Source organism: Rhinolophus sinicus, chromosome 1, assembly GCF_057876585.1.
Source record: "Rhinolophus sinicus isolate RSI-liver-muscle chromosome 1, RSI-T2T, whole genome shotgun sequence".
Classification (NCBI taxonomy): domain Eukaryota; kingdom Metazoa; phylum Chordata; class Mammalia; order Chiroptera; family Rhinolophidae; genus Rhinolophus; species Rhinolophus sinicus.
The window spans coordinates 113,478,302-114,042,674 of record NC_142501.1 but is presented as its reverse complement, the minus strand read 5'-3'; the positions used below and the strand labels follow the sequence as shown (position 1 = coordinate 114,042,674).

At 39.4% G+C, this 564,373-nt stretch overlaps 6 protein-coding genes and 2 long non-coding RNA genes across 13 annotated transcripts; 7 read left to right on the top strand and 1 right to left on the bottom strand.

Moving 5' to 3' along the window:
- Window positions 1-96,259: 96,259 nt before the first annotated feature.
- LOC148759212 (ankyrin repeat domain-containing protein 26-like) lies at window positions 96,260-132,723 on the top strand. Its single transcript, XM_088802422.1, has 14 exons — window positions 96,260-99,028; window positions 100,701-100,880; window positions 102,056-102,126; window positions 103,281-103,418; window positions 104,817-105,776; window positions 107,130-107,279; window positions 110,388-110,458; window positions 110,799-110,892; window positions 117,719-117,831; window positions 119,085-119,139; window positions 124,446-124,642; window positions 125,823-126,048; window positions 130,919-130,964; window positions 132,097-132,723. The coding sequence occupies exons 2-14, from the start codon at window positions 100,805-100,807 to the stop codon at window positions 132,144-132,146; spliced, it is 2,247 nt and encodes a 748-aa protein (XP_088658548.1). The 5' UTR covers window positions 96,260-99,028; window positions 100,701-100,804; the 3' UTR covers window positions 132,147-132,723.
- LOC148759209 (uncharacterized) lies at window positions 110,361-362,601 on the bottom strand. Of its 6 annotated transcripts, none has more exons than XR_016023062.1 (3): window positions 361,386-362,601; window positions 357,408-357,616; window positions 110,361-113,187 (listed from the first exon to the last, which is right to left on the bottom strand). It is a non-coding gene; the product is annotated as an uncharacterized LOC148759209 (long non-coding RNA). The 6 variants fall into 6 exon arrangements; XR_016023054.1 differs by lacking the exon at window positions 110,361-113,187 and adding an exon at window positions 320,873-323,697; XR_016023053.1 differs by lacking the exon at window positions 110,361-113,187 and adding an exon at window positions 329,812-334,129.
- LOC148759211 (uncharacterized) lies at window positions 182,880-218,143 on the top strand. Its single transcript, XM_088793606.1, has 8 exons — window positions 182,880-183,396; window positions 188,672-188,791; window positions 203,986-204,604; window positions 208,082-208,196; window positions 208,359-208,532; window positions 214,144-214,250; window positions 215,561-215,698; window positions 218,020-218,143. Exons 3-8 carry the CDS (start codon window positions 204,369-204,371, stop codon window positions 218,141-218,143), a joined length of 894 nt encoding a protein of 297 aa, XP_088649732.1. The 5' UTR covers window positions 182,880-183,396; window positions 188,672-188,791; window positions 203,986-204,368.
- Window positions 307,973-343,255, top strand: LOC148759210 (ankyrin repeat domain-containing protein 26-like). The gene is made up of 14 exons (XM_088802421.1): window positions 307,973-309,540; window positions 311,213-311,392; window positions 312,568-312,638; window positions 313,793-313,930; window positions 315,329-316,288; window positions 317,642-317,791; window positions 320,900-320,970; window positions 321,311-321,404; window positions 328,231-328,343; window positions 329,599-329,653; window positions 334,978-335,174; window positions 336,355-336,580; window positions 341,451-341,496; window positions 342,629-343,255. Exons 2-14 carry the CDS (start codon window positions 311,317-311,319, stop codon window positions 342,676-342,678), a joined length of 2,247 nt encoding a protein of 748 aa, XP_088658547.1. The 5' UTR covers window positions 307,973-309,540; window positions 311,213-311,316; the 3' UTR covers window positions 342,679-343,255.
- A 184-nt stretch (window positions 362,602-362,785) lies between the features above and the next one.
- LOC148759208 (optineurin-like) lies at window positions 362,786-379,127 on the top strand. The gene is made up of 4 exons (XM_088802423.1): window positions 362,786-363,033; window positions 370,313-370,489; window positions 371,154-371,357; window positions 375,249-379,127. The coding sequence occupies exons 2-4, from the start codon at window positions 370,324-370,326 to the stop codon at window positions 375,326-375,328; spliced, it is 450 nt and encodes a 149-aa protein (XP_088658549.1). The 5' UTR covers window positions 362,786-363,033; window positions 370,313-370,323; the 3' UTR covers window positions 375,329-379,127.
- Window positions 379,128-383,841: 4,714 nt separating this feature from the next.
- On the top strand, window positions 383,842-417,302 carry LOC148759207 (uncharacterized). The gene is made up of 7 exons (XM_088793433.1): window positions 383,842-384,615; window positions 389,878-389,997; window positions 406,063-406,193; window positions 409,675-409,789; window positions 409,952-410,125; window positions 415,743-415,849; window positions 417,161-417,302. The coding sequence occupies exons 2-7, from the start codon at window positions 389,968-389,970 to the stop codon at window positions 417,300-417,302; spliced, it is 699 nt and encodes a 232-aa protein (XP_088649559.1). The 5' UTR covers window positions 383,842-384,615; window positions 389,878-389,967.
- Window positions 417,303-496,620: 79,318 nt separating this feature from the next.
- Window positions 496,621-513,558, top strand: LOC148759206 (ankyrin repeat domain-containing protein 26-like). Its single transcript, XM_088793415.1, has 6 exons — window positions 496,621-497,619; window positions 498,973-499,122; window positions 502,227-502,297; window positions 502,638-502,731; window positions 509,728-509,840; window positions 513,528-513,558. The coding sequence occupies exons 1-6, from the start codon at window positions 496,708-496,710 to the stop codon at window positions 513,556-513,558; spliced, it is 1,371 nt and encodes a 456-aa protein (XP_088649541.1). The 5' UTR covers window positions 496,621-496,707.
- Window positions 513,559-516,410: 2,852 nt separating this feature from the next.
- On the top strand, window positions 516,411-523,051 carry LOC148759205 (uncharacterized). Its single transcript, XR_016023041.1, has 3 exons — window positions 516,411-516,713; window positions 517,894-518,119; window positions 522,989-523,051. It is a non-coding gene; the product is annotated as an uncharacterized LOC148759205 (long non-coding RNA).
- Window positions 523,052-564,373: the final 41,322 nt, after the last annotated feature.

Here is a 564,373-nt window from a genome sequence, read left to right as displayed (position 1 = left end):
TTCCAAGTCAACTGGGGATGCCTAGGAAGGTTAGAAAGATCTGATAGTTCAGAGTTTCAGGAGGTAGTCATGAGACAGAAGTAGTCCAAGCCAGGTCTTGACTTCTATACGTTTTCTGCCACTGGTGTGATTAGCTACGATAATAGGGGGCAATTATGTTATCTGACTTATTGAGGTAACATATTTCTAAATGCCTTTAATTACAAATTACATAATAGCTGAGATGTACTGAATTACAAACCACAAAGAAAGAGTAGCTAATAACCAACATTTAAAACATTTTCTGTAAACTGCAGCATTTGAATGTTAAATAGAACCTATGAAAAGCACACATTAGATTTATTTGGAATTCCAAAACAATTTCAAAAACTAAAGCTCAAAAAAAACTTACTCCATTGCCTTCCATTTTGTTGTATTATCTATTTGATCCTCTGACAACCTGTAAAATAAGGCAGTGAGCTGCTTGGTTTGTAGAGGAAAACTCTGAGCCTAACAGCAGTGACTTCTCCGACAATGGATCTTGTGGACTATGGAACTAGGATTTCTCAGTTCTCGCCACTTGCCCCTGCTAATTCTAATTAACTGACTGAACTATTCTGCCCTCACCATGACTGGTTCACCTTGCTTTTTTGTCTTCTTTAATCACATGCTTAAGAAAAATTTTGTACAACTTACCATGTTGTTGTTTTTTTAACTTAAGTTGATAGGGGTGACAACGGTTAGTAAAATTACATAGGTTTCAAATGTCCAATTCTTTAATATATTGTCTGTATATCACATTGTGTGTTGACCACCCAGAGTCAGTTCTCCTTCTGTCACCATGTATTTGACCCCCTTTACCCTTTTCTACTATCTATCCCCTCTTCCACTTACTCTCTGACAGCCACTGAACTGTTGTCTGTGTCTATGAGTTGTTTTTTCTTTGTTTGTCTGTAGAACTTACAAAATTGAAGCGTATGGGATAATTCAAGTTTTTATATTAGCTCAGACATTACCTGAAATACTCTAAGAATTCCATGTTTTGATAAATGTGTTCCTGTCAGTTATACCACAGTAATATTATCACCTCTTTTACACATAGCGACGCCAAACTAATTTCTGATTGTAAAAAAGAGAGGAGATGGAAAAAGTCTTCTGACAATAACAGTCGAGGTAAGACTCCTAATAGTGAAGTATACTTTGTGGTCCTACCAGACATACAGTAAGACTAAGAAAGTTTTGCTATTGAAAGAGCTGTTAAAGCAAAATGTGTATATTGCATGTATATTTTTTCTTTCTTAGTTAATGTCTTTCTTAATAGTCTAGTATTCAGAATTATTATAAAAGTGAATTGTCGGTATTTAAAATCTGAGAGCGTATTGTGTGAAAAGAAAGTCATTTATCTAGTCATGACCCCTACAATCCCATATGATATTTGTGTAAATACGAAAAATGATTTTTAAATCAGTATGTTGTATGTTTCTTCTATAATCAATCACCTTGCAACAAGTTGGACTTGTTCTAAAAATGGACCTTTGTTTAAATTTTACATCAAATGGCTTACAGGTAGTGAATGAATTCTTGTGATTACATTGTGGTTTGTCTCACCATAATGTAACTAAAACTAGGAACTCAACAATACCTTCCTAGTCCCATAAACAAATGGCAAACAGTAAGAACTGCAAAACTTAGCCAGTGTGAAGGAATCGCAGTGAGACTGTTTTTGAAAGGTATCTCCTGATGCAAGTCAGTAAAGCTGTGCCTTGCTGAGAAGCATGGGTTATTTTCCATGTGGCTATGCCAACAAGTTCTCACTAGTATCACCTTTTTTCCTCATAAGTCAAAACAGAGTGAGACATGTTGACCTCATTAGAAGAAGCTGTTTTCTTCTGTTCGTTGGATAGTTGTCATGACAGTGTAATTTCTCTAGAACAAGATGCTCTGTAGCCATTAGTCAAAAGATAATCACAATAAATGTTCCCATAGCCCAACTTAGGACTCGAAAGATGATAATAAAAGTACAGAAAAGTTTCACAATGACAAAAACGCTATTCTACTCACTGGATGTGGCACCTTGTGCATTGTACAACATGAAATGCCCGAGGACCCCTTAAACATAGTAGACCTCTATCAAAGCACTTGTGTCGGTGGTTTTGCAAGTTATAGGAAACACAGAGATGAGACGGAATTTGATCTTTAATGTGCCCCTAATACTTTAGAGCTGTCCCTGGTTTATTTCTGGGGTTTCTTAAAACAGAATTTTCAAGGGCAATCTTTTCATTCATTTATTTATTTGCCTCTGCAGCCGTTTGCTATGTAAGCATCAGGTGTCTTTTAGGTACTAAGTATTATTTTGATGTTGCAGAAGACAAGCGTTTTAAAACCACAGTCCCTACCCTCCAAGAGCTTGTTCTTATCATTGTCATTGCTATTATTTACTATACGTTACACAGTGCTTACTAGGTGCCAGAGCCCACTGAGAGCTTATCATTATCATTATTGTTTTTTATTGGGTGTGTAGTATGAGATCTGACAATTAAGTTCGAGAACTCGCCAGCGTGCACTTACATTATTAGCAGCACTGTACAAACAGCTCAGTAAGGTTTCATAACCTTGGTATATCAGTGTCTCAGAGCTGTGTTCGTGTTGACGTGTGGCAGTGTCTTGCTGAGTGGCGCTCATTATTGTTGTTGCATATTTTTGTGTGCCATTGCGAGGCTGTCTGAGCTTGAATTAGAGCTATGATCAAACATTAAATTTCTTGTTAATCTTGGCAAGAGTGGAAGTCAAATCAGGAACATGTGAGTCCAGGTTCATGGGGATAATGTCGTGAAGAAAACGGCCATGTACAAATGGATTAAACGTTTTTCTGAGGGGAAAGATTGCGTCACTGATGAAGAGACGTCAGGGTGGCCAATAACGACCAGAACTGAGGAAAACATTGCAAAAGTTCATCGAATTGTGAGTCAAATGCATCGGCTGACTGTGAGAAGCATAGCAGACCAAGTACACATCGATAGAGAAACAGGAAAATTTTAACTGAAAATCTTGGCATGAGAAAGGTGTGTGCAAAAATGGCTCCAAAGGAGCTCACTGATGAACAAAAGCAAAGGAGAGTCAAAGGTTGCCAAGACCTTTTGGATAGTCAAGACAATGTTTTGAGCCGTGTTTTCGCTGGTGATGAAACATGGGTGTACCATTACGATTCTGAAACAAAGCATCAAAGTGCACAATGGAAGTCAGCCAATTCTCCACGACCAAAAAAGTTCTGTCAGTCCAAATCAAGAGTCAAAACAATTTTACTAACCCGTTTTGATATCAGAGGGATTATTCATGATAAATTTGTACCAACTGGACAAACAGATAACAATGTTTAGTTTTGGGAAGTTCTGAAAAGACTGCATGAAAATGTTAGAAGAAAACAACCTCAACATTTGGCCCACTATTCATGGCTGTTGCATGACGGCAACGCATCAGCTCACACGGTACCGTCTGTGAGAGAGTTTTTAGCCAGTAAACAAATAACTGTATTGACACACCCACCCTACTCATCTGATCTGGCCCCCAATGACTTCTTTCTTTACCCGAAGATAAAGGAAATATGGAAAGAAAGACATTTTGAAGACATTCAGGACATCAAGAGTAACACGACAACAGCTCTGATGGCCATTCCAGAAAAAGAGTTCCAAAATTGCTTCGCGGAGTAGACTAGGTGCTGGCGTCAGTGCACAGCTTCCCCAGGGGTGTCCTTCGAAGGTGGCCATAGTGATACTCAGCAGTGAGGTATGCAGCACTTTTTCTAGGGTGAGTTCGTGAACGTAATTGTCAGACCTTGTGGGCCAGACACTCGATGTCCATGCTGACGATTTCGGTTGTAAAAATCTGGGTGGGATTTTAGGGAAGTGTGCAGCGTGAGTGGGAGTTGGCCAGATAAAGAGCAGAAGGACCGTGTTGGGCAAGGGAAGAATAATCAAGATCACAGGTTTGGCAGAAGGAAGTGCAGACATAGGCTAAGACACACAGTGACCTTTGCAGATTTACGAGCAGTTCAGTTTTGATGGTATGAAAAGCGTGCTGTGGGAATGGTTGAGAAGGTGGTGAATACCTAGGTAAGGCAAGCTTAGGAAAGTCTTTAGTTCTAGACAAAGGAGTTGCTCTTATCCTGTAGGCCTTGGGAAGTATATCAGTTAGAATGTTTTAGCCGCAGGTAATAGGTGACCTAATTAACAGTGGTTACCACAGGAGGAACCAGGATGGTTTTGGTGGGTCTGTGATGCCATCAGGATCCCTGTTGTTCTCCCTGTTTCAGTTGTGAGGTCGTCAGTGTTTTGTTTAGGTCCCATTTGCTGGCTGGTTAATTAGCAACGGTTCCAAGCATCATATTCTCACATGACGATATCCAAAGACTGAGGACTGCGTTTCTGCAGGGGTTTCTATTTTCCTTTTATGTTTTATGAAAATATAGTTGGCATACGATATTATATCAGTTCAGGTGTAGAACATAGTGATTTGACATTGCTATAACTCGTGACGTGATCACCACAGTATGTCTAGTAAGCATCTATCACCCTTCAAAGTGACTGCGATATTTTTGACATGTTCCCTGTGCCGTTAACTGCATCCCTGTGGCTTAGATATTTCATCACTGGAGTTTGTACTTCTCATTCACTTTCCTTTTCATTCATCTCTTCAACTCCCTCTCATCTGGGAACAGTCAAGGAGCTTTTTCTAGCTATCGGTCTGTTTCTGTTTTGTTTGTTTTGCTTTTTTAGGTTCCACATGTAAATGAGATCATAAGGTATTTGTCTTTCTCTGTCTTCTTTCACTTCACATAATACCTCTAGGAACGTCCATATTGTTACAAAGGGCAAGATTTCATCTTTTATGGATGAGTTAGTATTATATCAGTGATATTATGGATGAGTTAATTATTCTAATATCAGTCATAGTATTACTGTATACACACACACACACACACACACACACACACACACACACACACCTCCCACAGACACACATATCAAATCCTCTTCATCCAGTCATCTATTGAAGGACACCTATGTTGCTTCCATATCCTGGCTACTATATATACTGCTGCAGTGAGCATAGAGGTGGAGATATCTTTTCAATTTAGTGTTTTGGTTTTCTTTGGACAAATACCCAGATGTGGAATTGCAAGATCTCATGGCAGTTCTATTTGTAACTTTTTGAGGCATCTCCTTACTGTTTCCCACAGTGGCTATAACAATTTACAAATCCAAAAACAGTGCAGGCTCGGTTTTCCCTTTCCTCCACTTCCTCGCCACCATTTGTTATATGGGACCATTTTGATGATAGCCATCTGACAGTCATGAGGAGGTATTGCACTGTGGTTTTGATTTGCCACAAGCCATGATAAACAGTGATGTCCAGCTGTGTGATTCTTTTAATAGAAAGAAAACTGAGAGGCTGCCAGTAGACCCACGTGACATTTACAGGCTGGGGTCTGGCACATGCTGGTACCCACACCAGTTAGTGGTAAAGCAGTCACTGATTAGCTTAGTATCATCATTTTTCTCTGTGGAGCTGGAGAGAGGCCATGCTCTTTGTGTATTGGGACAGGAAATATCCACAGAGCATTGTGGTTCTCCAGTGAGAATGAAGACGAAGAAATGGCAAGTGGGCAGGGACTCAGCAGTGGTTACTGCAGGGATCATGGGAGAGTTTTGAGCAGACTAGGAAAAAGATGAGATGGCATTCGGACACTCTGGTTGTGGTATAAAGCAGGGACCAGCAAGCCTATTCTGTAAAGGGCCTGATTTTAGGCCATGTGGTCTCCGTCATACCTACTCACGTCTGCCATTATGGTGTGAAAGCAGTCGTGGGCCAACTGAATGGGCAAGCTGTGCTACAGTAAAGCTTTATTTACAAAAGCAGATGGCAGGATGAAGTTTGCTGGCCCCCTCACATAGAGGCTAGTTTGTAGAAAAGCGCCTACAAATAACTGGCAGACAAAGGAGGCTTTTACTTCCTTGAACTAGTATCAGTGCGCTATGATGTTTTCAGCCATCCATTTTGAGAGAAAAAAAGTCAGGAAGGTTAATTTATTCCATTTAACATGTTGGTGTTTGCTGGCTTATATCTTTCTCATTTGTTTTGCTGACAATAAATCCTATTCATTTAGGAAGTAACCATAACACTAGGTGGTGTTTCATTTTTTCCCCCCCTGTGAAAGCCATCTGCTCAGAGCCCCTGTTTGACTAGGGCAGTGGCTGTGGCAAAACAAAGCAGAGCCTGGAGAGTGTTATGGTTAATACGATTTAGTGATGATTGAATGTAAAAAGATAGTGGAGAGAGAGAAAGTCAGATGATTCCTAGGTTTCCAGATTGTGCACTAGCATTTCAATGGGACATGAGAAGAGTGACTAGGACATTATCAGATGGAGAGCGAAGAGCAGCAGGTCAATAGGGAAGCACGTTTTTTTCTCTGAATGTTGAGTTTCTTGGTATATCCATGGGTAACTCATCCTACATGTTGGATATAATTTTTTGTTTCATTTTCACTTACTCTGTTAACCACTGCCTTTTCATACGAGAGCTATGTTTTTACTTTTAGAAGAAATGAAGAAATTTAGAAACCAAAGGAACTCTGTAATCAGTGTACATTATTATACTACAAGTGATAGTTATTTGTTTTGGGGGGGTTTTGTTTGTTTGCTGTTATTCATTGGCTTAGGATCTGATGATATATGACTTACAAGGTAAAAAACCATGATTTCTATACGCATTTGCCACTATGGTGAGGGATGAGAAAAATGGCATCACACGCTGCTATACAGCAATGACTCTTTGGACCTTCCTGCTCTATGAGGTGAGTCCGGATAGACTCTCAAGCAATGAGGGAAACAGTCTCAGGGGTTGTACTTGATAAAACTGGAATCACAAAGTCTTTCATACTTGCCCTACATTGGAGAGATGGCCGGAAAGAGTCTGTTTCCATGTTTTGCCGTGCTGCAAATTAGACTGCCTCTTGACTAAGCTGCTAATAACAGGGTGTTTCATCCTAAGCTGAACACCCTTGACCGAAGAGCGGCACCAGTGGTACTGTGTAAGAGCAAAAAAGGGTTCAAACTGCTCTTCATGACGGAAGTCCAGAAACATCATGCTATTTAAATTTGACCTTGTTAGCTTATGATACTAATTTTACTACTGATACCATTTTCGTTCATTCTGATGGGTCTGGTTAGGATTACAATCATTGTAAGTAGCACTTGACTTGTAGCTATCAAATTTTTGCACATCCTGTTTATTTTTCTTTCATTTGATATAAATATATAATACAGACAAACATACATAAGGACATACATATACATATATATGTGTGTGTATATATGTATGAACATATAAATATAAATATATATACACACATATAAATAGGAGAAATGTAAAGGATCTGCATGTATTAATTGCCAACCAATAGTATCATTACTATTCATTCTACTATAGCCTTCAGGGGTTGTCCCAAAGAAATGTTTTTATATCACTTCAATCTGACGCTTTCAAAATTCTGTGTTTTTCTGTTGTGTATTTACACTTTATTTGAATTTTTTCTTTAACAGTGGATGAGTGTTCTACATGCAACAATGCGAGGAGGTAGGATTTTATGGATTTCTAAAATTGCATGTTAACTAAGAGACTGCAGAGAGAAGCCAGTAAGCTTTAATGAGTGTTCTGCTCTGGATTAGGCCCTGTACTATGTGCCTAACATTGGTTCTCTCAGGTCGTCGGCACAGTAACTTCGCAAAGGAGCTGTGCTGTTCGGCCTGGTTTTTATTCATTAGACGTGTGTGTTCCGGGAGGTGGATTAGTTGACCCCTGTACCATAGTTACAAGTGGCTGACCCGTGATGTGACCTTCGGCCTGCTTGGCTTCCCAAGCCCCTTCTCTTGTCCCTCAGCCTGTACTGAGAAGTGCCTGGACGGGTCTGGATTCAAGGTTCAGGTGCAAGTCAGGTGGACTCAGAGAGTCCCGTTTAGTGACGTGTTAACACTGATTGAGAAGTGTCCTCCCAAGCCCAGTGAGCGCAAGCTCTTGTGTTAATGTACTCCACAATTGCAGCAGTCACGAGAACCTTGTTTTCACCATCAGTGTTTAAGGCAGATCTCAGTTCGCTGTGGCCACAGAACCACAGGTTGTGCATAAGCAAGACCTAATCAGGCAAGTGTTTTCAGGTATAATGCGATGTAGCCTTCTTGGGACGAATCGTTGTTCTGTAAGTGAAGAACATGTGTGTATAGATCATGTTGCATTACTGCAGCACAAATTGAGATGATATTTCCAATTGATTTCTCTACTTACTGATGTCTCAGCCTGTGTTTCTCTTCTGGCTGATACCTTTCCCTTGTTCTTGGAAGTTCTTTCCTTTTTTCCAGACTCTTTCTTCCTTCTTCCATGACTTTTCTTGATTTTTTACCTGTGTCTCTGCTTTTCTCGGGGTTTTTTTTTTTTTGCTGTTCTGTTACTTTTTTCCACTTCTGCCAGCTAAGTGTTCTCCATTTTTCTAGACAGAATCAAAAGTCCATAGAATTCCAGGTGTTGAAGGGATGTTAGCAATTAATTATTCAAATACCCCCTAGTACTTCATGCTGCCGTTAATGTTTTGGTCAAGTGGTTGATCACATGAGTTTGAACTCAAAGAGATTATGTGACTTATTTGAGTACAGTGAGTGATGAAATGAGATTAAGTGTAGGTGTCTAAGCCCAGTACACTTCCTTCTTTATCATCATTTGGGTGAGTGTTTTAATAATGGAAAGGTCTAGTGACTGCAGTGGAAGAAGATAAGAATGGAATTAGCAGTTGAATCCAAGTTTCAAGAGGAACAACACAGGTTGGGATAGGAATAAGGCTTTTAGAGCAGAGATTAGAGATCAGATAAGGGAAAAGAGATCAGAATAGTAGGGTATGACAAGGTAAAGAGAAATTACAAGAAGGAAGGACACAGGATGTTGGTAATCGTCTAAAAAAGCAGATTAAAATAAGGGGTGCAAGAGCGTCCTGAAAATCTTGCTGCTTTTGTTTGCTAAATTGGAAAAGTAGCAAAATGTAAGTTTTGTATCAAAACACATTATACTAATTTGAGCCCTTGGAAACATCCTCTTAATAGCAAGTAGGAATGTGGAATCATCCACCTGCACCCCAGCTTACTTAGGGGGCTTATGTCCCTCGAGTGCTAAGGCACTGGAGATTGCTGAACTACATAGATCACTCGCCCAAGGCAGGTGTCTCGTCACCTCCACCTCTTTTCCCAATGTGCTAATGTCCTTCCCATGGATATGGAGGGTTGGGCAGAGATAGGACTGATTGTGAAAACAGTAATGGAGTTGGGTCGGTGGTAACATGCCTGTGTTAGGACTGGATGACCGAGGCTCCATTTAGCTTATTTTCCAGGAACAGGGAAATGGAGAACTCCTACTGTGGGTCATTTGAGCCCATCCTTGTTTCAGGAGTCTGTGCTTTCGTAGGCTGAAGTTTTGGAGGTTGGAGATTGCCAGGAAGCTGTGAGGACAAGTGGTCTGGGAGTGGGGAGGCTAAGAACATACATATTTGTTCTTTGACTGTTGTACGTGTAACTTGCAAATATTTCACACATTTCAGGGAACTGATTGTAGTATTTCAGGGTGAAAGGAATGAATGGCGCGATTTAATAACTGCTTTCTACGTTAAAGCAAGACTGCCATTTTTGACTGACGCAGATTAATCTTTGAACCAGGGACAGACCATGGAGAAGGGTCAGTGTATCTTTCTACCTTGATTTAGGTCCTCGCTTTTGTCCCAGTTCAGGTTCCAGTTATGTCAGCTATTAGTTGCGTTTCAATTCAGCCTTCAGGACTTTTGGTGAAAACAAGGTACTCTCAGGTGTTGCCAACATATTGGCTGTCATTCTTTGTTACAGAAACTTAGAGTGTATCTTCATTAAATATTGCATGAGTTGGGAGTGGTGGAGGCAGAAATAGGTAACTAATAGCTTTTCTAGCACATCATACAAATTTTAATCATATCAAGAAACTTCATTTCATATGCAGATAGCTGACCTTTTACGCCCTTTGTTGTTGTTGATTTTGTCAAGAAATGAACTCACTTGTTTTTGTTGTGTGTCTTGACCCTAAAGTGTTTCCCGCGAAACTTGCAAGAATGATTCCTGGTCTGTATCAGCGGAACGGCTCGTCGATGTTGATACCAAGGTAAAGTGCTCCTTTGTGAAATTAACTTTTTTACTCTGAATTTAGTTTTTTAGCATTTACTTGTAAAATTTAGTAGTGTTCCAACTATCATTGTTTTATGTTTGTAATGGAAAATTTGTCACTGTGAACCGTTTGATAAAATATCACCATTCGAGGGTTTTTTTTTTCCTTTAAATTAAAATTTATTGGGGCGCAATTGTTAGTAAAGTTACATGGATTTCAGATGTACAATTCTGTAATACATTATCTATATCTCACATTGTGTGTTCACCAGCCAGAGTCAGTTCTCTTTCCATCACCACATATTAAACCCCATTTACCAATGGTCCTATTTCATCTTTTCTTACCACCCAATAGCATTCCATTATTTATATGTACCACAACTTCTTTATCCATTCATCCATCGAAGGACATTTTGGTTGTTTCCATGTCTTGGCCACCATAAGTAAAGCTGCAATGAACATTGGAGCACACTTGTCTTTATGGATAAATGCTTGCAGATTTTTGGCGTAGATACCCAGGAGAGGGATTGCTGGGCCATATGGTAATTCTATTCGTAACTTTTTGGGGAACCTCCACACTGCCCTCCATAGCGGCTGCACCAGTCTGCATTCCCACCAACAGTGTATGAGGGTTCCTTTTTCTCCACAGCCTCTCCAACACTTGTTACTATTTGTCTTGTTGAACATAGCCATTCAAACTAGGTGAGGTGATATCTCATTGTGGTTTTATTTGCATTTCTCTGATGATTAGTAATGTTGAGCATTTTTTTCATATGTCTATTTGCGATTTGTATGTCCTCTTGGGAGAAATGTCTCTTCAGGTCCTCTACCCATTTTTCAGTTGGGTTGTTTGTTTTTTTGTTGTTGAGTTGCATGAGTTCTTTGTATATTTTGGATATTAGCCCCTTATCAGAGGCACTGTTGGCAAAAATCTTCTCCCATTCAGTTGGTTGCCTCTTTATTTTGTCGATGGTTTCTTTTGCTGTTCAGAAGCTTTTAAGTTTGATATAGTCCCATTTGTTTATTTTAGCTTTTACTTCCCTTGCCTATGGAGTCAAATTCATAAAATGCTTTTGAACCCAAGGTCCACAAGTTTAGTACCTATGTTTTCTTCTATGCAGTGTATTATTTCAGGTTTTATGCTCAAGTCTTTGATCCATTTTGAGTTAATTGTGGTACATGGTGACAGATAGCAGCCCCGTTTCATTCTTTTGCACGTGGTTTTCCAATTCTAGCAGCACCATTTATTGAAGGGGCTGTCTTTTCTCCATTGTATGCTTTTTTGCTTCTTTGTCAAAAATTATCTGTCCATGTTTATGTGGGTTTATTTCTGGGATCTCAATTCTATTCCACTGGTATGTGTCTGTTTTTCTGCCCATACCATGCCGTTTTGATTATTGTTGCCCTGTAGTACGAGCTCAAGTCAGGGAGTGTGATACCTCCGGCATTGGTCTTTTTGCTTAGGATTCCTTTGGCCATTTATGTCTTTTGTGGTTCCATACAAATCTGATGATTTTTTGGTTCTATTTCTTTAAAAGGTGGTATTGGGATTTTGATGGAGATTGCATTAAATCTGTATATTGCTTTGGTAATACGGCCATTTTTAATTATGTAGATTGTTCCAATCCATGAGCATGGAATGTCTTTCCATTTCTTTGTGTCTTCTTCAATTTCTTTTAAAAATGTCTTATAGATTTCAGCATGTAGGTCTTTCACTTCCTTGGTTAAGTTTATTCCTAGGTATTTGATTCCTTTTGTTGCAATTGCAAAAGGAATTGGTTCTTTTCCTTTCTTTTTCTGAGATTTCATTGTTAGTATATAGGAATGCAATGGACTTTTGTACGTTGATTTTGTAGCCGGCAACTTTATTTACTGTATTCATTGATTGTTTTTAATAGCTTTTTGGTGGAGTTTTAGGCTTTTCTATGTATACATCTACAAAGATTGACAATTTAACTTCTTCTTTCCCAATTTGGATGCCTTTTATTTATTTGTCTTGCCTGATCGCTCTGGCGAGGACTTCCAACACTGTTGAAAAGCAGAGGTGATAGGGTACAGCTCTGTTGTGTTCCTGAACGTAGAGAAAAGGGCTTCAGTTTTTCACCATTAATTATGAGATTAGCTGAGGGTTTGTCATATGTAGCCTGTATTATGTTAAGGTAGTGTCCCTCTATACCTATTTATTAAGTGTTCTAATCACAAATGGATGTTGTAGCTTGTCAAACGCTTTTTCTGCATCAATTGATATAATCATGTGATTTTTGTCTTTTATTTTGTTTACGGGATGAATCACATTGATGGATTTCCGAACGTTTAACCATCGTTGTGCACCTGGGATGAATCTGCTTGGTCATGATGACTAATCTTTTTAACACATTGTTGCATTCGATTGGCCGAAATTATTGATTTCATTCCCCAAATTGACTCTCGTATCCCCGTGGCACTCTTGTGGTTACCAACTGTGCATTCTAATCCCCTCACTTTCCCCCTTATCCCCACCCCCCATCTAGCAACCCTCAGTTTTTCCTCTATGTGTTTGAGACTGTTTCTGATTAGTTCATTCATTTATTCTTTTCTTTAGATTCCACATATAAGTGAGATCATATGGTATTTGTCTTTCTCTGTCTGACTTATTTCACTTAACATAATGTTCTCTGGGTCCATCCATATTGTCGCATGGTAAGATTCCATTCTTCTTTATGGCTGCATACTACTCCATTGTATAACTGTACCACAGTTTCTTAATCCAGTCGTCTACCGATGGGCATTTCGGTTGTTTCCATGTCTTGGTTATAGTGTATAGTGCTGCAGTAAACATAAGGGTGTATAAATTTTTTTGAATTAGAGTTTTAGATTTCTCCGGGTAGATACCTAGGAGTGGAATTGCTGGATCATATGGTAGTTCCATTCTCAGATTTTTGAGATACCTCCGTACTGTTTTCCATAGTGGCCGCACCAATCTGCAATCCCACCAACAAAGCACGAGGGTTCCCTATTCTCCACGTCCTCGCCAGCACTTGTTCTTTGTTGATTTGTTGATGACGGCCATTTTGACTTGGGTGAGGTGGTATCTCATTGCAGTTTTTATTTGCATTTCTCTAATGATTGGTGAAGTGGAGCATTTTTTCATATGTCTGTTTCCCATCTTATGTCCTTTTTAGAAAAATGACTTTTCATGTGCTCTGACCATTTTTTAATTGGGTTGTTTGTTTTTTTGGAGTTGAGTTGAGAGAGTTTTTTATAAATTTGAGACATTAACCCCTATGGGATATGCCATTGGCAAATATCTTCTCCATTCAGTAGGATCCCTCTTTGTTTTAGTGATGGTTTCCTTTGCTGTGAAAAAAACTTTTTAGTTTGATGTGATCCCACATGTTTATTTTTTCTCTTACTTCCCTTGCCCGAGGGGATATATCAGTAAAAATCTTACTCCAGGTAACGTCTGTAAAGTTTCTTCCTATGTTTTCTTCTAGGAATTTTATGGTCTCAGATCTTACACTTATGTCTTTAATGCGTTTTGAATTTATTCTTGTATATGGTGTAAGGCAGTGGTCAAGCTTCATTTTTTTGCACGTGCCTGTCCAGGTTTCGCCAACACCATTTATCGAATAGACTGTCTTTACCCCACCGTAAATTCTTGCTTCCATTGCCGTAGATTGAATGGCCATATAGGCATGGATTTATTGCTGGGCTCTCTATTGTGTTCCATTGATCAATGTGTCTGTTTTTACACCAGAACCACGCTGTTTCGATTACTGTAGCCTTGTAGTATAATTTGATGTCAGGTATCGTAATACCTCCCACTTTGTTTTTATTTCTCAAGATTGCCGAGGCTATCCGGGATCTTTTGTGGTGCCATATAAATTTTAGGATTATATGCTCCATTCCTGTGGAAACCATCCTTGGTAATTTGATAGAAATCGCATTGAATCCGTATATTGCCTTAGGCAGTATGGACATTTTAACGCTATTAATTCTTCCTATCCATGAGCATGGTATGTGCTTCCATCTATTTGTATCCTCTTTCATTTCTTTCTTCAGTGTCTTATAATTTCCTGAGTACAGATCTTTTACTTCTTTCGTTAAATTTATTCCCAGGTATTTTATAGTCTTTGAAGCAATTGTAAATGGGATTCTTTTCTTAATTTCTCCTCCTGATATTTTATTATTGGTATATACACACGCAACTGATTTCTGAATATTAATTTTGTATCCTGCTACTTTACTAAATTCGTTTATCAGTTCTAATAGTTTTCTGGTGGATTCTTTAGGGTTCTCTATATATTGTATCATGTCATCTGCATATAATGACAATTTTACTTCCTCCTTACCAATTTGGATGCCTTTTATTTCTTTTTCTTGTCAGATTGCTGTGGCTAGAACTTCCAGCACTATGTTGAATAGAAGTGGAGAAAGTGGGCAACCTTGCCTTGTTCCTGATCTTAAGGGGAATGTTTTAGCTTTTCCCCATTGAGTGTGATGTTAGCTGTGGGCTTATCATATATGGCCTTTATTATGCTGAGATGTGGTCTCTCTATTCCCATTTTCTTAAACGTTTTTATTGTAAATGACTGCTGGATTTTGTCAAATGCTTTTTCTGCATCTAATCGATATGATCATATGATTTTTATTTTTCATTTTGTTAATGTGGTGTATCACATTAATTGATTTGCAGATGTTGAACCATCCTTGCATACCAGGAATGAATCCCCCTTGATCATGGTGTATAATGTTTTTAATGTATTGCTTAATTCTGTTCAGTGATATTGCTTAATTCTGTGTAGAGGGTTTTTGCATCTATGTTCATTAGAGATATCGGCCTATAGTTTTTTTGTTTCTTTTTTGTAGTGTCTGTCTGATTTGGGGATCAGAGTGATAGTGGCCTCGTAAAAAGTGTTTGGGAGCCTTCCCTCCTTCTGAATTTTTTGGAATAGCTTGAGGAGAATGGGGGATAATTCTTTTTTGCATGTTTTGTAAAATTCACCTGTAAAGCCATCTGGTCCAGAGCTTTTGTTTGTTGGGAACTTGTTGATTCCTGACTCAACTTCTGTGGTGGTAATCAGTCTCTTCAGGTTTTCCGTTTCTTCTTGAGTTAGCCTTGGAAGGTTGTATGCTTCTAGAAAATTTTCCGTTTCTAACAGATTGTCTAATTTGTTGGCATATAGATGCTTATAGTAATTTCTTAAATATTTTTGTATTTCTATGTGTCTGTTGTCACTTTTCCTCTTTCATTTCTGATTTTATTAATTTGGGTTCTCTCTCTCTCTCTCTCTCTCTCTCTCTCTCTCTCTCTCTCTCTCTCTCTCTCTGATGAGCCTGGCTAAAGGTTTGTTGACTTTGTTTATTTTCTCAAAAACCAACTCTTGGCTTCATTGATGTTTTTTATTGTTTTCTGGTGTCTATTTCATTGATTTCTGCTCTGACCTTTATTATCTCCCTCCTTATACTCCCTTTGTGGTTATTTTGCTGTTCTTTTTCCAGATCCCTTAAGTGTGAAGGTAAACTGTTGGTTAGTGATTTTTTTTGTTTCTCTATGTAGGCCTGCAATGCTGTGAATTTCCGTCTTAGGACTGCTTTCGCTGGATCCCATAGATTTGGTCTGTCGTGTTTTGATTTTCGTTTGTCTCGAGACATGTTTTGGTTTCTTCCTTGATCTCATAGTTAACCCATTCATTATTTAGTAACATGTTAATTCAGGCTCCATGAATTTGTGTGTCTTCTAGCTTTTTTTTCCTGTAGTTGATTTCTGATTTTATAGCACTGTTGTCAGAGAAGGCAATTGGTATGATGACTCCTCTGTAATCTGACACTACTCTTCAGTTCAGGGGCCAGCTTGAGTGTCTGGAAAGGCAGGGGTAGGATTGGGAGAGTGGGCAGAGGGGCCCGGGTGTTGTGATCAGGTCCTTTGTCTGACCTAGGGCCCAGCTGGAGGTCTCAGCTGAGGTTACTGCCTCAAATGCTGGATATGCTGGTCTCTCAGCAGGAGAGATCAGCTGTGGGACGCAGGGAAAGAGCCTACGTCTTGGCTCTTGTGGTCTCTGTTCTGTCCTGGGATCCTCTGTGTCTCCACAGCTGCAGGTGCGGGCTGAGGTCGCCACTCCACCCCCTTCTGTGTTCCCCTGCTCGCCCTATTTGCCCACCTTCACGTAATCCTCGAACGAGTCTCTTAGCTGTTCTATGTGATGAGCAGAGTCCTTTGATGGGTTCAATTTGTGGTAAGTTCCGGAGGAGAACTCAAGGAGACCACCTCGCTGCTGCCATTCCTATGATGTCACTCTTCTATGTATCCTTTGATCTATCCTCTTATTTCTTCTTTGACCAGGTCGTTCTTTAAAAGTATGTTGTTCAGTCTCTATGTATTTGTGGTTTTTCCTGCTTCCTTTTTGCAGTTGATATCCAATTTCAAAGCCTTGTGATCAGAGAATGTGTTTGGTATGATTTCAATCTTCTTAAATTTGCTGAGGCTAGTTTTATGTCCCAATAGATGATCTATCCTTGAGAATGTTCCGTACACTAGAAAAAAAATGTATAGTGTGATGTTTTAGGATAAAGTGCTCTATAAATGTCAATTATGTCTATTTCATGTAATGTGTCATTTAGGGCTGCTATTTCTTTCTTTATTTTCTGTTTGGATGATCTATCCATAGCTGTCAATGATGGATTTGGGTCCCCTAGTATAATTGTGTTTTGGTCAATTTCTCCCTTTAGTTCTGTTAGTAGTTGCTTGGTATATTTCGGTGCTCCCTGATTGGGGGCATAAATATCGATGACTGTTTTGTCTTCTTGTTGTATAGTCCCCTTTATCAATATGAAATGTTCATCTTTGTCTCTTGTTACTACCTTTTTTATCCTGAAGTCTGTTTCATCTGATATCAGTATGGATACACCTGATTTTCTCTGGATAGCATTTGCTTGGCGTATCAATTTCCACCCTTTCACTTTGAGTCTACGTTTGTCCTTGTAGCTGAGATGTGCCTCTTGGAGGCAGATATGATTTGGTTTAGTTTTTTGATCCAATCAGCTGCTCTGTGCCTTTCTGTTGGTGAGTTCAGTCCATTTACATTTAGGGTGATTATTGATATGTGAGGATTTCCTATCATTCTATCTCTACTTTTCTGGTAAGACTGTGTCTCCATTGTTTCTTTGCCTTTTTGTTGTTGTCTCTTATTTCTATGTGGTGGTAGTCTATGATTTTTCCCTCCTCTTCTTTCATTACATTATATATTTCAGTTCTGAATTTCTTTTGAGTGGTTACCATTAAGTTTATGTGAAAGAAAGTTTGATATTTAGAGTATTCCATTTTCTCAGCATGCTTACTTTCTCCATTCGCATATTCCGGTTGAGGCCTTTACTTTCCCCCCTTTTATGTTTTGGTTGCCACAAATTGTCCCTGTTGATCTGGTCAAATAGCTTCCTTCGGTATTTCTTGTAGTGCTTGTCATGTGTTAGAAAATTCCCTCAGCTTCTGTATGTCTGGAAAGGTCTTTATTCCTCCTTCATACCTAAAAGATACCGTTACTGCATATATTATCCTTGTCTCATAATTTCTCTCTGTCTATTGTTTGCATATTTGGTTCCACTCCCTCCTGACTTGTAGGCTACCGTCTTCTTTTTCCTGGCTTCCTTGAGGATTCTTTTTTGTCATTGATTTTTGACAGCTTCAATACAATGTGCGTTGGAGAAGGACTGTTGGATTTGAGGTCATTAGGTGTTCTATTTGTTTCTTGAATTCAAGGATCCAGTTCTTTCCACAAGTTTGGGAAGTTCTTATCGACTATTTGTTTGAATATATTCTCTGTTCCCTTCTCTCTTTCTTCCCCTTCTGGTATGCCCATTATTCTTATATTGCTCTTTCTGATGGAGTCACAAAGGTCTTGTAGTCTCACGTCTCAGGTCTCTTTCTCCTTCCATCCTTGTCATTTCCAGATTTCTAGCTTCGATGTCACTGATTCTTTCCTCCACCTGGTCAACTCTACTACCTAAACTGTCTCTTTCATTCGTCATTTCTTTTGATTATGTTTCTGAGTTCATTAAACTGCCTGTCTGTGTTTTCTTGCATCTCGTTGAGTTTTTCAAGAACTGCAGTCTTGACTTCTCTGTTATTTAAGTCACATATTTCCATATCTTTAAGTTTATTTTCTGGAGACTTTTCATTTTCTTTCTGAGCTGTCTTGTTGCTTTGGTTATGCATGGCAATTGATGATTTATTATTTGTCTTCCTAGACATCTGCAGGAGTGAGTTCTGCAACAGGTTGATAGAAAGAGGTCTTTCTTTTGTTTTCCAGTCGGTGTTGGGATAATGTTTTATTTTCTCTCCGACTGCAGCCTTTTATTGTCTCTCACACTGTAGTGTTATGTTTCCTCTGCACTATTCCGGCTTCTCACATAGTGGTGGGATTCCCTGGAAGGCGGGCGTTTCCTCTGTGAACAGTTCACTGGGGTCATAAGGCACTGCCTCCGTGGGGGGATGTGGGGAACTTCTGAAGTTCCAAAGCTCTTCCTGCACCAGATTCAGAGCCCGTGCATTTCAGCAGTTGTGTTCATTCCTGCAGGGATCCGCCCAGATAGGTGGGGACAGGGGTGGGGTGGGTTGTGAAAGGTGGCCCAGAGCAATGGCGGTGACGACCACCTCAGCCAGTCCTGTTTCCACAGCTCCCTGCCCTTTGCTGGAAGTACTTGGGCTGTGAGTCCTTGACTGCCGACCACAGTTCTCAGAACTGCAAATATTCTGTTCGTTTGATCTGACACTGCTACTGTTCTGCTTCTAGCACTGGACAGGTGGGGAAGGGGCGAGCTCTGGGAGGGTAGGGAGGAAGCAGCTAGTCTCTGTGCCTAAGGCTTCCATTCTTTACTCGGCAGTGAGGGCTTAAACCACTGTTTTCAGCCTTCTTCCCTCAGTCTTTGCTCTGACGTCCCTGCCGTTAGTAGTGGGTTCAGCTGTGTTATATGCTGTCCCCTCAGCCCTGTGGGCCATAATCAGAGCCCTAGCAGTCCAAGTTCTTCCCACTCCTGCAGCTGCACTAGTTCCGGGATGAAGGGAGCTCGGAGCACCGAGCTAGGTCTGCGTCCTGAGCCCACACGGCCCCGTGTGCCCACTTCTCCCCTCCCTCCTCCACCGCTCGAGCAATTTGTCCACCTTTAGGCTATTGCAGTAGTGCGGCCCTTAGTCTCGCCGGTCTTCTGCGCAGGGAGTCCTTTGTGAAATTTCAGTTGTTCAACTTGTTGTAAATTCCAGGGAAGATTTCAAGAGGCTCACCTCACACTGCCATTTTTACGACGTCACTCTTTCTTTTTTCCCCTTCACTTTAGGAAGTATTGAACATGGGGAATGAAAAAAAGAAGAGGCTGGGAAATATAGAGTGATAGTAAAATTTTATTGGGAGGTTTCCCACAGTGATGGAGATATGCAATTTGGTTAAGGGTAAGGAATCTTACTGTGATTTTACATTACATCAGCGGGACTTTTAGAATACTCGTGCATACACGAAATCTGTAATGGATTCATTTACTTATTGTAATAGTCATGAAATCTTCCTGGTACATTTCAATTTTAAAACTATGTGGCATATAATATATAGTTCTATTTTATTACACTTTGTATTTTGGTATCATATAGTTGGTAGGCGTGAGTGTTTTCTCTATACTTTTTTCTTTTTCTTTTTTTTTCAGTTATATTCAACTGACATTCAATATTATTTTATATTAGTTGCAGGTATCCTGGGTTCATCATTTTGACTTAAACAATGGTAATTTTGAAAATTGAGAATTCAAGTTCTCTATCTCAAAACCCGTATTACGAACGGATTCCACTATGTCCTCAATCAGTACATTATGAATATATTTAAATGTCTTCATCTAATTGAAGAGTACATGTTTTGCATAAAATAATAACCAGTTTTAGAAGCAGAGATTCTTAAACCATATGGTGAAATGTCAAATTTCAGAAAGTTTTTAGTTTTCTTTATAAATGTAAAATGTTTCATTTCCGTTACAGTTGACATTCAATATGATGTCAGCCTCAGGTGTACAGCATAGTGGTTAGGCATTTATATAATGTGTAAACTGGTGCTCCGATTAGTGTGGAATCCCTGACACCATACTTAGTTATTACAATGTTATTTCCTGTATTCTGTGTGCTGTCCTTGACAGCTACATGACTGTTTTATAACTGCCAGTGTGTACTTCTTAATCCTTTTACCTTTTCAAGCATCCCCCAACACTCCTCGAATCATGCCAGGATCAGTTAGTTCTCTGCATCTATGAGTTTGTTTCTCTTTTCTACGTTTATTTATTTTTTTTACGTATCACCAATAAGTGAAATCATGTGGTGTTTGTGTTTCTCTATCTGACTTATTTCACTTGGAAAAATACCCTCTAGGTCCACCCACGTTGCCATAAATGGTAAGATTTTATTCTTTGTTACAGCCAAGTCGTATTTTGTTGTATCTATGTACCACTTCTTCTTTATACAAGATGATGGATACTTCGGTTGCTTCCTTATCTGGATTAATGTAAATAATGTGTCAACGACCATAGAAATGCATATGTCTTCTCAAATGAGTGTTTTGGATTTCTGTGGAGGAAAACCCAACGTGGGATTGCTTCCCCACATGGTAGTTCTATTTTTAAAGTTTTGAGGAACTTACATATTGTTTCCATTGCGGCTGGCCGGATTTACAGTCTCAGCAACAGTGCACAAGGGCTCCGTTTTCTTCACATCCTCACCAACACTTGTTATTTGTTGAATTATTGATGATGGCCATTTTGATAGGTGTGAGGTGATAGCTCATTGTGCTTTTAATTTGCATTGCTCTAATGATTAGTGACGCTGAGAATCTTTTCTTATGTCTCTTGGCTATCTGTGTGACCCCTTTGGAGAAAAGTCTATTCAAGTGCTCTTCTCATTTTGTAATTGCATTGTTTGTCTTTTGGTGCCGAGCTTTATGACTTCCTTATATATTCTTGATATCAACCCTTTCTCAGATATATCATTGGCAAATATCTTCTCCATTCATCTGGTCGTGATTTCATATTGTAAATGGTTTCCTTTGCTGTGCAAAAATTTTTTAGTTTGATGTCATATATATATGGGTCTTGTATTCTTAACTATTCAGCCACCTTATGTCTTGACTGGAGCATTTAACTTATTTACATTTGCACTAACTATTTGTAGGTATGTAGATATTGCCATTTTATTATTAGTATTTCGTCTCCTCCTCCTCCTCCTCGTTCTGCTTCTGTTTTTTCTTCTTCTTCTTCAAGTTGTGGTTTTACATTTCTTGTAATACTGGTTTGCTGGTGCTCAACTGCATTACCCTCTTTTTCTTGGCAAGTTCTTTACGTCTCCTTTGATTCTAAATGAGAGCCTTGCTGGATACAGTAATCTTGGTTGTCGATTATAGCTTTTCATCACTTTCACTATTTCTTGCCAATCCCTTCTGACCTGCAAATTTTCTGTTGAGAGATCACCTGACAGCCTTATGGACGCTCCCTTGTTCATAACTAACTGCTCTTTTCTTGTCGGTTTTAATATTCTCTGTGCGTCTTTCCCCTTTGGCATTTTAATTATGATATGTCTTGGTGTGGGCACATTTAGGTTCATTTTGTTTGGAACGCTCTGTATTTCCTAGGCTTGTGTGTCTATTTCCTTCTCAGGTTGGGGAAGGTTTCTGTCACTGTTTATTACAAGAGGAGTTCAATTCCTTGATCTCTCTTCTTCTGATAGATTTACAAATGTTACTACATTTGATGTTGTACGAGAGGTCTCTTAAAGGATTCTCTGTCTTTATTTTATTTTGCTTATTATTCATTTTTTTCTTTTTGTGTTCTATTTGGGTGCTTTCTGCTACCATTTCTTCCAAATCACTGATTTGAACCTCTACTTCACCAAATGTGGTGCTGATTCCATCTATAAATTATTCATTTCAGACTTTTTTTAAATGATTTGTATGTCTTCTTTATGTATGCTGTCTCTTTGTTGAAGTTTTACTGAGTCTATCTATTCTTCCCCTAATTTCATTGAGCATCCTCATAACTAGTATTTTGAGCTGTGTATCTCATAGATTATTTGTCTCCATTTGGTTTATTTCTTTTTCTGGAGATTTTTCCTGGTTTTCCATTACATAAACGTTTCTTTCTCTCTTCTTTTTTCACTGCCTCTCTGTGTTTGTTTCTATGTATTATGTAGATCTGCTAATGCCCCTCATCTTGGCAGCATTGGCTCATATAACAGGTGTCCTGTGGGTCCAGTGGTACAGTCTCCCTGGTCACCTTAGCCAGGTTCTCCAGAAGCTCGTGTGGGTGGTGTGTGCCCTCCTGTTGTACTTGAGCCTTGATTGTTGTTGGCGCATCAGTGTGTGGAATTGACCCTCAGGACGACTGGCTGTGACTACAGTAGATGAGCTGATGTGTGTGGGCTGACGTCACAGAGTGGGATCGGCTGTAGCAGGGCTCCGGTGTCTGCTCAGTCCATGGCTTGGGCGTGCCATTTGTGGAGCTAATTGGGTGTCGTTCTGGTGTTGCTGAAGCTGATCACCAGGTGTGTTGGATTTGGGGCCTCTTGGGAGGGGCTGTGGGGCAGGCCCAGGTCAGCTGCTGCTTGTGCCCAACCCGGAGCACCCAGTGGAAGCCAGAAAGTGACCTACTCTTGGTAGCTGCCTTTGTGGGTGTGGAGGCCCCTGGGAGAGGCTATGCTGTGACGCAAGACAGGATGATGCATAGGATACTGGAAAGAAACGGAGGTCCTCAGTAGCATAAGTTGCGGCCTTATTGACTGTCTTAAAACAGAATTGTGATGATGCAACACCTCTGCTTACTGAGTGACTCCCCAGTATGTGAGGGTAAAATTCATATGCTAGCATGACACGTGCCTTCTTTGATTTGGTTCTGAAACGGCAGCGGTATCTCCATCCCATTCTCAGTGTTCCAGGCTTACCCCATCCCTTTGCGGCCCTCACTTGCAACATGTTGTTTCATCCTCAGGCTTTTGCTCCCTCTGCCCTTCTGGAATCCCCTTCATGGTTTCTGTCAGCACCTCGTATATCTTTCAAGATGCAGCCCTATCTTTGCCGCATCTGCTGAGCTTCCCTGGTACAACTGATTGTTGTCTCTTTTATGATCTAACTGTACTTTATTCATTTGGGGTGTTGAAGTGGAGAGCAGTACTTTTCTGTTCTTGTTGTTTTTATTTATTATATCTACCCCTACTAGAGTATAGGACCAAGTCTTTCATTTATATTCCCAGCTTCCACTGGGTCTACGCCTATGATATGATGGCTACAGTAAAGTTTTGTTGTCTTACTGACTGATGATTGAGTGAGTGAACGAGTAAATGAATATGATGTTTTCTGGAGTTGGGTTTTTGTTGTTGATTTTTACTTGTAGTAATAGAAGTACAGTGTAATGATGAGCTAATGTGAGGTGACAGCTGTGGAAAGATATAAGAAAGGTGTGATCTTCTGATATAGGCAACTGCTGCCTACTGGTATAGACACTGTCCTTGCAGAGTAGCACAGATTAGAATCCTGGATGGTCAGTTACTAGCTATGGGGTCTTGGGGAAACTTCTTTTTAAGCTGTCGGATGTAAGTGGCCTCATTCGTCATAATGGTGCTAATGCCTACCTTTCAGGTATGTGGAATGCACAAATATGGTAACAAATGTGAAAACACTTCGTAAACTGTAAAGGGAGCTACAGAATGTAAAACACCATGATCACAGTGGGATGTAGTAACTTACTAAATATCGGGACAATTTTTGTAAACCTGTAGGACAATCAAATGGCAATACTGTCAAGAACAGAAAGGAAAAGTTAGATGGGCCATGTGGATTTCTAATCTTAGGGATGTTAAGTTGCAGGAGACTGTGATTGGCGATACACTATAGATGTGTACCGTTTTGGTACTTGAGGCTTTGTTGGTGCGATCTCAATGTTTCGACCTGAAGTAAATGTCTGTGTTGGATACCAACTGTGTGCTGGGCAGATAGACAGTGAATGGAGAAGTTCAGGGCTTCAGCTGTAGCTTTAGAAGCAGAAATACAAGTTAACAAGAGTCCGTTATAAGTCACTATGAGTGCTTCATTTAAAGAGAATGGAGAATGCTGGGGGGAGGGGCATGGTTGTAGTTGGAATAGGAGTGGGAGTGGAATTTCGGTGATCAGGAAAGATCTTTCTGAGTGTGACAAAAACTGCCAAGTGAAGCATGAGAAGGAGCCAGTCGTGTGAAGATCTAGGAGCAAAACCTCCTGGACAGAGACAATACTGGATCGCATCTGTTCATCATTTTATTCTAATGTCTTGGAATGGCCACCAAGCAGGAAGTGGGGTAACCATCATCAAACTGTTTTCACATTTGTCGTTTTGGGTGGAAAACAAATGAAATTTGGATAGTAAGTACCCGGGACATTTTAGTTGGTTAATAAATAAATGTTCTTATTTAGCCTGATTAGAAATTATTATACTTTTTTGAAAATTTGCATAATTATATATAATATTTTTCCTATGATTTATTAAAACAAAATTTAATGAAAAGATTTTCTTATCACTTCGCTATGTTATTCCATCATTTTTCCTATCAAAATTTTTATCAAACTAGAGTTCGGTTTTTCTAAGCTCTTGCTGACCTACATGAAGCGGGTTCTAAAATGTTTTGTTTAGACTCAACAGGACATACACCAAGGTTTCTTACCATATCAAGCAAGTAGCTTGTTTTAACACTAAAAAAAAAAAAAAAAAAAAAAGAATGTGTCATTAGAAATATTTCAATGGTATATGAAGTACACTTTTCAAGGTGTTAGGTCAGTTCAAAAGTAATCGCGGTTTAAAAGGTTAAAAAAAATGCACAAACTGCAATATAATTTATACCAACCTAATATTTGCTTAAATACCTATTTTTCAAAAAGTCATTTTCTTGGAGGTTATAACGTTAATATTGTTATCCTGAATTGTTAACTAGAGATTGCATGAAATGTCCAATAGTTACTAATCATCTTGTTTCCTAACCCCTTCAGCCGACAATTAAAGAGAAAGATCCTGTTCCTGACGAAGCTGTAGGAATGGACGAAGTGCAACCCTTCAGACCAGGTACACTTTGTAACACCAATTTAATTTTGGGAAGGAGTACGCGAGGACTTTTGGCATGCGTGCAGTCTTCTCTTCCTCATTCCTTTTTTTCTGTTACAAATTTAATTGAAGGATTTGACATAAATAACATGATGTCACTGTTGGTATCGATGTTTGACAAAAGGTATTTACAGGAATAAGAAAATGAGATTTAAAAACTGTGACTCCACTAAGCTGTTCCTCCATTTGTTCGATACCCTAAATGTCCCAGTGTGGAATCCCGGTACTTAATAGTGGTTACCAGAGGTCAATTATCACACTGGAAGATATTCCCAGTGTTTTCAAATGGTTATTTGAATTTTTATGTTTACCCAAGTAAGCCTCAATTGCTACCATGTCAATTGTTTCTTAACTTTACTTCTCCTCTTAGTGTTTTAACACTGATGGTCTTAAGACATCCAGATATTCTACCGAGCAAACACTGGCTGTGTGTGTACGTGCGCCTATGGTGTCTTCGATTATTAAAAATGGGAGAAGTAATTAATGTTAATGAGTATTTGACAGACACAATCTTTGCAAACAGGAATTCTGAAGCTTTTGTGCCTTGGGATGCTTTGATGCTATTAAAAATTTTTGAGAATTCCAAAGAACATTTTTAAGTCAGTAGTCTCCATAGATAGTTACAATCTTAGAAATAAAAACCGAACAATTTAAAATACGAGCACACACAGGCATGCATTCCATGAGCCATTAGAGCTACGAGCCAGTCACCATCAGACCTATGATGTTACCATCAGAGCTGTGATATCACGGCTGTGGAGAACTCTACTGTACACTTAGAAGAGAATGAGAGTGAAAATAGCAAATGACAGTCAGTGTTTCTGTGAATATAGTTTTGACCTTTTCGGGCCCCTCGACTGACAGACTTTGGGACTTGACACATTCTCACATGACATTGGAAACCACTATTTTAAATGATGTACGAGCTTCCAGGATGTGAAGTGATAAGAGGCTTTAAAGCTTCACTTCTACAGTTGTGGTTTTCTTTCACTTGTCTTAAACGTTTAAGCTGAGATTTTGTTTAAAAAGCAAAAGGATTCTTTTGCTGTGCAGAAGCTTTTAAGTTTCATATAGTCCCATTCGTTTATTTTAGCTTTTACTTCCATTGCCTTTGGAGTCAAGTTCATAAAATGCTCTTTGAACCCAAGGTCCATAAATTTAGTACCTATGTTTTCTTCTATGCAGTTTATTGTGTCAGGTCTTATGCTTAAGTCTTTGATCCATTTTGAATTAACTTTGGTACATGGTGACAAATAGCAGTCCAGTTTCATTCTACTTATAGACACAGATAATAGTTTAGTGGTTGCCAGAGGGTAAGGGGGGTGGGGGCTGGGGGGTGGGGGGTGGGGGGTGGGAGATGAGGGTAAGGGAGATCGAATATATGGTGATGGAAGGAGAACTGACTCTGGGTGATGAACACACAATGGGATTTATAGATGATGTAATACAGAATTGTACACCTGAAATCTATGTAATTTTACTAACAATTGTCACCCCAATAAATTTAATAAAATTAAATTTAAAAAAAAAAAAAGATAAAAAGCAAAAGGAAAATATTCGTTTTCTGTCTCTTGGTGCCCTGTACTCTTTGGAGCTGACGTGGACCTAGTTTGATCGTATTTTTACTTGGAAACAATAAGGTCACCCAAGTCTGTCATTTGTCATTTGAATTTCAATTATCTAAAGCTTACAAAATGAATTCTGAAGATATTGAAGCATTTAGAAAAGACCATTTTCTTGTAATAAGTAGCTTCTTCTTTGAAATAGTATGATTCATTCAAAGTTGTTTTAAACCCATGTTTGTCACGCATATTTAAACGTCAGCGATTAGACATAACTTTTGATATTGACAAAAAAATTCACACCCCACACCATTTTAACTATTGAGACGGAAAGCTTTAATCGGGAACACATCATATAACAGAAATTGCTGAGTGACAATAGTTAATTAAACTTACCTATGTGAATGGCAAGTATAGGACACCTAAAATAACATGTACTCTGAAGGAGTAGTGTGTTTGGGAGAAAGAGGGTGTGGGGCTGCTTCTCTGAAGAAGGAAGTTTTACACGATGGTCGACTTTGTGTTATTTTTACCTCCTAATAAATGAAAACTGTATTTTCAGATTCTTCCAGCTGGAATGCTACTTCTTTGACTTTCAATCATGGAACTTCTCAAAGATCCGGGGATTCGAAATTTGGTGATAAACGGCCATTTGCCACACACTCAAGGAGCAAACCTCTGTCAGCATCCACAGAGTTTGGACAGATGACCGTAATAGACAAACGAAAGACTCAGATTGGAGGTGTGTTTTTCTTATGTACTTCTACGCTCCATGAATTGCGTGAATCACAGCTACAAGAAAACAGAGAAAGCAAAGAAGGAAATGAAAAAACAGAAAGAGTTCAACCCCAGCCTACCTCTGTGTAGGTTGATCGTAGTTCTGAATTTCCCACAGTCATTTTGTAGCAAAATGTGCTTTATGTTTACTCTGTTTAGGCAAGTTACAGCCAAATAGAATACCTTTTAGCGAGACATTAGCTTTCTTCCTCAATCTCAGTAACATAAGGAAATAAGAAAGGGAATAAGGAGAAAGTGTGGTTCCATTTAGACTAGTATTTAGCATACACTGGGGAGTGTATATGCATACATACACACATATATAGGTACATAAATATATGTGTGTGTGTATATATATATATATATATATATATATATATATATATGTATATATGTCTGTGTATGTGTGTATGTGTACGTATATACCTGAATATATAAATAAAAAATATATATGTATGTATAGATATATAGATATATAGATATGTATTTATATACACACACACACAAATATATAGCAGGGGAAGTAAAAGTTCTTTATGTATTAATTGCCCACCACTTGTATCATTAATATTCATTCTACTATAGTCTTCAGGGGTTGTCCCAAAGAAATGTTTTTACATCACTTCAATCTGCGCTTTCAAAGTTCTGCGTTTTTCTGTTGTGTATTTACACTTTATTTCAATTTTTTCTTTAACAGTGGATGAGTGTTCTAAATGCGACCCTGCGAGCAGGTAGGATTTTATGGATTTCTATAATTGCATGTTAACTAAGAGACTTCAGAGAGAAGCCAGTAAGCTTTAATGAGTGTTCTGCTCTGGAATAGACCCTATACTGTGTACCTAACATTGGTTCTCTCAGGTCTTCGGCACAGTAACTTTGCAAAGTAGCTGTGCTATTCGGCCTAGTTTTTATTCATTAGACGTGTGTGGTTCCGGGAGGTGGATTAATTGACCCCTGGTACCATAGTTACCAAGTGGCTGACCCGTGATGTGACCTTCAGCCTGCTTGGCTTCCCAAGTCCCTTCTCTTATCCCTCAGCCTGTACTGAGAAGTGCCTGGACAGGTCTGGATTCAAGGTTCAGGTGCAAGTCAGGTGGACTCAGAGAGTCCCGTTTAGTGACGTGTTAACACTGATTTAGAAGTTTCCTCCCAAGCCCAGTGAGCGCAAGCTCTTGTGTTAATGTACTTCACAATTGCAGCAGTCACGAGAACCTTGTTTTCACCATCAGTGTTTAAGGCAGATCTCAGTTCGCTGTGGCCATGAACCACAGGTTGTGCATAAGCAAGACCCAATCAGGCAAGTGTTTTCAGGTATAATGCGATGTAGCCTTCTTGGGACGAATCGTTGTTCTATAATAGAAGAACATCTATGTATAGATCATGTTGTGTTAATGCAGCACATATTCAGAGATATTTCTTATTGATTTCTCTACTCACTAACTCCACAGCCTGTGTTTTCCTTCTGGCTAGTACCTTTCCCTTGTCCAAGGAAGTTTTTTTCTTTTTTTCCAGAGTCTTTCTTCCTTCTTCCATGACTTTTCTTGATTTTTTACCATTGTCTCTGCTTTTTGGGGGGTTTTTGTTGCTATTCTGTTACTTTTTTCCACTTCTGCCAGCTAAGTGTTCTCCATGTTTCTAGACAGAATCAAAAGTACATAGAATTCCAGGTGTTGAAGGGATGTTAGTAATTAATTATTCAAAACACCCCCTGGTACTTCATATTGCCATTAATGTTTTGGTCAAGTGGTTGATCACATGAGGAGTATTAATTCCAAGAGATTAAAGTGACTTACTTGATGCAGTGAGTAATGAAATGAGATTAAGTGTAGGTTTCTAAGCCCTGTACACTTCCTTCTTTATCATCCTATGGCTGTGTGTTTTAATTATGGAAAGGTCTAGTGACTGCAGTGGAAGAGGATAAGAATGGAATTAGCAGGGGAATCCAAGTTTCAATAGGACCAACACTGGATGGAGTAGGAGTAAGGCTTTTAGAATAGAGATCAGAGATCAGATAAGGAAAAAGAGATCAGAATAGTAGGGTATGACAAGATAAAGAGAAATTACAAGAAAGAAGGAAAGAGGATGTTGGTAGTGGTCTAAAAAAGCAGATTAAAGTAAGGGGTTCTAGGGTGTCCTGAACAGGTTGCTGCTTTTTTGTTTGTTGACTTGGAGGAACCAGCATTCTTTAAGATTTGTATGAAAACATATTAAACATTTGAGCCTCTGGAAACATTCTCTTTATAGCAAGTAGGAATATGGTATCATCCACCAGCACCCGAAATTACAGAGCGGGTCCCCTCGAGTCCAAAGGCACTGCAGATTGCTGAACTCTATAGACCCATGGCCCACCGCAGGTGTTTCGTCACCTCCACCTCTTTTCCCGATGCACTGATGTCCTTCCCATGGATATGGAGGGTTGGGCAGAGGGAGGACTAATTGTGAAAACAGTAATGGAGTTGGGTCGGTGGTAACATGCCTGTGTTAGGAGTGGATGACCGAGCTCCACTTAGCTTATTTTCCAGGAACAGGGAAATGGAGAACTCCTAGTGTGGGTCATTTGAGCCCATCCATGTTTCAGGAGTCTGTGCTTTCGTAGGCTGAAGTTTTCAAGGTTGGAGATTGCCAGGAAGCTGTGAGGACAAGTGGTCTGGGAGTGGGGAGGCTAAGAACATACATATTTGTTCTTTGACTGTTGTACGTGTGACTTGCAAACATTTCACACATTTCAGGGAACTGACTGTACTGTTTCTGGGTGAAAGGAAGGAATGGGGTAAGTTTAGTATGTGCATCCTATGTTAAAGAAGTAAGACTGCCATTTTTGACTCACACAGATTAATCTTTGAACCAGGGACAGACCATGAAGAAGGGTCAGTGTATCTTTCTACCTTGATTTAGGTCACTGGTTTTGTCCCAGTTGAGGTTCCATTTATGTCTGCTATTAATTGCGTTTTGAATTCAGCCTTCAGGACTTTTGGTGAAAACAACATACTCTCAGGTGTTGCCAACATATTGGCTGTCATTCTCTGTTACGGAAACTTAGAGTGTATCTTCATTAAATATTGCATGAGTTGGGAGTGGTGGAGGCAGAAATAGGTAGCTAAGAGCTTTTCTAGCATATCATCTAATTTTTAATTATATCAAGAGACTATATTTCAAATGCAGATAGCTGACCTTTTACTCCTTTTGTTGTTGTTGTTGCTTTTGTCAAGAAATGAATTCACTTGTTTTTGTTATCTTTACCCTAAAGTCTTTCCCGCGAAACTGGCAATAAAGATTCATGGCCTATATCAGAGGAATGGCTCTTCGATGTTAATACCAAGGTAAAAGGCTCCTGTGTGAAATTAACTGTTTTGCTCTGAATTTAGTTTTGTGTAGCAATGACTTGTAAAATTTAGTTGTGGTCTACCTATCATTGTTCTATGTTTGTCATGGAAAATTCCTCAGCATGAACCATTTTATAACATGTGACCATTTGATGCTGCATTGTTTTGTTGTTGTTTTTTTAACTTCAGTAAGTATCAAAGATGGGGGCTGAGAAAAAGAAGGGCTGGGAAATGTATAGTGATAGTAAAATTCGATAGGGAGTTTTCCCACAGTGACGGAGCTATGCAATTTGGGTAACGGTAAGGATTCTCAATGTGACTTTTACGTTATACCAGCATGACTTTTATCATACTCGTGCCTGAATGAAATCTTGAATGGATTCACGTACTCATTGTAATAGTCATGAAATCTTCCTGGTACCTTTCAGTTTTAAAACTAGATAGTATATGACATATGGTTTTATTTTATTACGCTTTGTATGTTGGTATGGTATACTTGTTAGGAGGGAGTGTTTTCTTCATTTCATTTTTTTTTCACTTACATTCCGTTGACAATCCGTATTATTTTATATTAGTTTCCGGTATACTAGGTTCATCATTTAGACTTAATAATTGTAGAATTTTTGAAAGTTTAGAATTCATGTTCTCTATCTCAAAACTCGTATAACAAAAGGATTCCACTATATTCTAAATCATTGCTTTGGGAATATATTTAAATATCTTCATCTAATTGAAGAGTACATGTTTTGCATAAAATAATAACCAATTTGAAAAACAGAGATCTTTTTTTTTTTCAAGTTTTGTGTTTTAATGGCGTATTTGATTACATGGTATTTGATCCGTGGGCTCCTCGGCCCATATATGCAATAGTGACACAGATTTTCATTCAACTGATATTCTGACATACTCCATCGTCAAATCAACACTTGTTGAGTACCTATTCTGTAACAAGCACGATCTCATTTACTTCTCAGAATAGCCTTGGCAAAGAAGGGAATCCTCATCTTCAGAGATAAGGAAGTGGAGACCAAGTCAGTCTAGGTAGCATGTGTTGCAGTAGCCAGGGAGAACGTTGAGGGTTTGATCCAAAATGCACTTGGCTCCAAAGCTCATGATACTCTTGTCTGCTCCCTATAAAACGTGTCCGTGAGGTCCTATGCCCATTGTCCATGACGCATTGACCAAAGTAAAGAAAGGATCCGTGTCTGCAAAAGACAGGATGCTTTCTTTACTCTGGTCAAAAGCAGAGATTCTTAAAAATCGTGTAATAAAATATCAAGCTTCAGAAAGTTTTTAGTTTTGTTTTTTAAATGTAAAATGTTTCATTTCTGTTACAGTTGACATTCAATATGATGTCAGCCTCAGGCGTACAGCATAGTGGTTAGGCATTTATATAATGTGTAAACTGGTACTCCGATTAGTGTGGAATCCCTGACACCATACTTAGTTATTACAATGTTATTTCCTGTATTCTGTGTGCTGTCCTTGACAGCTACATGACTGTTTTATAACTGCCAATGTGTACTTCTTAATCCTTTTACCTTTTCAAGTTGCTCCCCAACACTCTTCCCTCTGGGCAATGATCAGTTAGTTCTCTGCATCTATGAGTTTGTTTCTTTTTTCTATGTTCATTTATGTTTTTATTTATTTTTACATATCACCGATAAGTGAAACCATGTGGTATTTGCGTTTCTCTGTCTAACTTATTTCACTTCGAATAATACCCTGTAGGTGCACGCACGTTGTCACAAATGGTAAGATTTTATTCTTTGTTACAGCCAAGTAGTATGTTGTTGTATATATGTAGCACTTCTTGTTTATCCAAGACGATGGATACTTCGGTTGCTTCTTTATCTGGAGTATTGTAAATAATGCGACAAGGACCATACAGATGCATACATGTTTTCAAAGGAGTGTTTTGGATTTCTGCGGAGAAAAACTCAGAAGTGGGATTGCTGTGCCACATGGTAGTTCTATTTTCAAATTCTTGAGGAACTTCCATATTGTTTTCCATTGTGGCTGGCCGGATTTGCGGTCATACCAACAGTGCACGGGGGTTCCCTTCACATCCTCACCAACACTTGTTGTTTGTTGATTTATTGATGATGGCGATTCAGACAGTTGTGAGGTGATAGCTGATTGTGTATTTAATTTGCATTGCTCTAATGATTAGTGCACTGAGCATGGTGTCGTATGTCTCTTGGCTATCTGTGTGAGCTCTTTGGAGAAAAGTCTATTCAGGTACTCTTCTGATTTTGTAATTGCATTGTTTGTCTTTCGGTGTTACGTTTTCTGAGTTCCTTATATGTTTTGGATATCAACCCTTTCTCTGATATATGATTGGCAAATATCTTCTCCCATTCGTCCGGTCGTGTTTTCATTTTGTTGATGGTTTCTATTGCTGTGCAAAACTGTTTCAGTTTGATGTCATATATATGGGTCTTGAAGTCCTATCCATTCAGCCACGTTAGGTCCTCACTGGAGCATGTAACGTATTTGTATTTAAAGTAATTGTTATACGTATGTAATTATTGCCATTTTATTATCCATATTTCTTCTCCTCCTCTTCGTCCTCATTCTCCTGTTTCTCCTCCTCCTCCTCTTTCTTTTCTTCCTTCTTCTCCTTCTTCTCTTTCTCTTCCTCCTCTTTCTCCTCCTCCTCCTCCTCCTTCTCCTTCTTCTTCTTCTGTGTCTTGTTCTTTTTTCAAGTTGTCGTTTCACATTTCTTGTAATATTGGTTTGTTGGTGCTGAACGCCATCATCTTTTTCTCTGGCAAGTTTTTACCTCTCCATTGATTCTAAATGAGAGCCTTGCCAGATACAGTAATAGTAATCTTGGTTGTAGATTATAGCTTTTCATCACTTTCAATATTTCTTGCCAATCTCTTCTGACCTGCAGATTTTCTCTTGAGAGATCACCTGACAATCTTATGCGATCTCCATTGTACGTGACTAACTACTTTTCTCTTGATGGTTTTAATATTCTCTCCGTGTCCTACCCCTTTGGAATTTTAATTATGATATGTTTTGGTGTGGGCCTATTTGGGTTCATTTTGTTTGGAACTTTTGTGTTTCCTACGCTTGTGTGTCTATTTCCTTCTCCAGGTTAGGAAAGGTTTCCATCATTATGTATTCTGATAGGTTTTCTTTCTTTTTTTAATTTATTGCGGTGACAATTGTCAGTAAAATTACATGGATTTCAGGAGTACAATTCCGTATTACATCATGTATAAATCCCATTGTGTGTTCACCACCCAGAGTCAGTTCTCCTTCCATCACCATATATTTGATCCCCCTTACCCTCTCCTCCCAACCCCCACCCCCTTACCCTCTGGTAACCACTAAACTATTGTCTGTGTCTATGAGTTTTTGTTTCTCATTTGTTTTTCTTGTTCTTTTGTTGTTTTTGGTTTATATACCACATATCAGTGAAATCATATGGTTCTCTGCTTTTTCTGTCAGACTTATTCGCTTAACGTTATACTCTCAAGATCCATCCATGTTGTCACAAATGTTCCTATATCATCTTTTCTTACCGCTGAATAGTATTCCATTGTGTATATATACCACAACTTCTTTATCCATTCATCTATTGAAGGACATTTTGGTTGTTTCCATGCCTTAGCCACCGTAAACAAAGCTGCAGTGAACACTGGGGCACACGTGCCTTTATGTATAAATGTTCTCAGATTTTTGGGGTAGATACCCAGGAGAGGGATTCCTGGGTCGTACGGTAATTCTATTCATAATTTTTTGAGGAACCTCCACACTGCCTTCCATAACGGCTGCACCAGTCTGCATTCCCACCAACAGTGTATGAGGGTTCCTTTTTCTCCACAGCCTCTCCAACACTTGTTAGTGTTTGACTTGCTGATGATAGCCATTCGGACTGAAAGAAATTGAAGAAGGCACAAAGAAATGGAAAGACATTCCGTGCTCATGGATTGGAAGAATCAACATAGTTAAAATGGCCATATTACCCAAAGCAATATACAGATTTAATGCAATCCCCATCAAAATCCCAATGGCATTTTTAAAGAAATAGAACAAAAATATCATCAGATTTGTTTGGAACCACAAAAGACCCCGAATAGCCAAAGCAATCTTAAGAAAAAAGAACAATACTAGAGGTAAGACACGCCCTGACTTTAGCTTGTACTACAGGGCTACAATCATCAAAACAGCATGGTCTTGGCAGGAAAACAGACACAGAGACCAACGGAATAGACTTGAGAACGCAGAAATAAAACCACTTAAATGTGGACAGACAATTTTGACAAAGAAGCTAAAAACATCCAATAGAGGAAAGATAGCCTCTTCAATAAGTGGTGCTGGGAGAATTGGATAGCCACGTGCGAAAGAATGAAACTGCACTGCTATCTGTCACCATGTACCAAAATTAATTCAAAATGGATCAAAGACTTAAGCATAAGACCTGACACAATAAACTGCATAGAAAAAAACATAGGTACTAAACTTATGGACCTTGGGTTCAAAGAGCATTTTATGAATTTGACTCCAAAGGCAAGGGAAGTAAAAGCTAAAATAAACGAATGGCACTATATGAAACTTAAAAGCTTCTGCACAGCAAAAGAAACCATCGACAAAATAAAGAGGCAACCAACTGAATGGCAGAAGATTTCTGCAAACAGTGCCTCCGATAAGGGACTAATCTCCAAAATATTCAAAGAACTCATGAAACTCAACAACCACTAGGTTTTCAATTCGTGCTCTCTCTCCTTCTTCTCCTTTCGATAGCCTTACGAATGTTGTTACACTTGATATTGTCCCAGACATCCCTGAAAGTATTTTCTGTTTTATTTATTTTTTATTTATGTTCATTTTTTTTCTGTTCTGATTGGGTGTTTTCTGCTACCTTGTCTACCAAATCACTATTGGAACCTCTGCTTCACCAAATGTGCTGCTGATTCCATCTATAAATTATTCATTTAAATACTGTATTTTTCATTTCAGACTTTTTTTTTAAGGATTTCTATGTCTTCTTTATATTTGCTGTCTCTCTGTTGAAGTTTTACTTACTTTATGGATTCTTCCCCTAATTTCATCTCACATCCTTATAACTAGTGTTTTAAACTCTGTATCTGGTATGTGTCCATTTGGTTTACCTCTTTTTCTAGAGTTTTGTCCTGTTCTTTCATTAGGGAAATGTTTCTTTCTCCCTTGTTTGTTCACTGCCTCTCTGTGTGTGTTTCTATGTATTATGTAGATCTGCTAATTCTCCTCATCTTGGCAGCATTGGCTCATATAACAGGTGTCCTGTGTGTCGGGTGGTACAACCTCCCTGGTCACCGGAGCCAGGAGTTCCAGAAGCTCGTGTGGGTGGTGTGTGCCCTCCTGTTGTACTTGAGCCATATTGCTGTTGGCGCATCAGTGTGTGGAATGGACGCTCAGGACGACTGGCTGTGACTACAGTAGATGAGCTGATGTGTGTGGGCTGACGTCACAGAGTGGGATCGGCTGTAGCAGGGCTCCGGTGTCTGCTCAGTCCATGGCTTGGGCGTGCCATTTGTGGAGCTAATTGGGTGTCGTTCTGGTGTTGCTGAAGCTGATCACCAGGTGTGTTGGATTTGGGGCCTCTTGGGAGGGGCTGTGGGGCAGGCCCAGGTCAGCTGCTGCTTGTGCCCAACCCGGAGCACCCAGTGGAAGCCAGAAAGTGACCTACTTTTGGTAGCTGCCTTTGTGGGTTTGGAGGCCCCTGGGAAAGGCTATGCTGTGACGCAAGACAGGATGATACATAGGATACTAGAAAGAAACGGAGGTCCTCAATAGCATAAGTTGCGGCCTTATTGACTGTCTTAAAACAGAATTGTGATGATGCAACACCTCTGCTTACTGGGTGACTCCCCATTATGTGAGGGTAAAATTCATATGCTAGCATGACACGTGCCTTCTTTGATTTGGTTCTGAAACGGCAGCGGTATCTCCATCCCATTCTCAGTGTTCCAGGCTTACCCCATCCCTTTGCGGCCCTCACTTGCAACATGTTGTTTCATCCTCAGGCTTTTGCTCCCTCTGCCCTTCTGGATTCCCCTTCATGCCTTCCCTCAGCACCTCGTATAACTGTCGAGATGCAGCCCTATCTTTGCCGCATCTGCTGAGCTCGCCTGGTACAACTGATTGTTGTCTCTTGTATGATCTAACTGTACTTTATTCACTTCAGGTGTACAAGTAGCGAGCGGTACTTTTCTGTTCTTATTTTTTCATGTATTATAATATCTCTACTCCTACTAGAATGTAGGACAAAATGTTTCATTTGTATTTCCAGCTTCCCCTGGGTCTGTGCCTATGATTTGTTGCCTACAGTAAAGTTTTCTTGTCCCACCGATGGATGGACTGAGTGAGTGAGTGAACGAGTAAATGAATATGATGTTTTCTGAAGTTGGGTTTTTCTTTCTTTTTGTTTTCTTTACTAGAAAGAAGCAACCAAGCCGGCAATTGGAAAAAGAGAAAATCGTGTGGCTATTATTGAAAGTGCTCCACAAGACCAAACAAGCAATGATAATTTGACTTGTGTTGACAGTGCACACCAGGATAATATACGTGGTAATTTAGTGACTATCTATGAATTCTTTCTAGCTTAAGCTCTGCTATAAACAAATCTAACATGTGTCGACCCACATGTGATATTCACTTCTTTTAAGCATTCTTTCCTATCTTTTTTTGCAAAAGTATCCCCACTATTAACAACTGCTTCTTCTTGCAAACGCTTCCACCCCCTGAAATTCTTTTCTGCTATTACTTTTATGGAAATAAGCATGACTGAATGTGTATTTAAAATGCACAGTAATATACGTTCACATTAATGTACCTGTGACTCCATTTTATAGTTAAAAAGTCATCATTAGGATTAGGACAAGATGAAGATGAAGAATCACCTTGGGATTCTGAGGTACTGTCTTTCAGAATTATTATTATTATCAATGTTATTTACAAAATCACCATTCTGTGATGTTAAAACGAAAAGGGTGTGCTTTGACTTTACTTTCTCACCTCTGCATTTCCCCATACAAATCATTTTTTGATGGTTTATCCTATAATTAATAAACTAGCTATGTGGTTAATCTAATAAGACAGCGTAGTACAATTCTGCTAACTTGCAAGTTTCACTTTAGGAAGTCAGTGCAGAATAGTATAAAACACGTAGGCTTCCAAGTCTTAAGGAGTCAGTTTGGGATCTGAAGTGAAGTTTACCTAAAAGGTAAAGAATTATTCCAGCTCGACCTATACCCAAATGCATGACTCTGTGGTTTTTGTAGATGTGGAAATGTCCTAATGAGTTTCAGAAAGAAAGAGTTTGGATTGTAGGGTGTTTTTATAATTTGGAACTTGAGAAGATAATGCCTGGGACACCAAAGTATTATTATATTTGTATTGTCAAATAGATCTGCAAGGAACTTTTCTATGGTAGGAAAAGCATGGTGAATACTACTGATATGTTGGATTACACTAACAACAATTTGGCTGAGCGCTGCTTTACTATGTAACAACTGTCTCGTTCAGTTAAAACAGCAGGCATTGAGTCACTTGATGGCAACTGTACTTGCAGTAATGGAAGTACAGTGTAATGATGAGCCAATGTGAGGTGACAGCTGTGGAAAGAGACAGGAGGAGTGTGATCTTCTGATATAGGCAACTGCTGCCTCCTGGCACAGACACTGCGTTTGACGATAAGAACACAGTAGAATCCTGCATGGGTCACTTGCTAGCTGTGGGGTCTTGGGGCAACTCCTTCTTAACCTGTCGGATGTCAGTGCCCTCATTTGTCATAATGGTACTAATGACTACCTTTGAGGTATGTGGAATGCACAAATGTGGTAACAAATGTGAAAACACTTCGAAAACTGTAAAGGGTGCTATAGAATGTAAAACACAATGATCACAGTGAGATGCAGCGACTTATTAAATATCGGGGACACTTTTTGTAAACCTGTAGGACAATCAAATGGCAGTAGTGTCAAGAACAGAGTGGAAAAGTTAGAAGGGGCACGTGGATTTCTCACCTGGGGGATGTTAAGTTTCAGAGACTGTGATTGGCAATACCCTGTAGATGTGTAGTGTTTTGGTACTTGAGGCTTTGTTGGTGCGAGCTGAATGTTTTCACCTGGAGTAAATTTCTAGTTGGATACCAGCTGTGTGCTGGGCAGTTAGACACTGACTGGAGAAGTTCAGGGGACAGCTGTAGCTGTACAAGCAGAAAAACAAGTGAACGACAGTCCATTATAAGTCACTATATCTGCGTCATTTAAGCAGAATGGAGAATGCTGGGTTAAAGAATATTGTCGGGGGTCGGGCATGGTTGTAGTTGGAATAGGAGTGGGAGTGGAATATCAGTGGTCAGGAAAGATCTTTGTGAGTGTGACAAAAACTGCCAAGTGAAGCATGAGAAGGAGCCAGTCGTGTGAAGATCTAGAAGCAAAACCTGCTGGACAGAGACTGCAATGGATCGCATCTGTCCATCATTGTATTCTAACGTCTTGGAATGGCCAGGAAGAGGAAGTGGGGTAACCATCATCAACCCATTTTTATACTTGTTGTTCTGTGTGGGAAAGAAGTAAAATGTGCATGGTAAGTGTCTGGTACATTTTAGATGATTATAATAAGTAAATGTTCTTATTTTTCCCTGATTACAAATTATTATACTTTTTTGAAAAGTTGCATAACTATATATACCATTTTTCCTATTATTTATTGACACATAATATAATGAAAAGTTTTTCTTATCTCTTTGCCACTTGGGTCAATGATTTTTTCTATCAAAATTTTTGTCAAATAACAGTTCGGTTTCTCCTAGCTCTTGTGGACCTAGATGAAGTAGGTTCTAAAATGTTCTGTTTAGACTCAGCTGGACATACACCAAGGTTTCTTACCATGTCAAGCAAGTATCTTGTTTTAGCACTAAAAAACAAAGCTGTGATTAGAAATATGTAACGGTTATATCAAGTGCACTTATCAAAGTATTAGGTTGTTGCGAAAGTAATTGGGGTTTCAAAGGTAAAGAACAAATTGCAAAATTGCAATTACATTTGCACCAACCTAATATTTCCTTAGATACATATTTTTCAAAAAATGCTTTTCTTGGAGGTAAGAACTTTAACATTTTCATCCTGAATTATTAACTAGAGATGGTATGAAGTGTCCATGAGTTACTAATCATCTTGTTTCCTAACCCCTTCAGACCAGCATTGAAGTGGAAGATCCTGTTCCTGAGGAAGCTGTAGGAAAGTACGGTGCGCAACCCTGCAGACCAGGTGCACTTTGTAACACCAATTTAATTTTGGGAAGCAGTACGCGCGGACATTTGGCATGCGTGCAATCTTCTCTTCCTCATTCCTTTTTTTTGTTACAAATTTAATTGAAGGAGTTGACATAAGTAACGTGATGTCATTGTTGCTATTGAAGTTTGAGAGAAAAGACATCGACAGGAATAAGAAAATGAGATTTTAAAAGTGTGACTTCACTAAAATGTTTCTCCTCTTGTTTCGATACCCCAAAAAGTCCCAGTTTGGAACCCCTGTGCTTATTAGGGGTTCTCAGGGGTTAATTATCACACTGGAAGATATTTCCAGGGTTTCCAAATGGTTATTTGAATTTTGACGTTTGCCCAGAGTAAGCCTCAGTCGCTACCATGTCAATTGCGTTTTAACTTTACTTCCTCTTAGTGTTGTAACACTGATGCTCTTAAGCCAACCAGATGTTCTGATGAGCAGACACTGGCTGTGCGTGTACATGAACTTATGGAGTCTTTGATTATTAAAAATGAGAGAAGTAATTAATAGTAATGAATATCTGGTAGACACAGTCTTTGAAAACAGTATTTCTGAATCTTTTGTGCCCCGGGATTCTTTTATGCTATTAAAACTTATTGAGAATTCCAAAGTATTTTCTTTTGTCGGTGGTCTCCATTGATAGTTACAATATTAGACTTTAAACCTGAAAATTTTAAAATACGAGCACACACAGGCATGCATTCCTTGAGCCATTAGAGCTACGAGCCAGTCACCATCAGACCTATGATGTTACCATCAGAGCTGTGATATCACGGCTGTGGAGAACTCTACTGTACACTTAGAAGAGAATGAGAGTGAAAATGGCCAATGACAGTCAGTGTTTCTGTGAAAATAGTTTTGACCTTTTCGGGCCCCTCGACTGACTGATCTTGGGACTTTAGGGATTCTCACAGGACATTGGAAACTACTGTTTTAAATGACATACGGGCTCCCTGGTTGTGAAGTGATAAAATAGTTTTAAAGCTTCTCTTCTACAGTTGTGGTTTTCTTTCACTTGTCTTTAAGATTTAAGGTGAGAATTTTGTTTAAAAAGCAAAAGGAAAATAAGTTTGCTATATATTCATTTTCTGTCTCATAGTTCACTGTACTCCTTGGAGCTAGTGTGGACCTAGTTTGATCGTATTTTTACTTGGAAACAACAAAGTCACCCAAGTCTGTCATTTGTCATATGAATTTCTGTTTATGGAAGGGTTAAAAAATGAATTCTGAAGATCTTGAAGCATTTAGAAAAGACTATTTTCTTATAATAAGTAGTTTCTAATTTGTAATAGTACCATGCTTTAAAAGCTTTTTTTCTAATCCCATGTTTGTCACACATATTTGAACTTAAGATAAGTGGTTAGACATGACTTTTGAGAACGACAAAAAAATTCACATCCGGCACCATGTTAACTATTAAGGAAAGCTTTAATTGGAAACACATTACATAATAGAAATTGCTGAGTGACAATAATGAATTAAACTTACCTATGAGAATGGCAATATAGGACACTTAAAATAAAATGTGCTCGGAAGGAGTAGTGTGTTCGGGGAAAAGGAGGACGTGGGACCGCTTCTCTGAAAAAGGAAGTTTTTCAAGATGGTCAACTTTGTGTTATTTTTACCTCCTAATAAATGAAAACTTTATTTTCAGCTTCTTCCAAATGGAATGCTACTTCTTTGACTTTCGATCATGGAACTTCTCAAAGATCCGGGGATTGGAAAGTTGGTGATAAAAGGCCGTTTGCATCACACTCAATGAGCAAACCTCTGTCAGCATCCACAGAGTTTGGACAGATGACCGTAATAGACAAACGAAAGAGTCAGATTGTAGGTGTGTTTCTGTTAGGTAATCATAGGCTCCATGACTTGTGTGAATCACCGCTGCCAGAAAACAGAGAAAGCAAAGAAGGAAATAAAGATACAGAAAGTGTTCAACCCCAGCCCACCTCTATGTAGCCCCATCATAGTTCTGACTTTCCAACAGTCATTTTGTGGCAAAATCTACTTGACGTTTACTCTGTTTATGCAACTTACAACCAAACAGAATGACTTTTAGCAAGACATTGGCATTCTTCCTGAAGCACAGTAACATACGGAAATAAGAAAGACAATGAGGTGAAAGGGTGATTTCCTTTAGACTAGTATTTAGCGTACACTGGGGAGTGGGCAGCAGGATTATATGTACCACATTGGGACCAGATGGGAAAACTTCAGAAAGATCTAAAGGTTGCCTAGTGAAACAAAACAGTTTTTTAGCTTTAGTTTTATAGCTCGGCATTCACAAGTATTGGTTATAACTTTATTCGATGTAACTGAAAAAGCACCTTTGAAACCAACAACCAAATATTTCTTGGATTTTCTATGGCATTATATAGTTTAGAATTGACTTTTGCAGCAGTATTGGGATTCATTGAGAATTTAGTGCATAGCACTTCCTTCTCAGCTGTGTCCGCAGTCTGTCTCCTCTTCTCTCCCTTCTTCCTTAAACCCCAGTGCTGAATCCTCAATGGTGAAAAGAAATTTTCAGAATAGTAGAGGAAAACATTTCAGATATAAGGAAGGGTGTACACAGATACATGCATCAGAAGTAACAGTCATTGTGGAAACAATGAATGACGTTGCAGTTGAATCTTAGGGTGTTGTTCAAAAGGTACAATTACGAGGTAGAGAACAGAGTATATAGTGCGATTCGATATGTTTGTCCTGTATTTCTAAATTGCGTTTTGTTTCTGATTGTTTTTCCATCGATGTTCAATGAATGAATTGGTGGATTCATTTTTGACACGTTTGTATGCCTTTTACTTTGTGCCATATTACCCAAATGGTTTGTTGAAGTGTGAGCTAATTAGAAGTATTTCTTAAGTAAAGTAAAGTATTCAGGAAAAGATTACGCTTAATTTGAACTCTCAATTGATAAGATGTTATTTTCTGTATCTATAAAGATGATAGCTTTTATCTGACTGTTCTAAGTAGTTCGTTTTAACTCATATGTAGACTTGTCAGCAGGACAACACCTAGGAATGACATCGGAGGAAGGGCAAGCGAGGCTTGATGGAAATGAAAAGAACTACACACGTGTATGTAAAATTTAAGCTTAAATTTCTAGTATAATATGGTTTTCTGTGCTTTAATAATATAATAGAGTCCAATTGAAATTACCTTTCAAGCTAGCCTTTTAGAGTCACACGGTCATAATTGAATGATATGTATAACATTTGAACTAGTTAGAAAACTTAAAATATTGTTAGCATCTATACATATTCACAGCTCAACTTTATCCTTGAATTGAGGCAAAAAATAATAATAATAAAGTCCTGAATATTGTTTGCTCCTTTAATTTTTATAACTCCCTTACATAACAAAGAAAGTAACATCAAATATTGAATCACGTGATGAGACAGTTGAAATTATGAACCATGTGAAAATGATGGCCACTGATTCGGGCTCACGTGAAAGGAGTCAGTGGTTCAAAATGTGCAGTTCCCTATGGCTTGTCACTAAGGCCAAGGTTAGAGATGGATTCTTCCTTGTGACCTCTGTGTAATGGACGTCTGAGTCTACATTCAGAGAGAGAATGGGGTCATGCAATCAACTCAACTGACTTTTAAGAGAATCACGCTTTCCAGGATGGGACCTTTGGTTATTAGGGCACAAACAATAACTTTCTAATTCCTTTCATTTCAGTGTAGGAAATCAGTAAATGTGACTTAATTTTTGATCTGCTCTTATGAGTGGGTGTTGAATAAGTTAGAATTGGATGCAACAGATAACTATGTCAATGTATAACACTATCATAGTGTATAATTTGTATTAATATGTAGGAATTTACTTCTCTTACTGATTGATGTTAATGATGTGGGCTCCTAATTAAAGTTTGCCTATTCTCCAGTTATTAATCTTTAAAAGATATTCTTAAATTCACTATAGGGGCTCACTATTTAAGATGTGGTGTGGTGAACTATTTTAAGTGAGGAAGCCTCTGTGACATTAAAAATCATTTACTATTTCATTTTTGGGGTGGGTTTAACATATAAGCGATTGTTTAGTGCAAACGGTGACAAAATTAGTTTTGCGGGTTCATGTTTTTCTTCTAATTTAGACTAAGGCAACTTATTTTTCACTCTCTACTTACAGTCCAATAATTTAGGAATAAGTAAACGTAGATTAAGATTTTTAACAGTTAAATTTTAGTTACATTCTAATTTTTCTTTGTTCATATTCGATTCTCTAGGTTGTACAAAAGGAAAATGACACGCAGAGGCCACTTTCTCAAGAACAGGACAACAGAATATTAGAAGATGCAATTCTGACCAATTGCCTTCAACAACAAAAGGAGACAAAAATAAATCTTAAGAAAATGAATTCTGAGGTATTTTGTTTAGTTATTTTCAAATATGTGTGTGCGTATTTGTGTATGGACATATTTTGAAAACCAATGTTGTACCTATGGGAATTCTAGAGGATGTTAAAGGTGTGTGTGTGTGTGTGTGTGTGTATTTTAGGGGAAGTGAGATTTTCCGTCCATTGCAATAAATGATATTCTTGACTGAAATCCATTTATGTCCAACAATCAAGTAGTGACATTCCCAATGTCTCATCTATAGGGGAGGCTTTCAATACTTTTTACATGGATCAATGAGCTTTTTACAATCTCAACTCTATTGCTACTGAGAACAGAAGTTTCAGTTTGAGGCAGGGATTTCATCCCCTTGCTGTGTTAGCAGAGAGGTTAGTTTTCACTTCCACTGATTGTAAGGAGTAGAAGCATAGCCAGGTCAGAGACCGTCTTTTAGATCTCCTTGTCCTGCTTTTGAGAAAAGTAACAATTTGCTCCCAGTAGAGTCCTACTTCAGTACTAGGAACTTTTGAAGATATTGGATGCCACGATACATACTTAGTGATAATTTAGTGGTGAGTATTTTATTCAAAGAAGTCAGTGTATTTTCCCCTATTTCACATTTATTTCTCCTTTCAACATCATGAAAGGGAAATAACACTTATTGCAGCAGCAAATAATCTCACTATTTTCTAAGAAGAGCTCTATAATTTTTAGCTTATTTTCCCTGAGTATTTTGAAATCTAAGGCGTCTTTTGAATTTATATGTTTACACTAGAAGAGCAGCAAGCATACTATTGTAGAGTCCAAAGTCCTGGGGAAAATCCTGACCTTGCTCCTCTTTTTAATCATTCTGTTCGAGATTGTGATAACGAAATGAGTTCATTGATGTATAAAGAAGTGCTTAGCGCAATGCCTAGATTTATCAGTGATTAGTAGATTTAATCTCATAGGTGACTCTGAAAATATTAGAAAAGTAAAATATATTTTGAGTATTCTTGGAAAAAAAATTCTAGGAAATGTAATCAGTCCAAATATATGCAGAGTGAATACTCTTACTGTGGGATAGGTGTATATTCAGACGGTAACCTCTATTTTAAAATGTAGTCAAACTTCTTACTCTTTTATTTCATGCCTTCTGGGTTTGCTGCCTTTCCAGTTCTGAGACTCTTAAAATTCTCTTATGATTTTAAAATTCTTTTTCACTTTCATGGATTCAGCATCTTACATTAAATTTTTTTTAACTTTGGGGAATTTATGCTTGTATCAAGTTGGAGGTTTGCATTCAATGTTGCACAAACTGCAGTATCATTTGTACCAACCTAATATTCGCTTAAATACCTATTTTTCAAAAAGTCCTTTTCTTGGAGGTTATAACGTTAGTATTGCTAGCCTGAATTGTTAACTAGGGATTGCATAAAGTGTCCATTAGTTACTAATCATCTTGTTTCCTAACCCCTTCAGCCGACAATTGAAGAGAAAGATCCTGTTCCTGACGAAGCTGTAGGAATGGACGAAGTGCAACCCTTCAGACTAGGTGCACTTTGTAACACCAATTTAATTTTGGGAAGGAGTACGCGAGGACATTTGACATGCGTGCAGTCTTCTCTTCCTCATTCCTTTTTTTCTTTGCTACAAATTTAATTGAAGGATTTGACATAACGTGATGTCATTGTTTGTATGGATGTTTGAGAAGAGGTATTTACAGGAATAAGGAAATGAGATTTTAAAACTGACTTCACTAAGATGTTTCTCCATTTGTTCGATACCCTAATTGTCCCAGTTTGGAATCCCTGTACTTAATAGTGGTTACCACAGGTCAGTTATCACCCTGGAAGATTTTTCCAGCATTTTCAAATGGTTCTTGGACTTTTTATGTTAACGCCAGTAAGCCTCAATTGCTACCATGTCAATTGTTTTCTAACTTCACTTCTTCTCTTAGTGTTGTAACACTGATGGTCTTAAGACAACCAGATGTTCTGCTGAGCAGACACTGGCTGTGTGCGTACCTGCGCCTCTGGTGTCTTCGAGTATTAAAAATGGGAGACGTAATTAATAGTAATGAATATTTGACAGACACAATCTTTGCAAACAGGAATTCTGAAGCTTTTGTGCCTTGGGATGCTTTGATGGTATTAAAAATTTTTGAGAATTCCAAAGAACATTTTTAAGTCAGTAGTCTCCACAGATAGTTACAATCTTAGAAATAAAAACCGAACAATTTAAAATACATAACTTTTGATATTGACAAAAAAATTCACACCCCACACCATTTTAACTATTGAGAAGGGAAGCTTTAATCGGAAACACATTATATAACAGAAATTGCTGAGTGACAATAGTTAATTAAACTTACCTATGTGAATGGCAAGTATAGGACACCTAAAATAACATGTACTCTGAAGGAGTCGTGTGTTTGGGAGAAAGAGGGTGTGGGGCTGCTTCTCTGAAGAAGGAAGTTTTACACGATGGTCGACTTTGTGTTATTTTTACCTCCTAATAAATGAAAACTGTATTTTCAGATTCTTCCAGCTGGAATGCTACTTCTTTGACTTTCAATCATGGAACTTCTCAAAGATCCGGGGATTCGAAATTTGGTGATAAACGGCCATTTGCCACACACTCAAGGAGCAAACCTCTGTCAGCATCCACAGAGTTTGGACAGATGACCGTAATAGACAAACGAAAGACTCAGATTGGAGGTGTGTTTTTCTTACGTACTTCTACGCAACATGAATTGCGTGAATCACAGCTACAAGATAACAGAGAAAGCAAAGAAGGAAATACAAAAACAGAGAGTTCAACCCTAGCCTACCTCTGTGTAGGTTGATCGTAGTTCTGAATTTCCTACAGTCATTTTGTAGCAAAATCTGCTTTATGTTTACTCTGTTTAGGCAAGTTACAGCCAAATAGAATACCTTTTAGCGAGACATTGGCATTCTTCCTCAATCACGGTAACATAAGGAAATAAGAAAGGGAATAAGGAGAAAGTATGATTCCATTTAGACTAGTATTTAGCGTACACTGGGGAGTATGTATGTATACATATACACATATATAGGTACATACATACATACATATACGTGTATATGTGTATGTATGTATGTGTATATATATATATATATATATATATATATGTATTTTTATATACACACAGATGTATAGCAGGGGAAGTAAAAGCGCTTCACGTATAAATTGCCCACCACTTGTATCATTAATATTCACCCTACTATAGCCTTCAGGGGTTGCCCCAAAGAAGTATTTTTATATCACTTCAATCTGACGCTTTCAAAGTTCTGTGTTTTTCTGTTGTGTATTTACAATGTATTTGAATTTTTTCTTTAACAGTGGATGAGTGTTCTAAATGTGACCCTGCGAGCAGGTAGGATTTTATGGATTTCTAAAATTGCATGTTAACTAAGAGACTGCAGAGAGAAGCCAGTAAGCTTTAATGAGTGTTCTTTCTGCTCTGGATTAGGCCCTATACTATGTGCCTAACATTGGTTCTCTCAGGTGTACGGCACAGTAACTTTGCAAAGTAGCTGTGCTATTCGGCCTAGTTTGTATTCATTACACGTGTGTGGTTCCGGGAGGTGGATTAATTGACCCCTGGTACCATAGTTACCAAGTGGCTGACCCGTGATGTGACCTTCGGCCTGCTTGGCTTCCCAAGTCCCTTCTCTTGTCCCTCAGCCTGTACTGAGAAGTGCCTGGACGGGTCTGGATTCAAGGTTCAGGTGCAAGTCAGGTGGACTCAGAGAGTCCCGTTTAGTGACGTGTTAACACTGATCGAGAAGTGTCCTCCCAAGCCCAGTGAGCGCAAGCTCTTGTGTTAATGTACTCCACAATTGCAGCAGTGACGAGAACCTTGTTTTCACCATCAGTGTTTAAGGCAGATCTCAGTTCGCTGTGGCCACAGAACCACAGGTTGTGCATAAGCAAGACCTAATCAGGCAAGTGTTTTCAGGTATAATGCGATGTAGCCTTCTTGGGACGAATCGTTGTTCTGTAAGTGAAGAACATGTATGTATAGATCATGTTGTGTTACTGCAGCACAAATTGAGATGATATTTCCAATTGATTTCTCTACTTACTGATGTCTCAGCCTGTGTTTCTCTTCTGGCTAATACCTTTCCCTTGTTCTAGGAAGTTTTTTTCTTTTTTTCCAGAGTCTCTCTTCTTTCTTCGATGACTTTCCATGATTTTTTACCTTTTTCACTGCTTTTCTCAGGGTTTTTTGTTGCTGTTGTTCTGTTGTTGTTTTTCCACTTCTGCCAGCTAAGTGTTCTCCGTTTTTCTAGAGAGAATCAAAAGTCCATAGAATTCCAGGTGTTGAAGGAATGTTAGCAATTAATTAATTCAAAACACCCCCTAGTACTTCATGCTGCCATTAATGTTTTGGTCAAGTGGTTGATCTCATGAGGAGTTTGAACTCAAAGAGATTATGTGACTGACTTGAGTACAGTGAGTGATGAAATGAGATGAAGTGTAGGTTTCTAAGTCCAGTACGCTTCCTTCTTTATCATCCTTTGGGTGAGTGTTTTAATTATGGAAAGGAATGGAATTAGCAGCGGAATCCAAGTTTCAATAGGACCAACACTGGGTTGGAGTAGGAATAAGGATTTTAGAATAGAGATCAGAGATCAGATAGGGGAAAAGAGATCAGAATAGTAGGGTATGACAAGATAAAGAGAAATTACAAGAGAGAAGGAAAGAGGATGTTGGTAGTTGTCTAAAAAAGCAGATTAAAGTAAGGGGTTCAAGGGCGTCCTGAACAGGTTGCTGCTTTTTTGTTTGTTGAATTGGAGGAACCAGCATTCTTTAAGATTTGTATGAAAACATATTAAACCTTTGAGCCTCTGGAAACATTCTCTTTATAGCAAGTAGGAATATGGTATCATCCACCAGCACCCGAAATTACAGAGCGGGTCCCCTCGAGTCCAAAGGCACTGCAGATTGCTGAACTCTATAGACCCATGGCCCACCGCAGGTGTTTCGTCACCTCCACCTCTTTTCCCGATGCACTGATGTCCTTCCCATGGATATGGAGGGTTGGGCAGAGGGAGGACTGATTGTGAAAACAGTAATGGAGTTGGGTCGGTGGTAACATGACTGTGTTGGGAGTGGATGACTGAGGCTCCACTTAGCTTATTTTCCAGGAACAGGGAAATGGACAACTCCTACTGTGGGTCATTTGAGCCCATCCTTGTTTCAGGAGTCTATGCCTTCTTAGGCTGAAGTTTTCAAGGTTGGAGATTGCCAGGAAGCTGTGAGGACAAGTGGTCTGGGAGTGGGGAGGCTAAGAACATACATATTTGTTCTTTGACTGTTGTACGTGTAACTTGCAAACATTTCACACATTTCAGGGAACTGATTGTAGTGTTTCAGGGTGAAAGGAATGAATGGCGCGATTTAATAACTGCTTTCTACGTTAAAGAAGCAAGACTGCCATTTTTCTCACACAGATTAATCTTTGAACCAGGGACAGACCATGGAGAAGGGTCAGTGTATCTTTCTAACTTGATTTAGCTCACTGCTTTTGTCCCAGTTCAGGTTCCATTTATGTCAGCTATTATTTGCGTTTTGAATTCAGCCTTCAGGACTTTTGGTGAAAACAACATACTCTCAGGTGTTGCCAACATATTGGCTGTCATTCTCTGTTACGGAAACTTAGAGTGTATCTTCATTAAATATTGCATGAGTTGGGAGTGGTGGAGGCAGAAATAGGTAGCTAATAGCTTTTCTAGCATATCATCTAATTTTTAATTATATCAAGAGACTATATTTCAAATGCAGATAGCTGACCTTTTACTCCTTTTGTTGTTGTTGTTGCTTTTGTCAAGAAATGAATTCACTTGTTTTTGTTATCTTTACCCTAAAGTCTTTCCCGCGAAACTGGCAATAAAGATTCATGGCCTATATCAGAGGAATGGCTCTTCGATGTTAATACCAAGGTAAAAGGCTCCTGTGTGAAATTAACTGTTTTGCTCTGAATTTAGTTTTGTGTAGCAATGACTTGTAAAATTTAGTTGTGGGCTACCTATCATTGTTCTATGTTTGTCATGGAAAATTCCTCAGCATGAACCATTTTAAACATATGACCCTTTGATGCTGCATTGTTTTGTTGTTGTTTTTTTAACTTCAGTAAGTATCAAAGATGGGGGCTGAGAAAAAGAAGGGCTGGGAAATGTATAGTGATAGTAAAATTCGATAGGGAGTTTTCCCACAGTGACGGAGCTATGCAATTTGGGTAACGGTAAGGATTCTCAATGTGACTTTTACGTTATACCAGCATGACTTTTATCATACTCGTGCCTGAATGAAATCTTGAATGGATTCACGTACTCATTGTAATAGTCATGAAATCTTCCTGGTACCTTTCAGTTTTAAAACTAGATAGTATATGACATATGGTTTTATTTTATTACGCTTTGTATGTTGGTATGGTATACTTGTTAGGAGGGAGTGTTTTCTTCATTTCATTTTTTTTTCACTTACATTCCGTTGACAATCCGTATTATTTTATATTAGTTTCCGGTATACTAGGTTCATCATTTAGACTTAATAATTGTAGAAGTTTTGAAAGTTTAGAATTCATGTTCTCTATCTCAAAACTCGTATAACAAAAGGATTCCACTATATTCTAAATCATTGCTTTGGGAATATATTTAAATATCTTCATCTAATTGAAGAGTACATGTTTTGCATAAAATAATAACCAATTTGAAAAACAGAGATCTTTTTTTTTTCAAGTTTTGTGTTTTAATGGCGTATTTGATTACATGGTATTTGATCCGTGGGCTCCTCGGCCCATATATGCAATAGTGACACAGATTTTCATTCAACTGATATTCTGACATACTCCATCGTCAAATCAACACTTGTTGAGTACCTATTCTGTAACAAGCACGATCTCATTTACTTCTCAGAATAGCCTTGGCAAAGAAGGGAATCCTCATCTTCAGAGATAAGGAAGTGGAGACCAAGTCAGTCTAGGTAGCATGTGTTGCAGTAGCCAGGGAGAACGTTGAGGGTTTGATCCAAAATGCACTTGGCTCCAAAGCTCATGATACTCTTGTCTGCTCCCTATAAAACGTGTCCGTGAGGTCCTATGCCCATTGTCCATGACGCATTGACCAAAGTAAAGAAAGGATCCGTGTCTGCAAAAGACAGGATGCTTTCTTTACTCTGGTCAAAAGCAGAGATTCTTAAAAATCGTGTAATAAAATATCAAGCTTCAGAAAGTTTTTAGTTTTGTTTTTTAAATGTAAAATGTTTCATTTCTGTTACAGTTGACATTCAATATGATGTCAGCCTCAGGCGTACAGCATAGTGGTTAGGCATTTATATAATGTGTAAACTGGTACTCCGATTAGTGTGGAATCCCTGACACCATACTTAGTTATTACAATGTTATTTCCTGTATTCTGTGTGCTGTCCTTGACAGCTACATGACTGTTTTATAACTGCCAATGTGTACTTCTTAATCCTTTTACCTTTTCAAGTTGCTCCCCAACACTCTTCCCTCTGGGCAATGATCAGTTAGTTCTCTGCATCTATGAGTTTGTTTCTTTTTTCTATGTTCATTTATGTTTTTATTTATTTTTACATATCACCGATAAGTGAAACCATGTGGTATTTGCGTTTCTCTGTCTAACTTATTTCACTTCGAATAATACCCTGTAGGTGCACGCACGTTGTCACAAATGGTAAGATTTTATTCTTTGTTACAGCCAAGTAGTATGTTGTTGTATATATGTAGCACTTCTTGTTTATCCAAGACGATGGATACTTCGGTTGCTTCTTTATCTGGAGTATTGTAAATAATGCGACAAGGACCATACAGATGCATACATGTTTTCAAAGGAGTGTTTTGGATTTCTGCGGAGAAAAACTCAGAAGTGGGATTGCTGTGCCACATGGTAGTTCTATTTTCAAATTCTTGAGGAACTTCCATATTGTTTTCCATTGTGGCTGGCCGGATTTGCGGTCATACCAACAGTGCACGGGGGTTCCCTTCACATCCTCACCAACACTTGTTGTTTGTTGATTTATTGATGATGGCGATTCAGACAGTTGTGAGGTGATAGCTGATTGTGTATTTAATTTGCATTGCTCTAATGATTAGTGCACTGAGCATGGTGTCGTATGTCTCTTGGCTATCTGTGTGAGCTCTTTGGAGAAAAGTCTATTCAGGTACTCTTCTGATTTTGTAATTGCATTGTTTGTCTTTCGGTGTTACGTTTTCTGAGTTCCTTATATGTTTTGGATATCAACCCTTTCTCTGATATATGATTGGCAAATATCTTCTCCCATTCGTCCGGTCGTGTTTTCATTTTGTTGATGGTTTCTATTGCTGTGCAAAACTGTTTCAGTTTGATGTCATATATATGGGTCTTGAAGTCCTATCCATTCAGCCACGTTAGGTCCTCACTGGAGCATGTAACGTATTTGTATTTAAAGTAATTGTTATACGTATGTAATTATTGCCATTTTATTATCCATATTTCTTCTCCTCCTCTTCGTCCTCATTCTCCTGTTTCTCCTCCTCCTCCTCTTTCTTTTCTTCCTTCTTCTCCTTCTTCTCTTTCTCTTCCTCCTCTTTCTCCTCCTCCTCCTCCTCCTTCTCCTTCTTCTTCTTCTGTGTCTTGTTCTTTTTTCAAGTTGTCGTTTCACATTTCTTGTAATATTGGTTTGTTGGTGCTGAACGCCATCATCTTTTTCTCTGGCAAGTTTTTACCTCTCCATTGATTCTAAATGAGAGCCTTGCCAGATACAGTAATAGTAATCTTGGTTGTAGATTATAGCTTTTCATCACTTTCAATATTTCTTGCCAATCTCTTCTGACCTGCAGATTTTCTCTTGAGAGATCACCTGACAATCTTATGCGATCTCCATTGTACGTGACTAACTACTTTTCTCTTGATGGTTTTAATATTCTCTCCGTGTCCTACCCCTTTGGAATTTTAATTATGATATGTTTTGGTGTGGGCCTATTTGGGTTCATTTTGTTTGGAACTTTTGTGTTTCCTACGCTTGTGTGTCTATTTCCTTCTCCAGGTTAGGAAAGGTTTCCATCATTATGTATTCTGATAGGTTTTCTTTCTTTTTTTAATTTATTGCGGTGACAATTGTCAGTAAAATTACATGGATTTCAGGAGTACAATTCCGTATTACATCATGTATAAATCCCATTGTGTGTTCACCACCCAGAGTCAGTTCTCCTTCCATCACCATATATTTGATCCCCCTTACCCTCTCCTCCCAACCCCCACCCCCTTACCCTCTGGTAACCACTAAACTATTGTCTGTGTCTATGAGTTTTTGTTTCTCATTTGTTTTTCTTGTTCTTTTGTTGTTTTTGGTTTATATACCACATATCAGTGAAATCATATGGTTCTCTGCTTTTTCTGTCAGACTTATTCGCTTAACGTTATACTCTCAAGATCCATCCATGTTGTCACAAATGTTCCTATATCATCTTTTCTTACCGCTGAATAGTATTCCATTGTGTATATATACCACAACTTCTTTATCCATTCATCTATTGAAGGACATTTTGGTTGTTTCCATGCCTTAGCCACCGTAAACAAAGCTGCAGTGAACACTGGGGCACACGTGTCTTTATGTATAAATGTTCTCAGATTTTTGGGGTAGATACCCAGGAGAGGGATTCCTGGGTCGTACGGTAATTCTATTCATAATTTTTTGAGGAACCTCCACACTGCCTTCCATAACGGCTGCACCAGTCTGCATTCCCACCAACAGTGTATGAGGGTTCCTTTTTCTCCACAGCCTCTCCAACACTTGTTAGTGTTTGACTTGCTGATGATAGCCATTCGGACTGAAAGAAATTGAAGAAGGCACAAAGAAATGGAAAGACATTCCGTGCTCATGGATTGGAAGAATCAACATAGTTAAAATGGCCATATTACCCAAAGCAATATACAGATTTAATGCAATCCCCATCAAAATCCCAATGGCATTTCTAAAGAAATAGAACAAAAATATCATCAGATTTGTTTGGAACCACAAAAGACCCCGAATAGCCAAAGCAATCTTAAGAAAAAAGAACAATACTAGAGGTAAGACACGCCCTGACTTTAGCTTGTACTACAGGGCTACAATCATCAAAACAGCATGGTCTTGGCAGGAAAACAGACACAGAGACCAACGGAATAGACTTGAGAACGCAGAAATAAAACCACTTAAATGTGGACAGACAATTTTGACAAAGAAGCTAAAAACATCCAATAGAGGAAAGACAGCCTCTTCAATAAGTGGTGCTGGGAGAATTGGATAGCCACGTGCGAAAGAATGAAACTGCACTGCTATCTGTCACCATGTACCAAAATTAATTCAAAATGGATCAAAGACTTAAGCATAAGACCTGACACAATAAACTGCATAGAAAAAAAACATAGGTACTAAACTTATGGACCTTGGGTTCAAAGAGCATTTTATGAATTTGACTCCAAAGGCAAGGGAAGTAAAAGCTAAAATAAACGAATGGCACTATATGAAACTTAAAAGCTTCTGCACAGCAAAAGAAACCATCGACAAAATAAAGAGGCAACCAACTGAATGGCAGAAGATTTCTGCAAACAGTGCCTCCGATAAGGGACTAATCTCCAAAATATTCAAAGAACTCATGAAACTCAACAACCACTAGGTTTTCAATTCGTGCTCTCTCCTTCTTCTCCTTTCGATAGCCTTACGAATGTTGTTACACTTGATATTGTCCCAGACATCCCTGAAAGTATTTTCTGTTTTATTTATTTTTTATTTATGTTCATTTTTTTTCTGTTCTGATTGGGTGTTTTCTGCTACCTTGTCTACCAAATCACTATTGGAACCTCTGCTTCACCAAATGTGCTGCTGATTCCATCTATAAATTATTCATTTAAATACTGTATTTTTCATTTCAGACTTTTTTTTTAAGGATTTCTATGTCTTCTTTATATTTGCTGTCTCTCTGTTGAAGTTTTACTTACTTTATGGATTCTTCCCCTAATTTCATCTCACATCCTTATAACTAGTGTTTTAAACTCTGTATCTGGTATGTGTCCATTTGGTTTACCTCTTTTTCTAGAGTTTTGTCCTGTTCTTTCATTAGGGAAATGTTTCTTTCTCCCTTGTTTGTTCACTGCCTCTCTGTGTGTGTTTCTATGTATTATGTAGATCTGCTAATTCTCCTCATCTTGGCAGCATTGGCTCATATAACAGGTGTCCTGTGTGTCGGGTGGTACAACCTCCCTGGTCACCGGAGCCAGGAGTTCCAGAAGCTCGTGTGGGTGGTGTGTGCCCTCCTGTTGTACTTGAGCCATATTGCTGTTGGCGCATCAGTGTGTGGAATGGACGCTCAGGACGACTGGCTGTGACTACAGTAGATGAGCTGATGTGTGTGGGCTGACGTCACAGAGTGGGATCGGCTGTAGCAGGGCTCCGGTGTCTGCTCAGTCCATGGCTTGGGCGTGCCATTTGTGGAGCTAATTGGGTGTCGTTCTGGTGTTGCTGAAGCTGATCACCAGGTGTGTTGGATTTGGGGCCTCTTGGGAGGGGCTGTGGGGCAGGCCCAGGTCAGCTGCTGCTTGTGCCCAACCCGGAGCACCCAGTGGAAGCCAGAAAGTGACCTACTTTTGGTAGCTGCCTTTGTGGGTTTGGAGGCCCCTGGGAAAGGCTATGCTGTGACGCAAGACAGGATGATACATAGGATACTAGAAAGAAACGGAGGTCCTCAATAGCATAAGTTGCGGCCTTATTGACTGTCTTAAAACAGAATTGTGATGATGCAACACCTCTGCTTACTGGGTGACTCCCCATTATGTGAGGGTAAAATTCATATGCTAGCATGACACGTGCCTTCTTTGATTTGGTTCTGAAACGGCAGCGGTATCTCCATCCCATTCTCAGTGTTCCAGGCTTACCCCATCCCTTTGCGGCCCTCACTTGCAACATGTTATTTCATCCTCAGGCTTTTGCTCCCTCTGCCCTTCTGGATTCCCCTTCATGCCTTCCCTCAGCACCTCGTATAACTGTCGAGATGCAGCCCTATCTTTGCCGCATCTGCTGAGCTCGCCTGGTACAACTGATTGTTGTCTCTTGTATGATCTAACTGTACTTTATTCACTTCAGGTGTACAAGTAGCGAGCGGTACTTTTCTGTTCTTATTTTTTCATGTATTATAATATCTCTACTCCTACTAGAATGTAGGACAAAATGTTTCATTTGTATTTCCAGCTTCCCCTGGGTCTGTGCCTATGATTTGTTGCCTACAGTAAAGTTTTCTTGTCCCACCGATGGATGGACTGAGTGAGTGAGTGAACGAGTAAATGAATATGATGTTTTCTGAAGTTGGGTTTTTCTTTCTTTTTGTTTTCTTTACTAGAAAGAAGCAACCAAGCCGGCAATTGGAAAAAGAGAAAATCGTGTGGCTATTATTGAAAGTGCTCCACAAGACCAAACAAGCAATGATAATTTGACTTGTGTTGACAGTGCACACCAGGATAATATACGTGGTAATTTAGTGACTATCTATGAATTCTTTCTAGCTTAAGCTCTGCTATAAACAAATCTAACATGTGTCGACCCACATGTGATATTCACTTCTTTTAAGCATTCTTTCCTATCTTTTTTTGCAAAAGTATCCCCACTATTAACAACTGCTTCTTCTTGCAAACGCTTCCACCCCCTGAAATTCTTTTCTGCTATTACTTTTATGGAAATAAGCATGACTGAATGTGTATTTAAAATGCACAGTAATATACGTTCACATTAATGTACCTGTGACTCCATTTTATAGTTAAAAAGTCATCATTAGGATTAGGACAAGATGAAGATGAAGAATCACCTTGGGATTCTGAGGTACTGTCTTTCAGAATTATTATTATTATCAATGTTATTTACAAAATCACCATTCTGTGATGTTAAAACGAAAAGGGTGTGCTTTGACTTTACTTTCTCACCTCTGCATTTCCCCATACAAATCATTTTTTGATGGTTTATCCTATAATTAATAAACTAGCTATGTGGTTAATCTAATAAGACAGCGTAGTACAATTCTGCTAACTTGCAAGTTTCACTTTAGGAAGTCAGTGCAGAATAGTATAAAACACGTAGGCTTCCAAGTCTTAAGGAGTCAGTTTGGGATCTGAAGTGAAGTTTACCTAAAAGGTAAAGAATTATTCCAGCTCGACCTATACCCAAATGCATGACTCTGTGGTTTTTGTAGATGTGGAAATGTCCTAATGAGTTTCAGAAAGAAAGAGTTTGGATTGTAGGGTGTTTTTATAATTTGGAACTTGAGAAGATAATGCCTGGGACACCAAAGTATTATTATATTTGTATTGTCAAATAGATCTGCAAGGAACTTTTCTATGGTAGGAAAAGCATGGTGAATACTACTAATATGTTGGATTACACTAACAACAATTTGGCTGAGCGCTGCTTTACTATGTAACAACTGTCTCGTTCAGTTAAAACAGCAGGCATTGAGTCACTTGATGGCAACTGTACTTGCAGTAATGGAAGTACAGTGTAATGATGAGCCAATGTGAGGTGACAGCTGTGGAAAGAGACAGGAGGAGTGTGATCTTCTGATATAGGCAACTGCTGCCTCCTGGCACAGACACTGCGTTTGACGATAAGAACGCAGTAGAATCCTGCATGGGTCACTTGCTAGCTGTGGGGTCTTGGGGCAACTCCTTCTTAACCTGTCGGATGTCAGTGCCCTCATTTGTCATAATGGTACTAATGACTACCTTTGAGGTATGTGGAATGCACAAATGTGGTAACAAATGTGAAAACACTTCGAAAACTGTAAAGGGTGCTATAGAATGTAAAACACAATGATCACAGTGAGATGCAGCGACTTATTAAATATCGGGGACACTTTTTGTAAACCTGTAGGACAATCAAATGGCAGTAGTGTCAAGAACAGAGTGGAAAAGTTAGAAGGGGCACGTGGATTTCTCACCTGGGGGATGTTAAGTTTCAGAGACTGTGATTGGCAATACCCTGTAGATGTGTAGTGTTTTGGTACTTGAGGCTTTGTTGGTGCGAGCTGAATGTTTTCACCTGGAGTAAATTTCTAGTTGGATACCAGCTGTGTGCTGGGCAGTTAGACACTGACTGGAGAAGTTCAGGGGACAGCTGTAGCTGTACAAGCAGAAAAACAAGTGAACGACAGTCCATTATAAGTCACTATATCTGCGTCATTTAAGCAGAATGGAGAATGCTGGGTTAAAGAATATTGTCGGGGGTCGGGCATGGTTGTAGTTGGAATAGGAGTGGGAGTGGAATATCAGTGGTCAGGAAAGATCTTTGTGAGTGTGACAAAAACTGCCAAGTGAAGCATGAGAAGGAGCCAGTCGTGTGAAGATCTAGAAGCAAAACCTGCTGGACAGAGACTGCAATGGATCGCATCTGTCCATCATTGTATTCTAACGTCTTGGAATGGCCAGGAAGAGGAAGTGGGGTAACCATCATCAACCCATTTTTATACTTGTTGTTCTGTGTGGGAAAGAAGTAAAATGTGCATGGTAAGTGTCTGGTACATTTTAGATGATTATAATAAGTAAATGTTCTTATTTTTCCCTGATTACAAATTATTATACTTTTTTGAAAAGTTGCATAACTATATATACCATTTTTCCTATTATTTATTGACACATAATATAATGAAAAGTTTTTCTTATCTCTTTGCCACTTGGGTCAATGATTTTTTCTATCAAAATTTTTGTCAAATAACAGTTCGGTTTCTCCTAGCTCTTGTGGACCTAGATGAAGTAGGTTCTAAAATGTTCTGTTTAGACTCAGCTGGACATACACCAAGGTTTCTTACCATGTCAAGCAAGTATCTTGTTTTAGCACTAAAAAACAAAGCTGTGATTAGAAATATGTAACGGTTATATCAAGTGCACTTATCAAAGTATTAGGTTGTTGCGAAAGTAATTGGGGTTTCAAAGGTAAAGAACAAATTGCAAAATTGCAATTACATTTGCACCAACCTAATATTTCCTTAGATACATATTTTTCAAAAAATGCTTTTCTTGGAGGTAAGAACTTTAACATTTTCATCCTGAATTATTAACTAGAGATGGTATGAAGTGTCCATGAGTTACTAATCATCTTGTTTCCTAACCCCTTCAGACCAGCATTGAAGTGGAAGATCCTGTTCCTGAGGAAGCTGTAGGAAAGTACGGTGCGCAACCCTGCAGACCAGGTGCACTTTGTAACACCAATTTAATTTTGGGAAGCAGTACGCGCGGACATTTGGCATGCGTGCAATCTTCTCTTCCTCATTCCTTTTTTTTGTTACAAATTTAATTGAAGGATTTGACATAAGTAACGTGATGTCATTGTTGCTATCGAAGTTTGAGAGAAAAGACATCGACAGGACTAAGAAAATGAGATTTTAAAAGTGTGACTTCACTAAAATGTTTCTCCTCTTGTTTCGATACCCCAAAAAGTCCCAGTTTGGAACCCCTGTGCTTATTAGGGGTTCTCAGGGGTTAATTATCACACTGGAAGATATTTCCAGGGTTTCCAAATGGTTATTTGAATTTTGACGTTTGCCCAGAGTAAGCCTCAGTCGCTACCATGTCAATTGCGTTTTAACTTTACTTCCTCTTAGTGTTGTAACACTGATGCTCTTAAGCCAACCAGATGTTCTGATGAGCAGACACTGGCTGTGCGTGTACATGAACTTATGGAGTCTTTGATTATTAAAAATGAGAGAAGTAATTAATAGTAATGAATATCTGGTAGACACAGTCTTTGAAAACAGTATTTCTGAATCTTTTGTGCCCCGGGATTCTTTTATGCTATTAAAACTTATTGAGAATTCCAAAGTATTTTCTTTTGTCGGTGGTCTCCATTGATAGTTACAATATTAGACTTTAAACCTGAAAATTTTAAAATACGAGCACACACAGGCATGCATTCCTTGAGCCATTAGAGCTACGAGCCAGTCACCATCAGACCTATGATGTTACCATCAGAGCTGTGATATCACGGCTGTGGAGAACTCTACTGTACACTTAGAAGAGAATGAGAGTGAAAATGGCCAATGACAGTCAGTGTTTCTGTGAAAATAGTTTTGACCTTTTCGGGCCCCTCGACTGACTGATCTTGGGACTTTAGGGATTCTCACAGGACATTGGAAACTACTGTTTTAAATGACATACGGGCTCCCTGGTTGTGAAGTGATAAAATAGTTTTAAAGCTTCTCTTCTACAGTTGTGGTTTTCTTTCACTTGTCTTTAAGATTTAAGGTGAGAATTTTGTTTAAAAAGCAAAAGGAAAATAAGTTTGCTATATATTCATTTTCTGTCTCATAGTTCACTGTACTCCTTGGAGCTAGTGTGGACCTAGTTTGATCGTATTTTTACTTGGAAACAACAAAGTCACCCAAGTCTGTCATTTGTCATATGAATTTCTGTTTATGGAAGGGTTAAAAAATGAATTCTGAAGATCTTGAAGCATTTAGAAAAGACTATTTTCTTATAATAAGTAGTTTCTAATTTGTAATAGTACCATGCTTTAAAAGCTTTTTTTCTAATCCCATGTTTGTCACACATATTTGAACTTAAGATAAGTGGTTAGACATGACTTTTGAGAACGACAAAAAAATTCACATCCGGCACCATGTTAACTATTAAGGAAAGCTTTAATTGGAAACACATTACATAATAGAAATTGCTGAGTGACAATAATGAATTAAACTTACCTATGAGAATGGCAATATAGGACACTTAAAATAAAATGTGCTCGGAAGGAGTAGTGTGTTCGGGGAAAAGGAGGACGTGGGACCGCTTCTCTGAAAAAGGAAGTTTTTCAAGATGGTCAACTTTGTGTTATTTTTACCTCCTAATAAATGAAAACTTTATTTTCAGCTTCTTCCAAATGGAATGCTACTTCTTTGACTTTCGATCATGGAACTTCTCAAAGATCCGGGGATTGGAAAGTTGGTGATAAAAGGCCGTTTGCATCACACTCAATGAGCAAACCTCTGTCAGCATCCACAGAGTTTGGACAGATGACCGTAATAGACAAACGAAAGAGTCAGATTGTAGGTGTGTTTCTGTTAGGTAATCATAGGCTCCATGACTTGTGTGAATCACCGCTGCCAGAAAACAGAGAAAGCAAAGAAGGAAATAAAGATACAGAAAGTGTTCAACCCCAGCCCACCTCTATGTAGCCCCATCATAGTTCTGACTTTCCAACAGTCATTTTGTGGCAAAATCTACTTGACGTTTACTCTGTTTATGCAACTTACAACCAAACAGAATGACTTTTAGCAAGACATTGGCATTCTTCCTGAAGCACAGTAACATACGGAAATAAGAAAGAGAATGAGGTGAAAGGGTGATTTCCTTTAGACTAGTATTTAGCGTACACTGGGGAGTGGGCAGCAGGATTATATGTACCACATTGGGACCAGATGGGAAAACTTCAGAAAGATCAAAAGGTTGCCTAGTGAAACAAAACAGTTTTTTAGCTTTAGTTTTATAGCTCGGCATTCACAAGTATTGGTTATAACTTTATTCGATGTAACTGAAAAAGCACCTTTGAAACCAACAACCAAATATTTCTTGGATTTTCTATGGCATTATATAGTTTAGAATTGACTTTTGCAGCAGTATTGGGATTCATTGAGAATTTAGTGCATAGCACTTCCTTCTCAGCTGTGTCCGCAGTCTGTCTCCTCTTCTCTCCCTTCTTCCTTAAACCCCAGTGCTGAATCCTCAATGGTGAAAAGAAATTTTCAGAATAGTAGAGGAAAACATTTCAGATATAAGGAAGGGTGTACACAGATACATGCATCAGAAGTAACAGTCATTGTGGAAACAATGAATGACGTTGCAGTTGAATCTTAGGGTGTTGTTCAAAAGGTACAATTACGAGGTAGAGAACAGAGTATATAGTGCGATTCGATATGTTTGTCCTGTATTTCTAAATTGCGTTTTGTTTCTGATTGTTTTTCCATCGATGTTCAATGAATGAATTGGTGGATTCATTTTTGACACGTTTGTATGCCTTTTACTTTGTGCCATATTACCCAAATGGTTTGTTGAAGTGTGAGCTAATTAGAAGTATTTCTTAAGTAAAGTAAAGTATTCAGGAAAAGATTACGCTTAATTTGAACTCTCAATTGATAAGATGTTATTTTCTGTATCTATAAAGATGATAGCTTTTATCTGACTGTTCTAAGTAGTTCGTTTTAACTAATATGTAGACTTGTCAGCAGGACAACACCTAGGAATGACATCGGAGGAAGGGCAAGCGAGGCTTGATGGAAATGAAAAGAACTACACACGTGTATGTAAAATTTAAGCTTAAATTTCTAGTATAATATGGTTTTCTGTGCTTTAATAATATAATAGAGTCCAATTGAAATTACCTTTCAAGCTAGCCTTTTAGAGTCACACGGTCATAATTGAATGATATGTATAACATTTGAACTAGTTAGAAAACTTAAAATATTGTTAGCATCTATACATATTCACAGCTCAACTTTATCCTTGAATTGAGGCAAAAAATAATAATAATAAAGTCCTGAATATTGTTTGCTCCTTTAATTTTTATAACTCCCTTACATAACAAAGAAAGTAACATCAAATATTGAATCACGTGATGAGACAGTTGAAATTATGAACCATGTGAAAATGATGGCCACTGATTCGGGCTCACGTGAAAGGAGTCAGTGGTTCAAAATGTGCAGTTCCCTATGGCTTGTCACTAAGGCCAAGGTTAGAGATGGATTCTTCCTTGTGACCTCTGTGTAATGGACGTCTGAGTCTACATTCAGAGAGAGAATGGGGTCATGCAATCAACTCAACTGACTTTTAAGAGAATCACGCTTTCCAGGATGGGACCTTTGGTTATTAGGGCAGAAACAATAACTTTCTAATTCCTTTCATTTCAGTGTAGGAAATCAGTAAATGTGACTTAATTTTTGATCTGCTCTTATGAGTGGGTGTTGAATAAGTTAGAATTGGATGCAACAGATAACTATGTCAATGTATAACACTATCATAGTGTATAATTTGTATTAATATGTAGGAATTTACTTCTCTTACTGATTGATGTTAATGATGTGGGCTCCTAATTAAAGTTTGCCTATTCTCCAGTTATTAATCTTTAAAAGATATTCTTAAATTCACTATAGGGGCTCACTATTTAAGATGTGGTGTGGTGAACTATTTTAAGTGAGGAAGCCTCTGTGACATTAAAAATCATTTACTATTTCATTTTTGGGGTGGGTTTAACATATAAGCGATTGTTTAGTGCAAACGGTGACAAAATTAGTTTTGCGGGTTCATGTTTTTCTTCTAATTTAGACTAAGGCAACTTATTTTTCACTCTCTACTTACAGTCCAATAATTTAGGAATAAGTAAACGTAGATTAAGATTTTTAACAGTTAAATTTTAGTTACATTCTAATTTTTCTTTGTTCATATTCGATTCTCTAGGTTGTACAAAAGGAAAATGACACGCAGAGGCCACTTTCTCAAGAACAGGACAACAGAATATTAGAAGATGCAATTCTGACCAATTGCCTTCAACAACAAAAGGAGACAAAAATAAATCTTAAGAAAATGAATTCTGAGGTATTTTGTTTAGTTATTTTCAAATATGTGTGTGCGTATTTGTGTATGGACATATTTTGAAAACCAATGTTGTACCTATGGGAATTCTAGAGGATGTTAAAGGTGTGTGTGTGTGTGTGTGTGTGTATTTTAGGGGAAGTGAGATTTTCCGTCCATTGCAATAAATGATATTCTTGACTGAAATCCATTTATGTCCAACAATCAAGTAGTGACGTTCCCAATGTCTCATCTATAGGGGAGGCTTTCAATACTTTTTACATGGATCAATGAGCTTTTTACAATCTCAACTCTATTGCTACTGAGAACAGAAGTTTCAGTTTGAGGCAGGGATTTCATCCCCTTGCTGTGTTAGCAGAGAGGTTAGTTTTCACTTCCACTGATTGTAAGGAGTAGAAGCATAGCCAGGTCAGAGACCGTCTTTTAGATCTCCTTGTCCTGCTTTTGAGAAAAGTAACAAGTTGCTCCCAGTAGAGTCCTACTTCAGTACTAGGAACTTTTGAAGATATTGGATGCCACGATACATACTTAGTGATAATTTAGTGGTGAGTATTTTATTCAAAGAAGTCAGTGTATTTTCCCCTATTTCACATTTATTTCTCCTTTCAACATCATGAAAGGGAAATAACACTTATTGCAGCAGCAAATAATCTCACTATTTTCTAAGAAGAGCTCTATAATTTTTAGCTTATTTTCCCTGAGTATTTTGAAATCTAAGGCGTCTTTTGAATTTATATGTTTACACTAGAAGAGCAGCAAGCATACTATTGTAGAGTCCAAAGTCCTGGGGAAAATCCTGACCTTGCTCCTCTTTTTAATCATTCTGTTCGAGATTGTGATAACGAAATGAGTTCATTGATGTATAAAGAAGTGCTTAGCGCAATGCCTAGATTTATCAGTGATTAGTAGATTTAATCTCATAGGTGACTCTGAAAATATTAGAAAAGTAAAATATATTTTGAGTATTCTTGGAAAAAAAATTCTAGGAAATGTAATCAGTCCAAATATATGCAGAGTGAATACTCTTACTGTGGGATAGGTGTATATTCAGACGGTAACCTCTATTTTAAAATGTAGTCAAACTTCTTACTCTTTTATTTCATGCCTTCTGGGTTTGCTGCCTTTCCAGTTCTGAGACTCTTAAAATTCTCTTATGATTTTAAAATTCTTTTTCACTTTCATGGATTCAGCATCTTACATTAAATTTTTTTTAACTTTGGGGAATTTATGCTTGTATAAAGTTGGAGGTTTGCATTCAATGTTGCACAAACTGCAGTATCATTTGTACCAACCTAATATTCGCTTAAATACCTATTTTTCAAAAAGTCCTTTTCTTGGAGGTTATAACGTTAGTATTGCTAGCCTGAATTGTTAACTAGGGATTGCATAAAGTGTCCATTAGTTACTAATCATCTTGTTTCCTAACCCCTTCAGCCGACAATTGAAGAGAAAGATCCTGTTCCTGACGAAGCTGTAGGAATGGACGAAGTGCAACCCTTCAGACTAGGTGCACTTTGTAACACCAATTTAATTTTGGGAAGGAGTACGCGAGGACATTTGACATGCGTGCAGTCTTCTCTTCCTCATTCCTTTTTTTCTTTGCTACAAATTTAATTGAAGGATTTGACATAACGTGATGTCATTGTTTGTATGGATGTTTGAGAAGAGGTATTTACAGGAATAAGGAAATGAGATTTTAAAACTGACTTCACTAAGATGTTTCTCCATTTGTTCGATACCCTAATTGTCCCAGTTTGGAATCCCTGTACTTAATAGTGGTTACCACAGGTCAATTATCACCCTGGAAGATTTTTCCAGCATTTTCAAATGGTTCTTTGACTTTTTATGTTAACGCCAGTAAGCCTCAATTGCTACCATGTCAATTGTTTTCTAACTTCACTTCTTCTCTTAGTGTTGTAACACTGATGGTCTTAAGACAACCAGATGTTCTGCTGAGCAGACACTGGCTGTGTGCGTACCTGCGCCTCTGGTGTCTTCGAGTATTAAAAATGGGAGACGTAATTAATAGTAATGAATATTTGACAGACACAATCTTTGCAAACAGGAATTCTGAAGCTTTTGTGCCTTGGGATGCTTTGATGGTATTAAAAATTTTTGAGAATTCCAAAGAACATTTTTAAGTCAGTAGTCTCCACAGATAGTTACAATCTTAGAAATAAAAACCGAACAATTTAAAATACATAACTTTTGATATTGACAAAAAAATTCACACCCCACACCATTTTAACTATTGAGAAGGGAAGCTTTAATCGGAAACACATTATATAACAGAAATTGCTGAGTGACAATAGTTAATTAAACTTACCTATGTGAATGGCAAGTATAGGACACCTAAAATAACATGTACTCTGAAGGAGTCGTGTGTTTGGGAGAAAGAGGGTGTGGGGCTGCTTCTCTGAAGAAGGAAGTTTTACACGATGGTCGACTTTGTGTTATTTTTACCTCCTAATAAATGAAAACTGTATTTTCAGATTCTTCCAGCTGGAATGCTACTTCTTTGACTTTCAATCATGGAACTTCTCAAAGATCCGGGGATTCGAAATTTGGTGATAAACGGCCATTTGCCACACACTCAAGGAGCAAACCTCTGTCAGCATCCACAGAGTTTGGACAGATGACCGTAATAGACAAACGAAAGACTCAGATTGGAGGTGTGTTTTTCTTACGTACTTCTACGCAACATGAATTGCGTGAATCACAGCTACAAGATAACAGAGAAAGCAAAGAAGGAAATACAAAAACAGAGAGTTCAACCCTAGCCTACCTCTGTGTAGGTTGTTCGTAGTTCTGAATTTCCTACAGTCATTTTGTAGCAAAATCTGCTTTATGTTTACTCTGTTTAGGCAACTTACAGCCAAATAGAATACCTTTTAGCGAGACATTGGCATTCTTCCTCAATCACGGTAACATAAGGAAATAAGAAAGGGAATAAGGAGAAAGTATGATTCCATTTAGACTAGTATTTAGCGTACACTGGGGAGTATGTATGTATAACTATACACATATATAGGTACATACATACATACATATACGTGTATATGTGTATGTATGTATGTGTGTATATATATATATATATATATATATATATATATATATGTATTTTTATATACACACAGATGTATAGCAGGGGAAGTAAAAGCGCTTCACGTATAAATTGCCCACCACTTGTATCATTAATATTCACCCTACTATAGCCTTCAGGGGTTGCCCCAAAGAAGTATTTTTATATCACTTCAATCTGACGCTTTCAAAGTTCTGTGTTTTTCTGTTGTGTATTTACAATGTATTTGAATTTTTTCTTTAACAGTGGATGAGTGTTCTAAATGTGACCCTGCGAGCAGGTAGGATTTTATGGATTTCTAAAATTGCATGTTAACTAAGAGACTGCAGAGAGAAGCCAGTAAGCTTTAATGAGTGTTCTTTCTGCTCTGGATTAGGCCCTATACTATGTGCCTAACATTGGTTCTCTCAGGTGTACGGCACAGTAACTTTGCAAAGTAGCTGTGCTATTCGGCCTAGTTTGTATTCATTACACGTGTGTGGTTCCGGGAGGTGGATTAATTGACCCCTGGTACCATAGTTACCAAGTGGCTGACCCGTGATGTGACCTTCGGCCTGCTTGGCTTCCCAAGTCCCTTCTCTTGTCCCTCAGCCTGTACTGAGAAGTGCCTGGACGGGTCTGGATTCAAGGTTCAGGTGCAAGTCAGGTGGACTCAGAGAGTCCCGTTTAGTGACGTGTTAACACTGATTGAGAAGTGTCCTCCCAAGCCCAGTGAGCGCAAGCTCTTGTGTTAATGTACTCCACAATTGCAGCAGTCTTGAGAACCTTGTTTTCACCATCAGTGTTGAAGGCAGATCTCAGTTCGCTGTGGCCACAGAACCACAGGTTGTGCATAAGCAAGACCTAATCAGGCAAGTGTTTTCAGGTATAATGCGATGTAGCCTTCTTGGGACGAATCGTTGTTCTGTAAGTGAAGAACATGTATGTATAGATCATGTTGTGTTACTGCAGCACAAATTGAGATGATATTTCCAATTGATTTCTCTACTTACTGATGTCTCAGCCTGTGTTTCTCTTCTGGCTAATACCTTTCCCTTGTTCTAGGAAGTTTTTTTCTTTTTTTCCAGAGTCTCTCTTCTTTCTTCGATGACTTTCCATGATTTTTTACCTTTTTCACTGCTTTTCTCAGGGTTTTTTGTTGCTGTTGTTCTGTTGTTGTTTTTCCACTTCTGCCAGCTAAGTGTTCTCCGTTTTTCTAGAGAGAATCAAAAGTCCATAGAATTCCAGGTGTTGAAGGAATGTTAGCAATTAATTAATTCAAAACACCCCCTAGTACTTCATGCTGCCATTAATGTTTTGGTCAAGTGGTTGATCTCATGAGGAGTTTGAACTCAAAGAGATTATGTGACTGACTTGAGTACAGTGAGTGATGAAATGAGATGAAGTGTAGGTTTCTAAGTCCAGTACGCTTCCTTCTTTATCATCCTTTGGGTGAGTGTTTTAATTATGGAAAGGAATGGAATTAGCAGCGGAATCCAAGTTTCAATAGGACCAACACTGGGTTGGAGTAGGAATAAGGATTTTAGAATAGAGATCAGAGATCAGATAGGGGAAAAGAGATCAGAATAGTAGGGTATGACAAGATAAAGAGAAATTACAAGAGAGAAGGAAAGAGGATGTTGGTAGTTGTCTAAAAAAGCAGATTAAAGTAAGGGGTTCAAGGGCGTCCTGAACAGGTTGCTGCTTTTTTGTTTGTTGAATTGGAGGAACCAGCATTCTTTAAGATTTGTATGAAAACATATTAAACCTTTGAGCCTCTGGAAACATTCTCTTTATAGCAAGTAGGAATATGGTATCATCCACCAGCACCCGAAATTACAGAGCGGGTCCCCTCGAGTCCAAAGGCACTGCAGATTGCTGAACTCTATAGACCCATGGCCCACCGCAGGTGTTTCGTCACCTCCACCTCTTTTCCCGATGCACTGATGTCCTTCCCATGGATATGGAGGGTTGGGCAGAGGGAGGACTGATTGTGAAAACAGTAATGGAGTTGGGTCGGTGGTAACATGACTGTGTTGGGAGTGGATGACTGAGGCTCCACTTAGCTTATTTTCCAGGAACAGGGAAATGGACAACTCCTACTGTGGGTCATTTGAGCCCATCCTTGTTTCAGGAGTCTATGCCTTCTTAGGCTGAAGTTTTCAAGGTTGGAGATTGCCAGGAAGCTGTGAGGACAAGTGGTCTGGGAGTGGGGAGGCTAAGAACATACATATTTGTTCTTTGACTGTTGTACGTGTAACTTGCAAACATTTCACACATTTCAGGGAACTGATTGTAGTGTTTCAGGGTGAAAGGAATGAATGGCGCGATTTAATAACTGCTTTCTACGTTAAAGAAGCAAGACTGCCATTTTTCTCACACAGATTAATCTTTGAACCAGGGACAGACCATGGAGAAGGGTCAGTGTATCTTTCTAACTTGATTTAGCTCACTGCTTTTGTCCCAGTTCAGGTTCCATTTATGTCAGCTATTATTTGCGTTTTGAATTCAGCCTTCAGGACTTTTGGTGAAAACAACATACTCTCAGGTGTTGCCAACATATTGGCTGTCATTCTCTGTTACGGAAACTTAGAGTGTATCTTCATTAAATATTGCATGAGTTGGGAGTGGTGGAGGCAGAAATAGGTAGCTAAGAGCTTTTCTAGCATATCATCTAATTTTTAATTATATCAAGAGACTATATTTCAAATGCAGATAGCTGACCTTTTACTCCTTTTGTTGTTGTTGTTGCTTTTGTCAAGAAATGAATTCACTTGTTTTTGTTATCTTTACCCTAAAGTCTTTCCCGCGAAACTGGCAATAAAGATTCATGGCCTATATCAGAGGAATGGCTCTTCGATGTTAATACCAAGGTAAAAGGCTCCTGTGTGAAATTAACTGTTTTGCTCTGAATTTAGTTTTGTGTAGCAATGACTTGTAAAATTTAGTTGTGGTCTACCTATCATTGTTCTATGTTTGTCATGGAAAATTCCTCAGCATGAACCATTTTATAACATGTGACCATTTGATGCTGCATTGTTTTGTTGTTGTTTTTTTAACTTCAGTAAGTATCAAAGATGGGGGCTGAGAAAAAGAAGGGCTGGGAAATGTATAGTGATAGTAAAATTCGATAGGGAGTTTTCCCACAGTGACGGAGCTATGCAATTTGGGTAACGGTAAGGATTCTCAATGTGACTTTTACGTTATACCAGCATGACTTTTATCATACTCGTGCCTGAATGAAATCTTGAATGGATTCACGTACTCATTGTAATAGTCATGAAATCTTCCTGGTACCTTTCAGTTTTAAAACTAGATAGTATATGACATATGGTTTTATTTTATTACGCTTTGTATGTTGGTATGGTATACTTGTTAGGAGGGAGTGTTTTCTTCATTTCATTTTTTTTTCATTTACATTCCGTTGACAATCCGTATTATTTTATATTAGTTTCCGGTATACTAGGTTCATCATTTAGACTTAATAATTGTAGAAGTTTTGAAAGTTTAGAATTCATGTTCTCTATCTCAAAACTCGTATAACAAAAGGATTCCACTATATTCTAAATCATTGCTTTGGGAATATATTTAAATATCTTCATCTAATTGAAGAGTACATGTTTTGCATAAAATAATAACCAATTTGAAAAACAGAGATCTTTTTTTTTTCAAGTTTTGTGTTTTAATGGCGTATTTGATTACATGGTATTTGATCCATGGGCTCCTCGGCCCATATATGCAATAGTGACACAGATTTTCATTCAACTGATATTCTGACATACTCCATCGTCAAATCAACACTTGTTGAGTACCTATTCTGTAACAAGCACGATCTCATTTACTTCTCAGAATAGCCTTGGCAAAGAAGGGAATCCTCATCTTCAGAGATAAGGAAGTGGAGACCAAGTCAGTCTAGGTAGCATGTGTTGCAGTAGCCAGGGAGAACGTTGAGGGTTTGATCCAAAATGCACTTGGCTCCAAAGCTCATGATACTCTTGTCTGCTCCCTATAAAACGTGTCCGTGAGGTCCTATGCCCATTGTCCATGACGCATTGACCAAAGTAAAGAAAGGATCCGTGTCTGCAAAAGACAGGATGCTTTCTTTACTCTGGTCAAAAGCAGAGATTCTTAAAAATCGTGTAATAAAATATCAAGCTTCAGAAAGTTTTTAGTTTTGTTTTTTAAATGTAAAATGTTTCATTTCTGTTACAGTTGACATTCAATATGATGTCAGCCTCAGGCGTACAGCATAGTGGTTAGGCATTTATATAATGTGTAAACTGGTACTCCGATTAGTGTGGAATCCCTGACACCATACTTAGTTATTACAATGTTATTTCCTGTATTCTGTGTGCTGTCCTTGACAGCTACATGACTGTTTTATAACTGCCAATGTGTACTTCTTAATCCTTTTACCTTTTCAAGTTGCTCCCCAACACTCTTCCCTCTGGGCAATGATCAGTTAGTTCTCTGCATCTATGAGTTTGTTTCTTTTTTCTATGTTCATTTATGTTTTTATTTATTTTTACATATCACCGATAAGTGAAACCATGTGGTATTTGCGTTTCTCTGTCTAACTTATTTCACTTCGAATAATACCCTGTAGGTGCACGCACGTTGTCACAAATGGTAAGATTTTATTCTTTGTTACAGCCAAGTATTATGTTGTTGTATATATGTAGCACTTCTTGTTTATCCAAGACGATGGATACTTCGGTTGCTTCTTTATCTGGAGTATTGTAAATAATGCGACAAGGACCATACAGATGCATACATGTTTTCAAAGGAGTGTTTTGGATTTCTGCGGAGAAAAACTCAGAAGTGGGATTGCTGTGCCACATGGTAGTTCTATTTTCAAATTCTTGAGGAACTTCCATATTGTTTTCCATTGTGGCTGGCCGGATTTGCGGTCATACCAACAGTGCACGGGGGTTCCCTTCACATCCTCACCAACACTTGTTGTTTGTTGATTTATTGATGATGGCGATTCAGACAGTTGTGAGGTGATAGCTGATTGTGTATTTAATTTGCATTGCTCTAATGATTAGTGCACTGAGCATGGTGTCGTATGTCTCTTGGCTATCTGTGTGAGCTCTTTGGAGAAAAGTCTATTCAGGTACTCTTCTGATTTTGTAATTGCATTGTTTGTCTTTCGGTGTTACGTTTTCTGAGTTCCTTATATGTTTTGGATATCAACCCTTTCTCTGATATATGATTGGCAAATATCTTCTCCCATTCGTCCGGTCGTGTTTTCATTTTGTTGATGGTTTCTATTGCTGTGCAAAACTGTTTCAGTTTGATGTCATATATATGGGTCTTGAAGTCCTATCCATTCAGCCACGTTAGGTCCTCACTGGAGCATGTAACGTATTTGTATTTAAAGTAATTGTTATACGTATGTAATTATTGCCATTTTATTATCCATATTTCTTCTCCTCCTCTTCGTCCTCATTCTCCTGTTTCTCCTCCTCCTCCTCTTTCTTTTCTTCCTTCTTCTCCTTCTTCTCTTTCTCTTCCTCCTCTTTCTCCTCCTCCTCCTCCTCCTTCTCCTTCTTCTTCTTCTGTGTCTTGTTCTTTTTTCAAGTTGTCGTTTCACATTTCTTGTAATATTGGTTTGTTGGTGCTGAACGCCATCATCTTTTTCTCTGGCAAGTTTTTACCTCTCCATTGATTCTAAATGAGAGCCTTGCCAGATACAGTAATAGTAATCTTGGTTGTAGATTATAGCTTTTCATCACTTTCAATATTTCTTGCCAATCTCTTCTGACCTGCAGATTTTCTCTTGAGAGATCACCTGACAATCTTATGCGATCTCCATTGTACGTGACTAACTACTTTTCTCTTGATGGTTTTAATATTCTCTCCGTGTCCTACCCCTTTGGAATTTTAATTATGATATGTTTTGGTGTGGGCCTATTTGGGTTCATTTTGTTTGGAACTTTTGTGTTTCCTACGCTTGTGTGTCTATTTCCTTCTCCAGGTTAGGAAAGGTTTCCATCATTATGTATTCTGATAGGTTTTCTTTCTTTTTTTAATTTATTGCGGTGACAATTGTCAGTAAAATTACATGGATTTCAGGAGTACAATTCCGTATTACATCATGTATAAATCCCATTGTGTGTTCACCACCCAGAGTCAGTTCTCCTTCCATCACCATATATTTGATCCCCCTTACCCTCTCCTCCCAACCCCCACCCCCTTACCCTCTGGTAACCACTAAACTATTGTCTGTGTCTATGAGTTTTTGTTTCTCATTTGTTTTTCTTGTTCTTTTGTTGTTTTTGGTTTATATACCACATATCAGTGAAATCATATGGTTCTCTGCTTTTTCTGTCAGACTTATTCGCTTAACGTTATACTCTCAAGATCCATCCATGTTGTCACAAATGTTCCTATATCATCTTTTCTTACCGCTGAATAGTATTCCATTGTGTATATATACCACAACTTCTTTATCCATTCATCTATTGAAGGACATTTTGGTTGTTTCCATGCCTTAGCCACCGTAAACAAAGCTGCAGTGAACACTGGGGCACACGTGTCTTTATGTATAAATGTTCTCAGATTTTTGGGGTAGATACCCAGGAGAGGGATTCCTGGGTCGTACGGTAATTCTATTCATAATTTTTTGAGGAACCTCCACACTGCCTTCCATAACGGCTGCACCAGTCTGCATTCCCACCAACAGTGTATGAGGGTTCCTTTTTCTCCACAGCCTCTCCAACACTTGTTAGTGTTTGACTTGCTGATGATAGCCATTCGGACTGAAAGAAATTGAAGAAGGCACAAAGAAATGGAAAGACATTCCGTGCTCATGGATTGGAAGAATCAACATAGTTAAAATGGCCATATTACCCAAAGCAATATACAGATTTAATGCAATCCCCATCAAAATCCCAATGGCATTTTTAAAGAAATAGAACAAAAATATCATCAGATTTGTTTGGAACCACAAAAGACCCCGAATAGCCAAAGCAATCTTAAGAAAAAAGAACAATACTAGAGGTAAGACACGCCCTGACTTTAGCTTGTACTACAGGGCTACAATCATCAAAACAGCATGGTCTTGGCAGGAAAACAGACACAGAGACCAACGGAATAGACTTGAGAACGCAGAAATAAAACCACTTAAATGTGGACAGACAATTTTGACAAAGAAGCTAAAAACATCCAATAGAGGAAAGACAGCCTCTTCAATAAGTGGTGCTGGGAGAATTGGATAGCCACGTGCGAAAGAATGAAACTGCACTGCTATCTGTCACCATGTACCAAAATTAATTCAAAATGGATCAAAGACTTAAGCATAAGACCTGACACAATAAACTGCATAGAAAAAAACATAGGTACTAAACTTATGGACCTTGGGTTCAAAGAGCATTTTATGAATTTGACTCCAAAGGCAAGGGAAGTAAAAGCTAAAATAAACGAATGGCACTATATGAAACTTAAAAGCTTCTGCACAGCAAAAGAAACCATCGACAAAATAAAGAGGCAACCAACTGAATGGCAGAAGATTTCTGCAAACAGTGCCTCCGATAAGGGACTAATCTCCAAAATATTCAAAGAACTCATGAAACTCAACAACCACTAGGTTTTCAATTCGTGCTCTCTCTCCTTCTTCTCCTTTCGATAGCCTTACGAATGTTGTTACACTTGATATTGTCCCAGACATCCCTTAAAGTATTTTCTGTTTTATTTATTTTTTATTTATGTTCATTTTTTTTCTGTTCTGATTGGGTGTTTTCTGCTACCTTGTCTACCAAATCACTATTGGAACCTCTGCTTCACCAAATGTGCTGCTGATTCCATCTATAAATTATTCATTTAAATACTGTATTTTTCATTTCAGACTTTTTTTTTAAGGATTTCTATGTCTTTTTTATATTTGCTGTCTCTCTGTTGAAGTTTTACTTACTTTATGGATTCTTCCCCTAATTTCATCTCACATCCTTATAACTAGTGTTTTAAACTCTGTATCTGGTATGTGTCCATTTGGTTTACCTCTTTTTCTAGAGTTTTGTCCTGTTCTTTCATTAGGGAAATGTTTCTTTCTCCCTTGTTTGTTCACTGCCTCTCTGTGTGTGTTTCTATGTATTATGTAGATCTGCTAATTCTCCTCATCTTGGCAGCATTGGCTCATATAACAGGTGTCCTGTGTGTCGGGTGGTACAACCTCCCTGGTCACCGGAGCCAGGAGTTCCAGAAGCTCGTGTGGGTGGTGTGTGCCCTCCTGTTGTACTTGAGCCATATTGCTGTTGGCGCATCAGTGTGTGGAATGGACGCTCAGGACGACTGGCTGTGACTACAGTAGATGAGCTGATGTGTGTGGGCTGACGTCACAGAGTGGGATCGGCTGTAGCAGGGCTCCGGTGTCTGCTCAGTCCATGGCTTGGGCGTGTCATTTGTGGAGCTAATTGGGTGTCGTTCTGGTGTTGCTGAAGCTGATCACCAGGTGTGTTGGATTTGGGGCCTCTTGGGAGGGGCTGTGGGGCAGGCCCAGGTCAGCTGCTGCTTGTGCCCAACCCGGAGCACCCAGTGGAAGCCAGAAAGTGACCTACTTTTGGTAGCTGCCTTTGTGGGTTTGGAGGCCCCTGGGAAAGGCTATGCTGTGACGCAAGACAGGATGATACATAGGATACTAGAAAGAAACGGAGGTCCTCAATAGCATAAGTTGCGGCCTTATTGACTGTCTTAAAACAGAATTGTGATGATGCAACACCTCTGCTTACTGGGTGACTCCCCATTATGTGAGGGTAAAATTCATATGCTAGCATGACACGTGCCTTCTTTGATTTGGTTCTGAAACGGCAGCGGTATCTCCATCCCATTCTCAGTGTTCCAGGCTTACCCCATCCCTTTGCGGCCCTCACTTGCAACATGTTGTTTCATCCTCAGGCTTTTGCTCCCTCTGCCCTGCTGGATTCCCCTTCATGCCTTCCCTCAGCACCTCGTATAACTGTCGAGATGCAGCCCTATCTTTGCCGCATCTGCTGAGCTCGCCTGGTACAACTGATTGTTGTCTCTTGTATGATCTAACTGTACTTTATTCACTTCAGGTGTACAAGTAGCGAGCGGTACTTTTCTGTTCTTATTTTTTCATGTATTATAATATCTCTACTCCTACTAGAATGTAGGACAAAATGTTTCATTTGTATTTCCAGCTTCCCCTGGGTCTGTGCCTATGATTTGTTGCCTACAGTAAAGTTTTCTTGTCCCACCGATGGATGGACTGAGTGAGTGAGTGAACGAGTAAATGAATATGATGTTTTCTGAAGTTGGGTTTTTCTTTCTTTTTGTTTTCTTTACTAGAAAGAAGCAACCAAGCCGGCAATTGGAAAAAGAGAAAATCGTGTGGCTATTATTGAAAGTGCTCCACAAGACCAAACAAGCAATGATAATTTGACTTGTGTTGACAGTGCACACCAGGATAATATACGTGGTAATTTAGTGACTACCTATGAATTCTTTCTAGCTTAAGCTCTGCTATAAACAAATCTAACATGTATCGACCCACATGTGATATTCACTTCTTTTAAGCATTCTTTCCTATCTTTTTTTGCAAAAGTATCCCCACTATTAACAACTGCTTCTTCTTGCAAACGCTTCCACCCCCTGAAATTCTTTTCTGCTATTACTTTTATGGAAATAAGCATGACTGAATGTGTATTTAAAATGCACAGTAATATACGTTCACATTAATGTACCTGTGACTCCATTTTATAGTTAAAAAGTCATCATTAGGATTAGGACAAGATGAAGATGAAGAATCACCTTGGGATTCTGAGGTACTGTCTTTCAGAATTATTATTATTATCAATGTTATTTACAAAATCACCATTCTGTGATGTTAAAACGAAAAGGGTGTGCTTTGACTTTACTTTCTCACCTCTGCATTTCCCCATACAAATCATTTTTTGATGGTTTATCCTATAATTAATAAACTAGCTATGTGGTTAATCTAATAAGACAGCGTAGTACAATTCTGCTAACTTGCAAGTTTCACTTTAGGAAGTCAGTGCAGAATAGTATAAAACTCGTAGGCTTCCAAGTCTTAAGGAGTCAGTTTGGGATCTGAAGTGAAGTTTACCTAAAAGGTAAAGAATTATTCCAGCTCGACCTATACCCAAATGCATGACTCTGTGGTTTTTGTAGATGTGGAAATGTCCTAATGAGTTTCAGAAAGAAAGAGTTTGGATTGTAGGGTGTTTTTATAATTTGGAACTTGAGAAGATAATGCCTGGGACACCAAAGTATTATTATATTTGTATTGTCAAATAGATCTGCAAGGAACTTTTCTATGGTAGGAAAAGCATGGTGAATACTACTAATATGTTGGATTACACTAACAACAATTTGGCTGAGCGCTGCTTTACTATGTAACAACTGTCTCGTTCAGTTAAAACAGCAGGCATTGAGTCACTTGAAGGCAACTGTACTTGCAGTAATGGAAGTACAGTGTAATGATGAGCCAATGTGAGGTGACAGCTGTGGAAAGAGACAGGAGGAGTGTGATCTTCTGATATAGGCAACTGCTGCCTCCTGGCACAGACACTGCGTTTGACGATAAGAACACAGTAGAATCCTGCATGGGTCACTTGCTAGCTGTGGGGTCTTGGGGCAACTCCTTCTTAACCTGTCGGATGTCAGTGCCCTCATTTGTCATAATGGTACTAATGACTACCTTTGAGGTATGTGGAATGCACAAATGTGGTAACAAATGTGAAAACACTTCGAAAACTGTAAAGGGTGCTATAGAATGTAAAACACAATGATCACAGTGAGATGCAGCGACTTATTAAATATCGGGGACACTTTTTGTAAACCTGTAGGACAATCAAATGGCAGTAGTGTCAAGAACAGAGTGGAAAAGTTAGAAGGGGCACGTGGATTTCTCACCTGGGGGATGTTAAGTTTCAGAGACTGTGATTGGCAATACCCTGTAGATGTGTAGTGTTTTGGTACTTGAGGCTTTGTTGGTGCGAGCTGAATGTTTTCACCTGGAGTAAATTTCTAGTTGGATACCAGCTGTGTGCTGGGCAGTTAGACACTGACTGGAGAAGTTCAGGGGACAGCTGTAGCTGTACAAGCAGAAAAACAAGTGAACGACAGTCCATTATAAGTCACTATATCTGCGTCATTTAAGCAGAATGGAGAATGCTGGGTTAAAGAATATTGTCGGGGGTCGGGCATGGTTGTAGTTGGAATAGGAGTGGGAGTGGAATATCAGTGGTCAGGAAAGATCTTTGTGAGTGTGACAAAAACTGCCAAGTGAAGCATGAGAAGGAGCCAGTCGTGTGAAGATCTAGAAGCAAAACCTGCTGGACAGAGACTGCAATGGATCGCATCTGTCCATCATTGTATTCTAACGTCTTGGAATGGCCAGGAAGAGGAAGTGGGGTAACCATCATCAACCCATTTTTATACTTGTTGTTCTGTGTGGGAAAGAAGTAAAATGTGCATGGTAAGTGTCTGGTACATTTTAGATGATTATAATAAGTAAATGTTCTTATTTTTCCCTGATTACAAATTATTATACTTTTTTGAAAAGTTGCATAACTATATATACCATTTTTCCTATTATTTATTGACACATAATATAATGAAAAGTTTTTCTTATCTCTTTGCCACTTGGGTCAATGATTTTTTCTATCAAAATTTTGGTCAAGTAACAGTTCGTTTTCTCCTAGCTCTTGTGGACCTAGATGAAGTAGGTTCTAAAATGTTCTGTTAAGACTCAGCTGGACATACACCAAGGTTTCTTACCATGTCAAGCAAGTATCTTGTTTTAGCACTAAAAAACAAAGCTGTGATTAGAAATATGTAACGGTTATATCAAGTGCACTTATCAAAGTATTAGGTTGTTGCGAAAGTAATTGGGGTTTCAAAGGTAAAGAACAAATTGCAAAATTGCAATTACATTTGCACCAACCTAATATTTCCTTAGATACATATTTTTCAAAAAATGCTTTTCTTGGAGGTAAGAACTTTAACATTTTCATCCTGAATTATTAACTAGAGATGGTATGAAGTGTCCATGAGTTACTAATCATCTTGTTTCCTAACCCCTTCAGACCAGCATTGAAGTGGAAGATCCTGTTCCTGAGGAAGCTGTAGGAAAGTACGGTGCGCAACCCTGCAGACCAGGTGCACTTTGTAACACCAATTTAATTTTGGGAAGCAGTACGCGCGGACATTTGGCATGCGTGCAATCTTCTCTTCCTCATTCCTTTTTTTTGTTACAAATTTAATTGAAGGATTTGACATAAGTAACGTGATGTCATTGTTGCTATCGAAGTTTGAGAGAAAAGACATCGACAGGACTAAGAAAATGAGATTTTAAAAGTGTGACTTCACTAAAATGTTTCTCCTCTTGTTTCGATACCCCAAAAAGTCCCAGTTTGGAACCCCTGTGCTTATTAGGGGTTCTCAGGGGTTAATTATCACACTGGAAGATATTTCCAGGGTTTCCAAATGGTTATTTGAATTTTGACGTTTGCCCAGAGTAAGCCTCAGTCGCTACCATGTCAATTGCGTTTTAACTTTACTTCCTCTTAGTGTTGTAACACTGATGCTCTTAAGCCAACCAGATGTTCTGATGAGCAGACACTGGCTGTGCGTGTACATGAACTTATGGAGTCTTTGATTATTAAAAATGAGAGAAGTAATTAATAGTAATGAATATCTGGTAGACACAGTCTTTGAAAACAGTATTTCTGAATCTTTTGTGCCCCGGGATTCTTTTATGCTATTAAAACTTATTGAGAATTCCAAAGTATTTTCTTTTGTCGGTGGTCTCCATTGATAGTTACAATATTAGACTTTAAACCTGAAAATTTTAAAATACGAGCACACACAGGCATGCATTCCTTGAGCCATTAGAGCTACGAGCCAGTCACCATCAGACCTATGATGTTACCATCAGAGCTGTGATATCACGGCTGTGGAGAACTCTACTGTACACTTAGAAGAGAATGAGAGTGAAAATGGCCAATGACAGTCAGTGTTTCTGTGAAAATAGTTTTGACCTTTTCGGGCCCCTCGACTGACTGATCTTGGGACTTTAGGGATTCTCACAGGACATTGGAAACTACTGTTTTAAATGACATACGGGCTCCCTGGTTGTGAAGTGATAAAATAGTTTTAAAGCTTCTCTTCTACAGTTGTGGTTTTCTTTCACTTGTCTTTAAGATTTAAGGTGAGAATTTTGTTTAAAAAGCAAAAGGAAAATAAGTTTGCTATATATTCATTTTCTGTCTCATAGTTCACTGTACTCCTTGGAGCTAGTGTGGACCTAGTTTGATCGTATTTTTACTTGGAAACAACAAAGTCACCCAAGTCTGTCATTTGTCATATGAATTTCTGTTTATGGAAGGGTTAAAAAATGAATTCTGAAGATCTTGAAGCATTTAGAAAAGACTATTTTCTTATAATAAGTAGTTTCTAATTTGTAATAGTACCATGCTTTAAAAGCTTTTTTTCTAATCCCATGTTTGTCACACATATTTGAACTTAAGATAAGTGGTTAGACATGACTTTTGAGAACGACAAAAAAATTCACATCCGGCACCATGTTAACTATTAAGGAAAGCTTTAATTGGAAACACATTACATAATAGAAATTGCTGAGTGACAATAATGAATTAAACTTACCTATGAGAATGGCAATATAGGACACTTAAAATAAAATGTGCTCGGAAGGAGTAGTGTGTTCGGGGAAAAGGAGGACGTGGGACCGCTTCTCTGAAAAAGGAAGTTTTTCAAGATGGTCAACTTTGTGTTATTTTTACCTCCTAATAAATGAAAACTTTATTTTCAGCTTCTTCCAAATGGAATGCTACTTCTTTGACTTTCGATCATGGAACTTCTCAAAGATCCGGGGATTGGAAAGTTGGTGATAAAAGGCCGTTTGCATCACACTCAATGAGCAAACCTCTGTCAGCATCCACAGAGTTTGGACAGATGACCGTAATAGACAAACGAAAGAGTCAGATTGTAGGTGTGTTTCTGTTAGGTAATCATAGGCTCCATGACTTGTGTGAATCACCGCTGCCAGAAAACAGAGAAAGCAAAGAAGGAAATAAAGATACAGAAAGTGTTCAACCCCAGCCCACCTCTATGTAGCCCCATCATAGTTCTGACTTTCCAACAGTCATTTTGTGGCAAAATCTACTTGACGTTTACTCTGTTTATGCAACTTACAACCAAACAGAATGACTTTTAGCAAGACATTGGCATTCTTCCTGAAGCACAGTAACATACGGAAATAAGAAAGAGAATGAGGTGAAAGGGTGATTTCCTTTAGACTAGTATTTAGCGTACACTGGGGAGTGGGCAGCAGGATTATATGTACCACATTGGGACCAGATGGGAAAACTTCAGAAAGATCAAAAGGTTGCCTAGTGAAACAAAACAGTTTTTTAGCTTTAGTTTTATAGCTCGGCATTCACAAGTATTGGTTATAACTTTATTCGATGTAACTGAAAAAGCACCTTTGAAACCAACAACCAAATATTTCTTGGATTTTCTATGGCATTATATAGTTTAGAATTGACTTTTGCAGCAGTATTGGGATTCATTGAGAATTTAGTGCATAGCACTTCCTTCTCAGCTGTGTCCGCAGTCTGTCTCCTCTTCTCTCCCTTCTTCCTTAAACCCCAGTGCTGAATCCTCAATGGTGAAAAGAAATTTTCAGAATAGTAGAGGAAAACATTTCAGCTATAAGGAAGGGTGTACACAGATACATGCATCAGAAGTAACAGTCATTGTGGAAACAATGAATGACGTTGCAGTTGAATCTTAGGGTGTTGTTCAAAAGGTACAATTACGAGGTAGAGAACAGAGTATATAGTGCGATTCGATATGTTTGTCCTGTATTTCTAAATTGCGTTTTGTTTCTGATTGTTTTTCCATCGATGTTCAATGAATGAATTGGTGGATTCATTTTTGACACGTTTGTATGCCTTTTACTTTGTGCCATATTACCCAAATGGTTTGTTGAAGTGTGAGCTAATTAGAAGTATTTCTTAAGTAAAGTAAAGTATTCAGGAAAAGATTACGCTTAATTTGAACTCTCAATTGATAAGATGTTATTTTCTGTATCTATAAAGATGATAGCTTTTATCTGACTGTTCTAAGTAGTTCGTTTTAACTCATATGTAGACTTGTCAGCAGGACAACACCTAGGAATGACATCGGAGGAAGGGCAAGCGAGGCTTGATGGAAATGAAAAGAACTACACACGTGTATGTAAAAATTAAGCTTAAATTTCTAGTATAATATGGTTTTCTGTGCTTTAATAATATAATAGAGTCCAATTGAAATTACCTTTCAAGCTAGCCTTTTAGAGTCACACGGTCATAATTGAATGATATGTATAACATTTGAACTAGTTAGAAAACTTAAAATAGTGTTAGCATCTATACATATTCACAGCTCAACTTTATCCTTGAATTGAGGCAAAAAATAGTAATAATAAAGTCCTGAATATTGTTTGCTCCTTTAATTTTTATAACTCCCTTACATAACAAAGAAAGTAACATCAAATATTGAATCACGTGATGAGACAGTTGAAATTATGAACCATGTGAAAATGATGGCCACTGATTCGGGCTCACGTGAAAGGAGTCAGTGGTTCAAAATGTGCAGTTCCCTATGGCTTGTCACTAAGGCCAAGGTTAGAGATGGATTCTTCCTTGTGACCTCTGTCTAATGGACGTCTGAATCTACATTCAGAGAGAGAATGGGGTCATGCAATCAACTCAACTGACTTTTAAGAGAATCACGCTTTCCAGGATGGGACCTTTGGTTATTAGGGCACAAACAATAACTTTCTAATTCCTTTCATTTCAGTGTAGGAAATCAGTAAATGTGACTTAATTTTTGATCTGCTCTTATTAGTGGGTGTTGAATAAGTTAGAATTGGATGCAACAGATAACTATGTCAATGTATAACACTATCATAGTGTATAATTTGTATTAATATGTAGGAATTTACTTCTCTTACTGATTGATGTTAATGATGTGGGCTCCTAATTAAAGTTTGCCTATTCTCCAGTTATTAATCTTTAAAAGATATTCTTAAATTCACTATAGGGGCTCACTATTTAAGATGTGGTGTGGTGAACTATTTTAAGTGAGGAAGCCTCTGTGACATTAAAAATCATTTACTATTTCATTTTTGGGGTGGGTTTAACATATAAGCGATTGTTTAGTGCAAACGGTGACAAAATTAGTTTTGCGGGTTCATGTTTTTCTTCTAATTTAGACTAAGGCAACTTATTTTTCACTCTCTAGTTACAATCCAATAATTTAGGAATAAGTAAACGTAGATTAAGATTTTTAACAGTTAAATTTTAGTTACATTCTAATTTTTCTTTGTTCCTATTCGATTCTGTAGGTTGTACAAAAGGAAAACGACACGCAGAGGCCACTTTCTCAAGAACAGGACAACAGAATATTAGAAGATGCAATTCTGACCAATTGCCTTCAACAACAAAAGGAGACAAAAATAAATCTTAAGAAAATGAATTCTGAGGTATTTTGTTTAGTTATTTTCAAATATGTGTGTGCGTATTTGTGTATGGACATATTTTGAAAACCAATGTTGTACCTATGGGAATTCTAGAGGATGTTAAAGGTGTGTGTGTGTGTGTGTGTGTGTGTATTTTAGGGGAAGTGAGATTTTCCGTCCATTGCAATAAATGATATTCTTGACTGAAATCCATTTATGTCCAACAATCAAGTAGTGACGTTCCCAATGTCTCATCTATAGGGGAGGCTTTCAATACTTTTTACATGGATCAATGAGCTTTTTACAATCTCAACTCTATTGCTACTGAGAACAGAAGTTTCAGTTTGAGGCAGGGATTTCATCCCCTTGCTGTGTTAGCAGAGAGGTTAGTTTTCACTTCCACTGATTGTAAGGAGTAGAAGCATAGCCAGGTCAGAGACCGTCTTTTAGATCTCCTTGTCCTGCTTTTGAGAAAAGTAACAATTTGCTCCCAGTAGAGTCCTACTTCAGTACTAGGAACTTTTGAAGATATTGGATGCCACGATACATACTTAGTGATAATTTAGTGGTGAGTATTTTATTCAAAGAAGTCAGTGTATTTTCCCCTATTTCACATTTATTTCTCCTTTCAACATCATGAAAGGGAAATAACACTTATTGCAGCAGCAAATAATCTCACTATTTTCTAAGAAGAGCTCTATAATTTTTAGCTTATTTTCCCTGAGTATTTTGAAATCTAAGGCGTCTTTTGAATTTATATGTTTACACTAGAAGAGCAGCAAGCATACTATTGTAGAGTCCAAAGTCCTGGGGAAAATCCTGACCTTGCTCCTCTTTTTAATCATTCTGTTCGAGATTGTGATAACGAAATGAGTTCATTGATGTATAAAGAAGTGCTTAGCGCAATGCCTAGATTTATCAGTGATTAGTAGATTTAATCTCATAGGTGACTCTGAAAATATTAGAAAAGTAAAATATATTTTGAGTATTCTTGGAAAAAAAATTCTAGGAAATGTAATCAGTCCAAATATATGCAGAGTGAATACTCTTACTGTGGGATAGGTGTATATTCAGACGGTAACCTCTATTTTAAAATGTAGTCAAACTTCTTACTCTTTTATTTCATGCCTTCTGGGTTTGCTGCCTTTCCAGTTCTGAGACTCTTAAAATTCTCTTATGATTTTAAAATTCTTTTTCACTTTCATGGATTCAGCATCTTACATTAAATTTTTTTTAACTTTGGGGAATTTATGCTTGTATAAAGTTGGAGGTTTGCATTCAATGTTGCACAAACTGCAGTATCATTTGTACCAACCTAATATTCGCTTAAATACCTATTTTTCAAAAAGTCCTTTTCTTGGAGGTTATAACGTTAGTATTGCTAGCCTGAATTGTTAACTAGGGATTGCATAAAGTGTCCATTAGTTACTAATCATCTTGTTTCCTAACCCCTTCAGCCGACAATTGAAGAGAAAGATCCTGTTCCTGACGAAGCTGTAGGAATGGACGAAGTGCAACCCTTCAGACTAGGTGCACTTTGTAACACCAATTTAATTTTGGGAAGGAGTACGCGAGGACATTTGACATGCGTGCAGTCTTCTCTTCCTCATTCCTTTTTTTCTTTGCTACAAATTTAATTGAAGGATTTGACATAATGTGATGTCATTGTTTGTATGGATGTTTGAGAAGAGGTATTTACAGGAATAAGGAAATGAGATTTTAAAACTGACTTCACTAAGATGTTTCTCCATTTGTTCGATACCCTAATTGTCCCAGTTTGGAATCCCTGTACTTAATAGTGGTTACCACAGGTCAATTATCACCCTGGAAGATTTTTCCAGCATTTTCAAATGGTTCTTTGACTTTTTATGTTAACGCCAGTAAGCCTCAATTGCTACCATGTCAATTGTTTTCTAACTTCACTTCTTCTCTTAGTGTTGTAACACTGATGGTCTTAAGACAACCAGATGTTCTGCTGAGCAGACACTGGCTGTGTGCGTACCTGCGCCTCTGGTGTCTTCGAGTATTAAAAATGGGAGACGTAATTAATAGTAATGAATATTTGACAGACACAATCTTTGCAAACAGGAATTCTGAAGCTTTTGTGCCTTGGGATGCTTTGATGGTATTAAAAATTTTTGAGAATTCCAAAGAACATTTTTAAGTCAGTAGTCTCCACAGATAGTTACAATCTTAGAAATAAAAACCGAACAATTTAAAATACATAACTTTTGATATTGACAAAAAAATTCACACCCCACACCATTTTAACTATTGAGAAGGGAAGCTTTAATCGGAAACACATTATATAACAGAAATTGCTGAGTGACAATAGTTAATTAAACTTACCTATGTGAATGGCAAGTATAGGACACCTAAAATAACATGTACTCTGAAGGAGTCGTGTGTTTGGGAGAAAGAGGGTGTGGGGCTGCTTCTCTGAAGAAGGAAGTTTTACACGATGGTCGACTTTGTGTTATTTTTACCTCCTAATAAATGAAAACTGTATTTTCAGATTCTTCCAGCTGGAATGCTACTTCTTTGACTTTCAATCATGGAACTTCTCAAAGATCCGGGGATTGGAAAGTTGGTGATAAACGGCCATTTGCCACACACTCAAGGAGCAAACCTCTGTCAGCATCCACAGAGTTTGGACAGATGACCGTAATAGACAAACGAAAGACTCAGATTGGAGGTGTGTTTTTCTTACGTACTTCTACGCAACATGAATTGCGTGAATCACAGCTACAAGATAACAGAGAAAGCAAAGAAGGAAATACAAAAACAGAGAGTTCAACCCTAGCCTACCTCTGTGTAGGTTGTTCGTAGTTCTGAATTTCCTACAGTCATTTTGTAGCAAAATCTGCTTTATGTTTACTCTGTTTAGGCAAGTTACAGCCAAATAGAATACCTTTTAGCGAGACATTGGCATTCTTCCTCAATCACGGTAACATAAGGAAATAAGAAAGGGAATAAGGAGAAAGTATGATTCCATTTAGACTAGTATTTAGCGTACACTGGGGAGTATGTATGTATAACTATACACATATATAGGTACATACATACATACATATACGTGTATATGTGTATGTATGTATGTGTGTATATATATATATATATATATATATATATATATATATATATATATGTATTTTTATATACACACAGATGTATAGCAGGGGAAGTAAAAGCACTTCACGTATAAATTGCCCACCACTTGTATCATTAATATTCACCCTACTATAGCCTTCAGGGGTTGCCCCAAAGAAGTATTTTTATATCACTTCAATCTGACGCTTTCAAAGTTCTGTGTTTTTCTGTTGTGTATTTACAATGTATTTGAATTTTTTCTTTAACAGTGGATGAGTGTTCTAAATGTGACCCTGCGAGCAGGTAGGATTTTATGGATTTCTAAAATTGCATGTTAACTAAGAGACTGCAGAGAGAAGCCAGTAAGCTTTAATGAGTGTTCTTCCTGCTCTGGATTAGGCCCTATACTATGTGCCTAACATTGGTTCTCTCAGGTGTACGGCACAGTAACTTTGCAAAGTAGCTGTGCTATTCGGCCTAGTTTGTATTCATTACACGTGTGTGGTTCCGGGAGGTGGATTAATTGACCCCTGGTACCATAGTTACCAAGTGGCTGACCCGTGATGTGACCTTCGGCCTGCTTGGCTTCCCAAGTCCCTTCTCTTGTCCCTCAGCCTGTACTGAGAAGTGCCTGGACGGGTCTGGATTCAAGGTTCAGGTGCAAGTCAGGTGGACTCAGAGAGTCCCGTTTAGTGACGTGTTAACACTGATCGAGAAGTGTCCTCCCAAGCCCAGTGAGCGCAAGCTCTTGTGTTAATGTACTCCACAATTGCAGCAGTGACGAGAACCTTGTTTTCACCATCAGTGTTTAAGGCAGATCTCAGTTCGCTGTGGCCACAGAACCACAGGTTGTGCATAAGCAAGACCTAATCAGGCAAGTGTTTTCAGGTATAATGCGATGTAGCCTTCTTGGGACGAATCGTTGTTCTGTAAGTGAAGAACATGTATGTATAGATCATGTTGTGTTACTGCAGCACAAATTGAGATGATATTTCCAATTGATTTCTCTACTTACTGATGTCTCAGCCTGTGTTTCTCTTCTGGCTAATACCTTTCCCTTGTTCTAGGAAGTTTTTTTCTTTTTTTCCAGAGTCTCTCTTCTTTCTTCGATGACTTTCCATGATTTTTTACCTTTTTCACTGCTTTTCTCAGGGTTTTTTGTTGCTGTTGTTCTGTTGTTGTTTTTCCACTTCTGCCAGCTAAGTGTTCTCCGTTTTTCTAGAGAGAATCGAAAGTCCATAGAATTCCAGGTGTTGAAGGAATGTTAGCAATTAATTAATTCAAAACACCCCCTAGTACTTCATGCTGCCATTAATGTTTTGGTCAAGTGGTTGATCTCATGAGGAGTTTGAACTCAAAGAGATTATGTGACTGACTTGAGTACAGTGAGTGATGAAATGAGATGAAGTGTAGGTTTCTAAGTCCAGTACGCTTCCTTCTTTATCATCCTTTGGGTGAGTGTTTTAATTATGGAAAGGAATGGAATTAGCAGCGGAATCCAAGTTTCAATAGGACCAACACTGGGTTGGAGTAGGAATAAGGATTTTAGAATAGAGATCAGAGATCAGATAGGGGAAAAGAGATCAGAATAGTAGGGTATGACAAGATAAAGAGAAATTACAAGAGAGAAGGAAAGAGGATGTTGGTAGTTGTCTAAAAAAGCAGATTAAAGTAAGGGGTTCAAGGGCGTCCTGAACAGGTTGCTGCTTTTTTGTTTGTTGAATTGGAGGAACCAGCATTCTTTAAGATTTGTATGAAAACATATTAAACCTTTGAGCCTCTGGAAACATTCTCTTTATAGCAAGTAGGAATATGGTATCATCCACCAGCACCCGAAATTACAGAGCGGGTCCCCTCGAGTCCAAAGGCACTGCAGATTGCTGAACTCTATAGACCCATGGCCCACCGCAGGTGTTTCGTCACCTCCACCTCTTTTCCCGATGCACTGATGTCCTTCCCATGGATATGGAGGGTTGGGCAGAGGGAGGACTGATTGTGAAAACAGTAATGGAGTTGGGTCGGTGGTAACATGACTGTGTTGGGAGTGGATGACTGAGGCTCCACTTAGCTTATTTTCCAGGAACAGGGAAATGGACAACTCCTACTGTGGGTCATTTGAGCCCATCCTTGTTTCAGGAGTCTATGCCTTCTTAGGCTGAAGTTTTCAAGGTTGGAGATTGCCAGGAAGCAGTGAGGACAAGTGGTCTGGGAGTGGGGAGGCTAAGAACATACATATTTGTTCTTTGACTGTTGTACGTGTAACTTGCAAACATTTCACACATTTGAGGGAACTGATTGTAGTGTTTCAGGGTGAAAGGAATGAATGGCGCGATTTAATAACTGCTTTCTACGTTAAAGAAGCAAGACTGCCATTTTTCTCACACAGATTAATCTTTGAACCAGGGACAGACCATGGAGAAGGGTCAGTGTATCTTTCTAACTTGATTTAGCTCACTGCTTTTGTCCCAGTTCAGGTTCCATTTATGTCAGCTATTATTTGCGTTTTGAATTCAGCCTTCAGGACTTTTGGTGAAAACAACATACTCTCAGGTGTTGCCAACATATTGGCTGTCATTCTCTGTTACGGAAACTTAGAGTGTATCTTCATTAAATATTGCATGAGTTGGGAGTGGTGGAGGCAGAAATAGGTAGCTAAGAGCTTTTCTAGCATATCATCTAATTTTTAATTATATCAAGAGACTATATTTCAAATGCAGATAGCTGACCTTTTACTCCTTTTGTTGTTGTTGTTGCTTTTGTCAAGAAATGAATTCACTTGTTTTTGTTATCTTTACCCTAAAGTCTTTCCCGCGAAACTGGCAATAAAGATTCATGGCCTATATCAGAGGAATGGCTCTTCGATGTTAATACCAAGGTAAAAGGCTCCTGTGTGAAATTAACTGTTTTGCTCTGAATTTAGTTTTGTGTAGCAATGACTTGTAAAATTTAGTTGTGGTCTACCTATCATTGTTCTATGTTTGTCATGGAAAATTCCTCAGCATGAACCATTTTATAACATGTGACCATTTGATGCTGCATTGTTTTGTTGTTGTTTTTTTAACTTCAGTAAGTATCAAAGATGGGGGCTGAGAAAAAGAAGGGCTGGGAAATGTATAGTGATAGTAAAATTCGATAGGGAGTTTTCCCACAGTGACGGAGCTATGCAATTTGGGTAACGGTAAGGATTCTCAATGTGACTTTTACGTTATACCAGCATGACTTTTATCATACTCGTGCCTGAATGAAATCTTGAATGGATTCACATACTCATTGTAATAGTCATGAAATCTTCCTGGTACCTTTCAGTTTTAAAACTAGATAGTATATGACATACGGTTTTATTTTATTACGCTTTGTATGTTGGTATGGTATACTTGTTAGGAGGGAGTGTTTTCTTCATTTCATTTTTTTTTCACTTACATTCCGTTGACAATCCGTATTATTTTATATTAGTTTCCGGTATACTAGGTTCATCATTTAGACTTAATAATTGTAGAAGTTTTGAAAGTTTAGAATTCATGTTCTCTATCTCAAAACTCGTATAACAAAAGGATTCCACTATATTCTAAATCATTGCTTTGGGAATATATTTAAATATCTTCATCTAATTGAAGAGTACATGTTTTGCATAAAATAATAACCAATTTGAAAAACAGAGATCTTTTTTTTTTCAAGTTTTGTGTTTTAATGGCGTATTTGATTACATGGTATTTGATCCGTGGGCTCCTCGGCCCATATATGCAATAGTGACACAGATTTTCATTCAACTGATATTCTGACATACTCCATCGTCAAATCAACACTTGTTGAGTACCTATTCTGTAACAAGCACGATCTCATTTACTTCTCAGAATAGCCTTGGCAAGGAAGGGAATCCTCATCTTCAGAGATAAGGAAGTGGAGACCAAGTCAGTCTAGGTAGCATGTGTTGCAGTAGCCAGGGAGAACGTTGAGGGTTTGATCCAAAATGCACTTGGCTCCAAAGCTCATGATACTCTTGTCTGCTCCCTATAAAACGTGTCCGTGAGGTCCTATGCCCATTGTCCATGACGCATTGACCAAAGTAAAGAAAGGATCCGTGTCTGCAAAAGACAGGATGCTTTCTTTACTCTGGTCAAAAGCAGAGATTCTTAAAAATCGTGTAATAAAATATCAAGCTTCAGAAAGTTTTTAGTTTTGTTTTTTAAATGTAAAATGTTTCATTTCTGTTACAGTTGACATTCAATATGATGTCAGCCTCAGGCGTACAGCATAGTGGTTAGGCATTTATATAATGTGTAAACTGGTACTCCGATTAGTGTGGAATCCCTGACACCATACTTAGTTATTACAATGTTATTTCCTGTATTCTGTGTGCTGTCCTTGACAGCTACATGACTGTTTTATAACTGCCAATGTGTACTTCTTAATCCTTTTACCTTTTCAAGTTGCTCCCCAACACTCTTCCCTCTGGGCAATGATCAGTTAGTTCTCTGCATCTATGAGTTTGTTTCTTTTTTCTATGTTCATTTATGTTTTTATTTATTTTTACATATCACCGATAAGTGAAACCATGTGGTATTTGCGTTTCTCTGTCTAACTTATTTCACTTCGAATAATACCCTGTAGGTGCACGCACGTTGTCACAAATGGTAAGATTTTATTCTTTGTTACAGCCAAGTAGTATGTTGTTGTATATATGTAGCACTTCTTGTTTATCCAAGACGATGGATACTTCGGTTGCTTCTTTATCTGGAGTATTGTAAATAATGCGACAAGGACCATACAGATGCATACATGTTTTCAAAGGAGTGTTTTGGATTTCTGCGGAGAAAAACTCAGAAGTGGGATTGCTGTGCCACATGGTAGTTCTATTTTCAAATTCTTGAGGAACTTCCATATTGTTTTCCATTGTGGCTGGCCGGATTTGCGGTCATACCAACAGTGCACGGGGGTTCCCTTCACATCCTCACCAACACTTGTTGTTTGTTGATTTATTGATGATGGCGATTCAGACAGTTGTGAGGTGATAGCTGATTGTGTATTTAATTTGCATTGCTCTAATGATTAGTGCACTGAGCATGGTGTCGTATGTCTCTTGGCTATCTGTGTGAGCTCTTTGGAGAAAAGTCTATTCAGGTACTCTTCTGATTTTGTAATTGCATTGTTTGTCTTTCGGTGTTACGTTTTCTGAGTTCCTTATATGTTTTGGATATCAACCCTTTCTCTGATATATGATTGGCAAATATCTTCTCCCATTCGTCCGGTCGTGTTTTCATTTTGTTGATGGTTTCTATTGCTGTGCAAAACTGTTTCAGTTTGATGTCATATATATGGGTCTTGAAGTCCTATCCATTCAGCCACGTTAGGTCCTCACTGGAGCATGTAACGTATTTGTATTTAAAGTAATTGTTATACGTATGTAATTATTGCCATTTTATTATCCATATTTCTTCTCCTCCTCTTCGTCCTCATTCTCCTGTTTCTCCTCCTCCTCCTCTTTCTTTTCTTCCTTCTTCTCCTTCTTCTCTTTCTCTTCCTCCTCTTTCTCCTCCTCCTCCTCCTCCTTCTCCTTCTTCTTCTTCTTCTGTGTCTTGTTCTTTTTTCAAGTTGTCGTTTCACATTTCTTGTAATATTGGTTTGTTGGTGCTGAACGCCATCATCTTTTTCTCTGGCAAGTTTTTACCTCTCCATTGATTCTAAATGAGAGCCTTGCCAGATACAGTAATAGTAATCTTGGTTGTAGATTATAGCTTTTCATCACTTTCAATATTTCTTGCCAATCTCTTCTGACCTGCAGATTTTCTCTTGAGAGATCACCTGACAATCTTATGCGATCTCCATTGTACGTGACTAACTACTTTTCTCTTGATGGTTTTAATATTCTCTCCGTGTCCTACCCCTTTGGAATTTTAATTATGATATGTTTTGGTGTGGGCCTATTTGGGTTCATTTTGTTTGGAACTTTTGTGTTTCCTACGCTTGTGTGTCTATTTCCTTCTCCAGGTTAGGAAAGGTTTCCATCATTATGTATTCTGATAGGTTTTCTTTCTTTTTTTAATTTATTGCGGTGACAATTGTCAGTAAAATTACATGGATTTCAGGAGTACAATTCCGTATTACATCATGTATAAATCCCATTGTGTGTTCACCACCCAGAGTCAGTTCTCCTTCCATCACCATATATTTGATCCCCCTTACCCTCTCCTCCCAACCCCCACCCCCTTACCCTCTGGTAACCACTAAACTATTGTCTGTGTCTATGAGTTTTTGTTTCTCATTTGTTTTTCTTGTTCTTTTGTTGTTTTTGGTTTATATACCACATATCAGTGAAATCATATGGTTCTCTGCTTTTTCTGTCAGACTTATTCGCTTAACGTTATACTCTCAAGATCATCCATGTTGTCACAAATGTTCCTATATCATCTTTTCTTACCGCTGAATAGTATTCCATTGTGTATATATACCACAACTTCTTTAACCATTCATCTATTGAAGGACATTTTGGTTGTTTCCATGCCTTAGCCACCGTAAACAAAGCTGCAGTGAACACTGGGGCACACGTGTCTTTATGTATAAATGTTCTCAGATTTTTGGGGTGGATACCCAGGAGAGGGATTCCTGGGTCGTACGGTAATTCTATTCATAATTTTTTGAGGAACCTCCACACTGCCTTCCATAACGGCTGCACCAGTCTGCATTCCCACCAACAGTGTATGAGGGTTCCTTTTTCTCCACAGCCTCTCCAACACTTGTTAGTGTTTGACTTGCTGATGATAGCCATTCGGACTGAAAGAAATTGAAGAAGGCACAAGAAATGGAAAGACATTCCGTGCTCATGGATTGGAAGAATCAACATAGTTAAAATGGCCATATTACCCAAAGCAATATACAGATTTAATGCAATCCCCATCAAAATCCCAATGGCCTTTTTAAAGAAATAGAACAAAAATATCATCAGATTTGTTTGGAACCACAAAAGACCCCGAATAGCCAAAGCAATCTTAAGAAAAAAGAACAATACTAGAGGTAAGACACGCCCTGACTTTAGCTTGTACTACAGGGCTACAATCATCAAAACAGCATGGTCTTGGCAGGAAAACAGACACAGAGACCAACGGAATAGACTTGAGAACGCAGAAATAAAACCACTTAAATGTGGACAGACAATTTTGACAAAGAAGCTAAAAACATCCAATAGAGGAAAGACAGCCTCTTCAATAAGTGGTGCTGGGAGAATTGGATAGCCACGTGCGAAAGAATGAAACTGCACTGCTATCTGTCACCATGTACCAAAATTAATTCAAAATGGATCAAAGACTTAAGCATAAGACCTGACACAATAAACTGCATAGAAAAAAACATAGGTACTAAACTTATGGACCTTGGGTTCAAAGAGCATTTTATGAATTTGACTCCAAAGGCAAGGGAAGTAAAAGCTAAAATAAACGAATGGCACTATATGAAACTTAAAAGCTTCTGCACAGCAAAAGAAACCATCGACAAAATAAAGAGGCAACCAACTGAATGGCAGAAGATTTCTGCAAACAGTGCCTCCGATAAGGGACTAATCTCCAAAATATTCAAAGAACTCATGAAACTCAACAACCACTAGGTTTTCAATTCGTGCTCTCTCTCCTTCTTCTCCTTTCGATAGCCTTACGAATGTTGTTACACTTGATATTGTCCCAGACATCCCTGAAAGTATTTTCTGTTTTATTTATTTTTTATTTATGTTCATTTTTTTTCTGTTCTGATTGGGTGTTTTCTGCTACCTTGTCTACCAAATCACTATTGGAACCTCTGCTTCACCAAATGTGCTGCTGATTCCATCTATAAATTATTCATTTAAATACTGTATTTTTCATTTCAGACTTTTTTTTTAAGGATTTCTATGTCTTTTTTATATTTGCTGTCTCTCTGTTGAAGTTTTACTTACTTTATGGATTCTTCCCCTAGTTTCATCTCACATCCTTATAACTAGTGTTTTAAACTCTGTATCTGGTATGTGTCCATTTGGTTTACCTCTTTTTCTAGAGTTTTGTCCTGTTCTTTCATTAGGGAAATGTTTCTTTCTCCCTTGTTTGTTCACTGCCTCTCTGTGTGTGTTTCTATGTATTATGTAGATCTGCTAATTCTCCTCATCTTGGCAGCATTGGCTCATATAACAGGTGTCCTGTGTGTCGGGTGGTACAACCTCCCTGGTCACCGGAGCCAGGAGTTCCAGAAGCTCGTGTGGGTGGTGTGTGCCCTCCTGTTGTACTTGAGCCTTATTGCTGTTGGCGCATCAGTGTGTGGAATGGACGCTCAGGACGACTGGCTGTGACTACAGTAGATGAGCTGATGTGTGTGGGCTGACGTCACAGAGTGGGATCGGCTGTAGCAGGGCTCCGGTGTCTGCTCAGTCCATGGCTTGGGCGTGCCATTTGTGGAGCTAATTGGGTGTCGTTCTGGTGTTGCTGAAGCTGATCACCAGGTGTGTTGGATTTGGGGCCTCTTGGGAGGGGCTGTGGGGCAGGCCCAGGTCAGCTGCTGCTTGTGCCCAACCCGGAGCACCCAGTGGAAGCCAGAAAGTGACCTACTTTTGGTAGCTGCCTTTGTGGGTTTGGAGGCCCCTGGGAAAGGCTATGCTGTGACGCAAGACAGGATGATACATAGGATACTAGAAAGAAACGGAGGTCCTCAATAGCATAAGTTGCGGCCTTATTGACTGTCTTAAAACAGAATTGTGATGATGCAACACCTCTGCTTACTGGGTGACTCCCCAGTATGTGAGGGTAAAATTCATATGCTAGCATGACACGTGCCTTCTTTGATTTGGTTCTGAAATGGCAGCGGTATCTCCATCCCATTCTCAGTGTTCCAGGCTTACCCCATCCCTTTGCGGCCCTCACTTGCAACATGTTGTTTCATCCTCAGGCTTTTGCTCCCTCTGCCCTTCTGGATTCCCCTTCATGCCTTCCCTCAGCACCTCGTATAACTGTCGAGATGCAGCCCTATCTTTGCCGCATCTGCTGAGCTCGCCTGGTACAACTGATTGTTGTCTCTTGTATGATCTAACTGTACTTTATTCACTTCAGGTGTACAAGTAGCGAGCGGTACTTTTCTGTTCTTATTTTTTCATGTATTATAATATCTCTACTCCTACTAGAATGTAGGACAAAATGTTTCATTTGTATTTCCAGCTTCCCCTGGGTCTGTGCCTATGATTTGTTGCCTACAGTAAAGTTTTCTTGTCCCACCGATGGATGGACTGAGTGAGTGAGTGAACGAGTAAATGAATATGATGTTTTCTGAAGTTGGGTTTTTCTTTCTTTTTGTTTTCTTTACTAGAAAGAAGCAACCAAGCCGGCAATTGGAAAAAGAGAAAATCGTGTGGCTATTATTGAAAGTGCTCCACAAGACCAAACAAGCAATGATAATTTGACTTGTGTTGACAGTGCACACCAGGATAATATACGTGGTAATTTAGTGACTATCTATGAATTCTTTCTAGCTTAAGCTCTGCTATAAACAAATCTAACATGTGTCGACCCACATGTGATATTCACTTCTTTTAAGCATTCTTTCCTATCTTTTTTTGCAAAAGTATCCCCACTATTAACAACTGCTTCTTCTTGCAAACGCTTCCACCCCCTGAAATTCTTTTCTGCTATTACTTTTATGGAAATAAGCATGACTGAATGTGTATTTAAAATGCACAGTAATATACGTTCACATTAATGTACCTGTGACTCCATTTTATAGTTAAAAAGTCATCATTAGGATTAGGACAAGATGAAGATGAAGAATCACCTTGGGATTCTGAGGTACTGTCTTTCAGAATTATTATTATTATCAATGTTATTTACAAAATCACCATTCTGTGATGTTAAAACGAAAAGGGTGTGCTTTGACTTTACTTTCTCACCTCTGCATTTCCCCATACAAATCATTTTTTGATGGTTTATCCTATAATTAATAAACTAGCTATGTGGTTAATCTAATAAGACAGCGTAGTACAATTCTGCTAACTTGCAAGTTTCACTTTAGGAAGTCAGTGCAGAATAGTATAAAACACGTAGGCTTCCAAGTCTTAAGGAGTCAGTTTGGGATCTGAAGTGAAGTTTACCTAAAAGGTAAAGAATTATTCCAGCTCGACCTATACCCAAATGCATGACTCTGTGGTTTTTGTAGATGTGGAAATGTCCTAATGAGTTTCAGAAAGAAAGAGTTTGGATTGTAGGGTGTTTTTATAATTTGGAACTTGAGAAGATAATGCCTGGGACACCAAAGTATTATTATATTTGTATTGTCAAATAGATCTGCAAGGAACTTTTCTATGGTAGGAAAAGCATGGTGAATACTACTAATATGTTGGATTACACTAACAACAATTTGGCTGAGCGCTGCTTTACTATGTAACAACTGTCTCGTTCAGTTAAAACAGCAGGCATTGAGTCACTTGATGGCAACTGTACTTGCAGTAATGGAAGTACAGTGTAATGATGAGCCAATGTGAGGTGACAGCTGTGGAAAGAGACAGGAGGAGTGTGATCTTCTGATATAGGCAACTGCTGCCTCCTGGCACAGACACTGCGTTTGACGATAAGAACGCAGTAGAATCCTGCATGGGTCACTTGCTAGCTGTGGGGTCTTGGGGCAACTCCTTCTTAACCTGTCGGATGTCAGTGCCCTCATTTGTCATAATGGTACTAATGACTACCTTTGAGGTATGTGGAATGCACAAATGTGGTAACAAATGTGAAAACACTTCGAAAACTGTAAAGGGTGCTATAGAATGTAAAACACAATGATCACAGTGAGATGCAGCGACTTATTAAATATCGGGGACACTTTTTGTAAACCTGTAGGACAATCAAATGGCAGTAGTGTCAAGAACAGAGTGGAAAAGTTAGAAGGGGCACGTGGATTTCTCACCTGGGGGATGTTAAGTTTCAGAGACTGTGATTGGCAATACCCTGTAGATGTGTAGTGTTTTGGTACTTGAGGCTTTGTTGGTGCGAGCTGAATGTTTTCACCTGGAGTAAATTTCTAGTTGGATACCAGCTGTGTGCTGGGCAGTTAGACACTGACTGGAGAAGTTCAGGGGACAGCTGTAGCTGTACAAGCAGAAAAACAAGTGAACGACAGTCCATTATAAGTCACTATATCTGCGTCATTTAAGCAGAATGGAGAATGCTGGGTTAAAGAATATTGTCGGGGGTCGGGCATGGTTGTAGTTGGAATAGGAGTGGGAGTGGAATATCAGTGGTCAGGAAAGATCTTTGTGAGTGTGACAAAAACTGCCAAGTGAAGCATGAGAAGGAGCCAGTCGTGTGAAGATCTAGAAGCAAAACCTGCTGGACAGAGACTGCAATGGATCGCATCTGTCCATCATTGTATTCTAACGTCTTGGAATGGCCAGGAAGAGGAAGTGGGGTAACCATCATCAACCCATTTTTATACTTGTTGTTCTGTGTGGGAAAGAAGTAAAATGTGCATGGTAAGTGTCTGGTACATTTTAGATGATTATAATAAGTAAATGTTCTTATTTTTCCCTGATTACAAATTATTATACTTTTTTGAAAAGTTGCATAACTATATATACCATTTTTCCTATTATTTATTGACACATAATATAATGAAAAGTTTTTCTTATCTCTTTGCCACTTGGGTCAATGATTTTTTCTATCAAAATTTTTGTCAAATAACAGTTCGGTTTCTCCTAGCTCTTGTGGACCTAGATGAAGTACGTTCTAAAATGTTCTGTTTAGACTCAGCTGGACATACACCAAGGTTTCTTACCATGTCAAGCAAGTATCTTGTTTTAGCACTAAAAAACAAAGCTGTGATTAGAAATATGTAACGGTTATATCAAGTGCACTTATCAAAGTATTAGGTTGTTGCGAAAGTAATTGGGGTTTCAAAGGTAAAGAACAAATTGCAAAATTGCAATTACATTTGCACCAACCTAATATTTCCTTAGATACATATTTTTCAAAAAATGCTTTTCTTGGAGGTAAGAACTTTAACATTTTCATCCTGAATTATTAACTAGAGATGGTATGAAGTGTCCATGAGTTACTAATCATCTTGTTTCCTAACCCCTTCAGACCAGCATTGAAGTGGAAGATCCTGTTCCTGAGGAAGCTGTAGGAAAGTACGGTGCGCAACCCTGCAGACCAGGTGCACTTTGTAACACCAATTTAATTTTGGGAAGCAGTACGCGCGGACATTTGGCATGCGTGCAATCTTCTCTTCCTCATTCCTTTTTTTTGTTACAAATTTAATTGAAGGATTTGACATAAGTAACGTGATGTCATTGTTGCTATCGAAGTTTGAGAGAAAAGACATCGACAGGACTAAGAAAATGAGATTTTAAAAGTGTGACTTCACTAAAATGTTTCTCCTCTTGTTTCGATACCCCAAAAAGTCCCAGTTTGGAACCCCTGTGCTTATTAGGGGTTCTCAGGGGTTAATTATCACACTGGAAGATATTTCCAGGGTTTCCAAATGGTTATTTGAATTTTGACGTTTGCCCAGAGTAAGCCTCAGTCGCTACCATGTCAATTGCGTTTTAACTTTACTTCCTCTTAGTGTTGTAACACTGATGCTCTTAAGCCAACCAGATGTTCTGATGAGCAGACACTGGCTGTGCGTGTACATGAACTTATGGAGTCTTTGATTATTAAAAATGAGAGAAGTAATTAATAGTAATGAATATCTGGTAGACACAGTCTTTGAAAACAGTATTTCTGAATCTTTTGTGCCCCGGGATTCTTTTATGCTATTAAAACTTATTGAGAATTCCAAAGTATTTTCTTTTGTCGGTGGTCTCCATTGATAGTTACAATATTAGACTTTAAACCTGAAAATTTTAAAATACGAGCACACACAGGCATGCATTCCTTGAGCCATTAGAGCTACGAGCCAGTCACCATCAGACCTATGATGTTACCATCAGAGCTGTGATATCACGGCTGTGGAGAACTCTACTGTACACTTAGAAGAGAATGAGAGTGAAAATGGCCAATGACAGTCAGTGTTTCTGTGAAAATAGTTTTGACCTTTTCGGGCCCCTCGACTGACTGATCTTGGGACTTTAGGGATTCTCACAGGACATTGGAAACTACTGTTTTAAATGACATACGGGCTCCCTGGTTGTGAAGTGATAAAATAGTTTTAAAGCTTCTCTTCTACAGTTGTGGTTTTCTTTCACTTGTCTTTAAGATTTAAGGTGAGAATTTTGTTTAAAAAGCAAAAGGAAAATAAGTTTGCTATATATTCATTTTCTGTCTCATAGTTCACTGTACTCCTTGGAGCTAGTGTGGACCTAGTTTGATCGTATTTTTACTTGGAAACAACAAAGTCACCCAAGTCTGTCATTTGTCATATGAATTTCTGTTTATGGAAGGGTTAAAAAATGAATTCTGAAGATCTTGAAGCATTTAGAAAAGACTATTTTCTTATAATAAGTAGTTTCTAATTTGTAATAGTACCATGCTTTAAAAGCTTTTTTTCTAATCCCATGTTTGTCACACATATTTGAACTTAAGATAAGTGGTTAGACATGACTTTTGAGAACGACAAAAAAATTCACATCCGGCACCATGTTAACTATTAAGGAAAGCTTTAATTGGAAACACATTACATAATAGAAATTGCTGAGTGACAATAATGAATTAAACTTACCTATGAGAATGGCAATATAGGACACTTAAAATAAAATGTGCTCGGAAGGAGTAGTGTGTTCGGGGAAAAGGAGGACGTGGGACCGCTTCTCTGAAAAAGGAAGTTTTTCAAGATGGTCAACTTTGTGTTATTTTTACCTCCTAATAAATGAAAACTTTATTTTCAGCTTCTTCCAAATGGAATGCTACTTCTTTGACTTTCGATCATGGAACTTCTCAAAGATCCGGGGATTGGAAAGTTGGTGATAAAAGGCCGTTTGCATCACACTCAATGAGCAAACCTCTGTCAGCATCCACAGAGTTTGGACAGATGACCGTAATAGACAAACGAAAGAGTCAGATTGTAGGTGTGTTTCTGTTAGGTAATCATAGGCTCCATGACTTGTGTGAATCACCGCTGCCAGAAAACAGAGAAAGCAAAGAAGGAAATAAAGATACAGAAAGTGTTCAACCCCAGCCCACCTCTATGTAGCCCCATCATAGTTCTGACTTTCCAACAGTCATTTTGTGGCAAAATCTACTTGACGTTTACTCTGTTTATGCAACTTACAACCAAACAGAATGACTTTTAGCAAGACATTGGCATTCTTCCTGAAGCACAGTAACATACGGAAATAAGAAAGAGAATGAGGTGAAAGGGTGATTTCCTTTAGACTAGTATTTAGCGTACACTGGGGAGTGGGCAGCAGGATTATATGTACCACATTGGGACCAGATGGGAAAACTTCAGAAAGATCAAAAGGTTGCCTAGTGAAACAAAACAGTTTTTTAGCTTTAGTTTTATAGCTCGGCATTCACAAGTATTGGTTATAACTTTATTCGATGTAACTGAAAAAGCACCTTTGAAACCAACAACCAAATATTTCTTGGATTTTCTATGGCATTATATAGTTTAGAATTGACTTTTGCAGCAGTATTGGGATTCATTGAGAATTTAGTGCATAGCACTTCCTTCTCAGCTGTGTCCGCAGTCTGTCTCCTCTTCTCTCCCTTCTTCCTTAAACCCCAGTGCTGAATCCTCAATGGTGAAAAGAAATTTTCAGAATAGTAGAGGAAAACATTTCAGATATAAGGAAGGGTGTACACAGATACATGCATCAGAAGTAACAGTCATTGTGGAAACAATGAATGACGTTGCAGTTGAATCTTAGGGTGTTGTTCAAAAGGTACAATTACGAGGTAGAGAACAGAGTATATAGTGCGATTCGATATGTTTGTCCTGTATTTCTAAATTGCGTTTTGTTTCTGATTGTTTTTCCATCGATGTTCAATGAATGAATTGGTGGATTCATTTTTGACACGTTTGTATGCCTTTTACTTTGTGCCATATTACCCAAATGGTTTGTTGAAGTGTGAGCTAATTAGAAGTATTTCTTAAGTAAAGTAAAGTATTCAGGAAAAGATTACGCTTAATTTGAACTCTCAATTGATAAGATGTTATTTTCTGTATCTATAAAGATGATAGCTTTTATCTGACTGTTCTAAGTAGTTCGTTTTAACTAATATGTAGACTTGTCAGCAGGACAACACCTAGGAATGACATCGGAGGAAGGGCAAGCGAGGCTTGATGGAAATGAAAAGAACTACACACGTGTATGTAAAATTTAAGCTTAAATTTCTAGTATAATATGGTTTTCTGTGCTTTAATAATATAATAGAGTCCAATTGAAATTACCTTTCAAGCTAGCCTTTTAGAGTCACACGGTCATAATTGAATGATATGTATAACATTTGAACTAGTTAGAAAACTTAAAATATTGTTAGCATCTATACATATTCACAGCTCAACTTTATCCTTGAATTGAGGCAAAAAATAGTAATAATAAAGTCCTGAATATTGTTTGCTCCTTTAATTTTTATAACTCCCTTACATAACAAAGAAAGTAACATCAAATATTGAATCACGTGATGAGACAGTTGAAATTATGAACCATGTGAAAATGATGGCCACTGATTCGGGCTCACGTGAAAGGAGTCAGTGGTTCAAAATGTGCAGTTCCCTATGGCTTGTCACTAAGGCCAAGGTTAGAGATGGATTCTTCCTTGTGACCTCTGTGTAATGGACGTCTGAGTCTACATTCAGAGAGAGAATGGGGTCATGCAATCAACTCAACTGACTTTTAAGAGAATCACGCTTTCCAGGATGGGACCTTTGGTTATTAGGGCACAAACAATAACTTTCTAATTCCTTTCATTTCAGTGTAGGAAATCAGTAAATGTGACTTAATTTTTGATCTGCTCTTATGAGTGGGTGTTGAATAAGTTAGAATTGGATGCAACAGATAACTATGTCAATGTATAACACTATCATAGTGTATAATTTGTATTAATATGTAGGAATTTACTTCTCTTACTGATTGATGTTAATGATGTGGGCTCCTAATTAAAGTTTGCCTATTCTCCAGTTATTAATCTTTAAAAGATATTCTTAAATTCACTATAGGGGCTCACTATTTAAGATGTGGTGTGGTGAACTATTTTAAGTGAGGAAGCCTCTGTGACATTAAAAATCATTTACTGTTTCATTTTTGGGGTGGGTTTAACATATAAGCGATTGTTTAGTGCAAACGGTGACAAAATTAGTTTTGCGGGTTCATGTTTTTCTTCTAATTTAGACTAAGGCAACTTATTTTTCACTCTCTAGTTACAATCCAATAATTTAGGAATAAGTAAACGTAGATTAAGATTTTTAACAGTTAAATTTTAGTTACATTCTAATTTTTCTTTGTTCCTATTCGATTCTCTAGGTTGTACAAAAGGAAAACGACACGCAGAGGCCACTTTCTCAAGAACAGGACAACAGAATATTAGAAGATGCAATTCTGACCAATTGCCTTCAACAACAAAAGGAGACAAAAATAAATCTTAAGAAAATGAATTCTGAGGTATTTTGTTTAGTTATTTTCAAATATGTGTGTGCGTATTTGTGTATGGACATATTTTGAAAACCAATGTTGTACCTATGGGAATTCTAGAGGATGTTAAAGGTGTGTGTGTGTGTGTGTGTGTGTATTTTAGGGGAAGTGAGATTTTCCGTCCATTGCAATAAATGATATTCTTGACTGAAATCCATTTATGTCCAACAATCAAGTAGTGACGTTCCCAATGTCTCATCTATAGGGGAGGCTTTCAATACTTTTTACATGGATCAATGAGCTTTTTACAATCTCAACTCTATTGCTACTGAGAACAGAAGTTTCAGTTTGAGGCAGGGATTTCATCCCCTTGCTGTGTTAGCAGAGAGGTTAGTTTTCACTTCCACTGATTGTAAGGAGTAGAAGCATAGCCAGGTCAGAGACCGTCTTTTAGATCTCCTTGTCCTGCTTTTGAGAAAAGTAACAATTTGCTCCCAGTAGAGTCCTACTTCAGTACTAGGAACTTTTGAAGATATTGGATGCCACGATACATACTTAGTGATAATTTAGTGGTGAGTATTTTATTCAAAGAAGTCAGTGTATTTTCCCCTATTTCACATTTATTTCTCCTTTCAACATCATGAAAGGGAAATAACACTTATTGCAGCAGCAAATAATCTCACTATTTTCTAAGAAGAGCTCTATAATTTTTAGCTTATTTTCCCTGAGTATTTTGAAATCTAAGGCGTCTTTTGAATTTATATGTTTACACTAGAAGAGCAGCAAGCATACTATTGTAGAGTCCAAAGTCCTGGGGAAAATCCTGACCTTGCTCCTCTTTTCAATCATTCTGTTCGAGATTGTGATAACGAAATGAGTTCATTGATGTATAAAGAAGTGCTTAGCGCAATGCCTAGATTTATCAGTGATTAGTAGATTTAATCTCATAGGTGACTCTGAAAATATTAGAAAAGTAAAATATATTTTGAGTATTCTTGGAAAAAGAATTCTAGGAAATGTAATCAGTCCAAATATATGCAGAGTGAATACTCTTACTGTGGGATAGGTGTATATTCAGACGGTAACCTCTATTTTAAAATGTAGTCAAACTTCTTACTCTTTTATTTCATGCCTTCTGGGTTTGCTGCCTTTCCAGTTCTGAGACTCTTAAAATTCTCTTATGATTTTAAAGTTCTCTTTTTTACTTTCATGGATTCAGCATCTTACATTAAATTTTTTTTAACTCTGGGGAATTTATGCTTGTATAAAGTTGGAGGTTTGCATTCAATGTTGTATTTTTCCAATGGGATATCCACTTACTACAACCTTTTCATTATATAAACATTTAGGTTCTTCTTTAATTTCAAACGATATCATGATATGCCATTTCATTGAGTGCTAGCTACAAGTCTCCTTTGTTTTACTTAGGTTTCTGAGAGTTGCGAAAAAGAAAAAGACCTGTTGCGTGAAAATCAGATGTTACGGGATGAAATCGCCATACTAAGACTGCAACTGGACACACTGAAACCTCAGAATCAGGAAATGGAAAAAAAATACTTTGAGGACACTGCAAATGTAAAACAAAAGGATGACCGTCTTCAAAAGACGATAAAACTGAATGACAAAACACTAACAAAAACAATATTTGAATATAACAGACAGCTTAATGTTCCAACAGCCGAGAATACAATGCTGAACTCTCAACTGGAGAATGAAAGTCGAAGCAAAGAAAGATTGAAAATAGAAGCGGAATCCAACCTTTATATGCTGGCTAGTGCTTCTCTCCATCATTATGAGCTTTGTAAGCAATTAATAAGACACCTACGAAATGCTTTCCAGGGATTAAGAGATGAATGCTTGCATTTCATGGACAAAATCAGGTTTGCTAGGTGTAACCTAAAAGAAAACACTGAGATTCTTTTTCAGCAACTTTCTAAAGCTCAAAGTAAATCCAATAGCTTAGACACTGAGCTCCCTCACACTAGATATGCTGTCAGAGACAGGACATTGGTTTTTGAACCTGTACTGAAAGACCCAAACCAAACTCAGTGTCAAGAGGAAAAAATTGAACACGTGCATCAAAGGAAACAAGGAAAAGTGAGCACATATACTGGAGAGCCGGACTCCCCAAAGGAGAAAGGTTCTGACCTGCAAAGTGGAAAGATGCTTCTTCCACGGCAACTGGGTGATGCGTTCAACAAAAGTGACAATAAGGAAAACTCAGGAATGAATATTCAAGAGCAGCTTCAGCAGCTCAAAAAAGCGCTTCAAGCTGTATTTGAAAAACAAGATCGTATGTTGAAAGAGGAACATCAGGATTTTGTCAACAAATTGAATCACTTGAATGGAAGAATGTGCCAGTATGAAAAGGATAAATCAGAAAAAGAAGTAAGTATCCAGAAAGATAGTTTTCAAATTTCCTGGAAGAAAATTCAGTGTTCAAATATTTGATGATGGCTAAATGTTGCAAACTAGCTGAATATTAAACATACATAGATTACAAATGTATTTGCTCTAACAGCTTAAAAGCATACATTGTATCCAGCCAATAAAACTTAGACCTGTGAGGTGCTTTCCTGTGAGTAAAGGCATTGTGTTGACTATGAAATTTTAAGGTATAAATTATTAATAGATACACATTGATATGAATGATTTAGTCTTAGACCGCTTCACTAATCATTTTCATCTTTGTGTTACCACATTGCAGTACCATTATGAAGCAGATAAATGGAAATGCTCCTATGCAAACAGAGTTTTTAGAGATAAGGGTTCAATTAAGTGGATTACCTAGACAGTTAATTCTAGATTTCCCCCATGAACTGAAGTGTAGATGCTGTCCCTTTCCCTCAGTAGTTTCTTCCACGTTTTAGTTGGTATAATTTTGTTTTTATTCATGTCAATTTGATATAAATTGGAACTATTTCAGTCTCAAATAATGTATTCTTATGAACTGTGACCTCTTTAAAGGCAGCTAATTTTTCATTAAATCATAATTTGGGACAAATGTGAGGAGTTCTATCAAAACTCTACTTGATTTAATCTTCCCACTGCTATGAATAATAGTCTCTGAATATTTTTACAAATTCATATTTCTCATCGCAAGGCCCATTTACTATCATTTGGACAGAAGTTTGTCCATTTCAAAGAGAATTGCAGCGGTCTCTGATTTATTAATTTGGCATTGGGTCTCCATTTTCAGACGAGTGAGGGGTGGCAGGATTCATGTGTAGCAGGAAGGGAGGTCCAGGCCGTGTTACCTGGGGCCCTGAAGACCAGTGGAATGAGTCGCTTTTCTTCTAAGATACAGGAATCTGTTGGAAGGTTGTGAGCAGTGGACTGCATACGTGAGGACCTGTGAAGTCAATTTAAACCTGTGATAAAAAAGGGGGAAAACATTCCACAATGTAGAATTGACTACCACTAGTCCCACCGACATACCTAGCTCCCCTTGAGATGTCAGGAGATTGTTAAGCTTTGCAGCTTCATCAGGGGAAGTGGAGAGTGGGGCTGAATCTGTTGTTCAAGTAACCTACGTAATAGTGAGTGGGCAGCAGGATCACACCTTCTGTGTCTTACCCAGATTCAGTAAACAGAATTTGTCCAAAAGAAGAAAAGAAGGTGAACTGATGCGTGGGGTGATCTTTTTCAAGCTATGTATTGTATTAATATGTTAGAGTTAGCGAATTTTAACGTAATTTAATAGATGGGATTATAAAATCACTAACAGAATCATCTTCCTAGGTGGTTGGGAGACAACTTCAACGAGAGCTACCGGACACCATAAAAAAACTGCCTAAGTCAGAGGCTTCACTGCAGGTTAGATCACATCAGCATATGAATTCAGAAGCTGAGAGGCAGGATTTCAAGACATTAGAGCAACTCCCAAGTCAGGTATGTGTGAAATGTAACCTGTCAACAGTTCATCGATAGTTGATTAATATAAAGTGTTTTAGGATGCTGATTTTCAAGGCAGCTCTCTTTTGTGTTTTCCTTGTACTTAATTTATTATAATTTTATTATCTTTATAATGCACTTCTTCCTTAAATTCTGGCTTCCATCCTGCTATTTGCATTGTATGTGTTTGTAGTCTATACCCTTGGTAACGTTGAGAAATAGGCAGAGTTCCTCATAGAAATCGAGAGACTTTTTTCCTACTAAACAATCTTTTGTAGTGATAGGTCCATGACCACGATGAGCAGCCATTTAAGATCAGAAGATAATGTTTACTAGCACAATTCAGACATTTGTCTTATTTCTTATCATCGCTTTTGTGAACGGTTACAGCATTGGCATATGTTTCATGGACTTCAGACTGACTTGTACAGAAAGTTCATTATACAAACCAGTTGAAGTAGGCATTTCCTTCATTTTGTTTTCATTTTAGAAATATTTTAAAAGTATAGAAATACGTAGATCATTATATTATGCACACCCACAATAGAGAATTAAGAAAATAATCTAGATTTACTATTGTTTTTTTTCTTTTTAATCTTCATTGGGATGCAATTCCCATATCATATTTCAGCCATTTAAAATATACAATTCAATGTCTCTTGTTACATTCAGAGAATTGTGGAACTATCACCACAATTATAGAACATTTCCATGACCCCCAAAAGAAACCCCACATCACTTAGCTGTCACCCGTCTTCCTGTCTCTCCCAGCCTCAGGCAACCACCAATCTACTTTCTGTCTCTATAGATTTGCCTATTTTGGATGTTTCATGTAAATGGAATCACAAGATACGAGGTCCTTTGTGACTGGCTTCTTTCACGTAACATCTCATTTCCAGGGTTCAACCGTGTTGTGGCACATATCAATTGTTAGCTATTTCTTCCTATTGCCCAACATTACTTCACTTTGTGGACAAAATACTTACCCATTCATCAGTTGATGGGACTTTGTGTTGTTTCCACTTTTTGACTGTTAATAATTCTGCTATGAACACGAGTTGACAAGCTATGGGGGAGCCAATGTTTTGATTTCCCTGCCCCCGGATTTCTCGCTCCCAGTCTCACCTCTCCGTGAAGCTTTCTCTGACTGTTCCAATTCTCATTGAACTCATGTTCCTCAGAACTTGTCAGATAGTCTGTGCAGAGCAATCAAGCCCAAAATTTGACATAGTTTTAATTTTTCATGAAAGAGAATTCTGTCTTTCTAAGTATAAGTTTGTCTAAGGGGAAATAGTATTTGATATGATGGCACCTATCCTTGCATAAATTGAAAATGTTTTCTTTAACAGTTGTTAGGATAAAATTAAATATTTTATACCAAACCAATACTTCCCCTTGGAGACATTGATATAATTAAACTTGTATTCTGAAAGTATTTCTCACAATTATGTATAAAATTGAAAGCACGAATCTAATAGAAAATTGTTCAATGAAATGGTCGTTTTCCCCCCTCCATGAAAATAAAAAAAATAAAATAACAGGGAACCAGCCCTTCCTCTCTGCAGCCAGACAGGGTGTACAGATTGATAGCACGTTCTTACTGTACAGTTCTGAGGATGCCTTTTCTGATCTGCCAGAGCATGGTGCTTTCATCTACTCTTCTGAGTGCTTGCTAACACATCCCAACCTAATCAGTTGCTGGGAATGAATTGATTTGGGAAGTTGGGTTTGGCACTAGAGTCCGTTATTTCCATGTCAGTGGCTTTACCCTGCCTCTCATGGTCATGTAAATTGTATGCTCAATCCAGGAGGTGGTATTTGCATTGCAGTCCTTACTCATTACCCACTGAGTGGTACAGAGACATAGTAACGTATAAATTATTACAAGCAGAGAAAATGTACTGTTGGCTAGTGGAATTGGTAAAAGGATTTTAGTACTGGGGTTCTATTCCGGGCTTAATGCTCCCCATTTGCTGACATTGCCAATAGTTTGATGAATGATTTCACTGTAACTGGTGTAACAGACCACTTCCATTGGCATCCCATCCATGTAAATATCAAATTGTATTAGAACTTAAAATACAGCAACACTAATAATGCTAACTGCAAACCCTTTGATTTTACTGTGTGCCGTGTCCTTTTCTATTACATATGTTCCCTAATTTAATCTTCCCCATATCCCAGTGAGGTAGATGCCACTATTGTCTCATTTTATACATGAAGAAACTGAGACCCAAAAAATTTAAGTATTTTGCTCAAGGTCACCCAGCTAATAACTGATGGACTTGGGATAAAAGCCCAGGCATTTTGCTCTTGTTTAATTACTGCCCCTCAAACTATTCCATGAACTGTCTGACTGCCCCCAAGAGTAGCCTGTTAGCTTTCAAACTCCCTGGAATAGGCTGGTAATTCACGTACGTGAATATTTAAAATTAGAGTTGATGGGATGCTTGGAATACAGTATGTGTGACTTCTCAGGTCATTTGTACTACAAGGTATGATAATTAAGTGTGAGAACTCATTCTAGAAAAAGTGCTACATACCTCCTTGCTGACTATCACTACAGTCACAAAGGTCCCTTTGGGAAGCTATGCACCGCTGCCACCACCTAGTTCACAGTTCAAAGCAATTTGGGAACTCTTTTTCTGGAATGGCCATCATTGCTGTCATCATATTACCCTTGATGTCCTGAATGTCATCAAATAGTCTTCCTTTCCATATTTTCTTTATCTTTGGGTAATGACATATTTAGTCATTGGGGCCCAGATCAGGTGAGTAGGGAGGGTGTTGTAATACAGTTATTTGTTTACAGGCTAAAATCTCCCTCACGGACAGCGCCATGTGAGCTGGTGCATTGTCGTGATACAAGAGCAATGAGTCGTTGGCTAAAAGTTCAGGCCGTCTTAACTTTTTCACACAACCGTTTCAGCACTTCCAAAGAGTAAACTTGGTTAACTGTTTGTCCAGTTGGTAGAAATTCGTAATGAACAATCCCTCACACATATAAAAAAAAAAGGGGAGCAACATCATGCAACAAGTTTGCGAACTTAATTGTCAGATGTCATAGATCATCAGTACTTCAACATCACTTTTTCTTTATTTTAGCAGCAAGAAGCAAGTGCCCGACATGCAGAGGATGCGCAATGTACCGAGAAGATCCAAGATCATGTGCAAAGGTATAATTTAAAGCAGCACAGAAAGTACCTTGAGTATTTATAAAGCAGACGTGTAGTGTATTATGACAATTAGATCAGTTATAACAATAAACACATGAGTGTGAAGCTGGGTCAAAATGTCAGCTTTGAGCTACCTTGAAAAGAGTAATTTGTGTACATTATCTCTACTTTTGCACATTGTCCACAATTCACAACTAGAAAAATGGCACAATTGCCAAATCATGCGCTTTTGAATTTGTAAGATTTTATGTAGTTGCACCTTCAGATATTTGTTCAGAGATTATGTGGTATGCTTTAAAGTCAATGTGTGAGAATAATTATGTCAAAATATTCACTTTAGGCTTGAAACTCAAAATGCTGTCATAAAAACGATAAATAAAAAGCTAGAGGGCATAATCGAACACCTTCGCAGGAACCTGTCAGGTACAAGCTTGGTAAGTTAGTCTCTTCATTTCTGTCATACTGCAAAGGAATTTTTATGTCTGTCATAGTAGCATATAATACTATTTTAGACAATAAGAACAGTCTCGTTAATAAAAGTACCGTATCCATGTTGATACTACTTGCTGGGAGTAATGTAATTCCTCTCCACAGAGAAAGAAATCTCAGTTCATAAAATTAATGATTTTTGTGGTAAGAATTTTATAAAAAAAGATTGCGATAGTCTAAAGGCAATATTTGATGTATACCACGTTTCATTTATCGTTTCGTTTGTCCAACATTTGGGTTTTTCCAACTTTTGGCTGTTGCTAATTATGCTGTCACAAACATCGGACTACAAATATCTGTTTGAGTCCAGGCATTTGAGTAAGGATTTGATCCAGAATTCTGAATTTCCCTTGAAATGTAAACCCTTTAGTGAGATTTGGAGAACAAATTACTTTTAATGTTCTAATTTGTTTTCTTCATCATTAAAGAATACTGGGTCATTGTGCAAATGTTTCCTGAAAAGAATATACTTTTCTCTTTGTTGGATTTTGAAAAAGAAAACAGATGCAAGTGTAAAAGTAGAAATGAATGTCCAATCAAGGCCTTACATAGTAACATAGTGCTCCTAGCTTTGCAAGTTTAGAAACTAATCTTTTTCCATTCACTTGAGTTAATCATACGCTTTTAAAGATTTAACAGTTCGATGTCAGAAAAGATTGATGTGTCATCCAGGATGACAATTTCCCGATGGACAGGGAAAACTGTATCACTGTTTCCTAAGCAGAACAACATTCCCCTGACATCCTCCTGTCCTCTGGAGGAGAGGCTCCCTAGGATTTCCCATCCTAAGATCGCATTGTGACCCCTGTGGTGGACCAATGACGTAGATGTACCTTCCAGCTGGTGTATTTCAGTCACAGTAGCCAGGTCTAAGCAATTTCATTAGACAGACATGCCCATCAAGGGAAACAGAAGATTGTGCTGATGGTCCTTTTTGTGGCCAAAGAAACTTTGAAAAAAATTTTTGTCTAGACTTCTTGTCAATTAAGTCACATTACGTTAGCATACTTTTCATATGAGTGACATGATAATGTGTTGAAAAGGAGTCTTACGTGAATGGTAGTTCCAGGAGTTGTCACATGGCAGTTTTATAAAGAAATCTATTGAAGTATCAAAAATTGAAAAATTGGGGATTTGTGGTCTAGATAGCAGAGTAGGTAAATGCCATGCTTGCCTCCTCTCATGACCACATCAAAATTACAACTAAACTACAGAACAATCATCACTGAGCATCACCTGAAGTCTAGTTCAACCAAAGTCGTCCTACCACTAAGGACATACAGAAGAAGTCACCTCGAAACTGGTAGGAGGGGCAGAAAAACAGAACAAGCTGATGCCAGACCCCTGTTTGACTGTTAAAAATCGGGAGGGATATCGTGGATGCGGTGGTCCACCCGGAGGTGCAAGTGGTCCCAGCTCCACACCAGGCATCCTAGCCCAGGATTCCAGTGCTGGAGAGAGATGTCCCCATAACTTCTGGGTGTGGAAACCAGTGGCTGGGTGAGATGAAGGATGGCTAGAGTCCCAGTCAATTCTCTTAAAGGACTTGGGAATGGGATTACTAACTGAGGGACTCACTTGCTCTGAGCTCCAACTCTGGGCAGTAGTTCAAAAGATGTCAGGGACATAAGGAAAGGAAATACGTTTTCTGGCTTTAGGTTGACGGCTGGAAGGGAGCTTTCTCCCACACAGAGGTGCTTGTAGAATCCATTCTTTCTGAACTGATCCATCACCCGTTGCGGTGTGAGACATGGGAGCCGCCATCTCTTGAGTCTACATCAACGTGGCTAACAATGTCCATCCCACCCTGGTGAATCCCTGAGAACCTGCCCCACCTAACTAGGGAGCAAATCCAAGCTGCTTCCAGTGGTGTTTCCAAAAAAAAAAAAAAAAAACATCCTGTCTTGGCTCGTGCTGCAGACTTTCCTAAAACCTCTCAAATTTTCACAAAACCCAAACAAGCAGTGTGTGGCTTCAGCTGACCTTTACCTCTTGCTGTGCAGACCCAAGATGGCACTAGTGGAAGCTGGCTGTGGTTCACAACTGGAACTCTTCAGGCACCTCCAAAGCCGGTGCGGGTGGCAGCCATCTGCATCCTGCTTTGTGGTCAAGCTAGGTAGCCCTGGGCAGGACACAGGCTGCAGCTGAACTAGGCCTGTGGCCGGGCCGCTTCCAGGAGTCCCTAGGGCTGACATACTTGGAGGCCATCTTTGGACAGAGCGGGAGCATCACCGGGGTGCCTGCCAGGAAGATACAACCAAAGTGTATACAGGGTAGACACCAGTGCCATGCTACAGCGAATCCTGCTCTATAGGGGCAGCCCCTGCAAAAACAGCTCCTCCACTGTAGTCATGGTCAGTCCTCAACCAAACAGTCTGACAATCAATACCTCCCATTGACATGCCAACAGCAACCAAGGCTGCACTACAACGTGAGAGTACAGACAACCCACACAAAGGACACTCCTATAGCACCCGGCTCTAGTTAACAGCTAGTACGTGCCACTGGGCCCCACAGGACACCTACTACGTGAGGACACTCCAATAGGTCTGGGAGACACAGCAGCCCTACCAAATACATAGAAACAAACACTGGGAGGAAGCCAAAATGGGGAGTCAAAGAAACGTATGCCAAATAAAAGAACAGAGCAAACCTCCAGAAAAATACTGAGCAAGATAGAGAAGAGCAATCTAGCAGATGCAGAGTTCCAAACACTGGTTGTTAGGATGCTCAGTGACCTCAAGGAGAACTTCAACTAACAGATAGGAAACACAAAAATGAAGATAGAAAACAAAAAAATTGAACCAGTCATAAGTGAAGAATAAAATAACTGAAAAAGCGAATGTCTTCAAGGGAATGAAAACTGATTAGATGAAGCAGAGAATCGCATGAGCGATTTAGAAGCTATGGTAGCAGAGACTACCCAATGAGACCAGCAAAAAGAATCCAAACTATGAGGATAGCTTAAGGGAACTCTGAGAATGTCAAGCATAACAACAGTCTCATCATACGGGTAGTACGAGAAGAAGAAAGAAATGAAGGGGTTCAAAATGTACTTGAAGAAATAATGTCTGAAAACTTCCCTAACTTGGTGAAGGAAATGGACATATAAGCCCAGAAATCACAGAGTTTCAAAGAAGATGAGCCCCAACAGGCCCATACCAAGATACGTCAAAATTAAAATGCCAAAGTTTAGATGCAAATAAAGACTTTTGAAAACAGCAAGAAAAAGGCTCTTAGTAATCTGTAAAGGAGCACCCATGAGAGTAGCAGCTGATTTCTCAAGAGCAACTTCGTGGGCCTGAAGGGATTGGCAGAAATATTCAAAGTGATGAAGACATGCCTACAGCTAAGATTTGTCTACCCAGCAAAGCTATAATTAAGTGTCATAGGACAGATAAAGAGCTTTCTGGAGAAAAAAACAAAACAAAACAAAAACTAAAGGAGTTCATCAGTACCAAACCAGTATTATAAGGAACATTAGAGGGACTTCTTTAAAAGGAACAAAAAAGGAAAAACAAAAATATCAATCATAAAATAGCAGTAACTATGTATCTACGCACAATTATTTTACGTGTAAATGGATTAAATGCTCCAGTCAAAACGCAAGGTGGCTGAAAGATAAGAAAATAAGATCCTTACATATGTTCCCTACAATAGACTGGCTTCAGATCAAAAGACACAGAGACTGAAAATAAAGGGATGGAAAAAGATATTTCACGAAAACAACATGAAATTTAAAAAGCTGTGGGACTAATGCTTATATCACACAATATAGACTTTTAAACAAAGGCTATCACAAGAGTCAAAGAATGACCCAGATATCCCACTTCAGAGTATTTATCCAAAGAAACCGAAAAATGCTAATTCGAGGCGATGTGTACATCAGTATGTTCACTGCAGGATTCCTTACAATGGCCAAGATGTGCATGCGGCCTATCAATGGATGAATGGATGAAGAAGAGATGATACATACATGCAATGGAATATTGCTTGGCCATGGAAGGAAATGGGTTCTGGTCATCTGTGGCGGTATGGATGGACCTGGAGGGTGTTGTGCTGAGTGGAGTGTGTCAAATTGAGAAATACAGATGCAATGTGATTTTGCTTATCAGTGGAATTTAAGAACAGAACAAACAGAAAAAAAACTCATACATACAAAGAATAGTTTGTTGGTTGCCAGCTGGAAGGGGGTTCGTGAAGTGGGTTAAAAGGGGAGAGATTAAAAAGTACAAATTGGTTGTTACAAACTAGTCATGGAGATCCAGGGTATAGTATAAGGAATATATTAATAATATTGTAATAGCAACGCATGGCATCAGATGAGTACGCGATAATTTAGGGTGATAGATGGGAGAGGAGTTAGGAGCAGGGTGCTAAAGGTGAAGGCAGTAAGAAGTACAAATTGGTAGTTCCTAAATAGTCATGGGGATGTAATGTAAAGCATAGGGAATATAGTTAATACTGTCACAATAACTCCGTACAGTGCCAGGTGGGTGCTGCACGAGTCAGGGGGATCACTTTCTTAAATTATATAAATTCTAACCACTGTGCAGTACACATGAAATTAATGTAAAATAATACTGAATGTCAAAAAATCGAAAAATTTATTGTAAGCATACCTAAAACTGATTAAGCTTATACTGTTAAGTCCTGGAATCGCCCCCCCTCAGACAGACAGAGGACACGATAATGCAAGTTACACAGCGAGGTTTATTTCCAGCTAGCTGGGGTCCCCGTCTCTGCCCGACGCAGCGGGTTTTAACAAGGACCCCCAGCCCTTAAAGCTAAGGGTTTTTATATCGTTTCTAAGGCACTCAGTAATTTTCCGTAGTTTTAGGGAGTACAGGTTAACCTACAATTCTCACATAGCTAAGGCATTAAGTCATTTTTTTCAGTCTTAGGGAGTGCAGGTTGAGCTATGCTTAGAGAGTGCACGTTGAGCTGTGCTTCAAAGAGTTAGTTTATAGATAAACTACAAAAGCCTCCATTGCTTCTTCAGAGAACAGGAGATAAGCTGTTAGGCATCTGGTCTCACATAACAATTAGGCCATTAGGTTATTTTAAGCTCAGGGCTGTTAACCCTATCTTAACTTTAAGGTAGCAGTTCTTATGCTAAAGTAGCAGTTCTCATGCTAACAGTCCCTTACAATACCAAAATAATGAGCGACTATAGATTCCTAGGGGAAGTAATTAGCATCGCCACAGAATTATCAGCCACCATAAGCTCTACCGTGTAAATCAAAAGTTTAATTACGACAGGTTTCAACGAATTCAATCAATAGCCCTCTTTCTCTAGAAGACTCTCATCTCAGGATTCCCCCCAGGTGAGATATTACCGGGGTTAAGATATTTGATTCACACAATGTTGAGAGGAAGCATCTGGACTGGGAAGAAAGGGTAGTTCCAGCTGACAAGCCTTCCAACAAGATAAGGGGTGTACTTGTGAAAGGAATTTCAGAACACTTCCATAGGTCAGGTCAGGTCAGGTCAGGTCCCAAGGAATAGGAAGTTATTCAAAAGAGCAAACAAACATGGAAAGGCGAATAGCGGACAATGTGAAGCTTATGAAAAACTTATGCATTCTGAGAGAAAAGCAGGACAAAGTATGCTGGTCAGCATCCTAAGGGTGAGGAGCTGCCAAGATCTGAAAATAACGCTACGCTCACAGTAACAGTGGTAAGAATCCCCGTAAAATGTACAAGATGAGCCGATCCATAGCAAGTCATGGTTTATGAGTGTGTGGTTGAGGGCGCTGTCTATGAGGGACTCGAGGGGAAAAAGGAACGTACAGAAGACCTCAGTAAGGGGGTGAGGGCTGCCACTGTAGATGAGGGAATGTGGTTTGAAGCACTGGGATGTAGGAAGCTGAGAGCATTTAAAAAGAGGAATAGAAAAGGGTCAAGGACTGACTATCAGGGCTGCTGTTTAGAAAAGAGTTGGGCTGAGAAGACCACAGAAAGGGTGTGGGCATCCTCATCAGTTGCTGCGAAGAAGTAAAGCAGGATAAGGACTAAAGAAAGAGATGACCCTGAAAACTGTTTTAGCGCAGTTATAAGGGCAGAAAGTCAGATTCTTCTGTAAAAGAAGAGAATAAGTGGCGAAAATATGGACCTGGGGATGAGGCCACACATTAAAGAGGGTTAGAGTCCAAGGAGAAAAACAGGATGACAGAAAAAGTCACAGGAATCAAGAAACAGTTTTGTTTTCATATAACATAGAGGAGATGAACTTGAGTTAAAGAGAAAAATATTTACTAGAAACGGAGAAATTGAAACCTATGGAAGAACGCTTACAGAGAATGAGAGTCTTCATCTGATGCTCACGTCAGATGATCACAATAATGTAAGGTGGACTGCAGGGAAGTTTCAGTGATTATCGTAGAAAAATGTGATTCCATAAACCCTGGAAAATCTTGAGCTGTAGATGAAAATGTCTCTGGAGGCATTTCTACAAACCGAAATGTAAATAAGCCACTATTTAAATCAGGTTTAACACTTAGTATTTTTACATGTGAAAACCTCTGTTTTTAAGAAAGTTTGGCAATTTAAATTCCAGGAAACCAATGATGACACTGTAAAATCAATTTGAGCTGTTTTAAGAAAAGTCATTGTTTTTGAAATCTGTCCTTACTGGCATCAGGTTTATAAACTACATTTTATACACCTGTCTACACATATTACTAATGAACTCATGAGGAATAATATTTTAAAGAAAGAAGTGAGTCTCTAGATTTTCAAAACTAACTTTCTTTAAAAATGTTTTTCAAAGTCTCAGGATGGAAAGAAACAATTAGAGTACTATAAGAAGTTAACAGAATCTCTGCAATATGATTTGAATCAACACAAGAAGACAAATGATGGATTAGAGAAAGAGGTTACCAGGTAAGGTTTTGATATTTCAGATCATGTCAACCATTAATTACTATTTAACTGTAACTCTTCCTTGATGAAAACCTAAGTACAAATGTATTTCATATCTGTAATTTTCATAGTTAAACACATTATCCTACTTAAAAATTTACTTCAGAAACTCACAGCACAATCAAACTTGTGTGAATGCCAAAATGTTATACCTGCTCTTTAATGATTCCTGTAACTGTAATGACAGTGTCTTTTGCATATACTGTCAACTGCGCTCTTCCTGGTCTCCCTTGAATCTTTATTTCTGCAAGATGTCTTTGCTCTCTTTGGTAATCTTTCCTTCTTTAATAGTGTTCTTCCCTTCGGCATTCTAACAGTTTAATGTCTAAAAACCTATCTGTGGTTTTGTTTAACATCATCAGAAGTGTTATTGATTTGGCTTCTGTGTTCTTTCTACTTTTTTCAGTTATAAAACATGTCATACATACCAAACCAGATGTATAACCTAAAGAAGAATGAGATGAGTAATCGTCTCACTCAGATAATAATGGAAGTTTCCCAACATCTGGGAAGCCCGCACGTGGCGTGCCCTTGCTGCAAACTGAATGAAGTTTTTCTCTGATTCTCCTCAGTGTTTTTTTTCCCTCCTGTCACTGTCTTTCTCTGCATTGTTTTGGATTCTTCTCATTTTATTAAATTGTGCTGGCAAAGATCTCTTCTTAAAACAGACTTGAAGAGACTGTTACACCTCATCTCTCCAGTGTCCTTTCTTCTAAAGCCCTGCCCCTTTCCTTTCCACTCTGACCAGATTTTTCCTTCCGGTTTCTCTTTCTATTTTGAATGATTTCTTTTCTTCCTGTAGACTGTGGTCAGTAGGCTCCGAATGGTATTTTTCTGTCTTTTCGAAACACCCACATATATTATACTTTCCTTCTTCACCTTTGATACTGATCTCTGCTTTATAGCTGATATTTAATAATAGGGTAACGTTTGATACTAACAATCTTAAGCGGATGTTAATAATACTTTAATTATAAGAACCTTTCATCGTTACAATATGATGTCTGTATCATATGTATCACAATTGTTTTATGTTACTCATTTAAGATTATAATTTAATAAGTATGCTCTCAAACTATTATACTGGAATAAATAGGAGAGGTTCATAATTTATAGGTTTGTTTATTTTGTATGATAGACATAATCTCTCTTTAAATAATTATTAAATATTTGTCTTAAAGAATTTGACTTACTCATTTTCTACAATTCTGCAGACTGAAGACACTCTTTCAGAATACAAGGATGCTACATGACAATCAAAATGGAGAGGTTAGTGTCCTTGGAGATTTAGAACCCAATCAATCAGAAATGGATATTCAGAAAAATAGGTTAAAACAGAAGGTAATTTATAATCCGTTTGGAACCCAAAAATCACTTAATTTGGGGAAATATAAACCACTCAATGCTTTTAGCAGTATGATATAGATTTTTCCTTAATTTCATAGACAGAAGCAGTGAAAAAGACCGCTATTTTTCTATATAATTTTTCTTTAAAAGGGCATTCTGTTACCTCTCCTATGTCTCAACCCTGGCTAGTTATCTAAAGCCAAGAAGGACTCTGTTGCATGACCCCCAAAGCACTGGCTCCAAATCAGCTTCTTTCTTCTTTCTTTCTTTCTTTGTTTCTTTTTTCCTTCCTTCCCTCCTTCCTTCCTTCCTTCCTTCCTTCCTTCCTTCCTTCCTTCCGTTCATTCGTAACAGCTTGATTGAGATATACTGAACATAGCATGCAGTTCACTCATTTAAACTGTCCAGTGCAGTGCTTTTAGTGTGTTCAAAGCTTTATGCAGTGGTCATCACAAGCAGTTTTAGAACATTTTCATGACCCTGGAAAGTATCCTTGTACCTGTTAGCTTTCACTGTGTGCCAGTCTGCCCTTCCCACTCTTCCTAGCCCTAGGGAACCACTAGTGTACTCTCTGCTCCATATTGTGGTTTTGATTTATTTTTTTCTGATGACTAACGATCCTGAGCAATCTTCTCACAGGCGTATTATCCATTCATATATCTTCCTTGAAGAATTGATTATTCAATTCCATTGCCCATTAAAATTGGATAGTCTTTTTCTTGCTGAATTGTAAGAATCTTTGTATAACCTAGATACAAATTAGTTATCACATACAGGATTTTCAAATATTTCTCCCTTTCATTAGCTTGCTTTTTAGTTTTTCAATGTGTCCTTTAAAGCATAGCATTTTTTTATGCATGATTATTACAAGCTTTCAATTTGTAAAACATAATAATAATAATAATAATAATAGTTGCAAAACGCATTACAGCAAAGTGCAATAAAAGAAGATATGTCTGTAATTTATACTGCATAAGTTATGTTGCTTATTATATCTTTTTATAATCCAGAAGTTGTGTCTATTTTTTCCTTAACTCCCCAATGGAGTGGCTGAAATAAACCACAGTTATTTGGTTCACAAATCCATACTTAAGAAGAGTGTGGCCAGGGCCGTCTGTCTCTGTTCCCCTCAGCTTCAACTGGGGCAGCTCCATGGCTGGTGGCTGGAATCATTTGAAAGTCTGTTCAGCAATGTGTCCGGTTGTTGGTGCCTACTGTTGGTCGGCACTCTAGCTGGGGCAGACAGCAGGGACACCCACACCTGAACAGCCGGCTCGCACTGTGGCCCGAGCCCCCCACAACACGGGGCTGGGTTCCAAGGTTCAGATCCTCAGAGACATAACCAACAGGAGCAGTGTTGCCCTTTGTGAAGGAGTCTTGGAATTCACACGGAATCTCTTTCAACATATTCTGTTCATTAGGAGCAAGGCACTAATGTTGACCCATATTAGACTGTTTTTATGCAATGAATATTTCAAAATTTACGGACACATTTAAAAACCAGCTTGATCTATCCACTGTCCACAATTCTTTATATTCCTCCCACATGGAAAATACACTCATCCCTACACAATACTCCCCACAAGTCTCAAGTTTATGGCATCAGGCTCAGGTTCGAGTCTAAGATTTTACCATGTGAGTCTGGTGCAAATGGGGATGAAGGGCCTGGTTTTTGGTTTCTAGGATAAAGCCCCTTGAGGACAATTCCTTTCAATATGAAAACATGAGAATGGAAGGGACAAGTTATCTACCACCCACACACCCAACATTCTGCTCGACTGCTGAAGTTTCCCCTGCAGAAATGGAAAGTGGAAGGCACCTTAGTCCATAGCAATTCTGAAATACAGCCTGATGTGTGCTGTCCGTTCTTGGATTAGGACTCAGTGGTAACCTTGCCAGTGCTTCTCCATGGCCCTTTGCTGTGGCCTGTGAGCTCTTTGTTCTGTGCTTTTCATAAGAAATGACCTGTGCTTGCAGCCCTTTCCTCAGCATCATTCCTCCACGCGAATGCCTAAGCCCCACAGGCCTCCTCTTAGTTTTCACTCTCTTGGTTTTTATTAGTCCAAGGTAATAAGCTGGTTGTTTGCTACTTGATCATCCTAAAAGCTTGGCGTTGCGTGTGAGTTATTGGGGTTCGTGCCACTAGAAAAGCCACCGTCATAAATCGTTTTGAGAGAAGCTCTTGGGCTTCCTGTAGCTGTTGCAGGACCATGCCTTTAAAATTCTTATACTCTGTAGATCCTTCCAGGAATTTAAGGCCCCACCTTAACCCTTTTGAGGTCTCGAGGAAGAGTTTTACACTCTTCTCTTCATCCTTATATCATGTCCTCCTGGGAGCACAGGGAATTTGATCTTCACCCAGAAGCCATTTCTTTCTTTTAGCGTGATTTGCCCTGTGGGGACCTTAGGAGAGGCTGTAAATGGGAAACAGAAACGGGACCTGTGGGAGAGGCTGTAAATGGGAAACAGATATTTGAACACAATATGTCCTGGTTCCTTTACAGTTCATAGTCTTTCGTTAGCTCATGTATCTCATGGATTTTACTTTGTTACTTCATAGCAAGAGTCCCCTTTCATCCAGATTTCAGACTCATTTTCTTCACTGGCTGAGAAGCTCTTGCTGTCAGCCTCTTCAGGGGCCAGCAAGCCCCCAAGAAGCGTCTCTTGGAGGCCCTGTGGTTGTCATTCTCACTCTTCTCCACATCCTTTCGGGTTCCACGTCCCTCCTGGTGCAAAGGCACTCCTACAGGCTTTAGATGGCATTCCTTGTGGCCTCACACCATTTTGAATATCAGTAACAATGCCAGTTATTTATTGCTGCTCAAGAAACCAACTCAAAAGCTAGTGGCTCAAAACAGCATCTGTTTTGTTCCAAAGGAATGCAGTTGGATGAAGGTCTGTGAGACCAGCTCATTTCTTTTCCACTTGGCATCAGCTGGGTGGCCATGAAGCTGCGAATGAGAATCATCTAAAGGCTGTAACACACACATGTAGCAGTTGAAGCGGCCTTTTGCCCGGGACATCCGCTGGGCCCGTCGCAGCGCAAACATCTATAGGAGGCCTGACTGTGTGGCCTGGGCTTCTTCATTCTGCACAGCTGGTGGCTGGGTTCTCAGGCCGAGCTTCTCGAGAGACAAAGTCACATGGAAGCTGTATCACATTTCCTGCCTCAGACATAGCATTCTCACAGCAGTTCTGCCCTATTTCCATGCACTAGAATCCAGTGACTCACTAAGGCCAGCACATATTAAAAGAGAGGGAATTTCATGGAGAAATGTCAAGAATTTGTAGGCATGTTTTAAAAACACTATATCCACTCACCTCGTCTTACCAAATAAGCATTGTATCTACAGGAAAGTAGTTCTACCCTGCTCAGTTCCACTGAAATTCCAGGAGATTTGTTGTTGTTACTATTGCTGTTTAGGATGTTCTCGTATATCTTGGAAAGTAAGAGAGGATTACGAGACAGCGTTATTGAATTAAGACTTTTGTTGTGGGTGAAAAAAATGTAGCGCTCATCTCACTAAACATTCACAGTGTGAGATGTGATTTCTCCTTAACCTTGGGAATCATTTCTTCTTGGAAAGCAATTCAAATTGCCATGAAACATTTGTAGCTGACAGAGGCCGAAGTAACTCGGATGAGTTACTTGTAACTCCCTACAACTTCTTAAGAAATTATGGAGAGTTAAAATGGGGAACAGGTGAGAGACTATCAACTGGGAGGTGACTTATAGTCATTTTATAGAAGAAAGACATGAAACAAGCATTCAAGAAATAGTAGAAAATCAAGTGCAGATGTCGTGTGGCAAAGTCGATGACAGTAAAGGATGCATTTTTGAGACTCCTGGTGCTTTTATGTTCGTTCTTCATTCTGAGTAATTCAAGGTTCCACATTCTAAGACTCTGCTACAGTATCGATGACATTTTATTGCAACTGAATTGATTTCAAAAGTTGATACTGGTTTGGGGTTAGACTATTCTCAGTCAACTTCCTTCGTAACCAAATTATACTATGTTACTCATTCAGAATGACGATCTCACAGCAAAACTGGAAACTGCATCTTCAGAATGTCTCCATCTGTGGGGTGGCCAGTTGGCTCAATGGTTAGAGCATCGTGCTCATAACACCAAGGTCGCTGGTTCGATTGCCACATGCACCAGTTAGGTACACCCTCCACAGCTAGATTGAAAACAATGGCTGGAGCTTGGAGCTGAGCCCCCGGTGGGTGGGTGGCCGGTTGGCTCAGTGGTTAGAGTGCAGTGCTCATAACACCAAGGTTGCCGGTTCGTTTCCCGCATGGGTCAGTGAGCTGGACCCGCCATAACTAGTAGATTGAAGAGAACGATTTGACTTGGAGCAGAGCTGTGCATCCCACAACTAGATTGGAAACAAACACAATTTGTTTTAAACAGTTTTTTAAAAAGGATGTCTACATCTTGTTGAAGAAAATCAATCTTAACAGGAGTTATTATCTATAAAGGAGTACAAAAGTCATGTGAAAAACTAGAGAATAAAAAGAAGAGGAGATAAAAATTATTGAGCCTCAAAATTCATATAGTCACGAATGAGGTAGAAAAGCGTGAAGCAGAACACTAAAAATTCTGGGATATTGAAGACTGAGCAAGACAGGATGTAGTAGAAAACATTTTTTAAATCTGTTTTTACAGGTTAATTCACTGATTACCATGCCTTAATTCATTTCACTGCAGATGACGTTGGGATATACGTATTGTACGTCATTCCCCTATTCCGTTCACAGCGGGTACTTTTTTATTTTCAGATTTCTGGAACTAAGGTGGGATTTGCCTCTCCTTCTTGATATTTCAGTTCCCATCACTATTATCACTCAGTTGATCTTTGAGAATCATTCTTTGTGGAAAATGATTTTATTTTTAAGGCCAGTTGATATAAAACGAGACTATTAGGAAATAAAGAAAAAGGGTGATTTAAAAACTGCACCATACTCTTAGATTATTAAGTCATATTGTTCAATTCTTAAAATTTCAAATTGATTCTCTTATTGGAACAGTCAGATGAGATGATTCGAAATATTTTCATAATTCAGATGTATTTCATTCCATATTGATGATAAGTATTTTAAACTTCAGCTTTTTTCACATTTAAATTGCCCTCCAAATCATTGACTTAAAACTAAAGAATACAAATAGACTATAGTTATTCAGGTTATAATTATTTTTAAAATGTATCCTTTCCGTTGGCTTTAGGAACAAGCAGCATGTCAAGAAAACGTAGACCCGTTAAATGACTGTGGTGACAGAATTCAACGTCTGCAGGTCAGAATTCAACGTCTGGAATCTGAACTCTCCAAAGCGAAACATTTTAAAATAGAATTGGAAGAATGTAAGCGCCTCTACCTAGAGGAATTAAAAGTTACAGCATCTTTGGAAAAGAAACTAAACAAGTAAGTCCAAACAAAGAGAAAAATCAATCGAGCTCATTAATTTGCCTCTAAAGTCTAATTTTTATCCAGGCAGATTCCCGAGATTAATAGGAAGTGAAAGCTTACTAAATAGTATAATTTTGGAAAATGATGTTAGTGAATAAATTACTTTTAAAATGTTAGTTCAGGATGCATCTCTCCCATTTTTGGTTTTACATGACTGTATTTTTCCTTCTCACGCTTTTCATAGCCTTAATCTGATCTACCAGTCTCTAAGCAAAGTGTTTTTGAAGCTTTGTGATTTAGACAGCGCTATTTATTATAAAATTTCTTGTCAAAATTTCCCTAAATATGAGGTAACTATTTACTATAACAACTTAAACCCAAAGGGTTAAGTACTCTGCATATTCTGGCACTTGGTAAATGTACTTTCTCGATTGTGCTCTGTGTTTTTGTCTCTAGAGGTCGCTTTCGGACAAGCTGTTTTTTCTAGTCTTTTGGATGTACACAGAGGCATACATGTGAAATATAGGAGAAGGTTAACATAGGGGTGAAGGGTAGTGTAACTGACTAAGTGGCTATAAAAATAAGGCGGTCAGCCTGAGGGGGTGTGTGGAAGACAGAAAGGGCAGATCCCACCTCCAGTGCCTTGGTAACAGTGTCATAAGCTACATGCCCCTGGAGCTGTTTCAGTTCAGTATGATCACCAACCAGGCTCTCTTGTTCTCCCCCAGAGGCTGTTGTTCTAAATGACGCCTCAGTGCCAAATGGTTAATTTCTTCAGGGTAATGAGGGGATTACCCAAGGGCAGTGAAAGCAAATGCTTGAAAATAGCTTTGTGGGATTTCAGCAAATTTCTAAACTTGTTTACTATGTATGTCTCTTAGCAATCCTCAAGAATCTTATGGGTTCAGCCATTCCAGAAGGCAGAAAGTATTATCTGTTAAGCCGTCAACATCACTGATAGGCCTTTTCCTCCCCTCCCTACTTTGAATTACTTCTTAGCCTGGCTTCCCCACAGAAACATATGTACCGGTTTAAAACAATTTGAAACATATCCTTGTACTTGGTAGGTCTGCCCTGACATATTTTCAGTGTTCGTTTCATGGGCAATTCCACTTACTATTATGGAAACATTAAGAACTGCAAATCATTAAGGAAAAAATAAAATACTAAGTCTTTGCTCTTACAATCTTCACAGGATTAAGGACACGCTGGCAGAGATGAGAACCCAGCTTCTCATGAATGCACCACAGAACTCTTTACTCAGCACGGCTCCCAGGAGGCCAGACCTGCACCTCCCTTGTGTTGGAAGGCTAAATGATTGGTTCCGACCTCAAGGAAGTCTCGCTCCAAGAGAGCAGTGGGTGATTGCTACGTCAGCCCCACAGACTTCTAATAATGGCACGTGCACCAACTTGATGAAGGTTAGTTATATTACCTTCTTTCCTTTGGGTTTCAGATTTGTGATGTAATTCTTGTTCTTAACTTGGTCGGAGATTCTGAGTTGTTTCATTGACTAATGCACACAACGTAAAGGGCATAATTGTGTGTGCTAATGTAGAATGGAGACAGAAATTTGACCATCTTTTGTAAGTCCCTGCATCTCCCATGTTTTAAGAGCTACCTGTCATTAACTGTATTCAATAAATGTAATTAACTGACACATTTTAAATTTCTGGAAAAGCTGCTTTTCAATTAGATTTTACAAATGAAATATTACTACCTAACAACGAACGGGATGCTTTGAGATGCTTTGGCTTACTTCTGCATTGTTTTTAATTTGGCGATGGTTTATAACAATTTTAGTTTTCCTACAGCCCAGTTTCGCCATCCCTAAGCGTAAGTGAATGATTGACATTTACTAACTAAATGTGGATGTTTCTTATTTCAATGAAACCGAGGTAAATCCTTTTTATGAATTCGGCAAACTTGTAACCCTGGAAAGATTAACTTCTCTTTCTAAGTTAAAAGTTGTCATCTTTTTACATGATAGTACATCCTTAATTTCTGTTTTACTTATAGCATTTTTATTTCGATGATTTAAAATGTCTTGCTTAAAAAGTAATAATAAAATAAAATGTCTTGCTAAGCCACAGTACATTTTCGAAAGAGGTAAATTGAGCAAATATTTGAATTTTTAAAATGAAGTTCACTTATATCTGTATATCTCGGCATCACTTGAATAATTGATGACTGAGATGGCAATGAAATGGGGTCATTACTAGCAACTTGTTTTCTTTGTGCAATACTGTTATTAAAATGTCCATTTTGATCTCATTTCTTTAGTTCTTCACCGAGCCAGGATTTCTGTTTGGACCTTTTTTATAGTTCTCATACCTTTGGTAAAGTAGTCCTTCTGTGCATTAATTTTGCTCCTGAACTCATTGAACTGCCTCGTGAGTTTTCTTGTATCTCATTGAGATTCTTCCTGGCTGCTATCTTGAAATCTCTATCACGTAGATCACAATCTTTCGTGACTTTGACTTGGTTTCTGGAGAAGTGTCGTTGTCTCAGTGTTACCCTGTTACCCTGGTTGTTCATGCTGCTGGATGGCTTGTTCCTCTGCAGGCTCATTGGAAGTAGTGAACACTTTCTTATTGATGTACATTTTGATGTGAGCAATTCAGCAGGTAGATAATTAGACGTCTCTGTTTTGTTTTTCAGTAGCTGATGCAATAGCACAGTTTCTGTTTTCTTTCACTGGTGCTACTTGTGCCTAGGGGGTCCAAGTGTGGGGGCTTAGCTGTGAGTGTGGGAGTGCTGGCCTGGGTGACCAGCATGATGGGTGTTGCCGCTGTATCCAGATCACGACGTTCGCTGGGCACCAGCACCTTGGGAGGGAACAGGGGAAAGCGCTGGTTGAGGAGAGCCTGTCTTGAGCCCACTGAGCTCACCTGGTTCCCTGTGGCCCTGGTAGGACTGTGCTGTGGTTGGAGGCTGGAGAAGTATTTCTGCTGCTGCTACTGGTCTCTGGTGGTGCCAGCACTGCTGCAACTGGGGAGGGTTGGGATTCTTGTGGAGGTGGGGGGATGCTGCTGCTGCCCCTCTTACCCTCCACTGGGCTGTGATGTGGGGGCTGCGCCCCAACCCCTCCACTGCTACTGCCTTTGCTGGGGATTCAGGCTCAGCCTGTCCACCTGGAACCAGGTGTGGGCCTGTTCCTGTCCTTCCCCCCATCCTGCCTCCCTTTCACTTCCCATACACCCTCCTTCCCTTTACGGCTGTGGGATCTTTTAGGCGTCCTAGTGTGTGGGACAGAGGAACCTCTTTTGGGCTAGAGATGTCCAACTAGTTATAGATGTTAGAGGAGATGCAACGTTGTTGTGTCATTTGCCATAATGTTGACATCACCTTCTAAGATAGCCATTTCTGTCAATGCAGATTGGTTTGTAATTTGATGGTATTTTTATGGCCCACTTAATGACAAGCAAAATAGCGTAGGCCTGTGCTAAATGAGGTTTCAACCTTGTTTTTTCATTTAATTTCATCATAACATAGCATAGCAGAGCCAAGTATTTTGAGATAGCCTTTTGGTCGTATAGGATCTCAGTGCTTCGAAGTGCTGACATTGGAATACTGGGTACAAAAGGAAAGTGTATGTCTAATGTTTTGTAAGTTGTTCAGCATGATACGTACTTCAAATGGTCTCTTTAGTCGTCTCCAGAAAAATCAGAAGATGAAAGAGTGTAAATGCAGAAGCTATGCAAGAGAATATGCTTGTGGACATTTTTTCTTTAATTAATTTTTGGTAGGAAAGATGTGTTTAGTTTTTCAGTATTTCTAGATAAACGAGAAATGGTTTATTTTAAACTCAATACCGTTTTTCCAAGTTAGCCACTATCCCCCTGTGGGGCGTTGTTTTGCCCAATCGTGCAAGCCTGATTAAGAGAGATGAAAAAGCGCTACTCCGTCAAGATACAGAGATACGTCTCCCAATCACGACAGAATGCTGGAAAGACTTATGGTCCAGCTGTGATGATGTGAGGTTGGACAGAAGTGTGCTAGGAGATAAAGAGAAATCTCTTTTGTGGTATAAGTTTTGCTTGCTACAGATTACCACAACATGGTTAACGCATTTGTTGGTTGGTATCGGTCAACCAAGTTTTATTTTCAGGAAAAGAAAGGTTCCTTTAAGGAAGAATTTCCTCAGTTCGAGTTTGCTTTCTATCATTAAAGATTTTCTCCTTCAAGTTCTCGGTCCTGTGTTGAGAAATGTTTGTGCTTTATATATTGAGTGTATTGACTGCTATTAATCGGAGTTTTGATATCAGTCTCAGTTTCCTTATTTTTTTTCATGACTTTAAAGCTTCCAATTATTTAGAAAGTTACTATTTTGTTTCTCATGCCTCAGTATTGTTGAACTACATGACAAAGTTTTAGGTATTCATTTTGTCTGAGTCAGAAATTGATGGCAATTTCCTGAATATGAGGAAGTAGCTGGCATGTTACTCTAGCCTCAGTAAGAAGTCCTAAAGCCCATTCCTGGCCCGCAGCTCATTGGTTTTGTGACCTCAGGTGACCTCTGATCTCTCTGAGCTTGATTGCCTGTTATGTACAATTACGGACTTTGACTAAATCAGTGACTTTCTGACTTCAAAAATATTTATTTTTCAGTCTAATACGAGTCTTTAAAAAAAATTTTGAATGAAACTATATGATATAAAATATAGACAAGTAGAGCTGCCTAGCTAACGGAGACATGGAGACTCTGAGATTTTGTGTTCCTGCGGGGTCCCCAGTGGAACCTTAGATTTCTATGGGACAGAGTCTGAGAAGTACCAGTTATGAGAAAACCCTTCTAGTGAAACTCCTTTGAATTAAAGTTCGTGGATACATTCTTTTCCTGTGTATAATTTTCTCACCTGTCTATATTTTTGAGTAATGGAAAGGTATAAATAAACTTGCAGAAGCATTCTCCTTCTGAATATTGGACTACAAGCTACTTCTACTATCTGAACACAATCTTCACCTACAAATAAACATAAAGATAATCGAAGTAAATATCTAGGAAAAGGGCTTTGGGGAAAAGAGAATAACGTTACATTTGCAGTTCCCTAATTCAAGTCACAGAAAAATGTGATTTGCATTTTATATATTGTTGATTAATTGGAATTAAAACTGTTTCATGACAGGCCTGTCCCTTCACCTGGTATTGGGTTGTTGTTTTTACAAGGCCGTCTAGTAATGTTGTCACATTATTCATTTTATAAGCCTTTTCTATGAAGCTATTGACAAAAAGGTGTTATGGAAAACAGTCTCTGCAAATATTGGAAACCATGATGGCCAACAGATTTGTCTTCACCCCTGAATTTGTAAAGGCATTGGGTGTCATATTATCGTTGTCACCACACTGTCTATTACGTTCTGGACATTATTGTAAGCCCCGTTTTGGTCATGTAGTGAGAGGATACCTTTCAGAAGGAAGGATTAAATAAGAAAACTTTAGACTGGGACACTTGCAGTATAGAGTTTGAAATATTCCCATACATTTCGTAATTAAGTAGACTAACTACAACCACTCGAATACTTCAAAAATTGGGCCTCCCTCATTTGTAGAAAGAATACGAATTTACAATTAAATAATTATGTATTCTTTTCATTGTTACTAATTCTTTAGTCATGAATCAGAAACTAAATTTGAAAACTGGGTCTAGGCCATACTTTCTAAGTCAGATTTCCTGTAATCTTTGTGTCCATACAAATATAAATGTTTCAGTCATAATACAGACAAGAAAATAGTTTTTGTGATTGTTGCAGCCAGCAGAATTTTCACGTGACGTGACAGGGCCACAATCATCATTTTATGTATTTAAGGTTCTATGCTGAGAAATAGCCTAGAACACACCGTAAGATTAATTTTAAAAGTGCAAGAAACCATTAAGATAAAAAATCCATAAAGGAAAAAATCCATTAAAGTTAAAAAAAAAACTGATTAAAGTTTTATAAAGGGCTGTTTTTCTAAGGATTGAAAAGTAATGCTTTCACTGTAAAATATGACTTGTTTGATTCTTTGTAGGAATCAGATCACACCTCATCCTTCTGAAATTGTGTGTATTCAGTAGATCAATTTCAGCTGCACTTTGGTCGGATTAGTCTAAACAGCATCACCTATATATGTTCTCTATTAAATTAAAATGAGTAGAAATGTATTTTATTTATGTGATTACTTTTGTGTGTATTTACACAATGCCCAAGCAAGGTCTACTCTTTAAAGGTGTTATGTAAAGGCCACATTCCTACATTAAAGCCTCTTGTTTAACTTAAATACTGTAACTAAGATTTGATTTATTTCAGGAGCAGCAGAAGTTGGTGGAAAGCATAACTAGAGATGTAGAAGAAGGTAGGTGGCCAAAATGTACTGATTCCAGTTAGATATCATTAATTTCTGAAATAAACAATAAAGAGTATGGCATCCTTCTCCATGTTTTGATAATAGATACTACAATAACTATTTTCTCATGCATTGCAAGTGGGAAAGTTGAAAGCATAAACAAGCATTATGAAGAATACATTTCTTCCTCATTTATTCATCACGTGTAGCCTTTCGAAAACCTCAAAGTCCATGTATCTCTTTTTATTTCTGGCCGTCCCCTTCCTTTCCTCTACCACCCATATGGAACTTTTAACTTGCACATTGAAAACTGGGCTTCATCAACCTATCCTGTTTTTGCTAGTGATATAAGGCCCAGTAACCAGGCTCATCTAGTAATACTTAGGCAATTACAGTCCATATAGCTGTCACCTGATCGGTGACATTTAAACCTCCAGTCATTGACTTTGTCATTGGTTTACCTTTTACCTTCAGGAGAAACATCACATACTTTTGCATGGTTAAAACCACCCAAATCAATTTACTTCTTGCCAAATAATTCGGCCTTCTCTCTTGCTACTAACTCTAGTCTGCCCCTTTGCTCTAGCATCTATTGATAGCTAAACTAGACTACTTCTCATTCCACGCTGTTCTTCCCCACTCTAGTCTTTGCATCTGCTTCTTCCTTCTATGTGGCATGCTTTTTCCTTGTCCTTCAGATACGAACATACGTATCACCGCCACCAAAAGGCAGACAATATTGACACAAAGCCAGGAGGTCCCTTCTATGTGTTCCGATAATGCCCTGCTTTATATTTGTATGGTATATGTGACTCTGAATGGAAATGGCCTGTTCACCTGTTTTTCCAGTTTAGAGTAGGTGATGGTTCTGGGGTGGACCATGTCCTCTTCACCTTGTAACTTCAGTGCTTGTTGTACTACCTTAGCACATGCTTGTTGAATAAATGAATGAAGAATGAGACAATCAGAAGCTCTGAAACTTAGCAGGAAGAGCAGTTAACTCAGTGTGCAGCCATGGGCAAGTGATATGTAATAGTAATCTCCTACTGGGTAGTGGAGTCTTCATAGGTTTTTTTCATTCTTCTTAACATGTATACTTACATTTTAGATAAAGAGTATGATTCTTTCTTTTTTTTTCTAGCTGATGCTGAACTTCAATCTGAACACCGTCTACTTTGCTCTAATATCTAGTGATGATCTAGTTTTGAATGCATCACAAGAATATATGTCGTTTTTGAGTAAGAACTATATGATCTGAAATATAAATAGTTCACCTTTACTGGGCTGTTTACATAGCATTTTCCTTCTTTCCCATTAAACATATGGCATGTGAAAATTCTTACTGAAGGAAAATATTTTCGTTTCATATGTGTATATGAAAATCTATATAGTATTCAAACTGTGTTTCTTGGCGTCTAACTAGCTTTGGAGCAGATTTTGTGGATGAAAACAAGCAGTGTTAAGTTTTACATACTCATGCTGCCCAAATACTAGCTGTTTATCCAACACCCAAACAACCAAGTTGTCATTAATACTGCAGTGGTGTAAACTGATAGCTATTTTTCAATTTTCCAATATTTATCACTGTGTATGAACCTAAAAATTTTCACAGACATCATTTTGATATCTGCTGTTATGGTTACGATCAATGTTTGGATGTATTACAGTTGTTATAGTGCCATAAATCTGATTATATTAATATATAATTTTAAACACAGATTCATAAAGCTGTCCTCTTACAGAAATAAAATTTGTCTAAGGTTTTTCACCTTTTCTAGTCATTGATTTATCGATTTGTTTTTTGGAAACAGTCTTAAAATTAAGAAGCTTCTGGTTACGCCGACTTGGCAGAAATGTCACACAAGTGATGCTGAGTTCTTCCCAGTGCAGCAAATCTGGAGGCACGTGCTGGATTCCGTTACTGGCAATGTTGACTTTGATCGTGTGGTTAAGAAGCGTCGCCGAGTTTGTCCACCATAAAATTACTATTTCCCCTTGGTTATTCCCTTATCTCTTGTGTGCAGATACCCTGAGACTCTGTAAATATATCGTCAATCCTCAAAATCTCACCCACTAGATGGAGCACCCATTGATGACTCTTGCTGAATCAATGCCTTGATGGTTGCCAAATGATTATAGTATGATTCTGTCATCCCTCCTGCATTGATCAATACATCCAACGAAACACGCAAACAGATGAGGGAGGAAGGAAAGCTTATTACTTTGGTGCTTAAATGCTCCTGATTTGCCCAGTGGTAGCCATTTCAAGCTCACAGCATATCTTTTTGACCTGTCCCCATTATTCTTTGAGCACATCCTTCCTCTCTCGACAAGTTGTTCCAAGCTCATCTTGCAGTTGTCCGCCCCAGCCCTGCCATTGGACATTTTCTATAGAAGCCCTGAATCCTCTTAGGGGGGAGAGTGACATCGGGAGACCTGGATCTGGACACCAGATGCGGTGGGTGTGCATGTTGCTAGTGGTTGTCGTTGCTCTCGGGCTCCCTCAGTGAACAACAGGGATTATGTGTGTTAACAGAAATGCACGCACACACGCACACGTGGGTTCAATATCAAATATAATGAAAACTATGAATTCCTACCAATTCTTCTAATTCCAGTCAAATTCCACAGGGATCATTCCACAGGGTTTTTTCTTCACTCTCTGTTAAGTCCCTTTTATGGCAGTAAGGTGGCTCCCATCATCTGTATCTTATTTGTTTCATCTCCTTGCTGTGCCCACGCACATGTCCTCCTCACTGCCTTGGATTCCAACGCCCCACATTGAGTGGTGACCACTGTTGACCTCACTGTGCTCTCCCAGTGTGTGCCCTTGCCCTCACGTGCTTTCTCAGATCCCCTGTACCAGGCCCCCTCCTCTGCAGGTGATGTTCCCCCTTCAGGCTCTGAAAACCCGCGCTGGCTGTCCCTGTGTTCCTGTGTTGACGCCTCCTGACCTTGCCCAGTCTCTGACCCTTCATCCCAGTCCTTGTCTTTCAGGGATGCTCTGACTTGCGCTCCAGCACTGTCGTGGTGCCCTCCCACACCTACGCCTTCCTCTTCCATCCCGGCTCCGACAGCTTACTCTGAGCTGTCACAGCTCCGTTTTTGTCCCCATGCTTTTGAGCTGAAATGATTGGGAAGAGAAAGAAGAAAGGGGGGGAAGGGCTCTATGTACCTTTTATAATCCGCTTGTCAAGCTCTACAAATACAAGCAAGGATTTTGATTGGAATTGCGTTAAATCTGTAAACAAACTGTGGAGAAAAGACATTTGTAATACTGAGTTTTCCAAACTTAATATTTTAATTGTCTGATGAAGTCTCAATGTTTAAAATATTTCCCATAGCGGGCTGGCATATATATTTTTTATTTATTCCCTATTATTTGATACTTTTGATCCTATTAAAAATGTTATTTTAAAAATCAACTTCATTTCCTCTTTGTTGCTCACTTACAGGCATACAATTGATATTTTGCACTTTGAGCTTGATATCAGCTATAATGCTGAACTCTCATATTTTTCTTACTCGATTGTTCTTTCTGTGGATTCTTTTGGATTTTCTACTTGTACAGATAATATATTTTATAAATGGGGACAATTTTGTTTCTTCCTTTCCAATTCGTAGAGTTTTCATTTCTTTTTCCTTCTTACTGCAGGAATATTCTTGAATAGAAGGTGAAATATTTCTGAAATTCCATGTATTTCTGAAATTCCAAAGCAGAATCAAAATATCTTTCTCTAATTCTGTAAATAGTGGTGGTTTTTAAAAGGAAATGTCGTCTATTAGTGTATTAGTGTTCTATTGCTGAATAACAGATCACCACCAACTTAGCACCTAACAAACACCCACATTATTATTTCACATTCTGATGTGCCCGGCGTCTGGGCTCAGCTGGTCCTTGCTCAGGATCTCACAGGCTGCGGTCAGGGTGTCAGCATTAGGAGGCTCCACTGGGAAGAAGCCACTTCGAAGCTCCTTTACTTTGTTGGCAGAATTCCCTGTGACTGTTCAACCATATATTTATATTCCCAGCGATTCTCTGGCTCTCAGCGGGAGGCTGCCTACAGGTCCTAGGGGTTGCCTACAGTTCTAAGAGGCGTGTCTGAGTCAGGGTGGGCTGCGATAACAAAATACCATGGACTCATTAACAACAGACCTTTCTTCCTCACCGTTCTGGAGGCTGGGAAGTCCAAGACCAAGGCATTCGCAGATTCAGTGTCTGGTGAGGGCCCACTTCCTGATCCATCGACACCGGTCTTCTTGCTGTGACACATGGCAGAGGGGCAAGTGATCGCTCTTAGGCCTATTGTGTTTTTGTTTGTTTGTTTGTTTTGTTTTAAATTTATTGGGGTGACAATTGTTAGTAAAGTTACATAGATTTCAGGTGTACAATTCTGTATTACATCATCTATAAATTCCATTGTGTGTTCACCACCCAGAGTCAGTTCTCCTTCCATCACCATATATTTGATCCCCCTTACCCTCATCTCCCACCCCCCAACCCCCTTACCCTCTGGTAACCACTAAACTATTGTCTGTGTCTATGAGTTTCTGTTTTCATTTGTTTGTCTTGTTCTTTTGTTGCTTTTGGTTTATATACCACATATCAGTGAAATCACATGGCTCTCTGCTTTCTCTGTCTGACTTATTTCGTGTCAGTATTACACTCTCAAGATCCATCCATGTTGTCACAAATGTTCCTATATCATCTTTTCTTACCGCCGAACAGTATTCCATTGTGTATATATACCACAACTTCTTTCTCCATTCATCTATCGAAGGACATTTAGATTGTTTCCATGTCCTGGCCACCGTAAACAAAGCTGCAGTGAACATTGGAGCACACGGGTCTTTATGTATAAATGTTTTCAGATTTTTTGGGTAGATACCCAGGAGAGGGATTGCTGGGTCATATGGTAATTCTATTCGTAATTTTTTGAGGAAACTCCACACTGCCTTCCATAACGGCTGAACCAGTCTGCATTGCCACCAACAGTGTATGGGGTTCCTTTTTCTCCACAGCCTCTCCAACACTTGTTACTATTAGTCTTGTTGATGATAGCCATTCTGACTGGGGTGAGGTGATACCTCATTGTGGTTTTGATTTGCATTTCTCTGATGATTAGTGATGTTGAGCATTTTTTCATATGTCTATTTGCCATTTGTATGTCCTCTTTGGAGAAATGTCTCTTCAGGTCCTCTGCTCAATTTTCAATTAGGTTGTTTGTTTTGTTGTTGTTGAGTTGCATGAGTTCCTTGTATATTCTGGATATTAGCCCCTTATCAGAGGCACTGTTTGCAAAAACCGTCTCCCATTCAGTTGGTGGCCTCTTTATTTTGTCGGTGGTTTCTTTTGCTGTGAAGAAGCTTTGAAGTTTCATATAGTCCCATTCGTTTATTTTAGCTTTTACTTCCATTGCCTTTGGAGTCAAATTCATAAAATGCTCTTTGAACCCAAGGTCCATAAGTTTAGTACCTATGTTTTCTTCTATGCAGTTTATTGTGTCAGGTCTTATGCTTAAGTCTTTGATCCATATTGAATTAATTTTGGTACATGGTGACAAATAGCCGTCCAGTTTCATTCTTTTGCACGTGGTTATCCAATTCTCCCAGCACCATTTATGGAAGAGGCTGTCTTTCCTCCATTGTACGTTTTTAGCTTCTTTGTCAAAAATTATCTGTCCATATTTATGTGGTTTTATTTCTGGGTTCTCAATTCTATTCCATTGGTCTATATGTCTGTTTTTCTGCCAATACCATGCTGTTTTGATTATTGTAGCCCCGTAGTAAAAGCCAAAGTCAGGAAGTGTGATACCTCCATTATTGTTCTTTTTTCTTAAGATTGCTTTGGCTATTTGGGGTCTTTTGTGGTTCCAAACAAATCTGATGATTTTTTGTTCTATTTCTTTAAAAAGTGCCATTGGGATTTTGATGGGGAGTGCATTGAATCTGTATATTGCTTTGGGTAATATGGCCATTTTAACTATGTTGATTCTTCCAATCCATGAGCACGGAATGTCTTTCCATTTCTTGGTGTCTTCTTCAATTTCTTTCAAAAATGTCTTATAGTTTTCAGCATATTGTTCTTTCACATTCTTGGTTAAGTTTGTTCCTAGGTATTTTATTCTTTTTGCTGCAATTGCAAAAGGAATTGTCTTTTGTATTTCTTTTTCTGAGATTTCATTGTTAGTATATAGGAAAGCAATGGACTTTTGTACGTTGATTTTGTAGCCAGCAACTTTACTGTATTCGTTGATTGTTTCTACTAGCTTTTTGGGGGAGTCTTTAGGGTTTTCTATATATAGCATCATGTCATCTGCAAAGAGTGACAATTTAACGTCTTCATTCCCAATTTGGATGCCTTTTATTTCTTTCTCTTGCCTGATTGCTCTGGCAAGGACTTCCAACACTATGTTGAAAAGCAGAGGTGATAGGGGACAGCCCTGTCGTGTTCCTGAACGTAGAGCAAATGGCTTCAGTTTTTCACCATTAATTATGAGATTAGCAGAGGGCTTGTCATATATGGCCTTTATTATGTTAAGGTATTTTCCTTCTATACCTATTTTATTAAGTATTTTAATCATAAATGGATGTTGTATCTTGTCCAATGCTTTTTCTGCATCAAATTTATATAATCATATGATTTTTGTCCTTTATTTTGTTTATGTGATGTATCACATTGATGGATTTGCGGATGTTGAACCATCCTTGAGCCCCGGGGATGAACCCCACTTGGTCGTGATGAATAATCTTTTTAATGCATTGTTGTATTCAATTTGCTAGAATTTTATTTAGGAGTTTTGCATCGGTATTCATCAGAGATATTGGTCTGCAGTTTTCTTTTTTTGTGCTGTCCTTACCAGGTTTTGGTATCAGGGTAATGTTGGCCTCATAAAATGAGTTAGGGAGTACTATCTCTTCTTCAATTTTTTGGAAGAGTTTGAGCAGGATTGGTATTAGATCCTCTTTGAAGGTTTGGTAGAATTCACTAGTGAAGCCATCTGGTCCCGGACTTATGCTTTTGGGAAGGTTTTGGATGACTGATTCAATTTCGTTACTGGTGTTCGGTCTGTTTAGATTTTCCAGTTCTTCATGGTTCAGCCTTGGAAGGCTATATGTTTCTAAGAACTTGTCCATTTCTTCTAGGTTATTGAATTTGGTGGCAAATACTCCTTCGTACTATTCTTGGATGATCCTTTCTATTTCTGTGATGTCCGTGATAACTTCCCCGTTTTCGTTTCTGATTTTGTTAATTAGTGTCTTCTCTCTTTTTATCTCAGTGAGTCTAGCCAAGGGTTTGTCAATTTTGTTAATCTTTTCAAAGAACCAGCTCTTTGTCACATTAATTTTTTCTATTGTCTTTTTGTTCTCTATTTCGTTTAGTTCTGCTCTAATTTTTGTTATTTCCTTTCTTCTGCTGACCTTGGGTTTCACTTGTTCTTCTTTTTCTAGTTCTTTAAGGTGTATCATGAGGCTATCTATTTGGGAGTTTTCTTGTTTCTTGAGATAGGCCTGTAATGAGATAAATTTCCCTCTTAAAACTGCTTTTGCTGCATCCCAAAAAATTTGGTAGGATGTATTTTCATTGTCATTTTTTTCTATGTATCTTTTGATCTCTGCTCTAACTTCTTCTTTGACCCAGTCGTACTTAAAAAGTATGTTGTTTAATCTCCATGTATTTGTGTTTTTTCCTGCTTTCTTTTTGCAGTTGATATCCAATTTAAAAACCTTGTGATCAGAGAATATGCTTGGTATGATTTCAATCTTCTTAAATTTGCTGAGGCTGATTTTATGTCCCAACATATGGTCTATCCTTGAGAATGTTCTGTGTACACTAGAAAAGAATGTATAGTCCGATGTTTTAGGATGAAGTACTCTATAAATGTCAATTATGTCCATTTCATCTAATGTGTCATTTAGGGCTGCTGTTTTGTTATTTATTTTCTGTTTGGATGATCTCTCCATAGCTGTCAATGATGTAGTTAAGTCCCCTGGTATAATTGTGTTTTGGTGAATTTCTCCCTTTAGTTTTGTTACTAGTTGCTTGGTATATTTCGGTGCTCCCTGATTGGGGGCATAAATATTGATGACTCTTATGTCTTCTTGCTGTATAGTCCCCTTCACCGTAATGAAATTTCCATCTTTGTCTCTTATTATCTTTTTCACCCTGAAGTCTGTTTCATCTGATATCATTATGGCTACACCTGATTTTCTCTGGGTACCATTTGCTTGGAATGTCAATTTCCACCCTTTCACTTTGAGTCTGTGCTTGTCCTTGTAGCTGAGATGTGTCTCTTGGAGACAACATATGGTTGGGTTTCATTTTTTGATCCAATCTGCTACTCTGTGCCTTTTTATTTGTGAGTTCAGTCCATTTACATTTAGGGTGATTATTGATATGTGAGGGTTTCCTGTCATTCTATCTTTAGTTTTCTGGTAAGGCTGTGTCTCCATTGTTTCTTTGCCTTTTTGTTGTTGTCTATTATTTCTGTGTGGTGGTATTCTATGATGTTTCCCTCTGTTTCTTCTTTATTGCAGTATATATTTCAGTTCTGGATTTTTTTTTTTTTTTAGTGTTTACCCTTAAGTTTATGTAAAAGAAAGTTTGATATTTAGAGTATTCCATTTTCTTCAGCACGCTTACTTTCTCTATTCCCGTATTCCGCTTCAGGCCTTTACTCTCCCCTTTTTTATGTTTTGGTTGCCACAAATTGTCCCTGTTGATGGTGGTCGAATAGCCTCCTTTAGTATTTCTTGTAGTGCAGGGTGTGTATTAGAAAATTCCCTCAGCTTCTGTATGTCTGGAAAGGTCTTTATTCCCCTTTGAGATCTAAAGGATATCTTTGCTGGATATATTATTCTTGGCTCATAATTTCTCTCTTTTAATAGTTTAAATATTTGGTTCCACTCCCTCCTGACTTGGTGAGTTTCTGCTGAGAAATCTGATGATAATCTAATGGTCTTTCCTTAGTAAGTTACCGTCTTCTTTTCCCTGGCTGCCTTGAGGATTCTTTCTTTGTCGTTGATTTTAGACAGTTTCAATACAGTGTGCCTTGGAGAAGGCCTGTTGGGATTGAGGTAATTAGGTTTTCTATTTGCTTCTGTCTAATGGGCTTTCCTTTGTAAGTTACCGTCTTCTTTTCCCTGGCTGCCTTGAGGATTCTTTCTTTGTCGTTGATTTTAGACAGTTTCAATACAGTGTGCCTTGGAGAAGGCCTGTTGGGATTGAGGTAATTACGTGTTCTATTTGCTTCTTGGATTCGAGGGTTCAGTTCTGTCCACAAGTTTGGGAAGTTCTCATCGACGATTTGTTTTAATATATTCTCTGTTCCCTTCTCTCTTTCTTCTCCTTCTGGTATGCCCATTACTCTTATATTACTCTTTCTGATGGAGTCAGAAAGTTCTTGTAGACTTCTTTCATTTCTTTGAAGTCTCAAGTCTCTTTCTTCTTCCATCTGTGTAATTTCCAGGTTTCTATCTTCGATGTCACTGATTCTTTCCTCCATCTGGTCAACTCTACTACCTAAGCTGGTTATTTCGTTCTTAATGTCTTCTATTGAGTTCTTAATCTCCAGAAATTCTATTTGGTTCTTTTTTAAAATTTCAATCTCTTTCATAAAATGCTCATGCTGTTCTTTGATTGTGTTTCTGAGTTCATTTAACTGACTCTCTGTGTTTCTTGCATCTCGTTGAGTTTTTTCAGAACTGCAATCTTGAATTCTCTGTCATTTAAGTCACATATTTCTGTATCTTTAAGTGCCTTTTCTGGAGATTTTTCACTTTCTTTCTGAGCTATCTTGTTGCCTTGGTTATTCATGGCAATTACTGATTTACGATTTCTCTTCCTAGACATCTACAGGAGTGGCTTCTGCAACAGGTTGATAGGAAGCGGTCTTTCTTTTGTTTTCCAGTACTTGTTGGTAGAGTGTTTTAATTTTTTTTCAACAGCAGCTTATTTTTCTTCTCCCACACGGTGGTGCTATGTTTTCTCTGCACTATTCCAGCTTCTCACACAATGGGGTGATTCCCTGGGAGACGGGCTTCTCCTCTATTAATAGTTAGTCTAGGTCACAGGGTGCAGTATCCCTGTGGGTATGCGGAGAGCTTTTGATGTTCCAAAGCTCTTCCAGTTCCAGATTCAGAGCCCGTATGTTTCAGCAGTTCTGTTTACTCCTGCAGGGATCCGCCCAGATAGGTGGGGCCAGGGGCGGGGTGAGTTGTGAGAGGTGGCCCAGAGCAATGGCGGTGACCACCACCACAGCCCGTCCTGCTTCCACAGCTCCCTCCCCTTTGCCAGAACTAGTTGGGCTGCGAATTTGTGTCTGCGGTCTACCGTTCTCAGAACAGCAAATATTCTATTCTTTTGATCTGACATAGCTGCTATTCAGCTTCTAGCACTGGGCAGGTGGAAGCGGGGCGAGCTCTGGGAGGGTAGGGAGGGGGCGGCTAGTCTCAGTGCCTAAAACTTCCGTTCTCTGCTCGGCAGTGAGGGCTTAAACCACCGTTTTCAGCTTTCTTCCCTCAGTCTTTTCTCCGAGGTCTCTGCCATGAGCGTTGGGTTGAGCCGTGTTATATGCTGCCCCCTCAGCCCTGTGGGCCATAATCGTCCCACTCATGAGAGCAACATCCTCCCACTCTAATCATCTCCCAAAGGCTCTGTTTCCAAAGACTTTCACGTGGGGCATCAGGACTTCACCTATGAATTTCAGGGGGACATGACATGAGCATTCAGCCTATGGCAGAGCCCTTCACGGTTCGTGGCCATGTGCGCTCACTCAGGATGGCTGAGACTTCAGGAGGCAGCCAGGGGAACCTCTCACTTCCCAGAGCAGGGCTCTTCTTCTTTTAAAGGTTTTCAGCTGATGAAATCAGGCTCACTCAGATTCATTCCCCTTTTGATTGACTCACAATGATCTGAGTTACTTACATGTGCAAAATTCCTTTACTTTTTGCCACATTCTGAGGGTTAGAGGCAAGGGACAGATCCTGCTCATTCTCAATGGGAAAGGATTATGAAAGGTGAGCACAGCAAAAGGCAGATGTTATGAACTGACCTGAGGGTCTATGTTCTTCAGTTGTGTGATGGAAGTTTTCTTACAATACCAATTCTATCATGAATGAATGTTGAATTTTACTCGATGCTTATTTTGCATCGATGGAGATCATTTGCTTTTAATTGTTCACGTGCGTCACCGTGTTTCCTTTGTCAAATCAGTCAAGCATTTCTCAGGTCAGCCGAACTTGGTTATGGTATTTTCTTGCTTTGTTTTATACATTGCTACACTTGGTATGCTAATAGCTGGTGAGGACGTTTTCATCTCTCTTCGTGCATAATGATACTACAAAGAATTTTTAATACTTTAACAACATTTACACGTCTCCAAACATGTGCTTATGTTGCTTTGTACTTCAATTCTGTCTTGTATCTTACACAGACACAAGATATGTTCATAACTTTTTCAGGATCTTATCCACGTTCATTGAAGTACCTACATATTTAACCCTTTATTTCCTCTGTTTCTTCCTTACATCTCAGAACTTCCATATGGGGTAGTTTTTCTTCTGTTTGTAGTGGACATCCTTTAGAATTTTCATCAGTGAGAAATTCCTGGTAGTAATCTCTGTTTTTATTTTGTCTGAGTATTGGCACATATTTTCACTTCGTAGAGAATTCCACGTTGGTAGTTAGTGTCTTTGATGATATGGAAGATGACATTCTGTTGCACTTTGGCTTCCATAATTGCTGTTGAGTAATTGGTTCTCCAACTGTTCGTTTTTTGAACATAATCTATTCCACACCCTGCCCCTGTCCCCACAATCTTTGGTTACTTTTAAGGTTTTACTCTTTGCTTTGGTTCATGAATCAGGAACAAAGTAATATTCAGAGACTGGAGCTATTGTAGTGTCAGGCCATTGGGGTTCATGCCCTGACAAGTTTGCAATGGCCTATTTGTGCCCGGTGAGCGTAGAGACTTTTATTTTCTTTCTGACCTCCCATGACCCCTGCAAACGCTTTCCGTCTTAGGCTGTGTATTTTGACCTTGGTGACCACTGTAATTCCTGGCCACACTGAGCCCAGGGAAGTGGTGGTCGTTATGCAGCCAGATGCTTGACACGTGCTGGTCTTTCCTGCTGGTGTTCGCTCACAGTGCCCAGAGGGCTGGCTTTAGAATTTGGATGACTGCAGTTTTATCTTGAACTGCACTCCTGGGTCTCTGGAGACAGTGTGCCATCGGGCACAGGTAACAAGTGCAGCCGGGGCATGGATTCACTTATAAGGACAAGAGCATCTTGGGTGGGGATAATTATTTGCTGCTTACAATCTGAATTTTCAAACAGGTGTGCAGGTGAGACATTTAGTGCAATACATTGCATGTGTGAAGTTAACAACTAGTGTGTTTAAGTTAGCTTTAAACTGTGTGCACAGTTTGTTCCCTTTTGGTGGTGTTTTGAAGCCAAATAACGAGCAAGGGGGGACTCTATGGAGAGGCCAACCCATGGATACACAGTGTTCATAAACAGACTTTTAAGAGTCATTCCCCAATTTGTAGTTTCAAGTTGGCTCTGGATGTATTTAGATACATGCTGGTCTCGGTTGTAGACATCTGAAACCTACAGGTTGGCTTTGACCATAGAAGGGAAGTAGAATTTTATTAACAACAAACTGAAAGATGGGTGCTTTATTACAAAAATAAACCAAAACAAAACATAGCACATTCTTGGTTTGAGGGAAGAAATCATCTCAGTGGAGCTGCAATAGCCCGATGCCCCCAAAAGCAATTCAGAAATCCTGCACCTGGAGGGCTCATTCTCAAGGAAGCAGCTCTTCTCTGGAGGACACATAAAAAGTGTCCTTCAACCTTGCTATATGAATAGGTGCAATAGAATAATAACAGAATAAAGAAATTCAGGTTGATTTAGCTGGAGGAAGTGAAAGTTTTCCTCATGATAATGGTTGAAATTTGGAGGGTCAGACTCAACAGATGTGAAGGGGAATTGAGCTCCATAGTCCAGGGGAGTGAGATGTGGGTGGTCTAACTGCTGTCACAGAGGGTTTCAGGAAAGGGGTGATGCTTTCATTGTTACTAGATCAGAAAGGTGACTGGGCCCCAACAATTTAGAGGGGAGGAGAGGCAGGATGCCAGCTGACTAGCTGATCCCTGAGAGGGTGTGTCTAAAAGCTGCAGAAAGACTCCCTAGGCAGAGCAAGGAGGACCCTCCAATCAAATATTGGGACAGCAGTATGAATTGGTTACAGAATATCAGGGCAGGTTTGAGAGGGGAAGTTGAATCACATCAGTGTAAAAACTCAAAAAACATTAGTGAGTGGCTCTTAAGGTGACCATGTATTGTATGCTGTACCCTGGGAAAGCACGCCCAAGAAATCATGTTTAGGAGTCGTGGTAAGGCACAGAAAACATGAGCTATATTGGAGGGAGGGTAGGAGGTAAGACCATATAGTATTGACTGATTTTGTAATAGTCGTTGGTCTGCTGGAAGGATCTCTTGTGGGAAGGATTATGTAACCCAGGCAAGTCGAATGTGGACAAGATTTATTTAAACATCAGATGCTTTTGGCAGAAACCACAGTTCCTGTTTTCACATATCTCACTATGGAAAACTGCATAAAACAAAATCTAGAGGAACATAAGTGTTAGGAAAACATCTAGGGCAAAAAAAGGGGAAAGAAAAAGTACTCAGAACCGGCAAAAAGCATAGCACGACTTGGTAGAGAAGGAAAGAACTCTGTGAGGTAGGGTAATGAGCTAAGTCTTCCTGAAACTACTGGTAAACTAAAACAATAAAGGCCAATAGCTTAAAGGACATAGCTGATTGAGGTGATAAACAGAGCCAGTGACATCCTACCTAAACCAGAGGAAAATACCTCTCTTGAGTAGTCGTGACACAGACGGCCGCTAGGGGCGCAGTTCATTTAAAGCAACTTATTTCAGAACTTGCTGTGGTTCTCTCATGGAACCAATAATGGGGACAAAGTGGGCAGCAGAATGTTCCCAGGGAAGCAGGTTTCCCAGATCCAAGCAATTCCATAGTGAGTGGCAGGAACCATAGTTGCTCAGTACCAAAATCACTGGTCCATGGGGGAGAGTGGAATCACGAGTGGAGCCCACAGGCCATGCAGCATCAGAATGCCAGAAAGAGGACACTCAATGCGCTAGTCAGAACTGAGAGACTGAAAATGCTGAATGGAAAGAACTTCTCAGGACCTGATACCTGGAACTACTTCCACTGAAAATTGTAAAGAACAAAAGGCAGGACTACCTTAAACGACAAGCTTGGGAAAGGAGATGAGTGAATTTTGGCCTCTACCACATCCTGGTTCCATATGTATAGAAAACTTTTAGTGTCTAATTTAACCTCTTATGGAAGTTTTCTTCTAATTACGTTTTAGAAATTGGGATATAACATAACATACGCTGTTCAAAAGAGTGCAAATCTGTACTTTTAGTATATTGATTACGTTGTAACACCATCACCAGTGTCCAATTCCAGAGTATTTCCATCGCATCAAAAGGAAACCCTGTACCTGTTAGTAGTCAGTCCCAATTCTCCCCTACCTGCCCTCTTGGCAACGACTAATGAAATTTTAGTGTCTATGGATTTGCCTCTTCCAGATATTTCACATACTTGGAACCATACAGCGTGCGGCTTTTTAGTCGGGCTGATTTCACTTACCATCATGTTTACAATTTTCATCTATATTGTAATGTGTAGCATTACAGATTCCTTAGTAAAGCTGAATGATATTCCATTGTGTGCATATACAGTATTTGTCTATCCATTTGTCAGTTGATGGGCGTGGAGTGTTTCCATTTGGGGCTATTATGCATAATGACGCTGTGAGCATTGCTGTGTGATCCTAAATGGTTTTCAGGGTCATGATCACAGACCCCAGACAAGCATCATGGGTTGACCACTATACTAGCAAAGTTGAAACTAACTGATATTTTTTTAGATACCTCTCAGTCTATTCTGGCCTTTGACTACACAAAGTACTGGGGTTGGGAAAATAATTGTGTTTCGGATAACTGTTCTAGGAGTCGGGGATTGCTTTATTTTCTAAAATGTGTAAGTGTGGAAAACAATTGCCGTGTAATTGTTTTGAATCAAAACTTGCTTGACTCCTTAAAAGTGAGGCTCCTGAGCTGCTTAGCAGTGAACACACACAGTTGCAAGGCCCTGAACTGCACCCACTCCTGGCTGCAGCTGCCAAAGGGATGCAGACATGGACAGTTCATCTGATTGAAACTGGCACGATGAGAAGTCTGGGAGAATGGAGTTAGGCTCTAAATGGGGATTTGGGACTTTAATTTCTTTGGATGCATAATGCCCAAGGACAGCAGGGCTTTTTACATTGTAGCTCCAGTGGACTTCAACTGAAAGATTCAGGGTTTTAATGTTTTAAGATTTTAATCTTTTAATCGTAAGACTAGAAATTAACGGGAGGGGTTATACTTAATTTTGGAGTGTCACTATATGCTGACATGTGAGTAGGAGAATATTTTAATTTAATTTGGAATATTTAATTTTAACATTGTTATTTAATATCATTGCAGAAACTCTGAGAGGGTATATTGGTCAATATGGCTGTTCAGAAGTTGGGGTAGAAAATAGCTTTAAATTCAGAGTGGCTATTGAGATCATTCAATTAATATAATACTATTCTGTTCCATTTCAGAACCTAGAGCAAAATCTAATTCTTTCAATACAAAGAAAGGTCCTAGAATGTCCTAGAAATATCGATACCTTAGTACAGAAGTGCAGTTATTTTCTTGTGACAAATATTTTCTTCTTCTTATGTTAAATGTATATACCATAGTTCTCTGCTAATGATGCCTCATCGGGTAATCTATTGAGGATATCTAAGGAGACAGAGACACGCATGTAGAATACATTTTTTAAAAGTAGCACAAGCTAAGGTATCTCTTATTCAAAGGGAAGGGCAAAAGCACAGGAGCTGGTGGTTATATTGTCACTTATCATCCATCAAGGAGATGAAAAGATGCTTTTGCTGTAGATTTTTTAAGCAGCTGGATTACACCAATATTAAAATGTGTGTGTGGGGGGAAATTCCTCCGGTTTTCTCCCTTAGCTGAGTCTTTGCTACTGCCATTGCCAGGTGTGTAAAAATGATGATTAGATTTGGGCCCTTTAGTGTTTCATCCTTGGGCCAAAGTAGAGGATAAACCTGGGACGTCTCCCAGTGGAGGCCTTGAACTCTTTATCTCCAACATGGGACACAGAGTGGGAACCCAGGATGTCCTTTCTGCCCCCTGCCTGCAGTAAGTGGGGATTTCCAGAATTCCCCCCATTTGCTGCTGCTGTGCATACGCTCCTCTGCAAAGTGAGTTGGTTTTCCATTCCTGGTGTAGTAACTTAATTTAGTGCAAGGTTTGTGGTAGGAGGTTGGAGTTTTTCTGGTTTCACATTGGTAGACATGTTCCTCACTCTTTCCGCTTTTCTTTTTTCTTTTTTTGGGGGTAGTCTGATTCCTCTTATTTATATTCATACAAAACAGGCTCTTAAGCAGGTCTGCATTCAAAAATTATGTGATTAAGAATTAAACCGGGTGTTTCCGGAATAATGGCGGCGTGAGGTGAGCCTCTGTAAAGCTCCCTGGAATTTACAACGAATCGAACAACAAAAACTCCACGAAGGACTCCCTGCACAGCAGACAGGCAAGACGAAGAGGCCCACTACCGACTGAAATCACCTACAGGTGGGAGATCCACGCGAGTGGAGGGAGGAGGAAAGGGAGAAGCACGGAGACGGAGCCGCGCGGGCGCAGGACGCAGACCCAGCTCAGTGCGCCGAGCTCGCTGCTTCCCGGAGCTACCGCAGCTGCGGGAGAGGGAAGAGCTCGGACTGCTAGGGCTCCGCTTGTGGCCCACAGGGCTGAGGGGGCAGCATATAACACGGCTGAACCCAACGCTCACGGCAGTGCCCTCGGAGAAAAGACTGAGGGAAAAAGGCTGAAAATGGTGGTTTAAGCCCTCACTGCCGAGCAGAGAACGGAACCTTAGGCACTGAGACTACCCGCCCCCTCCTTACCCTCCCAGAGCTCGCCCCGCCCCCACCTACCCAGTGCTAGAAACGGAACAGTAGCAGTGTCAGAGCAAAAGAACAGAATATTTGCTGTTCTGAGAACTGTGGGCCACAGACAAAAATTTGCAGCCCGACTAGTTCCGGCAAAGGGGAGGGAGCTGTGGAAGCAGGACGGGCTGTGGTGGTGGTCGCCGCCATTGCTCTGGGCCACCTCTCACAGCTCACCTCGCCCCGTCCCCACCTATCTTGGCGGATCCCTGCAGGAGTAAACAGAACTGCTGAAATATACAGGCTCTGAATCTGGAGCGGGAAGAGCTTTGGAACATCAAAATCTCTCCGCATACCCACCGGGACACTGCGCCCTGTGACCTAGACGAACTATTAACAGAGGAGAAGCCCGTCTCCCAGGGAATCCCCCCATTGTGTGAGAAGCTGGAATAGTGCAGAGAAAACATAGCACTACCGTGTGGGAGAAGAAAAATAAGCTGCAGTTGGAGAAAAAATAAAATATTCTACCAACAAGCACTGGAAAACAAAAAGACCGCTTCCTATCAACCTGTTGCAGAAGCCACTCCTGTAGATGTCTAGCAAGAGAAATAGTAAACCAGTAATCACCATGAATATCCAAGGCAACAAGATAGCTCAGAAAGAAAGTGAAAAATCTCCAGAAAAGGCACTTAAAGATACAGAAATATGTGACTTAAATGACAGAGAATTCAAGATTGCAGTTCTGAAAAAACTCAACGAGATGCAAGAAACACAGATAGGCAGTTAAATGAACTCAGAAACACCTTCAAAGAACAGCATAAGCATTTTACAAAAGAGATTGAAATTTTAAAAAAGAACCAAATAGAATTTCTGGAGATTAAGAACTCAATAGAAGACATTAAGAACGAAATAACCAGCTTAGGTAGTAGAGTTGACCAGATGGAGGAAAGAATCAGTGACATCGAAGATAGAAACCTGGAAATTACACAGATGGAAGAAGAAAGAGACTTGAGACTTCAAAGAAATGAAAGAAGTCTACAAGAACTTTCTGACTCCATCAGAAAGAGCAATATAAGAATAATGGGCATACCAGAAGGAGAAGAAAGAGAGAAGGGAACAGAGAACATATTCAAACAAATAGTCGATGAGAACTTCCCAAACTTGTGGACAGAACTGGACCCTCGAATCCAAGAAGCAAATAGAACACCTAGTTACCTCAATCCCAAAAAGCCTTCTACAAGGCACATTGTATTGAAGCTGTCTACAATCAACGACAAAGAAGGAATCCTCAAGGCAGCCAGGGAAAAGAAGACGTTAACTTACTAAGGAAAGCCCATTAGATTATCATCAGATTTTTCAGCAGAAACTCTACAAGCCAGGAGGGAGTGGAACCAAATATTTATAAACTATTGAAAGAGAGAAATTATGAGCCAAGAATAATATATCCAGCAGAGATATCCTTTAGATATGAAGGAGGAATAGAGACCTTTCCAGACATACAGAAGCTGAGGGAATTTTCTAATACACGCCCTGCACTACAAGAAATACTAAAGGAGGCTATTCGATCACCACAACAGGGACAATTTGTGGCAACCAGAACTCAAAAAAGGGGAGAGTAAAGGCCTGAACCGGAATACGGGAATAGAGAAAGTAAGCGTGCTGAAGAAAATGGAATACTGTAAATATCAAACTTTCTTTTACATAAACTGAAGGGTAACCACTCAAAAAAAATCCAAAACTGAAATATATACTGTAATAAAAGAAGAAACAGAGGGTACATCATAGAATACTACCACACATAAATAATGCATAACAACAAAAAGGCAGAGAAACAATGGAGACACAGCCTTACCAGAAAACTAAAGATAGAATGACAGGATATCCTCACATGTCAATAATCACCCTAAATGTAAATGGACTGAACTCACCAATAAAAAGGCACAGAGTAGCAGATTGGATCAAAAAACTAAACCCAACCATATGCTGTCTCCAAGAGACACATCTCAGCTATAAGGACAAGCATAGACTCAAAGTGAAAGGGTGGAAATTGACATTCCAAGCAAACGGTACCCAGAGAAAATCAGGTGTAGCCATAATGATATCAGATGAAACAGACTTCAGGGTGAAAAAGATAACAAGAGACAAAGATGGACATTTCATAATGGTGAAGGGGACTTTACAACAAGAAGACATAACAGTCATCAATATTTATGCCCCCAATCAGGGAGCACCGAAATATACCAAGCAACTAGTAACAAAACTAAAGGGAGAAATTCACCAAAACACAATTATACTAGGGGACTTAAATACATAATTGACAGCTATGGAGAGGTCATCCAAACAGAAAATAAATAACAAAATAGCAGCCCTAAATGACACATTAGATGAAATGGACATAATTGACATTTATAGAGTACTTCATCCTAAAACATCGGACTATACATTCTTTTCTAGTGTACACGGAACATTCTCAAGGATAGACCATATATTGGGACATAAAATCAGTCTCAGCAAATTTAAGAAGATTGAAATCATACCAAGCATATTCTCTGATCACAGGGCTTTCCAATTGGATATCAACTGCAAAAAGAAAGTGGGAAAAAATACAAACACATGGAGATTAAGCAACATACTTTTAAAGTACGACTGGGTCAAAGAAGAAGTTAGAGGAGAGATCAAAAGACCCATAGAAACAAATGACAATGAAAATACATCCTACCAAAATTTTTGGGATGCAGCAAAAGCAGTTTTAAGAGGGAAATTTATCTCATTACAGGCCTATCTCAAGAAACAAGAAAACTCCCAAATAAATAGCCTCATGTTACACCTTAAAGAACTAGAAAAAGAAGAACAAGTGAAACCCAAGGTCAGCAGAAGAAAGGAAATAACAAAAATTAGAGCACATCTAAATGAAATACAGAACAAAAAGACAATATAAAAAATTAATGTGACAAAGAGCTGGTTCTTTGAAAAGATTAACAAAAATTGACAAATCCTTCGCTAGACTCACTAACATAAAAAGAGAGAAGACACTAATTAACAAAATCAGAAACGAAAAAGGGGAAGTTATCACGGACACCACAGAAATAGAAAGGATCATCCAAGAATACTATGAAGAACTATATGCCACCAAATTCAACAACCTAGAAGAAATGGACAAGTTCTTAGAAACATATAGCCTTCCAAGGCTGAACCATGAAGAACTGGAAAATCTCAACAGACTGATCACCAGTAACGAAATTGAATCAGTCATCCAAAAGCTTCCCAAAAGCAAAAGTCCAGAATCAGATGGCTTCACTAGTGAATTCTACCAAACCTTCGAAGAGTATCTAATAACGATCCTGCTCAAACTCTTCCAAAAAATTGAAGAAGAAACAGTACTCCCTAACTCATTTTATGAGGCCAACATTACCCTGATAACAAAACCTGGTAAGGACAGCACAAAAAAAGAAAACTGCAGACCAATATCTCTGATGAATACCGATGCAAAACTCCTAAATAAAATTCTAGCAAATTGAATACAACAATGCATTAAAAAGATTATTCATCACGACCAAGTGGGGTTCATCCCTGGGGCTCAAGGATGGTTCAACATCCGCAAATCCATCAATGTGATACATCACATAAACAAAATAAAGGACAAAAATCATATGATTATATCAATTGATGCAGAAGAAGCATTTGACAAGATACAACATCCATTTATTATAAAACCACTTAAAAAAATAGGTATAGAAGGAAAATACCTTAACATAATAAAGGCCGTATATGACAAACCATCTGCTAATCTCATAATTAATGGTGAAAAACTGAAGCCATTTGCTCTATGTTCAGGAACACGACAGGGCTGTCCCCTATCACCTCTGCTTTTCAACATAGTGTTGGAATTCCTTGCCAGAGCAATCAGGCAAGAGAAAGAAATAAAAGGCGTCCAAATTGGGAATGAAGAAGTTAAATTATCACTCTTTGCAGATGCCATGATGCTATATATAGAAAACCCTAAAGACTCCCCAAAAAGCTAGTAGAAACAATCAACGAATACAGTAAAGTTGCTGGCTACAAAATCAACGTACAAAAGTCCATTGCCTTCCTATATATTAACAATGAAATCTGAGAAAAAGAAATACAAAAAACAATTCCTTTTGTAAATGCAGCAAAAAGAACAAAATACCTAGGAATAAACACAACCAAGAATGTGAAAGAACTATATGCTGAAAACTATAAGACATTTTTGAAAGAAATTGAAGAAGACACCAAGAAATGGAAAGACATTCCGTGCTCATGGATTGGAAGAATCAACATAGTTAAAATGGCCATATTACCCAAAGCAATATACAGATTCAATGCAATCCCCATCAAAACCCAATGGCATATTTTAAAGAAATAGAACAAAAAGTCATCAGATTTGTTTGGAACCACAAAAGACCCCGAATAGCCAAAGCAATCTTAAGAAAAAAGAACAATAATGGGGGTATCACACTTCCTGACGTTGCTTGTACTACAGGGCAACAATAATTCAAACAGCATGGTATTGGCAGAAAAACTGACACTTAGACCAATGGAATAGAATTGAGAACCCAAAAATAAAACCACATAAATATGGACAGATAATTTTTGACAAAGAAGCTAAAAACATGCAATGGAGCAAAGACAGCCTCTTCAATAAATGGTGGTGGGAGAATTGGATAGCCACGTGCAAAAGAATGAAACTGGAGTGCTATTTGTCACCATGTACCAAAGTTAATTCAAAATAGATAAAAGACTTAAGCATAAGACCTGACACAATAAACTGCATAGAACAAATCATAGGTACTAAACTTATGGACCTTGGTTTCAAAGAGCATTTTATGAATTTGACTCCAAAGGCAATGGAAGTAAAAGCTAAAATAAACGAATGGGACTATATGAAACTTAAAAGCTTCTGCAGAGCAAAAGAAACCATCGACAAAATAAAGAGGCAACCAACTGAATGGGAGAAGATTTTTGCAAACAGTGCCTCCAATAAGGGGCTAATATCCAGAATATACAAGGAACTCATGCAACTCAACAACAAAGAAACAAACAACCCAATTGAAAAATTGGCGGAGGACCTGGACAGACATTTCCCCAACAAGGACATACAAATGGCAAACAGACATATGAAAAAATGCTCAACATCACTAATCATCAGAAATGCAAATAAAACCACAATGAGATATCACCTCACCCCAGTCAGAATGGCTATCATCAACAAGACAAGTAGTAACAAGTGGTGGAGAGGCTGTGGAGAAAAAGGAACCCTCATACACTGTTGGTGGGAATGCAGACTGGTGCAGCCGTTATGGAAGGCAGTGTGGAGTTTCCTCAAAACATTACGAATAGAATTGCCATATGACCCAGCAATCCCTCTCCTGGGTATCTACCCAAAAAATCTGAAAACATTTATAGATAAAGACACGTGTGCCCCAATGTTCATTGCAGCTTTGTTTACGGTGGCCAAGACATGGAAACAACCAAAATGTCCTTCTATAGATGAATGGATAACGAAGTTGTGGTATATATACACAACGGAATAGTATTCGACGGTAAGAAAAGATGATATAGGAACATTTGTGACAACATGGATGGATCTTGAGAGTGTAATGCTGAGCGAAATAAGTCAGACAGAAAAAGCAGAGAACTATGTGATGTCACTGATATGTGGTATATAAACCAAAAACAACAAAAGAACAAGACAAACAAATGAGAAACAGAAACTCATAGACACAGACAACAGTTTAGTGGTTACCAGAGGGTAAGGGGGGTGGGTGTGGGAGATGCGGGTAAGGGGGATCAAATATATGGTGATGGAAGGAGAACTGACTCTGGGTGATGAACGCACAATGGGATTTACAGATGACATAATACAGAATTGAACACGTGAAATCTAGGTTATTTTACTAGCAATTGTCACCACAATAAATTTAAAAAGAAAAGAAAAGAAAAGAAAAGAAAGCAACATACATACAGAGAACATTTTGTTGCTTGCCAGCTGGAAGGGGGTTCGTGAAGTGGGTTAAAAGGGGAGAGATTAAAAAGTACAAATTGGTAGTTACAAACTAGTCATGGAGATCCAGGGTATAGTATAAGGAATATATTAATAATATTGTAATAGCAACGCATGGCATCAGATGAGTACTCGATAATTTAGGGTGATAGATGGGAGAGGAGTTAGGAGCAGGGTGCAAAAGGTGAAGGTAGTAAGAAGTACAAATTGGTAGTTCCTAAATAGTCATGGGGATGTAATGTAAAGCATAGGGAATATAGTTAATACTGTCACAATAACTATGTCTAGTGCCAAGTGGGTGCTGCACGAGTCAGGGGGATCACTTTCGTAAATTACGTAAATTCTATCCACTGTGCTGTACACATGAAATTAATGTAAAATAATATTAAATGTCAAAAAAGCGAAAAATTTGTAAGCATACCCAAAACTGATTAAGCTTATACCAAAATAATGAGGGACTATAGATTCCTAGGGGAAGAAATTAGGATCACGACAGAATTATCAGCCACCATAAGCTCTACCGTGTAAATCGAAAGTTTAATTACGACAGGTTTCAACGAATTCGATCAATAGCCCTCACTTCTCTAGAAGACTCTCATCTCAGGATTCCCCCCAGGTGAGATATTACCGGGGTTAAGATATTTGATTCACACAATGTTGAGAGGAAGCATCTGGACTGGGAAGAAAGGGTAGTTCCAGCTGACAAGCCTTCCAACAAGATAAGGGGTGTACTTGTGAAAGGAATTTCAGAACACTTCCATAGGTCAGGTCAGGTCAGGTCAGGTCCCAAGGAATAGGAAGTTATTCAAAAGAGCAAACAAACATGGAAAGGCGAATAGCGGACAATGTGAAGCTTATGAAAAACTTATGCATTCTGAGAGAAAAGCAGGACAAAGTATGCTGGTCAGCATCCTAAGGGTGAGGAGCTGCCAAGATCTGAAAATAACGCTACGCTCACAGTAACAGTGGTAAGAATCCCCGTAAAATGTACAAGATGAGCCGATCCATAGCAAGTCATGGTTTATGAGTGTGTGGTTGAGGGCGCTGTCTATGAGGGACTCGAGGGGAAAAAGGAACGTACAGAAGACCTCAGTAAGGGGGTGAGGGCTGCCACTGTAGATGAGGGAATGTGGTTTGAAGCACTGGGATGTAGGGAGCTGAGAGCATTTAAAAAGAGGAATAGAAAAGGGTCAAGGACTGACTATCAGGGCTGCTGTTTAGAAAAGAGTTGGGCTGAGAAGACCACAGAAAGGGTGTGGGCATCCTCATCAGTTGCTGCGAAGAAGTAAAGCAGGATAAGGACTAAAGAAGGAGATGACCCTGAAAACTGTTTTAGCGCAGTCATAAGGGCAGAAAGTCAGATTCTTCTGTAAAAGAAGAGAATAAGTGGCGAAAATATGGACCTGGGGATGAGGCCACACATTAAAGAGGGTTAGAGTCCAAGGAGAAAAACAGGATGACAGAAAAAGTCACAGGAATCAAGAAACAGTTTTGTTTTCATATAACATAGAGGAGATGAACTTTAGTTAAAGAGAAAAATATTTACTAGAAACGGAGAAATTGAAACCTATGGAAGAACGCTTACAGAGAATGAGAGTCTTCATCTGATGCTCATGTCAGATGATCACAATAATGTAAGGTGGACTGCAGGGAAGTTTCAGTGATTATCGTAGAAAAATGTGATTCCATAAACCTTGGAAAATCTTGAGCTGTAGATGAAAATGTCTCTGGGGGCATTTCTACAAACCGAAATGTAAATAAGCCACTATTTAAATCAGGTTTAACACTTAGTATTTTTACATGTGAAAACCTCTGTTTTTAAGAAAGTTTGGCAATTTAAATTCCAGGAAACCAATGATGACACTGTAAAATCAATTTGAGCTGTTTTAAGAAAAGTCATTGTTTTTGAAATCTGTCCTTACTGGCATCAGGTTTATAAACTACATTTTATACACCTGTCTACACATATTACTAATGAACTCATGAGGAATAATATTTTAAAGAAAGAAGTGAGTCTCTAGATTTTCAAAACTAACTTTCTTTAAAAATGTTTTTCAAAGTCTCAGGATGGAAAGAAACAATTAGAGTACTATAAGAAGTTAACAGAATCTCTGCAATATGATTTGAATCAACAAAAGAAGACAAATGATGGATTAGAGAAAGAGGTTACCAGGTAAGGTTTTGATATTTCAGATCATGTCAACCATTAATTACTATTTAACTATAACTCTTCCTTGATGAAAACCTAAGTACAAATGTATTTCATATCTGTAATTTTCATAGTTAAACACATTGTCCTACTTAAAAATTTACTTCAGAAACTCACAGCACAATCAAACTTGTGTGAATGCCAAAATGTTATACCTACTCTTTAATGATTCCTGTAACTATAATGACAGTGTCTTTTGCATATACTGTCAACTGCGCTCTTCCTGGTCTCCCTTGAATCTTTATTTCTGCAAGATGTCTTTGCTCTCTTTGGTAATCTTTCCTTCTTTAATAGTGTTCTTCCCTTCGGCATTCTAACAGTTTAATGTCTAAAAACCTATCTGTGGTTTTGTTTAACATCATCAGAAGTGTTATTGATTTGGCTTCTGTGTTCTTTCTACTTTTTTCAGTTATAAAACATGTCATACATACCAAACCAGATGTATAACCTAAAGAAGAATGAGATGAGTAATCGTCTCACTCAGATAATAATGGAAGTTTCCCAACATCTGGGAAGCCCGCACGTGGCGTGCCCTTGCTGCAAACTGAATGAAGTTTTTCTCTGATTCTCCTCAGTGTTTTTTTTCCCTCATGTCACTGTCTTTCTCTGCATTGTTTTGGATTCTTCTCATTTTATTAAATTGTGCTAGCAAAGATCTCTTCTTAAAACAGACTTGAAGAGACTGTTACACCTTATCTCTCCAGTGTCCTTTCTTCTAAAGCCCTGCCCTTTCCTTTCCACTCTGACCAGATTTTTCCTTCCGGTTTCTCTTTCTATTTTGAATGATTTCTTTTCTTCCTGTAGACTGTGGTCAGTAGGCTCCGAATGGTATTTTTCTGTCTTTTCGAAACACCCACATATATTATACTTTCCTTCTTCACCTTTGATACTGATCTCTGCTTTATAGCTGATATTTAATAATAGGGTAACGTTTGATACTAACAATCTTAAGTGGATGTTAATAATACTTTTATTATAAGAACCTTACATTGTTGCAATATTCAGTCTGTATCATATGTATCACAATTGTTTTGTGTTACTCATTTTAGATTATAATTTAATAAGTATGCTCTCAAACTATTATACTGGAATAAATAGGAGAGGTTCATAATTTATAGGTTTGTTTATTTTGTATGATAGACATAATCTCTCTTTAAATAATTATTAAATATTTGTCTTAAAGAATTTGACTTACTCATTTTCTACAATTCTGCAGACTGAAGACACTCTTGCAGAATACAAGGATGCTACATGACAATCAAAATGGAGAGGTTAGTGTCCTTGGAGATTTAGAACCCAATCAATCTGAAATGGATATTCAGAAAAATAGGTTAAAACAGAAGGTAATTTATAATCCGTTTGGAACCCAGAAATCACTTAATTTGGGGAAATATAAACCACTCAATGCTTTTAGCAGTATGATATAGCTTTTTCCTTAATTTCATAGACAGAAGCAATGAAAAAGACCGCTATTTTTCTATATAATTTTTCTTTAAAAGGGCATTCTGTTACCTCTCCTATGTCTCAACCCTGGCTAGTTATCTAAAGCCAAGAAGGACACTGTTGCATGACCCCCAAAGCACTGGCTCCAAATCAGCGCCTTTCTTTCTTTCTCTCTCTCTCTCTCTCTCTCTCTCTCTCTCTCTCTTTCTTTCTTTCTTTCTTTCTTTCTTTCTTTCTTTCTTTCTTTCTTTCTTTCTTTCTTTCTTTCTTTCTTTTTCTTCCTTCCTTTCTTCCTTTCTTCCTTTCTTCCTTCCTTCCTTCCTTCCTTCCTTCCTTCCTTCCGTCCTTCCGTCCTTCCGTCCTTCCTTCCTCTCCCTTCCCTTCCCTTCCCTTCTGTCTTTCTGTCTTCCTTCCTTCCTTCCTTCCTTCCTTCCTTCCTTCCTTCCTTCCTTCCTTCCTTCCTTCCTTCCTTCCTTCCGTTCATTCGTAACAGCTTGATTGAGATATAATGAACATAGCATGCAGTTCACTCATTTAAACTGTCCAGTGCAGTGCTTTTAGTGTGTTCAAAGCTTTATGTAGTCGTCATCACAATCAGTTTTAGAACATTTTCATCACCCTGGAAAGTATCCTTGTACCTGTAAGCCCTCACTGTGTGCCAGTCTGCCCTTCCCACTCTTCCTAGCCCTAGGGAACCACTAGTGTACTCTCTGCTCCATATTGTGGTTTTGATTTATTTTTTTCTGATGACTAATGATGCTGAGCAATTTTTTCCCATGCTTATTATCCATTTGTATAGCTTCTTTAAAGAATTGATTATTCAATTCCATTGCCCATTAAAATTGCATCGTCTTTTTCTTGTTGAATTGTAAGAATTCTTTATGTATCCTAGATACCAAATGCTTATCACATATTGGATTTCCAAATATTTCTCCCTTTCATTAGCTTGCCTTTTTAGTTTTTCAATGGTGTCCTTTAAAGCATAGAATTTTTCTATTTTAATAAAGTCCAGTTAATCTACTTTTGTTTGGTGCTGTCATATCTAAGACACAATGCCAATTCCAGTCATGAAGACATGAAGCTTCTTCTAAGCTTTTATAGTTTTCGCTTTTACATTTTGAAATATTTTTTATATATGTTATGATGTAGAGGTTTAATTTTTTCTTTTGCATGTGGATATCCAGTTGACCCAGTATCGTTTGTTCAAAAGACTATTCATGTCCAGTTGGAATTTTCGGCACCCTTGTCAAAAATCACTTAGCTATATATAAGTGGGTTAATTTTTGGATCATCTATTCCAACTCATTGATCTATAGATCTGTCCTTATTCCATTACTGAATCAAATGTTATGAGAACTCTTTCCCAGTCATCTTGGATATTACAGGATATCTTATGGAATAATACAATGTCAGTGTAGTGGAATATCTTTAATTCCACTTCTGTGGAGATGTTTTGCTTCTTGATGGAGCCTGTGGCCTGCTTATGCCTTGGTGACTCTATGACATGATGGGATATTAGGCTTACAAAGTCGACTCATTCCTTTTATTTCCTTCATTCAAAACATTAGTCTTTAACCCAGTGCCTCCCCCTTCACTTCCATTTCCATCAAATGACAGTAGTAAGATCTGCTTACTTGGTGGACCACTTTCTTCAGTTTGTCTATCTCCTAATCCATAGCCTCTTCCATAGACTTCACTGTCTAGGAAGGAGAAGATGAAACCTGGACAGTCTGCATTCCTCTTTGGAAATCTCTCTAATCTGTCATCTTGCAATTGAAAAGTAGATTCTGTTTAACCTGGTTCTTTTCTAAAACACTGGTGCCAATCTTGTTCTTGGCATAGATCCTACATTCTCAGAAACGCAGTTCCCTGTATCTACTTCTTTTCCTTAAATAGGGATGCATAGTTGTACCATTAGCTTCATATATAAAGAATGGAACAAATATTTCATCCCATCCAAAGAAAATATGTCGAGAGTACAGCTGTTAAAAATCAGGAAGAAATCAATCAATCAGAAACAAATAATAGATTAGTGATGTGAATCAGAAAATTTCAAAGCCTATTTGTATGATACGGAGAAGCATTGTGGTATAAGATACAGAAGACATTGTCTTCCCTTCCCATACAAACAAGCTTGAAGTAAGGTAGAATAGAAATTGTATTTAAACAGTGCCAGAGGAGACTATGATTGTTTTATTACTGAGATTAAAAATGATTCCATAATGCTCTCTCTTTCCTCACCAAGGGTAAGGAAATGAAGATTGAGTACTAGATTGAGGACTAAATAGTCAAAGCTGCCGATCTCTTAGAATTTTAGGGAATGGAAATCAGGAAAAAGGTTTGATTTTAGCTATTAAGTGGCTATTTCTAGTTTTTCAACTATCATACTACAAATCATATGTCTCCTTGCCAGTCTTCCTTATCCCGTAAGTTGAGGGAAGCTTCTAAAGATGCATACCTGCCTCGCTCTCATTGAAGGGAACCCTGAGACATCTTCTTGTGTCTTCTTTGTATTCACTGCTTCTTCTCATTAGCATTGTGTGCCATTAATAAGTCAATCGCCACATTTCTTAGATTCCACTATAAAGGAGACTAAAGGCATACCTCGGAGATATCGAAGGTTTGGTTTTGACCATGGCAATAGAGCTAGTAACCCAATAAAGTGAATCACAAGAATTGTGCATATAAATTTATCCTTACGCTAGTCTGTAGTCTATTAAGTGCGTGGCGGCATTATGTCTAAACAAACAGTGTACATACCTTAATTAGAAAGTACTTTATTGCTAAAAAATGCCAAACATAATCCAAGTTTGACAGAAAAGTGGTGTTCATATACTTGGTGAATGCATGATTGTTACAAGCTTTCAATTTGTAAAACATAATAATAATAATAATAATAATAGTTGCAAAACACAATAAAGCAAAGTGCAATAAAAGAAGATATGTCTGTAATTTATACTCTATAAGTTATGTTACTTATTATCTCTTTTTTTAATCCAATAGATGTATCTAGTTTTTTCCTTAACTCCCCAATGGAGTGGCTGAAATAAACCACAGTTATTTGGTTCACAAATCCATACTTAAGAAGAGTGTGGCCAGGGCCGTCTGTCTCTGTTCCCCTCAGCTTCAACTGGGACAGCTCCATGGCTGGTGGCTGGAATCATTTGAAAGTCTGTTCAGCAATGTGTCCGGTTGTAGGTGCCTACTGTTGGTCAGCACTCTAGCTGGGGCAGACAGCAGGGACACCCACACCTGAACAGCCGGCTTGCATTGTGGCCCGAGCCTCCCCACAACATGCGGCTGGGTTCCAAGGTTCAGATCCTCAGAGACATAACCAACAGGAGCTGTGTTGCCCTTTGTGAAGGAGTCTTGGAATTCACACGGAATCTCTTTCAACATATTCTGTTCATTAGGAGCAAGGCACTAATGTTGACTCATATTCCACTGTGTGTATGCAATGAATATTTCAAAATTTACGGACACATTTAAAAACCAGCTTGATCTATCCACTGTCCACAATTCTTTATATTCCTCCCACATGGAAAATACACTCATCCCCACACAATACTCCCCACAAGTCTCAAGTTTATGGCATCAGGCTCAGGTTCGAGTCTAAGATTTTACCATGTGAGTCTGGTGCAAATGGGGATGAAGGGCCTGGTTTTTGGTTTCTAGGATAAAGCCCCTTGAGGACAATTCCTTTCAGTATGAAAACATGAGAATGGAAGGGACAAGTTACCTACCACCCACACACCCAACATTCTGCTCGATTGCTGAAGTTTCCCCTGCAGAAATGGAAAGTGGAAGGCACCTTAGTCCATAGCAATTCTGAAATACAGCCTGATGTGTGCTGTCCGTTCTTGGATTAGGACTTAGTCGTAACCTTGCCAGGGCCTCTCCATGGCCCTTTGCTGTGCCCTGTGAGCTCTTTGTTCTGTGCTTTTCATAAGAAATGACCTGTGCTTGCAGCTCTTTCCTCAGCATCATTCCTCCACGCGAATGCCTAAGCCCCACAGGCCTCCTCTTAGTTTTCACTCTCTCGGTTTTTGTTAGGAGCCTCCCCCGGCGGGCACGATGCCGAGGAAGCAGTGACCCCGAGAGAGGCGGGAGCGCGCGCGCGGGGTGGTCCGGGGCCGGGGGCGGGTAGGGGTTGGGCGAGGCGGTGGCTCCTTCTCTATCTACCCTGGAAGCTGTTCCCGCAGACCCCTTCCCTGCCATCCTGAGCCAGTAGGGGAGTGGGTGGCGAGGGGTGGGGCGTCCCCTCCTGTGGGAGGGTTTCCAGTTCCCGGCGGATCCTCACCTGGTGGGAAAGGGCCGCGAGGGCGGCCATCCCTGAGCGCCCTTCCCCCCTCTGCACCGGCCTGGCTGGCGGCAGGTGACTTTCCTCTGTAGGTCGCAAACGTGGTTTAAAGTGATACCCTCCCGCGGGTTGGGAATCACTGTGCAGCTAGTGCCTCATTACAAGGGAAGTGGTTAAGGGTACACCTTTGGGAGACGTGAAAAACTGAAAACTACTCTAGCTTTAGGAAACGGCCCAGGAACACTGGAGAACAAATGACTTCTCTCAGGTGGTGGGATACTGAACAGCCACCTGAAAGGAATCTTCATAAACCGTTGTGTCTAGTACGTGTGTGTGTGTGTGTGTGTGTGTGTAAATGTGTATATACATACTTTTATACTTGTATTTAGACAGAGAATGTGAATGTTTCATGAGGCTGAGGAATTGCTTTTACTGTTGGAGATGTGTAAGCTGGAGACAATAAACATGGAACAGAGAAAATGAAACCAGGTTCGTCTGCCTCCTCCACCAGGAAAACTGTTGTACGGAAATGTGTGCCACAGACATATTTAAGGAAAACCAAAGCTGTAGGCCCGTAAGGTGGTGGTAGGACATGGAAAGCCTGAGATCTGGTTCAGCAAGTGGCAATGTGAACGGCAAACCCCCCTTGCTCTTTGTCTAGGGGCCAGGCTAACCCTCAGGCCCTGCCCAGTCTGTAGTCAGCTGGGAGACCCTGAGGAGGCCGGGCCAGGGACCGCCCTGGAATGGACTACCCTGGAGAGAGGAGACAATGATTAGAGTCTTTGGGATGAAAGATCCGCTTTTCTGCTGGGACGGTTTCAGTAGTTCTTTAGATATTGTGAACAGCATTATAAAAGTAGTGTCTTTTTGTAATTGACCTCAGGTTGCATCTTATGCTATGGAATCCAAATAAACCCTCCAAAAACCAAAAGAAACTTATTGTTGAAAGGATCTGGTCATTGTATTTATTACCTTACTGTGGAAGCCCTACCTTTACGTAGATCTCCGAGCCCTGCTTCTTGTGAGTTTTCTAGATACTTGAACTGTGTGATATGTTCTTTGGAATCTATGAAACAGTAAATACAAAGGAAAAGGAAAAAGTAAACTTTGTTTTTTGAAAATAACATCTATTTCATTCAGAAAAAAAATGTATTAAAAGTTTTCATTGTTTTCTCTTTGATGTGCATGAGGATTGAATAACAGAATATATGTTATGAAATGATGTCCAGATACCTTTGCATTAAGTTGGTGCAAAAGTAATTGTGGTTTAAAAGGTTAAAAATGAATGCGAAAACCTCAATTACTTTTGCACCAACCTAATAGTAATATAAAAAACAGTACTGATTTTCAAGGTAAGTTTTAAAAGTTGAATTTAAGAATCTGGAAGTGAATGCCGTAGAACTGTAGTAAAACTCGTAATACTAGCGTGTGGGTTTGTCACCTACACAGCAGGAAGTGTTTCACTAGTGTTAGACTTTAAAATACCTTGTTAAACTATATTTTCTTTTCATTTCAACAAACATTTCCTGAGGGCCTGCTGTGTGCCAGTCTCTGGGAAGAATGAAATAGAGATCTTGGCCTAAGTTGGACAGGAAGATGGACGGGCATGGGGTGAACACTTTGCAGAAAAGGGCCAGGGAGGTGGAACACAGGTGGAACGTGCTATTGGGCACACAGAGGAAAGAACGGGACATCTACTTGAGCTGGACATTGAACTGTCCAGTGGCTGTTTGTCAGGGCAAAAGGGGGCCATTCATTTGAAGCACAGGGCAGAACACAGATACAAGGGCATAGAAGCAAGAGTGCAGGGAACTGTGAGCTCTGTAATGTCCTCTGGGTGTGAGTGGCATGGCGACAGGAGATGATATTGGTGACTAAGTGACAGACAGATCCTGAAAGGCCCTATTTGTCTCTCAGGAAGGAGCTGGACCTCTGTCTTGTATGGGAAGGGTTTTAAGCAGCCAGATGAGCTCATGTTGGGGAAAAAACAGTGGGCTGAGAGGGAACGATCTGAGAGTCAGACTGTGTAGGAGGCTATGAAATTTCATTCAGCAAGTATTTGTTGGACCCCCAAATATACCAGGTAATGTTCTAGGTGCTGTGGACAAAATAGGCAGAAATCCTGTACTCTGTAGAGTGCAACGTTGATATCTATAGTCCAGACAATACAAGAAGGGTCTGACCTAAGCTGGCGAGGATGGAGAGGGGGTGGAAGTGACAGCCTTTGGTGACCCTTTAGTGACCCATTAGACTTAGAGGAAGAGGAAATGGGAAGAATCAAACACAACTCCCAGGTTTCTGCCTGGATGATGAGGTGAAATCTATTTCCATTTTCCGTATATTAGCCAATTACAAAATCAGAATACCATTTCTGGCATAAAAGATGAGCGTTGTTTTTATCCCCCTAGAAGGATACGTACTTAGAGTTATTTCCCCAGGATGGGGATGGGTTTAGTTGATGCAGTCTTGGAATGTTGTAGTCACACAACAGCCTAGCCAACTGTCACCCCGTGTCTTTCCTTAAGGAAAGAAGAGTCTGTGAGACTGTGCCTTTCTGGGACTTTGTTCCATCCTCAAGTTTACACCTTAGGTCTCTCTGTCTGGTCCCCAAAAGAAGGTTTGCAGCCAAAGACGGGTAAGATATCTCACAGGAGATACAACCTAAGCCAGGCGGAACCGAGTGGGGACCCCCAATGAGCTGCCTTAGAAAAATATGGGAAGGGGCCTTGCCTCCCCTTCCCCCTGCCTGGGAAAAGCTGTTGCCGGCTCTGGCTTTTCCCTGGCACCTGTTTGTGAGAGAAGTTACAAAAACAATAAAGATCAGTTCTCTCCACTTAGCTCAAGGGCACTGTTACAAAATAACCTTAATTAGGACATTGTGGGACCTTGTGCTTCAGCTGTTGACTGACAAAGGGTACATACCTTAATTAGGACATTGTGGGACCTTGTGCTTCAGCTGTTGACTGACAATGGGTGATTGAGATAAATGTTTTTCTGTTATGATGTGTGAGTTTCAGAGACTGTGTAAGAAACAAGGTTGGTTTCTCTTGTTTTTGTATACCTATTCAATAAAACCCCCCAGTAGGCCTTATTCTGGGCTCCAGTCCTCTGAGACTGAGAGACCCCTGGCCTTCAGAGAGATTTAACTGCATTAAGTCTCTGTTTGTTTCTTTCTTAAAAACTTAACCCAAACCGCCCCTTCTCGCACCCTCACTGCCCCTGTTGCGCTGGATGCGACAGGATGTCACTCAGCTTCCTTGTGAACCCAAACCGGAATTTGCCAATAACCAGCTTTTGTCTCCGATCACCAAATAGGTTTTCACTGTTTAAAATTTCTTCATTCACATGGGGATTGAACCTATGAATACTTAATCAGCAAATTTGGAGAATCAACCACAACAGTGTAGGGTTAGACTTATTCTGTATTATTGTGCTTCCCCGAAAATAAGACCTAGCCGGACAATTAGCTCTAAAGCGTCTTGTGGAGCAAAAATTAATATAAGACAGGTATTATGTTAGATAAGACTGGGTCTTATAGTAAAATAAGACCGGGTCTTATATTAATTTTTGCTCCGCAAGATGCATTAGAGTTGATTGCCCGGCCAGGTTTTATTTTTGGGGAAACAACGGTATTCCCACTGGTCCAATGTCTAGTGGGTGGAAGTCAGTATAAGGCAGATTTAAGTTCAATACAAAATGACTTTCTGACAATCAGAACCATCCTGTAATATAATGGGCAGTTGCCTGCTAAGGTCATTGCTCATAGTTTCTGTCATTGACGTCATTTACGCCTGGTCTATATGACCATCTGCCGCAAAAGCCAGACAAGACTTATTTTTTCTTATTTTTCTTTTGTTCAAGACCAGGGTTAAATGTCTGATCCGCCATCTTGGGCCGCCAGAGCCAGAATAAGGAGTTGGACTGGATCATTTTAAAGCCCAACTCAGGGATGAGATTTAAGCTCATGCCTACAAAGTCAAGCCATTGCTATAACTACAAGTAGTTAAGCAATTCCAGAATTTATCATTCTGGAGTTAAGAATGATAAAAAATATATAATTGGGAATTCAAATAGTGGATCTGGGAATAAAATCCCCGAGATTTTGCTTTTGATCTTTGGACCTTCTATGTAGCTCTCTTTCTTCCTCATCAGGGAAATCTTGACAAATCCCGGGTTAAATTAATTCAGCCTTCTGTAGTTAAATATCACCTTTGCTTGTAAATGACACATTTCAGATCCACATTAGTTGGACTTTTATGGAAAAATCTGGAATCAGGTAGAACCTTGGAATAAATGGCTTAGTGCCAATTTCCATAACCTTTGAAAATGCGTTCAACGATGTATAATACATCTGTTTCATTGAAAGTAGCTCAAGGTGTTGTCAAAAACAGGGTAAGTACTCAGCTTCTTCTAAGTGGCATTCTAGCAAGAGACTTTTCACATATGCACTGTACTGTGATAATTCATAATGAGGCCCCTTGAAATATTCTAAAATCATAAAGTTCTCTTTGAGTCACCACAAGTCAGTTAAATTGCTGTTAGTAATATTTTGGTACTAATTTACATGCTTATCATTTTGGTATTTACATACTTATATTCAGCATACAGGCTAACTGTTTATTTACTGTGACATCTGCATTACCAAATAAGTTTTCCTAACAGTGCTGAATAGCAAAGGCTTTACTATAACTAGGATAGGCATGTGTATTATTAGTGTGAGAGGGTGCATGTGTTGAATGGTATGGGTTGGACTGTGACCTTATTAGAAGCTTAAGAACACTTTTTGAGCTGAAAAGTACTGTAATGACCATTTGCTAGATAAGTCACATTTGCTAACCATCACAAGAGGTCAGGTGACATCTGGAGGTCACACATCTGGTTATTGGCACCCAGTGTTTATTCTACTGTCTCCCTTAGTATAACGCTATTTTTTTCCTGGTGTCCTTATAAAATCTGGGCAACCTGGAAAAGTGAGAAGCACCAATGTAATAATTAGAACCTGTTTAACTTCTTTGTGGTGTGTCTGAAGACTTGGTAGAGGCATAAAGGATAGTCAAAGAGGAAAAATATCTGGGTGGTTTTCTTTCCTCCCTCTCCCCTCCCCTCTCCTTTCCTTCTCTTTCCCCTCTCTTGGAAAAACTATTAAGGAGAAATGTGTGCATATAATAAAATGGAACGAAACACATTTGTGGATACCTGCTTAGGTACTTTTTCAAAAAATCTGTAAAATATTTCCATTTACTTTTTCGAAGTGTAGTGTAATCACCGAATACCTGAGGAAATCTAATGTGGACAAGTAAATGATACACGTTACAAGGATTTTATCTTTAGGTCTATTACCTAGAATTTTAGTATTCCTCTGCAAAATTGATGGGAACACCGATACTAAGTAAAAACCCATTTTATGAAATGTTAGCACCAACATCATTCTGTATAAAACTGAATTTTACAGAGAGCCAGAAACTGGCTTTATTCAAATTATTTTTGTCCAAATTATTTTATGCAAAATAATCCAGATTATTTTATTGTGGAAAACAAAAGCAGTTCGTTCTCGTCCCCTGATACTATCAGAGAGCACACGTCAGCAGTATCCTCTTTGCTAAACGAATTGGGATATGGGGCACATTGGTGACTTCAACGGCTCACACTTGAATATTGTACTTTATCAGTGTTTTTTTACTTCCCAACATTGCCATCTTCATTAAAGAATCTCATGAGAATGCCTTTCCTTGTGCTAGCTGCCCTAGGGAGACGTCACACAGGTGACACTGTTGGGGGCCTGCTGTCCCATCAGTAGTAGCTCCATCTCTGATTTCCTACAAGTACCTTTAGACCAAAGGCAGGTCGCCGGTCTCTTGGTTCCAGGGGACCCCCAGAGAGCCCAGGTGCCGCCTCCTGTTGGATCGGGAGGAAGTACCGCCCTGCATTAGTGTGTTTGGTTGCCTTTTCTTGTATGGGCACTGGGAGAGCACTCTTAGTCGTGATGATGCAGTGAGACATCAGAGAGTGGACTTCTCTCTCCTCGTCTTCACTGACTGCAGGGTTTCGTGAAAAGGCTTATCATCTTCTTCATGAAATGTGTAAAAGAAAATGTTTGCCTGTAGCATGTAGCCAGTGATGAGAAGAGAGTTCTGTTTGCCCAAGTGATAGGCCCTACAGAGGTGGAGTTGGGATACACTTGTCTCTTATTGACGTCAGCTTTGCCCCTGCTAGAGGTTAATGGTATGCTTAAAACAGTCTCAGAACATGCAATAACTAGGCGAGATTTCTTAGTCTTTTTAGTGTGCTTTGCAAAATGATCCAATATTGAAGCCTAAATATTCAGTCATCCCTTTATGGTCCTATAGGTCTGGGTTTGGAGTCATCCTTGCTACTTGGGTGTGCCTCTTCGTAAGTGACCTTGGAAGAGCTATAAAACCTCAGTGAACTCAGCTCTGTCACCTGTAAAATAAATGTAATTGAGTTTCCGTGAGGATTAGAAACTGACGTGTCTGATGCAGTGATTTGGGACATAGTGAGCATCCGAAATGTGTTAGTTCTCCCTTTCTTCTTAGCCCAAAATACAAGAAATAAAATATGGAGATTAACAGCTTATTGAAATATACTTAACATACCATGCAATTCACCCACAATGTGGAGACTCGAATGGAATGATGTGCATGGGAAAATCAGCTTATTGATGCTTTGCCCATATCCACAGATATACATATATTTACATACATACATACATACATATATATATATATATGGAAATCCTCTTGAATGACTCTTGCTAAGATTCCTGATCATCATGATGCCGTGCCCTTTTGCCCTTTTTTCCCTCCTCCATTTCCCAGCTCCTCACTGTACCCCTTTACACACCCATATGCACAGGCATCCAAGTGCACACACATACACACTGAGCTAGGATAGCCTTTGTTTAAAAGAGTCAAAAAATATTCAAAATATGATGGGAGGGAAAGTAGGCAACTTTTGGAATACATATTAGCAATTGCTAATGGATTTGGGGTGATTCATGGGGAGCCCTTGCAGAGGACGGACAGCTATATTTTCTGTTTGTAACTTTTCCATAGGATCTGTTGCCATGTCCCACCAACAGCTTAACTGCCTAACTGAAAAGGGGGACAGCCACAACGAAACCACAGGAAATGGACCCCCCAATCTGGCTCACCCAAACCTGGACACATTCACCCCAGAGGAGCTGCTGCGGCAAATGAAGGAGCTGCTGATGGAGAACCATCAGCTGAAAGGTAAGCAACACCTGGCCCCCGTGTTTCTCCATTCACCCTGGAACTTCCTGAATATAATACCCTTTGTAATAAGGCTTGTTGGTGAAATCCCTGCTCTCTGTCTGGTTCCCAAGGAGCAGAAAGAGCACAGAATTAAGCTTTCAGTAAGGCTAAAGCTGCTTTCATTGTTTACTTTTGGGTGAAGGTAAGAATAAAAAGTATTTTATGTGTCTCAGGGAAATGGCATAATGACATTTAGTTAATTTGAAAGGAAACAGAACGAAAGAAGGCTGCTATTATTGTAGAGTTAGTCCTAAATATCATTACTTTGTTAAGAGGAAGCATTCTAATATCTCAAGCCATGGCTTTTGGCAGGACCTGTGTTTGAATCTGGTTAGTCTTTGTAGTTATACACAGGTACTTGTGCTATATGGAGGTAACCAAATCAATTTTATTTTCTTGAGTCTTATGAGGACTAGAAATACCCTTAGACCCGCTGGTCCTGTCTGAAAACAAAAGCCCCTCATCTTGCTACAGTCTTCTTCTGGCTGACCCTTAGGCCCAGGCCCAACATGGCATCTTTAGATCCAGAGCCTCCTGGTGAAGGGGTCTGAGGGGCAGTGAGATTCATGAAGTCAGGTTCAGTCCCCTGGTGTGTGACACCCTCACTCTGAACCCCATACAGAAGCCATGAAGCTAAATAACCAAGCTATGAAAGGACGATTTGAGGAGCTTTCAGCCTGGACAGAGAAATGGAAAGAAGAACGCCTGTTATTTGAGATCCAGAGCAAAGAAGCCAAAGAACGCCTAATGGCCTTGAGTCATGAAAATGAAAAATTGAAGGAAGAACTTGGAAAACTAAAAGGGGAAAACAGAAATGTCATTCCAGGTGAGCAGACTGATTGGCTGTGATTTTATTTTACTAATATTTGTAGTATCTTATTTGTAGAACCTTATTTGTCTGGACTTCTAGATCAAAGCCTTTCATGGTTCAGGTTAGACAGATGTTTTGCATTACCTTGAAAGAAGTGTTCTTGCCGAGAAGATTGGTTGCAGTTTTAAGGGCCATGAATAATCACTGTTGGGGGAAAGAAATTTGTAAAGCTTTGACCGTATTGATTATAGTCAAAAGAATGTTGCAGTTATAAACTAACATTTTGTATTAATTACAGACAGTGCAGAAGGACCTCTACCTAGAACCATCCAAGTGTGTTTTTAGTGTGTGTCTGTGATATAACATTGCATTTTAAGAAATCTATTACTCAGAAGTGTTACTTGTTGACCTTGTCCTTCCTCTCTGTCTAAGATAGATTCATCACTTTTCATTGTACATTTACTTCTGAAAGATGGTTTAAGAAATGTCATCTTGTGATAGAAGATTATACAGGGTTGCCGTGTTTTCATTGACCCAAAGAACCTGGGAAATACGCTCACAGCCAAGAGTGGGTATCAAAGATGTTAGTGAAAAACAAAGCAGAGCAGATGTGCAGCCTCTGCCTGGTTGCTCGCGCTCACTGGGTATTATTTGTTTACATGGACACAACTGCTGTTCATTTTCTTCCAAACCTGGATCTTAACTCTTTGGAGGACAGAACACTGGGTTGATTCAGGGAGGACGTAACTCCAGATATCAGTGATCTTTCTTGAGACTTTACCTTGAACTTTGATGATCTCTAATTCCTTGAATGGGTAAAGAATGTGAACAGAGAAATAAAATGGAAAGAAAGTAATGAAAAGGGGATGGTATAGAATAATCTAAAGAATGAAAAGTTGTTTAGAAAAGTATCAGTTGGTATCAGTGATCTACTCATCAACTCGTGCTCGTGAGACAATGGAAACATTGAGCTTTAATACATTCATGTTAGTGTTGGAAATGTTTCACTGTGGATAAGGCTTACCACATCTGATGCTTCAACGTGTCTTCCAGTTGGAAGAGCATTAAGTCACGTTTGGGGGGAAATCGCTCATTGTCTGAATGTTTTTGAGGTGTAATACTCTGAAGAAATGATTACACCTGGGACATATGAGTAATTTTCTATTCTCTGGAAGAAAATGTCTTATATGGTTTTCCTCCCTTGGCTTTTGGGAGGTGAACTGACAGTTGGCTTCAGCCGGCTGGGACCTAGCACATTGAAGCCAAAAAGGAAGCTTCCAGAAGCAGTTTGAGATTGTCTGCCTGGAGGTTTTCTTACAGATCCCAGCATTGGAAGAAGTTGAGATGAGAAGTTGAAATTGTGGACAGCTTGTGTCAGTGTAGGCGATCTGTCGAAGTGAGCTACAAGCAGGACTCAGAAACGAGTCCTTGGGACACAAGACTTGGGTATTTGCGACAATGAGATACTTGGGGCTCTTTAATACCCTTGGTCATCAGCCTTCTCCCCCCCAAACTGTGCCTCCCGGGCTGACCCCTTGCCTCCCTTGAGGTGGTTTTTAGATTTAGGCGGTCATCTTCCTCACTTAGTAAAGCTCTCAAGGCCTGGGACTTGTCTCACTCATGCTGGCCCATGTTTGCCACTGTTCCCACAGGGGGGAATCCCCCCTCAGCATCAGGGCTTCTCAAGTGTTTTGTCCTACACAGGGAAGAGAGTTGGAAATTTCCTCTCGAGATCTGCCTTCCAATCCTCAGGGTGAGGCAGAGGCATTAATGGTTCTGTTTGATTTCACTGAATTATACTTTATATAATGTCTCTACAGAGTAGTTTTTAAATTTTAATTGCAGACTGCTAGGCGAAGGTCATTAGACAGGCTTTTCTTCTTGGATTATAGAATGGGATATGAACTGGGCACGTTGCTAGGACAGTAGGATGGAGATATTATCTAAATACAGAGAAAGACAGAGAAGTTGCTGTGTTTCACAAAGTCAATGGTAAGTGACTAAAAGTGAGGACAGTGTGACAAATGGTGGAATTGGGGCTGAGATCCTAGAAAATAAACCATGGGAGTTCTAGTCCAGGAAGTCAGTGAACAGACTCTCGGGGGTAAAATAGAGAGACATTTAAAGTGTTAGAGTACAAGGTGTCTATGGCCAAACAAATAGATTCATATTTTCTCAAAGGCATTTAAGAGATGCTCAGAATTGTGAAAAAGAAAATTAACCTGACAGTCGGAGGTTCTAGTGTCACGGCCTTATAGCCCTGGTCCTCAGACACTTGTTTAAAACTTCATTCCAGGAACATTCTTTTATAAGGAGACAGAAAAGTCAAATAAAGCTCTAAGCCTCTTCCTTTTTAAAAAAAATAAAACTCTATTTCCTACCTTCCTGCCAAGGTAGTTTTAAAAAATCCATTCCATAAAATGTTTTCTGACAGATCAGGTGGGTAAATGTGAAGATTCCTAATGATCCTATGTAGTCTTGCCTTCATCTGTTTGCTTCCTGGTTCCAGGCTCAGTGGTACCTTTCCTTGTATGTTTTCCTTCCTTTACATGTACGTTTCTTTGGTGTGAGTCATTACTAAGAGAGATGGCACAGGCTCTTAATCTTTCCTTGCAGACCTGACTCTTCCGTTTCACAAGGAGTTGCTTTGCTCAAAGTCCTGTGCTAGTTTCCCAGCAAGGAAATGCTGCAGATGAAGGAAGAGCATGATCTCGATGGTAGGAGGGGCACCTCCCTGCTGCAAGCTAATACCCGTCCATCAGTTTTTAACATTTCATGGACGAGCTGGTTTATGTTCCAGGCACATGCCCTTCTGATACTTTTTGGTTCCACTGTGAACCTTTGGGCCTGGTTACCATCCCTTAGGAAAGCTGTCACAGAGAGGGGTATGTGTGCGGTGCATGTCAGTTTTCTGATGTGTTGCCTCCTCTGACAATCTCAAGTGTACATATTTCTGGTGGTGCCATGCCCTCAAGAGTAGTGAAGGTTTCCTGAGGAGGAAATCAGAGAGGCCGAGAAGGTCAGAGCTGGAAGAGACCAGAGACCCTGTGTGTCATGTCTTTCTTTCTAACTCAGGTAAACTGAGGCTAAGACATTAAGTGAATGTGCTCATGGCAGCACGTACACTGATTAGCTGAGTGTGGAGTCGAGTCTGTTCTCCCTGCTCCCAAGTAAAACCTTGCCTCTAAACAGGGTCTTTCTTCCGACTTTGTCGTATGCAGTGATTGCATCTGGCTGAACACAACACGTACTTGATGTATTGGTGAAATATTAATGTTTATAGAGCCTGAAATTTAATTTTTTTTGAGCTTTCATACCAGCCTCTGAACTTTCAGTTTGCTTATTTCTCACCAGACTTACGTTTAGCATCTTAAAGCACCAACCCAGAGTATTATAGTATCCAGACTATATACCTGGGAGAATTTTGGACCTTTCATTGTGTTTTGCTGTTACTGTGCCAAGTGATGTCCTTGATGCTTTGGCTTCTAAGTGGACATGACAGGTATGGGGAGCGAGGGGGTGGGTGTGCACTTGTGGAGTAAAATAAAAAGCAAGAGGTTGAATTTTGGCAGCATTTTATCCTTATTTTCTGATATTCTGGACTAAAATTTGCAAGTCTACCATTGCCAAGGTCTGGTTGGTTATTTTCATAATATCAGATTATTCCAGCATGCTGAGGAAGCCTTTCTTTCATGAGGTTATTTTAATTTGCTATTATTTGAATACAGTAAAATGATATGAAAATGTTATGTCAAAATAAATTGCCAAGGACAAGCTGGAATATTCTGTTGTAAAGCATAGGTGACAAAGATGTTGAAAAACTGCCTTCCCAGTGGGTGTGGAGCACTTGAGTTTGAAAGCCAGGTTCTTAGTTTGATTAGTTAATTTGCTTTGTTCCTCGTCATTTCCAGGACCCCACTGGGGACCCCAAGGCAGTAGCAGAACAGGAAATGGAACAGCTAAAGACCCAGGTGGCGCGCCTTCAAGCTGAAAAGGCAGATCTGCTGGGCATTGTGTCTGAATTACAACTCAAGCTGAACTCAAAAGCACTCTGAAGACTCCTTTGTTGAAATTAGGATGGCTGTAAGTGTTTTGGCTTTGGTTTTGTTTTAAGCAAATTACAAAACCTCACCTGGACAGTTGATACAAATACCACCATTTCTTTTCAACACAGAGGAGCCAAGTAGTGGGAAAATTTCAGTGTAGCAAAGATAAATTGGCTCTTATTTCTTAAGTATCACATAATGCTTGTAAGGGTGATCATTGCTGAAATGGAAAAATATCGACTACCTTTTATGACAAAAGAGATCGTCCTTCTTTTTCCCAGTATGTCCTGACAACCGGCCTTCTCAGTATTTAACAACCGGTAAGTCAGTGATTAGTTGCCAAGACTAATGTTTTCTACGTGGGCATCAGGTTGACGAGTTCCTCCTAACTAAGGTCGGGCTGAAACCTAGAACTAAAATCCCTGATACCTGACATCCTGGCTTGATTTACATACTATGTAAGATACGATGAAAGCACATCCCAAGACTCAGCATGTGTTTTTCTCAAAGAAGTAAGTTAATCTTCATTTTCAATAATCACAAGAAATAGGGGTGTAGACAGTATAAAATTGATTCTGAAAAAATTAGGTGGTTTGTGGGGAGAGGGAACAGTAGATTTGTCTTTCTTTCATTGTTTGTCAAGTTTAATATGTCACGTAATTTGTGTTTTCTAAACAAACTTAAACTGACAGCCAGTAAGGAGAGGGGAAGTGTGTAAGAAGTGTGACCCAGGAGAATTGAGAAGCAGCAAGGAAATTCAACCCGAATTGGAAAATTCGCCCTAGAAAATGAAAATAAGCTGTAGTTCAAATGTAGGTCAAAACACTGTGGATGAGTGAGTGGTATGACAAAGGCTCTCCTTCAACCCTGCACCAAATGGCTCCTAACCCACTTACTTGCTGAGCCAGGAACTGAGCCTGTGCCCCAGTGAAGTCTGGCAATTTCTAAGATACCAATATTGTTTGTTTTACTTTTTATCACCACTAAGTTCTTTTTTAAAAACCAGTTTTGCTGTCACACAGTTTAAGAATCGGTTGTTCCAGAACTCTGTATAGAAAAACTGCAGCTCCTGGGCCACGCCCCACCTGCTTCCTGATTCCCCAGATAACCACTTTCAACAAATTTAGCTGGTTCTTTCCATATTTACCTCCACATATCAGGCTTAAATTGCCCCTTAAAATATCCCCCCTGTTTTCAACATAGTTTATTGATCTCCCACTATGAAGGATGAATATTTAACTGTCTTTCATCCCCATCATCGTCATCACACACACATGCTAGACTCACTAAGATAAAAAGAGAGAAGACACTAATTAACAAAATCAGAAATGAAAAAGGGGAAGTTATCATGGGTGCAAATAGAAAGGATCATCCGAGAATACTATGAAAGACTGTATGCCACCAAATCCAATAACCTAGAAGAAATGGACAAGTTCTTACATACATACATATAGCCTTCCTAGGCTGAACCATGAAGAACTGGAAAATCTAAACAGACCGATCACCAGTAACGAAATTGAACCAGTCTTCCAAAACCTTCCCAAAAACAAAAGTCCGGGACCAGATGGCTTCACCAGTGAGTTCTACCAAACCTTCAAAGAGGATCTAATACCAATCCTGCTCAAACTCTTCCAAAAAATTGAAGAAGAGACAGTACTCCCTAACTCATTTTATGTGGCCAACTTTACCCTGATACCAACACCTGGTAAGGACAACACAAAAAAGAAAACTACAGACCAATATCTCTGATGAATACAGATGCAAAAATCCTAAAACAAAATTCTAGCAAATTGAATGCAACAATGCATTAAAAAGATTATCCATCACAACCAAGCAGGGTTCATCCCAGGGGCACAAAGATGGTTCAACATCTGCAAATCCATCAACGTGCTACATCACATAAACAAAATAAAGGACAAAAATCATATGATTATATCAATTGATGCAGAAAAAGCATTTGACAAGATACAACAGCCATGTATGATTAAAACACTTAATAAAATAGGTATAGAAGGAAAATACTTGTACTTAATAAAGGCTATGTATGACAAACCCTCAGCTAATCTCATAATTAATGGTGAAAAACTGAAGCCCTTTGCTCTACGTTCAGGAACACGACAGGGCTGTCCCCTATCACCTCTGCTTTTCAACATAGTGTTGGAAGTCCTTGCCAGAACAATCAGGCAAGAGAAAGAAATGAAAGGTATCCAAATTGGGAATGAAGAAGTTAAATTATCACTCTTTGCAGATGACATGATGCTATATATAGAAAACCCTAAAGACTCCCCCCAAAAGGTATTAGAAATAATCAACGAATATGGTAAAGCTGCCGGCTACAAAATCAACGTACAAAAGTCCATTGCATTCCTATATACTATCAATGAAATCTCAGAAAAAGAAATGCAAAAAACAATTCCTTTTGCAATTGCAGCAAAAAGAATAAAATACCTAGGAATAAACTTAACCAAGGATGTGAAAGACCTATATGCTGAAAACTACAAGACATTTTTAAAAGAAATTGAAGAAGACTCAAAGAAATGGAAAGACATTCTGCGTTCATGGATTGGAAGAATCAACATAGTTAAAATGGCCATATTACCCAAATCAATATACGGATTTAATATAATCCCCATCAAAATCCCAATGGCATTTTTTAAAGAAATAGAACAAAAAAATTAATCAGATTTGCTTGGAACCACAATAGGCCCCGAATAGCCAAAGCAATCTTAAGAAAAAAGAACAATGCTGGAAGTATCACAATCCATGACTTCAGCTTGTACTACAGGGCAACAATAATCAAAACAGTATGGTATTGGCAGAAAAACAGACACGTAGACCAATGGAATAGAATTGAGAACCCAGAAATAAAACCACATAAATATGGACAGATAATTTTTGAGAAAGAAGCAAAAATGCAATGGAGAAAAGGTAGCCTCTTCAATAAATGGTGCTGGCAGAATTGGAAAGCCACGTGCAAAAGAATGAAACTGGACTGCTATCTGTCACCGTGTACCAAAATTAATTCAAAATGGATCAAAGACTTAAGCATCAGACCTGAAACAATAAACTGCATGGAAGAAAACATTGGCACTAAACTTATGGACCTTGGGTTCACAGAGCATTTTATGAATTTGACTCCACAGGCAAGGGAAGTAAAAGCTAAAATAAATGAATGGGACTATATGAAACTTAAAAGCTGCTGCACAGCAAAAGAAACCATCGACAAAATAAAGAGGCAACCAACTGAATGGGAGAAGATTTTTGCAAACAGTGCCTCCGATAAGGGGCTAATATCCAAAATATACAAGGAACTCATGCAACTCAACAACAAAAAACAAAAAAACAAAAAGTAAGAGAAGATTACAGACAGCATTATCGAATTAAGACTTTTTTTGTTGAAAAAAATGCAGTGATCATCTCATTAAACATTCACAGTGTGAGATGTGATTTCTCCTTAACCTTGGGAATCAATTCTTCTTGGAAAGCAATTCAAATTACCATAAAACATTTGTAGCTGACTGAGGCCTAAGTTACTCAAGATGAGTTACTTGTAACTCCCTACAACTTCTTAAGAAATTATGGAGAGTTAAAATGGGGAACAGATGAGAGACTATCAACTGAGAGGTGACTTGTAGTCATTTTATAGAAGAAAGTTTTGAAACAATCATTCAAGAAATAGTAGAAAATCAAGTGCAGATATGTGGCAAAGTCGATGACAATAAAGGATGCATTTTTGAGACTCCTGGTGCTTTTATGTTTGTTCTTCATTCTGAGTAATTCAAGGTTCCACATTCTAAGACTCTGCTACAGTATCGATGACATTTTATTGCAACTGAATTTATTTCAAAAGTTGATACTGGTTTGGGGTTAGCCTATTCTCAGTCAACTTCCTTCGTAACCAAATTATACTATCTTACTCGTTCAGAATGATGATCGCACAGCAAAACTGGAAACTGCATCTTCAGAATGTCTCCATCTGTGGGGTGGCCAGTTGGCTCAATGGTTAGAGCATCGTGCTCATAACACCAAGGTTGCCGGTTCGATTCCCGCATGGGTCAGTGAGCTGGACCCTCCATAACTAGTAGATTGAAGAGAACGATTTCACTTGGAGCTGAGCTGCGCATCCCACAACTAGATTGGAAACAATTACTTGACATGGAGCTGATGGGTCCTGGAAAAAACACTGTTCCCCAATTGTTAAACAAATTTTGTTTTAAACAGTTTTTTTAAAAAGGATGTCTACAACTTGTTGAAGAAAATCAATCTTAACAGGAGTTATTATCTATAAAGGAGTACAAAAGTCATGTGAAAAACTAGAGAATAAAAAGAAGTGGAGATACAAATTATTAAACCTCAAAATTCATATAGTCACGAATGAGGTAGAAAAGCGTGAAGCAGAACACTAAAAATTCTGGGATATTGAAGACTGTGCAAGGCACGATGTACTGGAAAAAATTTTTTAAATTTATTTTTAGAGGTTAATTCATTGATTTTTAACATGCCTTAATTCATTTCACTGCAAATTACATTTTTGATATACATATTGTATGTCATTCCTCTACTCCCGTTAACAGCAGTTACATTTTTATTTTTAGATTTTGGGAACTAAGGTGGTATTTGCTTCTCTTTTTTAATATTTCAGTTCCCATCATTATTATCACTCAGTTAATCTGTGAGAATCATTCTTTCTGGAAAATCATTTTATTTTTAAGACCAGTTGATATAAAACGAGACTATTAGGTAGTAAATAAAAAGGGTGGTTTAAAAATTGCACCATACTCTTAGATTATTAAGTCATATTGTTCAATTTGTAAAATTTAAAATTAATTCCCTTTTTGGAACAGTCAGATGAGATGATTCAAAATATTTTCATAATTCTGATTTATTTCAATCCATATTGATGATGATGAATATTTTAAACTTCAGGTTTTTTCACATTTAAATTGCCTTCCGAATCATTTAATGCAAACAAACAATATAATTCACATGACAAATTTTTAAAAAATTTTCTTCTCAACAGATTCAAAATAAGCATGATAAAACTCAGAAAACTTCCTTCACACAACTGAAGGAAGAGACCCTCAGGTCAGTTCATAACATCTGCCTTTTGCTGTGCTCGCCTTTCATAATCCTTTCCCATTGAGAATGAGCAGGATCTGTCCCTTGCCTCTAACGCTCAGAATGCGGCAAAAAGTAAAGGAGTTTTGCACATGTAAGTAACTCAGATCATTGTGAGTCAATCAAAAGGGGAATGAATCTGAGTGAGCTTGATTTCATCAGCTGAAAACCTTTAAAAGAAGACTGAGCCCTGCTCCAGGAAGTGAGAGGCTCCCTTGGCTGCCTCCTGAAGTCTCAGCCATCCTGAGTGAGCGCACATGGCCACGAACCGTGAAGGGCTCTGCCATAGGCTGAATGCTCATGTCATGTCCCCCTGAAATTCATAGGTGAAGTCCTGATGCCCCATGTGAAAGTCTTTGGAAACAGAGCCTTTGGGAGATGATTAGGTCGTGAGGATGGAGCTCTCATGAATGGGACGAGTGCCCTTATAAAAGGCCTAAGAGAGAGCCCTTGCCCCTCTGCCATGTGTCACAGCAAGAAGACCGGTGTCCATGGACCAGGAAGTGGGCCCTCACCAGACACTGAATGTGCAAATGCCTTGGTCTTGTATCATGCAGGGAGTCACACGGGGTCTCAGCCCCACTCCCCACATAAGAACGGAGGACATGGTGAGGCCAAAAAGGAACACCCATGGAGCCATAGCTAAGGGAGTCATACCACTATAGTCTCACTGGCGGCTGGGTTGGAGACACAGGAAGCAGGAACCACGCTATCCGCAACCTGCCATCCACGTATCTCTGCCAAACAATCTCACTTGCTAGCAATCCTCTTCTCTGCAATCTGCAATCCACACTACATCTGTGGGGACAGAGCCAGGAGTGCAGTTTCCAGGCTCTCGGCCTCACGTGGAAAGGTGCTGGCTCAGGTAGTAAATGGCCATCAACTGTGATTGCATGGCCATCAGCTGTGGCTAGTTGGCCATCAGCTGTACCCAGTGAGCCATTGGCCACTAATATAACTGCTGTGGCTACGCTAGCAGCAAATGGGGGCTAGCAAGAAGATGGTGGCTGAATGAACAAGAGCGGATTGCAGTTAGCACGGCAGATTGCAGCTAGCAAGAGGAAGTCGGTCAGTTGGCAGAAAAGCGGACAGCAGGTTGCACGTCGTGTGAATCAAGCCACCAGTGAGACTATAGTGGTATGACTCCCCTACCTGTGGCTCCGTGGGTGTTCTTTTTTGGCATAGCCACTTCCTGCGTTCTTATGTGGGGAGCGGGAGCAGAGACCCTGCAGGCTGCCCCGCATGACAACATCCCTTAGAATTTTCATCAGTGAGAAATGCCTGGTAGTGAATCTCTGTTTTTATTTTGTCTGAGTGTTGGCACATATTTTCACTTCGTAGAGAATTCCACGTTGGTAGTTAGTGTCTTTGATGATATGGAAGATGACATTCTGTTGCACTTTGGCTTCCATAATTGCTGTTGAGTAATTGGTTCTCCAACTGTTCGTTTTTTGAACATAATCTATTCCACACCCTGCCCCTGTCCCCACAATCTTTGGTTGCTTTTAAGGTTTTACTCTTTGCTTTGGTTCATGAATCAGGAACAAAGTAATATTCAGAGATTGGAGCTATTGTAGTGCCAGGCCATTGGGATTCATGCCCTGACAAGTTTGCAATGGCCTATTTGTGCCCCGTGATCGTGGAGACTTTTATTTTCTTTCTGACCTCCCATGACCCCTGCAAACGCTTTCCGTCTTAGGCTGTGTATTTTGACCTTGGTGACCACTGTAATTCCTGGCCACACTGAGCCCGGGGAAGTGGTGGTCGTTATGCAGCCAGATGCTGTGACACGTGCTGGTCTTTCCTGCTGGTGTTCGTTCACAGTGCCCAGAGGGCTGGCTTTAGAATTTGGATGACTGCAGTTTTATCTTGAACTGCACTCCTGTTTAACAAGCTTCACAGGTTCTCTGCAGACGGTGTGCCATCGGGGCCTAGGTAACAAGTGCAGCCGGGGCATGGATTCACTTATAAGGACAGGAGGATAATTACTGCTGCTTTTACAATCTGAATTTTCAACCACGTGTGCAGGCCAGACATTTAGTGCAATAAATTCCGTGTGTGAGGCAAACAACTAGTGTATAAGTTAGCTTTAAACTGTGAATACGGGTTGTTCCCTTTTGGTGGTGTTTTGAACTGAAATAACACGCAAGGGGGCAATGTCTGCAGGGGCCGACCCGTGGGTATAGCAACAGGCCTTTAAGAGTCACTCCCCACTTTGTAGTTTCAAGTTGGCTCTAGATTTGTTTAGTTAGATACACACTGATCATTGATGTGACATCTGAGACTGAAAGTATGGCTTTGACCATAGAAAGGTGGTAGAATTTTATTAACAACAAAGAAAAAGATCTGAGCCTTATTATGAAAACAAAAAGCACACATTTTCTTGGTTTGAAGGATAATAGAAAATCATCTCAATGAAGCTTCCATAGCCCGATGCCCCCAAAAGCAATTCAGAAAGCCCATGCCTGGAGGGTTCATCCTCAAGGAATCAGCTGTTCTTAGGAGGACACACTAAAAGTGTGCTTCAACCTTGTTATAAGAATAGGTGCAATAGAATAATAACAGAGTAAAGAAATTCAGGTTGATTTCGCTGGAGGAAGTGAAAGGTTTCCTCATGATAATGGTTGAAATTTGGAGGGTGAGACTCAATAGATGAGAGAGGGAATTGAGCTCCATAGGTCAGGGGAGTGAGATGTGGGTGGTCTACCTGCTGTCACAGAGGGTTTCAGGAAAGGGGTGGTGCTTTCATTGTTACCAGATCAGAAAGGTGACTGGGCCCCAGCAAGTTAGAGGGGAGGAGAGGCAGGATGCCTGCTGAGTGGAGTTCCAATTCTCCTCTCCCCAACTCCCTGACAACCTTTAATACTCTTTTTTTCTGCAGAAGATTTGTCTCTTCTGGACATTTCACATATATGGAACCATACAGGGTGTGGCTTTTTATGACTAGATGATTTCCCTTAGCATCATGTTTTCAATTTGTATCCTTATTGTAATGTGTAGCATTACAGATTCCTTAGAACAGCTGAATAATATTCCACTGTGTGCATATACTGCATTTGTCTATCCATTTGTCAGTTGATGGGCATGGATTGTTTTTCCATTTGGGCACTATGACACATAATGATGGTATGAACATGGGCGTGAGATGCTAATTGATTTTCAGGGTTGTGATCATAGACCCCAAACAAGCGTGTTGGGTTGACCAGCACACTAGTAAAGTGTTTGTGTGTTTGTGTGTGTGTGTGTGTGTGTGTATATATATACATATATATATATATAAAGTGTGTGTGTGTGTGTGTGTATATATATATATATATATATATATATATAAATAATACTTCTGAGTCTCTATTATGTCCTTTGATTACACTAAATACTGGGTTTTGGAACATAATTATGATTGGGATAACCATACTAGGAGTTGGGGATTGTTTGTTTTTCTAAAAATGTGTAAGTGTGGAAAACAATTGTCATGCAGTTGTTTTGAATCAAAACTTGTTTGAATCATAAAGCTCCTGAGCTGCTTAGCAGTGAACACACACAGTTGCAAGGCCCTGAACTGCACCCACTCCTGGCTGCAGCTGCCATAGGGATGCCGACATGGACAGTTCATCTGATTGAAACTGGCACGATGAGAAGTCCAGGAGAATGGTTTTAGACTCTTAAGTTAGCATTTGGGACTTTAATTTCTTTGGATTGATAATGCACTAATTAGTACGGAAGGACAGTTCTTATAACAAATATTTCTTCACTATGGTAAATGTATATACCACAGTTGTATGCTGGTGACACCTCATTGAATAATCTTTTGAGGATGTTAGAGAAACAGAGACCCTCATTGGGAATACATTTTTTAAAGTAGCACAAGATAACTCGTCTATTCAGAAGGAAGGGCAGACATACAGGAAATGGTCGTTATATTATCACTTATCTTCCAAGACAGAAAGTTTTGTTTGCTGTTGGATTTATTAAGCAGCTAGATTACAGAAACATTAAAATGTCAAATAAAAAATCCCTGTTTTTTCTCCCTTAGCTGAATCTTTGCTGCTGCTATTGCCAGTGTGTGCCGATGGTGCTTAGAATGTGGCCCTTCAGTGTTTTCTCCTTGGGCCAAGGTGGAGGATAAACTTGGCAGCTCTTCCAGGGTAGGTTTTGCACTCTGTACCTCCAAGAAGCTGGGAAACAGGCTGGCAACCTAGTATGCCCTTTCTGTTCCCTGAACTGCCCACACTAAGTGGGGATTTCCAGAATTCCCCCCATTTGCTGCTGCTGTGCATATGTTCTGCAAAGTGAGTTTTTCATTCCTGGTGTAGTAACTTAATTTGATGCAAGGTTTGTGATAGGAGATTGGACCTGTTTCTAGCTTCAGCATGGAAGACCTGCTCCTCACTCTCTCTCTCTCTCTCTCTCTCTCTCTCTCTCTCTCTCTCTCTCTCTCTCTCTCTCTCTCTGTCTTCTCTTTCTTTCTAGAGTGGTCTGACTCCTTTTATTTATATTCACACAAAATAGGGTCTTAAGCAGGTCAGCATTCAAAAATTATGTGGTTAAGAATTAAACCAAACCAACCCAGAAAGTCCTAAAACTATAAATGACATTTGAGATACAGAGAATAAGGCAGAAATGGAATAGCAGATTTTGATCCAGAACACACACAAACCTTCCAGTAAACTGGAAGGGCAGGACCCAGCAGCATAGGCTGGAAACAGTGCCAGCTGAAGTTTTGTGCCACCTTTCTAGCCAGGTTCCTAGACGAGCTGGAGAGGTGAGTCCCTACCTTCCCCCAGAGAACTCTAGAGAACACTTGTTTCTACCTTCCCAACCCTGGGCAAAGCCCCCCCACTCACCTGTGTCTCCTTTTTCAATTCACTTAACTCACTTGTGATTTCAAGAGATTTCAACAATCTCTACTAACATGGCCATGTAGTATCTAGTTTTACAAATATTTCAGCCTCTTCTTTAAAAAAGTGCCTGACATATTCAGTCAATGAATGGCACCATGCCAGGTACTGAGGAAGAAGAATGGCACACATATTAAATGTGAGATCTAGATTTTTGAAGAAAGAGAAAAATTCTATGATAAAATCCTATCTAAGCCATCCAATTCTGGCAGTTTGGGGAAGCTCACCTAATTTTCTTTTTCTTTTTTTTAAAATAATTTTTAAAAAATTTTTTGTTTTATTGGGTAATATTGGGGAACAGTGTGTTTCTCCAGGGCCCATCAGTTCCAAGTGATTGTCCTTCAATCTAGTTGTGGAGGGTGCAGTTCAGCTCCAAGTCCAGTGGCTGTTTCATTGCAGGGGGTGCAGCCACCATCCCATGCGGGAATGGAACCAGCAATCTTGTTGTTGAGAGCTCACTCTCTAACCAACTGAGCCATCCAGCTGCCCCTCTGGAGGAAGCTCAGTGGCAGCTCATTGTCTTCAATCTAGTTGTAGAGGGCACAACTCACTGGAGCGTGTGGGAATCGAACCGGCAACCGTGTTGTTCAGAGCTTGTGCTCTAACCAGCTGAGCCATCTGCCTCCACCACATAATTTTCTTTTTCTTTTTTCAAAAACGATCACATAAAATGATGCACAATCAGGGCGCGACATTCTGCCTGGCATATGGTGAGTGGACAACAAATGGTGGCTTCTATGGTTATTACTCTTTTATTTTGCTCAGCCACATACAATCATTGCACAGTATTTTACCCTTATCTACTGTAATACGTTCTCACTCTCTCATTTTCTCTTCCTTCCCTGACTCTCTCCTTCTTCATCTTTTTCTCTCTGTCCTTGTTGTGGCCAACTCCACAACCATCCTCCAAGTCCTCTCCTACTTTTATTGCCATCCTTTCAATCAATAATTTCCTCAGGCAATTAGTGCCAACGGGTATGTTTATTTTTAATTCCTGTAGAGTAAGGAAGTGTTTCCTATTAAATGTAGATGTACATTATCAAGTTTAAATATAAATCATTAAATCACTATATCAATTTAGACTAAGAGGTCTGGTCTGACAGTATGAATGCATATCACCCAAATATCATCGCTTATGGGGAGATTCCTCTAATCTTCAAGAACTGATCTGCCTGTGGTGTAGCCGACTGAGTCTAGAACGTAGAGAAAGGACTGCTTCTGCTTCCATGGCACCATTTTGTAATCACAGCAAGGATGCATATGACTCAGCTCTTGGCATTTTCCTTCAGTCTCCTCTACAAAATGTGGGCCATTTGGGTGGCATCTTGGCTCCTGTTGATCTCATTTCTTTGATCAATCCAGAAATTTCTGGTAAGAAGGCGTTTGACACCTCCTACTACAGCACTGTTTTCTGGAAGTGAACCTGCACTTACACGGTCTCAAAACTCAAGTGACATCCTGTTTCTGGGGCTCTGGAGCATCTCTCAAAGACATTTGCTGTTAATGCCTAAAAAGATGATTTAGAGCTCATTTTCCATGAAAGTATTCCTTAGCACCGGAAATTAAGGTCTGCCTCCGATTCGAAAATCAAATTATAACCAGGAAATTGGAATTTCCTGGTTGAAAGGAGTCTGATGTCAAGGAAGTATCTGCACATTAACAGTATTTTAAGGGAGGAACAAGGAGGTTCCATATGGTTATTGCAGAACGTGAGGGTAACAGTTATTCCAACTGGGCCTGATTCGGCCATGAGTCTTTAATGTGTGTTAAAAAAATGTGAGATAAAGTTTTTATTTTTAATTCTCCATAACTACAAGATGGCCTCAGTTTCCCATTTTTAAAAATTTGTCACATTGCTTTTTCAACTTTGACATTTTCTCTTTTTAAGATTACAAGCTGTAGGGTGAGAGTTGGTTATAACCTTCCCTCAAATATGGAGTCACACTCTATAAAACTAGGGTCACTGCATTAAATAATAACCCACAAGTGGAATAAGTTTTCTGATTTGCATTACTTGTACAAAGGCTTCAATTTGGGAGGCATGACGCTAACGAATAAAGTGGATGCTGCAGTAATTTTACTCACGAATGTCCGATTACAGGGTAAGTTTCAAATTCAGAACCACATATAGTGGCCCTTTGATTAACCTTTTCTCACAAAGACTCCTCAGATTTCTTTTTTTGTGAAAAGGAAAGAGCAACACGACTCCAGTTATTCACAGGCCACGCAGTAAGAAACAATAAATATTAGGAATTTATTGGCAAGCTTTGGATCAGGCTTTATGTGTTTGTTAGCAGATTTCGAATGCACCTCTGAAATTGGATGGCCAAGGCCAATTATCAAAACAGATTGCATCTCACTGCCCTCCTGCTGGCTTTTCTAGTTATCCTACAAATGGAATTTAGATTTCTCTAATTGACTACAAAATAGCATTTGGCTAAATATTTATGATCACATTTTCTGTGGTCTGGTTTTAAAACAAATCAAAATTGTGAAATCCTTTTGTGTCAGTTTTGTCATTCTGAAACTGACCCCTGATAGTGAGTTTGGGACAATGCCTGAAAATGATGAGATGACATCAGATTAAGCATGTTTGTTATAATTTTATTTTTCTGCTTAATTTACAGGTGTTAGAATATGTGGTCCAAAGGACTTAGAAATGCATTTCTCATTCAGCTGAATAATCCACAGGTGGCCTGGCTTCCAGGGCTGCTGGATTCTGGCCCCCACCTGCTGGACTCCTCCCACTATATCAAGTCTCTCCTTCCGTCCTTCCCAGCTTAGACAGGTCTTTTCCTCAACGGCCAATCCCTCCACTTGTGTTTTGGATCCCATCTTCCTGTTCTTTCTCTAGGTCTTTACAGTAGCAACAGCCTGTTCTCTATTTCGTAACTTTAGTCTGTACTTCCAACTGAATCCTCGCTTTAGCTTTTAAATATGTTCAAGAGTCTCCCATTAAAAGTGAGTATGCTTGGCGCTCTCACACTGCCCCCGCTACCCTACTATATCCCTCCCCTCCACCTCCAAACTCCTTCAAAACTTATTAGGACTCACAGCATCCACTGCCTCACCACCCACTTACTGCCTAACCCGTTTCCATCTCGCCTCCGCCTATTGTCAACACCTTTCAGTGAAGTCACCAGTTACGTCCCTGCAGTAAAATCCAGTGCACACTGTCCAGGCCTCATTCTCCTTGAGGTCTTAGCATCATTCAGGGCAGCGGGTCACTGGCTTCCTTTCGAACCATTCTCTCTTTCCTTGCCTTCTATGACCCAGCCCTCACCTTGTTTCCTCACTTCCTCTCTGGCTACCTCTCGGTCCCATCTGCAGACGTGTATCCCGCTTCCCAGCCACTGAATTTACTCTTTGCTCTGGTTTATCTCACCTATGCCCAAAGTTTAAATGATCACCTATGTGAAGTTGAGTCATAAATAGATGTCTCCGTTTTAATCCTCTGAGTCCTTCCTGATCTATAGATCCAGTTAGTTTCTTGACATGTGCACTTGGCTGTCTCAGAGATTCCTTCAGCTCAGCAGTTCTCAAACTTGTTCCTCAACCTCCAAACCCAGTCCTATTTCTATGTTCCATTTTCGTTAATGGGCACCACCATTCACCAGGCCCTGCTAGCTTACCTCTCACCCAATCCATCACGGAATTCTGGCTATTTCTTACGTCCGGACTCTCTTCTGAATTCTTCGCTTCCCTCGGTTTCCACCCTAGTCTAAGATAGCAACGTCTCTCATGTGGTATATTGCATTAGCCTGAAAACTGGCTTTGCTGCCTCCAGGATGATCTCTACTGGGCAGAATAACCCTTTCAAATGCTAATCTGATCGTGCCATCCCCTAGATAAGACATTTCAGAAATTGCCCTCTACACATAGGAGAAAGACTAAAATTCGAACTGTGAGTGACCCGGGCCTGCGTGATCTGGCTTCCATCTCAGATGCTGGCTTTCCCAGCACCACCTCCCGCACCTTTCTTTCTATGCTCCCACCTCTTTGGCCTTTTTCAGGCTGTGCCATTCTCTCTTGTCACAGAACCTTCTCCCATGTTATTCCTTCTGTCTGGATCATGCTCCTACCCCTCTACTACTTACGCAGTTGGCTGCTGTCTTCCTACAATAAAAGCTTAAGCTTCACGTCCTCATGGCACCCGTTCTGACTTCTCTTGCTTCTCTCCTTCTTGGCACTGATCATGGTTATAATTTTTCATTTGCTTGTTATGATTGGTGAATGTCTGTCTTTCCTGCTAGACTCAATTCCACAAGGTCATGAATTACGTCTGTTTTTATTAATTTTTACGCCTCTAGTCCCAAGCAGAAAAACACAATAGTAACTGAAGAGATATGTGTAAGAGGAGAGATTCCTTACATGGCCCTATAACATTTTTCTATCTACAAGGAAACTGTGTGTAATTACTGTTAGATTTGGGATGTCTTGAGAGTCCGGTGAAGTGGCCAGCAGAAAGCTTCATGGTACACGTGAGAGGGCATGTAACAGGCTATTGTGTGTGTTCTTTTAGGGGAGGCTGTGCGTACAAAAAACTAATTTCCCAGAAGAAATAGATTGTCGCCTTCACTTTATTTCCTCTATAGATGAAGAATAACAATGAATGGAAAAAGTTAATTCAGGACAACTTCAGGTAAGGTCCATACTATGCCAAGAACAGAGAGAGTATATTACAGGACAGTCAATATTATCCAAGGTTGGTTTTGGAGAAATGCAGTGGGTGTTGTTCCCTACACAACGGGAAGCATAGAGAACGGAGTTCCAAGAAATATTACCAGAAGGAAAATCCTTGTGTTCCTAAGAGTTGGTCCCACCTTTTCTCCTGAGGCGGAGCATTTATTGTGTTCTACTGTCCAGCCCTAACCCATGGGACTTGAGAGAGGTCACACTATCCATGTCCCAGGAAGAAATTCCATGTGATCCATGCCAGTCATTGTGATCCAGTTTATCGTGTCAGTTACTGAATCAGATGTGGGCATTTTCACCCAGAGAAATGTCAGAAGTCTTCTGAGTCCCTTTTTTGATTTTTTAATTAAAATGTATTGGGATGCCAATGGTTAGTAAAAGTACATAGGTTTCAAGTACAATTCTGTCCTACAATATACTCGTGTCACATTGTGTGTCCACCACCCAGAGTCGGTTGTCCTTCCATTACCATATATTTGACCCTGCTTACCCTCATCTACCACCTCTCTCCCTCCTTACCCTCTTGTAACCACTAAACTATTGTCTGTGTCTATGAGTTTTTGTTTCTTTGTCTTGTTTCTTTGTTTCTTTAGTTTTATATCCCACATATCAGTGAAATGAAATAGTTCTCGACTTTTTCTCTGTAATTTATTTCGCTTAGCATAAGAATCTCAAGATCCCTCCATGTTGTCACAAATGGCACTATTTCCTCTTTTCTTACGGCCCAATAGTATTCCATTGTGTATATATATCACAACTTCTTTATCCAGTCATCTATCGAAGGACACTTTGGGTGTTTCCATGTCTTGGCCACCGTAAATAAAGCAGCAATGAACACCAGAGCACGTATTTCACTCTTTGTAGAGGCACATGGGATAATAGTCCTTCTCCTCCCCTCCATGCTGTTGTATCTGACTGCTCTGGCAAGTGTTACACCCGCTTGTGACAATGAGGAGAACTGGCCTGCAAAAGAGTGACATGCTGAGGATGGCTGAGAGGGAAGACAGAGCACAGGGGTGGCAGGCTAACCGTCCCCATTGGGGGGTGGGTGGGCACGCACAATCTGCTGGACACACAGATACAAGTTCATGTGTGTGGGTGTGCACAAGAGAACTTTGTTCTGTGCTTCAGTTTCCTTCTACTTTTTATTTATGTATAAATAAATAATCTCCATCATGGAACAGTCTTGTAGCACTGTATTTCAGGAATAAGAGTGGCGGTCAATCACTTTCATCAATTTCATTTACAGGTGAAAGAAAGATTGTGGCGTAGAAATCACTGAAAATTCCCTCAGCCTGTCTCATGGTCTTCTGGGTCTGTAAAAAGAGAATTACTGTTTATCCCATGAGAGTCATTTCAGGATGACTACACCTGTCTCACCTGGCTCATTTTGCTTTTCCAATATTCTCGTTCAGGAGTCATTTACCATATTTTCCTCGGACATTTTCTTGTCTGCTACGCTCAAATGAGGCTTTACCTGTTTTCGTAAACAATTTTACCACCAAAGCACCTGTATAATTTGTTTGGCAATCTTGAATCTTGGCCTATGATGTCCAAGCAAGGAAACCCATCTCTTAATCATATGTTAGATTTCCCCGCGTGATTAGCTGTCCTCCTCTGCCTCTGAAGTTCAGAGTTCCTAGAGATACCAGTAAATCCTCCCCCTGGAAGGGCAGGTTCTATGTAAGTTGGTCACACCTGGAGACAAGTTATATGATGGAAGGAAATCACATTTATTGAGCACATACATGTAGTAGGTACTGAATTAGGCCCTAAATTTCTGTTATTTCATTTAATTCTCATAACTCTGTGAAGTATGAATTTTCCACAGTTTACAGAAGGGGAAACAGAATACGATTGAATGATTTGCCCAAGGCCACACAGTTAGAAAATGGTGGACGCAGACTATGAGTACAAACCTCTATAACAACAAAGTCCATACACTTTTACCTAGAGCAGGGCAAGAAATTAATTCCTCTGAATGAGGACTGGTATATATCAGCCATGCTGATGAGGCAAGGGTGACTTCAGTGATATCAGTGCAGGTGTGAAAGGAACACCGCGGGGATGAGCAAAACAGTCCTTTCAGAAACAAGAGACAATACGGGAAAGGTAGGACTCCAAACTTCCACAGCAGTGATGTCTGATAGAACTGTTTGTGGTGATGGAAACGTCCTATGTCAGCCCTGTCCCACCTGGCAGCCTCTCACCGCATTAGCTATGCAGCAAGTACAGTGTGCGGGGGGTGGGGTTTATGGCGAGACTTTGTCAGCCCTTCCTAACCGCGTGGATTCCTTTTCCCTCTTGTTCACCCGATGAGCAGGGGTCGCTCTACCAGTTGTTAGTTTTCTTTCTCAGAGTAAATTGTTCCTTATACAGCTGTAAATGTGGTGTGTATGTGGGGGGAGAGGAGTTCAGGATATTCCTACGTGGCCGTCTTAAACCAGAACCCAGTCCAGCAATTTCGAAATGTCATTGCCCTGCTTTCTGGCCTCCATAGTGTCTGACGAGCAACATGCTGTGCATCTCATTGCAGATCCTTTGTACTGACTGGTTTTTTGTTTCTTTGTTTGCTGCTTTCCAGATTGTTTGTCCGTGGCTTTCAAGAGTTTGGTGATGTGTGTATGAACCTCTTTGATTTATAATTTTTGGAGTTCATTAAGCTTCTAGAATATGTAGATCTGCATCTTTTCTCAAATTTAGAAAGTTTTCAGCTATGGTTTCTTTAAATATTCTTTATGCTTTTTTTCCTGCTTTTACTTTTATTAGCATTTATTTGATGCTGAACTCATTCCCGGGCCATAAGTTTTAGTTTCTTCACTTTCTTCTCAGAGATCTTTTCCTTCTGTGCAACCTCCTCTTCTGGTTTAGGAACAATAACAATCTGCTCTTTCTCAGTTAGGATCATCTGTGTGTTGCAGGGAGAGCTCCTGTATGGGTTAATACCCCCCTGAGCTCTGTAAGTTCTGGGCTGCATCTTGAGAGCTTTGTTCACCGGGATGTGTTCAATGACCAGAGAGTCTACATCTGAACCCTTAAGTTCAGCATTGCTCTCTGCATTTTTAAGCATGTGCAGTGAAAATTCTGCTCTCTTTTTGGGTTGGACTGTGTGTCCAACCCTATTGTTTGGCCTGGGCACACCTCCTAACTCCACCGTTATAACGACGGGACAGCACACATTGCTTTTGTAATGTGACATCCTTTAGATACTTGGTGACTTTTCAGATATGCACACCCTTGTTGGCCTGGGCAGTTTCACGAGTGTTCTTAAAATGAACAGGTAGATGCGAACCTCTTGATTTACATGATTTTGTGGGGTTCTCTGAGTCAAGCGAGTAGTGAACCATTTTCAGAGGTGACCTCAGGCTGCTTACGGGAAGAACTCTTTATGGGTTTTTTTGTTTGTTTGTTTGTTTGTTTTTTTCTGCCTTCTCTTCTTCTGGGATTCCCACTGTATGTTGGTTTGGTTGAACTCTCGGGCTCTGTGTATTTTCTTCATCCTTTTGCGTTTTAGCTCTTCCAACTGAATAATTTCTTTAGGTCTATTTTCCAGGTTACAGATTCTTTATTCTGTTTATACAATTCTGCTATTGAAATCCTGTAGGGAGCATTTTAATTATTATACTTCTCATCACTAGGATTCGTATTTGGCTCTTTTTAATAATTTCTGTCTCTTGATTGATATTTTCTGTTTGTTCACACATTATTCTTATGACTCCCTTTAACTATTTCAACATATTTGAGATACATGATTAAAAATCTTTCTCTAGTAATTCCAATCAGTGTGCTTCCTCAGAGACAATGACAGTTAACTTTAATTTTTGTGTGAATGGGCCAAATTTCTTTTCCATGCTTTGTAATTTTTCATTGAAAACTAGACATTCTGAATATTATCATGTAGTCTTTTCAATCAAGGTTTTCTCCCTCCTTAGGGTTTCTGTTGCTTGTAGGTTGTAGCTGCTTGTTTAATGAACTTTAGCAACAATTTTACAGGTCTGTATTCTTTATCATTTGTGATCTCTTAAGTCTCTGTACCTCTAGCTCCTGTTCAGCTAGTGTTTGACCTAAATTTTCTTGAACATTAGAAACAAAAAATACAAAGAAAAATGAAAGAGAGAAGAGACAGAGAGAGAGAGACAGAGAGAGAGAGACAGAGAGAGAGAGAGAGAGAGAGAGAGAGAGAGATTGATTTAATTATATTTTTAAAATCCTAAATTTTTCTGGCTTTGCAAATCTGGGGCACTCCTTCAGTGTGTAGCCAGGCCATTTATACGTCCTCCTTAGCCTTGAATTCCTGCTACACTGAGCCCTGAGATCAGCCAATGGTGAAAGCTTAGAGTTTTCTTGTGTCTTTCCTGAGCAGGCATTCTGCCTTGAGGATGTGTGTGTCTAAGTTTCCAGCACACATGAGTGCCTTTGAATACCTCAATTTTACAAAGACACTCCCTCTCTAGCTCTTCACCCATGGCTTTCACTGGTCTATTGTGTGCCTCAATCTATAATGTTTTGTCCTTACTGGCTGTGGGTTGTCAGTTTGCCTTCCATTGCTTTTGTTGACTGCCTGCCTTTTTTCACCATGAGTGAGTTCTGAAGTATTCAAAAGGGGGCAGTGCTTTGTGTCAGTCTTCTAGCTTTCAGACAGGTTAGAACATACAAATAACTCTTTGTGAACAAGGTCTGTTCTGTGCCCTCTGAAACACCGCCCCGCGTCCCACATCAGGAATACAGGCCCCCTTCTGGAAGACCACGACCAGCACTGTACTTACCAGGCAGAGGGTTGAAACAACGGCAAATGAAAATGCCACAAAACATTCTATCATTTTAAGTTGCTTATTTTTCCGCCCAGGTTTAGTGTTCACTTTGTTGATGTAAAGCTTGACTTGTTTTCTAGAGTTCTGTCAGTGTTGATTTTGACAATTTTATGTAATTTTTTAAAGTTTCTGTGGTGAAGCAAGCTCTACGATTAGCCTCTTCTCTTTTGTGCGCTGATGTGAACCCAGATATATTTTTCAGTGTTCTGTGAGTTACATCCAGGGCCCCAAAACAACAAATTCCACAACCAAAGTAAATTGCTTTGTTGCAATAAATCTTGATTATAATGAAGACTTTCTTAAACTCCAGCATCAGTTTATAAAAGTTTAAGATAAAAAGTAACTAAGATAAATTTTGAAATCTGAAAGATTAATGAGGACCACAGTTGTCTATGACATGTTCATTCTCATTCCATCTTTCAAATTTCTGTACTTTGTGATGTAAATTTTTCAGAGAACGGAGAGACTAAAATATATGATTGGCTGTTTTGACATGACTTGACTAGTTGAGGTGTTGACTTTCTCTAAATGACCTATATTTTAATGTTCAGTAGACAATGGGAGAAAAGATTTGAAGGTGGAACACCATAGGAGTTCAGTGAATAGACTTGCAGATGTTCCAGTTACCAAGAAGGCAATCGTTTAAGCAGTTTATCAGAATGACCGAAAAGAGTCTAAAAACCTTAGATTTCCTGGAACCCAGCAGTCTAGATTCTGATTTAATAGGTTTGTAGTGAAGCTGCAGAACCTTGTGACTAAAAATTTGCTGATATAATTCCAGTGCTCAAGTTGATTTGGACATCACTGGCAGCAAAATGGCCAATTTCCTAATTTTCAATTCACATAGTATGGAAGGCCTCAATTAGAATTATTATACTTAGAAAACCATCTATATGCTTGGTGAGGAATTCACGTCTCCCTTGAAAAGGATCATGAGCAAGGAGTAGTTTACTGTATATTTGAGAGGCGCAGATTTTTCCAGATTTTATCATCAGTTGACCTATTTAGTATAAGTTTTGTCATTTCCAAAATGTCAGACAATTTTGAAATAGTTTAGAAGCTCAATATACCATTACATGCCATAGAATGAAGTTCAATTTGGAGCATAACCTTTTAAAAAAGTCTCACTGTTGGTCAAACGCATCTCTGCAAAACAGTAAATATGGAACCCTAGGATAAATTTGCATTAGGGTCTGTCTGAGGTGAAAGCATGTAGTCAAAGAATAACCATCACATATGAGTGTGTGTGAGACAGACAGGATGGGGATATCTTAGGGATGGTCGAGGAGGTGCTGTCCAGAAAAGAGTTGAAATTCTCAGGATAACAGAGAAGCAGCAGTGAGAGATGTCCAAGGAACTTTCGAAAGCACTCACGTGAGGGTGAGTTTTATATTCAAGCCCAGAGAAGGCATGTATTAAACCATCGTGGCCGCATGTGTGACTTAAGAATTTTCCTGCTCCCTATCCTTTTCTCATTGGGCATATTCCCACCCAGGAACCAGCTTGACAAGATGGAGAGGAGAAGAATCTATGGTTGGAGAGGCCTGGAAAACAAAAAAAAAAGTTTATCCAACTAATTACACAACAGAGTGTTTTCATTCCTCTCACCCCCATGCTTTTTTGGTTTGTGTTCTAAGAGATGTTGTTTCCTCTCCAGAATAAGGAATTTATGCGGCAATTAATTAGTGGTACCCACAGTGGCCGCCTCCCTATACCTACTGGGGCCACGTTTCTCCTCAAAACTAGGCCAGAAACCAGTATTCACAAGGAACGGGGTTGGTTCCCTGCTTGGCTTGGGCTCAGCTTGTGCTCTGACAACCAGAATATCTCTGGGCCCTGCCCCAATGCTGGTCTCATCTTAGTTTAGGGCCCTGGATCTCAGGCTTACAAAACCTGTGACTTAGGGCCAGTTGTGTGGCTTGGATCTGGCCCCTGCGCCCATACTAATCTTTCTTCTAGATGTGCTCCCATCTTTCCTTTGAGGGCCCCAGTGTCTCTGACCCCTGTTCTGACTGACGACTGCTAAGAAACCCTGTGGGGTTGCCAAAGAGCTCCTTGCCCTGACTCCATTTCTTGCTTCTGGTTCTAGCCTTGCTTCTGGTTTTAGGCTCCCTTCAAACTAGGATCCGACTGGGCTTGGGATCTGCCTCTTACACAACCCTAGGGGGACTGAGGCTCATGTCCTGGAAAGAGGCAATGTTCGCAACAACAGAGTGTCAGCTGATTATCATTGGTGCTAATTCAATGCCAAAAGGATATTCAATTTGTGGTGTGGTGAAAGAGGGAGTTTATTCAATGTAAACAGCTCAATTGTGATACAGCAGAGCTATGGGGTGAAGCTCATTAGTGTTACAGCTCAATTAAGAGACAGCATGGCTGTGCGTCTGCATGGCTTTGAGATGGCCCTGGGGCGAGGCCCCTCTCTGGCTTGATAGCTCTGCTCTGCTACAGTCTGGTCTGGCCCAGTCCACCTGCTCTCCTCCACTCAGCTCTGGTGTGCCCTGCTTTGGTGAGACGTCTTCAGTATTTCAGCTCCAACTAGGTCAACTCAGCCTTCAATAACAAGGGAGAGTGTGCTGTCTAATGGGGTAGGAGGGGGTGACTTATACAGAGAGAAGTCCCCACCCCTGGTCCCTGATTGGTCTTCATGCCCATGAGAATGTCAAATCTCAATTTGATTGGTCCAAAAATCATTGTCTTAATTAGTCAGAATGGAGCCACTCTGTCTGGTCGGTGTAAATGCTAATGGGGTTATAGCTGTGCAGTTGTAGCTCTTATTGAAAGAAGGAACAGCTCAATCCTTTTGGTTGAAATGCAATTCCAGGATCTCCTTTGTACAGGTCGGCTCAGTGGTAGGAACACAGTGCAGGCGGAATGTTCAGTTCAGTGTGGGAGGCACGCAGCTTAGAGCAGGCTTCTCCCTGAAGGGCAGTCTGCCTGAGAGGCCCCTGTTTAGAAATGGCTGCTAGGCTCTGTTATCATAATTGAGCTCAGGTAGCCATCAGGAGCCCTTCTTGGTGGGTATCTTCTCAAGATCACCAAAAGTAGCTGCTGGATGTATTGCCCGTCTCCACCCTACCCAACAGTTTCCGGGAGAATTTCCAAGGAAGTCAGTTTGAGTTCTGACTACTTGCAGATGCTACCCAACAGGTGCTGCAAGGAGCTCTGTAGGGCAGCACGTTATTTGCCCATAGCCTGACCACCCTCATATGTGTCCGTGGCCTGTCCTCTCAGGAGCCCAGTTAATACAAGGAACATGTTAAAGGCAAATAATATGTGTGCCTGTCTTACACGATCCACATTATTGGAAGACCTTAGCTTCTTCACAGGCAAACACATACAAATCACACAGATATTACATGTGTTGTGATGGACATCTTTTCCCTTCGTGGGACTCATCCGGTGGCGTACTTCTCAGGGAAGGCTTTAATGACCTGCTTTCACCTAATTTATTTTTTCTAACTACAGTTATTTCCCTAACTACACATGTCATATATACATATCTGTTAGAAATAATTATATACAATGAAAATTGAAAATAAAAACTCCAAAGCCCTAAACCATCTTTCTATCCCATTCCTCTCTTTGAAGAACACAGTAAAAAGTGGGTGTTTGTCCTCACAAACTCTTTCTGTGCATTTACAGGAATATCAAAATATATGTAAATATATATTTTCATAAATATTATTGAATTATTTGTATATGAAAATTACATTTTTGACCTAAGATGTACAGAGAGCTTTCCATAACATGTAAGTGCATATAAATTTATCTTCTTCTTTTAAACTGCTCTATAATTTTTCCAGTGTGTGGGTGAAAGATAGATTAATGAGTCATCACCTTATGGATAGACCTGTGAGTGGTTTAGAGTCTTTTACTGACACAAGCAGTGTCGAATGAATGAATGTCTCTTGTTTAGAGAATAAGAACTGAGTGTATGAGATAATTTTTAGAAGTAGGTTTACTCGGGCAAAGGGTATCCTCCTTTTAAATTTCTGCAACTGTTGATTAATTAAGATCTGTAGAAGTTGTATCAATTGACACCTTCATAAGCAGTATATGAGGTTTTGCTTTGCTATAGCCTATCTCAGAATGTCAGTCAGTCAAGTGTTTGATTTGTTCCATTGGCATATTATTTTGGTTTTATTTTTAATGTATTGCTTAGAATCATCATATTTCCTCTTTGGGTGAACTATCTTCTATCATCTTCTGCCAGTTTTCCTTTTGGATTGGGGGGATTTTCTTCTGGAGGTATAGGAACCATTTATATATTGAAATGATTATGTTTTGATGTCTTTTGCGTCATGAGCCTCCACCCTTCCTCACCCATATTGCTGCTTGCCAAGGCTGTGTTTTCAGTTGAATTAACTAATTCTTTTCTTCTATGAGCTCTGGATTTTGTGTCATAAATGACAGACTTTCCTTTTTTTCTGTTGTTATAATTACCTACTTTTTTGCATTTAAGTATTGATCCATCTGGGGAATTCATTTTACTGAAATACATGAGGGTAAGAATCAATGACATTGAGTGCTTGCTGTCAACCAAAAATTGTGTTCCCTTTCCATAATATAAAACTGAAATTGAAACATGACAGCCACATCAAGGACGGATTTTCAGTCCTTTTGACTTGAATGTGTGACCGATAAACAATTATAAAATATGTGAAGAAGTGGTATGTGTCACCTCCAGGCCAAGACTTTTAAAAAGTTCTCTGTCCGGTTCACCATCTAGACGTAAGCAACAGAGGATCCTATTTGAAATATGGCAACTTAAGTTACCAGAAACTCGGGTCTCTGAATCACCAGGGGCAAGATAATTGCTCAGTGACCCGTCGCATCTTCAGTGACTGTCACATGAAGGAGAACTACCCTTCCCTTGTGATAAGCCACTAAAATCTTGGGGCTTATTTATTAAAGTGGCTGGCCTGGCTTTACCAACAAAGAGTCCAATGAAGAGATAGGTGTCTCTAACCACTCGTGTCTGAGCACACTTTATTTTATTTAGTGAGTGTTCTGCCCACTGCCAGTGAAAGGGAATTGTTAGTAACCTAGCATCTGTAAAGGACCTGGAATGGAGGTGGTTTATCAGCGGGTGATTTTCAGAGTTAACCACACATTCAAGTGAGAATTCTGTTCAGTGCACCTGTGTCATCCGCATGAGTAGACCAGAACTTGGCAGAATCTGAAAGTAAAAAGCAGAGGTATATCAAACCAGTCAAAGCTTCTCATAATACACCTATTAATCATAATAATGCATTTCAAAGACGACATCTAGGACAAATTTAAATTAGAGTTGTATACCAGGACAACAGTAGAAAACCAGTGCTGGCTGAAGGCAACAGAGTTACCGATTTTTAGGAAATTTATTAATGACCTGTACCATCCAAAATAGGCATCATTTGTCAAGACGAATGGAGAACCAAAGATTTTATCTGTGGAATACATGAAGAAGGAGCTTGATGAACAAATAAAATGCCTAAAGTAAGTGGACCACAAATATTTGGTGCTTAAGCTGAGGTTGATTTAAAGCATGACTGTATGAACTTTTCCTCTTGGCTGTCTGGCACGAGCCAGATTTTACAAGTAGTTCTTTGAAGAACAACCTTGAAAACCAATCTAGTGCCTTACAGTAGTATTGAAGTACTTTGTGAGTGAGTCTTCTATTCATTTTTGCTGCAATCTCTTCAAAACCATTTGTGAATCTTGAATCAAAGGATTCAATGAAGGGAACACCTTGGAAACTGAAAGTTTTGAAGCCTTTAGCAAATTGGAATTATTAAAAAGAGTGTGTAAATAGGAAGCCATTGAATTTGTCACTACCAAAGCGAGGAAGGATGTGAATTAAGCACAGAGAGCTCCGTGTATCTGGTTGAAGTTTGAAATGTTATAACTGTGTTTTGTAATTCCCTCCCTTTTGAGAAGAATTTTTTGATGAGCTTCCTGGGGATGAATTTGCATTTGTATTGAATGGAATGAAATAGAAAAGGCCTGTTATTTTGCAACATCTCCATTTGGTTTGGCAAAACATTCAAGATAATCAGAAATAGAAACAACTTATTTGCTGAGTTTTATGGCATAAAATATTTGTCTAAGAATGACAATGGCAATGAAATAATGAAGACAATGATGACGAAAATATTTGGACTGAAATATTTAAACATTTCCACACATAAAAGCATAAATAATAAGCTCCACATAGTAGAATTTCCCTGAACTTACCAGGAATCTCACCATCGGTAGAAACAGCATTTTTTTTTTTTTCAATAAAATATGGGCTACAGAGAAGTGTCAATTAAAGGCGTCAATAAATTGAAATTCATTAATGATAAAATGCAAACTTGAAGAATATTGCCATTTTATAAACCAACTAAAAATAACAAGTTGGAGCACCAGAAAGTGAGGAGAGAAACAATGTGGCAAGAAAATATTTGAGGGAAATAAAGGTTAAAATATTTTCAAATATGATGGAAAATATCAAACAGGTTCAACACAAGGGAAATAGGAAGTTATTTTGAAATGAATGGTAATGAACACACATCTTATGAAAATTTCTGGGTATAGTTAAAACTGCATTTAAAACAAAATGTGTAACAATGAAGGCTTTCAGAGAAAAGAATAAATGTTTAAATCCAAAGCTTGAACTACCACATTAAAAAGCTTGGAAATGGAAAGAAAATTAAAGACAAGGTAGAAAACAAGAAGAAATAAAGAGAAGAAATCAATGAATCAGTGAATGGAGAAATCATAAAGAAAATTCAGAAAGCCAGAATTTGGTTCTTGGAAAAATATGATGTCATCAATAATCCCTTGATCGAGACATAAAAGGATGTAATACACATGATCAATATCAAGAATTGCACAGGAGACATCACTGGGAGCTTGAAAATGATGCTAAGAAAATAATTAATGGCCACTTATGAATACGGGTGAATTCCTTGTAAGATAAGACATACCTAAACTGACCCAGTAAGAAACACGACATCTGAATGGTCTTACATTTTGCTAAAGAAAATGAATTTGAAATACAAAGCCTTCCCAGAAAAACTGAAGGCCCCGATGATTCCACTGGTGAATTCTGCAAATAGTTAAGGGAAAAATGAAGAAACGATATTAATTATTCATCATAAATTTCAGAAAATAGAAGAGGAGGATTATTGACCAGCTCATTTCCTGAAGGCAACATAACCCTGATATCAAAACTTGAGAAAGATGTTACAAGTAAATAGAAGTACAGACCCATATCTCTCATGATCACAGGAACAAATATTGACAAAATAGTCACAAAACAGAGCAATATTGAAACTCATCACATGACATGATCAAATGTGAGTCAGCCTAGGAATGCAACGTCGGTGCCATATTAAGAAGTCATTCGACATAAAGAGAATTAGATTAGAGTAAGAAATGACATGATAATCTTAAAAGATGGATGAAAATTGTGTGACAGAATTCAGTATCTATTCATGATGAAGCATCTCAGCTTACTCAGAATAGAGAGGATCTTTCGCAACCTGATAGAAACCGCTATGAAATAACTCCAGGTAATTATCATACTTGATGTTTCCCATAGAGATGGGAACAAGGCAGGGATCCTGCACTTAGTATGTTTTCCCACGTTTTTCTGGATGTTTTAAACCAATGTAATAAGACAAGTAAGAAATAAAGATTATATCAGAGGAAATACAATGGCTTTTATGTGCCCTTCCCATAGTTGTATAGATATACTACTAAAATCTGCAAGAACTAATAAGGGAACGTAATCAAGTTACACTATATAAGGTAAGTTTACCAAAATCAATTGTATTTTTATGTACTAGAATAACATGGAAAAGGAATTTAAAATTAGTATTATTCAAAGTGCCATAAAAATAAACAATACTTGGAAGTAAATACGCCTAAACCTAGAAGATGTTCTTGAGACAAATTAAGGACATAAATCAATACACACGTAGACCATGTTCACAGGTGAAAGCATCCATAATCCTAAAATATCTATTTTCCAAATTGATCTGTAGATCCACCATAAACTAGTCATGATCCCAGAAGGCTTTCTCTCTCTCTCTCTCTGTGGCTCTCTCTTGTTTGGATAAATTGACAGGCTGATTCTAAAATGAATATTTAAATCTAAGGAACCTAGAATCGCAAAAACAATTTGGAAAAGAAGAAAAATGTTGGACAACTTACACGACCTAATTTCAAGAATTACTGTACAGCGTTAATCTTCAAGGCAGTGTGGTATTGGCTTTAGTACAGATAATAAGATCAGTGGTCAGAAAAAAGCCACACTTAAATTGTCAACTGATTCTTTGACAGAGGTGCCAAGTTAATCCAAATTAATTAGGGAAACGATAGTCCTTTTACTAATGATGCTGGAAAAAACAGACAACTATTGTGGAAAGAAAAAGAATCTCTTTGCATACTTTGTGACAAACACAAGTTTATGGATCAAATGTAAAAACAAAACTACCGTGTTTCGCCCAGAATTAGACCTAGCTGGACAACCAGCTCTATCGCATGTTTTGGAGCAAAAATTAATATAAGACTGGGTATTATATTATATTATATAAGAGCCGGTCTTATATTGCAGTAAAATAAGACCGGGTCTTATATTAATTTTTGCTCCAAAAGACGCATTACAACTGATTGTCCAGCTGGGTCTTATTTTCAGGGAAACACGGTATCTGTTTTGAGAACAACACAGGGATGAATTTTTTTGTAATCTTGGAATAGGCAAAATTTTAGAGAAGACACAGAGAGCTCTAAGCAAAAATGGAGAACAAAGGGGAAGAGGAGGAGAAAGAGAAGAAAAATGGGATTTCAAAACTTTGAAAACTTTAGTTCACCAAAATACACCTTTAAAAGAATGCATAGCAAAGCCCGAGATTGAAAGAAAATGTAAGTTGAGCTTTTACATAATAATGCATATTGGACGTATAATGAAAACAATACTCCATTCAAGCATAACATATACAAATCTGAAAAATACTCTTCATCTAGAGTAAAACGTTGTGTCATGTAGACTCGTATCTTGCTAAATTTCAAAGATCGAAACATTTCTGCACTTGGAAACAGCTATGTACACTACTTAGGAGGTACATGATGTATAGAAGCACTACCGAAAACCTGCACTCGGGGTTTGTGACAAAAGGGCCAAAATATTCTCCCGAGCATCAGAAACAGTCTTTCTCTGCTGGAATCCATTTTTGAAAACTCAGAAAGACGCAACAGCTAAAATTGGACTCTTTCCTTCTGAAATGGTAGATTAGAAAAATAGTAGATACTTTTTCCACTAGATGCCAAAATTACGTAGTGATTAAGGAGAAGTGATTGCTAGTTCATAGCATTTTAGGTTCAAATGCATATGCAACTTAAAAGCACAAAAACCTAATAGTAGCCTTAACGTGTTGTAATGTAAGGGTTTCATCCCAAGAAAGTTGTCAAAGCTATTACTGGTTTATCCTTGATTTTTAGCTATAATCTTCCATGATTTATTTCTAATGATTTATATATTTTCTTTAATTTGTTTCACTTGACGTAAGGATGTTTCTCAGACTGTCTAATGATGTCTAGGTTTAATAACTGTATTATGTCTGTATGATCTATGCTTCTGGGTATTGGTAAATTCATTTTTATATTTCCTACTCAGTTTTATAAGGACAAAAAGATGATTAAATACTCAAATATTGGCAAAATCATTGTACAGACAAGTGTCGTGACACTGCCAAAAATGAACAGTCAGCAGTGTGGTTAGTTATGAACCGATTAACTTAATGCGAACTCACGTTTGGAAAGACAGTTGAAGGATTTAAGTGACAAATTTAAGATGGGTTTTTAAAAAAGTGTTTGAAAATCAAACATCGGCTATAATACTACTGGTCCAGTCGTCACAAATTGACAAGTGAATATAATACCAACTAAAAGGATTGGAAAGGTGGATCTTTTCTGGCCATTCTAGACTGAATAAATTGGTGAAATCCTGAGGCAAAAGGAGCAAATTTCCTTTCTTTCTTGACATATATACTGAAAAGAGAAAGAGATTTCTAGTTCCACAGGCCTTATTCACAAAGCAGATAAGTACAAAGTATACTCCAATTTTTTTAAGTAGATTTTTGGGTCTAAGGTGATAGATATTGAGGTTGAAAGTAAAACATTTCAAAATACAGAAGAGTTATCTCTGGGAATCAAGCTTTTAAATGCTTGTCTGTTTTATAAATCGAGATTATTGGATTTCAGTTTAGGGTACATAAAGTTGTTTTTTTCCCTTCTCTCATTTATGGTTTTTGCTTCTCCCAAGTTCTCTGCCTGTTACATCTCTGCTTTCTTAATTCAGGAAATGAAATGTCCTATTTCATTTTGCTCAGACCACCCAGCAAAAGACTGGGCCAACGCCCACCAAGGTCAGAATGGAACTCAGCGCTGCCCACAAGCAATCTCTGAAACTTGAGACACCTGGGCCTTGCACGAGCGCTCTGGGTACCCTTGACCTCAGCCACGGGGCTTCTGTGCGCATGCGCAGTGACATCAGTCTCTGACCCGTGCACCGTTGCTTGGTTACAGCCATTCTCTGGGCTGAGAGATTCCAAACTTCTAACTGCCCTGCTGGGATAGTGTGGCGACAGGGAGTTGGCTGCTCTAGAGTCTGCTGTTGGTTGGGCTCGGGAGAAAAAAAGCGTAAGAAGTGCTGAGGAGGTTCTGAAGCCCTTAGGCTTGGCCATGAAGAAGGTTATTGGCTTCGGGCTTCGGAAGGTTTTCGGAAAGAGATCACAGAGCGATGGTCTTGGCAGGCAGCCTTGGACTGGAGATGGTGTCTCCTTGCGGTCCGGGTACCACATCCAAGACAGAGATCTCCCCAAAATCCACAAAGCTGCCTGCAGGGGCGACGTATCAGAAGTGAAGAGGCTTCTCTCGCGCCATCCAGAGAGATTGAATGACAGAGACAAGCAGAAGAGGTGAGAGGGCCTGCGAGGCCAGTGGGCACGGGCGGGCCTGGAGGAGGCTGGGGGACCTGGCAGAAGGGCTCAGCGGCCCAGGCTCATCCAGGTGGAGCTCAGCCCTCCTGTCACCCAGGGCGCTGTGCTGTGTTCCCTCGCGGGTGGGGACCTTACCCGGGTGCCAGTGCCCAGGCCGACTTTGTGAGCACCAGGAACAAAATCTCAAGGACCCGTCACTCATAATTCCCCTTATAGAGCACTTTACTGACAATGTTAAAGCGATTTAACTAAATATCAATAATAGAAATGAAAAGTATATGCAGCATTTTATTTTTGATGTCCACAGTTTTAGACCATATTGTTAAATACTATAGAAAAGTGCTTAATGAGAAAACGAATTCCCATAGTAGATCAACTTGTGGGCTAAAAATTCTTCAGCTAAAACCCAGTATCCGTTTTCTATCAGTGTCCACCCAGGTATGTACGGTGTTCACTGAGGGGCCTTAGAAGGGAAGCTTCCAGGGGCACATGCTGTGGGCTTGCCTAGGAAGACACGTTTTCTCCCCGTGTGTGCTCTTCCTCTAGGTATCAGTTTTACATAAGCCGGCTAAACTCTCAGGGCTTTACAAGTTTGGGTTGCACGTGCTGTCTCTTTGATTGTGGTGATGACATTAAGAATCGTTTTGTACAGTAGACAAAGATTTGCCCTTCTAGGTGTCAACAGGTGCTCTATTGCCACAATTTCTTTACTAAGAGCTGAAAAGAGAGATAAATGATTGGAATATAGCTGAAAATGCCCAAACACCCTAATATAGGTAGGATGTTAGAGCTTGATAGTGACGGCATTTCACGTTAGTAGAAAAGATGAATTACTCATGAATGATGGAGAAATACCTGTTAAGTATTTGGAGAAAATTCGTTAGATTTTCATATCACAAAAATAAGTTCCAGGTGTACTATAGATAAAAACTTATAAATATACGAAATGAGGAACGTACCAGAAGAAAACAGAAATGCCTATTTATACATTTTTTTATGTTGGCGAAGACTTGAAAAGCAAGAGTTCAGAAGGTTGGTTGAGCAATATAAGAAATCAGTAGTCTCTGTATATCAGAAAATAATATTAACAAAATAAAAGAAAATGTACTTGCAAATTATGTACGGCATAAGTATATCAGGGAAAAGTGTATCTTCGTTTTATAGAGAAGTGTCTGAAATCAACAGAAAAAACGCACTCGAATTTTGAATGGGACCAAGTTCTTTCTGTGTATCTGTAAGTGACCAATACTTAGTGTCCCAGGTGAGAAAAGGAATTCAAGTTGAAAGAGAGATGACAACTTCTTTTCCATCCTCCAAGGTTGAGAAGATGAGGAGCCATGGTACTTGTACTGCTGCTTCAAGTTTAAGTTGCTTCTGACTTTTCAAACGGGCAGTTGGTGATAAGTACCACATTTAAAAATGTGTGTTCCCTTTACGCATCAATTCCAAGTACTAAAATATCTTTATGAAATAATTAGATAAATCACATACAATTTGTTTTTCTCAGCACTGCTTACAATATCAATGTATTGTGAAGAACTCACATCAAGGGATTTCGTAAATAAATTGCAGTGCATCCGTAGGATGGAATTACCTGAGACCGTTGAAGGTGGTATGGATGATACATACATGCTCACGTGCAAAGATGTACTCTGGTAGCTCGGAAAAGGAGAAAAGCATTCCTTTGATTATACACACACACGGACTACGATATTATTTTAGCCCAAAATATGTGCAAACTTGATATCTGAGTATTTGTACTGTGACGTTTTCTTTTTAAAAAAATCTGATCTCTACACTGAACATATACAGAAATTCTAGTAATGGTTTATTATTAATAAAGTAATCCCAGGTAATATTTCATTATTCCCAGGTATATGAATCTTGTTCAGATTAAAACAATTTCTCACTTCTATTTTTTAATATATTTTTTTTAAAGATTGGTATTTTTGGCAACTTTTAGCCTCTTCAGAAGTAAAGGCAGTCTTTTTATCTGTGCCTGTAGAAGTTCATGTATCTATATTTCTGTACACACTTAGTTTTTTTTTTATTACATAGTGCTTCATTACCTATAATATTAAATGATCTTTGATTAATCATTTTGGTTCTGTCTTTGTGGAGATCAAAAAAGCACATATAAGTGATTATTACTATTGCAGAAGTACTGCTTTACTATAAAAATGTTGTTTACAAATGTTGAAATCTCCAGCTATAGTTATCCATTCTTTCAATCCATTTATTCATCAAATATACACTGAATAACTGTTACGGAGCAGACACAGTCTACCCAGGACTCTCAGAATCTATCTCTCAGGCCCTTTTCATCCTTAAAAACTTTATGTTGCCCAGTAGGAGTGAAATGAAAAATTGTAAATGGAAGTATTTGTACCTAATCTCAATTGAAGCTTTTCCTCCCCCATTTCAAACAAAAGGATTTCTGCAGTTAGGACGTTGTGAACAGTGACCAAATTTGCTGTTCAGCTAGTGTGCAATAGTATTAAATATGAATATTGATCATTGGAAATCATCCGATTTTCATATAATCTTTGAATCTCCACAGTCAATGAAATGAGCCATCCCTAGTCACTTGACTCCTGAGTCTCCTTTGGCGTCAAGTTTCTTGAAAATCAAAACAAGAATTACTTTGTGATTTTAGTCCTCTTTCCCCGTGATGCTCTTAAGAACGAACATTTATTTAGATGCCAACTTACGAGGAGAACTGCGGAAGGTCTGGTGCGTTTCCATTATTTCACTTCACGTCAGGCACCACGGGTGGTAGGATGCCCGTTCTTGTAAGTACCAGTAAGAAATTATTTAAATGCTGCCAACTATACTTTCAAGGCATTCTGAATTATGCATTGCCTTCCAGTGTCAGAGGTGTTAAAATATGAGAAAAGAAGCATCTTAGAACCACTGCAATGCAGTGTTCTTTCTTAATCCTTAAAACACAGCTGCAAAGTAGGTAGAATGATATCATTTTACTTAATTGAAATGTTGTCTTGTAAAGTAGTAGTGATGGTAATAATTCGGATAATATTACCAAACAGTTATTGAGTGTGTGTTTTGTGCTAGGAACCTAAGTAAACACTTTGCATAGATTCCCATTTAAGCCAACAACAGTGCCCTGTGATGTTAAGTACTATTTTTATCCCCATTTGTTGATGAGGAAATGGAGGCACACAAAGGCTAAGGGACAGCTATTAAGTGGTAGAGTTAAGTTAGGATCAAACCCGAGTTGAGCTGATTCCCCAGGGCATGCTCTCGGTAGTCGCTTAGGCTGCTCTTTCATTAGTGTGGCGAGTAACAAGAGCTCGTGAATGTTGTCCTTTGTGCAGAAGAAAACTCCGTGTTGGTTCTGAAGGCATTGGAGTAGTGTGTCATGTTTACAATTGCATGCAGAACTGCATGTTTGAGACGGTGCCCTGTAATGTCCTAAATGTCCTCTCACCCTCATAGGACTGCTCTCCATTTGGCCTGCGCCTTTGGCCGTCTGGAAGTGGTGACTCTTCTAGCAGAGAAGAAATGCCAGATGAATGTCGGTGACAACAGAAACAAGACAGCTCTCATGAAGGTATGTGGTAGCCAGCTCTGTCAACAGGAGATGGATTTGGTTTAATTATTTAGAATAAAAATGAATTTCTCTCAATTAACTATACCTAATTGTGGAAACTTGTGGAATGCTTACTTTGAATTCCCATAATTTACCGTTTATTTAATGACGTAATCCTGACAGGCCGTGGAGAGCCAGGAAGAGGAGTGTGCAACAATCCTACTAAAACACGGAGCGGACCCACATATGAAGGACTTCCGTAGCAACACGGCTCTCCACTATGCGGCCATGGGGCACAACACCGCGATAGCTGAACAGCTCCTGCAACACCAGGCAGATATAGAAGCAACCAATGAGGTATAGATCCACAGATGTATTTATACAATATTTATAATACATGTGTTTCAGCCACAAGCATTTTATTTCTAGTCGATATATACTGCATGCTGTACATCAGGCCCTGTCGCCACAGAAACAAGTCAAAGCCAAGTCAGGAAGGGGAAATGGGTTGGCCACAGAAAGGGCCCAGCTCTGGCCTGTAACAGTCCTGTTACTGCGTGGGAGTGGGTGCAAGGCTCAGAGCCCACCGAGGACTGAAGACCTGGTGGGCTGGAAGTATGTGGGGGTGGCTGCTACAGGGCAGGGCCTAGGAGATGGGTGCTCCTGGGGGTGGGTGGGAGGAAGGGTGGAACTTGGGTCCCGGCCGGGGAGCTGGCGATATGCAGGTGGGGAGGGGAAGCAGCAGGACACAGGCCCTGAGCAGCCCAGGCCTCGGGGGTTCTGAAGATTGGGGCAGGAGGGCCAGTCACGTTTGGACATCCAGCCGGGGCATCCACCTGTGCTCCTAGCCACTCTGCCAGCCATGGTCCCCCTTGGGGTCTCCACCTCGGAGTGGGGCTCCTGCTCAGCCTCGTGGAGACGCTGGGCGGGTTGTCGTACAGAGGGAGCAGGTGATGGGGTTGCATTCACCCCTTTTTGTTCCTGGACGTACATCACCGCTCGCCAATGCAACCCCAGCAGGAATGCCCTTGGTTGACACAGGAAGGGTCAATTTTACATCTTTGGAAGCTCAAGCGTCCCCTGAATGCAAACAGTTGGAACTCAATTTTCTAAAATTTTACTTTACATGATCATACCTCTAAAGTAGCAGTAGAGGGCACAGCTCTCCTTTATGCACTTGTGACAAATTACTTGTGAAAACACAACTTGTTAGAGGCAACACTTCCTTTTTTAAGTGTTTTTTCACGTCCGAGTTGTTTTCCAATTAATGCAAAACAATGCAGGAAAGCACAATTTGCCTTTGAAATCGGCTTCTCCTTAAAACTCAAACGAACAAAAGCATTTTACAATATCATTGAAATCTTCCTGCTCTTGACAAGTTGCTATTTATAAACAAGTGATTTATATAAAGCTATTTAGCTCCCATTGGCCAAAGCCTGAGAGGGAAAAAGGAAAGGGAAAGGAAATAACTATGAGAAATATGCAGGGGAATTTGGAAATTGAACTATTGAGAGGAAATAACAAGAAGAGATTTTTCAAAAACTCATGGACACAGACAACAGTTCGATATTTACCAGAGGGTAGAGAGGGGAGGGGTGACAGATGAGGAAAAAGGGTCAAATATATGGTGATGGAAGGAGAACTGACTCTGGTGGTGAACACACAATGCAATATACAGATGATGTATTATAGAAATGACACTTGCAACCAACTACTAACCAATGTCACCCCAATAAATTTAATTAATAAAAAGTGTTTTTTTATTTTTGTTTTCCTTCGGTTTATATGCTTAGTCAAGGTCCTCTGCAGTTTTGGGGGATAATAATCCTTAGCTTGGGAGAGAGAGTCAGTGAGTTTTAAACTCCCCCGAGACCACTTCTAGGAAGGCTCCGAATCCTCCAAATTACAGTGAACAGGTGGCAATTAAGTGGGAAACGAGGGAAGGACAGATAATTAAGTGACATATCATCCTGTTCTGGCAGAAAGAGCCACCTAGGTAAGAGTCTAAACTCTGCTGTGAAATCTAGACTGTCCCATGAGAAGAAAGGAGTTTAGCTTTAATGAAATCAAGTTGCATTTTGAGTTATTAATCCCGTTTCCTCTCCTACCCAGGAAATTAAGTGTGCTTTTCATAAGTGACATGTCTCTTCCACTTTTATTTGGCCTAATCCTCAATGTCAGAGGAAATTGGTGACATAGGCGAGAGAAGAGACTGAAGTGATCGTCTACTGGACTAGTTCTCGGCTAGAATTGTGCTGGCAAATCAAAGTCACCCTAGGAACTTTAAAAACACTTACAATCATTCACAAGCTAGGCTCTTCCCTGAAGGTTTTGACTGAGTAAAGCTAATAAGGCCTGGACATGTGTTATTTAGAAATATTTCCCTGAGATTCGGATACAACTCTTGGTGAAGAACTACTAGTGCAATATATCAATTCGCAGATCTCAGATACTTAAATATCTCTAGAAGAGGTGGAGTTTGGGAGGTGATTACCCTCCAGCTCTCTCCTTCCCAACACTCTTCGCCTGACTTTTGAACTGTCTGTACCTCTGGGCTCGAGAAGTGGAAGGAAATATCATTGGCGGTATCTACTGGCTTAAAAAAGAACACCTTTTTCCTTTCAGCCATCAGTCATTCACTGGCGCTCAGAGAATCTTCAGAAATTTGCTGATGGGTGGTCTCCTAATGCACAGAATCGGGCCCTTTAAGAATTTTGCATGTTTGTTTGTGCTCCACTTGTTAGATCAACAAATGCTTACTGCAAGCAGGGTTTCCTGCAGTAATAGGAAATTGTGAGCCTACTTTTTTGCCTGTTGTTCTGTAAATCTCCAGTTTTCTTTTCTTTGTTTTTTAGTTAAATTTATTGGGATGACAGTGGTTATTGTATTTAAATAGGTTTCAAGTGTACATTTCTTTTTTATTTATTTATTTTTTTATTAAATTTATTGGGGTGACAATTGTTAGTAAAATTACATAGATTTCAGGTGTACAATTCTGTATTACATCATCTATAAATCCCATTGTGTGTTCATCACCCAGAGTCAGTTCTCCTTCCATCACCATATATTTGATCCCCCTTACCCTCATCTCCCACCCCCCACCCCCACCCCCCTTATACTCTGGCAACCACCAAACCATTGTCTGTGTCTATGAGATTCTGTTTCTCATTTGTTTGTCTTGTTCTTTTTGGTTTATATACCACATATCAGTGAAATCACATGGTTCTCTGCTTTTTCTGTCTGACTTATTTCGCTCAGCATTACACTCTCAAGATCCATCCATGTTGTCACAGATGTTCCTATATCATCTTTTCTTACTGCCGAATAGTATTCCATTGTGTATATATACCACAACTTCTTCATCCATTCATCTATCGAAGGACATTTTGGTTGTTTGCATGTCTTGGCCACCGTAAACAAAGCTGCAATGAACATTTCTATAATGCGTCATCTATATGTCATATTATGTGCTCACCACCCAGAGTCAGTTCTCCTGCCTTCACAGTATATTTGACCCCCCTTACCCTCCTCTACTATCCACTGTCCCCCCTTACGTTCTGGTAAGCACTCAACTGTTGTCTGTGTCTATGAGTTTTTGTTTCTTTGTCTTGTTCATCTGTTGCTTTCAGTTTCCTATCCCTCATATGAGTGAAGTCGTATGGTCCTCGACTTTTTCTGTCCGATTTGTGTTGCACAGCATAATAATGTCATGATCCATGCGTGTTGTCCCAAATGGCAGCATTTCATTTGTTGTATGGCACAGCAGTATGCCTTAGTGTATACATACCACATCTTCTTTATCCAGCCATCTATTGAAGGACAGTGTGGTTGTTTCCGTTTCTTGGCCACCGTAAATGATGCTGCAGTGATCGAAAGTGTGTGATAAACTCTCTCAGTATGTCTGGGAAATTCATAGAGCCGTGGCATAATCACGATGGTAGGTTTAAACATGAAATCCCATGAAGTTAGTAGCAATACAGATGGGAAGTGTCAATAATTTAGTGTCAGCAGTCCTCTAATGTAATTATCCATTGGATTAACAATCTGAAAAATGAATACAGATAGATTATGGTTTGAATAAGAATGGGAAAAATTCTTGAAGTGGGTGTAATGAGTCTAAATGACAGTTTTGTTGCATGTTGGGGCCCAGTTTTTTAATGAAGCTTATGATACTAAAAAACGGAAAGATTTTACATACAAATATTCACATTATACACAAACATTTGGAAAAGGCAGATAAAAAATCCCAAGTGGGCCATAGACTAGTTGTGGCTCCTCGATATGTTTAGTTTGCCCCCCTATGTTGAGCCAACATCGAGAGTTTGGGGACCGATGAGAAACAACGCTGTCAAGCTTCTCTTAACGAATCCAGCCTGGTCCCCTTGAGCCCTGACTACAGTGGGTGTCCTGTGGCGAGGCTGCGCCTCTTCTATGAGACATGTGTTCCCCAGAGTGCTGCTGTCCCCACCTGGGTTCTTCACTTACTTGGGTCCCCTTCTTTGCCTCCGGAAGCACTGGAGTGTGCGATTCCTCTTGTACAGAGTATTTTGATAAACATTTCAAGATTTTCAAGACAGTCCATGTTGATTTATTATATGTGTTCTATGTTAATCTCCTTAGAATGAGAGTAAGTTTTTCAAGCTAGAATTCCTAAGTTGTTTTTCTTTTAAAAAAACAAAAAGAAAAAGAAAAAAAACTTCCTTTTTCATTATACGTCCTATAAATGATCATACCCATGGAAATGTCTTTAAGTCTTATGAGGTCAGTGATGGCTATAGTTGTAGGTGTCATGCATATTCCAGTCAGCATTCTATCTTCCTCCTCAACAGGGTTCCTTAAAACTGCAAGTGATTTAGTCGCTTTCATGATGCTAAAAGATCAGTATTAAAACGTTAACTGATAAGCCATGATATTTTATTTCGGAGTTATATTTTGCCTGAGCCGTAAAATAATTTTAAGTAGCAATTAAAATAGACCCAGAATGAAAACAGATTTTTTTCAAAAAGTAGATAGGCATTGGGGTCCCAAGATTATCATCGTAACTGAGAATGAAATTTCACATTGAGCTTACCAACAGCCCAGATAAAAACCCATCATCTTATAATGGGAGAAAACCCATGGACCATTTAGCGATAAACAATCAAAGGTCATTTGAAGCCTAACTCTTTTTAATTTAGAGTCCATTTCTTTAGTGACCCTTTTGGAGCAGGAGAGCCTGAAGTTGACATCTGGGATCCTGAGAACATGGATAGAAGTGAAGCAAGCATGTTTGCATAAGCTGCAGAAAACCTTCACCTCTGTTGGAAAGCTCTCCAAACTATATCCCTGAAATTCCATGATATTTCAAACGTTAATGTTTGCCACAGAAAAGTATTGTCAAATCGGGAATAAGCAACCTGAAACACTTCTTTAGTAATAGCCATATAAAGCACAGCTTTATAATACTTCTCAAACACAGGTGCTCTTTCTGGAATCTTCCTACTGGGCCACAGTAGTTAATTTCTGGTAAAGTACGTATTCTTTGGAATACAATGTAACAAACACTGCCCCAGAAACAATTATTTAGGTTTTCAATTCAATAAAACGACTTAAAGCATTTACGTCTATGATTTCGAGCTTGGAGACACAGGGATGAAGAATAGCCCCTGCCCTCCAAAAGCTCCGGGTTCAGATGGGAACGATGAAATCACTGCAGTGCAGTGCGGTAGAGACTGTGATAGGAGCAAAGATTTTGGAACCAGGGCTGTCAGTGTTTGAGGGGAGTTCTGGATAATGAGGTGGAAGTTCATCCGTTGGAGAGGAAGAAGGAGGATATTTTAAAGGGAAGAGCCGCAGATGACAGCACAGAGGGCTACTTTGTATTTACTTTCTCTAGTGTATGTTCAAGTTTAGAGGATCTTTTATGAGTTTTCAAATTTGATGTAGAACTATGTAGTTTTTAAGCTGTAAAATGTTTTCTGTTTTACAGTTTGATTTTACACCACTTTTATTTGCTGTGCATCTGAAGAGCCAGGAAATGGTGGAGTTTTTACTCGAGAGACATGCAAACATACATGCAGTTGATAAGTGGAAAAGGTACAGTGGTTTGTTCTTTTGGTTTTAAACTTAGAACTGTTTTAGAGCGGTAACAGTTGCTCAAGTCAGAAAGATTAATAACAAGAGGATTAACCTATGATTACAAAGTGAAAAATATCAGCACATCGTCCGTTAGGTAGAAAAGCAATTATTCTGACTGGTGAACTGGAAGAACCGTATCCTGCAGGATTCATATTCCTTTATGATATCGACTGATGTCATTTGTCATTGCAGTTTGGGGTCACATGGTATTATATTAGCTAAAGGGTTTTCACTGTAATTTTACTAGTTTTGTATAGTATGGAGTCTAACTTAGTTTATGATACAATATGGGATTTAGTCTCTCTGACAGTTTTTTTAACCTCTGCCGCGTATTCAGTTTTCCTTAAAAGATGCACGTTAAAGGTAAATAGGAGTTGATTTTGTTGTTTGGATGACTCTGCTTGAAATTGTTTTCTTCAAGGAATGCTGATGTTATAGGGATTTCCCTAAGTGACTGTGAATTGCTACTACCAGATATTCCTCCGTTTTTATCCTTTTTTATTTCTAGTCTATTTTGATGTGTTTTTGTTTTATCATTTTTAATTGGTATGAGTAGAAGGGAGAAAGACAACATTAACTGAATAAACTTCTTCTTTAATGAAACAAGTCATGGATGGGTGATAAAAAAAGAGATGGGCTTTCAGTTCACTCAGGACTGGGTTCAATGCTCAGCTTTCCTACGTGTCACGTGTGTGACCATGGGAACATTACTGTCATCACCAAACATGTTTCCCGATGTGGAAACGAGGAAAATCATATCTCCTTCGAGGATGGTCGTGTGTCACGACCTGGCGTGTAATTCGGTGCCCAGCACGTGCTTATGCGCACCATTAACTTCAATGATGACAATGATTGCTAGAATTATTATTAATACTATTGTTTTGAGCCTGCCAACTAGCTTTAATTTACCTGACTTCTAGCTGACTTTGGATGTAACGTATATAAGACTAAGGAAGAAACGGGAAATTCTTCATTGAAATCTTCACCTACTTCAGATAAGTGACCTCAGCAGAGTGACTTGTCTATTAAAGAACTTTAAATTAGCAACTTCTAGGTAGTACCCAAGTGGGGCAAGAGGCTTTTTGTTTTTGTTGTTTTCATGTGCCTTCATTTTAGCTTTGGACATAATTTACAAAGATGAACACTTAAGCATGTAAATGGTCAATTCTATACAGATAAGCAATATATTGAACTCGGTAGAGTCTCTCAATGTTGCTGTTTAGGTAACTTACAGTTCCTAAGGGTGAAGTTGTTGTCTGTTATTTCAGAACAGCCCTCATGCTTGCTGTAAAGGCTAAATCCTCAAATACAGTCCGGCTGCTGCTTCAGGCAGGTGCAGATGTCTTTGCTCAAGATGACAGTGGATTCACTGCAGAAGAATACGCTTTATCTAAAGGTTTGAAGGAGTAAGTGTTTACATTGACATGCTAATTATCACAAAACTGAACTTCCAAATACTTTAACTGTTACTTCTTAGGTAACAGGTGAGACTTCATAACTGGGTTCAGGCAGTGGGGGCATGGCAGTGAGTTAGTAGACATCCTCAGCCAGAAACCAAACAAACGGTCAGACGTGGAAGACGTAGCAAAGGGACAGATTCCTTATCCCAGAACTTTGAAGACCTTTATCTCTAGGGATCCCAACATTCTCCATTTCATTCCAAGCATAACCCCTGTGTGTCAGGTACCAATAATGTCTCTTCTCTGACTTTTTCAACTGGTTATTTGGGGGTGTAAAATGTACAGTTTAGCAGGAAATTCTCTATTTTCTGGAGGCTATCGGCTATGCTCTCCCCCTTGAAATTTTTAAGAAGCCAAAGTGTTCCCTAAGTCCAAGGGGGACCATCCTCTTTCACAAGTCAGATGGAGAGGGAACGAAGGTCATTCTGGTCATTCATTGGTTTCCATTGATTGTGTTGCTGCAGGCTTGCTGTAGCAATGGGTCCTGTCGTCATGACTACCTGTGCTCCCAGGTGCCCTTGCTGATCCCGAGTCCTCGGTGTTCGTGGTTTTCCACACTTGGACTTCCAAGTGACGATATTTTTTACTTGACACGCATGTGTTTGTTTACATTCTCAGCCCCTATTCCAGAGCACCAGCACCCTGTCCCGGGAGCTTGGACTTCTAGCTTTAGCCACACACACCCTTCCCCAACCCTGAAAAACAAAACTATGCGGGGCCCACATCTTAGCCCAGACCTCATGATGACTTACCCTTTTGAGTGTCTTGTTTTGTCTTCTGCTAGCACATGTTAGTTGGAACATTCTGAGCTGTCAGAGAGGTGCCAGTAATGCTGCAGGAAAAGATCAGACTTTCCTTTCTCCTTTGTTACCAGATCTGTACGCCAAGGCCACTTGCTATCCCATGGAGTATCTTTCCTTAGGTCCTGGAAGGTCCCGTAACGCCTTTCCCACAGTAGCAGGCACTAACTTGCCTGTGATTCCTTAGTTAAGATGAGGCTCAGTGATCTGTTTTCCAAAATAATGAAAATCTGTCAAGTGACTTGACTCTCCCTCAAGTTTCAGAATATTTAAAGTTTTGCCTGACATGGAAGCCAGTAAACAGGAAGCTCTGGATCTAAAGGAGGTTACTTGGTGTTAGACTAGCTGCACCCCTTCCATGCCTCATGAATGTGCATGTGTTGTATCTTCCAAGTCAACTGGGGATGCCTAGGAAGGTTAGAAAGATCTGATAGTTCAGAGTTTCAGGAGGTAGTCATGAGACAGAAGTAGTCCAAGCCAGGTCTTGACTTCTATACGTTTTCTGCCACTGGTGTGATTAGCTACGATAATAGGGGGCAACTATGTTATCTGACTTATTGAGGTAACATATTTCTAAATGCCTTTAATTACAAATTACATAATAGCTGAGATGTACTGAATTACAAACCACAAAGAAAGAGTAGCTAATAACCAACATTTAAAACATTTTCTGTAAACTGCAGCATTTGAATGTTAAATAGAACCTATGAAAAGCACACATTAGATTTATTTGGAATTCCAAAACAATTTCAAAAACTAAAGCTCAAAAAAACTTACTCCATTGCCTTCCATTTTGTTGTATTATCTATTTGATCCTGTGACAACCTGTAAAATAAGGCAGTGAGCTGCTTGGTTTGTAGAGGAAAACTCTGAGCCTAACAGCAGTGACTTCTCCGACAATGGATTTTGTGGACTATGGAACTAGGATTTCTCAGTTCTCGCCACTTGCCCCTGCTAATTCTAATTAACTGACTGAACTATTCTGCCCTCACCATGACTGGTTCACCTTGCTTTTTTGTCTTCTTTAATCACATGCTTAAGAAAAATTTTGTACAACTTACCATGTTGTTGTTTTATTAACTTAAGTTGATAGGGGTGACAACGGTTAGTAAAATTACATAGGTTTCAAATGTCCAATTCTTTAATATATTGTCTGTATATCACATTGTGTGTTGACCACCCAGAGTCAGTTCTCCTTCTGTCACCATGTATTTGACCCCCTTTACCCTTTTCTACTATCTATCCCCTCTTCCACTTACTCTCTGACAGCCACTGAACTGTTGTCTGTGTCTATGAGTTGTTTTTTCTTTGTTTGTCTGTAGAACTTACAAAATTGAAGCGTATGGGATAATTCAAGTTTTTATATTAGCTCAGACATTACCTGAAATACTCTAAGAATTCCATGTTTTGATAAATGTGTTCCTGTCAGTTATACCACAGTAATATTATCACCTCTTTTACACATAGCGACGCCAAACTAATTTCTGATTGCAAAAAAGAGAGGAGATGGAAAAAGTCTTCTGACAATAACAGTCGAGGTAAGACTCCTAATAGTGAAGTATACTTTGTGGTCCTACCAGACATACAGTAAGACTAAGAAAGTTTTGCTATTGAAAGAGCTGTTAAAGCAAAATGTGTATATTGCATGTATATTTTTTCTTTCTTAGTTAATGTCTTTCTTAATAGTCTAGTATTCAGAATTATTATAAAAGTGAATTGTCGGTATTTAAAATCTGAGAGCGTATTGTGTGAAAAGAAAGTCATTTATCTAGTCATGACCCCTACAATCCCATATGATATTTGTGTAAATACGAAAAATGATTTTTAAATCAGTATGTTGTATGTTTCTTCTATAATCACCTTGCAACAAGTTGGACTTGTTCTAAAAATGGACCTTTGTTTAAATTTTACATCAAATGGCTTACAGGTAGTGAATGAATTCTTGTGATTACATTGTGGTTTGTCTCCCCATAATGTAACTAAAACTAGGAACTCAACAATACCTTCCTAGTCCCATAAACAAATGGCAAACAGTAAGAACTGCAAAACTTAGCCAGTGTGAAGGAATCGCAGTGAGACTGTTTTTGAAAGGTATCTCCTGATGCAAGTCAGTAAAGCTGTGCCTTGCTGAGAAGCATGGGTTATTTTCCATGTGGCTATGCCAACAAGTTCTCACTAGTATCACCTTTTTTCCTCATAAGTAAAAACAGAGTGAGACATGTTGACCTCATTAGAAGAAGCTGTTTTCTTCTGTTCGTTGGATAGTTGTCATGACAGTGTAATTTCTCTAGAACAAGATGCTCTGTAGCCATTAGTCAAAAGATAATCACAATAAATGTTCCCATAGCCCAACTTAGGACTCGAAAGATGATAATAAAAGTACAGAAAAGTTTCGCAATGACAAAAACGCTATTCTACTCACTGGATGTGGCACCTTGTGCATTGTACAACATGAAATGCCCGAGGACCCCTTAAACATAGTAGACCTCTATCAAAGCACTTGTGTCGGTGGTTTTGCAAGTTATAGGAAACACAGAGATGAGACGGAATTTGATCTTTAATGTGCCCCTAATACTTTAGAGCTGTCCCTGGTTTATTTCTGGGGTTTCTTAAAACAGAATTTTCAAGGGCAATCTTTTCATTCATTTATTTATTTGCCTCTGCAGCCGTTTGCTATGTAAGCATCAGGTGTCTTTTAGGTACTAAGTATTATTTTGATGTTGCAGAAGACAAGTGTTTTAAAACCACAGTCCCTACCCTCCAAGAGCTTGTTCTTATCATTGTCATTGCTATTATTTACTATACGTTACACAGTGCTTACTAGGTGCCAGAGCCCACTGAGAGCTTATCATTATCATTATTGTTTTTTATTGGGTGTGTAGTATGAGATCTGACAATTAAGTTCGAGAACTCACCAGCGTGCACTTACATTATTAGCAGCACTGTACAAACAGCTCAGTAAGGTTTCATAACCTTGGTATATCAGTGTCTCAGAGCTGTGTTCGTGTTGACGTGTGGCAGTGTCTTGCTGAGTGGCGCTCATTATTGTTGTTGCATAATTTTGTGTGCCATTGCGAGGCTGTCTGAGCTTGAATTAGAGCTATGATCAAACATTAAATTTCTTGTTAATCTTGGCAAGAGTGGAAGTCAAATCAGGAACATGTGAGTCCAGGTTCATGGGGATAATGTCGTGAAGAAAACGGCCATGTACAAATGGATTAAACGTTTTTCTGAGGGGAAAGATTGCGTCACTGATGAAGAGACGTCAGGGTGGCCAATAACGACCAGAACTGAGGAAAACATTGCAAAAGTTCATCGAATTGTGAGTCAAATGCATCGGCTGACTGTGAGAAGCATAGCAGACCAAGTACACATCGATAGAGAAACAGGAAAATTTTAACTGAAAATCTTGGCATGAGAAAGGTGTGTGCAAAAATGGCTCCAAAGGAGCTCACTGATGAACAAAAGCAAAGGAGAGTCAAAGGTTGCCAAGACCTTTTGGATAGTCAAGACAATGTTTTGAGCCGTGTTTTCGCTGGTGATGAAACATGGGTGTACCATTACGATTCTGAAACAAAGCATCAAAGTGCACAATGGAAGTCAGCCAATTCTCCACGACCAAAAAAGTTCTGTCAGTCCAAATCAAGAGTCAAAACAATTTTACTAACCTGTTTTGATATCAGAGGGATTATTCATGATAAATTTGTACCAACTGGACAAACAGATAACAATGTTTAGTTTTGGGAAGTTCTGAAAAGACTGCATGAAAATGTTAGAAGAAAACAACCTCAACATTTGGCCCACTATTCATGGCTGTTGCATGACGGCAACGCATCAGCTCACACGGTACCGTCTGTGAGAGAGTTTTTAGCCAGTAAACAAATAACTGTATTGACACACCCACCCTACTCATCTGATCTGGCCCCCAATGACTTCTTTCTTTACCCGAAGATAAAGGAAATATGGAAAGAAAGACATTTTGAAGACATTCAGGACATCAAGAGTAACACGACAACAGCTCTGATGGCCATTCCAGAAAAAGAGTTCCAAAATTGCTTCGCAGAGTAGACGAGGTGCTGGCGTCAGTGCACAGCTTCCCCAGGGGTGTCCTTCGAAGGTGGCCATAGTGATACTCAGCAGTGAGGTATGCAGCACTTTTTCTAGGGTGAGTTCGTGAACGTAATTGTCAGACCTTGTGGGCCAGACACTCGATGTCCATGCTGACGATTTCGGTTGTAAAAATCTGGGTAGGATTTTAGGGAAGTGTGCAGCGTGAGTGGGAGTTGGCCAGATAAAGAGCAGAAGGACCGTGTTGGGCAAGGGAAGAATAATCAAGATCACAGGTTTGGCAGAAGGAAGTGCAGACATAGGCTAAGACACACAGTGACCTTTGCAGATTTACGAGCAGTTCAGTTTTGATGGTATGAAAAGCGTGCTGTGGGAATGGTTGAGAAGGTGGTGAATACCTAGGTAAGGCAAGCTTAGGAAAGTCTTTAGTTCTAGACGAAGGAGTTGCTCTTATCCTGTAGGCCTTCGGAAGTATATCAGTTAGAATGTTTTAGCCGCAGGTAATAGGTGACCTAATTAACAGTGGTTACCACAGGAGGAACCAGGATGGTTTTGGTGGGTCTGTGATGCCATCAGGATCCCTGTTGTTCTCCCTGTTTCAGTTGTGAGGTCGTCAGTGTTTTGTTTAGGTCCCATTTGCTGGCTGGTTAATTAGCAACGGCTCCAAGCATCATATTCTCACATGACGATATCCAAAGACTGAGGACTGCGTTTCTGCAGGGGTTTCTATTTTCCTTTTATGTTTTATGAAAATATAGTTGGCATACGATATTATATCAGTTCAGGTGTAGAACATAGTGATTTGACATTGCTATAACTCGTGAGGTGATCACCACAGTATGTCTAGTAAGCATCTAGCACCCTTCAAAGTGACTGCGATATTTTTGACATGTTCCCTGTGCCGTTAACTGCATCCCTGTGGCTTAGATATTTCATCACTGGAGTTTGTACTTCTCATTCACTTTCCTTTTCATTCATCTCTTCAACTCCCTCTCATCTGGGAACAGTCAAGGAGCTTTTTCTAGCTATCGGTCTGTTTCTGTTTTGTTTGTTTTGCTTTTTTAGGTTCCACATGTAAATGAGATCATAAGGTATTTGTCTTTCTCTGTCTTCTTTCACTTCACATAATACCTCTAGGAACGTCCATATTGTTACAAAGGGCAAGATTTCATCTTTTATGGATGAGTTAGTATTATATCAGTGATATTATGGATGAGTTAATTATTCTAATATCAGTCATAGTATTACTGTACACACACACACACACACACACACACACACACACACACACCCCTCCCACAGACACACATATCAAATCCTCTTCATCCAGTCATCTATTGAAGGACACCTCTGTTGCTTCCATATCCTGGCTACTATATATACTGCTGCAATGAGCATAGAGGTGGAGATATCTTTTCAACTTAGTGTTTTGGTTTTCTTTGGACAAATACCCAGACGTAGAATTGCAAGATCTCATGGCAGTTCTATTTCTAACTTTTTGAGGCATCTCCTTACTGTTTCCCACAGTGGCTATAACAATTTACAAATCCAAAAACAGTGCAGGCTCGGTTTTCCCTTTCCTCCACTTCCTCGCCACCATTTGTTATATGGGACCATTTTGATGATAGCCATCTGACAGTCATGAGGAGGTATTGCACTGTGGTTTTGATTTGCCACAAGCCATGATAAACAGTGATGTCCAGCTGTGTGATTCTTTTGATAGAAAGAAAACTGAGAGGCTGCCAGTAGACCCACGTGACATTTACAGGCTGGGGTCTGGCACATGCTGGTACCCACACCAGTTAGTGGTAAAGCAGTCACTGATTAGCTTAGTATCATCATTTTTCTCTGTGGAGCTGGAGAGAGGCCATGCTCTTTGTGTATTGGGACAGGAAATATCCACAGAGCATTGTGGTTCTCCAGTGAGAATGAAGACGAAGAAATGGCAAGTGGGCAGGGACTCAGCAGTGGTTACTGCAGGGATCATGGGAGAGTTTTGAGCAGACTAGGAAAAAGATGAGATGGCATTCGGACACTCTGGTTGTGGTATAAAGCAGGGACCAGCAAGCCTATTCTGTAAAGGGCCTGATTTTAGGCCATGTGGTCTCCGTCATACCTACTCACGTCTGCCATTATGGTGTGAAAGCAGTCGTGGGCCAACTGAATGGGCAAGCTGTGCTACAGTAAAGCTTTATTTACAAAAGCAGATGGCAGGATGAAGTTTGCTGGCCCCCTCACATAGAGGCTAGTTTGTAGAAAAGCGCCTACAAATAACTGGCAGACAAAGGAGGCTTTTACTTCCTTGAACTAGTATCAGTGCGCTATGATGTTTTCAGCCATCCATTTTGAGAGAAAAAAAGTCAGGAAGGTTAATTTATTCCATTTAACATGTTGGTGTTTGCTGGCTTATATCTTTCTCATTTGTTTTGCTGACAATAAATCCTATTCATTTAGGAAGTAACCATAACACTAGGTGGTGTTTCATTTTTCCCCCCCTGTGAAAGCCATCTGCTCAGAGCCCCTGTTTGACTAGGGCAGTGGCTGTGGCAAAACAAAGCAGAGCCTGGAGAGTGTTATGGTTAATACGATTTAGTGATGATTGAATGTAAAAAGATAGTGGAGAGAGAGAAAGTCAGATGATTCCTAGGTTTCCAGATTGTGCACTAGCATTTCAATGGGACATGAGAAGAGTGACTAGGACATTATCAGATGGAGAGCGAAGAGCAGCAGGTCAATAGGGAAGCACGTGTTTTTCTCTGAATGTTGAGTTTCTTGGTATATCCATGGGTAACTCATCCTACATGTTGGATATAATTTTTTGTTTCATTTTCACTTACTCTGTTAACCACTGCCTTTTCATACGAGAGCTATGTTTTTAGTTTTAGAAGAAATGAAGAAATTTAGAAACCAAAGGAACTCTGTAATCAGTGTACATTATTATACTACAAGTGATAGTTATTTGTTTTGGGGGGGTTTTGTTTGTTTGCTGTTATTCATTGGCTTAGGATCTGATGATATATGACTTACAAGGTAAAAAACCATGATTTCTATACGCATTTGCCACTATGGTGAGGGATGAGAAAAATGGCATCACACGCTGCTATACAGCAATGACTCTTTGGACCTTCCTGCTCTATGAGGTGAGTCCGGATAGACTCTCAAGCAATGAGGGAAACAGTCTCAGGGGTTGTACTTGATAAAACTGGAATCACAAAGTCTTTCATACTTGCCCTACATTGGAGAGATGGCCGGAAAGAGTCTGTTTCCATGTTTTGCCGTGCTGCAAATTAGACTGCCTCTTGACTAAGCTGCTAATAACAGGGTGTTTCATCCTAAGCTGAATACCCTTGACCGAAGAGCGGCACCAGTGGTACTGTGTAAGAGCAAAAAAGGGTTCAAACTGCTCTTCATGACGGAAGTCCAGAAACATCATGCTATTTAAATTTGACCTTGTTAGCTTATGATACTAATTTTACTACTGATACCATTTTCGTTCATTCTGATGGGTCTGGTTAGGATTACAATCATTGTAAGTAGCACTTGACTTGCAGCTATCAAATTTTTGCACATCCCGTTTATTTTTCTTTCATTTGATATAAATATATAATACAGACAAACATACATAAGGACATACATATACATATATATGTGTGTGTATATATGTATGAACATATAAATATAAATATATATACACACATATAAATAGGAGAAATGTAAAGGATCTGCATGTATTAATTGCCGACCAATAGTATCATTACTATTCATTCTACTATAGCCTTCAGGGGTTGTCCCAAAGAAATGTTTTTACATCACTTCAGTCTGACGCTTTCAAAATTCTGTGTTTTTCTGTTGTGTATTTACACTTTATTTGAATTTTTTCTTTAACAGTGGATGAGTGTTCTACATGCAACAATGCGAGGAGGTAGGATTTTATGGATTTCTAAAATTGCATGTTAACTAAGAGACTGCAGAGAGAAGCCAGTAAGCTTTAATGAGTGTTCTGCTCTGGATTAGGCCCTGTACTATGTGCCTAACATTGGTTCTCTCAGGTCGTCGGCACAGTAACTTCGCAAAGGAGCTGTGCTGTTCGGCCTGGTTTTTATTCATTAGACGTGTGTGTTCCGGGAGGTGGATTAGTTGACCCCTGTACCATAGTTACAAGTGGCTGACCCGTGATGTGACCTTCGGCCTGCTTGGCTTCCCAAGCCCCTTCTCTTGTCCCTCAGCCTGTACTGAGATGTGTCTGGACAGGTCTGGATTCAAGGTACAGGTGCAAGTCAGGTGGACTCAGAGAGTCCCGTTTAGTGACGTGTTAACACTGATTGAGAAGTGTCCTCCCAAGCCCAGTGAGCGCAAGCTCTTGTGTTAATGTACTCCACAATTGCAGCAGTCTCGAGAACCTTGTTTTCACCATCAGTGTTGAAGGCAGATCTCAGTTCGCTGTGGCCACAGAACCACAGGTTGTGCATAAGCAAGACCTAATCAGGCAGGTGTTTTCAGGTATAATGCGATGTAGCCTTCTTGGGACGAATCGTTGTTCTGTAAGTGAAGAACATGTGTGTATAGATCATGTTGCATTACTGCAGCACAAATTGAGATGATATTTCCAATTGATTTCTCTACTTACTGATGTCTCAGCCTGTGTTTCTCTTCTGGCTGATACCTTTCCCTTGTTCTTGGAAGTTCTTTCCTTTTTTCCAGACTCTTTCTTCCTTCTTCCATGACTTTTCTTGATTTTTTACCTGTGTCTCTGCTTTTCTCAGGGTTTTTTTTTTTTTGCTGTTCTGTTACTTTTTTCCACTTCTGCCAGCTAAGTGTTCTCCATTTTTCTAGACAGAATCAAAAGTCCATAGAATTCCAGGTGTTGAAGGGATGTTAGCAATTAATTATTCAAATACCCCCTAGTACTTCATGCTGCCGTTAATGTTTTGGTCAAGTGGTTGATCACATGAGTTTGAACTCAAAGAGATTATGTGACTTATTTGAGTACAGTGAGTGATGAAATGAGATTAAGTGTAGGTGTCTAAGCCCAGTACACTTCCTTCTTTATCATCATTTGGGTGAGTGTTTTAATAATGGAAAGGTCTAGTGACTGCAGTGGAAGAAGATAAGAATGGAATTAGCAGTTGAATCCAAGTTTCAAGAGGAACAACACAGGTTGGGATAGGAATAAGGCTTTTAGAGCAGAGATTAGAGATCAGATAAGGGAAAAGAGATCAGAATAGTAGGGTATGACAAGGTAAAGAGAAATTACAAGAAGGAAGGACACAGGATGTTGGTAATCGTCTAAAAAAGCAGATTAAAATAAGGGGTGCAAGAGCGTCCTGAAAATCTTGCTGCTTTTGTTTGCTAAATTGGAAAAGTAGCAAAATGTAAGTTTTGTATCAAAACACATTATACTAATTTGAGCCCTTGGAAACATTCTCTTAATAGCAAGTAGGAATGTGGAATCATCCACCTGCACCCCAGCTTACTTAGGGGGCTTATGTCCCTCGAGTGCTAAGGCACTGGAGATTGCTGAACTACATAGATCACTCGCCCAAGGCAGGTGTCTCGTCACCTCCACCTCTTTTCCCAATGTGCTAATGTCCTTCCCATGGATATGGAGGGTTGGGCAGAGATAGGACTGATTGTGAAAACAGTAATGGAGTTGGGTCGGTGGTAACATGCCTGTGTTAGGACTGGATGACCGAGGCTCCATTTAGCTTATTTTCCAGGAACAGGGAAATGGAGAACTCCTACTGTGGGTCATTTGAGCCCATCCTTGTTTCAGGAGTCTGTGCTTTCGTAGGCTGAAGTTTTGGAGGTTGGAGATTGCCAGGAAGCTGTGAGGACAAGTGGTCTGGGAGTGGGGAGGCTAAGAACATACATATTTGTTCTTTGACTGTTGTACGTGTGACTTGCAAACATTTCACACATTTCAGGGAACTGATTGTAGTGTTTCAGGGTGAAAGGAATGAATGGCGCGATTTAATAACTGCTTTCTACGTTAAAGAAGCAAGACTGCCATTTTTGACTGACGCAGATTAATCTTTGAACCAGGGACAGACCATGGAGAAGGGTCAGTGTGTCTTTCTACCTTGATTTAGGTCCTCGCTTTTGTCCCAGTTCAGGTTCCAGTTATGTCAGCTATTAGTTGCGCTTCAATTCAGCCTTTTGGACTTTTGGTGAAAACAAGGTACTCTCAGGTGTTGCCAACATATTGGCTGTCATTCTTTGTTATGGAAACTTAGAGTGTATCTTCATTAAATATTGCATGAGTTGGGAATGGTGGAGGCAGAAATAGGTAAATAATAGCTTTTCTAGCACATCATACAAATTTTAATCATATCAAGAAACTTCATTTCATATGCAGATAGCTGACCTTTTACGCCCTTTGTTGTTGTTGCTTTTGTCAAGAAATGAACTCACTTGTTTTTGTTGTGTGTCTTGACCCTAAAGTGTTTCCTGTGAAACTTGCAAGAATGATTCCTGGTCTGTATCCTGCGAAACTTGCAAGAGTGATTCCTCGTCTGTATCCTGCGAAATTTGTAAGAATGATTCCTGGTCTGTATCCTGCGAAACTTGCAAGAATGATTCCTGGCCTGTATCCTGTGAAATTTGCAAGAATCATTCCTGGTCTGTATCCTGCGAAACTTGCAAGAATGATTCCTCGTCTGTATCAGCGGAACGGCTCGTCGATGTTGATACCAAGGTAAAGTGCTCCTTTGTGAAATTAACTTTTTTACTCTGAATTTAGTTTTTGTAGCACTTACTTGTAAAATTTAGTAGTGTTCCAACTATCATTGTTTTATGTTTGTAATGGAAAATTTGTCACTGTGAACCGTTTTATAAAATATCACCATTCGAGGGTTTTTTTTTTCCTTTAAATTAAAATTTATTGGGGCGCAATTGTTAGTAAAGTTACATGGATTTCAGATGTACAATTCTGTAATACATTATCTATATCTCACATTGTGTGTTCACCAGCCAGAGTCAGTTCTCTTTCCATCACCACATCTTAAACCCCATTTACCAATGGTCCTATTTCATCTTTTCTTACCACCCAATAGCATTCCATTATTTATATGTACCACAACTTCTTTATCCATTCATCTATCGAAGGACATTTTGGTTGTTTCCATGTCTTGGCCACCATAAGTAAAGCTGCAATGAACATTGGAGCACACTTGTCTTTATGGATAAATGCTTGCAGATTTTTGGCGGAGATACCCAGGAGAGGGATTGCTGGGCCATATGGTAATTCTATTCGTAACTTTTTGGGGAACCTCCACACTGCCCTCCATAGCGGCTGCACCAGTCTGCATTCCCACCAACAGTGTATGAGGGTTCCTTTTTCTCCACAGCCTCTCCAACACTTGTTACTATTTGTCTTGTTGAACATAACCATTCAAACTAGGTGAGGTGATATCTCATTGTGGTTTTTATTTGCATTTCTCTGATGATTAGTAATGTTGAGCATTTTTTTCATATGTCTATTTGCGATTTGTATGTCCTCTTGGGAGAAATGTCTCTTCAGGTCCTCTACCCATTTTTCACTTGGGTTGTTTGTTTTTTTGTTGTTGAGTTGCATGAGTTCTTTGTATATTTTGGATATTAGCCCCTTATCAGAGGTACTGTTGGCAAAAATCTTCTCCCATTCAGTTGGTTGCCTCTTTATTTTGTCGATGGTTTCTTTTGCTGTTCAGAAGCTTTTAAGTTTGATATAGTCCCATTTGTATATTTTAGCTTTTACTTCCCTTGCCTATGGAGTCAAATTCATAAAATGCTCTTTGGACCCAAGGTCCACAAGTTTAGTACCTATGTTTTCTTCTATGCAGTGTATTATTTCAGGTTTTATGCTTAAGTCTTTGATCCATTTTGAGTTAATTGTGGTACATGGTGACAGATAGCAGCCCCGTTTCATTCTTTTGCACGTGGTTTTCCAATTCTACCAGCACCATTTGTTGAAGGGGCTGTCTTTTCTCCATTGTATGCTTTTTTGCTTCTTTGTCAAAAATTATCTGTCCATGTTTATGTGGGTTTATTTCTGGGATCTCAATTCTATTCCACTGGTATGTGTCTGTTTTTCTGCCCATACCATGCCGTTTTGATTATTGTTGCCCTGTAGTACGAGCTCAAGTCAGGGAGTGTGATACCTCCGGCGTTGGTCTTTTTGCTTAGGATTCCTTTGGCCATTTATGTCTTTTGTGGTTCCATACAAATCTGATGATTTTTTTGTTCTATTTCTTTAAAAGGTGGTATTGGGATTTTGATGGAGATTGCATTAAATCTGTATATTGCTTTGGTAATACGGCCATTTTTAATTATGTAGATTGTTCCAATCCATGAGCATGGAATGTCTTTCCATTTCTTTGTGTCTTCTTCAATTTCTTTTAAAAATGTCTTATAGTTTTCAGCATGTAGGTCTTTCACTTCCTTGGTTAAGTTTATTCCTAGGTATTTGATTCCTTTTGTTGCAATTGCAAAAGGAATTGGTTCTTTTCCTTTCTTTTTCTGAGGTTTCATTGTTAGTATATAGGAATGCAATGGACTTTTGTATGTTGATTTTGTAGCCGGCAACTTTATTTACTGTATTCGTTGATTGTTTTTAATAGCTTTTTGGTGGAGTTTTAGGCTTTTCTATATCTACATCTGCAAAGATTGACAATTTAACTTCTTCTTTCCCAATTTGGATGCCTTTTATTTATTTGTCTTGCCTGATCGCTCTGGCGAGGACTTCCAACACTGTTGAAAAGCAGAGGTGATAGGGTACAGCTCTGTTGTGTTCCTGAACGTAGAGAAAAGGGCTTCAGTTTTTCACCATTAATTATGAGATTAGCTGAGGGTTTGTCATATGTAGCCTGTATTATGTTAAGGTAGTGTCCCTCTATACCTATTTATTAAGTGTTCTAATCACAAATGGATGTTGCAGCTTGTCAAACGCTTTTTCTGCATCAATTGATATAATCATGTGATTTTTGTCCTTTATTTTGTTTACGGGATGAATCACATTGATGGATTTCCGAACGTTTAACCATCGTTGTGCACCTGGGATGAATCTGCTTGGTCATGATGACTAATCTTTTTAACACATTGTTGCATTCGATTGGCCGAAATTATTGATTTCATTCCCCAAATTGACTCTCGTATCCCCGTGGCACTCTTGTGGTTACCAACTGTGCATTCTAATCCCCTCACTTTCCCCCTTATCCCCACCCCCCATCTAGCAACCCTCAGTTTTTCCTCTATGTGTTTGAGACTGTTTCTGATTAGTTCATTCATTTATTCTTTTCTTTAGATTCCACATATAAGTGAGATCATATGGTATTTGTCTTTCTCTGTCTGACTTATTTCACTTAACATAATGTTCTCTGGGTCCATCCATATTGTCGCATAGTAAGATTTCATTCTTCTTTATGGCTGTATACTACTCCATTGTATAACTGTACCACAGTTTCTTAATCCAGTCGTCTACCGATGGGCATTTCGGTTGTTTCCATGTCTTGGTTATAGTGTATAGTGCTGCAGTAAACATAAGGGTGTATAAATTTTTTTGAATTAGAGTTTTAGATTTCTCCGGGTAGATACCTAGGAGTGGAATTGCTGGATCATATGGTAGTTCCATTCTCAGATTTTTGAGATACCTCCGTACTGTTTTCCATAGTGGCCGCACCAATCTGCAATCCCACCAACAAAGCACGAGGGTTCCCTATTCTCCACGTCCGTGCCAGCACTTGTTCTTTGTTGATTTGTTGATGACGGCCATTTTGACTTGGGTGAGGTGGTATCTCATTGCAGTTTTTATTTGCATTTCTCTAATGATTGGTGAAGTGGAGCATTTTTTCATATGTCTGTTTCCCATCTTATGTCCTTTTTAGAAAAATGACTTTTCATGTGCTCTGACCATTTTTTAATTGGGTTGTTTGTTTTTTTGGAGTTGAGTTGAGAGAGTTTTTTATAAATTTGAGATATTAACCCCTATGGGATATGTCATTGGCAAATATCTTCTCCATTCAGTAGGATCCCTCTTTGTTTTAGTGATGGTTTCCTTTGCTGTGAAAAAAACTTTTTAGTTTGATGTGATCCCACATGTTTATTTTTTCTCTTACTTCCCTTGCCCGAGGGGATATATCGGTAAAAATCTTACTCCAGGTAACGTCTGTAAAGTTTCTTCCTATGTTTTCTTCTAGGAATTTTATGGTTTCAGATCTTACACTTATGTCTTTAATGCGTTTTGAATTTATTCTTGTATATGGTGTAAGGCAGTGGTCAAGCTTCATTTTTTTGCACGTGCCTGTCCAGGTTTCGCCAACACCATTTATCGAATAGACTGTCTTTACCCCACTGTAAATTCTTGCTTCCATTGCCGTAGATTGAATGGCCATATAGGCATGGATTTATTGCTGGGCTCTCTATTGTGTTCCATTGATCAATGTGTCTGTTTTTACACCAGAACCACGCTGTTTCGATTACTGTAGCCTTGTAGTATAATTTGATGTCAGGTATCGTAATACCTCCCACTTTGTTTTTATTTCTCAAGATTGCCGAGGCTATCCGGGATCTTTTGTGGTGCCATATAAATTTTAGGATTATATGCTCCATTCCTGTGGAAACCATCCTTGGTAATTTGATAGAAATCGCACTGAATCCGTATATTGCCTTAGGCAGTATGGACATTTTAACTCTATTAATTCTTCCTATCCATGAGCATGGTATGTGCTTCCATCTATTTGTATCCTCTTTCATTTCTTTCTTCGGTGTCTTATAATTTCCTGAGTACAGATCTTTTACTTCTTTCGTTAAATTTATTCCCAGGTATTTTATAGTCTTTGAAGCAATTGTAAATGGGATTCTTTTCTTAATTTCTCCTCCTGATATTTTATTATTGGTATATACACACGCAACTGATTTCTGAATATTAATTTTGTATCCTGCTACTTTACTAAATTCGTTTATCAGTTCTAATAGTTTTCTGGTGGATTCTTTAGGGTTCTCTATATATTGTATCATGTCATCTGCATATAATGACAATTTTACTTCCTCCTTACCAATTTGGATGCCTTTTAAATCTTTTTCTTGTCTGATTGCTGTGGCTAGAACTTCCAGCACTATGTTGAATAGAAGTGGAGAAAGTGGGCAACCTTGCCTTGTTCCCGATCTTAAGGGGAATGTTTTAGCTTTTCCCCATTGAGTGTGATGTTAGCTGTGGGCTTATCATATATGGCCTTTATTATGCTGAGATCTGGTCTCTCTATTCCCATTTTCTTAAACGTTTTTATTGTAAATGACTGCTGGATTTTGTCAAGTGCTTTTTCTGCATCTAATCGATATGATCATATGATTTTTATTTTTCATTTTGTTAATGTGGTGTATCACATTGATTGATTTGCAGATGTTGAACCATCCTTGCATGCCAGGAATGAATCCCCCTTGATCATGGTGTATAATGTTTTTAATGTATTGCTTAATTCTGTTCAGTGATATTGCTTAATTCTGTGTAGAGGGTTTTTGCATCTATGTTCATTAGAGATATCGGCCTATAGTTTTTTTGTTTCTTTTTTGTAGTGTCTTTGTCTGATTTGGGGATCAGAGTGATAGTGGCCTCGTAAAAAGTGTTTGGGAGCCTTCCCTCCTTCTGAATTTTTTGGAATAGCTTGAGGAGAATGGGGGATAATTCTTTTTTGCATGTTTTGTAAAATTCACCTGTAAAGCCATCTGGTCCAGAGCTTTTGTTTGTTGGGAACTTGTTGATTCCTGACTCAACTTCTGTGGTGGTAATCAGTCTCTTCAGGTTTTCCGTTTCTTCTTGAGTTAGCCTTGGAAGGTTGTATGCTTCTAGAAAATTTTCCGTTTCTAACAGATTGTCTAATTTGTTGGCATATAGATGCTTATAGTAATTTCTTAAATAGTTTTGTATTTCTATGTGTCTGTTGTCACTTTTCCTCTTTCATTTCTGATTTTATTAATTTGGGTTCTCTCTCTCTCTCTCTCTCTCTCTCTCTCTCTCTCTCTCTCTCTCTCTCTCTGATGAGCCTGGCTAAAGGTTTGTTGAGTTTGTTTATTTTCTCAAAAACAAACTCTTGGCTTCATTGATGTTTTTTATTGTTTTCTGGTGTCTATTTCATTGATTTCTGCTCTGACCTTTATTATCTCCCTCCTTATACTCCCTTTGTGGTTATTTTGCTGTTCTTTTTCCAGATCCCTTAAGTGTGAAGGTAAACTGTTGGTTAGTGATTTTTTTTGTTTCTCTATGTAGGCCTGCAATGCTGTGAATTTCCGTCTTAGGACTGCTTTCGCTGGATCCCATAGATTTGGTTTGTCGTGTTTTGATTTTCGTTTGTCTCAAGACATGTTTTGGTTTCTTCCTTGATCTCATAGTTAACCCATTCATTATTTAGTAACATGTTAATTCAGGCTCCATGAGTTTGTGTGTCTTCCAGCTTTTTTTTCCTGTAGTTGATTTCTGATTTTATAGCACTGTTGTCAGAGAAGGCAATTGGTATGATGACTCCTCTGTAATCTGACACTACTCTTCAGTTCAGGGGCCAGCTTGAGTGTCTGGAAAGGCAGGGGTAGGATTGGGAGAGTGGGCAGAGGGGCCCGGGTGTTGTGATCAGGTCCTTTGTCTGACCTAGGGCCCAGCTGGAGGTCTCAGCTGAGGTTACTGCCTCAAATGCTGGATATGCTGGTCTCTCAGCAGGAGAGATCAGCTGTGGGACGCAGGGAAAGAGCCTACGTCTTGGCTCTTGTGGTCTCTGTTCTGTCCTGGGATCCTCTGTGTCTCCACAGCTGCAGGTGCGGGCTGAGGTCGCCACTCCACCCCCTTCTGTGTTCCCCTGCTCGCCCTATTTGCCCACCTTCACGTAATCCTCGAACGAGTCTCTTAGCTGTTCTATGTGATGAGCAGAGTCCTTTGATGGGTTCAATTTGTGGTAAGTTCCGGAGGAGAACTCAAGGAGACCACCTCGCTGCTGCCATTCCTATGATGTCACTCTTCTATGTATCCTTTGATCTATCCTCTTATTTCTTCTTTGACCATGTCGTTCTTTAAAAGTATGTTGTTCAGTCTCTATGTATTTGTGGTTTTTCCTGCTTCCTTTTTGCAGTTGATATCCAATTTCAAAGCCTTGTGATCAGAGAATGTGTTTGGTATGATTTCAATCTTCTTAAATTTGCTGAGGCTAGTTTTATGTCCCAATAGATGATCTATCCTTGAGAATGTTCCATACACTAGAAAAGAAATGTATAGTGTGATGTTTTAGGATAAAGTGCTCTATAAATGTCAATTATGTCTATTTCATGTAATGTGTCATTTAGGGCTGCTATTTCTTTCTTTATTTTCTGTTTGGATGATCTATCCATAGCTGTCAATGATGGATTTGGGTCCCCTAGTATAATTGTGTTTTGGTCAATTTCTCCCTTTAGTTCTGTTAGTAGTTGCTTGGTATATTTCGGTGCTCCCTGATTGGGGGCATAAATATCGATGACTGTTTTGTCTTCTTGTTGTATAGTCCCCTTTATCAATATGAAATGTTCATCTTTGTCTCTTGTTACCTTTTTTATCCTGAAGTCTGTTTCATCTGATATCAGTATGGATACACCTGATTTTCTCTGGATAGCATTTGCTTGGCGTATCAATTTCCACCCTTTCACTTTGAGTCTACGTTTGTCCTTGTAGCTGAGATGTGCCTCTTGGAGGCAGATATGATTTGGTTTAGATTATTGATCCAATCAGCTGCTCTGTGCCTTACTGTTGGTGAGTTCAGTCCATTTACATTTAGGGTGATTATTGATATGTGAGGATTTCCTATCATTCTATCTCTACTTTTCTGGTAAGACTGTGTCTCCATTGTTTCTTTGCCTTTTTGTTGTTGTCTCTTATTTCTATGTGGTGGTAGTCTATGATTTTTCCCTCCTCTTCTTTCATTACATTATATATTTCAGTTCTGAATTCCTTTTGAGTGGTTACCATTAAGTTTATGTGAAAGAAAGTTTGATATTTAGAGTATTCCATTTTCTCAGCATGCTTACTTTCTCCATTCGCATATTCCGGTTGAGGCCTTTACTTTCCTCCCTTTTATGTTTTGGTTGCCACAAATTGTCCCTGTTGATCTGGTCGAATAGCTTCCTTCGGTATTTCTTGTAGTGCTTGTCATGTGTTAGAAAATTCCCTCAGCTTCTGTATGTCTGGAAAGGTCTTTATTCCTCCTTCATACCGAAAAGATACCGTTACTGCATATATTATTCTTGTCTCATAATTTCTCTCTGTCTATTGTTTGCATATTTGGTTCCACTCCCTCCTGACTTGTAGGTTACCGTCTTCTTTTTCCTGGCTTCCTTGAGGATTCTTTTTTGTCATTGATTTTTGACAGCTTCAATACAATGTGCATTGGAGAAGGCCTGTTGGAGTTGAGGTCATTAGATGTTCTATTTGTTTCTTGAATTCAAGGATCCAGTTCTTTCCACAAGTTTGGGAAGTTCTTATCGACTGTTTGTTTGAATATATTCTCTGTTCCCTTCTCTCTTTCTTCCCCTTCTGGTATGCCCATTATTCTTATATTGCTCTTTCTGATGGAGTCACAAAGTTCTTGTAGTCTCACGTCTCAGGTCTCTTTCTCCTTCCATCGTGTCATTTCCAGATTTCTAGCTTCGATGTCACTGATTCTTTCCTCCACCTGGTCAACTCTACTACCTAAACTGTCTCTTTCATTCGTCATTTCTTTTGATTATGTTTCTGAGTTCATTAAACTGCCTGTCTGTGTTTTCTTGCATCTCGTTGAGTTTTTCAAGAACTGCAGTCTTGACTTCTCTGTCATTTAAGTCACATATTTCCATATCTTTAAGTTTATTTTCTGGAGACTTTTCATTTTCTTTCTGAGCTGTCTTGTTGCTTTGGTTATTCATGGCAATTGATGATTTATTATGTGTCTTCCTAGACATCTGCAGGAGTGAGTTCTGCAACAGGTTGATAGAAAGAGGTCTTTCTTTTGTTTTCCAGACGGTGTTGGAATAATGTTTTATTTTCTCTCCGACTGCAGCCTTTTATTGTCTCTCACACTGTAGTGTTATGTTTCCTCTGCACTATTCCGGCTTCTCACATAGTGGTGGGATTCCCTGGAAGGCGGGCGTTTCCTCTGTGAACAGTTCACTGGGGTCATAAGGCACTGCCTCCGTGGGGGGATGTGGGGAACTTCTGAAGTTCCAAAGCTCTTTCTGCACCAGATTCAGAGCCCGTGCATTTCAGCAGTTGTGTTCACTCCTGCAGGGATCTGCCCAGATAGGTGGGGACAGGGGTGGGGTGGGTTGTGAAAGGTGGCCCAGAGCAATGGCGGTGACGACCACCTCAGCCAGTCCTGTTTCCACAGCTCCCTGCCCTTTGCTGGAAGTACTTGGGCTGTGAGTCCTTGACTGCCAACCACAGTTCTCTGAACTGCAAATATTCTGTTCGTTTGATCTGACACTGCTACTGTTCTGCTTCTAGCACTGGACAAGTGGGACGGGGCGAGCTCTGGGAGGGTAGGGAGGAAGCAGCTAGTCTCTGTGCCTAAGGCTTCCATTCTTTACTCGGCAGTGAGGGCTTAAACCACTGTTTTCAGCCTTCTTCCCTCAGTCTTTGCTCTGACGTCCCTGCCGTTAGCAGTGGGTTCAGCTGTGTTGTATGCTGTCCCCTCAGCCCTGTGGGCCATAATCAGAGCCCTAGCAGTCCAAGTTCTTCCCACTCCTGCAGCTGCACTAGTTCCGGGATGAAGGGAGCTCGGAGCACCGAGCTAGGTCTGCGTCCTGAGCCTACACGGCCCCGTGTGCCCACTTCTCCCCTCCCTCCTCCACCGCTCGAGCAATTTGTCCACCTTTAGGCTATTGCAGTAGTGCGGCCCTTAGTCTCGCCGGTCTTCTGCGCAGGGAGTCCTTTGTGAAATTATAGTTGTTCAACTTGTTGTAAATTCCAGGGAAGATTTCAAAAGGCTCACCTCACACTGCCGTTTTTACGATGTCACTGTTTCTTTTTTCCCCTTCACTTTAGGAAGTATTGAACATGGGGAATGAAAAAAAGAAGAGGCTGGGAAATATAGAGTGATAGTAAAATTTTATTGGGAGGTTTCCCACAGTGATGGAGATATGCAATTTGGTTAAGGGTAAGGAATCTTACTGTGATTTTACATTACATCAGCGGGACTTTTAGAATACTCGTGCGTACACGAAATCTGTAATGGATTCATTTACTTATTGTAATAGTCATGAAATCTTCCTGGTACATTTCAATTTTAAAACTATGTGGCATATAATATATAGTTCTATTTTATTACACTTTGTATTTTGGTATCACATAGTTGGTAGGCGTGAGTGTCTTCTCTATACTTTTTTCTTTTTCTTTTTTTTTCAGTTATATTCAACTGACATTCAATATTATTTTATATTAGTTTCAGGTATCTTGGGTTCATCATTTTGACTTAAACAATGGTAATTTTGAAAATTGAGAATTCAAGTTCTCTATCTCAAAACCCGTATTACAAACGGATTCCACTATGTCCTCAATCAGTACATTATGAATATATTTAAATGTCTTCATCTAATTGAAGAGTACATGTTTTGCATAAAATAATAACCAATTTTAGAAGCAGAGATTCTTAAACCATATGGTGAAATGTCAAATTTCAGAAAGTTTTCAGTTTTATTTATAAATGTAAAATGTTTCATTTCTGTTACAGTTGACATTCAACATGATGTCAGCCTCAGGCGTACAGCATAGTGGTTAGGCATTTATATAATGTGTAAACTGGTACTCCGATTAGTGTGGAATCCCTGATACCCTACTTAGTTATTACAATGTTATTTCCTGTATTCTGTGTGCTGTCCTTGACAGCTACATGACTGTTTTACAACTGCCAGTGTGTACTTCTTAATCCTTTTACCTTTTCAAGCATCCCCCAGCACTCCTCGAATCATGCCACGATCAGTTAGTTCTCTGCATCTATGAGTTTGTTTCTCTTTTCTACGTTTATTTATTTTTTTTACGTATCACCAATAAGTGAAATCATGTGGTGTTTGTGTTTCTCTATCTGACTTATTTCACTTGGAAAAATACCCTCTAGGTCCACCCACGTTGTCATAAATGGTAAGATTTTATTCTTTGTTACAGCCAAGTCGTATTTTGTTGTATCTATGTACCACTTCTTCTTTATACAAGATGATGGATACTTCGGTTGCTTCCTTATCTGGATTAATGTAAATAATGTGTCAACGACCATAGAAATGCATATGTCTTCTCAAATGAGTGTTTTGGATTTCTGTGGAGGAAAACCCAACGTGGGATTGCTTCCCCACATGGTAGTTCTATTTTTAAAGTTTTGAGGAACTTACATATTGTTTCCATTGCGGCTGGCCAGATTTACAGTCTCAGCAACAGTGCACAAGGGCTCCGTTTTCTTCACATCCTCACCAACACTTGTTATTTGTTGAATTATTGATGATGGCCATTTTGATAGGTGTGAGGTGATAGCTCATTGTGCTTTTAATTTGCATTGCTCTAATGATTAGTGACGCTGAGAATCTTTTCTTATGTCTCTTGGCTATCTGTGTGACCCCTTTGGAGAAAAGTGTATTCAAGTGCTCTTCTCATTTTGTAATTGCATTGTTTGTCTTTTGGTGCCGAGCTTTATGACTTCCTTATATATTCTTGATATCAACCCTTTCTCAGATATATCATTGGCAAATATCTTCTCCATTCATCCGGTCGTGATTTCATATTGTAAATGGTTTCCTTTGCTGTGCAAAATTTTTTTAGTTTGATGTCATATATATATGGGTCTTGTATTCTTAACTATTCAGCCACCTTATGTCTTGACTGGAGCATTTAACTTATTTACATTTGCACTAACTATTTGTAGGTATGTAGATATTGCCATTTTATTATTAGTATTTCGTCTCCTCCTCCTCCTCCTCGTTCTGCTTCTGTTTTTTCTTCTTCTTCTTCAAGTTGTGGTTTTACATTTCTTGTAATACTGGTTTGCTGGTGCTCAACTGCATTACCCTCTTTTTCTTGGCAAGTTCTTTACGTCTCCTTTGATTCTAAATGAGAGCCTTGCTGGATACAGTAATCTTGGTTGTCGATTATAGCTTTTCATCACTTTCACTATTTCTTGCCAATCCCTTCTGACCTGCAAATTTTCTGTTGAGAGATCACCTGACAATCTTATGGACGCTCCCTTGTTCATAACTAACTGCTCTTTTCTTGTCGGTTTTAATATTCTCTGTGCGTCTTTCCCCTTTGGCATTTTAATTATGATATGTCTTGGTGTGGGCACATTTAGGTTCATTTTGTTTGGAACGCTCTGTATTTCCTAGGCTTGTGTGTCTATTTCCTTCTCAGGTTGGGGAAGGTTTCTGTCACTATTTATTACAAGAGGAGTTCAATTCCTTGATCTCTCTTCTTCTGATAGATTTACAAATGTTACTACATTTGATGTTGTACGAGAGGTCTCTTAAAGGATTCTCTGTCTTTATTTTATTTTGCTTATTATTCATTTTTTTCTTTTTGTGTTCTATTTGGGTGCTTTCTGCTACCGTTTCTTCCAAATCACTGATTTGAACCTCTACTTCACCAAATGTGGTGCTGATTCCATCTATAAATTATTCATTTCAGACTTTTTTTAAATGATTTGTATGTCTTCTTTATGTATGCTGTCTCTTTGTTGAAGTTTTACTGAGTCTATCTATTCTTCCCCTAATTTCATTGAGCATCCTCATAACTAGTATTTTGAGCTGTGTATCTCATAGATTATCTGTCTCCATTTGGTTTAGTTCTTTTTCTGGAGATTTTTCCTGGGTTTTCATTACATAAACGTTTCTTTCTCTCTTCTTTTTTCACTGCCTCTCTGTGTGTGTTTCTATGTATTATGTAGATCTGCTAATGCCCCTCATCTTGGCAGCATTGGCTCATATAACAGGTGTTCTGTGTGGGTCCAGTGGTACAGTCTCCCTGGTCACCTTAGCCAGGTTCTCCAGAAGCTCGTGTGGGTGGTGTGTGCCCTCCTGTTGTACTTGAGCCTTGATTGTTGTTGGTGCATCAGTGTGTGGAATTGACCCTCAGGACGACTGGCTGTGACTACAGTAGATGAGCTGATGTGTGTGGGCTGACGTCACAGAGTGGGATCGGCTGTAGCAGGGCTCCGGTGTCTGCTCAGTCCGTGGCTTGGGCGTGCCATTTGTGGAGCTAATTGGGTGTCGTTCTGGTGTTGCTGAAGCTGATCACCAGGTGTGTTGGATTTGGGGCCTCTTGGGAGGGGCTGTGGGGCAGGCCCAGGTCAGCTGCTGCTTGTGCCCAACCCGGAGCCGCCTAGTAGAAGCCAGAAAGTGACCTACTCTTGGTAGCTGCCTTTGTGGGTTTGGAGGCCCCTGGGAGAGGCTATGCTGTGACGCAAGACAGGATGATGCATAGGATACTAGAAAGAAACGGAGGTCCTCAATAGCATAAGTTGCGGCCTTATTGACTGTCTTAAAACAGAATTGTGATGATGCAACACCTCTGCTTACTGGGTGACTCCCCATTATGTGAGGGTAAAATTCATATGCTAGCATGACACGTGCCTTCTTTGATTTGGTTCTGAAACGGCAGCGGTATCTCCATCCCATTCTCAGTGTTCCAGGCTTACCCCATCCCTTTGCGGCCCTCACTTGCAACATGTTGTTTCATCCTCAGGCTTTTGCTCCCTCTGCCCTTCTGGAATCCCCTTCATGGTTTCTGTCAGCACCTCGTATATCTTTCAAGAAGCAGCCCTATCTTTGCCGCATCTGCTGAGCTTCCCTGGTACAACTGATTGTTGTCTCTTTTATGATCTAACTGTACTTTATTCACTTCAGGTGTACAAGTAGCGAGCGGTACTTTTCTGTTCTTGTTGTTTTTATTTATTATATCTACCCCTACTAGAGTATAGGACCAAGTCTTTCATTTATATTCCCAGCTTCCACTGGGTCTACGCCTATGATATCATGGCTACAGTAAAGTTTTGTTATCTTACTGACTGATGATTGAGTGAGTGAACGAGTAAATGAATATGATGTTTTCTGAAGTTGGGTTTTTGTTGTTGATTTTTACTTGTAGTAATAGAAGTACAGTGTAATGATGAGCTAATGTGAGGTGACAGCTGTGGAAAGATATAAGAAAGGTGTGATCTTCTGATATAGGCAACTGCTGCCTACTGGTATAGACACTGTCCTTGCAGAGTAGCACAGATTAGAATCCTGGATGGTCAGTTACTAGCTATGGGGTCTTGGGGAAACTTCTTTTTAAGCTGTCGGATGTAAGTGGCCTCATTCGTCATAATGGTGCTAATGCCTACCTTTCAGGTATGTGGAATGCACAAATATGGTAACAAATGTGAAAACACTTCGTAAACTGTAAAGGGAGCTATAGAATGTAAAACACCATGATCACAGTGGGATGTAGTGACTTACTAAATATCGGGACAATTTTTGTAAACCTGTAGGACAATCAAATGGCAATACTGTCAAGAACAGAAAGGAAAAGTTAGATGGGCCATGTGGATTTCTAATCTTAGGGATGTTAAGTTGCAGGAGACTATGATTGGCGATACACTATAGATGTGTACCGTTTTGGTACTTGAGGCTTTGTTGGTGCGATCTCAATGTTTCGACCTGAAGTAAATGTCTGTGTTGGATACCAACTGTGTGCTGGGCAGATAGACAGTGAATGGAGAAGTTCGGGGCTTCAGCTGTAGCTTTAGAAGCAGAAATACAAGTTAACAAGAGTCCGTTATAAGTCACTATGAGTGCTTCATTTAAAGAGAATGGAGAATGCTGGGGGGAGGGACATGGTTGTAGTTGGAATAGGAGTGGGAGTGGAATTTCGGTGGTCAGGAAAGATCTTTCTGAGTGTGACAAAAACTGCCAAGTGAAGCATGAGAAGGAGCCAGTCGTGTGAATATCTAGGAGCAAAACCTGCTGGACAGAGACAATACTGGATCGCATCTGTTCATCATTTTATTCTAATGTCTTGGAATGGCCACCAAGCAGGAAGTGGGGTAACCATCATCAAACTGTTTTCACATTTGTCGTTTTGGGTGGAAAACAAATGAAATTTGGATAGTAAGTACCCGGGACATTTTAGTTGGTTAATAAATAAATGTTCTTATTTAGCCTGATTAGAAATTATTATACTTTTTTGAAAATTTGCATAATTATATATAATATTTTTCCTATGATTTATTAAAACAAAATTTAATGAAAAGATTTTCTTATCACTTCGCTATGTTATTCCATCATTTTTCCTATCAAAATTTTTATCAAACTAGAGTTCGGTTTTTCTAAGCTCTTGCTGACCTACATGAAGCGGGTTCTAAAATGTTTTGTTTAGACTCAACAGGACATACACCAAGGTTTCTTACCATATCAAGCAAGTAGCTTGTTTTAACACTAAAAAAAAAAAAAAAAAAGAATGTGTCATTAGAAATATTTCAATGGTATATGAAGTAGACTTTTCAAGGTGTTAGGTCAGTGCAAAAGTAATCGCGGTTTAAAAGGTTAAAAAAAATGCACAAACTGCAATATAATTTATACCAACCTAATATTTGCTTAATACCTATTTTTCAAAAAGTCATTTTCTTGGAGGTTATAACGTTAATATTGTTATCCTGAATTGTTAACTAGAGATTGCATGAAATGTCCAATAGTTACTAATCATCTTGTTTCCTAACCCCTTCAGCCGACAATTGAAGAGAAAGATCCTGTTCCTGACGAAGCTGTAGGAATGGACGAAGTGCAACCCTTCAGACCAGGTACACTTTGTAACACCAATTTAATTTTGGGAAGGAGTACGCGAGGACTTTTGGCATGAGTGCAGTCTTCTCTTCCTCATTCCTTTTTTTTTGTTACAAATTTAATTGAAGGATTTGACATAAATAACATGATGTCACTGTTGGTATCGATGTTTGACAAAAGGTATTTACAGGAATAAGAAAATGAGATTTAAAAACTGTGACTCCACTAAGCTGTTCCTCCATTTGTTCGGTACCCTAAATGTCCCAGTGTGGAATCCCGGTACTTAATAGTGGTTACCAGAGGTCAATTATCACACTGGAAGATATTCCCAGTGTTTTCAAATGGTTATTTGAATTTTTATGTTTACCCAAGTAAGCCTCAATTGCTACCATGTCAATTGTTTCTTAACTTTACTTCTCCTCTTAGTGTTTTAACACTGATGGTCTTAAGACATCCAGATATTCTACCGAGCAAACACTGGCTGTGTGTGTACGTGCGCCTATGGTGTCTTCGATTATTAAAAATGGGAGAAGTAATTAATGTTAATGAGTATTTGACAGACACAATCTTTGCAAACAGGAATTCTGAAGCTTTTGTGCCTTGGGATGCTTTGATGCTATTAAAAATTTTTGAGAATTCCAAAGAACATTTTTAAGTCAGTAGTCTCCATAGATAGTTACAATCTTAGAAATAAAAACCGAACAAATTAAAATACGAGCACACACAGGCATGCATTCCTTGAGCCATTAGAGCTACGAGCCAGTCACCATCAGACCTATGATGTTACCATCAGAGCTGTGATATCACGGCTGTGGAGAACTCTACTGTACACTTAGAAGAGAATGAGAGTGAAAATAGCAAATGACAGTCAGTGTTTCTGTGAAAATAGTTTTGACCTTTTCGGGCCCCTCGACTGACAGACTTTGGGACTTCACACATTCTCACATGACATTGGAAACCACTATTTTAAATGATGTACGAGCTTCCAGGATGTGAAGTGATAAGAGGCTTTAAAGCTTCACTTCTACAGTTGTGGTTTTCTTTCACTTGTCTTAAACGTTTAAGCTGAGATTTTGTTTAAAAAGCAAAAGGATTCTTTTGCTGTGCAGAAGCTTTTAAGTTTCATATAGTCCCATTCGTTTATTTTAGCTTTTACTTCCATTGCCTTTGGAGTCAAGTTCATAAAATGCTCTTTAAACCCAAGGTCCATAAATTTAGTACCTATGTTTTCTTCTATGCAGTTTATTGTGTCAGGTCTTATGCTTAAGTCTTTGATCCATTTTGAATTAACTTTGGTACATGGTGACAAATAGCAGTCCAGTTTCATTCTACTTATAGACACAGATAATAGTTTAGTGGTTGCCAGAGGGTAAGGGGGGTGGGGGGTGGGGGGTGGGAGAAGAGGGTAAGGGAGATCAAATATATGGTGATGGAAGGAGAACTGACTCTGGGTGATGAATACACAATGGGATTTATAGATGATGTAATACAGAATTGTACACCTGAAATCTATGTAATTTTACTAACAATTGTCACCCCAATAAATTTAATAAAATTAAATTAAAAAAAAAAAAAAGATAAAAAGCAAAAGGAAAATATTCGTTTTCTGTCTCATGGTGCCCTGTACTCTTTGGAGCTAACATGGACCTAGTTTGATCATATTTTTACTTGGAAACAATAAGGTCACCCAAGTCTGTCATTTGTCATTTGAATTTCAATTATCTAAAGCTTACAAAATGAATTCTGAAGATATTGAAGCATTTAGAAAAGACCATTTTCTTGTAATAAGTAGCTTCTTCTTTGAAATAGTATGATTCATTAAAAGTTGTTTTAAACCCATGTTTGTCACGCATATTTAAACGTCAGCGATTAGACATAACTTTTGATATTGACAAAAAAATTCACACCCCACACCATTTTAACTATTGAGAAGGAAAGCTTTAATCGGGAACACATTATATAACAGAAATTGCTGAGTGACAATAGTTAATTAAACTTACCTATGTGAATGGCAAGTATAAGACACCTAAAATAACATGTACTCTGAAGGAGTAGTGTGTTTGGGAGAAAGAGGGTGTGGGGCTGCTTCTCTGAAGAAGGAAGTTTTACACGATGGTCGACTTTGTGTTATTTTTACCTCCTAATAAATGAAAACTGTATTTTCAGATTCTTCCAGCTGGAATGCTACTTCTTTGACTTTCAATCATGGAACTTCTCAAAGATCCGGGGATTCGAAATTTGGTGATAAACGGCCATTTGCCACACACTCAAGGAGCAAACCTCTGTCAGCATCCACAGAGTTTGGACAGATGACCGTAATAGACAAACGAAAGACTCAGATTGGAGGTGTGTTTTTCTTACGTACTTCTACGCTCCATGAATTGCGTGAATCATAGCTACAAGAAAACAGAGAAAGCAAAGAAGGAAATGAAAAAACAAAGAGTTCAACCCTAGCCTACCTCTGTGTAGGTTGATCGTAGTTCTGAATTTCCCACAGTCATTTTGTAGCAAAATGTGCTTTATCTTTACTCTGTTTAGGCAAGTTACAGCCAAATAGAATACCTTTTAGCGAGACATTAGCTTTCTTCCTCAATCTCAGTAACATAAGGAAATAAGAAAGGGAATAAGGAGAAAGTGTGGTTCCATTTAGACTAGTATTTAGCATACACTGGGGAGTGTATATGCATACATACACACATATATAGGTACATAAATATATGTGTATATATATACATATATATATATATATATATGTATATATATATATATATATATGTCTGTGTATGTGTGTATGTGTACGTATATACCTGAATATATAAATAAAATATATATATGTATGTATAGATATATAGATATATAGATATGTATTTATATACACACACACACACAAATATATAGCAGGGGAAGTAAAAGTTCTTTATGTATTAATTGCCCACCACTTGTATCATTAATATTCATTCTACTATAGTCTTCAGGGGTTGTCCCAAAGAAATGTTTTTACATCACTTCAATCTGCGCTTTCAAAGTTCTGCGTTTTTCTGTTGTGTATTTACACTTTATTTCAATTTTTTCTTTAACAGTGGATGAGTGTTCTAAATGCAACCCTGCGAGCAGGTAGGATTTTATGGATTTCTATAATTGCATGTTAACTAAGAGACTTCAGAGAGAAGCCAGTAAGCTTTAATGAGTGTTCTGCTCTGGAATAGACCCTATACTGTGTGCCTAACATTGGTTCTCTCAGGTCATCAGCACAGTAACTTTGCAAAGTAGCTGTGCTGTTCGGCCTAGTTTTTATTCATTAGACATGTGTGGTTCCGGGAGGTGGATTAATTGACCCCTGGTACCATAGTTACCAAGTGGCTGACCCGTGATGTGACCTTCAGCCTGCTTGGCTTCCCAAGTCCCTTCTCTTGTCCCTCAGCCTGTACTGAGAAGTGCCTGGACGGGTCTGGATTCAAGGTTCAGGTGCAAGTCAGGTGGACTCAGAGAGTCCCGTTTAGTGACGTGTTAACACTGATTGAGAAGTGTCCTCCCAAGCCCAGTGAGCGCAAGCTCTTGTGTTAATGTACTCCACAATTGCAGCAGTCACGAGAACCTTGTTTTCACCATCAGTGTTTAAGGCAGATCTCAGTTCGCTGTGGCCACAGAACCACAGGTTGTGCATAAGCAAGACCTAATCAGGCAAGTGTTTTCAGGTATAATGCGATGTAGCCTTCTTGGGACGAATCGTTGTTCTGTAAGTGAAGAACATCTATGTATAGATCATGTTGTGTTAATGCAGCACATATTCAGAGATATTTCTTATTGATTTCTCTACTCACTAACTCCACAGCCTGTGTTTTCCTCCTGGCTGGTACCTTTCCCTTGTCCAAGGAAGTTTTTTTCTTTTTTTCCAGAGTCTTTCTTCCTTCTTCCATGACTTTTCTTGATTTTTTACCATTGTCTCTGCTTTTTGGGGGGTTTTTGTTGCTGTTCTGTTACTGTTTTCCACTTCTGCCAGCTAAGTGTTCTCCATGTTTCTAGACAGAATCAAAAGTCCATAGAATTCCAGGTGTTGAAGGGATGTTAGCAATTAATTATTCAAAACACCCCCTGGTACTTCATATTGCCATTAATGTTTTGGTCAAGTGGTTGATCACATGAGGAGTATTAATTCCAAGAGATTAAAGTGACTTAGTTGATGCAGTGAGTAATGAAATGAGATTAAGTGTAGGTTTCTAAGCCCTGTACACTTCCTTCTTTATCATCCTATGGCTGAGTGTTTTAATTATGGAAAGGTCTAGTGACTGCAGTGGAAGAGGATAAAAATGGAATTAGCAGGGGAATCCAAGTTTCAATAGGACCAACACTGGGATGGAGTAGGAGTAAGGCTTTTAGAATAGAGATCAGAGATCAGATAAGGGAAAAGAGATCAGAATACTAGGGTATGACAAGATAAAGAGAAATTACAAGAAAGAAGGAAAGAGGATGTTGGTAGTTGTCTAAAAAAGCAGATTAAAGTAAGGGGTTCTAGGGTGTCCTGAACAGGTTGCTGCTTTTTTGTTTGCTGACTTGGAGGAACCAGCATTCTTTAAGATTTGTATGAAAACATATTAAACCTTTGAGCCTCTGGAAACATTCTCTTTATAGCAAGTAGGAATATGGTATCATCCACCAGCACCCGAAATTACAGAGCGGGTCCCCTCGAGTCCAAAGGCACTGCAGATTGCTGAACTCTATAGACCCATGGCCCACCGCAGGTGTTTCGTCACCTCCACCTCTTTTCCCGACGTGCTGATGTCCTTCCCATGGATATGGAGGGTTGGGCAGAGGGAGGACTAATTGTGAAAACAGTAATGGAGTTGGGTCGGTGGTAACATGCCTGTGTTAGGAGTGGATGACCGAGCTCCACTTAGCTTATTTTCCAGGAACAGGGAAATGGAGAACTCCTAGTGTGGGTCATTTGAGCCCATCCATGTTTCAGGAGTCTGTGCTTTCGTAGGCTGAAGTTTTCAAGGTTGGAGATTGCCAGGAAGCTGTGAGGACAAGTGGTCTGGGAGTGGGGAGGCTAAGAACATACATATTTGTTCTTTGACTTTTGTACGTGTGACTTGCAAACATTTCACACATTTCAGGGAACTGACTGTACTGTTTCTGGGTGAAAGGAAGGAATGGGGTAAGTTTAGTATGTGCATCCTATGTTAAAGAAGTAAGACTGCCATTTTTGACTCACACAGATTAATCTTTGAACCAGGGACAGACCATGAAGAAGGGTCAGTGTATCTTTCTACCTTGATTTAGGTCACTGGTTTTGTCCCAGTTCAGGTTCCATTTATGTCTGCTATTAATTGAGTTTTGAATTCAGCCTTCAGGACTTTTGGTGAAAACAACATACTCTCAGGTGTTGCCAACATATTGGCTGTCATTCTTTGTTACGGAAACTTAGCGTGTATCTTCATTAAATATTGCATGAGTTGGGAGTGGTGGAGGCAGAAATAGGTAGCTAATAGCTTTTCTAGCACATCATCTAATTTTTTATTATATCAAGAGACTTTATTTCAAATGCAGATAGCTGACCTTTTACTCCTTTTGTTGTTGTTGTTGCTTTTGTCAAGAAATGAATTCACTTGTTTTTGTTATCTTTACCCTAAAGTCTTTCCCGCGAAACTGGCAATAATGATTCATGGCCTATATCAGAGGAATGGCTCGTGGATGTTGATACCAAGGTAAAAGGCTCCTGTGTGAAATTAACTGTTTTGCTCTGAATTTAGTTTTGTGTATCACTGACTTGTAAAATTTTGTTGTCGTCTACCTATCATTGTTCCAATTTTGTCATGGAAAATTCCTCAGCATGAACCATTTTAAACATATGACCCTTTGATGCTGCATTGTTTTGTTGTTGTTTTTTTAACTTCAGTAAGTATCGAAGATGGTGGCTGAGAAAAAGAAGGGCTGGGAAATGTATAGTGATAGTAAAATTCGATAGGGAGTTTTCCCACAGTGACGGAGCTATGCAATTTGGGTAACGGTAAGGATTCTTAATGTGACTTTTACGTTATACCAGCATGACTTTTATCATACTCGTGCCTAAATGAAATCTTTGATGGATTCACATACTCATTTTAATGGTCATGAAATCTTCCTGGTACCTTTCAGTTTTAAAACTAGATAGCATATGACATATAGTTTTATTTTATTACACTTTGTATGTTGGTATGGTATACTTGTTAGGAAGGAATGTTTTCTCCATTTTTTTTGTTTTTTTCACTTACATTCCGTTGACATTCCATATTATTTTATATTAGTTTCCGGTATACTATGTTCATCATTTAGACTAAAATAGTAGTAGAATTTTTGAAAGTTTAGAATTCACGTTCTCTATCTCAAAACCCGTATTACAAAGGGATTCCACTGTGTTCTCAATCATTGTTTTGTGAATATATTTACATGTCTTCATCTAATTGAAGAGTAAATGTTTTGCATAAAATAATAACCAATTTGAAATGCAGAGATTCTTTTTTCTTTTTTTTCTTGTTTGGGGTTTTAATGGCCTGTGTGATTACATGGTATTTGATAACGTGGGCTCCTGGGCCCATATAAGCAAGAGCAACACAGATTTTCTTTCAACTGATATTCTGACATACTGCATCGTGAAATCAACACTTGTTGAGTACCTATTCTGTAACAAGCACGATCTCATTTACTTCTCAGAATAGCCTTGGCAAGGAAGGGAATCCTCATCTTCAGAGATAAGGAAGTGGAGACCAAGTCAGTCTAGGTAGCATGTGTTGCAGTAGCCAGGGAGAAGGTTGAGGGTTTGATCCAAATGCACTTGGCTCCAAAGCTGATGATGCTCTCGTCTGTTCCCTATAAAAACATGTCCGTGAGATTCTATGCCCATTGTCCATGATGCATTGACCAAAGTAAAGAAAGGATCCGTGTCTGCAAAAGACAGGATGCTTTCTTTACTCTGGTCAAAAGCAGAGATTCTTAAAAACGAAATAATTAAATGTCAAATTTCAGAATGTTTTTAGTTTTGTTTTTTAAATGTAAAGTTTTTCTTTTTTTTTCAATTTATTGGGGTGACAATTGTTAGTAAAATTACATAGATTTCAGGTGTACAATTCTAGATTACATCATCTATAAATCCCATTTTGTGTTCACCACCCAGAGTCAGTTCTCCTTCCATCACCATATATTTGATCCCCCTTACCCTCATCTCCCACCCCCACCCCCCTTACCCTCTGGTAACCACTAAACTATTGTCTGTGTATATGAGTTTCTGTTTCTCATTTGTTTATCTTGTTCTTTTGTTGTTTTTGATTTATATACCACATATCAGTGAAATCATATGGTTGTCTGCTTTTTCTGTCTGAATTATTTCGCTCAGCATTACACTCTCAAGATCCATCCATGTTGTCACAAATGTTCCTATATCATCTTTTCTTATGCCGAATAGTATTCCATTTTGTATATATACCACAACTTCTTTATGCGTTTATCTATCGAAGGACATTTTGGTTGTTTCCATGTCTTGGCCACCGTAAGCAAAGCTGCAATGAACATTGGAGCACACGTGTCTTTATGTATAAATGTTTTCAGATTATTTGCGTGGATACCCAGGAGAGGGATTGCTGGGTCATATGGCAATTCTATTCGTAATTTTTTGAGGAACCTCCACACTGCCTTCCATAACGGCTGCACCAGTCTGCATTCCCACCAGTTGGAGAGGCTGTGGAGAAAATAAATGTAAAATGTTTCATTTCTGTTACAGTTGACATTCAATATGATGTCAGCCTCAGGTGTACAGCATAGTGGTTAGGCATTTATATAATGCATATACTGGTACCCCGATTAGTGTGGTATCCCTGATACCATATTTAGTTATTACAATGTTATTTACTGTATTCTTTGCGCTGTACTTGACATCTTCATGACAGTTTTAGAACTCCCAATTTGTACTTCTTTCCTTAATCCTTTAACTTTTCAAGCATTCCCCCAACAATTCTCGAACCTGGCAACGATCAGTTCGTTCTCTGCACCTATGAATTTGTTTCCCATTTCTATGTTCATTTATTTTTTTTTCATATCACCAATAAGTGAATTCAGGTGTGTTTTTCTCTTTGTCTGACTTTTTTCACTTAGAATAATACCCTCTAGGTCCACACACTTTGTCACAAACGGTAAGTATTTATTCTTCGTTACAGACAAGTAGCATTTTGTTATATATATGTCCCACTGCTTCTTTATCCAAGACGATGGATCCTTTGGTTACTTTGTTATCTGGACTATTGAAAATAATGTGGCAACGACCATGGACATGCATATTGCTTTTCAAATTAGTGTTTTGATTTCTGTGGAGGAAAACCCAGAAGTGGGACTGCTGTGCCACGTGGTAGTTCTGTTTTTAAATTTTTGAGGAACTTCCATGTTCTTTTCCATTGTGTCTGGTCGGATTTGCAGTCTCACCAACAGTGCACGAGGACTCTGTTTTTTTCACATCCTCACCGACACCTGTTGCTTGTTGATTCATGGATGATGACCATTCTGACAGTTGTGAGGTCGTATTTCATAGCGTTTTTAATTTGCATTGCTCTGATGATTAGTGACACTGAGCATGTTTTCGTATGTCTCTTGGCTATCTGTGTGACCTCTCTGGAGAAAAGTCTATTCAGGTACTCTTCTCGTTTTGTAATGGCATTGTTTGTCTTTTGGTGTTAAGATTTATGATTTCCTTATGTGTTTTGGATGTCAACCCTTCATCAAATATATCCTTGACAAATATCTTCTCCGTTCATCCGGTCGTGACTGCATGTTGTTGTTGGTTTCCTTTGCCGTGCAGAAATTTTGTAGTTTGATTGTCGTGTATATGGGTCTTGTATTCTTAACCATTCAGCTACCTTATGTCTTTTCTGGAGCATTTAATCTATTTCCATTTAAAGTAATTATTTGTAGGTATGTAGTTCTTGGCATTTTATTGTTCATTTTCCTTCTCCTCTTCCTGCTCTTCCTCCTGCTCTTTTTCCTCCTCCTCCTCCTCCTCCTCCTCCTCCTCCTCCTCCTCCTCCTCCTCTTCCTCCTCCTCCTCCTCCTCCTCCTCCTCCTCTTCCTCTTCCTCCTCCTTCTCCTCCTCCTCCTTCTCCTCCTCTTCCTCCTCCTCCTCCTCCTCCTCCTCCTCTTCCTCCTCTTCCTCCTCCTCCTCCTCCTCCTCTTCCTCCTGCTCCTCCTCTTCCTCCTCTTCCTCCTCCTCCTCCTCCTCCTCCTCCTCCTCTTCCTCCTCCTCCTCCTCCTCCTCCTCCTCTTCCTCCTCCTCCTCCTCCTCCTCCTCCTCCTCCTCTTCCTCCTCTTCCTCCTCCTCCTCCTCCTCCTCCTCTTCCTCCTCTTCCTCCCCCTCCTCCTCCTCCTCCTCCTCCTCCTCTTCCTCCTCTTCCTCCTCCTCCTCCTCCTCCTCCTCCTCCTCCTCCTCCCCCTCCTCCTCCTCCTCCTCCTCCTCCTCTTCCTCCTCTTCCTCCTCCTCCTCCTCCTCCTCCTCCTCTTCCTCCTCTTCTTCCTCCTCCTCCTTCTTTTTCTTCTAGTCGTGGTCTTACATTTCTTGTGCTAGTGGTTTGCTGGTGCTGAACTGCATCACCTTCTTTTTCTCTGGCAAACTCTTCACCTCTCATTTGATTCTAAATGAGAGCCTTGCTGGATACAGTCATCTGGGTTGCACATTATTGCATTTCATCACATTTCAATATTTCTTGCCCATTCCTCTGGCCTCAGATTTACTGTTAAGTGATCACCTGCCAGTCTTATGCGAGCTCCCTTGTATGTAACTAAGTGCTTTTCTCTTGCTGGTTTTAATATTCTCTCTGTGTCTTTCCCCTTTGGCGTTTTAATTATGGTATGTCTTGGTGTGGGCCTGTTCGGCTTTCTTTTGTTTGGAACGCTCTGTGTTTCCTACGCTTGTGTTTCCTTCAACAGGTTAGGGAAGATTTCCGTCATTATTTATTCAAATAGGTTTTCAATTCCTTTCTCTCTCTTCTCTTTTTGATAGCCCTACAAGTGTTGTTACACTTTATCTTGTCCAAGAAGTCCCTTATAGTATTCTCTCTCTCTCTATCTTTTTATTTTTTATTCATAATCATTTTTCATTTCTTTTTTTCTGTTCTGATTGGGTGTTTTCTGCTACCTTGTCTTCCAAATCACTGATTTGATCCTCTGCCTCAACCAAGTCTGGTGCTGATTCCATCTATTGATTACTCATTTCAGATGTTGTATTTTTCATATTTGACTCTTGTTAATGATTTCTATGTCCACTTTTTATGTTTGCTGTCTCTGTTGAAGTGTTACAGCGTTTATCTATTTTTCGCCAAAGTTCATTGAGCATCCTTAGAAGTAGTGTTTTGAACTCTGTATCTGGTAGATTGCCTGTGTCCATTTGGTTTACCTCTTTTTCTAGAGTTTTGTCCTGTTCTTTCATTAGGGAAATGTTTCTTTCTCTCTTCTTTTCTCACTGCCTCTCTGTGTTTGTTTCTATGTACTATGTAGATCTGCTAATTCTCCTCATCTTGGCAGCATTGGCTCATATAACAGGTGTCCTGTGTGTCGGGTGGTACAACCTCCCTGGTCACTGGAGCCAGGAGTTCCAGAAGCTCGTGTGGGTGGTGTGTGCCCTCCTGTTGTACTTGAGCCATATTGCTGTTGGCGCATCAGTGTGTGGAATGGACGCTCAGGACGACTGGCTGTGACTACAGTAGATGAGCTGATGTGTGTGGGCTGACGTCACAGAGTGGGATCGGCTGTAGCAGGGCTCCGGTGTCTGCTCAGTCCATGGCTTGGGCGTGCCATTTGTGGAGCTAATTGGGTGTCGTTCTGGTGTTGCTGAAGCTGATCACCAGGTGTGTTGGATTTGGGGCCTCTTGGGAGGGGCTGTGGGCAGGCCCAGGTCAGCTGCTGCTTGTGCCCAACCCGGAGCACCCAGTAGAAGCTACAATGTGACCTACTCTTGGTAGCTGCCTTTGTGAGTATGCACCTGCGAGGCCCTATGTTGTGAAGCAAGACAGGCTGATGGGTAGGATCCTAAAAAAAAATGGAACTCCTCTGTATCATAAATTGCAGCCTGAGTGACTATTGTAAACTATGATCGTGATGGTGCAACACCTCTGTTTACTGAGTGACTCCCCGTTACGTGAGGGTAAAAGTCATATGCTAGCATGACACGTGCCTTCTTTGATTTGGTTCTGGTTCTGCAGTTGTCTCCCCATTCCATTTTCAGTGTTCCAGGCTTACCCCATTCTTCTTCTGCCCTCACTATGATATGTTGCTTCATACCTTAGGCTTTTGCGCCTGCCGCTCTTTCTGGACTCCCCTTCATGGTTTCCCTCAGCACCTCGTGTATCTTTTAAGATGCAGTCCTCTTTTCTCAGCATCTGGTACAACTGCTTGTTGTTTCTTTTGTGCCTGTGCTATACTTGATTCATGCGAGGTGTAGAAATGGAGAGCGGTACTTTTCTGTTCTTACTGTTTTGACGAAAATCAGAATACATCGAGCCCTAGTGGAATATAGGACAAAATCTTTCATTTATATTTCCAGCTTCCCCTGGGTCTATGCCTATGATTTGATGGTTACGATAGCAGTTTGTCGTCTTACTTACTTGAAGGACTGAGCGAGTGAGTGAACGAGTCAATGAATATGATGTTTTCTGAAGTTGGGTTTTTATTTTCTTTTTTCTTTCTTTTTTTTAATAGAAAGAAGCAACCAAGCCGGCAATTGGAAAAAGAGAAAATGGTGTGGATATTATTGAAAGTGCTCCACAAGCGCAAACAAAAACTGATATTTTCACTTGTGTTGATGGAGCACACCAAAATAATACAAGTGATAACTTAGTGACTATCTATGAATTCTTTCTAGCTTGAGTGCTGCTATAAGCAAATCTAACATGTGTAGATCCAACTGTGATTTTCATTTCTTATAAGCATTTTTTCCTATCTTTTTTGCAAAAGTATCCCCACTACTAACAACTTCTTCTTGCAAATGATTTGACCCCCTGAAATTCTTTTCTGCTATTACTTTTATTGAAATGTTCATGACTTGAATGTGTATTTAAAATGCATAGTGATATGTGTTCACATTAATGTTCTGTGACTACATTTTATAGTTAAAACATCCGCATTAAGATTAGAAGAAGCAGCTGTAAAATCATGTTGGGATTCTGAGGTACTGTCATTCACTACTATTATTTTTATCATTATTATTTTAAATATCACCATTCAGTGATGTTGAAACTTAAAAGGTATGCTTTGACTGTACTTTCTCACCTCTGCGTTTCCCCACACAAATTATTTTCTTACGGTTTAGCCTATAATTAATAAAAGACATGTGTGCTTAGTATAATGAGGCAGCGTAGTAGAATTCTGCTAACTTGCGAGGTTCACTTAAGGCGGTCGGTGTAGAATAGTATAAAACAAGAAGGCTTCCAAGTCATAAGGAATCAGTTGGGTTCTGAAGTGAAGTTTACCTAAAAGCTAAAGAATTATTCCAGCTTGAAGTATGCCCAAATGCATGATTCTGTGGTTTTTATGGTTGTGTAAATGTCCTAATGAGATTCAGAAAGAAAGAATTTGGAATTTAGGGTTTTTTATACCTTGGAACTTGAAAAGATAATGCCTGATACATGAAAGTATTATTACATTTGTATTCTCAAATAGATCTGCAAGGAACTTTTCCCAGGAAGGAAGAGCATTGTTAATAGAAATAATATGTAGAATTATACTAACAGCAATCCCCTGAGCGCTGCTTTAATGCATAACAACTGTCTTGTTCAGTTAAAACAGCAGGCATTGAGTATCTTGATGGCAACCGTACTTGCAGTAATGGAAGTACAGTGTAATGATGAGCCAATGTGAGGTGACAGCTGTGGAAAGAGACAGGAGGAGTGTGATCTTCTGATATAGGCAACTGCTGCCTCCTGGCACAGACACTGCGTTTGACGATAAGAACACAGTAGAATCCTGCATGGGTCACTTGCTAGCTGTGGGGTCTTGGGGCAACTCCTTCTTAACCTGTCGGATGTCAGTGCCCTCATTTGTCATAATGGTACTAATGACTACCTTTGAGGTATGTGGAATGCACAAATGTGGTAACAAATGTGAAAACACTTCGAAAACTGTAAAGGGTGCTATAGAATGTAAAACACAATGATCACAGTGAGATGCAGCGACTTATTAAATATCGGGAACACTTTTTGTAAACCTGTAGGACAATCAAATGGCAGTAGTGTCAAGAACAGAGTGGAAAAGTTAGAAGGGGCACGTGGATTTCTTATCTGGGGGATGCTAAATTTCAGGAGACTGTGATTGGCGATACCCCATAGATGTGTAGTGTTTCGGTACTTGAGGCTTTGTTGGTGCGAGCTGAATGTTTTGACCTGAAGTAAATGTCTGTGTGGGATACTGCCAAGTGAAGCATGAGAAGGAGCCAGTCATGTGGAGATCTAGGAGCAAAACCTGCTGGGCAGAGACAACAATGGATCGCACAGGTTCCTCATTTTATTCTAGTGTCTTGCAATGGTCAGGAAGTAGGAAGAGGGTTAACCACCATCAAACCATTTCTATATTTGTCATTTGTGTGGAAAACAAATAAAATGTGCATAGCAGAGGCCTGGTACATTTGAGACAGTTAATAAATAAATGTTCTTATTTTTTCCCTGATTAGAACTTATTATACTTTTTTGAAAAGTTGCATAACTATATATAACATTTTTCCTATTATTTTTAAGTATATTTTAAAGAAAAGCTTTTCTTACAACTTTGCCATTTTATTTAATCATTTTTCCCATCAAAATTTTTATCAAATACGAGTTTGTTTTTTCCAACCTCTTGTTGATCTAGATGAAGTAGGTTCTAAAATGTTCTGTTTAGACTCAACACGACATACACCAAGGTTTCTTACCATGTCAAGCAAGTATCTTGTTTTAACACTAAAAAAAGAATAAAAAAAAAAAGAATGTGTCATTAGAAATATTTGAAAGTTATATGAAGTACACTTTTCAAGGTATTAGTTCGGTGCAAAAGTAATTGCAGTTTCAAAGGTTAAAAAAGTTGCACAAACTGCAGTATCATTTGTACCAACCTAATATTCGCTTAAATACCTATTTTTCAAAAAGTCCTTTTCTTGGAGGTTATAACGTTAGTATTGCTAGCCTGAATTGTTAACTAGAGATTGCATAAAGTGTCCATTAGTTACTAATCATCTTGTTTCCTAACCCCTTCAGCCGACAATTGAAGAGAAAGATCCTGTTCCTGACGAAGCTGTAGGAATGGACGAAGTGCAACCCTTCAGACCAGGTACACTTTGTAACACCAATTTAATTTTGGGAAGGAGTACGCGAGGACATTTGACATGCGTGCAGTCTTCTCTTCCTCATTCCTTTTTTTCTTTGCTACAAATTTAATTGAAGGATTTGACATAACGTGATGTCATTGTTTGTATGGATGTTTGAGAAGAGGTATTTATAGGAATAAGGAAATGAGATTTTAAAACTGACTTCACTAAGATGTTTCTCCATTTGTTCGATACCCTAATTGTCCCAGTTTGGAATCCCTGTACTTAATAGTGGTTACCACAGGTCAGTTATCACCCTGGAAGATTTTTCCAGCATTTTCAAATGGTTCTTTGACTTTTTATGTTAACGCCAGTAAGCCTCAATTGCTACCATGTCAATTGTTTTCTAACTTCACTTCTTCTCTTAGTGTTGTAACACTGATGGTCTTAAGACAACCAGATGTTCTGCTGAGCAGACACTGGCTGTGTGCGTACCTGCGCCTCTGGTGTCTTCGAGTATTAAAAATGGGAGACGTAATTAATAGTAATGAATATTTGACAGACACAATCTTTGCAAACAGGAATTCTGAAGCTTTTGTGCCTTGGGATGCTTTGATGGTATTAAAAATTTTTGAGAATTCCAAAGAACATTTTTAAGTCAGTAGTCTCCACAGATAGTTACAATCTTAGAAATAAAAACTGAACAATTTAAAATACATAACTTTTGATATTGACAAAAAAATTCACACCCCACACCATTTTAACTATTGAGAAGGGAAGCTTTAATCGGAAACACATTATATAACAGAAATTGCTGAGTGACAATAGTTAATTAAACTTACCTACGTGAATGGCAAGTATAGGACACCTAAAATAACATGTACTCTGAAGGAGTAGTGTGTTTGGGAGAAAGAGGGTGTGGGGCTGCTTCTCTGAAGAAGGAAGTTTTACACGATGGTCGACTTTGTGTTATTTTTACCTCCTAATAAATGAAAACTGTATTTTCAGATTCTTCCAGCTGGAATGCTACTTCTTTGACTTTCAATCATGGAACTTCTCAAAGATCCGGGGATTCGAAATTTGGTGATAAACGGCCATTTGCCACACACTCAAGGAGCAAACCTCTGTCAGCATCCACAGAGTTTGGACAGATGACCGTAATAGACAAACGAAAGACTCAGATTGGAGGTGTGTTTTTCTTACGTACTTCTACGCTCCATGAATTGCGTGAATCACAGCTACAAGATAACAGAGAAAGCAAAGAAGGAAATACAAAAACAGAGAGTTCAACCCTAGCCTACCTCTGTGTAGGTTGATCGTAGTTCTGAATTTCCTACAGTCATTTTGTAGCAAAATGTGCTTTATGTTTACTCTGTTTAGGCAAGTTACAACCAAATAGAATACCTTTTAGCGAGACATTGGCATTCTTCCTCAATCACGGTAACATAAGGAAATAAGAAAGGGAATAAGGAGAAAGTATGATTCCATTTAGACTAGTATTTAGCGTACACTGGGGAGTATGTATGTATACATATACACATATATAGGTACATACATACATACACATATACGTGTATATGTGTATGTATGTATGTGTATATATATATATATATATATATATATATATATATATATATATATGTATTTTTATATACACACAGATGTATAGCAGGGGAAGTAAAAGCGCTTCACGTATAAATTGCCCACCACTTGTATCATTAATATTCACCCTACTATAGCCTTCAGGGGTTGCCCCAAAGAAGTATTTTTATATCACTTCAATCTGACGCTTTCAAAGTTCTGTGTTTTTCTGTTGTGTATTTACAATGTATTTGAATTTTTTCTTTAACAGTGGATGAGTGTTCTAAATGTGACCCTGCGAGCAGGTAGGATTTTATGGATTTCTAAAATTGCATGTTAACTAAGAGACTGCAGAGAGAAGCCAGTAAGCTTTAATGAGTGTTCTTTCTGCTCTGGATTAGGCCCTATACTATGTGCCTAACATTGGTTCTCTCAGGTGTACGGCACAGTAACTTTGCAAAGTAGCTGTGCTACTCGGCCTAGTTTGTATTCATTACACGTGTGTGGTTCCGGGAGGTGGATTAATTGACCCCTGGTACCATAGTTACCAAGTGGCTGACCCGTGATGTGACCTTCGGCCTGCTTGGCTTCCCAAGTCCCTTCTCTTGTCCCTCAGCCTGTACTGAGAAGTGCCTGGACGGGTCTGGATTCAAGGTTCAGGTGCAAGTCAGGTGGACTCAGAGAGTCCCGTTTAGTGACGTGTTAACACTGATTGAGAAGTGTCCTCCCAAGCCCAGTGAGCGCAAGCTCTTGTGTTAATGTACTCCACAATTGCAGCAGTCACGAGAACCTTGTTTTCACCATCAGTGTTTAAGGCAGATCTCAGTTCGCTGTGGCCACAGAACCACAGGTTGTGCATAAGCAAGACCTAATCAGGCAAGTGTTTTCAGGTATAATGCGATGTAGCCTTCTTGGGACGAATCGTTGTTCTGTAAGTGAAGAACATCTATGTATAGATCATGTTGTGTTACTGCAGCACAAATTGAGATGATATTTCCAATTGATTTCTCTACTTACTGATGTCTCAACCTGTGTTTCTCTTCTGGCTAATACCTTTCCCTTGTTCTAGGGATTTTTTTTCTTTTTTTCCAGAGTCTCTCTTCTTTCTTCGATGACTTTCCATGATTTTTTACCTTTTTCACTGCTTTTCTTAGGGTTTTTTGTTGCTGTTGTTCTGTTGTTGTTTTTCCACTTCTGCCAGCTAAGTGTTCTCCGTTTTTCTAGAGAGAATCAAAAGTCCATAGAATTCCAGGTGTTGAAGGAATGTTAGCAATTAATTAATTCAAAACACCCCCTAGTACTTCATGCTGCCATTAATGTTTTAGTCAAGTGGTTGATCTCATGAGGAGTTTGAACTCAAAGAGATTATGTGACTTACTTGAGTACAGTGAGTGATGAAATGAGATGAAGTGTAGGTTTCTAAGTCCAGTACGCTTCCTTCTTTATCATCCTTTGGGTGAGTGTTTTAATTATGGAAAGGAATGGAATTAGCAGCGGAATCCAAGTTTCAATAGGACCAACACTGGGTTGGAGTAGGAATAAGGATTTTAGAATAGAGATCAGAGATCAGATAGGGGAAAAGAGATCAGAATAGTAGGGTATGACAAGATAAAGAGAAATTACAAGAAAGAAGGAAAGAGGATGTTGGTAGTTGTCTAAAAAAGCAGATTAAAGTAAGGGGTTCAAGGGCGTCCTGAACAGGTTGCTGCTTTTTTGTTTGTTGAATTGGAGGAACCAGCATTCTTTAAGATTTGTATGAAAACATATTAAACCTTTGAGCCTCTGGAAACATTCTCTTTATAGCAAGTAGGAATATGGTATCATCCACCAGCACCCGAAATTACAGAGCGGGTCCCCTCGAGTCCAAAGGCACTGCAGATTGCTGAACTATATAGACCCATGGCCCACAGCAGGTGTTTCGTCACCTCCACCTCTTTTTCCGATGCACTGATGTCCTTCCCATGGATATGGAGGGTTGGGCAGAGATAGGACTGATTGTGAAAACAGTAATGGAGTTGGGTAGGTGGTAACATGACTATGTTGGGAGTGGATGACTGAGGCTCCACTTAGCTTATTTTCCAGGAACAGGGAAATGGACAACTCCTACTGTGGGTCATTTGAGCCCATCCTTGTTTCAGGAGTCTATGCCTTCTTAGGCTGAAGTTTTCAAGGTTGGAGATTGCCAGGAAGCTGTGAGGACAAGTGGTCTGGGAGTGGGGAGGCTAAGAACATACATATTTGTTCTTTGACTGTTGTACGTGTAACTTGCAAACATTTCACACATTTCAGGGAACTGATTGTAGTGTTTCAGGGTGAAAGGAATGAATGGCGCGATTTAATAACTGCTTTCTACGTTAAAGAAGCAAGACTGCCATTTTTCTCACACAGATTAATCTTTGAACCAGGGACAGACCATGGAGAAGGGTCAGTGTATCTTTCTAACTTGATTTAGCTCACTGCTTTTGTCCCAGTTCAGGTTCCATTTATGTCAGCTATTATTTGCGTTTTGAATTCAGCCTTCAGGACTTTTGGTGAAAACAACATACTCTCAGGTGTTGCCAACATATTGGCTGTCATTCTTTGTTATGGAAACTTAGAGTGTATCTTCATTAAATATTGCATGAGTTGGGAGTGGTGGAGGCAGAAATAGGTAGCTAATAGCTTTTCTAGCATATCATCTAATTTTTAATTATATCAAGAGACTATATTTCATATGCAGATAGCTGACCTTTTACTCCTTTTGTTGTTGTTGTTGCTTTTGTCAAGAAATGAATTCACTTGTTTTTGTTATCTTTACCCTAAAGTCTTTCCTGCGAAACTGGCAATAATGATTCATGGCCTATATCAGAGGAATGGCTCTTCGATGTTAATACCAAGGTAAAAGGCTCCTGTGTGAAATTAACTGTTTTGCTCTGAATTTAGTTTTGTGTAGCAATGACTTGTAAAATTTAGTTGTGGTCTACCTATCATTGTTCTACGTTTGTCATGGAAAATTCCTCAGCATGAACCATTTTATAACATGTGACCATTTGATGCTGCATTGTTTTGTTGTTGTTTTTTTAACTTCAGTAAGTATCAAAGATGGGGGCTGAGAAAAAGAAGGGCTGGGAAATGTATAGTGATAGTAAAATTCGATAGGGAGTTTTCCCACAGTGACGGAGCTATGCAATTTGGGTAACGGTAAGGATTCTCAATGTGACTTTTACGTTATACCAGCATGACTTTTATCATACTCGTGCCTGAATGAAATCTTGAATGGATTCACGTACTCATTGTAATAGTCATGAAATCTTCCTGGTACCTTTCAGTTTTAAAACTAGATAGTATATGACATATGGTTTTATTTTATTACGCTTTGTATGTTGGTATGGTATACTTGTTAGGAGGGAGTGTTTTCTTCATTTCATTTTTTTTTCACTTACATTCCGTTGACAATCCGTATTATTTTATATTAGTTTCCGGTATACTAGGTTCATCATTTAGACTTAATAATTGTAGAATTTTTGAAAGTTTAGAATTCATGTTCTCTATCTCAAAACTCGTATAACAAAAGGATTCCACTATATTCTAAATCATTGCTTTGGGAATATATTTAAATATCTTCATCTAATTGAAGAGTACATGTTTTGCATAAAATAATAACCAATTTGAAAAACAGAGATCTGTTTTTTTCCAAGTTTTGTGTTTTAATGGCGTATTTGATTACATGGTATTTGATGCGTGGGCTCCTCGGCCCATATATGCAATAGTGACACAGATTTTCATTCAACTGATATTCTGACATACTCCATCGTCAAATCAACACTTGTTGAGTACCTATTCTGTAACAAGCACGATCTCACTTCTCAGAATAGCCTTGGCAAGGAAGGGAATCCTCATCTTCAGAGATAAGGAAGTGGAGACCAAGTCAGTCTAGGTAGCATGTGTTGCAGTAGCCAGGGAGAAGGTTGAGGGTTTGATCCAAAATGCACTTGGCTCCAAAGCTCATGATGCTCTTGTCTGCTCCCTATGAAACGTGTCCGTGAGGTCCTATGCCCATTGTCCATGACGCATTGACCAAAGTAAAGAAAGGATCCGTGTCTGCAAAAGACAGGATGCTTTCTTTACTCTGGTCAAAAGCAGAGATTCTTAAAAACCGTGTAATAAAATATCAAGCTTCAGAAAGTTTTTAGTTTTCTTTATAAATGTAAAATGTTTCATTTCTGTTACAGTTGACATTCAATATGATGTCAGCCTCAGGCGTACAGCATAGTGGTTAGGCATTTATATAATGTGTAAACTGGTACTCCGATTAGTGTGGAATCCCTGATACCCTACTTAGTTATTACAATGTTATTTCCTGTATTCTGTGTGCTGTCCTTGACAGCTACATGACTGTTTTATAACTTCCAATGTGTACTTCTTAATCCTTTTACCTTTTCAAGTTGCTCCCCAACACTCTTCCCTCTGGGCAATGATCAGTTAGTTCTCTGCATCTATGAGTTTGTTTCTTTTTTCTATGTTCATTTATGTTTTTATTTATTTTTACATATCACCGATAAGTGAAACCATGTGGTATTTGCGTTTCTCTGTCTAACTTATTTCACTTCGAATAATACCCTGTAGGTGCACGCACGTTGTCACAAATGGTAAGATTTTATTCTTTGTTACAGCCAAGTAGTATGTTGTTGTATATATGTAGCACTTCTTGTTTATCCAAGACGATGGATACTTCGGTTGCTTCTTTATCTGGAGTATTGTAAATAATGCGACAAGGACCATACAGATGCATACATGTTTTCAAAGGAGTGTTTTGGATTTCTGCGGAGAAAAACTCAGAAGTGGGATTGCTGTGCCACATGGTAGTTCTATTTTCAAATTCTTGAGGAACTTCCATATTGTTTTCCATTGTGGCTGGCCGGATTTGCAGTCATACCAACAGTGCACGGGGGGTTCCCTTCACATCCTCACCAACACTTGTTGTTTGTTGATTTATTGATGATGGCGATTCAGACAGTTGTGAGGTAATAGCTGATTGTGTATTTAATTTGCATTGCTCTAATGATTAGTGCACTGAGCATGGTGTCGTATGTCTCTTGGCTATCTGTGTGAGCTCTTTGGAGAAAAGTCTATTCAGGTACTCTTCTGATTTTGTAATTGCATTGTTTGTCTTTCGGTGTTACGTTTTCTGAGTTCCTTATATGTTTTGGATATCAACCCTTTCTCTGATATATGATTGGCAAATATCTTCTCCCATTCGTCCGGTCGTGTTTTCATTTTGTTGATGGTTTCTATTGCTGTGCAAAACTGTTTCAGTTTGATGTCATATATATGGGTCTTGAAGTCCTATCCATTCAGCCACGTTAGGTCCTCACTGGAGCATGTAACGTATTTGTATTTAAAGTAATTGTTATACGTATGTAATTATTGCCATTTTATTATCCATATTTCTTCTCCTCCTCTTCGTCCTCATTCTCCTCTTTCTCCTCCTCCTCCTCTTTCTTTTCTTCCTTCTTCTCCTTCTTCTCTTTCTCTTCCTCCTCTTTCTCCTCCTCCTCCTCCTCCTCCTTCTCCTTCTTCTTCTGTATCTTGTTCTTTTTTCAAGTTGTCATTTCACATTTCTTGTAATATTGGTTTGTTGGTGCTGAACGCCATCATCTTTTTCTCTGGCAAGTTTTTACCTCTCCATTGATTCTAAATGAGAGCCTTGCCAGATACAGTAATAGTAATCTTGGTTGTAGATTATAGCTTTTCATCACTTTCAATATTTCTTGCCAATCTCTTCTGACTTGCAGATTTTCTCTTGAGAGATCACCTGACAGTCTTATGCGATCTCCATTGTACGTGACTAACTACTTTTCTCTTGATGGTTTTAATATTCTCTCCGTGTCCTAACCGTTTGGAATTTTAATTATGATATGTTTTGGTGTGGGCCTATTTGGGTTCATTTTGTTTGGAACTTTTGTGTTTCCTACGCTTGTGTGTCTATTTCCTTCTCCAGGTTAGGAAAGGTTTCCATCATTATGTATTCTGATAGGTTTTCTTTCTTTTTTTAATTTATTGCGGTGACAATTGTCAGTAAAATTACATGGATTTCAGGAGTACAATTCCGTATTACATCACGTATAAATCCCATTGTGTGTTCACCACCCAGAGTCAGTTCTCCTTCCATCAGCATATATTTGATCCCCCTTACCCTCTCCTCCCAACCCCCACCCCCTTACCCTCTGGTAACCACTAAACTATTGTCTGTGTCTATGAGTTTTTGTTTCTCATTTGTTTTTCTTGTTCTTTTGTTGTTTTTGGTTTATATACCACATATCAGTGAAATCATATGGTTCTCTGCTTTTTCTGTCTGACTTATTCGCTTAACATTATACTCTCAAGATCCATCCATGTTGTCACAAATGTTCCTATATCATCTTTTCTTACCGCTGAATAGTATTCCATTGTGTATATATACCACAACTTCTTTATCCATTCATCTATTGAAGGACATTTTGGTTGTTTCCATGCCTTAGCCACCGTAAACAAAGCGGCAGTGAACACTGGGGCACACGTGTCTTTATGTATAAATGTTCTCAGATTTTTGGGGTAGATACCCAGGAGAGGGATTCCTGGGTCGTACGGTAATTCTATTCATAATTTTTTGAGGAACCTCCACACTGCCTTCCATAACGGCTGCACCAGTCTGCATTCCCACCAACAGTGTATGAGGGTTCCTTTTTCTCCACAGCCTCTCCAACACTTGTTAGTGTTTGACTTGCTGATGATAGCCATTCGGACTGAAAGAAATTGAAGAAGGCACAAAGAAATGGAAAGACATTCCGTGCTCATGGATTGGAAGAATCAACATAGTTAAAATGGCCATATTACCCAAAGCAATATACAGATTTAATGCAATCCCCATCAAAATCCCAATGGCATTTTTAAAGAAATAGAACAAAAATATCATCAGATTTGTTTGGAACCACAAAAGACCCCGAATAGCCAAAGCAATCTTAAGAAAAAAGAACAATACTAGAGGTAAGACACGCCCTGACTTTAGCTTGTACTACAGGGCTACAATCATCAAAACAGCATGGTCTTGGCAGGAAAACAGACACAGAGACCAACGGAATAGACTTGAGAACGCAGAAATAAAACCACTTAAATGTGGACAGACAATTTTGACAAAGAAGCTAAAAACATCCAATAGAGGAAAGACAGCCTCTTCAATAAGTGGTGCTGGGAGAATTGGATAGCCACGTGCGAAAGAATGAAACTGCACTGCTATCTGTCACCATGTACCAAAATTAATTCAAAATGGATCAAAGACTTAAGCATAAGACCTGACACAATAAACTGCATAGAAAAAAACATAGGTACTAAACTTATGGACCTTGGGTTCAAAGAGCATTTTATGAATTTGACTCCAAAGGCAAGGGAAGTAAAAGCTAAAATAAACGAATGGCACTATATGAAACTTAAAAGCTTCTGCACAGCAAAAGAAACCATCGACAAAATAAAGAGGCAACCAACTGAATGGCAGAAGATTTCTGCAAACAGTGCCTCCGATAAGGGACTAATCTCCAAAATATTCAAAGAACTCATGAAACTCAACAACCACTAGGTTTTCAATTCGTGCTCTCTCTCCTTCTTCTCCTTTCGATAGCCTTACGAATGTTGTTACACTTGATATTGTCCCAGACATCCCTGAAAGTATTTTCTGTTTTATTTATTTTTTATTTATGTTCATTTTTTTTCTGTTCTGATTGGGTGTTTTCTGCTACCTTGTCTACCAAATCACTATTGGAACCTCTGCTTCACCAAATGTGCTGCTGATTCCATCTATAAATTATTCATTTAAATACTGTATTTTTCATTTCAGACTTTTTTTTTAAGGATTTCTATGTCTTTTTTATATTTGCTGTCTCTCTGTTGAAGTTTTACTTACTTTATGGATTCTTCCCCTAGTTTCATCTCACATCCTTATAACTAGTGTTTTAAACTCTGTATCTGGTATGTGTCCATTTGGTTTACCTCTTTTTCTAGAGTTTTGTCCTGTTCTTTCATTAGGGAAATGTTTCTTTCTCCCTTGTTTGTTCACTGCCTCTCTGTGTGTGTTTCTATGTATTATGTAGATCTGCTAATTCTCCTCATCTTGGCAGCATTGGCTCATATAACAGGTGTCCTGTGTGTCGGGTGGTACAACCTCCCTGGTCACCGGAGCCAGGAGTTCCAGAAGCTCGTGTGGGTGGTGTGTGCCCTCCTGTTGTACTTGAGCCTTATTGCTGTTGGCGCATCAGTGTGTGGAATGGACGCTCAGGACGACTGGCTGTGACTACAGTAGATGAGCTGATGTGTGTGGGCTGACGTCACAGAGTGGGATCGGCTGTAGCAGGGCTCCGGTGTCTGCTCAGTCCATGGCTTGGGCGTGCCATTTGTGGAGCTAATTGGGTGTCGTTCTGGTGTTGCTGAAGCTGATCACCAGGTGTGTTGGATTTGGGGCCTCTTGGGAGGGGCTGTGGGGCAGGCCCAGGTCAGCTGCTGCTTGTGCCCAACCCGGAGCACCCAGTGGAAGCCAGAAAGTGACCTACTTTTGGTAGCTGCCTTTGTGGGTTTGGAGGCCCCTGGGAGAGGCTATGCTGTGACGCAAGACAGGATGATGCATAGGATACTAGAAAGAAACGGAGGTCCTCAATAGCATAAGTTGCGGCCTTATTGACTGTCTTAAAACAGAATTGTGATGATGCAACACCTCTGCTTACTGGGTGACTCCCCATTATGTGAGGGTAAAATTCATATGCTAGCATGACACGTGCCTTCTTTGATTTGGTTCTGAAACGGCAGCGGTATCTCCATCCCATTCTCAGTGTTCCAGGCTTACCCCATCCCTTTGCGGCCCTCACTTGCAACATGTTGTTTCATCCTCAGGCTTTTGCTCCCTCTGCCCTTCTGGATTCCCCTTCATGCCTTCCCTCAGCACCTCGTATAACTGTCGAGATGCAGCCCTATCTTTGCCGCATCTGCTGAGCTCGCCTGGTACAACTGATTGTTGTCTCTTGTATGATCTAACTGTACTTTATTCACTTCAGGTGTACAAGTAGCGAGCGGTACTTTTCTGTTCTTATTTTTTCATGTATTATAATATCTCTACTCCTACTAGAATGTAGGACAAAATGTTTCATTTGTATTTCCAGCTTCCCCTGGGTCTGTGCCTATGATTTGTTGCCTACAGTAAAGTTTTCTTGTCCCACCGATGGATGGACTGAGTGAGTGAGTGAACGAGTAAATGAATATGATGTTTTCTGAAGTTGGGTTTTTCTTTCTTTTTGTTTTTTTTACTAGAAAGAAGCAACCAAGCCGGCAATTGGAAAAAGAGAAAATTGTGTGGCTATTATTGAAAGTGCTCCACAAGACCAAACAAGCAATGATAATTTGACTTGTGTTGACAGTGCACACCAGGATAATATACGTGGTAATTTAGTGACTATCTATGAATTCTTTCTAGCTTAAGCTCTGCTATAAACAAATCTAACATGTGTCAACCCACATGTGATATTCACTTCTTTTAAGCATTCTTTCCTATCTTTTTTTGCAAAAGTATCCCCACTATTAACAACTGCTTCTTCTTGCAAACGCTTCCACCCCCTGAAATTCTTTTCTGCTATTACTTTTATGGAAATAAGCATGACTGAATGTGTATTTAAAATGCACAGTAATATACGTTCACATTAATGTACCTGTGACTCCATTTTATAGTTAAAAAGTCATCATTAGGATTAGGACAAGATGAAGATGAAGAATCACCTTGGGATTCTGAGGTACTGTCTTTCAGAATTATTATTATTATCAATGTTATTTACAAAATCACCATTCTGTGATGTTAAAACGAAAAGGGTGTGCTTTGACTTTACTTTCTCACCTCTGCATTTCCCCATACAAATCATTTTTTGATGGTTTATCCTACAATTAATAAACTAGCTATGTGGTTAATCTAATAAGACAGCGTAGTACAATTCTGCTAACTTGCAAGTTTCACTTTAGGAAGTCAGTGCAGAATAGTATAAAACACGTAGGCTTCCAAGTCTTAAGGAGTCAGTTTGGGATCTGAAGTGAAGTTTACCTAAAAGGTAAAGAATTATTCCAGCTCGACCTATACCCAAATGCATGACTCTGTGGTTTTTGTAGATGTGGAAATGTCCTAATGAGTTTCAGAAAGAAAGAGTTTGGATTGTAGGGTGTTTTTATAATTTGGAACTTGAGAAGATAATGCCTGGGACACCAAAGTATTATTATATTTGTATTGTCAAATAGATCTGCAAGGAACTTTTCTATGGTAGGAAAAGCATGGTGAATACTACTAATATGTTGGATTACACTAACAACAATTTGGCTGAGCGCTGCTTTACTATGTAACAACTGTCTCGTTCAGTTAAAACAGCAGGCATTGAGTCACTTGATGGCAACTGTACTTGCAGTAATGGAAGTACAGTGTAATGATGAGCCAATGTGAGGTGACAGCTGTGGAAAGAGACAGGAGGAGTGTGATCTTCTGATATAGGCAACTGCTGCCTCCTGGCACAGACACTGCGTTTGACGATAAGAACGCAGTAGAATCCTGCATGGGTCACTTGCTAGCTGTGGGGTCTTGGGGCAACTCCTTCTTAACCTGTCGGATGTCAGTGCCCTCATTTGTCATAATGGTACTAATGACTACCTTTGAGGTATGTGGAATGCACAAATGTGGTAACAAATGTGAAAACACTTCGAAAACTGTAAAGGGTGCTATAGAATGTAAAACACAATGATCACAGTGAGATACAGCGACTTATTAAATATCGGGGACACTTTTTGTAAACCTGTAGGACAATCAAATGGCAGTAGTGTCAAGAACAGAGTGGAAAAGTTAGAAGGGGCACGTGGATTTCTCACCTGGGGGATGTTAAGTTTCAGAGACTGTGATTGGCAATACCCTGTAGATGTGTAGTGTTTTGGTACTTGAGGCTTTGTTGGTGCGAGCTGAATGTTTTCACCTTGAGTAAATTTCTAGTTGGATACCAGCTGTGTGCTGGGCAGTTAGACACTGACTGGAGAAGTTCAGGGGACAGCTGTAGCTGTACAAGCAGAAAAACAAGTGAACGACAGTCCATTATAAGTCACTATATCTGCGTCATTTAAGCAGAATGGAGAATGCTGGGTTAAAGAATATTGTCGGGGGTCGGGCATGATTGTAGTTGGAATAGGAGTGGGAGTGGAATATCAGTGGTCAGGAAAGATCTTTGTGAGTGTGACAAAAACTGCCAAGTGAAGCATGAGAAGGAGCCAGTCGTGTGAAGATCTAGAAGCAAAACCTGCTGGACAGAGACTGCAATGGATCGCATCTGTCCATCATTGTATTCTAACGTCTTGGAATGGCCAGGAAGAGGAAGTGGGGTAACCATCATCAACCCATTTTTATACTTGTTGTTCTGTGTGGGAAAGAAGTAAAATGTGCATGGTAAGTGTCTGGTACATTTTAGATGATTATAATAAGTAAATGTTCTTATTTTTCCCTGATTACAAATTATTATACTTTTTTGAAAAGTTGCATAACTATATATACCATTTTTCCTATTATTTATTGACACATAATATAATGAAAAGTTTTTCTTATCTCTTTGCCACTTGGGTCAATGATTTTTTCTATCAAAATTTTTGTCAAATAACAGTTCGGTTTCTCCTAGCTCTTGTGGACCTAGATGAAGTAGGTTCTAAAATGTTCTGTTTAGACTCAGCTGGACATACACCAAGGTTTCTTACCATGTCAAGCAAGTATCTTGTTTTAGCACTAAAAAACAAAGCTGTGATTAGAAATATGTAACGGTTATATCAAGTGCACTTATCAAAGTATTAGGTTGTTGCGAAAGTAATTGGGGTTTCAAAGGTAAAGAACAAATTGCAAAATTGCAATTACATTTGCACCAACCTAATATTTCCTTAGATACATATTTTTCAAAAAATGCTTTTCTTGGAGGTAAGAACTTTAACATTTTCATCCTGAATTATTAACTAGAGATGGTATGAAGTGTCCATGAGTTACTAATCATCTTGTTTCCTAACCCCTTCAGACCAGCATTGAAGTGGAAGATCCTGTTCCTGAGGAAGCTGTAGGAAAGTACGGTGCGCAACCCTGCAGACCAGGTGCACTTTGTAACACCAATTTAATTTTGGGAAGCAGTACGCGCGGACATTTGGCATGCGTGCAATCTTCTCTTCCTCATTCCTTTTTTTTGTTACAAATTTAATTGAAGGATTTGACATAAGTAACGTGATGTCATTGTTGCTATCGAAGTTTGAGAGAAAAGACATCGACAGGACTAAGAAAATGAGATTTTAAAAGTGTGACTTCACTAAAATGTTTCTCCTCTTGTTTCGATACCCCAAAAAGTCCCAGTTTGGAACCCCTGTGCTTATTAGGGGTTCTCAGGGGTTAATTATCACACTGGAAGATATTTCCAGGGTTTCCAAATGGTTATTTGAATTTTGACGTTTGCCCAGAGTAAGCCTCAGTCGCTACCATGTCAATTGCGTTTTAACTTTACTTCCTCTTAGTGTTGTAACACTGATGCTCTTAAGCCAACCAGATGTTCTGATGAGCAGACACTGGCTGTGCGTGTACATGAACTTATGGAGTCTTTGATTATTAAAAATGAGAGAAGTAATTAATAGTAATGAATATCTGGTAGACACAGTCTTTGAAAACAGTATTTCTGAATCTTTTGTGCCCCGGGATTCTTTTATGCTATTAAAACTTATTGAGAATTCCAAAGTATTTTCTTTTGTCGGTGGTCTCCATTGATAGTTACAATATTAGACTTAAAACCTGAAAATTTTAAAATACGAGCACACACAGGCATGCATTCCTTGAGCCATTAGAGCTACGAGCCAGTCACCATCAGACCTATGATGTTACCATCAGAGCTGTGATATCACGGCTGTGGAGAACTCTACTGTACACTTAGAAGAGAATGAGAGTGAAAATGGCCAATGACAGTCAGTGTTTCTGTGAAAATAGTTTTGACCTTTTCGGGCCCCTCGACTGACTGATCTTGGGACTTTAGGGATTCTCACAGGACATTGGAAACTACTGTTTTAAATGACATACGGGCTTCCTGGTTGTGAAGTGATAAAATAGTTTTAAAGCTTCTCTTCTACAGTTGTGGTTTTCTTTCACTTGTCTTTAAGATTTAAGGTGAGAATTTTGTTTAAAAAGCAAAAGGAAAATAAGTTTGCTATATATTCATTTTCTGTCTCATAGTTCACTGTACTCCTTGGAGCTAGTGTGGACCTAGTTTGATCGTATTTTTACTTGGAAACAACAAAGTCACCCAAGTCTGTCATTTGTCATATGAATTTCTGTTTATGGAAGGGTTAAAAAATGAATTCTGAAGATCTTGAAGCATTTAGAAAAGACTATTTTCTTATAATAAGTAGTTTCTAATTTGTAATAGTACCATGCTTTAAAAGCTTTTTTTCTAATCCCATGTTTGTCACACATATTTGAACTTAAGATAAGTGGTTAGACATGACTTTTGAGAACGACAAAAAAATTCACATCCGGCACCATGTTAACTATTAAGGAAAGCTTTAATTGGAAACACATTACATAATAGAAATTGCTGAGTGACAATAATGAATTAAACTTACCTATGAGAATGGCAATATAGGACACTTAAAATAAAATGTGCTCGGAAGGAGTAGTGTGTTCGGGGAAAAGGAGGACGTGGGACCGCTTCTCTGAAAAAGGAAGTTTTTCAAGATGGTCAACTTTGTGTTATTTTTACCTCCTAATAAATGAAAACTTTATTTTCAGCTTCTTCCAAATGGAATGCTACTTCTTTGACTTTCGATCATGGAACTTCTCAAAGATCCGGGGATTGGAAAGTTGGTGATAAAAGGCCGTTTGCATCACACTCAATGAGTAAACCTCTGTCAGCATCCACAGAGTTTGGACAGATGACCGTAATAGACAAACGAAAGAGTCAGATTGTAGGTGTGTTTCTGTTAGGTAATCATAGGCTCCATGACTTGTGTGAATCACCGCTGCCAGAAAACAGAGAAAGCAAAGAAGGAACTAAAGATACAGAAAGTGTTCAACCCCAGCCCACCTCTATGTAGCCCCATCATAGTTCTGACTTTCCAACAGTCATTTTGTGGCAAAATCTACTTGACGTTTACTCTGTTTATGCAACTTACAACCAAACAGAATGACTTTTAGCAAGACATTGGCATTCTTCCTGAAGCACAGTAACATACGGAAATAAGAAAGAGAATGAGGTGAAAGGGTGATTTCCTTTAGACTAGTATTTAGCGTACACTGGGGAGTGGGCAGCAGGATTATATGTACCACATTGGGACCAGATGGGAAAACTTCAGAAAGATCTAAAGGTTGCCTAGTGAAACAAAACAGTTTTTTAGCTTTAGTTTTATAGCTCGGCATTCGCAAGTATTGGTTATAACTTTATTCGATGTAACTGAAAAAGCACCTTTGAAACCAACAACCAAATATTTCTTGGATTTTCTATGGCATTATATAGTTTAGAATTGACTTTTGCAGCAGTATTGGGATTCATTGAGAATTTAGTGCATAGCACTTCCTTCTCAGCTGTGTCCGCAGTCTGTCTCCTCTTCTCTCCCTTCTTCCTTAAACCCCAGTGCTGAATCCTCAATGGTGAAAAGAAATTTTCAGAATAGTAGAGGAAAACATTTCAGCTATAAGGAAGGGTGTACACAGATACATGCATCAGAAGTAACAGTCATTGTGGAAACAATGAATGACGTTGCAGTTGAATCTTAGGGTGTTGTTCAAAAGGTACAATTACGAGGTAGAGAACAGAGTATATAGTGCGATTCGATATGTTTGTCCTGTATTTCTAAATTGCGTTTTGTTTCTGATTGTTTTTCCATCGATGTTCAATGAATGAATTGGTGGATTCATTTTTGACACGTTTGTATGCCTTTTACTTTGTGCCATATTACCCAAATGGTTTGTTGAAGTGTGAGCTAATTAGAAGTATTTCTTAAGTAAAGTAAAGTATTCAGGAAAAGATTACGCTTAATTTGAACTCTCAATTGATAAGATGTTATTTTCTGTATCTATAAAGATGATAGCTTTTATCTGACTGTTCTAAGTAGTTCGTTTTAACTCATATGTAGACTTGTCAGCAGGACAACACCTAGGAATGACATCGGAGGAAGGGCAAGCGAGGCTTGATGGAAATGAAAAGAACTACACACGTGTATGTAAAAATTAAGCTTAAATTTCTAGTATAATATGGTTTTCTGTGCTTTAATAATATAATAGAGTCCAATTGAAATTACCTTTCAAGCTAGCCTTTTAGAGTCACACGGTCATAATTGAATGATATGTATAACATTTGAACTAGTTAGAAAACTTAAAATAGTGTTAGCATCTATACATATTCACAGCTCAACTTTATCCTTGAATTGAGGCAAAAAATAATAATAATAAAGTCCTGAATATTGTTTGCTCCTTTAATTTTTATAACTCCCTTACATAACAAAGAAAGTAACATCAAATATTGAATCACGTGATGAGACAGTTGAAATTATGAACCATGTGAAAATGATGGCCACTGATTCGGGCTCACGTGAAAGGAGTCAGTGGTTCAAAATGTGCAGTTCCCTATGGCTTGTCACTAAGGCCAAGGTTAGAGATGGATTCTTCCTTGTGACCTCTGTGTAATGGACGTCTGAGTCTACATTCAGAGAGAGAATGGGGTCATGCAATCAACTCAACTGACTTTTAAGAGAATCACGCTTTCCAGGATGGGACCTTTGGTTATTAGGGCACAAACAATAACTTTCTAATTCCTTTCATTTCAGTGTAGGAAATCAGTAAATGTGACTTAATTTTTGATCTGCTCTTATTAGTGGGTGTTGAATAAGTTAGAATTGGATGCAACAGATAACTATGTCAATGTATAACACTATCATAGTGTATAATTTGTATTAATATGTAGGAATTTACTTCTCTTACTGATTGATGTTAATGATGTGGGCTCCTAATTAAAGTTTGCCTATTCTCCAGTTATTAATCTTTAAAAGATATTCTTAAATTCACTATAGGGGCTCACTATTTAAGATGTGGTGTGGTGAACTATTTTAAGTGAGGAAGCCTCTGTGACATTAAAAATCATTTACTATTTCATTTTTGGGGTGGGTTTAACATATAAGCGATTGTTTAGTGCAAACGGTGACAAAATTAGTTTTGCGGGTTCATGTTTTTCTTCTAATTTAGACTAAGGCAACTTATTTTTCACTCTCTAGTTACAATCCAATAATTTAGGAATAAGTAAACGTAGATTAAGATTTTTAACAGTTAAATTTTAGTTACATTCTAATTTTTCTTTGTTCCTATTCGATTCTGTAGGTTGTACAAAAGGAAAACGACACGCAGAGGCCACTTTCTCAAGAACAGGACAACAGAATATTAGAAGATGCAATTCTGACCAATTGCCTTCAACAACAAAAGGAGACAAAAATAAATCTTAAGAAAATGAATTCTGAGGTATTTTGTTTAGTTATTTTCAAATATGTGTGTGCGTATTTGTGTATGGACATATTTTGAAAACCAATGTTGTACGTATGGGAATTCTAGAGGATGTTAAAGGTGTGTGTGTGTGTGTGTGTGTGTGTATTTTAGGGGAAGTGAGATTTTCCGTCCATTGCAATAAATGATATTCTTGACTGAAATCCATTTATGTCCAACAATCAAGTAGTGACGTTCCCAATGTCTCATCTATAGGGGAGGCTTTCAATACTTTTTACATGGATCAATGAGCTTTTTACAATCTCAACTCTATTGCTACTGAGAACAGAAGTTTCAGTTTGAGGCAGGGATTTCATCCCCTTGCTGTGTTAGCAGAGAGGTTAGTTTTCACTTCCACTGATTGTAAGGAGTAGAAGCATAGCCAGGTCAGAGACCGTCTTTTAGATCTCCTTGTCCTGCTTTTGAGAAAAGTAACAAGTTGCTCCCAGTAGAGTCCTACTTCAGTACTAGGAACTTTTGAAGATATTGGATGCCACGATACATACTTAGTGATAATTTAGTGGTGAGTATTTTATTCAAAGAAGTCAGTGTATTTTCCCCTATTTCACATTTATTTCTCCTTTCAACATCATGAAAGGGAAATAACACTTATTGCAGCAGCAAATAATCTCACTATTTTCTAAGAAGAGCTCTATAATTTTTAGCTTATTTTCCCTGAGTATTTTGAAATCTAAGGCGTCTTTTGAATTTATATGTTTACACTAGAAGAGCAGCAAGCATACTATTGTAGAGTCCAAAGTCCTGGGGAAAATCCTGACCTTGCTCCTCTTTTTAATCATTCTGTTCGAGATTGTGATAACGAAATGAGTTCATTGATGTATAAAGAAGTGCTTAGCGCAATGCCTAGATTTATCAGTGATTAGTAGATTTAATCTCATAGGTGACTCTGAAAATATTAGAAAAGTAAAATATATTTTGAGTATTCTTGGAAAAAAAATTCTAGGAAATGTAATCAGTCCAAATATATGCAGAGTGAATACTCTTACTGTGGGATAGGTGTATATTCAGACGGTAACCTCTATTTTAAAATGTAGTCAAACTTCTTACTCTTTTATTTCATGCCTTCTGGGTTTGCTGCCTTTCCAGTTCTGAGACTCTTAAAATTCTCTTATGATTTTAAAATTCTTTTTCACTTTCATGGATTCAGCATCTTACATTAAATTTTTTTTAACTTTGGGGAATTTATGCTTGTATAAAGTTGGAGGTTTGCATTCAATGTTGCACAAACTGCAGTATCATTTGTACCAACCTAATATTCGCTTAAATACCTATTTTTCAAAAAGTCCTTTTCTTGGAGGTTATAACGTTAGTATTGCTAGCCTGAATTGTTAACTGGGGATTGCATAAAGTGTCCATTAGTTACTAATCATCTTGTTTCCTAACCCCTTCAGCTGACAATTGAAGAGAAAGATCCTGTTCCTGACGAAGCTGTAGGAATGGACGAAGTGCAACCCTTCAGACCAGGTGCACTTTGTAACACCAATTTAATTTTGGGAAGGAGTACGCGAGGACATTTGACATGCGTGCAGTCTTCTCTTCCTCATTCCTTTTTTTCTTTGCTACAAATTTAATTGAAGGATTTGACATAACGTGATGTCATTGTTTGTATGGATGTTTGAGAAGAGGTATTTACAGGAATAAGGAAATGAGATTTTAAAACTGACTTCACTAAGATGTTTCTCCATTTGTTCGATACCCTAATTGTCCCAGTTTGGAATCCCTGTACTTAATAGTGGTTACCACAGGTCAATTATCACCCTGGAAGATTTTTCCAGCATTTTCAAATGGTTCTTTGACTTTTTATGTTAACGCCAGTAAGCCTCAATTGCTACCATGTCAATTGCTTTCTAACTTCACTTCTTCTCTTAGTGTTGTAACACTGATGGTCTTAAGACAACCAGATGTTCTGCTGAGCAGACACTGGCTGTGTGCGTACCTGCGCCTCTGGTGTCTTCGAGTATTAAAAATGGGAGACGTAATTAATAGTAATGAATATTTGACAGACACAATCTTTGCAAACAGGAATTCTGAAGCTTTTGTGCCTTGGGATGCTTTGATGGTATTAAAAATTTTTGAGAATTCCAAAGAACATTTTTAAGTCAGTAGTCTCCACAGATAGTTACAATCTTAGAAATAAAAACCGAACAATTTAAAATACATAACTTTTGATATTGACAAACAAATTCACACCCCACACCATTTTAACTATTGAGAAGGGAAGCTTTAATCGGAAACACATTATATAACAGAAATTGCTGAGTGACAATAGTTAATTAAACTTACCTATGTGAATGGCAAGTATAGGACACCTAAAATAACATGTACTCTGAAGGAGTAGTGTGTTTGGGAGAAAGAGGGTGTGGGGCTGCTTCTCTGAAGAAGGAAGTTTTACACGATGGTCGACTTTGTGTTATTTTTACCTCCTAATAAATGAAAACTGTATTTTCAGATTCTTCCAGCTGGAATGCTACTTCTTTGACTTTCAATCATGGAACTTCTCAAAGATCCGGGGATTCGAAATTTGGTGATAAACGGCCATTTGCCACACACTCAAGGAGCAAACCTCTGTCAGCATCCACAGAGTTTGGACAGATGACCGTAATAGACAAACGAAAGACTCAGATTGGAGGTGTGTTTTTCTTACGTACTTCTACGCAACATGAATTGCGTGAATCACAGCTACAAGATAACAGAGAAAGCAAAGAAGGAAATACAAAAACAGAGAGTTCAACCCTAGCCTACCTCTGTGTAGGTTGATCGTAGTTCTGAATTTCCTACAGTCATTTTGTAGCAAAATCTGCCTTATGTTTACTCTGTTTAGGCAAGTTACAGCCAAATAGAATACCTTTAACGAGACATTGGCATTCTTCCTCAATCACGGTAACATAAGGAAATAAGAAAGGGAATAAGGAGAAAGTATGATTCCATTTAGACTAGTATTTAGCGTACACTGGGGAGTATGTATGTATAACTATACACATATATAGGTACATACATACATACATATACGTGTATATGTATATGTATATATATATATATATATATATATATATATGTATTTTTATATACACACAGATGTATAGCAGGGGAAGTAAAAGCGCTTCACGTATAAATTGCCCACCACTTGTATCATTAATATTCACCCTACTATAGCCTTCAGGGGTTGCCCCAAAGAAGTATTTTTATATCACTTCAATCTGACGCTTTCAAAGTTCTGTGTTTTTCTGTTGTGTATTTACAATGTATTTGAATTTTTTCTTTAACAGTGGATGAGTGTTCTAAATGTGACCCTGCGAGCAGGTAGGATTTTATGGATTTCTAAAATTGCATGTTAACTAAGAGACTGCAGAGAGAAGCCAGTAAGCTTTAATGAGTGTTCTGCTCTGGATTAGGCCCTGTACTATGTGCCTAACACTGGTTCTCTCAGGTCGTCGGCACAGTAACTTTGCAAAGTAGCTGTGCTGTTCGGCCTAGTTTGTATTCATTACACGTGTGTGGTTCCGGGAGGTGGATTAATTGACCCCTGGTACCATAGTTACAAGTGGCTGACCCGTGATGTGACCTTCGGCCTGCTTGGCTTCCCAAGTCCCTTCTCTTGTCCCTCAGCCTGTACTGAGAAGTGCCTGGACGGGTCTGGATTCAAGGTTCAGGTGCAAGTCAGGTGGACTCAGAGAGTCCCGTTTAGTGACGTGTTAACACTGATTGAGAAGTGTCCTCCCAAGCCCAGTGAGCGCAAGCTCTTGTGTTAATGTACTCCACAATTGCAGCAGTCACGAGAACCTTGTTTTCACCATCAGTGTTTAAGGCAGATCTCAGTTCGCTGTGGCCACAGAACCACAGGTTGTGCATAAGCAAGACCTAATCAGGCAAGTGTTTTCAGGTATAATGCGATGTAGCCTTCTTGGGACGAATCGTTGTTCTGTAAGTGAAGAACATGTATGTATAGATCATGTTGTGTTACTGCAGCACAAATTGAGATGATATTTCCAATTGATTTCTCTACTTACTGATGTCTCAGCCTGTGTTTCTCTTCTGGCTAATACCTTTCCCTTGTTCTAGGAAGTTTTTTTCTTTTTTTCCAGAGTCTCTCTTCTTTCTTCGATGACTTTCCATGATTTTTTACCTTTTTCACTGCTTTTCTCAGGGTTTTTTGTTGCTGTTGTTCTGTTGTTGTTTTTCCACTTCTGCCAGCTAAGTGTTCTCCGTTTTTCTAGAGAGAATCGAAAGTCCATAGAATTCCAGGTGTTGAAGGAATGTTAGCAATTAATTAATTCAAAACACCCCCTAGTACTTCATGCTGCCATTAATGTTTTGGTCAAGTGGTTGATCTCATGAGGAGTTTGAACTCAAAGAGATTATGTGACTTACTTGAGTACAGTGAGTGATGAAATGAGATGAAGTGTAGGTTTCTAAGTCCAGTACGCTTCCTTCTTTATCATCCTTTGGGTGAGTGTTTTAATTATGGAAAGGAATGGAATTAGCAGCGGAATCCAAGTTTCAATAGGACCAACACTGGGTTGGAGTAGGAATAAGGATTTTAGAATAGAGATCAGAGATCAGATAGGGGAAAAGAGATCAGAATAGTAGGGTATGACAAGATAAAGAGAAATTACAAGAAAGAAGGAAAGAGGATGTTGGTAGTTGTCTAAAAAAGCAGATTAAAGTAAGGGGTTCAAGGGCGTCCTGAACAGGTTGCTGCTTTTTTGTTTGTTGAATTGGAGGAACCAGCATTCTTTAAGATTTGTATGAAAACATATTAAACCTTTGAGCCTCTGGAAACATTCTCTTTATAGCAAGTAGGAATATGGTATCATCCACCAGCACCCGAAATTACAGAGCGGGTCCCCTCGAGTCCAAAGGCACTGCAGATTGCTGAACTCTATAGACCCATGGCCCACCGCAGGTGTTTCGTCACCTCCACGTCTTTTTCCAATGCACTGATGTCCTTCCCATGGATATGGAGGGTTGCGCAGAGATAGGACTGATTGTGAAAACAGTAATGGAGTTGGGTAGGTGGTAACATGACTATGTTGGGAGTGGATGACTGAGGCTCCACTTAGCTTATTTTCCAGGAACAGGGAAATGGACAACTCCTACTGTGGGTCATTTGAGCCCATCCTTGTTTCAGGAGTCTATGCCTTCTTAGGCTGAAGTTTTCAAGGTTGGAGATTGCCAGGAAGCTGTGAGGACAAGTGGTCTGGGAGTGGGGAGGCTAAGAACATACATATTTGTTCTTTGACTGTTGTACGTGTAACTTGCAAACATTTCACACATTTCAGGGAACTGATTGTAGTGTTTCAGGGTGAAAGGAATGAATGGCGCGATTTAATAACTGCTTTCTACGTTAAAGAAGCAAGACTGCCATTTTTCTCACACAGATTAATCTTTGAACCAGGGACAGACCATGGAGAAGGGTCAGTGTATCTTTCTAACTTGATTTAGCTCACTGCTTTTGTCCCAGTTCAGGTTCCATTTATGTCAGCTATTATTTGCGTTTTGAATTCAGCCTTCAGGACTTTTGGTGAAAACAACATACTCTCAGGTGTTGCCAACATATTGGCTGTCATTCTTTGTTATGGAAACTTAGAGTGTATCTTCATTAAATATTGCATGAGTTGGGAGTGGTGGAGGCAGAAATAGGTAGCTAAGAGCTTTTCTAGCATATCATCTAATTTTTAATTATATCAAGAGACTATATTTCAAATGCAGATAGCTGACCTTTTACTCCTTTTGTTGTTGTTGTTGCTTTTGTCAAGAAATGAATTCACTTGTTTTTGTTATCTTTACCCTAAAGTCTTTCCCGCGAAACTGGCAATAATGATTCATGGCCTATATCAGAGGAATGGCTCTTCGATGTTAATACCAAGGTAAAAGGCTCCTGTGTGAAATTAACTGTTTTGCTCTGAATTTAGTTTTGTGTAGCAATGACTTGTAAAATTTAGTTGTGGGCTACCTATCATTGTTCTATGTTTGTCATGGAAAATTCCTCAGCATGAACCATTTTATAACATGTGACCATTTGATGCTGCATTGTTTTGTTGTTGTTTTTTTAACTTCAGTAAGTATCAAAGATGGGGGCTGAGAAAAAGAAGGGCTGGGAAATGTATAGTGATAGTAAAATTCGATAGGGAGTTTTCCCACCGTGACGGAGCTATGCAATTTGGGTAACGGTAAGGATTCTCAATGTGACTTTTACGTTATACCAGCATGACTTTTATCATACTCGTGCCTGAATGAAATCTTGAATGGATTCACGTACTCATTGTAATAGTCATGAACTCTTCCTGGTACCTTTCAGTTTTAAAACTAGATAGTATATGACATATGGTTTTATTTTATTACGCTTTGTATGTTGGTATGGTATACTTGTTAGGAGGGAGTGTTTTCTTCATTTCATTTTTTTTTCACTTACATTCCGTTGACAATCCGTATTATTTTATATTAGTTTCCGGTATACTAGGTTCATCATTTAGACTTAATAATTGTAGAATTTTTGAAAGTTTAGAATTCATGTTCTCTATCTCAAAACTCGTATAACAAAAGGATTCCACTATATTCTAAATCATTGCTTTGGGAATATATTTAAATATCTTCATCTAATTGAAGAGTACATGTTTTGCATAAAATAATAACCAATTTGAAAAACAGAGATCTTTTTTTTTTCAAGTTTTGTGTTTTAATGGCGTATTTGATTACATGGTATTTGATCCGTGGGCTCCTCGGCCCATATATGCAATAGTGACACAGATTTTCATTCAACTGATATTCTGACATACTCCATCGTCAAATCAACACTTGTTGAGTACCTATTCTGTAACAAGCACGATCTCATTTACTTCTCAGAATAGCCTTGGCAAAGAAGGGAATCCTCATCTTCAGAGATAAGGAAGTGGAGACCAAGTCAGTCTAGGTAGCATGTGTTGCAGTAGCCAGGGAGAACGTTGAGGGTTTGATCCAAAATGCACTTGGCTCCAAAGCTCATGATACTCTTGTCTGCTCCCTATAAAACGTGTCCGTGAGGTCCTATGCCCATTGTCCATGACGCATTGACCAAAGTAAAGAAAGGATCCGTGTCTGCAAAAGACAGGATGCTTTCTTTACTCTGGTCAAAAGCAGAGATTCTTAAAAATCGTGTAATAAAATATCAAGCTTCAGAAAGTTTTTAGTTTTGTTTTTTAAATGTAAAATGTTTCATTTCTGTTACAGTTGACATTCAATATGATGTCAGCCTCAGGTGTACAGCATAGTGGTTAGGCATTTATATAATGTGTAAACTGGTACTCCGATTAGTGTGGAATCCCTGACACCATACTTAGTTATTACAATGTTATTTCCTGTATTCTGTGTGCTGTCCTTGACAGCTACATGACTGTTTTATGACTGCCAATGTGTACTTCTTAATCCTTTTACCTTTTCAAGTTGCTCCCCAACACTCTTCCCTCTGGGCAATGATCAGTTAGTTCTCTGCATCTATGAGTTTGTTTCTTTTTTCTATGTTCATTTATGTTTTTATTTATTTTTACATATCACCGATAAGTGAAACCATGTGGTATTTGCGTTTCTCTGTCTAACTTATTTCACTTCGAATAATACCCTGTAGGTGCACGCACGTTGTCACAAATGGTAAGATTTTATTCTTTGTTACAGCCAAGTAGTATGTTGTTGTATATATGTAGCACTTCTTGTTTATCCAAGACGATGGATACTTCGGTTGCTTCTTTATCTGGAGTATTGTAAATAATGCGACAAGGACCATACAGATGCATACATGTTTTCAAAGGAGTGTTTTGGATTTCTGCGGAGAAAAACTCAGAAGTGGGATTGCTGTGCCACATGGTAGTTCTATTTTCAAATTCTTGAGGAACTTCCATATTGTTTTCCATTGTGGCTGGCCGGATTTGCGGTCATACCAACAGTGCACGGGGGTTCCCTTCACATCCTCACCAACACTTGTTGTTTGTTGATTTATTGATGATGGCGATTCAGACAGTTGTGAGGTGATAGCTGATTGTGTATTTAATTTGCATTGCTCTAATGATTAGTGCACTGAGCATGGTGTCGTATGTCTCTTGGCTATCTGTGTGAGCTCTTTGGAGAAAAGTCTATTCAGGTACTCTTCTGATTTTGTAATTGCATTGTTTGTCTTTCGGTGTTACGTTTTCTGAGTTCCTTATATGTTTTGGATATCAACCCTTTCTCTGATATATGATTGGCAAATATCTTCTCCCATTCGTCCGGTCGTGTTTTCATTTTGTTGATGGTTTCTATTGCTGTGCAAAACTGTTTCAGTTTGATGTCATATATATGGGTCTTGAAGTCCTATCCATTCAGCCACGTTAGGTCGTCACTGGAGCATGTAACGTATTTGTATTTAAAGTAATTGTTATACGTATGTAATTATTGTCATTTTATTATCCATATTTCTTCTCCTCCTCTTCGTCCTCATTCTCCTGTTTCTCCTCCTCCTCCTCTTTCTTTTCTTCCTTCTTCTCCTTCTTCTCTTTCTCTTCCTCCTCTTTCTCCTCCTCCTCCTCCTCCTTCTCCTTCTTCTTCTTCTGTGTCTTGTTCTTTTTTCAAGTTGTCGTTTCACATTTCTTGTAATATTGGTTTGTTGGTGCTGAACGCCATCATCTTTTTCTCTGGCAAGTTTTTACCTCTCCATTGATTCTAAATGAGAGCCTTGCCAGATACAGTAATAGTAATCTTGGTTGTAGATTATAGCTTTTCATCACTTTCAATATTTCTTGCCAATCTCTTCTGACCTGCAGATTTTCTCTTGAGAGATCACCTGACAATCTTATGCGATCTCCATTGTACGTGACTAACTACTTTTCTCTTGATGGTTTTAATATTCTCTCCGTGTCCTACCCCTTTGGAATTTTAATTATGATATGTTTTGGTGTGGGCCTATTTGGGTTCATTTTGTTTGGAACTTTTGTGTTTCCTACGCTTGTGTGTCTATTTCCTTCTCCAGGTTAGGAAAGGTTTCCATCATTATGTATTCTGATAGGTTTTCTTTCTTTTTTTAATTTATTGCGGTGACAATTGTCAGTAAAATTACATGGATTTCAGGAGTACAATTCCGTATTACATCATGTATAAATCCCATTGTGTGTTCACCACCCAGAGTCAGTTCTCCTTCCATCAGCATATATTTGATCCCCCTTACCCTCTCCTCCCAACCCCCACCCCCTTACCCTCTGGTAACCACTAAACTATTGTCTGTGTCTATGAGTTTTTGTTTCTCATTTGTTTTTCTTGTTCTTTTGTTGTTTTTGGTTTATATACCACATATCAGTGAAATCATATGGTTCTCTGCTTTTTCTGTCAGACTTATTCGCTTAACATTATACTCTCAAGATCATCCATGTTGTCACAAATGTTCCTATATCATCTTTTCTTACCGCTGAATAGTATTCCATTGTGTATATATACCACAACTTCTTTATCCATTCATCTATTGAAGGACATTTTGGTTGTTTCCATGCCTTAGCCACCGTAAACAAAGCTGCAGTGAACACTGGGGCACACGTGTCTTTATGTATAAATGTTCTCAGATTTTTGGGGTAGATACCCAGGAGAGGGATTCCTGGGTCGTACGGTAATTCTATTCATAATTTTTTGAGGAACCTCCACACTGCCTTCCATAACGGCTGCACCAGTCTGCATTCCCACCAACAGTGTATGAGGGTTCCTTTTTCTCCACAGCCTCTCCAACACTTGTTAGTGTTTGACTTGCTGATGATAGCCATTCGGACTGAAAGAAATTGAAGAAGGCACAAGAAATGGAAAGACATTCCGTGCTCATGGATTGGAAGAATCAACATAGTTAAAATGGCCATATTACCCAAAGCAATATACAGATTTAATGCAATCCCCATCAAAATCCCAATGGCATTTTTAAAGAAATAGAACAAAAATATCATCAGATTTGTTTGGAACCACAAAAGACCCCGAATAGCCAAAGCAATCTTAAGAAAAAAGAACAATACTAGAGGTAAGACACGCCCTGACTTTAGCTTGTACTACAGGGCTACAATCATCAAAACAGCATGGTCTTGGCAGGAAAACAGACACAGAGACCAACGGAATAGACTTGAGAACGCAGAAATAAAACCACTTAAATGTGGACAGACAATTTTGACAAAGAAGCTAAAAACATCCAATAGAGGAAAGACAGCCTCTTCAATAAGTGGTGCTGGGAGAATTGGATAGCCACGTGCGAAAGAATGAAACTGCACTGCTATCTGTCACCATGTACCAAAATTAATTCAAAATGGATCAAAGACTTAAGCATAAGACCTGACACAATAAACTGCATAGAAAAAAACATAGGTACTAAACTTATGGACCTTGGGTTCAAAGAGCATTTTATGAATTTGACTCCAAAGGCAAGGGAAGTAAAAGCTAAAATAAACGAATGGCACTATATGAAACTTAAAAGCTTCTGCACAGCAAAAGAAACCATCGACAAAATAAAGAGGCAACCAACTGAATGGCAGAAGATTTCTGCAAACAGTGCCTCCGATAAGGGACTAATCTCCAAAATATTCAAAGAACTCATGAAACTCAACAACCACTAGGTTTTCAATTCGTGCTCTCTCTCCTTCTTCTCCTTTCGATAGCCTTACGAATGTTGTTACACTTGATATTGTCCCAGACATCCCTGAAAGTATTTTCTGTTTTATTTATTTTTTATTTATGTTCATTTTTTTTCTGTTCTGATTGGGTGTTTTCTGCTACCTTGTCTACCAAATCACTATTGGAACCTCTGCTTCACCAAATGTGCTGCTGATTCCATCTATAAATTATTCATTTAAATACTGTATTTTTCATTTCAGACTTTTTTTTTAAGGATTTCTATGTCTTTTTTATATTTGCTGTCTCTCTGTTGAAGTTTTACTTACTTTATGGATTCTTCCCCTAATTTCATCTCACATCCTTATAACTAGTGTTTTAAACTCTGTATCTGGTATGTGTCCATTTGGTTTACCTCTTTTTCTAGAGTTTTGTCCTGTTCTTTCATTAGGGAAATGTTTCTTTCTCCCTTGTTTGTTCACTGCCTCTCTGTGTGTGTTTCTATGTATTATGTAGATCTGCTAATTCTCCTCATCTTGGCAGCATTGGCTCATATAACAGGTGTCCTGTGTGTCGGGTGGTACAACCTCCCTGGTCACCGGAGCCAGGAGTTCCAGAAGCTCGTGTGGGTGGTGTGTGCCCTCCTGTTGTACTTGAGCCATATTGCTGTTGGCGCATCAGTGTGTGGAATGGACGCTCAGGACGACTGGCTGTGACTACAGTAGATGAGCTGATGTGTGTGGGCTGACGTCACAGAGTGGGATCGGCTGTAGCAGGGCTCCGGTGTCTGCTCAGTCCATGGCTTGGGCGTGCCATTTGTGGAGCTAATTGGGTGTCGTTCTGGTGTTGCTGAAGCTGATCACCAGGTGTGTTGGATTTGGGGCCTCTTGGGAGGGGCTGTGGGGCAGGCCCAGGTCAGCTGCTGCTTGTGCCCAACCCGGAGCACCCAGTGGAAGCCAGAAAGTGACCTACTTTTGGTAGCTGCCTTTGTGGGTTTGGAGGCCCCTGGGAAAGGCTATGCTGTGACGCAAGACAGGATGATACATAGGATACTGGAAAGAAACGGAGGTCCTCAATAGCATAAGTTGCGGCCTTATTGACTGTCTTAAAACAGAATTGTGATGATGCAACACCTCTGCTTACTGGGTGACTCCCCATTATGTGAGGGTAAAATTCATATGCTAGCATGACACGTGCCTTCTTTGATTTGGTTCTGAAACGGCAGCGGTATCTCCATCCCATTCTCAGTGTTCCAGGCTTACCCCATCCCTTTGCGGCCCTCACTTGCAACATGTTGTTTCATCCTCAGGCTTTTGCTCCCTCTGCCCTTCTGGATTCCCCTTCATGCCTTCCCTCAGCACCTCGTATAACTGTCGAGATGCAGCCCTATCTTTGCCGCATCTGCTGAGCTCGCCTGGTACAACTGATTGTTGTCTCTTGTATGATCTAACTGTACTTTATTCACTTCAGGTGTACAAGTAGCGAGCGGTACTTTTCTGTTCTTATTTTTTCATGTATTATAATATCTCTACTCCTACTAGAATGTAGGACAAAATGTTTCATTTGTATTTCCAGCTTCCCCTGGGTCTGTGCCTATGATTTGTTGCCTACAGTAAAGTTTTCTTGTCCCACCGATGGATGGACTGAGTGAGTGAGTGAACGAGTAAATGAATATGATGTTTTCTGAAGTTGGGTTTTTCTTTCTTTTTGTTTTCTTTACTAGAAAGAAGCAACCAAGCCGGCAATTGGAAAAAGAGAAAATCGTGTGGCTATTATTGAAAGTGCTCCACAAGACCAAACAAGCAATGATAATTTGACTTGTGTTGACAGTGCACACCAGGATAATATACGTGGTAATTTAGTGACTACCTATGAATTCTTTCTAGCTTAAGCTCTGCTATAAACAAATCTAACATGTGTCGACCCACATGTGATATTCACTTCTTTTAAGCATTCTTTCCTATCTTTTTTTGCAAAAGTATCCCCACTATTAACAACTGCTTCTTCTTGCAAACGCTTCCACCCCCTGAAATTCTTTTCTGCTATTACTTTTATGGAAATAAGCATGACTGAATGTGTATTTAAAATGCACAGTAATATACGTTCACATTAATGTACCTGTGACTCCATTTTATAGTTAAAAAGTCATCATTAGGATTAGGACAAGATGAAGATGAAGAATCACCTTGGGATTCTGAGGTACTGTCTTTCAGAATTATTATTATTATCAATGTTATTTACAAAATCACCATTCTGTGATGTTAAAACGAAAAGGGTGTGCTTTGACTTTACTTTCTCACCTCTGCATTTCCCCATACAAATCATTTTTTGATGGTTTATCCTATAATTAATAAACTAGCTATGTGGTTAATCTAATAAGACAGCGTAGTACAATTCTGCTAACTTGCAAGTTTCACTTTAGGAAGTCAGTGCAGAATAGTATAAAACACGTAGGCTTCCAAGTCTTAAGGAGTCAGTTTGGGATCTGAAGTGAAGTTTACCTAAAAGGTAAAGAATTATTCCAGCTCGACCTATACCCAAATGCATGACTCTGTGGTTTTTGTAGATGTGGAAATGTCCTAATGAGTTTCAGAAAGAAAGAGTTTGGATTGTAGGGTGTTTTTATAATTTGGAACTTGAGAAGATAATGCCTGGGACACCAAAGTATTATTATATTTGTATTGTCAAATAGATCTGCAAGGAACTTTTCTATGGTAGGAAAAGCATGGTGAATACTACTAATATGTTGGATTACACTAACAACAATTTGGCTGAGCGCTGCTTTACTATGTAACAACTGTCTCGTTCAGTTAAAACAGCAGGCATTGAGTCACTTGATGGCAACTGTACTTGCAGTAATGGAAGTACAGTGTAATGATGAGCCAATGTGAGGTGACAGCTGTGGAAAGAGACAGGAGGAGTGTGATCTTCTGATATAGGCAACTGCTGCCTCCTGGCACAGACACTGCGTTTGACGATAAGAACACAGTAGAATCCTGCATGGGTCACTTGCTAGCTGTGGGGTCTTGGGGCAACTCCTTCTTAACCTGTCGGATGTCAGTGCCCTCATTTGTCATAATGGTACTAATGACTACCTTTGAGGTATGTGGAATGCACAAATGTGGTAACAAATGTGAAAACACTTCGAAAACTGTAAAGGGTGCTATAGAATGTAAAACACAATGATCACAGTGAGATGCAGCGACTTATTAAATATCGGGGACACTTTTTGTAAACCTGTAGGACAATCAAATGGCAGTAGTGTCAAGAACAGAGTGGAAAAGTTAGAAGGGGCACGTGGATTTCTCACCTGGGGGATGTTAAGTTTCAGAGACTGTGATTGGCAATACCCTGTAGATGTGTAGTGTTTTGGTACTTGAGGCTTTGTTGGTGCGAGCTGAATGTTTTCACCTTGAGTAAATTTCTAGTTGGATACCAGCTGTGTGCTGGGCAGTTAGACACTGACTGGAGAAGTTCAGGGGACAGCTGTAGCTGTACAAGCAGAAAAACAAGTGAACGACAGTCCATTATAAGTCACTATATCTGCGTCATTTAAGCAGAATGGAGAATGCTGGGTTAAAGAATATTGTCGGGGGTCGGGCATGGTTGTAGTTGGAATAGGAGTGGGAGTGGAATATCAGTGGTCAGGAAAGATCTTTGTGAGTGTGACAAAAACTGCCAAGTGAAGCATGAGAAGGAGCCAGTCGTGTGAAGATCTAGAAGCAAAACCTGCTGGACAGAGACTGCAATGGATCGCATCTGTCCATCATTGTATTCTAACGTCTTGGAATGGCCAGGAAGAGGAAGTGGGGTAACCATCATCAACCCATTTTTATACTTGTTGTTCTGTGTGGGAAAGAAGTAAAATGTGCATGGTAAGTGTCTGGTACATTTTAGATCATTATAATAAGTAAATGTTCTTATTTTTCCCTGATTACAAATTATTATACTTTTTTGAAAAGTTGCATAACTATATATACCATTTTTCCTATTATTTATTGACACATAATATAATGAAAAGTTTTTCTTATCTCTTTGCCACTTGGGTCAATGATTTTTTCTATCAAAATTTTGGTCAAGTAACAGTTCGTTTTCTCCTAGCTCTTGTGGACCTAGATGAAGTAGGTTCTAAAATGTTCTGTTAAGACTCAGCTGGACATACACCAAGGTTTCTTACCATGTCAAGCAAGTATCTTGTTTTAGCACTAAAAAACAAAGCTGTGATTAGAAAGATGTAACGGTTATATCAAGTGCACTTATCAAAGTATTAGGTTGTTGCGAAAGTAATTGGGGTTTCAAAGGTAAAGAACAAATTGCAAAATTGCAATTACATTTGCACCAACCTAATATTTCCTTAGATACATATTTTTCAAAAAATGCTTTTCTTGGAGGTAAGAACTTTAACATTTTCATCCTGAATTATTAACTAGAGATGGTATGAAGTGTCCATGAGTTACTAATCATCTTGTTTCCTAACCCCTTCAGACCAGCATTGAAGTGGAAGATCCTGTTCCTGAGGAAGCTGTAGGAAAGTACGGTGCGCAACCCTGCAGACCAGGTGCACTTTGTAACACCAATTTAATTTTGGGAAGCAGTACGCGCGGACATTTGGCATGCGTGCAATCTTCTCTTCCTCATTCCTTTTTTTTGTTACAAATTTAATTGAAGGATTTGACATAAGTAACGTGATGTCATTGTTGCTATCGAAGTTTGAGAGAAAAGACATCGACAGGACTAAGAAAATGAGATTTTAAAAGTGTGACTTCACTAAAATGTTTCTCCTCTTGTTTCGATACCCCAAAAAGTCCCAGTTTGGAACCCCTGTGCTTATTAGGGGTTCTCAGGGGTTAATTATCACACTGGAAGATATTTCCAGGGTTTCCAAATGGTTATTTGAATTTTGACGTTTGCCCAGAGTAAGCCTCAGTCGCTACCATGTCAATTGCGTTTTAACTTTACTTCCTCTTAGTGTTGTAACACTGATGCTCTTAAGCCAACCAGATGTTCTGATGAGCAGACACTGGCTGTGCGTGTACATGAACTTATGGAGTCTTTGATGATTAAAAATGAGAGAAGTAATTAATAGTAATGAATATCTGGTAGACACAGTCTTTGAAAACAGTATTTCTGAATCTTTTGTGCCCCGGGATTCTTTTATGCTATTAAAACTTATTGAGAATTCCAAAGTATTTTCTTTTGTCGGTGGTCTCCATTGATAGTTACAATATTAGACTTAAAACCTGAAAATTTTAAAATACGAGCACACACAGGCATGCATTCCTTGAGCCATTAGAGCTACGAGCCAGTCACCATCAGACCTATGATGTTACCATCAGAGCTGTGATATCATGGCTGTGGAGAACTCTACTGTACACTTAGAAGAGAATGAGAGTGAAAATGGCCAATGACAGTCAGTGTTTCTGTGAAAATAGTTTTGACCTTTTCGGGCCCCTCGACTGACTGATCTTGGGACTTTAGGGATTCTCACAGGACATTGGAAACTACTGTTTTAAATGACATACGGGCTTCCTGGTTGTGAAGTGATAAAATAGTTTTAAAGCTTCTCTTCTACAGTTGTGGTTTTCTTTCACTTGTCTTTAAGATTTAAGGTGAGAATTTTGTTTAAAAAGCAAAAGGAAAATAAGTTTGCTATATATTCATTTTCTGTCTCATAGTTCACTGTACTCCTTGGAGCTAGTGTGGACCTAGTTTGATCGTATTTTTACTTGGAAACAACAAAGTCACCCAAGTCTGTCATTTGTCATATGAATTTCTGTTTATGGAAGGGTTAAAAAATGAATTCTGAAGATCTTGAAGCATTTAGAAAAGACTATTTTCTTATAATAAGTAGTTTCTAATTTGTAATAGTACCATGCTTTAAAAGCTTTTTTTCTAATCCCATGTTTGTCACACATATTTGAACTTAAGATAAGTGGTTAGACATGACTTTTGAGAACGACAAAAAAATTCACATCCGGCACCATGTTAACTATTAAGGAAAGCTTTAATTGGAAACACATTACATAATAGAAATTGCTGAGTGACAATAATGAATTAAACTTACCTATGAGAATGGCAATATAGGACACTTAAAATAAAATGTGCTCGGAAGGAGTAGTGTGTTCGGGGAAAAGGAGGACGTGGGACCGCTTCTCTGAAAAAGGAAGTTTTTCAAGATGGTCAACTTTGTGTTATTTTTACCTCCTAATAAATGAAAACTTTATTTTCAGCTTCTTCCAAATGGAATGCTACTTCTTTGACTTTCGATCATGGAACTTCTCAAAGATCCGGGGATTGGAAAGTTGGTGATAAAAGGCCGTTTGCATCACACTCAATGAGTAAACCTCTGTCAGCATCCACAGAGTTTGGACAGATGACCGTAATAGACAAACGAAAGAGTCAGATTGTAGGTGTGTTTCTGTTAGGTAATCATAGGCTCCATGACTTGTGTGAATCACCGCTGCCAGAAAACAGAGAAAGCAAAGAAGGAACTAAAGATACAGAAAGTGTTCAACCCCAGCCCACCTCTATGTAGCCCCATCATAGTTCTGACTTTCCAACAGTCATTTTGTGGCAAAATCTACTTGACGTTTACTCTGTTTATGCAACTTACAACCAAACAGAATGACTTTTAGCAAGACATTGGCATTCTTCCTGAAGCACAGTAACATACGGAAATAAGAAAGAGAATGAGGTGAAAGGGTGATTTCCTTTAGACTAGTATTTAGCGTACACTGGGGAGTGGGCAGCAGGATTATATGTACCACATTGGGACCAGATGGGAAAACTTCAGAAAGATCTAAAGGTTGCCTAGTGAAACAAAACAGTTTTTTAGCTTTAGTTTTATAGCTCGGCATTCGCAAGTATTGGTTATAACTTTATTCGATGTAACTGAAAAAGCACCTTTGAAACCAACAACCAAATATTTCTTGGATTTTCTATGGCATTATATAGTTTAGAATTGACTTTTGCAGCAGTATTGGGATTCATTGAGAATTTAGTGCATAGCACTTCCTTCTCAGCTGTGTCCGCAGTCTGTCTCCTCTTCTCTCCCTTCTTCCTTAAACCCCAGTGCTGAATCCTCAATGGTGAAAAGAAATTTTCAGAATAGTAGAGGAAAACATTTCAGCTATAAGGAAGGGTGTACACAGATACATGCATCAGAAGTAACAGTCATTGTGGAAACAATGAATGACGTTGCAGTTGAATCTTAGGGTGTTGTTCAAAAGGTACAATTACGAGGTAGAGAACAGAGTATATAGTGCGATTCGATATGTTTGTCCTGTATTTCTAAATTGCGTTTTGTTTCTGATTGTTTTTCCATCGATGTTCAATGAATGAATTGGTGGATTCATTTTTGACACGTTTGTATGCCTTTTACTTTGTGCCATATTACCCAAATGGTTTGTTGAAGTGTGAGCTAATTAGAAGTATTTCTTAAGTAAAGTAAAGTATTCAGGAAAAGATTACGCTTAATTTGAACTCTCAATTGATAAGATGTTATTTTCTGTATCTATAAAGATGATAGCTTTTATCTGACTGTTCTAAGTAGTTCGTTTTAACTCATATGTAGACTTGTCAGCAGGACAACACCTAGGAATGACATCGGAGGAAGGGCAAGCGAGGCTTGATGGAAATGAAAAGAACTACACACGTGTATGTAAAATTTAAGCTTAAATTTCTAGTATAATATGGTTTTCTGTGCTTTAATAATATAATAGAGTCCAATTGAAATTACCTTTCAAGCTAGCCTTTTAGAGTCACACGGTCATAATTGAATGATATGTATAACATTTGAACTAGTTAGAAAACTTAAAATATTGTTAGCATCTATACATATTCACAGCTCAACTTTATCCTTGAATTGAGGCAAAAAATAATAATAATAAAGTCCTGAATATTGTTTGCTCCTTTAATTTTTATAACTCCCTTACATAACAAAGAAAGTAACATCAAATATTGAATCACGTGATGAGACAGTTGAAATTATGAACCATGTGAAAATGATGGCCACTGATTCGGGCTCACGTGAAAGGAGTCAGTGGTTCAAAATGTGCAGTTCCCTATGGCTTGTCACTAAGGCCAAGGTTAGAGATGGATTCTTCCTTGTGACCTCTGTGTAATGGACGTCTGAGTCTACATTCAGAGAGAGAATGGGGTCATGCAATCAACTCAACTGACTTTTAAGAGAATCACGCTTTCCAGGATGGGACCTTTGGTTATTAGGGCACAAACAATAACTTTCTAATTCCTTTCATTTCAGTGTAGGAAATCAGTAAATGTGACTTAATTTTTGATCTGCTCTTATTAGTGGGTGTTGAATAAGTTAGAATTGGATGCAACAGATAACTATGTCAATGTATAACACTATCATAGTGTATAATTTGTATTAATATGTAGGAATTTACTTCTCTTACTGATTGATGTTAATGATGTGGGCTCCTAATTAAAGTTTGCCTATTCTCCCGTTATTAATCTTTAAAAGATATTCTTAAATTCACTATAGGGGCTCACTATTTAAGATGTGGTGTGGTGAACTATTTTAAGTGAGGAAGCCTCTGTGACATTAAAAATCATTTACTGTTTCATTTTTGGGGTGGGTTTAACATATAAGCGATTGTTTAGTGCAAACGGTGACAAAATTAGTTTTGCGGGTTCATGTTTTTCTTCTAATTTAGACTAAGGCAACTTATTTTTCACTTTCTACTTACAGTCCAATAATTTAGGAATAAGTAAACGTAGATTAAGATTTTTAACAGTTAAATTTTAGTTACATTCTAATTTTTCTTTGTTCCTATTCGATTCTCTAGGTTGTACAAAAGGAAAACGACACGCAGAGGCCACTTTCTCAAGAACAGGACAACAGAATATTAGAAGATGCAATTCTGACCAATTGCCTTCAACAACAAAAGGAGACAAAAATAAATCTTAAGAAAATGAATTCTGAGGTATTTTGTTTAGTTATTTTCAAATATGTGTGTGCGTATTTGTGTATGGACATATTTTGAAAACCAATGTTGTACCTATGGGAATTCTGGAGGATGTTAAAGGTGTGTGTGTGTGTGTGTGTGTGTATTTTAGGGGAAGTGAGATTTTCCGTCCATTGCAATAAATGATATTCTTGACTGAAATCCATTTATGTCCAACAATCAAGTAGTGACGTTCCCAATGTCTCATCTATAGGGGAGGCTTTCAATACTTTTTACATGGATCAATGAGCTTTTTACAATCTCAACTCTATTGCTACTGAGAACAGAAGTTTCAGTTTGAGGCAGGGATTTCATCCCCTTGCTGTGTTAGCAGAGAGGTTAGTTTTCACTTCCACTGATTGTAAGGAGTAGAAGCATAGCCAGGTCAGAGACCGTCTTTTAGATCTCCTTGTCCTGCTTTTGAGAAAAGTAACAATTTGCTCCCAGTAGAGTCCTACTTCAGTACTAGGAACTTTTGAAGATATTGGATGCCACGATACATACTTAGTGATAATTTAGTGGTGAGTATTTTATTCAAAGAAGTCAGTGTATTTTCCCCTATTTCACATTTATTTCTCCTTTCAACATCATGAAAGGGAAATAACACTTATTGCAGCAGCAAATAATCTCACTATTTTCTAAGAAGAGCTCTATAATTTTTAGCTTATTTTCCCTGAGTATTTTGAAATCTAAGGCGTCTTTTGAATTTATATGTTTACACTAGAAGAGCAGCAAGCATACTATTGTAGAGTCCAAAGTCCTGGGGAAAATCCTGACCTTGCTCCTCTTTTTAATCATTCTGTTCGAGATTGTGATAACGAAATGAGTTCATTGATGTATAAAGAAGTGCTTAGCGCAATGCCTAGATTTATCAGTGATTAGTAGATTTAATCTCATAGGTGACTCTGAAAATATTAGAAAAGTAAAATGTATTTTGAGTATTCTTGGAAAAAAAATTCTAGGAAATGTAATCAGTCCAAATATATGCAGAGTGAATACTCTTACTGTGGGATAGGTGTATATTCAGACGGTAACCTCTATTTTAAAATGTAGTCAAACTTCTTACTCTTTTATTTCATGCCTTCTGGGTTTGCTGCCTTTCCAGTTCTGAGACTCTTAAAATTCTCTTATGATTTTAAAATTCTTTTTCACTTTCATGGATTCAGCATCTTACATTAAATTTTTTTTTAACTTTGGGGAATTTATGCTTGTATAAAGTTGGAGGTTTGCATTCAATGTTGCACAAACTGCAGTATCATTTGTACCAACCTAATATTCGCTTAAATACCTATTTTTCAAAAAGTCCTTTTCTTGGAGGTTATAACGTTAGTATTGCTAGCCTGAATTGTTAACTAGGGATTGCATAAAGTGTCCATTAGTTACTAATCATCTTGTTTCCTAACCCCTTCAGCCGACAATTGAAGAGAAAGATCCTGTTCCTGACGAAGCTGTAGGAATGGACGAAGTGCAACCCTTCAGACTAGGTGCACTTTGTAACACCAATTTAATTTTGGGAAGGAGTACGCGAGGACATTTGACATGCGTGCAGTCTTCTCTTCCTCATTCCTTTTTTTCTTTGCTACAAATTTAATTGAAGGATTTGACATAACGTGATGTCATTGTTTGTATGGATGTTTGAGAAGAGGTATTTACAGGAATAAGGAAATGAGATTTTAAAACTGACTTCACTAAGATGTTTCTCCATTTGTTCGATACCCTAATTGTCCCAGTTTGGAATCCCTGTACTTAATAGTGGTTACCACAGGTCAATTATCACCCTGGCAGATTTTTCCAGCATTTTCAAATGGTTCTTTGACTTTTTATGTTAACGCCAGTAAGCCTCAATTGCTACCATGTCAATTGCTTTCTAACTTCACTTCTTCTCTTAGTGTTGTAACACTGATGGTCTTAAGACAACCAGATGTTCTGCTGAGCAGACACTGGCTGTGTGCGTACCTGCGCCTCTGGTGTCTTCGAGTATTAAAAATGGGAGACGTAATTAATAGTAATGAATATTTGACAGACACAATCTTTGCAAACAGGAATTCTGAAGCTTTTGTGCCTTGGGATGCTTTGATGGTATTAAAAATTTTTGAGAATTCCAAAGAACATTTTTAAGTCAGTAGTCTCCACAGATAGTTACAATCTTAGAAATAAAAACCGAACAATTTAAAATACATAACTTTTGATATTGACAAAAAAATTCACACCCCACACCATTTTAACTATTGAGAAGGGAAGCTTTAATCGGAAACACATTATATAACAGAAATTGCTGAGTGACAATAGTTAATTAAACTTACCTACGTGAATGGCAAGTATAGGACACCTAAAATAACATGTACTCTGAAGGAGTAGTGTGTTTGGGAGAAAGAGGGTGTGGGGCTGCTTCTCTGAGGAAGGAAGTTTTACACGATGGTCGACTTTGTGTTATTTTTACCTCCTAATAAATGAAAACTGTATTTTCAGATTCTTCCAGCTGGAATGCTACTTCTTTGACTTTCAATCATGGAACTTCTCAAAGATCCGGGGATTCGAAATTTGGGGATAAACGGCCATTTGCCACACACTCAAGGAGCAAACCTCTGTCAGCATCCACAGAGTTTGGACAGATGACCGTAATAGACAAACGAAAGACTCAGATTGGAGGTGTGTTTTTCTTACGTACTTCTACGCAACATGAATTGCGTGAATCACAGCTACAAGATAACAGAGAAAGCAAAGAAGGAAATACAAAAACAGAGAGTTCAACCCTAGCCTACCTCTGTGTAGGTTGATCGTAGTTCTGAATTTCCCACAGTCATTTTGTAGCAAAATGTGCTTTATGTTTACTCTGTTTAGGCAAGTTACAGCCAAATAGAATACCTTTTAGCGAGACATTGGCATTCTTCCTCAATCACGGTAACATAAGGAAATAAGAAAGGGAATAAGGAGAAAGTATGATTCCATTTAGACTAGTATTTAGCGTACACTGGGGAGTATGTATGTATAACTATACACATATATAGGTACATACATACATACATATACGTGTATATGTGTATGTATGTATGTGTGTATATATATATATATATATATGTATATATATATATATATATATATTTTTATATACACACAGATGTATAGCAGGGGAAGTAAAAGCGCTTCACGTATAAATTGCCCACCACTTGTATCATTAATATTCACCCTACTATAGCCTTCAGGGGTTGCCCCAAAGAAGTATTTTTATATCACTTCAATCTGACGCTTTCAAAGTTCTGTGTTTTTCTGTTGTGTATTTACAATGTATTTGAATTTTTTCTTTAACAGTGGATGAGTGTTCTAAATGTGACCCTGCGAGCAGGTAGGATTTTATGGATTTCTAAAATTGCATGTTAACTAAGAGACTGCAGAGAGAAGCCAGTAAGCTTTAATGAGTGTTCTGCTCTGGATTAGGCCCTGTACTATGTGCCTAACACTGGTTCTCTCAGGTCGTCGGCACAGTAACTTTGCAAAGTAGCTGTGCTGTTCGGCCTAGTTTGTATTCATTACACGTGTGTGGTTCTGGGAGGTGGATTAATTGACCCCTGGTACCATAGTTACAAGTGGCTGACCCGTGATGTGACCTTCGGCCTGCTTGGCTTCCCAAGTCCCTTCTCTTGTCCCTCAGCCTGTACTGAGAAGTGCCTGGACGGGTCTGGATTCAAGGTTCAGGTGCAAGTCAGGTGGACTCAGAGAGTCCCGTTTAGTGACGTGTTAACACTGATGGAGAAGTGTCCTCCCAAGCCCAGTGAGCGCAAGCTCTTGTGTTAATGTACTCCACAATTGCAGCAGTCACGAGAACCTTGTTTTCACCATCAGTGTTTAAGGCAGATCTCAGTTCGCTGTGGCCACAGAACCACAGGTTGTGCATAAGCAAGACCTAATCAGGCAAGTGTTTTCAGGTATAATGCGATGTAGCCTTCTTGGGACGAATCGTTGTTCTGTAAGTGAAGAACATGTATGTATAGATCATGTTGTGTTACTGCAGCACAAATTGAGATGATATTTCCAATTGATTTCTCTACTTACTGATGTCTCAGCCTGTGTTTCTCTTCTGGCTAATACCTTTCCCTTGTTCTAGGAAGTTTTTTTCTTTTTTTCCAGAGTCTCTCTTCTTTCTTCGATGACTTTCCATGATTTTTTACCTTTTTCACTGCTTTTCTCAGGGTTTTTTGTTGCTGTTGTTCTGTTGTTGTTTTTCCACTTCTGCCAGCTAAGTGTTCTCCGTTTTTCTAGAGAGAATCGAAAGTCCATAGAATTCCAGGTGTTGAAGGAATGTTAGCAATTAATTAATTCAAAACACCCCCTAGTACTTCATGCTGCCATTAATGTTTTGGTCAAGTGGTTGATCTCATGAGGAGTTTGAACTCAAAGAGATTATGTGACTTACTTGAGTACAGTGAGTGATGAAATGAGATGAAGTGTAGGTTTCTAAGTCCAGTACGCTTCCTTCTTTATCATCCTTTGGGTGAGTGTTTTAATTATGGAAAGGAATGGAATTAGCAGCGGAATCCAAGTTTCAATAGGACCAACACTGGGTTGGAGTAGGAGTAAGGATTTTAGAATAGAGATCAGAGATCAGATAGGGGAAAAGAGATCAGAATAGTAGGGTATGACAAGATAAAGAGAAATTACAAGAAAGAAGGAAAGAGGATGTTGGTAGTTGTCTAAAAAAGCAGATTAAAGTAAGGGGTTCAAGGGCGTCCTGAACAGGTTGCTGCTTTTTTGTTTGTTGAATTGGAGGAACCAGCATTCTTTAAGATTTGTATGAAAACATATTAAACCTTTCAGCCTCTGGAAACATTCTCTTTATAGCAAGTAGGAATATGGTATCATCCACCAGCACCCGAAATTACAGAGCGGGTCCCCTCGAGTCCAAAGGCACTGCAGATTGCTGAACTCTATAGACCCATGGCCCACCGCAAGTGTTTCGTCACCTCCACCTCTTTTCCCGATGCACTGATGTCCTTCCCATGGATATGGAGGGTTGGGCAGAGATAGGACTGATTGTGAAAACAGTAATGGAGTTGGGTAGGTGGTAACATGACTGTGTTGGGAGTGGATGACTGAGGCTCCACTTAGCTTATTTTCCAGGAACAGGGAAATGGACAACTCCTACTGTGGGTCATTTGAGCCCATCCTTGTTTCAGGAGTCTATGCCTTCTTAGGCTGAAGTTTTCAAGGTTGGAGATTGCCAGGAAGCTGTGAGGACAAGTGGTCTGGGAGTGGGGAGGCTAAGAACATACATATTTGTTCTTTGACTGTTGTACGTGTAACTTGCAAACATTTCACACATTTCAGGGAACTGATTGTAGTGTTTCAGGGTGAAAGGAATGAATGGCGCGATTTAATAACTGCTTTCTACGTTAAAGAAGCAAGACTGCCATTTTTCTCACACAGATTAATCTTTGAACCAGGGACAGACCATGGAGAAGGGTCAGTGTATCTTTCTAACTTGATTTAGCTCACTGCTTTTGTCCCAGTTCAGGTTCCATTTATGTCAGCTATTATTTGCGTTTTGAATTCAGCCTTCAGGACTTTTGGTGAAAACAACATACTCTCAGGTGTTGCCAACATATTGGCTGTCATTCTCTGTTACGGAAACTTAGAGTGTATCTTCATTAAATATTGCATGAGTTGGGAGTGGTGGAGGCAGAAATAGGTAGCTAAGAGCTTTTCTAGCATATCATCTAATTTTTAATTATATCAAGAGACTATATTTCATATGCAGATAGCTGACCTTTTACTCCTTTTGTTGTTGTTGTTGCTTTTGTCAAGAAATGAATTCACTTGTTTTTGTTATCTTTACCCTAAAGTCTTTCCCGCGAAACTGGCAATAAAGATTCATGGCCTATATCAGAGGAATGGCTCTTCGATGTTAATACCAAGGTAAAAGGCTCCTGTGTGAAATTAACTGTTTTGCTCTGAATTTAGTTTTGTGTAGCAATGACTTGTAAAATTTAGTTGTGGGCTACCTATCATTGTTCTATGTTTGTCATGGAAAATTCCTCAGCATGAACCATTTTATAACATGTGACCATTTGATGCTGCATTGTTTTGTTGTTGTTTTTTTAACTTCAGTAAGTATCAAAGATGGGGGCTGAGAAAAAGAAGGGCTGGGAAATGTATAGTGATAGTAAAATTCGATAGGGAGTTTTCCCACCGTGACGGAGCTATGCAATTTGGGTAACGGTAAGGATTCTCAATGTGACTTTTACGTTATACCAGCATGACTTTTATCATACTCGTGCCTGAATGAAATCTTGAATGGATTCACGTACTCATTGTAATAGTCATGAACTCTTCCTGGTACCTTTCAGTTTTAAAACTAGATAGTATATGACATATGGTTTTATTTTATTACGCTTTGTATGTTGGTATGGTATACTTGTTAGGAGGGAGTGTTTTCTTCATTTCATTTTTTTTTCACTTACATTCCGTTGACAATCCGTATTATTTTATATTAGTTTCCGGTATACTAGGTTCATCATTTAGACTTAATAATTGTAGAATTTTTGAAAGTTTAGAATTCATGTTCTCTATCTCAAAACTCGTATAACAAAAGGATTCCACTATATTCTAAATCATTGCTTTGGGAATATATTTAAATATCTTCATCTAATTGAAGAGTACATGTTTTGCATAAAATAATAACCAATTTGAAAAACAGAGATCTTTTTTTTTTCAAGTTTTGTGTTTTAATGGCGTATTTGATTACATGGTATTTGATCCGTGGGCTCCTCGACCCATATATGCAATAGTGACACAGATTTTCATTCAACTGATATTCTGACATACTCCATCGTCAAATCAACACTTGTTGAGTACCTATTCTGTAACAAGCACGATCTCATTTACTTCTCAGAATAGCCTTGGCAAAGAAGGGAATCCTCATCTTCAGAGATAAGGAAGTGGAGACCAAGTCAGTCTAGGTAGCATGTGTTGCAGTAGCCAGGGAGAACGTTGAGGGTTTGATCCAAAATGCACTTGGCTCCAAAGCTCATGATACTCTTGTCTGCTCCCTATAAAACGTGTCCGTGAGGTCCTATGCCCATTGTCCATGACGCATTGACCAAAGTAAAGAAAGGATCCGTGTCTGCAAAAGACAGGATGCTTTCTTTACTCTGGTCAAAAGCAGAGATTCTTAAAAATCGTGTAATAAAATATCAAGCTTCAGAAAGTTTTTAGTTTTGTTTTTTAAATGTAAAATGTTTCATTTCTGTTACAGTTGACATTCAATATGATGTCAGCCTCAGGTGTACAGCATAGTGGTTAGGCATTTATATAATGTGTAAACTGGTGCTCCGATTAGTGTGGAATCCCTGACACCATACTTAGTTATTACAATGTTATTTCCTGTATTCTGTGTGCTGTCCTTGACAGCTACATGACTGTTTTATGACTGCCAATGTGTACTTCTTAATCCTTTTACCTTTTCAAGTTGCTCCCCAACACTCTTCCCTCTGGGCAATGATCAGTTAGTTCTCTGCATCTATGAGTTTGTTTCTTTTTTCTATGTTCATTTATGTTTTTATTTATTTTTACATATCACCGATAAGTGAAACCATGTGGTATTTGCGTTTCTCTGTCTAACTTATTTCACTTCGAATAATACCCTGTAGGTGCACGCACCTTGTCACAAATGGTAAGATTTTATTCTTTGTTACAGCCAAGTAGTATGTTGTTGTATATATGTAGCACTTCTTGTTTATCCAAGACGATGGATACTTCGGTTGCTTCTTTATCTGGAGTATTGTAAATAATGCGACAAGGACCATACAGATGCATACATGTTTTCAAAGGAGTGTTTTGGATTTCTGCGGAGAAAAACTCAGAAGTGGGATTGCTGTGCCACATGGTAGTTCTATTTTCAAATTCTTGAGGAACTTCCATATTGTTTTCCATTGTGGCTGGCCGGATTTGCGGTCATACCAACAGTGCACGGGGGTTCCCTTCACATCCTCACCAACACTTGTTGTTTGTTGATTTATTGATGATGGCGATTCAGACAGTTGTGAGGTGATAGCTGATTGTGTATTTAATTTGCATTGCTCTAATGATTAGTGCACTGAGCATGGTGTCGTATGTCTCTTGGCTATCTGTGTGAGCTCTTTGGAGAAAAGTCTATTCAGGTACTCTTCTGATTTTGTAATTGCATTGTTTGTCTTTCGGTGTTACGTTTTCTGAGTTCCTTATATGTTTTGGATATCAACCCTTTCTCTGATATATGATTGGCAAATATCTTCTCCCATTCGTCCGGTCGTGTTTTCATTTTGTTGATGGTTTCTATTGCTGTGCAAAACTGTTTCAGTTTGATGTCATATATATGGGTCTTGAAGTCCTATCCATTCAGCCACGTTAGGTCCTCACTGGAGCATGTAACGTATTTGTATTTAAAGTAATTGTTATACGTATGTAATTATTGCCATTTTATTATCCATATTTCTTCTCCTCCTCTTCGTCCTCATTCTCCTGTTTCTCCTCCTCCTCCTCTTTCTTTTCTTCCTTCTTCTCCTTCTTCTCTTTCTCTTCCTCCTCTTTCTCCTCCTCCTCCTCCTTCTCCTTCTTCTTCTGTATCTTGTTCTTTTTTCAAGTTGTCGTTTCACATTTCTTGTAATATTGGTTTGTTGGTGCTGAACGCCATCATCTTTTTCTCTGGCAAGTCTTTACCTCTCCATTGATTCTAAATGAGAGCCTTGCCAGATACAGTAATAGTAATCTTGGTTGTAGATTATAGCTTTTCATCACTTTCAATATTTCTTGCCAATCTCTTCTGACTTGCAGATTTTCTCTTGAGAGATCACCTGACAGTCTTATGCGATCTCCATTGTACGTGACTAACTACTTTTCTCTTGATGGTTTTAATATTCTCTCCGTGTCCTAACCGTTTGGAATTTTAATTATGATATGTTTTGGTGTGGGCCTATTTGGGTTCATTTTGTTTGGAACTTTTGTGTTTCCTACGCTTGTGTGTCTATTTCCTTCTCCAGGTTAGGAAAGGTTTCCATCATTATGTATTCTGATAGGTTTTCTTTCTTTTTTTAATTTATTGCGGTGACAATTGTCAGTAAAATTACATGGATTTCAGGAGTACAATTCCGTATTACATCACGTATAAATCCCATTGTGTGTTCACCACCCAGAGTCAGTTCTCCTTCCATCAGCATATATTTGATCCCCCTTACCCTCTCCTCCCAACCCCCACCCCCTTACCCTCTGGTAACCACTAAACTATTGTCTGTGTCTATGAGTTTTTGTTTCTCATTTGTTTTTCTTGTTCTTTTGTTGTTTTTGGTTTATATACCACATATCAGTGAAATCATATGGTTCTCTGCTTTTTCTGTCTGACTTATTCGCTTAACATTATACTCTCAAGATCCATCCATGTTGTCACAAATGTTCCTATATCATCTTTTCTTACCGCTGAATAGTATTCCATTGTGTATATATACCACAACTTCTTTATCCATTCATCTATTGAAGGACATTTTGGTTGTTTCCATGCCTTAGCCACCGTAAACAAAGCGGCAGTGAACACTGGGGCACACGTGTCTTTATGTATAAATGTTCTCAGATTTTTGGGGTAGATACCCAGGAGAGGGATTCCTGGGTCGTACGGTAATTCTATTCATAATTTTTTGAGGAACCTCCACACTGCCTTCCATAACGGCTGCACCAGTCTGCATTCCCACCAACAGTGTATGAGGGTTCCTTTTTCTCCACAGCCTCTCCAACACTTGTTAGTGTTTGACTTGCTGATGATAGCCATTCGGACTGAAAGAAATTGAAGAAGGCACAAAGAAATGGAAAGACATTCCGTGCTCATGGATTGGAAGAATCAACATAGTTAAAATGGCCATATTACCCAAAGCAATATACAGATTTAATGCAATCCCCATCAAAATCCCAATGGCATTTTTAAAGAAATAGAACAAAAATATCATCAGATTTGTTTGGAACCACAAAAGACCCCGAATAGCCAAAGCAATCTTAAGAAAAAAGAACAATACTAGAGGTAAGACACGCCCTGACTTTAGCTTGTACTACAGGGCTACAATCATCAAAACAGCATGGTCTTGGCAGGAAAACAGACACAGAGACCAACGGAATAGACTTGAGAACGCAGAAATAAAACCACTTAAATGTGGACAGACAATTTTGACAAAGAAGCTAAAAACATCCAATAGAGGAAAGACAGCCTCTTCAATAAGTGGTGCTGGGAGAATTGGATAGCCACGTGCGAAAGAATGAAACTGCACTGCTATCTGTCACCATGTACCAAAATTAATTCAAAATGGATCAAAGACTTAAGCATAAGACCTGACACAATAAACTGCATAGAAAAAAACATAGGTACTAAACTTATGGACCTTGGGTTCAAAGAGCATTTTATGAATTTGACTCCAAAGGCAAGGGAAGTAAAAGCTAAAATAAACGAATGGCACTATATGAAACTTAAAAGCTTCTGCACAGCAAAAGAAACCATCGACAAAATAAAGAGGCAACCAACTGAATGGCAGAAGATTTCTGCAAACAGTGCCTCCGATAAGGGACTAATCTCCAAAATATTCAAAGAACTCATGAAACTCAACAACCACTAGGTTTTCAATTCGTGCTCTCTCTCCTTCTTCTCCTTTCGATAGCCTTACGAATGTTGTTACACTTGATATTGTCCCAGACATCCCTGAAAGTATTTTCTGTTTTATTTATTTTTTATTTATGTTCATTTTTTTTCTGTTCTGATTGGGTGTTTTCTGCTACCTTGTCTACCAAATCACTATTGGAACCTCTGCTTCACCAAATGTGCTGCTGATTCCATCTATAAATTATTCATTTTAATACTGTATTTTTCATTTCAGACTTTTTTTTTTAAGGATTTCTATGTCTTTTTTATATTTGCTGTCTCTCTGTTGAAGTTTTACTTACTTTATGGATTCTTCCCCTAATTTCATCTCACATCCTTATAACTAGTGTTTTAAACTCTGTATCTGGTATGTGTCCATTTGGTTTACCTCTTTTTCTAGAGTTTTGTCCTGTTCTTTCATTAGGGAAATGTTTCTTTCTCCCTTGTTTGTTCACTGCCTCTCTGTGTGTGTTTCTATGTATTATGTAGATCTGCTAATTCTCCTCATCTTGGCAGCATTGGCTCATATAACAGGTGTCCTGTGTGTCGGGTGGTACAACCTCCCTGGTCACCGGAGCCAGGAGTTCCAGAAGCTCGTGTGGGTGGTGTGTGCCCTCCTGTTGTACTTGAGCCATATTGCTGTTGGCGCATCAGTGTGTGGAATGGACGCTCAGGACGACTGGCTGTGACTACAGTAGATGAGCTGATGTGTGTGGGCTGACGTCACAGAGTGGGATCGGCTGTAGCAGGGCTCCGGTGTCTGCTCAGTCCATGGCTTGGGCGTGCCATTTGTGGAGCTAATTGGGTGTCGTTCTGGTGTTGCTGAAGCTGATCACCAGGTGTGTTGGATTTGGGGCCTCTTGGGAGGGGCTGTGGGGCAGGCCCAGGTCAGCTGCTGCTTGTGCCCAACCCGGAGCACCCAGTGGAAGCCAGAAAGTGACCTATTTTTGGTAGCTGCCTTTGTGGGTTTGGAGGCCCCTGGGAAAGGCTATGCTGTGACGCAAGACAGGATGATACATAGGATACTAGAAAGAAACGGAGGTCCTCAATAGCATAAGTTGCGGCCTTATTGACTGTCTTAAAACAGAATTGTGATGATGCAACACCTCTGCTTACTGGGTGACTCCCCAGTATGTGAGGGTAAAATTCATATGCTAGCATGACACGTGCCTTCTTTGATTTGGTTCTGAAACGGCAGCGGTATCTCCATCCCATTCTCAGTGTTCCAGGCTTACCCCATCCCTTTGCGGCCCTCACTTGCAACATGTTGTTTCATCCTCAGGCTTTTGCTCCCTCTGCCCTTCTGGATTCCCCTTCATGCCTTCCCTCAGCACCTCGTATAACTGTCGAGATGCAGCCCTATCTTTGCCGCATCTGCTGAGCTCGCCTGGTACAACTGATTGTTGTCTCTTGTATGATCTAACTGTACTTTATTCACTTCAGGTGTACAAGTAGCGAGCGGTACTTTTCTGTTCTTATTTTTTCATGTATTATAATATCTCTACTCCTACTAGAATGTAGGACAAAATGTTTCATTTGTATTTCCAGCTTCCCCTGGGTCTGTGCCTATGATTTGTTGCCTACAGTAAAGTTTTCTTGTCCCACCGATGGATGGACTGAGTGAGTGAGTGAACGAGTAAATGAATATGATGTTTTCTGAAGTTGGGTTTTTCTTTCTTTTTGTTTTCTTTACTAGAAAGAAGCAACCAAGCCGGCAATTGGAAAAAGAGAAAATCGTGTCGCTATTATTGAAAGTGCTCCACAAGACCAAACAAGCAATGGTAATTTGACTTGTGTTGACAGTGCACACCAGGATAATATACGTGGTAATTTAGTGACTATCTATGAATTCTTTCTAGCTTAAGCTCTGCTATAAACAAATCTAACATGTGTCGACCCACATGTGATATTCACTTCTTTTAAGCATTCTTTCCTATCTTTTTTTGCAAAAGTATCCCCACTATTAACAACTGCTTCTTCTTGCAAACGCTTCCACCCCCTGAAATTCTTTTCTGCTATTACTTTTATGGAAATAAGCATGACTGAATGTGTATTTAAAATGCACAGTAATATACGTTCACATTAATGTACCTGTGACTCCATTTTATAGTTAAAAAGTCATCATTAGGATTAGGACAAGATGAAGATGAAGAATCACCTTGGGATTCTGAGGTACTGTCTTTCAGAATTATTATTATTATCAATGTTATTTACAAAATCACCATTCTGTGATGTTAAAACGAAAAGGGTGTGCTTTGACTTTACTTTCTCACCTCTGCATTTCCCCATACAAATCATTTTTTGATGGTTTATCCTATAATTAATAAACTAGCTATGTGGTTAATCTAATAAGACAGCGTAGTACAATTCTGCTAACTTGCAAGTTTCACTTTAGGAAGTCAGTGCAGAATAGTATAAAACACGTAGGCTTCCAAGTCTTAAGGAGTCAGTTTGGGATCTGAAGTGAAGTTTACCTAAAAGGTAAAGAATTATTCCAGCTCGACCTATACCCAAATGCATGACTCTGTGGTTTTTGTAGATGTGGAAATGTCCTAATGAGTTTCAGAAAGAAAGAGTTTGGATTGTAGGGTGTTTTTATAATTTGGAACTTGAGAAGATAATGCCTGGGACACCAAAGTATTATTATATTTGTATTGTCAAATAGATCTGCAAGGAACTTTTCTATGGTAGGAAAAGCATGGTTAATACTACTAATATGTTGGATTACACTAACAACAATTTGGCTGAGCGCTGCTTTACTATGTAACAACTGTCTCGTTCAGTTAAAACAGCAGGCATTGAGTCACTTGATGGCAACTGTACTTGCAGTAATGGAAGTACAGTGTAATGATGAGCCAATGTGAGGTGACAGCTGTGGAAAGAGACAGGAGGAGTGTGATCTTCTGATATAGGCAACTGCTGCCTCCTGGCACAGACACTGCGTTTGACGATAAGAACGCAGTAGAATCCTGCATGGGTCACTTGCTAGCTGTGGGGTCTTGGGGCAACTCCTTCTTAACCTGTCGGATGTCAGTGCCCTCATTTGTCATAATGGTACTAATGACTACCTTTGAGGTATGTGGAATGCACAAATGTGGTAACAAATGTGAAAACACTTCGAAAACTGTAAAGGGTGCTATAGAATGTAAAACACAATGATCACAGTGAGATGCAGCGACTTATTAAATATCGGGGACACTTTTTGTAAACCTGTAGGACAATCAAATGGCAGTAGTGTCAAGAACAGAGTGGAAAAGTTAGAAGGGGCACGTGGATTTCTCACCTGGGGGATGTTAAGTTTCAGAGACTGTGATTGGCAATACCCTGTAGATGTGTAGTGTTTTGGTACTTGAGGCTTTGTTGGTGCGAGCTGAATGTTTTCACCTTGAGTAAATTTCTAGTTGGATACCAGCTGTGTGCTGGGCAGTTAGACACTGACTGGAGAAGTTCAGGGGACAGCTGTAGCTGTACAAGCAGAAAAACAAGTGAACGACAGTCCATTATAAGTCACTATATCTGCGTCATTTAAGCAGAATGGAGAATGCTGGGTTAAAGAATATTGTCGGGGGTCGGGCATGATTGTAGTTGGAATAGGAGTGGGAGTGGAATATCAGTGGTCAGGAAAGATCTTTGTGAGTGTGACAAAAACTGCCAAGTGAAGCATGAGAAGGAGCCAGTCGTGTGAAGATCTAGAAGCAAAACCTGCTGGACAGAGACTGCAATGGATCGCATCTGTCCATCATTGTATTCTAACGTCTTGGAATGGCCAGGAAGAGGAAGTGGGGTAACCATCATCAACCCATTTTTATACTTGTTGTTCTGTGTGGGAAAGAAGTAAAATGTGCATGGTAAGTGTCTGGTACATTTTAGATGATTATAATAAGTAAATGTTCTTATTTTTCCCTGATTACAAATTATTATACTTTTTTGAAAAGTTGCATAACTATATATACCATTTTTCCTATTATTTATTGACACATAATATAATGAAAAGTTTTTCTTATCTCTTTGCCACTTGGGTCAATGATTTTTTCTATCAAAATTTTTGTCAAATAACAGTTCGGTTTCTCCTAGCTCTTGTGGACCTAGATGAAGTAGGTTCTAAAATGTTCTGTTTAGACTCAGCTGGACATACACCAAGGTTTCTTACCATGTCAAGCAAGTATCTTGTTTTAGCACTAAAAAACAAAGCTGTGATTAGAAATATGTAACGGTTATATCAAGTGCACTTATCAAAGTATTAGGTTGTTGCGAAAGTAATTGGGGTTTCAAAGGTAAAGAACAAATTGCAAAATTGCAATTACATTTGCACCAACCTAATATTTCCTTAGATACATATTTTTCAAAAAATGCTTTTCTTGGAGGTAAGAACTTTAACATTTTCATCCTGAATTATTAACTAGAGATGGTATGAAGTGTCCATGAGTTACTAATCATCTTGTTTCCTAACCCCTTCAGACCAGCATTGAAGTGGAAGATCCTGTTCCTGAGGAAGCTGTAGGAAAGTACGGTGCGCAACCCTGCAGACCAGGTGCACTTTGTAACACCAATTTAATTTTGGGAAGCAGTACGCGCGGACATTTGGCATGCGTGCAATCTTCTCTTCCTCATTCCTTTTTTTTGTTACAAATTTAATTGAAGGATTTGACATAAGTAACGTGATGTCATTGTTGCTATCGAAGTTTGAGAGAAAAGACATCGACAGGACTAAGAAAATGAGATTTTAAAAGTGTGACTTCACTAAAATGTTTCTCCTCTTGTTTCGATACCCCAAAAAGTCCCAGTTTGGAACCCCTGTGCTTATTAGGGGTTCTCAGGGGTTAATTATCACACTGGAAGATATTTCCAGGGTTTCCAAATGGTTATTTGAATTTTGACGTTTGCCCAGAGTAAGCCTCAGTCGCTACCATGTCAATTGCGTTTTAACTTTACTTCCTCTTAGTGTTGTAACACTGATGCTCTTAAGCCAACCAGATGTTCTGATGAGCAGACACTGGCTGTGCGTGTACATGAACTTATGGAGTCTTTGATTATTAAAAATGAGAGAAGTAATTAATAGTAATGAATATCTGGTAGACACAGTCTTTGAAAACAGTATTTCTGAATCTTTTGTGCCCCGGGATTCTTTTATGCTATTAAAACTTATTGAGAATTCCAAAGTATTTTCTTTTGTCGGTGGTCTCCATTGATAGTTACAATATTAGACTTAAAACCTGAAAATTTTAAAATACGAGCACACACAGGCATGCATTCCTTGAGCCATTAGAGCTACGAGCCAGTCACCATCAGACCTATGATGTTACCATCAGAGCTGTGATATCACGGCTGTGGAGAACTCTACTGTACACTTAGAAGAGAATGAGAGTGAAAATGGCCAATGACAGTCAGTGTTTCTGTGAAAATAGTTTTGACCTTTTCGGGCCCCTCGACTGACTGATCTTGGGACTTTAGGGATTCTCACAGGACATTGGAAACTACTGTTTTAAATGACATACGGGCTCCCTGGTTGTGAAGTGATAAAATAGTTTTAAAGCTTCTCTTCTACAGTTGTGGTTTTCTTTCACTTGTCTTTAAGATTTAAGGTGAGAATTTTGTTTAAAAAGCAAAAGGAAAATAAGTTTGCTATATATTCATTTTCTGTCTCATAGTTCACTGTACTCCTTGGAGCTAGTGTGGACCTAGTTTGATCGTATTTTTACTTGGAAACAACAAAGTCACCCAAGTCTGTCATTTGTCATATGAATTTCTGTTTATGGAAGGGTTAAAAAATGAATTCTGAAGATATTGAAGCATTTAGAAAAGACTATTTTCTTATAATAAGTAGTTTCTAATTTGTAATAGTACCATGCTTTAAAAGCTTTTTTTCTAATCCCATGTTTGTCACACATATTTGAACTTAAGATAAGTGGTTAGACATGACTTTTGAGAACGACAAAAAAATTCACATCCGGCACCATGTTAACTATTAAGGAAAGCTTTAATTGGAAACACATTACATAATAGAAATTGCTGAGTGACAATAATGAATTAAACTTACCTATGAGAATGGCAATATAGGACACTTAAAATAAAATGTGCTCGGAAGGAGTAGTGTGTTCGGGGAAAAGGAGGACGTGGGACCGCTTCTCTGAAAAAGGAAGTTTTTCAAGATGGTCAACTTTGTGTTATTTTTACCTCCTAATAAATGAAAACTTTATTTTCAGCTTCTTCCAAATGGAATGCTACTTCTTTGACTTTCGATCATGGAACTTCTCAAAGATCCGGGGATTGGAAAGTTGGTGATAAAAGGCCGTTTGCATCACACTCAATGAGCAAACCTCTGTCAGCATCCACAGAGTTTGGACAGATGACCGTAATAGACAAACGAAAGAGTCAGATTGTAGGTGTGTTTCTGTTAGGTAATCATAGGCTCCGTGACTTGTGTGAATCACCGCTGCCAGAAAACAGAGAAAGCAAAGAAGGAACTAAAGATACAGAAAGTGTTCAACCCCAGCCCACCTCTATGTAGCCCCATCATAGTTCTGACTTTCCAACAGTCATTTTGTGGCAAAATCTACTTGACGTTTACTCTGTTTATGCAACTTACAACCAAACAGAATGACTTTTAGCAAGACATTGGCATTCTTCCTGAAGCACAGTAACATACGGAAATAAGAAAGAGAATGAGGTGAAAGGGTGATTTCCTTTAGACTAGTATTTAGCGTACACTGGGGAGTGGGCAGCAGGATTATATGTACCACATTGGGACCAGATGGGAAAACTTCAGAAAGATCAAAAGGTTGCCTAGTGAAACAAAACAGTTTTTTAGCTTTAGTTTTATAGCTCGGCATTCACAAGTATTGGTTATAACTTTATTCGATGTAACTGAAAAAGCACCTTTGAAACCAACAACCAAATATTTCTTGGATTTTCTATGGCATTATATAGTTTAGAATTGACTTTTGCAGCAGTATTGGGATTCATTGAGAATTTAGTGCATAGCACTTCCTTCTCAGCTGTGTCCGCAGTCTGTCTCCTCTTCTCTCCCTTCTTCCTTAAACCCCAGTGCTGAATCCTCAATGGTGAAAAGAAATTTTCAGAATACTAGAGGAAAACATTTCAGCTATAAGGAAGGGTGTACACAGATACATGCATCAGAAGTAACAGTCATTGTGGAAACAATGAATGACGTTGCAGTTGAATCTTAGGGTGTTGTTCAAAAGGTACAATTACGAGGTAGAGAACAGAGTATATAGTGCGATTCGATATGTTTGTCCTGTATTTCTAAATTGCGTTTTGTTTCTGATTGTTTTTCCATCGATGTTCAATGAATGAATTGGTGGATTCATTTTTGACACGTTTGTATGCCTTTTACTTTGTGCCATATTACCCAAATGGTTTGTTGAAGTGTGAGCTAATTAGAAGTATTTCTTAAGTAAAGTAAAGTATTCAGGAAAAGATTACGCTTAATTTGAACTCTCAATTGATAAGATGTTATTTTCTGTATCTATAAAGATGATAGCTTTTATCTGACTGTTCTAAGTAGTTCGTTTTAACTCATATGTAGACTTGTCAGCAGGACAACACCTAGGAATGACATCGGAGGAAGGGCAAGCGAGGCTTGATGGAAATGAAAAGAACTACACACGTGTATGTAAAATTTAAGCTTATATTTCTAGTATAATATGGTTTTCTGTGCTTTAATAATATAATAGAGTCCAATTGAAATTACCTTTCAAGCTAGCCTTTTAGAGTCACACGGTCATAATTGAATGATATGTATAACATTTGAACTAGTTAGAAAACTTAAAATATTGTTAGCATCTATACATATTCACAGCTCAACTTTATCCTTGAATTGAGGCAAAAAATAATAATAATAAAGTCCTGAATATTGTTTGCTCCTTTAATTTTTATAACTCCCTTACATAACAAAGAAAGTAACATCAAATATTGAATCACGTGATGAGACAGTTGAAATTATGAACCATGTGAAAATGATGGCCACTGATTCGGGCTCACGTGAAAGGAGTCAGTGGTTCAAAATGTGCAGTTCCCTATGGCTTGTCACTAAGGCCAAGGTTAGAGATGGATTCTTCCTTGTGACCTCTGTGTAATGGACGTCTGAGTCTACATTCAGAGAGAGAATGGGGTCATGCAATCAACTCAACTGACTTTTAAGAGAATCACGCTTTCCAGGATGGGACCTTTGGTTATTAGGGCACAAACAATAACTTTCTAATTCCTTTCATTTCAGTGTAGGAAATCAGTAAATGTGACTTAATTTTTGATCTGCTCTTATTAGTGGGTGTTGAATAAGTTAGAATTGGATGCAACAGATAACTATGTCAATGTATAACACTATCATAGTGTATAATTTGTATTAATATGTAGGAATTTACTTCTCTTACTGATTGATGTTAATGATGTGGGCTCCTAATTAAAGTTTGCCTATTCTCCCGTTATTAATCTTTAAAAGATATTCTTAAATTCACTATAGGGGCTCACTATTTAAGATGTGGTGTGGTGAACTATTTTAAGTGAGGAAGCCTCTGTGACATTAAAAATCATTTACTATTTCATTTTTGGGGTGGGTTTAACATATAAGCGATTGTTTAGTGCAAACGGTGACAAAATTAGTTTTGCGGGTTCATGTTTTTCTTCTAATTTAGACTAAGGCAACTTATTTTTCACTCTCTACTTACAGTCCAATAATTTAGGAATAAGTAAACGTAGATTAAGATTTTTAACAGTTAAATTTTAGTTACATTCTAATTTTTCTTTGTTCCTATTCGATTCTCTAGGTTGTACAAAAGGAAAACGACACGCAGAGGCCACTTTCTCAAGAACAGGACAACAGAATATTAGAAGATGCAATTCTGACCAATTGCCTTCAACAACAAAAGGAGACAAAAATAAATCTTAAGAAAATGAATTCTGAGGTATTTTGTTTAGTTATTTTCAAATATGTGTGTGCGTATTTGTGTATGGACATATTTTGAAAACCAATGTTGTACCTATGGGAATTCTAGAGGATGTTAAAGGTGTGTGTGTGTGTGTGTGTGTGTATTTTAGGGGAAGTGAGATTTTCCGTCCATTGCAATAAATGATATTCTTGACTGAAATCCATTTATGTCCAACAATCAAGTAGTGACGTTCCCAATGTCTCATCTATAGGGGAGGCTTTCAATACTTTTTACATGGATCAATGAGCTTTTTACAATCTCAACTCTACTGCTACTGATAACAGAAGTTGCAGTTTGAGGCAGGGATTTCATCCCCTTGCTGTGTTAGCAGAGAGGTTAGTTTTCACTTCCACTGATTGTAAGGAGTAGAAGCATAGCCAGGTCAGAGACCGTCTTTTAGATCTCCTTGTCCTGCTTTTGAGAAAAGTAACAATTTGCTCCCAGTAGAGTCCTACTTCAGTACTAGGAACTTTTGAAGATATTGGATGCCGTGATACATACTTAGTGATAATTTAGTGGTGAGTATTTTATTCAAAGAAGTCAGTGTATTTTCCCCTATTTCACATTTATTTCTCCTTTCAACATCATGAAAGGGAAACAACACTTATTGCAGCAGCAAATAATCTCACTATTTTCTAAGAAGAGCTCTATAATTTTTAGCTTATTTTCCCTGAGTATTTTGAAATCTAAGGCGTCTTTTGAATTTATATGTTTACACTAGAAGAGCAGCAAGCATACTATTGTAGAGTCCAAAGTCCTGGGGAAAATCCTGACCTTGCTCCTCTTTTTAATCATTCTGTTCGAGATTGTGATAACGAAATGAGTTCATTGATGTATAAAGAAGTGCTTAGCGCAATGCCTAGATTTATCAGTGATTAGTAGATTTAATCTCATAGGTGACTCTGAAAATATTAGAAAAGTAAAATATATTTTGAGTATTCTTGGAAAAAGAATTCTAGGAAATGTAATCAGTCCAAATATATGCAGAGTGAATACTCTTACTGTGGGATAGGTGTATATTCAGACGGTAACCTCTATTTTAAAATGTAGTCAAACTTCTTACTCTTTTATTTCATGCCTTCTGGGTTTGCTGCCTTTCCAGTTCTGAGACTCTTAAAATTCTCTTATGATTTTAAAGTTCTCTTTTTTACTTTCATGGATTCAGCATCTTACATTAAATTTTTTTTAACTCTGGGGAATTTATGCTTGTATAAAGTTGGAGGTTTGCATTCAATGTTGTATTTTTCCAATGGGATATCCACTTACTACAACCTTTTCATTATATAAACATTTAGGTTCTTCTTTAATTTCAAACGATATCATGATATGCCATTTCATTGAGTGCTAGCTACAAGTCTCCTTTGTTTTACTTAGGTTTCTGAGAGTTGCGAAAAAGAAAAAGACCTGTTGCGTGAAAATCAGATGTTACGGGATGAAATCGCCATACTAAGACTGCAACTGGACACACTGAAACCTCAGAATCAGGAAATGGAAAAAAAATACTTTGAGGACACTGCAAATGTAAAACAAAAGGATGACCGTCTTCAAAAGACGATAAAACTGAATGACAAAACACTAACAAAAACAATATTTGAATATAACAGACAGCTTAATGTTCCAACAGCCGAGAATACAATGCTGAACTCTCAACTGGAGAATGAAAGTCGAAGCAAAGAAAGATTGAAAATAGAAGCGGAATCCAACCTTTATATGCTGGCTAGTGCTTCTCTCCATCATTATGAGCTTTGTAAGCAATTAATAAGACACCTACGAAATGCTTTCCAGGGATTAAGAGATGAATGCTTGCATTTCATGGACAAAATCAGGTTTGCTAGGTGTAACCTAAAAGAAAACACTGAGATTCTTTTTCAGCAACTTTCTAAAGCTCAAAGTAAATCCAATAGCTTAGACACTGAGCTCCCTCACACTAGATATGCTGTCAGAGACAGGACATTGGTTTTTGAACCTGTACTGAAAGACCCAAACCAAACTCAGTGTCAAGAGGAAAAAATTGAACACGTGCATCAAAGGAAACAAGGAAAAGTGAGCACATATACTGGAGAGCCGGACTCCCCAAAGGAGAAAGGTTCTGACCTGCAAAGTGGAAAGATGCTTCTTCCACGGCAACTGGGTGATGCGTTCAACAAAAGTGACAATAAGGAAAACTCAGGAATGAATATTCAAGAGCAGCTTCAGCAGCTCAAAAAAGCGCTTCAAGCTGTATTTGAAAAACAAGATCGTATGTTGAAAGAGGAACATCAGGATTTTGTCAACAAATTGAATCACTTGAATGGAAGAATGTGCCAGTATGAAAAGGATAAATCAGAAAAAGAAGTAAGTATCCAGAAAGATAGTTTTCAAATTTCCTGGAAGAAAATTCAGTGTTCAAATATTTGATGATGGCTAAATGTTGCAAACTAGCTGAATATTAAACATACATAGATTACAAATGTATTTGCTCTAACAGCTTAAAAGCATACATTGTATCCAGCCAATAAAACTTAGACCTGTGAGGTGCTTTCCTGTGAGTAAAGGCATTGTGTTGACTATGAAATTTTAAGGTATAAATTATTAATAGATACACATTGATATGAATGATTTAGTCTTAGACCGCTTCACTAATAATTTTCATCTTTGTGTTACCACATTGCAGTACCATTATGAAGCAGATAAATGGAAATGCTCCTATGCAAACAGAGTTTTTAGAGATAAGGGTTCAATTAAGTGGATTACCTAGACAGTTAATTCTAGATTTCCCCCATGAACTGAAGTGTAGATGCTGTCCCTTTCCCTCAGTAGTTTCTTCCACGTTTTAGTTGGTATAATTTTGTTTTTATTCATGTCAATTTGATATAAATTGGAACTATTTCAGTCTCAAATAATGTATTCTTATGAACTGTGACCTCTTTAAAGGCAGCTAATTTTTCATTAAATCATAATTTGGGACAAATGTGAGGAGTTCTATCAAAACTCTACTTGATTTAATCTTCCCACTGCTATGAATAATAGTCTCTGAATATTTTTACAAATTCATATTTCTCATCGCAAGGCCCATTTACTATCATTTGGACAGAAGTTTGTCCATTTCAAAGAGAATTGCAGCGGTCTCTGATTTATTAATTTGGCATTGGGTCTCCATTTTCAGACGAGTGAGGGGTGGCAGGATTCATGTGTAGCAGGAAGGGAGGTCCAGGCCGTGTTACCTGGGGCCCTGAAGACCAGTGGAATGAGTCGCTTTTCTTCTAAGATACAGGAATCTGTTGGAAGGTTGTGAGCAGTGGACTGCATACGTGAGGACCTGTGAAGTCAATTTAAACCTGTGATAAAAAAGGGGGAAAACATTCCACAATGTAGAATTGACTACCACTAGTCCCACCGACATACCTAGCTCCCCTTGAGATGTCAGGAGATTGTTAAGCTTTGCAGCTTCATCAGGGGAAGTGGAGAGTGGGGCTGAATCTGTTGTTCAAGTAACCTACGTAATAGTGAGTGGGCAGCAGGATCACACCTTCTGTGTCTTACCCAGATTCAGTAAACAGAATTTGTCCAAAAGAAGAAAAGAAGGTGAACTGATGCGTGGGGTGATCTTTTTCAAGCTATGTATTGTATTAATATGTTAGAGTTAGCGAATTTTAACGTAATTTAATAGATGGGATTATAAAATCACTAACAGAATCATCTTCCTAGGTGGTTGGGAGACAACTTCAACGAGAGCTACCGGACACCATAAAAAAACTGCCTAAGTCAGAGGCTTCACTGCAGGTTAGATCACATCAGCATATGAATTCAGAAGCTGAGAGGCAGGATTTCAAGACATTAGAGCAACTCCCAAGTCAGGTATGTGTGAAATGTAACCTGTCAACAGTTCATCGATAGTTGATTAATATAAAGTGTTTTAGGATGCTGATTTTCAAGGCAGCTCTCTTTTGTGTTTTCCTTGTACTTAATTTATTATAATTTTATTATCTTTATAATGCACTTCTTCCTTAAATTCTGGCTTCCATCCTGCTATTTGCATTGTATGTGTTTGTAGTCTATACCCTTGGTAACGTTGAGAAATAGGCAGAGTTCCTCATAGAAATCGAGAGACTTTTTTCCTACTAAACAATCTTTTGTAGTGATAGGTCCATGACCACGATGAGCAGCCATTTAAGATCAGAAGATAATGTTTACTAGCACAATTCAGACATTTGTCTTATTTCTTATCATCGCTTTTGTGAACGGTTACAGCATTGGCATATGTTTCATGGACTTCAGACTGACTTGTACAGAAAGTTCATTATACAAACCAGTTGAAGTAGGCATTTCCTTCATTTTGTTTTCATTTTAGAAATATTTTAAAAGTATAGAAATACGTAGATCATTATATTATGCACACCCACAATAGAGAATTAAGAAAATAATCTAGATTTACTATTGTTTTTTTTCTTTTTAATCTTCATTGGGATGCAATTCCCATATCATATTTCAGCCATTTAAAATATACAATTCAATGTCTCTTGTTACATTCAGAGAATTGTGGAACTATCACCACAATTATAGAACATTTCCATGACCCCCAAAAGAAACCCCACATCACTTAGCTGTCACCCGTCTTCCTGTCTCTCCCAGCCTCAGGCAACCACCAATCTACTTTCTGTCTCTATAGATTTGCCTATTTTGGATGTTTCATGTAAATGGAATCACAAGATACGAGGTCCTTTGTGACTGGCTTCTTTCACGTAACATCTCATTTCCAGGGTTCAACCGTGTTGTGGCACATATCAATTGTTAGCTATTTCTTCCTATTGCCCAACATTACTTCACTTTGTGGACAAAATACTTACCCATTCATCAGTTGATGGGACTTTGTGTTGTTTCCACTTTTTGACTGTTAATAATTCTGCTATGAACACGAGTTGACAAGCTATGGGGGAGCCAATGTTTTGATTTCCCTGCCCCCGGATTTCTCGCTCCCAGTCTCACCTCTCCGTGAAGCTTTCTCTGACTGTTCCAATTCTCATTGAACTCATGTTCCTCAGAACTTGTCAGATAGTCTGTGCAGAGCAATCAAGCCCAAAATTTGACATAGTTTTAATTTTTCATGAAAGAGAATTCTGTCTTTCTAAGTATAAGTTTGTCTAAGGGGAAATAGTATTTGATATGATGGCACCTATCCTTGCATAAATTGAAAATGTTTTCTTTAACAGTTGTTAGGATAAAATTAAATATTTTATACCAAACCAATACTTCCCCTTGGAGACATTGATATAATTAAACTTGTATTCTGAAAGTATTTCTCACAATTATGTATAAAATTGAAAGCACGAATCTAATAGAAAATTGTTCAATGAAATGGTCGTTTTCCCCCCTCCATGAAAATAAAAAAAATAAAATAACAGGGAACCAGCCCTTCCTCTCTGCAGCCAGACAGGGTGTACAGATTGATAGCACGTTCTTACTGTACAGTTCTGAGGATGCCTTTTCTGATCTGCCAGAGCATGGTGCTTTCATCTACTCTTCTGAGTGCTTGCTAACACATCCCAACCTAATCAGTTGCTGGGAATGAATTGATTTGGGAAGTTGGGTTTGGCACTAGAGTCCGTTATTTCCATGTCAGTGGCTTTACCCTGCCTCTCATGGTCATGTAAATTGTATGCTCAATCCAGGAGGTGGTATTTGCATTGCAGTCCTTACTCATTACCCACTGAGTGGTACAGAGACATAGTAACGTATAAATTATTACAAGCAGAGAAAATGTACTGTTGGCTAGTGGAATTGGTAAAAGGATTTTAGTACTGGGGTTCTATTCCGGGCTTAATGCTCCCCATTTGCTGACATTGCCAATAGTTTGATGAATGATTTCACTGTAACTGGTGTAACAGACCACTTCCATTGGCATCCCATCCATGTAAATATCAAATTGTATTAGAACTTAAAATACAGCAACACTAATAATGCTAACTGCAAACCCTTTGATTTTACTGTGTGCCGTGTCCTTTTCTATTACATATGTTCCCTAATTTAATCTTCCCCATATCCCAGTGAGGTAGATGCCACTATTGTCTCATTTTATACATGAAGAAACTGAGATCCAAAAAATTTAAGTATTTTGCTCAAGGTCACCCAGCTAATAACTGATGGACTTGGGATAAAAGCCCAGGCATTTTGCTCTTGTTTAATTACTGCCCCTCAAACTATTCCATGAACTGTCTGACTGCCCCCAAGAGTAGCCTGTTAGCTTTCAAACTCCCTGGAATAGGCTGGTAATTCACGTACGTGAATATTTAAAATTAGAGTTGATGGGATGCTTGGAATACAGTATGTGTGACTTCTCAGGTCATTTGTACTACAAGGTATGATAATTAAGTGTGAGAACTCATTCTAGAAAAAGTGCTACATACCTCCTTGCTGACTATCACTACAGTCACAAAGGTCCCTTTGGGAAGCTATGCACCGCTGCCACCACCTAGTTCACAGTTCAAAGCAATTTGGGAACTCTTTTTCTGGAATGGCCATCATTGCTGTCATCATATTACCCTTGATGTCCTGAATGTCATCAAATAGTCTTCCTTTCCATATTTTCTTTATCTTTGGGTAATGACATATTTAGTCATTGGGGCCCAGATCAGGTGAGTAGGGAGGGTGTTGTAATACAGTTATTTGTTTACAGGCTAAAATCTCCCTCACGGACAGCGCCATGTGAGCTGGTGCATTGTCGTGATACAAGAGCAATGAGTCGTTGGCTAAAAGTTCAGGCCGTCTTAACTTTTTCACACAACCGTTTCAGCACTTCCAAAGAGTAAACTTGGTTAACTGTTTGTCCAGTTGGTAGAAATTCATAATGAACAATCCCTCACACATATAAAAAAAAAAGGGGAGCAACATCATGCAACAAGTTTGCGAACTTAATTGTCAGATGTCATAGATCATCAGTACTTCAACATCACTTTTTCTTTATTTTAGCAGCAAGAAGCAAGTGCCCGACATGCAGAGGATGCGCAATGTACCGAGAAGATCCAAGATCATGTGCAAAGGTATAATTTAAAGCAGCACAGAAAGTACCTTGAGTATTTATAAAGCAGACGTGTAGTGTATTATGACAATTAGATCAGTTATAACAATAAACACATGAGTGTGAAGCTGGGTCAAAATGTCAGCTTTGAGCTACCTTGAAAAGAGTAATTTGTGTACATTATCTCTACTTTTGCACATTGTCCACAATTCACAACTAGAAAAATGGCACAATTGCCAAATCATGCGCTTTTGAATTTGTAAGATTTTATGTAGTTGCACCTTCAGATATTTGTTCAGAGATTATGTGGTATGCTTTAAAGTCAATGTGTGAGAATAATTATGTCAAAATATTCACTTTAGGCTTGAAACTCAAAATGCTGTCATAAAAACGATAAATAAAAAGCTAGAGGGCATAATCGAACACCTTCACAGGAACCTGTCAGGTACAAGCTTGGTAAGTTAGTCTCTTCATTTCTGTCATACTGCAAAGGAATTTTTATGTCTGTCATAGTAGCATATAATACTATTTTAGACAATAAGAACAGTCTCGTTAATAAAAGTACCGTATCCATGTTGATACTACTTGCTGGGAGTAATGTAATTCCTCTCCACAGAGAAAGAAATCTCAGTTCATAAAATTAATGATTTTTGTGGTAAGAATTTTATAAAAAAAGATTGCGATAGTCTAAAGGCAATATTTGATGTATACCACGTTTCATTTATCGTTTCGTTTGTCCAACATTTGGGTTTTTCCAACTTTTGGCTGTTGCTAATTATGCTGTCACAAACATCGGACTACAAATATCTGTTTGAGTCCAGGCATTTGAGTAAGGATTTGATCCAGAATTCTGAATTTCCCTTGAAATGTAAACCCTTTAGTGAGATTTGGAGAACAAATTACTTTTAATGTTCTAATTTGTTTTCTTCATCATTAAAGAATACTGGGTCATTGTGCAAATGTTTCCTGAAAAGAATATACTTTTCTCTTTGTTGGATTTTGAAAAAGAAAACAGATGCAAGTGTAAAAGTAGAAATGAATGTCCAATCAAGGCCTTACATAGTAACATAGTGCTCCTAGCTTTGCAAGTTTAGAAACTAATCTTTTTCCATTCACTTGAGTTAATCATACGCTTTTAAAGATTTAACAGTTCGATGTCAGAAAAGATTGATGTGTCATCCAGGATGACAATTTCCCGATGGACAGGGAAAACTGTATCACTGTTTCCTAAGCAGAACAACATTCCCCTGACATCCTCCTGTCCTCTGGAGGAGAGGCTCCCTAGGATTTCCCATCCTAAGATCGCATTGTGACCCCTGTGGTGGACCAATGACGTAGATGTACCTTCCAGCTGGTGTATTTCAGTCACAGTAGCCAGGTCTAAGCAATTTCATTAGACAGACATGCCCATCAAGGGAAACAGAAGATTGTGCTGATGGTCCTTTTTGTGGCCAAAGAAACTTTGAAAAAAATTTTTGTCTAGACTTCTTGTCAATTAAGTCACATTACGTTAGCATACTTTTCATATGAGTGACATGATAATGTGTTGAAAAGGAGTCTTACGTGAATGGTAGTTCCAGGAGTTGTCACATGGCAGTTTTATAAAGAAATCTATTGAAGTATCAAAAATTGAAAAATTGGGGATTTGTGGTCTAGATAGCAGAGTAGGTAAATGCCATGCTTGCCTCCTCTCATGACCACATCAAAATTACAACTAAACTACAGAACAATCATCACTGAGCATCACCTGAAGTCTAGTTCAACCAAAGTCGTCCTACCACTAAGGACATACAGAAGAAGTCACCTCGAAACTGGTAGGAGGGGCAGAAAAACAGAACAAGCTGATGCCAGACCCCTGTTTGACTGTTAAAAATCGGGAGGGATATCGTGGATGCGGTGGTCCACCTGGAGGTGCAAGTGGTCCCAGCTCCACACCAGGCATCCTAGCCCAGGATTCCAGTGCTGGAGAGAGATGTCCCCATAACTTCTGGGTGTGGAAACCAGTGGCTGGGTGAGATGAAGGATGGCTAGAGTCCCAGTCAATTCTCTTAAAGGACTTGGGAATGGGATTACTAACTGAGGGACTCACTTGCTCTGAGCTCCAACTCTGGGCAGTAGTTCAAAAGATGTCAGGGACATAAGGAAAGGAAATACGTTTTCTGGCTTTAGGTTGACGGCTGGAAGGGAGCTTTCTCCCACACAGAGGTGCTTGTAGAATCCATTCTTTCTGAACTGATCCATCACCCGTTGCGGTGTGAGACATGGGAGCCGCCATCTCTTGAGTCTACATCAACGTGGCTAACAATGTCCATCCCACCCTGGTGAATCCCTGAGAACCTGCCCCACCTAACTAGGGAGCAAATCCAAGCTGCTTCCAGTGGTGTTTCCAAAAAAAAAAAAAAAAAATCCTGTCTTGGCTCGTGCTGCAGACTTTCCTAAAACCTCTCAAATTTTCACAAAACCCAAACAAGCAGTGTGTGGCTTCAGCTGACCTTTACCTCTTGCTGTGCAGACCCAAGATGGCACTAGTGGAAGCTGGCTGTGGTTCACAACTGGAACTCTTCAGGCACCTCCAAAGCTGGTGCGGGTGGCAGCCATCTGCATCCTGCTTTGTGGTCAAGCTAGGTAGCCCTGGGCAGGACACAGGCTGCAGCTGAACTAGGCCTGTGGCCGGGCCGCTTCCAGGAGTCCCTAGGGCTGACGTACTTGGAGGCCATCTTTGGACAGAGCGGGAGCATCACCGGGGTGCCTGCCAGGAAGATACAACCAAAGTGTATACAGGGTAGACACCAGTGCCATGCTACAGCGAATCCTGCTCTATAGGGGCAGCCCCTGCAAAAACAGCTCCTCCACTGTAGTCATGGTCAGTCCTCAACCAAACAGTCTGACAATCAATACCTCCCATTGACATGCCAACAGCAACCAAGGCTGCACTACAACGTGAGAGTACAGACAACCCACACAAAGGACACTCCTATAGCACCCGGCTCTAGTTAACAGCTAGTACGTGCCACTGGGCCCCACAGGACACCTACTACATGAGGACACTCCAATAGGTCTGGGAGACACAGCAGCCCTACCAAATACATAGAAACAAACACTGGGAGGAAGCCAAAATGGGGAGTCAAAGAAACGTATGCCAAATAAAAGAACAGAGCAAACCTCCAGAAAAATACTGAGCAAGATAGAGAAGAGCAATCTAGCAGATGCAGAGTTCCAAACACTGGTTGTTAGGATGCTCAGTGACCTCAAGGAGAACTTCAACTAACAGATAGGAAACACAAAAATGAAGATAGAAAACAAAAAAATTGAACCAGTCATAAGTGAAGAATAAAATAACTGAAAAAGCGAATGTCTTCAAGGGAATGAAAACTGATTAGATGAAGCAGAGAATCGCATGAGCGATTTAGAAGCTATGGTAGCAGAGACTACCCAATGAGACCAGCAAAAAGAATCCAAACTATGAGGATAGCTTAAGGGAACTCTGAGAATGTCAAGCATAACAACAGTCTCATCATACGGGTAGTACGAGAAGAAGAAAGAAATGAAGGGGTTCAAAATGTACTTGAAGAAATAATGTCTGAAAACTTCCCTAACTTGGTGAAGGAAATGGACATATAAGCCCAGAAATCACAGAGTTTCAAAGAAGATGAGCCCAAACAGGCCCATACCAAGATACGTCAAAATTAAAATGCCAAAGTTTAGATGCAAATAAAGACTTTTGAAAACAGCAAGAAAAAGGCTCTTAGTAATCTGTAAAGGAGCACCCATAAGAGTAGCAGCTGATTTCTCAAGAGCAACTTCGTGGGCCTGAAGGGATTGGCAGAAATATTCAAAGTGATGAAGACATGCCTACAGCTAAGATTTGTCTACCCAGCAAAGCTATAATTAAGTGTCATAGGACAGATAAAGAGCTTTCTGGAGGAAAAAACAAAACAAAACAAAAACTAAAGGAGTTCATCAGTACCAAACCAGTATTATAAGGAACATTAGAGGGACTTCTTTAAAAGGAACAAAAAAGGAAAAACAAAAATATCAATCATAAAATAGCAGTAACTATGTATCTACGCACAATTATTTTACGTGTAAATGGATTAAATGCTCCAGTCAAAACGCAAGGTGGCTGAAAGATAAGAAAATAAGATCCTTACATATGTTCCCTACGATAGACTGGCTTCAGATCAAAAGACACAGAGACTGAAAATAAAGGGATGGAAAAAGATATTTCACGAAAACAACATGAAATTTAAAAAGCTGTGGGACTAATGCTTATATCACACAATATAGACTTTTAAACAAAGGCTATCACAAGAGTCAAAGAATGACCCAGATATCCCACTTCAGAGTATTTATCCAAAGAAACCGAAAAATGCTAATTCGAGGCGATGTGTACATCAGTATGTTCACTGCAGGATTCCTTACAATGGCCAAGATGTGCATGCGGCCTATCAATGGATGAATGGATGAAGAAGAGATGATACATACATGCAATGGAATATTGCTTGGCCATGGAAGGAAATGGGTTCTGGTCATCTGTGGCGGTATGGATGGACCTGGAGGGTGTTGTGCTGAGTGGAGTGTGTCAAATTGAGAAATACAGATGCAATGTGATTTTGCTTATCAGTGGAATTTAAGAACAGAACAAACAGAAAAAAAACTCATACATACAAAGAATAGTTTGTTGGTTGCCAGCTGGAAGGGGGTTCGTGAAGTGGGTTAAAAGGGGAGAGATTAAAAAGTACAAATTGGTTGTTACAAACTAGTCATGGAGATCCAGGGTATAGTATAAGGAATATATTAATAATATTGTAATAGCAACGCATGGCATCAGATGAGTACGCGATAATTTAGGGTGATAGATGGGAGAGGAGTTAGGAGCAGGGTGCTAAAGGTGAAGGCAGTAAGAAGTACAAATTGGTAGTTCCTAAATAGTCATGGGGATGTAATGTAAAGCATAGGGAATATAGTTAATACTGTCACAATAACTCCGTACAGTGCCAGGTGGGTGCTGCACGAGTCAGGGGGATCACTTTCTTAAATTATATAAATTCTAACCACTGTGCAGTACACATGAAATTAATGTAAAATAATACTGAATGTCAAAAAATCGAAAAATTTATTGTAAGCATACCTAAAACTGATTAAGCTTATACTGTTAAGTCCTGGAATCGCCCCCCCTCAGACAGACAGAGGACACGATAATGCAAGTTACACAGCGAGGTTTATTTCCAGCTAGCTGGGGTCCCCGTCTCTGCCCGACGCAGCGGGTTTTAACAAGGACCCCCAGCCCTTAAAGCTAAGGGTTTTTATATCGTTTCTAAGGCACTCAGTAATTTTCCGTAGTTTTAGGGAGTACAGGTTAACCTACAATTCTCACATAGCTAAGGCATTAAGTAATTTTTTTCAGTCTTAGGGAGTGCAGGTTGAGCTATGCTTAGAGAGTGCACGTTGAGCTGTGCTTCAAAGAGTTAGTTTATAGATAAACTACAAAAGCCTCCATTGCTTCTTCAGAGAACAGGAGATAAGCTGTTAGGCATCTGGTCTCACATAACAATTAGGCCATTAGGTTATTTTAAGCTCAGGGCTGTTAACCCTATCTTAACTTTAAGGTAGCAGTTCTTATGCTAAAGTAGCAGTTCTCATGCTAACAGTCCCTTACAATACCAAAATAATGAGCGACTATAGATTCCTAGGGGAAGTAATTAGCATCGCCACAGAATTATCAGCCACCATAAGCTCTACCGTGTAAATCAAAAGTTTAATTACGACAGGTTTCAACGAATTCAATCAATAGCCCTCTTTCTCTAGAAGACTCTCATCTCAGGATTCCCCCCAGGTGAGATATTACCGGGGTTAAGATATTTGATTCACACAATGTTGAGAGGAAGCATCTGGACTGGGAAGAAAGGGTAGTTCCAGCTGACAAGCCTTCCAACAAGATAAGGGGTGTACTTGTGAAAGGAATTTCAGAACACTTCCATAGGTCAGGTCAGGTCAGGTCAGGTCCCAAGGAATAGGAAGTTATTCAAAAGAGCAAACAAACATGGAAAGGTGAATAGCGGACAATGTGAAGCTTATGAAAAACTTATGCATTCTGAGAGAAAAGCAGGACAAAGTATGCTGGTCAGCATCCTAAGGGTGAGGAGCTGCCAAGATCTGAAAATAACGCTACGCTCACAGTAACAGTGGTAAGAATCCCCGTAAAATGTACAAGATGAGCCGATCCATAGCAAGTCATGGTTTATGAGTGTGTGGTTGAGGGCGCTGTCTATGAGGGACTCGAGGGGAAAAAGGAACGTACAGAAGACCTCAGTAAGGGGGTGAGGGCTGCCACTGTAGATGAGGGAATGTGGTTTGAAGCACTGGGATGTAGGAAGCTGAGAGCATTTAAAAAGAGGAATAGAAAAGGGTCAAGGACTGACTATCAGGGCTGCTGTTTAGAAAAGAGTTGGGCTGAGAAGACCACAGAAAGGGTGTGGGCATCCTCATCAGTTGCTGCGAAGAAGTAAAGCAGGATAAGGACTAAAGAAAGAGATGACCCTGAAAACTGTTTTAGCGCAGTTATAAGGGCAGAAAGTCAGATTCTTCTGTAAAAGAAGAGAATAAGTGGCGAAAATATGGACCTGGGGATGAGGCCACACATTAAAGAGGGTTAGAGTCCAAGGAGAAAAACAGGATGACAGAAAAAGTCACAGGAATCAAGAAACAGTTTTGTTTTCATATAACATAGAGGAGATGAACTTTAGTTAAAGAGAAAAATATTTACTAGAAACGGAGAAATTGAAACCTATGGAAGAACGCTTACAGAGAATGAGAGTCTTCATCTGATGCTCACGTCAGATGATCACAATAATGTAAGGTGGACTGCAGGGAAGTTTCAGTGATTATCGTAGAAAAATGTGATTCCATAAACCCTGGAAAATCTTGAGCTGTAGATGAAAATGTCTCTGGAGGCATTTCTACAAACCGAAATGTAAATAAGCCACTATTTAAATCAGGTTTAACACTTAGTATTTTTACATGTGAAAACCTCTGTTTTTAAGAAAGTTTGGCAATTTAAATTCCAGGAAACCAATGATGACACTGTAAAATCAATTTGAGCTGTTTTAAGAAAAGTCATTGTTTTTGAAATCTGTCCTTACTGGCATCAGGTTTATAAACTACATTTTATACACCTGTCTACACATATTACTAATGAACTCATGAGGAATAATCTTTTAGAGAAAGAAAAGTGAATCTCTAGATTTTCAAAACTAACTTTCTTTAAAAATGTTTTTCAAAGTCTCAGGATGGAAAGAAACAATTAGAGTACTATAAGAAGTTAACAGAATCTCTGCAATATGATTTGAATCAACACAAGAAGACAAATGATGGATTAGAGAAAGAGGTTACCAGGTAAGGTTTTGATATTTCAGATCATGTCAACCATTAATTACTATTTAACTATAACTCTTCCTTGATGAAAACCTAAGTACAAATGTATTTCATATCTGTAATTTTCATAGTTAAACACATTATCCTACTTAAAAATTTACTTCAGAAACTCACAGCACAATCAAACTTGTGTGAATGCCAAAATGTTATACCTACTCTTTAATGATTCCTGTAACTGTAATGACAGTGTCTTTTGCATATACTGTCAACTGCGCTCTTCCTGGTCTCCCTTGAATCTTTATTTCTGCAAGATGTCTTTGCTCTCTTTGGTAATCTTTCCTTCCTTTAGTAGTGTTCTTCTCTTCGGCATTCTAACAGTTTAATGTCTAAAAACCTATCTGTGGTTTTGTTTAACATCATCAGAAGTGTTATTGATTTGGCTTCTGTGTTCTTTCTACTTTTTTCAGTTATAAAACATGTCATACATACCAAACCAGATGTATAACCTAAAGAAGAATGAGATGAGTAATCGTCTCACTCAGATAATAATGGAAGTTTCCCAACATCTGGGAAGCCCGCACGTGGCGTGCCCTTGCTGCAAACTGAATGAAGTTTTTTCTCTGATTCTCCTCAGTGTTTATTTTCCCTCATGTCACTGTCTTTCTCTGCATTGTTTTGGATTCTTCTCATTTTATTAAATTGTGCTGGCAAAGATCTCTTCTTAAAACAGACTTGAAGAGACTGTTACACCTTATCTCTCCAGTGTCCTTTCTTCTAAAGCCCTGCCCCTTTCCTTTCCACTCTGACCAGATTTTTCCTTCTGGTTTCTCTTTCTATTTTGAATGATTTCTTTTCTTCCTGTAGACTGTGGTCAGTAGGCTCCGAATGGTATTTTTCTGTCTTTTCGAAACACCCACATATATTATACTTTCCTTCTTCACCTTTGATACTGATCTCTGCTTTATAGCTGATATTTAATAATAGGGTAACGTTTGATACTAACAATCTTAAGCGGATGTTAATAATACTTTAATTATAAGAACCTTTCATCGTTACAATATGATGTCTGTATCATATGTATCACAATTGTTTTATGTTACTCATTTAAGATTATAATTTAATAAGTATGCTCTCAAACTATTATACTGGAATAAATAGGAGAGGTTCATAATTTATAGGTTTGTTTATTTTGTATGATAGACATAATCTCTCTTTAAATAATTATTAAATATTTGTCTTAAAGAATTTGACTTACTCATTTTCTACAATTCTGCAGACTGAAGACACTCTTTCAGAATACAAGGATGCTACATGACAATCAAAATGGAGAGGTTAGTGTCCTTGGAGATTTAGAACCCAATCAATCAGAAATGGATATTCAGAAAAATAGGTTAAAACAGAAGGTAATTTATAATCCGTTTGGAACCCAAAAATCACTTAATTTGGGGAAATATAAACCACTCAATGCTTTTAGCAGTATGATATAGATTTTTCCTTAATTTCATAGACAGAAGCAGTGAAAAAGACCGCTATTTTTCTATATAATTTTTCTTTAAAAGGGCATTCTGTTACCTCTCCTATGTCTCAACCCTGGCTAGTTATCTAAAGCCAAGAAGGACTCTGTTGCATGACCCCCAAAGCACTGGCTCCAAATCAGCTTCTTTCTTCTTTCTTTCTTTCTTTGTTTCTTTTTTCCTTCCTTCCCTCCTTCCTTCCTTCCTTCCTTCCTTCCTTCCTTCCTTCCTTCCTTCCTTCCTTCCTTCCGTTCATTCGTAACAGCTTGATTGAGATATACTGAACATAGCATGCAGTTCACTCATTTAAACTGTCCAGTGCAGTGCTTTTAGTGTGTTCAAAGCTTTATGCAGTGGTCATCACAAGCAGTTTTAGAACATTTTCATGACCCTGGAAAGTATCCTTGTACCTGTTAGCTTTCACTGTGTGCCAGTCTGCCCTTCCCACTCTTCCTAGCCCTAGGGAACCACTAGTGTACTCTCTGCTCCATATTGTGGTTTTGATTTATTTTTTTCTGATGACTAACGATCCTGAGCAATCTTCTCAGAGGCGTATTATCCATTCATATATCTTCCTTGAAGAATTGATTATTCAATTCCATTGCCCATTAAAATTGGATAGTCTTTTTCTTGCTGAATTGTAAGAATCTTTGTATAACCTAGATACAAATTAGTTATCACATACAGGATTTTCAAATATTTCTCCCTTTCATTAGCTTGCTTTTTAGTTTTTCAATGTGTCCTTTAAAGCATAGCATTTTTTTATGCATGATTATTACAAGCTTTCAATTTGTAAAACATAATAATAATAATAATAATAATAATAGTTGCAAAACGCATTACAGCAAAGTGCAATAAAAGAAGATATGTCTGTAATTTATACTGCATAAGTTATGTTGCTTATTATATCTTTTTATAATCCAGAAGTTGTGTCTATTTTTTCCTTAACTCCCCAATGGAGTGGCTGAAATAAACCACAGTTATTTGGTTCACAAATCCATACTTAAGAAGAGTGTGGCCAGGGCCGTCTGTCTCTGTTCCCCTCAGCTTCAACTGGGGCAGCTCCGTGGCTGGTGGCTGGAATCATTTGAAAGTCTGTTCAGCAATGTGTCCGGTTGTTGGTGCCTACTGTTGGTCGGCACTCTAGCTGGGGCAGACAGCAGGGACACCCACACCTGAACAGCCGGCTCGCACTGTGGCCCGAGCCCCCCACAACACGGGGCTGGGTTCCAAGGTTCAGATCCTCAGAGACATAACCAACAGGAGCAGTGTTGCCCTTTGTGAAGGAGTCTTGGAATTCACACGGAATCTCTTTCAACATATTCTGTTCATTAGGAGCAAGGCACTAATGTTGACCCATATTAGACTGTTTTTATGCAATGAATATTTCAAAATTTACGGACACATTTAAAAACCAGCTTGATCTATCCACTGTCCACAATTCTTTATATTCCTCCCACATGGAAAATACACTCATCCCTACACAATACTCCCCACAAGTCTCAAGTTTATGGCATCAGGCTCAGGTTCGAGTCTAAGATTTTACCATGTGAGTCTGGTGCAAATGGGGATGAAGGGCCTGGTTTTTGGTTTCTAGGATAAAGCCCCTTGAGGACAATTCCTTTCAATATGAAAACATGAGAATGGAAGGGACAAGTTATCTACCACCCACACACCCAACATTCTGCTCGACTGCTGAAGTTTCCCCTGCAGAAATGGAAAGTGGAAGGCACCTTAGTCCATAGCAATTCTGAAATACAGCCTGATGTGTGCTGTCCGTTCTTGGATTAGGACTCAGTGGTAACCTTGCCAGGGCTTCTCCATGGCCCTTTGCTGTGGCCTGTGAGCTCTTTGTTCTGTGCTTTTCATAAGAAATGACCTGTGCTTGCAGCCCTTTCCTCAGCATCATTCCTCCACGCGAATGCCTAAGCCCCACAGGCCTCCTCTTAGTTTTCACTCTCTTGGTTTTTATTAGTCCAAGGTAACAAGCTGGTTGTTTGCTACTTGATCATCCTAAAAGCTTGGCGTTGCGTGTGAGTTATTGGGGTTCGTGCCACTAGAAAAGCCACCGTCATAAATCGTTTTGAGAGAAGCTCTTGGGCTTCCTGTAGCTGTTGCAGGACCATGCCTTTAAAATTCTTATACTCTGTAGATCCTTCCAGGAATTTAAGGCCCCACCTTAACCCTTTTGAGGTCTCGAGGAAGAGTTTTACACTCTTCTCTTCATCCTTATATCATGTCCTCCTGGGAGCACAGGGAATTTGATCTTCACCCAGAAGCCATTTCTTTCTTTTAGCGTGATTTGCCCTGTGGGGACCTTAGGAGAGGCTGTAAATGGGAAACAGAAACGGGACCTGTGGGAGAGGCTGTAAATGGGAAACAGATATTTGAACACAATATGTCCTGGTTCCTTTACAGTTCATAGTCTTTCGTTAGCTCATGTATCTCATGGATTTTACTTTGTTACTTCATAGCAAGAGTCCCCTTTCATCCAGATTTCAGACTCATTTTCTTCACTGGCCGAGAAGCCCTTGCTGTCAGCCTCTTCAGGGGCCAGCAAGCCCCCAAGAAGCGTCTCTTGGAGGCCCTGTGGTTGTCATTCTCACTCTTCTCCACATCCTTTCGGGTTCCACGTCCCTCCTGGTGCAAAGGCACTCCTACAGGCTTTAGATGGCATTCCTTGTGGCCTCACACCATTTTGAATATCAGTAACAATGCCAGTTATTTATTGCTGCTCAAGAAACCAACTCAAAAGCTAGTGGCTCAAAACAGCATCTGTTTTGTTCCAAAGCAATGCAGTTGGATGAAGGTCTGTGAGACCAGCTCATTTCTTTTCCACTTGGCATCAGCTGGGTGGCCATGAAGCTGCGAATGAGAATCATCTAAAGGCTGTAACACACACATGTAGCAGTTGAAGCGGCCTTTTGCCCGGGACATCCGCTGGGCCCGTCTCAGCGCAAACATCTATAGGAGGCCTGACTGTGTGGCCTGGGCTTCTTCATTCTGCACAGCTGGTGGCTGGGTTCTCAGGCCGAGCTTCTCGAGAGACAAAGTCACATGGAAGCTGTATCACATTTCCTGCCTCAGACATAGCATTCTCACAGCAGTTCTGCCCTATTCCATGCACTAGAATCCAGTGACTCACTAAGGCCAGCACATATTAAAAGAGAGGGAATTTCATGGAGAAATGTCAAGAATTTGTAGGCATGTTTTAAAAACACTATATCCACTCACCTCGTCTTACCAAATAAGCATTGTATCTACAGGAAAGTAGTTCTACCCTGCTCAGTTCCACTGAAATTCCAGGAGATTTGTTGTTGTTACTATTGCTGTTTAGGATGTTCTCGTATATCTTGGAAAGTAAGAGAGGATTACGAGACAGCGTTATTGAATTAAGACTTTTGTTGTTGGTGAAAAAAATGTAGCGCTCATCTCACTAAACATTCACAGTGTGAGATGTGATTTCTCCTTAACCTTGGGAATCATTTCTTCTTGGAAAGCAATTCAAATTGCCATGAAACATTTGTAGCTGACAGAGGCCGAAGTAACTCGGATGAGTTACTTGTAACTCCCTACAACTTCTTAAGAAATTATGGAGAGTTAAAATGGGGAACAGGTGAGAGACTATCAACTGGGAGGTGACTTATAGTCATTTTATAGAAGAAAGACATGAAACAAGCATTCAAGAAATAGTAGAAAATCAAGTGCAGATGTCGTGTGGCAAAGTCGATGACAGTAAAGGATGCATTTTTGAGACTCCTGGTGCTTTTATGTTCGTTCTTCATTCTGAGTAATTCAAGGTTCCACATTCTAAGACTCTGCTACAGTATCGATGACATTTTATTGCAACTGAATTGATTTCAAAAGTTGATACTGGTTTGGGGTTAGACTATTCTCAGTCAACTTCCTTCGTAACCAAATTATACTATGTTACTCATTCAGAATGACGATCTCACAGCAAAACTGGAAACTGCATCTTCAGAATGTCTCCATCTGTGGGGTGGCCAGTTGGCTCAATGGTTAGAGCATCGTGCTCATAACACCAAGGTCGCTGGTTCGATTGCCACATGCACCAGTTAGGTACACCCTCCACAGCTAGATTGAAAACAATGGCTGGAGCTTGGAGCTGAGCCCCCGGTGGGTGGGTGGCCGGTTGGCTCAGTGGTTAGAGTGCAGTGCTCATAACACCAAGGTTGCCGGTTCGTTTCCCGCATGGGTCAGTGAGCTGGACCCGCCATAACTAGTAGATTGAAGAGAACGATTTGACTTGGAGCTGAGCTGTGCATCCCACAACTAGATTGGAAACAAACACAATTTGTTTTAAACAGTTTTTTAAAAAGGATGTCTACATCTTGTTGAAGAAAATCAATCTTAACAGGAGTTATTATCTATAAAGGAGTACAAAAGTCATGTGAAAAACTAGAGAATAAAAAGAAGAGGAGATAAAAATTATTGAGCCTCAAAATTCATATAGTCACGAATGAGGTAGAAAAGCGTGAAGCAGAACACTAAAAATTCTGGGATATTGAAGACTGAGCAAGACAGGATGTAGTAGAAAACATTTTTTAAATCTGTTTTTACAGGTTAATTCACTGATTACCATGCCTTAATTCATTTCACTGCAGATGACGTTTGGATATACGTATTGTACGTCATTCCCCTATTCCGTTCATAGCGGGTACTTTTTTATTTTCAGATTTCTGGAACTAAGGTGGGATTTGCCTCTCCTTCTTGATATTTCAGTTCCCATCACTATTATCACTCAGTTGATCTTTGAGAATCATTCTTTGTGGAAAATGATTTTATTTTTAAGGCCAGTTGATATAAAACGAGACTATTAGGAAATAAAGAAAAAGGGTGATTTAAAAATTGCACCATACTCTTAGATTATTAAGTCATATTGTTCAATTTTTAAAATTTCAAATTGATTCTCTTATTGGAACAGTCAGATGAGATGATTCGAAATATTTTCATAATTCAGATGTATTTCATTCCATATTGATGATAAGTATTTTAAACTTCAGCTTTTTTCACATTTAAATTGCCCTCCAAATCATTGACTTAAAACTAAAGAATACAAATAGACTATAATTATTCAGGTTATAATTATTTTTAAAATGTATCCTTTCCGTTGGCTTTAGGAACAAGCAGCATGTCAAGAAAACGTAGACCCGTTAAATGACCGTGGTGACAGAATTCAACGTCTGCAGGTCAGAATTCAACGTCTGGAATCTGAACTCTCCAAAGCGAAACATTTTAAAATAGAATTGGAAGAATGTAAGCGCCTCTACCTAGAGGAATTAAAAGTTACAGCATCTTTGGAAAAGAAACTAAACAAGTAAGTCCAAACAAAGAGAAAAATCAATCGAGCTCATTAATTTGCCTCTAAAGTCTAATTTTTATCCAGGCAGATTCCCGAGATTAATAGGAAGTGAAAGCTTACTAAATAGTATAATTTTGGAAAATGATGTTAGTGAATAAATTACTTTTAAAATGTTAGTTCAGGATGCATCTCTCCCATTTGTGGTTTTACATGACTGTATTTTTCCTTCTCACGCTTTTCATAGCCTTAATCTGATCTACCAGTCTCTAAGCAAAGTGTTTTTGAAGCTTTGTGATTTAGACAGCGCTATTTATTATAAAATTTCTTGTCAAAATTTCCCTAAATATGAGGTAACTATTTACTATAACAACTTAAACCCAAAGGGTTAAGTACTCTGCATATTCTGGCACTTGGTAAATGTACTTTCTCGATTGTGCTCTGTGTTTTTGTCTCTAGAGGTCGCTTTCGGACAAGCTGTTTTTTCTAGTCTTTTGGATGTACACAGAGGCATACATGTGAAATATAGGAGAAGGTTAACATAGGGGTGAAGGGTAGTGTAACTGACTAAGTGGCTATAAAAATAAGGCGGTCAGCCTGAGGGGGTGTGTGGAAGACAGAAAGGGCAGATCCCACCTCCAGTGCCTTGGTAACAGTGTCATAAGCTACATGCCCCTGGAGCTGTTTCAGTTCAGTATGATCACCAACCAGGCTCTCTTGTTCTCCCCCAGAGGCTGTTGTTCTAAATGACGCCTCAGTGCCAAATGGTTAATTTCTTCAGGGTAATGAGGGGATTACCCAAGGGCAGTGAAAGCAAATGCTTGAAAATAGCTTTGTGGGATTTCAGCAAATTTCTAAACTTGTTTACTATGTATGTCTCTTAGCAATCCTCAAGAATCTTATGGGTTCAGCCATTCCAGAAGGCAGAAAGTATTATCTGTTAAGCCGTCAACATCACTGATAGGCCTTTTCCTCCCCTCCCTATGTTGAATTACTTCTTAGCCTGGCTTCCCCACAGAAACATATGTACCGGTTTAAAACAATTTGAAACATATCCTTGTACTTGGTAGGTCTGCCCTGACATATTTTCAGTGTTCGTTTCATGGGCAATTCCACTTACTATTATGGAAACATTAAGAACTGCAAATCATTAAGGAAAAAATAAAATACTAAGTCTTTGCTCTTACAATCTTCACAGGATTAAGGACACGCTGGCAGAGATGAGAACCCAGCTTCTCATGAATGCACCACAGAACTCTTTACTCAGCACGGCTCCCAGGAGGCCAGACCTGCACCTCCCTTGTGTTGGAAGGCTAAATGATTGGTTCCGACCTCAAGGAAGTCTCGCTCCAAGAGAGCAGTGGGTGATTGCTACGTCAGCCCCACAGACTTCTAATAATGGCACGTGCACCAACTTGATGAAGGTTAGTTATATTACCTTCTTTCCTTTGGGTTTCAGATTTGTGATGTAATTCTTGTTCTTAACTTGGTCGGAGATTCTGAGTTGTTTCATTGACTAATGCACACAACGTAAAGGGCATAATTGTGTGTGCTAATGTAGAATGGAGACAGAAATTTGACCATCTTTTGTAAGTCCCTGCATCTCCCATGTTTTAAGAGCTACCTGTCATTAACTGTATTCAATAAATGTAATTAACTGACACATTTTAAATTTCTGGAAAAGCTGCTTTTCAATTAGATTTTACAAATGAAATATTACTACCTAACAACGAACGGTATGCTTTGAGATGCTTTGGCTTACTTCTGCATTGTTTTTAATTTGGCGATGGTTTATAACAATTTTAGTTTTCCTACAGCCCAGTTTCGCCATCCCTAAGCGTAAGTGAATGATTGACATTTACTAACTAAATGTGGATGTTTCTTATTTCAATGAAACCGAGGTAAATCCTTTTTATGAATTCGGCAAACTTGTAACCCTGGAAAGATTAACTTCTCTTTCCAAGTTAAAAGTTGTCATCTTTTTACATGATAGTACATCCTTAATTTCTGTTTTACTTATAGCATTTTTATTTCGATGATTTAAAATGTCTTGCTTAAAAAGTAATAATAAAATAAAATGTCTTGCTAAGCCACAGTACATTTTCGAAAGAGGTAAATTGAGCAAATATTTGAATTTTTAAAATGAAGTTCACTTATATCTGTATATCTCGGCATCACTTGAATAATTGATGACTGAGATGGCAATGAAATGGGGTCGTTACTAGCAACTTGTTTTCTTTGTGCAATACTGTTATTAAAATGTCCATTTTGATCTCATTTCTTTAGTTCTTCACCGAGCCAGGATTTCTGTTTGGACCTTTTTTATAGTTCTCATACCTTTGGTAAAGTAGTCCTTCTGTGCATTAATTTTGCTCCTGAACTCATTGAACTGCCTCGTGAGTTTTCTTGTATCTCATTGAGATTCTTCCTGGCTGCTATCTTGAAATCTCTATCACGTAGATCACAATCTTTCGTGACTTTGACTTGGTTTCTGGAGAAGTGTCGTTGTCTCAGTGTTACCCTGTTACCCTGGTGGTTCATGCTGCTGGATGGCTTGTTCCTCTGCAGGCTCATTGGAAGTAGTGAACACTTTCTTATTGATGTACATTTTGATGTGAGCAATTCAGCAGGTAGATAATTAGACGTCTCTGTTTTGTTTTTCAGTAGCTGATGCAATAGCACAGTTTCTGTTTTCTTTCACTGGTGCTACTTGTGCCTAGGGGGTCCAAGTGTGGGGGCTTAGCTGTGAGTGTGGGAGTGCTGGCCTGGGTGACCAGCATGATGGGTGTTGCCGCTGTATCCAGATCACGACGTTCGCTGGGCACCAGCACCTTGGGAGGGAACAGGGGAAAGCGCTGGTTGAGGAGAGCCTGTCTTGAGCCCACTGAGCTCACCTGGTTCCCTGTGGCCCTGGTAGGACTGTGCTGTGGTTGGAGGCTGGAGAAGTATTTCTGCTGCTGCTACTGGTCTCTGGTGGTGCCAGCACTGCTGCAACTGGGGAGGGTTGGGATTCTTGTGGAGGTGGGGGGATGCTGCTGCTGCCCCTCTTACCCTCCACTGGGCTGTGATGTGGGGGCTGCGCCCCAACCCCTCCACTGCTACTGCCTTTGCTGGGGATTCAGGCTCAGCCTGTCCACCTGGAACCAGGTGTGGGCCTGTTCCTGTCCTTCCCCCCATCCTGCCTCCCTTTCACTTCCCATACACCCTCCTTCCCTTTACGGCTGTGGGATCTTTTAGGCATCCTAGTGTGTGGGACAGAGGAACCTCTTTTGGGCTAGAGATGTCCAACTAGTTATAGATGTTAGAGGAGATGCAACGTTGTTGTGTCATTTGCCATAATGTTGACATCACCTTCTAAGATAGCCATTTCTGTCAATGCAGATTGGTTTGTAATTTGATGGTATTTTTATGGCCCACTTAATGACAAGCAAAATAGCGTAGGCCTGTGCTAAATGAGGTTTCAACCTTGTTTTTTCATTTAATTTCATCATAACATAGCATAGCAGAGCCAAGTATTTTGAGATAGCCTTTTGGTCGTATAGGATCTCAGTGCTTCGAAGTGCTGACATTGGAATACTGGGTACAAAAGGAAAGTGTATGTCTAATGTTTTGTAAGTTGTTCAGCATGATACGTACTTCAAATGGTCTCTTTAGTCGTCTCCAGAAAAATCAGAAGATGAAAGAGTGTAAATGCAGAAGCTATGCAAGAGAATATGCTTGTGGACATTTTTTCTTTAATTAATTTTTGGTAGGAAAGATGTGTTTAGTTTTTCAGTATTTCTAGATAAACGAGAAATGGTTTATTTTAAACTCAATACCGTTTTTCCAAGTTAGCCACTATCCCCCTGTGGGGCGTTGTTTTGCCCAATCGTGCAAGCCTGATTAAGAGAGATGAAAAAGCGCTACTCCGTCAAGATACAGAGATACGTCTCCCAATCACGACAGAATGCTGGAAAGACTTATGGTCCAGCTGTGATGATGTGAGGTTGGACAGAAGTGTGCTAGGAGATAAAGAGAAATCTCTTTTGTGGTATAAGTTTTGCTTGCTACAGATTACCACAACATGGTTAACGCATTTGTTGGTTGGTATCGGTCAACCAAGTTTTATTTTCAGGAAAAGAAAGGTTCCTTTAAGGAAGAATTTCCTCAGTTCGAGTTTGCTTTCTATCATTAAAGATTTTCTCCTTCAAGTTCTCGGTCCTGTGTTGAGAAATGTTTGTGCTTTATATATTGAGTGTATTGACTGCTATTAATCGGAGTTTTGATATCAGTCTCAGTTTCCTTATTTTTTTTCATGACTTTAAAGCTTCCAATTATTTAGAAAGTTACTATTTTGTTTCTCATGCCTCAGTATTGTTGAACTACATGACAAAGTTTTAGGTATTCATTTTGTCTGAGTCAGAAATTGATGGCAATTTCCTGAATATGAGGAAGTAGCTGGCATGTTACTCTAGCCTCAGTAAGAAGTCCTAAAGCCCATTCCTGGCCCGCAGCTCATTGGTTTTGTGACCTCAGGTGACCTCTGATCTCTCTGAGCTTGATTGCCTGTTATGTACAATTACGGACTTTGACTAAATCAGTGACTTTCTGACTTCAAAAATATTTATTTTTCAGTCTAATACGAGTCTTTAAAAAAAATTTTGAATGAAACTATATGATATAAAATATAGACAAGTAGAGCTGCCTAGCTAACGGAGACATGGAGACTCTGAGATTTTGTGTTCCTGCGGGGTCCCCAGTGGAACCTTAGATTTCTATGGGACAGAGTCTGAGAAGTACCAGTTATGAGAAAACCCTTCTAGTGAAACTCCTTTGAATTAAAGTTCGTGGATACATTCTTTTCCTGTGTATAATTTTCTCACCTGTCTATATTTTTGAGTAATGGAAAGGTATAAATAAACTTGCAGAAGCATTCTCCTTCTGAATATTGGACTACAAGCTACTTCTACTATCTGAACACAATCTTCACCTACAAATAAACATAAAGATAATCGAAGTAAATATCTAGGAAAAGGGCTTTGGGGAAAAGAGAATAACGTTACATTTGCAGTTCCCTAATTCAAGTCACAGAAAAATGTGATTTGCATTTTATATATTGTTGATTAATTGGAATTAAAACTGTTTCATGACAGGCCTGTCCCTTCACCTGGTATTGGGTTGTTGTTTTTACAAGGCCGTCTAGTAATGTTGTCACATTATTCATTTTATAAGCCTTTTCTATGAAGCTATTGACAAAAAGGTGTTATGGAAAACAGTCTCTGCAAATATTGGAAACCATGATGGCCAACAGATTTGTCTTCACCCCTGAATTTGTAAAGGCATTGGGTGTCATATTATCGTTGTCACCACACTGTCTATTACGTTCTGGACATTATTGTAAGCCCCGTTTTGGTCATGTAGTGAGAGGATACCTTTCAGAAGGAAGGATTAAATAAGAAAACTTTAGACTGGGACACTTGCAGTATAGAGTTTGAAATATTCCCATACATTTCGTAATTAAGTAGACTAACTACAACCACTCGAATACTTCAAAAATTGGGCCTCCCTCATTTGTAGAAAGAATACGAATTTACAATTAAATAATTATGTATTCTTTTTGTTGTTACTAATTCTTTAGTCATGAATCAGAAACTAAATTTGAAAACTGGGTCTAGGCCATACTTTCTAAGTCAGATTTCCTGTAATCTTTGTGTCCATACAAATATAAATGTTTCAGTCATAATACAGACAAGAAAATAGTTTTTGTGATTGTTGCAGCCAGCAGAATTTTCACGTGACGTGACAGGGCCACAATCATCATTTTATGTATTTAAGGTTCTATGCTGAGAAATAGCCTAGAACACACCGTAAGATTAATTTTAAAAGTGCAAGAAACCATTAAGATAAAAAATCCATAAAGGAAAAAATCCATTAAAGTTAAAAAAAAAACTGATTAAAGTTTTATAAAGGGCTGTTTTTCTAAGGATTGAAAAGTAATGCTTTCACTGTAAAATATGACTTGTTTGATTCTTTGTAGGAATCAGATCACATCTCATCCTTCTGAAATTGTGTGTATTCAGTAGACCAATTTCAGCTGCACTTTGGTCGGATTAGTCTAAACAGCATCACCTATATATGTTCTCTATTAAATTAAAATGAGTACAAATTTATTTTATTTATGTGATTACTTTTGTGTGTATTTACACAATGCCCAAGCAAGGTCTACTCTTTAAAGGTGTTATGTAAAGGCCACATTCCTACATTAAAGCCTCTTGTTTAACTTAAATACTGTAACTAAGATTTGATTTATTTCAGGAGCAGCAGAAGTTGGTGGAAAGCATAACTAGAGATGTAGAAGAAGGTAGGTGGCCAAAATGTACTGATTCCAGTTAGATATCATTAATTTCTGAAATAAACAATAAAGAGTATGGCATCCTTCTCCATGTTTTGATAATAGATACTACAATAACTATTTTCTCATGCATTGCAAGTGGGAAAGTTGAAAGCATAAACAAGCATTATGAAGAATACATTTCTTCCTCATTTATTCATCACGTGTAGCCTTTCGAAAACCTCAAAGTCCATGTATCTCTTTTTATTTCTGGCCGTCCCCTTCCTTTCCTCTACCACCCATATGGAACTTTTAACTTGCACATTGAAAACTGGGCTTCATCAACCTATCCTGTTTTTGCTAGTGATATAAGGCCCAGTAACCAGGCTCATCTAGTAATACTTAGGCAATTACAGTCCATATAGCTGTCACCTGATCGGTGACATTTAAACCTCCAGTCATTGACTTTGTCATTGGTTTACCTTTTACCTTCAGGAGAAACATCACATACTTTTGCATGGTTAAAACCACCCAAATCAATTTACTTCTTGCCAAATAATTCGGCCTTCTCTCTTGCTACTAACTCTAGTCTGCCCCTTTGCTCTAGCATCTATTGATAGCTAAACTAGACTACTTCTCATTCCATGCTGTTCTTCCCCACTCTAGTCTTTGCATCTGCTTCTTCCTTCTATGTGGCATGCTTTTTCCTTGTCCTTCAGATACGAACATACGTATCACCGCCACCAAAAGGCAGACAATATTGACACAAAGCCAGGAGGTCCCTTCTATGTGTTCCGATAATGCCCTGCTTTATATTTGTATGGTATATGTGACTCTGAATGGAAATGGCCTGTTCACCTGTTTTTCCAGTTTAGAGTAGGTGATGGTTCTGGGGTGGACCATGTCCTCTTCACCTTGTAACTTCAGTGCTTGTTGTACTACCTTAGCACATGCTTGTTGAATAAATGAATGAAGAATGAGACAATCAGAAGCTCTGAAACTTAGCAGGAAGAGCAGTTAACTCAGTGTGCAGCCATGGGCAAGTGATATGTAATAGTAATCTCCTATTGGGTAGTGGAGTCTTCATAGGTTTTTTTCATTCTTCTTAACATGTATACTTACATTTTAGATAAAGAGTATGATTCTTTCTTTTTTTTTCTAGCTGATGCTGAACTTCAATCTGAACACCGTCTACTTTGCTCTAATATCTAGTGATGATCTAGTTTTGAATGCATCACAAGAATATATGTCGTTTTTGAGTAAGAACTATATGATCTGAAATATAAATAGTTCACCTTTACTGGGCTGTTTACATAGCATTTTCCTTCTTTCCCATTAAACATATGGCATGTGAAAATTCTTACTGAAGGAAAATATTTTCGTTTCATATGTGTATATGAAAATCTATATAGTATTCAAACTGTGTTTCTTGGCGTCTAACTAGCTTTGGAGCAGATTTTGTGGATGAAAACAAGCAGTGTTAAGTTTTACATACTCATGCTGCCCAAATACTAGCTGTTTATCCAACACCCAAACAACCAAGTTGTCATTAATACTGCAGTGGTGTAAACTGATAGCTATTTTTCAATTTTCCAATATTTATCACTGTGTATGAACCTAAAAATTTTCACAGACATCATTTTGATATCTGCTGTTATGGTTACGATCAATGTTTGGATGTATTACAATTGTTATAGTGCCATAAATCTGATTATATTAATATATAATTTTAAACACAGATTCATAAAGCTGTCCTCTTACAGAAATAAAATTTGTCTAAGGTTTTTCACCTTTTCTAGTCATTGATTTATCGATTTGTTTTTTGGAAACAGTCTTAAAATTAAGAAGCTTCTGGTTACGCCGACTTGGCAGAAATGTCACACAAGTGATGCTGAGTTCTTCCCAGTGCAGCAAATCTGGAGGCACGTGCTGGATTCCGTTACTGGCAATGTTGACTTTGATCGTGTGGTTAAGAAGCGTCGCCGAGTTTGTCCACCATAAGATTACTATTTCCCCTTGGTTATTCCCTTATCTCTTGTGTGCAGATACCCTGAGACTCTGTAAATATATCGTCAATCCTCAAAATCTCACCCACTAGATGGAGCACCCATTGATGACTCTTGCTGAATCAATGCCTTGATGGTTGCCAAATGATTATAGTATGATTCTGTCATCCCTCCTGCATTGATCAATACATCCAACGAAACACGCAAACAGATGAGGGAGGAAGGAAAGCTTATTACTTTGGTGCTTAAATGCTCCTGATTTGCCCAGTGGTAGCCATTTCAAGCTCACAGCATATCTTTTTGACCTGTCCCCATTATTCTTTGAGCACATCCTTCCTCTCTCGACAAGTTGTTCCAAGCTCATCTTGCAGTTGTCCGCCCCAGCCCTGCCATCGGACATTTTCTATAGAAGCCCTGAATCCTCTTAGGGGGGAGAGTGACATCGGGAGACCTGGATCTGGACACCAGATGCGGTGGGTATGCATGTTGCTAGTGGTTGTCGTTGCTCTCGGGCTCCCTCAGTGAACAACAGGGATTATGTGTGTTAACAGAAATGCACGCATACACGCACACGTGGGTTCAATATCAAATATAATGAAAACTATGAATTCCTACCAATTCTTCTAATTCCAGTCAAATTCCACAGGGATCATTCCACAGGGTTTTTTCTTCACTCTCTGTTAAGTCCCTTTTATGGCAGTAAGGTGGCTCCCATCATCTGTATCTTATTTGTTTCATCTCCTTGCTGTGCCCACGCACATGTCCTCCTCACTGCCTTGGATTCCAACGCCCCACATTGAGTGGTGACCACTGTTGATCCCACTGTCTGCCCTCGCCCTCTCCCAGTGTGTCCCCCCAGTGTTTCTTACTTACATCTCAGAACTTCCATATGGGGTAGTTTTTCTTCTGTTTGTAGTGGACATCCTTTAGAATTTTCATCAGTGAGAAATGCCTGGTGGTGAATCTCTGTTTTTATTTTGTCTGAGTGTTGGCACATATTTTCACTTCGTAGAGAATTCCACGTTGGTACTTAGTGTCTTTGATGATATGGAAGATGACATTCTGTTGCACTTTGGCTTCCATAATTGCTGTTGAGTAATTGGTTCTCCAACTGTTCGTTTTTTGAACATAATCTATTCCACACCCTGCCCCTGTCCCCACAATCTTTGGTTGCTTTTAAGGTTTTACTCTTTGCTTTTTTGTTCATGAATCAGGAAAAAAGTAATCAGAGACTGTTGCTATTGTAGTGCCAGGCCATTGGGGTTCATGCCCTGACAAGTTTGCAATGGCCTATTTGTGCCCGGTGAGCGTGGAGACTTTTGTTTTCTTTCTGACCTCCCATGACCCCTGCAAACGCTTTCCGTCTTAGGCTGTGTATTTTGACCTTGGTGACCACTGTAATTCCTGGCCACACTGAGCCCGGGGAAGTGGTGGTCGTTATGCAGCCAGATGCTGTGACACGTGCTGGTCTTTCCTGCTGGTGTTTGCTCACGGTGCCCAGAGGGCTGGCTTTAGAATTTGGATGACTGCAGTTTTATCTTGAACTGCACTCCTGTTTAACAAGCTTCACAGGTTCTCTGCAGACGGTGTGCCATCGGGGCCTAAGTAACAAGTGCAGCCGGGGCATGGATTCACTTATAAGGACAGGAGGATAATTATTGCTGCTTTTACAATCTGAATTTTCAACCACGTGTGCAGGCCAGACATTTAGTGCAATAAATTCCTTGTGCCTTGTGTGCTGCTAAGAAGAAATATTGTGTAACTGAGGTTTAAACTGTGTGTACTGATTGTTCTCTTTTGGTGGTGTTTAAACTGAATAACAAGCAAGGGGGGAATCTATGCACAGGCCAACCCATGGATACACATTATTTAAAAACAGCCTTTTAGGAGTCATTCATTCCCCACTTTGTAGTTTCAAGTTGGACACGGATTTGTTAATTTAGATAAAGTCTGATCTTGATTTTAGACATCTGAGACCTAACGTGTGGCTTTGACCATAGAAAGGTGGTAGAATTTTATTAACAACAAACAGAAAGATGGGGTCCTTATTGATAAAAGAAAAAACAAAAACATGGCACATTCTTGGTTTGAGGGAAGAGATCATTTCAGTGAAGCTGCAATAGCCCCAGCGCCCCAAAAGCCACTCAGGATTCCTGCACCTGGAGGGCTTGGTCTCAAGGTATCAGCTCTTCTTCCGAGGACAGGAGAAAACGGGGTGGCTTGACAAGTGTGCTGCAACCTTCCTATAAGAATAGGTGCAATAGAATAATAACAGAATAAAGAAATCCAGGTTGATTTCGCCAGAGGAAGTGAAAGATTTCCTCAGGAGGAAGGTTGAGAATTTGAGGGTCAGACTCAACAGATGTGAAGGAGAGCTGAGCTCCGTAGGTCAGGGGAGGCAGATGTGGGTGATCTCCCTGCTCTCACAGAGGGTTTCAGGAAAGGGGTGGTGCTTTCATTGTTACTAGATCGGAAAGGGTGACTGTACCCCAGAAACTTCAGACAGGAAGGGATGCAGGATCTCAGCTGACTAGAGTGACCCCTGAGAGGGTGTGTCTAAAAGCTGCAGAAGACTTTCTAGGAAGAACAAGGAGGACCCTCCAGGCGAATATTGGGACAGCAGTATGAATTGGTTACCAAATATCAGGGCAGGTTGGAGAGGGGAAGTCGAGTCACATCAGTGTAAAAACTCAAAAATTAGTGAGTGGCTGTTAAGGTGACCACGTATTGTATGTTGTACCATGGGAAAACGTGCCCAAGAAATCATGGTTAGGATTTGTGGTAAAGCACAGAAAAGATGAGCTATGTTGGAGGGAGGGTGGAAGGAAAGACCATATACTATTGACTGATTTTGTAATAGTCGTTGGTCTGATGGAAGGATCTCTTCTGGGAAGGATTATGTAACCCAGGCAAGTTGAATGTGGACAAGATTTCTTTAGACAGCAGATGCTTTTGGCAGACCCAAAACTTGCTGTTTTCACATAGCTCACCATGGAAAACTTCATAAAACAAAATCTAGAGGAACATATTAGAAAAACATCTAGAGCAAATAGCAATGGGACAGAAAAGGGAAGTATTCAGATTTGGCAAATAGCATGGCCCTACTTGGTAGAGAAGGAAAGAAACTTCTGAGGTAAGTTAATCAGCTATGTCTTCCTGAAACTCGTAGAGAAAATTAAAATAATAGAAGCATATAGCATAAGCAGTGGATAGAAATGATACACATAGCCAGTAACGTCCTAAACCAGAGGAAAAGCCTCTCTGGACTAGTAATGACACAGATGGCCACTAGGGGCAAACTTCATCAAGAGCAACTTCTGTTTTCTCATGATGAGGTGTTTTTTATTATTAGTTTCAGGTGTACAACACAACATAATGATTAGACATTGACACACCTCACAAAGTGATAAACCCAAGTAGTCTACCACCCATCTGACACCATACATAGCTATTACAGTGCCATTGGCTATATTCCCTATGCTGTACTGTACATCCTGTGAATACATATATATATATACATATATATATATATATGTATATGTATATATATATATATATATATATATATATATATATATATACACACACATATATGGCATATATCTATATATGGAGATGTAGCTATATGGCAAAAAAATGTATACATATTTTAAGAAAGGAAAGAATTATTAAAAATGGAAAACTCAATATATACCAATAACAAAAGAGGAATGCAAGTCACATTTGAATTATGCAATTACAAGAGGTGCTCAAAGTGGTTACCATCAGCATCCATACACTTCTGATGATGGTGAACTAATACTTGAGCATATATAACAGTTCTTAAAATGTGTATACGTTTTTTTGGCCCTCCTGTGTGTGTGTGTGTGTGTGTGTGTGTGTGTGTGTGTGTGTATAATATATATATATATAAATATATTATATATATAATATACATTCTATATACATATATATACATCTACATATATACATACATATATATATATATATATATATATATATATAGAGAGAGAGAGAGAGAGAGAGAGAGAGAGAGAGAATGAATGGCGCTGCCGAGTGCTATCCAATGGGAAGGCAGGCATCTTCAATATGGGAAGCGACGCGTCAAACCTTAATAACGGTGACAAGTTTCAACTTGTTTAGTGCAGTCATTCAGGTGTAAGCTACAGTTAAGAAGAGAAGGTATGCTTTAAAGTATGCCATAAATCATCCTCCATCATGATAACGCTCCGTGTCACACATTGCTTCTGATATATGGCAATTTCTGTCAAATAAAAACATTATGGTGTGTCCTCACTCACCTAATTCACCGGATCTGGCACCATGTGACTTCTGGCTCGTCCCGAGAGTCAAACTAATTCAGGACATGGAGGCAGCCAGGAAAGCGCAACTAAAGACACTCGTGAAAGAGGACTTCCAGAACTGCTTCAGAAAGTGGCAAGAATGCTGGGATAAGTGTGTTCAAAGTGAGAGGGAGTATTTTGTGAGGGATTAATGGCAATGCATCTTTCACTGTAATACGTTTTTTTAATTTAAACATTCACCGAATGTTTTGATCACACCTCGTGTATACATATGGACATATATGATATATATATATATATATATATATATATATATATATATATATATATATATATATATATATATTACATATATCTCAGGCTTGAGATACAAGTTCCTTTCGAGCAGGAACTGAGTCTCTTTATATTTACTATGTCCCACATCACCAAGTACAATGTTAAGGCACCAGAAATGTGTGTTGAATTAATGTGTTCAGGAGAGAGGGAGTAAGTAAATGAATAAATGAAAAAATGAATGAATGGAGAAGTGAGCTTCAAGTCCTCTCTGATTGACCAATCTGCCTTTGCTCAGGGCAATATTTCTCTAAAAGAGGTCCTTCGCTCTTCTGCATTGAAGTCATCTGAAATGATTGTTTAACATTCAAATTCCTAGGCTCTACCCCCAATCTCTACTCAGACAGTGTGAAGTTTGGGCCGAGGAATCTGCATCTTAACCTGAACCTCAGGTGATTCTGATGGGGTAGTTAGGTAGATAGTAACGAGCAGGACAAAGAGAGACTTAGCCCCAGTTAGAAAACGCTTTGCTGCAGCTCCTACTTGGGTCAAGGCTTCTTGCAGCTGCCCAGCAGGATTCCAGGTTTGCACATACCTCTAAATCAAAGAGATACGTTGTTAAAAGTCAGAGAAAGGAGGAGGACATCCTGCTTATCCAAGTACACATCCTATTCGTGAGGACAACAAATACCTTACTAGCCCAGCAGAAGAACGAGGTACAATGTCATTCCTGGTAACAATTCTTTAGCACACAAATTTAACAGCCACTGGTTTATCGGAGTATGTTTAGGAGATCTTTTTTGAATGATTAATTGGAATAACGTGGACTAAGCACCACTCCCTTCCAAAGATTTTATAATTCAGCTCAAACTTTTAACAACCTGGATGGCATACTCTTTGAGTAAGAAATCAAGTCTCCTGGAAGAAAGGAACTTCTAGTTTTTTGGCACCCAATGTTGGAAGTTACTTGGAATTGAAGTAAATTGCAAAGCCTATAACATTTGTATATTGTTATGCATTATCTATTCGTCCTGTAGCATTGGTTCACTTAGGAGTTTTATAACTTGCAGGGAACCCTGAGAGAAGCAACATTCTCAGGAAGAATCTATGGTAGCTTCTTAGTCTCGTCTTCAGTGGTCACCTGTGTGTGCTCACGAGAATACGTCATTAGTGCTCTCCTTTGTGTTCCTTTTTGAAATGTCTCTGGATGGGTGGCATAGGACACAGGGAACTTTTTCCAAATTATGTCGATGGTCACGCTCTGGAAGCAGCTTCTAAACTGAGCAAGAGATCCTTTAACTGCAGCCGGCAGAAAATCTCTCTGGGCATCTTCCACCTTATCGGTTCTTTTAATGGGAGATTCTAAAAGTGTAACAAACAGAAGGTGAACCCAGTAGGTCTACCATTCCAACTCAACTTTGCTTTTTTCTTGTCTCCTTTCCACAGTAGGGTGCTTCCTCTGTGAGTACCTAAAGCTTTGACTTCCACCTTCCCCAACAGGTACCACATGCAGTTTGTGAGCACTAGACTTTTAAGTCCCTTGACACAAAGAATTCCACTGAATTGGTTCTAAATGATTTGGTGTCTTTTCCCCTCATCCTCCACTTATATGGTATTCACTGAAATTCCATTCACTATTATGAGGACTACAAGAAACAGAGGACTAGGACCCCTTCTTCTGGAGTTCCCCATATTAATACTTTTCACCCAAGTTCCAAGTCTCATGTTCACTTGAGCTCTCCTCTCTCTCTCTCATCTTCTCCAACTTTTTAATTATCTTCATAGGTTTTTCTAGAATACTTTCTGGTCACCTTTTCTTGAAGAATTTTTCATCACTTCCGTTCTTTGCTGTTTCATTTCAGAAACGCGTGCGCACTCACGTGCACACACACTGTCGAGCAGGAGACCCTGCTCGCCGCCCCATTTTTCAGGCGGGGCGGCCTGCGGGGTCTCTGCTCCCGCTCCCCACACAAAAACGCAGGATACAGTGAGGCCAAAAAGGAACTCCCACGGAGCCATAGGTAGGGGAGTCATACCACTATGGTCTCACTGGAGGCTGGGCCCACTGGACGCGCGACCTGCCGTCCGCCTTTCCGCCAACCGACCGACCGACGACTCTCCTCCACTCTCTTGACTCTGTTCCTCTCCTCTCTTCCGCTCTTCTCGGCTCTCCTCTTCCGCTCTCTTCGGCTCTGCTCAGCTCCTCGGCAATCCTCGGCAGTCCTCGGCTCTCCTCCGTAGCCGTAGCAGTTATACCAGCGGCCAATCGGCTAACAGGCCACAGCCGATGGCCAATCAGCCACAGCCCACGGCCATCCACCACCCGAGCCAGCACCCCTTCACGTGAGGCCGAGAGCCTGTAAACTACTCTCTGGGGCTCTGGCCCCTCCCCCCCCACAAACACACACACACAATTTCCTGTGCTAACTCTGTGTCTAGGTGCCGTTTTACTGGGAAGTCTGTGTTTGACCTACCTTTCCATTATTCTACAATATACCACGTGCGAGGAGAAGCAACTATTTTCTTGTCCACTTCTTATTCTGGTCCACATGTCACACTAAAATGGAGCAAAAGAAAGGGTCTCAGCCAATATGAGTGCTTTCCTTTGGCGCCTTCTACCGGACACAGATAGTCACAGGCTGAGAAAATCAGATTAGACTTAATGAGCATCAGGAGGCCCACTGCATACCTGGAACTATTCTCAACAAATTGTTTCCTGCTGGAAAAATGCTTTATATCACTTCATGACAAATCTCTCCCAACTTCTAATGAGTATCTCAGAAGCAAAGGGGTCTTTCCTGCTACTTCCTTTCCATTTCCTTTGCAGTTTCATGAAGTGCCTGTTTTCTTTAGTCAAACAAGTCATGAGATTTACGGGGCCCTGTGACAACCAGCAAAAAACAATTAGAAAACCAAAGCCACATTTTGTCATTGTAACTAGCATCCAGCATAGTGACTAGCGGTCTGGAATTGGTTTGTTTTGTTTGTTTTGTTTTTGTGGCTTTTTGAATGAAATAATAAACAATATTTGAAGTGGAATATATGACACACAGATGTCTTTCTTTTAAGGAGAGAGACTTCTAGACTTGCCAGTCTGGGTGAGTAATGATTAATAAACTCCTGACTAAGAACTGTTTTCCCACCTCCAAAGTATTGAATCTGTTTAGACTAATGGGGAAAACACTGAAAAGAAAAATCAATAACAAACTCCTGCAAGAAGGAGTAAGGATTTTGTATTATAGGTTCTCCATGAAACTCAGGCTAAAACTGAAGAAATATTAGACTATTTCAACATTCTTCTTAAAATTGATCATTAAAATATTTGCCCAGTGTCACGGTTAATTTGGCTAGGACAGAATGCCAAGTTGTATGGTCACACACCAATCTGGATGTTTTTGTGAAGGTATATTTTAGATGTGATTAATATTTAAATCAGTACCTTTGAGTAAAGCTTACTACCCTTCATAATGCGGTGGGCCTCGTCCAGTTGAAGGCCCTAAGAGCAAAGACTGAAGTTTCCCAAAATGGAAGGAATTTTCTTCAAGACCGAAGCATAAAATCCTGCCTGTGTTTCCAGCCTGCTCCCTGTGTGATTCAGACTCAAGACTGCAACATCAAGTCTTACCTAAATGTCCAGCCTGCCAGCCTACCCTACTGATGATAGATAGATAGATAGATAGATAGATAGATAGATAGATGATGGATAGATAGATAGAAGATAGACAGACAGACAGACAGACACACAGACAGACAGTCTTCTATTGTGTTTTTCCCTTCGGGAGAACTTTGACTAATATACCCAGTACTGCACTTTAATGTATACTCCATATAACTGGATCTCAAACTTTGACACATAGCAGGATACACACCATTTAAATCATTGTCTCTGAGAACACAGCCCAGTGCATCTGTATACTAGATAATAAGTACACTCAGTTTAGAACTATGTGACGTGCATCACACCAGATTTAATGAAGGGCTTTTAGGTGCATGTTATAAGCTTATTATGTATGGCCCAGAAAAAGGGGAAGGAAATAACATTTAATTTACATTTACTAACTTTTAATAAACACCTGCTATGTGCCAGGTAGCAGACTGGGCTCTTCCAAGTATACCACCTTATATCCCATAGAATCCTCTTAAAATTATAGAATAGATGGAATTACCTCAGCAAGGTTAGGTGACCTGCTCAGGACAACCTTTCATGTGTTCATCAGGTATTGCTGAGCAGCTGCTTTTGGTCAGGCACTTTGCGTGGCTCTGGGCCCAGAAAAGTAAACGAGAGACATGGTCTCCTCATGGAGCTAAAATTCTACAGAGTACAACCAATAACAGTCAAGTGAACAAGAAGTGAATAACATTGTAGGGAATGAAAAAATACTGAGAAGGAAATGAGCAGGACGAAGTGACATGGATCCAATGCTACGTCGGTCAGAGAAGGTTAAATGTAAGCTCACTGAGATCTGAAGGAAGTCAAATGAAGAATGAAGGTGGGGGGGTCGGGTGGCATCCTCGGCATTGCTGGACGGGGATGCCATCAGACCTGCTTTTGTATGTTCCAGAAGGAAACTCAAGGCGCCTGACATGGGGATGTCAAGTTTGGTGTAATCAACACATCGATGGGATTTAAAGACAAGGGAATGACAAGATCACCTGGCGAGAGACTCAGAGGGTAGAGCCCGGACGGAGCCCTGAGGACTCCAGCCATTAGAGGGCAATAGGAGGAGTGCCAGCAAGGATGCTGAGTAGAAGGGGCCACTGAAAATGGCAGGAGGAGAACCAGGAGAGATGAGTGTCCCAAAAGCCCAGCTAGTGCGACTGTCTAGGATCCAGATCTGATTCTGCATCCATGCCTTACCATTCCCTGAGTTTTAGCTACATCACTCCAGTTTCTGCCTGCATCATCACTTGACCATCTTCCCTGTGTATGTGCAAGTGTGTCCCCAAATCTCCCTCTGCTTATAAGGATGCCAGTCATCAGATTTAGGGCCCACCCTTATTCAGTATGACCTCCTCTTAACTTGATTACATCTGCGAAGACCCTATTTCCAAATAAGGTCATAAGGGGGTCAGTGTTTCAACATATTTGGGTGAAGGGACACAATTCAGCCCACCACAGAGGGAATAGTAGTTTTCTATTACAAAGTTTCTGTGGATTAGGAGTTCACGCACAGGTAAGATCAGGGTGTCATCGGGCTGAAATCTGGGGCTGTGGTTCTCATCTAAAGATCCTCTTCCAAGTTCACTGGTTGTTGGCATAATCGAATTCCTTGTGGTTGTAGGGCTGAGGTCCCAGTGTTTTTTCTGTCTGTTGGTCAGGGGTCAGCTATATCTTCAAAGTCAGCAGGAGCACATTACTCCGATGCTTCACCTTGTAAAGGCTTGCCTGGTTAAGGCAGGCCCTTCCAGGAATCTGTTTTGATTTGTTCAAAGTCAACTGGTTAGTAATCTAGTCATGGGAATAACATCTCATCATATTTCCAAGTTCCACCCATACGCAAGGGGTGGGAGTCATCTTAGAATTCTGCCTACTACAGAAGAAGCTTCTTTTAACCCCAGGAAGATTTAGAATTAAAGCATGCGTTAAATCTTTAAGAGTTATGTGTTTTGACTTTTTTTTTTTACGTTAAGGAGTGTGCATATTTGGTATTTATGTAGTTGCAATGTTTAAGAAAATTTGCCTAATTGGACCAAGAAGTCAGCCTTATAATTCCCATCTAAAATCATCTAATTGTAATCTGATTGTAAATGTATTTAAGTTGAAACATTCTAGTATCTTCAATGTTAGGAGAATTTAAGAATGAGCCCTTTTCACAGTTACTATATCGTGTCTGAGTTCTTTATACGGTTGAGCTTTTCTGAGTTGAAGGGATGCCATTTCTGACTTCTTCCATCTGCGCAGAGAAATCTGTAATCTTCACTGAGGTTGTAGCTAACTTCTTCAGCCTTGATTAGATTCTTAATTTTTAAAGCTTTTTTTATCCTAATATCTGCTATCTATTTCCTGACCCTAGTCCAGGAGAGTGGGGCCTGGTGGGGCGTGCTCAAGGAAGACTTTCTTTCTTTTTTTAACTTTTATTTATTTTAAGTGTGTTTTTCCAGGACCCATCAGCTCCAAGCCAAGTAGTTGTTTCAATCCAGTTGTGGAGGGCGCAGCTCACAGTGGCCCATGCAGGGATCGAGCCGGCAACTTTGCCATCAAGCATACCGCGCTCTAACCAAGGGAGCTAACCGGCAGCCCCAAAGAAGGCTTTCTTAAGGAAATGATGTTTCATCTGAGACTGGATAGATGAGTCAGTTTGGGCCAGGCAGGAGAAGTGGGGAAGAGCATTTTGCTGACTGACTCACTCATTCTGAGTTCCAGCTCTGGGGCAGCAGCTCGAAAGGCGCCAGGGACACACAGGGAGGAAGCAAATCATCTGGCTGCAGAACGAGAGCCCGAGGGGCAGCCTCCCCACAGCAGAAGCGCTGGCAGAAACCATGGATTCCCCGCTGAGCCCTTCCCTCACCCACTGTCCAGACTCAGGCAGGTGCAACATCTGAGCTTCCACCAGCTTTGATCCTTATGATTCTAGAAGGCGAGTAAGGCAGGTGTTATCCGTTTTTCAGATGAGGACACCGATACTCAGAGAAGTGAAGCAACTATTAAATGGTGGCGAGAGGATCTGAGCCCAAGTCTTGAGACTGCTGGCTGTCTTTCCTGCTTAGTTGCCAAACTCTTAACGATCATTTTTATGGCTTATCATCGAAAAGCTTGTCTTTTTACAAAAAGCATCTATTGCATGAAATAGTATGCAAAAAAATTACTCTATTGTTGCAAATTACTGATTAAGATGTTATCTGTGACAAATGAGGGAAAGTAAAAGAGGAACCCATTCAAATGTCAGAGATCTGGACCTAGAAGAACTGGGAAAGAAAACAGAAGTTTCCCCCCGACCCCCAAAAAACTCATGAATTTTATTTTTTCTTGACCTGAAATCTGCCAGTCACATCTCCCAAGGGTTTCTCTCAACTCCTTGGCTTCCAATGGGCCATTTTTGTGATGTTGGGGAGACAAACAGTCAACTGCCAAAAAACCTGGGAAAGAGTTTTCAGCCTCAGGTGCTGAGGGAAACGCAACGGAGCAACTGACCTGAAACTTAGTCAAAGAGACACTGAAAGTAGGAAAACCACACCTCCAAAACCATCTTGGAGTCTGGGGGCTGTACCCTCCCAAAACTGAATAGATGACAATCAGAATGGGGAGGGGTGGCAGGGCAGAGGAAGTCCACTTTGGATCATACGGAAGAAGTCTAGCTACCCTGAAGCAGCCATGTGCATGGAGTGGGAGGTATACAGGGGGGAAAGAGCCGACGGAGCCCCAGCCCTTTGAGTCTTCCCAGGTTTTGAGATGCCATCTGACTGCCGAAAGAATTCAGTCAAGAACCGCCAAGCAGAGCCCGACTAACTCCCACATTCATGAGCAAAATAATTGTTACTGTTTTCTCAAAAGTTCAGAAATAACAGAAGTAAAACCAACAAATCACCAAAGTAGTGATTAGTACAAGGTTATTGGGTTCACACCAAAAGACAGTTTGCAAAGTAAGAACATTTCAAACCCAAACATGGAATATTGCTATAAATCTCACAGCTTATAGAGTGAGAAAGCAGTGACTGTTCTTCACAGGGATTGGTTATTACATTAGAATTTTCTTAAATGACAGGGAAATAGGTCAGCAGTTACCTCATATCAACCTTGGGAAAGAGTTCAAGTTTTGCTTCTGATTTCCAGAGGCATAAGCAAGAAATGAACCAGGTCAAGTTAGACTTGCAAAATCAGCTAAATTAAGCTTTGCTGGTATGACTAAACTAATTTTATCTGCTCAGGGAATTTTCAAGGTTGGTCTCTGTTTGTTTTTTATTTTAACAGTTTTAAGCCAAAAATTGTGTGGTTGGGAGGGGGGTTGTTATACAGCAATAGATAATTGGACAACTGTTAACCTCCGCCATATCCCAAACACACACACACACACACACACACACACACACACACACACACACACATTTGATAATTAAGAAGCATTTATTGATTGATTTCAATGAGAGAGCCACTGTTCTATGCTCTGTAGCTATAAAGCTGGGGTAGAGATGGGGGTGAGAATCTCAATACGTGATTTCTCCCTAAGTCGCTTACAGAATAGAAAGAAAAAAGATCAAAACAAACAAACAGAACAAAGCCCCATGGGTGCAAGGTTGTAAGCACAGCAATCAAAGCCTGCTAATGTTATTATAGACACACAGGGATGGGGCACCCAACCCAATCTGAAGAATGGCTGGAGGAGGTTTCAGCTGAGCTGAGCCTCAAAGAACAAAAGGATAGAAGCCAGGAACAGAGGAAGGGAATGGAAGTGGGCAGACAGCATGAGAAGGGTAGCAAGGAAAGACATACACGCAGTGTGACAGGGACAACACTGCAAGGTGACTGGAAATGACACGGGTGCGGTGGGCATGAATGCGTAAGCTGGTAGGAGATGGGGATCGAATCTCCCAAGGGCATCTCAGCAGGGTACCAGCATGGTCAGGTCTCAGTTTGGAGCAGACCTCTTTGGCATTGGCTATGGAATGGCTGAGGCAAAAGAAGGTCGGAACAAGATGCACAGGTTGAGAAAGCATCAATGGGAGCTGGGGCCAGTGTGCGTGGGAGCTGGCTTTTATCATCTCACAGAAGACAATTAAGTCCCCAGGAATTTGGGGGAGAGACTGTGAAACCTTGGATAGCTTGAAATCATCCACAGTAGGAATATTTGCTCTACAGAAATTAATAATTGCTGTAAAGCAAGGCTTCCCTCCAGAGCAGGTGGTTAACCATTTACCAGCACATCACTGATGGAAGTAGAAATGCTAATAGATTCCAGAAAAGTTAAGAAGTAACAAGGGGCAAGCCTTGATGATTAATTCACTATGGGGGAAGAGTCAGAGGTGCTTCCAAATTTCTAATGTATACAAATGGGTGAATGTGAATGACGTGAGTTGCGATGGAGAATAGCGAGGAGAAGACAGTTTGGCCAAGATAATGAATTTCGGGGTTGTAACATGTTGATTTTGAGATGCCAGCAAGCAATTGATTGCAGACATCTGAAGCTTGGAGGAGGGTATGCGAAGGCCATGAGGGTCAGTGAGATTGTCCAGGGTGGGGAAGGAGAGCATAGAAGCATTAAGCATTAAAGGGTGCTGAGGGGGAGTGTCAGGAACACAAAGATTTCAGCTATGAGCGAGCTCTCAGATGGGGCATTTGGAGCAGCGGGGAAAGCACAGAGCATGTGATCACAGGTATCAAATGCAGCAGAGAGGGTCAATAAAATAATTCAACGGTAAGTACCTGTAAGTGATGCGTCCCATTTCACCATCTTGAGGTATAAAAAGTGGCATTTCGGGGCCGGCCCGGTGGCTCAGGTGCTTAGAGCTCCATGCTCCTAACTCCGAAGGCTGCCGGTTCAATTCCCACACGGGCCAGTGGGCTCTCAGCCACAAGGTTGCCAGTTCAATCCCTCAAGTCCGGCAAGGGATGGTGGGCTCTGCCCCCTGCAACTAAGATTGAACACGGCACATTGAGCTGAGCTGCCACTGAGCTCCCGGATGGCTCAGTTGGTTGGAATGCGTCCTCTGAACCACAAGGTTGCCGGTTCGACTCCTGCAAAGGATGGTGGGCTGTGCCCCCTGCAACTAGAAAAATGGCAACTGGACCTGCAGCTGAGCTGTGCCCTCACAACTAAGACTGAAAAAGGACAACAACTTGACTTGGGGAAAAAAAAAAAAAAAAAAAGGTCTGGAAGTACACAGTGTTCCCCAATAAAGTTCTGTTCCCCTTCTCCAATAAAATCTTTAAAAAAAAAAAAAGTGGCATTTCTTTAGTATTCAAACACCCAATCCTCTAATTATCAACCACCCATCCTAACATTCTTAGGGTTTCTACCTCATATAAAGTCAGACATGCTTACACGGTGTAGATATCTGTTCCAGAAAATGAATATATTACATCTATTACCGTGTTTCCCCGAAAATAAGACCTATCCAGACAATAAGCTCTAATGCATCTTTTGGAGTAAAAATTAATATAAGACCCGGTCTTATTTTACTATACTATAAGACCAGGTCTTATCTAACATAATATAAGACTGGATCTTATATTAATTTTTACTCCAAGAGACGCATTATCGCTGATTAACCGGCTAGGTCTTATTTTCAGGGAAACACGGTAGTTCTGTTTCTCTGAAGAACCCTGACTAATACAAACAAAAAGCCTAAACTGAAATTAAGTTAATTTGGTGACTACTGAAATAGGACACCAAACACAATGAACCAAAAGGAATTCACGTTTTTTTTAGAGCTAGACGGAAGCTAAGAGTTCACCTGTCCTGGCCTCTTTACCTCCCTGATAGAGAGGTAAGTCCCAGGGTACTCTGCCCCTTCCTGCGTCTCAGGCTGGGCCCAGGTAGCCTGACACCCAGGCCTGTGTCCCCCACTCCACCAGGGACTTCTGAGAAGAGAGATGTCTCATTGTGGAAAAAATAAATGAGATGGAAAACAGACAAATCACGTGTGTGTCAACACTGACAGGTGAATTATTTAATTAGAAGCAAGAACCTATGCAGAAAATGAAGTACTGAGACTATTTCTCACTCCTCAAACATACATAGAAGATAATGACAATACTTTTCAGACCATGACAAAGAATTGTGATATCATGATTATTTTTCCAAATCACTGGCTCTGGCTAATTAAGACTTTAACAGAAAATTTTGCTCCAAGAACTCAACAGTTTTACAGCAAAACAGGGAAACAAAGATTTAATGTTAACTCCATGTTCTGCCTTGATTTGATAGAAAGATGGCAGGCACTAAGACAGCTTCTCTGTATACGCAATGGGAAAGGAGTAGGAAGCCATTAATAAGTAGTATTATTACTATGGTATTCCTATTTAATATTCACAGAGGACCAACAATCCCCTAAAGGATAAATACCCAACTCCTTCCCAATGAGTTTATTGTTTCATGATTTAGGGACATAGGATGAAGGAGAGGAACAAGGACCACACACACACACACACACACAAACACACACTCTCTGGCGTTTCATAAAGCGGTGCCATTTTCCCTGGGATTCAAGATACTTGGCTGAATCTGCTGCAAATTGGCGGCAGTTGAGAGTCTACTCCCAGAGCCTCTTTCTGATGGAGGCCTCGACTATACACCTCACTCCTCATACTGTACAGGCAGATGCTGCATATCAGTAAGAGGAAATCAGTCTGAGTCCCTCTTTCCAATTCATTTAGGTGTATATCTAGAAGTGGGATTGCTGGCTCATGTGGTAATTCTGTTGAACTTTTCGAGGAACCCATCCTCAGAATATTTGGAGTCAATGGTGAACTGAATCTAAAGCTCAAAGGAAGCCCAGACCAGCTCAGCTACTGAGTAGATGTTGGCCCAACAGGAGAAGGGACATATCCTTTCTGGGACAATATGATTATTTACCTCAGGCTCTAATGTTCTTTTTGGTGTTTTTCTGCAACTCGACTGAAGTATAATTTACATGCCACAAAATTCATCCATTATAACTGTAAACTCAGTGATTTTAATTACACTAATAGTTGTGCAGTCATTACAATCCAGTTTTAGAATATTTTCATCACCCCAAAAATACCCTCGAGCTTGTTTGCAGTCAAAGCTACTCCCAGCACCAGCCAAGCCCAGGTCTGCTTTCTGTCTCTCTGTTTCCCTTTTCCAGACATTTCATATATATATATATACAATCATGGTCTAGGTAGATCTTTTGGATCTGGTGTCCCAAGTATGAATATTAGTTTACTAGCTCAGATGTACATAAAAATATTACATAGCTTTACTTTCCACTCAGCCCGTGCCAGGAGGGATGTAGGGAGATCCACTGTCAGGCATCACTGCGGCCTGGAGTGGAGGTTCTCCTTCTCTAGGGTCTTGCAAAAATCTAGAAGGGCCTTCAGTACCATTGGAATCAGGACCACTTGTTCTTCAGCCCATTCATCTTGCTGCTGATACCCTCATTACCCAACACAAGGGTTCTTCTAAGGAGAAGGCAGGCTGCTCTATTATTTCCAGTGACAAGTGTGGACTCCAGAATCTGCCAAAACTGTGGGGCCAGGTTCTCTAGATCTAATAGATGCATCACACAGCTGTGTGACACCAAGAGCTTGCCTGGTGCGGCAGGGGCTCAGGAGACCACCAATCCCCACCCCTTCCACTCTAGAGTAGTCATTCTTCTCTCCAACTGCTGAAAAGCCCCCTACCCCATCCAGCCTATCTCCCCTTTCCCCACCATGACACCTGGGATATATAAGGTGTTTAGTGAGAATGAGCTCTCTCAAAAGGATGGTGCAAATGCCCTTGAAGTAGGAAACACAGGGATTAGCTGCCTTCTTCAAACAGAAGGAGCTAGGGGGTGGGGAGGAGCACAGAGATCATTTACATAAACGAAGGAGTACCTCCCTAAATACCCTACCACAAAACCACATCAGCAAACAGCTAAAAGCAAGGTACAGTTTCAGTTTTCTTAGGGGCACTTAGAGTCCATCTACTCGTGGAAGTGTGACAGAGGAATGAGGTACCGCCTGGACTAGTCAGGCTGAGAAACAAAGCCGGCTCTAACACTAGCAATCTAATAATACAATTAACACTGCACCAGGCATTGTTCTGAGCATTTTACATGCATTCTTCCTTTAATCCTCACCAGGACACGAGGCAGTAGGTGCTGTAGATTTCAAGCCTTTGCAGCAAGCTCTGATTCAGAATTCAGAATTGTTTGGATGTTAGCAAGGTAACACATGCCTGTAATTTATATAACATAACTCCCCAAGAGGATCTGAAGCACTTCTCATACAAACTAGTCAATGTGCCTTCAGGGAAACAAATAATCACAAGTGGTCTAAAGCCTGTAAAAGGCTTTATGTACATCAGTTTAGGCCAGGTTTTGTCTTTAAGTGAATTAAGAAAGGGTTTGGTTCTCGGAACTTTTTGTTATTAGGGATCCGTAGTCCTGCCCCCATTTTACAGAGAGCGAATGAGGCACAGCACCAGCGTGTAATTTGTCCAAGGTCACATAGCTGCATAGTAAGAAGTGGTGGAGGTGCTCAATGCCTCAGAGGCCCTTCCTGCTGGGAGCAAGTAGGTGGAGAGAAAATTCCCTTGACCACTTTCTGTACCAGAAACTCATCCCCAACCTTCCCACTCTGTAGCATGGGCAGCATTGCATATGAGCTTCCTCCAGTCCCACCCCCCTATCCCCTCCCCCCTCCCCAGCTTCTCTCATACTCAGTTCATCTTACCTTACTATGGTTTAAAATAGAAGAAAGCCCAGTGGAGTGTGACTCAGCCCAGGCACGCCTACCAGGCCCAGGAGGGGCGCTCTGGAAGTGAGTCTGGGGGCAGTTACTAACTCGCTAGCTGCCCCTGCTCTGCTCCCGGGGGTTAACCTCAGGGTGGTGTGAAGGGCCAGGCAGGAGGAGCCGGCCCGGAGCAGGCGGTCTAGATAGCGAAGCAGAATCCTGCGGGATCTTTCCAGGATGCCAGGAAAGGGAGCATATGCCTCTTGCCACTTGTATTAGGATTCCCCCGCATCCCCGTGCCTGCGGCTCATTTCCATCTCATCAGTGAGCAGCGTGGATGCTCATCCACACGCTGCTTATTCCCACTGATTTCAGCAGCGTCAGCTCCTTCATTCCAAAATCAAGGCTTCCAGGTATGACGTCCTTCTTGGTCTTCAGCGCAAACCGGCTCCCAGACACTCTTCCAGACCACCTGCAACCCCGCCCTAATTGCTGTTTTCCAGTCTTGCTCGAGGGTCCCATTGCCTGCCTGGTGCTCCGACCGCTGAGATCAGATGACTTCTGCATCAGGTGTGCTCGTTCCTGCTCACCGTGCTTACACTGCAAACTCGCGCGGTTCTCCCTCCTTCCTCGTCTTGTTTCCTTCCTTTTAATTCTGACAAATCCGGAAGCATCTTCCCTCCTCTGGTCCAGTAGAGCAATACCCCTGCTTCCCAGGTACAATCCAGGTCAATGCAGTAATCCCCCTGCCTGGGGCAGCTGACACATCCAGGAACAAAACCAGGTGTTTTGTTCCCTGGTAACAAAAGCGGAAAAAGCATCCCGCAGCCTTTTTGTTTATAATTAAAGGTCTATTTTAAGCGTAAAATCAGGTGGAAAGCCATGCGTGCTCAGTTACCTACATCCAGATGTAAGGCTTTTAATAGAGATCGACGCCTAGTTCCAAGGATGCTTGGGACCATCCTCCTCTTGCCACGGGGTGCAGCGACCCCCTGTGGATATGGATTTATATAGGGACCCCCGCGGGGAAGAACGACTCCGCACACATGGTTTAATTAATAATTTATTTTGATTAACGCCGTTCGTCACGGTTATCACACTGACACCTTGGCGCAATCCTCATTATCCCGGTCGGCGCCTAGAGCCAGCGGGAGTCGGCACAGGGAAGAGGGGCGGAAGGACACTTGGGGCAGGGCCCTCGGTGGGCTGGGGCCTTCGGAGGGCGGGGCCTGTCGGGGCGGGGCGGCCTGTCGGGGCGGGGCCTGTCGGGGCGGGGCCTGTCGGGGCGGGGCCTGTCGGGGCGGGGCCTGTCGGGGCGGGCCTGTCGGGGCGGGGCCTGTCGGGGCGGGGCCTGTCGGGGCGGGGCCTGTCGGGGCGGGGCCTGTCGGGGCGGGGCCTGTCGGGGCGGGGCCTGTCGGGGCGGGGCTCGGGACATTCCCCGCCGCGGCGGGGAAGCCCACACGGCAGTCAGCTGAGCGTCGCTGGGCGGGGTCGCAAGGCGGCAAGTCAGCCCGAGGCTCCCCGAGTCCCCGCCGCCGCCCTCCCGCGTGTCCTCTGGTCCGCGTTTGCATCCGGGTACCGAGCCTCCCCCGGCGGGCACGATGCCGAGGAAGCAGTGACCGGGAAAAGGCGGGAGCGCGCGCGCGGGGTGAGCCGGGCCGGGGGCGGGTAGGGGTTGGGCGAGGCGGTGGCTCCTTCTCTATCTACCCTGGAAGCTGTTCCCGCAGACCCCTTCCCTGCCATCCTGAGCCAGTAGGGGAGTGGGTGGCGAGGGGTGGGGCGTCCCCTCCTGTGGGAGGGTTTCCAGTTCCCGGCGGATCCTCACCTGGTGGGAAAGGGCCGCGAGGGCGGCCATCCCTGAGCGCCCTTCCCCCCTCTGCACCGGCCTGGCTGGCGGCAGGTGACTTTCCTCTGTAGGTCGCAAACGTGGTTTAAAGTGATACCCTCCCGCGGGTTGGGAATCACTGTGCAGCTAGTGCCTCATTACAAGGGAAGTGGTTCAGGGTACACCTTTGGGAGACGTGAAAAACTGAAAACTACTCTAGCTTTAGGAAACGGCCCAGGAACACTGGAGAACAAATGACTTCTCTCAGGTGGTGGAATACTGAACAGCCACCTGAAAGGAATCTTCATAAACCGTTGTGTCTAGTACGTGTGTGTGTGTGTGTGTGTGTGTAAATGTGTATATACATACTTTTATACTTGTATTTAGACAGAGAATGTGAATGTTTCATGAGGCTGAGGAATTGCTTTTACTGTTGGAGATGTGTAAGCTGGAGACAATAAACATGGAACAGAGAAAATGAAACCAGGTTCGTCTGCCTCCTCCACCAGGAAAACTGTTGTACGGAAATGTGTGCCACAGACATATTTAAGGAAAACCAAAGCTGTAGGCCCGTAAGGTGGTGGTAGGACATGGAAAGCCTGAGATCTGGTTCAGCAAGTGGCAATGTGAACGGCAAACCCCCCTTGCTCTTTGTCTAGGGGCCAGGCTAACCCTCAGGCCCTGCCCAGTCTGTAGTCAGCTGGGAGACCCTGAGGAGGCCGGGCCAGGGACCGCCCTGGAATGGACTACCCTGGAGAGAGGAGACAATGATTAGAGTCTTTGGGATGAACGGTCCGCTTTTCCACTGGGACGGTTTCAGTAGTTCTTTAGATATTGTGGACAGCATTATAAAAGTAGTGTCTTTTTGTAATTGACCTCAGGTTGCGTCTTATGCTATGGAATCCAAATAAACCCTCCAAAAACCAAAAGAAACTTATTGTTGAAAGGAACTGGTCATTGTATTTATTACCTTACTGTGGAAGCCCCCCCTTTAAGTAGATCTCCGAGCTCTGCTTCTTGTGAGTTTTCTAGATACTTGAACTGTGTGATAGGTTCTTTGGAATCTATGGAACAGTAAATACAAAGGAAAAGGAAAAAAGTAAACTTTGTCTTTTTGAAATTAACATCTATTTCATGCAGAAAAAAATATATTACAAGTTTTCATTGTTTTCACTTTGATGTGCATGATGATTGAATAACAGAATATATGTTATGAAATGATGTCCAGATACCTTTGCATTAAGTTGGTGCAAAAGTAATTGTGGCTTAAAAGGTTAAAAATGAATGCAAAAACCTCAATTACTTTTGCACCAACCTAATAGTAATATAAAAAACAGTACTAATTTTCAAGGTAAGTTTTAAAAGTTGAATTTAAGAATCTGGAAGTGAATGCCGTAGAACTGTAGTAAAACTCATAATACTAGCGTGTGGGTTTGTCACCTACACAGCAGGAAGTGTTTCATTAGTGTTAGACTTTAAAATACCTTGTTAAACTATATTTTCATATCATTTCAACAAACATTTCCTGAGGGCCTGCTGTGTGCCAGTATCTGGGAAGAATGAAATAGAGACCATGGCCTAAGTTGGACAGGAAGATGGACGGGCATGGGGTGAACACTTTGCAGAAAAGGGCCAGGGAGGTGGAACACAGGTGGAACGCGCTATTGGGTACACAGAGGAAAGAACGGGACATCTCCTTGAGCTGGACATTGAACTGTCCAGTGGCTGTTTGTCAGGGCAAAAGGGGGCCATTCATTTCAAGCACAGGGCAGAACACAGATACAAGGGCATAGAAGCAAGAGTGCAGGGAACTGTGAGCTCTGTAATGTCCTCTGGGTGTGAGTGGCATGGCGACAGGAGATGATATTGGTGACTAAGTGACAGACAGATCCTGAAAGGCCCTATTTGTCTCTCAGGAAGGAGCTGGACCTCTGTCTTGTATGGGAAGGGTTTTAAGCAGCCAGATGAGCTCATGTTGGGGAAAAAAACAGTGGGCTGAGAGGGAACGATCTGAGAGTCAGACTGTGTAGGAGGCTATGAAATTTCATTCAGCAAGTATTTGTTGGACCCCCAAATATACCAGGTAATGTTCTAGGTGCTGTGGACAAAATAGGCAGAAATCCTGTACTCTGTAGAGTGCAACGTTGATATCTATAGTCCAGACAATACAAGAAGGGTCTGACCTAAGCTGGCGAGGATGGAGAGGGGGCGGAAGTGACAGCCTTTGGTGACCCATTAGTGACCCATTAGACTTAGAGGAAGAGGAAATGGGAAGAATCAAACACAACTCCCAGGTTTCTGCCTGGATGATGAGGTGAAATCTATTTCCATTTTCCGTATATTAGCCAATTACAAAATCAGAATACCATTTCTGGCATAAAAGATGAGCGTTGTTTTTATCCGCCTAGAAGGATACGTACTTAGAGTTATTTCCCCAGGATGGGGATGGGTTTAGTTGATGCAGTCTTGGAATGTTGTAGTCACACAACAGCCTAGCCAACTGTCCCCCCGTGTCTTTCCTTAAGGAAAGAAGAGTGTGTGAGACTGTGCCTTTCTGGGACTTTGTTCCATCCTCAAGTTTACACCTTAGGTCTCTCTGTCTGGTCCCCAAAAGAAGGTTTGCAGCCAAAGACGGGTAAGATATCTCACAGGAGATACAACCTAAGCCAGGCGGAACCGAGTGGGGACCCCCAATGAGCTGCCTTAGAAAAATATGGGAAGGGGCCTTGCCTCCCCTTCCCCCTGCCTGGGAAAAGCTGTTGCCGGCTCTGGCTTTTCCCTGGCACCTGTTTGTGAGAGAAGTTACAAAAACAATAAAGATCAGTTCTTTCCACTTAGCTCAAGGGCACTGTTACAAAATAACCTTAATTTAGGACATTGTGGGACCTTGTGCTTCAGCTGTTGACTGACAAAGGGTACATACCTTAATTAGGACATTGTGGGACCTTGTGCTTCAGCTGTTGACTGACAATGGGTGATTGAGATAAATGTTTTTCTGTTATGATGTGTGAGTTTCAGAGACTGTGTAAGAAACAAGGTTGGTTTCTCTTGTTTTTGTATACCTATTCAATAAAAACCCCCAGTAGGCCTTATTCTGGGCTCCAGTCCTCTGAGACTGAGAGACCCCTGGCCTTCAGAGAGATTTAACTGCATTAAGTCTCTGTTTGTTTCTTTCTTAAAAACTTAACCCAAACCGCCCCTTCTCGCACCCTCACTGCCCCTGTTGCGCTGGATGCGACAGAATGTCACTCAGCTTCCTTGTGAACCCAAACCGGAATTTGCCAATAACCAGCTTTTGTCTCAGATCACCAAATAGGTTTTCACTGTTTAAAATTTCTTCATTCACATGGGGACTGAACCTATGAATACTTAATCAGCAAATTTGGAGAATCAACCACAACAGTGTAGGGTTAGACTTATTCTGTATTATTGTGCTTCCCCGAAAATAAGACCTAGCCGGACAATTAGCTCTAAAGCGTCTTGTGGAGCAAAAATTAATATAAGACAGGTATTATGTTAGATAAGACTGGGTCTTATAGTAAAATAAGACTAATAAGACCGGGTCTTATATTAATTTTTGCTCCGCAAGATGCATTAGAGTTGATTGCCCGGCCAGGTTTTATTTTTGGGGAAACAACGGTATTCCCACTGGTCCAATGTCTAGTGGGTGGAAGTCAGTATAAGGCAGATTTAAGTTCAATACAAAATGACTTTCTGACAATCAGAACGATCCTGTAATATAATGGGCAGTTGCCTGCTAAGGTCATTGCTCATAGTTTCTGTCATTGATGTCATTTACACCTGGTCTATATGACCATCTGCGGCAAAAGCCAGACAAGACTTATTTTTTCTTATTTTTCTTTTGTTCAAGACCAGGGTTAAATGTCTGATCCGCCATCTTGGGCCGCCAGGGCCAGAATAAGGAGTTGGACTGGATCATTTTAAAGCCCAACTCAGGGATGAGATTTAAGCTCATGCCTACAAAGTCAAGCCATTGCTATAACTACAAGTAGTTAAGCAATTCCAGAATTTATCATTCTGGAGTTAAGAATGATAAAAATATATAATCGGGAATTCAAATAGTGGATCTGGGAATAAAATCCCCGAGATTTTGCTTTTGATCTTTGGACCTTCTATGTAGCTCTCTTTCTTCCTCATCAGGGAAATCTTGACAAATCCCGTGTTAAATTAATTCAGCCTTCTGTAGTTAAATATCACCTTTGCTTGTAAATGACACATTTCAGATCCACATTAGTTGGACTTTTATGGAAAAATCTGGAATCAGGTAGAACCTTGGAATAAATGGCTTAGTGCCAATTTCCATAACCTTTGAAGATGCGTTCAAGGATGTATAATACATCTCTGTTTCATTGAAAGTAGCTCAAGGTGTTGTTAAAAACAGGGTAAGTACTCAGCTTCTTCTAAGTGGCATTCTAGCAAGAGACTTTTCACATATGCACTGTACTGTGATAATTCATAATGAGGCCACTTGAACTATTCTAAAATCATAAAGTTCTCTTTGAGTCACCACAAGTCAGTTAAATTGCTGTTAGTAAAATTTTGGTACTAATTTACATGCTTATAATTTTGGTATTTACATACTTATATTCAGCATACAGGCTAACTGTTTATTTACTGTGACGTCTGCATTACCAAATAATTTTTCCTAACAGTGCTGAGTAGCAAAGGCTTTACTATAACTAGGATAGGCATGTGTATTATTAGTGTGAGAGGGTGGCATGGCCCTGAGGCTGTTAGGGTGCATGTGTTGAATGGTATGGGTTGGACTGTGACCTTATTAGAAGCTTAAGAACACTTTTTGAGCTGAAAAGTACTGTAATGACCATTTGCTAGATAAGTCACATTTGCTACCCATCACAAGAGGTCAGGTGACATCTGGAGGTCACACATCTGGTTATTGGCACCCAGTGTTTATTCTACTGTCTCCCTTAGTATAACCCTATTTTTTTCCTGGTGTCCTTATACAATCTGGGCAACCTGGAAAAGTGAGAAGCACCAATGTAATAATTAGAACCTGTTTAACTTCTTTGTGGTGTGTCTGAAGACTTGGTAGAGGCATAAAGGATAGTCAAAGAGGAAAAATATCTGGGTGGTTTTCTTTCCTCCCTCTCTCCTCCCCTCTCCTTTCCTTCTCTTTCCCCTCTCTTGGAAAAACTATTAAGGAGAAATGTGTGCATATAATAAAATGGAACGAAACACATTTGTGGATACCTGCTTAGGTACTTTTTCAAAAAATCTGTAAAATATTTCCATTTACTTTTTTGAAGTGTAGTGTAATCACCGAATACCTGAGGAAATTTAATGTGGACAAGTAAATGATACACGTTACAAGGATTTTATCTTTAGGTCTATTACCTAGAATTTTAGTATTCCTCTGCAAAATTGATGGGAACACCGATACTAAGTAAAAACCCATTTTATGAAATGTTAGCACCAACATCATTCTGTATAAAACTGAATTTTACAGAGAGCCAGAAACTGGCTTTATTCAAATTATTTTTGTCCAAATTATTTTATGCAAAATAATCCAGATTATTTTATTGTGGAAAACAAAAGCAGTTCGTTCTCGTCCCCTGATACTATCAGAGAGCACACGTCAGCAGTATCCTCTTTGCTAAACAAATTGGGATATGGGGCACATTGGTGACTTCAACGGCTCACACTTGAATATTGTACTTTATCAGTGTTTTTTTACTTCCGACATTGCCATCTTCATTAAAGAATCTCATGAGAATGCCTTTCCTTGTGCTAGCTGCCCTAGGGAGACGTCACACAGGTGACACTGTTGGGGGCCTGCTGTCCCATCAGTAGTAGCTCCATCTCTGATTTCCTACAAGTACCTTTAGACCAAAGGCAGGTCGCCGGTCTCTTGGTTCCAGGGGACCCCCAGAGAGCCCAGGTGCCGCCTCCTGTTGGATCGGGAGGAAGTACCGCCCTGCATTAGTGTGTTTGGTTGCCTTTTCTTGTATGGGCACTGGGAGAGCACTCTTAGTCGTGATGATGCAGTGAGACATCAGAGAGTGGACTTCTCTCTCCTCGTCTTCACTGACTGCAGGGTTTCGTGAAAAGGCTTATCATCTTCTTCATGAAATGTGTAAAAGAAAATGTTTGCCTGTAGCATGTAGCCAGTGATGAGAAGAGAGTTCTGTTTGCCCAAGTGATAGGCCCTACAGAAGTGGAGTTGGGATACACTTGTCTCTTATTGACGTCGGCTTTGCCCCCGCTAGAGGTTAATGGTATGCTTAAAACAGTCTCAGAACATGCAATAACTAGGCGAGATTTCTTAGTCTTTTTAGTGTGCTTTGCAAAATGATCCAATATTGAAGCCTAAATATTCAGTCATCCCTTTATGTCCTATAGGTCTGGGTTTGGAGTCATCCTTGCTACTTGGTTGTGCCTCTTAAGTGACCTTGGAAGAGCTATAAAACCTCAGTGAACTCAGCTCTGTCACCTGTAAAATAAATATAATTGAGTTTCCGTGAGGATTAGAAACTGACGTGTCTGATGCAGTGATTCGGGACATAGTGAGCATCCGAAATGTGTTAGTTCTCCCTTTCTTCTTTGCCAAAAATACAAGAAATAAAATATGGAGATTAACAGCTTATTGAAATATACTTAACATACCATGCAATTCACCCACAATATGGAGACTCGAATGGAATGATGTGCATGGGAAAATCAGCTTATTGATGCTTTGCCCATATCCACAGATATACATATACATACATACATACATACATATATATATATATATGTGGAAATCCTCTTGAATGACTCTTGCTAAGATTCCTGATCATCATGATGCCGTGCCCTTTTGCCCTTTTTTTCCTCCTCCATTTCCCAGCTCCTCACTGTACCCCTTTACACACCCATATGCACAGGCATCCAAGTGCACACACATACACACTGAGCTAGGATAGCCTTTGTTTAAAAGAGTCAAAAAATATTCAAAATATGATGGGAGGGAAAGTAGGCAACTTTTGGAATACATATTAGCAATTGCTAATGGATTTGGGGTGATTCATGGGGAACCCTTGCAGAGGACGGACAGCTATATTTTCTGTTTGTAACTTTTCCATAGGATCTGTTGCCATGTCCCACCAACAGCTTAACTGCGTGACTGAAAAGGGGGACAGCCCCAACGAAACCACAGGAAATGGACCCCCCAATCTGGCTCACCCAAACCTGGACACATTCACCCCAGAGGAGCTGCTGCGGCAAATGAAGAAGCTCCTGATGGAGAACCATCAGCTGAAAGGTAAGCAACACCTGGCCCCCATGTTTCTCCATTCACCCTGGACCTTCCTGCATATAATACCCTTTGTAATAAGGCTTGTTGGTGAACTCCCTGCTCTCTGTCTGGTTCCCTGGGGGCAGAAAGAGCACAGAATTAAGCTTTCAGTAAGGCTAAAGCTGCTTTCATTGTTTACTTTTGGGTGAAGGTAAGAATAAAAAGTATTTTATGTGTCTGAGGGAAATGGCATAATGACATTTAGTTAATTTGAAAGGAAACAGAACGAAAGAAGGCTGCTATTATTGTAGAGTTAGTCCTAAATATCATTACTTTGTTAAGAGGAAGCATTCTAATATCTCAAGCCATGGCTTTTGGCAGGACCTGTGTTTGAATCTGGTTAGTCTTTGTAGTTATACACAGGTACTTGTGCTATATGGAGGTACCCAAATCAATTTTATTTTCTTGAGTCTTATGAGGACTAGAAATACCCTTAGACCCGCTGGTCCTGTCTGAAAACAAAAGCCCCTCATCTTGCTACAGTCTTCTTCTGGCTGACCCTTAGGCCCAGGCCCAACATGGCATCTTTAGATCCAGAGCCTCCTGGTGAAGGGGTCTGAGGGGCAGTGAGATTTATGAAGTCAGGTTCAGTCCCCTGGTGTGTGACACCCTCACTCTGAACCCCATACAGAAGCCATGAAGCTAAATAACCAAGCTATGAAAGGACGATTTGAGGAGCTTTCAGCCTGGACAGAGAAACGGAAAGAAGAACGCCTGTTATTTGAGATCCAGAGCAAAGAAGCCAAAGAACGCCTAATGGCCTTGAGTCATGAAAATGAAAAATTGAAGGAAGAACTTGGAAAACTAAAAGGGGAAAACAGAAATGTCATTCCAGGTGAGCAGACTGATTGGCTGTGATTTTATTTTACTAATATTTGTAGTATCTTATTTGTAGAACCTTATTTGTCTGGACTTCTAGATCAAAGCCTTTCATGGTTCAGGTTAGACAGATGTTTTGCATTACCTTGAAAGAAGTGTTCTTGCTGAGAAGATTGGTTGCAGTTTTAAGGGCCATGAATAATCACTGTTGGGGGAAAGAAATTTGTAAAGCTTTGACCGTATTGATTATAGTCAAAAGAATGTTGCAGTTATAAACTAACATTTTGTATTCATTACAGACAGTGCAGAAGGACCTCTACCTAGAACCATCCAAGTGTGTTTTTAGTGTGTGTCTGTGATATAAAATTGCATTTTAAGAAATCTGTTACTCAGAAGTGTTACTTGTTGACCTTGTCCTTCCCCTCTGTCTAAGATAGATTCATCACTTTTCATTGCACATTTACTTCTGAAAGATGGTTTAACAAATGTCATATTGTGATAGAAGATTATACAGGGTTGCCGTGTTTTCATTGACCCAAAGAACCTGGGAAATACGCTCACAGCCAAGAGTGGGTATCAAAGATGTTAGTGAAAAACAAAGCAGAGCACGTGAGCAGCCTCTGCCTGGTTGCTCGCGCTCACTGGGTATTATTTGTTTACATGGACACAACTGCTGTTCATTTTCTTCCAAACCTGGATCTTAACTCTTTGGAGGACAGAGCACTGGGTTGATTCAGGGAGGACGTAACTCCAGATATCAGTGATCTTTCTTGAGACTTTACCTTGAACTTTGATGATCTCTAATTCCTTGAATGGGTAAAGAATGTGAACAGAGAAATAAAATGGAAAGAAAGTAATGAAAAGGGGATGGTATAGAATAATCTAAAGAATGAAAAGTTGTTTAGAAAAGTATCAGTTGGTATCAGTGATCTACTCATCAACTCGTGCTCGTGAGACAATGGAAACATTGAACTTTAATACATTCATGTTAGTGTTGGAAATGTTTCACTGTGGATAAGGCTTACCACATCTGATGCTTCAACGTGTCTTCCAGTTGGAAGAGCATTAAGTCACGTTTGGGGGGAAATCGCTCATTGTCTGAATGTTTTTGAGGTGTAATACTCTGAAGAAATGATTACACCTGGGACATATGAGTAATTTTCTATTCTCTGGAAGAAAATGTCTTATATGGTTTTCCTCCCTTGGCTTTTGGGAGGTGAACTGACAGTTGGCTTCAGCCGGCTGGGACCTAGCACATTGAAGCCAAAAAGGAAGCTTCCAGAAGCAGTTTGAGATTGTCTGCCTGGAGGTTTTCTTACAGATCCCAGCATTGGAAGAAGTTGAGATCAGAAGTTGAAACTGTGGACAGCTTGTGTCAGTGTAGGCGATCTGTCGAAGTGAGCTACAAGCAGGACTCAGAAACGAGTCCTTGGGACACAAGACTTGGGTATTTGCGACAATGAGATACTTGGGGCTCTTTAATACCCTTGGTCATCAGCCTTCTCCCTCCCAAACTGTGCCTCCCGGGCTGACCCCTTGCCTCCCTTGAGGTGGTTTTTAGATTTAGGTGGTCATTTTCCTCACTTAGTAAAGCTCTCAAGGCCTGGGACTTGTCTCACTCATGCTGGCCCATGTTTGCCACTGTTCCCACAAGGGGGAATTCCCCCTCAGCATCAGGGCTTCTCAAGTGTTTTGTCCTACACAGGGAAGAGAGTTGGAAATTTCCTCTAGAGATCTGCCTTCCAATCCTCAGGGTGAGGCAGAGGCATTAATGGTTCTGTTTGATTTCACTGAATTATACTTTATATAATGTCTCTACAGAGTAGTTTTTAAATTTTAATTGCAGACTGCTAGGCGAAGGTCATTAGATAGGCTTTTCTTCTTGGATTATAGAATGGGATATCAACTGGGCACGTTGCTAGGACAGTAGGATGGAGATATTATCTAAATACAGAGAAAGACAGAGAAGTTGCTGTGTTTCACAAAGTCAATGGTAAGTGACTAAAAGTGAGGACAGTGTGACAAATGGTGGAATTGGGGCTGAGATCCTAGAAAATAAACCATGGGAGTTCTAGTCCAGGAAGTCAGTGAACAGACTCTCGGGGGTAAAATAGAGAGACATTTAAAGTGTTAGAGTACAAGGTGTCTATGGCCAAACAAATAGATTCATATTTTCTCAAAGGCATTTAAGAGATGCTCAGAATTGTGAAAAAGAAAATTAACCTGACAGTCGGAGGTTCTAGTGTCACGGCCTTATAGCCCTGGTCCTCAGACACTTGTTTAAAACTTCATTCCAGGAACATTCTTTTATAAGGAGACAGAAAAGTCAAATAAAGCTCTAAGCCTCTTCCTTTTTAAAAAAAAATAAAACTCTATTTCCTACCTTCCTGCCAAGGTAGTTTTGAAAAATCCATTCCATAAAATGTTCTCTAACAGATCAGGTGGGTAAATGTGAAGATTCCTAATGATCCTATGTATTCTTGCCTTCATCTGTTTGCTTCCTGGTTCCAGGCTCAGTGGTACCTTTCCTTGTATGTTTTCCTTCCTTTACATGTACGTTTCTTTGGTGTGAGTCATTACTAAGAGAGATGGCACAGGCTCTTAATCTTTCCTTGCAGACCTGACTCTTCCGTTTCACAAGGAGTTGCTTTGCTCAAAGTCCTGTGCTAGTTTCCCAGCAAGGAAATGCTGCAAATGAAGGAAGAGCATGATCTCGATGGTAGGAGGGGCACCTCCCTGCTGCAAGCTAATACCCGTCCATCAGTTTTTAACATTTCATGGACGAGCTGGTTTATGTTCCAGGCACATGCCCTTCTGATACTTTTTGGTTCCACTGTGAACCTTTGGGCCTGGTTACCATCCCTTAGGAAAGCTGTCACAGAGAGGGGTATGTGTGCGGTGCATGTCAGTTTTCTGATGTGTTGCCTCCTCTGACAATCTCAAGTGTACATATTTCTGGTGGTGCCATGCCCTCAAGAGTAGTGAAGGTGTCCTGAGGAGCAAATCAGAGAGGCCGAGAAGGTCAGAGCTGGAAGAGACCAGAGACCCTGTGTGCCATGTCTTTCTTTCTAACTCAAGTAAACTGAGGCCAAGACATTAAGTGAATGTGCTCATGGCAGCACGTACACTGATTAGCTGAGTGTGGAGTCGAGTCTGTTCTCCCTGCTCCCAAGTAAAACCTTGCCTCTAAACAGGGTCTTTCTTCCGACTTTGTCGTATGCAGTGATTGCATCTGGCTGAACACAACACGTACTTGATGTATTGGTGAAATATTAATGTTTATAGAGCCTGAAATTTAATTTTTTTTTGAGCTTTCATACCAGCCTCTGAACTTTCAGTTTGCTTATTTCTCACCAGACTTACGTTTAGCATCTTAAAGTACCAACCCAGAGTATTATAGTATCCAGACTATATACCTGGGAGAATTTTGGACCTTTCATTGTGTTTTGCTGTTACTGTGCCAAGTGATGTCCTTGATGCTTTGGCTTCTAAGTGGACATGACAGGTATGGGGAGCGAGGGGGTGGGTGTGCACTTGTGGAGTAAAATAAAAAAGCAAGAGGTTGAATTTTGGCAGCATTTTATCCTTATTTTCTGATATTCTGGACTAAAATTTGCAAGTCTACCATTGCCAAGGTCTGGTATCATAATATCAGATTATTCCAGCATGCTGAGGAAGCCTTTCTTTCATGAGGTTATTTTAATTTGCTATTATTTGAATACAGTAAAATGATATGAAAATGTTATGTCAAAATAAATTGCCAAGGACAAGCTGGAATATTCTGTTGTAAAGCATAGGTGACAAAGATGTTGAAAAACTGCCTTCCCAGTGGGTGTGGAGCACTTGAGTTTGAAAGCCAGGTTCTTAGTTTGATTAGTTAATTTGCTTTGTTCCTCGTCATTTCCAGGACCCCACTGGGGACCCCAAGGCAGTAGCAGAACAGGAAATGGTACATCTAAAGACCCAGGTGGCGTGCCTTCAAGCTGAAAAGGCAGATCTGCTGGGCATTGTGTCTGAATTACAACTCAAGCTGAACTCAAAAGGCCACTCTGAAGACTCCTTTGTTGAAATTAGGATGGCTGTAAGTGTTTTGGCTTTGGTTTTGTTTTAAGCAAATTACAAAACCTCACCTGGACAGTTGATACAAATACCACCATTTCTTTTCAACACAGAGGAGCCAAGTAGTGGGAAAATTTCAGTGTAGCAAAGATAAATTGGCTCTTATTTCTTAAGTATCACATAATGCTTGTAAGGGTGATCATTGCTGAAATGGAAAAATATCGACTACCTTTTATGACAAAAGAGATCGTCCTTCTTTTTCCCAGTATGTCCTGACAAATGGCCTTCTCAGTATTTAACAACCAGTAAGTCAGTGATTAGTTGCCAAGACTAATGTTTTCTACGTGGGTATCAGGTTGACGAGTTCCTCCTAACTAAGGTAGGGCTGAAACCTAGAACTAAAATCCCTGATACCTGAACATCCTGGCTTGATTTACATACTATGTAAGATATGATGAAAGCACATCCCAAGACTCAGCATGTGTTTTTCTCAAAGAAGTAAGTTAATCTTCATTTTCAATAATCACAAGAAATAGGGGTGTAGACAGTATAAAATTGATTCTGAAAAAATTAGGTGGTTTGTGGGGAGAGGGAACAGTAGATTTGTCTTTCTTTCATTGTTTGTCAAGTTTAATATGTCACGTAATTTGTGTTTTCTAAACAAACTTAAACTGACAGCCAGTAAGGAGAGGGGAAGTGTGTAAGAAGTGTGACCCAGGAGAATTGAGAAGCAGCAAGGAAATTCAACCCGAATTGGAAAATTCGCCCTAGAAAATGAAAATAAGCTGTAGTTCAAATGTAGGTCAAAACACTGTGGATGAGTGAGTGGTATGACAAAGGCTCTCCTTCAACCCTGCACCAAATGGCTCCTAACCCACGTACTTGCTGAGCCAGGAACTGAGCCTGTGCACCAGTGAAGTCTGGCAATTTCTAAGATACCAATATTGTTTGTTTTACTTTTTATCACCACTAAGTTCTTTTTTAAAAACCAGTTTTGCTGTCACACAGTTTAAGAATCGGTTGTTCCACAACTCTGTATAGAAAAACTGCAGCTCCTGGGCCACGCCCCACCTGCTTTTCCTGCTTCCCCAGATAACCACTTTCAACAAATTTAGCTGGTTCTTTCCATATTTACCTCCACGTATCAGGCTTAAATTGCCACTTAAAATATCCCCCCTGTTTTCAACATAGTTTATTGATCTCCCACTATGAAGGATGAATATTTAACTGTCTTTCATCCCCATCATCGTCATCACACACACATGCTAGACTCACTAAGATAAAAAGAGAGAAGACACTAATTAACAAAATCAGAAGTGAAAAAGGGGAAGTTATCATGGGTGCAAATAGAAAGGATCATCCGAGAATACTATGAAAGACTATATGCCACCAAATCCAATAACCTAGAAGAAATGGACAAGTTCTTACATACATACATATAGCCTTCCTAGGCTGAACCATGAAGAACTGGAAAATCTAAACAGACTGATCACCAGTAACGAAATTGAACCAGTCATCCAAAACCTTCCCAAAAACAAAAGTCCGGGACCAGATGGCTTCACCAGTGAGTTCTACCAAACTTTCAAAGAGGATCTAATACCAATCCTGCTCAAACTCTTCCAAAAAATTGAAGAAGAGACAGTACTCCCTAACTCATTTTATGTGGCCAACTTTACCCTGATACCAACACCTGGTAAGGACAACACAAAAAAGAAAACTACAGACCAATATCTCTGATGAATACAGATGCAAAAATCCTAAAACAAAATTCTAGCAAATTGAATGCAACAATGCATTAAAAAGATTATCCATCACAACCAAGCAGGGTTCATCCCAGGGGCACAAAGATGGTTCAACATCTGCAAATCCATCAATGTGCTACATCACATAAACAAAATAAAGGACAAAAATCATATGATTATATCAATTGATGCAGAAAAAGCATTTGACAAGATACAACAGCCATGTATGATTAAAACACTTAATAAAATAGGTATAGAAGGAAAATACTTGTACTTAATAAAGGCTATGTATGACAAACCCTCAGCTAATCTCATAATTAATGGTGAAAAACTGAAGCCCTTTGCTCTATGTTCAGGAACACGACAGGGCTGTCCCCTATCACCTCTGCTTTTCAACATAGTATTGGAAGTCCTTGCCAGAACAGTCAGGCAAGAGAAAGAAATGAAAGGTATCCAAATTGGGAATGAAGAAGTTAAATTATCACTCTTTGCACATGACATGATGCTATATATAGAAAACCCTAAAGACTCCCCCCAAAAGCTATTAGAAATAATCAATGAATATGGTAAAGCTGCCGGCTACAAAATCAACGTACAAAAGTCCATTGCATTCCTATATACTATCAATGAAATCTCAGAAAAAGAAATGCAAAAAACAATTCCTTTTGCAATTGCAGCAAAAAGAATAAAATACCTAGGAATAAACTTAACCAAGGATGTGAAAGACCTATATGCTGAAAACTACAAGACATTTTTAAAAGAAATTGAAGAAGACTCAAAGAAATGGAAAGACATTCTGCGTTCCTGGATTGGAAGAATCAACATAGTTAAAATGGCCATATTACCCAAATCAATATACGGATTTAATGTAATCCCCATCAAAATCCCAATGGCATTTTTTAAAGAAATAGAACAAAAAAATTAATCAGATTTGCTTGGAACCACAATAGGCCCCGAATAGCCAAAGCAATCTTAAGAAAAAAGAACAATGCTGGAAGTATCACAATCCATGACTTCAGCTTGTACTACAGGGCAACAATAATAAAACAGCATGGTATTGGCAGAAAAACAGACACGTAGACCAGTGGAATAGAATTGAGAACCCAGAAATAAAACCACATAAATATGGACAGATAATTTTTGAGAAAGAAGCAAAAATACAATGGAGAAAAGGTAGCCTCTTCAATAAATGGTGCTGGCAGAATTGGAAAGCCACGTGCAAAAGAATGAAACTGGACTGCTATCTGTCACCGTGTACCAAAATTAATTCAAAATGGATCAAAGACTTAAGCATAAGACCTGAAACAATAAACTGCATGGAAGAAAACATCGGCACTAAACTTATGGACCTTGGTTTCACAGAGCATTTTATGAATTTGACTCCAAAGGCAAGGGAAGTAAAAGCTAAAATAAATGAATGGGACTATATGAAACTTAAAAGCTTCTGCACAGTAAAAGAAACCATCGACAAAATAAAGAGGCAACCAACTGAATGGGAGAAGATTTTTGCAAACAGTGCCTCCGATAAGGGGCTAATATCCAAAATATTCAAGGAACTCATGCAACTCAACAACAAAAAACAAAAAAACAAAAAGTAAGAGAAGATTACAGACAGCATTATCGAATTAAGACTTTTTTTGTTGAAAAAAAATGCAGTGATCATCTCATTAAACATTCACAGTGTGAGATGTGATTTCTCCTTAACCTTGGGAATCAATTCTTCTTGGAAAGCAATTCAAATTACCATAAAACATTTGTAGCTGACTGAGGCCTAAGTTACTCAAGATGAGTTACTTGTAACTCCCTACAACTTCTTAAGAAATTATGGAGAGTTAAAATGGGGAACAGATGAGAGACTATCAACTGAGAGGTGACTTGTAGTCATTTTATAGAAGAAAGTTTTGAAACAATCATTCAAGAAATAGTAGAAAATCAAGTGCAGATATGTGGCAAAGTCGATGACAATAAAGGATGCATTTTTGAGACTCCTGGTGCTTTTATGTTTGTTCTTCATTCTGAGTAATTCAAGGTTCCACATTCTAAGACTCTGCTACAGTATCGATGACATTTTATTGCAACTGAATTTATTTCAAAAGTTGATACTGGTTTGGGGTTAGCCTATTGTCAGTCGACTTCCTTCGTAACCAAATTATACTATCTTACTCGTTCAGAATGATGATCGCACAGCAAAACTGGAAACTGCATCTTCAGAATGTCTCCATCTGTGGGGTGGCCAGTTGGCTCAATGGTTAGAGCATCGTGCTCATAACACCAAGGTTGCCGGTTCGATTCCCGCATGGGTCAGTGAGCTGGACCCTCCATAACTAGTAGATTGAAGAGAACGATTTCACTTGGAGCTGAGCTGCGCATCGCACAACTAGATTGGAAACAATTACTTGACATGGAGCTGATGGGTCCTGGAAAAAACACTGTTCCCCAATTGTTAAACAAATTTTGTTTTAAACAGTTTGTTTAAAAAGGATGTCTACAACTTGTTGAAGAAAATCAATCTTAACAGGAGTTATTATCTATAAAGGAGTACAAAAGTCATGTGAAAAACTAGAGAATAAAAAGAAGTGGAGATAAAAATTATTAAACCTCAAAATTCATATAGTCACGAATGAGGTGGAAAAGCGTGAAGCAGAACACTAAAAATTCTGGGATATTGAAGACTGTGCAAGGCACGATGTACTGGAAAAAAAATTTTAAATTTATTTTTACAGGTTAATTCATTGATTTTTAACATGCCTTAATTCATTTCACTGCAAATTACATTTTTGATATACATATTGTATGTCATTCCTCTACTCCCGTTAAGAGCAGTTACATTTTTATTTTTAGATTTTGGGAACTAAGGTGGTATTTGCTTCTCTTTTTTAATATTTCAGTTCCCATCATTATTATCACTCAGTTAATCTGTGAGAATCATTCTTTCTGGAAAATCATTTTATTTTTAAGACCAGTTGATATAAAACGAGACTATTAGGTAGTAAATAAAAAGGGTGGTTTAAAAATTGCACCATACTCTTAGATTATTAAGTCATATTGTTCAATTTGTAAAATTTAAAATTAATTCCCTTTTTGGAACAGTCAGATGAGATGATTCAAAATATTTTCATAATTCTGATTTATTTCAATCCATATTGATGATGATGAATATTTTAAACTTCAGGTTTTTTCACATTTAAATTGCCTTCCGAATCATTTAATGCAAACAAACAATATAATTCACATGACAAATTTTTAAAAAATTTTCTTCTCAACAGATTCAAAATAAGCATGATAAAACTCAGAAAACTTCCTTCACACAACTGAAGGAAGAGACCCTCAGGTCAGTTCATAACATCTGCCTTTTGCTGTGCTCACCTTTCATAATCCTTTCCCATTGAGAATGAGCAGGATCTGTCCCTTGCCTCTAACGCTCAGAATGTGGCAAAAAGTAAAGGAATTTTGCACATGTAAGTAACTCAGATCATTGTGAGTCAATCAAAAGGGGAATGAATCTGAGTGAGCCTGATTTCATCAGCTGAAAACCTTTAAAAGAAGAAGAGCCCTGCTCCAGGAAGTGAGAGGCTCCCTTGGCTGCCTCCTGAAGTCTCAGCCATCCTGAGTGAGCGCACATGGCCACGAACCGTGAAGGGCTCTGCCATAGGCTGAATGCTCATGTCATGTCCCCCTGACATTCATAGGTGAAGTCCTGATGCCCCACGTGAAAGTCTTTGGAAACAGAGCCTTTGGGAGATGATTAGGTCGTGAGGATGGAGCTCTCATGAATGGGACGAGTGCCCTTATAAAAGGCCTAAGAGAGAGCCCTTGCCCCTCTGCCATGTGTCACAGCAAGAAGACCGGTGTCCATGGACCAGGAAGTGGGCCCTCACCAGACACTGAATGTGCAAATGCCTTGGTCTTGTATCATGCAGGGAGTCACACGGGGTCTCAGCCCCACTCCCCACATAAGAACGGAGGACATGGTGAGGCCAAAAAGGAACACCCATGGAGCCATAGCTAAGGGAGTCATACCACTATAGTCTCACTGGCGGCTGGGTTGGAGACACAGGAAGCAGGAACCACGCTATCCGCAACCTGCCATCCACATATCTCTGCCAAACAATCTCACTTGCTAGCAATCCTCTTCTCTGCAATCTGCAATCCACACTACATCTGTGGGGACAGAGCCAGGAGTGCAGTTTCCAGGCTCTCGGCCTCACATGGAAAGGTGCTGGCTCAGGTAGTAAATGGCCATCAACTGTGATTGCATGGCCATCAGCTGTGGCTAGTTGGCCATCAGCTGTACCCAGTGAGCCATTGGCCACTAATATAACTGCTGTGGCTACGCTAGCAGCAAATGGGGGCTAGCAAGAAGATGGTGGCTGAAGGAGCAAGAGCGGATTGCAGTTAGCACGGCAGATTGCAGCTAGCAAGAGGAAGTCGGTCAGTAGGCAGAAAAGCGGACAGCAGGTTGCACGTCGTGTGAATCAAGCCACCAGAGACTATAGTGGTATGACTCCCCTACCTGTGGCTCCGTGGGTGTTCTTTTTTGGCATAGCCACTTCCTGCGTTCTTATGTGGGGAGCGGGAGCAGAGACCCTGCAGGCTGCCCCGCACGACAACATCCCTTAGAATTTTCATCAGTGAGAAATGCCTGGTGGTGAATCTCTGTTTTTATTTTGTCTGAGTGTTGGCACATATTTTCACTTCGTAGAGAATTCCACGTTGGTACTTAGTGTCTTTGATGATATGGAAGATGACATTCTGTTGCACTTTGGCTTCCATAATTGCTGTTGAGTAATTGGTTCTCCAACTGTTCGTTTTTTGAACATAATCTATTCCACACCCTGCCCCTGTCCCCACAATCTTTGGTTGCTTTTAAGGTTTTATTCTTTGCTTTGGTTCATGAATCAGGAACAAAGTAATATTCAGAGATTGGAGCTATTGTAGTGCCAGGCCATTGGGATTCATGCCCTGACAAGTTTGCAATGGCCTATTTGTGCCCCGTGATCGTGGAGACTTTTGTTTTCTTTCTGACCTCCCATGACCCCTGCAAACGCTTTCCGTCTTAGGCTGTGTATTTTGACCTTGGTGACCACTGTAATTCCTGGCCACACTGAGCCCGGGGAAGTGGTGGTCATTATGCAGCCAGATGCTGTGACACGTGCTGGTCTTTCCTGCTGGTGTTCGTTCACGGTGCCCAGAGGGCTGGCTTTAGAATTTGGATGACTGCAGTTTTATCTTGAACTGCACTCCTGTTTAACAAGCTTCACTGGGTCTCTGCAGACGGTGTGCCATCGGGGCCTAGGTAACAAGTGCAGCCGGAGCATGGATTCACTTATAAGGACAGGAGGATAATTATTGCTGCTTTTACAATCTGAATTTTCAACCACGTGTGCAGGCCAGACATTTAGTGCAATAAATTCCGTGAGTGAGGCAAACAACTAGTGTATAAGTTAGCTTTAAACTGTGAATACAGGTTGTTCCCTTTTGGTGGTGTTTTGAACTGAAAGAACACGCAAGGGGGCAATGTCTGGAGGGGCCGACCCATGGGTATATCAACAGGCTTTTAAGAGTCACTCCCCACTTTGTAGTTTCAAGTTGGCTCTAGATTTGTTTATTTAGATACACACTGATCATTGATGTGACATCTGAGACTGAAAGTATGGCTTTGACCATAGAAAGGTAGTAGAATTTTATTAACAACAAAGAAAAAGATCTGAGCCTTATTATGAAAACAAAAAGCACACATTTTCTTGGTTTGAAGGATAATAGAAAATCACCTCAATGAAGCTTCCATAGCCCGATGCCCCCAAAAGCAATTCAGAAAGCCCATGCCTGGAGGGTTCATCCTCAAGGAATCAGCTGTTCTTAGGAGGACACACTAAAAGTGTGCTTCAGCCTTGTTATAAGAATAGGTGCAATAGAATAATAACAGAGTAAAGAAATTCAGGTTGATTTCGCTGGAGGAAGTGAAAGGTTTCCTCATGATAATGGTTGAAATTTGGAGGGTCAGACTCAATAGATGTGAGAGGGAATTGAGCTCCATAGGTCAGGGGAGTGAGATGTGGGTGGTCTACCTGCTGTCACAGAGGGTTTCAGGAAAGGGGTGGTGCTTTCATTGTTACTAGATCAGAAAGGTGACTGGGCCCCAGCAAGTTAGAGGGGAGGAGAGGCAGGATGCCTGCTGAGTGGAGTTCCAATTCTCCTCTCCCCAACTCCCTGACAACCTTTAATACTCTTTTTTTCTGCAGAAGATTTGTCTCTTCTGGACATTTCACGTATATGGAACCATACAGGGTGTGGCTTTTTATGACTAGATGATTTCCCTTAGCATCGTGTTTTCAATTTGTATCCTTATTGTAATGTGTAGCATTACAGATTCCTTAGAACAGCTGAATAATATTCCACTGTGTGCATATACTGCATTTGTCTATCCATTTGTCAGTTGATGGGCATGGATTGTTTTTCCATTTGGGCACTATGACACATAATGATGGTATGAACATGGGCGTGAGATGCTAATTGATGTTCAGGGTCGTGATCATAGACCCCAAACAAGCGTCTTGGTTGACCAGCACACTAGTAAAGTGTGTGTGTGTTTGTGTGTGTGTGTGTGTGTGTGTGTGTATGTGTGTGTGTGTGTGTATATATACATATATATATATAAATAATACTTCTGAGTCTCTATTATGTCCTTTGATTACACTAAATACTGGGTTTTGGAACATAATTATGATTGGGATAACCATACTAGGAGTTGGGGATTGTTTGTTTTTCTAAAAATGTGTAAGTGTGGAAAACAATTGTCATGCAGTTGTTTTGAATCAAAACTTGTTTGAATCATAAAGCTCCTGAGCTGCTTAGCAGTGAACACACACAGTTGCAAGGCCCTGAACTGCACCCACTCCTGGCTGCAGCTGCCATAGGGATGCAGACATGGACAGTTCATCTGATTGAAACTGGCACGATGAGAAGTCCAGGAGAATGGTTTTAGACTCTTAAGTTAGCATTTGGGACTTTAATTTCTTTGGATTGATAATGCACTAATTAGTACGGAAGGACAGTTCTTATAACAAATATTTCTTCACTATGGTAAATGTATATACCACAGTTGTATGCTGGTGACACCTCATTGAGTAATCTTTTGAGGATGTTAGAGAAACAGAGACCCTCATTGGGAATACATTTTTTAAAAGTAGCACAAGATAACTCGTCTATTCAGAAGGAAGGGCAGACATACAGGAAATGGTCGTTATATTATCACTTATCTTCCAAGACAGAAAGTTTTGTTTGCTGTTGGATTTATTAAGCAGCTAGATTACAGAAACATTAAAATGTCAAATAAAAAATCCCTGTTTTTTCTCCCTTAGCTGAATCTTTGCTGCTGCTATTGCCAGTGTGTGCCGATGGTGCTTAGAATGTGGCCCTTCAGTGTTTTCTCCTTGGGCCAAGGTGGAGGATAAACTTGGCAGCTCTTCCAGGGTAGGTTTTGCACTCTGTACCTCCAAGAAGCTGGGAAACAGGCTGGCAACCTAGTATGCCCTTTCTGTTCCCTGAGCTGCCCACACTAAGTGGGGATTTCCAGAATTCCCCCCATTTGCTGCTGCTGTGCATATGTTCTGCAAAGTGAGTTAGTTTTTCATTCCTGGTGTAGTAACTTAATTTGATGCAAGGTTTGTGATAGGAGATTGGACCTGTTTCTAGCTTCAGCATGGAAGACCTGCTCCTCACTCCTCTCTCTCTCTCTCTCTCTCTCTCTCTCACTCTCTCTCTCTCTCTTTCTTTCTAGAGTGGTCTGACTCCTTTTATTTATATTCACACAAAATAGGGTCTTAAGCAGGTCAGCATTCAAAAATTATGTGGTTAAGAATTAAACCAAACCAACCCAGAAAGTCCTAAAACTATAAATGACATTTGAGATACAGAGAATAAGGCAGAAATGGAATAGCAGATTTTGATCCAGAACACACACAAACCTTCCAGTAAACTGGAAGGGCAGGACCCAGCAGCATAGGCTGGAAACAGTGCCAGCTGAAGTTTTGTGCCACCTTTCTAGCCAGGTTCCTAGACGAGCTGGAGAGGTGAGTCCCTACCTTCCCCCAGAGAACTCTAGAGAACACTTGTTTCTACCTTCCCAACCCCGGGCAAAGCCCCCCCACTCACCTGTGTCTCCTTTTTCAATTCACTTAACTCACTTGTGATTTCAAGAATCTCTACTAACATGGCCATGTAGTATCTAGTTTTATAAATATTTCAGCCTCTTCTTTAAAAATGTGCCTGACATATTCAGTCAATGAATGGCACCATGCCAGGTACTGAGGAAGAAGAATGGCACACATATTAAATGTGAGATCTAGATTTTTGAAGAAAGAGAAAAATTCTATGATAAAATCCTATCTAAGCCATCCAATTCTGGCAGTTTGGGGAAGCTCACCTAATTTTCTTTTTCTTTTTTTAAAAATAATTTTTAAAAAATTTTTTGTTTTATTGGGTAATATTGGGGAACAGTGTGTTTCTCCAGGGCCCATCAGTTCCAAGTGATTGTCCTTCAATCTAGTTGTGGAGGGTGCAGTTCAGCTCCAAGTCCAGTGGCTGTTTCATTGCAGGGGGTGCAGCCACCATCCCATGCGGGAATGGAACCAGCAATCTTGTTGTTGAGAGCTCACTCTCTAACCAACTGAGCCATCCAGCCGCCCCTCTGGAGGAAGCTCAGTGCAGCTCATTGTCTTCAATCTAGTTGTGGAGGGCACAACTCACTGGCGCGTGTGGGAATCGAACCGGCAACCGTGTTGTTCAGAGCTTGTGCTCTAACCAGCTGAGCCATCTGCCTCCACCACATAATTTTCTTTTTCTTTTTTCAAAAACGATCACATAAAATGATGCACAATCAGGGCGCGACATTCTGCCTGGCATATGGTGAGTGGACAACAAATGGTGGCTTCTATGGTTATTACTCTTTTATTTTGCTCAGCCACATACAATCATTGCACAGTATTTTACCCTTATCTACTGTAATACGTTCTCACTCTCTCATTTTCTCTTCCTTCCCTGACTCTCTCCTTCTTCATCTTTTTCTCTCTGTCCTTGTTGTGGCCAACTCCACAACCATCCTCCAAGTCCTCTCCTACTTTTATTGCCATCCTTTCAATCAATAATTTCCTCAGGCAATTAGTGCCAACGGGTATGTTTATTTTTAATTCCTGTAGAGTAAGGAAGTGTTTCCTATTAAATGTAGATGTACATTATCAAGTTTAAATATAAATCATTAAATCACTATATCAATTTAGACTAAGAGGTCTGGTCTGACAGTATGAATGCATATCACCCAAATATCATCGCTTATGGGGAGATTCCTCTAATCTTCAAGAACTGATCTGCCTGTGGTGTAGCCGACTGAGTCTAGAACGTAGAGAAAGGACTGCTTCTGCTTCCATGGCAGCATTTTGTAATCACAGCAAGGATGCATATGACTCAGCTCTTGGCATTTTCCTTCAGTCTCCTCTACAAAATGTGGGCCATTTGGGTGGCATCTTGGCTCCTGTTGATCTCATTTCTTTGATCAATCCAGAAATTTCTGGTAAGAAGGCGTTTGACACCTCCTCCTACAGCACTGTTTTCTGGAAGTGAACCTGCACTTACACGGTCTCAAAACTCAAGTGACATCCTGTTTCTGGGGCTCTGGAGCATCTCTCAAAGACATTTGCTGTTAATGCCTCAAAAGATGATTTAGAGCTCATTTTCCATGAAAGTATTCCTTAGCACCGGAAATTAAGGTCTGCCTCCGATTCGAAAATCAAATTATAACCACAGAAACATTTTTTTCAGGAAATTGGAATTTCCTGGTTGAAAGGAGTCTGATGTCAAGGAATTATCTGCACATTAACAGTATTTTAAGGGAGGAACAAGGAGGCTCCACATGGTTGTTGCAGAACATAGGGTAACAGTTATTCCAACTGGGCCTGGTTCGGCCATGAGTCTTTAATGTGTGTTAAAAAAATGTGAGATAAAGTTTTTATTTTTAATTCTCCATAACTACAAGATGGCCTCAGTTTCCCATTTTTAAAAATTTGTCACATTGCTTTTTCAACTTTGACATTTTCTCTTTTTAAGATTACAAGCTGTAGGGTGAGAGTTGGTTATAACCTTCCCTCAAATATGGAGTCACACTCTATAAAACTAGGGTCACTGCATTAAATAATAACCCACAAGTGGAATAAGTTTTCTGATTTGCATTACTTGTACAAAGGCTTCAATTTGGGAGGCATGACGCTAACGAATAAAGTGGATGCTGCAGTAATTTTACTCACGAATGTTCGATTACAGGGTAAGTTTCAAATTCAGAACCACATATAGTGGCCCTTTGATTAACCTTTTCTCACAAAGACTCCTCAGATTTCTTTTTTTGTGAAAAGGAAAGAGCAACACGACTCCAGTTATTCACAGGCCACGCAGTAAGAAACAATAAATACTAGGAATTTATTGGCAAGCTTTGGATCAGGCTTTATGTGTTTGTTAGCAGATTTCGAATGCATTTCTGAAATTGGATGGCCAAGGCCAATTATCAAAACAGATTGCATCTCACTGCCCTCCTGCTGGCTTTTCTAGTTATCCTACAAATGGAATTTAGATTTCTCCAATTGACTACAAAATAGCATTTGGCCAAATATTTATGATCACATTTTCTGTGGTCTGGTTTTAAAACAAATCAAAATTGTGAAATCCTTTTGTGTCAGTTTTGTCATTCTGAAACTGACCCCTGATAGTGAGTTTGGGACAATGCCTGAAAATGATGAGATGACATCAGATTAAGCATGTTTGTTATAATGTTATTTTTCTGCTTAATTTACAGGTGTTAGAATATGTGGTCCAAAGGACTTAGAAATGCATTTCTCATTCAGCTGAATAATCCACAGGTGGCCTGGCTTCCAGGGCTGCTGGATTCTGGCCCCCACCTGCTGGACTCCTCCCACTATATCAAGTCTCTCCTTCCGTCCTTCCCAGCTTAGACAGGTCTTTTCCTCAACGGCCAATCCCTCCACTTGTGTTTTGGATCCCATCTTCCTGTTCTTTCTCTAGGTCTTTACAGTAGCAACAGCCTGTTCTCTATTTCGTAACTTTAGTCTGTACTTCCAACTGAATCCTCGCTTTAGCTTTTAAATATGTTCAAGAGTCTCCCATTAAAAGTGAGTATTCTTGGCGCTCTCACACTGCCCCCGCTACCCTACTATATCCCTCCCCTCCACCTCCAAACTCCTTCAAAACTTATTAGGACTCACAGCATCCACTGCCTCACCACCCACTTACTGCCTAACCCGTTTCCATCTCGCCTCCGCCTATTGTCAACACCTTTCAGTGAAGTCACCAGTTACGTCCCTGCAGTAAAATCCAGTGCACACTGTCCAGGCCTCATTCTCCTTGAGGTCTTAGCATCATTCAGGGCAGCGGGTCACTGGCTTCCTTTCGAACCATTCTCTCTTTCCTTGCCTTCTATGACCCAGCCCTCACCTTGTTTCCTCACTTCCTCTCTGGCTACCTCTCGGTCCCATCTGCAGACGTGTATCCCGCTTCCCAGCCACTGAATTTACTCTTTGCTCTGGTTTATCTCACCTATGCCCAAAGTTTAAATTATCACCTATGTGAAGTTGAGTCATAAATAGATGTCTCCGTTTTAATCCTCTGAGTCCTTCCTGATCTATAGATCCAGTTAGTTTCTTGACATGTGCACTTGGCTGTCTCAGAGATTCCTTCAGCTCAGCAGTTCTCAAACTTGTTCATCTACCTCCAAACCCAGTCCTATTTCTATGTTCCATTTTCGTTAATGGGCACCACCATTCACCAGGCCCTGCTACCTTACCTCTCACCCAATCCATCACGGAATTCTGGCTATGTCTTACGTCCGGACTCTCTTCTGAATTCTTCGCTTCCCTCGGTTTCCACCCTAGTCTAAGATAGCAACGTCTCTCATGTGGTATATTGCATTAGCCTGAAAACTGGCTTTGCTGCCTCCAGGATGATCTCTACTGGGCAGAATAACCCTTTCAAATGCTAATCTGATCGTGCCATCCCCTAGATAAGACATTTCAGAAATTGCCCTCTACACATAGGAGAAAGACTAAAATTCGAACTGTGAGTGACCCGGGCCTGCGTGATCTGGCTTCCATCTCAGATGCTGGCTTTCCCAGCACCACCTCCCGCACCTTTCTTTCTATGCTCCCACCTCTTTGGCCTTTTTCAGGCTGTGCCATTCTCTCTTGTCACAGAACCTTCTCCCATGCTATTCCTTCTGTCTGGATCATGCTCCTACCCCTCTACTACTTACACAGTTGGCTGCTGTCTTCCTACAATAAAAGCTTAAGCTTCACGTCCTCATGGCACCCGTTCTGACTTCTCTTGCTTCTCTCCTTCTTGGCACTGATCATGGTTATAATTTTTCATTTGCTTGTTATGATTGGTGAATGTCTGTCTTTCCTGCTAGACTCAATTCCACAAGGTCATGAATTACGTCTGTTTTTATTAATTTTTACGCCTCTAGTCCCAAGCAGAAAAACACAATAGTAACTGAAGAGATATGTGTAAGAGGAGAGATTCCTTACATGGCCCTATAACATTTTTCTATCTACAAGGAAACTGTGTGTAATTACTGTTAGATTTGGGATGTCTTGAGAGTCCGGTGAAGTGGCCAGCAGAAAGCTTCATGGTACACGTGAGAGGGCATGTAACAGGCTATTGTGTGTGTTCTTTCAGGGGAGGCTGTGCGTACAAAAAACTAATTTCCCAGAAGAAATAGATTGTCGCCTTCACTTTATTTCCTCTATAGATGAAGAATAACAATGAATGGAAAAAGTTAATTCAGGACAACTTCAGGTAAGGTCCATACTATGCCAAGAACAGAGAGAGTATATTACAGGACAGTCAATATTATCCAAGGTTGGCTTTGGAGAAATGCAGTGGGTGTTGTTCCCTACACAACGGGAAGCATAGAGAACGAAGTTTCAAGAAATATTACCAGAAGGAAAATCCTTGTGTTCCTAAGAGTTGGTCCCACCTTTTCTCCTGAGGCGGAGCATTTATTGTGTCCTACTGTCCAGCCCTAACCCATGGGACTTGAGAGAGGTCACACTATCCATGTCCCAGGAAGAAATTCCATGTGATCCATGCCAGTCATTGTGATCCAGTTTATCGTGTCAGTTACTGAATCAGATGTGGGCATTTTCACCCAGAGAAATGTCAGAAGTCTTCTGAGTCCCTTTTTTGATTTTTTAATTAAAATGTATTGGGATGCCAATGGTTAGTAAAAGTACATAGGTTTCAAGTACAATTCTGTCCTACAATATACTCGTGTCACATTGTGTGTCCACCACCCAGAGTCGGTTGTCCTTCCATTACCATATATTTGACCCTGCTTACACTCATCTACCACCTCTCTCCCTCCTTACCCTCTTGTAACCACTAAACTATTGTCTGTGTCTATGAGTTTTTGTTTCTTTGTCTTGTTTCTTTGTTTCTTTAGTTTTATATCCCACATATCAGTGAAATGAAATAGTTCTCGACTTTTTCTCTGTAATTTATTTCGCTTAGCATAAGAATCTCAAGATCCCTCCATGTTGTCACAAATGGCACTATTTCCTCGTTTCTTACGGCCCAATAGTATTCCATTGTGTATATATATCACAACTTCTTTATCCAATCATCTATCGAAGGACACTTTGGGTGTTTCCATGTCTTGGCCACCATAAATAAAGCAGCAATGAACACCAGAGCACGTATTTCACTCTTTGTAGAGGCACATGGGATAATAGTCCTTCTCCTCCCCTCCATGCTGTTGTATCTGACTGCTCTGGCAAGTGTTACACCCGCTTGTGACAATGAGGAGAACTGGCCTGCAAAAGAGTGACATGCTGAGGATGGCTGAGAGGGAAGACAGAGCACAGGGGTGGCAGGCTAACCGTCCCCATTGCGGGGTGGGTGGGCACGCACAATCTGCTGGACACACAGATACAAGTTCATGTGTGTGGGTGTGCACAAGAGAACTTTGTTCTGTGCTTCAGTTTCCTTCTACTTTTTATTTATGTATAAATGAATAATCTCCATCATGGAACAGTCTTGTAGCACTGTATTTCAGGAATAAGAGTGGCGGTCAATCACTTTCATCAATTTCATTTACAGGTGAAAGAAAGATTGTGGCGTAGAAATCACTGAAAATTCCCTCAGCCTGTCTCATGGTCTTCTGGGTCTGTAAAAAGAGAATTACTGTTTATCCCATGAGAGTCATTTCAGGATGACTACACCTGTCTCACCTGGCTCATTTTGCTTTTCCAATATTCTCGTTCAGGAGTCATTTACCATATTTTCCTCGGACATTTTCTTGTCTGCTACGCTCAAATGAGGCTTTACCTGTTTTCGTAAACAATTTTACCACCAAAGCACCTGTATAATTTGTTTGGCAATCTTGAATCTTGGCCTATGATGTCCAAGCAAGGAAACCCATCTCTTAATCATATGTTAGATTTCCCCGCGTGATTAGCTGTCCTCCTCTGCCTCTGAAGTTCAGAGTTCCTAGAGATACCAGTAAATCCTCCCCCTGGAAGGGCAGGTTCTATGTAAGTTGGTCACACCTGGAGACAAGTTATATGATGGAAGGAAATCACATTTATTGAGCACATACATGTAGTAGGTACTGAATTAGGCCCTAAATTTCTGTTATTTCATTTAATTCTCATAACTCTGTGAAGTATGAATTTTCCACAGTTTACAGAAGGGGAAACAGAATACGATTGAATGATTTGCCCAAGGCCACACAGTTAGAAAATGGTGGACGCAGACTATGAGTACAAACCTCTATAACAACAAAGTCCATACACTTTTACCTAGAGCAGGGCAAGAAATTAATTCCTCTGAATGAGGACTGGTATATATCAGCCATGCTGATGAGGCAAGGGTGACTTCAGTGATATCAGTGCAGGTGTGAAAGGAACACCGCGGGGATGAGCAAAACAGTCCTTTCAGAAACAAGAGACAATACGGGAAAGGTAGGACTCCAAACTTCCACAGCAGTGATGTCTGATAGAACTGTTTGTGGTGATGGAAACGTCCTATGTCAGCCCTGTCCCACCTGGCAGCCTCTCACCACATTAGCTATGCAGCAAGTACAGTGTGCGGGGGGTGGGGTTTATGGCGAGACTTTGTCAGCCCTTCCTAACCGCGTGGATTCCTTTTCCCTCTTGTTTACCCGATGAGCAGGGGTCGCTCTACCAGTTGTTAGTTTTCTTTCTCAGAGTAAATTGTTCCTTATACAGCTGTAAATGTGGTGTGTATGTGGGGGGAGATGAGTTCAGGATATTCCTACGTGGCCGTCTTAAACCAGAACCCAGTCCAGCAATTTCGAAATGTCATTGCCCTGCTTTCTGGCCTCCATAGTGTCTGACGAGCAACATGCTGTGCATCTCATTGCAGATCCTTTGTACTGACTGGTTTTTTGTTTCTTTGTTTGCTGCTTTCCAGATTGTTTGTCCGTGGCTTTCAAGAGTTTGGTGATGTGTGTATGAACCTCTTTGATTTATAATTTTTGGAGTTCATTAAGCTTCTAGAATATGTAGATCTGCATCTTTTCTCAAATTTAGAAAGTTTTCAGCTATGGTTTCTTTAAATATTCTTTATGCTTTCTTTTCTGCTTTTACTTTTATTAGCATTTATTTGATGCTGAACTCATTCCCGGGCCATAAGTTTTAGTTTCTTCACTTTCTTCTCAGAGATCTTTTCCTTCTGTGCAACCTCCTCTTCTGGTTTAGGAACAATAACAATCTGCTCTTTCTCAGTTAGGATCATCTGTGTGTTGCAGGGAGAGCTCCTGTATGGGTTAATACCCCCCTGAGCTCTGTAAGTTCTGGGCTGCATCTTGAGAGCTTTGTTCACCCGGATGTGTTCAATGACCAGAGAGTCTACATCTGAACCCTTAAGTTCAGCATTGCTCTCTGCATTTTTAAGCATGTGCAGTGAAAATTCTGCTCTCTTTTTGGGTTGGACTGTGTGTCCAACCCTATTGTTTGGCCTGGGCACACCTCCTAACTCCACCGTTATAACGACGGGACAGCACACATTGCTTTTGTAATGTGACATCCTTTAGATACTTGGTGACTTTTCAGATATGCACACCCTTGTTGGCCTGGGCAGTTTCACGAGTGTTCTTAAAATGAACAGGTAGATGCGAACCTCTTGATTTACATGATTTTGTGGGGTTCTCTGAGTCAAGCGAGTAGTGAACCATTTTCAGAGGTGACCTCAGGCTGCTTACGGGAAGAACTCTTTATGGGTTTTTTTGTTTGTTTGTTTGTTTGTTTTTTTCTGCCTTCTCTTCTTCTGGGATTCCCACTGTATGTTGGTTTGGTTGAACTCTCGGGCTCTGTGTATTTTCTTCATCCTTTTGCGTTTTAGCTCTTCCAACTGAATAATTTCTTTAGGTCTATTTTCCAGGTTACAGATTCTTTATTCTGTTTATACAATTCTGCTATTGAAATCCTGTAGGGAGCATTTTAATTATTATACTTCTCATCACTAGGATTCGTATTTGGCTCTTTTTAATAATTTCTGTCTCTTGATTGATATTTTCTGTTTGTTCACACATTATTCTTATGACTTCCTTTAACTATTTCAACATATTTGAGATACATGATTAAAAATCTTTCTCTAGTAATTCCAATCAGTGTGCTTCCTCAGAGACAATGACAGTTAACTTTAATTTTTGTGTGAATGGGCCAAATTTCTTTTCCATGCTTTGTAATTTTTCATTGAAAACTAGACATCCTGAATATTATCATGTAGTCTTTTCAATCAAGGTTTTCTCCCTCCTTAGGGTTTCTGTTGCTTGTAGGTTGTAGCTGCTTGTTTAATGAACTTTAGCAACAATTTTACAGGTCTGTATTCTTTATCATTTGTGATCTCTTAAGTCTCTGTACCTGTAGCTCCTGTTCAGCTAGTGTTTGACCTAAATTTTCTTGAACATTAGAAACAAAAAATAAAAAGAAAAAGAGAGAGAGAGAGAGAGAGAGAGAGAGAGAGAGAGAGAGAGAGAGAGAGATTTAATTATATTTTTAAAATCCTAAATTTTTCTGGCTTTGCAAATCTGGGGCACTCCTTCAGTGTGTAGCCAGGCCATTTATACGTCCTCCTTAGCCTTTAATTCCTGCTACACTGAGCCCTGAGATCAGCCAATGGTGAAAGCTTAGAGTTTTCTTGTGTCTTTCCTGAGCAGGCATTCTGCCTTGAGGATGTGTGTGTCTAAGTTTCCAGCACACATGAGTGCCTTTGAATACCTCAATTTTACAAAGACACTCCCTCTCTAGCTCTTCACCCATGGCTTTCACTGGTCTATTGTGTGCCTCAATCTATAATGTTTTGTCCTTACTGGCTGTGGGTTGTCAGTTTGCCTTCCATTGCTTTTGTTGACTTCCTGCCTTTTTTCACCATGAGTGAGTTCTGAAGTATTCAAAAGGGGGCAGTGCTTTGTGTCAGTCTTCTACCTTTCAGACAGGTTAGAACATACAAATAACTCTTTGTGAACAAGGTCTGTTCTGTGCCCTCTGAAACACAGCCCCGCGTCCCACATCAGGAATACAGGCCCCCTTCTGGAAGACCACGACCAGCACTGTACTTACCAGGCAGAGGGTTGAAACAAAGGCAAATGAAAATGCCACAAAACATTCTATCATTTTAAGTTGCTTATTTTTCCGCCCAGGTTTAGTGTTCACTTTGTTGATGTAAAGCTTGGCTTGTTTTCTAGAGTTCTGTCAGTGTTGATTTTGACCATTTTATGTAATTTTTTAAAGTTTCTGTGGTGAAGCAAGCTCTACGATTAGCCTCTTCTCTTTTGTGCGCTGATGTGAACCCAGATATATTTTTCAGTGTTCTGTGAGTTACATCCAGGGCCCCAAACCAACAAATTCCACAACCAAAGTAAATTGCTTCGTTGCAATAAATCTTGATTATAATGAAGACTTTCTTAAACTCCAGCATCAGTTTATAAAAGTTTAAGATAAAAAGTAACTAAGATAAATTTTGAAATCTGAAAGATTAATGAGGACCACAGTTGTCTATGACATGTTCATTCTCATTCCATCTTTCAAATTTCTGTACTTTGTGATGTAAATTTTTCAGAGAACGGAGAGACTAAAATATATGATTGGCTGTTTTGACATGACTTGACTAGTTGAGGTGTTGACTTTCTCTAAATGACCTATATTTCAATGTTCAGTAGACAATGGGAGAAAAGATTTGAAGGTGGAACACCATAGGAGTTCAGTGAATAGACTTGCAGATGTTCCAGTTACCAAGAAGGCAATCGTTTAAGCAGTTTATCAGAATGACCGAAAAGAGTCTAAAAACCTTAGATTTCCTGGAACCCAGCAGTCTAGATTCTGATTTAATAGGTTTGTAGTGAAGCTGCAGAACCTTGTGACTAAAAATTTGCTGATATAATTCCAGTGCTCAAGTTGATTTGGACATCACTGGCAGCAAAATGGCCAATTTCCTGAATTTTCAATTCACATAGTATGGAAGGCCTCAATTAGAATTATTATACTTAGAAAACCATCTATATGCTTGGTGAGGAATTCACGTCTCCCTTGAAAAGGATCATGAGCAAGGAGTAGTTTACTGTATATTTGAGAGGCGCAGATTTTTCCAGATTTTATCATCAGTTGACCTATTTAGTATAAGTTTTGTCATTTCCAAAATGTCAGACAATTTTGAAATAGTTTAGAAGCTCAATATACCATTACATGCCATAGAATGAAGTTCAATTTGGAGCATAACCTTTTAAAAAAGTCTCACTGTTGTTCAAACGCATCTCTGCAAAACAGTAAATATGGAACCCTAGGATAAATTTGCATTAGGGTCTGTCTGAGGTGAAAGCATGTAGTCAAAGAATAACCATCACATATGAGTGTGCGTGAGACAGACAGGATGGGGATATCTTAGGGATGGTCGAGGAGGTGCTGTCCAGAAAAGAGTTGAAATTCTCAGGATAACAGAGAAGTAGCAGTGAGAGATGTCCAAGGAACTTTCGAAAGCACTCACGTGAGGGTGAGTTTTATATTCAAGCCCAGAGAAGGCATGGATTAGACCATCGTGGCCTCATGTGTGACTTAAGAATTTTCCTGCTCCCTATCCTTTTCTCATTGGGCATATTCCCACCCAGGAACCAGCTTGTCAAGATGGAGAGGAGAAGAATCTATGGTTGGAGAGGAGTGGAAAAAAAAAAAAAATGTTTATCCAACTAATTACACAACAGAGTGTTTTTATTCCGCTCACCCCCATGCTTTTTTGGTTTGTGTTCTAAGAGATGTTGTTTCCTCTCCAGAATAAGGAATTTATGCGGCAATTAATTAGTGGTACCCACAGTGGCCACCTCCCTATACCTATTGGGGCCACGTTTCTCCTCCTTAAAACTAGGCCAGAAACCAGTATTCACAAGGAACGGGGTTGGTTCCCTGCTTGGCTTGGGCTCAGCTTGTGCTCTGACAACCAGAATACCTCGGGGCCCTGCCCCAATGCTGGTCTCATCTTAGTTTAGGGCCCTGGATCTCAGGCTTACAAAACCTGTGACTTAGGGCCAGTTGTGTGGCTTGGATCTGACCCCTGCGCCCATACTAATCTTTCTTCTAGATGTGCTCCCATCTTTCCTTTGAGGACCCCAGTGTCTCTGACCCCTGTTCTGACTGACGACTGCTAAGAAACCCTGTGGGGTTGCCAAAGAGCTCCTTGCCCTGACTCCATTTCTTGCTTCTGGTTCTAGCCTTGCTGCTGGTTTTAGGCTCCCTTCAAACTAGGATCCGACTGGGCTTGGGATCTGCCTCTTACACAACCCTAGAGGGACTGAGGCTCATGTGCTGGAGAGAGAGGCAATGTTCTCAACAACAGAGTGTCAGCTGATTGTCATTGGTGCTAATTCAATGCCAAAAGGATATTCAATTTGTGGTGTGGTGAAAGAGGGAAGTTATTCAATGTAAACAGCTCAATTGTGATACAGCAGAGCTATGGTGAAGCTCAATAGTGTTACAGCTCAATTAGGAGACAGCACGGCTGTGCGTCTGCATGGCTTTGAGATGGTCCTGGGGCAAGGCCCCTCTCTTGCTTGATAGTTCTGCTCTGCTACAGTCTGCAATTCCAGGATCTCCTTTGTACAGGTCAGCTCAGATGATAGGAACACAGTGCAGGCAGAATGTTCAGTTCAGTGTGGGAGGCACGCAGCTTAGAGCAGGCTTCTCCCTGAAGGGCAGTTTGCCTGAGAGGCCCCTGTTTAGAAATGGCTGCTAGGCTCTGTTATCATAATTGAGCTCAGGTAGCCATCAGGAGCCCTTCTTGGTGGGTATCTTCTCAAGATCACCAAAAGTAGCTGCTGGATGTATTGCCCGTCTCCACCCTACCCAACAGTTTCCGGGAGAATTTCCAAGGAAGTCAGTTTGAGCTCTGACTACTTGCAGATGCTACCCAACAGGTGCTGCAAGGAGCTCTGTAGGGCAGCACGTTATTTGCCCGTAGCCTGACCACCCCCATATGTGTCCGTGGCCTGTCCTCTCAGGAGCCCAGTTAATACAAGGAACATGTTAAAGGCAAATAATATGTGTGCCTGTCTTACACGATCCACATTATTGGAAGACCTTAGCTTCTTCACAGGCAAACACATAGAAATCACACAGATATTACATGTGTTGTGATGGACATCTTTTTCCTTCGTGGGACTCATCCGGTGGCGTACTTCTCAGGGAAGGCTTTAATGACCTGCTTTCACCTAATTTGTTTTTTCTAACTACAGTTATTTCCCTAACTACACGTGTCATATATACATATCTGTTAGAAATAATTATATACAATGAAAATTGAAAATAAAAACTCCAAAGCCCTAAGCCATCTTTCTATCCCATTCCTCTCTTTGAAGAACACGGTAAAAAGTGGGTGTTTGTCCTCACAAACTCTTTCTGTGCATTTACAGGCATATCAAAATGCATGTAAATATATATTTTGATAAATATTATTGAATTATTTGTATATGAAAATTACATTTTTGACCTAAGATGTACAGAGAGCTTTCCATAACATGTAAGTGCATATAAATTTATCTTCTTCTTTTAAACTGCTCTATAATTTTTCCAGTGTGTGGGTGAAACATTGATTAATGAGTCATCACCTTATGGGTAGACCTGTGAGTGGTTTAGAGTCTTTTACTGACACAAGCAGTGTCGAATGAATGAATGTCTCTTGTTTAGAGAATAAGAACTGAGTGTATGAGATGTTTAGAGAAAAAGAACTAAGTGTATGAGATAATTTTTAGAAGTAGGTTTACTAGGGCAAAGGGTATCCTCCTTTTAAATTTCTACAACTGTTGATTAATTAAGATCTGTAGAAGTTGTATCAATTGACACCTTCATAAGCAGTGTATGAGGTTTTGTTTTGCTATAGCCTATCTCAGAATGTCAGTCAGTCAAGTGTTTGATTTGTTCCATTGGCATATTATTTTGGTTTTATTTTTAATGTATTGCTTAGAATCATCATATTTCCTCTTTGGGTGAACTGTCTTCTATCATCTTCTGCCAGTTTTCCTTTTGGATTGGGGGGATTTTCTTCTGGAGGTATAGGAACCATTTATATATTGAAATGATTATGTTTTGATGTCTTTTGCGTCATGAGCCTCCACCCTGCCTCACCCATATTGCTGCTTGCCAAGGCTGTGTTTTCAGTTGACTTAACTAATTCTTTTCTTCTATGAGCTCTGGATTTTGTGTCATAAATGACAGACTTTCCTTTTTTTCTGTTGTTATAATTACCTACTTTTTTGCATTTAAGTATTGATCCATCTGGGGAATTCATTTTACTGAAATACATGAGGTAAGAATCAATGACATTGAGTGCTTGCTGTCAACCAAAAATTGTGTTCCCTTTCCATAATATAAAACTGAAATTGAAACATGACAGCCACATCAAGGATGGATTTTCAGTCCTTTTGACTTGAATGTGTGACCGGTAAACAATTATAAAATATGTGAAGAAGTGGTATGTGTCACCTCCAGGCCAAGACTTTTAAAAAGTTCTCTGTCCGGTTCACCATCTAGACGTAAGCAACAGAGGATCCTATTTGAAATATGGCAACTTAAGTTACCAGAAACTCGGGTCTCTGAATCACCAGGGGCAAGATAATTGCTCAGTGACCCGTCGCATCTTCAGTGACTGTCACATGAAGGAGAACTACCCTTCCCTTGTGATAAGCCACTAAAATCTTGGGGCTTATTTATTAAAGTGGCTGGCCTGGCTTTACCAACAAAGAGTCCAATGAAGAGATAGGTGTCTCTAACCACTCGTGTCTGAGCACACTTTATTTTATTTAGTGAGTGTTCTGCCCACTGCCAGTGAAAGGGAATTGTTAGTAACCTAGCATCTGTAAAGGACCTGGAATGGAGGTGGTTTATCAGCGGGTGATTTTCAGAGTTAACCACACATTCAAGTGAGAATTCTGTTCAGTGCACCTGTGTCATCCGCATGAGTAGACCAGAACTTGGCAGAATCTGAAAGTAAAAAGCAGAGGTATATCAAACCAGTCAAAGCTTCTTATAATACACCTATTAATCATAATAATGCATTTCAAAGACGACATCTAGGACAAATTTAAATTAGAGTTGTATACCAGGACAACAGTAGAAAACCAGTGCTGGCTGAAGGCAACAGAGTTACCGATTTTTAGGAAATTTATTAATGACCTGTACCATCCAAAATAGGCATCATTTGTCAAGACCAATGGAGAACCAAAGATTTTATCTGCGGAATACATGAAGAAGGAGCTTGATGAACAAATAAAATGCCTAAAGTAAGTGGACCACAAATATTTGGTGCTTAAGCTGAGGTTGATTTAAAGCATGACTGTATGAACTTTTCCTCTTGGCTGTCTGGCACGAGCCAGATTTTACAAGTAGTTCTTTGAAGAACAACCTTGAAAACCAATCTAGTGCCTTACAGTAGTATTGAAGTACTTTGTGAGTGAGTCTTCTATTCATTTTTGCTGCAATCTCTTCAAAACCATTTGTGAATCTTGAATCAAAGGATTCAATGAAGGGAACACCTTGGATACTGAAAGTTTTGAAGCCTTTAGCAAATTGGAATTATTAAAAAGAGTGTGTAAATAGGAAGCCATTGAATTTGTCACTACCAAAGCGAGGAAGGATGTGAATTAAGCACAGAGAGCTCCGTGTATCTGGTTGAAGTTTGAAATGTTATAACTGTGTTTTGTAATTCCCTCCCTTTTGAGAAGAATTTTTTGATGAGCTTCCTGGGGATGAATTTGCATTTGTATTGAATGGAATGAAATAGAAAAGGCCTGTTATTTTGCAACATCTCCATTTGGTTTGGCAAAACATTCAAGATAATCAGAAATAGAAACAACTTATTTGCTGAGTTTTATGGCATAAAATATTTGTCTAAGAATGACAATGGCAATGAAATAATGAAGACAATGATGACGAAAATATTTGGACTGAAATATTTAAACATTTCCACACATAAAAGCATAAATAATAAGCTCCACATAGTAGAATTTCCCTGAACTTACCAGGAATCTCACCATCGGTAGAAACAGCATTTTTTTTTTTCCAATAAAATATGGGCTACAGAGAAGTGTCAATTAAAGGCGTCAATAAATTGAAATTCATTAATGATAAAATGCAAACTTGAAGAATATTGCCATTTTATAAACCAACTAAAAATAACAAGTTGGAGCACCGGAAAGTGAGGAGAGAAACAATGTGGCAAGAAAATATTTGAGGAAATAAAGGTTAAAATATTTTCAAATATGATGGAAAATATCAAACAGGTTCAACACAAGGGAAATAGGAAGTTATTTTGAAATGAATGGTAATGAACACACATCTTATGAAAATTTCTGGGTATAGTTAAAACTGCATTTAAAACAAAATGTGTAACAATGAAGGCTTTCAGAGAAAAGAATAAATGTTTAAATCCAAAGCTTGAACTACCACATTAAAAAGCTTGGAAATGGAAAGAAAATTAAAGACAAGGTAGAAAACAAGAAGAAATAAAGAGAAGAAATCAATGAATCAGTGAATGGAGAAATCATAAAGAAAATTCAGAAAGCCAGAATTTAGTTCTTGGAAAAATATGATGTCATCAATAATCCCTTGATCGAGACATAAAAGGATGTAATACACATGATCAATATCAAGAATTGCACAGGAGACATCACTGGGAGCTTGAAAATGATGCTAAGAAAATAATTAATGGCCACTTATGAATACGGGTAAATTCCTTGTAAGATAAGACATACCTAAACTGACCCAGTAAGAAACACGACATCTGAATGGTCTTACATTTTGCTAAAGAAAATGAATTTGAAATACAAAGCCTTCCCAGAAAAACTGAAGGCCCCGATGATTCCACTGGTGAATTCTGCAAATAGTTAAGGGAAAAATGAAGAAACGATATTAATTATTCATCATAAATTTCAGAAAATAGAAGAGGAGGATTATTGACCAGCTCATTTCCTGAAGGCAACATAACCCTGATATCAAAACTTGAGAAAGATGTTAGAAGTAAATAGAAGTACAGACCCATATCTCTCATGATCACAGGAACAAATATTGACAAAATAGTCACAAAACAGAGCAATATTGAAACTCATCACATGACATGATCAAATGTGAGTCAGCCTAGGAATGCAACGTCGGTGCCATATTAAGAAGTCATTCGTATATTCTGGATACTAGCCCCTTATCGGAGGCACTGTTTGCAAAAATCTTCTCCCATTCAGTTGGTGGCCTCTTTATTTTGTCAATGGTTTCTTTTGCTGTGCAGAAGCTTTTAAGTTTCATATAGTCCCATTTGTTTATTTTAGCTTTTACTTCCATTGCCTTTGGAGTCAAGTTCATAAAATGCTCTTTGAACCCAAGGTCCATAAGTTTAGTACCTATGTTTTCTTCTATGCAGTTTATTGTGTCAGGTCTTATGTCCTTCGATAGATGAATGGATAAAGAAGTTGTGGTATATATACACAATGGAGTACTATTCGGCGGTAAGAAAAGATGATATAGGAACATTTGTGACAACATGGATGGATCTTGAGAGAGTAATGCTGAGTAAAACAAGTCAGACAGAAAAAGCAGAGAACCATGTGATTTCACTGATATGTGGTATATAAACCAAAAACAACAAAAGAACAAGACAAACAAATGAGAAACAGAAACTCATAGACACAGACAATAGTTTAGTGGTTGCCAGAGGTTAAGGGGGCGGGGGGTGGGGGGTGGGAGATGAGGGTAAGGGGGATCGAATATACGGTGATGGAAGGAGAACTGACTCTGGGTGATGAACACACAATGGGATTTATAGATGATGTAATACAGAATTGTACACCTGGAATCTATGTAATTTTACTAACAATTGTCACCCCAATAAATTTAATAAAAAAAAAAAAAAAAAGTCATTCGACATAAAGAGAATTAGATTAGAGTAAGAAATGACATGATAATCTTAAAAGATGGATGAAAATTGTGTGACAGAATTCAGTATCTATTCATGATCAAGCATCTCAGCTTACTCAGAATAGAGAGGATCTTTCGCAACCTGATAGAAACCGCTATGAAATACCTCCAGGTAATTATTATACTTGATGTTTCCCATAGAGATGGGAACAAGGCAGGGATCCTGCACTTAGTATGTTTTCCCACGTTTTTCTGGATGTTTTAAACCAATGTAATAAGACAAGTAAGAAATAAAGATTATATCAGAGGAAATACAATGGCTTTTATGTGCCCTTCCCATAGTTGTATAGATATACTACTAAAATCTGCAAGAACTAATAAGTGAACGTAATCAAGTTACACTATATAAGGTAAGTTTACCAAAATCAATTGTATTTTTATGTACTAGAATAACATGGAAAAGGAATTTAAAATTAGTATTATTCAAAGTGCCATAAAAATAAACAATACTTGGAAGTAAATACGCCTAAACCTAGAAGATGTTCTTGAGACAAATTAAGGACATAAATCAATACACACGTAGACCATGTTCACAGGTGGAAGCATCCATAATCCTAAAATATCTATTTTCCAAATTGATCTGTAGATCCACCGTAAACTAGTCATGATCCCAGAAGGCTTTCTCTCTCTCTCTCTCTGTGGCTCTCTCTTGTTTGGATAAATTGACAGGCTGATTCTAAAATGAATATTTAAATCTAAGGAACCTAGAATCGCAAAAACAATTTGGAAAAGAAGAAAAATGTTGGACAACTTACACGACCTAATTTCAAGAATTACTGTACAGCTTTAATCTTCAAGGCAGTGTGGTATTGGCTTTAGTACAGATGATAAGATCAGTGGTCAGAAAAAAGCCACACTTAAATTGTCAACTGATTCTTTGACAGAGGTGCCAAGTTAATCCAAATTAATTAGGGAAACGATAGTCCTTTTACTAATGATGCTGGAAAAAACAGACAACTATTATGGAAAGAAAATGAATCTCTTTGCATACTTTGTGACAAACACAAGTTTATGGATCAAATGTAAAAACAAAACTACCGTGTTTCGCCCAGAATTAGACCTAGCTGGACAACCAGCTCTATCGCATGTTTTGGAGCAAAAATTAATATAAGACTGGGTATTATATTATATTATATAAGAGCCGGTCTTATATTGCAGTAAAATAAGACCGGGTCTTATATTAATTTTTGCTCCAAAAGACGCATTACAACTGATTGTCCAGCTGGGTCTTATTTTCAGGGAAACACGGTATCTGTTTTGAGAACAACACAGGGATGAATTTTTTTGTAATCTTGGAATAGGCAAAATTTTAGAGAAGACACAGAGAACTCTAAGCAAAAATGGAGAACAAAGGGGAAGAGGAGGAGAAAGAGAAGAAAAATGGGATTTCAAAACTTTGAAAACTTTAGTTCACCAAAATACACCTTTAAAAGAATGCATAGCAAAGCCCAAGATTGAAAGAAAATGTAAGTTGAGCTTTTACATAATAATGCATATTGGACGTATAATGAAAACAATACTCCATTCAAGCATAACATATACAAATCTGAAAAATACTCTTCATCTAGAGTAAAACGTTGTGTCATGTAGACTCGTATCTTGCTAAATTTCAAAGATGGAAACATTTCTGCACTTGGAAACAGCTATGTACACTACTTAGGAGGTACATGATGTATAGAAGCACTACCGAAAACCTGCACTCGGTGTTTGTGACAAAAGGGCCAAAATATTCTCCCGAGCATCAGAAACAGTCTTTCTCTGCTGGAATCCATTTTTGAAAACTCAGAAAGACGCAACAGCTAAAATTGGACTCTTTCCTTCTGAAATGGTAGATTAGAAAAATAGTAGATACTTTTTCCACTAGATGCCAAAATTACGTAGTGATTAAGGAGAAGTGATTGCTAGTTCATAGCATTTTAGGTTCAAATGCATATGCAACTTAAAAGCACAAAAACCTAATAGTAGCCTTAACGTGTTGTAATGTAAGGGTTTCATCCCAAGAAAGTTGTCAAAGCTATTACTGGTTTATCCTTGATTTTTAGCTATAAGCTTCCATGATTTATTTCTAATGATTTATATATTTTCTTTAATTTGTTTCACTTGACGTAAGGATGTTTCTCAGACTGTCTAATAATGTCTAGGTTTAATAACTGTATTATGTCTGTATGATCTATGCTTCTGCGTATTGGTAAATTCATTTTTATATTTCCTACTCAGTTTTATAAGGACAAAAAGATGATTAAATACTCAAATATTGGCAAAATCATTGTACAGACAAGTGTCGTGACACTGCCAAAAATGAACAGTCAGCAGTGTGGTTAGTTATGAACCGATTAACTTAATGCGAACTCACGTTTGGAAAGACAGTTGAAGGATTTAAGTGACAAATTTAAGGTGGGTTTTTAAAAAAGTGTTTGAAAATCAAACATCGGCTATAATACTACTGGTCCAGTCGTCACAAATTGACAAGTGAATATAATACCAACTAAAGAAAGGATTGGAAAGGTGGATCTTTTCTGGCCATTCTAGACTGAATAAATTGGTGAAATCCTGAGGCAAAAAGAGCAAATTTCCTTTCTTTCTTGACATATATACTGAAAAGAGAAAGAGATTTCTAGTTCCACAGGCCTTATTCACAAAGCAGATAAGTACAAAGTATACTCCAATTTTTTTAAGTAGATTTTTGGGTCTAAGGTGATAGATATTGAGGTTGAAAGTAAAACATTTCAAAATACAGAAGAGTTATCTCTGGGAATCAAGCTTTTAAATGCTTGTCTGTTTTATAAATCGAGATTATTAGATTTCAGTTTAGGGTACATAAAGTTGTTTTTTCCCCTTCTCTCATTTATGGTTTTTGCTTCTCCCAAGTTCTCTGCCTGTTACATCTCTGCTTTCTTAATTCAGGAAATGAAATGTCCTATTTCATTTTGCTCAGACCACCCAGCAAAAGACTGGGCCAACGCCCACCAAGGTCAGAATGGAACTCAGCGCTGCCCACGAGCAATCTCTGAAACTTGAGACACCTGGGCCTTGCACGAGCGCTCTGGGTACCCTTGACCTCAGCCACGGGGCTTCTGTGCGCATGCGCAGTTGACATCAGTCTCTGACCCGTGCACCGTTGCTTGGTTACAGCCATTCTCTGGGCTGAGAGATTCCAAACTTCCTAACTGCCCTGCTGGGATAGTGTGGCGACAGGGAGTTGGCTGCTCTAGAGTCTGCTGTTGGTTGGGCTCGGGAGAAAAAAAGCGTAAGAAGTGCTGAGGAGGTTCTGAAGCCCTTAGGCTTGGCCATGAAGAAGGTTATTGGCTTCGGGCTTCGGAAGGTTTTCGGAAAGAGATCACAGAGCGATGGTCTTGGCAGGCATCCTTGGACTGGAGATGGTGTCTCCTTGCAGTTTGGGTACCACATCCAAGACAGAGATCTCCCCCAAATCCACAAAGCTGCCTGCAGGGGCGACGTATCAGAAGTGAAGAGGCTTCTCTCGCGCCATCCAGAGAGATTGAATGACAGAGACAAGCAGAAGAGGTGAGAGGGCCTGCGAGGCCAGTGGGCACGGGCGGGCCTGGAGGAGGCTGGGGGACCTGGCAGAAGGGCTCAGCGGCCCAGGCTCATCCAGGTGGAGCTCAGCCCTCCTGTCACCCAGGGCGCTGTGCTGTGTTCCCTCGCGGGTGGGGACCTTACCCGGGTGCCAGTGCCCAGGCCGACTTTGTGAGCACCAGGAACAAAATCTCAAGGACCCGTCACTCATAATTCCCCTTATAGAGCACTTTACTGACAATGTTAAAGCGATTTAACTAAATATCAATAATAGAAATGAAAAGAAGTATATGCAGCATTTTATTTTTGATGTCCACAGTTTTAGACCATATTGATAAATACTATAGAAAAGTGCTTAATGAGAAAACGAATTCCCATAGTAGATCAACTTGTGGGCTAAAAATTCTTCAGCTAAAGCCCAGTATCCGTTTTCCATCAGTGTCCACCCAGGTATGTACGGTGTTCACTGAGGGGCCTTAGAAGGGAAGCTTCCAGGGGCACATGCTGTGGGCTTGCCTAGGAAGACTCGTTTTCTCCCCGTGTGTGCTCTTCCTCTAGGTATCAGTTTTACATAAGCCGGCTAAACTCTCAGGGCTTTACAAGTTTGGGTTGCACGTGCTGTCTCTTTGATTGTGGTGATGACATTAAGAATCGTTTTGCACAGTAGACAAAGATTTGCCCTTCTAGGTGTCAACAGGTGCTCTATTGCCACAATTTCTTTACTAAGAGCTGAAAAGAGAGATACATGATTGGAATATAGCTGAAAATGCCCAAACACCCTAATATAGGTAGGATGTTAGAGCTTGATAGTGACGGCATTTCACGTTAGTAGAAAAGATGAATTACTCATGAATGACGGAGAAATACCTGTTAAGTATTTGGAGAAAATTCGTTAGATTTTCATATCACAAAAATAAGTTCCAGATGTACTATAGATAAAAACTTATAAATATACGAAATGAGGAACGTACCAGAAGAAAACAGAAATGCCTATTTATACATTTTTTTATGTTGGCGAAGACTTGAAAAGCAAGAGTTCAGAAGGTTGGTTGAGCAATATAAGAAATCAGTAGTCTCTGTATATCAGAAAATAATATTAACAAAATAAAAGAAAATGTACTTGCAAATTATGTACGGCATAAGTATATCAGGGAAAAGTGTATCTTCGTTTTATAGAGAAGTGTCTGAAATCAACAGAAAAAACGCACTCGAATTTTGAATGGGACCAAGTTCTTTCTGTGTATCTGTAAGTGACCAATACTTAGTGTCCCAGGTGAGAAAAGGAATTCAAGTTGAAAGAGAGATGACAACTTCTTTTCCATCCTCCAAGGTTGAGAAGATGAGGAGCCATGGTACTTGTACTGCTGCTTCAAGTTTAAGTTGCTTCTGACTTTTCAAACGGGCAGTTGGTGATAAGTACCACATTTAAAAATGTGTGTTCCCTTTACGCATCAATTCCAAGTACTAAAATATCTTTATGAAATAATTAGATAAATCACATACAATTTGTTTTTCTCAGCACTGCTTACAATATCAATGTATTGTGAAGAACTCACATCAAGGGATTTCGTAAATAAATTGCAGTGCATCCGTAGGATGGAATTACCTGAGACCGTTGAAGGTGGTATGGATGATACATACATGCTCACGTGCAAAGATGTACTCTGGTAGCTCGGAAAAGGAGAAAAGCATTCCTTTGATTATACACACACATGGACTACGATATTATTTTAGCCCAAAATATGTGCAAACTTGATATCTGAGTATTTGTACTGTGACGTTTTCTTTTTAAAAAAATCTGATCTCTACACTGAACATATACAGAAATTCTAGTAATGGTTTATTATTAATAAAGTAATCCCAGGTAATATTTCATTATTCCCAGGTATATGAATCTTGTTCAGATTAAAACAATTTCTCACTTCTATTTTTTAATATATTTTTTTTAAAGATTGGTATTTTTGGCAACTTTTAGCCTCTTCAGAAGTAAAGGCAGTCTTTTTATCTGTGCCTGTAGAAGTTCATGTATCTATATTTCTGTACACACTTAGTTTTTTTTTTATTACATAGTGCTTCATTACCTATAATATTAAATGATTTTTGATTAATCATTTTGGTTCTGTCTTTGTGGAGATCAAAAAAGCACATATAAGTGATTATTACTATTGCAGAAGTACTGCTTTACTATAAAAATGTTGTTTACAAATGTTGAAATCTCCAGCTATAGTTATCCATTCTTTCAATCCATTTATTCATCAAATATACACTGAATAACTGTTACAGAGCAGACACAGTCTACCCAGGACTCTCAGAATCTATCTCTCAGGCCCTTTTCATCCTTAAAAAACTTTATGTTGCCCAGTAGGAGTGAAATGAAAAATTGTAAATGGAAGTATTTGTACCTAATCTCAATTGAAGCTTTTCCTCCCCCATTTCAAACAAAAGGATTTCTACAGTTAGGACGTTGTGAACAGTGACCAAATTTGCTGTTCAGCTAGTGTGCAATAGTATTAAATATGAATATTGATCATTGGAAATCATCCGATTTTCATATAATCTTTGAATCTCCACAGTCAATGAAATGAGCCATCCCTAGTCACTTGACTCCTGAGTCTCCTTTGGCGTCAAGTTTCTTGAAAATCAAAACAAGAATTACTTTGTGATTTTAGTCCTCTTTCCCCGTGATGCTCTTAAGAACGAACATTTATTTAGATGCCAACTTACGAGGAGAACTGCGGAAGGTCTGGTGTGTTTCCATTATTTCACTTCACGTCAGGCACCACGGGTGGTAGGATGCCCGTTCTTGTAAGTACCAGTAAGAAATTATTTAAATGCCGCCAACTATACTTTCAAGGCATTCTGAATTATGCATTGCCTTCCAGTGTCAGAGGTGTTAAAATATGAGAAAAGAAGCATCTTAGAACCACTGCAATGCAGTGTTCTTTCTTAATCCTTAAAACACAGCTGCAAAGTAGGTAGAATGATATCATTTTACTTAATTGAAATGTTGTCTTGTAAAGTAGTAGTGATGGTAATAATTCGGATAATATTACCAAACAGTTATTGAGTGTGTGTTTTGTGCTAGGAACCTAAGTAAACACTTTGCATAGATTCCCATTTAAGCCAACAACAGTGCCCTGTGATGTTAAGTACTATTTTTATCCCCATTTGTTGATGAGGAAATGGAGGCACACAAAGGCTAAGGGACAGCTATTAAGTGGTAGAGTTAAGTTAGGATCAAACCCGAGTTGAGCTGATTCCCCAGGGCATGCTCTCTGTAGTCGCTTAGGCTGCTCTTTCATTAGTGTGGCGAGTAACAAGAGCTCGTGAATGTTGTCCTTTGTGCAGAAGAAAACTCTGTGTTGGTTCTGAAGGCATTGGAGTAGTGTGTCATGTTTACAATTGCATGCAGAACTGCATGTTTGAGACGGTGCCCTGTAATGTCCTAAATGTCCTCTCACCCTCATAGGACTGCTCTCCATTTGGCCTGCGCCTTTGGCCGTCTGGAAGTGGTGACTCTTCTAGCAGAGAAGAAATGCCAGATGAATGTCGGTGACAACAGAAACAAGACAGCTCTCATGAAGGTATGTGGTAGCCAGCTCTGTCAACAGGAGATGGATTTGGTTTAATTATTTAGAATAAAAATGAATTTCTCTCAATTAACTATACCTAATTGTGGAAACTTGTGGAATGCTTACTTTGAATTCCCATAATTTACCGTTTATTTAATGACGTAATCCTGACAGGCCGTGGAGAGCCAGGAAGAGAAGTGTGCAACAATCCTACTAAAACACGGAGCGGACCCACATATGAAGGACTTCCGTAGCAACACGGCTCTCCACTATGCGGCCATGGGGCACAACACCGCGATAGCTGAACAGCTCCTGCAACACCAGGCAGATATGGAAGCAACCAATGAGGTATAGATCCACAGATGTATGTATTTATACACTATTTATAATACATGTGTTTCAGCCACAAGCATTTTATTTCTAGTCGATATATACTGCATGCTGTACATCAGGCCCTGTCGCCACAGAAACAAGTCAAAGCCAAGTCAGGAAGGGGAAATGGGTTGGCCACAGAAAGGGCCCAGCTCTGGCCTGTAACAGTCCTGTTACTGCGTGGGAGTGGGTGCAAGGCTCAGAGCCCACCGAGGACTGAAGACCTGGTGGGCTGGAAGTATGTGGGGGTGGCTGCTACAGGGCAGGGCCTAGGAGATGGGTGCTCCTGGGGGTGGGTGGGAGGAAGGGTGGAACTTGGGTCCCGGCCGGGGAGCTGGCGATATGCAGGTGGGGAGGGGAAGCAGCAGGACACAGGCCCTGAGCAGCCCAGGCCTCGGGGGTTCTGAAGATTGGGGCAGGAGGGCCAGTCACGTTTGGACATCCAGCCGGGGCATCCACCTGTGCTCCTAGCCACTCTGCCAGCCATGGCCCCCCTTGGGGTCTCCACCTCGGAGTGGGGCTCCTGCTCAGCCTCGTGGAGACGCTGGGCGGGTTGTCGTACAGAGGGAGCAGGTGATGGGGTTGCATTCACCCCTTTTTGTTCCTGGACGTACATCACCGCTCGCCAATGCAACCCCAGCAGGAATGCCCTTGGTTGACACAGGAAGGGTCAATTTTACATCTTTGGAAGCTCAAGCGTCCCCTGAATGCAAACAGTTGGAACTCAATTTTCTAAAATTTTACTTTACATGATCATACCTCTAAAGTAGCAGTAGAGGGCACAGCTCTCCTTTATGCACTTGTGACAAATTACTTGTGAAAACACAACTTGTTAGAGGCAACACTTCCTTTTTTAAGTGTTTTTTCACGTCCGAGTTGTTTTCCAATTAATGCAAAACAATGCAGGAAAGCACAATTTGCCTTTGAAATCGGCTTCTCCTTAAAACTCAAACGAACAAAAGCATTTTACAATATCATTGAAAACTTCCTGCTGTTGACAAGTTGCTATTTATAAACAAGTGATTTATATAAAGCTATTTAGCTCCCATTGGCCAAAGCCTGAGAGGGAAAAAGGAAAGGGAAAGGAAATAACTATGAGAAATATGCAGGGGAATTTGGAAATTGAACTATTGAGAGGAAATAACAAGAAGAGATTTTTCAAAAACTCATGGACACAGACAACAGTTCGATATTTTCCAGAGGGTAGAGAGGGGAGGGGTGATAGATGAGGAAAAAGGGTCAAATATATGGTGATGGAAGGAGAACTGACTCTGGTGGTGAACACACAATGCAATATACAGATGATGTATTATAGAAATGACACTTGCAACCAACTACTAACCAATGTCACCCCAATAAATTTAATTAACAAAAAGTGTTTTTTTATTTTTGTTTTCCTTCAGTTTATATGCTTAGTCAAGGTCCTCTGCAGTTTTGGGGGATAATAATCCTTAGCTTGGGAGAGAGAGTCAGTGAGTTTTAAACTCCCCCGAGACCACTTCTAGGAAGGCTCCGAATCCTCCAAATTACAGTGAACAGGTGGCAATTAAGTGGGAAACGAGGGAAGGACAGATAATTAAGTGACATATCATCCTGTTCTGGCAGAAAGAGCCACCTAGGTAAGAGTCTAAACTCTGCTGTGAAATCTAGACTGTCCCATGAGAAGAAAGGAGTTTAGCTTTAACGAAATCAAGTTGCATTTTGAATTATTAATCCCGTTTCCTCTCCTACCCAGGAAATTAAGTGTGCTTTTCATAAGTGACATGTCTCTTCCACTTTTATTTGGCCTAATCCTCAATGTCAGAGGAAATTGGTGACATAGGCGAGAGAAGAGACTGAAGTGATCGTCTACTGGACTAGTTCTCGGCTAGAATTGTGCTGGCAAATCAAAGTCACCCTAGGAACTTTAAAAACACTTACAATCATTCACAAGCTAGGCTCTTCCCTGAAGGTTTTGACTGAGTAAAGCTAATAAGGCCTGGACATGTGTTATTTAGAAATATTTCCCTGAGATTCGGATACAACTCTTGGTGAAGAACTACTAGTGCAATATATCAATTCGCAGATCTCAGATACTTAACTATCTCTAGAAGAGGTGGAGTTTGGGAGGTGATTACCCTCCAGCTCTCTCCTTCCCAACACTCTTCGCCTGACTTTTGAACTGTCTGTACCTCTGGGCTCGAGAAGTGGAAGGAAATATCATTGGCGGTATCTACTGGCTTAAAAAAGAACACCTTTTTCCTTTCAGCCATCAGTCATTCACTGGCGCTCAGAGAATCTTCAGAAATTTGCTGATGGGTGGTCTCCTAATGCACAGAATCGGGCCCTTTAAGAATTTTGCATGTTTGTTTGTGCTCCACTTGTTAGATCAACAAATGCTTACTGCAAGCAGGGTTTCCTGCAGTAATAGGAAATTGTGAGCCTACTTTTTTGCCTGTTGTTCTGTAAATCTCCAGTTTTCTTTTCTTTGTTTTTTAGTTAAATTTATTGGGATGACAGTGGTTATTGTATTTAAATAGGTTTCAAGTGTACATTTCTTTTTATTTTATTTTTATTTTTATTAAATTTATTGGGGTGACAATTGTTAGTAAAATTACATAGATTTCAGGTGTACAATTCTGTATTACATCATCTATAAATCCCATTGTGTGTTCATCACCCAGAGTCAGTTCTCCTTCCATCACCATATATTCGATCCCCCTTACCCTCATCTCCCACCCCCCACCCCCCACCCCCCTTATACTCTGGCAACCACCAAACCATTGTCTGTGTCTATGAGATTCTGTTTCTCATTTGTTTGTCTTGTTCTTTTTGGTTTATATACCACATATCAGTGAAATCACATGGTTCTCTGCTTTTTCTGTCTGACTTATTTCGCTCAGCATTACACTCTCAAGATCCATCCATGTTGTCACAGATGTTCCTATATCATCTTTTCTTACTGCCGAATAGTATTCCATTGTGTATATATACCACAACTTCTTCATCCATTCATCTATCGAAGGACATTTTGGTTGTTTGCATGTCTTGGCCACCGTAAACAAAGCTGCAATGAACATTTCTATAATGCGTCATCTATATGTCATATTATGTGCTCACCACCCAGAGTCAGTTCTCCTGCCTTCACAGTATATTTGACCCCCCTTACCCTCCTCTACTATCCACCGTCCCCCCTTACGTTCTGGTAAGCACTCAACTGTTGTCTGTGTCTATGAGTTTTTGTTTCTTTGTCTTGTTCATCTGTTGCTTTCAGTTTCCTATCCCTCATATGAGTGAAGTCGTATGGTCCTCGACTTTTTCTGTCCGATTTGTGTTGCACAGCATAATAATGTCATGATCCATGCGTGTTGTCCCAAATGGCAGCATTTCATTTGTTGTATGGCACAGCAGTATGCCTTAGTGTATACATACCACATCTTCTTTATCCAGCCATCTATTGAAGGACAGTGTGGTTGTTTCCGTTTCTTGGCCACCGTAAATGATGCTGCAGTGATCGAAAGTGTGTGATAAACTCTCTCAGTATGTCTGGGAAATTCATAGAGCCGTGGCATAATCACGATGGTAGGTTTAAACATGAAATCCCATGAAGTTAGTAGCAATACAGATGGGAAGTGTCAATAATTTAGTGTCAGCAGTCCTCTAATGTAATTATCCATTGGATTAACAATCTGAAAAATGAATACAGATAGATTATGGTTTGAATAAGAATGGGAAAAATTCTTGAAGTGGGTGTAATGAGTCTAAGTGACAGTTTTGTTGCATGTTGGGGCCCAGATTTTTAATGAAGCTTATGATACTAAAAAACGGAAAGATTTTACATACAAATATTCACATTATACACAAACATTTGGAAAAGGCAGATAACAAATCCCAAGTGGGCCATAGACTAGTTGTGGCTCCTCGATATGTTTAGTTTGCCCCCCTATGTTGAACCAACATCGAGAGTTTGGGGACCGATGAAGAAACAACGATGTCAAGCTTCTCTTAACGAATCCAGCCTGGTCCCCTTGAGCCCTGACTACAGTGGGTGTCCTGTGGAGAGGCTGCGCCTCTTCTATGAGACATGTGTTCCCCAGAGTGCTGCTGTCCCCACCTGGGTTCTTCACTTACTTGGGTCCCCTTCTTTGTCTCCGGAAGCACTGGAGTGTGCGATTCCTCTCGTACAGAGTATTTTGATAAACATTTCAAGATTTTCAAGACAGTCCATGTTGATTTATTATATGTGTTCTATGTTAATCTCCTTAGAATGAGAGTAAGTTTTTCAAGCTAGAATTCCTAAGTTGTTTTTCTTTTAAAAAAACAAAAAGAAAAAGAAAAAAACCTTCCTTTTTCATTATACGTCCTATAAATGATCATACCCATGGAAATGGCTTTAAGTCTTATGAGGTCAGTGATGGCTATAGTTGTAGGTGTCATGCATATTCCAGTCAGCATTCTATCTTCCTCCTCAACAGGGTTCCTTAAAACTGCAAGTGATTTAGTCGCTTTCATGATGCTAAAAGATCAGTATTAAAACGTTAACTGATAAGCCATGATATTTTATTTCGGAGTTATATTTTGCCTGAGCCGTAAAATAATTTTAAGTAGCAATTAAAATAGACCCAGAATAAAAACAGATTTTTTCAAAAAGTAGATAGGGATTGGGGTCCCAAGATTATCATCGTAACTGAGAATGAAATTTCACATTGAGCTTACCAACAGCCCAGATAAAAACCCATCATCTTATAATGGGAGAAAACCCATGGACCATTTAGCGATAAGCAATCAAAGGTCATTTGAAGCCTAACTCTTTTTAATTTAGAGTCCATTTCTTTAGTGACCCTTTTGGAGCAGGAGAGCCTGAAGTTGACATCTGGGATCCTGAGAACATGGATAGAAGAGAAGCAAGCATGTTTGCATAAGCTGCAGAAAACCTTCACCTCTGTTGGAAAGCTCTCCAAACTATATCCCTGAAATTCCATGATATTTCAAACGTTAATGTTTGCCACAGAAAAGTATTGTCAAATCGGGAATAAGCAACCTGAAACACTTCTTTAGTAATAGCCATATAAAGCACAGTTTTATAATACTTCTCAAACACAGGTGCTCTTTCTGGAATCTTCCTACTGGGCCACAGTAGTTAATTTCTGGTAAAGTACATATTCTTTGGAATACAATGTAACAAACACTGCCCCAGAAACAATTATTTAGGTTTTCAATTCAATAAAACGACTTAAAGCATTTACGTCTATGATTTCGAGCTTGGAGACACAGGGATGAAGAATAGCCCCTGCCCTCCAAAAGCTCCGGGTTCAGATGGGAACGATGAAATCACTGCAGTGCAGTGCGGTAGAGACTGTGATAGGAGCAAAGATTTTGGAACCAGGGCTGTCAGTGTTTGAGGGGAGTTCTGGAGAATGAGGTGGAAGTTCATCCGTTGGAGAGGAAGAAGGAGGATATTTTAAAGGGAAGGAGCAGCAGATGACAGCACAGAGGGCTACTTTGTATTTACTTTCTCTAGTGTATGTTCAAGTTTAGAGGATCTTTTATGAGTTTTCAAATTTGATGTAGAACTATGTAGTTTTTAAGCTGTAAAATGTTTTCTGTTTTACAGTTTGATTTTACACCACTTTTATTTGCTGTGCATCGGAAGAGCCAGGAAATGGTGGAGTTTTTACTCGAGAGACATGCAAACATACATGCAGTTGATAAGTGGAAAAGGTACAGTGGTTTGTTCTTTTGTTTTTAAACTTAGAACTGTTTTAGAGCGGTAACAGTTACTCAAGTCAGAAAGATTAATAAGAAGAGGATTAACCTATGATTACAAAGTGAAAAATATCAGCACATCGTCCGTTAGGTAGAAAAGCAATTATTCTGACTGGTGAACTGGAAGAACCGTATCCTGCAGGATTCATATTCCTTTATGATACCGACTGATGTCATTTGTCATTGCAGTTTGGGGTCACGTGGTATTATATTAGCTAAAGGGTTTTCACTGTAATTTTACTAGTTTTGTGTAGTATGGGGTCTGACTTAGTTTATGACACAATATGGGATTTAGTCTCTCTGACAGTTTTTTTAACCTCTGCCGCGTATTCAGTTTTCCTTAAAAGATGCACGTTAAAGGTAAATAGGAGTTGATTTTGTTGTTTGGATGACTCTGCTTGAAATTGTTTTCTTCAAGGAATGCTGATGTCATAGGGATTTCCCTAAGTGACTGTGAATTGCTACTACCAGATGTTCCTCCGTTTTTATCCTTTTTCATTTCTAGTCTATTTTGATGTGTTTTTGTTTTATCATTTTTAATTGGTGTGGGTAGAAGGGAGAAAGACAACATTAACTGAATAAACTTCTTCTTTAATGAAACAAGTCATGGATGGGTGATAAAAAAAGAGATGGGCTTTCAGTTCACTCAGGACTGGGTTCAATGCTCAGCTTTCCTACGTGTCACGTGTGTGACCATGGGAACATTACTGTCATCACCACACATGTTTCCCGATGTGGAAACGAGGAAAATCATATCTCCTTCGAGGATGGTCGTGTGTCACGACCTGGCGTGTAATTCGGTGCCCAGCACGTGCTTATGCGCACCATTAACTTCAATGATGACAATGATTGCTAGAATTATTATTAATACTATTGTTTTGAGCCTGCCAACTAGCTTTAATTTACCTGACTTCTAGCTGACTTTGGATGTAACGTATATAAGACTAAGGAAGAAACGGGAAATTCTTCATTGAAATCTTCACCTACTTCAGATAAGTGACCTCAGCAGAGTGACTTGTCTATTAAAGAACTTTAAATTAGCAACTTCTAGGTAGTACCCAAGTGGGGCAAGAGGCTTTTTGTTTTTGTTGTTTTCATGTGCCTTCATTTTAGCTTTGGACATAATTTACAAAGATGAACACTTAAGCATGTAAATGGTCAATTCTATACAGATAAGCAATATATTGCACTTGGTAGAGTCTCTCAATGTTGCTGTTTAGGTAACTTACAGTTCCTAAGGGTGAAGTTGTCTGTCTGTTATTTCAGAACAGCCCTCATGCTTGCTGTAAAGGCTAAATCCTCAAATATAGTCCGGCTGCTGCTTCAGGCAGGTGCAGATGTCTTTGCTCAAGATGACTTTGGATTCACTGCAGAAGAATATGCTTTATCTAAAGGTTTGAAGGAGTAAGTGTTTACATTGACATGCTAATTATCACAAAACTGAACTTCCAAATACTTTAACTGTTACTTCTTAGGTAACAGGTGAGACTTCATAACTGGGTTCAGGCAGTGGGGGCATGGCAGTGAGTTAGTAGATATCCTCAGCCAGAAACCAAACAAACGGTCAGACGTGGAAGACGTAGCAAAGGGACAGATTCCTTATCCCAGAACTTTGAAGACCTTTATCTCTAGGGATCCCAACATTCTCCATTTCATTCCAAGCATAACCCCTGTGTGTCAGGTACCAATAATGTCTCTTCTCTGACTTTTTCAACTAGTTATTTGGGGGTGTAAAATGTACAGTTTAGCAGGAAATTCTCTATTTTCTGGAGGCTATCGGCTATGCTCTCCCCCTTGAAATTTTCAAGAAGCCAAAGTGTTCCCTAAGTCCAAGGGGGACCATCCTCTTTCACAAGTCAGATGGAGAGGGAACGAAGGTCATTCTGGTCATTCATTGGTTTCCATTGATTGTGTTGCTGCAGGCTTGCTGTAGCAACGGGTCCTGTCGTCATGACTACCTGTGCTCCCAGGTGCCCTTGCTGATCCCGAGTCCTCGGTGTTCGTGGTTTTCCACACTTGGACTTCCAAGTGACGATATTTTTTACTTGACACGCATGTGTTTGTTTACATTCTCAGCCCCTATTCCAGAGCACCAGCACCCTGTCCCGGGAGCTTGGACTTCTAGCTTTAGCCACACACACCCTTCCCCAACACTGAAAAACAAAACTATGCGGGGCCCACATCTTAGCCCAGACCTCATGATGACTTACCCTTTTGAGTGTCTTGTTTTGTCTTCTGCTAGCACATGTTAGTTGGAACATTCTGAGCTGTCAGAGAGGTGCCAGTAATGCTGCAGGAAAAGATCAGACTTTCCTTTCTCCTTTGTTACCAGATCTGTACGCCAAGGCCACTTGCTATCCCATGGAGTATCTTTCTTTAGGTCCTGGAAGGTCCCGTAACGCCTTTCCCACAGTAGCAGGCACTAACTTGCCTGTGATTCCTTAGTTAAGATGAGGCTCAGTGATCTGTTTTCCAAAATAATGAAAATCTGTCAAGTGACTTGACTCTCCCTCAAGTTTCAGAATATTTAAAGTTTTGCCTGACATGGAAGCCAGTAAACAGGAAGCTCTGGATCTAAAGGAGGTTACTTGGTGTTAGACTAGCTGCACCCCTTCCATGCCTCATGAATGTGCATGTGTTATATCTTCCAAGTCAACTGGGGATGCCTAGGAAGGTTAGAAAGATCTGATAGTTCAGAGTTTCAGGAGGTAGTCATGAGACAGAAGTAGTCCAAGCCAGGTCTTGACTTCTATACGTTTTCTGCCACTGGTGTGATTAGCTACGATAATAGGGGGCAATTATGTTATCTGACTTATTGAGGTAACATATTTCTAAATGCCTTTAATTACAAATTACATAATAGCTGAGATGTACTGAATTACAAACCACAAAGAAAGAGTAGCTAATAACCAACATTTAAAACATTTTCTGTAAACTGCAGCATTTGAATGTTAAATAGAACCTATGAGAAGCACACATTAGATTTATTTGGAATTCCAAAACAATTTCAAAAACTAAAGCTCAAAAAAACTTATTCCATTGCCTTCCATTTTGTTGTATTATCTATTTGATCCTCTGACAACCTATAAAATAAGGCAGTGAGCTGCTTGGTTTGTAGAGGAAAACTCTGAGCCTAACAGCAGTGACTTCTCCGACAATGGATCTTGTGGACTATGGAACTAGGATTTCTCAGTTCTCGCCACTTGCCCCTGCTAATTCTAATTAACTGACTGAACTATTCTGCCCTCACCATGACTGGTTCACCTTGCTTTTTTGTCTTCTTTAATCACATGCTTAAGAAAAATTTTGTACAACTTACCATGTTGTTGTTTTTTTAACTTAAGTTGATAGGGGTGACAACGGTTAGTAAAATTACATAGGTTTCAAATGTCCAATTCTTTAATATATTGTCTGTATATCACATTGTGTGTTGACCACCCAGAGTCAGTTCTCCTTCTGTCACCATGTATTTGACCCCCTTTACCCTTTTCTACTATCTATCCCCTCTTCCACTTACTCTCTGACAGCCACTGAACTGTTGTCTGTGTCTATGAGTTGTTTTTTCTTTGTTTGTCTGTAGAACTTACAAAATTGAAGCGTATGGGATAATTCAAGTTTTTATATTAGCTCAGACATTACCTGAAATACTCTAAGAATTCCATGTTTTGATAAATGTGTTCCTGTCAGTTATACCACAGTAATATTATCACCTCTTTTACACATAGCGACGCCAAACTAATTTCTGATTGCAAAAAAGAGAGGAGATGGAAAAAGTCTTCTGACAATAACAGTCGAGGTAAGACTCCTAATAGTGAAGTATACTTTGTGGTCCTACCAGACATACAGTAAGACTAAGAAAGTTTTGCTATTGAAAGAGCTGTTAAAGCAAAATGTGTATATTGCATGTATATTTTTTCTTTCTTAGTTAATGTCTTTCTTAATAGTCTAGTATTCAGAATTATTATAAAAGTGAATTGTCGGTATTTAAAATCTGAGAGCGTATTGTGTGAAAAGAAAGTCATTTATCTAGTCATGACCCCTACAATCCCATATGATATTTGTGTAAATACGAAAAATGATTTTTAAATCAGTATGTTGTATGTTTCTTCTATAATCAATCACCTTGCAACAAGTTGGACTTGTTCTAAAAATGGACCTTTGTTTAAATTTTACATCAAATGGCTTACAGGTAGTGAATGAATTCTTGTGATTACATTGTGGTTTGTCTCACCATAATGTAACTAAAACTAGGAACTCAACAATACCTTCCTAGTCCCATAAACAAATGGCAAACAGTAAGAACTGCAAAACTTAGCCAGTGTGAAGGAATCGCAGTGAGACTGTTTTTGAAAGGTATCTCCTGATGCAAGTCAGTAAAGCTGTGCCTTGCTGAGAAGCATGGGTTATTTTCCATGTGGCTATGCCAACAAGTTCTCACTAGTATCACCTTTTTTCCTCATAAGTCAAAACAGAGTGAGACATGTTGACCTCATTAGAAGAAGCTGTTTTCTTCTGTTCGTTGGATAGTTGTCATGACAGTGTAATTTCTCTAGAACAAGATGCTCTGTAGCCATTAGTGAAAAGATAATCACAATAAATGTTCCCATAGCCCAACTTAGGACTCGAAAGATGATAATAAAAGTACAGAAAAGTTTCACAATGACAAAAACGCTATTCTACTCACTGGATGTGGCACCTTGTGCATTGTACAACATGAAATGCCCGAGGACCCCTTAAACATAGTAGACCTCTATCAAAGCACTTGTGTCGGTGGTTTTGCAAGTTATAGGAAACACAGAGATGAGACGGAATTTGATCTTTAATGTGCCCCTAATACTTTAGAGCTGTCCCTGGTTTATTTCTGGGGTTTCTTAAAACAGAATTTTCAAGGGCAATCTTTTCATTCATTTATTTATTTGCCTCTGCAGCCGTTTGCTATGTAAGCATCAGGTGTCTTTTAGGTACTAAGTATTATTTTGATGTTGCAGAAGACAAGCGTTTTAAAACCACAGTCCCTACCCTCCAAGAGCTTGTTCTTATCATTGTCATTGCTATTATTTACTATACGTTACACAGTGCTTACTAGGTGCCAGAGCCCACTGAGAGCTTATCATTATCATTATTGTTTTTTATTGGGTGTGTAGTATGAGATCTGACAATTAAGTTCGAGAACTCGCCAGCGTGCACTTACATTATTAGCAGCACTGTACAAACAGCTCAGTAAGGTTTCATAACCTTGGTATATCAGTGTCTCAGAGCTGTGTTCGTGTTGACGTGTGGCAGTGTCTTGCTGAGTGGCGCTCATTATTGTTGTTGCATATTTTTGTGTGCCATTGCGAGGCTGTCTGAGCTTGAATTAGAGCTATGATCAAACATTAAATTTCTTGTTAATCTTGGCAAGAGTGGAAGTCAAATCAGGAACATGTGAGTCCAGGTTCATGGGGATAATGTCGTGAAGAAAACGGCCATGTACAAATGGATTAAACGTTTTTCTGAGGGGAAAGATTGCGTCACTGATGAAGAGACGTCAGGGTGGCCAATAACGACCAGAACTGAGGAAAACATTGCAAAAGTTCATCGAATTGTGAGTCAAATGCATCGGCTGACTGTGAGAAGCATAGCAGACCAAGTACACATCGATAGAGAAACAGGAAAATTTTAACTGAAAATCTTGGCATGAGAAAGGTGTGTGCAAAAATGGCTCCAAAGGAGCTCACTGATGAACAAAAGCAAAGGAGAGTCAAAGGTTGCCAAGACCTTTTGGATAGTCAAGACAATGTTTTGAGCCGTGTTTTCGCTGGTGATGAAACATGGGTGTACCATTACGATTCTGAAACAAAGCATCAAAGTGCACAATGGAAGTCAGCCAATTCTCCACGACCAAAAAAGTTCTGTCAGTCCAAATCAAGAGTCAAAACAATTTTACTAACCTGTTTTGATATCAGAGGGATTATTCATGATAGATTTGTACCAACTGGACAAACAGATAACAATGTTTAGTTTTGGGAAGTTCTGAAAAGACTGCATGAAAATGTTAGAAGAAAACAACCTCAACATTTGGCCCACTATTCATGGCTGTTGCATGACGGCAACGCATCAGCTCACACGGTACCGTCTGTGAGAGAGATTTTAGCCAGTAAACAAATAACTGTATTGACACACCCACCCTACTCATCTGATCTGGCCCCCAATGACTTCTTTCTTTACCCGAAGATAAAGGAAATATGGAAAGAAAGACATTTTGAAGACATTCAGGACATCAAGAGTAACACGATAACAGCTCTGATGGCCATTCCAGAAAAAGAGTTCCAAAGTTGCTTCGCAGAGTAGACGAGGTGCTGGCGTCAGTGCACAGCTTCCCCAGGGGTGTCCTTCGAAGGTGGCCATAGTGATACTCAGCAGTGAGGTATGCAGCACTTTTTCTAGGGTGAGTTCGTGAACGTAATTGTCAGACCTTGTGGGCCAGACACTCGATGTCCATGCTGACGATTTCGGTTGTAAAAATCTGGGTAGGATTTTAGGGAAGTGTGCAGCGTGAGTGGGAGTTGGCCAGATAAAGAGCAGAAGGACCGTGTTGGGCAAGGGAAGAATAATCAAGATCACAGGTTTGGCAGAAGGAAGTGCAGACATAGGCTAAGACACACAGTGACCTTTGCAGATTTACGAGCAGTTCAGTTTTGATGGTATGAAAAGCGTGCTGTGGGAATGGTTGAGAAGGTGGTGAATACCTAGGTAAGGCAAGCTTAGGAAAGTCTTTAGTTCTAGACAAAGGAGTTGCTCTTATCCTGTAGGCCTTGGGAAGTATATCAGTTAGAATGTTTTAGCCGCAGGTAATAGGTGACCTAATTAACAGTGGTTACCACAGGAGGAACCAGGATGGTTTTGGTGGGTCTGTGATGCCATCAGGATCCCTGTTGTTCTCCCTGTTTCAGTTGTGAGGTCGTCAGTGTTTTGTTTAGGTCCCATTTGCTGGCTGGTTAATTAGCAACGGTTCCAAGCATCATATTCTCACATGACGATATCCAAAGACTGAGGACTGCGTTTCTGCAGGGGTTTCTATTTTCCTTTTATGTTTTATGAAAATATAGTTGGCATACGATATTATATCAGTTCAGGTGTAGAACATAGTGATTTGACATTGCTATAACTCGTGACGTGATCACCACAGTATGTCTAGTAAGCATCTATCACCCTTCAAAGTGACTGCGATATTTTTGACATGTTCCCTGTGCCGTTAACTGCATCCCTGTGGCTTAGATATTTCATCACTGGAGTTTGTACTTCTCATTCACTTTCCTTTTCATTCATCTCTTCAACTCCCTCTCATCTGGGAACAGTCAAGGAGCTTTTTCTAGCTATCGGTCTGTTTCTGTTTTGTTTGTTTTGCTTTTTTAGGTTCCACATGTAAATGAGATCATAAGGTATTTGTCTTTCTCTGTCTTCTTTCACTTCACATAATACCTCTAGGAACGTCCATATTGTTACAAAGGGCAAGATTTCATCTTTTATGGATGAGTTAGTATTATATCAATGATATTATGGATGAGTTAATTATTCTAATATCAGTCATAGTATTACTGTATACACACACACACACACACACACACACACACACACACACCTCCCACAGACACACATATCAAATCCTCTTCATCCAGTCATCTATTGAAGGACACCTATGTTGCTTCCATATCCTGGCTACTATATATACTGCTGCAGTGAGCATAGAGGTGGAGATATCTTTTCAATTTAGTGTTTTGGTTTTCTTTGGACAAATACCCAGATGTAGAATTGCAAGATCTCATGGCAGTTCTATTTGTAACTTTTTGAGGCATCTCCTTACTGTTTCCCACAGTGGCTATAACAATTTACAAATCCAAAAACAGTGCAGGCTCGGTTTTCCCTTTCCTCCACTTCCTCGCCACCATTTGTTATATGGGACCATTTTGATGATAGCCATCTGACAGTCATGAGGAGGTATTGCACTGTGGTTTTGATTTGCCACAAGCCATGATAAACAGTGATGTCCAGCTGTGTGATTCTTTTAATAGAAAGAAAACTGAGAGGCTGCCAGTAGACCCACGTGACATTTACAGGCTGGGGTCTGGCACATGCTGGTACCCACACCAGTTAGTGGTAAAGCAGTCACTGATTAGCTTAGTATCATCATTTTTCTCTGTGGAGCTGGAGAGAGGCCATGCTCTTTGTGTATTGGGACAGGAAATATCCACAGAGCATTGTGGTTCTCCAGTGAGAATGAAGACGAAGAAATGGCAAGTGGGCAGGGACTCAGCAGTGGTTACTGCAGGGATCATGGGAGAGTTTTGAGCAGACTAGGAAAAAGATGAGATGGCATTCGGACACTCTGGTTGTGGTATAAAGCAGGGACCAGCAAGCCTATTCTGTAAAGGGCCTGATTTTAGGCCATGTGGTCTCCGTCATACCTACTCACGTCTGCCATTATGGTGTGAAAGCAGTCGTGGGCCAACTGAATGGGCAAGCTGTGCTACAGTAAAGCTTTATTTACAAAAGCAGATGGCAGGATGAAGTTTGCTGGCCCCCTCACATAGAGGCTAGTTTGTAGAAAAGCGCCTACAAATAACTGGCAGACAAAGGAGGCTTTTACTTCCTTGAACTAGTATCAGTGCGCTATGATGTTTTCAGCCATCCATTTTGAGAGAAAAAAAGTCAGGAAGGTTAATTTATTCCATTTAACATGTTGGTGTTTGCTGGCTTATATCTTTCTCATTTGTTTTGCTGACAATAAATCCTATTCATTTAGGAAGTAACCATAACACTAGGTGGTGTTTCATTTTTTCCCCCCCTGTGAAAGCCATCTGCTCAGAGCCCCTGTTTGACTAGGGCAGTGGCTGTGGCAAAACAAAGCAGAGCCTGGAGAGTGTTATGGTTAATACGATTTAGTGATGATTGAATGTAAAAAGATAGTGGAGAGAGAGAAAGTCAGATGATTCCTAGGTTTCCAGATTGTGCACTAGCATTTCAATGGGACATGAGAAGAGTGACTAGGACATTATCAGATGGAGAGCAAAGAGCAGCAGGTCAATAGGGAAGCACGTGTTTTTCTCTGAATGTTGAGTTTCTTGGTATATCCATGGGTAACTCATCCTACATGTTGGATATAATTTTTTGTTTCATTTTCACTTACTCTGTTAACCACTGCCTTTTCATACGAGAGCTATGTTTTTAGTTTTAGAAGAAATGAAGAAATTTAGAAACCAAAGGAACTCTGTAATCAGTGTACATTATTATACTACAAGTGATAGTTATTTGTTTTGGGGGGGTTTTGTTTGTTTGCTGTTATTCATTGGCTTAGGATCTGATGATATATGACTTACAAGGTAAAAAACCATGATTTCTATACGCATTTGCCACTATGGTGAGGGATGAGAAAAATGGCATCACACGCTGCTATACAGCAATGACTCTTTGGACCTTCCTGCTCTATGAGGTGAGTCCGGATAGACTCTCAAGCAATGAGGGAAACAGTCTCAGGGGTTGTACTTGATAAAACTGGAATCACAAAGTCTTTCATACTTGCCCTACATTGGAGAGATGGCCGGAAAGAGTCTGTTTCCATGTTTTGCCGTGCTGCAAATTAGACTGCCTCTTGACTAAGCTGCTAATAACAGGGTGTTTCATCCTAAGCTGAATACCCTTGACCGAAGAGCGGCACCAGTGGTACTGTGTAAGAGCAAAAAAGGGTTCAAACTGCTCTTCATGACGGAAGTCCAGAAACATCATGCTATTTAAATTTGACCTTGTTAGCTTATGATACTAATTTTACTACTGATACCATTTTCGTTCATTCTGATGGGTCTGGTTAGGATTACAATCATTGTAAGTAGCACTTGACTTGCAGCTATCAAATTTTTGCACATCCCGTTTATTTTTCTTTCATTTGATATAAATATATAATACAGACAAACATACATAAGGACATACATATACATATATATGTGTGTGTATATATGTATGAACATATAAATATAAATATATATACACACATATAAATAGGAGAAATGTAAAGGATCTGCATGTATTAATTGCCGACCAATAGTATCATTACTATTCATTCTACTATAGCCTTCAGGGGTTGTCCCAAAGAAATGTTTTTACATCACTTCAGTCTGACGCTTTCAAAATTCTGTGTTTTTCTGTTGTGTATTTACACTTTATTTGAATTTTTTCTTTAACAGTGGATGAGTGTTCTACATGCAACAATGCGAGGAGGTAGGATTTTATGGATTTCTAAAATTGCATGTTAACTAAGAGACTGCAGAGAGAAGCCAGTAAGCTTTAATGAGTGTTCTGCTCTGGATTAGGCCCTGTACTATGTGCCTAACATTGGTTCTCTCAGGTCGTCGGCACAGTAACTTCGCAAAGGAGCTGTGCTGTTCGGCCTGGTTTTTATTCATTAGACGTGTGTGTTCCGGGAGGTGGATTAGTTGACCCCTGTACCATAGTTACAAGTGGCTGACCCGTGATGTGACCTTCGGCCTGCTTGGCTTCCCAAGCCCCTTCTCTTGTCCCTCAGCCTGTACTGAGAAGTGCCTGGACGGGTCTGGATTCAAGGTTCAGGTGCAAGTCAGGTGGACTCAGAGAGTCCCGTTTAGTGACGTGTTAACACTGATTGAGAAGTGTCCTCCCAAGCCCAGTGAGCGCAAGCTCTTGTGTTAATGTACTCCACAATTGCAGCAGTCTCGAGAACCTTGTTTTCACCATCAGTGTTGAAGGCAGATCTCAGTTCGCTGTGGCCACAGAACCACAGGTTGTGCATAAGCAAGACCTAATCAGGCAGGTGTTTTCAGGTATAATGCGATGTAGCCTTCTTGGGACGAATCGTTGTTCTGTAAGTGAAGAACATGTGTGTATAGATCATGTTGCATTACTGCAGCACAAATTGAGATGATATTTCCAATTGATTTCTCTACTTACTGATGTCTCAGCCTGTGTTTCTCTTCTGGCTGATACCTTTCCCTTGTTCTTGGAAGTTCTTTCCTTTTTTCCAGACTCTTTCTTCCTTCTTCCATGACTTTTCTTGATTTTTTACCTGTGTCTCTGCTTTTCTCAGGGTTTTTTTTTTTTTGCTGTTCTGTTACTTTTTTCCACTTCTGCCAGCTAAGTGTTCTCCATTTTTCTAGACAGAATCAAAAGTCCATAGAATTCCAGGTGTTGAAGGGATGTTAGCAATTAATTATTCAAATACCCCCTAGTACTTCATGCTGCCGTTAATGTTTTGGTCAAGTGGTTGATCACATGAGTTTGAACTCAAAGAGATTATGTGACTTATTTGAGTACAGTGAGTGATGAAATGAGATTAAGTGTAGGTGTCTAAGCCCAGTACACTTCCTTCTTTATCATCATTTGGGTGAGTGTTTTAATAATGGAAAGGTCTAGTGACTGCAGTGGAAGAAGATAAGAATGGAATTAGCAGTTGAATCCAAGTTTCAAGAGGAACAACACAGGTTGGGATAGGAATAAGGCTTTTAGAGCAGAGATTAGAGATCAGATAAGGGAAAAGAGATCAGAATAGTAGGGTATGACAAGGTAAAGAGAAATTACAAGAAGGAAGGACACAGGATGTTGGTAATCGTCTAAAAAAGCAGATTAAAATAAGGGGTGCAAGAGCGTCCTGAAAATCTTGCTGCTTTTGTTTGCTAAATTGGAAAAGTAGCAAAATGTAAGTTTTGTATCAAAACACATTATACTAATTTGAGCCCTTGGAAACATTCTCTTAATAGCAAGTAGGAATGTGGAATCATCCACCTGCACCCCAGCTTACCTAGGGGGCTTATGTCCCTCGAGTGCTAAGGCACTGGAGATTGCTGAACTACATAGATCACTCGCCCAAGGCAGGTGTCTCGTCACCTCCACCTCTTTTCCCAATGTGCTAATGTCCTTCCCATGGATATGGAGGGTTGGGCAGAGATAGGACTGATTGTGAAAACAGTAATGGAGTTGGGTCGGTGGTAACATGCCTGTGTTAGGACTGGATGACCGAGGCTCCATTTAGCTTATTTTCCAGGAACAGGGAAATGGAGAACTCCTACTGTGGGTCATTTGAGCCCATCCTTGTTTCAGGAGTCTGTGCTTTCGTAGGCTGAAGTTTTGGAGGTTGGAGATTGCCAGGAAGCTGTGAGGACAAGTGGTCTGGGAGTGGGGAGGCTAAGAACATACATATTTGTTCTTTGACTGTTGTACGTGTAACTTGCAAATATTTCACACATTTCAGGGAACTGATTGTAGTATTTCAGGGTGAAAGGAATGAATGGCGCGATTTAATAACTGCTTTCTACGTTAAAGCAAGACTGCCATTTTTGACTGACGCAGATTAATCTTTGAACCAGGGACAGACCATGGAGAAGGGTCAGTGTATCTTTCTACCTTGATTTAGGTCCTCGCTTTTGTCCCAGTTCAGGTTCCAGTTATGTCAGCTATTAGTTGCGTTTCAATTCAGCCTTCAGGACTTTTGGTGAAAACAAGGTACTCTCACGTGTTGCCAACATATTGGCTGTCATTCTTTGTTACAGAAACTTAGAGTGTATCTTCATTAAATATTGCATGAGTTGGGAGTGGTGGAGGCAGAAATAGGTAACTAATAGCTTTTCTAGCACATCATACAAATTTTAATCATATCAAGAAACTTCATTTCATATGCAGATAGCTGACCTTTTACGCCCTTTGTTGTTGTTGATTTTGTCAAGAAATGAACTCACTTGTTTTTGTTGTGTGTCTTGACCCTAAAGTGTTTCCCGCGAAACTTGCAAGAATGATTCCTGGTCTGTATCAGCGGAACGGCTCGTCGATGTTGATACCAAGGTAAAGTGCTCCTTTGTGAAATTAACTTTTTTACTCTGAATTTAGTTTTTTAGCATTTACTTGTAAAATTTAGTAGTGTTCCAACTATCATTGTTTTATGTTTGTAATGGAAAATTTGTCACTGTGAACCGTTTTATAAAATATCACCATTCGAGGGTTTTTTTTTTCCTTTAAATTAAAATTTATTGGGGCGCAATTGTTAGTAAAGTTACATGGATTTCAGATGTACAATTCTGTAATACATTATCTATATCTCACATTGTGTGTTCACCAGCCAGAGTCAGTTCTCTTTCCATCACCACATATTAAACCCCATTTACCAATGGTCCTATTTCATCTTTTCTTACCACCCAATAGCATTCCATTATTTATATGTACCACAACTTCTTTATCCATTCATCCATCGAAGGACATTTTGGTTGTTTCCATGTCTTGGCCACCATAAGTAAAGCTGCAATGAACATTGGAGCACACTTGTCTTTATGGATAAATGCTTGCAGATTTTTGGCGTAGATACCCAGGAGAGGGATTGCTGGGCCATATGGTAATTCTATTCGTAACTTTTTGGGGAACCTCCACACTGCCCTCCATAGCGGCTGCACCAGTCTGCATTCCCACCAACAGTGTATGAGGGTTCCTTTTTCTCCACAGCCTCTCCAACACTTGTTACTATTTGTCTTGTTGAACATAACCATTCAAACTAGGTGAGGTGATATCTCATTGTGGTTTTATTTGCATTTCTCTGATGATTAGTAATGTTGAGCATTTTTTTCATATGTCTATTTGCGATTTGTATGTCCTCTTGGGAGAAATGTCTCTTCAGGTCCTCTACCCATTTTTCAGTTGGGTTGTTTGTTTTTTTGTTGTTGAGTTGCATGAGTTCTTTGTATATTTTGGATATTAGCCCCTTATCAGAGGCACTGTTGGCAAAAATCTTCTCCCATTCAGTTGGTTGCCTCTTTATTTTGTCGATGGTTTCTTTTGCTGTTCAGAAGCTTTTAAGTTTGATATAGTCCCATTTGTTTATTTTAGCTTTTACTTCCCTTGCCTATGGAGTCAAATTCATAAAATGCTTTTGAACCCAAGGTCCACAAGTTTAGTACCTATGTTTTCTTCTATGCAGTGTATTATTTCAGGTTTTATGCTTAAGTCTTTGATCCATTTTGAGTTAATTGTGGTACATGGTGACAGATAGCAGCCCCGTTTCATTCTTTTGCACGTGGTTTTCCAATTCTAGCAGCACCATTTATTGAAGGGGCTGTCTTTTCTCCATTGTATGCTTTTTTGCTTCTTTGTCAAAAATTATCTGTCCATGTTTATGTGGGTTTATTTCTGGGATCTCAATTCTATTCCACTGGTATGTGTCTGTTTTTCTGCCCATACCATGCCGTTTTGATTATTGTTGCCCTGTAGTACGAGCTCAAGTCAGGGAGTGTGATACCTCCGGCGTTGGTCTTTTTGCTTAGGATTCCTTTGGCCATTTATGTCTTTTGTGGTTCCATACAAATCTGATGATTTTTTTGTTCTATTTCTTTAAAAGGTGGTATTGGGATTTTGATGGAGATTGCATTAAATCTGTATATTGCTTTGGTAATACGGCCATTTTTAATTATGTAGATTGTTCCAATCCATGAGCATGGAATGTCTTTCCATTTCTTTGTGTCTTCTTCAATTTCTTTTAAAAATGTCTTATAGATTTCAGCATGTAGGTCTTTCACTTCCTTGGTTAAGTTTATTCCTAGGTATTTGATTCCTTTTGTTGCAATTGCAAAAGGAATTGGTTCTTTTCCTTTCTTTTTCTGAGATTTCATTGTTAGTATATAGGAATGCAATGGACTTTTGTACGTTGATTTTGTAGCCGGCAACTTTATTTACTGTATTCATTGATTGTTTTTAATAGCTTTTTGGTGGAGTTTTAGGCTTTTCTATGTATACATCTACAAAGATTGACAATTTAACTTCTTCTTTCCCAATTTGGATGCCTTTTATTTATTTGTCTTGCCTGATCGCTCTGGCGAGGACTTCCAACACTGTTGAAAAGCAGAGGTGATAGGGTACAGCTCTGTTGTGTTCCTGAACGTAGAGAAAAGGGTTTCAGTTTTTCACCATTAATTATGAGATTAGCTGAGGGTTTGTCATATATAGCCTTTATTATGTTAAGGTAGTGTCCCTCTATACCTATTTATTAAGTGTTCTAATCACAAATGGATGTTGTAGCTTGTCAAACGCTTTTTCTGCATCAATTGATATAATCATGTGATTTTTGTCTTTTATTTTGTTTACGGGATGAATCACATTGATGGATTTCCGAACGTTTAACCATCGTTGTGCACCTGGGATGAATCTGCTTGGTCATGATGACTAATCTTTTTAACACATTGTTGCATTCGATTGGCCGAAATTATTGATTTCATTCCCCAAATTGACTCTCGTATCCCCGTGGCACTCTTGTGGTTACCAACTGTGCATTCTAATCCCCTCACTTTCCCCCTTATCCCCACCCCCCATCTAGCAACCCTCAGTTTTTCCTCTATGTGTTTGAGACTGTTTCTGATTAGTTCATTCATTTATTCTTGTCTTTAGATTCCACATATAAGTGAGATCATATGGTATTTGTCTTTCTCTGTCTGACTTATTTCACTTAACATAATGTTCTCTGGGTCCATCCATATTGTCGCATGGTAAGATTCCATTCTTCTTTATGGCTGCATACTACTCCATTGTATAACTGTACCACAGTTTCTTAATCCAGTCGTCTACCGATGGGCATTTCGGTTGTTTCCATGTCTTGGTTATAGTGTATAGTGCTGCAGTAAACATAAGGGTGTATAAATTTTTTTGAATTAGAGTTTTAGATTTCTCCGGGTAGATACCTAGGAGTGGAATTGCTGGATCATATGGTAGTTCCATTCTCAGATTTTTGAGATACCTCCGTACTGTTTTCCATAGTGGCCGCACCAATCTGCAATCCCACCAACAAAGCACGAGGGTTCCCTATTCTCCACGTCCTCGCCAGTACTTGTTCTTTGTTGATTTGTTGATGACGGCCATTTTGACTTGGGTGAGGTGGTATCTCATTGCAGTTTTTATTTGCATTTCTCTAATGATTGGTGAAGTGGAGCATTTTTTCATATGTCTGTTTCCCATCTTATGTCCTTTTTAGAAAAATGACTTTTCATGTGCTCTGACCATTTTTTAATTGGGTTGTTTGTTTTTTTGGAGTTGAGTTGAGAGAGTTTTTTATAAATTTGAGATATTAACCCCTATGGGATATGCCATTGGCAAATATCTTCTCCATTCAGTAGGATCCCTCTTTGTTTTAGTGATGGTTTCCTTTGCTGTGAAAAAAACTTTTTAGTTTGATGTGATCCCACATGTTTATTTTTTCTCTTACTTCCCTTGCCCGAGGGGATATATCAGTAAAAATCTTACTCCAGGTAACGTCTGTAAAGTTTCTTCCTATGTTTTCTTCTAGGAATTTTATGGTCTCAGATCTTACACTTATGTCTTTAATGCGTTTTGAATTTATTCTTGTATATGGTGTAAGGCAGTGGTCAAGCTTCATTTTTTTGCACGTGCCTGTCCAGGTTTCGCCAACACCATTTATCGAATAGACTGTCTTTACCCCACCGTAAATTCTTGCTTCCATTGCCGTAGATTGAATGGCCATATAGGCATGGATTTATTGCTGGGCTCTCTATTGTGTTCCATTGATCAATGTGTCTGTTTTTACACCAGAACCACGCTGTTTCGATTACTGTAGCCTTGTAGTATAATTTGATGTCAGGTATCGTAATACCTCCCACTTTGTTTTTATTTCTCAAGATTGCCGAGGCTATCCGGGATCTTTTGTGGTGCCATATAAATTTTAGGATTATATGCTCCATTCCTGTGGAAACCATCCTTGGTAATTTGATAGAAATCGCATTGAATCCGTATATTGCCTTAGGCAGTATGGACATTTTAACTCTATTAATTCTTCCTATCCATGAGCATGGTATGTGCTTCCATCTATTTGTATCCTCTTTCATTTCTTTCTTCAGTGTCTTATAATTTCCTGAGTACAGATCTTTTACTTCTTTCGTTAAATTTATTCCCAGGTATTTTATAGTCTTTGAAGCAATTGTAAATGGGATTCTTTTCTTAATTTCTCCTCCTGATATTTTATTATTGGTATATACACACGCAACTGATTTCTGAATATTAATTTTGTATCCTGCTACTTTACTAAATTCGTTTATCAGTTCTAATAGTTTTCTGGTGGATTCTTTAGGGTTCTCTATATATTGTATCATGTCATCTGCATATAATGACAATTTTACTTCCTCCTTACCAATTTGGATGCCTTTTATTTCTTTTTCTTGTCTGATTGCTGTGGCTAGAACTTCCAGCACTATGTTGAATAGAAGTGGAGAAAGTGGGCAACCTTGCCTTGTTCCTGATCTTAAGGGGAATGTTTTAGCTTTTCCCCATTGAGTGTGATGTTAGCTGTGGGCTTATCATATATGGCCTTTATTATGCTGAGATGTGGTCTCTCTATTCCCATTTTCTTAAACGTTTTTATTGTAAATGACTGCTGGATTTTGTCAAATGCTTTTTCTGCATCTAATCGATATGATCATATGATTTTTATTTTTCATTTTGTTAATGTGGTGTATCACATTAATTGATTTGCAGATGTTGAACCATCCTTGCATACCAGGAATGAATCCCCCTTGATCATGGTGTATAATGTTTTTAATGTATTGCTTAATTCTGTTCAGTGATATTGCTTAATTCTGTGTAGAGGGTTTTTGCATCTATGTTCATTAGAGATATCGGCCTATAGTTCTTTTGTTTCTTTTTTGTAGTGTCTGTCTGATTTGGGGATCAGAGTGATAGTGGCCTCGTAAAAAGTGTTTGGGAGCCTTCCCTCCTTCTGAATTTTTTGGAATAGCTTGAGGAGAATGGGGGATAATTCTTTTTTGCATGTTTTGTAAAATTCACCTGTAAAGCCATCTGGTCCAGAGCTTTTGTTTGTTGGGAACTTGTTGATTCCTGACTCAACTTCTGTGGTGGTAATCAGTCTCTTCAGGTTTTCCGTTTCTTCTTGAGTTAGCCTTGGAAGGTTGTATGCTTCTAGAAAATTTTCCGTTTCTAACAGATTGTCTAATTTGTTGGCATATAGATGCTTATAGTAATTTCTTAAATATTTTTGTATTTCTATGTGTCTGTTGTCACTTTTCCTCTTTCATTTCTGATTTTATTAATTTGGGTTCTCTCTCTCTCTCTCTCTCTCTCTCTCTCTGATGAGCCTGGCTAAAGGTTTGTTGACTTTGTTTATTTTCTCAAAAACCAACTCTTGGCTTCATTGATGTTTTTTATTGTTTTCTGGTGTCTATTTCATTGATTTCTGCTCTGACCTTTATTATCTCCCTCCTTATACTCCCTTTGTGGTTATTTTGCTGTTCTTTTTCCAGATCCCTTAAGTGTGAAGGTAAGCTGTTGGTTAGTGATTTTTTTTGTTTCTCTATGTAGGCCTGCAATGCTGTGAATTTCCGTCTTAGGACTGCTTTCGCTGGATCCCATAGATTTGGTCTGTCGTGTTTTGATTTTCGTTTGTCTCGAGACATGTTTTGGTTTCTTCCTTGATCTCATAGTTAACCCATTCATTATTTAGTAACATGTTAATTCAGGCTCCATGAATTTGTGTGTCTTCCAGCTTTTTTTTCCTGTAGTTGATTTCTGATTTTATAGCACTGTTGTCAGAGAAGGCAATTGGTATGATGACTCCTCTGTAATCTGACACTACTCTTCAGTTCAGGGGCCAGCTTGAGTGTCTGGAAAGGCAGGGGTAGGATTGGGAGAGTGGGCAGAGGGGCCCGGGTGTTGTGATCAGGTCCTTTGTCTGACCTAGGGCCCAGCTGGAGGTCTCAGCTGAGGTTACTGCCTCAAATGCTGGATATGCTGGTCTCTCAGCAGGAGAGATCAGCTGTGGGACGCAGGGAAAGAGCCTACGTCTTGGCTCTTGTGGTCTCTGTTCTGTCCTGGGATCCTCTGTGTCTCCACAGCTGCAGGTGCGGGCTGAGGTCGCCACTCCACCCCCTTCTGTGTTCCCCTGCTCGCCCTATTTGCCCACCTTCACGTAATCCTCGAACGAGTCTCTTAGCTGTTCTATGTGATGAGCAGAGTCCTTTGATGGGTTCAATTTGTGGTAAGTTCCGGAGGAGAACTCAAGGAGACCACCTCGCTGCTGCCATTCCTATGATGTCACTCTTCTATGTATCCTTTGATCTATCCTCTTATTTCTTCTTTGACCAGGTCGTTCTTTAAAAGTATGTTGTTCAGTCTCTATGTATTTGTGGTTTTTCCTGCTTCCTTTTTGCAGTTGATATCCAATTTCAAAGCCTTGTGATCAGAGAATGTGTTTGGTATGATTTCAATCTTCTTAAATTTGCTGAGGCTAGTTTTATGTCCCAATAGATGATCTATCCTTGAGAATGTTCCGTACACTAGAAAAAAAATGTATAGTGTGATGTTTTAGGATAAAGTGCTCTATAAATGTCAATTATGTCTATTTCATGTAATGTGTCATTTAGGGCTGCTATTTCTTTCTTTATTTTCTGTTTGGATGATCTATCCATAGCTGTCAATGATGGATTTGGGTCCCCTAGTATAATTGTGTTTTGGTCAATTTCTCCCTTTAGTTCTGTTAGTAGTTGCTTGGTATATTTCGGTGCTCCCTGATTGGGGGCATAAATATCGATGACTGTTTTGTCTTCTTGTTGTATAGTCCCCTTTATCAATATGAAATGTTCATCTTTGTCTCTTGTTACTACCTTTTTTATCCTGAAGTCTGTTTCATCTGATATCAGTATGGATACACCTGATTTTCTCTGGATAGCATTTGCTTGGCGTATCAATTTCCACCCTTTCACTTTGAGTCTACGTTTGTCCTTGTAGCTGAGATGTGCCTCTTGGAGGCAGATATGATTTGGTTTAGTTTTTTGATCCAATCAGCTGCTCTGTGCCTTTCTGTTGGTGAGTTCAGTCCATTTACATTTAGGGTGATTATTGATATGTGAGGATTTCCTATCATTCTATCTCTACTTTTCTGGTAAGACTGTGTCTCCATTGTTTCTTTGCCTTTTTGTTGTTGTCTCTTATTTCTATGTGGTGGTAGTCTATGATTTTTCCCTCCTCTTCTTTCATTACATTATATATTTCAGTTCTGAATTTCTTTTGAGTGGTTACCATTAAGTTTATGTGAAAGAAAGTTTGATATTTAGAGTATTCCATTTTCTCAGCATGCTTACTTTCTCCATTCGCATATTCCGGTTGAGGCCTTTACTTTCCCCCCTTTTATGTTTTGGTTGCCACAAATTGTCCCTGTTGATCTGGTCGAATAGCTTCCTTCGGTATTTCTTGTAGTGCTTGTCATGTGTTAGAAAATTCCCTCAGCTTCTGTATGTCTGGAAAGGTCTTTATTCCTCCTTCATACCTAAAAGATACCGTTACTGCATATATTATCCTTGTCTCATAATTTCTCTCTGTCTATTGTTTGCATATTTGGTTCCACTCCCTCCTGACTTGTAGGTTACCGTCTTCTTTTTCCTGGCTTCCTTGAGGATTCTTTTTTGTCATTGATTTTTGACAGCTTCAATACAATGTGCGTTGGAGAAGGACTGTTGGATTTGAGGTCATTAGGTGTTCTATTTGTTTCTTGAATTCAAGGATCCAGTTCTTTCCACAAGTTTGGGAAGTTCTTATCGACTATTTGTTTGAATATATTCTCTGTTCCCTTCTCTCTTTCTTCCCCTTCTGGTATGCCCATTATTCTTATATTGCTCTTTCTGATGGAGTCACAAAGGTCTTGTAGTCTCACGTCTCAGGTCTCTTTCTCCTTCCATCCTCGTCATTTCCAGATTTCTAGCTTCGATGTCACTGATTCTTTCCTCCACCTGGTCAACTCTACTACCTAAACTGTCTCTTTCATTCGTCATTTCTTTTGATTATGTTTCTGAGTTCATTAAACTGCCTGTCTGTGTTTTCTTGCATCTCGTTGAGTTTTTCAAGAACTGCAGTCTTGACTTCTCTGTTATTTAAGTCACATATTTCCATATCTTTAAGTTTATTTTCTGGAGACTTTTCATTTTCTTTCTGAGCTGTCTTGTTGCTTTGGTTATGCATGGCAATTGATGATTTATTATTTGTCTTCCTAGACATCTGCAGGAGTGAGTTCTGCAACAGGTTGATAGAAAGAGGTCTTTCTTTTGTTTTCCAGTCGGTGTTGGGATAATGTTTTATTTTCTCTCCGACTGCAGCCTTTTATTGTCTCTCACACTGTAGTGTTATGTTTCCTCTGCACTATTCCGGCTTCTCACATAGTGGTGGGATTCCCTGGAAGGCGGGCGTTTCCTCTGTGAACAGTTCACTGGGGTCATAAGGCACTGCCTCCGTGGGGGGATGTGGGGAACTTCTGAAGTTCCAAAGCTCTTCCTGCACCAGATTCAGAGCCCGTGCATTTCAGCAGTTGTGTTCATTCCTGCAGGGATCCGCCCAGATAGGTGGGGACAGGGGTGGGGTGGGTTGTGAAAGGTGGCCCAGAGCAATGGCGGTGACGACCACCTCAGCCAGTCCTGTTTCCACAGCTCCCTGCCCTTTGCTGGAAGTACTTGGGCTGTGAGTCCTTGACTGCCGACCACAGTTCTCAGAACTGCAAATATTCTGTTCGTTTGATCTGACACTGCTACTGTTCTGCTTCTAGCACTGGACAGGTGGGGAAGGGGCGAGCTCTGGGAGGGTAGGGAGGAAGCAGCTAGTCTCTGTGCCTAAGGCTTCCATTCTTTACTCGGCAGTGAGGGCTTAAACCACTGTTTTCAGCCTTCTTCCCTCAGTCTTTGCTCTGACGTCCCTGCCGTTAGTAGTGGGTTCAGCTGTGTTATATGCTGTCCCCTCAGCCCTGTGGGCCATAATCAGAGCCCTAGCAGTCCAAGTTCTTCCCACTCCTGCAGCTGCACTAGTTCCGGGATGAAGGGAGCTCGGAGCACCGAGCTAGGTCTGCGTCCTGAGCCCACACGGCCCCGTGTGCCCACTTCTCCCCTCCCTCCTCCACCGCTCGAGCAATTTGTCCACCTTTAGGCTATTGCAGTAGTGCGGCCCTTAGTCTCGCCGGTCTTCTGCGCAGGGAGTCCTTTGTGAAATTTCAGTTGTTCAACTTGTTGTAAATTCCAGGGAAGATTTCAAGAGGCTCACCTCACACTGCCATTTTTACGACGTCACTCTTTCTTTTTTCCCCTTCACTTTAGGAAGTATTGAACATGGGGAATGAAAAAAAGAAGAGGCTGGGAAATATAGAGTGATAGTAAAATTTTATTGGGAGGTTTCCCACAGTGATGGAGATATGCAATTTGGTTAAGGGTAAGGAATCTTACTGTGATTTTACATTACATCAGCGGGACTTTTAGAATACTCGTGCATACACGAAATCTGTAATGGATTCATTTACTTATTGTAATAGTCATGAAATCTTCCTGGTACATTTCAATTTTAAAACTATGTGGCATATAATATATAGTTCTATTTTATTACACTTTGTATTTTGGTATCATATAGTTGGTAGGCGTGAGTGTTTTCTCTATACTTTTTTCTTTTTCTTTTTTTTTCAGTTATATTCAACTGACATTCAATATTATTTTATATTAGTTGCAGGTATCCTGGGTTCATCATTTTGACTTAAACAATGGTAATTTTGAAAATTGAGAATTCAAGTTCTCTATCTCAAAACCCGTATTACGAACGGATTCCACTATGTCCTCAATCAGTACATTATGAATATATTTAAATGTCTTCATCTAATTGAAGAGTACATGTTTTGCATAAAATAATAACCAGTTTTAGAAGCAGAGATTCTTAAACCATATGGTGAAATGTCAAATTTCAGAAAGTTTTTAGTTTTCTTTATAAATGTAAAATGTTTCATTTCCGTTACAGTTGACATTCAATATGATGTCAGCCTCAGGTGTACAGCATAGTGGTTAGGCATTTATATAATGTGTAAACTGGTGCTCCGATTAGTGTGGAATCCCTGACACCATACTTAGTTATTACAATGTTATTTCCTGTATTCTGTGTGCTGTCCTTGACAGCTACATGACTGTTTTATAACTGCCAGTGTGTACTTCTTAATCCTTTTACCTTTTCAAGCATCCCCCAACACTCCTCGAATCATGCCAGGATCAGTTAGTTCTCTGCATCTATGAGTTTGTTTCTCTTTTCTACGTTTATTTATTTTTTTTACGTATCACCAATAAGTGAAATCATGTGGTGTTTGTGTTTCTCTATCTGACTTATTTCACTTGGAAAAATACCCTCTAGGTCCACCCACGTTGTCATAAATGGTAAGATTTTATTCTTTGTTACAGCCAAGTCGTATTTTGTTGTATCTATGTACCACTTCTTCTTTATACAAGATGATGGATACTTCGGTTGCTTCCTTATCTGGATTAATGTAAATAATGTGTCAACGACCATAGAAATGCATATGTCTTCTCAAATGAGTGTTTTGGATTTCTGTGGAGGAAAACCCAACGTGGGATTGCTTCCCCACATGGTAGTTCTATTTTTAAAGTTTTGAGGAACTTACATATTGTTTCCATTGCGGCTGGCCGGATTTACAGTCTCAGCAACAGTGCACAAGGGCTCCGTTTTCTTCACATCCTCACCAACACTTGTTATTTGTTGAATTATTGATGATGGCCATTTTGATAGGTGTGAGGTGATAGCTCATTGTGCTTTTAATTTGCATTGCTCTAATGATTAGTGACGCTGAGAATCTTTTCTTATGTCTCTTGGCTATCTGTGTGACCCCTTTGGAGAAAAGTCTATTCAAGTGCTCTTCTCATTTTGTAATTGCATTGTTTGTCTTTTGGTGCCGAGCTTTATGACTTCCTTATATATTCTTGATATCAACCCTTTCTCAGATATATCATTGGCAAATATCTTCTCCATTCATCCGGTCGTGATTTCATATTGTAAATGGTTTCCTTTGCTGTGCAAAAATTTTTTAGTTTGATGTCATATATATATGGGTCTTGTATTCTTAACTATTCAGCCACCTTATGTCTTGACTGGAGCATTTAACTTATTTACATTTGCACTAACTATTTGTAGGTATGTAGATATTGCCATTTTATTATTAGTATTTCGTCTCCTCCTCCTCCTCCTCGTTCTGCTTCTGTTTTTTCTTCTTCTTCTTCAAGTTGTGGTTTTACATTTCTTGTAATACTGGTTTGCTGGTGCTCAACTGCATTACCCTCTTTTTCTTGGCAAGTTCTTTACGTCTCCTTTGATTCTAAATGAGAGCCTTGCTGGATACAGTAATCTTGGTTGTCGATTATAGCTTTTCATCACTTTCACTATTTCTTGCCAATCCCTTCTGACCTGCAAATTTTCTGTTGAGAGATCACCTGACAGCCTTATGGACGCTCCCTTGTTCATAACTAACTGCTCTTTTCTTGTCGGTTTTAATATTCTCTGTGCGTCTTTCCCCTTTGGCATTTTAATTATGATATGTCTTGGTGTGGGCACATTTAGGTTCATTTTGTTTGGAACGCTCTGTATTTCCTAGGCTTGTGTGTCTATTTCCTTCTCAGGTTGGGGAAGGTTTCTGTCACTATTTATTACAAGAGGAGTTCAATTCCTTGATCTCTCTTCTTCTGATAGATTTACAAATGTTACTACATTTGATGTTGTACGAGAGGTCTCTTAAAGGATTCTCTGTCTTTATTTTATTTTGCTTATTATTCATTTTTTTCTTTTTGTGTTCTATTTGGGTGCTTTCTGCTACCATTTCTTCCAAATCACTGATTTGAACCTCTACTTCACCAAATGTGGTGCTGATTCCATCTATAAATTATTCATTTCAGACTTTTTTTAAATGATTTGTATGTCTTCTTTATGTATGCTGTCTCTTTGTTGAAGTTTTACTGAGTCTATCTATTCTTCCCCTAATTTCATTGAGCATCCTCATAACTAGTATTTTGAGCTGTGTATCTCATAGATTATTTGTCTCCATTTGGTTTATTTCTTTTTCTGGAGATTTTTCCTGGTTTTCCATTACATAAACGTTTCTTTCTCTCTTCTTTTTTCACTGCCTCTCTGTGTTTGTTTCTATGTATTATGTAGATCTGCTAATGCCCCTCATCTTGGCAGCATTGGCTCATATAACAGGTGTCCTGTGGGTCCAGTGGTACAGTCTCCCTGGTCACCTTAGCCAGGTTCTCCAGAAGCTCGTGTGGGTGGTGTGTGCCCTCCTGTTGTACTTGAGCCTTGATTGTTGTTGGCGCATCAGTGTGTGGAATTGACCCTCAGGACGACTGGCTGTGACTACAGTAGATGAGCTGATGTGTGTGGGCTGACGTCACAGAGTGGGATCGGCTGTAGCAGGGCTCTGGTGTCTGCTCAGTCCATGGCTTGGGCGTGCCATTTGTGGAGCTAATTGGGTGTCGTTCTGGTGTTGCTGAAGCTGATCACCAGGTGTGTTGGATTTGGGGCCTCTTGGGAGGGGCTGTGGGGCAGGCCCGGGTCAGCTGCTGCTTGTGCCCAACCCGGAGCCGCCTAGTAGAAGCCAGAAAGTGACCTACTCTTGGTAGCTGCCTTTGTGGGTTTGGAGGCCCCTGGGAGAGGCTATGCTGTGACGCAAGACAGGATGATGCATAGGATACTGGAAAGAAACGGAGGTCCTCAATAGCATAAGTTGCGGCCTTATTGACTGTCTTAAAACAGAATTGTGATGATGCAACACCTCTGCTTACTGGGTGACTCCCCAGTATGTGAGGGTAAAATTCATATGCTAGCATGACACGTGCCTTCTTTGATTTGGTTCTGAAACGGCAGCGGTATCTCCATCCCATTCTCAGTGTTCCAGGCTTACCCCATCCCTTTGCGGCCCTCACTTGCAACATGTTGTTTCATCCTCAGGCTTTTGCTCCCTCTGCCCTTCTGGAATCCCCTTCATGGTTTCTGTCAGCACCTCGTATATCTTTCAAGATGCAGCCCTATCTTTGCCGCATCTGCTGAGCTTCCCTGGTACAACTGATTGTTGTCTCTTTTATGATCTAACTGTACTTTATTCACTTCAGGTGTACAAGTAGCGAGCGGTACTTTTCTGTTCTTGTTGTTTTTATTTATTATATCTACCCCTACTAGAGTATAGGACCAAGTCTTTCATTTATATTCCCAGCTTCCACTGGGTCTACGCCTATGATATGATGGCTACAGTAAAGTTTTGTTGTCTTACTGACTGATGATTGAGTGAGTGAACGAGTAAATGAATATGATGTTTTCTGGAGTTGGGTTTTTGTTGTTGATTTTTACTTGTAGTAATAGAAGTACAGTGTAATGATGAGCTAATGTGAGGTGACAGCTGTGGAAAGATATAAGAAAGGTGTGATCTTCTGATATAGGCAACTGCTACCTACTGGTATAGACACTGTCCTTGCAGAGTAGCACAGATTAGAATCCTGGATGGTCAGTTACTAGCTATGGGGTCTTGGGGAAACTTCTTTTTAAGCTGTCGGATGTAAGTGGCCTCATTCGTCATAATGGTGCTAATGCCTACCTTTCAGGTATGTGGAATGCACAAATATGGTAACAAATGTGAAAACACTTCGTAAACTGTAAAGGGAGCTACAGAATGTAAAACACCATGATCACAGTGGGATGTAGTAACTTACTAAATATCGGGACAATTTTTGTAAACCTGTAGGACAATCAAATGGCAATACTGTCAAGACCAGAAAGGAAAAGTTAGATGGGCCATGTGGATTTCTAATCTTAGGGATGTTAAGTTGCAGGAGACTGTGATTGGCGATACACTATGTGTACCGTTTTGGTACTTGAGGCTTTGTTGGTGCGATCTCAATGTTTCGACCTGAAGTAAATGTCTGTGTTGGATACCAACTGTGTGCTGGGCAGATAGACAGTGAATGGAGAAGTTCAGGGCTTCAGCTGTAGCTTTAGAAGCAGAAATACAAGTTAACAAGAGTCCGTTATAAGTCACTATGAGTGCTTCATTTAAAGAGAATGGAGAATGCTGGGGGGAGGGACATGGTTGTAGTTGGAATAGGAGTGGGAGTGGAATTTCGGTGGTCAGGAAAGATCTTTGTGAGTGTGACAAAAACTGCCAAGTGAAGCATGAGAAGGAGCCAGTCGTGTGAAGATCTAGGAGCAAAACCTCCTGGACAGAGACAATACTGGATCGCATCTGTCCATCATTGTATTCTAATGTCTTGGAATGGCCACCAAGCAGGAAGTGGGGTAACCATCATCAAACCGTTTTCACATTTGTCGTTTTGGGTGGAAAACAAATGAAATTTGGATAGTAAGTACCCGGGACATTTTAGTTGGTTAATAAATAAATGTTCTTATTTAGCCTGATTAGAAATTATTATACTTTTTTGAAAATTTGCATAATTATATATAATATTTTTCCTATGATTTATTAAAACAAAATTTAATGAAAAGATTTTCTTATCACTTCGCTATGTTATTCCATCATTTTTCCTATCAAAATTTTTATCAAACTAGAGTTCGGTTTTTCTAAGCTCTTGCTGACCTACATGAAGCGGGTTCTAAAATGTTTTGTTTAGACTCAACAGGACATACACCAAGGTTTCTTACCATATCAAGCAAGTAGCTTGTTTTAACACTAAAAAAAAAAAAAAAAAAAAAAAGAATGTGTCATTAGAAATATTTCAATGGTATATGAAGTACACTTTTCAAGGTGTTAGGTCAGTTCAAAAGTAATCGCGGTTTAAAAGGTTAAAAAAATTGCACAAACTGCAATATAATTTATACCAACCTAATATTTGCTTAAATACCTATTTTTCAAAAAGTCATTTTCTTGGAGGTTATAACGTTAATATTGTTATCCTGAATTGTTAACTAGAGATTGCATGAAATGTCCAATAGTTACTAATCATCTTGTTTCCTAACCCCTTCAGCCGACAATTGAAGAGAAAGATCCTGTTCCTGACGAAGCTGTAGGAATGGACGAAGTGCAACCCTTCAGACCAGGTACACTTTGTAACACCAATTTAATTTTGGGAAGGAGTACGCGAGGACTTTTGGCATGCGTGCAGTCTTCTCTTCCTCATTCCTTTTTTTTTGTTACAAATTTAATTGAAGGATTTGACATAAATAACATGATGTCACTGTTGGTATCGATGTTTGACAAAAGGTATTTACAGGAATAAGAAAATGAGATTTAAAAACTGTGACTCCACTAAGCTGTTCCTCCATTTGTTCGATACCCTAAATGTCCCAGTGTGGAATCCCGGTACTTAATAGTGGTTACCAGAGGTCAATTATCACACTGGAAGATATTCCCAGTGTTTTCAAATGGTTATTTGAATTTTTATGTTTACCCAAGTAAGCCTCAATTGCTACCATGTCAATTGTTTCTTAACTTTACTTCTCCTCTTAGTGTTTTAACACTGATGGTCTTAAGACATCCAGATATTCTACCGAGCAAACACTGGCTGTGTGTGTACGTGCGCCTATGGTGTCTTCGATTATTAAAAATGGGAGAAGTAATTAATGTTAATGAGTATTTGACAGACACAATCTTTGCAAGCAGGAATTCTGAAGCTTTTGTGCCTTGGGATGCTTTGATGCTATTAAAAATTTTTGAGAATTCCAAAGAACATTTTTAAGTCAGTAGTCTCCATAGATAGTTACAATCTTAGAAATAAAAACCGAACAATTTAAAATACGAGCACACACAGGCATGCATTCCATGAGCCATTAGAGCAACGAGCCAGTCACCATCAGACCTATGATGTTACCATCAGAGCTGTGATATCACGGCTGTGGAGAACTCTACTGTACACTTAGAAGAGAATGAGAGTGAAAATAGCAAATGACAGTCAGTGTTTCTGTGAATATAGTTTTGACCTTTTCGGGCCCCTCGACTGACAGACTTTGGGACTTCACACATTCTCACATGACATTGGAAACCACTATTTTAAATGATGTACGAGCTTCCAGGATGTGAAGTGATAAGAGGCTTTAAAGCTTCACTTCTACAGTTGTGGTTTTCTTTCACTTGTCTTAAACGTTTAAGCTGAGATTTTGTTTAAAAAGCAAAAGGATTCTTTTGCTGTGCAGAAGCTTTTAAGTTTCATATAGTCCCATTCGTTTATTTTAGCTTTTACTTCCATTGCCTTTGGAGTCAAGTTCATAAAATGCTCTTTGAACCCAAGGTCCATAAATTTAGTACCTATGTTTTCTTCTATGCAGTTTATTGTGTCAGGTCTTATGCTTAAGTCTTTGATCCATTTTGAATTAACTTTGGTACATGGTGACAAATAGCAGTCCAGTTTCATTCTACTTATAGACACAGATAATAGTTTAGTGGTTGCCAGAGGGTAAGGGGGGTGGGGGGTGGGGGGTGGGGGGTGGGGGGTGGGAGATGAGGGTAAGGGAGATCGAATATATGGTGATGGAAGGAGAACTGACTCTGGGTGATGAACACACAATGGGATTTATAGATGATGTAATACAGAATTGTACACCTGAAATCTATGTAATTTTACTAACAATTGTCACCCCAATAAATTTAATAAAATTAAATTTAAAAAAAAAAAAAGATAAAAAGCAAAAGGAAAATATTCGTTTTCTGTCTCTTGGTGCCCTGTACTCTTTGGAGCTGACGTGGACCTAGTTTGATCGTATTTTTACTTGGAAACAATAAGGTCACCCAAGTCTGTCATTTGTCATTTGAATTTCAATTATCTAAAGCTTACAAAATGAATTCTGAAGATATTGAAGCATTTAGAAAAGACCATTTTCTTGTAATAAGTAGCTTCTTCTTTGAAATAGTATGATTCATTCAAAGTTGTTTTAAACCCATGTTTGTCACGCATATTTAAACGTCAGCGATTAGACATAACTTTTGATATTGACAAAAAAATTCACACCCCACACCATTTTAACTATTGAGAAGGAAAGCTTTAATTGGGAACACATTATATAACAGAAATTGCTGAGTGACAATAGTTAATTAAACTTACCTATGTGAATGGCAAGTATAGGACACCTAAAATAACATGTACTCTGAAGGAGTAGTGTGTTTGGGAGAAAGAGGGTGTGGGGCTGCTTCTCTGAAGAAGGAAGTTTTACACGATGGTCGACTTTGTGTTATTTTTACCTCCTAATAAATGAAAACTGTATTTTCAGATTCTTCCAGCTGGAATGCTACTTCTTTGACTTTCAATCATGGAACTTCTCAAAGATCCGGGGATTCGAAATTTGGTGATAAACGGCCATTTGCCACACACTCAAGGAGCAAACCTCTGTCAGCATCCACAGAGTTTGGACAGATGACCGTAATAGACAAACGAAAGACTCAGATTGGAGGTGTGTTTTTCTTATGTACTTCTACGCTCCATGAATTGCGTGAATCACAGCTACAAGAAAACAGAGAAAGCAAAGAAGGAAATGAAAAAACAGAAAGAGTTCAACCCTAGCCTACCTCTGTGTAGGTTGATCGTAGTTCTGAATTTCCCACAGTCATTTTGTAGCAAAATGTGCTTTATGTTTACTCTGTTTAGGCAAGTTACAGCCAAATAGAATACCTTTTAGCGAGACATTAGCTTTCTTCCTCAATCTCAGTAACATAAGGAAATAAGAAAGGGAATAAGGAGAAAGTGTGGTTCCATTTAGACTAGTATTTAGCGTACACTGGGGAGTGTATATGCATACATACACACATATATAGGTACATAAATATATGTGTGTGTATATATATATATATATATATATATATATATATATATGTATATATGTCTGTGTATGTGTGTATGTGTACGTATATACCTGAATATATAAATAAAAAATATATATGTATGTATAGATATATAGATATATAGATATGTATTTATATACACACACACACAAATATATAGCAGGGGAAGTAAAAGTTCTTTATGTATTAATTGCCCACCACTTGTATCATTAATATTCATTCTACTATAGTCTTCAGGGGTTGTCCCAAAGAAATGTTTTTACATCACTTCAATCTGCGCTTTCAAAGTTCTGCGTTTTTCTGTTGTGTATTTACACTTTATTTCAATTTTTTCTTTAACAGTGGATGAGTGTTCTAAATGCGACCCTGCGAGCAGGTAGGATTTTATGGATTTCTATAATTGCATGTTAACTAAGAGACTTCAGAGAGAAGCCAGTAAGCTTTAATGAGTGTTCTGCTCTGGAATAGACCCTATACTGTGTACCTAACATTGGTTCTCTCAGGTCTTCGGCACAGTAACTTTGCAAAGTAGCTGTGCTATTCGGCCTAGTTTTTATTCATTAGACGTGTGTGGTTCCGGGAGGTGGATTAATTGACCCCTGGTACCATAGTTACCAAGTGGCTGACCCGTGATGTGACCTTCAGCCTGCTTGGCTTCCCAAGTCCCTTCTCTTGTCCCTCAGCCTGTACTGAGAAGTGCCTGGACAGGTCTGGATTCAAGGTTCAGGTGCAAGTCAGGTGGACTCAGAGAGTCCCGTTTAGTGACGTGTTAACACTGATTTAGAAGTTTCCTCCCAAGCCCAGTGAGCGCAAGCTCTTGTGTTAATGTACTTCACAATTGCAGCAGTCACGAGAACCTTGTTTTCACCATCAGTGTTTAAGGCAGATCTCAGTTCGCTGTGGCCACAGAACCACAGGTTGTGCATAAGCAAGACCTAATCAGGCAAGTGTTTTCAGGTATAATGCGATGTAGCCTTCTTGGGACGAATCGTTGTTCTGTAATAGAAGAACATCTATGTATAGATCATGTTGTGTTAATGCAGCACATATTCAGAGATATTTCTTATTGATTTCTCTACTCACTAACTCCACAGCCTGTGTTTTCCTTCTGGCTAGTACCTTTCCCTTGTCCAAGGAAGTTTTTTTCTTTTTTTCCAGAGTCTTTCTTCCTTCTTCCATGACTTTTCTTGATTTTTTACCATTGTCTCTGCTTTTTGGGGGGTTTTTGTTGCTATTCTGTTACTTTTTTCCACTTCTGCCAGCTAAGTGTTCTCCATGTTTCTAGACAGAATCAAAAGTACATAGAATTCCAGGTGTTGAAGGGATGTTAGTAATTAATTATTCAAAACACCCCCTGGTACTTCATATTGCCATTAATGTTTTGGTCAAGTGGTTGATCACATGAGGAGTATTAATTCCAAGAGATTAAAGTGACTTACTTGATGCAGTGAGTAATGAAATGAGATTAAGTGTAGGTTTCTAAGCCCTGTACACTTCCTTCTTTATCATCCTATGGCTGTGTCTTTTAATTATGGAAAGGTCTAGTGACTGCAGTGGAAGAGGATAAGAATGGAATTAGCAGGGGAATCCAAGTTTCAATAGGACCAACACTGGATGGAGTAGGAGTAAGGCTTTTAGAATAGAGATCAGAGATCAGATAAGGGAAAAGAGATCAGAATAGTAGGGTATGACAAGATAAAGAGAAATTACAAGAAAGAAGGAAAGAGGATGTTGGTAGTGGTCTAAAAAAGCAGATTAAAGTAAGGGGTTCTAGGGTGTCCTGAACAGGTTGCTGCTTTTTTGTTTGTTGACTTGGAGGAACCAGCATTCTTTAAGATTTGTATGAAAACATATTAAACCTTTGAGCCTCTGGAAACATTCTCTTTATAGCAAGTAGGAATATGGTATCATCCACCAGCACCCGAAATTACAGAGCGGGTCCCCTCGAGTCCAAAGGCACTGCAGATTGCTGAACTCTATAGACCCATGGCCCACCGCAGGTGTTTCGTCACCTTCACCTCTTTTCCCAACGTGCTGATGTCCTTCCCATGGATATGGAGGGTTGGGCAGAGGGAGGACTAATTGTGAAAACAGTAATGGAGTTGGGTCGGTGGTAACATGCCTGTGTTAGGAGTGGATGACCGAGCTCCACTTAGCTTATTTTCCAGGAACAGGGAAATGGAGAACTCCTAGTGTGGGTCATTTGAGCCCATCCTTGTTTCAGGAGTCTATGCCTTTTTAGGCTGAAGTTTTCAAGGTTGGAGATTGCCAGGAAGCTGTGAGGACAAGTGGTCTGGGAGTGGGGAGGCTAAGAACATACATATTTGTTCTTTGACTGTTGTACGTGTGACTTGCAAACATTTCACACATTTCAGGGAACTGACTGTACTGTTTCTGGGTGAAAGGAAGGAATGGGGTAAGTTTAGTATGTGCATCCTATGTTAAAGAAGTAAGACTGCCATTTTTGACTCACACAGATTAATCTTTGAACCAGGGACAGACCATGAAGAAGGGTCAGTGTATCTTTCTACCTTGATTTAGGTCACTGGTTTTGTCCCAGTTGAGGTTCCATTTATGTCTGCTATTAATTGCGTTTTGAATTCAGCCTTCAGGACTTTTGGTGAAAACAACATATTCTCAGGTGTTGCCAACATATTGGCTGTCATTCTTTGTTACGGAAACTTAGAGTGTATCTTCATTAAATATTGCATGAGTTGGGAGTGGTGGAGGCAGAAATAGGTAGCTAAGAGCTTTTCTAGCACATCATCTAATTTTTTATTATATCAAGAGACTATATTTCATATGCAGATAGCTGACCTTTTACTCCTTTTGTTGTTGTTGTTGCTTTTGTCAAGAAATGAATTCACTTGTTTTTGTTATCTTTACCCTAAAGTCTCTCCCGCGAAACTGGCAATAAAGATTCATGGCCTATATCAGAGGAATGGCTCTTCGATGTTAATACCAAGGTAAAAGGCTCCTGTGTGAAATTAACTGTTTTGCTCTGAATTTAGTTTTGTGTAGCAATGACTTGTAAAATTTAGTTGTGGTCTACCTATCATTGTTCTATGTTTGTCATGGAAAATTCCTCAGCATGAACCATTTTAAACATATGACCCTTTGATGCTGCATTGTTTTGTTGTTGTTTTTTTAACTTCAGTAAGTATCAAAGATGGGGGCTGAGAAAAAGAAGGGCTGGGAAATGTATAGTGATAGTAAAATTCGATAGGGAGTTTTCCCACAGTGACGGAGCTATGTAATTTGGGTAACGGTAAGGATTCTTAATGTGACTTTTACGTTATACCAGCATGACTTTTATAATACTTGTGCCTGAATGAAATCTTGAATGGATTCACGTACTCATTGTAATAGTCATGAAATCTTCCTGGTACCTTTCAGTTTTAAAACTAGATAGTATATGACATATGGTTTTATTTTATTACGCTTTGTATGTTGGTATGGTATACTTGTTAGGAGGGAGTGTTTTCTTCATTTTTTTTTGTTTTTTTCACTTACATTCCGTTGACATTCCATATTATTTTATATTAGTTTCCGGTATACTATGTTCATCATTTAGACTAAAATAGTAGTAGAATTTTTGAAAGTTTAGAATTCACGTTCTCTATCTCAAAACCCGTATTACAAAGGGATTCCACTGTGTTCTCAATCATTGTTTTGTGAATATATTTACATGTGTTCATCTAATTGAAGAGTAAATGTTTTGCATAAAACAATAACCAATTTGAAATGCAGAGATTCTTTTTTCTTTTTTTTCTTGTTTGGGGTTTTAATGGCCTGTGTGATTACATGGTATTTGATAACGTGGGCTCCTGGGCCCATATAAGCAAGAGCAACACAGATTTTCTTTCAACTGATATTCTGACATACTCCATCGTCAAATCAACACTTGTTGAGTACCTATTCTGTAACAAGCATGATCTCATTTACTTCTCAGAATAGCCTTGGCAAGGAAGGGAATCCTCATCTTCAGAGATAAGGAAGTGGAGACCAAGTCAGTCTAGGTAGCATGTGTTGCAGTAGCCAGGGAGAAGGTTGAGGGTTTGATCCAAATGCACTTGGCTCCAAAGCTGATGATGCTCTCGTCTGTTCCCTATAAAAACATGTCCGTGAGATTCTATGCCCATTGTCCATGATGCATTGACCAAAGTAAAGAAAGGATCCGTGTCTGCAAAAGACAGGATGCTTTCTTTACTCTGGTCAAAAGCAGAGATTCTTAAAAATGAAATAATTAAATGTCAAATTTCAGAATGTTTTTAGTTTTGTTTTTTAAATGTAAAGTTTTTCTTTTTTTTTCAATTTATTGGGGTGACAATTGTTAGTAAAATTACATAGATTTCAGGTGTACAATTCTGTATTACATCATCTATAAATCCCATTTTGTGTTCACCACCCAGAGTCAGTTCTCCTTCCATCACCATATATTTGATCCCCCTTACCCTCATCTCCCACCCCCACCCCCTTACCCTCTGGTAACCACTAAACTATTGTCTGTGTCTATGAGTTTCTGTTTCTCATTTGTTTATCTTGTTCTTTTGTTGTTTTTGATTTATATACCACATATCAGTGAAATCATATGGTTGTCTGCTTTTTCTGTCTGAATTATTTCGCTCAGCATTACACTCTCAAGATCCATCCATGTTGTCACAAATGTTCCTATATCATCTTTTCTTATGCCGAATAGTATTCCATTTTGTATATATACCACAACTTCTTTATGCGTTTATCTATCGAAGGACATTTTGGTTGTTTCCATGTCTTGGCCACCGTAAGCAAAGCTGCAATGAACATTGGAGCACACGTGTCTTTATGTATAAATGTTTTCAGATTATTTGCGTGGATACCCAGGAGAGGGATTGCTGGGTCATATGGCAATTCTATTCGTAATTTTTTAAGGAACCTCCACACTGCCTTCCATAACGGCTGCACCAGTCTGCATTCCCACCAGTTGGAGAGGCTGTGGAGAAAATAAATGTAAAATGTTTCATTTCTGTTACAGTTGGCATTCAATATGATGTCAGCCTCAGGTGTGCAGCATAGTGGTTAGGCATTTATATAATGCATATACTTACTGGTACCCCGATTAGTGTGGAATCCCTGATACCATATTTAGTTATTACAATGTTATTTACTGTATTCTTTGCGCTGTACTTGACATCTTCATGACTGTTTTAGAACTCCCAATTTGTACTTCTTTCCTTAATCCTTTAACTTTTCAAGCATTCCCCAACAATTCTCGAACCTGGCAACGATCAGTTCGTTCTCTGCACCTATGAATTTGTTTCCCATTTCTATGTTCATTTATTTTTTTTTCATATCACCAATAAGTGAATTCAGGTGTGTTTTTCTCTTTGTCTGACTTTTTTCACTTAGAATAATACCCTCTAGGTCCACACACTTTGTCACAAACGGTAAGTATTTATTCTTCGTTACAGACAAGTAGCATTTTGTTATATATATGTCCCACTGCTTCTTTATCCAAGACGATGGATCCTTTGGTTACTTTGTTATCTGGACTATTGAAAATAATGTGGCAACGACCATAGACATGCATATTGCTTTTCAAATTAGTGTTTTGATTTCTGTGGAGGAAAACCCAGAAGTGGGACTGCTGTGCCACGTGGTAGTTCTGTTTTTAAATTTTTGAGGAACTTCCATGTTCTTTTCCATTGTGTCTGGTCGGATTTGCAGTCTCACCAACAGTGCACGAGGACTCTGTGTTTTTTCACATCCTCACCGACACCTGTTGCTTGTTGATTCATGGATGATGACCATTCTGACAGTTGTGAGGTCGTATTTCATAGCGTTTTTAATTTGCATTGCTCTGATGATTAGTGACACTGAGCATGTTTTCGTATGTCTCTTGGCTATCTGTGTGACCTCTCTGGAGAAAAGTCTATTCAGGTACTCTTCTCGTTTTGTAATGGCATTGTTTGTCTTTTGGTGTTAAGATTTATGATTTCCTTATGTGTTTTGGATGTCAACCCTTCATCAAATATATCCTTGACAAATATCTTCTCCATTCATCCGGTCGTGACTGCAGGTTGCTGTTGGTTTCCTTTGCAGAAATTTTGTAGTTTGATTGTCGTGTATATGGGTCTTGTATTCTTAACCATTCAGGTACCTTATGTCTTTTCTGGAGCATTTAATCTATTTCCATTTAAAGTAATTATTTGTAGGTATGTAGTTCTTGGCATTTTATTGTTCATTTTCCTTCTCCTCTTCCTGCTCTTCCTCCTGCTCTTTTTCCGTCTTCTCCTCCTCCTCCTCCTCCTCCTCCTCCTCCTCCTCCTCCTCCTCCTCCTCCTCCTTTTTTTTCTTCTTGTCGTGGTTTTACATTTCTTGTGCTAGTGGTTTGCTGGTGCTGAACTGCATCACCTTCTTTTTCTCTGGCAAACTCTTCACCTCTCATTTGATTCTAAATGAGAGCCTTGCTGGATACAGTCATCTGGGTTGCACATTATTGCATTTCATCACATTTCAATATTTCTTGCCCATTCCTCTGGCCTTCAGATTTACTGTTAAGTGATCACCTGCCAGTCTTATGCGAGCTCCCTTGTATATAACTAAGTGCTTTTCTCTTGCTGGTTTTAATATTCTCTCTGTGTCTTTCCCCTTTGGCGTTTTGATTATGGTATGTCTTGGTGTGGGCCTGTTCGGCTTTCTTTTGTTTGGAACGCTCTGTGTTTCCTGCGCTTGTGTTTCCTTCAACAGGTTAGGGAAGATTTCCGTCATTATTTATTCAAATAGGTTTTCAATTCCTTTCTCTCTCTTCTCTTTTTGATAGCCCTACAAGTGTTGTTACACTTTATCTTGTCCAAGAAGTCCCTTATAGTATTCTCTCTCTCTCTATCTTTTTATTTTTTATTCATAATCATTTTTCATTTCTTTTTTTCTGTTCTGATTGGGTGTTTTCTGCTACCTTGTCTTCCAAATCACTGATTTGATCCTCTGCCTCAACCAAGTCTGGTGCTGATTCCATCTATTGATTACTCATTTCAGATGTTGTATTTTTCATATTTGACTTTTGTTAATGATTTCTATGTCCACTTTTTATGTTTGCTGTCTCTGTTGAAGTGGTACAGCGTTTATCTATTTTTCGCCAAAGTTCATTGAGCATCCTTAGAAGTAGTGTTTTGAACTCTGTATCTGGTAGATTGCCTGTGTCCATTTGGTTTACCTCTTTTTCTAGAGTTTTGTCCTGTTCTTTCATTAGGGAAATGTTTCTTTCTCTCTTCTTTTCTCACTGCCTCTCTGTGTTTGTTTCTATGTACTATGTAGATCTGCTAATTCTCCTCATCTTGGCAGCATTGGCTCATGTAACAGGTGTCCTGTGTGTCGGGTGGTACAACCTCCCTGGTCACCGGAGCCAGGAGTTCCAGAAGCTCGTGTGGGTGGTGTGTGCCCTCCTGTTGTACTTGAGCCTTATTGCTGTTGGCGCATCAGTGTGTGGAATGGACGCTCAGGACGACTGGCTGTGACTACAGTAGATGAGCTGATGTGTGTGGGCTGACGTCACAGAGTGGGATCGGCTGTAGCAGGGCTCCGGTGTCTGCTCAGTCCATGGCTTGGGCGTGCCATTTGTGGAGCTAATTGGGTGTCGTTCTGGTGTTGCTGAAGCTGATCACCAGGTGTGTTGGATTTGGGGCCTCTTGGGAGGGGCTGTGGGGCAGGCCCAGGTCAGCTGCTGCTTGTGCCCAACCCGGAGCACCCAGTAGAAGCTACAATGTGACCTACTCTTGGTAGCTGCCTTTGTGAGTATGCACCTGCGAGGCCCTATGTTGTGAAGCAAGACAGGCTGATGGGTAGGATCCTAAAAAAAAATGGAACTCCTCTGTATCATAAATTGCAGCCTGAGTGACTATTGTAAACTATGATCGTGATGGTGCAACACCTCTGTTTACTGAGTGACTCCCCGTTACGTGAGGGTAAAAGTCATATGCTAGCATGACACGTGCCTTCTTTGATTTGGTTCTGGTTCTGCAGTTGTCTCCCCATTCCATTTTCAGTGTTCCAGGCTTACCCCATTCTTCTTCTGCCCTCACTATGATATGTTGCTTCATACCTTAGGCTTTTGCGCCTGCCGCTCTTTCTGGACTCCCCTTCATGGTTTCCCTCAGCACCTCGTGTATCTTTTAAGATGCAGTCCTCTTTTCTCAGCATCTGGTACAACTGCTTGTTGTTTCTTTTGTGCCTGTGCTATACTTGATTCATGCGAGGTGTAGAAATGGAGAGCGGTACTTTTCTGTTCTTACTGTTTTGACGAAAATCAGAATACATCGAGCCCTAGTAGAATATAGGACAAAATCTTTCATTTATATTTCCAGCTTCCCCTGGGTCTATGCCTATGATTTGATGGTTACGATAGCAGTTTGTCGTCTTACTTACTTGAAGGACTGAGCGAGTGAGTGAACGAGTCAATGAATATGATGTTTTCTGAAGTTGGGTTTTTATTTTCTTTTTTCTTTCTTTTTTTTAATAGAAAGAAGCAACCAAGCCGGCAATTGGAAAAAGAGAAAATGGTGTGGATATTATTGAAAGTGCTCCACAAGCGCAAACAAAAACTGATATTTTCACTTGTGTTGATGGAGCACACCAAAATAATACAAGTGATAACTTAGTGACTATCTATGAATTCTTTCTAGCTTGAGTGCTGCTATAAGCAAATCTAACATGTGTAGATCCAACTGTGATTTTCATTTCTTATAAGCATTTTTTCCTATCTTTTTTGCAAAAGTATCCCCACTACTAACAACTTCTTCTTGCAAATGATTTGACCCCCTGAAATTCTTTTCTGCTATTACTTTTATTGAAATGTTCATGACTTGAATGTGTATTTAAAGTGCATAGTAATATGTGTTCACATTAATGTTCTGTGACTACATTTTATAGTTAAAACATCCGCATTAAGATTAGAAGAAGCAGCTGTAAAATCATGTTGGGATTCTGAGGTACTGTCATTCACTACTATTATTTTTATCATTATTATTTTAAATATCACCATTCAGTGATGTTGAAACTTAAAAGGTATGCTTTGACTGTACTTTCTCACCTCTGCGTTTCCCCACACAAATTATTTTCTTACGGTTTAGCCTATAATTAATAAAAGACATGTGTGCTTAGTATAATGAGGCAGCGTAGTAGAATTCTGCTAACTTGCGAGGTTCACTTAAGGCGGTCGGTGTAGAATAGTATAAAACAAGAAGGCTTCCAAGTCATAAGGAATCAGTTGGGTTCTGAAGTGAAGTTTACCTAAAAGCTAAAGAATTATTCCAGCTTGAAGTATGCCCAAATGCATGATTCTGTGGTTTTTATGGTTGTGTAAATGTCCTAATGAGATTCAGAAAGAAAGAATTTGGAATTTAGGGTTTTTTATACCTTGGAACTTGAAAAGATAATGCCTGATACATGAAAGTATTATTACATTTGTATTCTCAAATAGATCTGCAAGGAACTTTTCCCAGGAAGGAAGAGCATTGTTAATAGAAATAATATGTAGAATTATACTAACAGCAATCCCCTGAGCGCTGCTTTAATGCATAACAACTGTGTCGTTCAGTTAAAACAGCATGCATTGAGTATCTTGATGGCAACTGTACTTGCAGTAATAGAAATACAAAGTAATGATGAGCCAATGTGAGGTGACAGCTGTGGAAAGAGACAGGAGGAGTGTGATCTTCTGATATAGGCAACTGCTGCCTCCTGGCACAGACACTGCGTTTGACGATAAGAACACAGTAGAATCCTGCATGGGTCACTTGCTAGCTGTGGGATCTTGGGGCAACTCCTTCTTAACCTGTCGGATGTCAGTGCCCTCATTTGTTATAATGGTACTAATGACTACCTTTGAGGTATGTGGAATGCACAAATGTGGTAACAAATGTGAAAACACTTCGAAAACTGTAAAGGGTGCTATAGAATGTAAAACACAATGATCACAGTGAGATGCAGCGACTTATTAAATATCGGGGACACTTTTTGTAAACCTGTAGGACAATCAAATGGCAGTAGTGTCAAGAACAGAGTGGAAAAGTTAGAAGGGGCACGTGGATTTCTTATCTGGGGGATGCTAAATTTCAGGAGACTGTGATTGGCAATACCCCATAGATGTGTAGTGTTTCGGTACTTGAGGCTTTGTTGGTGCGAGCTCAATGTTTTGACCTGAAGTAAATGTCTGTGTGGGATACTGCCAAGTGAAGCATGAGAAGGAGCCAGTCATGTGGAGATCTAGGAGCAAAACCTGCTGGGCAGAGACAACAATGGATCGTACAGGTTCCTCATTTTATTCTAGTGTCTTGGAATGGTCAGGAAGTAGGAAGAGGGTTAACCACCATCAAACCATTTCGATATTTGTCATTTGTGTGGAAAACAAATAAAATGTGCATAGCAGAGGCCTGGTACATTTGAGACAGTTAATAAATAAATGTTCTTATTTTTTCCCTGATTAGAACTTATTATACTTTTTTGAAAAGTTGCATAACTATATATAACATTTTTCCTATTATTTTTAAGTATAATTTAAAGAAAAGCTTTTCTTACAACTTTGCCATTTTATTTAATCATTTTTCCCATCAAAATTTTTATCAAATACGAGTTTGTTTTTTCCAACCTCTTGTTGACCTAGATGAAGTAGGTTCTAAAATGTTCTGTTTAGACTCAACACGACATACACCAAGGTTTCTTACCATGTCAAGCAAGTATCTTGTTTTAACACTAAAAAAAGAATAAAAAAAAAAAGAATGTGTCATTAGAAATATTTGAAAGTTATATGAAGTACACTTTTCAAGGTATTAGTTCGGTGCAAAAGTAATTGCAGTTTCAAAGGTTAAAAAAATTGCACAAACTGCAGTATCATTTGTACCAACCTAATATTCGCTTAAATACCTATTTTTCAAAAAGTCCTTTTCTTGGAGGTTATAACGTTAGTATTGCTAGCCTGAATTGTTAACTAGAGATTGCATAAAGTGTCCATTAGTTACTAATCATCTTGTTTCCTAACCCCTTCAGCCGACAATTGAAGAGAAAGATCCTGTTCCTGACGAAGCTGTAGGAATGGACGAAGTGCAACCCTTCAGACCCGGTACACTTTGTAACACCAATTTAATTTTGGGAAGGAGTACGCGAGGACATTTGACATGCGTGCAGTCTTCTCTTCCTCATTCCTTTTTATCTTTGCTACAAATTTAATTGAAGGATTTGACATAACGTGATGTCATTGTTTGTATGGATGTTTGAGAAGAGGTATTTATAGGAATAAGGAAATGAGATTTTAAAACTGACTTCACTAAGATGTTTCTCCATTTGTTCGATACCATAATTGTCCCAGTTTGGAATCCCTGTACTTAATAGTGGTTACCACAGGTCAATTATCACCCTGGAAGATTTTTCCAGCATTTTCAAATGGTTCTTTGACTTTTTATGTTAACACCAGTAAGCCTCAATTGCTACCATGTCAATTGTTTTCTAACTTCACTTCTTCTCTTAGTGTTGTAACACTGATGGTCTTAAGACAACCAGATGTTCTGCTGAGCAGACACTGGCTGTGTGCGTACCTGCGCCTCTGGTGTCTTCGAGTATTAAAAATGGGAGACGTAATTAATAGTAATGAATATTTGACAGACACAATCTTTGCAAACAGGAATTCTGAAGCTTTTGTGCCTTGGGATGCTTTGATGGTATTAAAAATTTTTGAGAATTCCAAAGAACATTTTTAAGTCAGTAGTCTCCACAGATAGTTACAATCTTAGAAATAAAAACCGAACAATTTAAAATACATAACTTTTGATATTGACAAAAAAATTCACACCCCACACCATTTTAACTATTGAGAAGGGAAGCTTTAATCGGAAACACATTATATAACAGAAATTGCTGAGTGACAATAGTTAATTAAACTTACCTATGTGAATGGCAAGTATAGGACACCTAAAATAACATGTACTCTGAAGGAGTCGTGTGTTTGGGAGAAAGAGGGTGTGGGGCTGCTTCTCTGAAGAAGGAAGTTTTACACGATGGTCGACTTTGTGTTATTTTTACCTCCTAATAAATGAAAACTGTATTTTCAGATTCTTCCAGCTGGAATGCTACTTCTTTGACTTTCAATCATGGAACTTCTCAAAGATCCGGGGATTCGAAATTTGGGGATAAACGGCCATTTGCCACACACTCAAGGAGCAAACCTCTGTCAGCATCCACAGAGTTTGGACAGATGACCGTAATAGACAAACGAAAGACTCAGATTGGAGGTGTGTTTTTCTTACGTACTTCTACGCTCCATGAATTGCGTGAATCACAGCTACAAGATAACAGAGAAAGCAAAGAAGGAAATACAAAAACAGAGAGTTCAACCCTAGCCTACCTCTGTGTAGGTTGATCGTAGTTCTGAATTTCCTACAGTCATTTTGTAGCAAAATGTGCTTTATGTTTACTCTGTTTAGGCAAGTTACAGCCAAATAGAATACCTTTTAGCGAGACATTGGCATTCTTCCTCAATCACGGTAACATAAGGAAATAAGAAAGGGAATAAGGAGAAAGTATGATTCCATTTAGACTAGTATTTAGCGTACACTGGGGAGTATGTATGTATACATATACACATATATAGGTACATACATACATGCATATACGTGTATATGTGTATGTATGTATGTGTATATATATATATATATATATATATATATATATATATGTATTTTTATATACACACAGATGTATAGCAAGTGAAGTAAAAGCGCTTCACGTATAAATTGCCCACCACTTGTATCATTAATATTCACCCTACTATAGCCTTCAGGGGTTGCCCCAAAGAAGTATTTTTATATCACTTCAATCTGACGCTTTCAAAGTTCTGTGTTTTTCTGTTGTGTATTTACAATGTATTTGAATTTTTTCTTTAACAGTGGATGAGTGTTCTAAATGTGACCCTGCGAGCAGGTAGGATTTTATGGATTTCTAAAATTGCATGTTAACTAAGAGACTGCAGAGAGAAGCCAGTAAGCTTTAATGAGTGTTCTTTCTGCTCTGGATTAGGCCCTATACTATGTGCCTAACATTGGTTCTCTCAGGTGTACGGCACAGTAACTTTGCAAAGTAGCTGTGCTATTCGGCCTAGTTTGTATTCATTACACGTGTGTGGTTCCGGGAGGTGGATTAATTGACCCCTGGTACCATAGTTACCAAGTGGCTGACCCGTGATGTGACCTTCGGCCTGCTTGGCTTCCCAAGTCCCTTCTCTTGTCCCTCAGCCTGTACTGAGAAGTGCCTGGACAGGTCTGGATTCAAGGTTCAGGTGCAAGTCAGGTGGACTCAGAGAGTCCCGTTTAGTGACGTGTTAACACTGATTGAGAAGTGTCCTCCCAAGCCCAGTGAGCGCAAGCTCTTGTGTTAATGTACTCCACAATTGCAGCAGTCACGAGAACCTTGTTTTCACCATCAGTGTTTAAGGCAGATCTCAGTTCGCTGTGGCCACAGAACCACAGGTTGTGCATAAGCAAGACCTAATCAGGCAAGTGTTTTCAGGTATAATGCGATGTAGCCTTCTTGGGACGAATCGTTGTTCTGTAAGTGAAGAACATGTATGTATAGATCATGTTGTGTTACTGCAGCACAAATTGAGATGATATTTCCAATTGATTTCTCTACTTACTGATGTCTCAGCCTGTGTTTCTCTTCTGGCTAATACCTGTCCCTTGTTCTAGGAAGTTTTTTTCTTTTTTTCCAGAGTCTCTCTTCTTTCTTCTATGACTTTCCATGATTTTTTACCTTTTTCACTGCTTTTCTCAGGGTTTTTTGTTGCTGTTGTTCTGTTGTTGTTTTTCCACTTCTGCCAGCTAAGTGTTCTCCGTTTTTCTAGAGAGAATCGAAAGTCCATAGAATTCCAGGTGTTGAAGGAATGTTAGCAATTAATTAATTCAAAACACCCCCTAGTACTTCATGCTGCCATTAATGTTTTGGTCAAGTGGTTGATCTCATGAGGAGTTTGAACTCAAAGAGATTATGTGACTTACTTGAGTACAGTGAGTGATGAAATGAGATGAAGTGTAGGTTTCTAAGTCCAGTACGCTTCCTTCTTTATCACCCTTTGGGTGAGTGTTTTAATTATGGAAAGGAATGGAATTAGCAGCGGAATCCAAGTTTCAATAGGACCAACACTGGGTTGGAGTAGGAATAAGGATTTTAGAATAGAGATCAGAGATCAGATAGGGGAAAAGAGATCAGAATAGTAGGGTATGACAAGATAAAGAGAAATTACAAGAAAGAAGGAAAGAGGATGTTGGTAGTTGTCTAAAAAAAGCAGATTAAAGTAAGGGGTTCAAGGGCGTCCTGAACAGGTTGCTGCTTTTTTGTTTGTTGAATTGGAGGAACCAGCATTCTTTAAGATTTGTATGAAAACATATTAAACCTTTGAGCCTCTGGAAACATTCTCTTTATAGCAAGTAGGAATATGGTATCATCCACCAGCACCCGAAATTACAGAGCGGGTCCCCTCGAGTCCAAAGGCACTGCAGATTGCTGAACTCTATAGACCCATGGCCCACCGCAGGTGTTTCGTCACCTCCACCTCTTTTTCCAATGCACTGATGTCCTTCCCATGGATATGGAGGGTTGCGCAGAGATAGGACTGATTGTGAAAACAGTAATGGAGTTGGGTAGGTGGTAACATGACTATGTTGGGAGTGGATGACTGAGGCTCCACTTAGCTTATTTTCCAGGAACAGGGAAATGGACAACTCCTACTGTGGGTCATTTGAGCCCATCCTTGTTTCAGGAGTCTATGCCTTCTTAGGCTGAAGTTTTCAAGGTTGGAGATTGCCAGGAAGCTGTGAGGACAAGTGGTCTGGGAGTGGGGAGGCTAAGAACATACATATTTGTTCTTTGACTGTTGTACGTGTAACTTGCAAACATTTCACACATTTCAGGGAACTGATTGTAGTGTTTCAGGGTGAAAGGAATGAATGGCGCGATTTAATAACTGCTTTCTACGTTAAAGAAGCAAGACTGCCATTTTTCTCACACAGATTAATCTTTGAACCAGGGACAGACCATGGAGAAGGGTCAGTGTATCTTTCTAACTTGATTTAGCTCACTGCTTTTGTCCCAGTTCAGGTTCCATTTATGTCAGCTATTATTTGCGTTTTGAATTCAGCCTTCAGGACTTTTGGTGAAAACAACATACTCTCAGGTGTTGCCAACATATTGGCTGTCATTCTCTGTTACGGAAACTTAGAGTGTATCTTCATTAAATATTGCATGAGTTGGGAGTGGTGGAGACAGAAATAGGTAGCTAAGAGCTTTTCTAGCATATCATCTAATTTTTAATTATATCAAGAGACTATATTTCAAATGCAGATAGCTGAACTTTTACTCCTTTTGTTGTTGTTGTTGCTTTTGTCAAGAAATGAATTCACTTGTTTTTGTTATCTTTACCCTAAAGTCTTTCCCGCGAAACTGGCAATAATGATTCATGGCCTATATCAGAGGAATGGCTCTTCGATGTTAATACCAAGGTAAAAGGCTCCTGTGTGAAATTAACTGTTTTGCTCTGAATTTAGTTTTGTGTAGCAATGACTTGTAAAATTTAGTTGTGGTCTACCTATCATTGTTCTATGTTTGTCATGGAAAATTCCTCAGCATGAACCATTTTATAACATGTGACCATTTGATGCTGCATTGTTTTGTTGTTGTTTTTTTAACTTCAGTAAGTATCAAAGATGGGGGCTGAGAAAAAGAAGGGCTGGGAAATGTATAGTGATAGTAAAATTCGATAGGGAGTTTTCCCACAGTGACGGAGCTATGCAATTTGGGTAACGGTAAGGATTCTCAATGTGACTTTTACGTTATACCAGCATGACTTTTATCATACTCGTGCCTGAATGAAATCTTGAATGGATTCACGTACTCATTGTAATAGTCATGAACTCTTCCTGGTACCTTTCAGTTTTAAAACTAGATAGTATATGACATATGGTTTTATTTTATTACGCTTTGTATGTTGGTATGGTATACTTGTTAGGAGGGAGTGTTTTCTTCATTTCATTTTTTTTTCACTTACATTCCGTTGACAATCCGTATTATTTTATATTAGTTTCCGGTATACTAGGTTCATCATTTAGACTTAATAATTGTAGAATTTTTGAAAGTTTAGAATTCATGTTCTCTATCTCAAAACTCGTATAACAAAAGGATTCCACTATATTCTAAATCATTGCTTTGGGAATATATTTAAATATCTTCATCTAATTGAAGAGTACATGTTTTGCATAAAATAATAACCAATTTGAAAAACAGAGATCTTTTTTTTTTCAAGTTTTGTGTTTTAATGGCGTATTTGATTACATGGTATTTGATCCGTGGGCTCCTCGGCCCATATATGCAATAGTGACACAGATTTTCATTCAACTGATATTCTGACATACTCCATCGTCAAATCAACACTTGTTGAGTACCTATTCTGTAACAAGCACGATCTCATTTACTTCTCAGAATAGCCTTGGCAAAGAAGGGAATCCTCATCTTCAGAGATAAGGAAGTGGAGACCAAGTCAGTCTAGGTAGCATGTGTTGCAGTAGCCAGGGAGAACGTTGAGGGTTTGATCCAAAATGCACTTGGCTCCAAAGCTCATGATACTCTTGTCTGCTCCCTATAAAACGTGTCCGTGAGGTCCTATGCACATTGTCCATGACGCATTGACCAAAGTAAAGAAAGGATCCGTGTCTGCAAAAGACAGGATGCTTTCTTTACTCTGGTCAAAAGCAGAGATTCTTAAAAATCGTGTAATAAAATATCAAGCTTCAGAAAGTTTTTAGTTTTGTTTTTTAAATGTAAAATGTTTCATTTCTGTTACAGTTGACATTCAATATGATGTCAGCCTCAGGTGTACAGCATAGTGGTTAGGCATTTATATAATGTGTAAACTGGTGCTCCGATTAGTGTGGAATCCCTGACACCATACTTAGTTATTACAATGTTATTTCCTGTATTCTGTGTGCTGTCCTTGACAGCTACATGACTGTTTTATGACTGCCAATGTGTACTTCTTAATCCTTTTACCTTTTCAAGTTGCTCCCCAACACTCTTCCCTCTGGGCAATGATCAGTTAGTTCTCTGCATCTATGAGTTTGTTTCTTTTTTCTATGTTCATTTATGTTTTTATTTATTTTTACATATCACCGATAAGTGAAACCATGTGGTATTTGCGTTTCTCTGTCTAACTTATTTCACTTCGAATAATACCCTGTAGGTGCACGCACGTTGTCACAAATGGTAAGATTTTATTCTTTGTTACAGCCAAGTAGTATGTTGTTGTATATATGTAGCACTTCTTGTTTATCCAAGACGATGGATACTTCGGTTGCTTCTTTATCTGGAGTATTGTAAATAATGCGACAAGGACCATACAGATGCATACATGTTTTCAAAGGAGTGTTTTGGATTTCTGCGGAGAAAAACTCAGAAGTGGGATTGCTGTGCCACATGGTAGTTCTATTTTCAAATTCTTGAGGAACTTCCATATTGTTTTCCATTGTGGCTGGCCGGATTTGCGGTCATACCAACAGTGCACAGGGGTTCCCTTCACATCCTCACCAACACTTGTTGTTTGTTGATTTATTGATGATGGCGATTCAGACAGTTGTGAGGTGATAGCTGATTGTGTATTTAATTTGCATTGCTCTAATGATTAGTGCACTGAGCATGGTGTCGTATGTCTCTTGGCTATCTGTGTGAGCTCTTTGGAGAAAAGTCTATTCAGGTACTCTTCTGATTTTGTAATTGCATTGTTTGTCTTTCGGTGTTACGTTTTCTGAGTTCCTTATATGTTTTGGATATCAACCCTTTCTCTGATATATGATTGGCAAATATCTTCTCCCATTCGTCCGGTCGTGTTTTCATTTTGTTGATGGTTTCTATTGCTGTGCAAAACTGTTTCAGTTTGATGTCATATATATGGGTCTTGAAGTCCTATCCATTCAGCCACGTTAGGTCCTCACTGGAGCATTTAACGTATTTGTATTTAAAGTAATTGTTATACGTATGTAATTATTGCCATTTTATTATCCATATTTCTTCTCCTCCTCTTCGTCCTCATTCTCCTGTTTCTCCTCCTCCTCCTCTTTCTTTTCTTCCTTCTTCTCCTTCTTCTCTTTCTCTTCCTCCTCTTTCTCCTCCTCCTCCTCCTCCTTCTCCTTCTTCTTCTTCTTCTGTGTCTTGTTCTTTTTTCAAGTTGTCGTTTCACATTTCTTGTAATATTGGTTTGTTGGTGCTGAACGCCATCATCTTTTTCTCTGGCAAGTTTTTACCTCTCCATTGATTCTAAATGAGAGCCTTGCCAGATACAGTAATAGTAATCTTGGTTGTAGATTATAGCTTTTCATCACTTTCAATATTTCTTGCCAATCTCTTCTGACCTGCAGATTTTCTCTTGAGAGATCACCTGACAATCTTATGCGATCTCCATTGTACGTGACTAACTACTTTTCTCTTGATGGTTTTAATATTCTCTCCGTGTCCTACCCCTTTGGAATTTTAATTATGATATGTTTTGGTGTGGGCCTATTTGGGTTCATTTTGTTTGGAACTTTTGTGTTTCCTACGCTTGTGTGTCTATTTCCTTCTCCAGGTTAGGAAAGGTTTCCATCATTATGTATTCTGATAGGTTTTCTTTCTTTTTTTAATTTATTGCGGTGACAATTGTCAGTAAAATTACATGGATTTCAGGAGTACAATTCCGTATTACATCATGTATAAATCCCATTGTGTGTTCACCACCCAGAGTCAGTTCTCCTTCCATCAGCATATATTTGATCCCCCTTACCCTCTCCTCCCAACCCCCACCCCCTTACCCTCTGGTAACCACTAAACTATTGTCTGTGTCTATGAGTTTTTGTTTCTCATTTGTTTTTCTTGTTCTTTTGTTGTTTTTGGTTTATATACCACATATCAGTGAAATCATATGGTTCTCTGCTTTTTCTGTCAGACTTATTCGCTTAACATTATACTCTCAAGATCATCCATGTTGTCACAAATGTTCCTATATCATCTTTTCTTACCGCTGAATAGTATTCCATTGTGTATATATACCACAACTTCTTTATCCATTCATCTATTGAAGGACATTTTGGTTGTTTCCATGCCTTAGCCACCGTAAACAAAGCTGCAGTGAACACTGGGGCACACGTGTCTTTATGTATAAATGTTCTCAGATTTTTGGGGTGGATACCCAGGAGAGGGATTCCTGGGTCGTACGGTAATTCTATTCATAATTTTTTGAGGAACCTCCACACTGCCTTCCATAACGGCTGCACCAGTCTGCATTCCCACCAACAGTGTATGAGGGTTCCTTTTTCTCCACAGCCTCTCCAACACTTGTTAGTGTTTGACTTGCTGATGATAGCCATTCGGACTGAAAGAAATTGAAGAAAGCACAAGAAATGGAAAGACATTCCGTGCTCATGGATTGGAAGAATCAACATAGTTAAAATGGCCATATTACCCAAAGCAATATACAGATTTAATGCAATCCCCATCAAAATCCCAATGGCATTTTTAAAGAAATAGAACAAAAATATCATCAGATTTGTTTGGAACCACAAAAGACCCCGAATAGCCAAAGCAATCTTAAGAAAAAAGAACAATACTAGAGGTAAGACACGCCCTGACTTTAGCTTGTACTACAGGGCTACAATCATCAAAACAGCATGGTCTTGGCAGGAAAACAGACACAGAGACCAACGGAATAGACTTGAGAACGCAGAAATAAAACCACTTAAATGTGGACAGACAATTTTGACAAAGAAGCTAAAAACATCCAATAGAGGAAAGACAGCCTCTTCAATAAGTGGTGCTGGGAGAATTGGATAGCCACGTGCGAAAGAATGAAACTGCACTGCTATCTGTCACCATGTACCAAAATTAATTCAAAATGGATCAAAGACTTAAGCATAAGACCTGACACAATAAACTGCATAGAAAAAAACATAGGTACTAAACTTATGGACCTTGGGTTCAAAGAGCATTTTATGAATTTGACTCCAAAGGCAAGGGAAGTAAAAGCTAAAATAAACGAATGGCACTATATGAAACTTAAAAGCTTCTGCACAGCAAAAGAAACCATCGACAAAATAAAGAGGCAACCAACTGAATGGCAGAAGATTTCTGCAAACAGTGCCTCCGATAAGGGACTAATCTCCAAAATATTCAAAGAACTCATGAAACTCAACAACCACTAGGTTTTCAATTCGTGCTCTCTCTCCTTCTTCTCCTTTCGATAGCCTTACGAATGTTGTTACACTTGATATTGTCCCAGACATCCCTGAAAGTATTTTCTGTTTTATTTATTTTTTATTTATGTTCATTTTTTTTCTGTTCTGATTGGGTGTTTTCTGCTACCTTGTCTACCAAATCACTATTGGAACCTCTGCTTCACCAAATGTGCTGCTGATTCCATCTATAAATTATTCATTTAAATACTGTATTTTTCATTTCAGACTTTTTTTTTAAGGATTTCTATGTCTTTTTTATATTTGCTGTCTCTCTGTTGAAGTTTTACTTACTTTATGGATTCTTCCCCTAATTTCATCTCACATCCTTATAACTAGTGTTTTAAACTCTGTATCTGGTATGTGTCCATTTGGTTTACCTCTTTTTCTAGAGTTTTGTCCTGTTCTTTCATTAGGGAAATGTTTCTTTCTCCCTTGTTTGTTCACTGCCTCTCTGTGTGTGTTTCTATGTATTATGTAGATCTGCTAATTCTCCTCATCTTGGCAGCATTGGCTCATATAACAGGTGTCCTGTGTGTCGGGTGGTACAACCTCCCTGGTCACCGGAGCCAGGAGTTCCAGAAGCTCGTGTGGGTGGTGTGTGCCCTCCTGTTGTACTTGAGCCTTATTGCTGTTGGCGCATCAGTGTGTGGAATGGACGCTCAGGACGACTGGCTGTGACTACAGTAGATGAGCTGATGTGTGTGGGCTGACGTCACAGAGTGGGATCGCTGTAGCAGGGCTCCGGTGTCTGCTCAGTCCATGGCTTGGGCGTGCCATTTGTGGAGCTAATTGGGTGTCGTTCTGGTGTTGCTGAAGCTGATCACCAGGTGTGTTGGATTTGGGGCCTCTTGGGAGGGGCTGTGGGGCAGGCCCAGGTCAGCTGCTGCTTGTGCCCAACCCGGAGCACCCAGTGGAAGCCAGAAAGTGACCTACTTTTGGTAGCTGCCTTTGTGGGTTTGGAGGCCCCTGGGAGAGGCTATGCTGTGACGCAAGACAGGATGATACATAGGATACTAGAAAGAAACGGAGGTCCTCAATAGCATAAGTTGCGGCCTTATTGACTGTCTTAAAACAGAATTGTGATGATGCAACACCTCTGCTTACTGGGTGACTCCCCAGTATGTGAGGGTAAAATTCATATGCTAGCATGACACGTGCCTTCTTTGATTTGGTTCTGAAATGGCAGCGGTATCTCCATCCCATTCTCAGTGTTCCAGGCTTACCCCATCCCTTTGCGGCCCTCACTTGCAACATGTTGTTTCATCCTCAGGCTTTTGCTCCCTCTGCCCTTCTGGATTCCCCTTCATGCCTTCCCTCAGCACCTCGTATAACTGTCGAGATGCAGCCCTATCTTTGCCGCATCTGCTGAGCTCGCCTGGTACAACTGATTGTTGTCTCTTGTATGATCTAACTGTACTTTATTCACTTCAGGTGTACAAGTAGCGAGCGGTACTTTTCTGTTCTTATTTTTTCATGTATTATAATATCTCTACTCCTACTAGAATGTAGGACAAAATGTTTCATTTGTATTTCCAGCTTCCCCTGGGTCTGTGCCTATGATTTGTTGCCTACAGTAAAGTTTTCTTGTCCCACCGATGGATGGACTGAGTGAGTGAGTGAACGAGTAAATGAATATGATGTTTTCTGAAGTTGGGTTTTTCTTTCTTTTTGTTTTCTTTACTAGAAAGAAGCAACCAAGCCGGCAATTGGAAAAAGAGAAAATCGTGTGGCTATTATTGAAAGTGCTCCACAAGACCAAACAAGCAATGATAATTTGACTTGTGTTGACAGTGCACACCAGGATAATATACGTGGTAATTTAGTGACTATCTATGAATTCTTTCTAGCTTAAGCTCTGCTATAAACAAATCTAACATGTGTCGACCCACATGTGATATTCACTTCTTTTAAGCATTCTTTCCTATCTTTTTTTGCAAAAGTATCCCCACTATTAACAACTGCTTCTTCTTGCAAACGCTTCCACCCCCTGAAATTCTTTTCTGCTATTACTTTTATGGAAATAAGCATGACTGAATGTGTATTTAAAATGCACAGTAATATACGTTCACATTAATGTACCTGTGACTCCATTTTATAGTTAAAAAGTCATCATTAGGATTAGGACAAGATGAAGATGAAGAATCACCTTGGGATTCTGAGGTACTGTCTTTCAGAATTATTATTATTATCAATGTTATTTACAAAATCACCATTCTGTGATGTTAAAACGAAAAGGGTGTGCTTTGACTTTACTTTCTCACCTCTGCATTTCCCCATACAAATCATTTTTTGATGGTTTATCCTATAATTAATAAACTAGCTATGTGGTTAATCTAATAAGACAGCGTAGTACAATTCTGCTAACTTGCAAGTTTCACTTTAGGAAGTCAGTGCAGAATAGTATAAAACACGTAGGCTTCCAAGTCTTAAGGAGTCAGTTTGGGATCTGAAGTGAAGTTTACCTAAAAGGTAAAGAATTATTCCAGCTCGACCTATACCCAAATGCATGACTCTGTGGTTTTTGTAGATGTGGAAATGTCCTAATGAGTTTCAGAAAGAAAGAGTTTGGATTGTAGGGTGTTTTTATAATTTGGAACTTGAGAAGATAATGCCTGGGACACCAAAGTATTATTATATTTGTATTGTCAAATAGATCTGCAAGGAACTTTTCTATGGTAGGAAAAGCATGGTGAATACTACTAATATGTTGGATTACACTAACAACAATTTGGCTGAGCGCTGCTTTACTATGTAACAACTGTCTCGTTCAGTTAAAACAGCAGGCATTGAGTCACTTGATGGCAACTGTACTTGCAGTAATGGAAGTACAGTGTAATGATGAGCCAATGTGAGGTGACAGCTGTGGAAAGAGACAGGAGGAGTGTGATCTTCTGATATAGGCAACTGCTGCCTCCTGGCACAGACACTGCGTTTGACGATAAGAACGCAGTAGAATCCTGCATGGGTCACTTGCTAGCTGTGGGGTCTTGGGGCAACTCCTTCTTAACCTGTCGGATGTCAGTGCCCTCATTTGTCATAATGGTACTAATGACTACCTTTGAGGTATGTGGAATGCACAAATGTGGTAACAAATGTGAAAACACTTCGAAAACTGTAAAGGGTGCTATAGAATGTAAAACACAATGATCACAGTGAGATGCAGCGACTTATTAAATATCGGGGACACTTTTTGTAAACCTGTAGGACAATCAAATGGCAGTAGTGTCAAGAACAGAGTGGAAAAGTTAGAAGGGGCACGTGGATTTCTCACCTGGGGGATGTTAAGTTTCAGAGACTGTGATTGGCAATACCCTGTAGATGTGTAGTGTTTTGGTACTTGAGGCTTTGTTGGTGCGAGCTGAATGTTTTCACCTTGAGTAAATTTCTAGTTGGATACCAGCTGTGTGCTGGGCAGTTAGACACTGACTGGAGAAGTTCAGGGGACAGCTGTAGCTGTACAAGCAGAAAAACAAGTGAACGACAGTCCATTATAAGTCACTATATCTGCGTCATTTAAGCAGAATGGAGAATGCTGGGTTAAAGAATATTGTCGGGGGTCGGGCATGGTTGTAGTTGGAATAGGAGTGGGAGTGGAATATCAGTGGTCAGGAAAGATCTTTGTGAGTGTGACAAAAACTGCCAAGTGAAGCATGAGAAGGAGCCAGTCGTGTGAAGATCTAGAAGCAAAACCTGCTGGACAGAGACTGCAATGGATCGCATCTGTCCATCATTGTATTCTAACGTCTTGGAATGGCCAGGAAGAGGAAGTGGGGTAACCATCATCAACCCATTTTTATACTTGTTGTTCTGTGTGGGAAAGAAGTAAAATGTGCATGGTAAGTGTCTGGTACATTTTAGATGATTATAATAAGTAAATGTTCTTATTTTTCCCTGATTACAAATTATTATACTTTTTTGAAAAGTTGCATAACTATATATACCATTTTTCCTATTATTTATTGACACATAATATAATGAAAAGTTTTTCTTATCTCTTTGCCACTTGGGTCAATGATTTTTTCTATCAAAATTTTGGTCAAGTAACAGTTCGTTTTCTCCTAGCTCTTGTGGACCTAGATGAAGTAGGTTCTAAAATGTTCTGTTAAGACTCAGCTGGACATACACCAAGGTTTCTTACCATGTCAAGCAAGTATCTTGTTTTAGCACTAAAAAACAAAGCTGTGATTAGAAAGATGTAACGGTTATATCAAGTGCACTTATCAAAGTATTAGGTTGTTGCGAAAGTAATTGGGGTTTCAAAGGAAAAGAACAAATTGCAAAATTGCAATTACATTTGCACCAACCTAATATTTCCTTAGATACATATTTTTCAAAAAATGCTTTTCTTGGAGGTAAGAACTTTAACATTTTCATCCTGAATTATTAACTAGAGGTGGTATGAAGTGTCCATGAGTTACTAATCATCTTGTTTCCTAACCCCTTCAGACCAGCATTGAAGTGGAAGATCCTGTTCCTGAGGAAGCTGTAGGAAAGTACGGTGCGCAACCCTGCAGACCAGGTGCACTTTGTAACACCAATTTAATTTTGGGAAGCAGTACGCGCGGACATTTGGCATGCGTGCAATCTTCTCTTCCTCATTCCTTTTTTTTGTTACAAATTTAATTGAAGGATTTGACATAAGTAACGTGATGTCATTGTTGCTATCGAAGTTTGAGAGAAAAGACATCGACAGGACTAAGAAAATGAGATTTTAAAAGTGTGACTTCACTAAAATGTTTCTCCTCTTGTTTCGATACCCCAAAAAGTCCCAGTTTGGAACCCCTGTGCTTATTAGGGGTTCTCAGGGGTTAATTATCACACTGGAAGATATTTCCAGGGTTTCCAAATGGTTATTTGAATTTTGACGTTTGCCCAGAGTAAGCCTCAGTCGCTACCATGTCAATTGCGTTTTAACTTTACTTCCTCTTAGTGTTGTAACACTGATGCTCTTAAGCCAACCAGATGTTCTGATGAGCAGACACTGGCTGTGCGTGTACATGAACTTATGGAGTCTTTGATGATTAAAAATGAGAGAAGTAATTAATAGTAATGAATATCTGGTAGACACAGTCTTTGAAAACAGTATTTCTGAATCTTTTGTGCCCCGGGATTCTTTTATGCTATTAAAACTTATTGAGAATTCCAAAGTATTTTCTTTTGTCGGTGGTCTCCATTGATAGTTACAATATTAGACTTAAAACCTGAAAATTTTAAAATACGAGCACACACAGGCATGCATTCCTTGAGCCATTAGAGCTACGAGCCAGTCACCATCAGACCTATGATGTTACCATCAGAGCTGTGATATCACGGCTGTGGAGAACTCTACTGTACACTTAGAAGAGAATGAGAGTGAAAATGGCCAATGACAGTCAGTGTTTCTGTGAAAATAGTTTTGACCTTTTCGGGCCCCTCGACTGACTGATCTTGGGACTTTAGGGATTCTCACAGGACATTGGAAACTACTGTTTTAAATGACATACGGGCTTCCTGGTTGTGAAGTGATAAAATAGTTTTAAAGCTTCTCTTCTACAGTTGTGGTTTTCTTTCACTTGTCTTTAAGATTTAAGGTGAGAATTTTGTTTAAAAAGCAAAAGGAAAATAAGTTTGCTATATATTCATTTTCTGTCTCATAGTTCACTGTACTCCTTGGAGCTAGTGTGGACCTAGTTTGATCGTATTTTTACTTGGAAACAACAAAGTCACCCAAGTCTGTCATTTGTCATATGAATTTCTGTTTATGGAAGGGTTAAAAAATGAATTCTGAAGATCTTGAAGCATTTAGAAAAGACTATTTTCTTATAATAAGTAGTTTCTAATTTGTAATAGTACCATGCTTTAAAAGCTTTTTTTCTAATCCCATGTTTGTCACACATATTTGAACTTAAGATAAGTGGTTAGACATGACTTTTGAGAACGACAAAAAAATTCACATCCGGCACCATGTTAACTATTAAGGAAAGCTTTAATTGGAAACACATTACATAATAGAAATTGCTGAGTGACAATAATGAATTAAACTTACCTATGAGAATGGCAATATAGGACACTTAAAATAAAATGTGCTCGGAAGGAGTAGTGTGTTCGGGGAAAAGGAGGACGTGGGACCGCTTCTCTGAAAAAGGAAGTTTTTCAAGATGGTCAACTTTGTGTTATTTTTACCTCCTAATAAATGAAAACTTTATTTTCAGCTTCTTCCAAATGGAATGCTACTTCTTTGACTTTCGATCATGGAACTTCTCAAAGATCCGGGGATTGGAAAGTTGGTGATAAAAGGCCGTTTGCATCACACTCAATGAGCAAACCTCTGTCAGCATCCACAGAGTTTGGACAGATGACCGTAATAGACAAACGAAAGAGTCAGATTGTAGGTGTGTTTCTGTTAGGTAATCATAGGCTCCATGACTTGTGTGAATCACCGCTGCCAGAAAACAGAGAAAGCAAAGAAGGAACTAAAGATACAGAAAGTGTTCAACCCCAGCCCACCTCTATGTAGCCCCATCATAGTTCTGACTTTCCAACAGTCATTTTGTGGCAAAATCTACTTGACGTTTACTCTGTTTATGCAACTTACAACCAAACAGAATGACTTTTAGCAAGACATTGGCATTCTTCCTGAAGCACAGTAACATACGGAAATAAGAAAGAGAATGAGGTGAAAGGGTGATTTCCTTTAGACTAGTATTTAGCGTACACTGGGGAGTGGGCAGCAGGATTATATGTACCACATTGGGACCAGATGGGAAAACTTCAGAAAGATCTAAAGGTTGCCTAGTGAAACAAAACAGTTTTTTAGCTTTAGTTTTATAGCTCGGCATTCACAAGTATTGGTTATAACTTTATTCGATGTAACTGAAAAAGCACCTTTGAAACCAACAACCAAATATTTCTTGGATTTTCTATGGCATTATATAGTTTAGAATTGACTTTTGCAGCAGTATTGGGATTCATTGAGAATTTAGTGCATAGCACTTCCTTCTCAGCTGTGTCCGCAGTCTGTCTCCTCTTCTCTCCCTTCTTCCTTAAACCCCAGTGCTGAATCCTCAATGGTGAAAAGAAATTTTCAGAATAGTAGAGGAAAACATTTCAGATATAAGGACGGGTGTACACAGATACATGCATCAGAAGTAACAGTCATTGTGGAAACAATGAATGACGTTGCAGTTGAATCTTAGGGTGTTGTTCAAAAGGTACAATTACGAGGTAGAGAACAGAGTATATAGTGCGATTCGATATGTTTGTCCTGTATTTCTAAATTGCGTTTTGTTTCTGATTGTTTTTCCATCGATGTTCAATGAATGAATTGGTGGATTCATTTTTGACACGTTTGTATGCCTTTTACTTTGTGCCATATTACCCAAATGGTTTGTTGAAGTGTGAGCTAATTAGAAGTATTTCTTAAGTAAAGTAAAGTATTCAGGAAAAGATTACGCTTAATTTGAACTCTCAATTGATAAGATGTTATTTTCTGTATCTATAAAGATGATAGCTTTTATCTGACTGTTCTAAGTAGTTCGTTTTAACTCATATGTAGACTTGTCAGCAGGACAACACCTAGGAATGACATCGGAGGAAGGGCAAGCGAGGCTTGATGGAAATGAAAAGAACTACACACGTGTATGTAAAATTTAAGCTTAAATTTCTAGTATAATATGGTTTTCTGTGCTTTAATAATATAATAGAGTCCAATTGAAATTACCTTTCAAGCTAGCCTTTTAGAGTCACACGGTCATAATTGAATGATATGTATAACATTTGAACTAGTTAGAAAACTTAAAATATTGTTAGCATCTATACATATTCACAGCTCAACTTTATCCTTGAATTGAGGCAAAAAATAATAATAATAAAGTCCTGAATATTGTTTGCTCCTTTAATTTTTATAACTCCCTTACATAACAAAGAAAGTAACATCAAATATTGAATCACGTGATGAGACAGTTGAAATTATGAACCATGTGAAAATGATGGCCACTGATTCGGGCTCACGTGAAAGGAGTCAGTGGTTCAAAATGTGCAGTTCCCTATGGCTTGTCACTAAGGCCAAGGTTAGAGATGGATTCTTCCTTGTGACCTCTGTGTAATGGACGTCTGAGTCTACATTCAGAGAGAGAATGGGGTCATGCAATCAACTCAACTGACTTTTAAGAGAATCACGCTTTCCAGGATGGGACCTTTGGTTATTAGGGCACAAACAATAACTTTCTAATTCCTTTCATTTCAGTGTAGGAAATCAGTAAATGTGACTTAATTTTTGATCTGCTCTTATTAGTGGGTGTTGAATAAGTTAGAATTGGATGCAACAGATAACTATGTCAATGTATAACACTATCATAGTGTATAATTTGTATTAATATGTAGGAATTTACTTCTCTTACTGATTGATGTTAATGATGTGGGCTCCTAATTAAAGTTTGCCTATTCTCCCGTTATTAATCTTTAAAAGATATTCTTAAATTCACTATAGGGGCTCACTATTTAAGATGTGGTGTGGTGAACTATTTTAAGTGAGGAAGCCTCTGTGCCATTAAAAATCATTTACTATTTCATTTTTGGGGTGGGTTTAACATATAAGCGATTGTTTAGTGCAAACGGTGACAAAATTAGTTTTGCGGGTTCATGTTTTTCTTCTAATTTAGACTAAGGCAACTTATTTTTCACTTTCTACTTACAGTCCAATAATTTAGGAATAAGTAAACGTAGATTAAGATTTTTAACAGTTAAATTTTAGTTACATTCTAATTTTTCTTTGTTCCTATTCGATTCTCTAGGTTGTACAAAAGGAAAACGACACGCAGAGGCCACTTTCTCAAGAACAGGACAACAGAATATTAGAAGATGCAATTCTGACCAATTGCCTTCAACAACAAAAGGAGACAAAAATAAATCTTAAGAAAATGAATTCTGAGGTATTTTGTTTAGTTATTTTCAAATATGTGTGTGCGTATTTGTGTATGGACATATTTTGAAAACCAATGTTGTACCTATGGGAATTCTAGAGGATGTTAAAGGTGTGTGTGTGTGTGTGTGTGTGTGTATTTTAGGGGAAGTGAGATTTTCCGTCCATTGCAATAAATGATATTCTTGACTGAAATCCATTTATGTCCAACAATCAAGTAGTGACGTTCCCAATGTCTCATCTATAGGGGAGGCTTTCAATACTTTTTACATGGATCAATGAGCTTTTTACAATCTCAACTCTATTGCTACTGAGAACAGAAGTTTCAGTTTGAGGCAGGGATTTCATCCCCTTGCTGTGTTAGCAGAGAGGTTAGTTTTCACTTCCACTGATTGTAAGGAGTAGAAGCATAGCCAGGTCAGAGACCGTCTTTTAGATCTCCTTGTCCTGCTTTTGAGAAAAGTAACAATTTGCTCCCAGTAGAGTCCTACTTCAGTACTAGGAACTTTTGAAGATATTGGATGCCACGATACATACTTAGTGATAATTTAGTGGTGAGTATTTTATTCAAAGAAGTCAGTGTATTTTCCCCTATTTCACATTTATTTCTCCTTTCAACATCATGAAAGGGAAATAACACTTATTGCAGCAGCAAATAATCTCACTATTTTCTAAGAAGAGCTCTATAATTTTTAGCTTATTTTCCCTGAGTATTTTGAAATCTAAGGCGTCTTTTGAATTTATATGTTTACACTAGAAGAGCAGCAAGCATACTATTGTAGAGTCCAAAGTCCTGGGGAAAATCCTGACCTTGCTCCTCTTTTTAATCATTCTGTTCGAGATTGTGATAACGAAATGAGTTCATTGATGTATAAAGAAGTGCTTAGCGCAATGCCTAGATTTATCAGTGATTAGTAGATTTAATCTCATAGGTGACTCTGAAAATATTAGAAAAGTAAAATGTATTTTGAGTATTCTTGGAAAAAAAATTCTAGGAAATGTAATCAGTCCAAATATATGCAGAGTGAATACTCTTACTGTGGGATAGGTGTATATTCAGACGGTAACCTCTATTTTAAAATGTAGTCAAACTTCTTACTCTTTTATTTCATGCCTTCTGGGTTTGCTGCCTTTCCAGTTCTGAGACTCTTAAAATTCTCTTATGATTTTAAAATTCTTTTTCACTTTCATGGATTCAGCATCTTACATTAAATTTTTTTTAACTTTGGGGAATTTATGCTTGTATAAAGTTGGAGGTTTGCATTCAATGTTGCACAAACTGCAGTATCATTTGTACCAACCTAATATTCGCTTAAATACCTATTTTTCAAAAAGTCCTTTTCTTGGAGGTTATAACGTTAGTATTGCTAGCCTGAATTGTTAACTAGGGATTGCATAAAGTGTCCATTAGTTACTAATCATCTTGTTTCCTAACCCCTTCAGCCGACAATTGAAGAGAAAGATCCTGTTCCTGACGAAGCTGTAGGAATGGACGAAGTGCAACCCTTCAGACTAGGTGCACTTTGTAACACCAATTTAATTTTGGGAAGGAGTACGCGAGGACATTTGACATGCGTGCAGTCTTCTCTTCCTCATTCCTTTTTTTCTTTGCTACAAATTTAATTGAAGGATTTGACATAACGTGATGTCATTGTTTGTATGGATGTTTGAGAAGAGGTATTTACAGGAATAAGGAAATGAGATTTTAAAACTGACTTCACTAAGATGTTTCTCCATTTGTTCGATACCCTAATTGTCCCAGTTTGGAATCCCTGTACTTAATAGTGGTTACCACAGGTCAATTATCACCCTGGAAGATTTTTCCAGCATTTTCAAATGGTTCTTTGACTTTTTATGTTAACGCCAGTAAGCCTCAATTGCTACCATGTCAATTGCTTTCTAACTTCACTTCTTCTCTTAGTGTTGTAACACTGATGGTCTTAAGACAACCAGATGTTCTGCTGAGCAGACACTGGCTGTGTGCGTACCTGCGCCTCTGGTGTCTTCGAGTATTAAAAATGGGAGACGTAATTAATAGTAATGAATATTTGACAGACACAATCTTTGCAAACAGGAATTCTGAAGCTTTTGTGCCTTGGGATGCTTTGATGGTATTAAAAATTTTTGAGAATTCCAAAGAACATTTTTAAGTCAGTAGTCTCCACAGATAGTTACAATCTTAGAAATAAAAACCGAACAATTTAAAATACATAACTTTTGATATTGACAAAAAAATTCACACCCCACACCATTTTAACTATTGAGAAGGGAAGCTTTAATCGGAAACACATTATATAACAGAAATTGCTGAGTGACAATAGTTAATTAAACTTACCTACGTGAATGGCAAGTATAGGACACCTAAAATAACATGTACTCTGAAGGAGTAGTGTGTTTGGGAGAAAGAGGGTGTGGGGCTGCTTCTCTGAGGAAGGAAGTTTTACACGATGGTCGACTTTGTGTTATTTTCACCTCCTAATAAATGAAAACTGTATTTTCAGATTCTTCCAGCTGGAATGCTACTTCTTTGACTTTCAATCATGGAACTTCTCAAAGATCCGGGGATTCGAAATTTGGTGATAAACGGCCATTTGCCACACACTCAAGGAGCAAACCTCTGTCAGCATCCACAGAGTTTGGACAGATGACCGTAATAGACAAACGAAAGACTCAGATTGGAGGTGTGTTTTTCTTACGTACTTCTACGCAACATGAATTGCGTGAATCACAGCTACAAGATAACAGAGAAAGCAAAGAAGGAAATACAAAAACAGAGAGTTCAACCCTAGCCTACCTCTGTGTAGGTTGATCGTAGTTCTGAATTTCCTACAGTCATTTTGTAGCAAAATGTGCTTTATGTTTACTCTGTTTAGGCAAGTTACAGCCAAATAGAATACCTTTTAGCGAGACATTGGCATTCTTCCTCAATCACGGTAACATAAGGAAATAAGAAAGGGAATAAGGAGAAAGTATGATTCCATTTAGACTAGTATTTAGCGTACACTGGGGAGTATGTATGTATAACTATACACATATATAGGTACATACATACATACATATACGTGTATATGTGTATGTATGTATGTGTGTGTATATATATATATATACACAAAGATGTATAGCAGGGGAAGTAAAAGCGCTTCACGTATAAATTGCCCACCACTTGTATCATTAATATTCACCCTACTATAGCCTTCAGGGGTTGCCCCAAAGAAGTATTTTTATATCACTTCAATCTGACGCTTTCAAAGTTCTGTGTTTTTCTGTTGTGTATTTACAATGTATTTGAATTTTTTCTTTAACAGTGGATGAGTGTTCTAAATGTGACCCTGCGAGCAGGTAGGATTTTATGGATTTCTAAAATTGCATGTTAACTAAGAGACTGCAGAGAGAAGCCAGTAAGCTTTAATGAGTGTTCTGCTCTGGATTAGGCCCTGTACTATGTGCCTAACACTGGTTCTCTCAGGTCGTCGGCACAGTAACTTTGCAAAGTAGCTGTGCTGTTCGGCCTAGTTTGTATTCATTACACGTGTGTGGTTCCGGGAGGTGGATTAATTGACCCCTGGTACCATAGTTACAAGTGGCTGACCCGTGATGTGACCTTCGGCCTGCTTGGCTTCCCAAGTCCCTTCTCTTGTCCCTCAGCCTGTACTGAGAAGTGCCTGGACGGGTCTGGATTCAAGGTTCAGGTGCAAGTCAGGTGGACTCAGAGAGTCCCGTTTAGTGACGTGTTAACACTGATTGAGAAGTGTCCTCCCAAGCCCAGTGAGCGCAAGCTCTTGTGTTAATGTACTCCACAATTGCAGCAGTCACGAGAACCTTGTTTTCACCATCAGTGTTTAAGGCAGATCTCAGTTCGCTGTGGCCACAGAACCACAGGTTGTGCATAAGCAAGACCTAATCAGGCAAGTGTTTTCAGGTATAATGCGATGTAGCCTTCTTGGGACGAATCGTTGTTCTGTAAGTGAAGAACATGTATGTATAGATCATGTTGTGTTACTGCAGCACAAATTGAGATGATATTTCCAATTGATTTCTCTACTTACTGATGTCTCAGCCTGTGTTTCTCTTCTGGCTAATACCTTTCCCTTGTTCTAGGAAGTATTTTTCTTTTTTTCCAGAGTCTCTCTTCTTTCTTCGATGACTTTCCATGATTTTTTACCTTTTTCACTGCTTTTCTCAGGGTTTTTTGTTGCTGTTGTTCTGTTGTTGTTTTTCCACTTCTGCCAGCTAAGTGTTCTCCGTTTTTCTAGAGAGAATCGAAAGTCCATAGAATTCCAGGTGTTGAAGGAATGTTAGCAATTAATTAATTCAAAACACCCCCTAGTACTTCATGCTGCCATTAATGTTTTGGTCAAGTGGTTGATCTCATGAGGAGTTTGAACTCAAAGAGATTATGTGACTTACTTGAGTACAGTGAGTGATGAAATGAGATGAAGTGTAGGTTTCTAAGTCCAGTACGCTTCCTTCTTTATCACCCTTTGGGTGAGTGTTTTAATTATGGAAAGGAATGGAATTAGCAGGGGAATCCAAGTTTCAATAGGACCAACACTGGGTTGGAGTAGGAGTAAGGATTTTAGAATAGAGATCAGAGATCAGATAGGGGAAAAGAGATCAGAATAGTAGGGTATGACAAGATAAAGAGAAATTACAAGAAAGAAGGAAAGAGGATGTTGGTAGTTGTCTAAAAAAGCAGATTAAAGTAAGGGGTTCAAGGGCGTCCTGAACAGGTTGCTGCTTTTTTGTTTGTTGAATTGGAGGAACCAGCATTCTTTAAGATTTGTATGAAAACATATTAAACCTTTCAGCCTCTGGAAACATTCTCTTTATAGCAAGCAGGAATATGGTATCATCCACCAGCACCCGAAATTACAGAGCGGGTCCCCTCGAGTCCAAAGGCACTGCAGATTGCTGAACTCTATAGACCCATGGCCCACCGCAGGTGTTTCGTCACCTCCACCTCTTTTCCCGATGCACTGATGTCCTTCCCATGGATATGGAGGGTTGGGCAGAGGGAGGACTGATTGTGAAAACAGTAATGGAGTTGGGTAGGTGGTAACATGACTGTGTTGGGAGTGGATGACTGAGGCTCCACTTAGCTTATTTTCCAGGAACAGGGAAATGGACAACTCCTACTGTGGGTCATTTGAGCCCATCCTTGTTTCAGGAGTCTATGCCTTCTTAGGCTGAAGTTTTCAAGGTTGGAGATTGCCAGGAAGCTGTGAGGACAAGTGGTCTGGGAGTGGGGAGGCTAAGAACATACTTATTTGTTCTTTGACTGTTGTACGTGTAACTTGCAAACATTTCACACATTTCAGGGAACTGATTGTACTGTTTCAGGGTGAAAGGAATGAATGGCGCGATTTAATAACTGCTTTCTACGTTAAAGAAGCAAGACTGCCATTTTTCTCACACAGATTAATCTTTGAACCAGGGACAGACCATGGAGAAGGGTCAGTGTATCTTTCTAACTTGATTTAGCTCACTGCTTTTGTCCCAGTTCAGGTTCCATTTATGTCAGCTATTATTTGCGTTTTGAATTCAGCCTTAAGGACTTTTGGTGAAAACAACATACTCTCAGGTGTTGCCAACATATTGGCTGTCATTCTTTGTTATGGAAACTTAGAGTGTATCTTCATTAAATATTGCATGAGTTGGGAGTGGTGGAGGCAGAAATAGGTAGCTAAGAGCTTTTCTAGCATATCATCTAATTTTTAATTATATCAAGAGACTATATTTCAAATGCAGATAGCTGACCTTTTACTCCTTTTGTTGTTGTTGTTGCTTTTGTCAAGAAATGAATTCACTTGTTTTTGTTATCTTTACCCTAAAGTCTTTCCCGAAAAACTGGCAATAAAGATTCATGGCCTATATCAGAGGAATGGCTCTTCGATGTTAATACCAAGGTAAAAGGCTCCTGTGTGAAATTAACTGTTTTGCTCTGAATTTAGTTTTGTGTAGCAATGACTTGTAAAATTTAGTTGTGGTCTACCTATCATTGTTCTATGTTTGTCATGGAAAATTCCTCAGCATGAACCATTTTATAACATGTGACCATTTGATGCTGCATTGTTTTGTTGTTGTTTTTTTAACTTTAGTAAGTATCAAAGATGGGGGCTGAGAAAAAGAAGGGGCTGGGAAATGTATAGTGATAGTAAAATTCGATAGGGAGTTTTCCCACCGTGACGGAGCTATGCAATTTGGGTAACGGTAAGGATTCTCAATGTGACTTTTACGTTATACCAGCATGACTTTTATCATACTCGTGCCTGAATGAAATCTTGAATGGATTCAGGTACTCATTGTAATAGTCATGAACTCTTCCTGGTACCTTTCAGTTTTAAAACTAGATAGTATATGTCATATGGTTTTATTTTATTACGCTTTGTATGTTGGTATGGTATACTTGTTAGGAGGGAGTGTTTTCTTCATTTCATTTTTTTTTCACTTACATTCCGTTGACAATCCGTATTATTTTATATTAGTTTCCGGTATACTAGGTTCATCATTTAGACTTAATAATTGTAGAATTTTTGAAAGTTTAGAATTCATGTTCTCTATCTCAAAACTCGTATAACAAAAGGATTCCACTATATTCTAAATCATTGCTTTGGGAATATATTTAAATATCTTCATCTAATTGAAGAGTACATGTTTTGCATAAAATAATAACCAATTTGAAAAACAGAGATCTTTTTTTTTTCAAGTTTTGTGTTTTAATGGCGTATTTGATTACATGGTATTTGATCCGTGGGCTCCTCGGCCCATATATGCAATAGTGACACAGATTTTCATTCAACTGATATTCTGACATACTCCATCGTCAAATCAACACTTGTTGAGTACCTATTCTGTAACAAGCACGATCTCATTTACTTCTCAGAATAGCCTTGGCAAAGAAGGGAATCCTCATCTTCAGAGATAAGGAAGTGGAGACCAAGTCAGTCTAGGTAGCATGTGTTGCAGTAGCCAGGGAGAACGTTGAGGGTTTGATCCAAAATGCACTTGGCTCCAAAGCTCATGATACTCTTGTCTGCTCCCTATAAAACGTGTCCGTGAGGTCCTATGCCCATTGTCCATGACGCATTGACCAAAGTAAAGAAAGGATCCGTGTCTGCAAAAGACAGGATGCTTTCTTTACTCTGGTCAAAAGCAGAGATTCTTAAAAATCGTGTAATAAAATATCAAGCTTCAGAAAGTTTTTAGTTTTGTTTTTTAAATGTAAAATGTTTCATTTCTGTTACAGTTGACATTCAATATGATGTCAGCCTCAGGTGTACAGCATAGTGGTTAGGCATTTATATAATGTGTAAACTGGTACTCCGATTAGTGTGGAATCCCTGACACCATACTTAGTTATTACAATGTTATTTCCTGTATTCTGTGTGCTGTCCTTGACAGCTACATGACTGTTTTATGACTGCCAATGTGTACTTCTTAATCCTTTTACCTTTTCAAGTTGCTCCCCAACACTCTTCCCTCTGGGCAATGATCAGTTAGTTCTCTGCATCTATGAGTTTGTTTCTTTTTTCTATGTTCATTTATGTTTTTATTTATTTTTACATATCACCGATAAGTGAAACCATGTGGTATTTGCGTTTCTCTGTCTAACTTATTTCACTTCGAATAATACCCTGTAGGTGCACGCACCTTGTCACAAATGGTAAGATTTTATTCTTTGTTACAGCCAAGTAGTATGTTGTTGTATATATGTAGCACTTCTTGTTTATCCAAGACGATGGATACTTCGGTTGCTTCTTTATCTGGAGTATTGTAAATAATGCGACAAGGACCATACAGATGCATACATGTTTTCAAAGGAGTGTTTTGGATTTCTGCGGAGAGAAACTCAGAAGTGGGATTGCTGTGCCACATGGTAGTTCTATTTTCAAATTCTTGAGGAACTTCCATATTGTTTTCCATTGTGGCTGGCCGGATTTGCGGTCATACCAACAGTGCACGGGGGTTCCCTTCACATCCTCACCAACACTTGTTGTTTGTTGATTTATTGATGATGGCGATTCAGACAGTTGTGAGGTGATAGCTGATTGTGTATTTAATTTGCATTGCTCTAATGATTAGTGCACTGAGCATGGTGTCGTATGTCTCTTGGCTATCTGTGTGAGCTCTTTGGAGAAAAGTCTATTCAGGTACTCTTCTGATTTTGTAATTGCATTGTTTGTCTTTCGGTGTTACGTTTTCTGAGTTCCTTATATGTTTTGGATATCAACCCTTTCTCTGATATATGATTGGCAAATATCTTCTCCCATTCGTCCGGTCGTGTTTTCATTTTGTTGATGGTTTCTATTGCTGTGCAAAACTGTTTCAGTTTGATGTCATATATATGGGTCTTGAAGTCCTATCCATTCAGCCACGTTAGGTCCTCACTGGAGCATTTAACGTATTTGTATTTAAAGTAATTGTTATACGTATGTAATTATTGCCATTTTATTATCCATATTTCTTCTCCTCCTCTTCGTCCTCATTCTCCTGTTTCTCCTCCTCCTCCTCTTTCTTTTCTTCCTTCTTCTCCTTCTTCTCTTTCTCTTCCTCCTCTTTCTCCTCCTCCTCCTCCTCCTTCTCCTTCTTCTTCTTCTTCTGTGTCTTGTTCTTTTTTCAAGTTGTCGTTTCACATTTCTTGTAATATTGGTTTGTTGGTGCTGAACGCCATCATCTTTTTCTCTGGCAAGTTTTTACCTCTCCATTGATTCTAAATGAGAGCCTTGCCAGATACAGTAATAGTAATCTTGGTTGTAGATTATAGCTTTTCATCACTTTCAATATTTCTTGCCAATCTCTTCTGACCTGCAGATTTTCTCTTGAGAGATCACCTGACAATCTTATGCGATCTCCATTGTACGTGACTAACTACTTTTCTCTTGATGGTTTTAATATTCTCTCCGTGTCCTACCCCTTTGGAATTTTAATTATGATATGTTTTGGTGTGGGCCTATTTGGGTTCATTTTGTTTGGAACTTTTGTGTTTCCTACGCTTGTGTGTCTATTTCCTTCTCCAGGTTAGGAAAGGTTTCCATCATTATGTATTCTGATAGGTTTTCTTTCTTTTTTTAATTTATTGCGGTGACAATTGTCAGTAAAATTACATGGATTTCAGGAGTACAATTCCGTATTACATCATGTATAAATCCCATTGTGTGTTCACCACCCAGAGTCAGTTCTCCTTCCATCAGCATATATTTGATCCCCCTTACCCTCTCCTCCCAACCCCCACCCCCTTACCCTCTGGTAACCACTAAACTATTGTCTGTGTCTATGAGTTTTTGTTTCTCATTTGTTTTTCTTGTTCTTTTGTTGTTTTTGGTTTATATACCACATATCAGTGAAATCATATGGTTCTCTGCTTTTTCTGTCAGACTTATTCGCTTAACATTATACTCTCAAGATCATCCATGTTGTCACAAATGTTCCTATATCATCTTTTCTTACCGCTGAATAGTATTCCATTGTGTATATATACCACAACTTCTTTATCCATTCATCTATTGAAGGACATTTTGGTTGTTTCCATGCCTTAGCCACCGTAAACAAAGCTGCAGTGAACACTGGGGCACACGTGTCTTTATGTATAAATGTTCTCAGATTTTTGGGGTGGATACCCAGGAGAGGGATTCCTGGGTCGTACGGTAATTCTATTCATAATTTTTTGAGGAACCTCCACACTGCCTTCCATAACGGCTGCACCAGTCTGCATTCCCACCAACAGTGTATGAGGGTTCCTTTTTCTCCACAGCCTCTCCAACACTTGTTAGTGTTTGACTTGCTGATGATAGCCATTCGGACTGAAAGAAATTGAAGAAAGCACAAGAAATGGAAAGACATTCCGTGCTCATGGATTGGAAGAATCAACATAGTTAAAATGGCCATATTACCCAAAGCAATATACAGATTTAATGCAATCCCCATCAAAATCCCAATGGCATTTTTAAAGAAATAGAACAAAAATATCATCAGATTTGTTTGGAACCACAAAAGACCCCGAATAGCCAAAGCAATCTTAAGAAAAAAGAACAATACTAGAGGTAAGACACGCCCTGACTTTAGCTTGTACTACAGGGCTACAATCATCAAAACAGCATGGTCTTGGCAGGAAAACAGACACAGAGACCAACGGAATAGACTTGAGAACGCAGAAATAAAACCACTTAAATGTGGACAGACAATTTTGACAAAGAAGCTAAAAACATCCAATAGAGGAAAGACAGCCTCTTCAATAAGTGGTGCTGGGAGAATTGGATAGCCACGTGCGAAAGAATGAAACTGCACTGCTATCTGTCACCATGTACCAAAATTAATTCAAAATGGATCAAAGACTTAAGCATAAGACCTGACACAATAAACTGCATAGAAAAAAACATAGGTACTAAACTTATGGACCTTGGGTTCAAAGAGCATTTTATGAATTTGACTCCAAAGGCAAGGGAAGTAAAAGCTAAAATAAACGAATGGCACTATATGAAACTTAAAAGCTTCTGCACAGCAAAAGAAACCATCGACAAAATAAAGAGGCAACCAACTGAATGGCAGAAGATTTCTGCAAACAGTGCCTCCGATAAGGGACTAATCTCCAAAATATTCAAAGAACTCATGAAACTCAACAACCACTAGGTTTTCAATTCGTGCTCTCTCTCCTTCTTCTCCTTTCGATAGCCTTACGAATGTTGTTACACTTGATATTGTCCCAGACATCCCTGAAAGTATTTTCTGTTTTATTTATTTTTTATTTATGTTCATTTTTTTTCTGTTCTGATTGGGTGTTTTCTGCTACCTTGTCTACCAAATCACTATTGGAACCTCTGCTTCACCAAATGTGCTGCTGATTCCATCTATAAATTATTCATTTAAATACTGTATTTTTCATTTCAGACTTTTTTTTTAAGGATTTCTATGTCTTTTTTATATTTGCTGTCTCTCTGTTGAAGTTTTACTTACTTTATGGATTCTTCCCCTAATTTCATCTCACATCCTTATAACTAGTGTTTTAAACTCTGTATCTGGTATGTGTCCATTTGGTTTACCTCTTTTTCTAGAGTTTTGTCCTGTTCTTTCATTAGGGAAATGTTTCTTTCTCCCTTGTTTGTTCACTGCCTCTCTGTGTGTGTTTCTATGTATTATGTAGATCTGCTAATTCTCCTCATCTTGGCAGCATTGGCTCATATAACAGGTGTCCTGTGTGTCGGGTGGTACAACCTCCCTGGTCACCGGAGCCAGGAGTTCCAGAAGCTCGTGTGGGTGGTGTGTGCCCTCCTGTTGTACTTGAGCCATATTGCTGTTGGCGCTTCAGTGTGTGGAATGGACGCTCAGGACGACTGGCTGTGACTACAGTAGATGAGCTGATGTGTGTGGGCTGACGTCACAGAGTGGGATCGGCTGTAGCAGGGCTCCGGTGTCTGCTCAGTCCATGGCTTGGGCGTGCCATTTGTGGAGCTAATTGGGTGTCGTTCTGGTGTTGCTGAAGCTGATCACCAGGTGTGTTGGATTTGGGGCCTCTTGGGAGGGGCTGTGGGGCAGGCCCAGGTCAGCTGCTGCTTGTGCCCAACCCGGAGCACCCAGTGGAAGCCAGAAAGTGACCTACTTTTGGTAGCTGCCTTTGTGGGTTTGGAGGCCCCTGGGAAAGGCTATGCTGTGACGCAAGACAGGATGATACATAGGATACTAGAAAGAAACGGAGGTCCTCAATAGCATAAGTTGCGGCCTTATTGACTGTCTTAAAACAGAATTGTGATGATGCAACACCTCTGCTTACTGGGTGACTCCCCATTATGTGAGGGTAAAATTCATATGCTAGCATGACACGTGCCTTCTTTGATTTGGTTCTGAAACGGCAGCGGTATCTCCATCCCATTCTCAGTGTTCCAGGCTTACCCCATCCCTTTGCGGCCCTCACTTGCAACATGTTGTTTCATCCTCAGGCTTTTGCTCCCTCTGCCCTTCTGGATTCCCCTTCATGCCTTCCCTCAGCACCTCGTATAACTGTCGAGATGCAGCCCTATCTTTGCCGCATCTGCTGAGCTCGCCTGGTACAACTGATTGTTGTCTCTTGTATGATCTAACTGTACTTTATTCACTTCAGGTGTACAAGTAGCGAGCGGTACTTTTCTGTTCTTATTTTTTCATGTATTATAATATCTCTACTCCTACTAGAATGTAGGACAAAATGTTTCATTTGTATTTCCAGCTTCCCCTGGGTCTGTGCCTATGATTTGTTGCCTACAGTAAAGTTTTCTTGTCCCACCGATGGATGGACTGAGTGAGTGAGTGAACGAGTAAATGAATATGATGTTTTCTGAAGTTGGGTTTTTCTTTCTTTTTGTTTTCTTTACTAGAAAGAAGCAACCAAGCCGGCAATTGGAAAAAGAGAAAATCGTGTCGCTATTATTGAAAGTGCTCCACAAGACCAAACAAGCAATGGTAATTTGACTTGTGTTGACAGTGCACACCAGGATAATATACGTGGTAATTTAGTGACTATCTATGAATTCTTTCTAGCTTAAGCTCTGCTATAAACAAATCTAACGTGTCGACCCACATGTGATATTCACTTCTTTTAAGCATTCTTTCCTATCTTTTTTTGCAAAAGTATCCCCACTATTAACAACTGCTTCTTCTTGCAAACGCTTCCACCCCCTGAAATTCTTTTCTGCTATTACTTTTATGGAAATAAGCATGACTGAATGTGTATTTAAAATGCACAGTAATATACGTTCACATTAATGTACCTGTGACTCCATTTTATAGTTAAAAAGTCATCATTAGGATTAGGACAAGATGAAGATGAAGAATCACCTTGGGATTCTGAGGTACTGTCTTTCAGAATTATTATTATTATCAATGTTATTTACAAAATCACCATTCTGTGATGTTAAAACGAAAAGGGTGTGCTTTGACTTTACTTTCTCACCTCTGCATTTCCCCATACAAATCATTTTTTGATGGTTTATCCTATAATTAATAAACTAGCTATGTGGTTAATCTAATAAGACAGCGTAGTACAATTCTGCTAACTTGCAAGTTTCACTTTAGGAAGTCAGTGCAGAATAGTATAAAACACGTAGGCTTCCAAGTCTTAAGGAGTCAGTTTGGGATCTGAAGTGAAGTTTACCTAAAAGGTAAAGAATTATTCCAGCTCGACCTATACCCAAATGCATGACTCTGTGGTTTTTGTAGATGTGCAAATGTCCTAATGAGTTTCAGAAAGAAAGAGTTTGGATTGTAGGGTGTTTTTATAATTTGGAACTTGAGAAGATAATGCCTGGGACACCAAAGTATTATTATATTTGTATTGTCAAATAGATCTGCAAGGAACTTTTCTATGGTAGGAAAAGCATGGTGAATACTACTAATATGTTGGATTACACTAACAACAATTTGGCTGAGCGCTGCTTTACTATGTAACAACTGTCTCGTTCAGTTAAAACAGCAGGCATTGAGTCACTTGATGGCAACTGTACTTGCAGTAATGGAAGTACAGTGTAATGATGAGCCAATGTGAGGTGACAGCTGTGGAAAGAGACAGGAGGAGTGTGATCTTCTGATATAGGCAACTGCTGCCTCCTGGCACAGACACTGCGTTTGACGATAAGAACACAGTAGAATCCTGCATGGGTCACTTGCTAGCTGTGGGGTCTTGGGGCAACTCCTTCTTAACCTGTCGGATGTCAGTGCCCTCATTTGTCATAATGGTACTAATGACTACCTTTGAGGTATGTGGAATGCACAAATGTGGTAACAAATGTGAAAACACTTCGAAAACTGTAAAGGGTGCTATAGAATGTAAAACACAATGATCACAGTGAGATGCAGCGACTTATTAAATATCGGGGACACTTTTTGTAAACCTGTAGGACAATCAAATGGCAGTAGTGTCAAGAACAGAGTGGAAAAGTTAGAAGGGGCACGTGGATTTCTCACCTGGGGGATGTTAAGTTTCAGAGACTGTGATTGGCAATACCCTGTAGATGTGTAGTGTTTTGGTACTTGAGGCTTTGTTGGTGCGAGCTGAATGTTTTCACCTTGAGTAAATTTCTAGTTGGATACCAGCTGTGTGCTGGGCAGTTAGACACTGACTGGAGAAGTTCAGGGGACAGCTGTAGCTGTACAAGCAGAAAAACAAGTGAACGACAGTCCATTATAAGTCACTATATCTGCGTCATTTAAGCAGAATGGAGAATGCTGGGTTAAAGAATATTGTCGGGGGTCGGGCATGGTTGTAGTTGGAATAGGAGTGGGAGTGGAATATCAGTGGTCAGGAAAGATCTTTGTGAGTGTGACAAAAACTGCCAAGTGAAGCATGAGAAGGAGCCAGTCGTGTGAAGATCTAGAAGCAAAACCTGCTGGACAGAGACTGCAATGGATCGCATCTGTCCATCATTGTATTCTAACGTCTTGGAATGGCCAGGAAGAGGAAGTGGGGTAACCATCATCAACCCATTTTTATACTTGTTGTTCTGTGTGGGAAAGAAGTAAAATGTGCATGGTAAGTGTCTGGTACATTTTAGATGATTATAATAAGTAAATGTTCTTATTTTTCCCTGATTACAAATTATTATACTTTTTTGAAAAGTTGCATAACTATATATACCATTTTTCCTATTATTTATTGACACATAATATAATGAAAAGTTTTTCTTATCTCTTTGCCACTTGGGTCAATGATTTTTTCTATCAAAATTTTGGTCAAGTAACAGTTCGTTTTCTCCTAGCTCTTGTGGACCTAGATGAAGTAGGTTCTAAAATGTTCTGTTAAGACTCAGCTGGACATACACCAAGGTTTCTTACCATGTCAAGCAAGTATCTTGTTTTAGCACTAAAAAACAAAGCTGTGATTAGAAAGATGTAACGGTTATATCAAGTGCACTTATCAAAGTATTAGGTTGTTGCGAAAGTAATTGGGGTTTCAAAGGTAAAGAACAAATTGCAAAATTGCAATTACATTTGCACCAACCTAATATTTCCTTAGATACATATTTTTCAAAAAATGCTTTTCTTGGAGGTAAGAACTTTAACATTTTCATCCTGAATTATTAACTAGAGGTGGTATGAAGTGTCCATGAGTTACTAATCATCTTGTTTCCTAACCCCTTCAGACCAGCATTGAAGTGGAAGATCCTGTTCCTGAGGAAGCTGTAGGAAAGTACGGTGCGCAACCCTGCAGACCAGGTGCACTTTGTAACACCAATTTAATTTTGGGAAGCAGTACGCGCGGACATTTGGCATGCGTGCAATCTTCTCTTCCTCATTCCTTTTTTTTGTTACAAATTTAATTGAAGGATTTGACATAAGTAACGTGATGTCATTGTTGCTATCGAAGTTTGAGAGAAAAGACATCGACAGGACTAAGAAAATGAGATTTTAAAAGTGTGACTTCACTAAAATGTTTCTCCTCTTGTTTCGATACCCCAAAAAGTCCCAGTTTGGAACCCCTGTGCTTATTAGGGGTTCTCAGGGGTTAATTATCACACTGGAAGATATTTCCAGGGTTTCCAAATGGTTATTTGAATTTTGACGTTTGCCCAGAGTAAGCCTCAGTCGCTACCATGTCAATTGCGTTTTAACTTTACTTCCTCTTAGTGTTGTAACACTGATGCTCTTAAGCCAACCAGATGTTCTGATGAGCAGACACTGGCTGTGCGTGTACATGAACTTATGGAGTCTTTGATGATTAAAAATGAGAGAAGTAATTAATAGTAATGAATATCTGGTAGACACAGTCTTTGAAAACAGTATTTCTGAATCTTTTGTGCCCCGGGATTCTTTTATGCTATTAAAACTTATTGAGAATTCCAAAGTATTTTCTTTTGTCGGTGGTCTCCATTGATAGTTACAATATTAGACTTAAAACCTGAAAATTTTAAAATACGAGCACACACAGGCATGCATTCCTTGAGCCATTAGAGCTACGAGCCAGTCACCATCAGACCTATGATGTTACCATCAGAGCTGTGATATCACGGCTGTGGAGAACTCTACTGTACACTTAGAAGAGAATGAGAGTGAAAATGGCCAATGACAGTCAGTGTTTCTGTGAAAATAGTTTTGACCTTTTCGGGCCCCTCGACTGACTGATCTTGGGACTTTAGGGATTCTCACAGGACATTGGAAACTACTGTTTTAAATGACATACGGGCTTCCTGGTTGTGAAGTGATAAAATAGTTTTAAAGCTTCTCTTCTACAGTTGTGGTTTTCTTTCACTTGTCTTTAAGATTTAAGGTGAGAATTTTGTTTAAAAAGCAAAAGGAAAATAAGTTTGCTATATATTCATTTTCTGTCTCATAGTTCACTGTACTCCTTGGAGCTAGTGTGGACCTAGTTTGATCGTATTTTTACTTGGAAACAACAAAGTCACCCAAGTCTGTCATTTGTCATATGAATTTCTGTTTATGGAAGGGTTAAAAAATGAATTCTGAAGATCTTGAAGCATTTAGAAAAGACTATTTTCTTATAATAAGTAGTTTCTAATTTGTAATAGTACCATGCTTTAAAAGCTTTTTTTCTAATCCCATGTTTGTCACACATATTTGAACTTAAGATAAGTGGTTAGACATGACTTTTGAGAACGACAAAAAAATTCACATCCGGCACCATGTTAACTATTAAGGAAAGCTTTAATTGGAAACACATTACATAATAGAAATTGCTGAGTGACAATAATGAATTAAACTTACCTATGAGAATGGCAATATAGGACACTTAAAATAAAATGTGCTCGGAAGGAGTAGTGTGTTCGGGGAAAAGGAGGACGTGGGACCGCTTCTCTGAAAAAGGAAGTTTTTCAAGATGGTCAACTTTGTGTTATTTTTACCTCCTAATAAATGAAAACTTTATTTTCAGCTTCTTCCAAATGGAATGCTACTTCTTTGACTTTCGATCATGGAACTTCTCAAAGATCCGGGGATTGGAAAGTTGGTGATAAAAGGCCGTTTGCATCACACTCAATGAGCAAACCTCTGTCAGCATCCACAGAGTTTGGACAGATGACCGTAATAGACAAACGAAAGAGTCAGATTGTAGGTGTGTTTCTGTTAGGTAATCATAGGCTCCATGACTTGTGTGAATCACCGCTGCCAGAAAACAGAGAAAGCAAAGAAGGAACTAAAGATACAGAAAGTGTTCAACCCCAGCCCACCTCTATGTAGCCCCATCATAGTTCTGACTTTCCAACAGTCATTTTGTGGCAAAATCTACTTGACGTTTACTCTGTTTATGCAACTTACAACCAAACAGAATGACTTTTAGCAAGACATTGGCATTCTTCCTGAAGCACAGTAACATACGGAAATAAGAAAGAGAATGAGGTGAAAGGGTGATTTCCTTTAGACTAGTATTTAGCGTACACTGGGGAGTGGGCAGCAGGATTATATGTACCACATTGGGACCAGATGGGAAAACTTCAGAAAGATCTAAAGGTTGCCTAGTGAAACAAAACAGTTTTTTAGCTTTAGTTTTATAGCTCGGCATTCACAAGTATTGGTTATAACTTTATTCGATGTAACTGAAAAAGCACCTTTGAAACCAACAACCAAATATTTCTTGGATTTTCTATGGCATTATATAGTTTAGAATTGACTTTTGCAGCAGTATTGGGATTCATTGAGAATTTAGTGCATAGCACTTCCTTCTCAGCTGTGTCCGCAGTCTGTCTCCTCTTCTCTCCCTTCTTCCTTAAACCCCAGTGCTGAATCCTCAATGGTGAAAAGAAATTTTCAGAATAGTAGAGGAAAACATTTCAGCTATAAGGAAGGGTGTACACAGATACATGCATCAGAAGTAACAGTCATTGTGGAAACAATGAATGACGTTGCAGTTGAATCTTAGGGTGTTGTTCAAAAGGTACAATTACGAGGTAGAGAACAGAGTATATAGTGCGATTCGATATGTTTGTCCTGTATTTCTAAATTGCGTTTTGTTTCTGATTGTTTTTCCATCGATGTTCAATGAATGAATTGGTGGATTCATTTTTGACACGTTTGTATGCCTTTTACTTTGTGCCATATTACCCAAATGGTTTGTTGAAGTGTGAGCTAATTAGAAGTATTTCTTAAGTAAAGTAAAGTATTCAGGAAAAGATTACGCTTAATTTGAACTCTCAATTGATAAGATGTTATTTTCTGTATCTATAAAGATGATAGCTTTTATCTGACTGTTCTAAGTAGTTCGTTTTAACTCATATGTAGACTTGTCAGCAGGACAACACCTAGGAATGACATCGGAGGAAGGGCAAGCGAGGCTTGATGGAAATGAAAAGAACTACACACGTGTATGTAAAATTTAAGCTTAAATTTCTAGTATAATATGGTTTTCTGTGCTTTAATAATATAATAGAGTCCAATTGAAATTACCTTTCAAGCTAGCCTTTTAGAGTCACACGGTCATAATTGAATGATATGTATAACATTTGAACTAGTTAGAAAACTTAAAATATTGTTAGCATCTATACATATTCACAGCTCAACTTTATCCTTGAATTGAGGCAAAAAATAATAATAATAAAGTCCTGAATATTGTTTGCTCCTTTAATTTTTATAACTCCCTTACATAACAAAGAAAGTAACATCAAATATTGAATCACGTGATGAGACAGTTGAAATTATGAACCATGTGAAAATGATGGCCACTGATTCGGGCTCACGTGAAAGGAGTCAGTGGTTCAAAATGTGCAGTTCCCTATGGCTTGTCACTAAGGCCAAGGTTAGAGATGGATTCTTCCTTGTGACCTCTGTGTAATGGACGTCTGAGTCTACATTCAGAGAGAGAATGGGGTCATGCAATCAACTCAACTGACTTTTAAGAGAATCACGCTTTCCAGGATGGGACCTTTGGTTATTAGGGCACAAACAATAACTTTCTAATTCCTTTCATTTCAGTGTAGGAAATCAGTAAATGTGACTTAATTTTTGATCTGCTCTTATTAGTGGGTGTTGAATAAGTTAGAATTGGATGCAACAGATAACTATGTCAATGTATAACACTATCATAGTGTATAATTTGTATTAATATGTAGGAATTTACTTCTCTTACTGATTGATGTTAATGATGTGGGCTCCTAATTAAAGTTTGCCTATTCTCCCGTTATTAATCTTTAAAAGATATTCTTAAATTCACTATAGGGGCTCACTATTTAAGATGTGGTGTGGTGAACTATTTTAAGTGAGGAAGCCTCTGTGCCATTAAAAATCATTTACTATTTCATTTTTGGGGTGGGTTTAACATATAAGCGATTGTTTAGTGCAAACGGTGACAAAATTAGTTTTGCGGGTTCATGTTTTTCTTCTAATTTAGACTAAGGCAACTTATTTTTCACTTTCTACTTACAGTCCAATAATTTAGGAATAAGTAAACGTAGATTAAGATTTTTAACAGTTAAATTTTAGTTACATTCTAATTTTTCTTTGTTCCTATTCGATTCTCTAGGTTGTACAAAAGGAAAACGACACGCAGAGGCCACTTTCTCAAGAACAGGACAACAGAATATTAGAAGATGCAATTCTGACCAATTGCCTTCAACAACAAAAGGAGACAAAAATAAATCTTAAGAAAATGAATTCTGAGGTATTTTGTTTAGTTATTTTCAAATATGTGTGTGCGTATTTGTGTATGGACATATTTTGAAAACCAATGTTGTACCTATGGGAATTCTAGAGGATGTTAAAGGTGTGTGTGTGTGTGTGTGTGTGTATTTTAGGGGAAGTGAGATTTTCCGTCCATTGCAATAAATGATATTCTTGACTGAAATCCATTTATGTCCAACAATCAAGTAGTGACGTTCCCAATGTCTCATCTATAGGGGAGGCTTTCAATACTTTTTACATGGATCAATGAGCTTTTTACAATCTCAACTCTACTGCTACTGAGAACAGAAGTTGCAGTTTGAGGCAGGGATTTCATCCCCTTGCTGTGTTAGCAGAGAGGTTAGTTTTCACTTCCACTGATTGTAAGGAGTAGAAGCATAGCCAGGTCAGAGACCGTCTTTTAGATCTCCTTGTCCTGCTTTTGAGAAAAGGAACAATTTGCTCCCAGTAGAGTCCTACTTCAGTACTAGGAACTTTTGAAGATATTGGATGCCGTGATACATACTTAGTGATAATTTAGTGGTGAGTATTTTATTCAAAGAAGTCAGTGTATTTTCCCCTATTTCACATTTATTTCTCCTTTCAACATCATGAAAGGGAAACAACACTTATTGCAGCAGCAAATAATCTCACTATTTTCTAAGAAGAGCTCTATAATTTTTAGCTTATTTTCCCTGAGTATTTTGAAATCTAAGGCGTCTTTTGAATTTATATGTTTACACTAGAAGAGCAGCAAGCATACTATTGTAGAGTCCAAAGTCCTGGGGAAAATCCTGACCTTGCTCCTCTTTTTAATCATTCTGTTCGAGATTGTGATAACGAAATGAGTTCATTGATGTATAAAGAAGTGCTTAGCGCAATGCCTAGATTTATCAGTGATTAGTAGATTTAATCTCATAGGTGACTCTGAAAATATTAGAAAAGTAAAATATATTTTGAGTATTCTTGGAAAAAGAATTCTAGGAAATGTAATCAGTCCAAATATATGCAGAGTGAATACTCTTACTGTGGGATAGGTGTATATTCAGACGGTAACCTCTATTTTAAAATGTAGTCAAACTTCTTACTCTTTTATTTCATGCCTTCTGGGTTTGCTGCCTTTCCAGTTCTGAGACTCTTAAAATTCTCTTATGATTTTAAAGTTCTCTTTTTTACTTTCATGGATTCAGCATCTTACATTAAATTTTTTTTAACTCTGGGGAATTTATGCTTGTATAAAGTTGGAGGTTTGCATTCAATGTTGTATTTTTCCAATGGGATATCCACTTACTACAACCTTTTCATTATATAAACATTTAGGTTCTTCTTTAATTTCAAACGATATCATGATATGCCATTTCATTGAGTGCTAGCTACAAGTCTCCTTTGTTTTACTTAGGTTTCTGAGAGTTGCGAAAAAGAAAAAGACCTGTTGCGTGAAAATCAGATGTTACGGGATGAAATCGCCATACTAAGACTGCAACTGGACACACTGAAACCTCAGAATCAGGAAATGGAAAAAAAATACTTTGAGGACACTGCAAATGTAAAACAAAAGGATGACCGTCTTCAAAAGACGATAAAACTGAATGACAAAACACTAACAAAAACAATATTTGAATATAACAGACAGCTTAATGTTCCAACAGCCGAGAATACAATGCTGAACTCTCAACTGGAGAATGAAAGTCGAAGCAAAGAAAGATTGAAAATAGAAGCGGAATCCAACCTTTATATGCTGGCTAGTGCTTCTCTCCATCATTATGAGCTTTGTAAGCAATTAATAAGACACCTACGAAATGCTTTCCAGGGATTAAGAGATGAATGCTTGCATTTCATGGACAAAATCAGGTTTGCTAGGTGTAACCTAAAAGAAAACACTGAGATTCTTTTTCAGCAACTTTCTAAAGCTCAAAGTAAATCCAATAGCTTAGACACTGAGCTCCCTCACACTAGATATGCTGTGAGAGACAGGACATTGGTTTTTGAACCTGTACTGAAAGACCCAAACCAAACTCAGTGTCAAGAGGAAAAAATTGAACACGTGCATCAAAGGAAACAAGGAAAAGTGAGCACATATACTGGAGAGCCGGACTCCCCAAAGGAGAAAGGTTCTGACCTGCAAAGTGGAAAGATGCTTCTTCCACGGCAACTGGGTGATGCGTTCAACAAAAGTGACAATAAGGAAAACTCAGGAATGAATATTCAAGAGCAGCTTCAGCAGCTCAAAAAAGCGCTTCAAGCTGTATTTGAAAAACAAGATCGTATGTTGAAAGAGGAACATCAGGATTTTGTCAACAAATTGAATCATTTGAATGGAAGAATGTGCCAGTATGAAAAGGATAAATCAGAAAAAGAAGTAAGTATCCAGAAAGATAGTTTTCAAATTTCCTGGAAGAAAATTCAGTGTTCAAATATTTGATGATGGCTAAATGTTGCAAACTAGCTGAATATTAAACATACATAGATTACAAATGTATTTGCTCTAACAGCTTAAAAGCATACATTGTATCCAGCCAATAAAACTTAGACCTGTGAGGTGCTTTCCTGTGAGTAAAGGCATTGTGTTGACTATGAAATTTTAAGGTATAAATTATTAATAGATACACATTGATATGAATGATTTAGTCTTAGACCGCTTCACTAATAATTTTCATCTTTGTGTTACCACATTGCAGTACCATTATGAAGCAGATAAATGGAAATGCTCCTATGCAAACAGAGTTTTTAGAGATAAGGGTTCAATTAAGTGGATTACCTAGACAGTTAGTTCTAGATTTCCCCCATGAACTGAAGTGTAGATGCTGTCCCTTTCCCTCAGTAGTTTCTTCCACATTTCAGTTGGTATAATTTTGTTTTTATTCATGTCAATTTGATATAAATTGGAACTATTTCAGTCTCAAATAATGTATTCTTATGAACTGTGACCTCTTTAAAGGCAGCTAATTTTTCATTAAATCATAATTTGGGACAAATGTGAGGAGTTCTATCAAAACTCTACTTGATTTAATCTTCCCACTGCTATGAATAATAGTCTCTGAATATTTTTACAAATTCATATTTCTCATCGCAAGGCCCATTTACTATCATTTGGACAGAAGTTTGTCCATTTCAAAGAGAATTGCAGCGGTCTCTGATTTATTAATTTGGCATTGGGTCTCCATTTTCAGACGAGTGAGGGGTGGCAGGATTCATGTGTAGCAGGAAGGGAGGTCCAGGCCGTGTTACCTGGGGCCCTGAAGACCAGTGGAATGAGTCGCTTTTCTTCTAAGATACAGGAATCTGTTGGAAGGTTGTGAGCAGTGGACTGCATACGTGAGGACCTGTGAAGTCAATTTAAACCTGTGATAAAAAAGGGGGAAAACATTCCACAATGTAGAATTGACTACCACTAGTCCCACCGACATACCTAGCTCCCCTTGAGATGTCAGGAGATTGTTAAGCTTTGCAGCTTCATCAGGGGAAGTGGAGAGTGGGGCTGAATCTGTTGTTCAAGTAACCTACGTAATAGTGAGTGGGCAGCAGGATCACACCTTCTGTGTCTTACCCAGATTCAGTAAACAGAATTTGTCCAAAAGAAGAAAAGAAGGTGAACTGATGCGTGGGGTGATCTTTTTCAAGCTATGTATTGTATTAATATGTTAGAGTTAGCGAATTTTAACGTAATTTAATAGATGGGATTATAAAATCACTAACAGAATCATCTTCCTAGGTGGTTGGGAGACAACTTCAACGAGAGCTACCGGACACCATAAAAAAACTGCCTAAGTCAGAGGCTTCACTGCAGGTTAGATCACATCAGCATATGAATTCAGAAGCTGAGAGGCAGGATTTCAAGACATTAGAGCAACTCCCAAGTCAGGTATGTGTGAAATGTAACCTGTCAACAGTTCATCGATAGTTGATTAATATAAAGTGTTTTAGGATGCTGATTTTCAAGGCAGCTCTCTTTTGTGTTTTCCTTGTACTTAATTTATTATAATTTTATTATCTTTATAATGCACTTCTTCCTTAAATTCTGGCTTCCATCCTGCTATTTGCATTGTATGTGTTTGTAGTCTATACCCTTGGTAACGTTGAGAAATAGGCAGAGTTCCTCATAGAAATCGAGAGACTTTTTTCCTACTAAACAATCTTTTGTAGTGATAGCTCCATGACCACGATGAGCAGCCATTTAAGATCAGAAGATAATGTTTACTAGCACAATTCAGACATTTGTCTTATTTCTTATCATCGCTTTTGTGAACGGTTACAGCATTGGCATATGTTTCATGGACTTCAGTCTGACTTGTACAGAAAGTTCATTATACAAACCAGTTGAAGTAGGCATTTCCTTCATTTTGTTTTCATTTTAGAAATATTTTAAAAGTATAGAAATATGTAGATCATTATATTATGCACACCCACAATAGAGAATTAAGAAAATAATCTAGATTTACTATTGTTTTTTTCCTTTTTAATCTTCATTGGGATGCAATTCCCATATCATATTTCAGCCATTTAAAATATACAATTCAATGTCTCTTGTTACATTCAGAGAATTGTGGAACTATCACCACAATTATAGAACATTTCCATGACCCCCAAAAGAAACCCCACATCACTTAGCTGTCACCCGTCTTCCTGTCTCTCCCAGCCTCAGGCAACCACCAATCTACTTTCTGTCTCTATAGATTTGCCTATTTTGGATGTTTCATGTAAATGGAATCACAAGATACGAGGTCCTTTGTGACTGGCTTCTTTCACGTAACATCTCATTTCCAGGGTTCAACCGTGTTGTGGCACATATCAATTGTTAGCTATTTCTTCCTATTGCCCAACATTACTTCACTTTGTGGACAAAATACCCATTCATCAGTTGATGGGACTTTGTGTTGTTTCCACTTTTTGACTGTTAATAATTCTGCTATGAACACGAGTTTACAAGCTATGGGGAAGCCAATGTTTTGATTTCCCTGCCCCCGGATTTCTCGCTCCCAGTCTCACCTCTCCGTGAAGCTTTCTCTGACTGTTCCAATTCTCATTGAACTCATGTTCCTCAGAACTTGTCAGATAGTCTGTGCAGAGCAATCAAGCCCAAAATTTGACATAGTTTTAATTTTTCATGAAAGAGAATTCTGTCTTTCTAAGTATAAGTTTGTCTAAGGGGAAATAGTATTTGATATGATGGCACCTATCCTTGCATAAATTGAAAATGTTTTCTTTAACAGTTGTTAGGATAAAATTAAATATTTTATACCAAACCAATACTTCCCCTTGGAGACATTGATATAATTAAACTTGTATTCTGAAAGTATTTCTCACAATTATGTATAAAATTGAAAGCACAAATCTAATAGAAAATTGTTCAATGAAATGGTCGTTTTCCCCCCTCCATGAAAATAAAAAAAATAAAATAACAGGGAACCAGCCCTTCCTCTCTGCAGCCAGACAGGGTGTACAGATTGATAGCACGTTCTTACTGTACAGTTCTGAGGATGCCTTTTCTGATCTGCCAGAGCATGGTGCTTTCATCTACTCTTCTGAGTGCTTGCTAACACATCCCAACCTAATCAGTTGCTGGGAATGAATTGATTTGGGAAGTTGGGTTTGGCACTAGAGTCCGTTATTTCCATGTCAGTGGCTTTACCCTGCCTCTCATGGTCATGTAAATTGTATGCTCAATCCAGGAGGTGGTATTTGCATTGCAGTCCTTACTCATTACCCACTGAGTGGTACAGAGACATAGTAACGTATAAATTATTACAAGCAGAGAAAATGTACTGTTGGCTAGTGGAATTGGTAAAAGGATTTTAGTACTGGGGTTCTATTCCGGGCTTAATGCTCCCCATTTGCTGACATTGCCAATAGTTTGATGAATGATTTCACTGTAACTGGTGTAACAGACCACTTCCATTGGCATCCCATCTGTGTAAAATATCAAATTGTATTAGAACTTAAAATACAGCAACACTAATAATGCTAACTGCAAACCCTTTGATTTTACTGTGTGCCGTGTCCTTTTCTATTACATATGTTCCCTAATTTAATCTTCCCCATATCCCAGTGAGGTAGATGCCACTATTGTCTCATTTTATACATGAAGAAACTGAGATCCAAAAAATTTAAGTATTTTGCTCAAGGTCACCCAGCTAATAACTGATGGACTTGGGATAAAAGCCCAGGCATTTTGCTCTTGTTTAATTACTGCCCCTCAAACTATTCCATGAACTGTCTGACTGCCCCCAAGAGTAGCCTGTTAGCTTTCAAACTCTCTGGAATAGGCTGGTAATTCACGTACGTGAATATTTAAAATTAGAGTTGATGGGATGCTTGGAATACAGTATGTGTGACTTCTCAGGTCATTTGTACTACAAGGTATGATAATTAAGTGTGAGAACTCATTCTAGAAAAAGTGCTACATACCTCCTTGCTGAATATGACTACAGTCACAAAGCTCCCTTTGGGAAGCTATGCACCGTTGCCACCACCTAGTTCACAGTTCAAAGCAATTTGGGAACTCTTTTTCTGGAATGGCCATCATTGCTGTCATCATATTACCCTTGATGTCCTGAATGTCATCAAATAGTCTTCCTTTCCATATTTTCTTTATCTTTGGGTAATGACATATTTAGTCATTGGGCCCAGATCAGGTGAGTAGGGAGGGTGTTGTAATACAGTTATTTGTTTACAGGCTAAAATCTCCCTCACGGACAGCGCCATGTGAGCTGGTGCATTGTCGTGATACAAGAGCAATGAGTCGTTGGCTAAAAGTTCAGGCCGTCTTAACTTTTTCACACAACCGTTTCAGCACTTCCAAAGAGTAAACTTGGTTAACTGTTTGTCCAGTTGGTAGAAATTCATAATGAACAATCCCTCACACATATAAAAAAAAAAGGGGAGCAACATCATGCAACAAGTTTGCGAACTTAATTGTCAGATGTCATAGATCATCAGTACTTCAACATCACTTTTTCTTTATTTTAGCAGCAAGAAGCAAGTGCCCGACATGCAGAGGATGCGCAATGTACCAAGAAGATCCAAGATCATGTGCAAAGGTATAATTTAAAGCAGCACAGAAAGTACCTTGAGTATTTATAAAGCAGACGTGTAGTGTATTATGACAATTAGATCAGTTATAACAATAAACACATGAGTGTGAAGCTGGGTCAAAATGTCAGCTTTGAGCTACCTTGAAAAGAGTAATTTGTGTACATTATCTCTACTTTTGCACATTATCCACAATTCACAACTAGAAAAATGGCACAATTGCCAAATCATGCGCTTTTGAATTTGTAAGATTTTATGTAGTTGCACCTTCAGATATTTGTTCAGAGATTATGTGGTATGCTTTAAAGTCAATGTGTGAGAATAATTATGTCAAAATATTCACTTTAGGCTTGAAACTCAAAATGCTGTCATAAAAACGATAAATAAAAAGCTAGAGGGCATAATCGAACACCTTCGCAGGAACCTGTCAGGTACAAGCTTGGTAAGTTAGTCTCTTCATTTCTGTCATACTGCAAAGGAATTTTTATGTCTGTCATAGTAGCATATAATACTATTTTAGACAATAAGAACAGTCTCGTTAATAAAAGTACCGTATCCATGTTGATACTACTTGCTGGGAGTAATGTAATTCCTCTCCACAGAGAAAGAAATCTCAGTTCATAAAATTAATGATTTTTGTGGTAAGAATTTTATAAAAAAAGATTGCGATAGTCTAAAGGCAATATTTGATGTATACCACGTTTCATTTATCGTTTCGTTTGTCCAACATTTGGGTTTTTCCAACTTTTGGTTGTTGCTAATTATGCTGTCACAAACATCGGACTACAAATATCTGTTTGAGTCCAGGCATTTGAGTAAGGATTTGATCCAGAATTCTGAATTTCCCTTGAAATGTAAACCCTTTAGTGAGATTTGGAGAACAAATTACTTTTAATGTTCTAATTTGTTTTCTTCATCATTAAAGAATACTGGGTCATTGTGCAAATGTTTCCTGAAAAGAATATACTTTTCTCTTTGTTGGATTTTGAAAAAGAAAACAGATGCATGTGTAAAAGTAGAAATGAACGTCCAATCAAGGCCTTACATAGTAACATAGTGCTCCTAGCTTTGCAAGTTTAGAAACTAATCTTTTTCCATTCACTTGAGTTAATCATACTCTTTTAAAGATTTAACAGTTCGATGTCAGAAAAGATTGATGTGTCATCCAGGATGACAATTTCCCGATGGACAGGGAAAACTGTATCACTATTTCCTAAGCAGAACAACATTCCCCTGACATCCTCCTGTCCTCTGGAGGAGAGGCTCCCTAGGATTTCCCATCCTAAGATCGCATTGTGACCCCTGTGGTGGACCAATGACGTAGATGTACCTTCCAGCTGGTGTATTTCAGTCACAGTAGCCAGGTCTAAGCAATTTCATTAGACAGACATGCCCATCAAGGGAAACAGAAGATTGTGCTGATGGTCCTTTTTGTGGCCAAAGAAACTTTGAAAAAAATTTTTGTCTAGACTTCTTGTCAATTAAGTCACATTACGTTAGCATACTTTTCATATGAGTGACATGATAATGTGTTGAAAAGGAGTCTTACGTGAATGTTAGTTCCAGGAGTTGTCACATGGCATTTTTATAAAGAAATCTATTAAGGTATCAAAAATTGAAAAATTGGGGATTTGTGGTCTAGATAGCAGAGTAGGTAAATGCCATGCTTGCCTCCTCTCATGACCACATCAAAATTACAACTAAACTACAGAACAATCATCACTGAGCATCACCTGAAGTCTAGTTCAACCAAAGTCGTCCTACCACTAAGGACATACAGAAGAAGTCACCTCGAAACTGGTAGGAGGGGCAGAAAAACAGAACAAGCTGATGCCAGACCCCTGTTTGACTGTTAAAAATCGGGAGGGATATCATGGATGCGGTGGTCCACCTGGAGGTGCAAGTGGTCCCAGCTCCACACCAGGCATCCTAGCCCAGGATTCCAGTGCTGGAGAGAGATGTCCCCATAACTTCTGGGTGTGGAAACCAGTGGCTGGGTGAGATGAAGGATGGCTAGAGTCCCAGTCAATTCTCTTAAAGGACTTGGGAATGGGATTACTAACTGAGGGACTCACTTGCTCTGAGCTCCAACTCTGGGCAGTAGCTCAAAAGATGTCAGGGACATAAGGAAAGGAAATACGTTTTCTGGCTTTAGGTTGACGGCTGGAGGGGAGCTTTCTCCCACACAGAGGTGCTTGTAGAATCCATTCTTTCTGAACTGATCCATCACCCGTTGCGGTGTGAGACATGGGAGCCGCCATCTCTTGAGTCTACATCAACGTGGCTAACAATGTCCATCCCACCCTGGTGAATCCCTGAGAACCTGCCCCACCTAACTAGGGAGCAAACCCAAGCTGCTTCCAGTGGTGTTTCCAAAAAAAAAACAAACATCCTGTCTTGGCTCGTGCTGCAGACTTTCCTAAAACCTCTCAAATTTTCACAAAACCCAAACAAGCAGTGTGTGGCTTCAGCTGACCTTTACCTCTTGCTGTGCAGACCCAAGATGGCACTAGTGGAAGCTGGCTGTGGTTCACAACTGGAACTCTTCAGGCACCTCCAAAGCCGGTGCGGGTGGCAGCCATCTGCATCCTGCTTTGTGGTCAAGCTAGGTAGCCCTGGGCAGGACACAGGCTGCAGCTGAACTAGGCCTGTGGCCGGGCCGCTTCCAGGAGTCCCTAGGGTTGACATACTTGGAGGCCATCTTTGGACAGAGCGGGAGCATCACCGGGGTGCCTGCCAGGAAGATACAACCAAAGTGTATACAGGGTAGACACCAGTGCCATGCTACAGCGAATCCTGCTCTATAGGGGCAGCCCCTGCAAAAACAGCTCCTCCACTGTAGTCATGGTCAGTCCTCAACCAAACAGTCTGACAATCAATACCTCCCATTGACATGCAAACAGCAACCAAGGCTGCACTACAACGTGAGAGTACAGACAACCCACACAAAGGACACTGCTATAGCACCCGGGTCTAGTTAACAGCTAGTACGTGCCACTGGGCCCCACAGGACACCTACTACGTGAGGACACTCCAATAGGTCTGGGAGACACAGCAGCCCTACCAAATACATAGAAACAAACACTGGGAGGAAGCCAAAATGGGGAGTCAAAGAAACGTATGCCAAATAAAAGAACAGAGCAAACCTCCAGAAAAATACTGAGCAAGATAGAGAAGAGCAATCTAGCAGATGCAGAGTTCCAAACACTGGTTGTTAGGATGCTCAGTGACCTCAAGGAGAACTTCAACTAACAGATAGGAAACACAAAAATGAAGATAGAAAACAAAAAAAATTGAACCAGTCATAAGTGAAGAATAAAATAACTGAAAAAGCGAATGTCTTCAAGGGCATGAAAACTGATTAGATGAAGCAGAGAATCGCATGAGCGATTTAGAAGCTATGGTAGCAGAGACTACCCAATGAGACCAGCAAAAAGAATCCAAACTATGAGGATAGCTTAAGGGAACTCTGAGAATGTCAAGCATAACAACAGTCTCATCATACGGGTAGTACGAGAAGAAGAAAGAAATGAAGGGGTTCAAAATGTACTTGAAGAAATAATGTCTGAAAACTTCCCTAACTTGGTGAAGGAAATGGACATATAAGCCCAGAAATCACAGAGTTTCAAAGAAGATGAGCCCAAACAGGCCCATACCAAGATACGTCAAAATTAAAATGCCAAAGTTTAGATGCAAATAAAGACTTTTGAAAACAGCAAGAAAAAGGCTCTTAGTAATCTGTAAAGGAGCACCCATAAGAGTAGCAGCTGATTTCTCAAGAGCAACTTCGTGGGCCTGAAGGGATTGGCAGAAATATTCAAAGTGATGAAGACATGCCTACAGCTAAGATTTGTCTACCCAGCAAAGCTATAATTAAGTGTCATAGGACAGATAAAGAGCTTTCTGGAGGAAAAAACAAAACAAAACAAAAACTAAAGGAGTTCATCAGTACCAAACCAGTATTATAAGGAACATTAGAGGGACTTCTTTAAAAGGAACAAAAAAGGAAAAACAAAAATATCAATCATAAAATAGCAGTAACTATGTATCTACGCACAATTATTTTACGTGTAAATGGATTAAATGCTCCAGTCAAAACGCAAGGTGGCTGAAAGATAAGAAAATAAGATCCTTACATATGTTCCCTACGATAGACTGGCTTCAGATCAAAAGACACAGAGACTGAAAATAAAGGGATGGAAAAAGATATTTCACGAAAACAACATGAAATTTAAAAAGCTGTGGGACTAATGCTTATATCACACAATATAGACTTTTAAACAAAGGCTATCACAAGAGTCAAAGAATGACCCAGATATCCCACTTCAGAGTATTTATCCAAAGAAACCGAAAAATGCTAATTCGAGGCGATGTGTACATCAGTATGTTCACTGCAGGATTCCTTACAATGGCCAAGATGTGCATGCGGCCTATCAATGGATGAATGGATGAAGACGAGATGATACATACATGCAATGGAATATTGCTTGGCCATGGAAGGAAATGGGTTCTGGTCATCTGTGGCGGTATGGATGGACCTGGAGGGTGTTGTGCTGAGTGGAGTGTGTCAAATTGAGAAATACAGATGCAATGTGATTTTGCTTATCAGTGGAATTTAAGAACAGAACAAACAGAAAAAAAACTCATACATACAAAGAATAGTTTGTTGGTTGCCAGCTGGAAGGGGGTTCGTGAAGTGGGTTAAAAGGGGAGAGATTAAAAAGTACAAATTGGTTGTTACAAACTAGTCATGGAGATCCAGGATATAGTATAAGGAATATATCAATAATATTGTAATAGCAACGCATGGCATCAGATGAGTACGCGATAATTTAGGGTGATAGATGGGAGAGGAGTTAGGAGCAGGGTGCTAAAGGTGAAGGCAGTAAGAAGTACAAATTGGTAGTTCCTAAATAGTCATGGGGATGTAATGTAAAGCATAGGGAATATAGTTAATACTATCACAATAACTCCGTACAGTGCCAGGTGGGTGCTGCACGAGTCAGGGGGATCACTTTCTTAAATTATATAAATTCTAACCACTGTGCAGTACACATGAAATTAATGTAAAATAATACTGAATGTCAAAAAATCGAAAAATTTGTTGTAAGCATACCTAAAACTGATTAAGCTTATACTGTTAAGTCCTGGAATCGCCCCCCCTCAGACAGACAGAGGACACGATAATGCAAGTTACACAGCGAGGTTTATTTCCAGCTATCTGGGGTCCCCGTCTCTGCCCGACTCAGCGGGTTTTAACAAGGACCCCCAGCCCTTAAAGCTAAGGGTTTTTATATCGTTTCTAAGGCACTCAGTAATTTTCCGTAGTTTTAGGGAGTACAGGTTAACCTACAGTTCTCACATAGCTAAGGCATTAAGTCATTTTTTTCAGTCTTAGGGAGTGCACGTTGAGCTGTGCTTAGAGAGTGCACGTTGAGCTATGCTTAGGGAGTGCACGTTGAGCTGTGCTTAGGGAGTGCACGTTGAGCTGTGCTTAGGGAGTGCACGTTGAGCTGTGCTTAGAGAGTGCACGTTGAGCTATGCTTAGGGAGTGCACGTTGAGCTGTGCTTAGGGAGTGCACGTTGAGCTGTGCTTAGAGAGTGCATGTTGAACTGTGCTTCAAAGAGTTAGTTTATAGATAAACTACAAAAGCCTCCATTGCTTCTTCAGAGAACAGGAGAGAAGCTGTTAGGCATATGGTCTCACATAACAATTAGGCCATTAGGTTATTTTAAGCTCAGGGCTGTTAACCCTATCTTAACTTTAAGGTAGCAGTTCTTATGCTAAAGTAGCAGTTCTCATGCTAACAGTCCCTTACAATACCAAAATAATGAGCGACTATAGATTCCTAGGGGAAGTAATTAGCATCGCCACAAAATTATCAGCCACCATAAGCTCTACCGTGTAAATCAAAAGTTTAATTACGACAGGTTTCAACGAATTCCATCAATAGCCCTCACTTCTCTAGAAGACTCTCATGTCAGGATTCCCCCCAGGTGAGATATTACCTGGGTTAAGATATTTGATTCACACAATGTTGAGAGGAAGCATCTGGACTGGGAAGAAAAGGTAGTTCCAGCTGACAAGCCTTCCAACAAGATAAGGGGTGTACTTGTGAAAGGAATTTCAGAACACTTCCATAGGTCAGGTCAGGTCAGGTCCGAAGCAATAGGAAGTTATTCAAAAGAGCAAACAAACATGGAAAGGCGAATAGCGGACAATGTGAAGCTTATGAAAAACTTATGCATTCTGAGAGAAAAGCAGGACAAAGTATGCTGGTCAGCATGCTAAGGGTGAGGAGCTGCCAAGATCTGAAAATAACGCTACGCTCACAGTAACAGTGGTAAGAATCCCCGTAAAATGTACAAGATGAGCCGATCCATAGCAAGTCATGGTTTATGAGTGTGTGGTTGAGGGCGCTGTCTATGAGGGACTCGAGGGGAAAAAAGAACCTACAGAAGACCTCAGTAAGGGGGTGAGGGCTGCCAGTGTAGATGAGGGAATGGGGTTTGAAGCACTGGGATGTAGGGAGCTGAGAGCATTTAAAAAGAGGAATAGAAAAGGGTCAAGGACTGACTATCAGGGCTGCTGTTTAGAAAAGAGTTGGGCTGAGAAGACCACAGAAATGGTGTGGGCATCTTCATCAGTTGCTGCGAAGAAGTAAAGCAGGATAAGGACTAAAGAAGGAGATGACCCTGAAAACTGTTTTAGCGCAGTTATAAGGGCAGAAAGTCAGATTCTTCTGTAAAAGAAGAGAATAAGTGGTGAAAATATGGACCTGGGGATGAGGCCACACATTAAAGAGGGTTAGAGTCCAAGGAGAAAAACAGGATGACAGAAAAAGTGACAGGAATCAAGAAACAGTTTTGTTTTTATATAACATAGAGGAGATGAACTATAGTTAAAGAGAAAAATATTTACTAGAAACGGAGAAATTGAAACCTATGGAAGAACGCTTACAGAGAATGAGAGTCTTCATCTGATGCTCATGTCAGATGATCACAATAATGTAAGGTGGACTGCAGGGAAGTTTCAGTGATTATCGTAGAAAAATGTGATTCCATAAACCCTGGAAAATCTTGAGCTGTAGATGAAAATGTCTCTGGGGGCATTTCTACAAACCGAAATGTAAATAAGCCACTATTTAAATCAGGTTTAACACTTAGTATTTTTACATGTGTAAACCTCTGTTTTTAAGAAAGTTTGGCAATTTAAATTCCAGGAAACCAATGATGACACTGTAAAATGAATTTGAGCTGTTTTAAGAAAAGTCATTGTTTTTGAAATCTGTCCTTACTGGCATCAGGTTTATAAACTACATTTTATACACCTGTCTACACATATTACTAATGAACTCATGAGGAATAATATTTTAGAGAAAGAAAAGTGAATCTCTAGATTTTCAAAACTAACTTTCTTTAAAAATGTTTTTCAAAGTCTCAGGATGGAAAGAAACAATTAGAGTACTATAAGAAGTTAACAGAATCTCTGCAATATGATTTGAATCAACACAAGAAGACAAATGATGGATTAGAGAAAGAGGTTACCAGGTAAGGTTTTGATATTTCAGATCATGTCAACCATTAATTACTATTTAACTATAACTCTTCCTTGATGAAAACCTAAGTACAAATGTATTTCATATCTGTAATTTTCATAGTTAAACACATTGTCCTACTTAAAAATTTACTTCAGAAACTCACAGCACAATCAAACTTGTGTGAATGCCAAAATGTTATACCTACTCTTTAATGATTCCTGTAACTATAATGACAGTGTCTTTTGCATATACTGTCAACTGCGCTCTTCCTGGTCTCCCTTGAATCTTTATTTCTGCAAGATGTCTTTGCTCTCTTTGGTAATCTTTCCTTCTTTAATAGTGTTCTTCCCTTCGGCATTCTAACAGTTTAATGTCTAAAAACCTATCTGTGGTTTTGTTTAACATCATCAGAAGTGTTATTGATTTGGCTTCTGTGTTCTTTCTACTTTTTTCAGTTATAAAACATGTCATACATACCAAACCAGATGTATAACCTAAAGAAGAATGAGATGAGTAATCGTCTCACTCAGATAATAATGGAAGTTTCCCAACATCTGGGAAGCCCGCACGTGGCGTGCCCTTGCTGCAAACTGAATGAAGTTTTTTCTCTGATTCTCCTCAGTGTTTATTTTCCCTCATGTCACTGTCTTTCTCTGCATTGTTTTGGATTCTTCTCATTTTATTAAATTGTGCTGGCAAAGATCTCGTCTTAAAACAGACTTGAAGAGACTGTTACACCTCATCTCTCCAGTGTCCTTTCTTCTAAAGCCCTGCCCTTTCCTTTCCACTCTGACCAGATTTTTCCTTCCGGTTTCTCTTTCTATTTTGAATGATTTCTTTTCTTCCTGTAGACTATGGTCAGTAGGCTCCGAATGGTATTTTTCTGTCTTTTCGAAACACCCACATATATTATACTTTCCTTCTTCACCTTTGATACTGATCTCTGCTTTATAGCTGATATTTAATAATAGGGTAACGTTTGATACTAACAATCTTAAGCGGATGTTAATAATACTTTAATTATAAGAACCTTTCATCGTTACAATATGATGTCTGTATCATATGTATTACAATTGTTTTATGATACTTACCTAAGATACAATTTAATCAGTATGCTCTCAAACTATTATACTGGAATAAATAGGAGAGGTTCATAATTTATAGGTTTGTTTATTTTGTATGATAGACATAATCTCTCTTTAAATAATTATTAAATATTTGTCTTAAAGAATTTGACTTACTCATTTTCTACAATTCTGCAGACTGAAGACACTCTTTCAGAATACAAGGATGCTACATGACAATCAAAATGGAGAGGTTAGTGTCCTTGGAGATTTAGAACCCAATCAATCAGAAATGGATATTCAGAAAAATAGGTTAAAACAGAAGGTAATTTATAATCCGTTTGGAACCCAAAAATCACTTAATTTGGGGAAATATAAACCACTCAATGCTTTTAGCAGTATGATATAGATTTTTCCTTAATTTCATAGACAGAAGCAGTGAAAAAGACCGCTATTTTTCTATATAATTTTTCTTTAAAAGGGCATTCTGTTACCTCTCCTATGTCTCAACCCTGGCTAGTTATCTAAAGCCAAGAAGGACTCTGTTGCATGACCCCCAAAGCACTGGCTCCAAATCAGCTTCTTTCTTCTTTCTTTCTTTCTTTGTTTCTTTTTTCCTTCCTTCCTTCCTTCCTTCCTTCCTTCCTTCCTTCCTTCCTTCCTTCCTTCCTTCCTTCCTTCCTTCCTTCCTTCCCCTTCCTCCCTTCCTTCCTCCCTTCCTTCCTTCCGTTCATTCGTAACAGCTTGATTGAGATATAATGAACATAGCATGCAGTTCACTCATTTAAACTGTCCAGTGCAGTGCTTTTAGTGTGTTCAAAGCTTTATGTAGTCGTCATCACAATCAGTTTTAGAACATTTTCAAGACCCTGGAAAGTATCCTTGTACCTGTTAGCTTTCACTGTGTGCCAGTCTGCCCTTCCCACTCTTCCTAGCCCTAGGGAACCACTAGTGTACTCTCTGCTCCATATTGTGGTTTTGATTTATTTTTTTCTGATGACTAACGATCCTGAGCAATCTTCTCACAGGCGTATTATCCATTCATATATCTTCCTTGAAGAATTGATTATTCAATTCCATTGCCCATTAAAATTGGATAGTCTTTTTCTTGCTGAATTGTAAGAATCTTTGTATAACCTAGATACAAATTAGTTATCACATACAGGATTTTCAAATATTTCTCCCTTTCATTAGCTTGCTTTTTAGTTTTTCAATGTGTCCTTTAAAGCATAGCATTTTTTTATGCATGATTATTACAAGCTTTCAATTTGTAAAACATAATAATAATAATAATAATAATAATAATAGTTGCAAAACGCATTACAGCAAAGTGCAATAAAAGAAGATATGTCTGTAATTTATACTGCATAAGTTATTTTGCTTATTATATCTTTTTATAATCCAGAAGTTGTGTCTATTTTTTCCTTAACTCCCCAATGGAGTGGCTGAAATAAACCACAGTTATTTGGTTCACAAATCCATACTTAAGAAGAGTGTGGCCAGGGCCGTCTGTCTCTGTTCCCCTCAGCTTCAACTGGGGCAGCTCCGTGGCTGGTGGCTGGAATCATTTGAAAGTCTGTTCAGCAATGTGTCCGGTTGTTGGTGCCTACTGTTGGTCGGCACTCTAGCTGGGGCAGACAGCAGGGACACCCACACCTGAACAGCCGGCTCGCACTGTGGCCCGAGCCCCCCACAACACGGGGCTGGGTTCCAAGGTTCAGATCCTCAGAGACATAACCAACAGGAGCAGTGTTGCCCTTTGTGAAGGAGTCTTGGAATTCACACGGAATCTCTTTCAACATATTCTGTTCATTAGGAGCAAGTCACTAATGTTGACCCATATTAGACTGTTTTTATGCAATGAATATTTCAAAATTTATGGACACATTTAAAAACCAGCTTGATCTATCCACTGTCCACAATTCTTTATATTCCTCCCACATGGAAAATACACTCATCCCTACACAATACTCCCCACAAGTCTCAAGTTTATGGCATCAGGCTCAGGTTCGAGTCTAAGATTTTACCATGTGAGTCTGGTGCAAATGGGGATGAAGGGCCTGGTTTTTGGTTTCTAGGATAAAGCCCCTTGAGGACAATTCCTTTCAGTATGAAAACATGAGAATGGAAGGGACAAGTTATCTACCACCCACACACCCAACATTCTGCTCGACTGCTGAAGTTTCCCCTGCAGAAATGGAAAGTGGAAGGCACCTTAGTCCATAGCAATTCTGAAATACAGCCTGATGTGTGCTGTCCGTTCTTGGATTAGGACTCAGTGGTAACCTTGCCAGGGCTTCTCCATGGCCCTTTGCTGTGGCCTGTGAGCTCTTTGTTCTGTGCTTTTCATAAGAAATGACCTGTGCTTGCAGCCCTTTCCTCAGCATCATTCCTCCACGCGAATGCCTAAGCCCCACAGGCCTCCTCTTAGTTTTCACTCTCTTGGTTTTTATTAGTCCAAGGTAACAAGCTGGTTGTTTGCTACTTGATCATCCTAAAAGCTTGGCGTTGCGTGTGAGTTATTGGGGTTCGTGCCATTAGAAAAGCCACCGTCATAAATCGTTTTGAGAGAAGCTCTTGGGCTTCCTGTAGCTGTTGCAGGACCATGCCTTTAAAATTCTTATACTCTGTAGATCCTTCCAGGAATTTAAGGCCCCACCTTAACCCTTTTGAGGTCTCGAGGAAGAGTTTTACACTCTTCTCTTCATCCTTATATCATGTCCTCCTGGGAGCACAGGGAATTTGATCTTCACCCAGAAGCCATTTCTTTCTTTTAGCGTGATTTGCCCTGTGGGGACCTTAGGAGAGGCTGTAAATGGGAAACAGAAACGGGACCTGTGGGAGAGGCTGTAAATGGGAAACAGATATTTGAACACAATATGTCCTGGTTCCTTTACAGTTCATAGTCTTTCGTTAGCTCATGTATCTCATGGATTTTACTTTGTTACTTCATAGCAAGAGTCCCCTTTCATCCAGATTTCAGACTCATTTTCTTCACTGGCCGAGAAGCCCTTGCTGTCAGCCTCTTCAGGGGCCAGCAAGCCCCCAAGAAGCGTCTCTTGGAGGCCCTGTGGTTGTCATTCTCACTCTTCTCCACATCCTTTCGGGTTCCACGTCCCTCCTGGTGCAAAGGCACTCCTACAGGCTTTAGATGGCATTCCTTGTGGCCTCACACCATTTTGAATATCAGTAACAATGCCAGTTATTTATTGCTGCTCAAGAAACCAACTCAAAAGCTAGTGGCTCAAAACAGCATCTGTTTTGTTCCAAAGCAATGCAGTTGGATGAAGGTCTGTGAGACCAGCTCATTTCTTTTCCACTTGGCATCAGCTGGGTGGCCATGAAGCTGCGAATGAGAATCATCTAAAGGCTGTAACACACACATGTAGCAGTTGAAGCGGCCTTTTGCCCGGGACATCCGCTGGGCCCGTCTCAGCGCAAACATCTATAGGAGGCCTGACTGTGTGGCCTGGGCTTCTTCATTCTGCACAGCTGGTGGCTGGGTTCTCAGGCCGAGCTTCTCGAGAGACAAAGTCACATGGAAGCTGTATCACATTTCCTGCCTCAGACATAGCATTCTCACAGCAGTTCTGCCCTATTCCATGCACTAGAATCCAGTGACTCACTAAGGCCAGCACATATTAAAAGAGAGGGAATTTCATGGAGAAATGTCAAGAATTTGTAGGCATGTTTTAAAAACACTATATCCACTCACCTCGTCTTACCAAATAAGCATTGTATCTACAGGAAAGTAGTTCTACCCTGCTCAGTTCCACTGAAATTCCAGGAGATTTGTTGTTGTTACTATTGCTGTTTAGGATGTTCTCGTATATCTTGGAAAGTAAGAGAGGATTACGAGACAGCGTTATTGAATTAAGACTTTTGTTGTTGGTGAAAAAAATGTAGCGCTCATCTCACTAAACATTCACAGTGTGAGATGTGATTTCTCCTTAACCTTGGGAATCATTTCTTCTTGGAAAGCAATTCAAATTGCCATGAAACATTTGTAGCTGACAGAGGCCGAAGTAACTCGGATGAGTTACTTGTAACTCCCTACAACTTCTTAAGAAATTATGGAGAGTTAAAATGGGGAACAGGTGAGAGACTATCAACTGGGAGGTGACTTATAGTCATTTTATAGAAGAAAGACATGAAACAAGCATTCAAGAAATAGTAGAAAATCAAGTGCAGATGTCGTGTGGCAAAGTCGATGACAGTAAAGGATGCATTTTTGAGACTCCTGGTGCTTTTATGTTCGTTCTTCATTCTGAGTAATTCAAGGTTCCACATTCTAAGACTCTGCTACAGTATCGATGACATTTTATTGCAACTGAATTGATTTCAAAAGTTGATACTGGTTTGGGGTTAGACTATTCTCAGTCAACTTCCTTCGTAACCAAATTATACTATGTTACTCATTCAGAATGACGATCTCACAGCAAAACTGGAAACTGCATCTTCAGAATGTCTCCATCTGTGGGGTGGCCAGTTGGCTCAATGGTTAGAGCATCGTGCTCATAACACCAAGGTCGCTGGTTCGATTGCCACATGCACCAGTTAGGTACACCCTCCACAGCTAGATTGAAAACAATGGCTGGAGCTTGGAGCTGAGCCCCTGGTGGGTGGGTGGCCGGTTGGCTCAGTGGTTAGAGTGCAGTGCTCATAACACCAAGGTTGCCGGTTCGTTTCCCGCATGGGTCAGTGAGCTGGACCCGCCATAACTAGTAGATTGAAGAGAACGATTTGACTTGGAGCAGAGCTGTGCATCCCACAACTAGATTGGAAACAAACACAATTTGTTTTAAACAGTTTTTTAAAAAGGATGTCTACATCTTGTTGAAGAAAATCAATCTTAACAGGAGTTATTATCTATAAAGGAGTACAAAAGTCATGTGAAAAACTAGAGAATAAAAAGAAGAGGAGATAAAAATTATTGAGCCTCAAAATTCATATAGTCACGAATGAGGTAGAAAAGCGTGAAGCAGAACACTAAAAATTCTGGGATATTGAAGACTGAGCAAGACAGGATGTAGTAGAAAACATTTTTTAAATCTGTTTTTACAGGTTAATTCACTGATTACCATGCCTTAATTCATTTCACTGCAGATGACGTTTGGATATACGTATTGTACGTCATTCCCCTATTCCGTTCACAGCGGGTACTTTTTTATTTTCAGATTTCTGGAACTAAGGTGGGATTTGCCTCTCCTTCTTGATATTTCAGTTCCCATCACTATTATCACTCAGTTGATCTTTGAGAATCATTCTTTGTGGAAAATGATTTTATTTTTAAGGCCAGTTGATATAAAACGAGACTATTAGGAAATAAAGAAAAAGGGTGATTTAAAAATTGCACCATACTCTTAGATTATTAAGTCATATTGTTCAATTTTTAAAATTTCAAATTGATTCTCTTATTGGAACAGTCAGATGAGATGATTCGAAATATTTTCATAATTCAGATGTATTTCATTCCATATTGATGATAAGTATTTTAAACTTCAGCTTTTTTCACATTTAAATTGCCCTCCAAATCATTGACTTAAAACTAAAGAATACAAATAGACTATAATTATTCAGGTTATAATTATTTTTAAAATGTATCCTTTCCGTTGGCTTTAGGAACAAGCAGCATGTCAAGAAAACGTAGACCCGTTAAATGACCGTGGTGACAGAATTCAACGTCTGCAGGTCAGAATTCAACGTCTGGAATCTGAACTCTCCAAAGCGAAACATTTTAAAATAGAATTGGAAGAATGTAAGCGCCTCTACCTAGAGGAATTAAAAGTTACAGCATCTTTGGAAAAGAAACTAAACAAGTAAGTCCAAACAAAGAGAAAAATCAATCGAGCTCATTAATTTGCCTCTAAAGTCTAATTTTTATCCAGGCAGATTCCCGAGATTAATAGGAAGTGAAAGCTTACTAAATAGTATAATTTTGGAAAATGATGTTAGTGAATAAATTACTTTTAAAATGTTAGTTCAGGATGCATCTCTCCCATTTTTGGTTTTACATGACTGTATTTTTCCTTCTCACGCTTTTCATAGCCTTAATCTGATCTACCAGTCTCTAAGCAAAGTGTTTTTGAAGCTTTGTGATTTAGACAGCGCTATTTATTATAAAATTTCTTGTCAAAATTTCACTAAATATGAGGTAACTATTTACTATAACAACTTAAACCCAAAGGGTTAAGTACTCTGCATATTCTGGCACTTGGTAAATGTACTTTCTCGATTGTGCTCTGTGTTTTTGTCTCTAGAGGTCGCTTTCGGACAAGCTGTTTTTTCTAGTCTTTTGGATGTACACAGAGGCATACATGTGAAATATAGGAGAAGGTTAACATAGGGGTGAAGGGTAGTGTAACTGACTAAGTGGCTATAAAAATAAGGCGGTCAGCCTGAGGGGGTGTGTGGAAGACAGAAAGGGCAGATCCCACCTCCAGTGCCTTGGTAACAGTGTCATAAGCTACATGCCCCTGGAGCTGTTTCAGTTCAGTATGATCACCAACCAGGCTCTCTTGTTCTCCCCCAGAGGCTGTTGTTCTAAATGACGCCTCAGTGCCAAATGGTTAATTTCTTCAGGGTAATGAGGGGATTACCCAAGGGCAGTGAAAGCAAATGCTTGAAAATAGCTTTGTGGGATTTCAGCAAATTTCTAAACTTGTTTACTATGTATGTCTCTTAGCAATCCTCAAGAATCTTATGGGTTCAGCCATTCCAGAAGGCAGAAAGTATTATCTGTTAAGCCGTCAACATCACTGATAGGCCTTTTCCTCCCCTCCCTACTTTGAATTACTTCTTAGCCTGGCTTCCCCACAGAAACATATGTACCGGTTTAAAACAATTTGAAACATATCCTTGTACTTGGTAGGTCTGCCCTGACATATTTTCAGTGTTCGTTTCATGGGCAATTCCACTTACTATTATGGAAACATTAAGAACTGCAAATCATTAAGGAAAAAATAAAATACTAAGTCTTTGCTCTTACAATCTTCACAGGATTAAGGACACGCTGGCAGAGATGAGAACCCAGCTTCTCATGAATGCACCACAGAACTCTTTACTCAGCACGGCTCCCAGGAGGCCAGACCTGCACCTCCCTTGTGTTGGAAGGCTAAATGATTGGTTCCGACCTCAAGGAAGTCTCGCTCCAAGAGAGCAGTGGGTGATTGCTACGTCAGCCCCACAGACTTCTAATAATGGCACGTGCACCAACTTGATGAAGGTTAGTTATATTACCTTCTTTCCTTTGGGTTTCAGATTTGTGATGTAATTCTTGTTCTTAACTTGGTCGGAGATTCTGAGTTGTTTCATTGACTAATGCACACAACGTAAAGGGCATAATTGTGTGTGCTAATGTAGAATGGAGACAGAAATTTGACCATCTTTTGTAAGTCCCTGCATCTCCCATGTTTTAAGAGCTACCTGTCATTAACTGTATTCAATAAATGTAATTAACTGACACATTTTAAATTTCTGGAAAAGCTGCTTTTCAATTAGATTTTACAAATGAAATATTACTACCTAACAACGAACGGGATGCTTTGAGATGCTTTGGCTTACTTCTGCATTGTTTTTAATTTGGCGATGGTTTATAACAATTTTAGTTTTCCTACAGCCCAGTTTCGCCATCCCTAAGCGTAAGTGAATGATTGACATTTACTAACTAAATGTGGATGTTTCTTATTTCAATGAAACCGAGGTAAATCCTTTTTATGAATTCGGCAAACTTGTAACCCTGGAAAGATTAACTTCTCTTTCTAAGTTAAAAGTTGTCATCTTTTTACATGATAGTACATCCTTAATTTCTGTTTTACTTATAGCATTTTTATTTCGATGATTTAAAATGTCTTGCTTAAAAAGTAATAATAAAATAAAATGTCTTGCTAAGCCACAGTACATTTTCGAAAGAGGTAAATTGAGCAAATATTTGAATTTTTAAAATGAAGTTCACTTATATCTGTATATCTCGGCATCACTTGAATAATTGATGACTGAGATGGCAATGAAATGGGGTCGTTACTAGCAACTTGTTTTCTTTGTGCAATACTGTTATTAAAATGTCCATTTTGATCTCATTTCTTTAGTTCTTCACCGAGCCAGGATTTCTGTTTGGACCTTTTTTATAGTTCTCATACCTTTGGTAAAGTAGTCCTTCTGTGCATTAATTTTGCTCCTGAACTCATTGAACTGCCTCGTGAGTTTTCTTGTATCTCATTGAGATTCTTCCTGGCTGCTATCTTGAAATCTCTATCACGTAGATCACAATCTTTCGTGACTTTGACTTGGTTTCTGGAGAAGTGTCGTTGTCTCAGTGTTACCCTGTTACCCTGGTTGTTCATGCTGCTGGATGGCTTGTTCCTCTGCAGGCTCATTGGAAGTAGTGAACACTTTCTTATTGATGTACATTTTGATGTGAGCAATTCAGCAGGTAGATAATTAGACGTCTCTGTTTTGTTTTTCAGTAGCTGATGCAATAGCACAGTTTCTGTTTTCTTTCACTGGTGCTACTTGTGCCTAGGGGGTCCAAGTGTGGGGGCTTAGCTGTGAGTGTGGGAGTGCTGGCCTGGGTGACCAGCATGATGGGTGTTGCCGCTGTATCCAGATCACGACGTTCGCTGGGCACCAGCACCTTGGGAGGGAACAGGGGAAAGCGCTGGTTGAGGAGAGCCTGTCTTGAGCCCACTGAGCTCACCTGGTTCCCTGTGGCCCTGGTAGGACTGTGCTGTGGTTGGAGGCTGGAGAAGTATTTCTGCTGCTGCTACTGGTCTCTGGTGGTGCCAGCACTGCTGCAACTGGGGAGGGTTGGGATTCTTGTGGAGGTGGGGGGATGCTGCTGCTGCCCCTCTTACCCTCCACTGGGCTGTGATGTGGGGGCTGCGCCCCAACCCCTCCACTGCTACTGCCTTTGCTGGGGATTCAGGCTCAGCCTGTCCACCTGGAACCAGGTGTGGGCCTGTTCCTGTCCTTCCCCCCATCCTGCCTCCCTTTCACTTCCCATACACCCTCCTTCCCTTTACGGCTGTGGGATCTTTTAGGCATCCTAGTGTGTGGGACAGAGGAACCTCTTTTGGGCTAGAGATGTCCAACTAGTTATAGATGTTAGAGGAGATGCAACGTTGTTGTGTCATTTGCCATAATGTTGACATCACCTTCTAAGATAGCCATTTCTGTCAATGCAGATTGGTTTGTAATTTGATGGTATTTTTATGGCCCACTTAATGACAAGCAAAATAGCGTAGGCCTGTGCTAAATGAGGTTTCAACCTTGTTTTTTCATTTAATTTCATCATAACATAGCATAGCAGAGCCAAGTATTTTGAGATAGCCTTTTGGTCGTATAGGATCTCAGTGCTTCGAAGTGCTGACATTGGAATACTGGGTACAAAAGGAAAGTGTATGTCTAATGTTTTGTAAGTTGTTCAGCATGATACATACTTCAAATGGTCTCTTTAGTCGTCTCCAGAAAAATCAGAAGATGAAAGAGTGTAAATGCAGAAGCTATGCAAGAGAATATGCTTGTGGACATTTTTTCTTTAATTAATTTTTGGTAGGAAAGATGTGTTTAGTTTTTCAGTATTTCTAGATAAACGAGAAATGGTTTATTTTAAACTCAATACCGTTTTTCCAAGTTAGCCACTATCCCCCTGTGGGGCGTTGTTTTGCCCAATCGTGCAAGCCTGATTAAGAGAGATGAAAAAGCGCTACTCCGTCAAGATACAGAGATACGTCTCCCAATCACGACAGAATGCTGGAAAGACTTATGGTCCAGCTGTGATGATGTGAGGTTGGACAGAAGTGTGCTAGGAGATAAAGAGAAATCTCTTTTGTGGTATAAGTTTTGCTTGCTACAGATTACCACAACATGGTTAACGCATTTGTTGGTTGATATCGGTCAACCAAGTTTTATTTTCAGGAAAAGAAAGGTTCCTTTAAGGAAGAATTTCCTCAGTTCGAGTTTGCTTTCTATCATTAAAGATTTTCTCCTTCAAGTTCTCGGTCCTGTGTTGAGAAATGTTTGTGCTTTATATATTGAGTGTATTGACTGCTATTAATCGGAGTTTTGATATCAGTCTCAGTTTCCTTATTTTTTTTCATGACTTTAAAGCTTCCAATTATTTAGAAAGTTACTATTTTGTTTCTCATGCCTCAGTATTGTTGAACTACATGACAAAGTTTTAGGTATTCATTTTGTCTGAGTCAGAAATTGATGGCAATTTCCTGAATATGAGGAAGTAGCTGGCATGTTACTCTAGCCTCAGTAAGAAGTCCTAAAGCCCATTCCTGGCCCGCAGCTCATTGGTTTTGTGACCTCAGGTGACCTCTGATCTCTCTGAGCTTGAATGCCTGTTATGTACAATTACGGACTTTGACTAAATCAGTGACTTTCTGACTTCAAAAATATTTATTTTTCAGTCTAATACGAGTCTTTAAAAAAAATTTTGAACGAAACTATATGATATAAAATATAGACAAGTAGAGCTGCCTAGCTAACGGAGACATGGAGACTCTGAGATTTTGTGTTCCTGCGGGGTCCCCAGTGGAACCTTAGATTTCTATGGGACAGAGTCTGAGAAGTACCAGTTATGAGAAAACCCTTCTAGTGAAACTCCTTTGAATTAAAGTTCGTGGATACATTCTTTTCCTGTGTATAATTTTCTCACCTGTCTATATTTTTGAGTAATGGAAAGGTATAAATAAACCTGCAGAAGCATTCTCCTTCTGAATATTGGACTACAAGCTACTTCTACTATCTGAACACAATCTTCACCTACAAATAAACATAAAGATAATCGAAGTAAATATCTAGGAAAAGGGCTTTGGGGAAAAGAAAATAACGTTACATTTGCAGTTCTCTAATTCAAGTCACAGAAAAATGTGATTTGCATTTTATATATTGTTGATTAATTGGAATTAAAACTGTTTCATGACAGGCCTCTCCCTTCACCTGGTATTGGGTTGTTGTTTTTACAAGGCCGTCTAGTAATGTTGTCACATTATTCATTTTATAAGCCTTTTCTATGAAGCTATTGACAAAAAGGTGTTATGGAAAACAGTCTCTGCAAATATTGGAAACCATGATGGCCAACAGATTTGTCTTCACCCCTGAATTTGTAAAGGCATTGGGTGTCATATTATCGTTGTCACCACACTGTCTATTACGTTCTGGACATTATTGTAAGCCCCGTTTTGGTCATGTAGTGAGAGGATACCTTTCAGAAGGAAGGATTAAATAAGAAAACTTTAGACTGGGACACTTGCAGTATAGAGTTTGAAATATTCCCATACATTTCGTAATTAAGTAGACTAACTACAACCACTCGAATACTTCAAAAATTGGGCCTCCCTCATTTGTAGAAAGAATACGAAGTTACAATTAAATAATTATGTATTCTTTTCGTTGTTACTAATTCTTCAGTCATGAATCAGAAACTAAATTTGAAAACTGGGTCTAGGCCATACTTTCTAAGTCATATTTCCTGTGATCTTTGTGTCCATACAAATATAAATGTTTCAGTCATAATACAGACAAGAAAATAGTTTTTGTGATTGTTGCAGCCAGCAGAATTTTCACGTGACGTGACAGGGCCACAATCATCATTTTATGTATTTAAGGTTCTATGCTGAGAAATAGCCTAGAACACACCGTAAGATTAATTTTAAAAGTGCAAGAAACCATTAAGATAAAAAATCCATAAAGGAAAAAATCCATTAAAGTTAAAAAAAAACTGATTAAAGTTTTATAAAGAGCTGTTTTTCTAAGGATTGAAAAGTAATGCTTTCACTGTAAAATATGACTTGTTTGATTCTTTGTAGGAATCAGATCACACCTCATCCTTCTGAAATTGTGTGTATTCAGTAGACGAATTTCAGCTGCACTATGGTCGGATTAGTCTAAACAGCATCACCTATATATGTTCTCTATTAAATTAAAATGAGTACAAATGTATTTTATTTATGTGATTACTTTTGTGTGTATTTACACAATGCCCAAGCAAGGTCTACTCTTTAAAGGTGTTATGTAAACGCCACATTCCTACATTAAAGCCTCTTGTTTAACTTAAATACTGTAACTAAGATTTGATTTATTTCAGGAGCAGCAGAAGTTGGTGGAAAGCATAACTAGAGATGTAGAAGAAGGTAGGTGGCCAAAATGTATTGATTCCAGTTAGATACCATTAATTTCTGAAATAAACAATAAAGAATATGGCATCCTTCTCCATGTTTTGATAATAGATACTACAATAACTATTTTCTCATGCATTGCAAATGGGAAAATTGAAAGCATAAACAAGCATTATGAAGAATACATTTCTTCCTCATTTATTCATCACGTGTAGCCTTTCGAAAACCTCAAAGTCCATGTATCTCTTTTTATTTCTGGCCGTCCCCTTCCTTTCCTCTACCACCCATATGGAACTTTTAACTTGCACATTGAAAACTGGGCTTCATCAACCTATCCTGTTTTTGCTAGTGATATAAGGCCCAGTAACCAGGCTCATCTAGTAATACTTAGGCAATTACAGTCCATATAGCTGTCACCTGATCGGTGACATTTAAACCTCCAGTCATTGACTTTGTCATTGGTTTACCTTTTACCTTCAGGAGAAACATCACATACTTTTGCATGGTTAAAACCACCCAAATCAATTTACTTCTTGCCAAATAATTCGGCCTTCTCTCTTGCTACTAACTCTAGTCTGCCCCTTTGCTCTAGCATCTATTGATAGCTAAACTAGACTACTTCTCATTCCACGCTGTTCTTCCCCACTCTAGTCTTTGCATCTGCTTCTTCCTTCTATGTGGCATGCTTTTTCCTTGTCCTTCAGATATGAACATACGTATCACCGCCACCAAAAGGCAGACAATATTGACACAAAGCCAGGAGGTCCCTTCTATGTGTTCCGATAATGCCCTGCTTTATATTTGTATGGTATATGTGACTCTGAATGGAAATGGCCTGTTCACCTGTTTTTCCAGTTTAGAGTAGGTGATGGTTCGGGGGTGGACCATGTCCTCTTCACCTTGTAACTTCAGTGCTTGTTGTACTACCTTAGCACATGCTTGTTGAATAAATGAATGAAGAATGAGATAATCAGAAGCTCTGAAACTTAGCAGGAAGAGCAGTTAATTCAGTGTGCAGCCATGGGCAAGTGATATGTAATAGTAATCTCCTACTGGGTAGTGGAGTCTTCATAGGTTTTTTTCATTCTTCTTAACATGTATACTTACATTTTAGATAAAGAGTATGATTCTTTCTTTTTTTTTCTAGCTGATGCTGAACTTCAATCTGAACACCGTCTACTTTGCTTTAATATCTAGTGATGATCTAGTTTTGAATGCATCACAAGAATATATGTCGTTTTTGAATAAGAACTATATGATCTGAAATATAAATAGTTCACCTTTACTGGGCTGTTTACATAGCATTTTCCTTCTTTCCCATTAAACATATGGTATGTGAAAATCCTTACTGAAGGAAAATATTTTCGTTTCATATGTGTATATGAAAATCTATGTAGTATTCAAACTGTGTTTCTTGGTGTCTAACTAGCTTTGCAGCAGATTTTGTGGATGAAAACAAGCAGTGTTAAGTTTTACATACTCATGCTGCCCAAATACCAGCTGTTTATGCAACACCCAAACAACCAAGTTGTCATTAATACTGCAGGGGTGTAAACTGATAGCTTTTTTTGAAATTTCCGGTATTTATCACTGTGTATGAACCTAAAGAGTTTGACAGACATCATTTTGATCTGCTGTTCTGGCTACGGTCAATGTTTGGATGTATTACAATAGTTATAGTGCCATATATCTGGTTCTATTAATATATAATTTTAAACACTGATTCATAAAGCTGTCCTCTTAGAGAAATAAAATTTGTCTAAGGATTTCACCTTTTCTAGTCATTGATTTATTGATTTGTTTTTTGGAAACAGTCTTAAAATTAAGAAGCTTCTGGTTACGCCGACTTGGCAGAAATGTCACACAAGTGATGCTGAGTTCTTCCCAGTGCAGCAAATCTGGAGGCACGTGCTGGATTCCGTTACTGGCAATGTTGACTTTGATCGTGTGGTTAAGAAGCGTCGCCGAGTTTATCCACCATAAAATTACTATTTCCCCTTGGTTATTCCCTTATCTCTTGTGTGCAAATACCCTGAGACTCTGTAAATATATCGTCAATCCTCAAAATCTCACCCACTAGATGGAGCACCCATTGATGACTCTTGATGAATCAATGCCTTGATGGTTGCCAAATGATTATAGTATGATTCTGTCATCCCTCCTGCATTGATCAATACATCCAACGAAACACGCAAACAGATGAGGGAGGAAGGAAAGCTTATTACTTTGGTCCTTAAATGCTCCTGATTTGCCCAGTGGTAGCCATTTCAAGCTCACAGTATATCTTTTTGACCTGTCCCCATTATTCTTTGAGCACATCCTTCCTCTCTCGACAAGTTGTTCCAAGCTCATCTTGCAGTTGTCCGCCCCAGCCCTGCCATCGGACATTTTCTATAGAAGCCCTGAATCCTCTTAGGGGAGAGTGACATCAGGAGACCTGGATCTGGACACCAGATGCGGTGGGTGTGCATGTTGCTAGTGGTTGTCGTTGCTCTCGGGCTCCCTCAGTGAACAACAGGGATTATGTGTGTCAACAGAAATGCACGCACACACGCACACGTGGGTTCAATATCAAATATAATGAAAACTATGAATTCCTACCAATTCTTCTAATTCCAGTCAAATTCCACAGGGATCATTCCACAGGGTTTTTTCTTCACTCTCTGTTAAGTCCCTTTTATGGCAGTAAGGTGGCTCCCATCATCTGTATCTTATTTGTTTCATCTCCTTGCTGTGCCCACGCACATGTCCTCCTCACTGCCTTGGATTCCAACGCCCCACATTGAGTGGTGACCACTGTTGACCTCACTGTGCTCTCCCAGTGTGTGCCCTTGCCCTCACGTGCTTTCTCAGATCCCCTGTACCAGGCCCCCTCCTCTGCAGGTGATGTTCCCCCTTCAGGCTCTGAAAACCCGCGCTGGCTGTCCCTGTGTTCCTGTGTTGATGCCTCCTGACCTTGCCCAGTCTCTGACCCTTCATCCCAGTCCTTGTCTTTCAGGGATGCTCTGACTTGCGCTCCAGCACTGTCGTGGTGCCCTCCCACACCTACGCCTTCCTCTTCCATCCCGGCTCCGACAGCTTACTCTGAGCTGTCACAGCTCCGTTTTTGTCCCCATGCTTTTGAGCTGAAATGATTGGGAAGAGAAAGAAGAAAGGGGGGGAAGGGCTCTATGTACCTTTTATAATCCGCTTGTCAAGCTCTACAAATACAAGCAAGGATTTTGATTGGAATTGCGTTAAATCTGTAAACAAACTGTGGAGAAAAGACATTTGTAATACTGAGTTTTCCAAACTTAATATTTTAATTGTCTGATGAAGTCTCAATGTTTAAAATATTTCCCATAGCGGGCTGGCATATATATTTTTTATTTATTCCCTATTATTTGATACTTTTGATCCTATTAAAAATGTTATTTTAAAAATCAACTTCATTTCCTCTTTGTTGCTCACTTACAGGCATACAATTGATATTTTGCACTTTGAGCTTGATATCAGCTATAATGCTGAACTCTCATATTTTTCTTACTCGATTGTTCTTTCTGTGGATTCTTTTGGATTTTCTACTTGTACAGATAATATATTTTATAAATGGGGACAATTTTGTTTCTTCCTTTCCAATTCGTAGAGTTTTCATTTCTTTTTCCTTCTTACTGCAGGAATATTCTTGAATAGAAGGTGAAATATTTCTGAAATTCCATGTATTTCTGAAATTCCAAAGCAGAATCAAAATATCTTTCTCTAATTCTGTAAATAGTGGTGGTTTTTAAAAGGAAATGTCGTCTATTAGTGTATTAGTGTTCTATTGCTGAATAACAGATCACCACCAACTTAGCACCTAACAAACACCCACATTATTATTTCACATTCTGATGTGCCCGGCGTCTGGGCTCAGCTGGTCCTTGCTCAGGATCTCACAGGCTGCGGTCAGGGTGTCAGCATTAGGAGGCTCCACTGGGAAGAAGCCACTTCGAAGCTCCTTTACTTTGTTGGCAGAATTCCCTGTGACTGTTCAACCATATATTTATATTCCCAGCGATTCTCTGGCTCTCAGCGGGAGGCTGCCTACAGGTCCTAGGGGTTGCCTACAGTTCTAAGAGGCGTGTCTGAGTCAGGGTGGGCTGCGATAACAAAATACCATGGACTCATTAACAACAGACCTTTCTTCCTCACCGTTCTGGAGGCTGGGAAGTCCAAGACCAAGGCATTCGCAGATTCAGTGTCTGGTGAGGGCCCACTTCCTGATCCATCGACACCGGTCTTCTTGCTGTGACACATGGCAGAGGGGCAAGTGATCGCTCTTAGGCCTATTGTGTTTTTGTTTGTTTGTTTGTTTTGTTTTAAATTTATTGGGGTGACAATTGTTAGTAAAGTTACATAGATTTCAGGTGTACAATTCTGTATTACATCATCTATAAATTCCATTGTGTGTTCACCACCCAGAGTCAGTTCTCCTTCCATCACCATATATTTGATCCCCCTTACCCTCATCTCCCACCCCCCAACCCCCTTACCCTCTGGTAACCACTAAACTATTGTCTGTGTCTATGAGTTTCTGTTTTCATTTGTTTGTCTTGTTCTTTTGTTGCTTTTGGTTTATATACCACATATCAGTGAAATCACATGGCTCTCTGCTTTCTCTGTCTGACTTATTTCGTGTCAGTATTACACTCTCAAGATCCATCCATGTTGTCACAAATGTTCCTATATCATCTTTTCTTACCGCCGAACAGTATTCCATTGTGTATATATACCACAACTTCTTTCTCCATTCATCTATCGAAGGACATTTAGATTGTTTCCATGTCCTGGCCACCGTAAACAAAGCTGCAGTGAACATTGGAGCACACGGGTCTTTATGTATAAATGTTTTCAGATTTTTTGGGTAGATACCCAGGAGAGGGATTGCTGGGTCATATGGTAATTCTATTCGTAATTTTTTGAGGAAACTCCACACTGCCTTCCATAACGGCTGAACCAGTCTGCATTGCCACCAACAGTGTATGGGGTTCCTTTTTCTCCACAGCCTCTCCAACACTTGTTACTATTAGTCTTGTTGATGATAGCCATTCTGACTGGGGTGAGGTGATACCTCATTGTGGTTTTGATTTGCATTTCTCTGATGATTAGTGATGTTGAGCATTTTTTCATATGTCTATTTGCCATTTGTATGTCCTCTTTGGAGAAATGTCTCTTCAGGTCCTCTGCTCAATTTTCAATTAGGTTGTTTGTTTTGTTGTTGTTGAGTTGCATGAGTTCCTTGTATATTCTGGATATTAGCCCCTTATCAGAGGCACTGTTTGCAAAAACCGTCTCCCATTCAGTTGGTGGCCTCTTTATTTTGTCGGTGGTTTCTTTTGCTGTGAAGAAGCTTTGAAGTTTCATATAGTCCCATTCGTTTATTTTAGCTTTTACTTCCATTGCCTTTGGAGTCAAATTCATAAAATGCTCTTTGAACCCAAGGTCCATAAGTTTAGTACCTATGTTTTCTTCTATGCAGTTTATTGTGTCAGGTCTTATGCTTAAGTCTTTGATCCATATTGAATTAATTTTGGTACATGGTGACAAATAGCCGTCCAGTTTCATTCTTTTGCACGTGGTTATCCAATTCTCCCAGCACCATTTATGGAAGAGGCTGTCTTTCCTCCATTGTACGTTTTTAGCTTCTTTGTCAAAAATTATCTGTCCATATTTATGTGGTTTTATTTCTGGGTTCTCAATTCTATTCCATTGGTCTATATGTCTGTTTTTCTGCCAATACCATGCTGTTTTGATTATTGTAGCCCCGTAGTAAAAGCCAAAGTCAGGAAGTGTGATACCTCCATTATTGTTCTTTTTTCTTAAGATTGCTTTGGCTATTTGGGGTCTTTTGTGGTTCCAAACAAATCTGATGATTTTTTGTTCTATTTCTTTAAAAAGTGCCATTGGGATTTTGATGGGGAGTGCATTGAATCTGTATATTGCTTTGGGTAATATGGCCATTTTAACTATGTTGATTCTTCCAATCCATGAGCACGGAATGTCTTTCCATTTCTTGGTGTCTTCTTCAATTTCTTTCAAAAATGTCTTATAGTTTTCAGCATATTGTTCTTTCACATTCTTGGTTAAGTTTGTTCCTAGGTATTTTATTCTTTTTGCTGCAATTGCAAAAGGAATTGTCTTTTGTATTTCTTTTTCTGAGATTTCATTGTTAGTATATAGGAAAGCAATGGACTTTTGTACGTTGATTTTGTAGCCAGCAACTTTACTGTATTCGTTGATTGTTTCTACTAGCTTTTTGGGGGAGTCTTTAGGGTTTTCTATATATAGCATCATGTCATCTGCAAAGAGTGACAATTTAACGTCTTCATTCCCAATTTGGATGCCTTTTATTTCTTTCTCTTGCCTGATTGCTCTGGCAAGGACTTCCAACACTATGTTGAAAAGCAGAGGTGATAGGGGACAGCCCTGTCGTGTTCCTGAACGTAGAGCAAATGGCTTCAGTTTTTCACCATTAATTATGAGATTAGCAGAGGGCTTGTCATATATGGCCTTTATTATGTTAAGGTATTTTCCTTCTATACCTATTTTATTAAGTATTTTAATCATAAATGGATGTTGTATCTTGTCCAATGCTTTTTCTGCATCAAATTTATATAATCATATGATTTTTGTCCTTTATTTTGTTTATGTGATGTATCACATTGATGGATTTGCGGATGTTGAACCATCCTTGAGCCCCGGGGATGAACCCCACTTGGTCGTGATGAATAATCTTTTTAATGCATTGTTGTATTCAATTTGCTAGAATTTTATTTAGGAGTTTTGCATCGGTATTCATCAGAGATATTGGTCTGCAGTTTTCTTTTTTTGTGCTGTCCTTACCAGGTTTTGGTATCAGGGTAATGTTGGCCTCATAAAATGAGTTAGGGAGTACTATCTCTTCTTCAATTTTTTGGAAGAGTTTGAGCAGGATTGGTATTAGATCCTCTTTGAAGGTTTGGTAGAATTCACTAGTGAAGCCATCTGGTCCCGGACTTATGCTTTTGGGAAGGTTTTGGATGACTGATTCAATTTCGTTACTGGTGTTCGGTCTGTTTAGATTTTCCAGTTCTTCATGGTTCAGCCTTGGAAGGCTATATGTTTCTAAGAACTTGTCCATTTCTTCTAGGTTATTGAATTTGGTGGCAAATACTCCTTCGTACTATTCTTGGATGATCCTTTCTATTTCTGTGATGTCCGTGATAACTTCCCCGTTTTCGTTTCTGATTTTGTTAATTAGTGTCTTCTCTCTTTTTATCTCAGTGAGTCTAGCCAAGGGTTTGTCAATTTTGTTAATCTTTTCAAAGAACCAGCTCTTTGTCACATTAATTTTTTCTATTGTCTTTTTGTTCTCTATTTCGTTTAGTTCTGCTCTAATTTTTGTTATTTCCTTTCTTCTGCTGACCCTGGGTTTCACTTGTTCTTCTTTTTCTAGTTCTTTAAGGTGTATCATGAGGCTATCTATTTGGGAGTTTTCTTGTTTCTTGAGATAGGCCTGTAATGAGATAAATTTCCCTCTTAAAACTGCTTTTGCTGCATCCCAAAAAATTTGGTAGGATGTATTTTCATTGTCATTTTTTTCTATGTATCTTTTGATCTCTGCTCTAACTTCTTCTTTGACCCAGTCGTACTTAAAAAGTATGTTGTTTAATCTCCATGTATTTGTGTTTTTTCCTGCTTTCTTTTTGCATTTGATATCCAATTTAAAAACCTTGTGATCAGAGAATATGCTTGGTATGATTTCAATCTTCTTAAATTTGCTGAGGCTGATTTTATGTCCCAACATATGGTCTATCCTTGAGAATGTTCTGTGTACACTAGAAAAGAATGTATAGTCCGATGTTTTAGGATGAAGTACTCTATAAATGTCAATTATGTCCATTTCATCTAATGTGTCATTTAGGGCTGCTGTTTTGTTATTTATTTTCTGTTTGGATGATCTCTCCATAGCTGTCAATGATGTAGTTAAGTCCCCTGGTATAATTGTGTTTTGGTGAATTTCTCCCTTTAGTTTTGTTACTAGTTGCTTGGTATATTTCGGTGCTCCCTGATTGGGGGCATAAATATTGATGACTCTTATGTCTTCTTGCTGTATAGTCCCCTTCACCGTAATGAAATTTCCATCTTTGTCTCTTATTATCTTTTTCACCCTGAAGTCTGTTTCATCTGATATCATTATGGCTACACCTGATTTTCTCTGGGTACCATTTGCTTGGAATGTCAATTTCCACCCTTTCACTTTGAGTCTGTGCTTGTCCTTGTAGCTGAGATGTGTCTCTTGGAGACAACATATGGTTGGGTTTCATTTTTTGATCCAATCTGCTACTCTGTGCCTTTTTATTGGTGAGTTCAGTCCATTTACATTTAGGGTGATTATTGATATGTGAGGGTTTCCTGTCATTCTATCTTTAGTTTTCTGGTAAGGCTGTGTCTCCATTGTTTCTTTGCCTTTTTGTTGTTGTCTATTATTTCTGTGTGGTGGTATTCTATGATGTTTCCCTCTGTTTCTTCTTTATTGCAGTATATATTTCAGTTCTGGATTTTTTTTTTTTTTTAGTGTTTACCCTTAAGTTTATGTAAAAGAAAGTTTGATATTTAGAGTATTCCATTTTCTTCAGCACGCTTACTTTCTCTATTCCCGTATTCCGCTTCAGGCCTTTACTCTCCCCTTTTTTATGTTTTGGTTGCCACAAATTGTCCCTGTTGATGGTGGTCGAATAGCCTCCTTTAGTATTTCTTGTAGTGCAGGGTGTGTATTAGAAAATTCCCTCAGCTTCTGTATGTCTGGAAAGGTCTTTATTCCCCTTTGAGATCTAAAGGATATCTTTGCTGGATATATTATTCTTGGCTCATAATTTCTCTCTTTTAATAGTTTAAATATTTGGTTCCACTCCCTCCTGACTTGGTGAGTTTCTGCTGAGAAATCTGATGATAATCTAATGGTCTTTCCTTAGTAAGTTACCGTCTTCTTTTCCCTGGCTGCCTTGAGGATTCTTTCTTTGTCGTTGATTTTAGACAGTTTCAATACAGTGTGCCTTGGAGAAGGCCTGTTGGGATTGAGGTAATTAGGTTTTCTATTTGCTTCTGTCTAATGGGCTTTCCTTTGTAAGTTACCGTCTTCTTTTCCCTGGCTGCCTTGAGGATTCTTTCTTTGTCGTTGATTTTAGACAGTTTCAATACAGTGTGCCTTGGAGAAGGCCTGTTGGGATTGAGGTAATTACGTGTTCTATTTGCTTCTTGGATTCGAGGGTTCAGTTCTGTCCACAAGTTTGGGAAGTTCTCATCGACGATTTGTTTTAATATATTCTCTGTTCCCTTCTCTCTTTCTTCTCCTTCTGGTATGCCCATTACTCTTATATTACTCTTTCTGATGGAGTCAGAAAGTTCTTGTAGACTTCTTTCATTTCTTTGAAGTCTCAAGTCTCTTTCTTCTTCCATCTGTGTAATTTCCAGGTTTCTATCTTCGATGTCACTGATTCTTTCCTCCATCTGGTCAACTCTACTACCTAAGCTGGTTATTTCGTTCTTAATGTCTTCTATTGAGTTCTTAATCTCCAGAAATTCTATTTGGTTCTTTTTTAAAATTTCAATCTCTTTCATAAAATGCTCATGCTGTTCTTTGATTGTGTTTCTGAGTTCATTTAACTGACTCTCTGTGTTTCTTGCATCTCGTTGAGTTTTTTCAGAACTGCAATCTTGAATTCTCTGTCATTTAAGTCACATATTTCTGTATCTTTAAGTGCCTTTTCTGGAGATTTTTCACTTTCTTTCTGAGCTATCTTGTTGCCTTGGTTATTCATGGCAATTACTGATTTACGATTTCTCTTCCTAGACATCTACAGGAGTGGCTTCTGCAACAGGTTGATAGGAAGCGGTCTTTCTTTTGTTTTCCAGTACTTGTTGGTAGAGTGTTTTAATTTTTTTTCAACAGCAGCTTATTTTTCTTCTCCCACACGGTGGTGCTATGTTTTCTCTGCACTATTCCAGCTTCTCACACAATGGGGTGATTCCCTGGGAGACGGGCTTCTCCTCTATTAATAGTTAGTCTAGGTCACAGGGTGCAGTATCCCTGTGGGTATGCGGAGAGCTTTTGATGTTCCAAAGCTCTTCCAGTTCCAGATTCAGAGCCCGTATGTTTCAGCAGTTCTGTTTACTCCTGCAGGGATCCGCCCAGATAGGTGGGGCCAGGGGCGGGGTGAGTTGTGAGAGGTGGCCCAGAGCAATGGCGGTGACCACCACCACAGCCCGTCCTGCTTCCACAGCTCCCTCCCCTTTGCCAGAACTAGTTGGGCTGCGAATTTGTGTCTGCGGTCTACCGTTCTCAGAACAGCAAATATTCTATTCTTTTGATCTGACATAGCTGCTATTCAGCTTCTAGCACTGGGCAGGTGGAAGCGGGGCGAGCTCTGGGAGGGTAGGGAGGGGGCGGCTAGTCTCAGTGCTTAAAACTTCCGTTCTCTGCTCGGCAGTGAGGGCTTAAACCACCGTTTTCAGCTTTCTTCCCTCAGTCTTTTCTCCGAGGTCTCTGCCATGAGCGTTGGGTTGAGCCGTGTTATATGCTGCCCCCTCAGCCCTGTGGGCCATAATCGTCCCACTCATGAGAGCAACATCCTCCCACTCTAATCATCTCCCAAAGGCTCTGTTTCCAAAGACTTTCACGTGGGGCATCAGGACTTCACCTATGAATTTCAGGGGGACATGACATGAGCATTCAGCCTATGGCAGAGCCCTTCACGGTTCGTGGCCATGTGCGCTCACTCAGGATGGCTGAGACTTCAGGAGGCAGCCAGGGGAACCTCTCACTTCCCAGAGCAGGGCTCTTCTTCTTTTAAAGGTTTTCAGCTGATGAAATCAGGCTCACTCAGATTCATTCCCCTTTTGATTGACTCACAATGATCTGAGTTACTTACATGTGCAAAATTCCTTTACTTTTTGCCACATTCTGAGGGTTAGAGGCAAGGGACAGATCCTGCTCATTCTCAATGGGAAAGGATTATGAAAGGTGAGCACAGCAAAAGGCAGATGTTATGAACTGACCTGAGGGTCTATGTTCTTCAGTTGTGTGATGGAAGTTTTCTTACAATACCAATTCTATCATGAATGAATGTTGAATTTTACTCGATGCTTATTTTGCTTCGATGGAGATCATTTGCTTTTAATTGTTCACGTGCGTCACCGTGTTTCCTTTGTCAAATCAGTCAAGCATTTCTCAGGTCAGCCGAACTTGGTTATGGTATTTTCTTGCTTTGTTTTATACATTGCTACACTTGGTATGCTAATAGCTGGTGAGGACGTTTTCATCTCTCTTCGTGCATAATGATACTACAAAGAATTTTTAATACTTTAACAACATTTACACGTCTCCAAACATGTGCTTATGTTGCTTTGTACTTCAATTCTGTCTTGTATCTTACACAGACACAAGATATGTTCATAACTTTTTCAGGATCTTATCCACGTTCATTGAAGTACCTACATATTTAACCCTTTATTTCCTCTGTTTCTTCCTTACATCTCAGAACTTCCATATGGGGTAGTTTTTCTTCTGTTTGTAGTGGACATCCTTTAGAATTTTCATCAGTGAGAAATTCCTGGTAGTAATCTCTGTTTTTATTTTGTCTGAGTATTGGCACATATTTTCACTTCGTAGAGAATTCCACGTTGGTAGTTAGTGTCTTTGATGATATGGAAGATGACATTCTGTTGCACTTTGGCTTCCATAATTGCTGTTGAGTAATTGGTTCTCCAACTGTTCGTTTTTTGAACATAATCTATTCCACACCCTGCCCCTGTCCCCACAATCTTTGGTTACTTTTAAGGTTTTACTCTTTGCTTTGGTTCATGAATCAGGAACAAAGTAATATTCAGAGACTGGAGCTATTGTAGTGCCAGGCCATTGGGGTTCATGCCCTGACAAGTTTGCAATGGCCTATTTGTGCCCGGTGAGCGTAGAGACTTTTATTTTCTTTCTGACCTCCCATGACCCCTGCAAACGCTTTCCGTCTTAGGCTGTGTATTTTGACCTTGGTGACCACTGTAATTCCTGGCCACACTGAGCCCAGGGAAGTGGTGGTCGTTATGCAGCCAGATGCTTGACACGTGCTGGTCTTTCCTGCTGGTGTTCGCTCACAGTGCCCAGAGGGCTGGCTTTAGAATTTGGATGACTGCAGTTTTATCTTGAACTGCACTCCTGGGTCTCTGGAGACAGTGTGCCATCGGGCACAGGTAACAAGTGCAGCCGGGGCATGGATTCACTTATAAGGACAAGAGCATCTTGGGTGGGGATAATTATTTGCTGCTTACAATCTGAATTTTCAAACAGGTGTGCAGGTGAGACATTTAGTGCAATACATTGCATGTGTGAAGTTAACAACTAGTGTGTTTAAGTTAGCTTTAAACTGTGTGCACAGTTTGTTCCCTTTTGGTGGTGTTTTGAAGCCAAATAACGAGCAAGGGGGGACTCTATGGAGAGGCCAACCCATGGATACACAGTGTTCATAAACAGACTTTTAAGAGTCATTCCCCAATTTGTAGTTTCAAGTTGGCTCTGGATGTATTTAGATACATGCTGGTCTCGGTTGTAGACATCTGAAACCTACAGGTTGGCTTTGACCATAGAAGGGAAGTAGAATTTTATTAACAACAAACTGAAAGATGGGTGCTTTATTACAAAAATAAACCAAAACAAAACATAGCACATTCTTGGTTTGAGGGAAGAAATCATCTCAGTGGAGCTGCAATAGCCCGATGCCCCCAAAAGCAATTCAGAAATCCTGCACCTGGAGGGCTCATTCTCAAGGAAGCAGCTCTTCTCTGGAGGACACATAAAAAGTGTCCTTCAACCTTGCTATATGAATAGGTGCAATAGAATAATAACAGAATAAAGAAATTCAGGTTGATTTAGCTGGAGGAAGTGAAAGTTTTCCTCATGATAATGGTTGAAATTTGGAGGGTCAGACTCAACAGATGTGAAGGGGAATTGAGCTCCATAGTCCAGGGGAGTGAGATGTGGGTGGTCTAACTGCTGTCACAGAGGGTTTCAGGAAAGGGGTGATGCTTTCATTGTTACTAGATCAGAAAGGTGACTGGGCCCCAACAATTTAGAGGGGAGGAGAGGCAGGATGCCAGCTGACTAGCTGATCCCTGAGAGGGTGTGTCTAAAAGCTGCAGAAAGACTCCCTAGGCAGAGCAAGGAGGACCCTCCAATCAAATATTGGGACAGCAGTATGAATTGGTTACAGAATATCAGGGCAGGTTTGAGAGGGGAAGTTGAATCACATCAGTGTAAAAACTCAAAAAACATTAGTGAGTGGCTCTTAAGGTGACCATGTATTGTATGCTGTACCCTGGGAAAGCACGCCCAAGAAATCATGTTTAGGAGTCGTGGTAAGGCACAGAAAACATGAGCTATATTGGAGGGAGGGTAGGAGGTAAGACCATATAGTATTGACTGATTTTGTAATAGTCGTTGGTCTGCTGGAAGGATCTCTTGTGGGAAGGATTATGTAACCCAGGCAAGTCGAATGTGGACAAGATTTATTTAAACATCAGATGCTTTTGGCAGAAACCACAGTTCCTGTTTTCACATATCTCACTATGGAAAACTGCATAAAACAAAATCTAGAGGAACATAAGTGTTAGGAAAACATCTAGGGCAAAAAAAGGGGAAAGAAAAAGTACTCAGAACCGGCAAAAAGCATAGCACGACTTGGTAGAGAAGGAAAGAACTCTGTGAGGTAGGGTAATGAGCTAAGTCTTCCTGAAACTACTGGTAAACTAAAACAATAAAGGCCAATAGCTTAAAGGACATAGCTGATTGAGGTGATAAACAGAGCCAGTGACATCCTACCTAAACCAGAGGAAAATACCTCTCTTGAGTAGTCGTGACACAGACGGCCGCTAGGGGCGCAGTTCATTTAAAGCAACTTATTTCAGAACTTGCTGTGGTTCTCTCATGGAACCAATAATGGGGACAAAGTGGGCAGCAGAATGTTCCCAGGGAAGCAGGTTTCCCAGATCCAAGCAATTCCATAGTGAGTGGCAGGAACCATAGTTGCTCAGTACCAAAATCACTGGTCCATGGGGGAGAGTGGAATCACGAGTGGAGCCCACAGGCCATGCAGCATCAGAATGCCAGAAAGAGGACACTCAATGCGCTAGTCAGAACTGAGAGACTGAAAATGCTGAATGGAAAGAACTTCTCAGGACCTGATACCTGGAACTACTTCCACTGAAAATTGTAAAGAACAAAAGGCAGGACTACCTTAAACGACAAGCTTGGGAAAGGAGATGAGTGAATTTTGGCCTCTACCACATCCTGGTTCCATATGTATAGAAAACTTTTAGTGTCTAATTTAACCTCTTATGGAAGTTTTCTTCTAATTACGTTTTAGAAATTGGGATATAACATAACATACGCTGTTCAAAAGAGTGCAAATCTGTACTTTTAGTATATTGATTACGTTGTAACACCATCACCAGTGTCCAATTCCAGAGTATTTCCATCGCATCAAAAGGAAACCCTGTACCTGTTAGTAGTCAGTCCCAATTCTCCCCTACCTGCCCTCTTGGCAACGACTAATGAAATTTTAGTGTCTATGGATTTGCCTCTTCCAGATATTTCACATACTTGGAACCATACAGCGTGCGGCTTTTTAGTCGGGCTGATTTCACTTACCATCATGTTTACAATTTTCATCTATATTGTAATGTGTAGCATTACAGATTCCTTAGTAAAGCTGAATGATATTCCATTGTGTGCATATACAGTATTTGTCTATCCATTTGTCAGTTGATGGGCGTGGAGTGTTTCCATTTGGGGCTATTATGCATAATGACGCTGTGAGCATTGCTGTGTGATCCTAAATGGTTTTCAGGGTCATGATCACAGACCCCAGACAAGCATCATGGGTTGACCACTATACTAGCAAAGTTGAAACTAACTGATATTTTTTTAGATACCTCTCAGTCTATTCTGGCCTTTGACTACACAAAGTACTGGGGTTGGGAAAATAATTGTGTTTCGGATAACTGTTCTAGGAGTCGGGGATTGCTTTATTTTCTAAAATGTGTAAGTGTGGAAAACAATTGCCGTGTAATTGTTTTGAATCAAAACTTGCTTGACTCCTTAAAAGTGAGGCTCCTGAGCTGCTTAGCAGTGAACACACACAGTTGCAAGGCCCTGAACTGCACCCACTCCTGGCTGCAGCTGCCAAAGGGATGCAGACATGGACAGTTCATCTGATTGAAACTGGCACGATGAGAAGTCTGGGAGAATGGAGTTAGGCTCTAAATGGGGATTTGGGACTTTAATTTCTTTGGATGCATAATGCCCAAGGACAGCAGGGCTTTTTACATTGTAGCTCCAGTGGACTTCAACTGAAAGATTCAGGGTTTTAATGTTTTAAGATTTTAATCTTTTAATCGTAAGACTAGAAATTAACGGGAGGGGTTATACTTAATTTTGGAGTGTCACTATATGCTGACATGTGAGTAGGAGAATATTTTAATTTAATTTGGAATATTTAATTTTAACATTGTTATTTAATATCATTGCAGAAACTCTGAGAGGGTATATTGGTCAATATGGCTGTTCAGAAGTTGGGGTAGAAAATAGCTTTAAATTCAGAGTGGCTATTGAGATCATTCAATTAATATAATACTATTCTGTTCCATTTCAGAACCTAGAGCAAAATCTAATTCTTTCAATACAAAGAAAGGTCCTAGAATGTCCTAGAAATATCGATACCTTAGTACAGAAGTGCAGTTATTTTCTTGTGACAAATATTTTCTTCTTCTTATGTTAAATGTATATACCATAGTTCTCTGCTAATGATGCCTCATCGGGTAATCTATTGAGGATATCTAAGGAGACAGAGACACGCATGTAGAATACATTTTTTAAAAGTAGCACAAGCTAAGGTATCTCTTATTCAAAGGGAAGGGCAAAAGCACAGGAGCTGGTGGTTATATTGTCACTTATCATCCATCAAGGAGATGAAAAGATGCTTTTGCTGTAGATTTTTTAAGCAGCTGGATTACACCAATATTAAAATGTGTGTGTGGGGGGAAATTCCTCCGGTTTTCTCCCTTAGCTGAGTCTTTGCTACTGCCATTGCCAGGTGTGTAAAAATGATGATTAGATTTGGGCCCTTTAGTGTTTCATCCTTGGGCCAAAGTAGAGGATAAACCTGGGACGTCTCCCAGTGGAGGCCTTGAACTCTTTATCTCCAACATGGGACACAGAGTGGGAACCCAGGATGTCCTTTCTGCCCCCTGCCTGCAGTAAGTGGGGATTTCCAGAATTCCCCCCATTTGCTGCTGCTGTGCATACGCTCCTCTGCAAAGTGAGTTGGTTTTCCATTCCTGGTGTAGTAACTTAATTTAGTGCAAGGTTTGTGGTAGGAGGTTGGAGTTTTTCTGGTTTCACATTGGTAGACATGTTCCTCACTCTTTCCGCTTTTCTTTTTTCTTTTTTTGGGGGTAGTCTGATTCCTCTTATTTATATTCATACAAAACAGGCTCTTAAGCAGGTCTGCATTCAAAAATTATGTGATTAAGAATTAAACCGGGTGTTTCCGGAATAATGGCGGCGTGAGGTGAGCCTCTGTAAAGCTCCCTGGAATTTACAACGAATCGAACAACAAAAACTCCACGAAGGACTCCCTGCACAGCAGACAGGCAAGACGAAGAGGCCCACTACCGACTGAAATCACCTACAGGTGGGAGATCCACGCGAGTGGAGGGAGGAGGAAAGGGAGAAGCACGGAGACGGAGCCGCGCGGGCGCAGGACGCAGACCCAGCTCAGTGCGCCGAGCTCGCTGCTTCCCGGAGCTACCGCAGCTGCGGGAGAGGGAAGAGCTCGGACTGCTAGGGCTCCGCTTGTGGCCCACAGGGCTGAGGGGGCAGCATATAACACGGCTGAACCCAACGCTCACGGCAGTGCCCTCGGAGAAAAGACTGAGGGAAAAAGGCTGAAAATGGTGGTTTAAGCCCTCACTGCCGAGCAGAGAACGGAACCTTAGGCACTGAGACTACCCGCCCCCTCCTTACCCTCCCAGAGCTCGCCCCGCCCCCACCTACCCAGTGCTAGAAACGGAACAGTAGCAGTGTCAGAGCAAAAGAACAGAATATTTGCTGTTCTGAGAACTGTGGGCCACAGACAAAAATTTGCAGCCCGACTAGTTCCGGCAAAGGGGAGGGAGCTGTGGAAGCAGGACGGGCTGTGGTGGTGGTCGCCGCCATTGCTCTGGGCCACCTCTCACAGCTCACCTCGCCCCGTCCCCACCTATCTTGGCGGATCCCTGCAGGAGTAAACAGAACTGCTGAAATATACAGGCTCTGAATCTGGAGCGGGAAGAGCTTTGGAACATCAAAATCTCTCCGCATACCCACCGGGACACTGCGCCCTGTGACCTAGACGAACTATTAACAGAGGAGAAGCCCGTCTCCCAGGGAATCCCCCCATTGTGTGAGAAGCTGGAATAGTGCAGAGAAAACATAGCACTACCGTGTGGGAGAAGAAAAATAAGCTGCAGTTGGAGAAAAAATAAAATATTCTACCAACAAGCACTGGAAAACAAAAAGACCGCTTCCTATCAACCTGTTGCAGAAGCCACTCCTGTAGATGTCTAGCAAGAGAAATAGTAAACCAGTAATCACCATGAATATCCAAGGCAACAAGATAGCTCAGAAAGAAAGTGAAAAATCTCCAGAAAAGGCACTTAAAGATACAGAAATATGTGACTTAAATGACAGAGAATTCAAGATTGCAGTTCTGAAAAAACTCAACGAGATGCAAGAAACACAGATAGGCAGTTAAATGAACTCAGAAACACCTTCAAAGAACAGCATAAGCATTTTACAAAAGAGATTGAAATTTTAAAAAAGAACCAAATAGAATTTCTGGAGATTAAGAACTCAATAGAAGACATTAAGAACGAAATAACCAGCTTAGGTAGTAGAGTTGACCAGATGGAGGAAAGAATCAGTGACATCGAAGATAGAAACCTGGAAATTACACAGATGGAAGAAGAAAGAGACTTGAGACTTCAAAGAAATGAAAGAAGTCTACAAGAACTTTCTGACTCCATCAGAAAGAGCAATATAAGAATAATGGGCATACCAGAAGGAGAAGAAAGAGAGAAGGGAACAGAGAACATATTCAAACAAATAGTCGATGAGAACTTCCCAAACTTGTGGACAGAACTGGACCCTCGAATCCAAGAAGCAAATAGAACACCTAGTTACCTCAATCCCAAAAAGCCTTCTACAAGGCACATTGTATTGAAGCTGTCTACAATCAACGACAAAGAAGGAATCCTCAAGGCAGCCAGGGAAAAGAAGACGTTAACTTACTAAGGAAAGCCCATTAGATTATCATCAGATTTTTCAGCAGAAACTCTACAAGCCAGGAGGGAGTGGAACCAAATATTTATAAACTATTGAAAGAGAGAAATTATGAGCCAAGAATAATATATCCAGCAGAGATATCCTTTAGATATGAAGGAGGAATAGAGACCTTTCCAGACATACAGAAGCTGAGGGAATTTTCTAATACACGCCCTGCACTACAAGAAATACTAAAGGAGGCTATTCGATCACCACAACAGGGACAATTTGTGGCAACCAGAACTCAAAAAAGGGGAGAGTAAAGGCCTGAACCGGAATACGGGAATAGAGAAAGTAAGCGTGCTGAAGAAAATGGAATACTGTAAATATCAAACTTTCTTTTACATAAACTGAAGGGTAACCACTCAAAAAAAATCCAAAACTGAAATATATACTGTAATAAAAGAAGAAACAGAGGGTACATCATAGAATACTACCACACATAAATAATGCATAACAACAAAAAGGCAGAGAAACAATGGAGACACAGCCTTACCAGAAAACTAAAGATAGAATGACAGGATATCCTCACATGTCAATAATCACCCTAAATGTAAATGGACTGAACTCACCAATAAAAAGGCACAGAGTAGCAGATTGGATCAAAAAACTAAACCCAACCATATGCTGTCTCCAAGAGACACATCTCAGCTATAAGGACAAGCATAGACTCAAAGTGAAAGGGTGGAAATTGACATTCCAAGCAAACGGTACCCAGAGAAAATCAGGTGTAGCCATAATGATATCAGATGAAACAGACTTCAGGGTGAAAAAGATAACAAGAGACAAAGATGGACATTTCATAATGGTGAAGGGGACTTTACAACAAGAAGACATAACAGTCATCAATATTTATGCCCCCAATCAGGGAGCACCGAAATATACCAAGCAACTAGTAACAAAACTAAAGGGAGAAATTCACCAAAACACAATTATACTAGGGGACTTAAATACATAATTGACAGCTATGGAGAGGTCATCCAAACAGAAAATAAATAACAAAATAGCAGCCCTAAATGACACATTAGATGAAATGGACATAATTGACATTTATAGAGTACTTCATCCTAAAACATCGGACTATACATTCTTTTCTAGTGTACACGGAACATTCTCAAGGATAGACCATATATTGGGACATAAAATCAGTCTCAGCAAATTTAAGAAGATTGAAATCATACCAAGCATATTCTCTGATCACAGGGCTTTCCAATTGGATATCAACTGCAAAAAGAAAGTGGGAAAAAATACAAACACATGGAGATTAAGCAACATACTTTTAAAGTACGACTGGGTCAAAGAAGAAGTTAGAGGAGAGATCAAAAGACCCATAGAAACAAATGACAATGAAAATACATCCTACCAAAATTTTTGGGATGCAGCAAAAGCAGTTTTAAGAGGGAAATTTATCTCATTACAGGCCTATCTCAAGAAACAAGAAAACTCCCAAATAAATAGCCTCATGTTACACCTTAAAGAACTAGAAAAAGAAGAACAAGTGAAACCCAAGGTCAGCAGAAGAAAGGAAATAACAAAAATTAGAGCACATCTAAATGAAATACAGAACAAAAAGACAATATAAAAAATTAATGTGACAAAGAGCTGGTTCTTTGAAAAGATTAACAAAAATTGACAAATCCTTCGCTAGACTCACTAACATAAAAAGAGAGAAGACACTAATTAACAAAATCAGAAACGAAAAAGGGGAAGTTATCACGGACACCACAGAAATAGAAAGGATCATCCAAGAATACTATGAAGAACTATATGCCACCAAATTCAACAACCTAGAAGAAATGGACAAGTTCTTAGAAACATATAGCCTTCCAAGGCTGAACCATGAAGAACTGGAAAATCTCAACAGACTGATCACCAGTAACGAAATTGAATCAGTCATCCAAAAGCTTCCCAAAAGCAAAAGTCCAGAATCAGATGGCTTCACTAGTGAATTCTACCAAACCTTCGAAGAGTATCTAATAACGATCCTGCTCAAACTCTTCCAAAAAATTGAAGAAGAAACAGTACTCCCTAACTCATTTTATGAGGCCAACATTACCCTGATAACAAAACCTGGTAAGGACAGCACAAAAAAAGAAAACTGCAGACCAATATCTCTGATGAATACCGATGCAAAACTCCTAAATAAAATTCTAGCAAATTGAATACAACAATGCATTAAAAAGATTATTCATCACGACCAAGTGGGGTTCATCCCTGGGGCTCAAGGATGGTTCAACATCCGCAAATCCATCAATGTGATACATCACATAAACAAAATAAAGGACAAAAATCATATGATTATATCAATTGATGCAGAAGAAGCATTTGACAAGATACAACATCCATTTATTATAAAACCACTTAAAAAAATAGGTATAGAAGGAAAATACCTTAACATAATAAAGGCCGTATATGACAAACCATCTGCTAATCTCATAATTAATGGTGAAAAACTGAAGCCATTTGCTCTATGTTCAGGAACACGACAGGGCTGTCCCCTATCACCTCTGCTTTTCAACATAGTGTTGGAATTCCTTGCCAGAGCAATCAGGCAAGAGAAAGAAATAAAAGGCGTCCAAATTGGGAATGAAGAAGTTAAATTATCACTCTTTGCAGATGCCATGATGCTATATATAGAAAACCCTAAAGACTCCCCAAAAAGCTAGTAGAAACAATCAACGAATACAGTAAAGTTGCTGGCTACAAAATCAACGTACAAAAGTCCATTGCCTTCCTATATATTAACAATGAAATCTGAGAAAAAGAAATACAAAAAACAATTCCTTTTGTAAATGCAGCAAAAAGAACAAAATACCTAGGAATAAACACAACCAAGAATGTGAAAGAACTATATGCTGAAAACTATAAGACATTTTTGAAAGAAATTGAAGAAGACACCAAGAAATGGAAAGACATTCCGTGCTCATGGATTGGAAGAATCAACATAGTTAAAATGGCCATATTACCCAAAGCAATATACAGATTCAATGCAATCCCCATCAAAACCCCAATGGCATATTTTAAAGAAATAGAACAAAAAGTCATCAGATTTGTTTGGAACCACAAAAGACCCCGAATAGCCAAAGCAATCTTAAGAAAAAAGAACAATAATGGGGGTATCACACTTCCTGACGTTGCTTGTACTACAGGGCAACAATAATTCAAACAGCATGGTATTGGCAGAAAAACTGACACTTAGACCAATGGAATAGAATTGAGAACCCAAAAATAAAACCACATAAATATGGACAGATAATTTTTGACAAAGAAGCTAAAAACATGCAATGGAGCAAAGACAGCCTCTTCAATAAATGGTGGTGGGAGAATTGGATAGCCACGTGCAAAAGAATGAAACTGGAGTGCTATTTGTCACCATGTACCAAAGTTAATTCAAAATAGATAAAAGACTTAAGCATAAGACCTGACACAATAAACTGCATAGAACAAATCATAGGTACTAAACTTATGGACCTTGGTTTCAAAGAGCATTTTATGAATTTGACTCCAAAGGCAATGGAAGTAAAAGCTAAAATAAACGAATGGGACTATATGAAACTTAAAAGCTTCTGCACAGCAAAAGAAACCATCGACAAAATAAAGAGGCAACCAACTGAATGGGAGAAGATTTTTGCAAACAGTGCCTCCAATAAGGGGCTAATATCCAGAATATACAAGGAACTCATGCAACTCAACAACAAAGAAACAAACAACCCAATTGAAAAATTGGCGGAGGACCTGGACAGACATTTCCCCAACAAGGACATACAAATGGCAAACAGACATATGAAAAAATGCTCAACATCACTAATCATCAGAAATGCAAATAAAACCACAATGAGATATCACCTCACCCCAGTCAGAATGGCTATCATCAACAAGACAAGTAGTAACAAGTGGTGGAGAGGCTGTGGAGAAAAAGGAACCCTCATACACTGTTGGTGGGAATGCAGACTGGTGCAGCCGTTATGGAAGGCAGTGTGGAGTTTCCTCAAAACATTACGAATAGAATTGCCATATGACCCAGCAATCCCTCTCCTGGGTATCTACCCAAAAAATCTGAAAACATTTATAGATAAAGACACGTGTGCCCCAATGTTCATTGCAGCTTTGTTTACGGTGGCCAAGACATGGAAACAACCAAAATGTCCTTCTATAGATGAATGGATAACGAAGTTGTGGTATATATACACAACGGAATAGTATTCGACGGTAAGAAAAGATGATATAGGAACATTTGTGACAACATGGATGGATCTTGAGAGTGTAATGCTGAGCGAAATAAGTCAGACAGAAAAAGCAGAGAACTATGTGATGTCACTGATATGTGGTATATAAACCAAAAACAACAAAAGAACAAGACAAACAAATGAGAAACAGAAACTCATAGACACAGACAACAGTTTAGTGGTTACCAGAGGGTAAGGGGGGTGGGTGTGGGAGATGCGGGTAAGGGGGATCAAATATATGGTGATGGAAGGAGAACTGACTCTGGGTGATGAACGCACAATGGGATTTACAGATGACATAATACAGAATTGAACACGTGAAATCTAGGTTATTTTACTAGCAATTGTCACCACAATAAATTTAAAAAGAAAAGAAAAGAAAAGAAAAGAAAGCAACATACATACAGAGAACATTTTGTTGCTTGCCAGCTGGAAGGGGGTTCGTGAAGTGGGTTAAAAGGGGAGAGATTAAAAAGTACAAATTGGTAGTTACAAACTAGTCATGGAGATCCAGGGTATAGTATAAGGAATATATTAATAATATTGTAATAGCAACGCATGGCATCAGATGAGTACTCGATAATTTAGGGTGATAGATGGGAGAGGAGTTAGGAGCAGGGTGCAAAAGGTGAAGGTAGTAAGAAGTACAAATTGGTAGTTCCTAAATAGTCATGGGGATGTAATGTAAAGCATAGGGAATATAGTTAATACTGTCACAATAACTATGTCTAGTGCCAAGTGGGTGCTGCACGAGTCAGGGGGATCACTTTCGTAAATTACGTAAATTCTATCCACTGTGCTGTACACATGAAATTAATGTAAAATAATATTAAATGTCAAAAAAGCGAAAAATTTGTAAGCATACCCAAAACTGATTAAGCTTATACCAAAATAATGAGGGACTATAGATTCCTAGGGGAAGAAATTAGGATCACGACAGAATTATCAGCCACCATAAGCTCTACCGTGTAAATCGAAAGTTTAATTACGACAGGTTTCAACGAATTCGATCAATAGCCCTCACTTCTCTAGAAGACTCTCATCTCAGGATTCCCCCCAGGTGAGATATTACCGGGGTTAAGATATTTGATTCACACAATGTTGAGAGGAAGCATCTGGACTGGGAAGAAAGGGTAGTTCCAGCTGACAAGCCTTCCAACAAGATAAGGGGTGTACTTGTGAAAGGAATTTCAGAACACTTCCATAGGTCAGGTCAGGTCAGGTCAGGTCCCAAGGAATAGGAAGTTATTCAAAAGAGCAAACAAACATGGAAAGGCGAATAGCGGACAATGTGAAGCTTATGAAAAACTTATGCATTCTGAGAGAAAAGCAGGACAAAGTATGCTGGTCAGCATCCTAAGGGTGAGGAGCTGCCAAGATCTGAAAATAACGCTACGCTCACAGTAACAGTGGTAAGAATCCCCGTAAAATGTACAAGATGAGCCGATCCATAGCAAGTCATGGTTTATGAGTGTGTGGTTGAGGGCGCTGTCTATGAGGGACTCGAGGGGAAAAAGGAACGTACAGAAGACCTCAGTAAGGGGGTGAGGGCTGCCACTGTAGATGAGGGAATGTGGTTTGAAGCACTGGGATGTAGGGAGCTGAGAGCATTTAAAAAGAGGAATAGAAAAGGGTCAAGGACTGACTATCAGGGCTGCTGTTTAGAAAAGAGTTGGGCTGAGAAGACCACAGAAAGGGTGTGGGCATCCTCATCAGTTGCTGCGAAGAAGTAAAGCAGGATAAGGACTAAAGAAGGAGATGACCCTGAAAACTGTTTTAGCGCAGTCATAAGGGCAGAAAGTCAGATTCTTCTGTAAAAGAAGAGAATAAGTGGCGAAAATATGGACCTGGGGATGAGGCCACACATTAAAGAGGGTTAGAGTCCAAGGAGAAAAACAGGATGACAGAAAAAGTCACAGGAATCAAGAAACAGTTTTGTTTTCATATAACATAGAGGAGATGAACTTTAGTTAAAGAGAAAAATATTTACTAGAAACGGAGAAATTGAAACCTATGGAAGAACGCTTACAGAGAATGAGAGTCTTCATCTGATGCTCATGTCAGATGATCACAATAATGTAAGGTGGACTGCAGGGAAGTTTCAGTGATTATCGTAGAAAAATGTGATTCCATAAACCTTGGAAAATCTTGAGCTGTAGATGAAAATGTCTCTGGGGGCATTTCTACAAACCGAAATGTAAATAAGCCACTATTTAAATCAGGTTTAACACTTAGTATTTTTACATGTGTAAACCTCTGTTTTTAAGAAAGTTTGGCAATTTAAATTCCAGGAAACCAATGATGACACTGTAAAATCAATTTGAGCTGTTTTAAGAAAAGTCATTGTTTTTGAAATCTGTGCTTACTGGCATCAGGTTTATAAACTACATTTTATACACCTGTCTACACATATTACTAATGAACTCATGAGGAATAATCTTTTAGAGAAAGAAAAGTGAATCTCTAGATTTTCAAAACTAACTTTCTTTAAAAATGTTTTTCAAAGTCTCAGGATGGAAAGAAACAATTAGAGTACTATAAGAAGTTAACAGAATCTCTGCAATATGATTTGAATCAACACAAGAAGACAAATGATGGATTAGAGAAAGAGGTTACCAGGTAAGGTTTTGATATTTCAGATCATGTCAACCATTAATTACTATTTAACTATAACTCTTCCTTGATGAAAACCTAAGTACAAATGTATTTCATATCTGTAATTTTCATAGTTAAACACATTATCCTACTTAAAAATTTACTTCAGAAACTCACAGCACAATCAAACTTGTGTGAATGCCAAAATGTTATACCTACTCTTTAATGATTCCTGTAACTATAATGACAGTGTCTTTTGCATATACTGTCAACTGCGCTCTTCCTGGTCTCCCTTGAATCTTTATTTCTGCAAGATGTCTTTGCTCTCTTTGGTAATCTTTCCTTCTTTAATAGTGTTCTTCCCTTCGGCATTCTAACAGTTTAATGTCTAAAAACCTATCTGTGGTTTTGTTTAACATCATCAGAAGTGTTATTGATTTGGCTTCTGTGTTCTTTCTACTTTTTTCAGTTATAAAACATGTCATACATACCAAACCAGATGTATAACCTAAAGAAGAATGAGATGAGTAATCGTCTCACTCAGATAATAATGGAAGTTTCCCAACATCTGGGAAGCCCGCACGTGGCGTGCCCTTGCTGCAAACTGAATGAAGTTTTTCTCTGATTCTCCTCAGTGTTTTTTTTCCCTCATGTCACTGTCTTTCTCTGCATTGTTTTGGATTCTTCTCATTTTATTAAATTGTGCTAGCAAAGATCTCTTCTTAAAACAGACTTGAAGAGACTGTTACACCTTATCTCTCCAGTGTCCTTTCTTCTAAAGCCCTGCCCTTTCCTTTCCACTCTGACCAGATTTTTCCTTCCGGTTTCTCTTTCTATTTTGAATGATTTCTTTTCTTCCTGTAGACTGTGGTCAGTAGGCTCCGAATGGTATTTTTCTGTCTTTTCGAAACACCCACATATATTATACTTTCCTTCTTCACCTTTGATACTGATCTCTGCTTTATAGCTGATATTTAATAATAGGGTAACGTTTGATACTAACAATCTTAAGTGGATGTTAATAATACTTTTATTATAAGAACCTTACATTGTTGCAATATTCAGTCTGTATCATATGTATCACAATTGTTTTGTGTTACTCATTTAAGATTATAATTTAATAAGTATGCTCTCAAACTATTATACTGGAATAAATAGGAGAGGTTCATAATTTATAGGTTTGTTTATTTTGTATGATAGACATAATCTCTCTTTAAATAATTATTAAATATTTGTCTTAAAGAATTTGACTTACTCATTTTCTACAATTCTGCAGACTGAAGACACTCTTGCAGAATACAAGGATGCTACATGACAATCAAAATGGAGAGGTTAGTGTCCTTGGAGATTTAGAACCCAATCAATCTGAAATGGATATTCAGAAAAATAGGTTAAAACAGAAGGTAATTTATAATCCGTTTGGAACCCAGAAATCACTTAATTTGGGGAAATATAAACCACTCAATGCTTTTAGCAGTATGATATAGCTTTTTCCTTAATTTCATAGACAGAAGCAATGAAAAAGACCGCTATTTTTCTATATAATTTTTCTTTAAAAGGGCATTCTGTTACCTCTCCTATGTCTCAACCCTGGCTAGTTATCTAAAGCCAAGAAGGACACTGTTGCATGACCCCCAAAGCACTGGCTCCAAATCAGCGCCTTTCTTTCTTTCTCTCTCTCTCTCTCTCTCTCTCTCTCTCTCTCTCTCTCTCTCTCTCTCTCTCTCTCTCTCTCTCTCTTTCTTTCTTTCTTTCTTTCTTTCTTTCTTTTTCTTCCTTTCTTCCTTTCTTCCTTTCTTCCTTCCTTCCTTCCTTCCTTCCTTCCTTCCTTCCGTCCTTCCGTCCTTCCGTCCTTCCTTCCTCTCCCTTCCCTTCCCTTCCCTTCTGTCTTTCTGTCTTCCTTCCTTCCTTCCTTCCTTCCTTCCTTCCTTCCTTCCTTCCTTCCTTCCTTCCGTTCATTCGTAACAGCTTGATTGAGATATAATGAACATAGCATGCAGTTCACTCATTTAAACTGTCCAGTGCAGTGCTTTTAGTGTGTTCAAAGCTTTATGTAGTCGTCATCACAATCAGTTTTAGAACATTTTCATCACCCTGGAAAGTATCCTTGTACCTGTAAGCCCTCACTGTGTGCCAGTCTGCCCTTCCCACTCTTCCTAGCCCTAGGGAACCACTAGTGTACTCTCTGCTCCATATTGTGGTTTTGATTTATTTTTTTCTGATGACTAATGATGCTGAGCAATTTTTTCCCATGCTTATTATCCATTTGTATAGCTTCTTTAAAGAATTGATTATTCAATTCCATTGCCCATTAAAATTGCATCGTCTTTTTCTTGTTGAATTGTAAGAATTCTTTATGTATCCTAGATACCAAATGCTTATCACATATTGGATTTCCAAATATTTCTCCCTTTCATTAGCTTGCCTTTTTAGTTTTTCAATGGTGTCCTTTAAAGCATAGAATTTTTCTATTTTAATAAAGTCCAGTTAATCTACTTTTGTTTGGTGCTGTCATATCTAAGACACAATGCCAATTCCAGTCATGAAGACATGAAGCTTCTTCTAAGCTTTTATAGTTTTCGCTTTTACATTTTGAAATATTTTTTATATATGTTATGATGTAGAGGTTTAATTTTTTCTTTTGCATGTGGATATCCAGTTGACCCAGTATCGTTTGTTCAAAAGACTATTCATGTCCAGTTGGAATTTTCGGCACCCTTGTCAAAAATCACTTAGCTATATATAAGTGGGTTAATTTTTGGATCATCTATTCCAACTCATTGATCTATAGATCTGTCCTTATTCCATTACTGAATCAAATGTTATGAGAACTCTTTCCCAGTCATCTTGGATATTACAGGATATCTTATGGAATAATACAATGTCAGTGTAGTGGAATATCTTTAATTCCACTTCTGTGGAGATGTTTTGCTTCTTGATGGAGCCTGTGGCCTGCTTATGCCTTGGTGACTCTATGACATGATGGGATATTAGGCTTACAAAGTCGACTCATTCCTTTTATTTCCTTCATTCAAAACATTAGTCTTTAACCCAGTGCCTCCCCCTTCACTTCCATTTCCATCAAATGACAGTAGTAAGATCTGCTTACTTGGTGGACCACTTTCTTCAGTTTGTCTATCTCCTAATCCATAGCCTCTTCCATAGACTTCACTGTCTAGGAAGGAGAAGATGAAACCTGGACAGTCTGCATTCCTCTTTGGAAATCTCTCTAATCTGTCATCTTGCAATTGAAAAGTAGATTCTGTTTAACCTGGTTCTTTTCTAAAACACTGGTGCCAATCTTGTTCTTGGCATAGATCCTACATTCTCAGAAACGCAGTTCCCTGTATCTACTTCTTTTCCTTAAATAGGGATGCATAGTTGTACCATTAGCTTCATATATAAAGAATGGAACAAATATTTCATCCCATCCAAAGAAAATATGTCGAGAGTACAGCTGTTAAAAATCAGGAAGAAATCAATCAATCAGAAACAAATAATAGATTAGTGATGTGAATCAGAAAATTTCAAAGCCTATTTGTATGATACGGAGAAGCATTGTGGTATAAGATACAGAAGACATTGTCTTCCCTTCCCATACAAACAAGCTTGAAGTAAGGTAGAATAGAAATTGTATTTAAACAGTGCCAGAGGAGACTATGATTGTTTTATTACTGAGATTAAAAATGATTCCATAATGCTCTCTCTTTCCTCACCAAGGGTAAGGAAATGAAGATTGAGTACTAGATTGAGGACTAAATAGTCAAAGCTGCCGATCTCTTAGAATTTTAGGGAATGGAAATCAGGAAAAAGGTTTGATTTTAGCTATTAAGTGGCTATTTCTAGTTTTTCAACTATCATACTACAAATCATATGTCTCCTTGCCAGTCTTCCTTATCCCGTAAGTTGAGGGAAGCTTCTAAAGATGCATACCTGCCTCGCTCTCATTGAAGGGAACCCTGAGACATCTTCTTGTGTCTTCTTTGTATTCACTGCTTCTTCTCATTAGCATTGTGTGCCATTAATAAGTCAATCGCCACATTTCTTAGATTCCACTATAAAGGAGACTAAAGGCATACCTCGGAGATATCGAAGGTTTGGTTTTGACCATGGCAATAGAGCTAGTAACCCAATAAAGTGAATCACAAGAATTGTGCATATAAATTTATCCTTACGCTAGTCTGTAGTCTATTAAGTGCGTGGCGGCATTATGTCTAAACAAACAGTGTACATACCTTAATTAGAAAGTACTTTATTGCTAAAAAATGCCAAACATAATCCAAGTTTGACAGAAAAGTGGTGTTCATATACTTGGTGAATGCATGATTGTTACAAGCTTTCAATTTGTAAAACATAATAATAATAATAATAATAATAGTTGCAAAACACAATAAAGCAAAGTGCAATAAAAGAAGATATGTCTGTAATTTATACTCTATAAGTTATGTTACTTATTATCTCTTTTTTTAATCCAATAGATGTATCTAGTTTTTTCCTTAACTCCCCAATGGAGTGGCTGAAATAAACCACAGTTATTTGGTTCACAAATCCATACTTAAGAAGAGTGTGGCCAGGGCCGTCTGTCTCTGTTCCCCTCAGCTTCAACTGGGACAGCTCCATGGCTGGTGGCTGGAATCATTTGAAAGTCTGTTCAGCAATGTGTCCGGTTGTAGGTGCCTACTGTTGGTCAGCACTATAGCTGGGGCAGACAGCAGGGACACCCACACCTGAACAGCCGGCTTGCATTGTGGCCCGAGCCTCCCCACAACATGCGGCTGGGTTCCAAGGTTCAGATCCTCAGAGACATAACCAACAGGAGCTGTGTTGCCCTTTGTGAAGGAGTCTTGGAATTCACACGGAATCTCTTTCAACATATTCTGTTCATTAGGAGCAAGGCACTAATGTTGACCCATATTCCACTGTGTGTATGCAATGAATATTTCAAAATTTACGGACACATTTAAAAACCAGCTTGATCTATCCACTGTCCACAATTCTTTATATTCCTCCCACATGGAAAATACACTCATCCCCACACAATACTCCCCACAAGTCTCAAGTTTATGGCATCAGGCTCAGGTTCGAGTCTAAGATTTTACCATGTGAGTCTGGTGCAAATGGGGATGAAGGGCCTGGTTTTTGGTTTCTAGGATAAAGCCCCTTGAGGACAATTCCTTTCAGTATGAAAACATGAGAATGGAAGGGACAAGTTACCTACCACCCACACACCCAACATTCTGCTCGACTGCTGAAGTTTCCCCTGCAGAAATGGAAAGTGGAAGGCACCTTAGTCCATAGCAATTCTGAAATACAGCCTGATGTGTGCTGTCCGTTCTTGGATTAGGACTTAGTCGTAACCTTGCCAGGGCCTCTCCATGGCCCTTTGCTGTGCCCTGTGAGCTCTTTGTTCTGTGCTTTTCATAAGAAATGACCTGTGCTTGCAGCTCTTTCCTCAGCATCATTCCTCCACGCGAATGCCTAAGCCCCACAGGCCTCCTCTTAGTTTTCACTCTCTCGGTTTTTGTTAGGAGCCTCCCCCGGCGGGCACGATGCCGAGGAAGCAGTGACCCCGAGAGAGGCGGGAGCGCGCGCGCGGGGTGATCCGGGCCGGGGGCGGGTAGGGGTTGGGCGAGGCGGTGGCTCCTTCTCTATCTACCCTGGAAGCTGTTCCCGCAGACCCCTTCCCTGCCATCCTGAGCCAGTAGGGGAGTGGGTGGCGAGGGGTGGGGCGTCCCCTCCTGTGGGAGGGTTTCCAGTTCCCGGCGGATCCTCACCTGGTGGGAAAGGGCCGCGAGGGCGGCCATCCCTGAGCGCCCTTCCCCCCTCTGCACCGGCCTGGCTGGCGGCAGGTGACTTTCCTCTGTAGGTCGCAAACGTGGTTTAAAGTGATACCCTCCCGCGGGTTGGGAATCACTGTGCAGCTAGTGCCTCATTACAAGGGAAGTGGTTCAGGGTACACCTTTGGGAGACGTGAAAAACTGAAAACTACTCTAGCTTTAGGAAACGGCCCAGGAACACTGGAGAACAAATGACTTCTCTCAGGTGGTGGAATACTGAACAGCCACCTGAAAGGAATCTTCATAAACCGTTGTGTCTAGTACGTGTGTGTGTGTGTGTGTGTGTGTAAATGTGTATATACATACTTTTATACTTGTATTTAGACAGAGAATGTGAATGTTTCATGAGGCTGAGGAATTGCTTTTACTGTTGGAGATGTGTAAGCTGGAGACAATAAACATGGAACAGAGAAAATGAAACCAGGTTCGTCTGCCTCCTCCACCAGGAAAACTGTTGTACGGAAATGTGTGCCACAGACATATTTAAGGAAAACCAAAGCTGTAGGCCCGTAAGGTGGTGGTAGGACATGGAAAGCCTGAGATCTGGTTCAGCAAGTGGCAATGTGAACGGCAAACCCCCCTTGCTCTTTGTCTAGGGGCCAGGCTAACCCTCAGGCCCTGCCCAGTCTGTAGTCAGCTGGGAGACCCTGAGGAGGCCGGGCCAGGGACCGCCCTGGAATGGACTACCCTGGAGAGAGGAGACAATGATTAGAGTCTTTGGGATGAAAGATCCGCTTTTCTGCTGGGACGGTTTCAGTAGTTCTTTAGATATTGTGAACAGCATTATAAAAGTAGTGTCTTTTTGTAATTGACCTCAGGTTGCATCTTATGCTATGGAATCCAAATAAACCCTCCAAAAACCAAAAGAAACTTATTGTTGAAAGGATCTGGTCATTGTATTTATTACCTTACTGTGGAAGCCCTACCTTTACGTAGATCTCCGAGCCCTGCTTCTTGTGAGTTTTCTAGATACTTGAACTGTGTGATATGTTCTTTGGAATCTATGAAACAGTAAATACAAAGGAAAAGGAAAAAGTAAACTTTGTTTTTTGAAAATAACATCTATTTCATTCAGAAAAAAAATGTATTAAAAGTTTTCATTGTTTTCTCTTTGATGTGCATGAGGATTGAATAACAGAATATATGTTATGAAATGATGTCCAGATACCTTTGCATTAAGTTGGTGCAAAAGTAATTGTGGTTTAAAAGGTTAAAAATGAATGCGAAAACCTCAATTACTTTTGCACCAACCTAATAGTAATATAAAAAACAGTACTGATTTTCAAGGTAAGTTTTAAAAGTTGAATTTAAGAATCTGGAAGTGAATGCCGTAGAACTGTAGTAAAACTCGTAATACTAGCGTGTGGGTTTGTCACCTACACAGCAGGAAGTGTTTCACTAGTGTTAGACTTTAAAATACCTTGTTAAACTATATTTTCTTTTCATTTCAACAAACATTTCCTGAGGGCCTGCTGTGTGCCAGTCTCTGGGAAGAATGAAATAGAGATCTTGGCCTAAGTTGGACAGGAAGATGGACGGGCATGGGGTGAACACTTTGCAGAAAAGGGCCAGGGAGGTGGAACACAGGTGGAACGTGCTATTGGGCACACAGAGGAAAGAACGGGACATCTACTTGAGCTGGACATTGAACTGTCCAGTGGCTGTTTGTCAGGGCAAAAGGGGGCCATTCATTTGAAGCACAGGGCAGAACACAGATACAAGGGCATAGAAGCAAGAGTGCAGGGAACTGTGAGCTCTGTAATGTCCTCTGGGTGTGAGTGGCATGGCGACAGGAGATGATATTGGTGACTAAGTGACAGACAGATCCTGAAAGGCCCTATTTGTCTCTCAGGAAGGAGCTGGACCTCTGTCTTGTATGGGAAGGGTTTTAAGCAGCCAGATGAGCTCATGTTGGGGAAAAAACAGTGGGCTGAGAGGGAACGATCTGAGAGTCAGACTGTGTAGGAGGCTATGAAATTTCATTCAGCAAGTATTTGTTGGACCCCCAAATATACCAGGTAATGTTCTAGGTGCTGTGGACAAAATAGGCAGAAATCCTGTACTCTGTAGAGTGCAACGTTGATATCTATAGTCCAGACAATACAAGAAGGGTCTGACCTAAGCTGGCGAGGATGGAGAGGGGGTGGAAGTGACAGCCTTTGGTGACCCTTTAGTGACCCATTAGACTTAGAGGAAGAGGAAATGGGAAGAATCAAACACAACTCCCAGGTTTCTGCCTGGATGATGAGGTGAAATCTATTTCCATTTTCCGTATATTAGCCAATTACAAAATCAGAATACCATTTCTGGCATAAAAGATGAGCGTTGTTTTTATCCCCCTAGAAGGATACGTACTTAGAGTTATTTCCCCAGGATGGGGATGGGTTTAGTTGATGCAGTCTTGGAATGTTGTAGTCACACAACAGCCTAGCCAACTGTCACCCCGTGTCTTTCCTTAAGGAAAGAAGAGTCTGTGAGACTGTGCCTTTCTGGGACTTTGTTCCATCCTCAAGTTTACACCTTAGGTCTCTCTGTCTGGTCCCCAAAAGAAGGTTTGCAGCCAAAGACGGGTAAGATATCTCACAGGAGATACAACCTAAGCCAGGCGGAACCGAGTGGGGACCCCCAATGAGCTGCCTTAGAAAAATATGGGAAGGGGCCTTGCCTCCCCTTCCCCCTGCCTGGGAAAAGCTGTGGCCGGCTCTGGCTTTTCCCTGGCACCTGTTTGTGAGAGAAGTTACAAAAACAATAAAGATCAGTTCTCTCCACTTAGCTCAAGGGCACTGTTACAAAATAACCTTAATTAGGACATTGTGGGACCTTGTGCTTCAGCTGTTGACTGACAAAGGGTACATACCTTAATTAGGACATTGTGGGACCTTGTGCTTCAGCTGTTGACTGACAAAGGGTACATACCTTAATTAGGACATTGTGGGACCTTGTGCTTCAGCTGTTGACTGACAATGGGTGATTGAGATAAATGTTTTTCTGTTATGATGTGTGAGTTTCAGAGACTGTGTAAGAAACAAGGTTGGTTTCTCTTGTTTTTGTATACCTATTCAATAAAACCCCCCAGTAGGCCTTATTCTGGGCTCCAGTCCTCTGAGACTGAGAGACCCCTGGCCTTCAGAGAGATTTAACTGCATTAAGTCTCTGTTTGTTTCTTTCTTAAAAACTTAACCCAAACCGCCCCTTCTCGCACCCTCACTGCCCCTGTTGCACTGGATGCGACAGGATGTCACTCAGCTTCCTTGTGAACCCAAACCGGAATTTGCCAATAACCAGCTTTTGTCTCCGATCACCAAATAGGTTTTCACTGTTTAAAATTTCTTCATTCACATGGGGATTGAACCTATGAATACTTAATCAGCAAATTTGGAGAATCAACCACAACAGTGTAGGGTTAGACTTATTCTGTATTATTGTGCTTCCCCGAAAATAAGACCTAGCCGGACAATTAGCTCTAAAGCGTCTTGTGGAGCAAAAATTAATATAAGACAGGTATTATGTTAGATAAGACTGGGTCTTATAGTAAAATAAGACCGGGTCTTATATTAATTTTTGCTCCGCAAGATGCATTAGAGTTGATTGCCCGGCCAGGTTTTATTTTTGGGGAAACAACGGTATTCCCACTGGTCCAATGTCTAGTGGGTGGAAGTCAGTATAAGGCAGATTTAAGTTCAATACAAAATGACTTTCTGACAATCAGAACCATCCTGTAATATAATGGGCAGTTGCCTGCTAAGGTCATTGCTCATAGTTTCTGTCATTGAAGTCATTTACGCCTGGTCTATATGACCATCTGCCGCAAAAGCCAGACAAGACTTATTTTTTCTTATTTTTCTTTTGTTCAAGACCAGGGTTAAATGTCTGATCCGCCATCTTGGGCCGCCAGAGCCAGAATAAGGAGTTGGACTGGATCATTTTAAAGCCCAACTCAGGGATGAGATTTAAGCTCATGCCTACAAAGTCAAGCCATTGCTATAACTACAAGTAGTTAAGCAATTCCAGAATTTATCATTCTGGAGTTAAGAATGATAAAAAATATATAATTGGGAATTCAAATAGTGGATCTGGGAATAAAATCCCCGAGATTTTGCTTTTGATCTTTGGACCTTCTATGTAGCTCTCTTTCTTCCTCATCAGGGAAATCTTGACAAATCCCGGGTTAAATTAATTCAGCCTTCTGTAGTTAAATATCACCTTTGCTTGTAAATGACACATTTCAGATCCACATTAGTTGGACTTTTATGGAAAAATCTGGAATCAGGTAGAACCTTGGAATAAATGGCTTAGTGCCAATTTCCATAACCTTTGAAAATGCGTTCAACGATGTATAATACATCTGTTTCATTGAAAGTAGCTCAAGGTGTTGTCAAAAACAGGGTAAGTACTCAGCTTCTTCTAAGTGGCATTCTAGCAAGAGACTTTTCACATATGCACTGTACTGTGATAATTCATAATGAGGCCCCTTGAAATATTCTAAAATCATAAAGTTCTCTTTGAGTCACCACAAGTCAGTTAAATTGCTGTTAGTAATATTTTGGTACTAATTTACATGCTTATCATTTTGGTATTTACATACTTATATTCAGCATACAGGCTAACTGTTTATTTACTGTGACATCTGCATTACCAAATAAGTTTTCCTAACAGTGCTGAATAGCAAAGGCTTTACTATAACTAGGATAGGCATGTGTATTATTAGTGTGAGAGGGTGCATGTGTTGAATGGTATGGGTTGGACTGTGACCTTATTAGAAGCTTAAGAACACTTTTTGAGCTGAAAAGTACTGTAATGACCATTTGCTAGATAAGTCACATTTGCTAACCATCACAAGAGGTCAGGTGACATCTGGAGGTCACACATCTGGTTATTGGCACCCAGTGTTTATTCTACTGTCTCCCTTAGTATAACGCTATTTTTTTCCTGGTGTCCTTATAAAATCTGGGCAACCTGGAAAAGTGAGAAGCACCAATGTAATAATTAGAACCTGTTTAACTTCTTTGTGGTGTGTCTGAAGACTTGGTAGAGGCATAAAGGATAGTCAAAGAGGAAAAATATCTGGGTGGTTTTCTTTCCTCCCTCTCCCCTCCCCTCTCCTTTCCTTCTCTTTCCCCTCTCTTGGAAAAACTATTAAGGAGAAATGTGTGCATATAATAAAATGGAACGAAACACATTTGTGGATACCTGCTTAGGTACTTTTTCAAAAAATCTGTAAAATATTTCCATTTACTTTTTCGAAGTGTAGTGTAATCACCGAATACCTGAGGAAATCTAATGTGGACAAGTAAATGATACACGTTACAAGGATTTTATCTTTAGGTCTATTACCTAGAATTTTAGTATTCCTCTGCAAAATTGATGGGAACACCGATACTAAGTAAAAACCCATTTTATGAAATGTTAGCACCAACATCATTCTGTATAAAACTGAATTTTACAGAGAGCCAGAAACTGGCTTTATTCAAATTATTTTTGTCCAAATTATTTTATGCAAAATAATCCAGATTATTTTATTGTGGAAAACAAAAGCAGTTCGTTCTCGTCCCCTGATACTATCAGAGAGCACACGTCAGCAGTATCCTCTTTGCTAAACGAATTGGGATATGGGGCACATTGGTGACTTCAACGGCTCACACTTGAATATTGTACTTTATCAGTGTTTTTTTACTTCCCAACATTGCCATCTTCATTAAAGAATCTCATGAGAATGCCTTTCCTTGTGCTAGCTGCCCTAGGGAGACGTCACACAGGTGACACTGTTGGGGGCCTGCTGTCCCATCAGTAGTAGCTCCATCTCTGATTTCCTACAAGTACCTTTAGACCAAAGGCAGGTCGCCGGTCTCTTGGTTCCAGGGGACCCCCAGAGAGCCCAGGTGCCGCCTCCTGTTGGATCGGGAGGAAGTACCGCCCTGCATTAGTGTGTTTGGTTGCCTTTTCTTGTATGGGCACTGGGAGAGCACTCTTAGTCGTGATGATGCAGTGAGACATCAGAGAGTGGACTTCTCTCTCCTCGTCTTCACTGACTGCAGGGTTTCGTGAAAAGGCTTATCATCTTCTTCATGAAATGTGTAAAAGAAAATGTTTGCCTGTAGCATGTAGCCAGTGATGAGAAGAGAGTTCTGTTTGCCCAAGTGATAGGCCCTACAGAGGTGGAGTTGGGATACACTTGTCTCTTATTGACGTCAGCTTTGCCCCTGCTAGAGGTTAATGGTATGCTTAAAACAGTCTCAGAACATGCAATAACTAGGCGAGATTTCTTAGTCTTTTTAGTGTGCTTTGCAAAATGATCCAATATTGAAGCCTAAATATTCAGTCATCCCTTTATGGTCCTATAGGTCTGGGTTTGGAGTCATCCTTGCTACTTGGGTGTGCCTCTTCGTAAGTGACCTTGGAAGAGCTATAAAACCTCAGTGAACTCAGCTCTGTCACCTGTAAAATAAATGTAATTGAGTTTCCGTGAGGATTAGAAACTGACGTGTCTGATGCAGTGATTTGGGACATAGTGAGCATCCGAAATGTGTTAGTTCTCCCTTTCTTCTTAGCCCAAAATACAAGAAATAAAATATGGAGATTAACAGCTTATTGAAATATACTTAACATACCATGCAATTCACCCACAATGTGGAGACTCGAATGGAATGATGTGCATGGGAAAATCAGCTTATTGATGCTTTGCCCATATCCACAGATATACATATATTTACATACATACATACATACATATATATATATATATGGAAATCCTCTTGAATGACTCTTGCTAAGATTCCTGATCATCATGATGCCGTGCCCTTTTGCCCTTTTTTCCCTCCTCCATTTCCCAGCTCCTCACTGTACCCCTTTACACACCCATATGCACAGGCATCCAAGTGCACACACATACACACTGAGCTAGGATAGCCTTTGTTTAAAAGAGTCAAAAAATATTCAAAATATGATGGGAGGGAAAGTAGGCAACTTTTGGAATACATATTAGCAATTGCTAATGGATTTGGGGTGATTCATGGGGAGCCCTTGCAGAGGACGGACAGCTATATTTTCTGTTTGTAACTTTTCCATAGGATCTGTTGCCATGTCCCACCAACAGCTTAACTGCCTAACTGAAAAGGGGGACAGCCACAACGAAACCACAGGAAATGGACCCCCCAATCTGGCTCACCCAAACCTGGACACATTCACCCCAGAGGAGCTGCTGCGGCAAATGAAGGAGCTGCTGATGGAGAACCATCAGCTGAAAGGTAAGCAACACCTGGCCCCCGTGTTTCTCCATTCACCCTGGAACTTCCTGAATATAATACCCTTTGTAATAAGGCTTGTTGGTGAAATCCCTGCTCTCTGTCTGGTTCCCAAGGAGCAGAAAGAGCACAGAATTAAGCTTTCAGTAAGGCTAAAGCTGCTTTCATTGTTTACTTTTGGGTGAAGGTAAGAATAAAATGTATTTTATGTGTCTCAGGGAAATGGCATAATGACATTTAGTTAATTTGAAAGGAAACAGAACGAAAGAAGGCTGCTATTATTGTAGAGTTAGTCCTAAATATCATTACTTTGTTAAGAGGAAGCATTCTAATATCTCAAGCCATGGCTTTTGGCAGGACCTGTGTTTGAATCTGGTTAGTCTTTGTAGTTATACACAGGTACTTGTGCTATATGGAGGTAACCAAATCAATTTTATTTTCTTGAGTCTTATGAGGACTAGAAATACCCTTAGACCCGCTGGTCCTGTCTGAAAACAAAAGCCCCTCATCTTGCTACAGTCTTCTTCTGGCTGACCCTTAGGCCCAGGCCCAACATGGCATCTTTAGATCCAGAGCCTCCTGGTGAAGGGGTCTGAGGGGCAGTGAGATTCATGAAGTCAGGTTCAGTCCCCTGGTGTGTGACACCCTCACTCTGAACCCCATACAGAAGCCATGAAGCTAAATAACCAAGCTATGAAAGGACGATTTGAGGAGCTTTCAGCCTGGACAGAGAAATGGAAAGAAGAACGCCTGTTATTTGAGATCCAGAGCAAAGAAGCCAAAGAACGCCTAATGGCCTTGAGTCATGAAAATGAAAAATTGAAGGAAGAACTTGGAAAACTAAAAGGGGAAAACAGAAATGTCATTCCAGGTGAGCAGACTGATTGGCTGTGATTTTATTTTACTAATATTTGTAGTATCTTATTTGTAGAACCTTATTTGTCTGGACTTCTAGATCAAAGCCTTTCATGGTTCAGGTTAGACAGATGTTTTGCATTACCTTGAAAGAAGTGTTCTTGCCGAGAAGATTGGTTGCAGTTTTAAGGGCCATGAATAATCACTGTTGGGGGAAAGAAATTTGTAAAGCTTTGACCGTATTGATTATAGTCAAAAGAATGTTGCAGTTATAAACTAACATTTTGTATTCATTACAGACAGTGCAGAAGGACCTCTACCTAGAACCATCCAAGTGTGTTTTTAGTGTGTGTCTGTGATATAACATTGCATTTTAAGAAATCTATTACTCAGAAGTGTTACTTGTTGACCTTGTCCTTCCTCTCTGTCTAAGATAGATTCATCACTTTTCATTGTACATTTACTTCTGAAAGATGGTTTAAGAAATGTCATCTTGTGATAGAAGATTATACAGGGTTGCCGTGTTTTCATTGACCCAAAGAACCTGGGAAATACGCTCACAGCCAAGAGTGGGTATCAAAGATGTTAGTGAAAAACAAAGCAGAGCAGATGTGCAGCCTCTGCCTGGTTGCTCGCGCTCACTGGGTATTATTTGTTTACATGGACACAACTGCTGTTCATTTTCTTCCAAACCTGGATCTTAACTCTTTGGAGGACAGAACACTGGGTTGATTCAGGGAGGACGTAACTCCAGATATCAGTGATCTTTCTTGAGACTTTACCTTGAACTTTGATGATCTCTAATTCCTTGAATGGGTAAAGAATGTGAACAGAGAAATAAAATGGAAAGAAAGTAATGAAAAGGGGATGGTATAGAATAATCTAAAGAATGAAAAGTTGTTTAGAAAAGTATCAGTTGGTATCAGTGATCTACTCATCAACTCGTGCTCGTGAGACAATGGAAACATTGAGCTTTAATACATTCATGTTAGTGTTGGAAATGTTTCACTGTGGATAAGGCTTACCACATCTGATGCTTCAACGTGTCTTCCAGTTGGAAGAGCATTAAGTCACGTTTGGGGGGAAATCGCTCATTGTCTGAATGTTTTTGAGGTGTAATACTCTGAAGAAATGATTACACCTGGGACATATGAGTAATTTTCTATTCTCTGGAAGAAAATGTCTTATATGGTTTTCCTCCCTTGGCTTTTGGGAGGTGAACTGACAGTTGGCTTCAGCCGGCTGGGACCTAGCACATTGAAGCCAAAAAGGAAGCTTCCAGAAGCAGTTTGAGATTGTCTGCCTGGAGGTTTTCTTACAGATCCCAGCATTGGAAGAAGTTGAGATGAGAAGTTGAAATTGTGGACAGCTTGTGTCAGTGTAGGCGATCTGTCGAAGTGAGCTACAAGCAGGACTCAGAAACGAGTCCTTGGGACACAAGACTTGGGTATTTGCGACAATGAGATACTTGGGGCTCTTTAATACCCTTGGTCATCAGCCTTCTCCCCCCCAAACTGTGCCTCCCGGGCTGACCCCTTGCCTCCCTTGAGGTGGTTTTTAGATTTAGGCGGTCATCTTCCTCACTTAGTAAAGCTCTCAAGGCCTGGGACTTGTCTCACTCATGCTGGCCCATGTTTGCCACTGTTCCCACAGGGGGGAATCCCCCCTCAGCATCAGGGCTTCTCAAGTGTTTTGTCCTACACAGGGAAGAGAGTTGGAAATTTCCTCTCGAGATCTGCCTTCCAATCCTCAGGGTGAGGCAGAGGCATTAATGGTTCTGTTTGATTTCACTGAATTATACTTTATATAATGTCTCTACAGAGTAGTTTTTAAATTTTAATTGCAGACTGCTAGGCGAAGGTCATTAGACAGGCTTTTCTTCTTGGATTATAGAATGGGATATCAACTGGGCACGTTGCTAGGACAGTAGGATGGAGATATTATCTAAATACAGAGAAAGACAGAGAAGTTGCTGTGTTTCACAAAGTCAATGGTAAGTGACTAAAAGTGAGGACAGTGTGACAAATGGTGGAATTGGGGCTGAGATCCTAGAAAATAAACCATGGGAGTTCTAGTCCAGGAAGTCAGTGAACAGACTCTCGGGGGTAAAATAGAGAGACATTTAAAGTGTTAGAGTACAAGGTGTCTATGGCCAAACAAATAGATTCATATTTTCTCAAAGGCATTTAAG

Excerpts from the sequence above, each read along its gene's own strand:
- LOC148759208 (XM_088802423.1), top strand. The coding sequence starts at position 370,324 with ATGTCCCACCAACAGCTTAACTGCGTGACTGAAAAGGGGGACAGCCCC. Across the intron at positions 370,490-371,153 it reads GGAGAACCATCAGCTGAAAG|AAGCCATGAAGCTAAATAAC; the intron begins GTAAGCAACACC and ends AACCCCATACAG. Across the intron at positions 371,358-375,248 it reads AAACAGAAATGTCATTCCAG|GACCCCACTGGGGACCCCAA; the intron begins GTGAGCAGACTG and ends CGTCATTTCCAG.
- LOC148759206 (XM_088793415.1), top strand. The coding sequence starts at position 496,708 with ATGTTACGGGATGAAATCGCCATACTAAGACTGCAACTGGACACACTG. Across the intron at positions 502,298-502,637 it reads ATCCAAGATCATGTGCAAAG|GCTTGAAACTCAAAATGCTG; the intron begins GTATAATTTAAA and ends TATTCACTTTAG. Across the intron at positions 502,732-509,727 it reads ACCTGTCAGGTACAAGCTTG|TCTCAGGATGGAAAGAAACA; the intron begins GTAAGTTAGTCT and ends TGTTTTTCAAAG.
- LOC148759212 (XM_088802422.1), top strand. The coding sequence starts at position 100,805 with ATGAGCAAACCTCTGTCAGCATCCACAGAGTTTGGACAGATGACCGTA. Across the intron at positions 110,459-110,798 it reads ATCCAAGATCATGTGCAAAG|GCTTGAAACTCAAAATGCTG; the intron begins GTATAATTTAAA and ends TATTCACTTTAG. Across the intron at positions 130,965-132,096 it reads AACTAGAGATGTAGAAGAAG|CTGATGCTGAACTTCAATCT; the intron begins GTAGGTGGCCAA and ends TTTTTTTTCTAG.
- LOC148759211 (XM_088793606.1), top strand. The coding sequence starts at position 204,369 with ATGAAGAAGGTTATTGGCTTCGGGCTTCGGAAGGTTTTCGGAAAGAGA. Across the intron at positions 214,251-215,560 it reads GCAGTTGATAAGTGGAAAAG|AACAGCCCTCATGCTTGCTG; the intron begins GTACAGTGGTTT and ends CTGTTATTTCAG. Across the intron at positions 215,699-218,019 it reads TTATCTAAAGGTTTGAAGGA|CGACGCCAAACTAATTTCTG; the intron begins GTAAGTGTTTAC and ends TTTTACACATAG.
- LOC148759207 (XM_088793433.1), top strand. The coding sequence starts at position 389,968 with ATGGAAAAAGTTAATTCAGGACAACTTCAG. Across the intron at positions 406,194-409,674 it reads GACAGAGACAAGCAGAAGAG|GACTGCTCTCCATTTGGCCT; the intron begins GTGAGAGGGCCT and ends TCACCCTCATAG. Across the intron at positions 409,790-409,951 it reads ACAAGACAGCTCTCATGAAG|GCCGTGGAGAGCCAGGAAGA; the intron begins GTATGTGGTAGC and ends TAATCCTGACAG.
- LOC148759210 (XM_088802421.1), top strand. The coding sequence starts at position 311,317 with ATGAGCAAACCTCTGTCAGCATCCACAGAGTTTGGACAGATGACCGTA. Across the intron at positions 316,289-317,641 it reads AGGATAAATCAGAAAAAGAA|GTGGTTGGGAGACAACTTCA; the intron begins GTAAGTATCCAG and ends TCATCTTCCTAG. Across the intron at positions 341,497-342,628 it reads AACTAGAGATGTAGAAGAAG|CTGATGCTGAACTTCAATCT; the intron begins GTAGGTGGCCAA and ends TTTTTTTTCTAG.